At 35.6% G+C, this 498,830-nt stretch overlaps 11 protein-coding genes and 1 long non-coding RNA gene across 15 annotated transcripts; 7 read left to right on the top strand and 5 right to left on the bottom strand.

The window, feature by feature from the left end:
• The first annotated feature begins 6,566 nt into the window (after positions 1 to 6,566).
• LOC123546593 (uncharacterized) lies at positions 6,567 to 14,384 on the top strand. The gene is made up of 3 exons (XM_045333010.2): positions 6,567 to 7,146; positions 10,924 to 11,085; positions 12,764 to 14,384. Exons 1-3 carry the CDS (start codon positions 6,888 to 6,890, stop codon positions 13,012 to 13,014), a joined length of 672 nt encoding a protein of 223 aa, XP_045188945.1. The 5' UTR covers positions 6,567 to 6,887; the 3' UTR covers positions 13,015 to 14,384.
• Positions 14,385 to 57,952: 43,568 nt separating this feature from the next.
• LOC128559418 (uncharacterized) lies at positions 57,953 to 66,447 on the top strand. Its single transcript, XR_008372340.1, has 3 exons — positions 57,953 to 58,066; positions 59,115 to 59,281; positions 64,925 to 66,447. It is a non-coding gene; the product is annotated as an uncharacterized LOC128559418 (long non-coding RNA).
• A 1,767-nt stretch (positions 66,448 to 68,214) lies between these two features.
• LOC123547777 (uncharacterized) lies at positions 68,215 to 79,822 on the bottom strand. Its single transcript, XM_045335032.2, has 3 exons — positions 79,401 to 79,822; positions 76,406 to 76,567; positions 68,215 to 74,091 (listed from the first exon to the last, which is right to left on the bottom strand). The coding sequence occupies exons 1-3, from the start codon at positions 79,651 to 79,653 to the stop codon at positions 73,859 to 73,861; spliced, it is 648 nt and encodes a 215-aa protein (XP_045190967.2). The 5' UTR covers positions 79,654 to 79,822; the 3' UTR covers positions 68,215 to 73,858.
• A 3,370-nt stretch (positions 79,823 to 83,192) lies between these two features.
• LOC128559216 (uncharacterized) lies at positions 83,193 to 84,455 on the top strand. The gene has a single exon (XM_053550428.1). It carries the CDS (start codon positions 83,193 to 83,195, stop codon positions 84,453 to 84,455), a length of 1,263 nt encoding a protein of 420 aa, XP_053406403.1.
• A 5,307-nt stretch (positions 84,456 to 89,762) lies between these two features.
• On the top strand, positions 89,763 to 127,163 carry LOC123546592 (eukaryotic translation initiation factor 3 subunit A-like). The gene is made up of 23 exons (XM_045333009.2): positions 89,763 to 89,948; positions 92,459 to 92,649; positions 93,412 to 93,548; positions 97,005 to 97,168; positions 98,131 to 98,189; positions 98,525 to 98,665; positions 99,263 to 99,471; positions 107,757 to 107,928; positions 108,348 to 108,539; positions 109,256 to 109,372; positions 111,490 to 111,675; positions 112,853 to 113,011; positions 113,351 to 113,560; positions 114,020 to 114,124; positions 114,881 to 114,994; positions 117,148 to 117,270; positions 117,660 to 117,813; positions 119,128 to 119,305; positions 120,271 to 120,450; positions 120,793 to 121,310; positions 123,239 to 123,415; positions 123,696 to 123,749; positions 126,151 to 127,163. Exons 1-23 carry the CDS (start codon positions 89,900 to 89,902, stop codon positions 126,180 to 126,182), a joined length of 3,621 nt encoding a protein of 1,206 aa, XP_045188944.2. The 5' UTR covers positions 89,763 to 89,899; the 3' UTR covers positions 126,183 to 127,163.
• A 5,190-nt stretch (positions 127,164 to 132,353) lies between these two features.
• LOC123546591 (microspherule protein 1-like) lies at positions 132,354 to 379,442 on the bottom strand. 4 transcript variants are annotated; one of them, XM_053550907.1, is made up of 13 exons: positions 379,256 to 379,442; positions 159,904 to 160,370; positions 159,453 to 159,574; positions 158,298 to 158,339; positions 150,868 to 150,948; positions 150,024 to 150,133; positions 147,859 to 147,879; positions 145,232 to 145,340; positions 141,464 to 141,679; positions 140,597 to 140,717; positions 139,563 to 139,645; positions 137,673 to 137,888; positions 132,354 to 132,878 (listed from the first exon to the last, which is right to left on the bottom strand). In XM_053550907.1, the coding sequence occupies exons 1-13, from the start codon at positions 379,267 to 379,269 to the stop codon at positions 132,789 to 132,791; spliced, it is 1,692 nt and encodes a 563-aa protein (XP_053406882.1). In that variant the 5' UTR covers positions 379,270 to 379,442; the 3' UTR covers positions 132,354 to 132,788. The 4 variants fall into 4 exon arrangements, with proteins under 4 accessions (XP_053406882.1, XP_045188939.2, XP_053406883.1 ...); XM_045333004.2 differs by lacking the exon at positions 379,256 to 379,442 and adding an exon at positions 184,318 to 184,457 and having other exon boundaries at positions 140,597 to 140,729; XM_053550908.1 differs by lacking the exon at positions 379,256 to 379,442 and adding an exon at positions 166,254 to 166,275 and having other exon boundaries at positions 140,597 to 140,729.
• On the top strand, positions 194,186 to 214,818 carry LOC123547776 (uncharacterized). The gene is made up of 3 exons (XM_045335031.2): positions 194,186 to 194,591; positions 211,154 to 211,300; positions 213,646 to 214,818. Exons 1-3 carry the CDS (start codon positions 194,369 to 194,371, stop codon positions 213,834 to 213,836), a joined length of 561 nt encoding a protein of 186 aa, XP_045190966.2. The 5' UTR covers positions 194,186 to 194,368; the 3' UTR covers positions 213,837 to 214,818.
• On the bottom strand, positions 220,839 to 231,771 carry LOC123547775 (uncharacterized). The gene is made up of 3 exons (XM_045335030.2): positions 230,793 to 231,771; positions 225,284 to 225,430; positions 220,839 to 221,846 (listed from the first exon to the last, which is right to left on the bottom strand). Exons 1-3 carry the CDS (start codon positions 231,040 to 231,042, stop codon positions 221,656 to 221,658), a joined length of 588 nt encoding a protein of 195 aa, XP_045190965.2. The 5' UTR covers positions 231,043 to 231,771; the 3' UTR covers positions 220,839 to 221,655.
• LOC123546589 (stress-70 protein, mitochondrial-like) lies at positions 260,654 to 302,444 on the top strand. The gene is made up of 16 exons (XM_053550906.1): positions 260,654 to 260,815; positions 277,867 to 277,928; positions 278,358 to 278,627; positions 278,920 to 279,044; positions 279,680 to 279,860; positions 281,001 to 281,163; positions 281,614 to 281,706; positions 283,803 to 284,012; positions 285,352 to 285,441; positions 291,945 to 292,082; positions 292,705 to 292,809; positions 293,196 to 293,313; positions 293,585 to 293,679; positions 297,117 to 297,209; positions 297,457 to 297,597; positions 301,371 to 302,444. The coding sequence occupies exons 1-16, from the start codon at positions 260,726 to 260,728 to the stop codon at positions 301,473 to 301,475; spliced, it is 2,079 nt and encodes a 692-aa protein (XP_053406881.1). The 5' UTR covers positions 260,654 to 260,725; the 3' UTR covers positions 301,476 to 302,444.
• On the bottom strand, positions 333,184 to 414,770 carry LOC123546584 (uncharacterized). Its single transcript, XM_045332997.2, has 12 exons — positions 414,558 to 414,770; positions 391,183 to 391,375; positions 390,604 to 390,681; positions 387,854 to 387,974; positions 378,201 to 378,329; positions 371,169 to 371,239; positions 369,664 to 369,897; positions 355,265 to 355,336; positions 353,963 to 354,036; positions 352,451 to 352,606; positions 344,046 to 344,136; positions 333,184 to 343,509 (listed from the first exon to the last, which is right to left on the bottom strand). The coding sequence occupies exons 3-12, from the start codon at positions 390,672 to 390,674 to the stop codon at positions 342,132 to 342,134; spliced, it is 2,397 nt and encodes a 798-aa protein (XP_045188932.2). The 5' UTR covers positions 390,675 to 390,681; positions 391,183 to 391,375; positions 414,558 to 414,770; the 3' UTR covers positions 333,184 to 342,131.
• On the bottom strand, positions 391,179 to 403,244 carry LOC123545992 (tigger transposable element-derived protein 4-like). The gene is made up of 2 exons (XM_053550427.1): positions 402,737 to 403,244; positions 391,179 to 391,375 (listed from the first exon to the last, which is right to left on the bottom strand). Exons 1-2 carry the CDS (start codon positions 403,242 to 403,244, stop codon positions 391,179 to 391,181), a joined length of 705 nt encoding a protein of 234 aa, XP_053406402.1.
• LOC123546585 (carbonic anhydrase 1-like) lies at positions 413,115 to 431,998 on the top strand. The gene is made up of 8 exons (XM_045332998.2): positions 413,115 to 413,241; positions 419,247 to 419,279; positions 427,492 to 427,665; positions 428,217 to 428,362; positions 428,713 to 428,875; positions 429,227 to 429,390; positions 429,692 to 429,791; positions 430,422 to 431,998. Exons 1-8 carry the CDS (start codon positions 413,178 to 413,180, stop codon positions 430,913 to 430,915), a joined length of 1,338 nt encoding a protein of 445 aa, XP_045188933.2. The 5' UTR covers positions 413,115 to 413,177; the 3' UTR covers positions 430,916 to 431,998.
• The last annotated feature ends 66,832 nt before the right edge of the window (positions 431,999 to 498,830 follow it).

Below are 498,830 nucleotides of genomic sequence, written 5' to 3'. Positions count from 1 at the left end.
ATATATACTGAAGTAATGGGCTAGAAATGAAATATGACTGTACAGACTTATTTGCTTTACCTTCAATACTATTTTAAGACATTGGGGGAATGATGACATATGATACTAAGAGATAATATCAAGCATTTCCACTAAATACATAAATGGAAAAGTGACCACACAGTGACACCCCTTGCGGTTACTATTTTTTGACGAAAATGGATGATTTTTACAATCTTCATAAAAGGTCACTTGTGTAAAATCTTATTAAAATGAGGCCATACCAAATTGATTTGTCCTTCGTCGGAACTACTGCATCAATGATTTCATTCCCAAGAAAAAGAAAAAAAATTCACCCGCCCGTGTGACGTAAAAATCTCCGAAAAAAATTTTTTTTCTGATTACGCGGTCTGAAATGATAACGGCAAAACAGGTTTTATCGCTGTTTTAATGCGTCAAAGTGATATTGATCGGAATTCATGCATTCGTAATACATGTAGCTGATGACTCAAACTCAAAAAGTCAGGAATTATGTTGTTCATCATTTGTTTTAAATCTAGAGTGTCTGTGCTAATGCCACACTTGGCTTTCGATGTGCCGATAGGTGATGAAGTAGGCACATTCTACGATTGTTCAATACAGAATACAGTGAAAAGAACAGAGCCCAACTTGTAAGATGTGCATGGAGATTCAATTAAAAATATTTGGATTAAACCTAGAAATATTGTTCAGATAAAGTTTTCAAACTATTTGTTATCAGTTGTCTAGTTCAATATGTGAGATCTAGAGCCAACGCAACGTGTTTTCTTTAAAAAAAAGTTTGTTCACAGATCCCGACAGATCCATCACATTAAATTTAACTGTCTCAGGCCCAAATCATTTTGAACGTAACTTCTTTAGTACGGCAGTCAGATATTCTATCAAAATGCATATATTCAATTTAAAAATATGTTATGGTGGTGTACTCAATAAGTACTATCAGCATGTGAAGTTTGAAGGTCCTGGGTGCAGTGGTTCGCGAGTGAAGTGCTTTCATGCAAAAAGTTAACGTTGGCCCCTGTGACCTTGACCTTTGACCTGGTGACTCCAAAGTCAGTAGGGGTGGTGTACTCAATAAGTACTATCAGCAGGTGAAGTTTGAAGGTCCTGGGTGCAGTGGTTCACGAGTAAAGTGCCTTCATGCAAAAAGTTAATGTTGGCCCCTGTGACCTTGACCTTTGACCTGATGACCCAGTCAGTATGGGTGGTGTACTCAAAAAGTACTCTCAGCATGTGAAGTTTGAAGATCCTGGGTGCAGTGGTTCGCGAGTAAAGTGCCTTCGTGTAAAAAGTTAACGTTGTGACGAACAAACTAACGAACGAACGGACGGACAGTTGAAAACTAATATGCCTCCCTTCAGGGGCATTAAAATAAGACACTCATCCCTTAGTAATTATAAATACAAAATAAAAACAAACTGATTCACTGAGTTTTGGCAAGAATTTATTTGCAAAACCATCACTCCATCTTATGATGGTGTACAATTGTGCCTAGTTACATCAAAATCCCTCCATGCATGAAGAAGAAATGCTCCGGACAAAGTCATTCTTGTATCTGACCTTTGGCCTCTAAGTGTGACCTTGACCTTAGACCTAGGGACCTGGTTATTGCGTATGACACTCCGTCTCATGGTGGTGAACATTTGTGCCAAGTTATATCAAAATCCCTCCATGCATGAAAAAGAAATGCTCGGACAAAGTTTTCATTCTTGTATCGTTTGACCTGTCACCTTGACCTTAGACCTAGGGACCTGGTTCTTGCGCATGACACTCTGTCTCATGATGGTGAACAATTGTGCCAAGCTACATCAAAATCCCTCCCTGCATGAAGAAGATATGCGCTGGACAAAGTTTTCATTCTTGTATCTTTTTCATTCTTGTATCCTTTGGCCTCTAAGTGTGACCTTGACCTTAGACCTAGGGACCTGTTTCTTGCGCATGACACTCCGTCTCATGATGGTAAACAATTGTGCCAAGCTAAATCAAAATCCTTCCATGCATGAAGATATGCTCCAGACAAAGTCATTCTTGAATTTGACCTTTGACCTCCAAGTGTGACCTTGACCTTAAGACCTAGGGACCTGGTTCTTGCACATATCACTCCATTTAACTGTTCTAGGTCACTGTGACCTTGACCATTGACCTAAGGCCTAAAAAAAAAATTCTTTGTTTCCGGTAACATGCTCAAAAAAATTAGGGTAGATAGGTCGGAATTTTTTTGGGGGGGAATTTTTTTTATTAAGGGAGCTAGACTTTTCGGAAATTATATTTGTGTCAAAAAATCAATACAAATAAGAGGGTTATGAAAACTTTTAGGGCCGGGCCAAAAATTTAGGGTAGGTCGGGATACTGGAAACAAACAATCTTTTTTATACGCCTAATGATCTAAAAATCAATAGGGGTTATCTGCTGACTATGACCAATCTCCCTATCAACTTTCATCTTCTAAAACCAAAGCGTTCTTGAGTTATCATCCGGAGACAGATTGGTCTACATACCGACCGACCAACAGACATCTGCAAAACAATATACCCCTCCTTCTTCGAAGGGGAGCATAATAAGGTGAGGTCATCTGTTGTTGACCCACCAAATGAAATACAAAGGCAGCTAGTATCCATACGCTTCTTCACTTCAGATATTGACCAGACATAGTTTCCAGTTTCAGGTCACTGTGACCTTGACCTTTAACCTACTAATATGCAGCTTTAACATTTATACACATTTGACAACTTCATTTGAGACTGAAAGTTCAATTATTCTTTAAATAATGGGCTAAGTAAATTGCAATAATTTTTATCATTTCTTGGTCAAATTTGATGAAATAAACTGCAGAGTATGAATCTTCTGTGAACTGAATCTAAAAATAACTTTTCTGATTACAAGTATCTATATAAACGGCAATTTGCATGTGCCCAGTCTTTAAAAGTTTAAAAAGTAAAACCGTGGTTGAGAAGCAATGTTAAAGTATTGCATACAATACAACGCACGCACATTTGTTTACCAATTTTGTACTTTCCGCATGGTGCCGAGAAAAACATAAAATGGCGGGTTGCCGTTGCGGTAATTCACGACAACGGCTATATTGCGTTCTAATCATTTTTACCGTCTTCTTAAGTAAAGTAGTTTACGTAAAGAATGTACCTACTTACTTAAAATCCTGATGTAAATATATAAGCTTTTATAAAGAAATATATTAAGATGAAACTCAACTGATTTGCCGACATTGTAAATAATTACAGTAGCCGCCCTTGCAAAATAGTACACCATTTGTTATTTAGGGCACGGGCCACTATTTCCTCGCACCTACCGGTATATCCGATATAAAAAGTACAATTTTCACAAAGCCGCTATATTACAATATTTTAAGGTTAAATTAATAAAATTATGATGTAAGATTGACGCCAGCGACAGTTATTCTTTTGCCTTTGGTTTAAGGACGTATGCTAGAATTTGGTGCGAAATTTTTCCCAATAACAGAATTTCTTCAAACTTTGGATATTGAAGGACAATCATCTAAGAAACAAAAAAATGCAATAAAAATCATAGGTCACCGGTATCGAAAAAGAGTTATCTGCCCTTGAAAACGGCATTTCCCCCAAAAATGCCGTTTTCAAGGGCAGATAACTCTTTTTCGATACCGGTGACCTATGATTTTTATTGCATTTTTTTGTTTCTTAGATGATTGTCCTTCAATATCCAAAGTTTAAAGAAATTCTGTTATTGGTAAAATTTTCGCCCATCTCATATACAGGGAATTCTAGCGTACGCCTTTAACTTTTATAAATGTTTCTTCTTGATAGATGTTTCCATTTAAACCAGATGGTTATTGTAGAGGGACAGACGTTTGAAACAGTATCAGTGGTAAGTGCCGTTCCAGAAGGCTCATTCCCCAGTTCTTCACTTTTCTAAATCTTCATCAGTGATCTCCCAGGGACTCTGACGTCCACTACAGCACCAGACTCAGACTGTTTGCTAGATCTAATGATTGCATACCTGATCAACAAATCAAAACAGTGCCGGGCAAGCCAACTTCTACTAGAAGGCTATCTGAATTCACTGAACATATGGGAACAGTTTTAAGTGGGGTATGGAAGTTCATCCCCCACACCCCTATCCCCCCCCCCCCCCCAAAAAAAATAAATAAATAAAAGAAAAATGCAATGTTACAAAATCACACTTCCCCAAGACCTACTCCTATCATCTAAGTAAGCAGTTAATATAAAAGATATGCTGAAATCTCCAAAAAAAAGCAACAGACAGCAAAGAGACCAAAACTAATGCCTATATAACACTATGGCACGTTCAAACTTGGTAGTTATGCTGTTCTGTGTGAAGCCCTTTTAAAAACACCTCACACAGCATATAGGAATGGTACAATTAGAGCGGCATATTTCATTATCCACAGATTTAGAAATACAAGAAGTGTCTCTTACATGTCGCGCCATCTTGACTGGGAAACACTGCGGTCTAGAAGACAAAAGATTTAGATCACCATTCCTGCAAACTAATCATCGACCTAGTCAACATTTCATCGTCGCAATATCTAATCCTGATTGTTTCCTGGACGAGAGCAGCAAGCTCACGAAGGTTTCAGCAGCACTCTGCATCAATCGACTACTACAGCTTCTTTCCAAGAACCACTTCACTATGGAGTAGCCTACCAGCTTTAATAGATGAGACTCCCTCTTATACCTTCTAACAGGGGATTTTCTCCCTATTTACTATACCTCGCACGAAGAGATCCGAGCTAGGCCGATGGGGACGTGTGCGCTGGTACCGTCATGCAAGTCGCTTGGTAGACTTACAAAGTCTGTTGAGATCAAAATAGTCTGTAATAATATTAATTTCTTCACACTAACACTAAATTATTTTCTCAGAAAAACATTTTCTCTCTAGGCTCATCTCAACAAAGACAGAGGCAGAGTTAGAGACAGAGGCAAGAGATATTGTTAATTTTTTTTAGAAAGTGGTATCAGAGAGGATTGGTTTTATGGCCAGGTGCTTTACATTCAATGACTCTAACGACTGATGCCAGTCTAGTCGTTTGGTTGCACGATATTTCTGACTGGTATTGATCAGGAGCTGGGTCAACTCGCTTTTTTCTACCTCTTTTGTATTATTGCAGCTCTTTATTCTTGACCGAGATTTTCCTATCTTTGTACAAAATTTTATCTGTTCTTGCACACCGTTAAATTATGGTCAATGTCGACAGTTAAACGTCCATCATAGGAAGTGTAGAAGTATTCGGTGACATAAATCCAGTCAGTATCATATTTTTGTATCTTTTCATATTACAGCTTAGAACATTATATTATCCTAGGGTCAATTAAATACTTTTAGATATGTATATATGTTTCTTTTATTTTTTCTACATTAGTTTTCCCATAGACTTCCGTTATAACATAATGGCGTGTACGGCCTTCCGTAAATAGAAACATGTATAACTTATCACATTTGTTTCAAGAACTACCTTACTTCCACCAAAATATCGGACGAAAAGTATATCAATAGATCAATAGTGATACTTTAATTGAGTAAATTTCGTGTGAATGAGATGACCCCTTTTTTACACCGTTGGCATGGCGGGAGAAATTTGTTTGATAAAACTTTTTCAATAGACGATGAACAAGTGTTCAAAGTTTCAAAGTCACATTTCAAATACTTTTGACAAAACATGGACTTGTACGAAATCTGAACCAATTTCCAAGTCCAAAAAGAGCCATAATTCAGCCAAAATACTTGACAGAATTATGTACTATTGCCTTCTGGTAGAGACTGTTATAATAAACAAGTGTTTCAAGTTTCAAGTAAATTTCTTTGGTGGTATACAAAATATTACCATTTCATAAAAACTTAAACCACCGCCGACGCCCTCCATATTCTTCGAATAGTCGAGCTAAAAACCACAAAAAGCAAATATCAAAAGCATGTCTCATCAAGATTCCACGATATCTTGATGCTATTATTTGCTGTTATTCATAGTGCTTTTTTAAACAAAGATATGCATATCTGCTAATTGCTAAAATAAAGTATAAAGTCGACGAAATCTTAACTGAAATGCATCTTATGGATGCCCAATTCATTTCCTGTTTTGCATTTTACCGTTTATACATGTACATATCTGCTATTAGCTGTATCTTTCTCTTTTCTGTTTGCCTGCACAATAAAGCAATTCATTTAAATAACTAACCTCAGTTAGGGTAATCTAACCCGATACTGTTTGTTTACAAGTTCATGTTGAATATATAATACGATACAGGCAGTGTGTCTGCAACGTCGCTATTGGTTTGTATGAACTTAGATTAACCTCGCAATACTATTTTATTATACTACTGTACTACTTTCGGGACATGCAAATTAAACACGATTTTCAACGTGTCACCTTTATCCATTGCTTTATCGTTTAGATTTTGTTGATGTTTTTTGTATCAATTCAAACAATATCCAAGTAATTTATTCTATGATCAGTGGTTGCTTTTTGATCATTGTCCCCGCAACATAAATCAATCACAACATGAGTCAGGTTGCTCTCATCAGTATTATCGGATGAGATGTTTTATATTTATGCAACATCTCAATAGTTAAGTTCAGTTTGTTGTGATTGTATGTATGTGCAGTACGTGGGATTTAATATGATCTATCCGGATGATTAAACGAAGACATATTATTACATGGATGAAGTAACAAAAGCCGATTAAATGTTGTAGAATGTTGTGGAAACGGGTTTTTTGAAACAGACGATATGTTGCACGACCCCGAAGTTACGTTTCTTAAGCTTTATTCAGAGTAAAACACAGGTAGCGTTTGACTAAATAGTAAATGTCTCTTCATAGTTTACTTGTATACATGTTTTTACTGCACTGAACGTCATGTACAACATGGATTTTAATCGCGATCGTGTGAATCGATTGATATCGAGGAATACGAAAATACTGGTTGGAATTTTTATTTTGACCTTAATAGCAGGTGTGTTGCAGGCAGTGGGTTACGCTACACCAGGCTGGTTGGTCTTTTCGGGAACAGACCAAGAAAATGTTACGTTTTCAGCTGGCATAGGTTTTTGGTATCAAAGAATATGCACTGACAGTTGTGATATTGGACATACAGGAAGTGCGTTCTGGAGTGAAGGTAAGTTAAGTAAGCTATCGGCCTCTTTATTGGGAAGTCATGTTCGAACCCAAGTGATTTCGTTTAAAAGCGTAAGCTGTGTGTTTTCATTGAAACAGACGGTGACTTACAGTGGAGCTAAAAAGCGTGGCCGAATCACGTAATGAGCTTTAATAATTGACATCACATAACGTTCAATTAACGGAGGTGATAATTCCCTTTATAATAGTGATGAGGTAGTGGTCAGATTGTGGGCAAATTATGTTACCGTCAAAATTTCGAAGGACCAAAATAATGGTACACTATTGCATGTCAAACGTTGCTAAATTATATAATCTATTTTATTATTAATGTATGTCTGTTAGGCCTAAAATGTTTGTTTCCGGTAATCATGGTAACATGCTCAAAAAGATTAGGGTAGGTAGGCCGGTAGTTATTTTTTTGATTTTTTTTATTAAGTGGGACTTTTCGGAAATTATTTTTGTGTCAAAAATGAATACAAATTAGGTGGTTATGTATATGGCATGTCAAACGTTGCTTAATTATATAACCTATTTTATTATTATTGTATGTCTATTACTGTTATTCCATGTCGTGTCATTCATATTCTAAAGTTTTCTTTTGTTATTGTATATGTCGTTATTCCTATTGTATGTTCGATATTCTTATGGTAAAAGTCATTATTGTTACTCTATATTTCGTTATTATTATTGCATCTCTTATATTGTTATTCAATGTCGTGTCATTCATATTCTAATTATTACCATTGTTATTGTATATGACGTTATTCTTATTGTATGTTAATAATTTTTATTGTATGTTCATAATTCTCATGGTAAAAGTCATTGTTTTGTTATTCTATATTTCGTTATTATTATTGTATCTTTGATATTGATATCTGATGATGGTGGGCTATTCAAATCACTCTGCGTCCGTGGTCCGGCGTCCTTCCGTCCGTCCGTCCGTCCTTCCGTTAGCAATTTCTCGTTATCGCATCTCCTCAGAAACTACCAGGGGGATTTTGACCAAACTTTGTCAGAATGATGTATTGGTACCCTAGTTGTGTCCCCCTGAAAATCAGACTGGTTCAACAAATTTTTATTAAGTTATGGCCTTTTGTTTATTTCTATAATTTACATAGATTTATATAGGGAAAAACTTTGAAAATCTTCTTGCCCAAAACCACAGAGCCTAGGGCTTTGATATTTGGTATGAAGCATCATCTAGTGGTCCTCTACCAAGATTATTGAAATTATTTCCCTGGGGTCTAATATGGCCCCGCCCCGGGGGTCACATGGTTTATATAGACTTATATAGGGAAAAACTTTGAAAAACCTCTTGTCCAAAACCACAGGGCCTAGGGCTTTGATATTTTGTATGTGACATCATCTAGTGGTCTTCTACTAAGATTGTTCAAATTATCCCCCTAGGGTCAAATATGGCCCCACCCCGGGGGTCACATGGTTTACAAAGACTTATATAGGGAAAAACTTTGAAAATCTTCTTGTCCAAACCACAAAGCCTAGGGCTTTGATATTGTAATGTAGCATCGCCTGGTGGTTCTCTACCAGGTTTGTTAAAATTATCCCCCTAGGGTCAAATATGGCCCCGCCCTGGGGTCACATGGTTCATATAGACTTATATAGGGAAAAGCTTTTAAAAACTTCTTGTCAATAACCTACAACATTCAAATTTGGACCACATGTATGGTTTTGAGTGGCAAGATGAACCTTGACATGAGTTGACCTTGATTTTGACCTAGTGACCTACTTTCACATTTCTGAAGCTACAACCTTCAAATTTGGACCACATGTATAGTTTTGTGCACTGAAAGAAACTTTGACCTTGACTTTGACCTAGTGACCTACTTTCACATTTTTGAAGGTACAGGCTTCAAATTTGGACCACATGCATAATTTCGTGTTCCGAAATGAAATTTGACCTTGATTTTGACCTAGTGACCTACTTTCACATTTCTCAAGCTACAGCCTTCAAATTTGGACCACATGCATGGTTTTATGTACCGAAACAAACTTTAACCTTTACATTGACCTAGTGACCTACTTTCACATTTTTGAAGGTACAGGCTTCAAATTTGGACCACATGCATAGTTCTGTATTCCAAAATAAAATTTGACCTTGATTTTGACCTAGTGACCTACTTTCACATTTCTCAAGCTACAGCCTTCAAATTTGGACCACTTGCGTAGTTTTGTGTACCGAAATGAACTTTGACCTTAAGATTGACCTAGTGACCTACTTTCACATTTCTGTAGCTACAGGCTTCAAATTTAGACCACATGCATGGTTTTGTGTACCGAAATGAACTTTGACCTTAAGATTGACCTAGTGACCTACTTTCACAATTCTGTGGCTACAGCCTTCAAATTTAGACCACATGAATAGGATTGTGTACCGAAACAAACTTTGACCTTGACATTGACCTAGTGACCTACTTTCACATTTTTGAAGGTACAGGCTTCAATTTTAGACTACATGCATAGATTTGTTTCTGATGTGAAATTTGACCTTGATTTTGACTGAGTGACCTACTTTCACATTTCTCAAGCTACAGCCTTCAGATTGGACCACTTGCATAGTTTTGTGTACCGAATTACTTTGACCTTAAGATTGATCTAGTGACCTACTTTCACATTTCACAAGCTACAGCTTTCGAATTCGGACCACATGCACAGTGTTGTGTACGGAAATGAAATTTGACCTTGAGCTAGTCAGTAAGTCTTGAAATTTGGAACACTCAAAAATGGCACATTGGTGGGCGCCAAGATCACTCTGTGATCTCTTGTTATATTATGTCGTGTCATTCATATTCTTAGTCTTACCATTGTTATACTATATACTTTCCGCAGCCTTAACGTACTTAAACGTATTAGCGTCTGATGGCCCTTTCACGCTTCCGTAGAAACAACATTTATTACACGAAACTTATTTTGAAAATATTTCTGAAATTTCTAGGTCTGCAGCTCTAAATACGGTTATATCTTACATCTGAGACATATACTGACACTCTCAGACAACATCAAAAATGACATTTTGAGCGATTTGATGAAGTTCCAAAATTATCAATGTACACTTGGTCCGTTATGGACGCCTGTAGGATTTCTGTTTATCCAGAGCTCAAGTATTTTTTCATAGATTAAAAGCTGACATGCTGTACTAAAGCCCAGGTAATTTCAATTCGTAATAAAGTGCTGAAAATTGGCTCCCAAATAGCAAAAAAAAAAAAAAAAATGTCCACGCGCATACATTTAGACGGGGTGACCCCTGACTATCTACGGATCAAAATGCGACTTTCGTTTTCAAGTTTAGCTTTTCTACTTTCATTTTATTTACTTCCGGAAATAGCTGAAGGTCGAGTGACGTCATTTTCTGTGTTGTCAAAAACATACATATGCCTGGCGAGATTGCATAAATATGTGCTGGCCGTCCTAGGGATATGTCGTTATTTTTATTGTATGTTCGATATTCTTTTGGTAAAAGTCATTATTGTTATTCAATATCTGATTCTGTTTACAAAACGAGTCACGTTTCTGTCGAGAAATGAAGGGAACATATTCTCTTACTTTTACGGTTTGTTCAGTACCAAACTCTTGTCACCCTAACTACACAATGTTTAAAAATACTATACTGCTTTTGTTTTCATGTCCCTGGTATTAAAGCAGAAATACGCTGGAAACTCGTGCAAAATCCCTTAAAAATACAAAAATTTGGTGTTTGGTGTTGAGATAGCTGATTTTTAAAACTGATTGAAGAAATATGTTTTGTTTTCATTTTCAGACGAACAGAATGAGTTTGAGACATTTAAGCTAATAGCGACAGTGGCAGCGGTGATAAGCCTCTTCATACCAGTTGTAGTGGCGGTGTACATAAGAAGATTAAGACTTCAGCGGGACATTACGACCATTGCTGGCACTGCTGTGCTCTTGTGCCTTGGTTCCGGTGAGTTGAGTGATATTTTATTAAAATGTGTTGTAATACCTCAGAACATAGGTAAGAACGCATTAATTTCAAATGCATACCTGTACTGACTTACCAAAATCAAAACCTGAGTATCTATAGCCATATTATTTCCAAAAAACAGTCTATTTTCATAGAACAACACGACTAAAAACGCCAAATAATTTTGTATATTTGCTTGAATGACATGACGATACGATTACGAAACTGTGGAAGATTTATCCGCTTAGCGGCGACCTCAGATCTACGGAACGCGGGATCCTGAGTTCGATCCCCGGACGAGTCTGTGTTCTCAGTTACAATTTGATAAAAGAGAATGTGTCTGAAATCTTCAGTCATCCACCTTTGAATGATGTTTGAGAAGTTGTCAGTTATGCACCTGTCAATATTTTGCCCGTCCGGAGGCGGGGGGGGGGGGGGGGGGGGGGGGGGGACGCGGCGGGCTGACCCAGGGGAATTTGACATTTTGACATTTCAAAAAAATTGTTGTCTAAATCCCCACCCTAGAGACAACCTTTTTTGTCTAAATCCCACCCTAGAGCCTGGTTGGTACATCAAATGTTTGTCAAATTCCCGCCTGTCGGGAATGGTCTTCTGTCTAAAGTTCTGTATATGCCCGCCGCTCCCCCGGGCGGGCAAACTATTGACAGGTGCATAGTGTTCAACATTACCAGTTCTAAAAGAACTGTTTTGAGACGGTCCGGAATAGGAAGCAAAATGATATCGGAGGTAGTGAACTGTGCATCTCCAATAATATCCTAAGCACAGGAGTAAGCGAAACATTGAATAGACTCGGTGGTCCCAAAATGACTAGAGAATATAACAACACGGTTAAAGTGCTGGGAGACTGTTTACAGGAACATTGATTGAAATCCATGGTCGCAAAGCATTAATCCAAGAACTTTTTCAGGACATTTGAGTCAAAGCGAATAGAACTGTTGGTCGTTGATCTATAGTTTGATTAAAAGTTCATTATTTCTTTGTTTACTATATTAATGTAATCTTGAACGGTATCAGCGAAGGACCTATGCTGAATATTGTTCACGTTCATGGTGTTGTTCTTTAGAAACGTTTAGTAATAGCATGCCTACAACGTTAATTAACTATTCTAGCATGCCAGACAGGGTTTTCCAGTGCTTTTAAAAAGACAGTGCTTGAAATACTTGTCTTACATCTCGAGGTGTAAAATGGCTCTTGCATTGTAATTTATGAATGAATGTGTAAATTCATACGTTTCTCTAATATTATAGTGCTTACAAGAAAACATTTGTTTTATTCCGGTTTTTTTTTGTTTTGTTTTTTTTTAATGCAAAAAAAAAGCATTAATCACTGAATGGTAGAATATGAGGATGGAACAATCTGACTCTTTAGTATCTGTTTCTGTGGTAACTTGTAAGAGCCTCGTTAACTGCCTAAACAGTTACCCTCGGATCTGGTCCTACATTCCGTAGAAAGTCATCATAAAATTGTGTCGATGCGGCATTGAACCTAACAAACCCAACGTTGTCAAATATTCATATTTTTGCTGTATATTTCGTATTTCTATTTAAGTTTTAGCTTACATGGGCACGTTTAGTGATCTTTATTTGTCTGGTGGGTTGTCCAGTCAGCTACATTACGCTAAATCCAGATTGCTTTTAAGAAACTTTATATATTTCAGGGGTTCTTGCGTTGGTAGTTGTTGGTAAAATAGCAAGCGACGTACACACGGCTTATGACTTATTGATAAAGACGGAAGATTCAGATTTCAAATTAGGCCTACTTTACTCCGAATTGTTGATGGGACTTGGAGGGGCACTTGATTGTTTGGCTTTCATCGGGCTTTGCATCCAGTTATATTTCCGGAAGAAGACATGTGGCGACAGTGGAGGTGAAGAATTTGTTGGAATGACGTCAGATACGAAACAATAATGTTGTCGTTTTGAATAACAGTGATAACAGTAACAGTTTTTACCGCTAGATATTATCCCTTAATACAAATACTTAGAAACTGACAGCGACATAACAGAAGCTGAAAGATATTTGATATCTTAATGGGATACCACACATTTATATACCATTTGCAGGATGTTTCGCTTCTGAGTGTGTTACAAGTTTTATTTTCATTTTGCGGATGTACTTTTGTCTGATTGACCGATAGTAGTATCCAGCTAGTTTCTTGCTTTGCAATGTCGCTATCTGATACGTTACTGGTTTGTTGGTATCAATATCCAACATGTACCTGACTTGAGAGGATGCAGCGGTCCAGGGATAACAGTCCTACTACGAAACCAGAGGTCATGAATTCGAAACACAAACCTTTGGGATAAGAGTTGGAACCGTTTACTGATGCTTTACACTGGGCACGCTAAAGAACCAGGGAAGCTTCTGGAATTGGAGCGTCTTTTGTATCCTGCACTATCCCACAACTAAAGTTACTAACCTTCTTGTGGAGGAATAGCCCATAAGGTATACCGGTAGCAACTATGAATAAACTTATAAACAAAATAACATATGGTCTAATGAGAATAGTCTGCCCACTTTAATAAATGCTGAATATGGTCAGTGGGTAGTAATTTATAACTATGTCTGAAAACATTCCTTATCAAAGAAATATTGAATGCGGCGGGCTGATTACACGAAGGAGCAAACGTTCTTTATGTCCGTAGTGCGTGTTTCTAAAACTTTATTTGTATGAGGTATAAAAGACAAACAGAAGTACAACAAAAAGATCTTTCGGGTATTGGAACCGAAACTTTCACATGTAAGAATACGTGACGCCTAAAAGAAAAATTGATTCGAGAGCGAAAAGAATTATACATGTTTTGTGATATGATTAAGTAGATATTTAAAGAAAACGGTTGAAAATGACCCAATAAAATAATTCAATAGAAATGGTCATACAACCTTTTTAAAACGATCGAAATCCTGCAGTGGTATATGTACGGGTAAATGATTGACATTCACACAAAAACTAAACAATTAGGATAAAACAAACAAAGGAACACAGTGGGGCATGGTCTTTGGATGCTCAGTAGTAAAAGTACCGGTATGGAATTTAAACCGGTAAATGGTGCGCAACAAACCACACTTGTAACCAATGCCACGTTCCAAAGTTTGAAGACGGCTTACCAAAGTTCAAGGACGATGTAAATATATGTTATCACCGCCACGTGCGTATTGGTAAAATGCTCATGTTTTAACTAACAAGCTAACAACAACAAAATTCCCACCTGCATTTTGGCAATATTGTATTTGTATTTTGTAACTGCAGACATAGCGTATAAAAACGTTAACGTGTATTTGTGTTGTTGTTTTTGCCATTAAGTGCATCTGTTAGGGTAATTACAGTTTGAACGACGATTGTTGTTTGATGTTGCAAATTAATAATTGCCATTTGCTTAAAATGCAGTGATTGCAGAATTTATGTAAGACTAACTTTGGTCTAACGATTGTATAACATTGTCAGGAATTTCAGAATATTCGTGACAATGTAACAGTTATATGGCAAAACAGTTCTAGAATTTTCATGTAATTGAGTAGAAGTAAGATTAGCAACTAGTCTCATAATAACTTTATTTTATTATATTCTTGATTTTAAGTCAGTGAGCTGTCAATTCTGTATAATCTGGCTGCATTATCTTACATGCGACAGTAACAAATTTTAACGTTATTATACATGTAAAGGGATGTAGTTTAACGTAAGTGATGTAAGTGATGTAAGGACCGAGACAGGTATAAGTAAAAGTACGTTCTAGATAGTCAGAATAAGCTATTATTTTAGCTATATGTTATACAGCCATTCAGTATTGGGCTTGCTTTCTAATAAGATCCTTAATTTTATCTATAGCATTGCAATAATTGCATTGTTAATAACTGAAATAATCATACAAGCGTAACACAAATATCAAGATTGAAACAAGCACAGGCCAGATCTTTAATCGTGACATATTACAATTTCTATTATTCCTATAGATAATACCAATAATAAAATATAAAAAGAATAGGTACAGTCCATAAAATAATAAACAAACGTGTTTGTAAACATGGACGGATCCAAACGGAAGGGGAAGAAGCATTTTATAGAAATATTCCGATGGCAAAATACAATACAACACGGCTGACCCATTTAAACGAACTGTATAGTTTCACTCTTATGTAATTACTTAAATATGGTTTAATCTAACATAAACACTCATGATATACATTTCGCAGATAGATAGATATTCCAACGTCGTGATGGTGGAGGATCCGACTCAGAAACGGTGGAACAATATGGCCGGGTAAATGTATTTCCGCTGCAACCGGTATGTTTTCTAATGAGTTTTACCTGATATATTTACGGCTACCAGGAAGCAACAAGCGAGACAGGAGCCCACATATGTACCCGTCCAGTACAAACACTTGTTCAGTGCGGTTCTATGCCAGTACACAAACTAAACATTTCAGTGCAGTTTGATATGGGACTGCCGTTTTTGTAGAATTTCGATTAAAACTGGTAGAATTTTGTAGAAAACAACCCCTGATTACGTTTGCATTATAGTGGAAGTATGATGCTATCATGCAACAACCATTTCCTCGTCCCCGGTTAATTGTCTTTGCAGGCATGTAAATTAATCGACCAAAATGCAACGCATAACGGTTTGTCTGATTCATTTAATGTCTATTTTGGGCTGTTAACTAAACTGCACTTTTCCCGCCAGTGGGATTTGACCCTGGTCCGGCCGTTACATCACTCTGACACCAGCCAGCCATCGTAACGTAATGTTTTTATATTGTAATTATTTCGTTTGAAAAAAAAAGAGAGTAATAAATGTACTTAGCCGTGGGGTCCGTTCATGAAACAAACAAAATAACCTTTAGAACAAACAGTACTCTGCCCTCAAGAACTCCTTATCTTCCGAAACTTCAGGTCTGTCGTTTTGTTTGGCATTATAACCTTTCTGAGAGGTGACTACAGCTTTCATTTTTACTTGTCGTATATTTGTCTCCATTTGTATTTTGTTAGACGTTGTTGTTTCTTCGTTTACTTTTTAATGTTGAAACAAAAAGAAACTTTACATTTTTTCTTGTCATTGTGAAATTCTTTGGTATACTTCTGAATAGAATTGATATTGTAAATGTAGAGAAATTATAAAAAGCTAAAAAAAGTCTACTTAGTACATTTGTACTTATTATTCATTGTATTGTACATTAGTCAAGATGGCAACGTATATGATGTATAAACCGAATCGCGTCATACATTCGAACTTTCCTTTGATATTTGGTTTATACTTTGTGGGAAAATGAATGTTGATTTATCCTTTATGCGTTTTTATATAAACATACAAAATGCAGCACATTTTAGAAGCATTTCATACGAAAAGAACATGGTGTTATAGTTCTTGGCAGTAGATAAAGAAATGCATGGATTAAAACATATAGGATATTTTTGGCACCTCCTTTCAACAATGAAAAATATTAGCATAATTATCATTATGAAACGTTGAGTTTCTAATGCAATCTGATGTCACAGTGGGAAAATGACCGTACTCTACTAGTCAAAGAGCAGTTAAGTTTTAAGTCAGAAACGAACGTTAAAGAAATTGGACTTATCACGAACAGACTTAGTCAAACAGAGTCAGCTTGGTTGCATTCTATGCTTCCATATACATTTTACTTTTATACGCTATTATGCAGACTTAATCAGAGGTGGTTTACTGGGGGGTTCGTTTTGAGGAGGCTGCGCTTTTGGTGCGTGGCACTCCCTGTTTGATATTTTTCTTTGTTTTAATAAATCTACCAATTTTAATAGAAATTCTACTAAAACGGCACTACCTCATCAAACTGTATAGGAATGTTTATATAAATGACAAATAACCGCACAGAACAAACTTGTTTTAGTGACTGGCAGAGTACATATGTGGGCTCCTGTCTCACTTGTTTTTCCAGGTAAACGTTAAAAAAGAAGATAAAAATCGTTAAGCAAGCTAACCGATGGCAGCAGAAATACATTCACGGAACCGTAGCTTCTGCGAAAGCTACAGCCAGTGTGTATTGAAAACATTCCATCTGAAAGCAGATGATTTTTGAAAAAATACTTGACCGAAAATAAAACCCTACAAGATATGCCCTTAAACAAACTTGGTTGTAAGCATCACTTTATCATGCTTTAAGATCATTGTTTAATGAAAACAGGAATTTGTTGTGGGATCTATTTTTTAATGATAAAATTAATTTTGACTGGTAAAAAGATTTACGGAAGAAGCTTTTATTCAGTTAATAAATATACTAAAGTTCGCTTCATTAGAAAAACTTTGAATTAGCACACAAATTTGGAAATACTTAGGTAAATTTTTGACGTGCTTAAAAAGCTTAGTTGACATAATGAGGTCCACTTTTATTGGACCTACTTCAGTTTATTACATCTGGCCCTGCTTTGAAAAAAATAACAAACTTGTATACTAAGGTCCTCTTCTTTAAATATGATTCAGTTTATTAGTCCTCTAATGAGTGAAAACCCATTCCGGGGACTATATATAGGATTGCGCTCACCCGTCAGTCTGTCCTTCATTCTCTTATTCCATCCGTCTGCAATTTTGTGTCCGCTCCATAACTCTGTCATTCATCAAAGAATTGTAACATTACACTGCACAATTGTTAACCATAATCAAAAGACGCGTCGTTCGCAAAATTCAGACCCCAGCTCAAAGTCAAGGTCACACTTGGAGGTCAAAGGTCATCAGCACCTTTTTCTGTCTTTCTGCCCAGTCTGTAACTCAAAAATCCAAGGAGGAGTTTTAATATTACTTGGCACAATTGTTCCCCATGATAAAACGACGTGTCATGCACAAATTTCTGACCCTTAGCTTAAAGTCCGAGGTCACTACGGATTACAATATTGGATGGATTTTTATATTTTTTTGCAGAAATGTCCCCCTTAACGAGACGACTTGTCAAGCGCCCAGGACCGTTGCTCAAAGTTCAAGGTCGCACTTGTAAGTCAATTTTCCCTGTCCACACCCATGAAGAGATTTTGATATTATTCAGCACACTGAGTTATGAGATGTCTTGTCATGCTCAATACCCAGGCCCCTGGCGTAGAGGTCAATGTCACACTTGAACGTCAGAAGTCAATATTGATCTTTTCTTGTCCAGCATGTAAAAGAAAAGAAAAATAACATAAGTGCATGTGTCATATGAACCCAATTATAAAAATGATGTAGTTTCTACAGAATAACTTGATTTCTTACATTTTTCTCATATTTCCCCACTAATTTTAAGACGAAATGTTATGATAATTGAAACTGAATACTTTCTTTTTACATTTACATATTATGTTTTGAATAATCAACAACTGTATATTTTTATACAGTATTGTTTATACATCATTTACAGATAAATAGGAACGACCTTTTTACACACTCTTTATCAGATCATCATGTAATACTGCAGTTGAGATAATTAATCACTTTATTGTGGAGAACAAAGTATTGCAGGGCAATTCTTTATTCGCTTATTATATTTGTCTTTCTTTTGCCTTGCTTACAAAAATAAGCAGACATTCTAAGGTCCACTTCACTGGATATCCTTTAACTTATAATGTTTGATATACGTTTGCTCTGCTTTCAAACATTAGTAATTATCTTGGGTGTGCTCAGTTTGACATAATGAGATCCATGTTTGCCCTTCTTGCAAAAAAACGGTAAACATATCCCTGCGGTATGCCTTGCAGGCGCACCATTAACTGTCACACTCCACTGAACTGAGTGTTGTTTATATGCTTGGTTGTATTATGCTTTTAGGTTTTATTGAAAGTACATGAAGCATCTCCTATAACAATCCCATACAATACAAAAGTTTTCACCCATAAACATAACCATATGCTTATGCCTGTACAAAATTAATGTTCAATGATAAACATATTTAATGAAATTAGAAAAATTGGGAGAGAATTGGGGCCCAGGTTACGCTAACATTCCGAAAATGCAAAAAATTAAATAAGTGAGTTAAGTTTACAAAAGTAATATCGGAAGAACGTTATCATTTTTTTATAACTAAAAATTTGTAGATGACGAATTAACAAAAGCATGTAGACATATTTTACATATATTTTTCAACTGAAGAGATAGGGGCCTAGAAATACGTTCTTTGTTGCAAATATATAACTTCGCTAAGTTTAGATAAATTTTTTGATTTGTGGACATCAATTTTTAAAATTTAATGATACTTGGCCAATGACAATAATATTTCTTAAAATATTTGCTTCTTAAGTCACGGTGCATCGAGCATACTAATAATAAGAGGTACTCGTTTTCTATAGTATTCATATTACACGATTTACAGAGTCTCTGTTCTCGCGGAGTATCATTGTATCTTCCAGTTTCTATCAAAAGATTATGTGTTGAAGTTCTAAATCTTGATATAGCAAATCATATTTGTTATCAGTAAGCACTTTCAAATAGTCTTCTAGCTCAAATTCAAATTTAAAGATTCGGTTGACTGTAACCGATTAGAGTTTTAAATTTATCAGAATACCATTTTTGTAAAAAGTGTCAATAATTCTTTTCTTAATTCCTCAAAAGGAATTTCAGGTTCAGACTGTTGATTCCATACATATAATAAACCATGCTCTTGTAAAATATTTTTAATTTGGGAGGCCCAGTTCTGTCTCTTATACTTTAATAAAGATCTGCATCTTTTTTTAGCATCATATAAGTTGTTTTTACAAGGGGCTGAGTCATTTTGTTTTAAAATCTTATCCAGTACTTTTCATGTTTATTTTTCAAAGGACTGATAAGGGATTCTTCAACTTCTCCATAAAGTGCTGCTAAATTGGTTGATTTTTTTACACCTAGTATGCGTCGAAAAAATCTGGTGTGGATAGCCTCAACTGGGGCTTCATGTATACCCCATATTTCTGATCAAAAATTGAGAATTGAAGAAACGAGTATGTCAAACAACTTACATTTTTGATTTATTGGTATTCCTACATTATTGAAAATGCAGAATAGTTATAGAGCGAAAAAGATGCGTGTTGAGCGATACATTTCTGAGTGCGATACCAGTTACCATTTTTGAAGAATGTCATAACCTAGATATTCGGAAGAGGTCACTGTTTCAACACATTACCGTAGATCATGAAATTGTGAGAAGTGTGCCTTCCTTTTCAAAAATCATTGCTTTTGTCTTTGATGTGTTATTTTCAAACCCCAAAAATTTAAACAGTAATTTTCAACATCAGTTACATAGACTGTAATGTTTCGGGCGATTTAGCAAAAATTACCTGTCGTCGGCATATAAGGAATGAACAGTTTTAACTCGTTTATGGAAATTTTTTTGTCTAAATCTGTGTTTATTTTTGTCTTAATATCATTAACGAAGAGCATGAAGAGTAAAGGGGAACTGGGATCCCCCTGCTTCAAGCGATATCCAACTGAAGAATTTCGGACGTATTTGATTTGTATCTTTCGCAAGACTTCACTGTCGTGTACATAGACTTAATGGGCTTTAACCATTTTACAGCTTACATTTTCTAAAAGAAGTTTTTGCCACAGAAATGTTTATTTATTTTATCAAAGCATTTTTCATAATCTATGAAACACGCAGTACAGTCTGCCCCAAAATTTAAGACCTTAGCAATTACAGAGTGCAAAAAAAATTTTCAGTCAATGATTGTTTTTCCCTTTTGAAATCCGAATTGATTTTTCGTTATCTTTTCGTACTTTTCAGTCCATTTCTTTTAATCGGTTCAGTAATATTTGAGAATAAATTTCGCTAGGACATTGATAAAAAGTAATTCCTCGATATTCTTTGCATCATTTACATCGCCTTTCTTAAAAATTGGAGTTATTATCCCTTCACCCCACGAACGGATTTTCTCCTGAATTAAATATTCTATTATACAAAGTAAGTAAAAATGGCGAGATAATATCATACGTTGATTTGATGATTTCAGAGTTCAAGTTATCGATACACGGTGAGGATGCGTACATCGGATATTGCCATTAAGTGATAAAGTATTTTCCGAAAACGTGTTTATTTTTCGTCAACAAGGTAATTAAAACACCTATTTACTATTGTATTATATTTCTATAGAAGAAAAGATCATTGTTTTTTAATAACTAGATACTGTGTATATGCTCTCACAAGCGTATAATGAGTTAATCTTATGAGGAAACGCTAAAATTTGTGATAAAATGGCATCTTTATCATCTGATAAGTGCAGGTCGGTGACACATTTCTCCCGGTATCGTCACTTATTGTCTTGTGATAAAAATTCTGAATAGTATGATTTATTTAGTTACATACAAAGAAAATATGTGCAAAATTTCAGCTTTGTAAATGTTCAAATGACGGAGAAATCGATGATAAATGAGCGGCGATGGTGTACTGTGTATTGCAAATATATGTACTGAGTATTGACTTGCATCACATTTTACTGTACTGTGTATTGTTTACATTATCGCTGAGTTTTATAGACTTAATCATACAAAAGTACTTTTATCATTCCTTTCCAAAGTACAAAAAAAGAAATTTTCTTTAGCCCTGAAGATACGTGATGTTTTACATTGATATTTATAGCGTTTACTTGTTTTTAATTCATGTAAAAGCTCTAAACGTAAACTCTCAGTCACCATAGTGCAACAGCGGGCAATATATTTTTTGTTATGTTTAGCAGTTGTAAATTTTATAAAATTTTCTATTCTTCCTTTGAGCATTGATTAAATTGATTTTACACGAATTACTCAGAAAAATTTAAAGGTATCTTTTATAATTGTGCTTGGGTTGCCACTAAGATTTTCTCTCAATATCTAGCAGAAACCCCGGCCCTACTAATAAATACTATATTGTGAATGTTTTCGTGCAGAATTCCAACTTGTTTATGTGTGTTTATGGCTGGCTCGACGAACGTTTTTAAGGCCATTGTATTTCATTTATGTTGAACCCCACCCAAAATACGAGAATATTATAGTACGCTAACGACCTAAACGACAAAAAAGTAAATTACATGATAGCACCAGACATATGCAGAGAAAAAAAAAGCAGAAAAAATACTGTTGATTCAGAAAATATTAACATACTTGTTTCAAAAAGGAACCTGTTTACAAAAGAGACCAATTTGCAACAGAAGGAAACCTTTAATTTGGACAAATGGTGAGTAGCCTGTTCATTGACGGCAGTGGAAATGTATGCTACCTACCTCGCCATCTAGCAGAACTCAACATTTACACATGCTACCAGTACAAAAATATCATTTAGAGACACATACACGGCGGTGTACATGGAACTTTCAATGGTACACAGAGTGCAAGTCCATAGACAGACAGGGTTTTCAAAGAGTATTGTTATACAGTCTATGAAAGAATGTGACAAAATAGATGGATGAATAAATAGCCTTTAATCAGTTTGGTTGCCGTTTTTTTCGATTTTATGGGCTTCCTTATTTCTTGATGTCGCAAAATGTTTTCATCGACAATTTGGGTTTAAATTTAGGGAGGTATGTGAAGACTGCAAGTTGTTTTGAAGAGCAGGCTTAAAACCTCTTCCACTGATTTTACAATTATACAACTTCTTGCATAACTGAGCCCGCATTTCTGACGCTAAATTAAGATAAGAGGAAAGAGAAAGGCAAGACAGACGAATACTTGTTGACATTAAAAGAAGCAGCTAGTTACTGCTAAATGTGATGAGTGTACATTACTTCCACATAAGTTTGGGGCATTGATACTGGAAATAGGTTCTGTTGTGACAGTTTTTATTTTACCACCAAGTAATATTGAAAAAGTCAGGGTTTTACTTTGATAAAGAACAAAAAGTCATGTACATTGAAATATTTATTAAACAAACTTGAAACGTAAACACAATTGGGTAAAATAGAAAAGATAATAAAAAGATAGTAGAGAACTCTATAAGATTTGTCTTTCGTTCTATCCTTTCCACCAACTGTACTTGTAATGTTAGTATTAAATATAGTTTTGTTATTGTTGGGACAAATATGTTTAAACCAAAGATCATAAACATTTGACATTCTTCAGTTTGAATACATGAAAAAAAAACGAAATGATCTTCAAGTGAGTTCCCGATCGTTTTTTATAGTTCAAAGTCGACCTTGACAATAAATACACAATTTTGGTCAACAGAGAAGTTGATCACATAAAAGTGATAACGAACTGTTTGTATAGAAATGACATATATCTTGCAAGTGAAGTATGCAAAATACTTTCCAAGAAATAACACATGGCTGTTTCCTCCTACTTTTAACACAAATTGCTCAGTGCATATGACACCCATTTCGTTTCGTATGAAGCAAGTGTTGAGCTAATATTACCTTTCAGAACAATACAATGCATTTAAACCAATAAAAATAGCTTTGACTATATTATTTAAGAAAATTTCAAGTGAAACTAGCTCGAATGTTTTACGTTATTGAGAAGAAACAACTTTAAAAATTCAAAGCCCCTACCATATTGACCTTTGAACTATTGACACCATAATCGATAAAGGTCGTCAATTGACCAAGGTTTATGTCTCTTTGTAGTATGAAAGCGAAAAGATAACATATTTCCATGTTTGCTCTTCTTATAAGGTGAGACCTTTTCCACACTTTCGTCATCATATGTGTTCCATTATTATAAAACTTAAATTCACGGCGGAACTTGTGGCTGGGACTTTACTCGGCAGTGGCTAGTCTTTAGACAGTTTCTCGGAGTGACTATTGGCATGCCGCTGAAATTGTAAGTTGTAATATCAGTGTTCAAACTGGTACTTGTTATTTTCGCTGTGAAGTCTAATTTCATCTGCAAACAGATAAAGACATTCCGTCATTTAGGCCAATGGAATTACATGCCTCGTTTATGTAATGACCATAAAGCTGAACATATGGCACATTTTTCCCAAAATCAATACTCAGTACACCCAAACTGCAATACACAGTACAAATATTACTTTTAAAACTCAATACACAGTACACCCTCGACGCTCTTTATCACCGATTCTCCTTAATTTGAACATTTACAAAGCTGAAATTTTGCACATTTTTTCTTTTTATGTGACTAAATAAGTCGTACGATTCAGATTTTCTCCACAATGCAAATAGGTTATGGTATCAGGACAAATGTTTTTACGGCATGCATTTATCAAATGATACACTTGTCATTTTATCAAAAATTTTAGCATTTCTACTTAAGATTGACCCCTTTTACACTTCTGAGAGAATATACATAGTATCTAGTTATGAAAAGTAATGATCTTTTTCTTCTGTAGTAGTATAATACAAAAGTAATTTGGGATTTTACTTACCTTGTTACGAAAAAAAAGCACGTTTTCGGAAAATACCTTTTCACTTGGTAGCAATATCCGGCGTACGCATCCTCACCGTGCATTTTATTATTCTTTTGAGAGAAGACTGCTCCGCGGAGTTCTGCGCCGGTAAAGTTTAAGTCTAACTCTTCATCAGTTCTATGTTGGGAAAAATCTGGGTTTCCCTTTTGGGTTTTTCGCTTGCGATTCTCCGAATACACTCTTTAAAAAGGTCAGTAATTCTCGATCGTTAGCGTATCGGCCTTCGCGTTAGTCTTTTTAAAAGTTCTTTTTATATTTTTCCGAATTTACGGGGTGTTTTTTTTTTTTTTTGCTAAATCTTGATGCGGCGTCCCTCTTTTATTTTAAAATCTTGTTTTGCATCTTTTTAACCTTATTTTATCTCGTTCGGGGGTCGAAAAAAATTTGGCGCGAATCTTTTTTTATCTCTTTAAATGCATTGCGAGCCGTTTTAAATTCACGTTTAGCGTTATAGCAGTTTTTTTCAAACCATTTATTTCTAATCTTATGACCCGATTTAACACCCTTTATCTTGCACGTTTTTCCAAAAATATCAAAAGTGTTATCATACAATAGCCGATAAAATTGTCAACCACCTGATCAATAGATCATTTGACGCATCGTTGGTCCCTTTCAATACCCTCATAATTATTCATAAGATGTGCGCGGAATAATTCGGACTTTTCGTTGTCCCAGACTATTTTTGATGTATCATCTTCGTATTCCTGCCGATGCGGTTTTCTTTCAATCGATTAATTTTTCTGGAGGCTAAATGAAAAGGCGCGTGATCTGAATGTTCATTAAAGTCTAAAACAGAAAAATTTGTTAACGTATCAAAATCAGCTGAATTTAATAATAAGTAGTCCACTGTGCTTTGCCTCTACACGAATAGTATGTAAAACTGCCTTCGTCACGGTCATTAAGTAACCGGCCCCTTGGCTATAACAATCCAGTTGCCTGGGATTACAATTAAACGCCGCCCATTTTGATCTATCACGTGGTCTTTATTTACCCGTTTTGAAAACTAAGGGAAAATCATGATCAATATATTTGTCAAAAACAAAATAATCTAACAGATCTGGCGTTCTGCTGTTAAAATCTCCTGAAATGTACACTTTTTCCCAAACAATCATATTTAATTATGTCTAATTCTAACTGATCGAATAAATCAAATCCAATGAGGTCACTAATTTTTAATCAAATGGTGGTATATATACATGGCATAAATTTAAAAGTCCTCGTTAAAAGGGAATAACTCTGCCGAGAGTTTAACCCAAATTATATCCACTCTGGTGTTTGTCAACAATTTTTATATGATTTTTAAGTTTTTCCTAAAGTAAAAAGAAATGCCCCCACTATGACGTCCTTTTTTGGTATTTCTAGATTTATTCCTGGAATATGCTCACAACAGAAATTATTTATATCAAAGTTAATATTTTCTTTCGCTGAAAGCCCAAATTTCATTGAAAAATAATAGATCATATTCAGTTACGAATTCTAAGAAGTCCTGATCAGAAATCTTACGTTTCAGACCAATTAACGTTCCAAAACAATACATTTAATGATAGCTCTTTACGACTGTCCTAATGTTCCATATTTTGTTGTATTATTATATAATGATTTGGGGTTAAATTATTTGTACCCTGATTGAATGAATTCCATGAGCTCAAAGAAGCGAAGCAGGAAATTTCTAGAAAAACTAGTTTATTGTTTATATATGTAAAAATAAAAAATGTTGTATCATTAGAATATGATGTTTACTTATAATCTATAAAACCCACATCAAATATATCTTAACTAACCGTGTATATAAAATATCGTATAGTCATCTGTTAATAAACTATCCCAAAATACTTGCACTTGATTTATCACGTAAATGGTACACTTCAACACATCAGATACATCTTGTAAAAAAGATGTTCAGGTGAAAGTGTATCTGCCTCTGTCGTGTTTGAGTGGGGATAGGCTTTATCGGCAAAAAAACCCACGACAAACAAGAACATAAACAAGAAAGGTGAATATATATCAACATGTGACATATTTCAGTATATTAAAAAAACACCGGCTGTTGCTGTCAATCGTAAAGGGGTCGACCATATAATATATATTCTGGGGGTGGGGAGGGGGTAGGGAGAAGATTATTTCCACTACTCTCTAAGCCATATTCTTTGCTGATATTTTGCTTTAAGATTTAATATTTTACAATTACATACGGTTAGTGAAATATGTATCTATATCTCGTCTCAGCATGTTTCCAGCATTTATATTGGCCTTTATGGAAAATAAATAATTTCTCATGTTTTTAATAACATAACCATGTTTTTGATTATGAATTGTATATGATGCTATGCTCATGAATTCTTGTCAGGTTTATTGCATAATAAAACTATTTTATTCTATTCTATTTACCATAACTAAATTTCAAAGCCTTCTTAAGAAAAATAGCAAAATGTCCTGAATCTAAAAGAACTTCTTTTTTGTTGGCGTTCGATCTTGAGGTATTGAACACTGCTTAATTAAAAGAGTGCAAGATTATTTTGAAAGTAATGCTGTATGGTGAAATTTCAAAATGCATCATGTTTAAACCCATTTTCAATATATGAAAAGTAACATATGCTGATTCTTAGGCGTAAAGGCACAGACGTGGTAGAGGGGAACACCATCTTTTGAGTGTAAATTATTTCCTTCTTATTGATAAGATGTCGGATAATTTTATCATAATAACTCATCGGGCTTTTGAAATATTAAAAAATAATCTATCGTATCACTTCTTAAAAGAGTGTGGCATCCTCTTAAAATCATACTTTTCCAAGGCAAAATTTGGGTATTGCATAACTTAAAAAGAGTTTAAAAGACGGCCATTAAATTTTTGTGTTGAAATCCTCTTGGAAATTTACGAATTTCAATATTTTCGGGGGCCTGAGGACCCCCGTTTCCCCATCATACAGAAGTGTTACAACATGTCTTAAAATAAAATAACCATTTTTAAATATTGAAAACAGCTCCCACTGTCCCTAACTGGATTGTGACAACTGTGCTTAGTATTAATGTTTTTTCTCACAGCCCCTTAAGGTGGGTCGATACCTTATTCGTCAAATATAACATTCCTTCCGATTTTGATGAAACTTGGTCCAACTATAGCGCTATTGTTCCTTTTTGTTTTTCCGTCGTCTTGGCAACAATACGTTATCAGTGATGACGTCACGAACGTCACAACTAAGGGCGCCAAAAATGCCGAAATACTGCCGTTTTGAGTCCTCTAAAATGCCTAATTATGATTTAAAATCAGCGAAATTTTACATTTTGAAACTTTATTTAATTTATGTTAGGACTAGCGTGTTTATAAGTGGTATCGCACCATTTACAAAAGGACATTTATCATTTGATAAGTAAACCATGTTCCTTCTGATACAAAATTTTGACATAAAATCGGCAAAATATACGCGAAAATGACATCTTTAAAAATCTACAGGCCCCTTAAAGTCTGAATTTCAGCAAAAGTGATCAATCTGCAAATGAAATGTCAAATAAAAAAGGGAACTTTACATTTTCAGTTTTTCACAATATTGTGTTGAAGACAAACTGTCCTTCCGATTTTTGAACGTACAACTCTAACGGTTTGACGTTTGATGCTATGTACTAAAGCGTCATAGCAATTTGATATCTATACATGTTTTTTGTTCTTCGTTCTACGTGGAGATTACATAATAAGCAAATATAACTAAGGGTAAAGGCGTGGGGACAATAATGGTTGTTTTTGGCCCCATTGGAACTTCAAGAAATTGACCGAATAATAGATTCAAGACATTTTTTGCCAAAAAACGAAACATTTAATTAAATCCCTGAAAGATGGTTTCCATAGAAACCCAGTCTACTTTAACATTGAAATTCATTTCCCAAAATTCATTTTTTTTTTGTGCATATCGAAAATTAAAAGATTTTAAATACATATATTATTTAAATGTCTAAGTTCTTTTTAAATGTTTTTTTTTCCCGTACATGGTTCCAAAGGTTAAAACTGTAACGGATTATAACGATTTTAAATACTTTCCAATTTAAAACTGTCGTTCATTGTAATATTACTTTAATCAAAAAGGGTTTTGCATTTAATCTTTTTGGGAAATTTATCAATTGTTTTTTTACTCCATTCTTCCTATAAGGCATAAGACACTAAATAGCCTGGACTATGAAAAAAATGGTAGCGCAAATGGGGATTAAAAAGTTCTCATTTTTTTTTTTTGCTGTAAGAAGGATTTTCTTGAAATCATTGCTTATTTTGGTTTAAAAATTTATTGCATGCCTATATTTGAATTTTGGTAGTTTGATGTTGAAAAAAGACTCCAAACTGTTTTAAAACATGTGAAATTTTTTTTCATACACCCTCCCCTAATTGTGATTGTCTTTCGTGAAAAAAATTACGGTTGCCCGTTTGCCCAGAAATATTTTTTTTGCATCAAACATGCCCCCTACTTTTCTTTGGTTTTTTTTACAGTTTTAATTTTGATCTAAAAGAAAAGTAAGCAAAAGAAATTTAAAATGGGTTAGGTTTGTTTGGCTTGTGAAAACTTGCATTTTATTTGAATATTAGTGGGGGGGTATTTAGTGTGTTATAACCTAAAAGAATTTACGGTAGAATTACAAAATTTTCTGTGTCTGCAAAAAAAAAAAATTTGGTAAACATTGACATAAAACCCGCTTTGATTTTTGAAAGAATTAAGCAAAAAAATAAATAAAAATTCTAAAAGGGTGGAGGAAAAAGGGTTTGTCGGAAATGGCTTGGTTGTCGACAGTAAATAAAACCCTAGCTATGGAAAAAATAACACAAAAACTCCCGGAAAAATGTCAGAAAAATATTTTTTGCACGCTTAGTGTGGCCACTAGAAATTTTTTAAAAATACCCGAAGGCCCTCACGTGTCGATTATCCTTTTTCTCTTTTGTGAACCCGGGAACATTTGAGCAGAATGTGGGGACCAATGTCAGGCCCTAAATTTAGGGGTTTTTTTCAAGGGTGTTTCTATGGTATACAGTAGTTTTATTTTTTTTATAATATTTTTGATTAAATGACTTTTATACACAACTTTAAAAGGCTTATTTACATTTGTGCGGTTAAAAATAACTTGTTATATGTGTGCGTGCCGGTCAGTGGCCCAAGGGCACAAAATTTTACTTATAACCCCCTTTTTTTTATCCTAAATACACTCATGCATAAAACATCATCTTTTAGGTGTGGGGGGTAGAAAAGTCAGGCTTGGGGTCAGTGAGACCCCTTTTTTTTATGTAAATTTTGTATGAATTTTACCTTTCTGGCGTGGCAAAGGGGTGCGTCTTGTCGCGTATTCCCGTAGTTTTACGCAACTTGTCGTGTACCTGTTCTTAAAGGGTTGATAACAGAAGAGCCATGTGCAGTTTTACACCATTTACCCCGTTTAAGGAAACAGTGTCACAGCCCCGATTTAGTCTTAGAATTGGCTGGATAGGCATGGCAGTTCGGGAAATGTAACATTTTTGGGGAAGCATGATTTAGGATTGTTCACTGCTTCACATTTCTGGTAGATGTTAAAAATTTAGTTTTTTCTATGCTTTTGGACCCAAAGGGGAATTTCAATAATTTCCGGGGTAAAGTTCATCTCATCAGTCATTTTAAGCCTGAATTGTCTGATTAGTTTTTTTCTTTTTGTAGTTGCCGAACAAAAACCAAGGTATTTAGAAATGAGGACACAGTAACTTGAAAAATAGTACTATTTCTGAAAATTTATTAGGCATTTTGTTTTTATTACTTTCAAAATTTCTTTTGTATTTTATGTGCACTTGTAGCTTGAAACACACCTAGTTTAATAATAGAGCAAATTGTTTTTGTTAGACTTCTGTTTACCACGGAAAATTTTGTCACTAAAATTTGGGGCCGGTTAATTTTCCTTTTTTTGGAATTTGCTAGGTGCCTCACATCTTTCAAGTGCACAGTTTTAGTTCCTTGACCTTTGTCTACATCAGAATGACTTTAGAATCTCCATCACCTGTGTGGTGTGAAATCTGAAGATCTTTAGAATATCCTTAGATACCATTTCATTCCATTTGAGCAGGACCAGATGTGCAGTATCAACACCTTTTAGTTACATTTTGACATGAATAGTTGGAGAGAACTTGAATCCCATGGCCATGAGATATGACTTTAGCTATAGAATGCAAAAATATGCAGTATTGTTGCATTTGAGAAGAAAAAAAAAACAATTTTCCCATTTTTTACTGAAAAATAAGCTTTTTTTTAACAAAAAAAAAATCACTAAACACTAATTTTGTTCTATATTTTATCACAGTTGCATAATTATAATTCTTTTTCAGTGTGGTTGTCTATTCCGCACTTGCTGGTGGTTTATATTTGATGTAATATCTTACGGGTTTTTTAAAAAAAAACAGCGTTTAATGACTATATGTGATTCAGCCAAATTTAACGGCTTAAACCGCAGTCTTTGGACAAAATGATGGGTGTACAAAAATAGTGATTTTGAGAAAACTACTGGTTTGTTTGGGCTGAAACTTGTTTTATAAGCTGAATATAGATGAAACTTCACATAGAATGCAAACAAGCTGAAAAAAAAAATTCATGTTTCCTTATAGGCATACAGACACTAAATAGCCTGAGCACCTATGAAAAAATGGTAGTCGCATAATGGCGGATTCAAATAGTTCTCAGTTTTTTTTTGCTGTAAGAAGGATTTTCCTTGAAATCATTGCTATATATTGGTTGAAATCATATTGCATGCCTATACTTGACATACTGGTAGCATTTGCATGTTGAAAAAAGACTCCAAACTGATTTAACATGTGAAATTTATTCATACACCCCTACCCTAAATTGTGATTGTCATTTCAGTGTAAAAATTACGGTGTGTCCGTTTGACCAGAAATATTTTTCTTGCATCAAACATGACCCCTACTTTTCTTTGGATATTTTTACAGTATTAATGTTGATCTACAAGAAAATGTAAGCTAAAGAAATTTAAAATGGGTCTAGGTGTGTATTGCAGCATTGTGAAAACTTGTCATTTTATATAGAATATATAGTGGTGGCTATTTAGTGTGTTATAACCTATAATGCATTTTAATCTATTCTTCTTCTGTTATATCTGGATTTGATACAGTGTCACTTGAACCAACGTCATTAAGTTGTCACCTGATTTATTATAAGCTCACTCGTAAAATATGTTCGTTTACAGCTTCCAACCCAGCACTTCAGGAAGTGAGTCACCAGAACAAATGAAACAATCGTCATTACATACCTGTTAGTGTTTAAACGTTAACATCTTTTCTTATTTTTGAAACCATGAATATAATATTAAATACTCGAATAAAAAAAAACACATCATAAGAGCCTGTGACGGACGAACAGACACGATATAAATTCAAGCTCTTTAAACACGCATTTTCATTTGGTTGTAGAGCATTTTGTCAACAATAACATGAATGCTTCAACACAGTAAGGTTTCTGTTGACGCAGAAATATAGCGCCAATACGTAATTTTCTATAAGCATTCGGCCATTACCGAAGGAACAACATGGAAGGCATGTTTTCCCGCCAAAATACAAAGAAGAAACGTTCTGCTTCCCTATTTGTCAAGAAGACCCGATATTTACGCATATTCAAGCCGAATTTTCATTACGTTTCCATCTTGACGTTTACATCTGTAGGTGTGTTCATCCAAACATTAAGAAAATCTTCCGAACAGTGTACGAAAATGTATATAGTAATCTAGCACAGTTTCTACTGAAATATGGTACATGTATCGGAAGAATCATGTTGAGTCATTAAAACATATATGCATCATGCCTTCATACCCTGACGCCGACAAAACTTGTGATTTATTTGAACATGATTTATGGAAATTCAGTCATCCGTTTTAAAATAATGATTTCACGCAGTACATGTTTTAGTAAACTTCTTTTAAAGGCATTGACCTCTAGATCGTACAACAACAAAAAAGAAAAAAATAGATATCAAAAATTATTGCTATATTTCTTAAGGTTTTAAAACTACTCTCTTAATTTGGTAGTTTAAGACAGATTAGAAACAAAAAATCGTGTTCTAATGGTCAAAACATGACAGAACTTCAAGCGAAAATCTGGAGGCCAGTGCTTTTAAAATGGCTAAACGTGAAAGTAACTTGTGATTTTTTGTCTACATACTGTTTAACCTATAATGGAAATAATTTAAGGCTGGTTATATTTAGGAAAAGGTGTGAAATATTTCTCATGTCACATTTTTGTTTTTACTTCAGCGTAATATAGGTTTTTAAAAAGTTTTCTTTTTACGATGCTGGCTTTGTCATTAATACCTCTAACTGCAAAAATGCACTTATTTATGATAGGTCTGTCTGTTATTTACATTAATCTAGGGGCAACATATGACTGGAAACTAACAGAAGATGAGTTCACTTTGTAAATCAGATAAACATGCAGGTATTTTAAAGTAACTGATGTTCGCGATTTTTTTTACAGTTTAACTTTGCAGTGATGCATTAGCGATTTAACTGAAAAAATATAGTTCAAATACATGTTAAGCCACGTATTAGAAGAGAAAACATTTGCGTAACACTGCAGTAAATATAATTGTATGCAACATTAGTGACTTCACATAATAAACAAGAATGACTGCTGGGAATATTATACTGTTGGTTTTCTTAGAGATTTACACATTTTATTGTGAAAAGGAAAGGCTTCTGAATCGGCTTCTTAAACATATCAAAATACCTGAGGCAGATATGTCCTTAATATTGATGATGACGACATAACAATTCCGTCGGCACTGGATAATGAAATCGGTAGCATTGATTTATCAACATACGATTTTGTGTGGAATTGCACGATGAATCTGTACACCTGTTTTAAGTAGTCGTACAGCATGGAAAAAAAATCGACTAGTATTAGGGAAAAGTGATCTACATGCAAGAAAATAATTACACAATTCACGAGCCTGCCTCGATGTCATTTAGCTACATTCTATTTCTTTTTCTCCGGTTCAGTTTTTGGTGCGTATGCGAAACAGCCATTACTAAATTATTCATACGCGCAACGTGCCAGACAGAATACACGTGCAAATGAAGGGCGGGAAAAAATGTATCAATCGGTCTTCACGGACTTTATTGACTTCAACACAAGTGCGAGATGTAGTACATAATCGGTCTATTACGTCAGGGAATGTTGATTGACATACTTTTGCGATGGAGGACGCTGACTGCAAATTCAGCGGGAACGAGACAAAAAAAAACAACGAAATATTAAATGAACAGAAATTAAAGGAAAGATCATATTTCTTAGATCAGTTAAGTAGCGGCTTGTAGTTGAAAAGGAAAGAAAGTGTCCTTGCGTGAAACCCAGATAACTGGTAGTGCGTCAATATTAGAAAGACTGATGCAGAATAATTTCCCAAAGTTGTTGGTTCATGAATACAGTTGAAATGGACCTAAGATATAATGCAAGCGTCCAAAGCGCAACGATGCAAACAATAAGCAACGTCGGTAAAACGTTGCGTTTTACGTCCAAAAATCGGAAGGACAGTTTGTCTACAACACAATATCGTGAAAAACTGAAAACGTAAAGTTCCCTTTTTTATTTGACATTTCATTTGCAAATTGATCACTTGTGCTGAAAATCAGACTTTTAATGGGCTTGTAGTTTTTTAAAGATGTCATTAAAATTATAGTTGTCCGTTGTAATGTGGTGCATATGTGAATTAGATAAAATATCATATTGTGAAGTTTCGCTTATTTTAAATCTTAATTAGATATTTTAGAAGACCTATTATGGCGGATTTATGGCATTTTAGCGCCCTACGTTGTGACGTTCGTGACGTCATCACTGATAACTTATTGTTGCCAAGACGACTGAAAAATAAAAAAGGAACCATAGCGCTATAGGTGGACCAATTTTCATCAAAATCGGAAGGAATGTCATATTTGACGAATAAGGTATCGACCTACCTTAAGTCAATCAAGCGGATCCATGTGAATAAATCTAAGAGAGATTCTTATAAAGATGCTACAGACCGAGTTTGGCGGTGAGCCAGACAAACAGTTCAAGAGAGCAAGCAGTCTGAAAGAATAAGACAAGAATAAGACATTTAAATGTCTTTTTTCTATTTCAGCTCTAGCATCCCTTATAATAAGTCAAGCGGAACCATTTGAATGGAAATTTAGAGTGGACCTTGCAAGGATGCTGCAGACAAGGACTGGTGATGATCCATTTAGCGGTTCACCGAAGAAAGTTGTTGAAAGTTTGTTTTTTTGAAGCCCTTGAAGCCCTTAAATTCAGTCAAGCAGAATCATTTTAACACATGCGAGAGTAGCGATGAAGAGTAACACAGACCAAGATTTGTGAAGTCTATCAAGTGATTCAAGATTGAAAGGCATTTTTAAAACTCTGTTGGTCCCTAGTCAGTCAAGCATAACAGTTTCATCAATATAAGCAGTGACAGGGTACCTTGCATACATATGTTGTTTTTTTCTACCACATTTCCAAAGAAAAAGCATGCTATGCAGCGTCCAAAATGAAGAGGAAAGATTAAGCTATGCAATAGTTCTATTTTAATAAGATTTCATGCATCAAGATACTTTACTGTTATCTCTTATCAGATTCAACTCTTCCACCAGTGCTTCAAATGAGTGCTGTGTGGGAGTCCCATAAAATGCCAAAATGTCTAAAGTACCGGTATCAGACAAAAGAGTTACACAGAAATCAATTATTTTTAGTTCTTCGATTCCATCCTCACTGAATTAAATGTGAAATGATTCGAGAATAGGTTAAAGATTTATTACAAAACTGTAATTATATTTTTATAGACTACCCTACAAGGGAACAGACTGCCAATGTTTGTGCAATTTCCTTTATAAAGAATCACTTCAACATTTTACAAAATTGTGAATTTCTGTATTGAGGAAAAGACGAAAATATATTATATCATCTTTAGACTCATCCTTTACACTGAACTATTTTTATTTTTTTGTGCCAACGAATCAGATTAATTCATTCTTCAATTCCATTTTAAAAAGTCGACAGTTTTAACATTATTAACAAATGATTAAGGGGACGCATACTTTGAAATTAGAAAAAAGTGGGTGGGGTATGATAAAATTTACCTGCAAAAAAGTACAAGGTTTTGGTACATGAAATGGATACTGTTTCAACTGTTATAAGTACACAAATGATTGCTCACTAAAATAAAAATGAGAAAAAAACTGAAACAAGAAAGTTATTGTTGAATTACAGAAGACTTATTGTGTACATTCAAAGTCAACAATTATTACTTTTTTGTGCGAAAATAATCGTGCTTCACCTTGTCCAAACATTTATCAATCTCCTACAGATTCTAATTCAAAGAAAAAAAGTGAAATAAGTTCACTGTCTTGCTTTTCATTTTGCCGCAGATATGTAAGCTAAAACACATTATTTAGTTTGTTTACAAAGTAGTGCATAAGAAAAGATATGGTGGTCAAGGAATGCCACATTCCAAAACTAAAAGAGTATATTCCCCTAAATACATTAAACATTTACCGTTACAGAAGTCGAGTGGCTTAAACAACAGGGGTGGTATAGTACGTCATCAACAGGTGCGCGCAACACTTCCCGATGCGGCTTTTTTGTGTCAAAACATCTCGATTCGGTGAGTAAACTTGCGATTATTTCATTGATAACTAATAGATTCGGAAATGACATATAGTCGAAAGTACCCGCACATGCGTCTAGTTTATAATTTACGTTTGTATTTTTCAAGAAAGCTTTCCGTGTAAGAGAACATTCGTGCTCAATGCACTTCATGGAAACACTTCCCTATTCACCACACCATATTATGTCGCATAACAAGAGTTTACATGCATTTCTGATAAATCCAAGCATTGACGGATGTTCTTTTATGGTAAACAGATGTCAGTGATACCTTGATTAGTCATTGGAATCTAAACTTTCCAAAAAAATCATAAAAAAAATTTCGCCTTCCCGGTTCACCAACTGAATTGATGTCCTTCCCGGCTCACAATTTTCCAGCATGACTAACATCGGGCTGGTGCTCATGTAAATTGATCACGCTTGCCTGGAAGTTCTTTTAATTCGAAAAAACTAATTGTTAACTAGATGGTCCGTAAATTTCATTTAAGCATTTGAAGATAATATTGAAAGAACGAGGCATATCTTGAACATAATGTTGTATACATGTACTAAAACGTGCATATGATGATATAATTATGTTCTATCTTGTCCTTAAAATTGTTATTTTAGGTACATGAAAGATGAAAAGGAAACAAAACTTCTAGTCTGCATAAATTTGGAATTCTCAATATATGTTTAAAAGGATTGCTGAGTGATCGGCATGCAAGACATAATTTGACGTATTATTTTTTCCAAAAGCTGTACGACATAATATTTGAGAAGTGGAGAACATCCTCTAACGGAATTACCCCAGACAAGGATTTCAACGCTCAACTAGTTCTCCGTACCAACTTTTGTCGGTTGCTGTTTGAAGGTTTGGAAAATAAAAACTGATTTAATTTCAATAATGTTAAGTAGATAAACCTTAATAAGGGGTATAGTTAAATAGGCACTTCGACACATGATAATATAAATAGAAAGTTTTTTGGGAAAACCATTAGTTAACTTGTTAATCTAATTATTTTTTCATGATAACTATATATGGCGTGTCACCGAAAATATCGAGTATGATGGCTTTGATTCCGAACTTGAGTTCAAGGCAATACTCAATGAGACAAATAAATTATGCATTGAAAAATATGCTAAGTAAAGCAAAATTATATAGTTAAATTATTATCATGTGCTTTTTTTTTAAAGGAGCAACCTTTAATATATTTTAAAGGTATAAAATTGCACCTATGCATTTAGTTTTTTAATGAAAAGCTACTATTTTTTTTTTGTTTAACGTTTCGGGGCCACGTAAATCATCACAACTGCTCGAGAAAAATGAGAAATTACGTATCGCGCCCAACGAAAGTTCTTATTAAGGAGTTTTAGATGTGCGCAGGAAAGAACAAGAGTGACTGAAAACCGAATTATAATTACCACGTAGTACAATGGACATCGATTGCATCTACACTAGAAAGCGTTTCAGGATTTAATATTTTGCTTACAAATCTGAGTGCACCCAATTACATGTTAAAACTCGAAGTGAGCAGAACACTGGTAGAACAACTTTATTTTGCAGTGTAAACTATTTTGCTTTTCTTAAACTGTTTAGTTTTGAAAATGTTGTTGTATAAAAGATTATTTAAAATGGGAAATTTTACTGATTTTTTATTTAAACCCTTACACAGTGGAAGCCGTTGTGACATAAACAACGCACATACACTTTCAAGACATAGCAACATCTTCCTTTTTATCAGCTAATGTTATATATTTACACAAATCAACAAAAGTAGATTTGTTACTTGATTGTAGCAATTCTAAATTTTATACACACTATAAATACGAGTATAATGATAACGTTCATTAACTTGGACTAATAACTCAACTTTTAAAAAAATAAAATTCACCTTAAAGTTTCATTAAGATCGCATATCTGACAAATTCTTTCCACATTGTATGCTTTAATCTTCTTCGATCAAGAAGTAGTGTACATCTCTATGTCACATATTCTCAACAATTGGAAATATTTAGACACGACAGAAAGAAAATAAGTGGAGAGGCACTGCCTAAACTTTAAAATCAACAAAAAGCAGATCTAATAACTCTTGAAACCATTAAACTGGAAAATGTTGGGGTTTTGCGCAACAACACCAATTATAACTCAAAAATTTCATTAAAAACAACAAAAATTGATAAAGTGGCAATGTAGTATAATCTGTGAACGTTTATTGACCGAAACATAGAGATAACAAAAAATTTTACATTGTTGTGTTTTACCCGTATGAGCATTAGTGTCAACTACATTTCATACAAAGTTTAATACTGCGTTCCTTTCACCAAAATCTGTCAAATGTTATTTAGAAGAAAGGGAGAGGCACTGACAAACTCTGTGACTTCACACAGAACAGACAAAACAAAACATGTTTTCAATAAAAAAAATCACAATTGTTGAAGTCACGCAAAATCACATTAAATTCCGTCTACAAAAGCTGTCCGTGGCTAATATTGTTACAGTAGTGGTCACACGTAACAGTGAGCTGTTTTAAACCAAATTCCTGCACATATAGACTCTTCCACGCGTTAGATACTACAAAATTGTATTCGATAAGACAGATCAGTGAAAACAGACTATCTGCACTATGCCAGTGAGTAAACCTCAAACAACGCCCTACTTTTGTGGTCTTCATTTTCTGACTTTTTCCACAAACATCCACAACAAGCGGGTTAGTTTCTTTCTACAATTCTGATTTTTGGACGTGTCATTTTATTCCCGAGAAATGCATGAATTTCTATATGCAGTTTATGTTCATCTGTCTACGGATATCATACTACTGAACCCCAATGTTTTAGCTGCTTCATAATTTAATTCTGATAACAGAATATCTCAGGTGTTTCTGTTGTGATCTGAAAAAGAAAGAGCAAATCTGTCATAATATACCCTTGAAAGTAAATTAAACACTGTTTTTACGACATAAAGGGTTCATTGCTAAATACTAGGTTTGCTGGAATGGCAACCGAAGTACCATGCGTCAAAATAAATTGAAAGGCTACATATAATTAATTAAGTCAAACACGATGCCACATGGGCGGTGAGCAGGAAAGTGCATCATTTTACCTGGTGAACCGGAAGGCGAAATTTATTACTGATTTCTTAAAACTATAGATTCCAATAAATAATTAAGGTATCACTGACCTCCGTTTGCCATAAAAGAACACCCGTCAATGCATTTAGTCATTAGAAATGCATGAAAACTCTTTTAGGGCGATATAAATATGGTGTGGTGAATGGGGAAGTGTTTCCATGAAGTGCATTGTGCCGAATGTTCTCTTAAACAAAGACTTCTGAAAAATGAAAAACGTCACTGAAAACTAGAGACACATGCGGGTACTTTAGACTATATGTCATTTCCAAGTCTGTCGTTACTAATAAATAATCGCAAGTTACTCCCCGAATCGAGGTGTTTTTGACATAAAAAAGCCGCATCGGGAAGTGTTGCGCGCACCTGTTGATGACGTACTATACCACCCCTGAACAATAAGGGCCTAGAAATGTTGCCATTATTAATTTTCAACTTGGTATTCATGAACTACAATGCACTTAAATATCAAAACACATTCAGCAAACTTTTGAAAATGTATTGTGTTAAAAATCCCTAAAATAAGGTATGAAATTTGGTTGAGAGGTCCAGTCAATGTGTATATGTGCAAAAGAAACATTCTAATCTTGTTCACAAAACTTACTAATAACAGCAGAATGCAATGATCAAAACGGGAACGAATATACAGTTATCCTCACTTTAATGTCATTTATAATTTGTCCTTAAAATTCTCCACCAAAACTTTTCATAACTCTGTTTGCACGAGTTGCACGAGAATGCTGTCATTCATGTAAAAAACGGGTCAGATAAGTTGTAAATGCAATATTATCTAAATGTAATTAATAGATTATGCAGTTCAAGAAAAAACTTTATCTCATAACGTAAATGAACACGTATAATGTTGTAACAACAACTATACTTACACTGATGTAAGTAGCAGTCGGTTTATAAGTGACTTTATTGATTCTTTTTGTGTTTTGTTATTGTTGTCAAAAAGTATAACGGAATTGCCTCACAACTGAAGCGGAAACCAGTTTGATGCGCAAAGTAGTCCACTGTAAGTAATATTTTTTGATAAATGTCCACAGAAATTAATAATTTTCTAATATTAAAGACGAAAAACTGAATAGGATTCATCATTTGATAAGAAATTATTAATCATCGACATGTTTTTTTTTTTAAATCATACACGTGCGACACCTAAGTAGTCTCCCGTTGTTTATTAGAGTTACCTTTCGTCCGGCTCGTAATACTTTTTGCAGTGAATCGCCGAGAAGTCGTGGGAAAATTAAAAAACCATGTAAATAAACTAAAATTAACCACATTTTCAAGATGATTTAAAGTGATCGACATTATGCATTTAACCCGCCTGACCTGTGTAGCATCTTAGATATCTGTTCTAAGGTATTCATTGTTAGAATGCATGTTATGCCCTTGCAATGCTAATCCCAGTTTGATTTTTTTGTTTACATTTTATATCAATGAGAACGTGGCGTTAAACTTTACACGTTTAAGAAAACCGGGTGTGTTAGAAAGAAAATTCCATCCCTTCAACATTATTTGTAACACTGTTATTGTAAAAAACCTGTTTTTTCCTTATACAAAAGCTTAATATTTTGTGTGGAATGAACTTTCACAAAGACCTCTGTTTTCCTATTACATTCATAGTACCACATCCTTATCCACAAAGTACTGAATATTACAGGTGTCCATCAGTATTATATCAGTTTAGGAATATGTTTTTTTATCTTCCCACCATCGATTTCTTGAATATGCACCCCTTCGTCATTTCTGTATGAACTGTGAATGTAGCAATATGCGTCCCCTTAAGCCCCATTACCAAAACAGCTATTCAAATACCTAGTGAAAATAACTCAAATAATTTCAGTTACACCAAAGCATTATAACTCCCGTCTATTAACGCTCCCTCTAAAGCCTTAGATGAACATATTATGAATATTCATACGCTAAGCTGATTGTTCAGAAATACCGTGACCTAATTTGAAATCTGTATCCTCCGTCTTTATCCATAAGTCATAAGCCGTGTGTACGTCGCTTGCTATTTTACCAACAACTACCAAAGCAAGAACTCCTAAAATTCACAAACATTTGATTTTGATTACATAATTCAAAGAATTATGTTGAACACTTCGAGAAGTACTGCAGTAAAAAGTCTCGTGCTCGAAAAAAAGACATTATCGTTACAACGTTTGCTCTGACAAGGTAATTTTCGAGGCGCACGCACGCACGCACACACATACACACATAAATAGCCGGTCCATAATGTGTACTATTTACAAATGATGGCTAAACACGGAATATCGTTTGGCTAAAGTAATAAGCTGAAGAAAAAATAATGAAACACCTATTAAATGACGGACGGAGAACCAATAGGAATATTGACCGGCAAGCCATTCAATGAGTATACATGTTTATTAGTACATAATGCCTTATATAAATCTTCTGTCTATAGTTTGTGCTACTGACCGGTCTATAGTTTGGGCTACTGACCGGTCTATAGTTTGTGCTACTGACCGGTCTATAGTTCAACATTAAATTTTGCTGGGTCAAACTTGAAGAAATATGAAAAATTATTTCTGGTTACTTACTGAATGAATTGTCGATCAATAGTCAACACTATTGCTCTCAGTCAAGAAGGGCAAATAGTGTTGACTATTGACCGGCAGTTGTATTTATGATACAACATTCATAGTTGATAGAAGTAATCATAAAGTTTTATCTCTCTCTCGCCGGGAGCAATTTCACACGTAAAGTACTAACAAAATGATGTAAAGAAAAACGCACCAGCACCAAGGCAAATGATCACTGCTTGTAATATCCTTTTGAAGGCGAATTCTTCTTAGGTACACCAGTAATATAGCGGGAGTGAAAAGGCTACACACTACTGTCATTGTCGCTATTAACTTGAATGTCTTAAATTCCGACTCCTCATCTGAAAATTATAAGAGTATATATCGTTTTCTGAAAAACACACACAGTTAGGAAAACTGTTCAATTTTAGACAATGTTCAAGAATATATAAAAAGTGCCTTTGAAAGCAAAGAACGCAACAAAACAAAAGAATACATGAAATCTTATTCTTATGTAAAACAACGGTATCAATAAACTTAATTTCCCAGGCCCTAGTTATTTGGTATGCATTTTTATTTGTTGGTTGTCTCAGGAGAATTTGTCATATCTACTGGCCAAAGAAGATCTCCAATGAAGAACTCTACAGGAGAACAAACAGCCAGGACGCTGCCATTGAAATTAAACAACGCAGATTGAGATAGCTAGGTCACGTCCTCAGAATGGACCAGTCCCGACCACCCAAAATAGCACTGAAATGGACACCACCTGGAAGAAGGAAACAAGGGCGCCTTAAAATAACACGGAGGCGCACCATCACACAAGAATTGAAGGAGATGGGGCTCTCGTGGGGCGAGGAACAACATGCTGCCAACGACAGAGACAGGAGATGTACTGTTGACGTCTTATGTCCCGTTCGGTACGAAGAGGACTTAGTAAGTAGTACAAATGGCCCCAAGGATAGCTTGTTAAATTTTCTTCCTTATCGGTAATGATATATATCTACATCACATTGTATCCTCAATTTAAGCGTTTTGTTACCGTAGATATGTTTTGTTGATGATCAAATTTAAATATTTTAGTCTGTTTTCTTTTCAGATAGCCCAATTTTATTCAATTCTGTCAAACCTTTTGGCAGAAATAAAAAATGAAGAGTTAGAAAAGTTGCTGAGTTTACATTGCAAGCTGATTACTATTGTCGTACATGTATATACATTCATGAAACATGCAATGCTAGTAAAGTGTTATTCTTGTATGTTGGCATATGTCTTGAAATTGTTTTTGTGACAAATAGATATTTAAAAGGAAACAACAGTTTGTGCAATGATCATCGTTTCAACATGAAGAAAACGAGTTCAGTTACTAAAGCTATTCAAAGAGATTTCAGATCTGGAATTGTAGCATCTTATGGCCTATTTTCTGATGAACCGCAAAACATAACTTGCTAAAATACAAGGAAATGCATTCCTACTGTAGGCGAGAAAGACAAATGATCGATGCCATTTCGCTGACAGCGTGCGGCGTCATGATGTTGGTACACTATTGTGATATGGAAATATTAAAGCTGACTGTCTCATGTCAACTGCGTGATAGAACGGTAACATCCACGATCCGTTGGCTTTTCATTCTTGATAAATCTAGTTTTCTTCAAAATACCTTGCAACAAATATACTGTACCAGGATGAACAGTACTCTAAAATACTTTATGCAAAATTTAGTCCTTTCACAAGAAAAAAAGAGACCCCAAAAAACCTTATTCGAGAAAATGTTTGTTTCCGGTAACATGCTCAAAAAAATTAGGGTAAGTAGGCCGGCTATTTTATTTTATTATTTTATTTATTTATTTATTTATTTATTTTGACTGTTTTTTTATTAAGTGGGACTTTTCGAAAATTATTTTTGTGTCAAAAAAATAATACAAAAAAGGTGGTTATGTATATGACATGTCAAACGTTGCTCAGTTATATAACCTATTTTATTATTATTGTATGTCTATTATTGTTATTCGGACCGCCTCGGTAGTCTAGTGGTAGAGCGTCCGCTTCGAGTGCAGGAGGTCGTGGGTTCGATCCCCGGCCGCGTCATACCAAAAACGTAAAAAAAATGGTACTAGTAGCTTCCTCGATTGGCGCTCAGCATTAAGAGGATAGTGCTAGGACTGGTCAGCCCGGTGTCAGTAAAATGTGACTGGGTGGGGTATTATGCCACGTGTCTTCGGCGTGATATTCCAGTGAGGCAGCACTATAAAGTTGGGCATTGTGCTCACTGCTACAAGTAGACACCGTCGTTTATATGCCTGTAAAATTGTTGAAAAAGACGTTAAACCCGAACACACACACATTATTGTTATTCAATGTCGTGTCATTCATATTCTAAGTTTTGCTTTTGTTATTGTATATGCCGTTATTCCTGTGTATGTTCTTTTGTATCTTGCACTATCCTCCAACTAAAGTTGCTAACCTTCTTGCGGAGGAATAGCTCATAAGGTTTACCGGTAGCAACTATGAATAAACTTATAAACAAAATAACATATGGTCTAATGATAATAGTCTGCCCACTTTAATAAATGCTGAATATGGTCAGTGGGTAGTAATTTATAACTATGTCTGAAAACATTCCTTATCAAAGAAATGTTGAATCAGGCGGGCTGGTGCCACGAAGGAGCAAACGTTCTTTATGTCCGTAGTGCGTGTTTCTAAAACTTTATTTGTATGAGGTATAAAAGACAAACAGAAGGACAACTAAAAAGATCTTTCGGGTATTGGAACCGAAACTTTCACATGTAAAAATACGTAACGCCAAAATGAATTATTGATTCGAGAGCGAAAAGAATTATACATGTTTTGTGACATGATTAAGTAGATATTTAAAGAAAACGGTTGAAAATGACCCAATAAAATAATTCAATGGAAATAGTCCGAGAGCTCACGGACTTTTATTGCAACAATTGAGGCCAAAAGAAGTTTATACATTTTTGGAAAAAATATTTTATATCCTCCATGAAAACCCATTCTTAAGTAACAAAGCCGTGCCTATCTATATTTTTTTTCAAACCCAATTTTGTGATAGGGGAGGTAAAACTCACCCTTTTAAAAATATTAGGGGTAGGGTAAAATTTACGTCTACAAATTTTTTCACTGATTAATTACAGTAATTATCTGATTTTCAGTAAATGTATATATGACCAACAATGACAGCAATAAGAAATTCATCAAAAAGGACTGAAAGGGCAACTGGATATTCAAGGTCAAAATCAGATTTATGTTAAAATCACAAAATTTGGCACATTTGAAATTTTTTTTTTATTCTTAAAAAATAGTTTGTTATCATAAGTCACTCATCTTTATTTATGTAATGCGTAAAATACCAGCCAAAATCAGAAATGCAGATTTTAATTGCAAAAAGTCAAGGTCAACCCTGATAATTGAAGGTCAAAGATCATTTTCATGCAAAAATGTGAACATTATTGCCTTAACTTTTCCTAATCAGTTTAATATGTTTTCACATTATTAGTCAATGAAGTTAATTCGTTTTAATGTTTGTATGTCAGACAAAGTCACCGTGCAGATGTAACCCCCAAAATGCCAAAAGTAAAGCTTATTCAAAGGTCAAAGGTCAAATTTGTGTGAAAGAAGGCATGAAATAGCTTCCTGTTTGAAAATAACAGATATGTTTTCATCATTATAAGTAACTGCTCGGATTTATTTAATGTATATATGTCTCACAATGCCAGTAATAAGATATCGTCTAAAATCAGACAAGTTTAAATGTAATATTAAGGATCAAAGGTCATTTTCAAGTAAAAGAATGAAAAAAAAAGCTCTTTTAAATTTTTTCTTTGTTAACAATATCTTGTCGATATAAATCCATGATATCTGTTCATTTTAATATGTAAATGTTAGGCGATGTCTGGTATGCACATAAATTCAAAACATTCAATTCAACCATAATATGAAAGGTCAAAGGTCAAAAAGTGAGTAAAATGGGTTGCAAAAAATCACCTATTTGTAACAATTTTTATTGTTTAAAAGTATTGTTTGTCATTTCAGTAAACTGATCGTGTTCATTTTACTGTATATATGTCAGACGATGTCATGGGAAAAGAAAGTAAGTCAAGGTCAAACCCCGGTATTAAAGGTCAGGGATCATTTTTCTGTAAAAGATCAAAATGTAGCATACTTACTCATTTCTTTGTTTAAAAATAGCTTCTTGTTATAATTCACTTTTAGCAATTTATTTTAATGTATACATTTCAAGCAAGGACAGCTATGTAGGTTTTCCCTAAAAGGTTCAAAGCCAACCCCTTTTTCAAAGGTAAAGGTCAAATTTGTGTGAAAATTCGCAAAAACAGCATGTTTGTAATGATTTGTGTTTATTGTTTTAGGTATTTTTGTCAACACTAGTAACTGATCATTATTCATTTTAAAGTATATAAAACAGATGAATCATTCTTCCTTGATTATCAAAAATTAGTCAGGTCAAACCTGACATTAAAGGTCAAGGAGATGGTCTTCAGAAACTCGCCATTATGAAAAAGGCTTGAACAAGTTGGGGAGCAGATCCTACGGTAAGTCTACACAGGCACCGTACGACCCACAGCATAGCACCATCCACCTCATGGTAACTGCTTCCAAAATCAGTAAAGATAAACTAGACAAGGTTCAAAATTTAGGCCTGAGATAAACAACTCCAATAAAAGAATGGAAAAGACAGCCAACCTTGAGCCATTAGAGATAAGACGAGAGTACAAAGCCCTTGTGCAGGCAGAGAAGGCAAAGAGACTACCATCCAACACCCACTCCACTCAAACTCGAGAACAGAACGAAGAACAGACTGAACGACAGAGTCTCAACCATATCGTCAAAGGACTGCAGAAAGGAAAAGCAGCAGCACTAGATGCAGAGACAGAGCCGCTTGTGCCCGATGAATGGGTTCCTAGACAATGTGCTCCAAAGATCAAATTGGTGGTGCCAGGAGTAGAAGAAAAGGGAAAACAACACCAGGCTAACCAACAATCTCTTACGCTAGAAATGATCAATGACCGCTATCCAGCACACTCTTGGATCCAAGCATATACAGATGGATCGGTGGAAAAAGCAGTTCAGAATGCTGGGAATGGTGCCTACATCAAATTTCCTGAACAAAATATATATGAGCCGTGCCATGAGAAAACCAACATAGTGGGTATGCGACCAGCAAGGATCCAGACCAGCCTGCGCATCCGCGCAGTCTGGTCAGGATCCATGCTGTTCGCTAACAGTTTCTCCAATTCCAATAGGTATTAAAAGCGAACAGCATGGATCCTGACCAGACTGCGCGGATGCGCAGGCTGGTCTGGATCCATGCTGGTCGCAAACCCACTATGTTGGTTTTCTCATGGCACGGCTCATATAGGCATGGCTTTGACACTAGATGTGGCAGTGAACTGCACCGGTTCTGCAGGTCGCTGGCATCTCCCCACAGCCTGGTCTCATATGGAATGTCTGTGGGACAAACCTACTGGCGTACTTCTTCCAGATAGAAACCGCTTTGCAGGATGTGTAATGGTATTTGTTCCTCTGATACGCACTGGCATTTTGGTGTCTTTGCAACAACCCGCTTCTTCATATGTTTTCTCAGGCCACAGTGTCCAGTGCACTAACGGAGGGTAACTGTTTGGCTTGTGAAGACCGTTATTATTGGGCAGGTAGCCTCCATCACTTATGTTCTTCTAGTCTGACGCAAATCTATTCTTAGCAGAATCTGAATTTCTCGTATGAAGTTGGAGGTTTGGGACTGTATTATTGGTTCTTCCTTTGCAAAGTTCGTCCGCAGCTTCATTTTCGGTTATGCCCACATTTCCAGCAGCTGTCTCGTTAAGATGTCTGATGGACCTGCTGAGAGAGCCTGAAGAGCTCACTTGGAGTCTGTTAGGAAAACAATACTTTGTACCTTTTCTCCTCGCTCATACAGTTGGGGTGTGGCCGAAATGGGGGCTTGCGTCTCGGCTCTAAAGTTGGAGAATCTCTTGCCGACTGGATGACAGAGTGTGAGAGAATTTGATGTAGGCACCACTCCCAGCATTCTGAACTGCTTTTCCATTGATCTATCGGTATATGCTTGGATCCAAGAGTATGCTGGATAGCGGTCATTGATCATTTCTAGTGTAAAAGATTGTTGGTGAGCCTGATGTTCTTTTTCCCTTTTCTTCTACTCCTGGCACCTCCAATCTGATCTTTGGAGCACATTGTCTAGGAACCCATTCACCGGGCACAAGCGGCTCTGCCTCTGTGTCCAGTGCTTCTGCTTTTTCTTTCTGCAGTCCTTTGACGATATGGTTGAGACTCTGTCGTTTCAGTCTGTTCTTTGTTCTGCTCTCGAGTTTTGAATAGAGTGGGTGTGATTGTAGTCTCTTTGCCTTCTCTGCCTGCCTAAGGCTTTGTACTCTCTCTTGTCTCTAATGGCTCAAGGTTGGATGTCTTTTTCATTTCCTTTATTGGAGTTGTTTACATTGCTCAAAGACTTATCCTCAGGCCTGAATTTTGAACGTTGTCCAGTTTATCTTTACTGGTTATGGAAGCAGTTACCCATGAGGTGGATGCTTACTCTGCTATGGGCCATTCGGTGCCTGTGTGGACTTGCCGTAGGATCTTTTCATTTGCTCCCCAACTTGTTCAAGCCATTTTTTCATAATGGCAAGTTTCTTGAAGACGCTCTCCTTTGACCTTTAATGTCAGGTTTTACACTGACTAATTTTTTCGTAATTAAGGAAGATTGTTATCACCTGTTATATATACTTTAAGATGAATAATGATCAGTTACTAGTGTTGACAAAAATACCCTAAAATAATAAAGAAAAATCATTGCAAACTTGCTGTTTTTCTGAATTTTCACACAAATTTGACCTTTGACCTTTGATAAAAAGGACTAGCTTCGACTTATTAGGACAAAACCTACATTGCTGACCTTGCTTGACATGTATACATTAAAATAAATTTCTAACAGTGAATTATAACAAAAGCTATTTTTGAAAAAAGTAATGAGTAAGTTTGCTACATTTGATCTTTTACAAAAAGTGACCCTGACCTTTAATACCAGTTTGACCTTAACTATTTCTCTTCCATGACATCGTCTGACATATATACAGTAAAATGAACAACGATCCGTTACTGAAATGACAAAACAAATACATTTAAACAATAAAAAGTATTACAAATAGGTGATATTATTGCAACATTTTACTCACTTTTTGACCTTTGACCTTTCATATTATGGTTGAACTTGAATGTTTTGAAATTATATGTGCATACAAGACATCGCCTAACATTATACATTAAAATGAACAGATATCATTGACTAGATCGACAGGAATTGTCAAAAAGAGAAAAGTAAAAGAGCTATTTTATCATTCTCTTACTTGAAAATGACCTTTGACCCTTAATATTACATTTGAACTTGTCTGATTTTAGACGATATCTTCTTTATTGACATTGTGAGACATATATACACTAACATAAACCACGAGCAATTACTTATAATGATGAAAACATATCTGTTATATTTCAAACAGGAAGCTATTCGTGCAATTTTTAACACAAATTTGACCTTTGACCTTTGATATTAGCTTTACTCTTGGCAGATTTGGGGTTACATCTGCACTGGTGACGTTGCCTGACATACAAACATTAAAACGAATTAACTTCATTGACTAATAATGTGAAGACATATTAAGTAGATTAAAAAAAGTAAAGATACATAATTTTCACATTTTTGCATGAAAATGAACTTTGACCTACAATTATCAGGGTTGACCTTGACTTTTTGCAATAAAATTTGCATTTCTGATTTTGGCTGATATAATCACATTACATAAATAAAGATGAGTGACTTATGATAACAAACTATTTTTTAAGAATAAAAATAAATTTCAAATGTGTTAATTTTTGTGATTTTAACATAAATCTGACCTTTGACCTTGAATAAACAGTTTGCCCTTCAGTCCTTTTTGATGAATTTCTTATTGCTGTCATTGTTTGACAATTATACATTTACTGACAATAAGATAGTTACTGTAATTAATCAGTGAAAAAACTTGTAGACGTAAACTTTACCCTACCCCCTAATATTTTTACAAGTGAGTTTTACCTCCCCTATCACAAACATAAGTGAACAAAATATAGATAGGCACGGCTTTGACACTTAAGAAATGGGTTTTCATGGAGGATGTGAAATACTGTTTCCAAAAAAGTATAAACTTCTTTTGGCCTCAATTGTTGCAATAAAAGTCCGTGAGCTCTCGGACCAAAATGGTCATACAGCCTTTTTAAAACGATCGAAATCCTGCAGTGGTATGTACGGGTAAATGATTGACATTCACACAAAAACTAAACAATTAGGATAAAACAAACAAAGGAACACAGTGGGGCATGGTCTTTGGATGCTCACGGAAGTAAAAATACCAGTGTGAAGTTTAAACCGGTAAATGGTGCGCAACAAACCCGAATTGAAACCACTGCCACGTTCCAAAGTTAGAAGATGGTGTACAAGTTCAAGGCCGATGTAAATATATGTTATCACCGTCACGCGCGTATTGGTAAAAATGCTCATGTTTTAACTAACAAACTAACAACAGCAAATTCCTTTCGATATAACTTCTATCTGCTCCTCAAATACTACCCACTCCTTAATAATTCTCGATGATAGCTTCCACGGAATGTAAGTTTATTACTGCAAAATTCGATTTCTAAGTATCAGTGTCTTTCTTTGTTTGCCAATGAGGGCATCTCATTATCATTTCCTGTTATTCTCCTGCTGATGCTGCATATTTGTATTTTGTAGGGTATTAAAACGTTAGAGTTTATTTTTGTTTTTGTTTTTGCCATTAAATGCATCTGCTAAGATAATTACAATTTAAACGACGATCATTGTTTGATGTTGCAAATTAATTATATTCATTTCTTCCCTATTCAAGTTTGAAATGCAGTGAGTGAGTGTGTTCGGGTTTAACGTCTTTTTCAACATTTTTTTCAGTCAGATATAAACGACGGTGTCTTTTTGTAGGAGTGAGCACAATGCTTAACTTTATAGTGCTGACTCACGTAGACACGTGACCTAATATCCCATCAAGTCACATTATACTGACACCTGGTTGGCCAGTCCTAGCACTATCCTCTTAATGATTGCAGAATTTACGAAAGACTATCTTTTGTCTAACGATTGTTTAACATTGTCAGTAGTTCATTTCCCAGGTTCAAGCGAAATGCCACCTCTAGTTGCTAGCTCTCATTCTTCACTCTCGCTACCTCAAGAATATAGCTATCTGTGCAAGTGTAGCAATTAAATGGCACAAAAATTCTAGATATTTCATGTAAATGAGTAGAAGTAAGATTGGCTAGTCTAGTCTGATACCCAAGAGGGCGAAATTTTCCGTCGCTCGCGAGATAGGGCTAAAATCTACAAGGCGGATCGATCCAGCTATAGCACGGTAAGAGTTGAAGAAGTTTGTTATCAACTAAGATTTGTTACATTCGTCACCCTATATCATCGACTCTTGAACGTTAATTCATAGTGCATTTGGGTACGAAACGTTAATTCATAGTGCGTTTAGGTACGAATCGGGTACAAATGATTTAAATGTTTTTTTTTTTTTTGTTTTTTTTTTTTTGGTTGGGTTTAACGTCGCACCGACACATTTTAGGTCATACGGCGACTTTCCAGCTTTTGATGGTGGAGGAAGACCCCAGGTGCCCCTCCGTGCATTATTTCATCACGAGCGGGCACCTGGGTAGAATCACCGACCTTCCGTAAGCCAGCTGGATGGCTTCCTCACAATTTAAATGGTGTCCTCCTTTGTTTTGGAATGAATATAAGTTTTAGATACTTATCTTTTTACACCCATATATTCATATTCAATCATTAAACATTTTGATTCACAAAGTATTATAAATTCACAATTAAGAGGAAGAAAATCATAATTTTGAGAAAAACAACGCTAATTTTCACAATTTTTCTGTTACCGGACCCATTCACAATTTTGAGAAACAAAAAGAGCTGTCACAGGAGACAGCGCGCTCGACTATTTCATTGCTTGATAGTGAAACTGGGCACATTTGAGGAAACTGAAGCTGTCACTGGAGTGTTTAATGACTCCAATATGGTGGATGAAGATATTGCACAATAGGTTGAATCTGTGTCAAATATATTAAGTAATAAGAGAGGTAAAGATAAAGTGTATCAAAACACTATATAAGCATAATTCGAAGCAAAAAGGGGGCATAATTAATAAAATATTGGTGCAAGAGTGATGCACATTGTGTCATATGATGTGGGTGATGATGTTAAACAACTACAGTCTGAATCAAATGCATTTCGTAACTGAGATATAGTGAAAATGCACAAAAATCAACCTTAAATTCTAAGTAAAAGAGTGCATAATTTATGAATAATTTATGCCAGAGTTATGCATTTTGTGTCATATGATGTGGGTGATAAGGTGGAACAACTATTTTAAGTTTGAATGAAATCCATTTAGTAATAACTGAGTTAGAGTGAAAGTGTATCAAAACTTTAACCTGAAATTCTAAGTAAAAAGGGGGATAATTCATAAGACATTGGTGCAAGAGGTGTGACCCTTGTGTCATATGATGTGAGTGATGATGTTGAAAAACTGTTTTAAGTTTGAATCAAATCCATTTAGAAATAACTGATATATAGTAAAAGTGCATCGAAACTTTAACCTGAAATTCTAAGTAAAGAGGGGGATAATTCATGAAATATTGGTGTGAGAGTAACAGTATGGCCCTTGTGCCAGGATATGATGTGGGTGATGATGAGGAATAACTATTTTAAATAAAGCAAATCTATCAAGTGATTTAATACAGAGATAATGTGAAAAAAGAGAAAGTGTAAAAAAGCTTTAACCAAGATGGGGACGCGGAAAGACGCCGACGCGAGGGTGAGTAGGATAGCTCTCCATATACCTCGTATAGTCGAGCTAAAAAGTCACTGTGACAAAATGCTGCTTTGGCATTTATCCGCTTTTGACAACTTCATTTGAGACCGAGTGATAATTCAATTAATTCAATTTGGCTTTTAATCATGGGCTAAGTAAACTGCAATAACTTTTATCATTTTTTGGTCAAATTTGATTAAATGAAAGAGTAGTTGCAGATCTACAATTGTAACGAATCATTGAGTAGACAAGAATCTAAAAATAACTTTCTGTTTGTATCTATATCTATCTATCTATATAATAATGTCAACTCCTCATTCGAGTGTTATAGACACGGGGTGCGCGTCGAATTATTAGTTACGGTGACAGAGTTATAAAAGACTGATGGGTCCAACATCAGCTAAGGTGAGAATAGGCTAAAAGAATGTTAGCATGGTAAGTGTGATTAGCAAGAACAGCCATTAAAAGATAAAGATAAAAGCATTGCTCTCTGGTCTAGTACTGGGTGGTTGACACAGTCACCTTGAAAGCATCAAGGTCAGGGATGGTAAATATATGGCTAGACAGGTTAGAGCGGGTGTGGGTATTTCCGAACAGTTAAGCAATAATGTTGAATGTTCGGAAATACCCACTTATATTGCCATTTAAAAACAACTTGTTTATAGAGTGATTCCAGCTGATTTAGTGTGTATAATTCCGAACTATAATAAGTATACAGATATGTCAGTAAGTATTGTAGATATTACCTATTGGACGTGTATTTCCGAACAGAGGGGGTAATTCCGAACAACAGTGGGGCTAATTCCAAACATCCAACTTCTTAAAAACAGAACGTTTGTTTGTTTACAATGATAAACACAGACATTCTTTACGGTATTACTTGCTTTTTAACAAAGAAACTTCATAAAACAAAACATATAACTGGAATTTACAGAGCACCTGTATCTAAACCTAAATTTGCAGAAGCACAGCACAACATCTGTGACAACTTTCTACATGATTAATGTCCGAAAACTGAATATGGTATTAACACCTTATACATGATGCAGTGTGCAGTGTAAAAATGTCTTAGAATCTGTGTTTAAATCAACAGTATTTGCATTCAAACGGAAGTTCGTCTGTATACCAGTAATTCATCTGCCACACATTTAGGGTGAAATCTGCATCCACAATTGGTGCATGTAGGGTTTTTCACATGCATAGCAGTAACGTGGACCTTGTCGGCAGGGTTGTCTTGGCATCTAAAGTCTGCTTGCAACTCTTTTAAGCTCATGCTATTGCTACACCAGTCGCCGCCTCCTCTAACACAGACGGATCATATTTCACATGTTTAAAACGAGCTAATATGAATGAAAGAAAGTTGAACTCATTTACTAAGTAGTAGATTTATTTATTTGTTACTGTATCTTTTTTATATATATATTTATTTATCTACTTATTTATTTATTTATAGTCTAGCTCTAGTTATTTGCTTCAAATATAGTATATTACTTAAGTCTTTATATATACTTATTTGGATAAACCGTTCCTCAATACATTGATTGTTTGGAATTAGCCACACATTAATTAACAAGTGTGTCTAATTCCGAACGGCTTCTTTGATCTTTCAACGTTTTCTTAATGAGAAATGCAGTTAACTCCCTTCCCACGGACCTTGTGATGTAAGAATTCCATCAAAACAATGTCAGCGGTAAAAACCAATACTTTTAGATCCTTACATACTACTTACATCAAAATACGAAAACAGGTAAGAACGACATGCATACAAGCTGTCTTATAAATTCTAGTCTATTATTTTGAAAAGGTGCGCGACAAAACTTTGCATTCATTGCAATATGATATGGAATTCGTTGTTATCCTGTATGTGACGCCGTAGATTAGATTGGTGCCTTTCAAGAATACAAAAATGTCATTGAAAAAATGTGTTCGGAATTACCCCCCTGTTCGGGATTACCCACACCCGCTCTATATATAAACGGCAATTTGCATGTGCATGCGCTCAGTCTTTAAAAGTTTAAACAGTAAAACACAGGCTGAGAAGCAATGATAAAGTATTGCATACAATACAACGCACAATTGTTTTCCAATTTGTTCTTTCCGCATGATGCCCAGTAAAACATAAAATGGCGGGTTGCCGTTGCGGTAATTCACGACAACGGCTATATTGCGTTCCAAACATTTTTACCGTCTTATTAAGCAAAGTAGTTTACGTTAAGAATGTACCTATTAACTTAAAATCCTGATGTAAATATATAAGCGTTTATAAAGAAATATATTAAGATGAAAACTCAGCTGATTTGCCGAATTGTAAATAATCACAGTAGCCGCCCTTGCAAAATAATACGCCATTTGTTATTTAGGGCACGGGACACTACAGTATTTCCTCTACCTATATCCAATATAAAATGTTCAATGTTCACAAAGCTGCAGTATAACAATATTTTTAAGTGACATAACTCTAGTTAAAGTGATAAAATGATTTAATATGTAAAATTGACGCCAGCGACTTTAATCTTTTGCCTTTCTAGATCTATATCGTTTAACTTCTATGTTATTGGGGAATATATGATATTTCAGTGCAAGAATTGTTCGAAATGTTTCTTCTTGATAGATGTTTTCATTTTAACCAGATGGTTGTTGTAGAGGGACAGACATCTGAAACAGTATCAGTGGTAAGCGGCGTTCCAGAAGGGTCGTTCACCAGTTATTTACTTTTCTTAATTCTTCATCAGTGATCTCCCAGGCAACGTCCAAGTAGTGCTACAGCACCAGACTCAGACTGTTTGCTAATGATTGCATACTTTATCAACAAATCAAAACAGTGGCAAGCAGACTTCTGTTAGGAGACTACCTGAATTCACTGACCATATGGGAACAGTTTTAAGTGGGGTATGGAGGTTCAAACCCCGCCCCCCCCCCCCCCCCGACACACACACAAATATAATGTTACAAGATCAAAGATCCCCAAGACCTATATACTTCTATCATCTAAGTAAGAATTTTAAAAGGATATGCTGAAAACTCAAAAAGAAAAACAACAGAGGAGACCAAAACTAATGCCTGTAACAATATGGCACGTTCAAACTTGGTGGTTCTTTTGTTCTGTGTGGAGCCCTTTTCAAAAACACCTAACACAGCATATAGAAATGGTACAACTAGAGCAGCATGTTTCGTTGTCCACAGATTTAGAAATACAATAAGTGTCTCTTACATGTCGCACCATCTTGACTGGGAAACACTGCGGTCTAGAAGACAAAGTATTCAGCTCACCATCCTCCGCAAAATAATCACCGACCTAGTCAACATTTCATCGTCCCAATATCTAGTCTCGATTGTTTCCTGTTCACACCTAAGGACAGTACATGTATTTTATCCTAGGGTCACTTATTTATGGTTATTATGTCTTTTTTTCTATATGTGGTTAGAGACCACCGATTGTTTTCCCATAGACTTCAATTATTTTTATAACATTATAGCGTGTACGGCATTACATAAATAGAAACACGTATAGCTAATCACAATTTTTTCAAGAACTATCATAGTTCTACCAAAATATCGGACGAAAAACATATGAATAATGATACTTTAATGAATTATTTGAGTAATTTTCGTGTGAATGAGATGACCCCCTGTATACATCGATGGCATGGCGGGAGAAATTCGTTTGATAAAACTTTTTTTTCAATACACATAAAATGTAGCAAATTTTGGCAAAATGTATAAATATTTAGTTAACATGGGAATACCAATTACCTTATCGAAAGCTGCATTCGATAATCGGACAGAAATGCTGTATAAAGAAAAGGATTTTTTTTTCTAATTCGTCTCCTGTCCGCATGGTAAGATATTTGACTATGCTACTAGTGAAAAAGCTTTCTTGAGTTAAATGCCAAAGATGTTGCATTCTGAAGTCGGCCAATAGCTACTCAAGTCGGCCAACTGCTACTCATAGCTAATGTTGTAATGTTGACACCCGACTATAAATAAAAATCTGTATCTTGTATACATAAAATTTGTATTTTGTATGTCTCTGGTTTGTTATCATTACTGTATTTTTGTTGGGTTTACTATCACAGGTCATAACGCTAGTTCTACACCTCGAGCAAGGTTTCGAACCCACATCGGTGTTGGTGAAGCCAGCGACCTTAACCACTTGGCCTCGGAGCCCATATCAATACTGTACGTGAAAAAGTGGTATAAAACGTACCGATTCAAACTGATTGTATAACCTTGATTAGAATTTATTCACATGTCGACATTTTCGTTTTTATATTAATTAAATCAGCAACATTGCCGGTTTTATCATGTCATTTATTCGTGGCATGCTTTTATGCTTTTCATTTTTACTTACCGGATCAGTATGCTATGTTGCCCAAACATGAGCAGTTTTAACATGAATTAGTGTTATGCAAAGGAAGCCCGACAGGCTGGGAAAAAAAGCAAAACGCAAATAGTAAAAAAAGAAGAAAAAAGATCGCAAAAAAGCAAATATCAAAAGCATGTGGCATCAGAATTCTATAAAATCTTGGTGATATTATTGGCCTTTTTTTCAACAAAGATATGCATATCTATAGTATAAAGTCGACGAAATCTAAATTTTTAATTGCGAACATAAATGCCCAGTGATTTTTGCTGTTTTTGCAATGTCGCTTTTGGTACATATACTACTGTACTACTTTCGGGACAAGCAAATTAAACACGATTTTCAACGTGTCACCTTTACAGAGCTTTTGGTAACCCATTGCTTTAGATTGTTTTTGTTGGGTTTTTTTTTGTATCAGTTCAAACAATATCCAAGTAATTTATTCTGTGATCAGTGGTTGCTATTTGATCAATTTCCCCGCAACATAAATCAATCACAACCTGAGTCAGCTTGCTCAGATGAGATGCTTAATTAATATACAGTTTGTTGTGATTGTATGTATGTGCAGTTGGATTTAACATGATCTATCCACCGGATGATTAAACTAAGACATATTATTACATGGATGAAGTAACAAAAGCCGATTAAATGTTGCAGAAACAGTCCTTCTTGAAACAGACGATATTTTGCACGTCTCACGACATCGAAGTTACGTTCCTTATTCAGAGTAAAAACAGGTATTAAACTATTTACTTGAATTGTCAAAACATGTTCCCGGCTTTCATTATATTCTGTTTATGCATTTATAACATTAACATGAAAGTCAGGAACATGTTTTGACAGTTCAAATAAGTAGGACAATAGCGTCTGACTAAATAGTAAATGTCTCTTCATAGTTTACATACATGTTTTTACTGCACTGAATGTCATATGCAATATGGATCTTAATCGCGATCGTGTATCGAGAGGAATACAAAAATACTGGTTGGAATTTTTATTTTAACCTTAATAGCAGCTGTGTTGCAGGCGGCGGGTTACGCTACACCAGGCTGGTTGGTCGTTTCAGGAACTTAGAATTGGTAAGTCACACTTGACTGAGCAACAGACCTCGAAAGCTGTTGTCAGTCAAACTCCAAGATCTTATAGAAATAACCTCTGACGTTAAAATTATTCTTTCCTAATTGAGGCGATTCTCTGACTGAACGCGCTCCGCGGATTACATATTACTAAACCCGAGGACGGAAAAGGTGCTTTGTTGAAACATGCCAAACATCTTATTTGTCACAAAGGTTAACATACGTCGCTACCTTCGCATGCATGGTCTATATCTGAAAACAAACCCCATTGCGACCTCTAAATGTGCGCAACAAATTCACGCATCGAATGCTACACTTTATGTGGACATGGACTGACAGGCTCAATGTGTATAGCCAGTGTTTCTTAATTGCCGTATTTATATAACTGAAAGTGGTAACAAATTTACTTTGTTGATGGGTTTAACAACTTACATTAGTGTGAATACTTTGGAAATGGCGACTTGACATTTTTAAGGCAATAGAAAGATATATGGGTTTTACAAAATTAAGCCGGGAAAACCATCATCATATGGCAGTATGCATAGTATGCCGTAAGACTTATGCTAGCAAAAGTATTATCAATTTTTAATTTTGTGGGATTGAAAACATTCCAGTCGTTAACTGAGAATTCATAAGTCATTAGTACTTTTTTGCTCCAAATAATTTTTAATTTAATAACACAATATCACTGGATTAATACTGTCTGTCTGCACCCTGGTGAAATTAAGACGAGTGCCTGATTTGAAGTTTACTATCTTCACAAATATTTTACTTTTACGCTGTTAACTTACTCGTGTTAATGAAGGGATACAATAGAAATAGGGTATTTAATCTTTGTATGGTTCATTTGTTAAGTAATGATATAAAACATACACTGTGAAAAGCTTATAGATATGCAACTAAAATATCCGATTATATCCGATTAATCGAATCGGCTGTCTTGTCCTATTATGCCGATTAATCACCAGTGTTTGGTGTCGAGATAGCTGATTTTTAAAACTTATTGAAAAAAATATGTTTTTGGGTTTTTTTGTGTTGTTTTTTTTTTCAGACAAACAGAAGGAGCTTGACACATTTAAGTTAATAGCGACAGCGGCAGCGGTAATAAGCCTCTTCACACCCGTTGTAGTGGCGGTGTACATAAGAAGATTACGACTTCAGCGGAACATTACGATCGTTGCTGGCACTGCACTGCTGTGCTCTTGTGCCTTGGTCCCGGTGAGTTGAGTGATATTTTATTAAAATGTGTTGTAATACCCGAGAGCATAGGTACGAATGCGTTTATTTCAAATGCTTACATGTACTCACCAAAACCAAAACCTTGAATATCTATAGCCATATTATTTGCAAAAACAGTCTATTTTCATAGAAAAACATTACAAAACGCCAAATAAAATTGATATGTTATTTGTGCATATTTGCTTGAATGACATGACGATACTATTATGAAACTGTGGAAGGTTCACCTGCTTAGCAGCGAGCGCAGATCTACGGAACGAAGGGACCTTTTGTTCGATCCCTGGACAAGGCTATGTTCTCAGTAACGATTTTATCAAAGAGAACGTGCCTAAAATATTAGTCATCCACCTTTGAATGATGTGGAGAAGTTATCAGTTACGAGCGAAGAAAAGACAGTATTGGTACAAAATCCAGGAACACTGGTTAGGTTGAATGTAATATGTGGTCAGTTACGCGCTTGTTGTGCTAATGTTCAACATTACCAATTCTGAAAGAACTGTTTTGAGACGGTACGGAAAAAGAAGTAAATTATATCGGAGGTAATGAACTGTGCATCACCAATAATATCCTAAGCACAAGCGTAAGCGAAACATTGAATAGACTCGGTGATCCCAAAATGACTAGAAAATATAACAACACTGTTAAAGTTTGGGGAGACTGTTTACAGGAACATTAATTGAAATCCATGGTCGCAAAGCATTATTCCAAGAACTTTCTCAATACATTTGAGTCAAAGCGGATAGAACTGTTGATCGTTGATCTATAGTTTGATTAGAGTTCATTATCTCTTTGTTTACTATATTAATGTAATCTTGACCGGTATCAGCGAAGGACTTATGCTGAATATTGTTCACGTTCATGGTGTTGTTCTTTAGAAACGTTTAGTAATAGCATGCCAAGAACGTTAATTAACTATTCTAGCATGCCAAACAGGATTGTTTAAGACGGTGCTGGAAACACTTGTCTTACACCCCGATGTGTAAAATGGCTCTTGCACTGTAATTTATGAATGAATGTGTAAATTCTCTAATAAATAGTGCTTATAAGAAAACATCTGTTTTATTCCCTTTTTTTAGCCCACTATCATCAGATGGGCTATTCAAATCACTCTGCGTCCGTCCTTCCGTCCTTCCGTTAACAATTTCTCGTTATCGCATCTCCTCAGAAACTTCTAGGGGGGTTTTGACCAAACTTTGTCAGAATGATTAGTTGGTACCCTAGTTGTGTCCCCCTGAAAATCAGACTGGTTCAACAATTTGGAAGTGAGTTATGGCCCTTTGTTTATTTTTATAATTTACATAGATTTATATAGGGAAAAACTTTGAAAATCTTCTTGTCCAAATCCACAGACCCGGGGCTTTGATATTTGGTATGTAGAATCACCTAGTGGTTCTCTACCAAGACTGTTAAAATTATTTCACTAGGGTCAAATATGGCCGCGCCCCGGGGGTCGCATGGTTTATATAGATTTATATACGGAAACACTTACAATTTCTCGTTATCGCATCTCCTCAGATATTACTAGGGGGATTTTGACCAAACTTTGTCAGAATGATGTATTGGTACCCTAGTTGTGTCCCCCACCCTGAAAATCAGTCTGGTTCAACAATCTGCAGGGTTGTAGTAATGTTAATGCTAATGCTAATGCATTAATAAAGCATTATTTTTTTCAAATAATGCCAAGTAATGAATAAAGCCACAATTTTAGCATTAAAAATAATGCTAATTTAATGCCAAAGTTAGTAATGCTAATGCTAATGCTAATGCTTAGCTTTACTTAGGCATTATTTTCTGTTTCACTGGAAATCCCAGGTTCAAGTTAACTTGGTGTGAACCAGATCAGATCCAGAGATATACCACAAACCTCAATCTGAAGGACATAAAACACAATCCAAATGTTCAGGTATGCACAATATTCTGCCTAAATACTGATAAAATTTAAATTATATATGGGCTATCTAGTTATGAAACATTTTTAAACATACAATTTTACTTAAAACCCTAGCACTATTTATTTGTAACCAATTAAATTTTCAATAACATTCACAGTGTATCTAATGCAAATTAATGCATTGAACTATACATTTAAAATCTGGGACAGCTCCAAAGCGCAAATTCATAATAACAATTAAAGTGTGACATAATTAGTTTTGCCAACCAAAATATCAAACAGAATCTATTGTTATCTTTTGACACCTTTTTATCAATTAACAGTAAGCCACTGATAGTAATGTTAAAGACCTTAAGGAAACTAGCTTTTACATGTCATGTCAAATAGGCTGTTAGAAAGTCATTAAACAGGTACTTGACTTTCAACATAAGTGTTTTTTTTTATAAAGTAATGGTTATGGTAAAAGAAAAATTACAGTCATGCATGTATTTAACTATAGATTACCTAGGTAAATACTGTAAAGCAGACTAAACGCTCAAATCTTTGAGCAGCTTATGTTCATAAAAACTATAATACATTAACAATATCAAGCGCTGGAGACATAGACAGATACAAAAGTACTGAAGAATTTAAATGCTGTGTTTCTTATGGTGCTGTTGGATCATTTCAAGTATTTCATACAAATTATATATAATCCCGAGTTGGTAGATTTGATTCATTACAAATGATTGTCATGTATTGCTGCTATGAAATAAACAACTAAAACGATTAAATGAAAAACAAACAACAATCAAATAGTGATTCGATTATAACATGCAATGATTCACAAAAAGTAATGCTAATGCTTATGCTAAAGCACCCTATGTAATGCTTATTTAATGCATTATTTTGACAAAATGAGTAATGCTAATGCTAATTTAATGCCGATTTTTTCTAAGTAATGCTAATTTAATGCATTACTTTTGCAAGTAATTATTAACAACCCAGACAATTTGGGAGTGAGTTATGCCCCCTTGTTTATTTTTATAATTTACATAGATTTATATAGGGAAATAGGGAAAAATTTTGAAAATCTTCTGGTCCAAAACCACAGGGCCTATGGCTTTGATATTTGGTATGTAGCATCATCTAGTGGTCCTCTACCAAGACTGCTCAAATTATTTCCCTAGGGTCAAATATGGCCCCGCCCCGGGGGTCACATGGTTTATATAGATTTATATAGGGAAAACTTTGAAAATCTTCTTGTCCAAAATCACAAGGCCTATAGCTTTGATATTTTGTATATGACATCATCTAGTTGTCCTTTACTAAGATTATTCAAATTATTCCCCTAGGGTCAAATATGGCCCCACCTGGGGGTCTCATCGTTTACATAGACTTATATAGGGAAAAACTTTGAAAATCTACTTGTCCAAAACCACAAAGCCTAGCGCTTTGATATTTGTAATGTAGCATCATCTAGTGGTTCTCTACCAAGTTTATTCAAATTATCCTCCCTATAGGGTCAAATATGGCCCACCCCGGGGGTCACATAGTTTATATAGACTTATATAGGGAAAAACTTTAAAAATATTCGTGTCCATAACCTACAACTTTCAAATTTGGACCACATGTATAGTTTTGAGTGGCTAGATGAACCTTGACATGAGTTGACCTTGATCTTGACCTAGTGACCTACTTTCACATTCCTGTAGCTACAGCGTTCAAATCTGGACCACATGCAAAGGTTTGTGTACCGAAATAAACTTTGACCTTGATACTGACCTTGTGACCTACTTTCATATTTTAGGAGGTACATGCTTCAAATTTGGACCACATACATAGTTTTGTGTTCCGAAATGAAATTTGACCTTGATTTTGACCTAGTGACCTACTTCCACATTTCTGAAGCTACAGCCTTCAAATTTGGACCACATGCATAGTTTTGTGTATTGAAACAAACTTTAACCTTGACATTGACCTAGTGACCTTCTTTCACATTTTTAAGGTACAGACTTCAAATTTGGACCACATGCATAGTTTTGTGTTCCAAAATGAAATTTGACCTTGATTTTGACCTAGTGACCTACTTTCACATTTCTGAAGCTACATCCTTCTAATTTGGACCACATGCACAGTTTTGAGTACCGAAATGAACTTTGACCTTGATCTTGACCTAGTGACCTACTTTCACATTTCTGTAGCTACAGCCTTCAAATTTTGACCAAATGCATAGGTTTGTGTACCGAAATGAACTTTGACCTAGACACTGACCTAGTGACCTACTTTCACAATTTTGAAGGTACAAGCTTCAAATTTGGACTACATGCATAGTTTTGTGTACCGAAATGAACTTTGACATTGATCTTGACCATGTGACCGACTTTCACATTTCTGTAGCTACAGCCTTCAAATTTGGACCACATGCATAGGTTTGTGTACTGAAATAAACTTTGACCTTGACATTGACCTAGTGACCTACTTTCACATTTTTAAGGTAAGACTTCAAATTTGGACCACATGCATAGTTTTGTGTACCGAAATGAGCTTTGACTTTGAGATTGACCTAGTGACCTACTTTCACATTACTGACCATAACTGACCAAAGACTCCCATTGTATTTGATGACATTCTTGAATACCAAACAGGTATTACAGTATAAATGCAAGACGTGCAACAGAATCCATTTGACACTATTCAGTTTATTAGGGTAACAAAACGAATTTACTACACACCCTTTATATGTTTCAATTCTTTTTTGTAACAATAAAAATAAATGTTGTGGTGTATTCCAATTTCTACTTTCTTCTTCTAAAAAGATTAAGTACAAAGAGAAAGGAATGTAAACAAAGAACCAACAATAAGAAAATGAAACATAGAAGAAAGCATCATTTAACAGTAAAATGTTGAAGGGACATAAGAAATTCTACTTCTAGGTCCTACATGTAAGTGTGTATGACTTTTTATCATAATTATGTTTTTGAAATGTTGTTTTCAACGGTTTGGCCCTGAAATAATTCGTATGTAATGGAACAGAAGTAGAATTTCTTATGTCACAATCATAGGGGGTGAAATGTAACAGCCAACCATATTTTATCATAGATTCATGTACAGGCGATTTCGCTATATGTTTATATAGCAATTGCTGCGGATCGTGTTAGAATTTAAGTTTACTGTTAAGACATTTTAGTAATCATATTCCTTACATTTGTTTTACCAAATCTTCTAAAATCTTGCAATATAACTCTAAAAGTTTATTAGTCGTTTGCTTAATCGCCTGTTAAAATCGGACAAATTGGTCCCTTCAACATTTTACTGTTAAATGATGCTTTCTTAAATAGATGTTAAAAGGGCTATTCTTTTCCTAAACTTCTGTTAATTACATTACCGGTGAAAAGTTCGTTATGGTCGTAGTCTAATTGATAATCATACCTACATAAAATCTTGGGGAAAAAATGCAAACTAGCACCTAGACTATGATGTTACATTTTATATTTTTCAATTAAAGTTGTGAATAAAGCTAGTCGTCTATATTCTGTGTCCAATTTCATAGATACTGTGACAGTTATCTGAGAAAATCTCTAAAACAGACTGTCATTTGTCACTGTTACATAAAATAAAAGAGAGAAAAAAAAACAGGAAAAAAACAGAAATTTTATCACAAATTCTTTAACTGTCTGGTGGCTAGTCCAGTCAGTTACATTAATCTAAATCCAGATTGCTTTTACAGCAAGAAACTGTATATATTTCAGGAGTTCTTGCATTGGTAGTTGTTAGTAAAATAGCAAGCGGCGTACACAAGGCTTATGACATATGGATGAAGATGGAGGATACAGATTTCAAATTAGGCTTACTTTACTCCGAAATGTTGATGGGACTTGGAGGGGCACTTGATTGTCTGGCTTTCATCGGGCTGTGCATCCAATTATTTTTCCGGAAGAAGACATGTGGCGACAGTAGTGGGAATGGAGAATTTGTTGAAATGGCGTGAGATACGAAACAATGATGTTTTTTTTGTATAACAATGACAGTGTAACATTTTTTTACCGCTAGATAGGCTATTATCCCTTAATTCAAACATTTAGAAATTGACAGCTACGTTACAGAAGCTGAAAGATATTTGATATCTTAAAGGAATACCACACATTTATATACCGTTTGCAGGATGTTTCGCTTCTGGTTGTTAAGCAAATATAAGTTTTTTGCAATTTTTCATATGTAGAATGTACCTTTGTCTGATTTCCCGATAGTAGTATCCGGCAAGTTTCTTGTTTTGCAATGTCACTATCTGACACGTTACTGGTTTGTTAGTATCAATATCCAATATGTACCTGGCTTGAGAGGATGCAGCGGTCCAGAGGTAACACTGTATAATACTACAAAACCAGGGGCTATGAGTTCGAAATATAAACATTGGGATAAGAGTTTCGTTTACTGATGCTTTACACTGGGCATGCTAAAGAACCAGTGAAGCTTCTGAAACTGGAGCATCTTTTGTATTTTGCACTATCCTCCCACTAAAATTATTAACATTCTTCTGGAGGAATAGTCCATATGGTTTACCGGTAGCAACTATGAATAAACTTATAAACAAAATAACATATGGCCTAATGACTTTAGTCTGCCCACTTCAATTTTGAATGGAAAAATAACTAAAAATAACGAATTCTCATGTTTTTCAATAACATATACTGTATCGTAAATAAGTTTCAAAGTCTTCTTAAGAAATATAGCAATAATTTTCTGATATCTTAAAAATCTTCGTGCTTTGTTGACGTTTGATCTTGAGGTTAGTGCCTTTAAATATTGAACACTGCTTAAGATGAGCGCAAGGTTATTTTGAAAGTAATAATACTGTATGGCATCATGTTATACCGGTATTCTCAATGTTTGAACATACGCTGTATTCTTAGGAGTTGTAGAGGTGTTTCAAGGTTTGTTTTTTCTACTTCAGCGCTGGCTTCTCCTAATGTTAGTCAAGAAAACCCAGTTGAACTCGTAACTTTGGGACATGGTGGGGGCAAGAGCGAGGTTGGATGCGCACCATAAACCGGTTTAAGCTCCCCAGTGGGTTCCAGTTCGGTGCCCTACTGTGTTTCTTTATTTGTTCGTTTTGTCCTCGCGTGTTTGCTTTGTATGTGTTGGTAGTGTGCACATCTGCGTGCTTTGAATTCCGTTTTGGGGAGGCTGTGTTTTTGCCATGTGGCATTCCCTGACTTATATTTATCCCTTTTTTTGTTGTTGTTGTTTTTATTTGTTTGGGGTTTTTTTTGGGGGTAAAAATGCACCAAGCGGTTCATGCGAAGAGGTCGTTTATATGTGTTTTTTTTCTATTTTAGCTCTGGCATCTCTTAAAATAAGTCAACTGGAACCATTTGAATAGAAATTGAGAGTGGATATGCAGCAGACCTGGACTGATGATGATCCATAAAGCGGTTCACTAAAGGAAGTTGTTGAAAGTTGTTTTATCTCTTGCAGCCCCTAAATTTAGTCAAGCAGAATCATTTGAACATAATCATGAGAGTGTACCGATGAATTGTACTGTATCACTGACCAAGGTTTGTGAAGTTCCATCAAGTGGTTAATGATTGAAAGACATTTTTGAAAAGCCTATTTTTTACTCCAGTGGCCCTTAAAGTCAGTCAACCATAACAGTTTTAACAAATTATGCGGTAGTTCAAATCCGCAACTTTGATGGTCTGTCCACAGTGATAATAAAGTCACAAGTAGGATGCTACAGACCAATTTTGGTGGCAATTCATTAAGTGGTTCATGAGAAGAATTTTTTTCTATTTTAAGTGCTGTCGGCCCTTAAAATTAGTCAAGCGGAACCATTTGAATAGAACTGAGAATGGACCTTACAAGGATGCTATAGATAAGATGCATTAAGTCGTTCAAGAGAAGTTGTTACATTTTTTTCTACATTAGCTCTTGCGGCCCATAAAATTTGTCAAGTGGAATTATTTGAACAAATGCGGGAGAGGACCTTAGAAGGATGCTACAGACCAGGTTTGGTGACAATCCATCAGAAGAAGTCATTGAAAGGTTTCTTTTCCCTATATTTTAGCTCTGGTCGCTCCTTAAATGCACTGACATCCAGAAAGACAAAAAGGAGAAAAAAATTCAGGTATCAGGAAATTAATATACTTAAGGAAGCTTTGGGTCTTATCTTGGGCAACATTGCCGCAGTGGCACAGGTTCGATCTTCGACTAGGACATCTTTTTTTTTTCTTGATTTGGCATTTTAAAGATAGTTTAGAAACAAAAACTCGTATTTATATAGTGTCCATAATATGACCAAACTTCAATTTTAAAGAAAGATCATTTTTATCTAACACCTGGAGGTCAGTGCCTATAAATCAGTCAAGCACAACACTTTGAACAAACTTGAGAGAAGACCAGACAATGCTACAGACAAAGTTTGAAGACGATCCACCGTTCTGTTTAAAAGACGGATGATTATAAAGGCTATTATATAGAAACCTTTTGCGTAGCAGTCAACCGTTAACGGTAACAATGATGATTGTACGGTATTCATCAGCCAACTTTGTGGTAAAAATGTCAACATGATTTTAATATTATCTTTATTTATGTCATTTGATATATCTTTTATTTTTGTTCATATAAAAATAAAACATAAAACATAAAACTAGTTGCCCAGCTAAACTGGAAATAGGAGATTATGACTCGCTTCTATGGTTAAAGTAATATTTAGGGGGCTTGAACCTACTCCTATTGGACCTTTGTTACTTATTTGCTGGGTGTGTAGTCTGTTACACTGATTCTGTCTAGCAATACAGAGTCAGTAACACGTACAGATTTCTGTATCAATACCATAATCCACCGCGCGAATGCTAATCAAAAAATAGTCAGGCGTTCCCCTAGAATGCTCATAATCCTCAAAGGTAACTTTCGTATCGTCAATTAACAAAGATAACATGTTAATATGTAGTATAAACGCGTGTTAGTGTTTGAAACTATTTTTTGTCCAATGGCATTGCAGTACTTTTCAAATTTTCAGGAAATTTATTTTAGTTCAAAGTTCAAAGTTCAAATTTTATTGCAATTTTCGGCAAATTCTTGCCTTTGGCAATACATACAAAACATAATATATACAACACTTGAAATTTGACATTCATACAAATCACATAAATATCATGCAAAAAAACAACAGTGTAAATGTAATATTACGATTCTAAAATTGTTCCTATAACACCAGATCTTAATGCAAATGCTTTATCTATAAATTTACATAATTTCAATATTTTACCTTTATTTTTCATTGACATTATATGGCAGAACTTATTCAGTGTTGGAAAAGATGCAGGTTTTATAAATGATTTTCTTAGCTCTGAATATAAAGGACAACATAATAAAAAGTGGTATTCCGATTCAACGTTCTTTTGCGTACACATTTTATAAAGTCTTTCATTTCTGCTCGTCCCTGTGTATCTTCCTGTTTCGATTTCTAAAGTATGAGAACACAATCTAAAGCAAGACATCTGTTTACGTAAGTTGTCATTCTTAACAATATTGAGATATTCCTCGAAACAAAATTGTGTTTTAAATTTCTTGTAATAATCAAGTTTTGGCATATTTTCAATACAGTCGTGCCACTCTTGTAAAAATTGGTCTCTTAGTCGTTGTTTAAATAACTTTTCATAATTGATATTGACAACAAAACTATCTAAAATATATGGAAAACCCATATTCCTTATAACTGTATGAATACATTTGGCCCAACATTTATCATTACCATTGATGCATTGGTCTAAATATATATCATAAACTGGTGACTGCAGATTCATAACAATTTTAATCCAAAACTTTAATGCTCTTTCCTTGCACAAAACCGACAACGGAAATCTCCCTACTTCTCCATAAACTGCAAAGTAAATCAGCATTAACTTGCACTCGTTCATTAATCAGGTTAGTCATGTGTATAGAAGTTATTGATTTTATTTGCTCTGATGTCATCCGAAAACAAAAAATAATTTCAAACACTAAATATGTTAGTGTTTATTAATGTGCATTTACAAAACTTAATCAGCCTCGCAGCGTCTAGCTGGGTGTGATAATTAAAGTCGCTCCATTAATCAGTTTATAATTTACTAGACACGAAGCTGAAACAGCATTTTACATTTTAATTTATGCAAAAGTCATGTTGTAACGAATATTTACAGCACGTTAAGTTGGCTTTCTCTGACAAAAGTGTAAATTAATAACCGAAAAACTTCTACAATAAAACAATTCAGACATTCACCGATATGAGTAATCAGCGGAGGCTGTAAACAAGTTTAGTACATCGCATGACAGCTAGATGGCTTCCTTGCATGAAGGAATTACTAGTCAGACCGAAATTTGAAGCAAAAATCCAGTAAGCCATAATTATGATTTTCAACTTTCTTTGCATTTTTATATATACATAATTATATGTGTATATAAAACTCCTTTCTTATATATGATTATGCATTTAGTAAACAAAATAAATTGTCGAATAACCAAACATACTATTATGTCTTTCTACCGTAGAATCAGGCCATTTCCTAATTTCCAGATTTTAGTTATATATGACCCAAATTCCGAATCTGAAAACATCATCAGTTACTGCAAACAGTTCATGTATATATAAAATTAACAAGCTTTTGTGTATAAACAATATAAAGTAATACACGCTTTATATATATAGCTAAATAAAGTATAACTCTAAGTTTCCTTTTTAATAAGGAATAACTTTTGCTAGTTGAGGTGTAGCAGTAGCATGTCCAACACAATAAAATAAAAACAAAAACTATCATTCTCTGTAGATGTCATATTTGTATTATATAAGGTGAAATCTTACCACAAAATACAAGTGACCCGCGCCACGAGAAAACCAACATAGTGGCATCCGCGCAGTCTGGTCAGGATCCATGCTGTTCACTAACTGTTTCTCTAATTACAATAGACTGGGAAGCGAACAGCATGGATTCTGACCAGACTGCGCGGATGCGCAGGCTGGTCTGGATCCATGCTGGTCGCAAAGCCACTATGTTGGTTTTTTCGTGGCATGGCTCAAGTAATAATTATCAAGAAGGTAACAAAATTGTGATATAAACAACATGACAACATATAACATGGCCAGCTGCTCAACCATTTTAAGATCAATTCTCTGTCAGCACCAAAAAAATTAAAGAAGGGGCCGGAAACTCATAGTCTCAGAATTACTTCATATTTGCACCCTTTTTAATATTCAAGCCATATATGAAGAATTAAGGGTGTAAAGATATGAATCAGTTCTGGTTACCATGGAAACGGGAATACTATACTTTTTGCGAAAAATGGCAATTTCTGAGTCAAATTTTACTAAAATGTTACAATTTCCTTTACACATAGTGGTCTATATGTCTGAAATAGAGACTGAAAAATATCATGATGTTTTGAAAATATATAGCAGCTGAATATGGCTGTTCTTGAAACTATGACAAAAGCAATATATGCACCGTAAGTATGACTTCAAGTTTGGAGGTTTGAATCCCGTGCAAGATGTACGTTCATTTAATAACAATCTAGGAAAGTTTATTAGGTTTAAAAAAATGAACGCTTCTGTTATCAATTTACATTAACTTAAGCATATAACAAAATTACAATGCTCAATTATTGGGATTTAAAATACAAACAACTTATCTGTTTAATACATGCTTTACTGTTCTGTCCCATAACATTGTGTACTGAAAATATTCTAAAGGAGTTGCCCCCCTTTAAAAAAGAATGCCAGCTTTTTAAAAATGATGAGTTTTTAAAGGCGCTGAACTGTCCAGAAGTGTGGCTCCTTCATGCAGTCCCTTTCCGGAATTCAATATATATATGAGTAAATTGACAGTGGTTTTATAGAATAATATACATGTTTTATATGCTGTTCAGTTTTCATGTAAAACACTTCTTTCTTTCTATGATTTGGTGTTGTTCAAACTTTTTTTCTCCGAAACATGGACCTAACTCTTAATGTATGTAACCGATTTACATTTTGTCATCATATTATTGTTCGTGAAACACCCTCGAATTAAAAATTCACTGTACTAAAATGCAAACTAGGTTTAACAAATTGGTGGACTCCTTAAATCCTGCCGCTTGGATATATTCTGCTTCCCGTCTTCTTGTAGCGGACACGGCTACATTTGGGGATGCAAAATAACCGAAAACGGGTGAGTTCACATCGGAACTCTAGGGAAGGGTCGGCTGTTGTGTAAAAGATACTTACTCCCACAAGTAAAGTAACTGACCAATCAAAAATTGGGCCCTGAAAATATGTAAAACTTTTTTTCCCTGCACATTGAGCGCTGTGATGAAAAGCAAGGAACCAGTAAACCCTACCTCGCCGTGAAGTTTGCAGAGTTCAGCTCTTCAACAGGGAAGGTACGACTGGTGTACTAACTTATACCGTTCAAGTGGGTTATCGATTATAGAGTCGGTCTCTACTCTACCCTAGAGCTTCCATGTGAACTTACCCAACAATATAGAGGCCCTAGTACAGCTGGAAGTTTTTATAACTATCGGCTATAACTGCATGTCATTTATTATAAATACAGAGCTTCCTCTCTACAACAACACCCTTTGGGAGACGGAAAATTTGGCTGTTGTTCGGAGGGAGTTGTTGTAGAGGGGTAAAAGTAAGAACAATAAGCATATTTTGGAGTCAGTAGCAAGTGTTGTTGCAAGGAGGGAATTGTTGTTCAGAGGGTCTCTGTAGAGAGGATCTTTACACATGAAGTTAATTAAGCTGAATACATTTAGTGAGGATTTTCTACATTTGAAATAAATGTCTTAGTTAACGGTGGCCATTGGATATCTTTAAACTGGACTTGGATTGTTTTTGTTTCTGTTATTGTTACCATTAACGGTCGATCGCCACACATATGATAAATGTTACGTGTCTAACATTTGATGTATTTGTTCTTGTTTATTGGGGGTTTCTTTGCCGATAAAACTGTCCAACAAAATCGACAGTTGTTTTTATTATGCTTTTATCATTAAAAAAATACGCCAAGTAAAACACACACACACACACACACACACACACACACACACATGCACGCACGCAAAAACAAACAAACACAGTGGGGATACCAACGGCTGTTCTCAAATGTTTTCCGGAAACAGTTTTTCCCCCAGTCAAACGACAGGGGTTATCGATACGTTTTATTGTTATAAAGTCATCAATATTTAAGGACACACTAAGGTGTGAGGGTTATTGCTTACAAATGGGTTTCTTCTACATTTCCAAAGAAAAAGCATACTGTGTAGCATACCAAAATGAAGGGGAAAGATTAAGATATGCAACGGTACTATTTTAATAAGATTTTATGCATCAAGATTCTGTTAAGATCAACTCTATTGTTATCTCTAATCAGATTCAACTCTCTCACTAGTACTTCAAATGAGTGTTGTGTGGGAATCCCATAAACTACCGAAGTGTCTAAAGTATCAGAAAAAAAGAGTTACACAGAAATCAACTAGCGGTGCTTTTGAGAAAAGCACATGTCTCCCACAACTGCCTAATCATCTAAATAGTTAGTCCGTCATTGTATACTGTTTGTGGCCTATTGGTATTCACATGTTGGATTAGCCGGTCTACAATGCTGTGTCGGTAGCGGTAACTGGTCTACAATGCTGCGCCAGTCTACAATGCTGTATCGGCGGTAGCGGAGTGGAGTAACCGTTCTACAATGCTGCGCCGGTAATTGTTGGTAATTATGTTCAAGGGCCATAATTCCGAAGTGTCTTGGCCGATTTGTCTAGTTATCGAACTTGGCCCAGGTCTTATGGTCAAACACATTTTGTTCAAGTTTGGTGAAGATCGGATGAGAAATGTTCGACTTAGAGTGCGGACAAGCTTTGTGACAGACACACACACAGACAGGAGTAAATCAATATGTCTCCCACACCACTGTGTGGTGGGAGACAATTATGTTTAGGGCTTCGATTCCATCCTCACTGAATTAAAAGTGATACAATTAAAAAAAAGGGTAAAGATTTATTACAAAACTGTGATACACTTTTACAGCCTACTCTTCAAGGGAACAGACTGCCAATTTTTTGTGCAATTTCCTTTATAAATAAAGAAATTGAATCATTTCTATTTTGAGAAAAAAGATGAAAATGTATTATGTGAACATTATCTTTAGATTCATCCTTTTGACGGAACTTTTTTTATTTCTATGCCAACGAATCAGACTACTTCATTCTTCAATTCCATTATTTATAGGTCGACAGTTTTAACATTGTTAACAAATCGCCGGGCCTCATTACCAAGACAGCCAGTCAAAAACCGTTACATTAAACTGACGAAAATCACTCACATAATTTCAGTTACACCAAAGCAATTCAGCTCCCTTCCATACACCCTCCCTCTAAAGCTTTAGACTGTCATATTATGATTATTTATATGCTAAGCTGATGTTCCAGAAATACCGTGACTAAATTAATAGCATGGCTGTTTTTCAGAAAGGGGTTATTGTAAAAACATGTCAAATGTTAACAATTTATCATGTAATTCCATCAAATTAAGGTTTTAAATTTTAACTTTCAAATCAATTTTTGGCATCTGATGGAGGAAAGTATCATGAATTTATATAAAATGAAAACAAAACAAAAATCAAAAATGCCAATTCACAACTTAGTGTATCCTTAACACTGCAACATCACCATCACATTCCAATGTCATTTTCCCTGACAAAGTAGCTTTTGTACTTCTTCCGGAAATATAACTGGATGCACAGCGCGATGAAAACCAAACAGTTAAGTGCTCCTCCAAGTCCCATCAACATTTCGGAGTAAAGTAGGCCTAATTTGAAATCTGTATCCTCCGTCTTCACCCATAAGTCATAAGCCGTGTGTACGTCGCTTGCTATTTTACCAACAACTACCAACGCAAGGACTCCTAAAATTCACAAACATTTGATTTTGATTACATAATTCAAACAATAATGTATGTCACACTTGCTGAACACTTTGAGAAGTGCTGTAAAAAGTCTCGTGCTTGAAATCAAGACATTATCGTTACAACGTTTGCTCGGACCTACGGAATCCTGTTGGGGCCATTTATAATGCCGCCGTCGCGTTTGCGGGGTCGACGGCGACAATCCCAAACGACAATGTCGCGGTATCCACTTTGAAATGTCGCCTTTCAAAAGCACGATATATCGCGATGTCACTTCGCGTTGTCGAGCGTCGTATCGCATTGTCGCTATGTCACTTCGTATTGTCGCGATGTCACTACGCGTTGTCGTGTGTCGACCCTGCAAACGCGACGGCGACATTTTCAAACGACATGCGATAATCACAAACGACGCTCGACAACGCGAAGTGACATTTTCCAGATGTCGTATCGTATGTCGCGTGTCGCGGGTTTGGATGAGGGAAGACGCGCGACAATTCCAAACGATACACGACACGCGAAGTGACACTCGACAATACGAAGCGACATTTTCATAATGTCGTATCGCATGTCGCCCGTCTACCGGTGAAAGGGTAAGATAAAAAGCTGTATTTCCGTACTTTTCCATACGGAAAATGTCCGTGTTTTTCATTAACTTCAAATAATTGTAGAATGTTCCAAACACAAGATAATAACTTTTACAAATTAAATTCAAACATTATCTACCAAAGTACCATTTATTAAAATCGGACATCAGATTATGAAGATATGTCTTATCAGACAAGGACCACCCCTCTATTTAATATATGAAAAAAAACTGATACATTTTGAGACGGTCGTCCGACGAAACAGTCGGCGGTAAAATTATACAAGTTACATATCCGCTTAGACAATCTTTGAATTTAATTTATAAAAGTTATTTAATTAAAATATCTTGTGTTTGGAACATTCTACAATTATTTGAAGTTAATGAAAACATGGACATTTTACGTACGGAAAAGTACGGAAATACAGCCTTTTATTTTACCCTTCCACCGGTAGACGGGCGACATGCGATACGACATTATGAAAATGTCGCTTCGTATTGTCGAGTGTCACTTCGCGTGTCGTGTATCGTTTGGAATTGTCGCGCGTCTTCCCTCACCCAAACCCGCGACACGCGTCATACGATACGACATCAGGAAAATGTCGCTTCGCGTTGTCGAGCGTCGTTTGTGATTATCGAATATCGTTTGAAAATGTCGCCGTCGCGTTTGCAGGCTCGACACACGACAACGCGAAGTGACATCGCGACAATACGAAGTGACATAGCGACAATGCGATACGACGCTCGACAACGCGAAGTGACATCGCGATATATCGTGCTTTTGAAAGGCGACATTTCAAAGTGGATACCGCGACATTGTCGTTTGGGATTGTCGCCGTCGTTTGCGATTGTCTGGTGTCACTTCGTAATGTCGCTATGTCACTTCGCGTTGTCGTGTGTCGACCCCGCAAACGCGACGGCGACATTATCAATTGCCCCAACAGGATTCCGTACGGACCAGAGTTTTTCGAGGCGTAGAAAAGCAAAATGCGATGACGGAACAACCTTCGCTTAATTAAACCAGGTCACAAACGTTTAAATTACAATACTTACCCGTACTCTGGCGAACTAGTATACCAAGTCATAGAGCAAGGAGCAAATGCATGGTTCATTGTATTTTGAGTTACAGAATGATACTACAACATGCAGGCTAAGTACACGCGCACGCACGCGCACGCACGCACACACACACACACACACAGTTATATTATTACAAGGCTCCTTATATAAATAGCCGGTCCATAATTTGTACTACTTATCAATGATGGTTAAACTTTCGTTTGGCTAAAGTAATAAGTTGAAGAAAAAATAATGAAACACTTATTAAATGAAGGACCGAGAACCAACAGGAAAATTAACCGACAAGCCATTCAATGAGTATACATGTTTATTAGTGCATAATGCCCTATATAAATATTCTGTCTATAGTTTGTGCTACTGACCGGTCTATAGTTCAGCTACTGACCGGTCTATAGTTCAGCATTAAATTTTGCTGGGTGAAACTTGAAAAATATGAAAATTTATTTCTGATTTCTTACTGAATGACTTGTCGATCCATAGTCAACACTATTGCTCTCGGTTAACGCGGGCATGTAGTGTTGACTATTGACCGGCAGTTGTATTTATGATACAACATTCATAGGCGATAGAAGTAATGCCAAATGATCTCAAGCTCGCCGGAAGCAATTTCACACGCTGCAAAGTACTAACAAAATGATGTAAAACACGCACCAGCACCAAGGCAAATGATCACTGCTGTACCAGCAACTGTTGTAATATCCCTTTGAAGTCGAATTCTTCTTAGGTACACCAGTAATATAGCGGGAGTGAAAAGGCTACACACCGCTGCCATTGTCGCTATTAACTTGAATGTTTTAAATTCCGACTCTTCATCTGAAAAATTAAGAGTATATATCGTTTCCCAGTGAGCTATCTGGAAAAAAAACAACATAGTTATGAAAAACTGTTCAATTCTGGACTACATATAAAAAGTGCCTTTGAAAGCAAAGAACACAACAAAACAAAATAATAGATGGAATCTTATTCTTATGTAAAACAACGGTATCAATAAACTTAATTTCCCAGGTGATAAAAATTGCCCTATGGGTGGCATCACACAGTATCCTCTACGTATAGTTTCTATCGTTACCGGTGATATGTTTTGTTGATGATCAAATTTAAAGAGTTTAGTCTCTTTTAGGTGAACATTGTGTCCAATTTTCATTCAAAATTTGGCAGAGATAATAATTAGAGTTAGAAAAGTTGACGAGTATACATTGCATGCTGATTACTACTGTCGTACATGCATATACATTCATGAAACATGTAGACTAGCCGCTAGACTGATAATAAATATATATATTTTTTTACATTTTCTCCCTTTTTTGTCTTATTCCATTTTATAGAGACAAAAGCCAGTCTATTTTAGAGGTTTTCACAGAGGAATGATGTTAAAATTATTCGGACATAGGATATAGACTGGCCCAGTTCACTACCTTCAATCATAAAAATGTAAAAAGATATATCATAGTCTAGGAGCTAGTCTATGAAACATGCAATGCCAGTAAAGTGTTATTCTTGTATGTTGACATTATGTCTTGAAACTGTTTTTGTGACAAAATAGATATTTAAAAAGAAACAAATTTGTACAATGATCATCGTTTCAACATGAAAAAAAACGAGTTCAATTACTAAAGCTATAAATCGCCTCGTTCATTTTCAAAGAGATTCAGGATCTGGAAATGTAGCATCTTATAACCTATTTTCTGATGAACTGTAATACATAACTTGCTAAAATACAAGGAAATACAACGCTACTGTAGGCGAGAAAGACAAATGATCGATGCCATTTCGCTGACAGCGTGCGGCGCCATGATGTTGGTACACTAATGTGGTATGGAAATAATAAAGCTGACTGTCTCATGTCAGCTGCATGATAGAACGGCAACATCCTCGATTCGTTGGTTACGGTGTTCCGTTTGGACAATCGTGACTTTTTATTTAATACTAAACCGCGATGCACGATGGTACGATGACGAAAACGCGATGGCGCGATGGCACGATGATGAAACAGGTGGCGACGCAATGGCACGATGATGAAATCGCGATGGTACGATGGTGAAATGTCGATGTAATATCGCGTTTTCATCATCGTACCAATATTCACCATCGCACCATCGTGCCATCGCGTTTTCATCATCGTACTATCGTGCCATCGCGTTTTCACCATCGTGCCATCGCGTTATCATCATCGTACCATCGTGGTTTCACCATCGTACCATCGCGGTTTCACCATCGTACCATCGCGTTTTTACCATCGTACCATCGCCTTCCGGTTAGAAATGCGTAGTCCCGTGCACTTATATTTTTGCCAACAATAGATGAATGTATCTCAATGTATTTTGTGAGAAGAAATTTACCATTTAGATTCTGCTGTTTTGCAAAATATTTTACAAAATGTTCAATTCATTAAAACTGTAAAATCTTCAAGGCCACGTCCTTTGTATTTTATGTATGCATGAAAGTAAATAAAAATTTGGGTGTAATAGTCACATGGTATTATTCAAACTCAGCTTATTCTTGTTAGGATGTAGAAGGTACATAGTGCAATGTGAAAATGAGATTGTATCAAGCCTGTATTTTACTGACACACATACTGTACCACTGCGCATGACCACCGGAGGGCGATGGTACGATGGTGAAACCACGATGGTACAATGATGAAAACTCGATGGCACGATGGTGAAAACGCGATGGTACGATGATACGATGGTGAAACGCGATGGTGCGATGATGAAAACGTGATATTACATCGACATTTCACCATCGTACCATCGTATCATCGCGATTTCATCACCGTGTCATCGCGCCTCGTTTTCACCATCGTACCATCGTTGTTTCATCATCGTGCCATCGCACCATCGCATTATCTCCATCGTACCATCGTGCATCGCGGTTTAGGATTCAATAAAATGTCACGATTGTCCAAACGGAACACCGTAGTTGGCTTTTTATTCTTGATAAATCTAGTTTTCTTCAAGATACCTTGCAACAAATATACTGTACATAATATAATTCTTAAAGATGAACACTACATTAAAATACTTTATGCATACTTTTAGTCCTTTCACAACAAAAAAGAGACCTCTAAAAACCTATTTGAGAAAGAAGACATGGAACCGCAGCTGTAGCAAAATCGTGAAAATTAGTTTACCCAAGATATACACAGCAAATTGAAAACTACCCTTAAAATGTTACAACTTAGGTAAATGTCGAAGCACTTGTCAAGTTATTCAAACTTCTGTCCTTTTCTAAAGAAACACAGATTAATGTGGCCAACTTTCACGTATTTATCTTATTTATATCATTTTCGTTTTTTTTTTTCACCCATCGGCTTGACAAAATTCAAGAATTGTCCTCTACCTGTTTGTTAATATCCGGGAATGCTATTCTGATCTAATATAGCCTGAGTAGGTTAACCATCGTGAGATTGGGACTAGATCATTACATGCTTCAGTAACGCCTTTAAAGTTTAATTTACACTAATTTTAACCTAGTTAAACTGAAGCTTGAATGTTAACAACAACAAAAAAATCAATAAGGTATTTACGAAGATTTACATAGAATCTAGTTGGCGAACTCAGGAGTGCTCGAACTTAAACCTCGCATTAAGAGGCCGATATCTAAGCTACTTCGCTACCGCCTTGCCTTTTAATTAATTACTAACCTTCGGTCCAGATTGCTGTACTAGCTATGTGTCCAGTTTCACAACTGTCGGTGCATATTCTTTGATACCAAAATCCTATGCCGATTGAAATCGTAACATTTTCTTGGTCCGTTCCAGAAAAGACCAACCAGCCTGGTGTAGCGTATCCCACTGTCTGCAGGACAGCTGCTATCGATGCCACAACAGAAAGCACTATAAGTATGTTAGTGTTCCTCGATATTAATCGATTCACACGATCGCGAGCAAAATCCATTGTGAATATTACTAGTTTGCAAAATAAAACACATTCGTTGATGAATTTAGGGTTATAAATTGTGCAAGTCAATGTCTATCTGTGTTTTATGCTAATTAACGTAAATGACTTTAATAAACAGAGCGTATGAGGCGTATTAATGTTGTATGCAGAACACCATACAGTAAGGTATTAGGTCCATAATAGAGTGCCTCCTTTTTGAAGAGTATTCAATTCCTACTATAAACCTACTTTGACTGCAATTCTCAGGGGGGCATAGGTTCAAGCCCCACTGTGGCCAATTTTTTTCTTTATTTTCCTTTTTTCTTAGTAAGTTTTTACTACTTTCAAGACTTGTTATTGATTTATTGTACAAAAGTGGAAAAAAATTCATTTGATAAGCGATTTCTTGCTGTTCAAAGTAAATTTACCTCTGAAACAGAAGGGGTAGAGTTAGACATCTTTAAAAATACTGAGTTACATGCGGTAAAAGTTCTCTATTTTGCCCTCATTCTTTAGATTACATTTTGTGGAAGAAATGTAGGTAGCTTTTACTTCTGTCCTAAGGTTATTTTTGAATGAAGTTAGCAAAATTCAAAACAGACCCGCAGGATTCGACCTTAATTTTTCAATGTTGGAGTTAGAATTCTGTCTCATTAAATCCGTTTAATTGAGGCACCCTAGAAAAAATGATATTGACAGTTTTATTTTAAGTTTTATAATTGTTTACCAATAGTTTAATGTTTCTTTCATAAAAAATAATGGTATAATGAATTCTCTGCAAATGTTTTAGATAAAGGCCATCATTTTGAAATTTGTCTCTACTTGAGCTTGAGGAAATACAATAAATTATACAAAATTTACAAAAAACGGCACGGTAAAAGTTTTTAAAAATTTGCGACACAGTGCGAAGCACGGACAGCTGTAAGAATATACAAAGCAAATGCCATTTTTTAAACACTACTATTAGGGGCCTAATACCATGTGACAAAACAATACAGAACATGCATTTATATAAGAGATAAGGTCATTTCTAAAGAAACCTCCACATTTTATTTACTTTATTTACCTTTATAGATTTATTTTCCTTAGAAACCCTTTTCTGTCAAACAATAAACAAATGTTATATGTTTTTCTATTTTTCTATGTAAAAATAAACAAGGTCATTTTATGACCATTTAACCACATTTTATGATTGTTGATTTCTCCCATAACTGGCCGTAAATAAGAGATAAGAGACAGATTACAAAATGTCTTCTCGTCGCCCATGTATCTCACTATATAACCTCAGAAGTGACGCGAGTAATTTCTCATGTAATTAACCTTTACAATTGTTCACAAGCAAAACCTTTGTCTTCAATTAACTTTACTTCAAATGTATGGCATTATGATGATAATAATAGACTCAGACAAATCCTCAAACACACCCATATTTTATCCGTCCATTTTAGCAATTTTAAGAATTTGCTTTATTTAATACTATAGTATGGTGAATTGCAGTAAACAGTCTCTCGGTTTGACTGAGTCTGTTAATGAGACGACACCCTCACACACTACAAAACTGAACTCTGTGGTAATGATGCCAAAAGACCAGAAATAAACACAAAAGCAGATCAGTCCAAGTACGGGGTGACTTTTTAAATGCAAAGATAACAATATTTCCGTTTAATTAGAACATTTATAAGTCTACCAATGTGACAATGATCGGGATAGGGTGTCCCAAACACTGAAAAAAGAAGACATTGAATGTCGATCTATATGCCTTGGCCATCATGAAAGTTACTTAAGAATAGAAGGAAACAGTCATACAGCGCCGGAAGCCGTCTATGCAAGACCAAACAGTCGTTTCATTTTAAATCTTTTTTTAAGAAATCACCCACGATTTGCAGGTAAGATCACCAGTTCCTGAAATTATATTTAGAACTCGAGACATAAGTATTTCTATTTGCCATTCAAGCATCCGTGTGGCTATGTGCCCAAAAGTTATGATTAACGAACAGAGTATATCAATTAGGTTAATCTAACGATAACGAAAGAGGTCTTTAAACATAAAATTAATGAAAAAATACAGGGATAGACAGGGAAAGACAAGCTGACTAAAAAAGGCCATGTTGAAGACAAAAATGACAATGGAGCTAAAACTACATACAGCTTTTTAGCAAAAACAAAGATTTTAAATATTCCATATAGATTTATGAATCTAATGTTGTATGTTATTTTATACTTACTTTTGGTATAGCAAAAACATAATTCTATCTATTGTTTAACGGTACACACTGGCATTTGTCCATCCGAGCGCATTTCCAATAACTGGTAACTTATATTTGCTAAATTGAAAAATGATGGAAATCTAAGCAAAATACATAAGCTGTGTACGTATCATTGTAAATGGATTTACTTCAGCGCAAGAATAATGATATTGATATAGACTGTGACTCAATGCAGACTTGGAGCGCCGGTATAAATTACAGACTCCGGTATATACCGGATTAACTAAATTTGAACAAAAATATCATAAATGTATATATTTTGTAACCATGGTGATACTAACCCTAACCTTTAGTCAGTATTTTATGCATATTGTACACTAAATGCATGCGGACATGCAAAAATATGCATATTTTTGCCGTGCGCTAAAATTGATAATCACTTTCGGGCATGCGCAGAAGACCGCTCCAAGTCTGCAATGAGTTACATCGATTGATATAAGATGCATGTGATATGTACGGAATTTATTGAACTCGTTGAGTATAACAGTATGATGCTCGCCAGAGGCTCAAATATCATCATTTCTTTTAACTCGTTGAACTTCGTGGATTTGATATTCTCTTCATACACTTTTAATTTAGACAACCCGCTTAGCTCAATAGGGAGAGTGCAGATCTACGGATTGCACGGTCGTGAGTTCGATCCCCGGGCTCGGTATATGTTCTCCGTGACGATTTGATAAAAGACATTGTGTCTGAAATCATCCGTCCTCCACCTCTGATTCATACTTGTGGGGAAGAGAACAGGTTTGTACTGGTACAGAATCCAGAAACACTGGTTAGGTTGCCTGTCCGCCGTTACATAACTGAAATACTGTTGAAAAACGGCATTAATCCCAAAACAAACAAACAAACTTAAGTTGGAATGAATCTATTCATGTGATGTAGAGAAATATGCAACACTCCTCGCGCCCCAGCTCCTGCTTATGTGGAACTCTGTAATAGAGATATATAGAATGGAATGTAAGTTCCCAATGGACCAGAAAATATAAAAACTCTGGGACATAGTCGGCACTTTTCGGTTATCTATTTAAACATATGTTTGACAGCACCATGACTTCATGACAGTTTCTTTCTGCCTTACATATGGAGGAAAAACTGAAACTCTGTAGTGAAAACTGGTGCTTTATACACAATTATATAAGGAAACAAACTAAGGTTGCCGCTTTCACAAACTACCGAAGGCCTTAACTAAATGCTTACGTTTTAGACTTAAATTTCGTTACAACACAACCAAACACAGTATTGAACGCGAGTAATGTCACCCAACAAACTCCGTATTGAACGCTTGCAATGTCACCATTGAACGCGAGTAATATCACCACAACCAGCTCAGTATTGAACGCGAACAATTTCACCACAATCAGCTCAGTATTGAAAGCGAACAATTTCACCACAACCAGCTCAGTATTGAACGCGAGCAATGTCACCATAACCAGCTCAGTATTGAACACGAGCAATTTCACCACAACCAACTCAGTATTGAACGCGAACAATTTCACCACAACCAGCTCAGTATTGAACGCGAGCAATGTCACAACAACCAACTCAGTATTGAACGCGAACAATTTCACCACAACCAGCTCAGTACTGAACGCTACCAATGTCACCACAACCAACTCAGTATTGAACGCTACCAATGTCACCACAACCATCCCAGTATTGAACGCGGGCAATTTCACCACAACCAACTCAGCATTGACTGCTAGCAATGTCACCACAACCAACTCAGTATTGAACGCGGGCAATGTCACCACAACCAGCTCAGCATTGAATGCTAGAAATGTCACCACAACCAGTTCAGTATTGAACGCTAGAAATGTCACCACAATCAGCTCAGTATTGAACGCTAGCAATGCCACCACAACCAGCTCAGTATTGAACGCTAGAAATGTCACCACAACCAGCTCAGTGTTGAACGCTAGCAATGTCACAACAACCAACTCAGTATTGAACACGAGCAATGTCATCACAACCAGCTCAGTATTAAACGCTAGCAATGCCACCACAACCAACTCAGTATTGAACGCTAGCAATTTCACCACAAACGCGAGAAATTTCACCACAAACACGAGCAAATTCACCACAACCAGCTCAGAATGGAACGCGAGCAATTTCACCACAACCAAGTCAGTATTGAACGCTAGCAATGCCACCACAACCAACTCAGTATTGAATGCTAGCAATGTCACCACAACCAACTCAGTATTGAACGCTAGTAATGTCACCACAACCAACTCAGTATTGACTGCTAGCAATGTCACCACAACCAACTCAGTATTGAACGCTAGCAATGTCACCACAACCAACTCAGTATTGAATGCTAGCAATGTCACCACAACCAGCTCAGTATTGAACGCTAGCAATGTCACCACAACCAACTCAGTATTGAACGCTAGCAATGTCACCACAACCAACTCAGTATTGAACGCGAGCAATTTCACCACAAACGCGAGCAAGTTTACCACAACCAGCTCAGTATTGAACGCGAGCAAGTTTACCACAACCAGCTCAGTATTGAACGCGAGCAATTTCACCACAGCATCTCAGTATTGAACGCGAGCAATTTCTCCACAACCAGCTCAGTATTGAACGCAAGCATTGTCACCACAACCAATTCAGTATTGAACGCGAGCAATTTCACCACAACCAGCTCAGTATTGAACGCTAGCAATGTCACCACAACCAACTCAGTATTGAACGCGAGCAATGTCACCACAACCAGCTCAGTATTGAACGCGAGCAATGTCACCACAACCAACACAGTATTGAATGCGAGCAATGTCACCACAACCAACACAGTATTGAATGCTAGCAATGTCACAACAACCAACTCAGTATTGAACGCGAGCAATGTCACCACAACCAACACAGTATTGAATGCTAGCAATGTCACCACAACCAGCTCAGTATTGAACGCGAACAATTTCACCACAACCAGCTCAGTATTGAACGCAAGCAATGTCACCACAACCAACTCAGTATTGAACGCGAGCAATTTCACCACAACCAGCTCAGTATTAAACGCTAGCAATGTCACCACAACCAACTCAGTATTGAACGCTAGCAATGTCACCACAACCAGCTCAGTATTGAACGCAAGCAATGTCACCACAACCAACACAGTATTGAATGCAAGCAATGTCACTACAACCAACTCAGTACTGAACGCGAGCAATGTCACCACAACCAATTCAGTATTGAACGCGAGCAATGTCACTACAACCAACTCAGTATTGAACGCGGGCAATGTCACCACAACCAATTCAGTATTGAACGCGAGCAATGTCACTACAACCAACTCAGTATTGAACGCGAGCAATGTCACCACAACCAATTCAGTATTGAACGCGAGCAATGTCACTACAACCAACTCAGTATTGAACGCGAGCAATGTCACCACAACCAATTCAGTATTGAACGCGAGCAATGTCATTACAACCAACTCAGTATTGAGCGCGGGCAATTTCACCACAACCAACTCAATATTGACTGCTAGCAATTTCACAACAACCAACTCAGTATTGAACGCGAGCAATTTCACCACAACCAGCTCAGTATTGAACGCGAGCAATTTCACCGCAAACGCGAGCAATTTTAGCACAACCAGCTCAGTATTGAACAATTTCATATTAACCAGCTCAGTATTGAGCAATGTCAGAAGACAAAGAGTGTTCCAAGAAAGACCTATGAAGATATCGCATCTATATATCTTGCAATTTATTCTTTTTCTTTTCCTTTTACTTCTTCTTCATTAGTGATGGCTGACGTTCACTAACTTTCAATACCGATACCTTATGGGCGTGCGACGGGGAATATAAAAATTAAAAAGTAGTCAGGCCCTCTAAGCTACTCGTTTCTTCAAGGAAAACATGACTGCAAAAAGGTTAAAACTTTAAATCCTTCAGTCTGAAAGGTGCAATATCTGCACGTATGTGCTGTTGCGTAGAAAAGAATAGTTCAGGATAAAACAATTGTTTTCAGTACTGAGTGAGCCCACGATAGATACTTCAAAACCTTAATGCAATGTAAATCGTTTAACTGACAAATGACATAAATTTATTCTGTAAACAGTTTAAAAAGGACTTTCTGCGCCTGGTTACATGAATAATATATGGTATTTTCCTGTGTTAGACGGGACTATTTGAAACCGCCATTTACGAAAGTGCCTCTTGAAGGTAATGGACAGAACGAAGCAATAAACTACTGTTAAAGTGATTCACTGAGGCTAAATGTTTGAACACAGTAAATTATAGACGAAAAATAGGAGAAACGTTCGGCCGTTTCCTGTCTATTTTGTCATCCTAAACTCATCATGAGTTCAAAGGTAACAAGAAAGCCTCAGATGCCCATCACACTTGAAGAAAACAGCAAAAAGGCCAGAGAGACGCTAAAAAGCAACTTTTTTATAACTTTAAGCTAAGACTTCCACCATCCTGCTTTACATTATTTACTAGGTAGGTCGTTTTTGCAAGATCATGTATATTTCAACATAAAGCCAAAGGAACGTGTCATTGCATAATTATTTCTCATAACTGTAGACATGTTCTCTGCTTATTTAGATTAAGAAAATAAGAGCTGAACCCCAAAAATAATTCCATGTATTGAGGCATCGCCAACGAGCATTGAGATACGCTGTAACTAAACTTTTCTTAACGAATATTGTCAGTGGTGAACAAAAATCAAAAGAAAATTGGGGATCATGCTTGGTGCAAGAAAATCATTCGCAGCGAAATAAACACACTATAAAACCGGATAAAAATGAGACCCTTTGTATTAATGCTTGTGTATGATCTAAATGTCCATGACAAATTCTGTAATGATATTATTTCATACTGAAAATGCTACGTATAATTATGTTACGCATAAATCTTTCCTGCGATTTCAGAAAAAAAACGTCATGAAATTAAGGGAAATAGCTCTACAGAGCAAAAAGACAGAGGACTATTTGAATCCGCCATTATGCGATTTCCTATGATTGTCAATGTACGTTAAGGGAAAAGCAGTTAATCATAATAATTCTGGATGGCTTTGAAGAGGAAAGATATTGGAGTTATTACTTGTAAACAAAAATGACAGTAAACGAAATAATTTTGAATCTTAATGAAAATATCTGCATTACACAAAGATTCTCCCATTTACACTCTCGACTTAGTATTTAGTTACAAGTTTTACAAGTTTATTCATATAAATTCCAGAAGGTCTTAGACCCAAGAGGACATGTGATACATTTTATGGCGGTATATATAACATGGTTTTACAATGAAATTTGACAAGTATACACTACATACACATATATATATATATATATACATATACATATACACTAATTGTAATAAATTTATATGTAAATAGAACTTTGTCAATGACTTCGACTGACAAAAGCTGCAGACAATGGCTACTGATAATGATTATATGGCGGTATTTTACAAATGAAATTTGACAAATATGAACTACTCTATATCATATCATATTACGCCATTAATTAACATCCAGGACAAAGAAGTATATTATACCATCTCTGATCATGGCACTGACTATTGACAATGACCTGTGGTAATAAAATTTAATACAAATCGCCCATATATCAATGCTAATTATGATACACTTAATATATGTAAATAGATTTTGAAAACTACAACGGCTGACAATAGTCACAGACAATGGCTACTGACAATGATTTTGTCAGTATAATTAGATACCAAATAATATATCAGCTATCGGGTAGATATCACTTCTTGTAATTATATCAATTTTATACAATGCGGCGTGATAAAAGTTACATGCAGTTATGAAAGGGAATGTGAATGAAAAATATTTTTATTAAGTCACATGCAGGATTCGAACCACAACATGCGATTTCAGAAAAAAACACGCAATGAAATTAAGGCACATAGCTCTACAGGGCAAAAAAACAGACTGAGACATCAACCATCTTTGATCACATATTGATAATTTGTCAAAGTCTTGCTGGGATAGCATCAGCTCTGTCTCTGTACAAAGATCGTTTGGAGGCATAGAAAGCAGACACGCAAAATGGTTGTAGATTCGTAGATTCGGTTTGACTGAGTCTGTTTATGAGAACTTTTAAAAATGTGCAAAATGAAATGATTATTCTGTCAAGTCGCAGACATAGCACATGCTTAGATGAGGTCATATGTAAGTGACCGACATCAAACAGTCTATGTTGATGGTAATTAAATTAACATGTGCTGATGAAATACATCGTATATGTACTGGTATTAAGTACACCAGTGGGTGAAATATGCACGTATATCACGTACTGCTTCATAGTTTCACAGAAACGGTCATCAATCAAATCTGAGATGCTTATACACTGAAATTCTTTGAAAAAATCTGTTTAATATCATGTCTTTTTAAACTCACCAAATGATCTTGCATTTTATGATTTATGTATCAAGTCCATTGATTTAGTCTGGGATAATGTTTGTTCTTCTTTATTTCTAAATATTTGTAATTGAATTCATAAGTCTAGCAATTTTAGTTTTCGTAATCGATTGCATCATTTGAAGTTCGGTGTAAAACGATTTTGGACGTTTTGTAAACATTAAAAAGCTATATGATTATTCTACTATATACTACTAATGATAAGGACAATATTATACATAAAACAATACAACTTGTGGTATAAAAATAATATGTTTAAGCAGTTTATAAGCGTTAACAATTAAGACTTTTCTGCAGTAGCTAGCCCAGTACATTGTAAAAAAGTTTAACCATACTTATACATTGTTACATTTGCATGGTACTTCGCACACCCGTACTTCGCACACTTAGTCACGAATATGTAGCGACGGAACAAGTTATGTAACCATTTATTTGCTCTTTCATATTACACATATGAGCCGTGCCATGGGAAAACCAACATAGTGGCTTTGCGACCAGCATGGATCCAGACCAGCCTGCGCATCCGCGCAGTCTGGTCAGGATCCATGCTGTTCGCTAACAGTTTCTCCAATTCCAATAGGCTTTAAAAGCGAACAGCATGGAGCCTGACCAGACTGCGCGGATGCGCAGGCTGGTCTGGATCCATGCTGGTCGCATACCCACTATGTTGGTTTTCCCATGGCACGGCTCATATATATTTACAAAATAGAATATATACGCATCACAGATAGGGTAGGGCAAAGAAGTATAAATACTTATACCTTATTTTTATAGCTCTTTGTGTAGGGCGGGGAGCAAAATAGGTTTGACAACAAACTTTAGTCTTTCAACCAGAGCTATAGATTTTATTATATTATTGTATTTTATACTTCTTTAATTGTTTCAACAAATAGTAAATAACATCTCCAAGATAAAATGTAAACAAGATAATGGCTTGACAAAGAACAAAAACTAGCAAGTAAAGTGTAAGTGAGCAATTTTCATGTTATGATTAATGTAAGCCGGACCATGTCAGAAAATAAATTGGACCGGCCTTGAAGAGGCAATAGGAACCGTTCAATCGGACCATGAAATATGTACCTAAGCGAAAAATTCTGTTTGTTTCGAGTGCTACTGTTTAAAATTTGGCATTTGCTGGTATTTAATACTCCATAAATTATATATGTTCCACTTTAATACTAATTGTCTTGTTGAAGCCAGACAGACTTGCACATTTTTATCTATCTCTTCCACCAACGTAATATCTACGAGTTACGTCCTTGCTTTCACTGACATTTGAAAAAGGAGAAACAGTGATGCGTTACGAAGCAACGTTTTCGTCCCTTTGATATAAGATTCTTTAAACTATTGTGTGTCGTGAAAAAAAATCATTTGAAACAATGTAATAAATATTTAGCTGCTTATAACCTGCCTTATTAATGTTTGTCATGACGTGAAGAATTTCTGCTCACAATATTAATTCATGACGTCATATCCCACGTGCCGACAGGCTACCGCCATATGCACACAAAATCTGTCAGAAATTAACAAGTTTTACTCCCTATTCTACAGCTGTCGATAAATTGTATGACATGTTAGCCCTGTAAATTAAAATGCCAACATACTTTCAAAGACCGGAAAACGCCCTTAAAAGGGCAAACGGTAAATGATTGTCATTCCCTTAAAAAATTCTTTCACGAAGTTACGGCGGCCGTCAGGTCTCGCCGTATTGTTATATTTTCTGGTCCTTTAGGGATCATGGAGTCCGTTCAATGTTCATAGAGTTCCGCTTAAGCAGATGCAGTGGGGCGTGATGGGTGTTGCAGTTTCCACGCCTCGCGTGAAAAGGATTTTTAAATTGGCAGTGGCTAACCGGCTACCTAGACCTTTAGTCTATGTAGCCGGTTCCGACCACAGGTGGCAGTAACGTACCTAGGATACAGTATGGGTCCATGAGCCATATGCCCTTAAATTTACTACAATTATAATGTTTTCTTAGGAAAAAAATGACCAAAAGCCATTTTAAAAAAAAATTTGCTCCCGTGACAATGAGCCATGATAAAGGTGATCAAGAACAGTTTGACATGTACATTGCTTCCAGGTCCGTATTTTTTTTCAAAACAATATTTCCTTATCAATGGTTGGCCGCCTTTTCGGCAAAAGATTAATCTTTCAGAAAAACCTTACTTCAAAACCTTACTTCATGTCAAACTGTTCTTGATCACCTTTATCATTGCTCATTGTCACGGGAGCAAAAATTTTTTTAAAATGGCTTTTAGTCATTTTTTTCCTAAGAAAACATTATAATTGTAGTAAATTTAAGTGCATATGGCTCATGGACCCATACTGTGTCCTAGGTACGTTACTGCCACCTGTGGTTCCGACTACCTAGACTAAAGGTCTAGGTTAGGTAGCTGGCTCTATATAGAGCGGGTGTGGGTATTTCCGAACAGTTAAGCAATAATGTTGAATGTTCGGAAATACCCACTTATATTGCCATTTAAAAACAACTTGTTTATAGAGAGATTCCAGCTGATTTAGCGTGTATAATTCCGGACTATATAAGTATACAGATATTGTCAGTATAGTGTATTGAAGATATTACCTATTGGACGTTTATTTCCGAACAGAGCGGGTAATTCCGAAAAACAGAGGGGCTAATTCCGAACAGTTCCAGCTTCTTAAGAACAGAACGTTTGTTTGTTTACAATGATAAACACAGACATTCTTTACAGTAGTGTACTTGCATTTTTAACAAAGAAACTTTATAAAACGAAACATATAACTGGAATTTACAGAGCATCTGTATCTAAACCTAAATTTGCAGAAGCACAGCACAACATCTGTGACAACTTTCTACATGATTAATGTCTGAAACATTGAATCTGGTATTAACACCCTTATACATGATGCAGTTTGCAGTGTTAAAAATGTCTTAGAATCTGTGTTTAAATTAACAGTATTTGCATTCAAACAGAAGTTTGTCTGTATAGCCCAGTAATTCATCTGCCACACATTTAGGGTGAAATCTGTATCCACAATTGGTGCATGTAGGGTTTTTCACATGCATAGCAGTAACGTGGACCTTGTCTTGCAGGGTTGTCTTGGCACCCAAAATTTGCTTGCAACTCTTGACAAGTTCATGCTATTGCTACATGAGTCGCCGCCTCCTCTACCAGAGTCGGATCATATTGCACATGTTTAAAACGAGCCAATATGAATGAAAGGAAGTTGAACTCATTTTACAAAGTAGTAGATTTATTTATTTGTTACTGTATCTTTTTTTATATATATATTTATTTATCTACTTTTTTATTTATTTATAATTTAACTCTAGTTATTTGCTTCAAATATATTATAAGTCTTTATATATACTTATTTTGGATAAACTGTTCCTCATACATTGATTGTTTGGAATTAGCCACACATTAATTAACAAGTGTGTCTAATTCCGAACGGCTTCTTTGATCTTTCAACGTTTTCCATAATGAGAAATGCAGTTAACTCCCTTCTCACGTGACACTTGTGATGTAAGAATTCCATCAAAACATTGTCAGAGGTAAAAACCAATACTTTTAGATCCTTACATACTACTTGCATCAAAACACGAAAACCGATAAGAACGACATGCATGCAAGCGGTCGTATAAATTCTTGTCTGTTATTTTGTAAAGGTGCGCGACAAAACTTTGCATTCATTGCAATGTGATATGGAATTCGTTGTTATCCTGTATGTTACGCCGTGGATTAGATTGGTGCCTTTCAAGAATACAAAAATGTCATTGGAAAAATGTGTTCGGAATTACCCCCCTGTTCGGGATTACCCACACCCACTCTATACATATCTTATATAAACATGTAAGTCAAGTTAGCTGGCTTTGATAGACAGAATTATCCATATCTGACCAAAGTGGTGACACCACTGTTGCTCCTTCAGTCGTGACAGTATAATTATGTACTTGCATTTTCAAACCAAATGTGATGATTAAAAAAGCAAATAGGATTTTCCTTTCTCCCTCACAGTCAGTCTGTGCAAGAATGTGTTTTAAAAATATATTTTCGAAGCTCAGTAACAAACTGGAACTCACTAATCGGCTAGTCTGTGCCAGTGGGCATGGAAAATAAATTATTCTTTTAAACTTATACTCTAAGTACCTTGTTAATTAATTGCAGAGTTTATTGATGTCGGAAAGAAGCAGAGAGCTTTGGATGCTTTATATGATGTTATTAAGAGCAAAAAGCATCGAACATGGCAGAAGATTCACGAGCCCATTATGGAGAAATACCTGGAGCTATGTGTGGAACTCCGGAAAAGTCACATTGCAAAGGAGGGTCTGTACCAGTACAAGAACATTTGTCAACAGGTCAGTTTTACCTAATGTGGTGGCTGAGACTTGGCCTTTTCAGCTTTTTGTGATTCCATATATTTGATGAATTTGTCTATATTATATGTAACACCGACTTAAATACAATTTGTATCTTGTTTATCGAATACAGAGCAGGGCCTAGTCTGCCATTCGCCAATGTAGACAAATTTATGCTACAAATTCAAAGAACTGGCGACAGATTTCTGAAAGTGGCTACAAGAATTTTATTATTATATGGCCAATTTCAGCAATTCAGCTTCATTTTGGCAATTTCTCTCAAAAAGTGGCTACAACTTTCTGAGGACCAGGGGATGCCCTGCAGAGACTAGATATATCAAAATATACATTCAAATAGTCTGTTATAATAAATAATTTAGTGTGTTCAAATTCCATATTATTGAAAAATTTGTGAATACAGAGATTAGATATATCAGAATATACATTCAGATAGTCTGTAATAATACTGAAATTTAACCTTGCCTTGCAAAAGGCATTTAAAATACATTGCATCAAAATAATGCTCAAAATGGCTGTGTTTGGCTGCCAGGGGTACAAATTAGAGTAAGTTTACGCAGTTAGAAATTCATCTTACTGCTAAATAGAACAAGTGAAATCAGTATTAGACTTTCATGAAATAGGTTGCGTCAATTTTTCGTTTGATATTGACAAGGTGAAAAGAAAATATCACCGACCCTATGACAGAAATTTTGTCATTGTACTGGCCTGCAGTCTATATTTAGTTTATATTTGAATGTCTAGGTGAACATCAAGTCTCTAGAAGATGTGGTGAGGAAGTATATTGGCTTGGCTGAACGGAAAACAGAGGAGGCGAGGCAGGAGTCACATCAAGTTGTTATAGATGTAGATGATCTTGAAATGCCAGACACCCCTGAAAGGTTAGGGTAGCTTTATTACTTTAGAAGCAGTTAAATAAACTTAAGTGATGTATAACATTATATTGTCAGTGCTCTGAGATACATGTAAGCTGTGTATCTACTTATTGTATGAGCACTTTATACTAGAATACAATCTTGGAAAAAAAGGGCAAAGTAATATCTAATATGTTGTATATATTAAGAAATAGAAATCATTTATCCTTAACTTATTGCATATTTTCCAGTTTACCTACATGCAGCATGCCCATTCACGCACTGCAGTACGTGAATCACATACAAAATATCAAATGCACGCATAAAAATCACTTGTTGGGGGTACATGCACGCAGAGATTCGGAACTCTAGTTCAGCTGCAATATCGCTGTTTATTTCATCGCGCACTTGCCAATTGTTTGGTATGGTCTAAAACGCAGATCCGGTCCAAGAACGTTATAATTTCGTTCTCGGCGTAATTGTCAGCTGTATAGAGGGGTTTGGTAAATGTTTTAGTCGGACGTCATACGGGTCGTGTGCAAAAAAAGAATGGATACGAAACGCAAAAAGGCATTTTAGCTTTAATAAACTCAGCAAAAGGTTAACAGTATTTTATTTTTCGATATTTAACTGCAATTTTGATACACATTGCATATCTGTAATAGTTTGGCCATTTATTATTGATGGACGAATTTTACCAGTCTTCAGTTGACTGTATGTTATTTCGGACGAATCGTGTTCCGTTCACGAAATTGGGAATACATGAACCTTGCTGAAAAATTATTTATATTTAGTATAATATAGGGAGGGGTGTTTTGATTCAGAATTTCCTATCTTAACTTTGGAAAAACATTTTACTTTTTCTAAAATTATCTCATCTGTTATACCCCACCCACGAGAGTTCTGTATGAAGAAAACAACAACAAAAAACAAACACAAAAAACATGTAATATACAAATTTCAGTAGTTAAATAGAAAATTTTCAGATCTGCCATGTAGTGTACCCCCAAATTTTGAAGTGTACCCCTATTTTGCAAAAGCAGGGGGTACATGTACCCTCAACTTTAAAAATGAGTGGGCATGCTGTACATGCTGTCAAAACTTTGGGTATACCTCCCAGGCTAGAGCACATATTGTTCATAATAATTGAGGTGATCTATATATGATAGAAAAGTATTTATTTCCATCCTTCAGATCAGTATATCCCCATCATATTCTCTGCATATTAGCCTACTTACAAAATGTAGTAACATATAGCCAAGTTACTCATGTGAGGAAGCCATCCAGCTGGCTTACGGAAGGTCGGTGGTTCTACCCAGGTGCTCGCTCATAATGAAATAATGCACAGAGGGGCACCTGGGATCTTCCTCCACCATTAAAGCTGGAAAGTCGCCATAAGACCTATCATGTGTCGGTGCAATTAAATATCCAAATAAAAAAATAGCCAAGTTACAGATGCTACAGATACAGCAGTGTTGAAGGGTCTTATATTATAATGAACATTAAGTGTTAAAGGGAATTCCGATAGTTTTTTATGCGCATCTTTCTGCGCAGCCGACACATTCTATGGAAAACTGAACTGAAGTCAAAATTTGTTGAAACATGTTACAGACAGTCTTAAATATGACAAATCTTGAATGAAATAACATTTTTGATACGTTTTATCAGTAATCAAATGTTGATACTGGTTTATGTTGTATTGACAAGTATCATGCCTGACAGGTATCTTGCTATTTTTGTGGTTGTGTTTTCACATCGCATTTTAGTACAAAGACTTGTTCATATAATGTAAGATAATTGACTTAGTACTGATAAGACATTATCACCTTTCAGATTATTTAGTATTCAATTATAGAAAGAATTAAGAATTTTTTAAACTTTTTTTAACTTCTAGCAGACATACATGTAATCAGTTTGACCAGTTTCGCGCCATTTTCCGTCCGAACAGGTGTTTACGCTAGCGGTCTTAACATAAAAATTAGCCTGGTGACCCATACATTTTTAGCCATTTTTATGCTCACAATACTATTATCTATACATAAGAAAAACAAGAAAAAATTCTATGAAAGAGTTTTTTCAAAATTTAAAAAAATATTCTTCACTATGGGCATTTTTCACTGAAAAAAGTTCACAAAAGTAAATATGAAACAATATTTTTTTTTCATTTGTACACATTATTGTAAGGATAGAGTATTACAAATATGACTATGATATCAAATAAGTAAATAACAAAATCTGTAAAAAGAAAAAAAACTTATTGTGCTGTCTTGATGTATATTTTGGTTGGTATTTACAAAAAAGCAGAAAATTATGAAAATGTTGAGAAATCGCTAGCAGTTTCAACAACAGTGGGTGCGTTCAAAACAATTTTTCACAAAAACAAGCCTGGTGACCTATTTTTTTTATTTGTTCATTATTTTCAGCACAAATTTATCTATCATATATGTGAATTTAAAAATTTTCTATGAAAGGAAAAAAACTATAGGAATTCTCTTTAAGTGGTTTATTATATTATAGTGGCATATTTCTGCTAACCAAATATATCGATTTATTTGTCTCAAATTTTTCTTAAAAATGTCACTTATTCAGTTTTAATCTGGCAAGCAGAACATTTTTTGTGTTAGCCATTGAAGTATCTTTAACAGGACAAAACTTACTGTTAGTTCCCACTACTGCCATCTGCATGTTAGGTTACCTAGATATGAGCCGTGCCATGAGAAAACCAACATAGTGGGTTTGCGACCAGCATGGATCCAGACCAGCCTGCGCATCCGCGCAGTCTGGTCAGGCTCCATGCTGTTCGCTTTTAAAGCCTATTGGAATTGGAGAAACTCTTAGCGAACAGCATGGATCCTGACCAGACTGCGCGGATGCAGTCTGGTCTGGATCCATGCTGGTCGCAAACCCACTATGTTGGTTTTCCCATGGCACGGCTCATATCTTGATTCACTTACATTAAGAAGAATCTTACCTAAATCAGTATCAGTCAAAATATGATTAAGATATACATTTTGAGCCCATATGAATTGCTTGTCATGTAGACTTACGGGTCAAAAATAGTTATTTTACAAAGAATACATAACATTAGTCTACACACAGATAAAACTAAACCAATGTAAATTACACGACTTGAAAATTTAGTCCACGCATAGTAATTGACAATGCGACAGTCACATGACAGAGACATAATGATAGATAATAAACAGTAATCTTTTTTAGTGAACTGGAAAAAAACTTTCATAATATCCACTTATTTATTTGAATATGAGATGGCAGTAGTGGGCACTAATAGGCAGTTTTGTCATGTTAAGATTATTATCTTGATAACATGAAACTCTTCCACTTGCCAGAAAATAACTTGATATGTGACATTTTTAGAGAAAACTGTATATGTAAATAAGTGAATACATGGTTGGTAGAAATATACTACCATAAAATATAAAGGCAGGAGTTTATTTCATTAAATCAAAATGTTTTCTTCAGTTTACTGTTGAAAGCTGTTAGTGGTGAGGATACACAGGATCGTACAGACCGTGCTATTTTGACACCATGGGTCAAGTTTCTATGGGAGTCCTACAGGCAGTGTCTCGACTTGTTGAGGAACAACTCCAAGGTGGAAAAACTTTACCAGGATATAGCTCAGCAAGGTAATATAGTACAAATAATGTCCAATTGTTTAGAGTACTGTTAAACTCGCCTTACCAGCCACCTGTATAAGCAGTCACTTGTCTTTAGCAGTCAGTCAGCTAACTTCCTGAATTGACATTTTGTTCTAATTATGCCCTTTTTCTAAGAAGCGTGAGCATATTGCTCTGCACTTGTCAGTCGTGTTGGTCAGTCTGTCTGTTAGTAGAGCGAACAGTTTCTGGCCAATAAGTTGTGAATCATTTGACCCACAACCTTCAAACATGGTAGCATGATTTTGCTTATCAAATAGATGACCCCTGTAGTTTTTGGGGTCAGTAGGTCAAAGGTAAAGGTCAAAGTGATCATGGGACTGAAAATGGGACAGACCATCATGCGGGGGTGGGGGGGGGGGTGCATGCCTGTTTTACAACTGCTTATATTTCCACCTACCAGAAGCAGCCACACTGTGTCACTCTCATTGCTGGCTGCCTTATACAGGTGTAGCTGTACTACATTGAAGGATGTCTATGGGTATGACGGTCGTTCTGAAAAGTGAATGTTTGATCAGTGAGAAACATGCATTTTGTCATAAATCTTAACCATTTAACTTGCACTTGTTGTTTTGGTATACTAACTGATTTGTGTGCTGATTAGGTTTTAAGAATATTGTGTCACCTACAGTTTCTAGTTTTATTTGTTCACTTGTCCCGCACTGTTTTTCATCCCGACAGGTTTCATTTCTTTTAACTGGGAGACTTCAGCTAGTTTGAGGAAGCTTCCTAGATTTTCTCATTGATTTGTTTACATCCACCATCTAGACTTTGTTCAGTTTGCTATTTGATAAAGATATTTCTGTTAAAGCTGTTGTCACAGCATTTAAACATGTGATTCAAGCTTTGAAGAAGAAAGTATTTTGTTATTGCTGAAATTATATATACAGTTTTATCTTTCTGCAAAAACATGACTGTTCCTAATTTTACAGCTTTCAAGTTCTGTTTGAAGTATGCAAGGAAAACAGAGTTCAGGAAGTTGTGTGATAATGTAAGTCGGACATCGTAATGATTTGTAAAATTTGTTTTATATTCAGAAAAAAGCAAGTAAAAATATTAGAAGTGAAATGAATTTAAGATAGTATAGATTTCCTTTCATGTGAGTCAACTGATATTAAAGAGAAATGAGAAATGAAATGTTTATGATTTCTGGTAAAATTTAGGACATTTGGTGAGAATTTCACTTTTAATCATTTTGGTCCCACCTCCAGCATAGATGCTATCAGTTATACTAGTAAAAAAAACTTTTGGCTAATTGAACAGTCTAAGTAAGTAAAATAATAATTGTAATGAATAGAAATTTTAAGATATGATACACTATTGCAGCTGAGAACTCATCTTGGTCATGTACACAAGCACCAGCATCAGCAGACAGCCATCAACCTGAACAACCCAGACTCGCAGGCGATGCATCTCGAGACGAGACTGGCTCAGCTTGATAGTGCTATACAAATGGAACTCTGGCAGGTAGGCCCATTGTGATGTCGGGGGAAAGTCTACACAGATAAATCTAGAAGTTGAATAAAGTGAAGTTGAACTCTTCATAAAGGCAATCTGAACTTGGAACCTTCATTTAGTAGATACTAAGTTTAATAGGACAGTGTTTTGAAAGCAATTGGAAGTGTTTTAAAGCAGTATATATGTATTTTGCATTGCTGTAATTTGTTTTTGCGATCATTTCTGTCCTGTTTGCAGAGATCAGTTATAACCTGGTAATGCCATGTAAACTTTGGAAAATAGATGTGACATTTGTAAAAGATAAGAGAATGAATTGTTAAAAGAATGCAAATCTGAGAAACACATTTCACAGTACACAGTACTTGGATGACATATGTGGCTGCATGGTTATAGTTGCTGACATATCAACTTCGGTTTTGAGCATTGCTTGGGTGTTTCAAATTCTATTATGTGAAAAGATATTCAGCTTGCATACAGTTTTACACCAGAAGGGACACCTTTGGTATACTTCCACCATAAATTCTGAAATTTGATATATGACCTAAAGCTGACTTCATGTGACTTTAAATTTTATCTTACCAAAATAAAAAACTCTTTATATTACAGGAAGCTTTTAAAGCAGTAGAAGATATCCATGGATTGATATGTTTGTCTAAGAAGAACCCACGACCATCTTTGATGGCCAACTACTACACCAAGTTGGGTCTCGTGTTCTGGAAATCTGGTAACCCTCTGTTCCATGCTTCCACTCTGACAAGACTGTACCATCTGTCTAGAGACCAGAGGAAAAATCTCTCTCAAGAGGAGCTGCAAAAGTAAGTTGTAAAACTACTTATTTAGAAGCTAACAAGTACTTAGTCCTTGTAAAGAGCTACCATATCCTGTATTTTCTCAAATACATTTAAGAGTGTAGCAAAGTAGTTTTACTGAAAATTTATGTGAAATAAAAAAAATTAAGTACAGACAAAAGGTTTCTTTGTACAGAGTTTGTTTATTTTAAAATGTGTCAGATGGAAAATTATTATCTACAGTCTTTTTAACTTGTCACTCTGAATAAAATTTTGTCACACAGCTAAAATCTAGTATTTTTGTGATGGTAAAAGTTCACTATTTTTAGCTCATCTGATTTTTTGAAAAAAAATGATGAGTTATTGTCATCACTTGAGCTGTTGTCGGCGTCTGCGTCGGCGTTGCCTGGTTAAGTTTTATGTTTAGGTCAGCTTTTCTCCTAAACTATCAAAGCTATTGCTTTGAAACTTGGAATACTTGTTAACCATCATAAGCTGACCCTGTATAGCAAGAAACATAACTCCATCTTGCTTTTTGCAAGATTTATGGCCCCTTTTGTACTTAGAAAATATCAGATTTCTTGGTTAAGTTTTATGTTTAGGTCAACTTTTCTCCTAAACTATCAAAGCTATTGCTTTGAAACTTGGAATACTTGTTCACCATCATAAGCAGACCCTGTACATCAAGAAACATAGCTCCACCCTGCTTTTTGCAAGATTTATTGCCCCTTTTGGACTCAGAAAATCAGTTTTCTTGGTTAAGTTTTATGTTTAGGTCAGCTTTTATCCTAAACTATCAAAGCTTTTGCTTTAAAACTTGCAACACTTGTTCACCATCATAAGTTGACCCTGTACAGCAAGAAACATAACTCCATCCTGCTTTTTTCAAGATTTATGGCCCCTTTTGGACTTAGAAAATATCAGATTTCTTGGTTAAGTTTTATGTTTATGTCAACTTTTTCTCTTAAACTATCAAAGCTATTGCTTTGAAACTTGCAACACTTGTTGACCATCATAAGCTGACCCTGTACAGCAAGCAACATAACTCCATCCTGCTTTTTGCAATAATTATTGCCCCTTTTGGACTTAGAAAATTATTTTCTTGGTTGAGTATTATGTTTAAGTCAACTTTTCTCATAAACTATCAAAGCTATTGCTTTAAAACTTGCAACAGTTTTTCACCATCATAAGTGGACACCGAACATCAAGAAACATAACTCTATCCTGCTTTTTGCAAGAATGATGGCCCTTTTTAGACTTAGAAAATCATGGGTAGGACAATATTTCTATTACACAAAAAAAATCAGATGAGCATCAGCACCCGCAAGGTGGGGCCATCCTTAAAAAATTGTATGTTTGCGGTAACTCGACCGACTCACGAAAATCGCTGCGACTCAAACAATTTTTTAACCTAAAACTCGGAATTTTTTTTTTCGGTGCCATGTTTTTATTCTTTCCTGTTCAGTTATTTCTTTTGGGTAACTATTTGTATTTATATAAGTTTTCCTAGACAGTGTTCGTTGAGGTTCAGCTACATGAATGATCGATATGACCGATAAGAAACAAAATGTGTGAATGTTACGCTTTCTGTATACCGCTAATTAACAAGTGACACAAATACGATAATAGGCTGCTCTTCTATGCATTGTTTATCAATTAACTTTAACACATTGATCAATAAATACCTTTGGCAATGACGGACATTATTGTATCAAATACAAACCGCGAGAAGCCCACGTGTCAGTCGGCGCGTGGCATGATTGACAATTGCCAGAAGCTGATTAATATACCAAGCTCCGCCTACTGCCATACTTCCGCTTATGGCGGCGAACAATATTCGAATTCACCGGGATTTTGATTGACAAGGGGCAGTTTTTTCGAACTCGAGACGCATAAAAGAAAATTTCCTTGGGTCAAGCCGACGCACGGGAAATTTTCTGTGCGGGTCAAATACGAGTTTTTCTCGATAAGTGCGAGTGAAAACCCAGAAGCTCGGGTCTACCGAACGCCCTGCCGATTTCCTGATATACTACAAAATTATGCAAAAGTTGTTTAGAAAATTCCACATGGACAAATCGTGGTACATAGTGTTATCTGTGCAATACTGCAGACGTATTTAACCGAGTTTTAGATTTGTAAAATAATGATTTTTCTCGTACGTAAAACATCTGGGAAAGATAAATTCTTGGATATTATTCTGTCATAATTTCTCAAACAATTTTGCAAACAATATTTTTAGTTTCGATCTTTTGTTGTTGCATAATCTTTTTAATCTGCCCCGACGATAAAACTGCAGTGACACTGCACAAGTCACTTGGAAAGAGCACAATAAACGTCAAAAATATTAGACAAACAAAATTTTCTTACCTGAAAATTTATTTATAAAGTTAAGCATCCTTTCAATGTAATGACTAAAACCAGCGAAAGAAATCCATAATGTTTACATTTCTAGATTTTCCTATTTGCGTGAAATTAAATTTCCATGGGTCTACTTTTTCCTATTTTTCAAATTACAGACTTTAGAAACATAGTTATTATTACTGAAACTTTCTGTGACTTAAATAATGTAACTGAAATTCATGCAAATTTTTGACACCTGTCATCAGAAACTGGGTTTAATCTGTTTGACAACTGTTTCTTTTTATGTGTGCCGACAGTAGCAGATCAAAGAAGACACTAGCAGATCAAAGAAGACGTGTATTATGTGTGATGTCATAGTGATGTCACTGATATTGACATGTATTTAATTCAAGAAGTGACTGAAATGCTTTTATGGGTTTTTGTGTTTTGACTTTGAGTGCATTAGCACTGGAAGCTTGATTAATTTTTGCTGATATGGAATTAACCTAGCTTTTTGTACCCCCGACGACAAAGTTGTAAGGGGGGGGGGGGTATACTGGTTTCAGGTTGTCTGTCTGTCCGTCTGTCCGTAGACGCAATCTTGTGCGCACCATCTCTCCTTATCCCCTTGACAGAATTTAATGAAACTTCACACAAGTGATCAGTACCAACAGTAGTTGTGCATGGGGCATGTTAGGTTCTTTTAGAAAAAAATTTTGCAGAGTTATGGGACTTTGTTTTTTTGTTACTATACTATATACATAGACACAATCTTGTGTGCACCATCTCTCCTCATCCCCTTGACACAATTGACCAGACGCCGGCTGTCAATCAAACCAATAAATCGATAAGCGATCAACCAATCAATGCGCTTGATTCGACGCACACCTCCAGACGGTGTTAATGTAAATATTACCCTCCAACATTGCGATCTCGACACCGATAAAAATAACTGATAATTCCTTTTGAAAATGATTATATATACAAGTAAAACTTATTAGAAATGGTAAAAAGGTGTCAGTGGGGACTTTGCAAGTCCGATAGTCGCTTCCCAGAACGCCTAGATTATTCCTTTTCCAAAACCTAAGTAAAGTTTTGAGAAGTATCTTCGCTGGATTAAGACTTGTGGACGTCCTCACAGACAATTGAAAGTGGATAAAATCGACGGAAACTACCACATATTTGTATATACAATGGTATTAATATATCTAGAATTTAACTTAATTCACATTTCACCCGGGCGCCGTGCGATAAATTAGTCTAAATTTGGCATCGTAGGTGGCTACGAGCTACGGTGTATGTGTTCACATTAAATACGGGCATCGTGCCACATTTTTAGCTCATCTGATTTTTTGAAAAAAAATGATGAGTTATTGTCATCACTTGAGCGGTTGTCGGCGTCGGCGTCTGCGTCGGCGTTGCCTGGTTAAGTTTTATGTTTAGGTCAGCTTTTCTCCTAAACTATCAAAGCTATTGCTTTGAAACTTGGAATACTTGTTCACCATCATAAGCTGACCCTGTATAGCAAGAAACATAACTCCATCTTGCTTTTTGCAAGATTTTTGGCCCCTTTTGTACTTAGAAAATATCAGATTTCTTGGTTAAGTTTTATGTTTAGGTCAACTTTTCTCCTAAACTATCAAAGCTATTGCTTTGAAACTTGGAATACTTGTTCACCATCATAAGCAGACCCTGTACATCAAGAAATATAACTCCATCTTGCTTTTTGCAAGATTTATTGCCCCTTTTGGACTTAGAAAATCAGTTTTCTTGGTTTAGTTTTATGTTTAGGTCAGCTTTTATCCTAAACTATCAAAGCTATTGCTTTAAAACTTGCAACACTTGTTCACCATCATAAGTTGACCCTGTACAGCAAGAAACATAACTCCGTCCTGCTTTTTGCAAGATTTATGGCCCCTTTTGGACTTAGAAAATATCAGATTTCTTGGTTAAGTTTTATGTTTAGGTCAACTTTTTCTCTTAAACTATCAAAGCTATTGCTTTGAAACTTGCAACACTTGTTCACCATCATAAGCTGACCCTGTACAGCAAGCAACATAACTCCATCCTGCTTTTTGCAATAATTATTGCCCCTTTTGGACTTACAAAATCATTTTCTTGGTTGAGTATTATGTTTAAGTCAACTTTTCTCATAAACTATCAAAGCTATTGCTTTAAAACTTGCAACAGTTTTTCACCATCATAAGTGGACACTGTACATCAAGAAACATAATTCTATCCTGCTTTTTGCAAGAATGATGGCCCTTTTTAGACTTAGAAAATCATGGGTAGGACAATATTTCTATTGCACAAAAAAAATCAGATGAGCGTCAGCACCCGCAAGGCGGTGCTCTTGTTTTTTTTGCAATTTCAGTGCAGTTTTCTTGCAATCACCGCAGGCTTCCAACGGAACTCTTACGTGCTGAAGATGACCAATATATATAACCATCTGAAAAATGTTATGCCATATAAAGGCCGCCGCACGGAAATGAGGTGGCCGCGCGATGATTGCTCAATATCCATGCGATTTAATTCGGTACTGCAGCAAGCAGGAACCTTGTGGCAGCTCTGCGAGTGCCGTGCGAAGGTCTCAGGTGTCTACAATCTCCGTACGATTTATTTTAGGCACTTTGTCCACGGAATATTGTGCGTTGGCTGAACGATCAGCGCATGGCCCCCTAACGATGCCTGTGCGGAGATTGTGCAATGCCTATTACGACATTGTCTACGGTATACGGGCTTTCAATTAATTAAGATATGTATAACTTTTCGCTAAACAAAGTCGTAGAGGCTGCGGAGCCCGTACGAAAATCGCACATCCATACTCCCGCCCCCCCCCCCCCCTTCCCCCCCCAACCCCACTGCCTCCGCAGTCACACAGAAAGGAGGCAGTCTACGGGTTCTGCAGACACATCGTAGGCCAAAGATAAACTAGGCATTGTTGGTTTATTTCTCAGACATAGCACTTCTTATTGGGCATTTACATAACGAGAAACTGTGAAGAGAAAGTGCCAAAATGTTCAAGTAACTAAAAGTGCTACATTATTCGTGCCCAAACTTTTCTGTTGCCTCGATCAACATGTACGTGGAAAGACATCGGTGATGTGAATTCTTTTTAGGTTGAGGGGGAAGGGCTATTTATACCTAAAATGTAAATGTATCATTATCCTTCAATGCACTTTTTCCAGTTTTGCACACGGGGCATAAGTACTGATAGAGTACAAGTCGAGAAAATACTAAGAAAATATCAAACTGAATGATAAACAAATATTTTTATAATAATAAAAACACGCATAAACTTGTCAGTGATTTATTAAAGAAGCAACACAAAATTTTCAACAATAAATATCATCAGTAATTGTCGTCGTGTAGCCTTCTTCCGTCTTCTTTTGTTTTCTGAATATACATGCTTTCTCAACTAATTCCGTCCCCGAATGTCGGAAAATCCCAAAACTATCAATGTAAGACTCCTAACAGTACTTTCTCATCTAAATGTTTTAAAGACACATAATAAGACAGAAAATTCTTGCCAATCTCTTCAGAAATATCGTGTAAAGTAGCAGCAGCAGCCATTATCGATCTGAATGTCGGAGGTTTAGTATTTTGTGGTACCACGTGACCTGTAGGCGGAGCCTGGCGTCTGGTCAATTTAATGAAACTTCACACAACTGATCAGTACCAACAGTAGTTGTGCATGGGGCATGTTAGGTTCTTTTAGAAAAAAAATTTGCAGAGTTATGGGACTTTATTTTTGTTACTATACTATATACATAGACACAATCTTGTGCGCACCATTTCTCCGCATCCCCTTGACACAATTTAATGAAACTTCACACAAGTGATCAGTAACAACAGTAGTTGTGCATGGGGCATGTTAGGTTCTTTCAGCGACAAAAATTGCACAGTTATGGACTTTGTTTCTTGTTAACATACTATGTACATACAGTCTGCATATGCAATCTTGTGCGTGCCTAATCTACCAAACCCTTGCACACAATTTAATGAAACTTCACACAAGTGATCAGTACCAACCCTAGTTGTGCATGGTGCATGTTACATTCTTTTAGATAAATATTCTGCATAGTTATGGGACTTTGTTTTTTGTTACTATACTGTATACATACAGTCTATATACATACAGTCCACATAATTATGCAATCTTGTGTGCTTCAAATTGCAATGTACTGTGTCAGTGCATGCGGGGGGTACAGTCATCACCTTTAGTGATAGCTCTAGTTTTAATTGTATTCATATTCAGATTAGGCTTTTCTTGGTTAAGGCAATCATTGCAAGAGTGAAAAAAACTTTAATTTGCAGTTTAATCACATTAGATTCACAAGGATAAGAAATTAGGTTTACATTGCTAAGTTGTTTAGTTCCATTTTAAACTTGCATGTCACGGCGCTATTAAAAATCTTTCCGCGTTTCCCTAAAATCACTCCACTTCTCCATAATCTTAGCTGAGGAAGAAATGACTTCTCCCTAAAATATTAACATAGCTTAAGCCCTGAGTAAACAATGTAAAACAATTAAGTATTGTCGTAAAATTACATGATACATAGGCTTTGAAGGAGTGCGGTGCTAGTAATCAGACTCGGGTCTACAGGGTATTAAAATATCAAAGATTTTGCTATGTACTTCAATGCTGAATCCTAAGGAATGTAATGTTTTTTTATTACCCTAGCCAGTGCAAGGACATTCAAAAGGTCTTGTCAATTATTTTTGTTTAATATATTGATAATCTTAAATTTTTAAGTTCATATGGAGATAATAAGCTCTGTTTCTGACTGGTGTCAGGCTTATAATCTGTTGTTTTTATTGTTATTAAAAAGGTGATATTACTAGTAATATTAGTATTCATACTATGTGATATGTTACAATCAAGTTAGCATTCTACAGAGAAGTGTTAGTACCCAGAAGGTGTATAAACCAGAGGGTTAAAAAGGAAATGCAGGTGTTGTACAATTAGCATTCAAAAAAAAAAAAACGAAAAAAAAAAAAAAATCCCTATCTACCTACCCACACTAAAAATTCTGGGTCGCGTTACTGCAAACAAACAATTTTTAGCTCATCTGATTTTTTGAAAAAAAAATGATGAGTTATTGTCATCACTTGAGCGGTTGTCGGCGTTGGCGTCGGCGTTGCCTGGTTAAGTTTTATGTTTAGGTCAGCTTTTCTCCTAAACTATCAAAGCTATTGCTTTGAAACTTGGAATACTTGCTCACCATCATAAGGTGACCCTGTATAGCAAGAAACATAACTCCATCTTGCTTTTTGCAAGATTTATGGCCCCTTTTGTACTTAGAAAATATCAGATTTCTTGGTTAAGTTTTATGTTTAGGTCAACTTTTCTCCTAAACTATCAAAGCTATTGCTTTGAAACTTGCAACACTTGTTGACCATCATAAGCTGACCCTGTACAGCAAGCAACATAACTCCATCCTGCTTTTTGCGATAATTATTGCCCCTTTTGGACTTAGAAAATCATTTTCTCGGTTGAGTATTATGTTTAAGTCAACTTTTCTCATAAACTATCAAAGCTATTGCTTTAAAACTTGCAATAGTTTTTCACCATCATAAGTGGACACTGTACATCAAGAAACATAACTTTATTCTGCTTTTTGCAAGAATGATGGCCCTTTTTAGACTTAGAAAATCATGGGTAGGACAATATTTCTAATACACAAAAAAAATCAGATGAGCGTCAGCACCCGCAAGGCGGTGCTCTTGTTTAAGGATGGCCTGGTGCTCTTGTTAAAATTAGAATTAGTTTGTAAGTTAAGTAATAACTTTGTGAGGCTAACTTGTGAGTTAGCAGATACAGTCAGATAGGAATTACAAAATCACTCACCAAAATTTCTTATTGACAGTATTATGCTTTTTGACAGATCAAAAGAGGAAGCATTATGTCATATTATATTGAAAGGGATTTTTGCTTGTTTAAGAGTATTGAAATGTTCTCCCACTTACAGGATGGCATCAAGGGTTTTGTGTGCTACACTGGCAATCCCAATTCCAGCTGCAAGGAATGCTATAGATACACTGTTAGAGATGGGGGAAGAGACTGCTGAGAAACAGAGAAGGTTGGCTGCACTGCTCATGTTACAGAGCCCACCAAAACGACAAGGATTGGTCTCTGATCTGGTACATATTCTTGTAATGTTAAATAAAAATCCTATATAGATCTGCAAAGTGATAGGTCTAATGGTAAAATGTTGATTAACCAGCTGTGTTGTCGCTACCAGAGTACTGTTTTGGTGTGGACTTTAGCAAAGAAATCTTGTCATTTTCCTGTACCTTTCTTTAAATGAAGAAGTTGCAAGTTATGTGCAGAAAGAATGTTCTAGTTTGATATAGTCAGCTTTTCAGTTTGAGTGCTTCAGAAAACTGGAAAGTCATTATTAATGCTATGAAGAATCTAGTAATAACTAAACGAATAAAAAATAAAAAAAATGTTTAACTCACAGTTTCTTATCTAACAACACAAAGATATATGAAGCTAGAGAATCTGTCATAAATTTAACTTAATTTGCTTTTAAATGTTATGTCTATTCTTTTCCCAGGCAAAGCATAATGTTCCGCAGTTTGTGTACCCGGAGTTGAAGAGCTTGTTTAACATTCTGGAGGTGGATTTTCACCCTCTCAAACTATACGAGAACGTCAAACCATGTATGGAGTTCATTGCACAGAATGACGATCTTGCTCAATATGTTCCTGCACTCGAAGATATCATTGTTACACGCATACTCAAACAGGTACCTTTTACCTTTTCTGAGGTGATCTTATTTTAACTTTAAAAAATTATACCTAGTTTAAGGAGGTAAACACTCTTAAATTTTTGTAGCAAAGAGGTGATTTGGATGGTCTGGAGCTGAATTTTTATGAAAAGTTACCTTAACCCTTAGCCTGCTGGCGGCAGATGATTCTGCCTTTGCGACCAGTGCAGACCAAGATCAGCCTGCACATCCGTGCAGTCTGATCATGGTCTGCACTGTTCGCTATTCAGTCAGTAAATTTTCAGTGAAAACCCCTTTGAGTAATAAGTGGTACCGTCCAAATTGAAAGATGGACCAGTTCATTAAAGAAATATAGCAGGTTAAGGGTTAATGATGAGATAAGCTCTAAATTAGAGAGAGAGGGAGCTCAACTATGTGTTTTTTGTGGTATTTCATTGATCAGAACTGTAATTTAATAGCTGTTTATGGAGCTGGAGTGGGAAAGGGGTGTTGAAAATAAAACATGCATTTTGTTTTAAAGCATTGATGGCAGAAAATCAATTAAGATAGAAAATATTGACCGACAAAACTTGTTATCTTGTGATATTAACTACAACGTCTGTATCCCATTGATGAAAGTAACAGACTTGTAGAATTTCATGTCAAGATTTCTGTTCTGATTGTGCACCCTTCTTTAGAATTTTGTGTAATCTCAAACGATTATAGTTGTGTAAATTGTAATATTTTCTCACCAGGTATCTCAGGTGTACCAAACTATAGAGATGTCAAGGTTTGCTGCACTTGTACCATTTGCTACAACATTCAGGCTTGAGAGACTTATTGTAAATGCTTCCAGGCAACTAGAACTGCAGGTTTGTGAAAACTTCATTAAATTGAGAAAATATAGTCAGTTTAGGTAACACAATAAGCATACTGGAAACTATGTCATGCTTTTTTGTTGGAATGATAAGCTTGTGAAATACCCAACAAAAAGATCATCAGTACTATCCTTTTCAAAGGTATAATGCTTGTAAAGGTGTTGCTGTGAGAAAGTTTTTGAAAGATGGAATGGTTGGAAAACCAGACTGAATTTTTTACAATTGCCTTTTAAAGACTTGAATATAGAGTTTAAAACTCTGTATATTATGGTTGTGTATCTTGAAATTGGTTCACTTGGTTATGTCAGAATGACTGATGTCCCATCCAACAAATGCTTTGTATTCATGTAGGTCAAAGAAAAAAATAGTTGCCTACATAAAGATAGGATCAAGCTTTGCAAATTATATATATATAATAAATATATATATGAAAAAATGTGTTTATAATGTTCTGTTCTCGCAAATTATATAGATAAAATGTGTATATATGTAAGACATAATAAAAGGGATTAAAATAGTGAGAAATTTATGTCATTTACTATATGTAAAAATATTTGTTATCATTAACTAGGTATTGTTAGCTCGACTATTCGAAGAATAGTCTAGCTATTCTACTCACCCTGGCGTCGGCGTCGGCGTCACACCTTGGTTAAGTTTTTGCATGCAAGTACATACAGCTATCATTTAAAGGCATATAGCTTTGAAACTTATTTATTCTTTTTCTAGGTCAATTACCAACCTCACTGGGTCAAGTTCCATAACTCTAACATGTATTTTGAGCAAATTATGCCCCCTTTTGGACTTAGAAAATTTTGATTAAAGTTTTACATGCAAGTTACTATCTCCAAAACTAATGCAGATATTGAATTGAAACTTCACATGTGTCTTCGGGGTTATAAAACTAGTTGATAGCACCAAGTCCCATAACTCTGACCTTCATTTTGGGCAAATTATGCCCCCTTTTGGACTTAGAAAATTCTGGTTAAAGTTTTGCGTGCAAGTACATACAGCTATTACTAAAAGGCATATAGATTTGAAACTTATTTTTTCTTTTTCTAGATCAATTACCTACCTCACTGGGTCAAGTCCCATAACTCTGACATGTATTTTGGGCAAATTATGCCCCCTTTTGGACTTAGAAAATCCTGGTTAGTTTTACATGCAAGTTACTATCTCCAAAACTAATGCAGATATTGAATTGAAACTTTACATGTGTCTTCGGGGTTATAAAACTAGTTTATAGCACCAAGTCCCATAACTCTGACCTTCATTTTGGCCAAATTATGCCTCCTTTTGAACTTAGGTTAAAGTTTTGCGTGCAAGTACATACAGCTATTACTAAAAGGCATATAGATTTGAAACTTATTTTTTCTTTTTCTAGATCAATTACCTACCTCACTGGGTCAAGTCCCATAACTCTGACATGTATTTTGGGCAAATTATGCCCCCTTTTGGACTTAGAAAATCCTGGTTAAAGTTTTACATGCAAGTTACTATCTCCAAAACTAATGCAGATATTAAATTGAAACTTCACATGTGTCTTCGGGGTTATAAAACTAGTTGATAGAATCAAGTCCCATAACTCTGACATGTATTTTGGGCAAATTATGCCCCCTTTTGGACTTAGAAAATTCTGGTTAAAGTTTTGCGTGCAAGTACATACAGCTATTACCAAAAGGCATATAGCTTTGAATCTTATTTATTCCTTTTCTAGGTCAATTACCAGCCTCACTAGGTCAAGTTCCATAACTCTTAACATGTATTTTGAACAAATTATGCCCCCTTTTGGACTTAGAAAATTCTGGTTAAAGTTTACATGCAAGTTACTATCTCCAAAACTAATGCAGATATTGAATTGAAACCTAACATGTTTCTTCGGGGTTATAAAACTAGTTGATAGCATCAAGTCCCATAACTCTGATATGTATTTTGGTCAAATTATGTCCCCTTTCGAACTTAAAACTCTTTTGATATTTAACATTTTGGGTAATAATTTTCTGCTTCTGTGACAATATTTCGAATAGTCGAGCTTGGCTGTCTTACGGACAGCTCTTGTTTTATTTACTAATAACTATGTGACTTTATGTTAACAGTTTGAAATTATTGTGTAGGTACGTATTGATCATAGAGAACACTCACTGAGTTTTGGTACAGACCTAGGTGTGAGTCAGAAAGAGGAGGTACCAGAAGGTCCCTATATACAACGCATGCCAAGTGAAGTGATCAGGATGCAGTTAACTCACCTAGCTTCAGCCCTACAACAAGCTGTGAAAACTTTGCAACCAAGAGATTCTAATGTAAGTTGTGATGTACATGTGTGTTGTACTGAAATACACTATTTAGTTTACTATTGCACATCTGCTGATTTGACAGCTAATAAAGCTACAGGCCTGCACATTTAAGTCAGATTTTTGGAAATTTTGAAAATATTTTTATTACTTAGCAATTGCAATAAAAAGGAATTACACAAGTGTTTCTATGTATTTTAAGAACTTTTTTGTGCCTCTTAAAATTTTGGGGGGTAGGGGGGCACTAAGATTTGTCCTTGTCCATACGTCTGTCCATCTGAATTTAATGACGTAATGTAAAATGTGCATGGAAAGGGCCTGAAAGTTCGTGTTGCATGTTTCTCAAAAAAGTATTTGACCTAGGATTATGAAACATTATAGGAATATTATTCATTATTCAGCATGTGAAGTTTCGCACCTTGGGTTTCACTGAGCCAGACCAGAGTTATGGCTCTGGACTTAAGTCAAAATATATAATATTATATGCATAAAAGTGCATAAAAGATTGTGTTAGATGTATCTTAAAAGGTATTTGACCTGTTGTAATGAAACCATGTACTGAGACAGAAAGTTATTACCTGGTGTCCTATGGACACACACACACATCTGTTTATCTAGAAAATGCACTCTTTAATAAATGAAATATGTAGAAAACTCCTTAAAGCATTAGTCAAGCTGTTGAATATGAAGGAATTACCTGTATTTTATATGATCCACATGGAAATATCTACTTAGGCCATGCTGGTTTTATTATTCTCCATAACTACTATCAGTTGCTGTCTGTTAAAAAAAAATGAAATTTTAAAATACGCCTAGAGGTGTGCACTTTAAAAATTCTGCTAGTGTAGATTGTATTTAACTTAGTATTGGGTGCAGTTCAAGTACTTTTTGATATAATCGAACTTCTGAATTTTAGTTGATCTAAATGAACAAACATAATAGAAACAACTTCATGAATTGATCATATTGTCTTTATGTTTGAAAGTGTTTGTCGTTGCAAGTCTGCAGTTGATAACAACTTTGTTATTCGACAGAACAGACACTATATGTCTCTAGCTCTGATATGTCGTTTATTTTGAACTTTGACATAAAAACAAAACGGGAGACAGAACTGTGTCCATCCCCCTTAAAAATACAAGTATTTGGTAAATTAATTATTGCATACTGAACTTTTTCTATTATGTAGAACCTGCTGGTCCAACTTCAAGGCCAGAAAGAAGAGATGAAATCTCAGATAATGAATAATTACAAACTGACAATGAAGAAGGAGCACTTGCGTATACTGCAAAGAAGGTTGACCATTGAGCAGAGGAAAGAACAGCTGGAGCATCTTAATGACCAGAGGGTTTGTACAGTCTCACACTACTTGATCGTTATGTAACAGGTCATACCTGTGTAATCATATTAGTCCTATACTCTGTACAAAGGATTTTTCAAAAACTCCACTTTAGGTATATAGATATGTAGGAAGTTCATGAATAACCAGATACATATTTTCAAATGTAAAGCCTGGCATAAGCATTTTAAATTCATGCGATGTTGAATTTAGGACATGAAAAATGTATGTGCTTTAAACATGAGTCGGCTTTGTTCTTACGGATGTATAAATAGAACTATTTTGTTGCACTTTGGAATGCTTTTGGGAAATTTCTGAATAAAACTATGTCATTTGTATTAATTACAGGAGAGAGAAGAGTACGAGCAGCTAGAGGAGACAAGGAGAAAGGCTAAAGAAGCCGAGATGGCAAGACTAGAGAGGGAAGCAAAGGAACGGGAACGTCAGCGTGTCCTGGCAGAGCAACGTGATATTCAGAAGAAACATGCTTTAGAGAGAATCGAACAACTAAAGAAGTCAGAGCTTGGAGCCAGGGTGGTACAGAATATTGATGAAGAGGTTGGTGATAATAATGTACTACTGCAATAATTTTTTTCTGTGAAGAATACTTAGTTCATTAAGTAATGAAAAACTATTTAAGTAGTATTGAAGTAGAAGGGTTTGAAAGTGATTGTATTTTACATTTTGTAATGAGGAAACTGTACCAGTTATGTCATAGATACATTTGTATTTATCTCTTAACAAATTGATATAAAAAAACTTGCCCTTTGCTATGGAATATATGATTAGTTACATTAGCACAAAAACTTGGTTAGTGCTTCTTTATTTCAGTGTAGTTATTAGCTCTTTGCATTGAGATGATTCTATATGTTAAATGTACAGATGTAAGAAATAAGTCCTGCTTTATGAATGGTAGCAGTAAGCACTGTTTTTTGTGTGAATGAAAAATTATGAAATTTTGAAGTTTGTATAATGCTGATAGATGTCTGTACATTACCTATGTATTTTATATTCTAGGACTTGGCTAAGATGGACGTAGATGATATAATGGCGAAGCAAGTGGAACAGCTCGAGAAAGAAAAGAAAGACCTTAATGAAAGACTTCGTAATCAAGAGAAAAAGGTAGTGGGATCATCTAATTAGAAATTACCTGCTGAGTTGTTTTCTGAGGCATAATTGAGTTGCTCAGAGTATGTTTAGTCAGTGAAAAGTAGACTGAGTGTGCTTGTTGTATTGACATGTTTGAAGTAGAAAAGAAAGATGAGGTTTAACACCTTGCGGTTTATCTTTATTTTCTGTAACAAGTTTTTCCTTGATTTCTCTTTACGACGGTGCTATTGATATACATCATTCTTAAGAACTCCGAGAGCGGTTAATGATACTGATAGGCTATTTTCATTTGTTATTTTGGTCCATTTTTAACGCCAATATCTTTAAAAAGAAAAACCAAAAAAACAAACCTATATTTGTGAATAGATAGTTTTTATGAAATTTGAAATATGCCTTAGTTAGAATAAAAGCAATGTTTTATAAAATTTCTTTAAAAAAAAAAACATTGAGATTTTGCCTGATCTAAAAAATTGAAAAATGTGTAGTTGGTCATAAAATTGACAGCAAGATATCTACAAAATGTAAAAAAAAAATGCAACTACTGCTCTCGGAGATCTTTAGAAAGGTATATGATTATTTCTGGATTAAATGGTGTAAAGTAGTAATTCATGAAAAAATCGTATCAGTTGATCTAACAATAATTAGGTATCTGTATGAAATGTTTCAATTTTCTTGTAGCAGATTAGTTGATAAGCAGAATTTGTAGATTTTGGTGTGAAAGTAGGGCTCGGTCAGAAGACTGTTGAATAATGAATTTAATCATTCCAGATTGACCATATGGCTCGTGCTAAGAGATCTAAAGAAATACCTTTCCTTGAGAAACAGTTTGATGAGGAGCATGTTCGCAGCAGAGACTTCTGGGAGCAGCAAGAGATTTCCAGGGTATAATCATTATACATGTCTAGAGTTAAGGTTCCTTGGAGGCTTTGTCAACAGTTGTGTTGAATACTTTACATATGTTTTTTTCTAACAGTAATAGTAAAGTTTGGAAGGAAATGTCTGTATTGTTAACTCAGCAAGAAGAGCATTTTATTTCAAACACTAGAGTATTTATTTCAGTCCTGGCAAGAGGATATTTCTCATAATGATTATAAGAAAACTTTGTATTGGCCTCTCCTTCCCACCTCAAACTTGTTTTGCCCATTTTTTCACTCCTCTACCTGTTGTTCTGGGCATTCCATCTCACTTCAGTTCAAAGTTTAGTCATTATTTAACCCTTACCCTGCTTAATTTCTACAATGACTTTTCCATCTTTCATTTTGGAGTAACATTAACTGTTAAGAGGGGTGCCTACCAAAAACATACTGACTGAATTGTGAACAGTGCAGATCATGATCAGACTTCATGGATGTACAGGCTGATTATGATCTACACTGGTCGGTCACAATGGCAGAATCAGTCGTGTCCAGCATGATAAGGGTTAATGTTTATTATACCCCCACCAAACTTGTTTGAGGGGGGTATATAGGAGGCAGTTTTGTCGCGTCGCGTCCCGAAATCTATTATCTCAGTTATTACCAAATGGATTTGATTCAAACTTAAAATACATGTTCCACCTTATCACCCAAATCATGTGACACAAGGTGCATAACTCTTGACACCAAGTTTTCATGAATTATGTCCCCTTTTACTTAGAATTTAAGGTTAATTTTGTTGTATTTTCACTATATCTCAGTTATTACTAAATGGATTTGATTCAAACTTAAAATAGATGTTCCACCTCATCACCCACATCATGTGACACAAGGTGCATAACTCTGACACCAAGTTTTCATGAATTATGTCCCCTTTTACTTAGAATTTAAGGTTAATTTTGTTGTATTTTCACTATATCTCAGTTATTACTAAATGGATTTGATTCAAACTTAAAATAGTTGTTATACATCATCATCCAGATGATGTGACATAAGGTGCTTAACTCTGATATAGATTTTTTATGAATTATGTCCCCTTTTACTTTAAATTTAAGGTTGATTTTGATGTATTTTCACTATATCTCAATTATTACAAAATGGATTTGATTCAAACTTAAAAATAGATGTTCCACCTCATCACCCACATCATGTGACACAAGGTGCATAACTCTGACACCAATTTTTCATGAATTATGCCCCTTTTTACTTAGAATTTAAGGTTAATTTTGATGTATTTTCACTATATCTCAGTTACTACTGAATGGATTTGATCCAACTTAAAATAGATGTTCCACCTCATCACCCACATCATGTGACACAAGGTGCATAACTCTGACACTAATTTTTCTTGAATTGTGTCCCCTTTTACCTAGAATTTAAGGTTAATTTTGATGTATTTTCACAATATCTCATTCTGAATGGCTTAGAGCCAAAGGGAAGTAACCTTTTTTAAACTTTTGTACTGAGTTTCTTCCCCTAAAATTCCAGGAATTATTCTATTTTTAGAAATCCTATTTTTAGATTTTCAGTATTTTAGGTATTTTTCTAACTTTTTTATTATAAGTCCTATGTAAAAAGTAAAAACATTTTTCTGTGGTAACATGGGTCGGTAAGACACTTTTTGTATTCACTTTTTAGTGTATCTCTAAATTAGAGATTTAATATATTTACTTGTATTACTATACTAGTATTACTTATATGTGGAAGCCCAGGATGAAGTACTCCAAAGTATTTTTAAGATTCCTTATGGTTGCCATTCTTCTGTGACAAGACCGTATGGTGGGGGTATGAGTCACTCCTGTGACTGTTCTAGTTTTAGAACAGAAATGCATTATTAAATGGTGTCCGATGTATTGTAGACCAATTGTATGATAAATTTATCAACATTTGGAGAAACATTGTGCAAGGTGTTGCATAATTGCTTGTTAAGGTTTCTTAGGTGCCTTAATGATTGGGGTAGACATCAGAACACTGACACACAGATAGTGGAAGTGATTTTCTGCACAGTTCTTAACTGAAGTATAGCAGCTACTTTTGTCTGTAGATCATTTTTATAGAGCAAAATACTGAGTTATCTTTACAAATACTGTCTTTGTTGAGCGTGTGTGTTACTATTTATAGATCCAGAAGTTACAAGAGGAACACGAGCTAGAGATTGCGACACGGGATAGGATGACAAGGATGAAGAAAGATGCCCAGGAATTCCTCACACAACTTAAAGATAGAAGGAAGAAACAATATAGAGTATGTTATCATCTCTGATTTCTTATTGCAGACTCATCTTTCTTTTCCTTACTTTTTGCCCCAGAGTTAAAAAATCCAGGGGAAAAAATTGTGTTTTACCACCATCAAATATCCGGAGAAAGTAGATAGGCAGACTTTTGATCACTTTATGGCTTTTCTCAAATATTGTCCATTTATGAAGATAAATAGTGAATATTTCACAGAAATATAACACATGAGAGTTTTGTATAGTTTAGTGATCAGATGAAGAATTATTAGTAATTTAGGCAGAATGGAAAATTAAAAAAAAAAATGGTGTTAAATATATCTTAGTCTTACAGAACATCACTATACATACGAATTACAAGCAGTATTGGACTGTTGCATAATTAAAGAACAATCTGTTGCAGGAAAAACTTGCCACATTTGAAAAGAAACTTATTGAGGAAAGGAAAACTAGGTTGGCATCTAGAAAAGAGGAACGTAAGATAGAAAGAAAGAATAAATGGCTCCAGGAGAAAGAAGAAGCTGAACAGAGGGCCAAAGACGAAGCTCTCAAGAAAGGTAGGAGGAGTCTGTGTATCGTTGCATAATGCACATTTTACAGTGCATTGTTATATTGTCACTTATGTCTGTTCTCAGTATCCAGATTGTATGAAAAAACTTTATTTTTATCAAAAACAATAAAGTTTTTCTATTACCAGGAGGTTAGTCTCTAGAACTGCTAAGATTGGCATGATGTGAAATTAAAAGTTAGCAGCCTTACTGTCACACATTGGGCTTGTAGATCAGTATGTAGATCAGTAAGAAACAACATTATACTTGAGGAGAAAATAAGCCGCACCATGAGAAAACAAACATAGTGCATTTGCGACCAGCACAGATCAAGACCAGTTTGCGCATCCGTGCAGTCTGGTCAGGATCCATACTGTTTGCTAACTGTTTCTCTAATTGCAGTAGGGTTTGAAAGTGAACAGCATGGATCCTGACCAGACTGCGCTGATGTGCAGGCTGGTCGGGATCTATGCTGGTCGCAAATGCACTATGTTGGTTTTCTCATGGTGCGGCTCATTAATGTTGAGCTTTCTTTGATTTATGCTTTATCCTAGTAATAGTAGGTTCTATCATGTTATAATCTTACAAGGAACAGAATTTGACTTCAGGTTTGATGGTTGTCTGTGTGGCAATAAGAAATTTAATTATCTTATCAAAAATAGAAAGAGTATCTTGGTTACTCCATGTATGCTAGTATATCTGTCATTAGACATTTGGCTTTTGTTCAGTAACTAGACAATGCTGGTTTCACAATAGACAGCCTTCATATGAAGATTTTGTGGTCAGCAGATGACCGCTGTTATTCTTTGGATCATTTAGTCAAAGGTCGAGGCTGGGAATGGTTTCTGCCCTATACCTTAAGAGCACTTGGGCCTGCAGTTATCAAATATTGAATGGTTGCCTATGGTCAGTAGATGATCCCAATATTTTTAAGGGTCAGTACATCGAAGGTCAAGGTCACAGTGACCTCTAGGCTGAAAAAGAAGGCTTTGGTTTCAGTCTTCATAGGATGGTCGCATGTAGTCAATAGGTGACCCTTGCTGTTTTTGCTGTCATTTGATCAAAAGTCAAGGCAATAGCTTACAAAATTGCAAACCAACTTGTTTCTGACAGGCCATCATGGGGAGCAAAAAGCTCTTGTTTTCTCACCTCTTGTTTGCAAGATCTTAAATTTTCTAGATTCTTTGTTGCAAAAATGAATTCACCGAAGGAGAAATCATTGACAATGAGGTATATAATGATTTATAACCATACATATTGTATGATGTGTTTTGAAATATTTTCTAATTTGCTTGTATGTAAAACTTCTGTTTTGACTTACAGAACGTGAGGAAAAAGAAAGGTTAGAACAAGAGACAAGGGAACGTGAGGAGCAAGAGTACCAGGAAAAGGTGGCTAGACTGGAGGAGATCGCTGCCAAACAGCGACAGCGTGAGGCAGAGATTGAAGAAAGGGAACGACAGAAGAAGGAAGAGGCTAGAATGGAAATGGAAAAGCAGAGGTAGGTTTTGGTTTTGATTGTTTGAGGTCATGTTACAATAGTATTACAGGTCTAAAATGGAATTTAGTTGAATATGATGTGTTAGTTTGTTTGCTCAATTGTAGTAAACTGAAATAAACAGAGAGCTTTCTTCTACAAAACAAAGGTGCAGGATAATATTTATTTCTACATGTTACCTTCTGTCAGTTCTGAAAGGAGTACTTATGCAGTATACAAACTATGGGAACCTGTAGGATTTTCTCTTTGCATCTTTGTGCAAGTATGTTTTACAATGCTGAACCAAAAAATTTAAATTAAAAATTAAATAACTTATTGTGATAATAGATAGTTTATAAAATATTATCAGGAAAGGAAAAAAACAGCACCTTGGTAAAACATCATCGATATTGATGCGAGCACTTGTCAGCTTAAATGAGCATGTCATTTTAAATGTAAACTTCAGTTAACAACTCCTATCATTCTGAAAAGGACAAAATGAAAATACAGATTGATTTAGAAATGCTGATCATCCAGCCTAAAAGTTTCACTGGCAAAAATACAAGTCCATGAAATCTCATCTTTCATAATGTATAACGGCATTTCTTGATTATCATCAGTATATGAGCTTAAATTGCAGTCCTGGCCTGACACTGCTCTAACTTTGGTATAAATGTTTCCTGAACAATTGTATAAGAAGCCTATGTGGATAGTGATAGCACTTACATACTGGACTCATTGACAGTTAAACTTTGACTATTGTAACCAAACTCATGAACTGTGGATTTAGAGGATTCACAGCGAGTTGATTTTCACAAATATCTAGACTTTCACAACTTCAAGGTATGATTCAAATAATTTCAATTTGAAACCAAACCAAATGAATAATGTTAACTTTCAGCCATTGTCATGTCTGGAAATAAGTGATAAATGCCCAATCAATATTAGTGACATTCATTTTACAGTGATAGTCTACTATGTATTTGTAGATCAGACAGAACTCCTCTGTCAAGAGATAGAGAAGAAAAGTGGGGTAGAGGGCCACCCAGCGACAGTCGTGAAGGAGGACCACCCGCAGAAAAAACACCTTGGAGACCTGCAGGAGGGGGTGGTTGGAGGGAAAGGGAGAGAGAAAAACATGATTCTTGGAAGAAAGAACCAGAGTCAAGGTTTGTTTTCCAGATTTGTGATATTAAAATGTGTAGTTTATAGCCCAAAACAGTTATGCCTGGTGAGTGGGAGTTTGACTCCAGTTTCCACTTAATAAAAGAGAATTTAATATTAAGAAAATTAAAGAATAATGTCAAGAGATCTATAATTATGTTGAATATGCAGGATTCTTTGCAAGGGACTACCAAATTTTAGATGATTTCTGACAAGTTGTATGAACCAAAAAATTACCCAGTTTATCGGAAAGTAACTTTGATATATAAAAGAGAAAAAATCTTTTTGCAAAATATATGAAGAAGTACCCTTTGCTAGAGACAAACAGTTTGTGTTTTGTAATGCAGGGATGAGAGGTCCCTTGGAGATGATCGTGTACATGATGACCGAGAAGAAAGAGGCGGATGGCGCGATCGTGTTCCACCACGTGATGATCGACCACCAATGAGAGACAATAGACCTCCCATGAGGGATGATAGACCTCCTCTAAGAGATGAAAGACCTCCCTTCCGTGATGAAAGACCATCGTTCCGTGATGACAGACCACCAGCTCGTGATTCATGGAGAGATCGGGAAGGCGGCAGAGATCGCAGATTTGACAATAGAGATATTCGCCTTGATAAAGAAGAGATGAGTCGTCTTGATCGTGAACGTGGTGAGAGAGAGAGGTTTGATCGTGGGGGATCATCACATGATGGGGGTGGAGGTGGCTGGAGACGTGGGGGTGACAGAGATGAAGATAGATGGCGGAGAGATGATGGGCCACGAAGAGATGATGGTCCAAGAAGAGATGATGGTCCAAGAAGGGATGGTGGACGTGGAGATAGCTGGCGTGACAGAGAAAGAGATGGAGGTGGTGGTGGTGGTAAGTCTTGTTTATCACACTAAACAGAAAATAATGCCAACTTGTTTTTAGATGGCACAGTATTTTTATGCCACCGAAGGGAGGCATATAGTTTTTGAACGGTCTGTCAGTCTGTCCGCAATTTTCGTGTCCGGTCCATATCTTTGTCATCGATGGATGGATTTTCAAATAACTTGGCATGAATGTGTACCACAGTAAGACGACGTGTCGTACGCAAGACCCAGGTCCGTAGCTCAAAGGTCAAGGTCACACTTAGACATTAAAGGATAGTGCATTGATGGGCGTGTCCGGTCCATATCTTTGTCATCCATGGATGGATTTTCAAATAACTTGGCATGAATGTGTACCACAGTAAGACGACGTGTCATGTGCAAGACCCAGGTCCGTAGCTCAAAGGTCAAGGTCACACTTAGACGTTAAAGGATAGTGCATTGATGGGCATGTCCGGTCCATATCTTTGTCATCCATGGATGGATTTTCAAATAACTTGGCATGAATGTGTACCACAGTAAGACGACATGTTGCGTGCAAGACCCAGGTCCGTAGCTCAAAGGTCAAGGTCACACTTAGACGTTAAAGGATAGTGCATTGATGGGCGTGTCCGGTCCATATCTTTGTCAATATTATTATACCAGATTTATATAGCGCCCTTTTCATGATAAACACGTTCAAAGGCGCTTTACAGCAACTGCAGCCACACAGGGCGCGAAATCATCCTCTACTAGTATAGACACAGAGCGATCTGACCAGAGGGACAGAGTGAGACAAAACCCCCACAGAGAGATTAGAAATCCATTAGAAATGGATTTTCAAATAACTTGGCATGGTTGTGTACCACAGTAAGACGACGTGTCACGCGCAAGACCCAGGTCCGTAGCTCAAAGGTCAAGGTCACACTTAGACGTTAAAGGTTATTTTTCATGATAGTGCATTGATGGGCGTGTCCGGTCCATATCTCTGTCATTCATGCATGGTTTTTAAAATAACTACGCATGAATGTGTGGCACAGTTAGATGACGTGTCGTGCGCAAGACCCAGCTCCGTAGGTCAAAGGTCCTAAACTCTAACATCGGCCATAACAATTCATTCAAAGTGCCATCGGGGGCATGTGTAATCCTATGGAGACAGCTCTTGTTCCTCAAGTTAATTTTAACATTGTCAAGTTTTCAACTTCTTAAGGGTTCTGATTGGGATAAATAATGGTCAAAATGCCAAATAAATCTTTAGTTGTATTTCAAAGATATCAGTTTTTAGCTGTAATAACTAAATATTAAGGAATTATTCTTTTGTGATATATGACAATGGATCATTGATAACAACAATAATTCAACATTTTCATTCACAAAGTCTTCTGTATGTGCAAATATACAAAATTCATGGTTTTGTCATCACCAAGCTTTACTTTTCAAGTTTACATTTATTGTTTGAATTCTCATAGGGCATGTTTAATGTTTAGGTCATTGTTTGCATCCAAATAAAAAAAAAAGACGGCACTTATTTCTTGTTCTGCAAATTAAAGTGGTATTATCAGATCCAAATTCCATATTTAAAAAACATGAACAATTACTTCATAAAGTTTATTAACAAGTCTATGTGTATTAATAGTATTAAACGTTAGGTTTAAAATTTTATACTTGTATAGATAAACACAGTATACATGTGTACTACCATAACAGCTGTTACTGCATGACATTTAATTATGAATGCAGATCTATATGCAAACATAATTTAAATAATTAGTAATGTTAGATACATTTGGTGAGGATATTATACATTTAAAGTAAATATATAAAGATAAAATATCTTGGTGAAAGGTGAAAGATGGCCATTGGGTGTCTTTAAAATGCCATAGTGTCGCATTTTTTTGTGATTGACAATGTATTCCAGTACATACATGTATGTACAAATGTGCTGTACAATTGGTTTAGGTGGAAGCAGCTGGCGTGACCGTGAACGTGACAGAGATGGTGGTGGTGGAGGTGGTTGGAGACGTGGAGGAGATGACCGTGGTCACAGAGATGATAGAGGACCCAGGGATGACCCTGGTCCAAGGGATGATAGACGTGGTCCTCCTCCCAGAGATGATAGGGACACCTGGAGAAGAGGTAATCCACTGACCTATTCTAAAAAATGCAGCTTTTAAGCCGCCTGTGTAATGAGGTATGCATTTACCTTTGGCTGTGATCATCTGCATTTATGTTGAACTCCACACCATTGTAAAGACGTTGTTATTCCAGAGTGTACTTTTTAACTATACTACTTTCCTGTAATGCTTGTATAAAACAAGCAGTTGAACTTTAATTTGTAAGAGTACTTCCAATTTAGAACACAAATTGTCATAATGATTACATGTAAGACACTGAAAAACAATCACATATTTTACAGATGGTCCAACACCTCAGCGAGAGAAACCTAGGGACAGACCGCCTGCATCTCGAGGTAATATATTGTCAGCTGTCAAAATAGATGTATTCAGTTAAGCACTGATTCAAAATTAGAAATTAAGATGAAGGCTCCATACCTGCTGATAATATGCTTGTTGTAAAATGTAAATAGAGCAATTGTAGTGCCACCCAGTTTTCTGTTTCAGATTTTCAGAATTTGTGCACACATCCTTTGGTGGATAGGCAATCTTGAAATCCAGTTTCAATGTTCAGATCTAGAATGCTTGTTTTGATCATGTTCTTGAATGCTTTATCAATTTAGATCAGAGGGTATTTTGTAAAAATAACAGTGATTTTGGGCTACTGTCCTGTGTTATTTTGTTCCTCGTTAAAAGGGGGTTATATGGTTTTGCTTGTTGTTAGTCTGTCAGTATGCCATTTGGTTTCCAGTCAGTATCTAGTGAAAATTTGACCTGCAGTTGTCAGTCTTAAAGTATGATTGCTTGTAGTCAGTAGATGAACCCAAATGTTTTGGGCAACTGTAATCAAGGCCACTGACCGAGAGACTTAAAATGGTTTCTGCTTATTATCTAAAAGAACCCTTTGGCCTAATGCCTGCAAAGTTCATAGGATGACTACCTGAGGTAAGTAGGTGGTCCAGAAGTCAGTAGATGAATTCAACAATTTGAGGGTTGGTAGGTCAAGGTCACAATAAAGTTCTGGGAATAGATTGTCTGTAATCAGGTGAATCCTAAGCCTGGGAATCCAGTCTGACAATTTCTTTTTTTTTTTCTACCTGCAAATTGACAGCCTGGGGAAACCTGTTTTCCGACCACAGCACCACCTATATTTCACCTGAAATATGCGGGTGTTTAATATAAGAACAGTAACTTCTGAAAGCAATAATCCATGGCTAAAAATAGAAACGGAATTCTCACGGAAAAACAGATCGGAATCGTGTACTTCCGAACATTTCTGGGACATATATATGGGACATAATCATAGACAAATACCAGTTTGTACCTCCCATAACTTTTCCAGGAAGTTTTAACAACTTCTAAATATGTCAGTATAAACTTAAATTTGCGTCATAGCTATCAAGATGTTATATTAATGCAGACCTAGTGATCTACGAAAATTGCCGAAATTTCGACAGCATTGCCTCGTTTTCGATTCAAACAAGCGCAGATATGATCACGTGTTAATTAGGCTAATTATAGAAAATCGATAATCAGTAGTTACATGGAAACACTTTCAGATTTCCCCAGGCATTGATTATATCAGAAACTCCATGAATACCAATTAACATTTATTGGCGCAAATTAAGTGATATCTTTAATGCATAAATATTAGGTATGATTTCTTCTGACAAAGCACAAATACAGTCAACTCGCCAATAGAGAATCACTGCCAATAGCGGGTCACTTGAAAATAAAATGTGAATCTCTCTAATACATATTAGAGTATACAATGTTTAAGTATCCAGTAATATAAACTTATCACTTAGCAATTATTACACAAAAGAAGATGGATCTAATCTAATGAGTTTGAGTTCCATGAATAGATAACTCTTGCAACCAGTTTCTTGACTTGGATTTTAGCACTCTTGAATTCTTCGAAGTAGAATATTTTTGAGCATACCTTACAGTTTCTTAGATAAAACCACACAAACTTGGTACCATTTTGAAGAATGAAACACACACTTTCATAGGAATAATATGATTATGAATTTTAGATTGACTTTAATGAAAAAAAGTGCCATTAAGCAGAGGCGGCCATTTAGCCAATAAAGGGTCACCCATATCAGGGATAATCAAAAGATTGTTTATTCTGCTTAAAAATACAAATCAATGGTTGATTTGATGTAATAATGGTTTGAACTGGCAAATTTAGATAAATGAATAAGGTTCTGTGCATCAATACTTTTTTTTGTTTTAGATATATTTGGTGCTAATTATGCTTAGAAATACAACTGTGAAAACTAGCGTTATATTCCTTTTACCTAGTATCTCCCGTTTGAAATGTAAACATACCGATTCTCATTATATTCTGCCTTGAAATGTTTATTTCCAATACCACAGTCATGTTTTGTCAGAAAAAGACTGCTTTAAATGGATAGAAAATATGATAAACTAGGTGACCCTCTGTTGGCAAAAGTGACCCCCTATTGGTGAATCGGACAGGTTTAAATATTTCATCATAACTTCAGACATAAAAGATAGATTCAAATAAATCAAACATTTAAATGAATGTGAGCAACAGTTTTAAGTGTTAGGAAGTTTAGATATCATGAAAGTCTAAACATTCTTCACCACATGCAAAAGTGTTGATAGTGACCCGCTATTGGCGAGTTATCTGTATTATCAATGGCTTCCCAGGCTAGTGAATCCTGTTGTTTTTGTTGTTTATTATAGATATTTTAGTAATGTAACTCTAATGTTTTTTTATTATTACAGAGGATGATGGCTGGACAACAGTAAAACGATAGATGTGAAATCAAACACAACCTTTTTATACCTGATCATGTGAAAAATTAATTGGGACATTGAGCATCTGGGATATTTCATTGTTTTTTACATGGATTTTGTAATTGCCATACTGGACATTATTTTGGTTTACATGACGGGAGGAATTAATCTGATAAGTGTGATAGTTGTGTTTTTGATTTGTGGTTTTATTGAACACTATCATACAATAAAGGCATTTATCTTATAAAACAATCTGACAAATGTTTTTCCCTAGATTTATCATAACTCTGTGCTGCAGGTTCAGAAATAGCTATCTTTAATATTTAAAAGCCCAAACCTATTTTACAAGCAACATTCACTTCAGTATTTAAAGTTAACTTTAATCTGTTTAAAAAAATGAAGGATGATATGTAGTAATAATAAATTTATTAGTGTGTGTTCATCTTCCAATTGGTGTATATGGCTTGGTGAGGCTTTAAGGATAATCCATTCATGCAAAATAGTGAGAACAAAATTTACTGAATAGAAATGCTTGTATAAATTGTGAAACCTGCACCACAGTTGTACACAGCACAATGTGTTCTGCTTCAAAACTAACCCTATAGCTATATCTGGCCATAAAAGCAATGGTCAGTTTATACACCTTCATTAAGATATATGCCCAGGTAGTATTTTGAATGCAATATTTGTTTAATACTTCCAAATTGTGTTTATGAATTATTTCTGTTTGGATAGGGCACTAATGATTGATATAATAACATCCATTATTGAATTTTGATTGCCATCTTTACTTTCTGCATTGTTAAAGTACATTAAAAATGGTATTGATAGACTTCAAATCATACTGATGCAAAGTGATGATAATACAGAATGAAAGAACATTATATATATGCAAAACGAAGACAGTAATTTATAACTGCTTCTATTAATTGGATTATCAAATTGATTTTCTGCAAAAACTGTATACTAAATTCTTCTATTAAATTATTGTTTCCTTGGAATGTGTTGTTTGTTTTATTGTTTCATATGTGGAGAATCAAACCATACAGTATGTCCAAGAGCCCAAAATGTGTGATCAACAGTCAACGCCTGTTACTGACTCCTGCTTTCGAAATATCTTCTTTTGCAGTCTTTTGTTTTACAACCTTGACAAGATTGTTAACAGTAGCAGCAACTTAAATCCTCTATTAATAAACGTTTCATTCTTTACTCAAGAAAACCTGGGTGGTGGCAATTGTATATTACTAGAGTATGAAACAGTTTCTCTAAAATATGTTTTACTCGTCATTTATTCAGTGAAGTACCACTGATGATGGTAAATAAGATAATGATGTTAACAGGGGTATCTTTTATATCGGTACACTAGTCTGCTATTGGTGACTGTAGATCAAAGGTCAAGGTCACTGACCTAGAGACTAAAAAAATTGTTTCTGCTTAATATCTTAAAAGAACCCTTTGGTCTTAGGTGAATTCAACAATTTGGTGGTTGGCAGGTCAAGGTCACAATGAAACGCTGGGAATAGATTGTCTGTTGGTAGAGTAAATGGTTTCTGCCAAATACCAGAACCTTCAAACTGTAGCATGATTTGGCTTGTGAAGATGGCCCTTGCCATGTTTGAGGTCAATAATTCAAAAGTAAGGCCACAGAGGTCTGAACATTGAATAAAAATCGTTTCCTCAACTTGAGAAACCTTCAAACTTGACAGCACAATTCAGCTTGTGTAATAGAACACCCCTAATGTTTTTGGGTCAAAGGTCAAGGCCACCTTGAAAACTAGAAGATGCTTTTGTAAAAAAGAGCATGTCTCCTCCAATGCATAGTCTTACAGGCAAGAGGTCAATAGGGGACAGGAGCGAAAGTCAAGGGATCATCTACTTTGCATGTCGTCATCCCACTAAGTTTCAACATTCTAAGCCTAGTGATTCTCAAGTTCTTTTTCAGGTTCCTGTGACCTTGACCTTTGACCAAGTGACCCAAAATCAATAGAGGTCATCTACTCTGCTTGTCCAATCATCCTATTAAGTTTCAACATTCTGGGTCAAGTGGTCTCAAGTTATTGATTGGAAAGTTTTCTATGTTCAGCTCCCTGTGACCTTGACCTTTTATGGAGTGACCCCAAAAAACAATAGAGGCCGTGCATCTACTCTGTAAGTCCTATGAAGTTTGAAGGTTCTAGGTCAAATGGTTCTTAAGTTATTGACCAGAAATTGATTTCTATTTTCTGTCCACTGTAACCTTGACCTTTAATAGACTGACCCCAAAATCAATAGAGATCATCTACTCTGTATGTCCAATCATCCTATGAAGTTTCAACATTCTGGGTAAAGTGATTCTCAAGTTACTGTCCAGAAATGATTTTACATGACCAGGCCCCTGTGACCTTGACCTTTAATAGAATGATCCAAAAATCAGTAGGGGCCATCTACTCTGCATGTTCAATCATCCTATGAAGTTTCAACATTATGGGTCAAGTGGTTCTCAAGTTAATGACCAGAAACAGTTAAGGCCCCTGTGACCTTGACCTTTAACCCCAAAATTTATAGTGGTCATCTACTCTGCATGACCAATCATCCTATGAAGTTTCAACATTCTGGGTCAAGCAGTTCTCAAGTTCCTGACCAGAAACGGTTTTCTATGTTCAGGACCATGTGACCTTGACCTTTAATAGAGTGACCACAGAGATGATAGGGCCATCTACTTTGCATGACCCATCATCCTATGAAGTTTCAACATTCTGGGTCGTGTTTCTCAAGTTATTGATCGGAAATGGTTTTCAATGTTCAGGCCCCTGTGACCTTGACCTTTGATGGAGTGACCCAAAAAACAATAGGGGTCGTCTACTCCAGCAGCCCTACCAACCTAGGAAGTTTGAAGGTTCTAGGTCAAATGGTTCTCCAGTTATTGATCGGAAATGAAGTGTGAAGTACAAACAGACAGAGCAAAAACAATATGTCTCCCCCTGTGGGGGAGGTTGGGGGGAGACATAACTATTTCTGCACAGTAACAATGTTGCCACTTACCTTGAAGTCTGGGGGTGGGAAATGATTTTATTCAAGGTCAGTGAATTGTCAGGGAAATCTTGATAATGGTCAGTGAAAATTGAAATTGTGGAAAAGTCCGGGGAAAAATGAAAGTCTGGGTCATGTTTAAAATGGTCAGTGGCTATGGCAGCCTTCAAGCAGTATTTATAAGTATTTTCAAACACATTTTGGTATAATTGTGTATAAACATAATTTAAACATGTTCAAATCAGTTCTGTTTTTATGTTAACTTTGGAAATTTGAAGACTGAAAGGCTCTGCAACCCTTTTCTCCAGGGCAGACAGTTATATCTGAAACAAATAAATACAAAAGGGTGGATTGGATGGCTGTGGGGAAGAGGAGGCCAAAAACATGGTGGTACTGGTCAATGAAAAGAATGTTTTAGTCAGGGAATTCCATTTTCTCAACTAAGTGGCAACCATGAGTAACCTGAGAATCATTTGACCTTCAAACTTGATAGTATGATTTGGCTTAATGAGGCAGAAGATCCCTATTGATTTTGATATCAGTAAGTCAAAGGTTAAGGGCACGGTGACCTGAACTTAGATTATTGTTTCCACACAATAAATTGAGAATCACCTGACCCAGTATCTTCAAACTTTATAGCATAATTGGGATTAGGAAGTTGATAAACCCTATTGTTTTTGGGGTAACTAGGTCAGGAATAATGTCTGAAAATTGGACAATCCATCATGGGGGGGGGGGGGGGGGGCGTGCATACATGTAAATTTTCAACAAGAGGGTCATGAAGACCCTGAATCACTCACCTGAGTAATATGAGCCACATGTTTAAAATGGCACACTGATGCTAAGATATTAGAAAGTAGGTCATATTCATGGTCACTGAAAGTCAGTTTTAAGATCGGTGTGCAAAACTGTACATGTCATCCAAATTTCAAGGCTGTATCTTAAAAAACAAGAAAGTAGGTCAGTAGGTCAAGGTCACAGTCAAGTGACCCTTACTCGCTTGTGGTCATCAGGTAATTATAATTAAACAGTCTAGGAAATATGATCTGATAATTTTTTAGGTATTTATTCCTATATAACAAGTGACCCCCAGGGCGGGGCCTCTTTTCACCCCAGGGGCATAATCTGAACAATCGTTAGAAATCCACTAGCCAATTTTTGTAAAAGGTTTTACATTTCAACATTTATATTTCCATGGTTTGTTTAATAAACGCACTTGTTGGTAGGTCTCTATATGGAGGATAGTGTGTAGTATTTCTTTCTTAAATAGTATATGATGGCACCATTAACCGGCGGGGGGGTTGACTCGTCTGGGCATACCAGTTGCTTTAAGCACTGGTATTGGCAATAGGGGTAAAGGGACCTCAACGTGGGGGCGGGGTTTGACTCGTCTGGGCATACCAGTTGCTTTAAGCACTGGTGTTGGCAATAGGGGTAAAGAGACTTTAAGGGAGGGGTGCATTCATGACTGTTCACAATAAGGCTGCTATTATATACAGTGGACGGATAGCTCAGTGGTTTGCACACTGGCCTTCCAATCCTGAGGTCGGGGGTTCGATCCCCGGCAGCTACTCAGGAATTTTCAGAAAATTTTCAGGAACCCAGGCAATTCTTGCGTGTATCAGTGCTATACAATGGGCACGTTAAAGAACCAGGCTGTCTATTCGCAACGAGCTAGGCTAAGTTAGCCAGACAAGCCTGTATCTGATTTCTGATCTCTCTGTCACGGGGGCTTTGTCTCACTCTGTCCCTCTGGTCAGATCGCTCTGTGTCTGTACTAGTAGAGGATGAATTATGCGCCCTGTGTGGCTGCATTTGAACTATGTAAAGCGCCTTTGAACGTGAAATTGATCATGAAAAGGGCGCTATATAAATCTGGTATAATAATAATAATAATAATAATAATTGTCATTATTAATATTGTTATAATAACTATTATTATTATGTACTACGCCACTGAATATATCATTGTATAATGTGTGTGTGTGTTCGGGTTTAATGTCTTTTTCAACATTTTTTTCAGTCAAATAAACGACGGTGTCTACTTGTAGCAGTAAGCACAATGCCCAACTTTATTGTGCTGCCTCACTAGAATATCACGCCGTAGACACGTGGCATGACACCCAGTCACATAATACTGACACCGGGCTGACCAGTCCTAGCACTATCCCCTTAATGCTGAGTGAAGCAAGGAAGCTGCTTGTACCATTTTTTTACGCCTTTGGTATGACGCGGCCGGGGATCGAACCCACGTCCTCCCGCACTCGAAGCGGACGCTCTACCACTAGGCTACCGAGGCGGTTGTATAAAATAGGCGTTTAATCAAAATATTCAGTTTCAGTTTTCCAATGCTACATATCAAATATCAAAGGCCTATGTCTTGAGCTTTCAGACAAGCAGATTTCTTTTCTCCCTATATAAGTTATGTTAAATTTGGGACCCCCAAAGGGCCTCTTTTCACCCCAAGGACATAATTTGAATAATTTTGGTAGAGGACCAAAAGGCAATGCAACATACCAAATATCAAAAGCCTAGGCCTTGCAATTTAAGGAAAGAAGATTTTTAAAGTTTTTTCCTATATAAGTCTATGTAAAACTTGAGACCCCCCGGGGCTTGGCCTTTTTTCACCCCAGGGTTATAATTGAACAATTTTGGTAGAGGACCACAAGGCAATGCTACTTACCAAATATCAAAGGCCTAGGTCTTGTGGTATTAGACAAGAAGATTTTTAAAGTTTTTTCCTATATAGGTCTATGTAAAACTTGTGACCCTCGTGGTGGGGCCTCTTTTCACCCCAGGGGCATAATTTGAACAATCTTCATAGAGGACCATTAGATGATGTCACAAGCTAAGTATCAAGGCTCTACGCCTTGCCGTTTTGGACAAGAAGATTTTTAAAGTTTTTCCTTATGGTTGCCATGGCAACCAGAGTTCTGCATGGAATTCAATTCTTTGAACAATTTTGAAAGGGGGCCACCCAAGGATCATTCCTGTGAAGTTTGGTGTAATTCTGCCCAGTGGTTTTCAAGAAGAAGATTTTTTTTGAATTGTTGACAGACGCACGACCCACGATGGACGACAGACATTGAGTGGTCACAAAAGCTCACCTTGAGCCTTTGGCTCAGGTGAGCTAAAAGCTGTTGACATTACATTTTTGAAATTTTACATTTATAATATCGAAATTTCTTCTTTTCCTATAATTCCATTTTATTCGTGTAATGTGTCTAAAATTCCACACCTTTATGTGCACTTTATAAAATGTCTATAATCAAAATACTACATTGCTTGATTTTGTTCAAGTCATCTATTAATGCTAGGCATTGGCTAATATTTATGAAAATCGTGTACTTCAGTCAGATTGAAATGTTATAATACTACATTAGTAGTACACCATTCTGTAAGCATCTCGTAACACAAAGGTAATACTTTATTAAGACAGGCACAGTTCAGCATATGTTGAGAAGTTGAAATCGTCCTATAGAGAAATTTCGTATTTTGTCTCTGAAAGTCATTTCTGGTTGTCATTTCCCGAATTACATCCATATGCACTGCTACAGGAAGTATCCTCATTCTCTGATGATGTTCAATACTATGAACGTCATGTTCTTGGATTTGTGTCAAGTTGAAAGTGGTATCTTCTGAGTGTCTGTACGTATTGAATTAATCAGGTCCTGGTTGATGAGGAAAATGAATCGTAAACAAGAGATCTGAAAATACACAAGGAAGATTAAATTGGTGTATTTTCTTCATTTATCATTCACACAAAACGTGTATACCCTATAACATAAATCCAGGGTCATTAATAAAACAGTTAGGAAATAGCAGTCCGGTATCTTCAACAGTTCATGTATACCCTTAGCTTTCAGACATGATTTTGCAACCTAGCCAAAAAAGCTGAAAATTACGGCCGGGGGTCTGGGGGCCTTAGGCGGCCCCCAGAAGCTCTTGGGTAAATGGTGAAAAATCCTGCATTCTAGGCTTCTCCTGGCACCTAATTTCAATTTCAAAACTCATGTTTTTTAAGTGGTTCTTTTTGTTATTTCATAAAAATTCATTCATATTTATAAGAAATATAATAATAATTAATTAAAGTGGAATTATATGCATTTCTCAAGTAAAAATCAAGCTTAAATAGATGTACATGTAAAAAGGATGGAGGACATTATAGCTTTTAACCCAACATACCAAGCTCTTCCTGTTACCGGTACAAAATAATAAGTTTCCAAATATGACTTTTCTTATTTTGACTGGGGCAGTCTTTTTTAAAAAACGTCAAACTGCAACCAGGAGTTGCTTCCCTTCTACTTCAGAAATTTCCATTTTCAGGTAAGGGAGATCATTGCGCAGAAGATTGAAAAAATATCTATTATTTTATCCGTCCGATTTCTTTATTTTTAAAGCATCAACTTTAAATACTAATGCGGCATTATCGTTAATTTAACACATATAAATGCACAGCAACCGAAAATTGCTTTTATAGAACACTCACCCAAAACACACTATATGCAGTATTAGATGCGCATAATGCCACTTTAAATAATTATTCCTTTAATACTTTGCAATTTTTGAATTATCTCCCTTTAATGGGTATTTTTCACTACTTAGATGTTTATAAAGCATTAATATTTAGTTCTTTATGTTTGACCTTTGTATTTCAAACTTAATATAAGGTCATTTATCGAAAGTAGAGTTGTGCTTTTTTATTTTATGACCTTTAAAAAGCTTTTTAAATGCTTTAAATTGCATTATATATAGATCTCAATTCACATTCTACTCCATACATGTAAAATACCACCTAAAGGTATGATTAGCACTTTGTTTTGAAGCACTTGGGAGGTGTTGAAAAAAAAAAAATTCCGGTGTATCAATGCTTTACTTTGGGCACGTGAAAGAACCAAACGAACTGCTTTAGTTCATTTGAATCTCAAACTTTCTTCACTGAATTTAACAACGCGAGTGAAATGTTGGGCGCACCGAAATGTTTACTGAAATGAACGCGATTGAAATCTTCGAGTCGACTGAAATGAACGCGACGATGGCGCAAATTATTTGTGAGCCGTTCGACTTTTAAAAAGTTACAACATTTCCGATATTTTCGTTCCGCGAATCGGCTTATTAGATAATTCCGGAATAGAAAGGCTTTTCTTTGGAAAGGAAAAGTCCCGATAACCGACGCTAACGGTAATATCTGAGATGTTCCGATTGCAGCGTTTTAGAACGGCGGTGGAAATTTTCGCTGATAAAAACGACTTGCAATTGGTGTTGCAATTGGGGAATTTTTTAGTGTAGTTGGGGATAAAAGTATATTATTATGCCTGGGGAAAATATCGGCGTAAAAAAGGGCTGCTGAGTTTAGAAGCGGAAGCTGTGCGATTCTAAATGCCGAAATGTGGTGAAAGTACCGAAACGGATTCGAAAAAATCGGATTTTTCAGTGATCATAAAAAATCGGAAACGACCATAAAAAATCGGTCTTTGAGGGAGTGAGAAGCGGATTTCCGCTTTAAAGCGGAAAAAAATCATGTCTGAGCTTTTAAAATTAAATGCAGTTAATTGAAATGCGAGGTGGGGGAATGGTACAACTTGTATGTTGATAAGTACTCAAGGAAGGTTTGAAAAAAAATCTAAAATTTATAAGGCATGAAAAAAAAAAAATTTTTTTTTTGAGGGGGGGAGTGGGGTTGGGAGGGGGAGGGGGTGTGACCAAGGCAAGTTGATGACCAGGTGTGGGTACACAACTTCACATGTTTATAATAAATGTTCAGGGAAAAGAAATGAAAGAAATTTAATAAAATTCTGCCAAACGGTAAGTTTGTTATGTACAAATATGTGGATTTTTAGACAATTAAAGGGCAATAACTGAAGTTACTCTGAACTGTGTGTGCACAACCACATTATAGTGCTCTAAATTCTGTTTAAGTTTCATAGTTCTAGGTCAAATATATCAAAAGTAATGATGCAGAAATTGCCATATTTATAGTACCCTATATAGTTAACACTAGAAACTTCTAAGGGCCATAACTCTGGTGTTACTTGGGCAATCTGACTGAAAATTGATGGGCCCCATAACCTCATATTGGTGAAAAAAAATCTAAAATAAGGAATCTTTTTTTTTTGGGGGGGGGGTGTAAGGGGGTGACCAGGTGTGGGTACACAACTTCACATGTTTACAATAAATGTCCATAAAGAATGAAAGAAATTTAATGACATTCTACCAAATGGTAAGTTTGTTATGTACAAATATGTGGATTTTTATACAATTTAAGGGCAATAACTCTTAATTTACAAAATAAATCTGAACGAAATTGTGTGTACACAACCACATTATGGTGATCTAAAGTCTGTTTAAGATTCATAGTTCTAGGTCAAATATATCAAAAGTTATGATGCAGAAATTGCCATATTTACAGTACCTTATATAGTTACCACTAGAAACTTCTAAGGGCCATAACTCTGGTGTTACTAGGGCAATCTGACTGAAACTTGGTGGACCGCAAAAACTCATAGTGGTGAACATGACATTGTGTATGAAGCAGTGTCCGAGAAATCAATTGCCCGGAGCCCGTGGGCTACCAGAAATTTTCGTCGGGCTACCAAAAAAATACTGGCGGAAGCCCGCCGGGCAATCATAAATTTGAAGCATCAGTAGCCCGGTTATTGTATATTTTAAAAAACTCCCCAACAAAATCATCAACATCCGGTCGTTTACTCGATTGTAACCTGCAATAAACAACTTTCCATGTGTACTGATTAACGGGTCGTAAACCGTCCTATTAGTTTAACCCCGCCCATTTATCGATAATTTCAACGGTGGCTGCAGAAGCAGTCTCCGCCTACGAATATCAAATATGCAAACTATCGTGGACTGGTCTCCGCTCGACTAATCAAAGTTGACCGATTTTACGATAGTTAATTATGACCGATGTACCAGTAAAAATCTCAAAATTCAATCGGATCTTCTCGTACATTACGGACGACTGATTATGATAGGTACCACGCTATAACTGCTTCGACAGTTCGAAGGATGGGAACCAGCGTAAAATGAGTCATTTTAGTAACATGTCTGTCAGCATGTGCGAAAAACGTAAAACATAAAAAGTTAAAAACTGTCAATTTACTACACAAGTCTTTTGTATAATGCCGATTTCTTTGGTCAATACCATTTCATGATTATGTGAACATTTAACTAGAGATTATAGAATGTTTATACAAGTACTCAAGTTGATCTCAATATTGACACAGGTGGCAGTATCATTGATTGGTCACCCCTTCCCCACCCTAAGACCCCTGATACCACCCTGAAAAAAAATTCTGACATTCTCAGGTGTTCCTTAATATTCCCACCCTACAAGACCCCTGATACAATCCTGAAAAAAAAATTCAACTATCAAAACAGTACATGTAGTTTGATAGTTGAAAAAAAAATTGCACGGTTGTATCAGGGGTCTTGTAGGGTGGGGATATTAAGGAACACCTGAGAATGTCAGAATTTTTTTCCGGGTTGTATCAGGGGTCTTAGGGTGGGGAAGGGGTGACCAATCAATGATACTGCCACCTGTGAATATTGACAGTGACTTGCAATTTAAATACATTTTGTGAACATCTAATTCGTCACCTCAACGCAACAAAGTCGTATCTTACTATAAATTTATAATATTATAAGATACGACTTTGTTGCGTTTAGGTGACGAATTTGTGATTACTGGTATAGAAAGTATAAATACTCAAGTTGACCTCAATACTGACAGAAATTTACAATTTTAATATTTTAAGACTTTTAAGTTGTAAACTAAGAGATACTTGTGTGAAAATGTTTCTTTAATAAGATGTTGTATTAACTTCAACTTGTACTTCTATATTATGATTAAAGAGAATGAAATGTTTATCTTTGTGTTTTTAGATTTCTGTTATTAACAAAATATTGTTAAAGACTAATTTTATTCTCACATCTCAGTAAGTCGGGTACGGATAGAGCAAGTTAGTACTTTCATGGTTAATTTTCTGGGCAACTACAAGAAAATGCTGGGCTACCAGAAAAAAATTCTGGTAGCCCAGTGGGCTACCAGTAAAATCATAAATTTGTCGGACACTGATGAAGTAATATATAAATATTCCCAACCATTTCCTAGATATGGCTCCGGACGGACGGACAACACCAAAACTATATCCCTCCTACTTTCGTCGGGGGATAATAAAATAAAATCCCTTAATGTATGACAAAGTTAGTGACTTGACACCAAACTGGGAGGAACAACCAAACCAGCAGACAGACACTGCAAATGCTATATGACACACCCAAGAGGGGTGTGTGTTTGGTGGTGGAGGGCATAATTAGTTGAGCATAAACAAAGACTATTTCCGTGTCTAGTTTTATATCAGCAACTAATAACTTCCCCCAAAATGAGTCTAAGGAAGAATAAAATAACTGACTTTTCATGCAAATGTCTGGCAGAAAATTTACCTCAACTCATCAGACTAAATAGACCAGTAAAATAGGCTAACCTCTACAACAGAATTATTGCACAATCTTTGTTTATTTCCAGTAAGGATTGGTTTCCCATCTATATATATTGGCCGCTTTCCTTCATTTGCTATATAAAAGTCTCCATTACTTCTCAGCTTGATTATACCCTGTCGCCGGGAGATTTTCCATGCAGGTCCTTCTAGAGAAAGGTCTACATCAATCTGGTTGTCTTTTGTTGCACGTCCTAAAGTTATCTTCAAGTGAAAGAACACAGAAACAATTAATGGAAAATGATTAAAAATATAAACATAATATCTTTATTTGATTTATTATTAATCCCCCACAAATGTTTGCTTAACCTTGCCACCATTTAACATTTTATTGTGGAAGTGCTATCCAGCTGACCTGCTAACGAATTTCTTAGTGGTTTTTTTTTTCACAATGTAACATTGTCTACAGTAATTATCTGTAAATGACTACTGTATATTCAAAACCTTATTTAATATTTTGTTTTGTTTAATGACACACTGGCACAATTATAAGTCATATGTTGACATTCCAGCTTTTCATGGTGAACAAGACCCTAATTCCCCTCCGAGTATCATTTCAGCCAATCGGGCACTTGCTCAGAACCACCGACCTTCTATAAGCTAGCTGGCTGGCTTCCTCACGCTAAGTAATTCTACACCCTAAGCAAGGCTTCAAAACCACAACTGTAAGGGGCAGATGATTTAAAGTAAGCAGCCTTAACCACTCGGCAATGAGGGCCCAGTTGGATATTCAGGAAAGATATAATGCTGCCTAGTTATCAGGTATACTGATAACAAGAGTGGCAGACTGTCACAAAATACGCCCGTCATCGAACTTGACCTAATTCAAGGGCCATAATGAGTGCCTGGGGTGATTTTGCTGGTTATCAAACTTAGCCGAGATATTATGCCCACAAACATTGTCAGCAAGTTTGGTAAAGTTCGGATGAAAACTGTGTGACTTTGAGTGCGGACAAGGCTAAATTCACAGATTTCAAGTAATTCAAGGGCCATTATCCAAGAGTTCCTGGGGCGACTTGGCTGGTTATCGAACTTGGCTGAGATGTTATGCCTACAAACATTATCTGCAAGTTTGTAGAAGATCATATGAAAACTGTTCGACTTACGAGAGCGACAAGGCTAAATTTGCAGTTTTTCGAGTAATTCAAGGGCCATAATCCTAGAGTGCCTCAGGCGATTCGGCTGGTTATCAACCTTGGCCGAGATATTATGCCCACAAACATTGTCACTAAGTTTGGTGCAGATCGGGTGAAAATTGTTTGACTTGGAGAGCGGACAAGGCTAAATTTGCTGATTTTGAGTAATTCAAGGGCCATAACCCAAGAGTGCCTGGGGCGATTTTGCTGGTTATCGAACTTGACCGAGATATTATGCGCACAAACATTGTCATCAAGACTGGTAAAGATCAGATGAAAACTGTGCGACTTAGAGAGCAGACATGCTTTTAGACGCTGACCCCCCGCCCGCCCGCCAAGGGTATTGACATCATGCACCCACTCTTTCAGAGACGGGCGTATAAAATTTACTCAAAATATTTTACTGTGTACATGTTTCATTATGAATAAAAACAATGAATCAAAACAAGATGTTTTGCTATAACACAGCATTCATCGATTCAGTTATTATGTCTTACAAATTGTACCTGAAGAGGAAATAGCAAAACTTAATGCCTATATACTAACTTATGATTTTCAGTTGACAAGCACTTCCAGTATGTTATGGGCATAAAATTGATTTAAATAAATTTACTGAATATTGAAATTTGGATAACTGCTTTTATCATTATAGAAAGACAGGATGTAAGATCAATATATTTTGTATCAGCAAAAGAAAATTTAACCACATCATTTTACATGCAGTAAAACAAAGACGCCTTACCTCTCTGGATCTCATGAGATATCGTACCAGTCTACCTCTCAATACAGCTAATGTCTGGTTGTCAAAATCTGGTGGACTGATTCCTACAAATATGATACTATTGGTGAGATTATCTTAAATTTTAGACTGATCACTGAAAGTACCGGGGCTGATCCAGAAGTAATGTCTTGGAGCCATTAAAATGTGTACAATAAAAAGAAACAAAAAATTTTCTACCCAAGTACTTTCATCTCGATTTTCTTAAAATATTACAAAAAACATTCTGCTTATTAAGATGTTGTCAGGTACAGAAAGTATGGTAATGGTGATCACTGTACATAACAGGCTTTACTGACCAAAAATAAATAATATTCTTTGTCACTAGTTAAGCAATAACAAGCCTTAGCACTGCATAGCAATCTTTAACCTGAGAGGATGTCACTACTGTTTTTATAGTTGGCTGCTGAAAGACATAACTTCCCATCATTATCATTTCATATATTTACGTGCGTTATTTTACAGTCAACTGGCAACTGTCTTTGTATGGTTGTTTCTTTTGTTTATTGAAGAAACACTATTTTGCGTGCAGTTAATGATTTATTTGTTTTTGAGTTTAACGCCGTTTTTCAACAGTATTTCAGTTAAGTAATGACGGGCAGTTAACCTAACCAGTGTTCCTGGATTCTGTACCAGAACAAACCTGTTCTCCGCAAATAACTGCCAACTTTCCCACATTAATAAGGGGTGGAGAACGAAGATGTCAGACACATGCCTTTTATCAAATTGTCACGGAGAACATACACCCGCCCGGAGGATTGCAGTTAATGAAGAAATTCTGATTTGAACTTTTTTCCTATAAGTGACAATACCTCAAGAGAAAAACATGCTTCAGGTCAAACTGACATTTTGTTAAACATAACTATGTTCTGTAATTATTTGATCAAACTGTGTTTAATGTATTGAATGATTTTTTTTTTCATCTGAAAGAAGAAATGAGACAATTTATAGATACCAGTTATTTCTTACATGGAACTGCAGAGATAATACACAATTACCTGTGACACTGTCAACTAGCACCTGCCATTTGGGTAACTCTTGTTCTAGATGCCGTATTTCCCGCTTGTTTCGTCTGTCAGCCACAGACAACTCCTGCTCTATGGTGTCATCTTTAGCATCCTGCACAACAGACTGACATGTGACCACCACATTATAATACATTACTATGAACAACACTTTGTAACAACAGAAACACTTGTCATCTGAATCTACTTTATGGAGAACATTCAAAGTTAAATGTATTGATTTTAAATAAGGGCAAAATGTTTGACCTTAACTGAATGTCCAAACAGACATCAATTTCTTTCAGAGTTGTCTTTCCTGGTATCTCTTTTTTCACTGTCAATGTTTATGAAGCAGAGCTGGTAACATGTCAAACAGCAGATGATATCAAGAAATATACAAAAGCTTACAATTTTCAATATAATTTATATAAATATCATTTAAAGATAATGACTAAGTAGGTCTAATTCTTGTTGTTTTCTGCTGCCTGAGGAAAATGTTTTACTTTCCCTTTAATTCTACTTGATAGTAAATCCAACTCTATTTCTTGCTTAATTACAGGGTTTGCTATAAACATGCAAACACTTTAAGAAGCAGATGTGCAACAAGGAACTGATGTAAAATGACTGGTCAGACTCATAGGCAATATGTTATTTTTTGAGCAATTGTCTTATAACTCTTCAAACACTTTGATATCAATAAGTGGCAACATTGTTTCAGCTCCAAATGTCTTGTATAATGAGTTACCAAGAGCAGCTGGCCAATCAAGCTATGTAATTTTGGAAATGCCACTTTTATCAATCTGTGAGAAATCCCTACAATCTTTTGCAGAATTTGTTTAAGTCACTATTAATTATTCTTACTTTTAAATCTTCATCTGTAAGTAGGTCCTCTGCATCAGAGAAGTTGAGCACATGATCGCCCCGTGGCATTGGCTGTACTGATTGGTCAGGTAATAAATGGTACTGTTTCATCAGCAACCAATGATTGTGCAGAGCTTTTGGCGTCCTTGTTGGGTAAAATGTATCTGGATGTTTGTCCAGCAGTTCTTGGAATGTTTCCAGGCTGGGGTTACTTGTCTAATAAGCAAATAACTTGATGATAAATTTAAAAAGAAATAAACTTAGACAGGTGACTGATATAACTTTAAATGTAAGGAACAACATGCACAGAAAGATTAAGCTCTGTAAAGGTGCTTGAGTTTCTTGAAAAAATCATCTTATTTGTAAGTTATCTTTGTCTAGAAGTAAATTTTCATAACCATTAGCACTTGTTAGGGTAAAAAAAAAACTGCTTTACATAACACCTAGCCACTTTTGTTTTCTGGATATTTCACTAAGCTAAGTTTTGGTCAGAAACACTTGTAAGCTCTGTCATGCGTAATGAAACAAATTCTGTTAGTGACATTATGGGAAATGCAAAATCTGGCAATTTTACACTTTACTGTATTGGTTAATTTAGAAGGACTGAAAGTGAAATAGAAATTAACATTTTACACATAAAATCAATTTTATTTGAACATTAGATACTTTGTTGCAATAAGAAAAGATTTTATCAATTGTAGACAAAATGCGAGACAGCATATATTTTGACTCCATTTTGTTACCAGACCAGATGTATTTAGACCCAGCTCAGATTAAGGTACTGGACCCCTAATAGTAATGTTTAAACAAGAGGGTCATGATGACCCTGGATCGCTCACCAGAGTAATATGAGCTACATGTTTCAAATGTCAAACTGATCATTTTTAGAAACTTTTTGGAAGATTTTCCAATGTACAATCAAGTAAACCTTGGGGCGGGGCCAATTTTACCCCAGGGGTCATAATTTGAACAAAGTTTGTAGAAGTCTTCTAGGCAATGTTACATACCAAAATATCTAAGATCTAGGCCTTCTGGTTTATTTTTAGCAAATTTATGAAGATTTACCTATGTACAATCAAGTAACCCCTGGGCCTGTGTCAATTTGACCCTGGAGGGTCAAGATTTGAACAAATTTTGTAGAGGTCCACTTGGCAATGCTACATGTCAAATATCTAAGATCTAGGCCTTCTGGTTTATTTTTAGAAAATTTTTGAAGATTTTCCTATGTAAAATCAAGTGACCCCTGGGGCGGAGTCAATTTGACCCTGGGGGTCATGATTTGAACAAAGTTGGTAAAAGTCCACTAGGCAATGCTACATGTCAAATATCTAAGATCTAGGCCTTCTGGTTTATTTTTAGCAAATTAATGAAGATTTCCCTATGTACAATCAAGTAACCCCTGGGGCGGGGTCAATTTTGACCCCAGGGGTCATGATTTGAACACATTTTGTAGTGGTCCACAAGGCAATGCTACATGTCAAATATCTAAGCTCTAGGCCTTCTGGTTTATTTTTAGAAAATTTTAAAGACTTTTCTATGTACAATCAGGGTCACAAGGTTTTTTCATTATTTGACCTACTGACCTAGTTATTGATGGCATGTGACCCAGTTTCAAACTTGACCTAGATATCATCAAGGTGAACATTCTGACCAATTTTCATGAAGATCCATTCAAAAGTATGGCCTCTAGAGAGGTCACAAGGTTTTTCTATTTTTAGACCTAATGACCTAGTTTTTGACCGCAGCTGTCCCAGTTTCGAAACTGATCTAGATATCATCAAGATGAACATTCAGACCAACTTTCATACAGATCCCACGAAAAATATGGCCTCTAGAAAGGTCACAAGGTTTTTCTATAATTTGACCTACTGACCTAGTTTTAGATGGCAAATGACCCAGTTTTGAACCTGACCTAGATATCATCAAGGTGAACATTCTGACCAATTTTCATGAAGATCTTGTGAAAAATATGGCCTCTAGAGAGGTCACAAGGTTTTTCTATTTTTAGACCTACTGACCTAGTTTTTAACCACAGTTGACCCAGTTTCGAACTTGGCCTAGATATCATCAAGATGAACATTCAGACCAACCTTCATACAGTTCCCATGAAAAATATGGTCTCTAGAGAGGTCACAAGGTTTTTTTTATTATTTGACCTACTGACCTAGTTACTGATGGCACGTGACCCAGTTTCGAACTTGATCTAGATATCATCAAGGTGAACATTCTGACCAACTTTCATGAAGATCCATTGAAAAGTATGACCTCTAGAGAGGTCACAAGGTTTTTCTATTTTTAGACCTAATGACCTAGTTTTTGACCGCAGCTGACCCAGTTTCGAACTTTACCTAGATATCATCAAGGTGAACATTCTGACCAACTTTCATAAAGATCCATTGAAAAGTATGACCTCTAGAGAGGTCACAAGGTTTTTCTATTTTTAGACCTAATGACCTAGTTTTTCACCGCAGCTGACCCAGTTTCGAACTTGACCTAGATATCATCAAGATGAACATTCAGACCAACTTTCATACAGATCCCATGAAAAATATGGCCTCTAGAGAGGTCACAAGGTTTTTCTAATTTTAGACCTTCTGACCTAGTTTTAGATCGCACGTGACCCAGTTTCGAACTTGACTTAGATATCATCAAGGTGAACATTCTGACCAATTTTCATGAAGATCTTGTGAAAAATATGGCCTCTAGAGAGGTCACAAGGTTTTTCTATTTTTAGACCTACTGACCTAGTTTTTAACCGCACGTGACCCAGTTTTGAACTCGACCTAGATATCATCAAGGTGAACATTCTGACCAACTTTCATACAGATCCCTTGAAAAATGTGAACTCTAGAGATGTCACAAGCAAAAGTTTACAGACGGACACACGGACAACGGACGCTGCGCGATCACAAAAGCTCACCTTGTCACTTTGTGACAGGTGAGCTAAAAATGGCATCTGCTTGGTATATTCTTAAAGTTGACCATGTTTCGCACTGTGTTGCAAATTTTAAACAACTTTTACCGTGCTGTTTTTTTTAAATTTTGTATAATTAATGGAATTTCCTCAAGCTCAAGTAGAGACAAATTTCAATGTGATGGCCACTATCTAAAACGTTTGCTGAGAATTCATTACAGCATGAATTTTGATAAAAGAAACATCAAACTATTGTTAAACAATTATAAAACACAAAATAAAACTGTAAATATCATTTTTTTCTAGGGTGCCTCAAGTAAACAGATTTAATGAGACGGAATTCTAACCCCAAAATTGAAAAATTAAGGTTAAATCCTGTGGGTCTGTTTTGAAATTTGCTCTCTTCATTCAAAAATAACCTTGGATCAGAAGTAAAACCTACCTGCATTTCTTCCACAATATGTAATCTAAAGAATGAAGGCAAAATTGTGAACTTTTACCGCATGTAACTCAGTATTTTTAAAGATGTCCAGCTCTACCCCACCTGATTCAGAGGTAAATTCACTTTGAACAGCAGGAAATCCCTTATAAAATGAAAATTTTCCATTCACTTTTGAACAATACATCCATAATAAGTATTGAAAGAGAAAAAAGAAAAAAGGAAAATATGGAAGAAAAAAATTTTGGTCCCAGTGAGGCTTGAACCTAAGCCCCCCTGAAAATTGCAATCAAAGTAGGTTTTTGATAGGAATTGAATACTCTTCAAAAAGGAGGTACTCTATTACGGGTCCAATACCTTAAGTAAAAGGTTTGAAATTTCAATTTCACACAAGAAAAAGTCAGAAGATACTTACTGATGTAATTTTGCCTAATAAAGTCTCCTCAGGTTTGCTGTACAATGCTTTAGCCTGGACAGAGGCCAGGACATCTGGGTGAAACTGTTTCATTGCCTGAACTGATAACCTAGAATAAAACAGACAAAGTTTAAACTTTACACAGGATTTGTTAATTTTTCAAAATCAGTGTTCTGAACAAAAACACATTTAAATCACATGCAATCTTTGTTCATATCCTATTACCAATTATCTATCCAATTACTAAATAATTACTTATCTATGTTCACAAGTGTTTTACTGGTACTACTTTTCTGACCCACCATCTCCAGAAAAAGATTTTTCTGTAATTTCTTTTTATTTGATATAATACATTACCAGTGATATAATGCAACATTATAGGTCACAATAGCCTAAATAGTTTCCCCTATATATTCTATATAAAACTGACCTTTTTCAAAGAGCTACCAAACATAGCTAGACCCATTTCAGAGAACAAATCCTTACCTCATTTTAAAGAGTTATGATAAAACTGATATAAAATGAAGAGAAAAGTAGGGGTCATGTATCTTCTAAGAAAGATTTCTCTGGTCACATTTACTTACTGTAAACTGACATCAAAATCACACTGCTGTGACCTGGAAGTACTACTCATACTAAAATGGAGCTTGACTTCACCAAATACAACCTGCTCTCCCATTTTTCCTACCAAAATGTCAACAATACATCCACAATGAAATTTAAACAAAAACTAGCCTCAATTTAGATCTCTGTTGCCATGCCAAGTGAAAAATTAGTGTTCAAATACCTGGCAGCCATTACGCGACTAGACCAGATGGCTCCCACGCTGGTTCCTTTAGTTTAGTTAGGCCTATAAGAAAAACTGTTTTTCTGTAATAGTCTCAATTTCATTTGTATAGTACCAGTAACACATCTGCATGAAAAATACCAAGTTTCAGCTTGATTAAATCAGTTTTCCAGGTTTTATGGCATTTTCAGTAACGCGTGTCCCTGCGCCAATTTTCCTTCAAAACTGATGTCGCGACATAATTTTTAACCAGTTCTTGTAGCCAGAGCTGGTTTTTGCCCTATTTCATAAATTTTCACCATAATTTGCAAGCAAATTACACATTAACACTTTGAAATATACCAAATGTCCCCTCTGAAAGGTATAGATGGGCATAATTTAGAGAGCAAATTTGCATTTTTAAAAAAAAAATACCCCCAAGACAGTGAAAATGTGATTTTTTGGGTTTTTACCAATTTTTGCAGCAAAATTTCAATGAAATGCTCATTTTTTACCAAAATCTGACCAAACTAGTTCATTTATATCAATATCTGGACAAATCTCATTTTTTGCCCACATTTTCTTATAGGTCACAATAGCCTAAATAGTTTCCCCTATATATTCTATATAAAACTGACCTTTTTCAAAGAGCTACCAAACATAGCTAGACCCATTTCAGAGAACAAATCCTTACCTCATTTTAAAGAGTTATGATAAAACTGATATAAAATGAAGAGAAAAGTAGGGGTCATGTATCTTCTAAGAAAGATTTCTCTGGTCACATTTACTTACTGTAAACTGACATCAAAATCACACTGCTGTGACCTGGAAGTACTACTCATACTAAAATGGAGCTTGACTTCACCAAATACAACCTGCTCTCCCATTTTTCCTACCAAAATGTCAACAATACATCCACAATGAAATTTAAACAAAAACTAGCCTCAATTTAGATCTTTGTTGCCATGCCAAGTGAAAAATTAGTGTTCAAATACCTGGCAGCCATTACGCGACTAGACCAGATGGCTCCCACGCTGGTTCCTTTAGTTTAGTTAGGCCTATAAAGAATTCCACAGGCATTACAAAGAACTCAAAGACAGTTTTGAATTTTCACAATATCCAGATTCAGTTTTATATTATTGTAAAAAAAAAGATTCTGATATGGTATTTCTATTGTTGTTGTTTTTCAGTATTCAGCATTCAAGTTTTAAATTTATTCATTGACAGATTCTTATGAAACTTCCAGTTAGCATAAAAGCAACATTTTCCTTTAAATTTTTTTGCAAATTTTCAACAAAACAATTTCTGAAAATTTTCAGGGCCCACTTTGCCATTAGCCATTGTAGCCAATGGCTAATAAAAAGCCAATTTGACTACAAAGTTTTCAAATTGGCTACAAATCTGATGGTCCATTTTGCAATTTTAAGGACGCTCGCTACAGTTTCGTAATTTTTTTCTCAATAATAGATTTTGATGAAATGTTTAGTATTAAAAGATCATGTTATGATGTATTGAAAAATGAAATAAAAATACTAGGTCACCAGCTTTGTTTTAATTTATTTTGCCCCTAGATATGGTGCTATTTTAAACATTTTTCAAAATTTCTGTAATCCTAAAATATATTTCAGTAAAGTACAATAATTAGCATAAATCTGATTATCTAAGCATTTTTATAACGGAAAACAATATATCTATTTGAAACATGCTCAGAGAAACCAAAAGAACATGATTTTGTAAAGAAAGGAATACTTGTTCAGCAGACCCAAGGGCTATTTTTGCATATTTTTGTCAATTTTAAGTTGGTACTTCTGCTATTTTATCGAGTTTCACATAATAGAATTTAATCAAACTCTGCACATACCTTTGTTTATGTCTACCTAATCTAAAACAAAAAGAAAATTGATAGGTCACCATATTAGATTTCGCTTAAATCAAATTACAACGAGGTGGGGTGTGGTGGGCATTTATACAACACAGGTTGGTAGGAAATACTCATTCAGTGTTTGAGCAAATGACTTAGAAATATATATATAAAATTTTCAAATGGCAGATTTCTTAATAAGCAGATTTTAAGGTGTTTCTGAAGCATTTTGATGGCATAGAACGATGAAAGTTTCCGTCCTTTTTTTTTAACAAAACCTATAGTTTACGAATGTACGGTACGGGATTAGAAACAGCTGTGACTCAATGCAGAGTTTGAGCACTGGTATAAATAACAGACTCCAGTATATGTCGGACTGAATTAATTTGAACTAAAAGTACTTTAAATGTATATATTTTGTAACCATGGTGATACTTACCCTTACCTTTAGTCAGTGTATTATACATTCTGTACATTAAATGCATGCGGGCACACAATAATTTGTGAATTTTTGCCATACGCGACATTAATCACTTCCGGGCATGCGCAGAAGACCACATCAAGTCTGCAGTGAGCTACATCGAAACCAAATTGGCACGGTGTTGGGGTTAATATCGACCCGTCCGGAAAAACTGTAGCGAGTGCCTTTAAACATATTTTTGTGTGATTTTAACAGCTTTTTCTTTATTTGGCTACAGCCAATTATTGGCCAGGGTGGGCCCTGTTTTTACAGACTAAAATTTCACAATGAGAAAAATACATATAACTGGTAAGGTAGTTCTGCATGCTTTGTAAAATCAAAGTGATGGCGTAATGCCATTTATCTCTAAAACAAAGAATAAAGTCCTGAGTATGCCAACTGAGGCATCAGTCAAGACAGGAAATATGTCAACCTTTGTTTTAACTGATAAAACCAGCAACATTTCATTATTTCTAGAGATTAAATAAATGAACAAAAATGATGACACATCAAATAAATCCAAAATATGTCAAACAACCAGCTCGAAATTGCAAATCTCTTCAATCTAGGCAAGTATCTCGAAATGAAGCAAAAAAGACGTACATTTCTATTTGACCAAATGAAGGGTTATAACTTATATGTAAAAATACAACTGTGATAACTTTCATTGAAATCTACAGTGTAGAAACTTTTTTGTATGCAAAGATATCATCAAAATAATGATTTTTCCATAGGCTCCCATTATAAAACCTTGACTGAAGTATCTTGTTTTCAAATAAATCAAGCAAAAAATCAAGCACATGACTCTATCTTTCATACTGGCTGACTTATCTTTACATTATCTGAATGTTTTAAAAAATACAGGTTTAATTAAATTCTACCTTGCATACAAAAATTTGATCTGAACATGAGGAACTACCTGAAAGGTATCTTGTTAATTTTCAAAAATGTCCTATCATCCCTAGAGGCCTTTAGATGCATAAATAATATGTTTACACTGGTATTGCAAAATATACCCAATTTTACAGTTTAAAATTCTGTTTCATATTTTGTGGATTGAACAGTCAATCTTTTAAGAAATGTAGTTAATAATACAGTTACAATTTTCCATAATACTTGCAAGACAGAATTAAAACTTGTGTGCATGCATGTGTGTGTACACACAAATACAAGTATCTGATAAAATATTCCAATAATTTTAATTAAACTGCACCATGCATGTTTTTCTACATGTACAGAATGTGTAACTATGTTTTTACAGGTACAGTTGAATGTGTAAGGTTAGATTTTATGAACAGAAACATTCTGACACTTCAGATGGTTATTGAATGCATACAAGTAAGAAATCAAAACCTCTCTTTTATGTCAGACATAATTAACATTTCCATAAGCTATGGAGGCCCTAATAATCATGGAGGCCCTATAACTTCACAAATGAGCCATGCCATGAGAAAACCAACATAGTGGGTTTGCGACCAGCATGGATCCAGCCCAGCCTGCGCATCCGGGCAGTCTGGTCAGGATCCATACCGTTCGCTTTCAAAGCCTATTGGAATTGGAGAAACTGTTAGCGAACAGCATGGATCCTGACCAGACTGTGCAGATGCGCAGGCTGGTCTGGATCCATGCTGGTTGCAAACCCACTATGTTGGTTTTCCCATGGCGCGGCTCAAATATTTCCAGAGATAGATGAAACATATCTTACTTTGAGATGATTGGGTCATACAGCAAACTGTACCATCTTTCCTGTATCTCTTTCAGTGTGAATTTACAGGAAAACTTTACACCTAGATATACTGCTGTTAAATCATTAGTCTGGAAATACAAGATTCATGTACATTTAACTAAATATCATAAAGTCATAGAAATAAAACAAGTTTGCGTTAACAGATGTTCTGATGGAATTCATGAAAAGATCCTAGAGAAAAATGACTCGACACATTTCTAATAATGTTGTAGCAATAAACACTATATTGTTTTAGGATTGCAGAGAAACTAGATTTTAAAAAGCAATGTCCAGGTACATGTATGCGCATAGATCTTAGCTCTTTGTTTTATTGATAAACAAATTAAATCAATTTAATGTGAATCTGTTATGACAATTTAGGTTACAAGCCCATACAATAAGTTTTTGTGACTATAATATATACATGATTATGCAAACATGTATGTTATGTTTCTTACGATTATGAAGTACACTATTACTTATTCACAATACATAAGTTTCACATATAATGCTTTGTTCATTTCTTGTTAACTGCCGTTTTTCAACAGTATTTAAGTTTTGAAATGCAGGGCAATTAATCAAGTTTTTACCAAAGTTCCTAGATTCTGTACCAGTACTAACCTGTTCTCCACAAGTAACTGCCAATTTCTCGTTATTAAACAGAAAAGGGGAAGCAAAGACTTTCAGACCAAATGTTTTAGAACTATCAAACTGTCAAGAGAACATATGACTTGCCTGGGAATCAAGTTCACAGCCCCAATTATTTACAAACCTACACTTCTCCTCTTAGTGGCTGAGCATTATACACCACAAAGAAGCTTACCTGTTGAACAGCTGTTATCAAAGCAAGATCATCTGTTGGTTTCCAACGACCTAGATCTTTGACAGAGGCTGGAGCTGGAGGCTGAAATAAAACAATTATCTGATATTAATCACACATAACTTTCCAGTAAGTGAGAAAAATCAATAAAGTTAAAAATAAATCATATAAGTCTAAACTCAAAAGAATGTCAAAGATGTCACTCGTCTTAGCAAACTGATAAAAGACAACAGTGAAGAGCAGATATGCAGAAATAATATCTTTAACAAATTCCCTAGAGACATTTTATATATGAATTAAAAGTAAACAAATTTTCTTTTTATTTTATGTCTTTTCAAAGTTTTTAGAAATAATATTATCCATTTTGTAGTTCAATTCCAGTGAAATTATAATATGAGCCGTCCCATGAGAAAACCAACATAGTGGGTTTGCGACCAGCATGGATCCAGACCAGCCTGCGCATCCGCGCAGTCTGGTCAGGATCCATGCTGTTCGCTTTTAAAGCCTACTGCAATTAGAGAAACCGTTAGCGAACAGCATGGATCCTGACCAGACTGCGCGGATGCGCAGGCTTGTCTGGATCCATGCTGGTCACAAACCCACTATGCTGGTTTTCTCATGGCACGGCTCAAGATAGGACAGTTAGAGTACTAAGTATCTGGAGTGCAACCATCTACTAAAACTCGTTTAGTGGGGTGCTTTAGAAATGACGTGACGCCAGAAGGTGGAGATCGCAGTTGTTCAAGTATTTTTATTATTCTCTTGTGATCAACCTTGTCGAACGTATGTTTGTTTACCACTTTCAAGGTTGTCAAAGACCTCTTGCTTGCATAAAGATGATAAGTTGAGTTTCAAACCTATGTTCAGATCGAAAGTCATGCTGGTACTCACAAAGCAGGTCATTATTTTAATAATGTGCCATAATAATAATTTGAAACCAAAATGTTCTCCATGAGTTCGGAAGCAATACAGGTGAGAGATTGGCCTGTATTTGCCGGCCTTGAATTTTGAACATTTCATATATATATGGGAGCGACAGCTGCACTTTTTCGATGTGAGGGAACATCAGGACCACAGATTGTGTTGGGCGAAAGTCTTACTAGTAATTTGTCAACACATTCGGTAGATGTATTGAAATCTCAGACATATTTTGTTATTGCCTAAATAGTAATCGCCACAGGGAACTTGTTTACTAGTATTGGTTATATTTGGAATCTTTTGGAAACTTTACTCAGGGGCCTTGAAAGATTTTGTCAGAGCGAGATTTCTAAGTTTGGAGAAAACGTGCAAGAACGTATCCCTTTGCAAAATGAAAATGCATTTTGCTATTCTTTGTTGGTATCATTAACAGGGAAAAGCACGTCCGCACACAGTTCGTTTTCCGCGGTTACTTCCCTTACACTGTCTGACGGATTTATGAATTATGCAGTTGTCGCTTATCGGCGGTGCGGTGATAGGGTTCAATAAAATGAAATGACCGCGCTTTTTGCGGAGATACGACACTACACAGAAATTAAATCAATCCACATGTTTGACCAGTGTGAAAACTAACATATTTTCCCGTGTTTTATTTTATTAGATTATTAATGATATATAACTGCACTGCTAATTAACGTTTAATTAATTTCAATAGTAATTGTTTAACGGCAGACATCAGCTGTTCAAAACTTTATTATAATTCAGCAATACTTTCTCAGATCCGTACAGTGCTTTATGCAGGATCTAGAAAACAAGGGAAGTGCGTTTTTCATTCATAGAAAACACTTGCAATTTACGGTTATTCAGCTCTTATAATTTTCGCTTACACTGAACAGCCGTTCTGTATTTCATCAAAGGTTGGGCAGCCGTAAACATCTCGAATTCTTACACAAGTAGCATGTGGCACAGCTTGTTTATAAATATATTAAACACCAAGCCTAATTCCATGACGTCAGGAAAATTCTCAAAAGTACGAAAAACATCAACAGAAAATATAGAAATATTCGGATCACTTGAAAACCGGGTAAAACGCAATTGTTTGCTGGCACCTACAACAAGAACGGGTGACCTAAAGTTCTGTAAGCACATTCCAAGTGGATATTAAACTGTCTGAAATATATTTCTCACACGTGCACATAAATTTTTGCAATGGGCTTATATGCTCTAGAAGAGCCGTGCACAGTATTTTTGCAGTCTGAATATAATGAAATCTTCCAAAAAAAAAAAACACGTCCTGATTGAACTAGCCAGATTTATTTAGATCTATCTTGTTGCAGTTAACATAGATTCTGCAAACTAAGATATTTGTAAAATTGTACTTTTTGCTTTATCATTGCACGTTTGTTCTCATACCATAGGCCCTAAATATGTCATACTTTTCTATTATGTGTGTTTGTATTCTGCCAAATATGCGACTAGGCGGTGGACATGTATCTGTTCAAGCCAATAAACTCTTTGGCTTTGACTTTTGACTGTAATAAATGCCTTTCGTAGGGTTGCAGAAGACTATATCTATATATATATGGACGTCATTTAGCATTGGAGACTAAGAAAAAACAATAACTGCAAAAACGACTTAAGGACGTATGCTAGAATTTGGTGCGAAAATTTTCCCAATAACAGAATTTCTTCAAACTTTGGATATTGAAGGACAATCATCTAAGAAACAAAAAAATGCAATAAAAATCATAGGTCACCGGTATCGAAAAAGAGTTATCTGCCCTTGAAAACGGCATTTCCCCCAAAATGACATTTTCAAGGGCAGGTAACTCTTTTTCTAATCCGGTGACCTATGATTTTTATGGCATTTTTTTGTTTCTTAGATGATTGTCCTTCAGTATCCAAAGTTTAAAGAAATTCTGTTATTGGGAAAATTTTTGCCCATCTCATATACAGGAAATTCTAGCATACGCCTTTAAACCCCCAACTGCCATATAAAAGCCACAAGATGGTGCTGGGGCAGATTTTTATATAAATTATGCATGTTTCACATCAGAGAGCCCTTTTTCAAAATTTTAAATAAACCACTGAATCAAAAGTTATGAAAAATTGCATAAATACACATTGAAATATTCTTTATCAATTGGTGTTTTTATTTTTTAAAACAAAAAATGCTGAAGTATAGTTTCAAAAAATTATTTAAACCTAACTGCCAAAAATTTGAATTTGCTGGGAGGAGCTAATGAGGTCATGAACCCTAGAGGAACAGAGAATGTAAACAATTCCCACGTGGTTAATTTTATCAACAAACTTGATCGTCAGAAGGCTTCATATGTATCAATGGAATTAACACCTAGAGTGCATTGCAAAAGTTCTCCAGAAAGTAATTTTGAATTTTTAAACCAAATAGAATATCATAGTCATTTCTACAGTTATATTTTTATATGTAATATCATAAAAAATGTTTTAAAGAAATAGGGAACTACTAATAACAGACATATAGTGATAAATATTATTTCAAATTTATTAGTCCTTATCACAGCAGCACTTGCTAATTTGTGTGTATTGTTCTGCATCCCAGATTTAAATAGTTTATTATTTCTACATTTATGTGCTAGGTTATCTCAATTAATGGACCAGCCAGTAATGACAGAATTTTAGTTAAATGAATGTTTGATTTTGAGTTTCATTGTTAAATTTACATAAACAAGATTAAAAATCAGGAATGCTAGTCTTGACTCAATTTTTCATAGGATTGATACTGATACGGATGCACAATATGGATAATAATAGTTTTTAACCATCAAAACATGCAAACTAATTAAAATTTCTTCTTCAACTGACCATTGTTTACATTTGCCTGTGAATCATTTAAAGTGAGCTATTTTTAGCTAACAGACAGCGTAGAGTAGCATTGTTATTTGATAGGCTCCTCCTACAAAACTTACTGCCAGGGTAGTAAATGTTGGGGCTTTAAATTAAGGGTTCTAGTGAATGTAAAAAATCCGATCTTTTTGACAATTTTACCGAAATGAAATGATATTTCAACAAGGGTGCAGAATGTCACAATATACGCCCGTCACAGCAAATTTGTTTACACTAGCACCTGTATTTGCAAATGGTATTTTAATTTTCTAGTTGTTTACAATGTTGTTTTTTTTTAGAAATTATTGTAATTCTTTTATTTTTCTAAGTCCACAAAAAAAATCCTTACCAGGTAGAGATACCTTAAAATACACCCAAAATTTGAAAGTAACATCAATGTTGTACCACAGAAAAGTGGTCTTGGTTTTTTCCTACGGTCAATTATAAAAAAGTTACAATGTAAGTTATTTATAGTAACAACTAAGGGAAGTTAATCTTTAAAGAGAAAAAAAAAAAAAAAAAAAAAATCGAAAAAAAAAAAATTACAAGTCCACACAAAAATCCTTACCAGGCAGAGATAGCTCAAAATACACCTCAGAATTGGATGTAACATGCATGTTGTACTACGGAAAAGTGGTCTCGATTTTTCCCTACGACTTGTAATGAAAAAGTTACAATATAAGCTATTTATAGTAACAGCAAAGGGAAGTAATTCAAAAGAAGGGACCAGTGCATGACACTCCGTCTCATGATGGTGTACAATTGTGCCAAGTTACATCAAAATCCCTCCATGCATGAAGAAGAAATGCTCCGGACAAAGTCATTCTTGTATCTGACCTTTGACCTTTAAGTGTGACCTTGACCTTAGACCGAGGGACCTGGTTCTTGCGCATGACACTCTGTCTCATGCTTGTGAACATTTGTGCCAAGTTGTATCAAAATCCCTCAATGCATGAAGAAGAAATGCTCCGGACAAAGTTTTCATTCTTGTATCCTTTGACCTCTAAGTGTGACCTTGACCTTATCCCTAGGGACCTGGTTCTTGCGCATGACACTCCGTCTCATGATGGTGAACAATTTTGCCAAGCTACATCAAAGTCCTTTCATGCATGAAGAAGATATGCTCCGGACAAAGTTTTCATTCTTGTATCCTTTGACCTCTAAGTGTGACCTTGACCTTAGACCTAGGAACCTGGTTCTTGCGCATGACACTCCCTCTCATTATGGTGAACAACTGTGCCAAGCTACATCAAAATCATTCCATGCATGAAGAAGATATGCTCCGGACAAAGTCATTCTTGAATTTTTCATTCTTGTATCCTTTGACCTCTAAGTGTGACCTTGACCTTAGACCTAGGGACCTGGTTTTTGCGCATGACACTCCGTCTCATGATGATGAACAATTGTGCCAACTTTCATCAAAATCCCTCCATACATGAACAAGATATGCTCCGGACAAAGTCATTCTTGAATTTGACCTTTGACCTCTAAGGGTGACCTTGACCTTAGACCTAGGGACCTGGTTCTTGCGCATGACACTCCGTCTCATGATGGTGAACAACTGTGCCAAGTTTCATCAAAATCCCTCCATGCATGTAGAAGATATGCTCCGGACAAGGTCTGTGGACGCCGCCCCGCCCGCCCGCCCGCCCGCCCAACCGCCCATCCGCCCGCCAGGGGCGTTCCCATAATACGTCCCGTTTTTCAAACGGGCGTATAAAAACGAGGCTTAGTACGAAAGCAGAAAATCTTGATGACTGTCGGTCTTACATGTTTCTGGTTTTCCCTTGAATTGAAATTTGTTTTATCTCGACGGTCGTTGACACTTACTTGAAATCATTTATTTTTCCGATGATCATCAAAAAGTACTTGGATATAGCGAATATGCAATGCGAAAGCATGCAGACGACACCTAGCGGGAGCGAGGACTTGTAGGGTCACAACGACAATGCAGTCGTAGATATAAACGTATTCAAGCTCCTATTAATTATTTTATTAACTTACATTTTACTTTAAATTTGCATTGTAACGACCAGACATAACCGACAGACGTCAAAATGTAATAAAAGAAATCAGGTCTTAGCTAAAGGACTAAAAATGAAGTGATTTAACATACAAAAAATATAATAAATTGTAACTGAATAAATTTTGGAAGAACTGCGTTGCTGTCCACTGAATTCCTTTTAATCTAAACGTTTAAAATGCCCATTACATTACCAAAGCGAGAAATTGTTAAAATCGTGATATACTGCGACAGTTTTCAATCCGGGGCGCTGTAGGGAGCCAGGTATTACTGTGGGATTTTCTGCCGTTTCCTTTGATAAGGCCATTGATTATCCCACTAAACGGAAATACGGCCCACTGAAATCCACGCTTATTTTCATTCGTGAAAAACTATGTACTTTTGTGTATTTTTACTGTCCAAAAACCCGCGAAGTTCCCGATAACATACACTTCAATGTAGTACGCAATGAAGAAAATTACTGTTGAACAGCCAACTCCGCGGGACCAGTCTGCCGGGTTACGGGGAAGTAGGGATGGGGACATTGGTCTAACACCGACTTCTCAACCCGTAGTAGGTGGGTCAGGTCCACAGCCATTTCTACATGACATCTTAGTCAAACTAATTTGACATGATCCTATAGAGATATTTTTTTTCATTTGGGCAATATCTCTACTCGATCTTTAGATTGCACCGTCACAAAAATAAAACAATCTAAACGTCGAATTATTTCGACTACATGACATCTCTACTCGTTTTTTCTTCAGTATTCGAGCGATTCAGAAAACAGAGAAATAATTATAAACGTGTTAATTCATGCTCTATAACTTATTTGACATTATCGCCAGATTAAGTTAGTCCGTGACAGTGCCTGGAACTTTGTTCTATCACCAGCTTAAGTAGGCCCAACAGTCATGTCATCAGGTGTTCCGAGCCATTCCGCATATCAACAGTATGTACCTTGCAACTACCTCATTGAAGATAAACAATGACAACAACTCATTATTGAATTAACTAATTTTAATTTGTTTTCCACAAAATTTACACATTACATAACAAAAACATTTTATGACATTTTTCATGACTGAATAGAAAAACAAAAAAAAACAAAAAATGGTGAAAAATGTATAAATATTGTGGCATCAAAATTCACTCTGGTGGAATTGTTTGTAGCAACTGCACAGCAAAACCAAGTAACAACAAAGATCAGGGAAACTGTATTAATTCTAAAATAACAAAACTATTCTACAGTTTCCAAAAATTATCAGCATGTTGCAGATCTTCTCAAAATCCAGTAAATGCCAAACTTTTGAAGAAAAACAAATCCGCCAACTGAAGCAATTCAAAATTATATATTTGAGCCGCGCCATGGGAAAACCAACATAGTGGGTATGCGACCAGCATGGATCCAGACCAGCCTGTGCATCCACGCAGTCTGGTCAGGTTCCATGCTGTTCGCTTTTAAAGCCTACTGCAATTAGAGAAACCGTTAGCGAACAGCATGGATCCTGACCAGACTGCGCGGATGCAAACCCACTATGCTGGTTTTCTCATGGCACGGCTCATATTTGATATTTTTCAGATCTGAAATTACCATATATTTAGCAGTTATATTTCAACCAATCACTAAGTAAAATGAAATACATACCCTAGGCTTCTGTTTCTTTGACCTGTTCCTGGATCTTGATGTCTGAAAATGGAAAAACAGTGATAAGTATACAATTTATCAGATAACGTAGTGTTTGAGTTTTACGCCATACGAAGGTGGTCGCCATCCAAAACAGATGTGAAGTATGGTTGACTTTGGACATAGCACTGTCAGGTTGAAAACAGGTGATGCATGGAGTAAAACTGTAAATCTCTAGATTGTTAATTGAGCAGTCCAACTGAATGAGGTTACTGAGTTGTATTCATTTTTACATACAACAGAAATTGCAACTTTTGGTTGTATATTTTTATGATTTGACAGCACTGTCAATATACATACCGATAATGAAAATTGATGCATATATACTGTCTGTATATTTTTATTTGCAGAGTTCTAACAAAACTATCTAGTACAAACAAATCCACTTTGTAAACCTATCAAGAAACTTTCAAATAAAAGAGAATGCATGTTTTAGAACACAGGGGTCAGCCTTAAACTCTTGAAATGCGGAATACTGGGTATCGAATTTGTAATGGGGATTGGGTATCGAAACTGTAATGGGATATTATCAATAATTGCTCAATAAAGATGAAATATAATGAGTTTTATCATAATCATTACATACTTAAACATAACAAAAAATCTTTAAGCTTCATGTCTCTAAACTTACAAAACAACTGGCAACTGCCTCTAAACTTCAGGTTCTTCTGCCTGACCGATTAAGACTTATGAACCCACATCTGATTAGTGGAAATCTGTATTTAGCGAGTATCTTGATCTTCATGCAACTGGTAGCCGAAATATTTGCAGTGCAAATACAAGTACGCATACCGTAAGGAATATTTGGTTTTAAGTGTAGGATTGAATATCTTTCACTAAGTAGAATTAAGACACAATATTTTTAAGGTTGGAGTAGCTACAAGTTAATATGTAAGATCTGGTGAAAACAAGTTTCAGGTAACAGGAGTTTGAGTGCCCCTAAAAAAATCTTTTTATTTCTTGTCTTCAATTACTTGAACCAAACTTTATATATTTTGTAGTTCTATATCAGTGAAAAACATTTGAATCTCTTTATTTTTCACTAACAATATTTTTCACTGTGCATCTCACTATTCAAATAATTCACTGAAAAACATAATCAAATGCTTTATTTACCTTGCAAACTTTTCCAGGTGTTTTCTTTCTTTCTGTTGTAGTAACAATGGTGCCAACATCCTTTTTGCCTATGGCTACATCTTTCGTCTGACGCTCTGCCTCTATAGTGACTGTTCCCGATACTGAAATACACAAAATTCAAATTTCACTAATATTATACATCAAGCATAAATTTCTCTATCCAGCAGGCAGGGTGGTTGGTGCCTGTAAATATCTATTTTCAGTCATGATCGGCCTGCATGCAGGCTTGTCTTGGTCTTCACTGGTTGCAAAGGCAGAATCACTTGCTGCCAGCAGGCTAAAGGTTGAACTGCTTGGCATTCAATCTGCATTGAGTTTTCCTGAATGGAATATATTTCTTTTCCCTTTCTATGCAATAAAACAAAGCTTGTAAAACAATTATTGCCTTTATCTTGAACAGAAATAGGGAGAATGACTGTTATGTTCTTACCAGTACCTTTTCGATCTCGTGTAGGCCTTTCCTGTTTGGGTAGACTTGACTCAACAACTTCATCATCAAATCTTTTACGCTTTATTGACCTTTTCGAACTTCGTCGCTCCATTGAGCTAGACAGATCAGGATTTGGTTGATACCTTGATGACATATGTGTTGCTGATGTTGTTAAAGAAACTTTAGGAGTTTGTTGCATTGCCATGGAAACATTTGGTAATGTTGATTTCTGTGAAGTTGATGGTAAAGCTTGTGTTGCGAGGATACCAATTTTTGTTGTGACTGGCGCACTAATATTAGAAACTGGCAAGGGTGTTGCTGTCATAGTAACTGCAGGTGTCAAGGTCACTCCTGCCTCAGTATGAGACTGTGTAAGGGGATCTGGTACTGTTGCTGAGGGCAGTGTTGCCATAGTTGCTGACAGTGATGAAGATGCATTTTGGATTTGGTCTAACTCCATCTTTGATCTACAAAAAAAAAAATAATAAGAGGATATTTCACAACAAGTGTCTTTTCATGCAAAGCAGCATAAACAAGAGCTGTCACAGGAGACAGTGCGCTCGACTATTTCCATGCTGGATAGTGAAACTGGCCACATCTGTCTGAGGAAACTAGAGCTGTCACTGGAGTGTTTAATGACTCCAATTGTGGATGAAGATATTGCACAACAGCCTGAGTCTATGTCAAAAATATCAACTTAAAGTAATAAGATAGGTAAAGATAAAATGTATCAAAAACACTATATAAGTATATCCTAAGCAAAAACTTAAAGGGGCATAATTCATTAAATATTGGTGCCAGAGTTATGCAGCTTGTGTCAAATAGTGTGGGTGATGATGTTGAACAACTATTTTAAGTTTGAATCAAATCCATTCAGTAATAACAGAGACAGAGTGAAAGTGCATCAAAACTTTAACCTAAAATTCTAAGGAAAAAGGGGGAATAATTAATGAAAAATTGGTGCCAGAGTTATGTACCCTGCATCATATGGTGTGGGTGATGATGTTGAACAACTATTTTAAGTTTGAATCAAATCCATTCAGTAATAACAGAGACAGAGTGAAAGTGCATCAAAACTTTAACCTAAAATTCTAAGTAAAAAGGGGAAATAATTCATAAAACATTGGTCCCAGAGTTATGCACCTTGTGTCATATGATAAAGGTAATGATGTTGAACAATTGTTTAAGTTTGAATCAGATCCATTCAGTAATAACAGAGATAGAGTGAAAGTGCATAACACTTTAACCTGAAATTCTAAGTAAAAAGGGGAATAATTCATGAAAAATTGTGCCAGAGTTATGCATCTTGTGTCATATGCTGTGGGTGATGACGCTGTACAACTATTTTAAGTTTGACTCAAATCCATTCAGTAATAACAGAGGTAGAATGAAAGTGCACCAAAACCTTAACCTGAAATTCTAAGTAAAAAGGGGGAATAATTTATGAAAAAATGGTGCCAGAGTTATGCACCTTGTGTCATATGATGTGGGTGATGATGTTGAACAACAATTTTAGGTTTGAATCAAATCCATTCAGTAATAAAAGAGATAGAGTGAAAGTGCATCAAAACTTTAACCTGAAAATCTAAGTGAAAAGGGGGGATAATTCATGAAATATTGGTGCCAGAGTTATGGCCCTTATGTCAGATGATGTGGATGATGATGAGGAATAAGTATTTCAAGCTTGAATCAAATCCATCAAGTAATTACAGATATAAGTTGAAAAAGAGAAAGTGCACCAAAACTTTAACCAAGGTGGGGAAGCGGAAAGACGCCGACGCCGGGGCGAGTAGGATAGCTCTCCATATACTTCGTATAGTCGAGCTAAAAATTATTTGACAAATATACTTTGCCTAATGAGTATTATCATTCTAAGCAATAAGGGGTTCATCAAAAGCCTGAGACAAACAGCTAGAAGACATGGTAAACGTCTGGTATGCGAAAATAGAGTATTATGTATTACGAACTGTGGTGGCCTAACAGAAAAGGAACCTGGCCCGCAATAGGGAGGGCGAAGGTTCAAGCCCTGTCGAAGGCAGGACTTGTTACTGAAGATAGACTGGTTGGTGAGCCGCCAGCTAGTTAAATAATGGTTACCGATTGCCTACCTGCCTGATGCCTGGCATTAAAAAAATAGGAATCTCGAAGTAATGCTGTTCAATGTATGTAGGTGTCTCATAAGCCAACTTGGCTGGCCTTTTATAGGGGTGACACTATAATAATTTTACAATTAAACAAACACTTTACTTTACTTTTTATATTAACTATTGTATTATAGTTTTCAAAAATTGCATTGACAATTAAATATTTAGCTGAAATTCATTTAGAGATGGTACCTAAGGCTACCTATTCAACGACAACAACAACAAATCAAGTGCAAAACTGAAGCGAATATCGCTTATCTCATGCTAGCAATATCTTAACACAGCACCGTACAGTAAACACGGGAACTTTTGACAGCGAAACTGGCTTCGTCATTTTGATGGATTAGCTAAAGAAAGGTGATTGTCATCTTCTTTTTAAATAGCAGAACCGTTTTATTCATACTAAAGAACGTCTGAATTATATTAACAGAAGTTTCTGTAACGGCAGATTCCGCAAGGTAAATGCCATTCCACACGCCTCAGTCAATATGCGAATTAGGTACATTTGTAAACACAAGGTGCGTGTTATAAAAAGTGAAATAACTTCTTTTGGCACAGTTTTTTTGGTATGGTTTTGGTGTGACCATCAGATAGAATATACATTTTTATATCGCTCTGTTTTTAACTCATACATTTTGAGGCCCTGATTATTCTTGGCAAACGAATTTTGTAAAATGCTGAGGGATTCGATGTCTAGTGTTATTTCTAGAGCGACGCAGCGGGGCGCCCCGCCCTGCCCTTTTTTACTGCCGCCACGCTGCCCTTTAAATGCGCCATCCTGCCTTTGATCTTATGCTAAATCCCGCCAATTTCTCTGTTGACATGCCTCGCCGACACTGTCGTAAAATTCTTAGTCTATTTATATTTTTTCTCACGAATAATGTGTTCTTTCCTATGATCATACCATACCTGTAAATTATCGGCAGTAATGAATAAAAATAATTGTATTTTGAATTATTTCATTCGGAAATGAAAGATAGTGCTAAACTTTTTTGTTTGAATAATTATTCATACTCATAGATCTTGAAGTAAACTATATTTTTGGGAAATACAACCGAATCTATGCTTACTTTGTTTACATAACTAAATAGTCCTAGAAAAGTTATCTGTCACTGGCTTCACTTTTCCAAGTAGGACCAAATTTTTCAGATTAAATATTGCCTTTCAGCATGAAAAATGAAGCATGAAAATTAAACCATTATATAACTGAGGCACACCGGTATTAACTTTTCAAAAGAAAATAATACCAGATGCAAATTTTTAGGTACCATCTCTAATTCATTACAAATGCAAGATTGTAAAATTATTATTAGAGAAAAAATGACACAAGATGTTTCATTAACGTGATTGACTACCTTTAAATAATAGAAATTACCTCAAGTGTAAAACTGACATGCATTAAACACAAATAAGTGTATGTATTTGTTTCAATTTCAAAGAAATCAATCACTTTACCAAAATATAAATGAAAAAGGATCCTTGCCAGAATTATCATCTCCTTACTACCTATCATCCCCCCCCCCCACCACCTTGTTAATATTGATAATATACAGCATCAGTTAATGAATGTTGATGCAGTCTCAAAGGAGAAGCTCCTGTCTGCGTAAGTATTTCAGAGTGATAATGACACAGTAAATGACACGGACAGCCAAGCAACAGTGGAAGGTGGAATTCTAGATGATAAGTTGAGTATTGAAGAAGGGCCTATTTGAGAAGAAGGAAATGATCTGAAGAAGGTCAAAAGAGAACACAAAAGCAAACAAAGGGAAACAATGGATAAAATTGTAGCTGGAAAAGAAATTACTGAGGATTCGAAGTAACTGCTAAAATGAGTGAACATGAGAAGAACCAAAAGAAACCTAGCCCGAGTAAACATGATATTTAGTGAAGTATAAAAAAGATAATGTAAATGTAGCAGTTTCAGTACCAGTGTCCGCAAAGCCTGGTCCTTCACATATTAATTTGATTCCGGATGCCGATACAGATGAATCAGATGCAATGATTGATGAAGAAGAGTTATGCTACCAGTGTAAGAGATACACTCCAGAGGAAGTTTCCAGGAGTATCTCTATCAATTTTGTCAAGTGGGAACTTTTTAATAATGTAATCAGGGAAAAACATGCAACCACTGGGTCCATCAATCCATCAATACAGATTCAAAGAAGAGGTGACTCTTTCCTTTGTCCATGTTGTGACAAGTTAGAATAAAAAGATAAACATACAATAAACTTGTTTAAAACTATGTATATAGATAAAACAGTTAAAACTTTACATATTTAGTATTTAAAAGTTTATAGTGGTCTACAATTTTCAAACACATCGTTTTGGTTGTCCAAAAACATGGTCCAGGTTGTCCCCAATATGGTCCGGGTTGTCTGGTCTGGTTTGTATACCAATGGATAATATACCCTGTTGTCTCCCAATTTCGTGACTGTTAGCTTGGATTTTCGTGCATGCGCAGTACAGCCGACAGACTTGTTACTTTAATTACATCAAATAACAGATGAACTATTAACACTTAATTTAACTGGAGCCACTGGACCCTCAAAACTCTTTAATCTGTAGCATAAAGATATCAAACATCACATACACGATTTGTATATTGTAAGTGATCTGCATCTCTCAGAAGCAGTTTCCTCAAACTGACTTTTGATTGGCTGCTCATTTAGTGTCAAGGTTGTTATCATGAATAGTAATTTATAGCTCAATTCCAATATTAAATGTGATTCATATTTAGTCAAGTTATGTAATTTCTTCTCATATTTTTGCCAGTTACTTACCAGTTTAAATGAGATCATGAAGATAAAAGTATCAATTTAGAGAATAAAAATAACGAGAATTCAAGAAATTAACTCCAACTGTTAACATTTGGTAAAAAGTTTGTTAAATGTCTAACTGTTTAGTTTATACATGTTATAAATATATTTACAGTCACTGAATCATTCATTTAAAGATTTACAGGTCATTAGTATTTAGTCAGAAAGTTTCTTTAAAATAAATTTTATTGCAGTCTGGGGGAGTACCTATACTTACATTTTTTTCTAACCAATACATCATAATGAAGTGATAATAATAAGACGTAAACTGGGCGCTGGAAGTATAAACTAGAATGTGTCTGTAGGACACAGGGTGTGCCCCCCACTGGTACATTTGTCACAAATAAGGGGAAATAATTCAAATGTTTGCAGTCTTAATGGGGTATAGCCAAAAAAAAAATATGAAAAGGATTCATTATTCTATACCACATACTTTTTGAGCTATGAGCATCACAAACAAAAAATCCACTATTTTGGCTATTTCAAGGGCCATAACTCTGTAATAAATGCTAAGATTCTCAAGAAGAATGCCAAATTTGCAAGGTCACATTATGATAAAGACTCAAGCAAGGTTTCATAAATTTACATTACTTTTTGAGTTAGGCACATAATTAGGTGAAAATGTGCATTTTTTTTACTATTTCAGGGGCCATAACTTTAAACATATGGGGAGGAGCCAGCAAATAAGTAAGAAGTATGTAAGTTAATATCATGATAAAGACTCATGTAAGTTTTCACCCATTTATATCATACTTTTTGAGCTAGGTGCATCACAAGGTGAAAATGTGCGTTTTTGACTATTTCAGGGGCAATAACTCTATAAATAGGGGGTGGACCTAGATGAAAAATAGGATGTGCGCAAGTTCATATCATGATTAAGACTCATGCAAGGTTTCATTAATCTATATCAGATACTTTTTGAGCTAGGCGTGTCACAAGGTGAAAATGTGCATTTATGACTATTTCAGGAGCCATTACTCTAAAAATAGGAGGCGGAGCCAGACGAAAAATAGGAGGTGCGCAAGTTCATTAGTTCATATCATGATAAAGACTCATGCAAGGTTTAATCAATTTATATCAAATACTTTTTGAGTTAGGCGCGTCACAAGGTGAAAATGTGCATTTTTTACTATTTCAGGGGCCATAACTCTGCACAAAAACATGTTGGACAGTAGTGCAACAGTGGTAGTGAATAGTGGAACAGTAATAGTGAACATAACTATAAAACTCAAATGTACAGTGTACAACATTTTCAGGAGCACCTCCATGAAACTGGTGGCTAACTCTACTAACAGCAGGTGGATTCATGCAATTCTTATGTTTATAATGGAAAATTTAGGAGATATTTTCAATAAAAACATAAAGGCAATCGATGTTTTAATATTGTTACCTGCATCTTCAACATTTTCTCTCTGTTATATGGTCAGCAATCTATGAGCAAAAAAGTGGTACAGAAATCAGACGTCATGTAGTTTGCCCATGCATAAAATCAGAAAAATATCCTGGCACAACCAGTTTTCGACCGCTTAACAAGTTTTCTGTCCAGTTTTGTGCAAATGCAAGTCCAAATCTTTGGTTTACTGTCTCACACTTTATATCAGCATAAGTGCTATAAAAGCATACCAATTAAGTTTCCAGTTTCTTACTGATCGAATCCCTGGCATGATGATTTTGAAAGCCGTCAGTAGGAAGTCATGCTGAAAAATTACAACCTTAATCCGACCACAGGTGGTATTTTCCTTCCAGCAAAAAGAAACAGCACTTAACTTTTACTGTAGTTTCATTACAAGATGGCAAACATAGAACACTCACAAATCAAGTCTGGTAACAAACACCAAAACCAACATGGCAGATCAAAATACTGTAAGTACACTTGCCTAAATTGGCACCTAGATTACAGGGGGTAGGGTAAAGTAAATGGCAGACAACAGTTAGTGCATTATCTTACAGGGGGTAGGGTAAAGTAAATGGCAGACAAAAGTTAGTGCATTATCTAAAGAGTCCTATGCACAAGGTACAATGTTCCTGAAAATATCTCTTTTCCAGCATTAAATCAGGATTTCACGGTACTGAGAAGATTATGATAAATCTAATTAATAAGGGCCATACACTAATTGGTACCACATGGTCCATACACTAGATTCATAATAGATATCAGTTTGTTTTTGCTGACACATCTCATTTCATATCTATTGCCATGCAGTTTTGATACTTCTGTGGGACCTGTCAGAAAATTATTTACTTTATATAAGTACAAAGAGTTTGAATAATATGTAACAAAGAAAAAATATAATGATTAATATTTTCGCAGCCCGTATATTAATAAACATAATTTTTAAAATGTGAAAAGATGTACAAAGTGTTTATAATTTGGCATAGTAACCAGTTCTAATTTATGTAATAGAAATAACTCTAAACCCTAGAGGGCGTGGACGGTAGCATGCAGCATTTCCAACACAATCAATGAACCGGCTCAATTAAACTGAGCCTGCAACATTTTCATTTTTGTCATTGTTTTTTTTTAAAGATACTATAAGAAAGGTTGGGGTCATTTTAATGTAATGTTAAAATCAAACTAATAGCTTATAATCAGTTAGTAAAATAATTGTTAGGGGACGAAAATCGTGTATGTGGACAGTGGCAGAAAAGTTAGCTAATATTTTAGCTCCAGCATGACAACAATTAGTCTGAGAAAAAGTCCCAAAAAATGAATTCTCTAAATTTCGCTGGAGGATACTTTAAATTTGTAATGCATTTGAATGCCTATCATAAAACTTGAAAAAAAAATGTTTTAAAGTTATATAATTGAGAAAACTCACAACTTACTTGATACCTTTTCCCTCAATTTTGGTAATTCACCACTGCACATAGAAAATTTCCAATTTGACCAGGGGCCTTTTCCCCCAAAAGCCCTAGAAAAGCCTGGCTATGCTGTCGCAAATTATTTCATGGGCGTATAATGGTTCTGCTAAATATAATTCTTAAATAACACTTATTTATACATTTGATGTTTAAATGATTAGGCATTTTCTTAAATATTTCATAAAAAATACTGAATTGTGTCCTGGACATTCTGAGGAAGGTGAAAAGCGAACGTGCTACAGATATATTATTCTTTTACTTTGTGGCTCAAATAACTTGAACAATATGAATTATACATAGAATATTTTTTTGTTTTATTGTAAGATTGAAATTTATAAATAAAGTGTATTCTCTGTTCTGTTCAACCAGATGCAAAATTTTAAAACCATATATTGATAACCAGCGAATGCTATTTTTGATCATACATGTAAAACAAATTTTCTTTAATTTTCATGTTTTAACTAAATTTTACACACGCTTCATCTCTAGTTTCTTACGAGGAAAGGTTATAATGATATTTTTACTATATTCACAGTAAGAAAACACAAATGAACATAAATGTGGCAGTTAATTAAAAGCAGTAGGGTAAACAGTATCACAGCTTTCCACAGCCTACCCACTGTGAGATCATTGATCTGCAAGTGTTTTATTGCCTGTTAATTATTAATCCCTTATTATCAGTTATTATGCACATTAGTTACACTTGCTATTTTTTAGCAAGGCAGTGTACCTTGTGCAAAGGGGTATAAAGTAAACTATATCATGTGCTCAATTACTCCAGACATGGAGGTAATATAGTCTATTAGAGATGGAGTGCGGACGAGATAATTGGTGCTAATTATTTATTATACCACATATTGTTCCTTGCTGAGCTCCTTTCAGAATCCTACGAGAGATATCACCACAGACACCTAATTATCACTATTTCACATGTAATTAAAGTAATCCTTTGAACACACTGTGTGGCACCGCGGTCTTATCGTTAATCAGCAATTGCATCGAAATTTCAACAAAACGGAAGTTGTGGGAGACATATGCGCGCGTGTCATATATTGAAACTAATTAATACAAACAATGCGCACTGCGGGGGATTCATTGGTAGAATGAATGTACTACTATTTAAAGCATGCGTTTCTGTGATATTGTAACTCTTCAGATAGCTGTGACTAAATAAAGTAAGTACTTACAGTTTTCTATGTAGTCATCTTAAACTAAATTCTTTTAAATTTCCTAAAATTTCCTAAAACATTTATACATGTTAAATTAAAGTCAAGGTATCAATTTTTTATTTACTGGGTATTAAAAACGTGAGCAGTTGTGAGCATTTTGAATTTTGACCATGATTTTAGACTGCATATTTTACGTTATTGGTCTTGATTACAAGTTTATATAAGTCGTTCATATAACTATATTAAACTTCATTTATTTGAGTAGTTATTCAGTTACCTGTCCACTTCTTCGTGTATTTATTTATCTATTTATTTATTTGATTATTCAATTCATTTCGCAGATTTGAAGCTAGTGTGAAATCTCCCTGATAAATTGGAACTTTTTTGTTGCTATTTTTGTCGCACGATCTGGAGGTCAGTGCCTGTAAAGTAGTCTGGCTAGATAATCTTTTTTATTTTAGAAAAAAAATCTGTAAAAAAATCTGACTTCATCAGTCTTGGCTCTGATTATCTATGGTATGTTTTGAGAAGACAAGGGACATACTTATACAAAATTTGAATAGCCTCAGGAGTTATCTCTTTTGAACAAAACATACTGTCTGAACACAGACTACCTGTAAAGATGCACATGTTTTTTTTTGTTTTTTTTCTGGGTTTTTTTATGTGCCTTGTATTTCACTCATTCGTCTAATGTACATGCATACAGACAAGACAAGAGATGATATAATGTTCATATACAATCTGTACTGTATATACATAATAAACTCTGCTAAAATGGATTTGTATGTCAGAAATATTACGTTATAACCTCATTAAAATTTTATAATAAAGTGAAATTTCGTTTTCTTACTTTTCTTGTCTTTACATTCTGGACATATCCTGGGACCCCCCGACATAGTTTCAGCTGTCAAATTGGCACACGAATAGTGCCACCATTCGAATTCGCGTTTTACATGTTCGCAATTAATCATTACCCTATCGTTTGGCTGTTCACTTGGACAATATGGCCAGTCATTGTCAAAATCACAACATGTCCCTGTTTCTTGGAATTAATTCATCAGAAAAGAAAATCCGTTTAAAATCTTCATTTTCTTAATCATTATTTGCCATAAGTAACACTTATAATAAAGTCTTTCCAACATGTTTATCAATTATAATTGCATGACCATGGAAGACATGTAAAATGCGTGTATTTCGTCAACGTTAATTGCCAAAGTGTCAGCGTTTACAAAACAACGTCAGAATGTGTATTTGAAGTGTCAGGTAGTTACTAAACGGAAAATATCGGAACATCCCGATCCCAGTATCGGACTATTTCGGCCGTTTATCGGGTCTCACTCGATAAACTCCGTAAGGAGCAACATGGTATTTGATTAACACCTAATTGCTACTGTTTGGAAGGTACTTATCAGAGGATAACAAAGCCGCGGTGCCGCACAGTGTACCTTTGAAGTGCTTTCGTCCGCACTCCATCTCTATATTACCTCCATGCTCCAGAGAACCAGGGTGTCACATCTGCTACATTGATAGCTGTCACAGATGACAATGTATTATATTATTGCTAAGCTTTTGACACCTTCCGAATATTTCAGATTGCTCAGAAAATGAAGAAAACTGTTGCAAGGACAGGCATCAAGATTGCATTGTCAAAATAATTTTATAACAGTATGCTTCACAATTCTGGTAGTAAACATGTGTTAAGCAATATAGTTTTTTTATAATATACATTGTTAAGATATGTCTTTCTATGTTCCTGACGTATTATTAAGGAATAATAATATAATTTTTATGTAAAAAACTACAACACATGTGTGTTCTAACTGAATTTAATATATACAGAACATGTAGACTATAGTATAGCCAGTGTGCGACATTAACTTTTTAACACCGTAGCCAATGGGGCTACGGACTTCCAATTTTTTGTAGCCCGACAGAATTTTTCCTAGCCCCACTAATTTTTCGCTCAAGAATGAACAAGACTTTCATTCTAGTAATATTTAATTTCTTTCAATATACTGCTGTAGGTTGGTGAATATTGATATATTTCAGAAATTTGTATCAGTTTCTCAGAACTGATTTCAAAATCTGAAACAGTGTTCACAAAATTGTGCAGAAAGTCAAAGACACAGCCATGAAAAGAGATCTAAACAGCTTTGTAGACATGGTAGGCAAGAAATAGCTTGGCAGTAGACTGACCAGGGGTCTCACTAGGCCATTATTTTTTGGGAGAAGTCAATTATCCCTCAAACTGATTTAAGGAGAAGTGGGGAGACTTTAGGGAAAAGTTGGAAGACTCCATTAATTTTTATATTTCTACCTCGACGCTGTGAATTGATTCAATGACCACTCATTTTCTTGGTTACATCATTTTACCATACACATTTATACAGAGTCACCACTTCTGTGAACAGTTTCTCATGCAAATAAAACTGAAAGTAAACTGTGTCAAACCTAGAAATACATACCGGTATTCAAATCAATTCATCCATCAAAGTTAGTTTTACAAAGTTAATACTTTACATGTCGTTCTTTTACCATGGATACCAAATAATTGTGTCTATAATTCCAATTAATCGCATATGTAATTGACAATTCTTTAGAAAACGACTCGCACGTGTTGACAATTAAATGCTAAGTGTCAAAGACGTAACCGCGGCGCTGATTGGCCTATTACAACTGCCTCTTGTGAAACCGATAATTTGATTTGCTTTCACACTTCTCGCGAAAATCTCACAAGTACCTGAAGTAGGCGGAGCTTAAATTATGCTATCAGCTAGTGTGTATGTGTATTCAACGCACATAATGACATGGTGCAAACTGTCAAAAGATTAGCGGGTGCACATCCAAAAAAAAATTCGGGCGACTTGAATTCGCTTTGAGATTGGATTTGAGCGAAGTTTGAAGCTCCAAAGCAATTATTTTGCTCCCACGTTTGCATTGATCTTTTTGGTAAATTTATTCCTCAGAATTTTTCATAGCCCGACGGGCTACGGTCTGCCTATTTTCTGTCGCCCGAGCCGAATTTTCGTAGCCATTGGCGATCGGGCTACCGTTAATGTCGCACACTGTATAGCATGGAATTCTAAGAACTGATTCAACAAGTATAGTGTTATTTCTAGTGCTCAAAAAGGGCAGGGTGCTGCAAAAAAGGGGCAGGGTGCTGTCCGAAAAGGGCAGGGTGCCCTTTTAGATGTGAGTTACCATAGCAGTAGTTGCATTTCTAGATGTCTATAGTTAATATGTATTCCATTTATCTTTATTGCACACTTAAAAGACAAGTCACAGAATAAAGTGCTAAATCTTCCCAAAACTAGTAACAAGGGGCAGGACGTGAAGTGGTTGCACACTTGGTTCAAGCGAGCGAAATGGTCGCAAACTTACAAAATGGCGGATATTTACTGACATCTTCGCGTGTTCGCTTGTTTTTTTATCAGGTAAGATTGTTTCTATGGTATTCTGAACTCTACGGGTATGTGCATGCACTAGTTCCATGTCTACGTCACACTCGGTTTTGTGTTTCAGCGTCGTAGACATCGAATTCTCGAAGTTATTGAAGTTATAAAATGGTCATGTCAATGTTTTGATATTTGAAATGCGTCGTTTCTTGCCTATTTTTTCATTCTAATGATCAAACTAGCCTGTTTTGGGACCCTTAAACGTGACAAAACAACTCATTGTGAAGAACTCTATAAAAGTTTGGTTCTGCATGTTTTCAGGGGTAGTGCTATACCCAAATAAATCTTGTTCAAGCTCTTTTTTGTCGCACACTTGCACTTCAAGCAATTTCGGACGCAAACTTTTTCTGGAAAAATAGTGTCCAACTCTCGGAAAATGTTTATTGTGCAACTCGCTGAAGAGGCAAATCATGTAATTTTCTCGAAGTGGCAGCAGACAGACTGGAATGTAATAATTCTATTTCCAGTCACGTATAAATACGTTTGAGCACTAAATAGAGGTTTATTTTTTAGCTTTCTATGATTTTGGACCAAACATTCGCACTTGAGGTGATGATTCAAATCTGGGGCTGGTCAAATTCCGTATTACTGTACTGATAAAGACATGAAGTCACAATGGACTTGTTAAATCCGTGACATTTTAAATGAAGCTGTGATCATTTTACCTTCTGCGCGTTCAAACATTTTCTAGACTCTTGTAAAACACTGGAAAAAAATGTAAATCTTGCACATAAGGTGACATTTTTTTGCCGAGAAGCGGACATAGGGAGGTATCAGTAAAACGTAAATTTCATAATGGAACTGCGCAGAATGTTTTACTGAAGGTCAGTGTCTTGCTGGACACGATTGGTTCTGCCTTTGCGACCAGTGTTGATCATAATAAGCCTGCACAAAACTAGTTTTTTTAAGTAACAGGAGAAAATATGCCATTTCTTAAACGAGAGATTTGTGGACTTTTCACCTTTTATATAGGTAGGTTGAATTACAGTGCATGACATGGTACGATATATGTCGGCGCGCGCGCGCTCTGCGGTGCAGGAGCGTAGCCCAGAAAATCGGGTGCCTATGGTTATTACCTATAAACGCAGCAGTTATTTTAGGTAGGATGGTAGCTGAGTGAGTGCAAGTGTAGTTATTAGGTATTTCATGAATTATTCTTAGTCTATAATGAAGCTTCTGTTCATGTTGTAAGTCTTTCAAGCAGATTTGTTGACAAACCATCCATCAAGGGATGACATTGATAAATCATAACTACCCATTAAATATAAATCCTTAGAGGTGCCGGTTTAAAGAACAGCATAATGGACGGTCTTTCTATATAAGATGCTTTCTATTGCTGTTCATTAAAGACACTGACCTCTTTTTTTCTTGCTTAACCCTTAGCTTGCTGGACACGATTGGTTCTGCCTTTGCGACCAGTGTTGATCATAATAAGCCTGCACATATGTGCAGTCTTATCAAGATCTGCACCGTTCGCTATTCAGTCCGTATCTTTTGGTAAGCACACCTACAGTTAATGGTATTGTCCAAATTAACTGATGGACACGTTCATTATAGAAATTTAGCAGGGTAAGCGTTAATATGATCTTTCTTTAGAATGGAATATTTTTGTATTATGAACATGAATTTTTGTTTCTAAACTGTGTTTTAAAATGCTCCATAACAAGTAAAAACATGCCTATGTCGGTAATTGAACTCAGGCTGCCTTGGAAATAAAACTGCCTCGCATTCTTAACCAATACACCACGGTGAAACTGAAATTCGTACCTTGTGGTCATTAAATATAAAGGTTTATAATCAAATATATATATCTTTTTCTACGTCTCATTCTTGCATACATGCACTTTATACAATTACAATACAATAAAAACATAAAATTAAAGCAGTTTACCCCCAGTACCCCGTTACAAACACTTTTTTAAAGCAAAAACTACTGATGTGTTTCAATAACATATAATCTGTAAATAATCAAGGTTTTAAAGCCCTTTTATGTCTTACGATCTGTATATCAGCGCCTTCAAATGAATTATAAAATAAGATATAAGAATAAGACTGGATTTATTTAAGAGTCAGCAGGAAGACAAAAAGAAGATAAATATCTTAAAGAGGAAAAGGAAGGGGACCCTTCTGTTAGTTTTTTTTTAAATTAAGACTTTCAATCGTGCTAAACTAGGTGCGATTTTCCCCTTTCTGAAGTTTTTTTTTCTGGTTTTACTTTATGGTTTCATAGCAGCAAATGGAAGATTAGTGAAATATGGAATAGGTGTTTTGCTATGATGTGCATTAGCATTGTATATACCCAAGACCGAGTTTTTGATGCAATTTTTAGTCCCAATTCTAAGTTTCCATTCCCATTAATCCTGTATTTATAATTGACATTAAGATTTTTTTTAGATATATTTTACATAGAAAATATCATTATCGCACTATTATATGGTAAACTTGTGTTTTAATTTCAACAGATCTGAAATCGTTATACAGTATTGTATTTCATAGACCAATTTATTTTTCAGGAAACAATGCAAGATTCAGATGGGGATGAAAGTTTTCTAGAATGTGGCATTTGTGAAAAAAGGTTCCGCTCACAGTTTGGGCTAAAGCGACATTTGTTGTCACATGAGACGACAAACTACCACTGTATCGTCTGTGAAAAGGACTTTCACAATAGGTATTCTCTTAATGAACATATGCAGATACATAGAGAATGTAAACACCTTTGCACCATTTGTGGCAAAGGCTTCGCTAAACCATGCTTATTAAAGAAACATGAATTAACATTGCATAGTGAAGAGTCGCCGTATACTTGTTCAACATGCGGAAAGAAATTGATGTCACAAAGGAGTTTTGAAGCTCATACTTCTATACATGGGAATACTAACAACTCATTCAAGTGTTCAAAATGTGCGCGTACATTCGCGTACAAATCCAGCTTGGCGAGGCACGAAAAAAAGTGTGAATGCAACAAGAATCTTCATGCGAAGAATGACTGGTCTTGTGAGAAATGTAAAAAATCTTTCAAGGCTTCCAGGCTATTGAAACAGCATATGAAAGTACATGGAGAGCCCAAGCATATTTGCCATGTTTGTGGAAAGTCATTCCATTGGAAGAAATGCCTTCAAATTCATCTGAAAGCGTGTCTAGTAGAAGAAAGCAAAGACTGAAGTATAATTGATAAACTTTGGAGTAAAGAGGCGTGAATGTTTACACTCCTTTTGCTTTTTTTCAAATGTAGATTTTATTTATTTATTTATTTATTGCCAGGAAGGCATTAAGTGACAAAAGGTCTACCGTAAACATCTGTATTTTTTAAAGTTTAAACTTATACTTTCAGTTCCATGTTTATTGATTGAAGTATCTTTGGTATTTTGTCAATGTTTCCTTAGCAACGAATATTTGAATGTTTTGAATTAGTATACTTTCAAATAATTGCAATGTTTGCGTAATTAATCGCGAATGCTGTCCTGGTAATTTGGAAATCATAGTGCATTTAAATGCGGGGGGGGGGGGGGGGGGGGGGGGGGGGCGCGGGCGAATAATAAAACAACACACACTTAAGTTTCTTTACTTTTAATTAAGACCATATAGATCATATGAGCCACACCATGAGAAAACCAACACAGTGCGTTTGAGAGCAGCATGGATCCAGACCAGCCTACACATCCGCACAGTCTGTCGAGGATCCATGCTGTTCGGTAACGGTTTCTCTAGTTGTAATAGGCTTTGAAAGCGGACAGCATTGATCCATCTGCGCAGGCTGGTTTTGATCCATGCTTGTCGTAAACGTATTATGTTGGTTTTCTCGTGGCACGGCTCATATTTATTATAATCAGTTTTTGTACAAAAGTCAGTTTGCACATGTTAAAGTAAACAAAAATTTAACAATGACTATATAACTGTTACAATGAGGAAGCACAATATCATATTATATGTAATGTCAAGGGTAATGCAGACATTATGTAACATATTAATTGATATGTCAATGTCAAATACAACTTACATGTAATTTCAAATATCAATATGAAAAGGTCACATACGACACAAATGTATAGAAACAAATGTAGCCATCAATTTTCAATTGTTAAATATAACACATAAAAGAAATATTCCTACATAGATTTAATTGATATTAACAATGTGTTTATGTTGGCATTGTCAAAAAGTCTGCCATTTTTTTTTATTTCTTTTTAATGTCACTAAGCAACCGGCAACTATATTTTTAATTTTTACAAGTTTTGAATTTTGTTATTAAGTTGAAGGATGAATACGTAATCTAGATTCAGAGAGTGGTTTTACACTTTTAGGCTTAAAACGTTCAAAAATGTAATGAAACATAAACCTATACTTTCTTACTTTAGTGTAAGTAAGAAGCAAGCTTTGAATCACCTGAACAGTAAGTTTAGTAAAAAAAAAATGAACCCCTTTCAGCATTATTAAGGATACTCAAAATTATACATTAGTATATATGTATAATGTTACTTTAGGTGTTGTTTACTATTTTTTCGGCTCGAATATTCACAGACTAATCTGCTTACCCAGGCGCCGGTGTAATGAAATATTTCGACCCCCATAGAATAACGACCCCCCGGTCATTATTCTATAGAAAATGTGACTCCTTTCCTGTAAAATATTGACTCCCCTTATAAAAAACTGACTCCCTTTGAAAACTCTATAGAATAACGACCCCCGGTCATTATTCTATAGAAAAACTGACCCCTCCAAGTAAAATACTGACTCCCTAAAGATGACTCCCTTCGAATCTCATAGAATAACGACCCCGGTTATTATTCTATAGAAAAAGTGACTCCTTCCATGTAAAATACTCACTGCCGAAATTACTACATTCGGACTCTCATACAATATCGATTCCCGACATTATTCTATTTAAAAAAAGTTACTCTTTCCGTGTAAAACACCGGCTACTAAAAAGACTTTCGACGATAATATCTATTAAAAAGTGATCCCCACCAAACCTAACGGACAATTTTACTAGATCTACAACTCTAATACCCTCCATTGCCAATAGTTAACATTTTGATTGCACTGCTACTACTGGTGCCGCTACTTCTATTGCTATTACTACATGTACTTCTTCGTCTTCTACTACTACTACTACTACTTCTACTACTACTACTACAACTGCTACTACTGATACTACTATACCTGCTTCAACTAATACGTCTTGTACATCTACCTCTTCTTCTCCTGCTGCTGTTGTTGCTGTCATTTATTCCTCTGCTGCTGCTGCTGCTACTGCAACTGCCACTACCACTGTCACTACTACTACTACTGCTACTACTACTACTACTACTACTACTACTACTACTACTACTACTTTCTATTGTTGCCGCTACCGTACTTTACTGCCACTGCTAAGTATTGCAACTTCTATTAATACTAAGTTCTATGCTAGCAGTTTCTTGTGCAGTTTTCTTCTGAAGAATTACTTCATACCGAAGTTTGCAGGGATTATTGACACTGGTGTGTTTTGTGAACGTAATTGTGAATTGTTATTTTCCTGAAAAAAAATGTATACACCAAGATACAGCGTCTAGAAATAGAATCCCTTTTCCCGTTGCGGAATGCTCTGATTTCTGTGTCAAGTGATGGTATCTGGGGCTAATGGTCAAACGGAAGGACGGACGGACAAGGGCAAATCTATATGCCCCCCTCCCCCGAGTGGGGGCATAAAATGCAGCAATTAGGCCTTAGATACATGAGTTATCACTAAATTTGACCAAATGACCGGGGGTCGTTCTTTTATGGGAGTCAATATTCTTCGTGAGGTTCAGTTTACTTCACGTGGGGGAGTCATAGTACTATGATCTGGAGGTCATAATACTATGACCGGGGGGTCACTTTTTCTATAGAATAATGACCGGGGGGTCATTATTCTATGGGGGTCGAAATACTTCATTACACCGGCACCAGCGTTTTGCGTACATGCGGCAAGATTCCAGTAACAATTATTGTATTTGATTTAAAGTAAATAATTGATCCTAGTCATCAAAATTACTGAAATAACTAAGTAAGATAACTCTTATTGAATCCCTTTTTTATACTGTTCTCTTTAGACTTTTGCGTAAAGCCACTGTAGCCCATATCTCACTTAATGGTACAGCAAAAGGTATTAGATTGAAACTTAACACAGCGCTCCTTTTCAGGTTAGAGAATTAAGTAAATGTTGTGTCTCCTAGTTATCATTACAGCTGAAATTACAATTTCTTTGGCAATACGTACTATTACACTTGAAAAGTAAGTGTTGACTGACTATTTTGTACGAACAGCCGAGCTGGTTGCTTTACTCATTGAATAACTCTGTTTTGTTTTGTTTTGTTATCCCCTTATTAAGTCTCCTTTATTAAGTCTACTCACGTGATCAAGATACATCATGTGTTCAGAAAAAAAAACAAACAGTTACTGTTTCTTATGTTTTGTTTGTTGTTTTTTCTTGTGGCAATTATTGTATGCTTATCTCTGAAACATTTGGAATACATTAACTTCTTTGGTTAAAAAAACAGTTTTCTTTTCATAAAAACATAAGTAGAGCATCTAATTTTGATAGAAAAAAACACATATTTATATATCACCAGTGACGTAATAACATAAATGCATACATTATGCTACATTGCCATGATACATGTACAAAAACATATCTCAGTTTGAAGATATAATCTTGATGTAAAACGTTTTGAGTTCATTAGAAGAGACTAAAGTACAATTATTGTTGTTGTTTATTCACCTGCACAATCTTGTGACCCATAATTGAGTCAATGTTGCACGATCACAATACGGACAGGAAACAAGATGCATGCAAAATACTTCTTTACGGACATGCAACATAGTTCATATTTTGTTTCCGAAACATGCATCGTCAACTTTAATTATAAGACATATGTACGTACGTATAGCAAAATAATGAATACATGAATACCAACACTTAAACACATGAACGTTTTAAAACTAAAAATTTTCAGGAGAGCAGAACTGAGATAAAATGTTTAACTGTTGTCACCAGTTTCAGTGTAACATCTGCAGTTCCCATCACTTTATCACGTGCTTAACTTCGTCGTTTCTGATTGGATAATTGAATAGTTATCAAACAGAAGGAAGAAGTACCGCAAGACAAAACTCAAGTGTTTACGTCAAGCGGAGCGAAGTACCCGTATGCTATCGCGTGTTTCGTTTGGAAATCTTAATTGGTATCCAAAAAGATATAATCTTGAACACATTGAAGTAACTTCGATTAAGGCAAAATTGAACACAGTAGAACTGGCATTTAAACCTGTGGTAGCAACCAACAGAAGATATCATCTGGTTGTTCATTTCAATGGAACATTGATTTGATCACAGCCGAACATTTAAGAAATAATTTATAGCAAAACAGTGCTTTATTACTATTTATATACGATGGGCGGTTATACCGTGGGCGTGTTAATTTCACGAGGGCACAGCCACTCGAGTGTATAAAAAAAGTGATAAAGCACCGTTTTCCTATAAATTATTTCGATTCTTATATATTCTATATTGTATATTTATATCAAATTCATGTATGATGGCACTGTTCCTTTGCGCAAGCATGGCGCCAACAGTAGGTTTTTGTTCATACACGCCAAGACCGGAAACGGTAATACGTCTTGCGGCAGCGTTCAGTTCGGGCAAAAATTACTGCGAATTATTCAGCAAAGCGAATAGCTAACTAAATATGTGAAACATTGTGTGATGGGACATTTCTTAAAATAATGTTAAGTAAAATATTTCATAAAATTTGAAAGCGCTATTTCTTGATGCGTATATTGCGCTAAATATCACTATGACGTGACGTCAACATACGTCAACATAATATCGTTGTGATGATTAAAACATTGTTAGTCATATTAGAATTGCTAGTAATTGTTTATAGACGTTAGTAACTGTATACAGTTTACTTTGTGAGTTCGCTCAACATCTTCTCCGAAATACCAAGTCTAAGTGATGGTAAAACTCTAGACTCATTCACTTTATAATGAGACCTAACTGGCTGAACTCCTCTGGGGACATCATTTAATTTTCGTAACGTTCCAGATTTAGGTAGACTTCCTTTCCTTTTGTCAAACTCATGATCTCTGCAATAAAAAAGTAACACTGGTAATTGTGCAATATATTGCGATGTAACGCAAAATTTATATAATATAAGGAACTGAACAAATAACAATATACACTGTTGCGTTTGACGCTTTTTTTTTGTTTCGTTTAGTAACAAAGTGAGCCACGCCACGAGAAAACCGACACTATGGCTTTGCGACCAGCATGGATAAGACCAGCCTGCGCGTCTGCGCAGTGTGGGAAGGACCCATGCTGATCGCTTACGGTTTTTCTAACTGCAATAGTCTTTAAAAGCGAACAGCATGGATCCTGACCAGACTGCGCCGATGCTTTGGCTGATCTGGATCCATGCTGGTCGCAAAGCCACTATGCTGGTTTTCTCAAGGCACGGCTCAAATATATTTCGCAAGTAAACGGCATTTTAATGTTTCGTCCTGCAGCAATTCTTAACATACGTCTTCTATATTTTTGAACTTTAGGTTGCCAACATTGTTGTGCTACAGAATAGGCTAAAACCCGCCCGTTTTGCTTATTAGGGAGATCGCAGATCTACTAGTCGCGGAGTATGAGTTAGGTCCCTGGGGCGGGCGTCTTTTCTCTGTGACGATTTGATAAAAGACATTGTGTCTACAATCATTCGTCCTTCACCGCTGATACATATGGAAAAGTTGTCAGTTATTTGCGGAGAACAAGTTTGCACTGGTACTGAATCCAGGAATACTGGTTAGGTTAAGCATTAAGTTAAATCTGTGCGTTTGATAAACCGGAAGCAATGGCGTAATATCATTTATCCGGAAATCGTAGAATAAAGCATGGATTCGGCGTACGGATATGAAAGTAGTTTTATGAATAAATGGAAATCTGTGAGTATTAAATATAATATTCAAACATCTGACACGTTTCATACTTCCGAAAACGAGCTCTTAATCTAGATCTAGAAATGTGCGGTTTGCTTTAATTATTAAAAAAATTATTTCAACACATTATAGGCCATAATAAAAATTATGTTTATTTACGACTGTGAGAAGTTTCATTAATATATACTTCGTACAACACCTTCTATTCCCAGAATGGTTATAAAAGGGGTTTCCATAGACTTCCAGTATGAAAAATATGTTTGATGTCTAAATATTCAGATCAGTCTAGCAAAAAAAAGTGAATCACACGACCCTACGTTTTTATTTGCTTTTTTTTTTTTCGGAGTATATCCTGAAGTTTCAACACTAACACTTACCTAACGGTTACTTCTGATATACGTCTTAGCGTGGTTTGTTCACCTACTGAAGAATCAGGTTCTGGATGGAGAAAAAGTCATGTGCCCCTTGGATTTGGATCTGAACTTTAAGAATTTTGGAGTTGAAATAGTACACCTCTTTTTTAAACTTTGCACATCCTGTACCTCTTCATTGTGTCTTTTATTGCACTTGCTTGGTTTTTGCTTTGTAACTTTAAGGATCTTTTTATATCTTGGCACGATGTATGCAGGACTTCAACCTAAAATATCAAAAAGGACATTAAAAGTATTTTTCAAATTATTATGTAATAATATCGTTTCATTGATTTACAACGAAATTGATAAAATTAGAGCATTCAGTTGTTTGTCGCGCAGTACTCCCTACCAGGTTTCACTGAAACATGGCATGTTTTTTTATCAAAACATTTATATTAAAATATTAAAGGGCCGTATGGCGATGTAAAATTTTAAAACCTGAACAGGAAAAAAAAATGTACCACGAGTTGCGCAATAAACATTTTCTGTGAATTGGACACTATTTTCCAGAAAAAGTTTGCGTCCGAAATTGCTTGAAGTGCAAGTGTGCGACAAAAAAGAGCTTGAACAAGATTTATTTGGGTATAGCACTACCCCTGAAAACATGCAGAACCAAACTTTTATAGAGTTCTTCACAATGAGTTGTTTTGTCACGTTTAAGGGTCCAAAAACAGGCTAGTTTGATCATTAGAATGAAAAAGTAGGCAAGAAACGACGCATTTCAAATATCAAAACATCGACATGACCATTTTATAACTTCAATAACTTCGAGAATTCGATGTCTACGACGCTGAAACACAAAACCGAGTGTGACGTAGACATGGAACTAGTGCATGCACATACCCGTAGAGTTCAGAATACCATAGAAACACACTTACCTGATAAAAAAGCAAGCGAACACGCGAAGCTGTCAGTAAATATCCGCCATTTTGTAAGTTTGCGACCATTTCGCTCGCTTGAACCAAGTGTGCAACCACTTCACGTCCTGCCCCTTGAGTAATAAAGTTTACAAAGGCTTTTTACTTACTTTATAGTTTAGGTTAAACCATTCAAACCTTTGTCTTAAAAATGTCACCAAGAATGTCAACTTATTCATATGAATGTGTGGAGGGCCTTAATATAAGCTTAATCTTGAAACCAAGATCATTGTGTAAACAACATAGTTAAAGGCATGTTTCAGGTCACATTGTAAACTGATAATTATCAAAAGTCCTTATGTATTTATCAGGTCTTTCATCAATATTTCATTAACAGAAAAGTGCTATTACAGTAAGGTTAAAGTTTACTAAATCGCATATCCAAAATATACTATCCGGATACTGGTACACTTTCGGAATGTTGTCAGAAAGTAGTTTTTACTCAGTTTAAATGACCCACTTTGGTAAACCAGAGATAGTTCCACATATGTTGATGTTTCTCATCATAAAAAATACACCGACTGTCAGCTTTTTTGAAGGAAATATGGAAAAATTGCATACGACATCGGGAGTAATAAGACTCGTGAATGGGCATTCTAAAGTTTCTTTTACTTTCGATAATCATTAAAATGTGTGCATTTTCTAGTTGAAATTACAGTAGAATCAAACTGCATTGATATATACTTGTTATACTAAACGACGGTCTAATCTAAATTTTGCCCAAAGAAATCTAGGGCACTTTTCACGTGCTCGGTAATCAGCTGGCCATTTACGTACGCTTTTTTGACATTTCACAGGATCCATACCCTTTATCAATTTGTTTTAACACTTCATTGATTCTCATTACCTGTGTGCACTCGCCGTGACGTAATTTGCTGATCAAAAAATCGTCGAGGCATGTCAACAGGGAATTTGGTGGGATTTAGCATAAGATCAAAGGCAACAGGGCACATTTTACGGGCAGCGTGGCGGCAGTAAAAAAGGGCAGGGCGGGGCGCCCCGCTGCGTCGCTCTAGAAATAACACTAAAGTATCAAGCAATACAGATTCCCTCTAGTGGGAGGAGGTTATCAGTAATTGGCATTGATTAATAGCACCACATTACAGCAGTAATGCTTCACATTTAGTGCAAAAGATATATAAATACTGATATTGGTTTAAGTAAGAATAGGTGGTAGACAAGGAAACATGCAGGTTTTTTAGTAATAAGAAAAAACTCATGAAAACATGGTACTTGCTACATAAATGGAATTTATATAAACTTCCAAGTACCAAAACGGAAGGAAAATAGGTTCCTAACATGTTCTGTCTCTGCTGTAATCAGTGAAACAATCACAACTGATAAATTTGGCTTGTAAAGATTTTTTATCATACAAAGTCCTAGGCGGTCGAAAATAGGTTGTGGGGGATAATGACATCAAGAATAGAAAAAAGGATATATCTCTGATCCTGAAAAATTTTCCCATCAAAAATTCATGGCAAGAGCTTTTCAAAGTGCACACATTTTTTTAGTTAACATCAAAAATATTTATTTTTAGTTTACACAGATCTTTATACAATAAGCGGTGACGAATATCCAAAACTTTAGTATCCGAAATGAAACACTTTGCAAAATGCTTGCCTATTTTATTTCTGCAACCTCATATACTACACCATAGTTTAAATGTAAACATGTCATGTTAGCTTCAATAATACATTACCTTCACTTTTGAAAGAGTAAATACTGGGAGTATTTTTAATATTTCATCAAAGTCGTTTTTTCATGACTCCATTTTTTTCTACATTATTTCCGAATGAGCAAATAAGCCTCGATCATCAAGGTCTCACGCCACCATCTGTATTCTGTATTCCTGAGTCTTCTCGGCCTCTGTAGGCCAACCGTGTTTAATCGCGTCAGTGTTTGTATGGAACGTTCTTACACTTCTCCTTTCTGTAGACTGGAAGCTTTACACTTCTGGTCTACACTTGAGTATGGGTCAATTATCTGGGATTCATACTATGTTAAGGATATCAACTCCCTGGAGAAAATTCAACGCCACGCAGCAAGGTTCATTTTAAAAGACTACCATTCCAGAGAAGATGGGTGTGTTACTGACTTTGTTACAAAGACTCAACCTGGACAGCTTGCAGGAAAGAAGACAGCAGGCAAGACTAATTTTTATCTATAAAATCATCAGGGGTATGGTGCCGGCAATCAACAAGACCAGTTATTTAACACCAGTACTTAACAAAAGACGTATACGTCCTAAAATTATAAGTGACAGCATCAGTTCAAACATCGTCGAAAAATTCTGCTTTAATCACTCAAACTGTTTCAAAGTAAATAACGCCAACTCAGATCAATAGACAATAGACATTCTTTTTTTATTAAGGCAGTACAGGACTGGAATAAATTGAAAGACAATACCGCGTGCGCAGAAACAGTAGAGAGCTTTAAAACAGCTCTCACACATCGTTACTGAACGACCCCACTCTCCCCGACGCCTTATACCAGAAGTGGTCCTGCGTCGTATACACTACAGATACAGATACTTTATATTAGTTTTCTTGGCCGGCGCCGTTTTGTGCTTTTTGTTATAATTATTTTCTAATTTCTTAATTACAGTCAAATATCTATATCTCTCACTATGCAAGTTGAACAAAAGTCTTCTACACTGGAATTCTACTTTTTCTAATACATGTAGCCTTGAGTGACTGATTTTTAAATCCTGACAGAGATGAGTACATTCAATGATTATGTTAGTTTGTTCTGGTTGCGACAACTGGTTCCATCATGTAACACCAACAGATTCAAGCTCGTGTATCAAGTCGAGAAGGACAGGATCTCGCACTGGGGAGAGCACCGGACATGGAATATAAAATGTCTTTAGGCTATATACCAAGAAAAGAAATTGTTCTTTGTTTCATATAAAATTCAGCTACTTCAGAAAAATTTTGTTATAGTTTAGAATTCTAGATTTTCACTCCGTCGTAGACCAATTTTCCACAAGATATCCATACATTTGCTTCAAGAAAATGAAAAGAAAAGAGGGTGTTGAATAGTATGCAGTGAAATGCAAGTCAAACTGAAGTTAGGTACCCACATATATATTACCGCATTTCAGAAAGCGGTCCGCAGAATAAACACCATACTTTCGTTTTCAAGTAAACAACTCGAAAACATGCGAATATTAGCATGAAAAGTGTCCTATTTTATGTAAAATTCATTCCACGAGTGAAATAATGCCCATTTGACCCCCGATTTACGCGCAAATGCGCAAAAAAAAATGGAGAAAATAGGATCTATTTATTAGGGACTTCTTTCGACTACACCATGGAAGCACATTTTTGACCGAATTATTGCAATATAACGTATAAGGGGAATTATTTTATTTAATTTTCGGCAATTTTTACATTTATTTCTCCGAAAACCTTCATTAAAGACAACCTGCACAGTTCCATTTACAAGTCATAAGTTAAAGTCGAAAAATTCGCGTTTTTCTAAGGCCACCATTGTGTAACCTTTTATATTGGAGTGTATTCCATTCTAAAGTTTTCAGCATTTGTGTAACACTACTGGTGTAACTGTAGTCGTACATGACGTACATGACTTTCATTTCTTTTACAACCCGGGGGTGGGTGGGGGAGGCACAATTTAATCAAAATTTCTTCTACAACGCCACATTACTTCAATCAACGATGGCATATGTAAAGGCGGAGCGAAACAATTTTGCCGATAAAATACGTCACGCATTGTACATTCAAAGCTGTCATTGGTTTATCGCATATTTTATCAAAGATCGAGATGCACGTGGCAGTGTTGTGTAATGGATGTCGAATCGCTAATCCCTCGGTTGGTGACACGCTGTGTATTTTGAATTATGAACGGAAACAGCCGCGGGTAATATTGATTTTAAGGCTAGATAGAAAGAACTTTGGCAAAGAAATACACATTATAAAAAATATACATGTACGGCAAAATATTTTTTCGCCACTTTTTATTTTTTCGCCATTGGCGACTTTGGCGAATTGCAGCGGAAACTCTGCCACCCTATGTCCGTGTTTTAGCCGAAAATGTCACCTCATGTGCAAGTTTTCGCATTTTTCGAGTGTTTTACATTAGTTCAGCAAATGTTTTGATGCACAGAAGGTCAAATAAGCACTATTTCATCTAAAATGCCACGGATTTAACAAATCCATCGCGATTTCATGTCTAAATCAAACAAATACGGGATTTGATCTGCACCAGATTAAGCGAAATTATCACCCCATGTGCGAAAATTTTGTCAAAAATAAAAAATTAAAAATAAGTCTCTTTTTTTTGTGCCCAAATGTCGTTATACGTGATTAGAAATGCGCTCTGTCTACTGGCACTTTGATAAAAATACCTGATTTGCCACTTTTAGGCAATCAAAAAATACCAAAATTATGGGGATGACTATGAGGGGCTGACTATTTGATATTCGTGTGTGTGTGTGTGTGTGTGTGTGTGTGTGTGTGTGGGAGCGGGGTTTGGGGCTCGATTTTTTAAAAATTGCTTGAAAAAGAAATTTTGGCTTTATTATATTGAGAAAAACTTCTGACTCCTAAATTACTCAAACAAATTCAGGCTCTAAGTCAGACTTTTGTAATCAAATACCTGAACATTTATTATCATGTCGTGAGCCGTGACACTGTCTTCAATTTCTAACTAGCTTAGAATCTTATGTCAGCTCAAGGATCGAATTCCACTTCATAACTTGTCGAATTTTGATCCCAAGCTACCCCTGAAGATCGAAATTCAAATTTTCAAACTATATATAGTTTACTTTTAAAAAAGCATTTAATATCGAGCAAACTCAATGATCGAAATTGATAATATTCCAACCTTGTATTGAATTAACAGCCTGTTCAGAGATTGATACTGAATGTTTTAAGGTAGTTCTGCACGTTTGAATCGAATTTTTTTCTACAGTGTAGAATTTCATTAAACTCTGGTTTTTCAAGACTTCAGAATATACTTACGCAATTTTTCATAATGGAAGTCTATGGGAAAATCTTAACTTTCATACAATTTTCGCAAATAGAATTTTTTCTAAAAAGTAGATTTTATTGAAACTTCTCAAAGTTGTAAGTAAGCATCTGGCCAATACTGTGGTGTAATAAAATGTATAGGTCCATGTGCTTATTTTTGAGATATTTGACCATGAATAAAATGAACCGCACATTTTGCGCTAATTTCAATATATTATTTCGAATTATCTAACGTGTCAGATATATTGATATCATATATTAATTTTTGAAAGATAGTAACAGTGCCATTGTAATATATTTATCCACAGGTTGCCATTAATTCATAAAATGATTTTCATTTCCGTACGCGGAATCCATGATTTATTTTGTGTTTTCCGGATAAATGACGTTACGCCATTACTTCCGGTTTTTCAAACGTGCAGAACTACCTTAAAGTCGAATATCGAGCTAGCATTGAGTGTTCAGGCCAGCTCGAAAATCGTACTTCAATTTTTGAAAAGCCGAATTGCAATGTAATACTGTCACTGAAATCTGCTCAAGAACATAATTCAAAGTTTAAAAATCGTGCCAGATCGGATATATCGGAATTCAAGGTTTTAAGAAGCTAAATAGATTACTCCTGGTAGATTCTTTTATATTTCAAGCCTGCTGGAGTCTTCAAAACAATCGAATTAAAAGCTGGGATGGAATGTGAAACTAACTTCTGAAACGGCTGAATTTCGATCTTGCATTGAATTTAATAACGAGCCCGCTCGGCGTTTCGAAAATCTAGCACTGCATGTCGAACCTGTTTGAAATTCAAATTCAAATTTTCAATTTGAATATCGATCAGGTATTAAAGTAAGAGCCAGCCTGAAGATCGCAATTTAAGGTTTCAAAATGCCGATTAATAGTAATGTTCGGGCAGTTGCAGCTTGTCTGGGAGGCTGGGAGGCCCCGTCTCTTTTGGGTGAGTCCTCAGAAAACCCCATGACGTCACACGGGGAACAATAGAAGATAAGTCAAGGTTGGCTTCACCATCTTAGAGAAACAATCGAGTCCGTCTTCCTATTTTTGTCGGTAAGACAATGGAATTACATACAGACCAGTCTCCCTATTATTAATCCGTTGTTCAGTAAGACAATGGTTAGATATACAAGTCGTAGGCCACATCCAACATTCCAATCGATAGTAATTGATAAAATTTAAATCTTACAACAATACCCATATCCATTTCAAAGTATTGTAGCCTTTCATTCAATGGTTTCGAATTATCTTTCACATATATTATTACAGCATGGTAAAAAACCTGCTGTCAGTTAAACTGTGTGATATCTAGAGAACAAAAAAAAAAGATAAATTAACTAACGAAATAAGTAAACGAACTTTGTAGTTTTTATGTTACTTTATTGTTTATTTACAACATTTAAAATTCAATTTTAATTTGTCTTAGTTCATCTGTAACTGTATTCAGCTGATGCACGAGCTCCATCATTTTTCTTCTATATAAGTAGCCTGGGAATCAAGTCTTACAATTTCTAACTTTTTTTCTACCTGCAAATTGACAGCCTGGGAAAACCTGTTTTTCGACCGCAGCGCCACCTATATTACACCCGAAATATGTGGGTGTCTGATAAAGAACGATAACTTCTGAAAGCAATAATCAATGGCTAAAAATAGAAACGGAATTCTCACGGAAAAGACAGATCGGAATCGTATACTTCCGAAGGTTTCCGAACATTTCCGGCCCATAGACAAGTATCAGTTTTTTCCTCTCATAGCTTTTCCAGCAAGTTGTAATAACTTTATAATATGTCAGTAAACTTAAGTTTGCGTCATAGCCATCAAGATGTTATATAAATGCAGACCTGGTGATCTACGAAAATTGCCGAATTATCGGCAGAATTGCCTCGTTTTCGTTTCAATCAAGCGCAAATATGATCACATATTAATTAGGCTAATTATAGAAAATCGATAATCAGTAGTGACATGGAAACTCCTTCAGATTTCCCCAGGCGTTGATAATATCAGAAACTCGATGAATGCCAATTAACACCAATTAGCGCAAATTAAGTCGGATCTTTAATGCATAGATATTATGTATTATTTCTTCTGACAAACCACAAATATTATCAACGGCTTCCCAGGCTACTATATAAGTAATGTATCTGAGTACCTCAGCCTAGAAAACAAAGAAAACAAAGTAGATAACGCGGGAAATATATACATATCTTTTATGAACATAATAAACGCCAAAGATATAGTCTGTGCTTTCTTTGTGGGCTGGTTGAGTTGGTTTTGAAAATATATACTTTTATACTCCTTCGTTATTGGAGGGAACCTAGACATGTGATTAGCGATATCGATTAGAGGAGTCGAATCGAGGGTAAAATAACTCATGAGTTAATCAAAGACCTTCTTTAAGGCAGGTGCAGGTTCAAGTCTAGTAATCGTCATGATAATTCGAAACCATTAAATGAAAAACTACAATACTTTGAGATGGATATTGGTATTGCTGTAAGATTTGGATTTTATTAATCACTATCGATTGGAATGTTGGGTGCGGCCTATGACGTGTATGTAATCCCATTGTCTTACTGAGTAATAGATTAATAATAGGGAGACTGGTCTGTATGTAATATCATATTGTCTTACTGAATAATAGATTAATAATATAGGGAGACTGATCTGTTTATAATATCATTGTCTTACCGACAACAGATTAATACATAGGAAGACGGACTCGATTGTTTCTCTACGAGGGTGTGGCCAACCTTGACCTGCCTTCCATTGTTCACACCAGGAGTAATCTATTTAGCATCTTAAAACCTTGAATTTCGATATATCCGATCTGACACGACTTTTTAACTTTGAATTATTTGTCATACAACATCCATAGATGTATTCATGTAGTTGGTCATTGTCAACTTTTATTTAGTGTCATACCAGAGGAATTTTATTCATAAATGATATTGAATATAGTACACATGATTTTATATTTTAATTCTTAATTAAGTTAATATGAATTTATATGTTATATGGTATGTTTTTAAATGTGAGTATGTATATTGTCTCTTATAGTTCTATTTAGAACGGTCATTTACAATTGTTTTAGTCTGTATGTAATTTTGTATGTTTGTACATGAATGAGACATAAATAAATAAATATATATGTTCTTGAGCAGATCCCAGTGTCAGTATTACATTGAAATTCAGCTTTTCAAAAATTGAAGTACAATTTTCGAGCTGGCCCGAACACTTAATGCTTTAAAACATTCAGTATCAATCTCTGAACAGGCTGTTAATTCAATACAAGGTTGGAATATTATGAAAAAAATTAAAAGTTAAAAGTAAACTATGTTGAAAATTTGAATTTCGATCTTCAGGGCTAGCTTGGGATCAAAATTCAACAAGTTATGAAGTGGAATTTCGATCCTCGAGCTGACATAAGATTCTAAGCTAGTTAGAAGTTGAAGACAGTGTCACGGCTCAAGACATGATGATAAATGTTCAGTTATTTGATTACAAAAGTCTGACTTGGAGCCAGAATTTTTTAAAACTAATTTAGGAGTCAGATTTTTTTTCTCAATATAGTAAAGCCAGAATATTTTTACATAAAACTGACATATTTTCCAATGGCCGCAGTACACATCAGGACCCGTTTTAAATATCTGTAACTTACATTTACCTGAAGAATATTGTCAGTGCTGAATAAAAATCAAAAGAAAAGTGGGGGTCATGTTTGATGCAAGAAAAATATTTTTGGTCAAAAACACAAACTGCAAAATCAGTAAAACATGAGACCCCAAATTGTAGTGGTGGTGTATGATCTAAGTTTCCACGAAACATTCTGACATGTTGTTATTTCATTACGAAAATGCTACCTACATGTCAAGTATAGATCTTCCATGTGATTTTAGCAACAACAAAAAAGCAAAGAAAAGAAGGAAAGTAGCTCTACAGAGCAAAAAAAATTAGGACTATTTGTATCTGCCATTATTTTTTTCGCGCCATTTTCCTATTTAGTGTCTGTATGCCATAAGCAGCTTTGGCCATTATCTGACTGGACATATTTATATATTTACAGGCGGGATGTACTAGAATGAATGTTTAATATTTAAGTGAAAAGCGGAACAAGTCAAAAATGTATATAATACTTTATTTATTGTCAAATAAAAATAATATTTAAGAAATGTTATCTAGCATTTTAAGGCAAACATTACATATTACACATCTATATGGCGTACCGTTATGGTCGAAAATGCAGTTTTAGCTTTAAGACAATTCGATTTAGTATGTGTCAGGATACGAGTTATATATGACCCAGGGAAGTGCATACGCCTTTAGTATCTTACACAATGAAATGGGTCCAATCGCTAAGGTGACTATGTCTTAGACTAGCTGACAAACGATGTAGAATGTCCTTTGTTTAAACGTAAAGCTAGTGAGACCAAATATCTCGTATATAAAATTTTCCTCTGGCTACCTTGCCTAAATGATTCGTGTACCAGTGATTTGTAAATGATTTCAATTATGAGCTTGATAATTTCAGGACGGTACAGGCAAAAATCATTCAACGTTTCAACTATCAATCTTCAACTCAAAATCAGCAGCTTAAACTCCTATAGGCTGGAGGTACTATACTTGACTGGTCTTTGTGTCGAAGTTCCATTCAGACAAAGTCTTTGAACAACAACGTACGAGTCTAAACCTTTAGCCTGCTGGCGGCAAATGATTCTGCCTTTGCGACCAGTACAGTCCGTGCAGGCTGATCACGGTCTGCACTGTTCGCTATTCAGTCAGTAAATTTTCAATGAACACCCCTTTGAATAATAAGTGGTATTGCCGAAACTGAATGATGGACCAGTCCATTTTAGAAATTTAGCAGGGTAAAGGTTCAAGCTAATTGGAATATGTCTGACCCAGGGTCATACTAATTGTAAAAATGTCCGACATGCTATATTTCTTAAGAATATATTGAAACTTAATTACTGACAGACTATGTTACGGAAACACATGAGAATTAATTGTTTTGATTTCTTTTTACAATGAAAATCGAAAAGCGTTTACTCGGAGTAAACTACATGAACTATCTCGATTAAAAATATCTAACACGCGTTAAACACTAAAACCTCCATAGCTCGGTAACGACAGCCGAAAAACTTCGGGTTTGATTCCCGACGCGGTCAATTTATTTTATTGATTTGGCATTTTTAAAATAGTTTAGAAACAAAAAACTCGTATTCTAATGTTCATGATATAACAACACCTCAGTATGAAAGAAATATAACTTTTAGCCAAAATCTGGAGTGCCTTTGTTTATCGGTTTGATCAAAGAAGTATAAAATATTTATAGCTCTTTGGTTTGATAGATATAAACGTTACTTTACGCTAAAATCTATAGAATTTGCTATTTTTAAACTGCAAGTGTGTCATAGTTTCTCTTTCGATTTCTTATGTTATACACCATTAGAAAGCTTGCGACCTAAGCTTTTCAAAGATGTATAATTTGATATATTTTCTTTTACCATGTGCATTTAAATGATTGTTAAACCTGACCAGGAACTTTTACATAGAAATTATAATGATTATGTAGAGAGATAAGCGGTCGGTATCAGTAAAAGTAGTGCGGTGTCTCCAGGCAACTTTTACGAGTTATCTGCTTACAGTTACAACATGGAAATTTATTGGCCATGACGCCCAGCATGAATTGCAGGGGAGCAATGAATTCGGTCAGTTTTCGGAATCAGGTTAGTGTTATCAATGGTCAGCTATAATTATGTAACTCTTGACTTGGCCGCTGGCATGATGTACCAAATTGAAATTATCTAGGGGTAATTTAATAGCCATAGGTGCCAATCAGTTCCTCCAGAGCATTTCGGATGATGCTAGACTGATAATATAAGAATCATCTCTCTGAGAAAATCTGTAATTAGACTGGCATTTGCCACATTAACATAATTAAAACAATCACTTTTTTTTAAATTTTGTGTCAAATTCTATATTATCAGTCTGGTGGCTAGTCTAACCCCGTGCCAGCACCAAGTACATAAATGTCTACAGTATCGAAATTTGTTTTTATCTCGCACTTTCGTTAAGATAAGATTTTTTAATTAATTGTAAGGTGTGTTTTCACCTTGATCATTATTGTTGTAATGTTATTCTTAGTATTTCTATAAAATTAACCAAGTGCAATCACTGTACAACTAAGTAATTAAAAACACAACAAGTATTCAGCACAAGATGTAAATTTATTCTGCAAATTTTAACATGTGGCACTAGACTCTTCCACGCGTTTAACTACATATTAATCTGAGACAGATCAGTGTAACAGACTACATGTGGCACTAAACATTTCTAGAAGTTGAGCTAGACTTACAAAGTCTGTTGAGATCAAGTCATCTGTAATAAAGTTTAATCTTTCTTCATACTGATGCTAATATTTTCAAGAAAACCATTCTCTCTCTAGGCTCATCTCAACAGTCAGAGGTTAGAGATACTGTAAATTTTTTCAGAAAGCGCTTTCAAAGAGGATTGATTTTATGGGCAAGAGCTTTACATTTAATGATTCTAACGACTGATGCCAGTCTAGAAGTTGAGCATGCGCAGACATGAGTTGTATAAAAGGGTCAGTAAAGGTTCATCATGCATGATAATACTACAATTTCTAAGCAACCTTCACGCTGCCTTATAAACCCGGATGTTTTCTACAGGGTGCGCACGTGTTAGTTAATCGTATCTGTATAATTTTTGCGCGAAAAAGGTCGTTTAAAACCCACAATGTTTGAGAAAATAGGACTTTGTGTCTCTGGATTAGTTTTAATCTTAAATATAGTGGGTGTGGCCATCCCGTACTGGTTCTATTCCGGAAGTATACATGGTGTACCAGGGACAAGTATGAACTTTGGGCTGTGGAAAAGCTGTGCGGTCATGCCAGAGACCCTACACGGCCCTTTGATTTCGATATGCAAGCCAATTGCTGATATAAAAGGGTTTCCACTACGTAAGTACAAATGTTTTTTCGTGTTGTTTTTTTAATTGTTAGAAGTGCGCGAGGTCACGCTAACGCGTGCTTGTCTCTCATTATTAAACTGGAGTCTCCGTTTCCAAGTGGTTTAGGTCACTGACTTCGAATCGCTTGCCCTCACCACTATGGACTCGAGCCTTGGCTTGTGGTATAGAATTCTTATATATGAAAAAGTCATCAGCTGGATTACGGAATTCGGTAGTTCTACCCAGCTGCCCGCTGGTGGCTTGAGTAATGCCCAGGCCAGAAGGGCATCATTAAAGGCTGGAAAGTTGCGATATTGTCTATATGCATATGATCGTGTAAGTGTGAGATTAATTAATCCCAACACAAATCAAAAACGGTTATAGTCCTTCAGGGAATTACAAAATAAGAGAACTGTATTATTTCATGCACTTGTCTCTTTAAAAGGTGCACATTTATAATTCAAGATTTCATTTGTGATAAATATAATTAATTTTTTCTCTTTCTCCTTTACGAACTTAAGAAAATATCGAAACATTTTAGAGCGCCTGACGCAAATATTCATAGTGTGCCACTCTGAAATGCGCGCTGATGAAATCGGCGGTAATGTCGGCGTTACACTTTTACAATACCTGGACACACTCGATTAACTTTGACGTTTATATTTCAACATTTTGATATACTTAGGAAAACAAATGTATGAGTTAAGGATTATGAATACCACAAGAAGTCTTTACAGTAAATCAAAATATCGTACTACAGTTTCCCACCAAGACTAATACTCTGAAACAAAGTCGCGGTTAGTTTTACACAGTTATAGGACAAGGGGTAGCTGGAGAATCAATTTTGATTTTGGAACTTTCAGGCTTAATGTCCTCTCAGCTTGATGCCCCATTAAGAATCACATAATGTGCATTAATGGCACTGACCATCTGATACGCTTTGAATCTGTTCTAACTGTGGTTAAACATGTTTTAACTTTTAGTTAATGTTGAATTTTGACTCTCAAAACAAGAATGAATGTTATAGGACAAGGGGTAGCTGGAGAATCAATTTTGATTTTGGAACTTTCAGGCTTAATGTCCTCTCAGCTTGATGCCCCATTAAGAATCACATAATGTGCATTAATGGCACTGACCATCTGATAAGCTTTGAATCTGTTCTAACTGTGGTTAAACATGTTTTAACTTTTAGTTAATGTTGAATTTTGACTCTCAAAACAAGAATGAATGTTCTATGTTGTTGTATTTTGAGATGTGTTTATTAAAATTGTTTAACACGATGAAATTATGGAATAAACAATGTCATCATTTTATATAATTGTAACTCACAATAAAACATGAAGTTACACTGTTTTTACACAATAATGGTGTTTTCAACAATTTGAAGGAGTTGTTGAATATGACATAACAAAATTTACTAGTGAAAGTTTGCCACATTCCCTGAAACAGAAAAACTACAGACATCAGCGGCAACAAAATGGAAATGTAGGTAATTTATTACATATATTATACAATAAAATGTATATATTAACATTTTTAGTATTATCTTAGGGGATGACCATTTATATGGGGTTCGGCATGCTTCCCTAAAAAAATTTAACATTATAGATGCAAAATGAGGGTCAAGGGACATGCGCCCCCCCACCCCCCATTCCGGAAAAAAAAGTTATATTCAGGATGCAAAATAGTATGTTTTGGCGCATTTTTTAAATCTTTCCAGTGTTTACGTCGTCAGTGATGCAGACTAAAACACTGGAAAGGGAATGCACAGACATTGTTTAACAGTGATATATATATTTTTTAATAACCAGTAATATTGTGTAATCTTAGCAAGGAAGAAAAATAATTGCATTCACCCAGAAAAAAAAGCAACACCAAATTACCTATGTTCGGGCGATATTTTATTTATTTCCTGTTACTTTGAGAATAATTGATTTCATTTACATTGGGGAAATATTATTTTTCTCAAAACTCAACCCCTCTCCCCCCCACTCCCCACACGCAGGCACGCTGACAGGCACGTACGCATGCATGCACGCACGCACGCACTAAATGGTCGTCCCCTTACGTTAAGTACTTGAAACATTCTCTGCCTGTGTTCAAAAGTTGAACACAAGTCAGAATGACTCTGACTTTTTTTCAGAATGCCTTTAAATTGAGTTCAGATTGCTTATGCCCTTAAGTCAGAATGAATGTGACCTTTATTCAGAATGCCTTTGAATCCTGTTCAGACTGCCTATGCCCTTAAGTCAAAATGACCGATCACAAGTCGGAATGACTGTGACCTTTATTCAGAATGCCTTTGAATCCTGTTCAGACAGCCTATGCCCTTAAGTCAAAATGACCGATCACAAGTCAGAATGACTGTGACCTTTATTTAGAATGCCTTTGAATCCTGTTCAGACTGCCTATGCCCTTAAGTCAAAATGATCGATCACAAGTCGGAATAACTGAGCCCTTTTTTCAGGATGTCTTTAAATTGAGTTCAGATTGCCTATGCCATTAAGTCAACATGACCAATCACAAGACAGAATGACTGTGATATTTATTCAGAATGCTATTGAACTGAGTTCTGATTGCCCGTGCAGAATGCCTTTAAACTGAGTTCAGATTGCCTATGCCATTAAGTTAAAATGATTGATCACAGGTCAGAATCATTGTTACCTTTTTTCAAAATGGCCTTTAAATTGAGTTCAGATTGCCTATGCCATTAAGGCAGAATGACTGTGTCCTTTTTTCAGAATGCCTTTGAGTCATATTCAGAGGCCTATGCCTTAAGTTAAAATGATCGATCACAAGTCATAATGACTGTGACCTTTTTAGACGCCAGTCTCTGAAATATCGGGTCAATATGTGAAGGTGGGTGGCGGGCGGTCGGCATCCAAAAGCATGTCCGCTTTCTAAGTCAAACAGTTTTCATCCGATCTTCACCAAACTTGGTGACAATGTTTGTGGGCATAATATCTCGATAAAGTTTGATAACCAGCAAAATCGCACCAGACAGTCTCGATTTATGGCCCTTGTATTACTCAAAGTTTGCAATTTTAGTCTTGTCCACCCTCTAAGTCAAATACTTTTCATCTGATCTTCCCCCAACTTGGTGACAATGTTTATGGGCATAATATCTCGGCCAAGTCCAATAACCAGCAAAATCAAACCAGGCACTCTTGGATTATGACCCTGAATTATTTGAAAAATTGCAAACTTCGCCTTGTCCGCTCTCTAAGTCCAGTACTTTTCATCAGATCTTTACAAACTTGCAGATAATATTTGTCGACATACATCTCAGCCATGTTTGATAACCAGCCAAATTGCCTCAGGCACTCTTGGATTATGGCCCTTGAATTCCACGAGATCTGCGAATTTAGCCTTGTCTGCCCTTTAAGTCGAACAGTTTTCATCCGACCTTCACACCAAACTTACTGACAATGTTAGTGGGCAAAATATCTCTGCGAAGCTCGTAATCAGCCAAAGCGCCCAGGCATTCTTTGATTATGGTCCTTGAATTGGTCCGAATTCGATGACAGGCGTATTTTGTGATTGAATGATCGATCTCAAGTCAGAATGACTGTGACCTTTATTCAGACCATGAAAACTAATCAAGCAAAATATTGAATATGTAAAGAAGAAAGTTCATTTAGTGGCCTTGTTTGTGATTTAAGATTTGTCTTTACAATTATAGGTAGCAAATGGAGGTTGCAGCAAAACTCAGATGTTAAAAAGACTTAATTTCTTCAAAGTAGTGATACTATATGGACAGAGTGTGAAAATCTTGCAATCATTCCTTCAAAAGCAGAGACAAGAAAATGAATCACCTATAATAAACAGTAAACCTGCTTCGAGAATTACGTAATTTCAAGCTGGACTGTCTGACTTAAATGGCAAGAAAATTGTTTGTGCTGCATCTGTTGTTAAATACTGTGTTAAACATTCTGACAAGTATGCAATAGTAATAGCGTGCTGTGTGAAATAACAGAAACCATTTTTGGCAGTCAAAATAATAAAAATTCCCACTACAATATATTGGATTTGTATAATAAAATAGCTGACTCTGATCTATGGTGTGAAGAGCAGCTTGAACACATAGATATAAGAGAAAGCCCTTCATTGTTTCAAACTACAGAAACAACTTTACCAACACGGAGTGGAAAAAAGTGTGCTTCTTTGAGTTTCATTTTGCAAAACTTACCAAAGGTTTTGAATTATGAAGAAGAATTATGCGAGAAGCTTAGCTACTGGCAAAAAATTCAAGTTTAAAAAGGGAAATAGCTGATGACAGTTTGAAAAAGTGCGAAAAACCCTTTGCAGACAAACCAACTTATTAGGAAGTTGGCTGCCGAAGAGATTCATGGACAAAACTGCATTCAAATGGAGTGACGCATCATATATTAAACTAGACAAATCATTAAATGATTGCTTGGTTGATTATTCCCAAGGATGTGGGCAGTGTGTATGTGTAAGTTGCAACACTTCTTGTGCTCATTCAGGGGACATACATGTGATAGTGAAACTAAAGAATAATTTGAACAATAGTTATGCAGAAATAGCGGAATTACTTTCGTTTGAATTACTCGGAACACACAACATAAGTGCAACATTTTACATCTTTGTAAAAGATGGAACACTTGATAGCTATCGTTGCCATTTTTGTGATCAAGGAAACACACATCGATTTCAGCTGCAATGTGACATAAATTCTAAATCACAAGATGTTGTCCTGAGCACTATGAGAACAAGTCAGTTAGACTATAATGACCCAAAGGTTTTGGAGCATCAAGCATCAAACCTTAGGCTGTGTGAACTCTGCTTTGACAAAATTTCACTCCAATTGAATGACACCCTCGACTGGCGCTCATTAGACGTCATGGCAGAATGGATATATCACGTTCCAGTTGAAGTTCAGTTGTTTTTTTCAATTTGGGTTTATAAACAAGAAGAGCTTAAAGAAAAGTGATGACCCTAGATCACTCCTGAAGAACAAGGTTACAAGACTTTATGCCCTCTTTGACACAGGACTTTCACTTATAAACAGAAATTATCAAGGGATAATTCAGCAGCTTAATTCAGAAGAGCTTCTTGTAAATTATCATTCACTTACAACAGTGTTTGACATCACAGCCAGTTCTGGATGTACCAAAGCCTAAAGACAGCCGACAGGTGGTTGAGAATGGCTTCAGATCCAAATGTTTCACACTATGAGACTTACATCAAGAGGTATCCATTGGATTATCAGTCTCTTTATGAAACTGAAGTACGTACCCACCATGTGAACCTGAAAGACTGCTTTCTGTATTCTTTATGGACAATCTTGTGCGACTGTCAACCCATGAAGATCCTGATCCTGGACGTAGCAGAACATCACAAGTGTGTACACTCCCAATTACATTTAAAGGTCTGCCACGAAACAACAAAATCACCGAAACATGGCACACAGAGGAACTGCACAGATATGTCCACTGATTGCAAATGCATGGATCCTGTCAAACTGGAATAAGGAAGATTCCAAAATTCTTTTTCAGTGTACCCAAACAGAATCGTCCTGCTGGAACACTTTTTAGCTTGCAACTTACTTGGGGTATTGTAAAACAAGCAGTGAAAGATGAAATATTTTTCCAATTTCTGAACAGAAATACTGAACAAGACAGTACTAACATCCAGTGAAATCCTGATGATCAAAATCCCTCTCTGATATGTCAGAGTGAAGAAGACCATGAACAGGTAAGATGAACAAGATTTGAGCATTTCCAATATCAACATTACCACAGAAGACACCAGGTTTGAAGTCAACAGCCAGGATGTTGGTCTGATAGACATGGATGATTTGGAAATGGAATTTAATAAGTCCCTTACCATAGACATGTCTTTAGACGAGCAGCAGTTCATTAATGATTTACAGGATCAAATGAATGAATCTACTGTGCATGATATGCAAGTCACATTTGAAGAGAAAGATTCTGTAAGAGAACAATCAGATACCATTTGCAGAAATGATTCCGTGGATACCGAGAAGGCTGCCACAGATCACTTACTGCCTGTGTTCCAAGTCCCTCCTTTGCTATGTAGGCATCCAATTCCAGCAACAGGCAGAGATGACAGTATCTCAAACATTCGCCATGTCTTAGATGATACATTGCAAAAATTGGACAGAAGCAACAATCAGAAAGACAGATTATATTTGCACCAGACCATAAGATTTCACAAAATGTGATAAAGTTAATGAATGAAAACTCAAAATATCAACAGTTTCTGCCAGAATTTCCAGCTCTCCACCTTCGGAAATCGAAAATTGTAAATCTCTTTGCAGCATACCAAAAGGCAGGGTTACAGCATTTGTTAAAGTTTATGAAAGACTCTGAACAGGAAAATGATTGGCATAAACTTATAACATTACAGAACATTGAAACTGCTACAAGAAATATCATTCGACTCTCTGCAGGTCTTCATCTAGCCCAATTTGTTCAGTTTTGTTCATCCCTTGACCTCAGTGGCACAAAAAGAAATTGAACAAGATCTTCTGAAAATGAAACAGTAGATGTGTCAGAAAAATGGGACACAAGTTCAACAAATTCTGTCAAAAAGGTTATAAAAAAAATGCCACATTTGCTCTGCACCAGGATATAACAAGGCACTGTGACGAAATTGTAGCTATAACAGTTGCTGAAAGAATAGGTGGACCCAGTGGATATAACCTACTTTTAGCATCTGTGAAAAAGTCATTGCCATTCGCATTCCTAAATGGTTCTTCGTCATATGCAGCTTTTTGCGTAGATTTGCTGTATGAACACTACAGGGCAGGTGTATTTCACCAAAATATGAAGATGACCTTGTTTTCCTCCACACCTCACAAAGAAGGGCTAATTAACGTTGCTCTGGATACTCAGCGAGAAATGGATCACAAGGATGCCATGAAAGCATTTAGACCTAGATCTACTTAGAAACTGTGGTACCAAGGATGGCTATTGTAGACCATTTTTAGAAGTTCAGAATGTCAGGAAAATGTCCTGAAACAAAGCACTGCGGATGACAATGAGTCTGGCTGTCAAAAGGGCAAATGCTTGTAATAGTAAAACATATGAAGACAAGATCTGCAATTTTTGTCTCTGGAAAGGATGGAAACACATTGTACCTGTAGTGAAACTGCTTTTAAGACTGAATGCTTTTACTTTAGTTGAAACATTAGTGCCACAAAACATATATGACACCCATGAATGTATGCTGCCTTGTGAAATTCTTGATTCAAATTCCTACAAAGTTGGACAATTCCTGATTATCAAGTATGCTGCTACCAAGAAGCTTTTCGGACTTGAAGAGAAAGACATTCCTGACAAAGAATGTGTAGACGGTCCATCAGTGCTAGTAAAAAAGGCAAGGGGGAAAAAGTACTACATTACGCCGAATAACCAACAGTCAAACTAGTCAGAACCCTATGAATGAAAATGATATTGCAGAGAAGAAGAGACAGTCAAAAGTAAAAAAGAGAGTCTAAAGTCATCGATTGTTTGAGTTCATCTATGATACCTGTCAGTCACTTATCAATCCTGACGGCTCAAAATCAACTGTCCAAAAATCCACAGGAATTAAAAAAGCCATTGTAAGGGCTGTTCAGTATTTGAAAACGCCAGAACAATCAACACTGAATGAACACGCTTTCCTAATCAATGGTTTAGAAAATCTTTCACAAGAAATTAAACTCGCATCACACATGCCAACATTGAATTTGCAGGGATTAAGTTCAGATCCCAAGGGAACTTCAGGAGATGAATATATTTTACACATTGAAAACGGCATATTGAGAAAAACTCTGTCTATGTTTCCAAATGTATCTAGCATGGCAATTTGTGAAAAAATATTCTTACACACCTGATGACTTCAAAAGTGCAACTCGGAAAAAGAGAAACAAAAATGAAATATCATCAATAGCTCATTTAAAAAGCGGAGACGAAATTTTAAGCAGCAGAAAATTGTCAAAATCTGCTGTAATCAATACACAGAGGGAAAAAAAATGATAAGCAATTATTTGGCCAGAAATCTGTCCAAGCTGGACTTAAAGAAGCAGGTAGAGATTACCGTTGACAGTGAACTGATTGTCGTTAAATGTGAGTGTGGCCGACCCTTGTGACCACCAAAGTTATACATTGCCAGTGAGAGCCTTCTTCAATGAAAATGGATTTGTCCTTCAAGAAATTATCAATGATGTGCATCAAAGAAAGGGAGAGGCTGAAATGGCACAGGTAGATTGGTTAGCCGACATTGAGCCCAAACTAAAGGACAAACATTGCTGCTCTAAGCATTCTTACTTCTGGTGACATTGATAGTGTTTTGATACATATTTTTGCTCTCTCTTTACATTGGCCAAGAAATACAGATGGCTCCTTTAAGAAGCCAGTTTACATTTTGCTTCAGAAGGTCAATACAGAAATGTACAGAATCACAGATTTGATAGAATATTTTGAATCTGTCCTGGGTTTCAAGTATGCAGCACTTAACATTGGGAACTATATGTCTTCTAGGAGGCAATGACTTTATTCCAAAACTTCATGGAATGTCTCATGATAAGTGGATGTCAGTCTTTCTTGAAGATGTGAATTCTATAAAAGCTATCATCAACATAGAAAAACGAATGAGGCCGGAGTCCCTATGGTGGTAACCATCAATGAGGATGTTTATATCTCTGTTGTTAAAAGACTGTACTCTCCCAAAGGTTAAAACTGATGAGCTTACACTTTATGAGCTAAGACAACTGACCATACGAATGCCTGGAAAAAAGGATTCCGACATCCAACGTCATGGATGCCACCATATCTGCCCTACTCTGTGTGGTTCAACTCTTAAATTGCCAACTTGAGTACATGTTATGTTCATGGACCATGCTGCTGTTCTTCCAGACTTTCTAGAGAAGGGATGCCTTGTTAAGGATACTGCTGGACAAATACTCTACAATTTTGGAACAGATTGCCATGTTGAAGACATCAATGACCTCATTACAATCGATGAATCGAGTTTGGGCGAAAAAGTCAGTAAAAGACGGAAAAAGTCCCAAAAGAACTATTGACACCCATACACCGCAAAAAGAGGTTTATCAGAAGCGCAGACCAGTTATGTCTACACCTGTGTAAGTATATCATTTATTAGTACAAATTGTTTTTCAGTAATTGCTGACAATATTACACTTTAAAAAATATTCAAATAATAAAAATCTTGCACATCCATAAAAACAAGAAATGAAATAAATTAACACTATTTTATGTTAAATTAATATTAGTAAAATGTAGAAAACTGTTATGTAGATTTCCTGGTTTTATGTATCACAAACAAATGTTAATTATTATACATAAAACCAGGAATCTACATAACAGTTTGTCTTTTAATTGTCTTCAACTTTACATTGTAACAAATATTTAATGTAGATTTTTTATTACATTTTCAGAAAAATGAAGAAAGTAGCCTGTGCTAAATCACTGCATCTTCCAGGGTCTCAAGCAAATATGGAAAGGTAAAAACACTTTAATTTGATAACTTGTAAAAACATTTCAATTTCATAATTTAAGTCCTTTCAAAACTGAAGAAATATCACCAAAAATTACACTTATTCAGTATAGCTATCTATGTGCATGGCTCAGATTTTATTCTGCTAATATAAAAAAAGATTTTTTAAGAATACATGTATACAGTTTTGAAATGCTTTAATGCCTTTATTTTCCTATTAATCTTTTATTTTTTCAGCTAAGACGTAAGAAAAGGCATACAGAGGATGTGTCAACGGAACAATGACAAAGTGAGCTATTTTATACATTAGTAAAATCATGCAACAGTGGAAGCTAAGCATCAAAACTTTGGACTTAAAAGACTCGGTGCTGTTGAAATTTTACATGTATATTTTGTTATACTTTGTACATAATGTTAAATGTTAAAATTCTTAAGAAATTCTAAGAAATAATGAACATTTTAATAAACTTTGTACATATGTTAAATATTGAAATTTTTTAAGAAATAATGAACACTTTAATAAACTTCTTGTACATAATGTTAAATGTTATTTTTTTTTTTTAAAAATTGAGCATTTTAATAAACTTCTTGTACATAATGTTAAATGTTAAAAATTTTTAAGAAACAATGAGCATTTTGATAGAAAATACATAGGTTTTCAATGACTAATAGTTTAAGCTTTATAATCACATCATTGTTTTGTATTTCAACAAATGATGTTTCTGTTCCCTGTACAAACTAATAACAAGTCATTTGCATGTTATGTATCAAACTACATACATGTTTTTTTTCCTAAGTCTTCTTTTTCCTAAGTTCAGAACTCAGACAGGACAAATATTATAATTAATTGATTTAGTGGAAGGTTTAACAAGAGGATTTAATCTGAGTTGCACTTGAATCTATATGTCATGTTTTAAGCTACTAGTACTTTTCTGTATGTCTATTAAATTTGAATGTACATTTTAATGTAATTTTAATTCACATGTTTTCTATTTCATGTGTAGCATAATAACCTTGTTTTTATGCCTGCATAGATGCTTGAACAGAGTTTTTCAAATTCATGAAATATATATATTAAACTGTATCATATCACAATGCTTGTTGTTTTACACATTCCTTCTTATCATTTCACACATTGTCCAGTGAAATTACCAGAGCTGACCAATGCCCTAATTTATAGCCCCGCTGCTGAACGTTAATGGCCCTTTTATTGACTTGGGGGTTAATATTAATTACATGCATCATCTTGGCAATCTAGGAGAAATTCCCTCTCTACCCTTGTCCTATAACTGTACAGTCGGTTAAAGTTTCGAACAACTGGGTCCTGGTCAAGTGTCGAGTAAGAAAGAAACCTAAATATCGGGCGCTGTGGTCATAGTTGCATATCAGTGAATAAAATGTGATTGTTTTCTTTGTAACTTATCAAATAATGTTCATCCCCAGCTTTTATTATAGGTCACATACCAATAAAAAAATTTGTTCTTTGCTCTATATAAAGTTTACAACAAATACAGTCTTTTTAAACACATTTATAAATTTTCACGCCATGGCAGCCATACCTCCTCTGAAACCTCTGTCTCTCTACAATAGAAAAATATAAAAAAAAGTGGGTGTCGAATAGTATGCAGTGAAAAGCCGGCTGACTAAATCTATCCTGGTTGTGTTTACACAGTATTCCTCCGCAAAATTCCCAGAAAACCTACTTTCACTTTTGCACTTCCTGTTCAAGTAAATACTCAAAACAACACTAAAGTAAACATTTCTGTTAAAGGAAATATGTTCAAATCAACAATAAATTCAAAAATTATGTATATATTGCAATGAAATTTGCTTCTATCCCCCCAAAAAGATTTACTATTTTTATATAGGCACTTCTTTCGATACACCACGGATGCTTACAACCGAATTACTGCTATATAACCTATATTTGACTGGCTTATCGTAGTAGGTTGTCCCCCTTGAAAATTATCCGATAATCAATATTGGTTTCCCTGCTGATATTACTTTGAGCAATAGATTATATAGGAAATTTATTTTCAATGATTAATTTCAAATATGTGTTTTGGTTTGTGAATATTTTACCAGATATGACAGTATACATCAATTACTTCTCTTTAATTTGATGTGAAAATATATATTCTAACTTAACATTACGCTTTACATTTAATGACTCTAACGACTGATGCCAGTCTAACTTAACATCTTCTTGCTTCCAATTGACTTTAAAAAGTATCACCATCACTTATATTGAACATATAGTGAAAATCATTAAAATTTTCAATTTCTTTTACTTTAGAGGCAAATAAATTATATTTTCCAAAGCATCACAATTTATTATCACATATGTAAGCATTTGTGACTTTATAAACAATACAGTAGTATAATTATAAGCGTAATTAAAGGCTTCTTGCTTCCATTTAACTTCAAACTGTATCAAGAAATAAAAAACTTGCGGATTTCTTAAATTCTGATGTTACTTAAACGGTGATAATTTACGGAACTCATATACCGGCAAATGACCAACGATTCAATATAGTCTTGAAATAATAACGTTCATTTTTGTCTCAAAGTCAAAAAATAGAAAAAAAAAAAGAACATAACAGAATAGAACAGAGCTTTGATTTTTCAACAAACTGTTGAGAACAATACGAATCAATATAAATTACAGTTTTTCTGACTGAAAGCTAAAATCTTTGGAGTATTGAAACAATCGACGACAGGAGAAAAACTACGTCATAGAATAGTTTTCTTATGAAATAGTGTAATTTGCAGGTTAGGCGCTCCTTGAAAGCTGGTGAGTGGGGAAAAGAATGTGTACAAAAGACACAGCATGGTTTCTACGCTTTGCAGAGAAAGGGTGAAATTAACAGGCGCGCAATATCATTTCTATTTTAGAAATGAAATCCAAGCTTGAAAACAAAACAACAAAAAATATTTATAATAGCATGCTTTCCCTGAGTTTGCACGGTAGGATTATCTCTTTAGTACGACCTACATTTTTTTGTCACGGTTTGTTCGTGGAAAGCATGCAAAATAGCCACCTTTACATCTAAAAACTTTAGTTTACACGGATAAATCTTATTTCATGATTGAGTTGTATAGTATGTACAAACACATATCTGAGTGGCATATTTGATTTATGTACATCATTGATTATACAAGACTAAGTAACTTAGACACTATAGATAAGTTTACAGGGTGAATCAGAGCTAATTAAAAAATGAGTCCGGATCTCAATGATACACATACACCAATGCTGATAAGAAAAATCAGAAACTAGATTCATAATTAATAGATTCTTTCTTCCCTTGTTTTCTATGGAAAACCTAGAATCAAGACCAGTTAATAAAACATGTGTGTACGTGTTTTACTAACATGTGCGTTTTCTAAGATTGTTAAATTGCTCGGTTTTATTTTTTTTTTTCGCTATTGCCTGTCATATACAGTATTGTTTAGTTTATTTCTTTATTTTATCATAATCATGTTTTAAAGAGTAAACTTCTAGGCATGAAAGATATACACATGTACCGTTACTTGGACAAGAACATTCAAACAAAATCGGAATACATGTATCTTCACACAAGTTTCGTTTTCCTCGAGGAAAAACTATTATACATGTGTTTGTGGAAAAGTTCGTTTATGAAATAACTCTCGGATTTCAATGTTTAGCGACATTTAAAGTTTCAAAAAAGAAAGAAAAGAATTTATTTAATGTTTTCATTTTCTGTTACATGACAACACAAATTTCGCAATATCATAAGCTAACATAATGTTTTTTTTACAGAAATGTTTTATATCTTTACAACAATAAAATTTCTATATGAATCTATGAACAACGTGATTTATAAAAACTGGCTACATGTTTGTAGCTTTCTACGGAGTAACATGCTACCTTTATTTCCATGTATAACCCAAAGCAAAATTTTAGATCAATGCAAAATCCATGACAAATAATTATTGACTTGGGTCATGAATGACACGACTATAGCTAATGTAAGGGAGACAATCCAATATGAAGGGAAATGATTTAACACAGTCAATAATTAAGGGAGAGAATTCTTGAAAAGTCTCGTTAAAAGCTGACCATGTATATCGATCAGCTCACATGTTTCAAGATACAAGATCAGCCGTAAACATGATCCTGATCCTATTGTCGTATGTGTAGATCATTGCAAAGATTTCTCATTTCTTAATTATTAATTAATTGCACACCGGATAACTTTTTGAAGCGCCTTGTAAATAAACAAGACTTGAATGCCCAAAATGCAAAGGGTAACAACTAGCGCGCGACTAAATGCTAAGATACTGTTCTTGATATGAATAAACAGGTTTATTTATGAATAAGCAGGTTTATTATGCACAATATTCAACATAAAATCAAATATTTAAAAAATAAATCAGATAGATATTTACATTAGATGACAAAATCTATAAACAAATATTTTTTTTAAATACGCACACATACGTGCATGTAATATTATGATAAACATTTAAATGCGTTGTAAAATGTGATAGCTGATATGTGATATGTATTTAAGAAATGCGATGTTGTTGTTGTTTTTTTTTCGGTGTTCATGCGAAATGAACGACAGAATAGGATCGGCAAATCTATGAATCGCGCTAGCGATTCATGTTTAATTTGCCGATCCTATTCTGTCGTTCTTTCGCATTAACACCGAAAAAAAAGTTTCATTTCTTATATTTACATTATATTTCTTTTCCATTTGTAAACAAGATAATATTATAAATGCACATATTTTGTGACATTTAACATTAAAATCAGCTTCCCGTCCATTATGTTTAAAAACACGGAATAACTGCGACGTCATGTAAGGAACGTTCTCCTCGACTATACGCGGACGTCGTCAAAACAGCGTTCGGTTATCAGTTATCACTAAGCAGCGATGGCGTAAACTTCGCGCCTTTCATTTTGCTGTTCATACGAAATGAACGTCATAATTTTCAATGGAAAAGAATAGGGCGAATGTAAATATTATCAATTTTCTTCGAAATGGATTTTCACCATTTCGCTTTAGAGAAAAAACAACAACACAGAGCTATCAAAAACAGAAGACGCTAAGAAAAAAAAATGAAGAAGTCCCTATCTCCTACTATCCTCACAGAGAAAAAAAAGATTCTTTAACAGTTTCATTCAAAAATAAGGTGTATGCCACAGTTCAAATTTTAAAATATATCTTCTCAAGATTTTGTTTTTTTGTCCCAAATTTTAACAAAACTATTAAAACGGGAATGTCTTTGATCAGTACTTTTAATTATGTGTTCAAATGTTTGAACTCAGTTACCTTCCTCGACCCTACTCGAACACAAAGTAATATAAAACTTCTAGGAAGAACGTTTCTGTTTTTATTGTGGTATTACCACTTAAACAGTTACATTAAATTAAATTACAGTGTTTACGAGACAAAAGAAAAATCTCATTTCATGAAAAGAGAAATTGCGCATTTAAAAGAGTATTGGGGGATTTTATTTGCTTTGCAGGGATGTGTCAATGAAATAAAGAGTCTTTGTTGTAAACGACATTTTGTGACAATAGAGAACAATAATATATGAGCCGTGCCATGAGAAAACCAACATAGTGGCTTTGCGACCAGCATGGATCCAGACCAGACTGCGCATAGTCTGGTCAGGATCCATGCTGTTCGCTAACAGTTTCTCTAATTGCAATAGGCTTTGAAAGCGAACAACATGGATCCTGACCAGGCTGCGCGGATGCGCAGGCTGGTCTGGATCCATGCTGGTTGCAAAGCCACTATGTTGGTTTTCTCATGGCACGACTTATATATATATATTAAATCTATCATTTTGCACAATTTGTCCATAGAAATACCAGTATATCATGACGTATGCACAAAAAAAATCCAACTGTTGTCAAAACTGTTTAACACAAAAGCATTATACATACATTATATATCCACCAATCTTTATAAATGTAAATAAATATTTTCTCCATCTGATATACATTTCAGGCTTTGTAAATGTCCAACTAAATACATGCAAAGGGGTGTTCGTAAAGTTCAAAATCTTTTCTCATCAGTATCTTTGGAATGACACGCAATCCACTGTAACTTAGATTTAAGGCACTAGTAACTAAAAGACTGTCCAATAAACAAATATAACGTTTAGTTGATATTGTAATATTTATGATATAAAATTCGGCTAAATTTCTTCTGTTTATATAAAATTTCATTTGCGTGACTAACGCTTTTGCTACTTAGTTGACCATATATAATAGTGTTTTGACAAATAGTGCCTAAAATATACGGTATCACTTTGTGTCTTCTTTCTATTGCAATTAATAACCAATAAAATCATTTCATAAATTTCGAAAAGAAAATAACATAAATCTGGAGCCATAACAGTCTTAATAAATTAATTATTCAGAGCAGACGGTGCTACATGTACCATTTTTTGTCAGACAAAATGCATTCATAGCTACCTTAAATTTCCATAAATATATAGAAAAGTATTTTAGTTACCTATAAGGATCTTACATGCCTGCCTGTGTAAGACGGGGTTTTCCCTACCCGAGGGACAGTGTGGAATGGAAAACCGAACGTTAGCGGTTTTTTCTCCAAGCTGTCCCGAGAGTTGAGAAAAACAGCTGTCTTACACAAACAGACATGTTAGATCATTTTTCTTGCCTATCACGTTCAAAATAGATCGTGGAGACAAATAGATTTGGGTATCTCCTGACATTATTTATATAGTTTATGACGTCATAATAGAGCCAGTACTATATAACGTCACCTAAGTGCGCACTACTTTTAACAAGGTTTTTCCCTAGCATGCCTAGGGAAAGACAGGAATCCCTGGCGCGTGCTCGGACAAATGTATACTTTCCCTGCCAGGTAGGCAAGAAAAATAGATAAGTGTTACTAGAGGTTTTTCGAAATACACACACCTTGGAGCAAAAAGGTACTATATCCTTTTTAATTATCAGCACTTGGTACCTTTTTGTTCCAAGGGGGCGCTATAGCCTGTCAGTTTGAAGTTTTGTTCCTTCGAACATCAATGTCTGTATAAGAAAACAAACATGTACAAAATTAAGTATTCATTATTTTTCAGCATCTGAATTCAAAGCGACTCGAGCTCTTGAGATTTTGGCCATTCTTGCAACAGTAGCGGGCGCAGTTGTCGTCTGCTTGAAAATGTTTGTTAGGAAGAACGACAACCGTCTGCTGTATGCTGCTTCGCCGATTCCCTTTATTGCAGGTAGGTCGCTACACAAATATAACAATAGCTTCAAATTTTTCGCGTTGTCGTGTTGGCATCCCAGCCAATACGCGGCGGCACGACCAAAAGGGCGACGGAGTGGCAGTTGTTTCTATCGTGTTGTTGCCGAAGTTCTGGCGAGTGAGCACTCGGCAACAAGAGGATATGACAAAGTAGAATTTTGGTTTAAACAATATTTTATTAATCACAATTCATTTACAACATGAATATATATCAATAAAGCATACAGGATTGAGTAGGAAGCTGAAAGCTTATTTGAAACTCTCTCCTTGAATATTAACGTTTAGCATGTTAAATCACGGTAACTTATAGTGATTGATAATATAAATTGCTTGCAGTTTATTCATCTACATTTGTTTTGTTCTTATTATAGGTTTTTAGGTAATAACCATGTTATTAGAACCAAGTAGAATTTTGTCGTGCTTTTTTCTGTAAACATGGTAAAGCACGCTCCAAAAAAAAAAACGGGACGTATTATTTTTAGTTAGTTTGCCTCTTGGTTGTATTGTAATTGGAAGGAAGTGTGATTTTTAAATAAGTACCACAGCAATTGTCGGACACCGTTTTGACAAAGGCATATACATGTATGATGAATAACAAACTATAAGCCACTCGTGAATATGTATTATAACGTTATTAATTAAGCGGTTTTGTATTGGCTTCGTTGTTTGGTCAATGGCGGTTGTTTTTAGCCGAGGTCGCTTGAACTTAAAGATAAGCCTCAGTAGATTAACTTATTGTTTATTTATCTTCTGTATCATGAAAAAGAACGTGATACTAAGGTCAAATTGCAGTCGTCTACAACCAAGGAAACGCCATGCCTGGTTCAGGTTTAAAGGTTAAAGCGCAACCGGACTGAGAAAATAAATATCCTTTTTATAATACCGCAACCGTGTGTCTCGTCAGACACTTGGTGTTAGGAACCCCCACCCACCCCACTGTCCTCCGCCCCTGCCAAAGGTTAGTGAATATTTTGTAGCATTTTAACACGTACTGCACATAGGTGACGATCATAAATTGCATTTTTTTACAATTTCAGCGTGTTTTAAAAAAACAGTTTTCACCCTCAATACTCTTAAAGTAAGTTAAAACACGCTGAAATTGTAAAACATGCAACAAAGTTTATGATAGTCACCTACGTGCAGTACGTGTTGAAATGCTAAAAAATATTCGCTAACCTTTGGCACGGGCGGGGGAAAGTGGGGTGGGTGGGGGTCCTGACCCCAAGTGCGCGTGTGTCTCGTTACAACTTCAGTTTTGTGATAATCACCAGATAGATCATTGGCCCAGTAAATGATCACCAATTTATAATCAATTATTGTAAACGTTACTATAAATAGTAACAAAAAAGCCATTTAAAACGGTCATTACGGCCCCTATTTACAAAGCCATAATGGCGCAGTGTGCCTCACGCGCCATAATCGTAACGGCCTCGTGTAACCGGAACGTCAGTTTTGACGTTGACGTCATGTAGCAACGTCATTATGGCGTGTGAAAGGGTGCTGAACCTTTTTCAGATCGATTGTCAAATATTGATGCCACTGTTGATGAAAAAAATCAATACAAATGATGCTTAAGCCCCATAAGTTTGTAGAAAAAATATGTAAAATGAAAATACGAAGATGAATATGAAGCGAAAGTATATAATAAACAGGTCAATAAACGGCTGGTTGTGCCTTCTAGCCATAATGGCACACCTAATTTCATAATGGCCCTCGGGCGAAAGCCCTCGGGCAATTATGACCCTAGGTGTGCCATCATGGCAATAAGGCACAACCAAGCCTTGTATTAACCTCTTAGTAATACAATTAAGGTGTATTGTGTTTAAAAGGAAATGTCCAATATGACATTTGTTATTTACCTGACATTGGCCAAGTTCTCTGAATCAATCAAAAGTTTTACCGCTTAAGGCTAAAAGCAGATATGTAAAGAATGTATTTGTTTATAATTACTGAGATCATTGAGAAATACAACCTCATTAATTTTATGTTTGATAAATCAGTAAGTGTGGATTGTATGTGATCTTGTAGTATTGAAATGATTACAAAACTGAAGTGATACTGACCAAACTGAACGACAATTTCCGAAATTTATCAGGGTAAAAGTTAAAATGAAGCAGAAAAATTGTGAGAAAACCTTTGAGATTTTTTTACTAAGATGCTTTGATGCTTTATAACTGAGCGATACTATCCCTTGGTAAAGAATTGATTTCAATCGGTATGGAATGTATCCAGTTACCATGCCACTGTTTACAATTTACCTATTCCAGTACTGTTTGCATTCGTAGTATGAACATCAGTAACGGAAAAATAATCTATTTGCAGGTTTGCTTATGATAATCGGCGCAGTCGTCTTCGTGGCTGATAATAAAGCGAAAAAAGCAATCGATTCTGGATTCAACACAGATATAAAACCCCATGCTGCGTTTGGCCTCTGTATTGTATCAGGGATCCTAAGTTTTGTTGCTGCAGTGCTATACTTTCTCGCCGCCAGGACGATTCCAGGTCTTCGGTAAAGATGGGAGTTACTTATCTGGAGGTCTACTGTAAAATTCTCAGTAAGAACAAGGAAAGAAATTGATGTATTTTATCAGTAGGATACGAATGTAAGAAGCGACAGACTCATCCTCACTTTTTAGGGCATGTTGTTTAAAATTATTTGCCATTCTTGCATAAAAACTACTTTTTTCACTGGATTCGCCCATGTATTAACGGGAGAAAAATCGTGTGCAAACAAGGCAGTTCACGTGCTGTCAATACCCGATTTTTATTTTTGAAATGCTTTTCCAGGGACGTATATGTAATTCTGCGCAGATTGACATCTGGAATCTGCGTCATTTTTCTTTCATAAAAACCTCTTCTTGAAGCATTAAAGATGCAATCTAAACCATAGAATGTTTTACTGTATCAGTAACTAACGCCAAATGTGCTGCCCCTACATTGTTCGTACTCGTTTCTTCCCTTGTTTACTCCCCTTTTAGAACTCTGCGTCAATTCAGATTTTGTAGACAACCGTCAATGTTAAAGAATCGCGTGTTTACCTGTGCGGTTCTTTGTTTTTAGGTATCATATTTATGATTTTGGTAAGTATCTGTCAGTATGTTTTTATCTAATTTCTCGAAGAATTTATATAAACAGCTTCGAAACTTGACACTACGTTCGTACTCATCCGTACTCCAACTGCGTGTCCGTACTCAATATAACTCGAATGTAAAGTTATTATTCTTGAAATTGTGATCGAGTCCACCAAATTGTGAAATGATATGAACAATTATTGGTAATTTTATGTTTGTAATAACGAGAGATAAAAAATCGCTTAAAAACATTCAGGATGTGCTTTTGAAAGTGTTGTTTATTTCCGGGCCCTGGATACGGATATTTAAAACATGTTTACCGTTTCCAAGGACAACTGGAATGGTAAATAAAAAATGTACCGGAATCGTCAAGTCATCACATATGAAAATAATACATAAATCGTCGTGAGATATATTTTTATGCCGGTCTCGGTCACAAACAATCCCGCGGGCTTCTGCAGACGTTAATACACAAAAAACGTGTATTATCCCTACAATAAAACTGTACATTGAATATTATATCTGCATATATGAAAACTGTATCCAAACACTAATAATATCAGATTTTTCGCCACTTTACTTTCAAAGATGAGAATAAAAGCTACATTCTACTATATTTGATACGTGCTATTTCTTTTGTTTGTACTTAATCCACCGAAAGCCAATGTTTCCAATAGGCCTACTATGCAGCAGTCACTCTATCCCTAATGAATGTTTTGGTCTAACCCTAGACATGTCAGGCAGAAATATTGATAAATCACGTAGTGGACCATCCAGCCATTCAGTATGTTTGAATAGATAAACTTAATAGTTTTTGCTTCCCCTTGATTTCATCTCACTTCGCCACTCCTAGTGTGCTGTCTTCTTATGCCACCCTGCTACGTTTGAATGGCCAGTGATTCTCCCTTACCGTTATGGACTGCGCAACGCCTATTACAAGATGATTTAGAAGCTACATACACGAACATCTAAACAAAAGAAAATCAAATATCTGATTTGTATATAAATAATGTATATAAATCATCATCTTCATAATAATAATAATAATAATAATAATAATAATAATCAGCATCATCATCAGAATACCATCAAATTAATGAAAGAGAATTTTCTGTACATAAAGCTGCCAAGTCCATTCTAGTATACTTTGTATTATCCACATCAGCAACGACAGCAACAATACCATAATGAACAGCATGACATATCATCATCGTTTTCAAAATATTCAACTGTTAATAGCAACAGCCATAGAAAATGTCATACTTTCATTTTTGAAAATAATCTATCAAAGTTTCAATCATTTTTTATTTTAGCATTCATTTGTAATAAAATGTTTATTCAAAAGTCAGTAGCGAAACAAATAAAATGGTATTGATAAAACTGTTAGAAATTGTTGAAAAGTTCCAAGTACCATGCGCATATGTTATTGTAATGACATTTTGGTTGGCGGCCAGAAGCGCGAGATTAATTGTAGGTGATTTTCTTTATCCATTACTTCTAAAGATTGTAAAGCCTTTTGAAAAGGGAAATACAGCTTCGGCTCTATTCTTTAGCATGGCACCTGGAACTTTTCAATAATTTCTAACAGTTTTATCAACACCATTTTATTTGTTCCGCTACTGACTTAAATTAAACTTTGATAGATTATTTTCAAAAATGAAAGTATGACATTTTCTATGGCTGTTGCTATTAACAGTTGAATATTTTGAAAACGATGATGATATGTCATGCTGTTCATTATGGTATTGTTGCTGTCGTTGCTGATGTGGATAATACAAAGTATACTAGAATGGACTTGGCAGCTTTATGTACAGAAAATTCTCTTCATCATTTTGATGGTATTCTGATGATGATGATGATGATGATGATGATGACGACGACGACGATGATGATGATGATGATGACTTGTTTACATTATTTATTAATTATTTTTTAAACGCTAAAGTAAAAGTGATGATAATGATAATTATGACGATAATTAAACTAGGCATTTTATGTTGACCTTCCAAAACGAGCAATTCATGCGCGAATCCAGCCAATTTTCTCATTGGGGTGGGGGGGGGGGGGGGGGGTCCGACCGAAACCTTACTATGACAGACAATGCTAGCCGTTTATAAGTACAGGGTTGTGGGGGGGTAGGGGTCCGGGGGCATGCCCCTCTGAAAATTTTGAAATTCAGCACTTCATTTCCTGCATTCTGAGGCATTTTAGGAGCATTTAAGAATAACTTTTCCACTGCAATTTTATATACAATATACCCCTTATTTTCACATTTTTATGTGCTCACCTAGGATCTTCCAGGGGGACCCCCTGACTCACCCCATCCCGCCTTGTATCCGCGCATGTAATTATTTAAATTAATACATTAATTTAGTTTAGTATACAACAGTACAATATGTTGATTTGTTTTATATTTATTTTAGCAGATATTGAAACGAAAGTTCTTTCGAGCAATGGGTAAAGACAAACATATCGTGGACATTTAAATTTACGCTTGTGTTTGGTTAAGTATTAAGAATATGTTCTTTGGATCTGAAGTGGGCAGGTAAAAGCTAAATGTTGGTCCATTTTTCTGTACCATATACGATATGACCACTGTTATTAAACTGTCTTGTGGCTGTAGACTAGCTCCTAGACTATGATATATCTTTTTACAATTTTATGTGTGAAAATGTCTAGAATAGACTGGCTTTTGTCTCTATGAAATTGAATTTGTCAAAAAGGGAAAAATATAGAAATATAGTTATTATCAGTCTAGTGACTAGTCTGTTGTAAAAGCGGATTTTAAGGTGAGATTGGTTGAATTGAACGTCATATGTTGTACTAAATTTGGTTTCGAACTGCGACTCTGGCTGTGATTTCTGTGCTAGATGCTTCCTTTGTTTACATGTAATAAGAATAACGTAGGAAAGTAACTCCGAAATGTATTATCAATGGTTTAGTTGTGCGTGTATTGCTTTAATATTTTAGTATTTTATCTGCATAAATATCTTACTGAGGGCTATTAGTTTTGTGCTTTTATCGTAAGAACGAAGTCCTCAATAACAGTACAGTACATTTGTATTTCTATTCGTAAGGTGTTTGATTGTGCGACGTTTAACCCAACAAAATAGATAAACAAATCAGATATTTGATTTTCTTTTGTTTAGATGTTCGTGTATGCAGCTTCTACATCCTCTTGTAATAGGGGTATACTAGGAGTCGCGAAATGGGATGGTCTCGGTTGAGTTTTTTCATCTTAGACTGGTTAAATCAAGAGGAAGCTTTCCTATAAGGGTAAGCAAAAGCTATTAAGTAAAATTACGGGTTGATCTATGAAAGTAGGTGGGCCTGTGGTCTAGTGGTAACACGCTCGATTGCCAATCCAAAGGTCCGGGGTTCGAATCCCGGTCCAGGAACTGGAAATTCTGAGATGCTCTTGAGTGTTTCCCACCTGACTAGGGCTGCACTGGTTCTTCCCAGGAAAAACGGTATCGCTTGTATCGGTTCTATACACCGGGCACGTGAAAGAACCAGACTGTCTATTCGCAAAGAGCTAGGCTAAGTTAGCCGGACATGCCTGTATCTCTCTCTGTTCTCTCTGTCTGTTTTGGGGGCTTTATCTCACTCTGTCCCTCTGGTCAGATCGCTCTGTGTCTGTACTAGTAGAGTATGAATTTCGCGCCCTGTGTGGCTGCCTTTGCTATATGAAAAGCGCCTTTGAACGTGTTTATCATGAAAAGGGCGCTATATAAATCTGGTAAAATAATAATAACAATAATAATAATAATATATTTAAACATAGTGAATGGCTGGATTGTCCACTACGTGATTTATCAAGATATCTGCCTGACATGTCTAGGGTTGGACCAAAACATTCATTAGGGATAGAGTGACTGCTGCATAGTTGGCCTATTGGAAACATTGGCTTTCGGTGGATTAAGTACAAATAAAAGAAATAGCACGTATCAAATATAGTAGAATGTAGCTTTTATTCTCATTTTTGAAAGTAAATTGGCGAACAATCTGATATTATTAGTGTTTGGATACTGTTTTCATTTAAGCGGATATGATATTCAACGTACAGTTTTATTGGCAAATTTTATTTGATAAAATATTTGGTGGCCCTCAACACACTTTGTGCATATTGTGTACATAAGCATAGTATAATTTAAGGTCATCAGAAACAAGTAGGCTTCTTTTAAAAAGATAATTAAGTCTATCTTGTTACCAAAAATAACATATTTACTACAAAATACAGTTCCATCTCAAACAATCTTCAGTGAATTCAACACAATGTTCTTTAAATTTCTATGTCACAGATTAGATGGAGGGTTAGATAGGGTCGATATTTACTCCTTTTTTAAAACCATAACAGTTAAATGGTTAAAAACTGAAAAACAACAGAAAATGCAAATTAGTAATACCATCGTTTTTCTTAAACCAGTATGGTAAAAATCTTCTTATATTCAATACTAACATAGATTCAGTTACAAGCCTTCCAAACGTAAACTTGAAAATCCCATTATTTTATAAAAAAATTAATTGAAACTTGGATATAAATAAAACAAAACGATGTGGATAAAACAGAGAAAGTACACAGATTTTATGACATTCGCAAGCAACTTATCTGGGGAAACAGATTAATTAAACATAAAGGAAAGTGCCTGATTTTCAAAGCGTGAATAGACTCTGATTTGATTTTTGCAAATGACATTACATTTGTATTTCAAACAATGGCGAAATATATCCCAATTTTATCTGCCCAAAATTAGCCAGTAAGCAAAAATAGATCGCAGAAATTAATATCATTAAACAATCATTGGCCAATGCATGGAAACATAATATGTTATAACATATTAATACTAAAACATATTACGATATTCGTATCAAAGGCAAACTTCTCGAAGAAACCGTAGTACGAACAAGGATATATATGATATCTTTGTTTCTTCAAAATTTACAAAACCATATATACATAAATACTGGGTCCTGTGAAATTAACTGGAATTCATTTTACTATATTTTGAACAAATGTAATGTTGACAACGAAATAAAACAATTCAAATATAAAGCCGTACACAGAACATTGTAAGTAATCCTTGTTGCAAATTTTGCAACGAATTCGAAGACTGTGACCATTTCTTCCTCAGTTGCAAATACTTAGATTCATTCGTGTCTAAAATTGACACAACTTTTAGAAAATGTGGAATAAATAAATCCTTTAAAAATTTAAAAAGCATAATGATTGGTTATAAAATAGAACTTAAGGAGTATAATGACATTAATCTACTATTAAACACAATTTCATACTGTATATATAGATAATCACATTTTTTTGAGTGAAAGAAGAATGAAACATCTGAACATGTGGAATATCTTATATACCGATATTTTAATACTTACCGAGTTTCTTGAAAACAAAAATGTATGTACATACGTTCTAAAAGACTTTCTAAAATACGTGTACTGTTAGACACTTCTGACATGAAACGTAGAAGAATATGAATACAGCTTTTGTTTTCTTTTCTTTGAAAAGTATGAACTGTTACAAAAATGCATGTCTACATGTAAAAATGTCAATAAACGGGCTGTCGTTTAAGCAGTTCCAAAAAAAGGATTCTTTTAAAAACGAAACCTAGGAGAGGTCCAGTATTGCTCCTTTTAAAGTTTTATCAGGGACATAGATAACAATTGTTATCTGTGTCTCTGGTTATATGATAGGTTGTGCTATATACGAAAAACGTTTTCCCTGATGCAGATCACTGTGACCAATTAGGGGTCATCATTCTGTCTTCGTATCAAGTTTAGAGATCCTAGGCCCAAGCTTTCTTTGTTTATAGTCTGGAAACAGTTTTCCTGGTCCAGGTCACTGTTACCACGACCTAATGATCTCAAAATCAAGAAGTCATCTTCAGGATATGATCAGCCTTCGCCAATCCGGGGACTGTAGACCCAATGCATTTCCTAGTTACTGAATTTCATTTAAAAATGTACAAAAGCTACCACTGCAATAATTGTACACTGAAGTCTTTGGATCTAATTCCGAACTTGGCCCCCTGGTGAAAGCTGCCAGATTGGCATCTTACCATTTTTGCGAGAATCTCACATGACAAGCTTGTTTGTCAACTGTCCTGTTCGTTTGGGCCCAAGAGAATAGCTTCCGAGAAGCTTTAGAAAAGCTTGGAAGAAAATTCCAATCGAACGGACATCTGCCGGAATGAAAATATATATCATTCTTTTTTTTCAGATATTTTTATTGTTAATGTGTTATTTGAAAAAGAAATTCTAAACATTTTATTTGTTCTAGTTTATTACTCAGTTTGTAAGTTTTATATGTCGAATTGCTGCCTTGTTTTGATCACGTGATTAACATCTCTGCTACCTCTTCCGACTATCGGGTGGAAGACACAGAAGATCTGCTAAAAATCGAACATCTCGGAAGAGCTCTTCTTATTCCGGCAGATCTTCCGTGGCCCAAACGAACGGGGCAAACGAACCGCCAGTTAAACAATAAATTTATTCAATTGAACGAAATATATTTTAAAGTGATTAAATGCATATACATATCTTTGAATACTGCGAACAAAGAATAGTGAATAATGCGAACAAAGAATAGTGAATATATAAACTGAACCGTTTCCAACATTTGTAACAATAGTATTACATAGATTTCTTTATTATTTTCGTCTTAGAAGATTTCAAAACTTTAACTTGTGCGCAAGCGCATTGGGCCATTTCAGACTGGCTCACCGTAATTTGCGATAGAAAGTGAAGTCTAACGCCGTAAAATTAGTAGATTAGTCTAAATCCTCCTAGTTTGAAAGCCAACACTATGGAGAGGTCTTGATAGACCTCTCCAATAAAATCATCATGTTGTAAATTCGTTGTCTAGTGCATGTGTGCTTTTCATGATACATGTAGCTTTAGCATGGTCTGTTTTGCTTCTATGCATTTTAGCTACTTCATTTCATGATACTTATATTTCATACAATATGCCATGATATTTTATTAATTTTCTGTAATGATATTATAATAATAAAGTCACAGCCTTATCCCATTCAATTAGTATTTGTTAATTATTGTCAATAGTCAGAACCTTACTGACATATATGGTTTAAATCTAGGTCGCTTTTCATCAAGGTTTAAACAACATGCCTTAAAGAGTGAGTATGAGTTGTCGCTTCTTACATTCGTATCCTACTGATAAAATAAATCAATATCATTCCTTGTTCTAACTGAGAATTTTACAGTTAGACCTCCAGATAAGTAATTCCCATCTTTACCGAAGACCTGGAATCGTCCTAGCGGCGAGAAAATATAGCACTGCAGCAACAAAACTTAGGATCCCTGATACAATACAGAGGCCAAACGCAGCATGGGGTTTTATATCTGTGTTGAATCCAGAATCGATTGCTTTTTTCGCTTTATTATCAGCCACGAAGACGATTGCGCCGATTATCATAAGCAAACCTGCAACAATAATAGAAGTATTAAGGTTTTTGCTTTAAATCAAAATTATCTTGTTTATATATAGAGAGAGAGAGAGAGAAAAAAAGGTGTACAACTTATATCAAACATGGTCACGATTCATTACAGCATATGCATGATGCAATAATTGCATCTGGTCACTTACTAATTAAATTATTTTATAAATTAATCATCTTTGCAAGTAAAATGCATACACGAAACAATAGATCGAATGACAAAAAAAATGCTTATGAACGTTTTTACAAGTAATTGATAACAAGTGTCTACCAATGAGCTTTTGAAATTTTGTGTCATTGGCGTCATTCAATGATTCATGCAATATATTATCGCCAAAACTAAAGTATATATTGCAAAAGAATTCATCTCGTTTATGTTTCATCTTATCACAGTCAATTGCTATATGCACTAGCTTGTTATTACATAAATTTCCACAAGAATCGCAGATAAATATTTCTTCGTGGCTTGTGTCAGACCATAATTTACTTGTTTGAAATGCTTTTAAAAATGACTCAGAATCCAGTGTACAGTACCATAAAATGGCTCTTTCAGTGTTCGTATGTAAGAGGCGAAATCTAACAAAGTCATCGTCGGTATTCATTCTTTCTTTCCATTTCTATACTTCCGAATTATGGATAACATATTTACATATTAATTTCCACCTTTCTTTAGAATTTTTAGCCCACCATCATCAGATGGTGGGCAAATCACTCTGCGTCCGTGGTCCGTCCGTCCGTCCGTTAACAATTTCTCGTTATCGCATCTCCTCAGATACTACTGGGGGATCTTGACCAAACTTTGTCAGAATGATGTATTGGTACCTTAGTTGTGTCTTCCTAAAAATCAGACTGGTTCAACAATTTTTGAGTGAATTATGGCCCTTTGTTTATTTTGATTTCTAAAATAATTTTATATCCAATGGCCCTCCAAGTAGTTAAATGGTTTTTATGGCCTTACCTGTAGAAAGGTCATAAAGTCTGCAGGCACTAATGAGATAATGATTCAAGTTGTTTGGACCACATGCATAGTTTTGTGTACTGAAATGAACTTTGACCTTGAGATTGACCTAGTGACCTACTTTCACATTTCTCAAGCTACAGGCTTCAAATTTGGACCACATGCATAGTTTTGTGTTCTGAATTGAAATTTGACCTTGATTTTACCTAGTACCTACTTTCACATTTCTCAAGCTACAGCCTTCAAACTTGAAGCGCATGCATAGTTTTATATACCGAAATGAACTTTGACCTTGAAATTGATCTAGTGACCTACTTTCACATTTCTCAAGCTACAGCTTTCAAATTTGGACCACATGCATGGACCACATGCACAGTTTTGTGTACCGAAATGAACTTTGACCCTAATTTTGACCCAGAGACATATTTGTGCTTTGCTCATAGCACATTCATATATTGACCAATCTCTTTGATATTTAGTTTGTAAGTACCTTGTATGGAGTCAAAATTACCAACTGGTATTAGAGCTCACTGAATCCAAGGACTGTGATGACCTGGATTCTGACATAGTTACCTACTTTTGGGATTTTGAGCTAGTTTTTTTGAAATTTTGAATATTCAAAAATGACTCAATGGTGGGCGCCAAGATCACTCTGTGATCTCTTGTTTTAATTGTACATAATTTATTATATATTCGAATAATTCGTACTTGACAAAAATATCGATTATGACTGGAACAAAAACTTTGTGTTGCTCACAGTTTCTACATATATACAAAGAAAGGCGAGCGTTAAAATACGGAGAAAAGTGACGATTTGACTGTTAACCTTATCTCTGTCAGTCATTTTGCTATTCAGGTAAATACCGACATATTTGTCATTCTGAACAACCTCATTTTTTTCTGAACCCTACAAGGTCATTGTAGTTCTAATTCTTGAATGATCTCCAAAAGTATCCACATAACTTTTTGATGGGTTAATTATGTATCTATGCATACATGTATATGTATATGTAAAGTCAAGTTTACAGGGTTTATTGCTGATAGGGCAATATCGTCTGCTAATGTAGCGTTTCCTATTATGGTATCTAGAATAAATGTGCCGAGACCACTTTTCTCTAGTTCTTCGAGAAGGCCGTCAATATACAAGTTATATTTCCAGGTGAAAATTACTCCTCCCTGTCGAATTTCTTGTTGAACTTGAAAGAAATCTGACTGTAAACCGTTTGCTACGACAAAGATGGACATATTTGTATGGGCATCAAAGAGTAGGGTCCAAATTTTTCCCTGTACACTAAGCTTAGACAACTTGTAAAAGACTCCAGTTAACCAGACAGTGTCAAAAGCCTTTTTAGTGTCAAGAAAAACTACATACACTTTTGAGTTTAGTTCAGTATTATGGTATATATAGACTCCTGGAGCTTACAGGAAGCTGTAATTGCGCCAGAATGTATTTGGTACGCGTTCTGTTGACAGTTTAGAAAGGAGATATTGCTGTCTGATGTCCAAGAAGACAACCGATCATGAACTATACTTTCGAATAATTTATATATAACTTGGAGAAAGGTTATCTAGTTTATTCTAATTTATTTCAAGTCGATTGTGAAACAAGTTCTACAACTTATATTTCTATTTCTCACTCTCGACACCTCATTCCTGATAAAATCCATCGCCACGAGGGTATGAGAGAAGAAGCTAGTTTCCCTTTTAATGCTGTGCGCCAAGCAAGGGAGCTTTTGGTACCATTTTCACGTCTTTGGTATGACGCGGTCGGTATGACACGACCACGCGCATTCGAAGCGGACGCTCTACCACTAGGCAATCGAGGGTTATCTGACGGTCATTGTTCGCTTCTGTTCGGGGATTACCGTTGTCTTTATATTTTTTATGGTTCACATCATTGGTGAAATGCAGTAAACATGTAAAGGTTTTAATATGTATTGTAATAGTGAATCAAATACATAGTTGTTAATATCAAGCGACTTCGGCTAAAATCAACCGTCCTTGACCAACAACTAAGCAAATATAAAACCACAGACCCTTGGGGTTCGGACCCCAACATACCCCATTCTCCTCCGCCCCAGGTTAAGTTTAGCCAATGTTTTTTAGCATTTTACCATGTATTGAGCATAGGTGACGATCATAAAACGCATTTTGTAACATTTCAGCGTGTAGCACATGAACAAATTCCTTTGGATGTGATTTGGAATCAAATAAAGATGCTACATGATTGTCAGAAATACACTTAACTTTGGTAGCGGGATAAACCCGCAACCAAAAACAGCGCGACAAAATTCTACTTTGCCATGTCCTCTTGTTGTCGAGTGTTCACTCTCCGGAACCTGAACGCGATAACTTTCGGCGACAACACGATAGAATTTTTTTGTCGTGTCACGCGTATTGGCTGGGATGCCAACACGACAACGCGAACAATTTGAAGCTTTTGTTATATTTGTGTAGCGACCTACCTGCAATAAATTGAATCGGCGAAGCAGCATACAGCAGACGGTTGTCGTTCTTCCTAACAAACATCTTCAAGCAGACGACAACTGCGGTCGCTGCTGTTGCAAGGATGGCCAATATCTCAAGAGCGCGAGTCGCTTTGAATTCAGATGCTGAAAAATATTGAATACTTAATTTTGTACATGTTTGTTTCCTTATACAGACATTGATGTTCGAAGGAACAATACTTCGAACTGATAGACTAAAATAATTAATTCATTAAGACTGTTATGGCTCCAGATTTATATTATTTTTTTCGAAATTTATGAAATGCTTTTAATGGTTATTAATTGCAATAGAAAGAAGACACAAAGTGATACCGTATATTTTAGGCACTATTTGTCAAAACACTATTGTATATGGTCAACTAAGTAGCAAAAGCGTTAGTCACGCAAATGAAATTTTACATAAACAGAATAAATTTAGCCGAATTTTATATCATAAACATTACAATATCAACTAAATGTAATATTTGTTTATAACTTTTGTCATCTAATGTCAATATCTATCTGATTTATTTTTAAATATTGGGTTATATGTTGCATTTTGTGTATAATAAACCTGTTTATTATTCATGAACCCCTGTTCCGGTTAAAGGAGTACGCTAGAATTCCCTCAGTATATGAGATGGGCGAAATTTTTTCCAATAATAGAATTTCTTCAAACTTGTGGATATTGAAGGACAATCATCAAAAAAAAAAAAAAAAAAAAAATACAATAAAAACCATAGGTCACCGGTATTGAAAGAGTTATCTGCCCTTGAAAACGGCATTTTTGTTTTTAGCTCACATGTCACAAAGTGACAGTGTGAGCTTTTGTGATCGCGCAGCGTCCGTCGTCCGTCCGTCCGTGCGTAAACTTTTGCTTGTGACCACTCTAGAGGTCACATTTTTCATGGGATCTTTATGAAAGTTGGTCAGAATGTTCATCTTGATGATATCTAGGTCAAGTTCGAAACTGGGTCAACTGCGGTCAAAAACTAGGTCAGTAGGTCTAAAAATAGAAAAACCTTGTGACCTCTCTAGAGGCCATATTTTTCAAAAGATCTTCATGAAAATTGGTCAAAATGTTCACCTTGATGATATCTAGGTCAAGTTTGAAACTGGGTCACGTGCCTTCAAAAAGTAGGTCAGTAGTTCAAATAATAGAAAAACCTTGTGACCTCTCTAAAGGCCATATTTTTCATTGGATCTGTATGAAAGTTGGTCTGAATGTTTATTTTGATGATGTCTAGGTCAAGTTCGAAATTGGGTCAGCTGCGGTTAAAAACTAGGTCATTAGGTCTAAAAATAGAAAAACCTTGTGACCTCTCTAGGGGCCATACTTTTGAATGGATCTTCATGAAAATTAGTCTGAATGTTCACCTTGATGATATCTAGGTCAAGTTCGAAACTGGGTCACGTGCCATCAGAAACTAGGTCAGTAGGTCAAATAATGAAAAAACCTTGTGACCTCTCTAGAGGCCATATTTTTCATGGGATCTGTATGAAGGTTAGTCTGAATGTTCATCTTGATGATATCTAGGTCAAGTTCGAAACTGGGTCACATGCCATCAGAAACTAGGTCAGTAGGTCAAATAATAAAAAAACCTTGTGACCTCTCTAGAGGCCATATTTTTCATGGGATCTGTATGAAGGTTAGTCTGAATGTTCATCTTGATGATATATAGGTCAAGTTCGAAACTGGGTCAACTGTGGTTAAAAACTAGGTCAGTAGGTCTAAAAATAGAAAAACCTTGTGACCTCTCTAGATGCCATATTTTTCACAAGATCTTCATGAAAATTGGTCTGAATGTTCATCTTGATGATATCTAGGTCAAGTTCGAAACTGGGTCACGTGCCATCAGAAACTAGGTCAGTAGGTCAAATATAGAAAAACCTTGTGACCTCTCTAGAGGCCATATTTTTCATGGGATCTGTATGAAAGTTGGTCTGAATGTTCATCTTGATGATATCTAGGTCAAGTTCGAACTTGGTTAGCTGCGGTCAAAAACTAGGTCATTAGGTCTAAAAATAAAAAACCTTGTGACCTCTCTGGAGGCTATACTTTTGAATGGATCTTCATGAAAATTGGTCAGAATGTTCGTCTTGATGATATCTAGGTCAAGTTTGAAACTGGGTCACGTGCCATCAATAACTAGGTCAGTAGGTCAAATAATGAAAAAACCTTGTGACCTCTCTAGAGGCCATATTTTTCATGGGATCTGTATGAAAGTTGGTCAGAATGTTCATCTTGATTATATCTAGGTCAGGTTCAAAACTGGGTCACATGAGGTCAAAAACTGGGTCACTATGTCAAATAATAGAAAAAAATGACGTCATACTCAGTTCAAAACTGGGTCATGTTGGGACAGGTGAGCGATTCAGGACCATCATGGTCCTCTTGTTTCATACAGACACTGATGCTGGAAGGAACAATACATTATTGGGAAAAAATTCGCCCCGAATTCTAACGTGCGCCTTTAAAGTTCAAGAGATCACGACGACAACAGTATCTTAGCATTTAGCTGATCTTGTAACTTGAAACATGTGAGCTGATCGATATTTATACATATTTGATATGAGTGGAGCAATTAGTTACAAAAGAAACATTCACAATTTATTTACTGATATGACACTATGACCAAAGCGCCCGATATTTAGTCCATGCATTTGACAAATTCAAGTTTCCTGAAAAGAAACTTTCTGACTCGACACTTGACCATGGCCCAGTTGTTCGAAACTTTAACCGACTGTCAAAAACTAACCGCTAACCGCTGGTTAAATTTTGTTTCAAAGTCTTGATGGGAAACTATAGAAACTATGCGAAATTTTGATTTACTGTAAAGACATTTTGGTGTTCATAATCCTAAACTTATTTACATTTGTTTTTTCTAAGTATATCAAAATGTTGAAATATAACGTAAAAAGTAGTAATCGATCGTAAGCTTAATCGCCTGTTAAAGGTTCGAACAACTGGGTCCAGGTATTGTAAGGCTGTAACACCTACATTAAGATTTTGTGATGTTCAACTTTGGACAATAGATATACAGACGTTTAAATGCACATTTGTTTTGAATTATTGATTGATAAACATTAAAAGCTACTTAAACAAGAGCTGTCCGTAAGACAGTGCGCTCCACTATTCGGGGATTTGACAGTAATATATGTCTGAATAAGAGAACTCTACTTTAAAAGGAAGATACATCAAGGGGCATAATTCCATCAAATACACAAATCTGAGTCATTAGGATTGTTACAACATATGCAGATGATGATGATAAAGATATATTTTGAGTTTCAAGTTATTATCTTATATAGTACCAAAGTTATGTCCAAAAAACGTTTGTAAAAAATGTAAGTATAAAAGGGGCATAATCCGGTCAAAAACACAAATCAGAGTTATGGGGATTGTTACCACACATGCAGATGATGATGATAAAGATGCGTTTTAAGTTTCAAGTCTTTATCTTATATTGCATTAAAGTAATATCCAGAAAACGAAGATTGCAAAAAAAGTTTATGTACAAAAGGGGCATAATTCTGTCAAAAACACAATTATAGTTATGGGGTATGTAGCCACACATGCAGATGATTATTAACAAATACTTTTAATTTCAAGTCCTTATCTTTGAAAGTATCAAAGATATGTCTATAAACGTAGCTTTCGAAAAAAATTAACATGAAAATAATTCCAAGTATATCTCCTTGGTGACCTTGACCTTTGGTATAATGGGCCCAGCCCCTGCACATACTTTGTTTGTATGCTGGACAGTTTTTATTTGAACTTACAGTATGATATAAGCAAAAGTAACAAAGATATGACAGAAAAACAAAGGTTGCCGAAAAATTTTAATCTTAAAAATAACCTAAGTATAACAACTTGGTGACCTTGACCTTGGGTATAATGAGCTCAGCCCCTGCACATACATTGTTTGTATGCTGGACAGTGTTTATGTGAAGTTACAGTAAGATATAAGCAATAGTAACAAAGATATGACAGAAAAACAAAGGTTGCCGAAAACATTAACCTTAAAGATAACCTAAGTATAACAACTTGGTGACCTTGACCTTGGGTATAATGGGCTCGGCCCCTACAATACATTGATTGTATACTGGACAATGATTATGTGAAGTTACAGTAAGATATAAGCAATAGTAAAAAAGATATGACAGAAAAACAAAGGTTGCCGAAAAACTTTAACCTTAAAAATAGCCTAAGTATAACAGCTTGGTGACCTTGACCTGGGGTATAATGGGCTCAGCCCCTACACATACATTGTTTGTATACTGGACAATGTTTATGTGAAGTTACAGTAAGACATAAGCAATAGTAACAAAGATATGACAGAAAAACAAAGGTTGCCGAAAAACTTTAACTAAGAAGGGTCACGCCGACGCCGAAGCCGACGCCGGGGCGAGTAGTATAGCCCCCCTATTCTCCGAATAGTGGACCTAAAAATGCCGCCACTTTCATCAGGACGCAATTCAGAGTGACACACCATGAAACCATCTGAAGCTATAACCGCCAATGTATGTGTCAGGCGCTCTGAAATGTTCGTCTAAGTTCGTAAAGGAGAAAGGGAAAATTTTAGTTATATTTTTCATAAATGAAATCTTGAATTAAAACATGCACGTTTTAAAGAGACATGTGCATGAAATAATAACTTGACGAGGACTTTTCTAATTTTGTAGTTCACACATCCTTTATTACACAACCCTGGAGGGCTATAACCGTTTTTGATTTGTGCTGGGTTTAATTTCACACTTAGACGATCATAAACTGCACAATTTTCCAGCCTTTAATGGTGCTTCTGGGCATTAATTATTATTATTATTATTATTATTATTATACCAGATTTATATAGCGCCCTTTTCATGATCAATTTCACGTTCAAAGGCGCTTTACATAGTTCAAATGGAGCCATACAGGGCGCATAATTCATCCTCTACCAGTACAGACACAGAGTGATCTGACTAGACGGACAGAGTGAGACAAAGCCCCCACGACAGGGAGATCAGAAATCAGATACAGGCTTGTCCGGCTAACTTAGCCAAGCTCGTTGCGAATAGACAGCCTGGTTCTTCAACGTGCCCAGTGTACAGCACTGATACACACAAGGATTGCCTGGGTTCCTGACCAGTACACCTCTAGTTGGGTGGGAAACACTGAAAAGCGTTTCTGAATATTCCCGAGTAGCTGCCGGGGATCGAACCCCCGACCTCAGGATTGGAAGGCCAGTGTGCAAATCACTGAGCTATCCGTCCATCCAATTAAGCCACCAGCGGGTACCTGGGTAGAGTTACTGAATTCCGTAATCCAGCTGGATGACATTTTTCATACGAGCCAAGACTTGAGTCCATGGCAAGCGATTCGAAGACAGTTGCCTAAACCACTTGGAAACGCAGACTCCAGTTTGAATAATGAAAGACAAGCACGCGTTAGCGTGACCTCGAGCATTTTTTAAAATAAAAAAACAACAACATTTGTACTTACGCAGTAGAAACCCTTCTATATCATCAACTGAATTGCACATCGAAATCACAGGGCCATGGACGCTCTGAGGCATTATCGATGATATGGAAAGTTGGATATTGGCCACACAGCTTTTCCACAGTCCAAAGTAGATACTTGTCCCTGGTACACCCTGTATACTCCCGGAATAGAACCAGTACGGGATAGCCACACCCACTATATTCAAGATTAAAGCTAATCCAGTGACACAAAGACCTATTTTCTCATACATTTTAATTATTTCTATGAAGGTTTTAAACGATCTTTTTTCGCAAAACTATAGATAAGATTAACTAATATTGTCCTTAAAACACGTAAAACTTAATAAATACTGCACCTTGTAGAAAACATCCGCGTTTATAAGACAGCACGAAGGTTTCCAAGAAATGGTGGTGTATAATCAAGGTGAAAACACACCTTACAGTTAATTAAAACAAGCAAATTCGACGAATTGTTATCTCCCGCTGAAAGGGTTTGTGGTGAGGAATGGCAAAAAATATATCCGGCAAAAAGTTAAGGATACATACTTTATGTGCGTTAGAAGGTTTCGTTGGCTTCTAGTCTGAATGGTAGTTCGACAGTGTGTAAGATGGGTGTCAGCATCGTACATCGACAGTTCTGTGTAAAATGACATGTTCATGAGCTTCATGAAATGTTCGTGAACTGGTCATTTCTAGACAGAAACACCTTCGTACTTGGTCGATATCCTACGCGAAAACCCTATTTACTCCATATAGCAGTTGAACGAATATAGAGATAGCAGCAGTAAGGTACCTGTTCCGGCTATCTAGACCGTCGTCCTACAGACCTGTACTGTCCCCGTGTTCACAGCACATCTTTAGTCTCAGCTGAATTTGATAACTAAAAGTAAAGTTAATATCTATTTTCAAATGGCTATTCCTGTATAAAACAGCTGTTATTGTCACTTTTCGGGGGTGTTTTAACAGGCGAGGAAACGTGTGTTAACAGAGATTCTCGCGCTCGCGTGCTGTTATAACACCTTTTTCATATATGCGCGTTCCGTGGCAAATCATAGACGTATTACGGCCCAAAAACGGATAATTCAAATAGAAATGACGCCAACGTGAAAAAAAAACTCGGATATTCCCGCGCATTTCATGGAAACTTAATGATATTGAGGGAGAATGTATTCATTTATTGGATTTTTTTCGCGCTTTATGCTAGAATGTCGTCAGCGCATGTTCATTTCGTGTTATAACATCTTCAGAAAAAAGCATGCGTTATCCCTACATTCAGTATCGATGGTCAGTCTCAGTTGGAATTTAACCTTGAAGTTTTAAAAAATTGATATCAAAATTTCAAACTCAAACTTAGCTAAGACCGAAAAATGTTTTGTGAACACGGGGCCAGATAATCGAGAAAGTCATGTTGTTTCTCTAAGAACTTATAAGTCGGTATCACTGATACATGTTCAGTATCACTGATCTTTTAACCACTGGTTGCCAGTGAAATACAGGGTGCAGTACAAGGTTCTGACCCACACCTTTAAGGCTGAACACAATAAATCCCCTGCCTATATAAGGGATATGATCAAAGTGTATGAAACGGCCAGAAACCTAAGATCACAAGTCACGCTGTCACTGACAATGCCAAAAACTAAAACAATGATGTATGGCAACCGCATGTTTTCGTCCACTGCTCCAAAGCTTTGGAACTCCCTTCCCGTCAAGATCAGGGAAGCTCACTCTAGCTGCTAGCTTCAAAAGCCTGCTTCATGATTTTTTGTTAGTGTGGAATGCATTTTTGTTTGTGTTGAATGCGTATTTGTTTGTATTGTTTGCAATTAATTCTGTAAAACTCTTTTGAACATGTACATGTGCATGAAAAGAGTACTATATAAATATGGTATAATAATATAATAATAATAATAATAAATAATAATAAATAGTTTAAAATCCTATATCAGCAGACGGTTAGACATTTCACACCCTTTTAACTATGCTTAATGGGCTTACTTTGCTAATGCGTGGCTCTGAGGCTGTGTTTTAGGTGCTCTGTGCTTCCGAGAAATCTACCCTTACCTATTGTTACGTTTTACTTGCAGCGCACATGATCGGCGTACGCCGGAGCGTTCGTTTATACTAAAACCGGCTAGAATTCTTTTCTTGCCGCTCACATGACCAACGTATCCCGGGTTGGGTGATCAGAATTGGCCCTTTGATAGATGATGCAATAGTAGCGGTTTGTTAATCGGGCAATTCTAATTAGAGAATCGCGCTTCCGTAAAAGATTAACGTATTTTACAGGGATGATACAAAGCAAGGAATTATGTAAAGTGTCTTTGAACGTGTTTATCACATAAATTTGGTATAATTCAGTTTCAGTTTATACATTTGCCTTTGTCCATTTACAAATATAATCCGTTCTCCGTCGTAAAATAGTGTCACGGTATTGTGAGTCATAGATTGTGTAAAATCAAATAAAAATTTATGAAGGATGAACATTCGGTTTGTTGTTTACACAAGACAACAACAATGGATATAACGCAGTTAATTCAGAAATAATTTATGCAGCTCATCCCTTACTGACATTTTTATTACATTAAACATCCATATGAGAAAACAAATTGTTTTACGTGTTGTCATTAACGTTCGGAAATTTCAAAAATTGCAACATCATTTTCTTATGCAAATCATACTAGATATACTCTTAAAGTCTTCACGGAACTTCATGGTGATTTCATTGACTATAAATGTGTTAAGCAGGGGACTCCGTAGCTGCCAAATGGCTGAGATTGCTGCTTTCAAACCACTTGCCCCTCACCGATGTCGGCTCGAAACCTCGCTTTGGGTGTATAATTCTTCAAGTAAGGAAGCCATCCAGCTGGTGTATGGAATGCTGTTGGTTATACGTGAAGCAATCAAAAAGCTGAAAAAGTAAAAAGGCTTTTTTCAAGTTAAAGATGAATTGTCACGATGTGTGTAAATATACTGTGAAACATTTCCCGCAGTGGCTGGCCATGAATTTTAATATGAACTCAACAGAAATAGCTCTGTATAAGTATTTAAATTTATACAATTTCATCATTTTCGTAGTATTCATAGACAAGTCCCCATCTGTGTTTTTGAACATGAATGGAATTGTATCTGCGTGTACTTGGCTCTGTGGACAGTATCAGTATTGTTTTCTTGAATCATGACTACTGGCAATACGTGACTGTTTCTGTGAGCCTTTTGTAGCTGTCAGTGGAAACCCGTATGGTCAACTGCCAAAAGAGTACTAGTAATTTTTATTTTGCGAGGAGTATAGATTATGGCGGTATAGGTAACTTTTTTCCATGAAACTATTCAGTACCTATTTACCTACTTGAGAAGCGGTTAGGCTCGTCTTTGCAACAAAAGCATCGTTATCCATAAACACTTCCTGCGTATAGCAATAAGATTTGTTTCTTAATGTACATGTATACGTTTAAAAACTTAAAAACAATAAAGACTTTTTACAACCAGTACTAATACGCAGTCTTCAGTCATTCATCAAGTACTAAACCGTTAACTAATAAAATAACACCAATAAATATTTGTATCATTTGTAATATATTTGTCTGCAAAGAGTCCTATTAATGATATGTTTCTGCCAACTTTAGAGATGAAATGTTTTAGTACGGAGTAAACATCCTTTAATATTGAAGTACTGAGTAAAATCTATATGTTAGTATATATGGAGGGATCTCCGCCAGGACATGCATGCTGCTAAATGACATTGCTATGTTATTTACTTACATATGGGTTCTGCAACATTGCAACTGCATTTTAGTTTCTTACATTTGCCTTACAAGAAATTCATCTTTAATGCTTCTTAATGCTAAGAAAACAGTCCTTTCATGAGTATCGGTTATTCTTGCATGTAATTGACAAGTGCGTTCAACCTTTTTGTTTGCTTACTGCAATATTGAAATGTATACCCATGCTATTACTAACTGTATTCTATGTTTTCTTACGCGTATTTGACTTTGTTGCTACTGAATGTAACGAGCTATTAACAACGTTGTGACTTGTGAATATTCCGAAATTTTCATAACTTGATTGTTACTGCTTTTTGGATTTAACATTAGTGATGTTTGCAACCACTTGGTTCTTGTTTATATTACAGTTTCCCGGCAAAAATAATATACTAAAACACATGGCTTTAATAAATATTCAAACTTGCAGTACAACAAAAATTTGAGCACGGTAGTGCATTACAACATTACAGGGAACCAACAAAAAGCAAAACATTTAGCGCAAATAAGTATACACGGGAGACCACTCTCGACAGCAAATTCACGTGTTCGGTAGTTTCCGTGGGCTGTGACTAAATACAGAGTTGGTGCACCTGTGATATATTACAGACTCCGGTAGATACCGGATTAACTAAATTTGAAAGAAAACACCTTAAATGTATCTATTTTGTAACCATGGTGATACTAACCCTAACCTCTAGTCAGTATATTATGCATTTGATACACTAAATGCGTGCGGACATGCAAAAAAATGAGTAATTTTGCCGTGCGCTCCAATGGATAATAATTCCGCGCCTGCGCAGAACGGCTGCACCAACTCTGCAATGAGAAACATTCGTTTCCGTGGGTTAAACGGTGAGAGAGTCTAAACTTACCCGTGTACTTGTGTTGGTTTCGGTGTTATCGGCAATGAAAATATTTCTATTCCTGACAAGTTCTTAACAGTATTGGCACAATCAAATTGTATGCTTTTTGAACAGAGAGCCAGCTGAAATCCTTTACCTAAATACTGTCTTCAACAGAAATTGGATTGTTTGTGTGTGTGCAGATCGTATTCCACTTTTCTTTGTTGTAGCGATGACCGCTTCTGTGCTCAAGGGCGTAGGAGCTGGGGCGGCAGGACGGCACCGCCGCCCCAATAATTCCAGGAGCGGTGAAATGCCGAACTCGTGTTTTTTTGAAAATGAGAATAATACAGCGGTATTCCCTTGTCAATTTATCATGAAATGCATCGGCGACTGATATGTACACAGAATCTTGTATCGCTGACACTTTGCTAGATCACCATGGTGACAGTGTATTGTACCAAAGTTGCTGTATTTTCACACCCCGCAGACTCGGGTTATAGGCGATACATTAATTAATGAAAGTCAATCGTATTTAATATTGCATACTGCCGAACAGATTATAGACACTTGCAATTAATGTTGTGTCTCAAATTCTGCCGACTGAGTAAAACACAAACACAAATCGGCATCTTTAGATGTCTTTTCATAAAATTTATAAAATTAAATATTTTGGACACTTAAACAATTTGTTTGAAATATCAAAGAAACCAGTCATAATGAATCTACGCATCAAATGTAGAAAAATCCTCATTGATTTTACAGATCTAGTTACATTAACAAGTATTACAGCTTCAATATAAAAATGGAAAACCCCAATTAGCCACACCATTTTGCGTTTCCAAAGCGATCATTCGGTAAAAAGAACCCTGAACTCCATTTATTCAACCCTCAATTGTTTCAGCATATTTCCATGGATTCACTATGATATGAGTCTTCTGCTCGATCCCCTACTTAGACAGTATTGGTTCTACCCTGGCAATACATTGTCCGTATCTAACATAGTACCGCCATTTCAGTGTTTGAACACAGTAAACTGAAAATAGGGGTGAAAACTCGAAAAGAAACGAGTATGTTCAACAGCTACTGAGCAGTCCAAGAAGTCGCCAGATTGCACTATTTATTCTAGTTATATGCAACATTTTCACAGGGCCAACCGTGACCCCGTTCATTGGAGGGAGATGGGAGGGGTATTCCCCTCCCAAACCCACCCACCCACCTCCGCCGCCCCAATGCTCAAATCGTCCCAACGCCCCTGGTGCTGTATCGTTGTCATCTTTGGTTACTGGTACTCTTATTGTGCTTATTCTCTGTTGCTTTATACAAAAATGTCTTCTAGTATTTTGACTTAATTTTAATTTGAGGGAAGTTGTTCAATTTACATTAATCAAATCTCCCTGAATCTGTTATGTATTTACTGAAAGCTTTGACCAGTACGGTTTTTTTTAGGCAAATTCGTTGGGTACTTTTTTTACTAAAACACCGTTCATGGTTCACTGATTTTACGGAAACTGCCGGAAATTCTGGTTCCCAGCTTTCTACGAATTTCATATTACAAATGTTAAAGTCGCATTTGATTAACTTCGTGCTGCTTAGTGCTTACTTAGCTCTGTTTTCGCCTTGCATAAATTTCAATCATTGCAATATTTAGAATCCGTAAATTTAAAGTAGGGACCTACATAGAAAAGGTCTACAACAGGGACCTATATATCAAAAACAAAAAACAACGGGCAACAACTAAATGTTAACATGCATGTGTTAGTTTTATATAATGGAGGAACGATTTAATCAATTTCAGAAAGTAAAACGTACAAAACACTTAGAACGTGTTCACATAAACATTTTAATATGCCACAGAATGGAAGCATATGCCATTTACACGCACGAATATGCGTTTTACATACATGCAGTGACGAAAGATGCAAGGTATGTGCCACTAACGGATGGAAGGTAACACAAAGACGCATGGATGTTGCATTTAGTTTAAAACGAATAACACAAGGCAACATGCATTTGTCATTTAGCAGCATGCATGTCCTGGCGGAGATCCCCTAAAATGCAGTTGCAATGTAGCAGAACGCATATGTAAGTAAATAACATAGCAATTTCATTTAGCAGCATGCATGTTCTGGCGGAGATTCCCTTCCATAAGTATATATGCTATATACTAATATTTGGTTTGTTTATTTGTTTTCTTCTTATCTGAATCTCTATTTAAAAATGGATCTTAATAAGTGCGAGTTAAATTAGAAATATTGACTATTGGTCTATAAAAGAACGTGGCTATAAAACTATGAATTAAATATAAACAAATAACTTTTACTTTAGCAGAATGTAAGCCGCTGTTATAAATTGATATCAATGTTCTTATGTTAGTCTGTGGTTATTCTTTACTATCCGCGGAATCGGCTATTTCCGTTGTTTTGGACGGACCGAGCCGGGCCGGTATTTATTAATAGCCTTATTAGTGAATGGAAATATTAAAAGTTCCTAGTAGATAGTGAGAAGGTGAAAAAACAATAGATAGCATGTTAATATCTTTATCTGTAGTGTTACCGATGTAACCAATGCTGGCATATAACTTCGGTAGAAATCCCTTGATGACCTAATAGTTCAATTCCGCATCAGCCTGCTTGAAACATTTCAGCAATATGACTAGGCAAACCATTCCAGGGTACTGTGACATTTGTAAAAAAGAACTAACACTAGTTTAGTGATATAGTGATGTTGGTAATACCTATACAAATATTTGTACATACAAATGAATTGTGTGATAATCCGAACATAAAACGGATTTTTATAACATAATAAAATGTAAGAAAAGTAAAAGAGCCCAACGGGTTTCATTTCCTATTGAACTGCTTCAAGATTATAACTCAAACTAGATCCACAGGTCGGGTAGGTATTGCTCAGTCTAAGAAGTCCATACCTATGAAGTTATTTTGTGAAGAGTGGTCATTATCTGGAAATATCGACACAGTACTTAGTAGGTAGAAAACTAACGTCAGTTGTCTGTTTCAGTTGCATACACACATGTACAAATAAGATTATTAATGACAATGCCGTCATTGTGCCGTTCTTAAAGGTGGTTGACAAATTTTGGTCAATTAATATATTTGTTCAAAAAATTTAGCATCTAATCATTTATTTGTCTTCTCAAAGTTCCTAATAACATTTTTAAACTTTTTAAACTTTCAGTTTGTTAATTAGATTTTACATCCAAATTAAGATATGAATACTTCCCATATTTTGATGGCGGAGGAAAAATCCAGATGCACCTCCAGACATTGTTTCTGGCATGGGCGGGACCCTGGGTAGACTGGCTCCCGTCCCTATGTTTGTTCTTATTTACATATATCAGTTTTTTTCATTAAAAGGGAAGTAACTCCAGAGGGTTGTTTCTACATTGACATTTTTTATTGCCCCTGGCTCCAAACATGTATGGTTCAGCCAAAATTGTGCTATTTTAGAGGCTTAAAATTTTCTAATAAAATGTTTCCTATATTTATATAAAAAATAACCATGCAGCCAGGGAGCCAGGCTAGACCCTGGGTAGAACAACTGACTTTCATCGTGTGAAAGAATTCTACGCGTTAAGCTATTTCGAACCCACAGTGATATGTGGTCTGCAATCTTTGAACATACAAAGCAAACACACGAGGACAAAACGAACAGACAAAGGAATACAGTAGGGCACCGCCTTGAAATGGTCAGTGGTAAAAACACCACTGGGCAGCTTAATTAAAATAAAAAGTAATCCCCGCCAGGTGAATCTCTAACACACGCAACGGAAACAAAAGGCATGGCATGTAAAACACAAAATGCTTCTGTATAAATAGATCTAGCAGACCTTAAGAACCAAAAAAAAAAATCGTATGTACTCAATGTCTGAATGCAGAAGACAGAGCATCAAGAGAAACACCCTTAATGGGCCCGACGAAACAGGCCAGATAGGCTACAGTTCAGTCCCGGTGAGATTTAAAAACTGCTAACCACAGAGTCCCCTCCCGTCAGACACAATGAAAGTGGGAAGCGTACGTAGTGTCCAACTGTAAACAGGTTGAACATTAAACATGCGGTGTGTCTCAAAACGCTCTATTTCTACATCAAAACTGGTCAAACTAATAAAGAAATAATAAGCTGAATTTGAACGATTTCCCCTTGTGTACTACATCGAAACGTTAGTGTTAAATAAGAAAGGGAGGTAATAAAATTTATTTATATGCCTGCCAATTGCTGAATGATTGTTGCAATATTTATGCCTGCAATATTTGTACAAATTATTTAATAGTAAATTTAACTTTACAAAAATATTAAAGAAAACTTTAAGAATAAAAAATTTACGAATAACCATAAAATGTGTGGTATATATATCCTGGATTTTTCCGTTTACAGTTATCTACTAAAATTGTTCAAAATAATTATGTGCTGCTACTGTAACTTAGTCAGTACAGATGTTTGAAATGTTATGCCGATCGCATAGCGTGACATGTAATAACGTTTACGATATAAGGTCTTACTAGTTATCAAAACTGTAAGAGCATTTAGACGTACGAAAACATTTTTACCGAAGAGTGGCAATGACGGTTTAGATTTGAATAGATATACTACAGTACATTAAAATAAGGTGAAAATTGTCATCCGTCTCCATACCGTCGAATTCGGTTGCGACTGACGAAGTACGTATATAGAGCTTTTGCTACAAATTTCTAGGTTCGTAAGTCGTCCATTTCGTGTGTCCATCATAAGTACACTAGAACGGAATCCACGTCCGACCTAGTCATGTACACGTGAAGACGTCAACATCGGCATGACACGAATGACAGCATAAACAGTCTGCGTCACCATTTCGGACAAGAACTCGTGGTATAGATTTATAACAATAAATTCTAGTAGTATTTTTATTTCGAAAAGGGAATTGAATACCATGTTTCAATTTACAGTTCTAAATGTGATTGCAAATGAATTTGGCTATGTTTTGTTTTGAATACACGTCCCTTTGCTCGGGGGGGATGGATGTCGGTTTTGCCATAATTATGACTCGTTATAAAGTTGCAGAGTAACAAATTTTAATGATATTTGTTCGCTATAGCGTCGCTGACAATTGCTCGATACCCATGGTAAAATGTGATAACTTTACATAACACGTAGGCCTACCTGTTGTATCAGGTCAGACCTGTGTAAAATACCTTATGAGATTGGTTTGATGTAATAGAACCACCACGATCACTTTATATGACCTGCTTAAAATATGTTCATATGCGATACTAGTTTTAACGGGTATCAACCGTGATTCTGCTGTAAAGGTTATCATGGCGATACTAGTTTTAACGGGTATCAACCGTGATTCTGCTGTAAAGGTTATCATGGCGATACTAGTTTTAACGGGTATCAACGGTGATTCTGCTGTAAAGGTTATCATGGCGATACTAGATTTAACGGGTACCAACGGTGATTCTGCTGTAAAGGGTTATCACGGCGATACTAGTTTTAACGGGTACCAACGGTGATTCTGCTGTAAAGGTTATCATGGCGATACTAGTTTTATGGCCAATAAAATTCAAAATGGCTGCCATAAAATATTTTTTCAATGAGAATATTGCATCAGTTGAGCGAGCATATTGTGTGAATATTGTGAGACTGAGCATGATGGTATAAATGTTGGTAAACTATGCTCATAAAAATCTACACTTACACTGGGTAAATAAGTCAATGAATATAATCAATGAAATCCAAGATGGCCGCAAAAAATCAGAAGGAATGGATTTACTTCGGATATGGACACCTGACCTCATATATCTACAACAGGTCATAGTAATTGCCATTGGATTAATTATCCATATACAGCCCTGATTGCTTATGTTGGTATATGTTGTTCTTCTGTCATTGACTGACCCTAGATTTAACCTGTCATTTTAGTTTAAACATGTTTCATTGCAGCAATTAATGAAACATTTACAAAGTACTATAGTAATAATTGAGGAGACGGACACACAATACTTTTTAGTGCCCCTCTCTTGGTATGTCGCATTAAGACTGCCAATAGAGACGAATCTGCTGTCACGTGTATGTTAACAGCTCCATTATATCAGTATTGACACGATAGTTCTTTTGCACATGTTCTGTCATACGAAAGAACAACAAACTACCCATATAATGGCAATATTACAATACCCTGGGAAATCGAATATGCCACACTGTAAGCCCCGATGTTGCTTTCAAAAGAAGTGCTGGTTTCTTCCATTTTCACAACAAAATAATGGGGTCTGATCTTACAAATAGATTTCCCGTACGATGTCACATCTGTTGAGAATTCTTGGAAGAACCTTTACATGTATGGTTGAAGTATCTATGATGAATACTCAATGAACGCTTTCGAGGGACGAAGAAAATATATTAGGCGAGGCTCTACCGAGCCTTATATTTTTTTCGTAGACGAGCCTAATAAATCTTTTTTTTTTTTTTTCAGACAGTAATCTAATATTTTATTTATCCTACCTGCTCAGAAAAATAAGGAAAAAGTCGTTGGAAAGAACAACAGCGTGCAGACTGGACGTCATATAATATGGCGTTTGCAAGTGTAATTCAGTTTGTGGAAAATTGAAAAAAAAAATGCAATATAACATTTTTGTTTCCGGATTAAAACTTTTGATTTACCACTTATTTTCTTAGTTAGAACATTTCCAATACAATGATAACAGTTTCAATGAAAAATCCGGAAAAAAAATGTTTTCAAAATTTCCGACTGAAGTGCTGTAAAAGTGAAAAATAGCAATACCTTTTTTGTTTCAGGATAAAAACCTTTGATTTGACCGCTCATTTTCTAAGTTCAGACATTTTCAATACAATGGTGATGATTTAAGTGCAAAATTTTGATAAAATATGTGATTTCAAAAGTTCTTGCAAAAGTGAGTTTATTAGGCAGGCCGATTTTATGCTATATCTTGTATGAGGGTAGGATGTTTTATAAGCATTTTTAGCCTTTCGCAACTTACGAGACTACCCTTGTCTTGAAGGTCGGTCTTTAGGCAATCAAAAACACAAAAAAAATATTGGGTTGACCATAATGCAATGGAACCATGGTCACGTGACTGAGAGACTTTCAAGCAGCTTCGACATAATTTTTGAAGCATATTACGTAGTTTAAAATCACCCGCAGACATTCCTCTTTACAGTGAAGCATCAATAAAGCTTATATCGGGCATAAAAACGGTAAAATGGCACTATACTACCTTCTTACCATTTTTACCGTTCTGTACCGTTCAATCTAAATTCTGTTAGATTCGGTTCATTGATATTTGATATTGTGTTAAGCAACGTTATGATATGCTATAAAGTTTAGCTGAATACATGCAGAAATATGTCATATATAATATAGCGCTTTGTTCTTGTTTTAATTAATTTCAACAGGCAATACAAAACCAAGACGCCGGCCAGCTTTTTCAATTAATTAAATTGTACATGCATGTCTTCTAATCATATACATGTGTACATGGAAATTGTCATAATATCTCGGCTTTCTATATTTACAAGATTTTGCGCCTCTTATAATACAGGCCGGGAGCCGAATACAACATCCCCGATTAAGCTACTAATTATACAAAATAACCTCAATTATTTTAAGACAAAAGACCTTTCGTTTGTTTTAAGTTTAACTCCGTTTTTTCAACAGTATTTCAGTTATGTAACGGCGGACAGTGAAACTAACCAGTGCTACTTGCCCCGTGTTCACAAAACATTTTTCTGTCTCAGCTGAGTTTGAGTTTGAAATTTTAATATCAATTTTACTAAAACTTCAAGATTTAATTCAAACAGAAACTAAGCATCAATACTGAAAAGTAATTTGAAAATAGTTATTAACTTAAAATTTAGTTTAAAACAATTAACAAAATAATGGACAGAAAGAAATACTTAGTTACGCCTAAAAGTATATACTAGTCGAACAAAAATTAACGATTTTCACAAACAAACCGGAATTGTTTTCAATAGTAGGAATAGTTATGTAAAATTAGAGAAACACGTTGTCTTAATTAATACATGTAAATAAATGAAAACGTCTTTGAACACAAATTCCCAGTTTCACACGTAAGTTTAATTAGTATTGAAATTCATGACTCAGTTTCAGTAGGGTTGAAAAACTCTCAACTTCCGTCTATATGTTCTATGATGTTTTCTCTTTATAAATACTATGTTATTATGTTTTTGAGTCATTTTGTCAGTTATCACATTACATTGGTTGATTTAACAAACGCGCTTCACTTTTTTAATTTACAGGATTTATCAGTATTTTATTCCGTAAATTGTATTACTTTTTTGTTTAAATATGTGCCCATTTTACACTGATGCACACTAAAACAAACAATGAGTCATGCAAGGTCAACGGTCACGGTCACACTAAGAGGCCAAATATTTTATGTCATTTTCTTATCCATTCTTTAAATGTTCATATGCATGAATGGTTATTCAAACACATTGGCGAAGCATTCACCATCGTAAGACAATATGTGACGTGCGATGTAAAGATTCTTATAATGTATGTGTATGTACGGGTTTAACGTCTTTTTTAACAATTTTTTAGGTGTCTACTTGTAGCAGTGAGCACAATGCCCAACTTTATAGTGCTGCCTCACTGGAATATCACGCCGTAGACACGTGACATGATACCCCACCCAGTCACATTATACTGACACCGGGCTGACCAGTCCTAGCACTACCGTCTTAATGCTAAGCACAAAGCAAGGAAGCTACTATAGACTATTGTACCATTTTTTACGTCTTTGGTATGACGCGACCGAGGATCGAACCCACGACCTCCCGCACTCGAAGAGGACGCTCTACCACTAGGTTAAGATCCTTTGCTCAATGGTCAAGGTCAAACTTTGAGGTCAAAGGTCTTGAGTCCAGTCTTTAACTTTTAAATCTACTGGCACATATTCAAATAACTAAATCACTTATGGTACATACACAAAATTTAGTGCCATTACTCATAGGAAACACACCTCTTTGTCGTAAAATTGATATGAACAAGGAAGCATCTATTATCATATTTACTGAAATGAAATGAAAGTGATAATTCAAGTCACCATGCAATCAAAAAGACATATCCATAACATATGCAGCTTTTAATGTCTTTGTTTTAATGGCACGGTGAGCTTTAAGTATAGGGGCTCGTCAGTCGTCCGACCTCGTCGTCCTGTGGCCGGCGTCCTAGGTCAAAATTTTTGCTTGAACACCTTCCCCTCCTAATCTGTTGGTTTAAATTACACCAAACTTTTTCAGTGATATTCTTGCATGAACCTCTCCTACATTTCTTTAAGCTGTTTATGGGCCTCTAGAACTATAACTAGAAAAATGTCCTTTAAGAAACCACTTCTCGGGAGCCACTTAATGTTTGTTCTAATGTTGAGCATGACCCTTTCTAGTGTCCACCAGACTTAAAGCATTTAAACGATTTCTCTCCTATTCACCAAACTTGGCATGTGCCCGCCTAGGTTTGGTCAGTAGCAGCCTAGTATGATATTCTATCAAGTCTGTGCAAATTCTCCTGTTAAATATTGCAGTTCCTTCTTCAGTACAATGTATAAATTATATGTAAATCGCTTGTGAATAAAATTTAAAAGAGACGCATTCGAACCAGCTTAAGTTAGGTATAAAAATTAGCAAAATATCATTACAAATATAGTTATCGACAGTTTGAGTGAATATTATATTTCAGAGTGAAGGGACTTACAGCTGATGAAAAAAGAGACTAATACCGGGATAGAGGAAAAGACGGCTGCTGAATGGATTATTTCTGCAATTGTTCTTCTTTCATGAAATTACTAAGTTTCCCTAATTTGTAGACCTTACCCGGTTTATTAAAAATGTCATCGTTTCTGTTTCTTAAAATAATTTCTTTAATTAGATGAATATCTATCTTTGTATTGACAGGTCATCGATATATTTTCTGAAGTAAGAAATGAACATTTATCAAGATACAGGACAAGAATTTCCGAAACTGCTATGTATGTTCAAATTTATTGAATTCGATAAAATTTTGTTATCACTCCATTCAATATGACTCAGAATTGATCAGTATTTCAACATAATTTCAAGTTTTATATAACATAATTTCAAGTTTTATATTCGCTCTTGGTAGATATTGGTATATTTTAATCAAAAGGCAAATTTTAAATATGTGTCTAGTTTCTAAATTCATCAACTTCCTGTCTGTCTTTGTTGCGAAAGAGAAGTAAAATTTACTTTTCAAACATGTATTTCTTATGAATTTCAATAGATTATATAGCTATTAAGGGTATTTTACTGTGTTCCATTAGAGCTAGCGCCGCGAAGTGTGAAGGTTCACAGTACGATGACGAAGCGTGACAGTACGATGGCGAAGCGTGACAGTACAATGGCGAAGCGCAACAGTATGACGGCTATAAGACGATATGCCATCGTTCTATTGCCCTTCGCCATAGTACTGCGGTGCTTCACCGTCGTACTGTCACGCTTCACCACTGTTGTTTCCCCATCGTACTGTCGCGCTTCGCTACGGTACTGTGGTGATTCACCATCGTACTGTCGCGCTTTACCATCGTTGTATCACCACCGTACTGCCGCGCTTCACCACCGTTGTTTCCCCATCTTACTGTCGCGCTTCATCATCGTTGTGTCACCATCGTACTGTCGCGCTTCGCAATCGTTCTGTCGCGCTTCACCATCGTACTGTCGCGCTTCGCCATTGTACTCTCGCGCTTCACCAGCTTTTCTCTGTTTATGAATGAGCCGACTTTATTTAAGCTTTATATTGTGTTGTGCTGTCTTTTTTTGTCCGATGCAAATACTTAGGGTTATTGCTCAAAAATAACCAGGTTTATTTTAGCGACGGATATTCGTTTTGATTAGATATTAATCGTACAGAAGTTAAATAAATAAATAGATAAGTACATAAATAAATGAAATATATTTTACTATAAGAATAGCGCTCCAGCTTTAGCGAATACGGCGGAAACTGCCGATGATTACCGAATTTGTCGTCATTATCAATAATGACGTCATAAGCACCCTCTTTTCATGAGAAAGCCAATGCCTGACTAGCAAAGCTCCCACCCACCACACCCTTATTATTACATTTGTATATATAACGCTATTTTGTTGTTTGGGAATATCGAAAACCTCATTTACATATTGTTAAAAAAAAAATGTTGGCTATTTTTGAGTATTTACTAGAGTACTGCGGGAGGTTTTATCTGCATTTCAGTGTCGAGATAAATTCAAGCGGCTAAATCTATTTCACGGCTCCCAGGGCAGAGAAAAATCAAGCTCCAGAGAATAAGCATTACACAAGTCAAGGGCTTAAAATTAATGAGGGACAAGAGTATCAACAAACGTATTGGAACGTTCTATCTGTTCATCATGTATAAGTGATCTGCAAGGATTGAACAAAGTTCTCTATTCTAGAACCTATCTACTCAGTCGCTAAGTGAAGCCCAGCGGAAATTCTAGCTTTAGAGTTGCATGTATTTTCCAGCTATTCGAAATTCATTAAAACTGATAATCTTAGTAAATCTTTTACCATTAAACGTGTTAATTTTAAGCATCCCCTGTTACTGCGTACAACAAAATTTAAAAATACGATCTTACAGGGCCTTGAGGTTCGCTCGTGCATATTTTGGTGTCTCTCGAGTAATCCTTGTTGTGCTAATGTTTTGGTGGGGGGCCTGCAGCCGGTTGGTGCATACTAGTGTAGCAAGTTGTGCATGTGTAGCACGTTAGTGCGTGGTGTAACACGTTAGTGTGTGGTGTAGCACATTAGTGCGTGGCGTAGCACGTTACAAGTGCATGGTGTAGCATGTTAGTGCATGGTGTAGCACGTTAGCGCATGGTGTAGCGCGTCCTTACATGGTGTAACTCGTCCGTACATGGTGTAGCACGGTAGTGCATGGTGTAACAAATCTTGCGTGTTGTGTAACACTTTAATAACTTACCATATTAGTCCACTGGGTCAAGCAAATCAGGGGATGGCTTAAAATAGCTTTTATTATTCGTTTGTCACATAACACCTTAAGCTTGAGTTTCCGCTACGCGCCAGTCAGATGTGCGGCTTAGTTGTGTTACTATCGCGACTTCAGCGATATCTCCACAACGACAGCAGGACAAATTATAGGAAGCTTTACGCAATACAGGGAGAGAGTTTAATTTGAAAACAGTGTTCTAAGGACTTGATCTATCTGTCGCCAATATGGTACCGCGGAGGATCTGATCTATCTGTCACCTATTTGGTACCGCAGAAGATCTATCTATTTAAATAGCATATTGAAACTGACTGTTTAAATAAGTGAAAATTGATAGTGCTAGTTGTAATAAATTTATCACTATGTGGGCATTTGCCCGATATGAATAATGATAATAATGATAATAATAATAATAATAATAATAATAACATGATGTCTTTATTGAAGTAAAGTTGTTGTGTTTTTAATTATTGTTGGGAGACCTAGTCTTACGTTTGAGTATGAGATTCCCCCAAATGTACATGACTGGCCAACATAAACACCTATTACGCAAGGCAGACCAAGCTGTTCGGGAATCGAACCGAGTGTGTTGGATTATGTTAACCGGAATCTTAAAATAAACATATTATTGGAATGCCTTTCGGCACGACTACTTTTGAAATGAATATCATCAGACAGGATGCTCAGCTGGCAGCTGTTATTCAAACGAATAGCACCAGGGTGTTATTCAAATTATTATCACCCGGCAGAGTGTTACTTAAATGACTATCATCTGGCAGGATGATATGAAAAGATTTAAACGCAGTTTGACAGGAACGAACAGAAGATGTAAGCGTAACAGTGAGATTTCACAGGACTTGACAAGACAGCAAGTTTATCGTACCTGGCCGATAAGACCGTCAGAAACGTCTTCGCCAAATTAGGGCCCAAAGATACATTTTGGCATCCACACCCTGACAAAAGGGATGTACACCTGAAACCAAGCATGTGTCACCTAACCAAGGTGTTACGGTGCATCCAGAACCCTCTTCGGCTTACGGGCCGCCACCCACGGCATACGGGTAGATCTCTTTTGAGGGAAGTCGTAGCACTCTGTATGAAGTTCTATAATTCTCGGATGAGGAGCAAACATATAAGAGTGATCAGAAGTAAGGCTGATGAAAGATAATTTATAAAGTAACTGGAAAATGGTCACTACCTACCATGTACAGCTGCGTCAACTTACTATTATACCCCTGTCATATTTAGATACGTTGTACACCACTGATATTTTCTAAGAGCAAATATATGTATATTTGGAACCAGTTAACTGTAGTATAAATTATGTATATACTACACATAGGCCTATACACACTGACCATAGCTTTCGCAGAAGCGGTGGTGCCAACACCGCGGCGTTGGAGGATTCCTCGCAGAAGCGATGGATAAATATGGCCGGGTGAATGTATTTCAGTTGTCTTAGGTACGTTTTCTAATGAGTTTATCTTATTTGTTAATATTTGACTGAAAACAACAAGTGAGACAGGAGCCCACATTATGCACTCTTCTAGTCAAAAACTATTATTCAAGGCAATTCCTTGCCATTGATGTAAATACTTCTGTACAGTTGATGAGGGACTTCTGATTTTGTAGGATTTTGATCAAAATTGTAGATTTTTTTTTTGTATAAAGTACGTTTGCATTATAAAGCGTAAGTATAACGCTATCAAACAACAACCATTTCCTCGTATTCGATGAAATCTCAATGCGTGTGTATAAAAAATCAAAGCGCCGACAGCACAGAAAGGTTAAAACCCGCAGTTGATGTGTAATAAACCACTTCGCTGTAACAGTTCAAGTCACCTCCATTAAGTAGTATAACAATCAGACCATTTGCATCCACGTTACATAATATACTAGAAATTCTGCTCTGAATAAAACCAGCAAGTGTCTTGAAACACACTGACGAGCTGGTTTAATTAAAATTTGCTATAATGATACTAATGAGAAACACGGTGTCTGTTTCATTAAAAACACAAATATTCATAAAGAGATTATAGATCATAGAAATATTAGATTCATGTTTTTTTTATTTAAATTAACATTTTGAAAGATATAAAACGTTACTTTACGCTAAAAATCTACAGAAAATGCTACTTTTAAATGCCAGTGTCTCACTGTTTCTCTTTCGATTTTCTAAAGTTACACACCATTAGAAAGCTTGCGGTCTGAGATTTTCAAAGATGTATAATTTGATATATTTTCTTTTATCATGTGTGTTGAAATAATTGTTAAACCTGACCAGGAACTTTTACATAGAAATGATGTAGAGAGATAAGCGGTCGGTATACTCGTAAATAATCAATAAAAGTAGTGCGGAAATAGAACGGCGGATTAATCTGCTTCAGTGAAAACTGTCATCATTAGGCCTCACCAAATTAAAAAGTTGTTCATCGGATTTGCCGCTCGTATATTTTCAGAAACACAAAAATTTTTTTTTTTCGTTTTTGGCTTGCGCTCGCCCCATTAAAAAAAATCTATCCAAAATTTTTTGGTGCGCTACTTTTTACGGACGTAAAAGTGTATAAATGCTTATAATTCAAGTCCCAGATTGTTCTCAAATGGATTTTAATCAAAATAATAAATACATACTACGCCACATCGGCTATAATAAATCATAACACTTATATTTAGTTGCATTAAAGTTATTTCCCCTTTATGCAGTTACGCCATTTTCTTCAAATGTTTACCAAATTACATTCTCCAAAAATCGATTTATTTCATTGAAAACTGGATGAAGAAAAACATACTAATTTGTTTGATAACATCAATCTACATTATTTTGGTAAGGGTAAACACTTATTGATGCATGTCACTTATGTTTTCTGTTTTTTCATGTCCAAATGATCAGCATTTGCATACGAAAGTTGGTGGGGTAAGGAATTTACATTACGAGTTGTTTTCAGAACAGTTTTGATTTTCCAATTTTCCAGTCATTTAGTAGATTACTGGTACTGATGATAAACCCGAACAGAAAATGAGTTTTTTTACCTGTAACTTTTTTATTGCTGCAATTTGTAATCAATGGTTGGTATCAAAATAAAGCTTAATATTTGCTGAAAACTTTACATAATTCAAATTTATATTTAGTTAGCAAACTCACACGAAGTGAGGCCCTGAAAGGGGTTAGTAAAATGGGGACTGTAAGCAGGTTGACTGATGATAAATTCGAACACTTTGTCATTTACAAAATTTTCTTTGTAGTATTATATTGAAACTTTCCCCAAAAAGCTGCAACAGTCATTCCTGATCAAGTAATGAAAAGTGACCCAATGTCAGGCCTTCATGTAGCAACAGTGAGCATGCGCAAAAATCACCCTCTTCCCCAGTAATTTTGGATAAATATTTTGTATACTGGTACTGATGATAAACCCGGACAGATGATAAAGTCGAACACCTTGGAAATATTCGATTGCAATCGATTATTTATAAAATTGAACACACCGTCTAATAGTTTCCACTTACAACACCAACTGGTGTAAACAAAAACAAAATTGGTAAATATTCTGTATAAATAAATGACTTACATAAATTTGTGTAAAAAAATTTTATCCAAAATTACTGGGGAAGAGCGTGTTTTTTTGCGCATGCTCACTGTCGAAACATGAAGGCCTGACATTTGTTAACTTTTCATTACTTGATCAGGAATGACTGTTGCAGCTTTTTGGGGAAAGTTTCAATACAATAATACCAAGAAAATTTTGTAAATGAGAAAGGGTTCGAATTTATCATCAGTCAACGTTCATAAAGTCCCCTTTTTACATACCCCTTTCAGGCCCTCACTTCGTGTAGTTTGCTTACTAAATATAAATTTGAATTATGTAAAGTTTTCAGCAAAGGTTAAGCTTTATTTTGATACCGACCATTGATTTCAATTTGTAGAAATAAAAAAGTTACAGGTAAAAAACCTCATTTTCTGTTCGGGTTTATCATCAGTACCAGTACAGATAAATTTAAGTCATTTATTTATACAGAATATTTACCAATTTTGTTTTTATTTACACCAGTTGGTGTTGTAAATGGAAACTATTAGATGGTGTATTCAATTTTATAAATAACCGATTGCAATAAAAATTTTCCAAGGTGGTCGACTTTATCATCTGTCCGGGTTTATCATCAGTACCAGTAATGTTAATGCACGTTAATCTCCATTTCAGACTTTAATTGAGACTTTGTTTCAACAAATTTAATACGTTATGAAAGTTTAAAGTTAGAAAAAGAGCTGTACATAGGACATCATGCTCGACTGTTCTGAATCAGAGCTTTGCCAGTAAAAGGGGCATAATAGTCAGAAGCTATTAAAGTACAAAGCTATTGGTCATTATATAAAACTTAATTAAAAATATTCTATGTTAAAAAGGGGCACAACTCTGTCTAGATTCAGAATTAAGAGTATTGTTTCTCCTGGTGTAGACTTTGACAGTAAATAACTGTTCTAAGTTTCAAATCAGAAGCTTTAATAGATGTAGTAACACTCACATAGATATTTGATGTATCAAAAACTTTGTAAAGTTAGCTAAGAATGCTACATTTTCATAGCAGTAAATATTCAAATCACATAAGGTTTTTATTAGTCAGTCGAAAGACAAATGAAGACAAATATATTTCTTCGCTCTTCGCTCGCTCCTGATTTTCTCAAAAACCAAAAAAAAATATTTAAATTATTTTTTCGCTCGCCGCCTCAAATTTTTCAGAAAAAAATCCGATGAACAACTTATCAATTTGGTGTGGCCTTATTGAATTCTTGCAGTCTCCAGAATACGGTTATGATAGGTTTCAACCGCTCCGCGGATTCAACCTAAAAATTGACCAAAAATGATTCCATCGCAGTGGGTGTAGGATACAATTACAACACAGTAAGGTGTATCCGATTCTTTTAATGTCCGTTCTGGGCTTTAAACCTAACTGAATTGTATTTTTCTGGGGATCCGATTTGGTTACGACGATTGCATCAAACTGACCAGTAACTCAAGGTTTTGAACTAGTAACTAGTATATGTTATTACATGACTCCCTATATGAATCATCGATCCATAGTTGTGCTATGTGGCCAGTCTGTCTCCAACACATGCTTACGGGGCCAATAAGACCTAAAAAATTCTTTGTTTCCGGTAACATGCTAAAACAAGAGGACCATGATGTTCCTGAATCGCTCACCTGTTCCCACATGACCCAGTTTTGAGTATGACGTCGTTTTTTCTATTATTTGACATAGTGACCTAGTTTTTGAGCTCATGTGACCCAGTTTTGAACTTAACCTAGATATTATCAAGATAAAATTTCTGACCAATTTTCATGAAGATCCATTGAAAAATATGGCCTCTAGAGAGGTCACAAGGTTTTTCTATTATTTGAGCTATTGACCTAGTTTTCGAAGGTACGTAACCCTGTTTTGAACTTTACCTAGATATCATCAAGGTGAACAATCTCACTAATTTTCATGAAGATTTCATGAAAAATATGGCCTCTAGAGAGGTCAAAAGGTTTTTCTATTTTTATACCTACTGGCCTAGTTTTTGACCGCACGTGACCCAATTTCGAAACAGATCTAGATATCATCAAGGTGAACATTTAGACCAATTTCCATGAAGATCCCTTGAAAAATATGGCCTCCAGAGAGGTCAAAAGATTTTTCTAATTTTAGACCTACTGACCTAGTTTTTTGACCGCAGTTGACCCAGTTTCAAACTTACCCTAGATATCATCAAGATGAACATTCAGACCAACTTTTCATACAGTTCCCATGAAAAGTATGGCCTCCAGAGAGGTCACAATGTTTTTTTATTATTTGAACTACTGACCTAGTTTTTGAAGGCACGTGACCCAGTTTCAAACTTGACCTAGATATCATCAAGATGAACATTCTGACCAAAATTCATGAAGATCCATTCAAAGGTATGGTCTCTAGAGAGGTCACAAGGTTTTTCTATTTTAAGATCTACTGACCTAGTTTTTGATCGCAGTTGACCCAGTTTCAAACTTGACCTATATATCATCAAGATGAACATTCAGACCAACTTTCATACAGATCCCATGAAAAATATGGCCTCTAGAAAGGTCACAACGTTTTTTCATTATTTGACCTCCTGACCTACTTTTGACGGCACGTGACCCACTTTCGAACTTGACCTAGATATCATCAAGATGAACATTCTGACCAATTTTATGGAGATCCATTCACAAGTATGGCCTCTAGAGAGGTCACAAGGTTTTTCTATTTTTAGATCTACTGACCTAGTTTTTGACCGCACATGACCCTTTTTCAAACTTGACCTAGATATCATCAAGATGAACATTCAGACTAACTTTCATACAGATCCCGTGAAAAAAATGGCCTTTAGAGAGGTCACAAGGTTTTTCTATTATTTGACCTACTGACCTAGTTTTTGAAGGCACGTGACCCACTTTCGAACTTGACCTAGATATCATCAAGTTAAACATTCAGACCAACTTTCATACAGATCCCATGAAAAATATGTCCTCTAGAGAGGTCACAAGGTTTTTCTATTATTTGACCTACTGACCTAGTTTTTGACGGCACTTGACCCACTTTCAAACTAAATCTAGATATCATCAAGATGAACATTCTGGCCAATTTTCATGAAGATCTCATGAAATATATGGCCTCTAGATAGGTCACAAGGTTTTTCTATTTTTAGACCTACTGACCTTGTTTTTGATCGTGACCCAGTTTCAAACTTGACCTAGATATCATCAAGATAAACATTCTGACCAATTTTCATAAAGATCCCATGAAAAGTGTGTCCTCTAGAGTGGTCCCAAGCAAAAGTTTACGGACGCACGGACGCACGCACGGATGGACGACGGACGCTGCACGATCACAAAAGCTCACCTTGTCACTTTGTGACAGGTGAGCTAAAAAATCAGGGTAGGTAGGTCGGATTTTTTTTTATTAAGGCCACACCAAATTGATTACTTGGTCAACGGATTTTTCCCGCTCCATTTTTTTCCAAAATCAAAAACAAATTATTTGTTTTGAAAATCAGCTTCCGCTCGCTTCAGTTTTTGCAGACCGATTTCAAAATTTCAAAGCGGGCGTTTTTCACTGTTTAGGGGCCTTATTTTCACTATGAAGCGACAGTAATTCATAAAATTTAATACTTTTAATCATAATTGTCCATTAAAACACCAGAAGAACATGTTTGATGCTCTGTGTTGCCCCAGTTTGCAAAACTGACAGCCGAAATGACAGTTAGATTGTGTAAATAAATCCTTGAAAGATCATCAGAAAGAGTTTCCGCAGAACATTTTTTCTCAAGATGAACATCAATATCTCATTATTTAAAACGGTGTCATTTAACAGTTTGGACTTCATATACAGTGTTACATCATAAATAATGTATTGTTGAAATAACTTTTAAATTTTAAGGACTGGAACATTGCCTCTATCAGCTATGTAAAATGAACACAATTTTCTTGCGGAGAAGGGGTACGCACATGGAACTTTATAAGGACAAAGGAATTCTAAAGAGCTTACAAACTCACAATCCAAGAAAACATGCATTAAAGGCTTACTTTTTTATTTTTCAAGTAGAGTTGAAAAACAAGAATATTATATAACTGTTTATAGATCCTTTTTCAGATTTGTTTAATGGGTACCATCAGATCTATTTATCAAAAAGAAACTGAACATGATAATGCATTTATTGTTAAGACTTGCATCATCAAAAGTAAGCCTTTCCTTATCTGCCAAAGTTAAATGTGAAATCAAAGAACAACAGAAAGTGCAAAATTTGTCATTGAATTTACAAGTGAATTTGGCCATCAGTTGATGTCAGATGGATTTCTTGGTATCTTGTGAAATTGCATTGAAAGTTGACAGACACTATGATATACTCAGCGTCGCTGAAAAGTTACCACCCTAATGGCCCTTACATTTTAAAAATCGCACTGGACTGTGTTAAAAGCATAACACGACTACATTTTTGACGCAGCTGAGACGTCACTGGTGTAAAGATTTGTCAAATTCGATTAACTCCATTTGAGGCACGGGCTGCAGGTGCAAAATGACTTTTTCCAGCAATGTCGACATGTACGAATTTTCTATCGCAAATCATTCATCGCACTTGAAAGTTAGTCGACAGACTAAAAGGAATACGTTAAAAAACCCAGAATATCCTTGCTAAGAATACCACGTTTAAGGCACAGTCAACGCCATCAGGCCAATGGCATGGTTGACGCCGAACTTTCATGTCGCGAAATTGCACGTCGTATATGCTGTTCTCACCTGACAGTCATGAAATGGGTTAGGAGACATGATCAGACAGGGTCGATGAGTAATAGACCGCGCACAGGCCATGAAAAAGTGACGTCGATACTGTATAAAATAGTAAAGGGGTATATATTAGGTAGTAACTTTTCAGTGACGCTGAGTATATATAGGTCATGAGTATACCTAATGTACTGGTGAGGTGATTGCAGAATTTTCCATATATATAATGATTTCTGTTATACACTACATGAGAGTAACAGCTTTCTTATTCTTATGTAGTGACATAGAATCTAAGGCAAAACCCTTTATGTGGCCAGGGTACTGGCTTGCGTAGGATAAAACTAAGCAAACACATTAGTTCTGTACACTAGAAATACGGTCAAATTGCCAGATTTTCTTGTATCCGCCTGTTGTCTCCCCAATTTGTTTAAATGTATGTATTTTGGGAACAGTTTGTAATTAAACCTTCAACATTTAAAGATCTTTGGTTCTTTTATGTCTTTTCAAGCCATTTTGATGTTTTTGCAGTGCTTGTTGACTTTTGTGACAAGGTCTTTTATTTTTTTCTTCAAATCGCTCCTCGCCCGCTCCAAAAGTAGGTGAAATCCAAAAACAAATATTTTTATATTTATTTCGCTCGCTCGCTCGCTCCTAAATTTTTTGGAGAAATTCCGATGACCAAGAAATTAATTTGGTGTGGCCTAAAGGAGACTTTTCGGAAATTATTTTTGTGTCAGAAAATGACTACAAATTTTAGGGGGTTATGCATTTAGAGCATCAGTAAGTTGATTTCTAACATCTCTGGCCATGTTTAAAGCTTAAAAAGTGCAGTTTTGCAGTTTTTTGTTAAACAGTTGAAAAAAATATTCCCCAAGGCCATAAAAACATTTAGGGTCGGGCCAAAAATTTAGGGTAGGTCGGGATACCGGAAACAAACAATTTTTTACGCGTTAGTCAAAACTTTAAAGAGTAACAGATAAGTTTTCAGACGGTGAGTTGGGTATTACCCATTATTTTAGTTTTAATTTGGTGTTTGGTATTCTAAAACACGTTACCCCATAAGGTTTTTATGTTTTCATCACGACAAAGAAATAAGCAGAATAAAGGACATTCGACCACTACGTGTATTCAGTTAAACTATTCACATTGGTTTTACACCATAGATACTTGCTTGTACATTCGCTTAAGTGCTTTTTATTTATACGAATGACGGAATGCTAAAATTTCTTGTCAACATTCTTGTTTACTGCAGATGATGCATCAAACATGTCTATATTCAATTTTTTGTCACATCCCGTTCACAAACCGAGGCCGACTTTATACTATGAAAATGATAATAACAGCTTTTTTTTAATCTTCTTTCCGCCACGGAGCATAGGGAGTCTCATTTTTAGTGCATTATTTATATATGTCAATAAATTTTGATAAATTCGGACTGCATCGCGGCCCAGCACTATGAGCGGCTTATGTGAACTGTGGTACGCATGCACTGGAATGACAGTTTGATATTTTGGTTCTATACGCACGTATGAGTTTTTATACGCACTAAAAGAAAATTTTACTCAAGGTATTTTACAAATTTAATTGGGTATTTACGCAGATACGCAGCTTATCTGTTGCTCTGAATTCTCACTGTGACAATTAATATTTGATGTCATTTAATAAAACACTTACTGAAAGGCTTGCCAGTCAACAGTCAAAACTTTTGTCACTAGTTTTCCTGTTCCTGTTTCCTTTCCTGATTTTTATGAATCTTTATACAATTTATTACATATTTACTGAAAGTTACATTGTTATTGTATTTTTGCGATTGTACAAAATAGAGTAATATCCCATACTTGCATTAAAAATATTTCGAAAGAAAAAAGAAAAGAAATAGATGTATACATACCATCTCAAAAATAAATCAAAGCCCAATTATTTAAGGTCTCTGATGTTTGACTGGCGCTGTTTTTGAGGGGTGACTGGGGTTCTAGCCTTTTACTTGTATCATGGTTTTACGATTGTCTTTTGCTACACGTTGGTAATCTATTTTTTTTATTAGTTTTCAATATTCAAATTAGAAATCTTGAGATTTTTCTTGTCATCTGAAATCCTGTGGCATACTGATGCTGAAAAGAAAAGCATATTGTAAAAATAAATGTGACTCCACTCAGTTATAAAAAAAGCCGAAACTGATATATTAACACAGCAGCTAAATACCGCATTATTATAATACGCTATGGATATATACCTACGTAATATTCCTTGTATTTTTTGTAAATTAGTCAATATGGCCAGGCATATGCCGGGTCAGACATTAAGTATTCGATATTATTCATTGAACATGGTTAAAAACATGTATCTATCTTGTGTCAAAGTGATGTAATGGTCGTACCCAGTTAAATTCCGGGGAAAAGACAGTTTAGGCAAGTAAAAAGTCCAAAACGGCCACCAACGGAATCGGACCCGATGTCATGCGTTGCAAATATATCCACCGCCCCTGCGTTGCAATCATTTTTGATCAATTATTTCATATGCCTGCGATGAAAATTCATCAATTAAGAGGGAATGATTGTTGTTTGGTAGCGTCATACTTACGCTATATTCAAACATAGTTAGAGGTCGTTTTGTACAAACATTCTACAATTTTAATCGAAATTCTACAAAATCAACAGTCACACATCAAATTGTACAGAAGTGTTTACAATAATGGCAATACAAGGAATTGCACTGAACAAGCTAGTGTTTGTGACTAGAAAAGTACATATATGTGGGCTCCTTTCTCACTTGTTGCTTCGGCAAATAGGTAAACGTCAACATAAAACGTACCGACTACATCTACCCGGCCCTCCACCGCCGCGGCGTCGGAACCGCCGCATCTTCGGAAGCTATGACCAGTGTGCTATGTACAGTTGTATATAACATGTAACTGCTTCCTCATGGACACTATGCGGTACATATATGTATAAAATATGAAAATGTATAAGATTTATCTTATACATTTTCATCTATTTTATATATATGTACCGCATAGTGTTGGTATATACCTAGTCCTGTCGAAGACGATTGTCTTCTACTTCTACATCTGCTTCTACTGGGTTACTCCCAATAATCATTTACTGATTATAGCTTGGAGGTCGGGGACAATCTGTTAAAATAACCTATGTTACATGATGAAAACATAAAATGTAAGACTACATACAATGTTAAAAATAAAAACGACATGATGGATTAGTGCATGAAAGTATTTAGACTGACAGTGAAGCTTGCTAGGCTTCCACTGGCCTTGATGTTGTAAGGCAAGTTGTTCCAGTAACGAATAGTCATAGGAAAGAAAGAGTTCATATGGTATTGTTTTCGTGAAAAAGGAATAAGGTAGTTGTGATTTCTTGCCTGAGTAAGATGGTTATGGTCTACAAATACGAGGTTATTACTGATTTTATACAACATGATTAACGAAGCTTGTTTTCTTCTTTGTTCTAGTGTTTGCCATTTGAGAGTTTCTAGCATAGAAGTGACAATGCTAAATTGAGAGTAATCATTCGCCAAATTGTACTACATGTACAATACTCTAATTGAGGTCTAACGTAATTTTTGTATGCTGTTTCTTTAAGATTAATATCATTGCTCAGAACACTTCTTTTTATAAATTAAGGGTGTTTCTTGCTTTAGATGATGTATTTTCTATATGTTATTTTCTAGTTAAAGTCTTCACTGATGGTAACCCCAAGATATTTAGCATTTTTTGTTTCTTTTAGTTCTGTGTTACGAAGTTTATAAGGAAATTTGATGGTGTTTTTCTTTTTTGATATTCAAATAATTTCACATTTGTCAGGGTTGAATTCCATAGACCATTGGTTTTCCCAGTCTTCTAATATGTTAAGATCTTTTTGTAGTTTTTTTTAGTCAGATGAAGAATCAATAGTTAGGTAAACAATAGTGTCATCTGCGAAAAGTCTGACTCTACTCTTAACTGAGTTGGGCATGTCGTTTATATAGCATAGAAAAAGAGAAGGGCCCAACACAGAACCTTGGGAGACTCCTGACATTACTGGCACTGAATCTGAATTACTACTCTCTACTGCTACTGTCTGAGTTATGTTTCTAAGAAATGGTCTTATCCATAATATTGCTTTTTATTTATTCCGAGATTTATAAGTTTGTATAAAAGATGTCCATGGTCAACTTTATCGAATGCCTTTGAAAAATCCGTTACAATTAAATCAGTTTGTTTTCCAGCTTCTAAATTGTCAAAAATTTCTTGAGTGAATGAAAGAAGTTGAGTCTCACAGCTGTGATTTGAACGAAATCCATGTTGGAATGGAGAAAGTAGGTTATTCAGTGAAGTCAAGATGAGTCATGATATTTGAAACCAGGATGTGCTCCATTAATTTTGAGGCAATGCATGTTAAAGAGATGGTCGATAATTACTAGCTTTAGATTTAGGACCTTTTTTGTATGCTGGTACAACAACTGCTGTTCTCCAGTCATCAGGAACAATGCCAGTATGTAAAGAAGCCTGAAAAACTTTAGTTAGGAATGGAGCTAACATAACTCTTTAAGCAATCTTGGAGATAATTGATGCTTTTTTGGGATTAAGTTCTTTAATAAGTTTGAGAACACCATCTAAGGATATGTTTATATCACACATACTATTACTTTCCCGGCTGTTTCCGTTTTCAAATAATTTCAATTCACGGATTTGTTTTAGATTCATTTATGTCAGTAACATGTACAGCGGTGACATAATTAAATGGGACTAGCTAGGCTATGTCTGGTTTTGATATATAGAGACACCTCAGCTAACTATATTTCTGCATATGTGTATATAGTCTGATTTTTGCGATATTTGTTTAAGTCTGATAATAGCAATACATAGCTAATATTGTTTGTATTTATGTGCCTAAAAAGACGACAACGGTAAAAAATTTATTCGCGCAAAACTTATCTTGAGACTGGCTCTCAGTTATATTTTAAAAATTTACTATTTCTCGATAACTATTCGTTAACCAATCTAGTTCTGACGTAAGGTGCTCTCGACATTTCCACACGTGCGAAGGCCGAGTACAGAAAAACAGCAAAATGTTCTCAGCATCACGATTATCGACAAAAACATTGAAAAAAACATTCGGCACTCAGCAAGCAAGAATGATCACTCAGTTGTGCAGAAAGGTAATGTTATTGTCATTTTGAAATTACGTAAATCACAGTAGACTCGTGAACCTGTTAGAGAAAATTTGACCGTGAACTTCAACATGTTTAAGATGTAACTCTTTGTTTGCACCCGCTGTTCATGCAATTTCCACGAGAGTAGTCGGTTAGAATGGATCATGAATTAATTTTCGTAATGCCACATGATCATAGTATTGAATTTATGTAACCTCTGCAAATGTGTTGGAAAATTGTGGTTACATAAGGTACCCCACCCACCCACCTGTGGCCAGTGGGATAACTTGCATTAATTTGGAATTTCACAACATAACTCGGAGAGAAAGGACCATCAGCGTAATTTTTATTATAACGCTCACATGTTTCAAGTGCAACATGTCAAAGAGATTGAATTTTCATTGATTTGCCTGTGCGCACCAAGCAGTATCAAAATTCAATTATATATTTTTTGCTGTACTTTGAAAATAAATAAAGGCAAATAAATTATTTCTTGAGAATATAGAATGTGAAATAAAGCTGGAATAATGTGGCTTCCTTATCTTTGTATCGATCTTTGAATGAAATTATGAAGTGAAATCACTAAAATTCAGTTCAGCACGTGCTAATTAAAGGTAAGTAAATAGCTGGCATTTCTTACTATTTCACAAATCACTTGCAATTTATATTCTGTGGAGTACAATAACACTATTTATTTAATTAATCGTTTATTCAGATTTTATTATTAAAATTTAATAGGTCATTTCAAGGTCAGACCTGTGTTTCTTTGGGATTGGTGATTTTCTGATGCAATTTGGATTGGCTGAATCTCTATTTAAGTAGAGGCTAATTAAGTGAATTTAAAGATGTTTTCTGAAATTTGTAAAATGCTTCCTTGATAAATATGATAGATCTTGAAGTAAACTAAAAGGTATGATTTTAATTATACCAAGTGCTGTGTTCTAGTAGATCTTAATTACAATATAATATGAAACAAAACAAACAAGAAATATCTTTAAAAATGATGGTCGGCGAATTGTAATAAGGAAAGAAGTTTATGAATTTTTCACCTAACATTCATCTTTCATCTAACATTTTTCAAATTGAAAAACTAAACACCGCACTCTAACAATTTAAATGGTTCTCTTTTAATTTTTCGCAAAGGTTTCGTAGTGTTGCAATTTTGTTTCGTTTATCCTTAGACGAATAATTACAGCAGTAGTTTGATGAAGATTCATGAAGCGGTTCATGAGAAGAGGTCATTACACGTCAGGGTTTTCCCTCGGATTTTTTATTTGGGAGTCCATGGACTCTCATGGCTGCTAATTTAAGGGTCCCTAATAATTTTTGGGGGTCTACAACTTATTGATCTTGAAAATGAACATTATTACTATAAAAATTTACCCTAAAACCGAATGAACTTAATTGTATCTTTTTAATTTAGATAGCAGTTGATTCAATATTTCGGAATGGTATCTTTCAAAATGGCATGAGCTTCTCAATTCAGACTGATTACAAAAGGTGTGATAGTCTTTTTGTTATGATCAAATAGCCAGTAATTACCGGCAATTAACGTGTCACCTCGTGTCAATTATGTTGTTCACAGTTTTATCTCGGTTAAAGATAATACTCGATCCTTAATTAGTATCATAATTTCTGTGATTTGTTAATATTTTTTCATCAAAATACTTTAAATTTATATGAAATTAATGTTGTTTAAATAAAAAAATAAACCATTCGATCTTTTACGGAACGTAACGGCAATCTTAGATTTTAGCTGTGACAATTAGCGCGGAGAGTAGTTTCCCTTTACCAAAATGGCGAACATCGATAACAAAACTTGTTAGAAGTTGGAAAATCGTCTATATCTGTGTATTATGAGCACCCACGATTCAGTGATGGTCCCGGTGGTAAAAAACTGCGCATTTTACATGGGTATCTGCGCAAAGGAGGCTTCAGTGCAAAGGAGTTTCGTGACCGATTTTGCGGGTCCAGTGGGACGCAGAGGCACTAAAAAACGCGAGTTCAAAGCAGTAAAAGCGCGTCAGGGACGCAGAAAACCTGCGTCCGGGAAAACCCTGCACGTGTTTATATTTTTAGCTAACTTGGTCCCTATCCCCATTTGCAACAAAATAGCAGGAGACCTTACGATATTGTTACACATCGAGTTTGATAAAAATCCATTACATTTTAGTGGTTAATGCGAAGAAAGGCATATCTACTTTTAGCTATAGTGGTCCCTAATAGGGCCCAAGTTCCTATATAAATAAAATTGGAAGAGGAACTTATAATGATGCTCCAGACCAAGTATGACAAAGATCCACCAAGCTGTTCATGAGACGTCGTATAAAGGCATTTCTAGTTTTAGCTCTAGCAGCCCCTAAAAGGGGTCAAATGTCCCAGCTGAACAAAGTTGGCTGCGGGCCTAATAAAGATGCTACAAATCAAGTTTGATTAGAATACATGAGAAACAAAGAGCTGTCTCCATAGGATGACACATGCCCCCGATGGCACTTTGAATGAATAGTTATGGCCAATGTTAGAGTTTAGGACCTTTGACCTACGGACCTGGGTCTTGCGCGCGACACGTCGTCTTACTGTGCCACATATTCATGCGTAGTGATTTTAAAATCCATGCATGAATGACAAAGATATGGACTGGACATGCCCATCATTGCACTATCATGAAATATGACCTTTAACGTTTAAGTGTGACCTTGACTTTTGAGCTACGGACCTGGGTCTTGCGCACGACACGTCCTCTTACTGTGATACACATTCATGCCAAGTTATTTGAAAATCCATCCATGGATGACAAAGATATGGACCGGACACAAATGCACTATCATGAAAAATGACATTTAACGTCTAAGTGTGACCTTGACCTTTGAGCTACGAACCTGGGTCTTGCACGCGACACGTCGTCTAACTGTGGTACACATTCATGCCAAGTTATTTGAAAATCCATCCATGGATGACAAAGATATGGACCGGACACGAAAATTGCGGACAGACTGACAGACCGACAGACTGATAGACGGTTCAAAAACTGTATGCCTCCCTTCGGGGGCATAAAAATCAATTATAGGATTTTTTATTTATTAAATTTTTATTTCTTTCTAAAATAGGCCAACTGATCCCGCTTTAACAAATAGCATATTCGCTATTCATGAATCTTTGGACAATGACGTCACACCTATAAAAGTGAAGGTCAAGCAAAACATACAATTGTAGTTATTTCTGTTTCATAAGCAAAGTTTGACCGTAGTCATAGATAAACTGTATGCAGCGTACCTTCATGTCAGTGTAATGAGATTCAGTCATTATATAGCATATATATAATAAAACAGATTTCAACTGAGTTCAATATTTGCACACCATACTAAAGAAAAATATTCATATATAACAAATCAGTTAAATAATTTATAACAAATATATCAAAGCAAACAAGTACTCATTTTAATATGCAATCTGAATAAGTCACAAAAGCAAGAAACATTTTCATATACAGACGACAATTGTAACAAGGAAAATCTTTTAAAAAGCACTTCTCTACATAAAAGACTCTTATCACACCCTTATTCATGTGATACGCAGACCGTATTCAGCTCTTTCTTTAATTTGATATATGTTGGTATTTGAACAGGTTTTTATCATATTTGTTAAACTTACTTGTCATTTTGAATTATATCAATATTCTTGCTAAATATACTGAGCCAAAGTTAGCTTTGAAACTGTGAACAGCGTCGTTTAGGATAAACACTTTGTCTACATTTCACTCAGCGTAGCACAATCAACAGAGTGAAAGAAATTGACACTCTCGTCCAATCAGGCAGAGTGTTGCATAAATCTTCCATTTTGATAAATTACCTATAATGCGTTATCAAGTAGTTTGATTTGCAAACTGAAGTCACGTGGCATAGGTAACGAAAACGAATTTAGACGGCGTCGCCAAAAAATTAATCACCTTTGTATGCGAGGCGCCAGAAACACACTTGCATATTTCCCTTATATATGTCAGTGTGTACATACCACGTGGTTTGTGACGTCATTTTCGGATAATACGGCAAGAAAATTTATAAACAAATCCGTCGATTCAGAACTTAAAAACACCGTATGTTTTTCATTTTTTAGCTCATCTGATTTTTTGAAAAAAAATGATGAGTTATTGTCATCACTTGAGCGGTTGTCGGCGTCGGCGTCGGCGTCGGTGTCGGCGTCTGCGTCGGCGTTGCCTGGTTAAGTTTTATGTTTAGGTCAGCTTTTCTCCTAAACTATCAAAGCTATTGCTTTGAAACTTGGAAGACTTGTTCACCATCATAAGCTGACCCTGCATAGCAAGAAACACAACTCCATCTTACTTTTTGCAAGATTTATGGCCCCTTTTGTACTTAGAAAATATCAGATTTCTTGGTTAAGTTTTATGTTTAGGTCAACTTTTCTCCTAAACTATCAAAGCTATTGCTTTGAAACTTGGAATACTTGTTCACCATCATAAGCAGACCCTGTACAGAAAGAAACATAACTCCATCTTGCTTTTTGCAAGAATTATTACCCCTTTTGGACTTAGAAAATCAGTTTTCTTGGTTAAGTTTTATGTTTAGGTCAGCTTTTATCCTAAACTATCAAAGCTATTGCTTTAAAACTTGCAACACTTGTCCACCATCATAAGCTGACCCTGTACAGCAAGAAACATAACTCCATCTTGCTTTTTGCAAGATTTATGGCCCCTTTTGGACTTAGAAAATATCAGATTTCTTGGTTAAGTTTTATGTTTAGGTCAACTTTTTCTCTTAAACTATCAAAGCTATTGCTTTGAAACTTGCAACACTTGTTCACCATCATAAGCTGACCCTGTACAGCAAGCAACATAACTCCATCCTGCTTTTTGCAATAATTATTGCCCCTTTTGGACTTAGAAAATCATTTTCTTGGTTGAGTATTATGTTTAAGGCAACTTTTCTCATAAACTATCAAAGCTATTGCTTTAAAACTTGCAACAGTTTTTCACAATCATAAGAGGACACTGTACATCAAGAAACATAACTCTATCCTGCTTTTTGCAAGAATGATGGCCCTTTTTAGACTTAGAAAATCATGGGTAGGACAATATTTCTATTATACAAAAAAAATCAGATGAGCGTCAGCACCCGCAAGGCGGTGCTCTTGTTCACCGATTTTAATAATTCTTTTACGAGGCTCAAGCCAAGATAGTGACCTATAAACATAACACAAATGTTTCCTGAAATTCTAAGCAGTTTTTGCAAAGGTCGGTTCCAACCCTGAAATATGGCAAATACTTGGAAGGTAATACGGCAAGAAAAACCCATGTTTTACAAAATAATGCAGGACTGCTTTCCTTTACATTGTTGTGCCCTTCATCGCTGTTTATTTCGGTTCCAAGAAGGCCGGCGAATCACTTGACTGAAAATAAAATGGTAGGTTTCTCTATGAAAACATCTGTCTTCGGAAATTGCTAATACGGCAAGAATGATATGACAGCAAGCAGATTCATGAATACTCTTATTGTCCCTAACAGCAGTTGAGACTTAATTACTTTTGTCAGCAGGTTAGTAAATAGGGCATACCTACATAGTGCATGGTATGCTAAACTAGACGGAACCGTTAATAAACAGTAAAGCCCTATTTCATTTTTGAAGTTTTGACAAAACATTTTTCTGTTATGCCTGAGATTTATTAAAAAGAATAATTCAGTGGTCTGTTTTCAAAATTATCGTTACATTTTCATGCACTTTCAGTCCATAGGAAGAATGGGGGCTTTGCTGTACAAGCAGTTGTACTATGAGAGATAAAGGACTGTAATAATAGTCTCAAGATTAATTTTTAAAGTCTGTCTGTTTAACACAACTTGAAGATACATTTTAAGAATATTTTTGGCAAGTAAGGTGATTGCATAGGCATAGTTTTACAGTCTATTTACGAACATGATTCTGAAACGATATTTTGAACGATTGTAATTTTGTTCATAAAAGGTATTTATCGTTTCTCAAAAATAATTTGATACTGTGACCACTTACGTTTATGGGTCTGAAGAATGCATGTAATACTGTACAATTTTGATATTAGATTATGCAAAATCTTAAGAAAATTCAAATCTATGTTACGTTTACCGAACAGGAAAAACCTTCTTTTCTTTTCATACTTTTACTTCTATGCCCCCTTTTAGGGCATAAAGTTTTAGCACTTTCTGGATTCATCATTATATGATTGGATATATAATTCTTAAGTTTTATGTTAAGCCCAAGTTATCTTCAGTAATGATTCTGCGGTCCTTACCATAACTAGGGTCATAACTTAGTAATCAACTGTTTCATGACATGACTTGTATTTAGAAGATGTTACACCGACCCTTGATTCCGTCTGTGATAACTATGTTTTATTTTCCAACCGATTGGTATGCCGTAGCGCAGATCAATACCGCACTGATGTGTGCTCTTTGGCTAATCATTAACGTTTTATTCAAAGGTCATGCAATAATTTTTTTCTCTCACGTTCGGTGTGGTCTTAATGTGATACAAAGAATCATTGGTTTACGCGTTGAAAGTGTCCAAATATTTAAGAAAATATTTTAACACATTACGTTTTGTATGTTGTTTTTATTTCTTAAAGGTACATCTGCATTTTACACTCTATTATGACATACTAGAAGAGCACATGCATATTTTTATTATTTATAATTATTTGGTTTTCACTGATTAAACTGTTATTAATGGACGATACGACAAATGCAAAGCCGAGATGGAAATCCTTTGCACTTACAATAATTTTATATCATAATTATGTGCTAGTTTGCCCATCGTCAGTACAATTTTTAGCCCACCATCATGAGATGGTGGGCTATTAAAATCACTCTGCGTCCGTGGTCCGTCCGTCCGTCCGTCCGTTAACAATTTCTCGTTATCGCATCTCCTCAGAAACTACTAAGGGGATTTTGACCAAACTTTGTCAGAATGATGTATTGGTACCCTAGTTGTGTCCCCCTGAAAATCAGAGTGGTTCAACAATTTATGAGTGAGTTATGGCCCTTTGTTTATTTCTATATTTTACATAGATTTATATAGGGAAAAACTTAGAAAACCTTCTTATCCAAAACCACAGAGCCTAGGGCTTTGATATTTGGTTTGAAGCATCATCTAGTGGTCCTCTACCAAGATGATTCAAATTATTTCTCTGGGGTCAAATATGGCCCCGCCCTGGGGGTCACATAGTTTATAATGACTTATATAGGGAAAAACTTTAAATAACCCCTTGTCCAAAACCACAGGGCCTAGAGCGTTGATATTTTGTATGTGACATCATCTAGTGGTCTTCAACTAAGATTGTTCATATTATACCCCTAGGGTCAAATATGGCCCCGCCCTGGGGGTCATGGTTTACATAGACTTACATAAGGAAAAACTTTGAAAATCTTCTTGTCCAAACCACAAAGCCTAAGGCTTTGATACTTGTAATGTAGCATCATCTAGTGGTTCTCTACCAAGTTTGTTCAAATTATCGCCCTAGGGTCAAAAATGGCCCCGCCCCAGGGGTCACATGGTTCATATAGACTTATATAGGGAAAAGCTTTTAAAATGTTCTTGTCAATAACTACAACATTCAAATTTGGACCACATGTATATTTTTGAGTGGCAAGATGAACCTTGACATGAGTTGACCTTGATTTTGACCTAGTGACCTACTTTCACATTTCTGTAGCTACAGCCTTCAAATTTGGACAACATGTATATTTTTGAGTGGCAAGATGAATTTTGACATGAGTTGACCTTGATTTTGACCTAGTGACCTACTTTCACATTTATGTAGCTACAGCCTTCAGATTTTGACCACATGCATAGTTTTGTGCACTGGAAAAATCTTTGACCTTGATTTTGACCTAGTGATCTACTTTCGCATTTTTGAAGGTACAGGTGTCAAATTTGGACCATATGCATAGTTCCATGTTTCAGAGTGAAATTTGACATTGATTTTGACCTAGTGACCTACTTCCATATTTCTCAAGCTACAGCCTTCAAATTTGGACCACATGCATAGTTTTGTATACCGAAAAAAACTTTGACCTTCACATTGACCTAGTGACCTACTTTCACATTTTTAAGGTACAGGCTTCAAATTTGGACCACATGCATAGTTTTGTATTCCGAAATAAAATTTGACCATGATTTTGACCTAGTGACCTACTTTTACATTTCTCAAGCTACAGCCTTCAAATTTGGACCACATGCATAGTTTTGTGTACCGAAATGAACTTTGACCTTTACATTGACCTAGTGACCTACTTTCACATTTTTAAGGTACAGGCTTCAAATTTGGACCACATGCATAGTTTTGTATTCCGAAATAAAATTTGACCTTGATTTTGACCTAGTGACCTGCTTTTACATTTCTCAAGCTATAGCCTTCAAATTTGGACCACATGCATAGTTTTGTGTACCGAAATGAACTTAGACCTTTACATTGACCTAGTGACCTACTTTCACATTTTTGAAGGTACAGGCTTCAAATTTGGACCACATGCATAGTTTTGTATTCCGAAATAGAATTTGACCTTGATTTAAACCTAGTGACCTACTTTTACATTTCTCAAGCTACAGCCTTCAAATTTGGATCACTTGCATAGTTTTATGTACCGAAATGAACTTTGACCTTAAGATTGACCTAGTGACCTACTTTCACATTTCTGTAGCTACAGGCTTCAAATTTGGACCACATGCATAGGATTGTGTACCGAAACAAACTTTGACCTTGACATTGACCTAGTGACCTACTTTCACATTTCTCAAGCTACAGCTTTTGAATTTGGACCACATGCACAGTGTTGTGTACAGAAATGAAATTTGACCTTGAGGTAGTCAATAAGTCTTGAAATTTGGAACACTCAAAAATGGCACATTGGTGGGCGCCAAGATCACTCTGTGATCTCTTGTTGTTTGAATAAAAGATAATTTTGAAATACAAATTTATCACAAAAGGATACAGCACAGTATTCATTTATGAACGTTGATTACTAAGTTTCTATGTGTATAATATGGAAACTACAAAGCTGGCTTGGTGACCTTTTGTTGTTTTAGCATTTGTTGTGTTACCATTGCTTTCTTGGGTCTGATAAAATGAATTGTTCAATTTTACTTAAATTTTACTGTTATGTTTTACATTTCAAAACGTTTAATAAATTTCTAAAATTTGTAAGTAATTGCTTATACTTTCATAATTTAATGTGTAATGCGTTAATTTTATTATAATAAGTAACTTTATTGAAAATTTCAATTTCTGTGTGTATCCATAATGTAACAAACTTTACATTTGAACTCTCTTGTTGGTCTCTGTGTTTAGTCTTTGTTCGCGTCATTACGCTAAAAAAGTAAAAAAAATACGTCGTCCGAGTACTAGTATTTATCTCTGCTAACATCAAGTTGTTCTTTTGTTTGTTTTTAGTATCATAGTTAAGTAGATCTATCACTATAATCTCGAAATCTCAAAGACTTATTTCGAAATACAGTTTCGATACATTATCAATTACTATTATTGATAGGCATTATTCAGAGGCCCAGCTTTCACTAATGATTGATATGTAAACACATAATGTGAATATGTAGGATATATTTTCAATTTTAAACACTTTTTGTAGACTTTTAAGCAGTTTGACTCTTTTAAGATGAATGTAAGCATTCGCGGATGCAACAGTATAGACACATAGGGACTCATTTTTAAGATACCTCTTCAGACTATAAATAAAGAAGAAATTAGGAAACTTCTTTTGAAAGCTCTAATTAGATAACATGTAATGAAACAGAAAAAAATAATAGATCTACTAAACGATCTTTAAGGAGCTTTGAAAAAAAAACGTTCTTTCATATCACATCATACCGAAATTTATCTGCTAAAGAAATATGCAAACAGGTTTTATACATGATGAAACGAGTCTCAAACTCAATAATTCACAAAACTGTTAGTAAAGTATCCATGAATCTGCTTGCCGTCATATCATTCTTGCCGTATTAGCATTTTCCGAAGACATATGTTTTCACAGAGAAACCTACCATTTTATGTCAAGTAAAGTGGTCCGCAGGCCTTTCTGGGAACCGAAATAAACAGCGGTGAAGGGCACAACAATGTAAAGGAAAGCAATCCTGCATTATTTTGTAAAACACGGATTTTTCTTGCCGTATTACCCTCCAAGAATTTGCCGAATTTCGGGGTTGGAACCGACCTTTGCAAAAACTGCTTATAATTTCAGAAAAACTTTGTGTTATGTTTATAGCCCACTATCTTGGCTTGAGCCTCGTAAAAGAATTATTAAAATTGGCAAAAAATGAAAAACTTACGGTGTTTTTAATTTCTGAATCGACGGATTTGTTTATAAATTTTCTTGCCGTATTACCCGAAAATGACATCACAAACCACGTGGTATGTACACACTGTATGTTCAGGTTTGTATTTGTATCACTGTTTTCCCAGTTTAGATTCTTTTAAACCAGTTACATACTGTAACAGAAATTTCATATAGTGAGTTGTGTTTTTATGATTTCAATCTGGATATTCAGTTACTTGCTTTTTATTGTGGCTGATAATACACTGGTAACATGTTTCTTTGGAACATTAGCAAATATTAATGCCTAGCAGTCAGAGTTAAGGATGAGAATGAAATCTGGACAAATCTTCCACAGGGAGGAGAATCATTCCATTGACTTGGACTAAGTTGGAGTTTAAGATCAGCATAAATTCTAGAATAATTTCTCTTGCTTACATAGTAGGGAAAGACAATGATATATCTGAGAAGGAGGTCACCTATCTCTTCACTCGGGAAATGATAAGCTACAAGTGCACATATTGACATCATCAGCATTCCCATTCACTCAAAAATCCACGTAATTCACGCATAAAAAGTCACTTGTGCGCAAGTTTTAAAATTCCACGGGTACAATGCACGCGTAAATAATCTGACAGAAGATACATTGTTCGTTCATAAAGAGCCGAAATTCAAGTAACCAGACATTATTTTTGATCCGCACACGCAAGTTACCGCATTACACACTGTTGACAATTTACTATGTGTCAAGACGTGCTGAATTTTTACATGCCGATAGCATAATTTAAGCTCCGCCTACTCCAGGTACTTGTGAGATTTTCGCGAGAACTGTGACAGCGAATCAAATTGTTCGTAAGACTAGACGCGATAGTATTCAGCCAATCAACGACGCTTTTACATCTTTGACACTTTCCGATAATTGTCAACATGTGCAATGTTTTTGGACGTTTTTTTCAACACACAGTTATTTGGTCTCCATTGTAAAAGAAAGACTTGTAAGCTGCTTGTTTATTAATATTTACAAAATGACCGGCAGACTGACTTTCATCGGGCAATTTTCTACAAATTACTTTTCATTTTTATTCGGGTCCGATACTGTTCCTGCTAAATAAGTATTACCCACCGAGTTTTTAGCTCACCTGTCACAAAGTGACAAGGTGAGCTTTTGTGATCGTGCAGCGTCCGTCGTCCGTCCGTGCGTGCGTCCGTGCGTAAACTTTTGCTTGTGACCACTCTAGAGGTCACATTTTTCATGGGGTCTTTATGAAAATTGGTCAGAATGTTCACCTTGATAATATCTAGGTCAAGTTCGAAACTGGGTCACGTGCGGTCAAAAACTAGGTCAGTAGGTCTAAAAATAGAAAAACCTTGTGACCTCTCTAGAGGCCATATATTTCACAAGATCTTCATGAAAATTGGTCAGAATGTTCACCTTGATGATATCTAGGTCAAGTTCGAAACTGGGTTACGTGCCACCAAAAACTAGGTCAGTAGGTCAAATAATAGAAAAACCTTGTGACCACTCTAGAGGTCACATTTTTCATGGGGTCTTTATGAAAATTGGTCAGAATGTTCATCTTGATGATATCTAGGTCAAGTTCGAAACTGGGTCACGTGCGGTCAAAAACTAGGTCAGTAGGTCTAAAAATAGAAAAACCTTGTGACCTCTCTAGAGGCCATATATTTCACAAGATCTTCATGAAAATTGGTCAGAATGTTCACCTTGATGATATCTAGGTCAAGTTTGAAACTGGGTCACGTGCTGTCAAAAACTAGGTCAGTAGGTCAAATAATAGAAAAACCTTGTGACCACTTTAGAGGTCACATTTTTCATGTGGTCTTTATGAAAATTGGTCAGAATGTTTATCTTGATGATATCTAGGTCAGGTACGAAACTGGGTCACGTGCGGTCAAAAACTAGGTCAGTAGGTCTAAAAATAGAAAAACCTTGTGACCTCTCTAGAGGCCATATATTTCACAAGATCTTCATGAAAATTGGTCAGAATGTTCACCTTGATGATATCTAGGTCAAGTTCGAAACTGGGTTACGTGCCACCAAAAACTAGGTCAGTAGGTCAAATAATAGAAAAACCTTGTGACCACTCTAGAGGTCACATTTTTCATGGGGTCTTTATGAAAATTGGTCAGTATGTTCATCTTGATGATATCTAGGTCAAGTTCGAAACTGGGTCACGTGCGGTCAAAAACTAGGTCAGTAGGTCTAAAAATAGAAAAACCTTGTGACCTCTCTAGAGGCCATATATTTCACAAGATCTTCATGAAAATTGGTCAGAATGTTCACCTTGATGATATCTAGGTCAAGTTTGAAACTGGGTTACGTGCCACCAAAAACTAGGTCAGTAGGTCAAATAATAGAAAAACCTTGTGACCACTTTAGAGGTCACATTTTTCATGTGGTCTTTATGAAAATTGGTCAGAATGTTTATCTTGATGATATCTAGGTCAGGTTCAAAACTGGGTCACATGCGGTCAAAAACTAGGTCAGTAGGTCTAAAAATAGAAAAACCTTGTGACCTCTCTAGAGGCCATATATTTCACAAGATCTTCATGAAAATTGGTCAGAATGTTCACCTTGATGATATCTAGGTCAAGTTCGAAACTGAGTCACTTGCCATCAAAAACTAGGTCAGTAGGTCAAATAATAGAAAAACCTTGTGACCTCTCTAAAGGCCATATTTTTCATGGGATCTGTATGAAAGTTGGTCTGAATGTTCATCTTGATGATATCTAGGTCAACTTCGAAACTGGGTCACGTGCGGTCAAAAACTAGGTCAGTAGGTCTAAAAATAGAAAAACCTTGTGACCTCTTTAGAGGCCATACTTTTGAATGGATCTTCATAAAATTTGGTCAGAATGTTCATCATGATGATATCTAGGTCAAGTTCGAAACTGGGTCACGTGCCCTCAAAAAGTAGGTCAGTAGGTCAAATAATGAAAAAACCTTGTGACCTCTCTAGAGGCCATATTTTTCATGGGATGTGTATGAAAGTTGGTCTGACTGTTCATCTTGATGATATATAGGTCAGGTTTGAAACTGGGTCAACTGCGGTCAAAAACTAGGTCAGTAGGTCTGAAATTAGAAAAATCTTTTGACCTCTCTAGAGGCTGTATTTTTCACAAGATCTTCATGAAAATTGGTCTGAATGTTTACCTTGATGGTATCTAGGTCAATTTCAAAACTGGGTTACATGCGGTCAAAAACTAAGCCAGTAGGTATAAAAATAGAAAAACCTTGTGACCTCTCTGGATGCCATATTTTTCATGAGATCTTCATGAAAATTAGTGAGAATGTTCACCTTGATGATATCTAGGTCAAGTTCAAAACTGGGTCACGTACCTTTGAAAACTAGGTCAAATTATAGGAAAACCTTGTGACCTCTCTAGAGGCCATATTTTTCAATGGATCTTCATGAAAATTGGTCAGAATTTTTATCTTGATGATATCTAGATCAGATTCAAAACTGGGTCACATGAGCTCAAAAACTAGGTCACTATGTCAAATAATAGAAAAAACGACGTCATACTCAAAACTGGGTCATGTGGGAACAGGTGAGCGATTCAGGACCATCATGGTCCTCTTGTTATAATTTTTGGCTCATCTGAATTTTTGAAAAAAAATGATGAGTTATTGTCATCACTTGAGCGGTTGTCGGCGTCGGCGTTGCCTGGTTAAGTTTTATGTTTAGGTCAGCTTTTCTCCTAAACTATCAAAGCTATTGCTTTGAAACTTGGAATACTTGTTCACCATCATAAGCTGACCCTGTATAGCAAGAAACATAACTCCATCTTGCTTTTTGCAAGATTTATGGCCCTTTTTGTACTTAGAAAATATCAGATTTCTTGGTTAAGTTTTATGTTTAGGTCAACTTTTCTCCTAAACTATCAAAGCTATTGCTTTGAAACTTGGAATACTTGTTCACCATCATAAGCAGACCCTGTACATCAAGAAACATAACTCCATCTTGCTTTTTGCAAGAATTATTGCCCCTTTTGGACTTAGAAAATCAGTTTTCTTGGTTAAGTTTTATGTTGAGGTCAGCTTTTATCCTAAACTATCAAAGCTATTGCTTTAAAACTTGCAACACTTGTTCACCATCATAAGCTGACCCTGTACAGCAAGAAACATAACTCCATTCTGCTTTTTGCAAGATTTATGGCCCCTTTTGGACTTAGAAAATATCAGATTTCTTGTTTAAGTTTTATGTTTAGGTCAACTTTTTCTCTTAAACTATCAAAGCTATTGCTTTAAAACTTGCAACTCTTGTTCACCATCATAAGCTGACCCTGTACAGCAAGCAACATAACTCCATCCTGCTTTTTGCAATAATTATTGCCCCTTTCGGACTTAGAAAAATCATTTTCTTGGTTGAATATTATGTTTAAGTCAACTTTTCTCATAAACTATCAAAGCTATTGCTTTAAAACTTGCAACAGTTTTTCACCATCATAAGTGGACACTGTACATCAAGAAACATAACTCTATCCTGCTTTTTGCAAGAATGATGGCCCTTTTTAGACTTAGAAAATCATGGGTAGGACAATATTTCTATTATACAAACAAAATCAGATGAGCGTCAGCACCCGCATGGCGGTGCTCTTGTTTGTTGCTATACGTTGCAGCAAGATATAGCAGCAAAAAAAAATGTTATAAAAACTCGGCGGGTGATACCTACCAGCGTCTGCTTGAATTTTTGAAAACAGCTTTTTTTTTCAGAATTATGGAATAAAGAAAAACTCATTGCATGTAAAAATGATGTATCTAAGAAAATGAATGGTCACATCAATAGTTTTTATCCATAAACAAGAAAATTATAGCCATCTTTTCAAATTGCTTCACAAGCTTGCTGGGTGTGTGGTGGTGGGGGTGGGGAGGGGGTATATTGAGAGTTAGAAATTATAAATTTCTATTTTTCAACTAGAAGTCTCTCCACTTTTCTATAAGGAGAAGTGACTTCTACGCTGTATCCCTGTGGTGCATGTGTAAAACAAACCAAGTCATTATAACACAGGCTGAATAAAAGCACTTCCCATATACTTCTTTATAATTTTTTTTCAGTTGGAACATTTTCTTCAATTTGTATGGTTTGTACCCAGGGTTTTCTCGGACGCAGGTTTTCTGCATCCGTGACGCGCTTTTACTGCTTTGAACTCGCATTTTTTAGTGCCTCTGCGTCCACTGGACCCGCAAAATCGGTCACGAAACTCCTTTGCACTGAAGCCTCCTTTGAGCAGATACCCATGTAAAATGCGCAGTTTTTTACCACCGGGACCATCCCGAATCGTGGGTGCTCATTATACACAGGTATAGACGATTTTCCCACTTCAAAACAAGTTTTGTTACCGATGTTCGCCATTTTGGTAAAGGGAAACTACTCTCCGCGCTAACTGTCGCCGCTAAAATCTAAGATTGCCGTTACGTTCCGTAAAAGATCGAATGGTGAACAACATAATTGACACGAGGTGACACGTTAATTGCCCTTAATTACTGGCTATTTGATCATAACAAAAGGACTATCACACCTTTTGTTATCGGTTTGAATTGAGAAGGCTTCAAGCTCATGTCATTTTGAAAGATACCATTCTGAAATATTGAATCAGCTCCTATCTAAATTAAAAAGATACAAGTTCATTTGGTTTTAGGGTAAATTTTTATAGTAGGAAGTGGCTATTCCTACGGTCCTGTAAGAATAGCCTCACAGGAGTCTGTAATTTATACTGGCGCTCCATGTCTGCATTGAGTCACAGTCTTCAGTATCACATCGAGAGAACAGGAAGTGATTTCGAATATAGGAAAAGGCTTATTTATGTCTATGTGTAATATTGTTGTCATCGAATGATATATATGTGTAGATTTACGCAACATGAAAATGTACGGTCCTAAAAAAGACCTTTTTTAGCCCTTAAAAGTACTGTTTAAAAAAGGGAGCTAAACAATGCAGAACATCAGCGATGCTTTCTGCGAATTCTGGTTATTCTGATCTTCTCAGATGAGTCTTGTCTCTTGGATCAATATTGCTGGTACTATATAATTTGAGTACAGATATTAATGATAATTTTCGACTGTCTTTAGAGCCATAGGGATAGCCACCTGCGGGCTATTTCACTATTCTTACGGGACCGTAGGAATAGCCACTTCCTTTATAATAATAAAGTCAATTTTCAAGATCAGTAATTTGTGGACCCCCAAAAATTATTAGGGACCCTTAAATTAGCAGCCATGGGAGTCCATGGACTCCCAAATAAAAAACCCGAGGGAAAACCCTGTGTACCCAACTTTTTTATCATGTACCCACATTTTCTGAAGTATGTGGGTACATGTACCCACTTTTCAAAAAGTCAGTGGGAATGCTGATCATATCATGAGGTCATAGTGTGTCAGTAATATCTTTGAAAGGGTTCCAGTAATGTTAATGGTAGCCACTAGGCATAACAAAATGACCTTGCATGTCTGCCTGAGTTGTTTTCCCTGCCCTTGTGGATAATAAGCTTCACTAGCACTGTTTTATATTCTATGCTGTCCCTCGGGGGTTTCTGAAAATCCTGTCTAAAGAGGCAGTCATAAACATCCTGATAAACAGTGGCGCGTTGCATGTGTCTGACAGAGTTTGCTCATCTCTGGATCAATGAAAGGCTACATGTACCAGTAGAAAAGATTGGTTTTCTATCTTTGGTGTTTTGTTGTTAAGGTTTATGTAAAAATGTTAATTTGGTATTTTTCTTCATTGATCAGATTCTAGCAGGAGAGGTAAAATCAAGAAATGGCATCTATCTCCTACCAGCTAAAAGATTCAAGTAAGTTCATTTATTAAAAGTGATTTAGCCTACTAGAATAACAGTCTTCCATTAAGATTGAAATAATTAAGCAGTTATGTTTCAAAATGTACATGAAACATTGAGATTACAAAGCATTTATGATTAACATGTTTTTCTTTGATTGTTTAATCAAATGCCATATTACAACAAAATACAAAGGTGGGGAAGGGGTACTAAATGACCAACACTAGGTTAGGTTAAGACTGTTTTAAGTATAGATGTACTGGTTTTGGTCCATATTAGTTAGAAGCATTTACTATGTTTAGATAGTTATACATAAACATACTTATTACGTTATGGTGTTAAAATTGAGCATTACAAGCATTTTCTACTTCATCAAAAGATAAGTTTTGAAAGATCTAAAACCAGTCTTTATTCATTCTTATATATAAATCTGTGAATTTTCAGGTCAGACAAAGTTAAAGGTCATGTTATTGGCATTGATTTGGGTACAACAAACTCCTGTGTGGCTATCATGGAAGGCAAGACAGGGAAGGTACTAGAGAACTCTGAGGGTGCCAGAACAACACCATCTGTTGTAGCCTTCACCAAAGATGGTGAAAGATTGGTTGGAATGCCAGCTAAAAGACAAGCAGTTACAAATGCAGAGAATACATTTCATGCAACAAAACGTCTGATTGGTAGACGGTTTGAGGACAAAGAAGTAAAAAAAGACATGTGAGAAAAAGATTTTTTTTGTCCAGACTTTGCTCACACTTGTTGGTATATATACTATATAATCTGATATTAAAGAAAGATATTTTTGAAATTCTAACAAACTTTCTTGTCAGTATTGATTTTCTAAATGAATGGTTAACAGAGATGGCAACAAAAAAATAAAGAACAAAGATATTCTTTCTAATACTGATATTTGTGGAATTTGAGCTGTAACAAGTTGCTAAAGTTAAAAGGTTCAATTCTGGTCCTAGTTCAGTTATTGGAACTGTTCTTTATTTTATTTTATTGACAGGGAAACGGTACCTTACAAAATAATACGAGCCAACAATGGAGATGCATGGGTAGAAGCACACGGGAAGGCATATTCTCCTAGCCAGGTTGGAGCTTTTGTATTGATGAAAATGAAGGAAACTGCAGGTAATGTTATCACTTGTCACATCATTCTTATTATTCACAAAGTCAGACCCAGGGACCTCCATGGTCGAACAGTTAATGTCTTTGACTTAGAATCATTTGCCTATCGCTGATGTGGGTTTAAAACCTTGCTTAGGTAGTAGAATTTTCCAGCTCGTTGGTTCCATCCAAGTGCCCATCTTGTCTGAAATGATGCTTAGACAGGCACTTGGGTTCTTCCTCCATCAAAAGATGGAAAAGTAACCAAACAACCTTGATTGTATTGGTGTGGCTCTTAACCAAACACAAACAAACCAGTCTGGACTTGTCCTATCATACCTTTCTGTCAAGGAACCCCATAGAAAACTGGTGTGTGGAAGTTTTTTCAACAATTACTAAAGAAAATACTATGTATATCAAGCAAGAAAGTATTAAAACTTGCTCATCTAACTGTTAAAAGGCCCTTATACACACGTTTCATTTTCATAGAGAGCCCTGTTTGTCGTACAGGGTATTGGAAAACTATAAGGCGTAACTGAATTTAAATTTAGAAGATAAAAAAAAATACAACACATTTATTACATGCCATATTGTGCTTTCCTATTGCCTTTTGATTAAATCATCATGCATTTAAAATAATTAATGTATTTTGTATGTAGAGAACTACCTTGGTCAGTCAGTAAAAAATGCAGTGGTGACGGTGCCTGCATACTTCAATGATTCACAGAGACAAGCTACCAAAGACGCAGGCCAGATTGCTGGACTGAATGTATTGAGAGTAATCAATGAACCAACAGCAGCGGCTCTCGCTTATGGCATGGACAAAATTGGAGATAAAGTGTAAGTTTTAATGCAAGATTTTCTGCCTCTTGCATTCTCTGCATGGCAGTTTTGCGGCCTTTCATTCTTCATTATTTCAGCCCACTCCCAATTTAAAGTTAAAATTTGAAAATTTTGTTAAAGGTGGTCAGTCACATTTAAACAACATTTAATGACATTTTTTACTTTTTGTATATTGTGGTAGAGAGTTATTTAAGGAACAAAAAGACCGATTACATAGAGTTAGATTCCTATTTGAAATGTATATTTTATTATTTTTATAAAATTTTGTAATTACTCCCCTTTAATATGAAAGTATATAAAAAGCTGGGTATTTCTTTTTATTTCGATACAATGTCTAGTTTTACCTTTGCATTTGATAGACATATCAACTATTGAACAATCTGAACTAAAATGCAAGTTTAAAAGCTGTGTGTAGCTTCTGAATTCATTTATTTCCAATCTGTCTTGGTTGCGCAACCAAGGTAGGCTAAGGGAGGTAATAATAATTTTTCAAACTTGCGTTTCTAATGAATTCCATCTAAGTACATAATTTTGAATGCAAATATTTTACAAATATATTACAATATGTCTAATATTTATACATTTCCTTAGGCAAAGTGTGTTTATCAAATTTATACTTATGATAAAATGACTCTTATCTTGGTTGGGCAACCAGGATAGGAAAATGAAATTTTAAAAATACCTCCAGTGAAAATCTAATTTGTATTAAGTGTTAAGTGAACATAAATGAGTGTAAATGATCAGATGCTAAAGTTTCGAACAAATCCGTTACATGGCCAAAATCTGATTATCCACCTTTAAGTTTAGCCAGTTGTTAGGTTTGGGTATTTTCATTGCTTGAATAGTGTATAAATAATTGATAAATAAACTAGAATTTCATTGCTTCCTACAATAAGGTGTTGTGGCTCTTCAAAAGTTTGTGGCAGTTTATGAAACTTTCAAAGCACACAGACACTTATATTATGAATATAATCGCTTTAATACCATACCAAGGTGCAAGTACTGGTCATAACACCAGGAAGCAGCCATCATACTTAAAATTCTCGATGATTTAATTTAAAACTAGAGAGTATAACTAGAAAAGAATATATCATATCATATATCAGTATAATTACGGAGTTGTGTTGTTATTTACAGTATAGCAGTGTATGACTTGGGAGGTGGAACATTTGATATATCTGTGTTAGAGATTCAGAAGGGAGTATTTGAGGTGAAGTCAACAAACGGAGATACATTCTTGGGTGGAGAAGATTTCGACAATAAATTAGTCAGCTTTTTAGCGGATGAATTCAAACGAGATGTGAGTATACAAGTTCAGCTCAGAGTTTTTAAATACCTTTGTTTAAATTTTAATGCTGTAGTTCTGTAAGCTTTACAGTGAACATTTGTAAAATTAGAATTTGGTGAGAGCAGGAAGAAAATAAAGAATCATGTCTGATAAAAAAGTTATGCTGAATGAAATTTAGACTGTTTATATTTTATCATGCAGTGAACTCTGTGCTTTATTTTTTTTAGTAAAAATGTTAGTAAAGTAAAAAAAAATCCTGTCAAACTGGGATCACATGAAATCTCTAGACATGTAGATGATTTGAAGAGGTCACAGAATTGCATTTTCGCTCAGTCCAATAATGTTTCTGTATTAAGGTGGCTATATTTCAGTTTATGACAAAATCTTTATAAGAAGTAATAAAATAAATGAAGCAGATTGTTTCCATTTGTTTTGAAAACTGTTTAATTTTTGCGTTAACAGCAAGGCATTGATGTAAAAAAAGACAACATGGCAATGCAGAGATTGAGGGAAGCGGCAGAAAAAGCAAAGATTGAACTCTCCTCCTCCTTACAGGTAACACAGTTCATGCCATACCTTTATAGCAAAGCCAGGGTTTTCTCTGGGTCAGTTTCATTTTGCACCAACGAATTCGCCAATCAGAAAAAGTTTGCACCAGTGGCTCCATAGTTGGAGCCAGTAATCTGTGAGAGGCGACATAGCACTTTTGTTAAATAGAATAATAACTACAGGCATTCAGTAACAAACGTGTAAATTTGCTACAAACAACATTTACCAACGCGTGCATAATTATCTAATCAGCTCAGGTAACAGTGGTGTGGGAAACATATTGATTTACTGTAGTCTGTGTGTCTGTCTGTCTGTCACAAAGCTTGTCCCCACTCTAAGTCGAACATTTCTCATCCGATCTTCACCAGACTTAAACAAAATGTGTTTGGCCATAAGACCTCAGCCAAGTTTGATAACTAGCCAAATCAGTCCAGGCATATTGGAGTTATGGCCCTTTAATTACCATTGCCTTTTTACTCTTGTCCGCACTCTAAGTGAAACATTTCTCATCCAATCTTCACCAATCTTGAACAAAATGTGTTTGACCATGAGACCTCGGCTAAGTTCGATAACTAGCCAAATCGGTCCAGGCATTTTCTCAAAAGCATCTCTAGTTCAACTCTACAGTTAATCCAATTATACAATCACTTTGACCCCCAGACTGTCAACAGCTACTCAAAACACACATCTCAAGTGTCATACAGGTGAAATAAACAACACATCATATATAATCGATCATACGCAACCTTTACCTTGCATCGATTTCCAGTGCACAGTGTAAGAAATATAGGTCCATGAGAAAGATCAGATTGCTGATTTTTATGCCCCAGGCATCTACTGATGTGGGAGGCATATAGTGATTGTCCTGTCCGTTCGTTCGTCCGTCCGTACGAGGTTAACCAAATGGGACCGTTTTGTCTAGCATCAGTACCCCTAACTAGAATGACATGATACTAATGCAGATGTAACCTGTGACCATTTCTCATCTTCAGACATCACCTGTCCTCAGTTTGACCTTGACCTTGAACTTGACCTCGTTTTGGACTAAGGTTGCTTTGTATCGACAAGGATGCCACCGGGGGCATCAAGCATCTCTTGAACGCAGCTCCTAATTTTTTATGCCCCCTTCGAAGAAGGAGGGGTATATTGTTTTGCAGATGTCGGTAGGTCTGTCGTTTGGTATGTAGACCTGTCTTCCGGATGATAACTCAAGAATGCTTGGGCCTAGGATCATGTAAGTTGATAGGGAGGTTAGTCATGACCAGTAGATGACCCCTATTGATTTTGAGATCGGTAGGTAAAAGGTCAAGGTCACAGTGACCCAGAATATTTAAACCCTTTCTTGATAACTTGAGAGTGCTTTGGCCTAGGATTGTGAAAGTTGATAGGGAAGTTGATCATGATCCGCAGATGACCCCTATTGATTTTGAGGTCAGTAGATCAAAGGTCAAGGTCACAGTGACCTGGAACAGTTAAAAGGTTTCCAGATGATACCTTGAGAACATTTGGGCCTAGGATCATGATTTGATAGGGAGGTTGGTCATGACCAGCAGATGACCCCTATTGATTTTGAGGTCAGGGTCACAGTGACCCAGAACAGTTTAACCATTGCCGGGTGATAACTTGAGAATGCTTGGGCCCAGGATCGTGAAAGTTGTTAGGGAGGTTAATCATGACCAGCAGATGACCCCTTTTGATTTTGAGGTCAAAGATCAAGGTCACATTGACCTAGAACAATAGAACTTCTGTGAGTGAACACATAATTTCTGTTCCTTGTGCAATTACTGAATGCATCAAGGGGGGCATTTCGTGTTTACAAGCTCTTGTCATTGTATTTTTTGTTGCATTTTGCCCCATTGGCAGCCGACAGTGGGAACCCTAAAAGCATAGGGTAAGGTGATTGTTGTACTGTAGGTGTTGGAAAGACATTTTCTTTATTATGAAATAGACAGGATATCTAAAGTAAAAAGTAGATTTGTAATTGTTGTGTACCAAGTTTCGTTTCCATGCACTTTCGAAACAGCTTTTTGTGTGTGACTTAGTAACTGCTTTGTTATAATCAATAGATGGAACAATGAGCTATTTGAAATTATTATTTCCAGACCGATATTAACTTGCCATACCTCACAATGGATGCCAGTGGACCCAAACACATGAATCTTAAACTTACAAGAGCCAAGTTTGAATCGCTTGTAGCTGATCTAGTCAAACGTACAGTTGGACCATGTGAAAAGGCAATGCAAGATGCTGAAGTGAAAAAATCAGATATAGGGGAGGTTATCCTTGTAGGAGGAATGACTAGAATGCCTAAGGTGAGTTATATCCCTTCATATTTGCAAAGAAAGAGGAAGTGGGGACTAGAGTTTCCTCTGTATGTAGTGTATTTGTACCAAAGTCAGTCAAATTCCTGTTTGTCACAATGATATTCAGCGCCATAACTTTGGGAGAAAAAAGTAGAAAATCTTTCAGAGATAATTATCTAGTTGTCTCTGGACAAGAAAACTACAACAGTGGAAATGTTGATGATAGTTCAGTTCATATTGCTTCTGTGCTAAGATACCCTGAAAGTCTTGTAACAACCCATTACTTAAATGAAGCCAAAAGTAAAGTTTTTAACTTTCTTGCGTCTTAAAAAGGCTGAAGCTTACAAAGGAAAATACAAATTTTCACAATGAGCACAGGCCTGCACTGGTACAGGATCCAGGAACTCTGGTTAGGGTAACTACCCGCTGTATAAAAGCTGAAATACTGTTGAAAAACAGCCTTAAACCAAAGACAAACAGTGCAAACTGCACAAGCTGTACAAAACTAGTGAAAAAAAATGTTGAAAATTCAAAATTGTAAAAAAAAAGATGAAAGAACAGATGTCAAAACACTTTATTTTCTTGAAAAACTATAAAACTTGATGCATAATAGCGGGGCCTCTGTGGCAGAGAGGTTAAGGTTTCTGATTTCAAATCACTTGCCCCTTATAGATGCGGGTTCGAGTCTCACTTGAGTCGTTGAATTCTTCATGTGAGGAAGCCATCCAGCTGGCTTACGGAAGGTCAGTGGTTCTACCCAGGTGTCTGCTCTTGATGAAATAATGCACGGGGGTCACCTGGGGTCTTTCTCCACCCTCAAAGCTGGAAAGTCGCCGTATGACCTATAATTGTGTCAATGTGATGTTTAACCCAACAAAATAAAATTAATTAATTGAACATTATAGCAGCAATCCAAAGAAAGTCAAATTCCTGTTTGTTATGTTAGCACTCAGGGCCAATGCTTTGGTAAAGCAACTGTAGGAAATCTTTCAGAATAGAGTTTCTCTATCCAGGACAAGCAACCTGCTACATAGAACATAGAACTAGTTGAATAGTTTGACATTCATGACTTGTGAACAAGATGAAAGAACAAAAGTTATATCAATTAGCAAAACTTCCTAATAGTTACCTAAAAAGGAATTGATTTGGTGGTTTTGCGTTTATTTCTGTCCAGATATTGTTATATTATTTGTTATTTTTATGGTAAGAAATGGTAGTCACTGATACAGAATGATACACAGTTTAAGTGTTGGGTGTCACGTTTTGTACTAAATCTATATAAAAAAGCGTGATATAGATTTTACTTAATGGTAGCTGTATAAAGTTGACATTGTGATTTATGTTGCAGGTACAAGAAACAGTACAGGAAATGTTTGGAAGAGCTCCTGGTAAATCTGTCAATCCTGATGAAGCCGTTGCTATGGGAGCAGCTATTCAGGTATGCTGAATGAAAAGTCGCGTTATTTGTTTGGTCTGGCTATTTCTGACATGAGCATGTTGTGTAAGAACGTTTTGTTATCACTGATTAGTATCTTTAATACATTAGGTTGTAAACAGGGTTCCAACACTTCCTGGAAAACTGGAAAAGTCCTTGAATTTTTCATTTCATTTTCAAGGCCTTGAAACTACTTGAATTTTAAAGAAAGAGCAAAAAATCTGGAAAAAGTCCAGAATTTTGTTCTTTCTGTATGCTTACAATATTACCAGTGTACATAAAAAGCAGACATATTTAAATAGAGAAATACCGGCATTGCTATCCCTGTTCTTGAAAAATTCGCATCTTTAAGATTGTAAGGAACGACAACTCTTCACATCAGTCGAGGTTTTAGTGGTGTTACACCTACTTAGTCTCTACAGAGTTGTCTTTCTTTGTAAAGCGTCAAGTGAAAGAAAAATGTGGTTTGTTTGTGCAAATTTTAAAATGATTCTGTACAGATGTACAGAAGCACAGCAGAACTTATTTATGTGACATGATTGTGTAGAAAGTACTTTGGTGTGTAGGCTTTGAGATTTCATAAATTGTATTTTTAACCAGGTTTTCAACGAAAAAACCTGAGTTATTAGATTGGGGTATGTTTGGCGGGCGGATGGCGGCGTCAAACTGGTGTTTCCGGTCAATAACTTTTGTTTCGGTAAAGATATTTGAATAAAACTTGGTATGTATGTAGCTTATATCAAAACAAAGGGTGGGATTGATTTTGGGGTTTCTTGGGTCAAGGTCATGGTCACTGTAACTTAAAATAGAAAAAGGGTTACCGGTCAATAACTTAACTTAGGAATGAGCTATCATGATGAAACTTGGTGTATAGAAAACTTATATAAAGTTGTAGCTTGGGATTGATTTTGGGGTTTCTGGGATCAAGGTCAAGGTCATTGTTACTAAAAATAGGGTTTGGGTTAGCATATCTTCTACATGCATGGAGGGATTTTGATGAAAGTTGACACAATTGTTCACCATCATGAGACGGAGTGTCATGCGCAAGAACCAGGTCCCTAGGTCTAAGGTCAAGGTCACACTTAGAGGTCAAAGGATACAAGAATGAAAACTTTGTCCGGAGCATATCTTCTTCATGCATAGAGGGATTTTGATGTAACTTGGCACAATTATACACCATCATGAGACGAAGTGTCTTGCGCAGTTCCCTTCTTTAGAATTACTTCCCTTTGTTGTTACTATAAATAGCTTATATTGTAACTTTTTCATTACTAGACGTAGGGAAAAATCGAGACCACTTTTCTGTAGTACAACATGCATGTTATATCCAATTTTGAGGTGTATTTTGACCAATCTCTACCTGGTAAGGATTTCTGTGTGGACTTAGAATTTTTTTTTTTTTTTTTTTTTTAAGATTAACTTCCCTTAGTTGTTACTATAAATAACTTATATTGTAACTTTTTAGCCCACCATCATGATGATGGTGGGCTATTAAAATCACTCTGCGTCCGTGGTCCGTCCGTCATTCCGTCCGTCCGTCCGTCCGTTAACAATTTCTCGTTATCGCATCTCCTCAGAAACTACTGGGGGGATTTTGACCAAACTTTGTCAGAATGATGTATTGGTACCCTAGTTGTGTCCCCCTGAAAATCAGACTGGTTCAACAATTTATGAGTGAGTTATGGCCCTTTGTTTATTTCTATAATTTATATAGATTTATATAGGGAAAAACTTTGAAAACCTTCTTGTCCAAAACCACAGAGCCTAGGGCTTTGATATTTGGTATGAAGCATCATCTAGTGGTCCTCTACCAAGATGATTCAAATTATTTCTCTGAGGTCAAATATGGCCCCGCCCTGGGGGTCACATGGTTTATATAGACTTATATAGGGAAAAACTTTGAATAACCTCTTGTCCAAAACCACAGGCCTAGGGCTTTGATATTTTGTATGTGACATCATCTAGTGGTCTTCAACTAAGATTGTTCAAATTATACCCCTAGGGTCAAATATGGCCCCGCCCTGGGGGTCATATGGTTTACATAGACTTATATAGGAAAAAACTTTGAAAATCTTCTTGTCCAAACCACAAAGCCTAGGGCTTTGATACTTGTAATGTAGCATCATCTAGTGGTTCTCTACCAAGTTTGTTCAAATTATCCTCCTAGGGTTAGATATGGCCCCGCCCCGGGGGTCACATGGTTCATATAGACTTATATAGGGAAAAGCTTTTAAAATGTTCTTGTCAGTAACTACAACATTCAAACTTGGACCACATGTATATTTTTGAGTGGCAAGATGAACCTTGACATGAGTTGACCTTGATTTTGACCTAGTGACCTACTTTCACATTTCTGTAGCTACAGCCTTCAAATTTGGACCACATGCATAATTTTGTGCACTGGAAAAAACTTTGACCTTTATTTTGACCTAGTGACCTACTTTCACATTTTTGAAGGTACAGGCATCAAATTTGGACCATATGCATAGTTTCATGTTTCAAAATGAAATTTGACATTGATTTTGACCTAGTGACCTACTTTCACATTTCTCAAGCTACAGCCTTCAAATTTGGACTTCATGCATAGTTTTGTGTACCGAAAAAAACTTTGACCTTGACATTGACCTAGTGACCTACTTTCACATTTTTGAAGGTACAGGCTTCAAATTTGGACCACATGCATAGTTTTGTATTCCGAAATAAAATTTGACCTTGATTTTGACCTAGTGACCTACTTTTACATTTCTCAAGCTACAGCCTTCAGATTTGGACCACATGCATAGTTTTGTGTACCGAAACAAACTTTGACCTTTACATTGACCTAGTGACCTATTTCACATTTTTGAAGGTACAGGCTTCATATTTGGACCACATGCATAGTTTTGTATTCCGAAGTAAAATTTGACCTGGATTTTGACCTAGTGACCTACTTTTACATTTCTCAAGCTACAGCCTACAAATTTGGACCACTTGCATAGATTTGTGTTGTGTACGGAAATGAAATTTGACCTTGAGCTAGTCAGTAAGTCTTGAAATTTGGAACACTCAAAAATGGCACATTGGTGGGCGCCAAGATCACTCTGTGATCTCTTGTTTATAATTGACCGTAGGGAAAAACCAAGACCACTTTTCTGTTGTACAACATAGTTGTTACTTTCTAATTTTAGGTGTATTTTAAGGTATCTCTACCTGGTAAGGAGTTTTTTTGTGGACAACAAAAGAATTACAATGATTACTAAACAACCACAAAATTAAAATTACATCTGCAAATGCAGGTGCTAGAGTAAAGAAATTTGCTGTGACGGGCGTATAATGTGACATTCTGGCACTCTTGTTTATTCTTATGAAAAGTGTTGAAAACCTGGTTTCGTGGCATTGCCGCATTTCTTGTTTAAACTTATTTTGAGCAAATAACTTTTGGTTATGGTTAAACATTTCCTTGTAAACAAGTTTTTTAGTTGCAGTTTATTACTTTAATGGTCTGGGAATAACTTAGTTGAGTTAATAAAATGGTAATATGAGTCCTGTTTTTCAGTTTAATTAAATTTACATGTATTATTCCCCCACCGATGAAGTTCAAAGGGGGTATATTGGAATCTGTCCATTTATGTCTGTCCATGATTCTTGTGGACCTACACAGACTGGTAGTATATAACATGAGGATGTTCATATTACAAGATAATCTAGCAAAGGGGAGATAACTCGGACCTAGATATTTTCCGTTATGTCTCTTAAACAGTACTACTTTAACCAAGTGACACTGAGCGAGGCAGAAGTATTCATCCCCTTTAGGGATAGCTCTAGCTTATTTTCTTAAAGTTCTAGCACCTATTAAAGATCTTAGAGTAGTGAAAGAATTTCACTTCTGACGGGACTTGAACCTACAATGTCTGGATCAGGTTTGGGCACTCTACCTTTGAACCACGAGGCGCTCTATTAGTCCTTGAATTTTGTGAAAATGTCCTGGAAAAGTCCTTGAAAAGTCCTTGAATTATTTCCTCTGAAAAGAGTGGGAACCCTGTGTAAATATGTTTACACAAAAGTTCTATTTATCTGAAGCTGAAATGAGATACAGAAGCATTTAAGAAATGTTAGGAATAGTGCACCAGCTTTTCAGATAGGTAAGTTTAAGCAGCTAAGATTTAAATGTATTAGCATGCAAATCTAGTAAGTTCTTATAAACTCTCTGGATGTTTGTAGAAATTCAATTCTTTGTTTCCCTTCTGCTTACCTCAATAGGGGGAGCACAGATCAATGAATCATGTACTTCTGAGTTCAGCCCCACGTTGGGTATATGTTCTCTGTCTGAAGTCACTTTGTTTTCCACATCTGATTCATGTAGAGAAGTTGGCAGTTACTTCTGGAGAACAGGTCGGTACTGGTACAGAATCCAGGAACACTGGTTAGGTTAACTGTCTGCCATATTATAACTGAATCTGTTGAAAATGACCCAAAATTCAAAACAAACAGTTTATTGTTACCCCAAATGTTGTGTCATAGTTGTGTGTTTGTGTCCTTGCCTTGCTTGACTCTTGAAGTGACTGTTATTAGCCCACCATCATCAGATGGTGGGCTATTCAAATCACTCTGCGTCCGTGGTCCGTCGTCCTTCCGTCCGTCATTCCGTCTGTCCTTCCGTTAACAATTTCTTGTTATCGCATCTCCTCAGAAACTACCAGGGGGATTTTGACCAAACTTTGTCAGAATGATGTATTGGTACCCTAGTTGTGTCCCCCTGAAAATCAGACTGGTTCAACAATTTTTGAATGTGTTATGGTCCTTTGTTTATTTCTATAATTTACATAGATTTATATAGGGAAAAACTTTGAAAATCTTCTTGTCCAAAACCACAGAGCCTAGAGCTTTGATATTTGGTATGAAGCATCATTTAGTGGTCCTCTACCAAGATCATTCAAATTATTTCCCTGGGGTCTAATATGGCCCCGCCCCGGGGGTCACATGGTTTATATAGACTTATATAGGGAAAAACTTTGAAAAACCTCTTGTTCAAAACCACAGGGTCTAGGGCTTTGATATTTTGTATGTGACATCATCTAGTGGTTCTCTACCAAGTTTGTTCAAATTATCCCCCTAGGGTCAAATATGGTCCCGCCCTGGGGGTCACATGGTTCATATAGACTTGTATAGGGAAAAGCTTTTAAAATCTTCTTGTCAATAACCTACAACATCCAGATTTGGACCACATGTATGGTTTTGAGTGGCAAGATGAACCTTGATATGAATTGACCTTGATTTTGACCTAGTGACCTACTTTTACATTTCTGTAGCTACAGCCTTCAAATTTGGACCACATGCATAGTTTTGTGCACTGGAAAAAACTTTGACCTTGACATTGACCTAGTGACCTACTTTCACATTTTTGAAGGTACAGGCTTCAAATTTGGACCACATGCATAGTTTCGTGTTCTGAAATGAAATTTGACCTTGATTTTGACCTAGTGACCTACTTTCACATTTCTCAAGCTACAGCCTTCAAATTTAGACCACATGCATAGTTTTGTATACCGAAACAAACCTTGACCTTTACATTGATCTAGTGACCTACTTTCACATTTTTGAAGGTACAGGCTTCAAATTTGGACCACATGCATAGTTTCGTGTTCTGAAATGAAATTTGACCTTGATTTTGACCTAGTGACCTACTTTCACATTTCTCAAGCTACAGCCTTCAGATTTGGACCACATGCATAGTTTTGTGTACCGAAACAAACCTTGACCTTTACATTGATCTAGTGACCTACTTTCACATTTTTGAAGGTACAGGCTTCAAATTTGGACCACATGCATAGTTTTGTGTTCCAAAATAAAATTTGACCTTGATTTTGACCTAGTGACCTACTTTCATATTTCTCGAGCTACAGCCTTCAAATTTGGACAACTGGCATAGTTTTGTGTACCGAAATGAACTTTGACCTTAAGATTGACCTAGTGACCTACTTTCACATTTCTGTAGCTACAGGCTTCAAATTTAGACCACATGCATAGGATTGTGTACCGAAACAAACTTTGACCTAGTGACCTGCTTTCACATTTTTGAAGGTACAGGCTTTAAATTTGGACCACATGCATAGATTTGTGTTCTGAAGTGTAATTTGGCCTTGATTTTGGCCTAGTGACCAACTTTCACATTTCTCAAGCTGCAGCCTTCGAATTTGGACCACTTGTATAGTTTTGTGTACCGAAATAAACTTTGACCTTAAGATTGACCTAGTGACCTACTTTCAAATTTCTCAAACTACAGCCTTGAAACTTGATGCACATGCATAGTTTTATGTACAAAGAACTTTGTCCTTGAAATTGATCTAGTGACCTACATTCACATTTCTCAAGCTACAGCATTGAATTTGGACCACATGCACAGTGTTGTGTACGGAAATGAAATTTGACCTTGAGCTAGTCATTAAGTCTTGAAATTTGGAACACTCAAAAATGGCACATTGGTGGGCGCCAAGATCACTCTGTGATCTCTTGTATTATGATTGTAGGCTGGAGTTCTAGCAGGAGATGTTACAGATGTTTTATTGTTAGATGTAACTCCACTGTCCCTCGGCATTGAGACTCTCGGAGGTGTCATGTCCAAACTTATCCAGAGGAACACAACTATTCCAACCAAAAAAAGCCAGGTATGCCTTTTTCGACTTTGAAGTTTGAGGTGAAGTTTTTGTTTATAAGATTGTTTCTCAGCAACCACTTGTGGGATTGCATTTAAACTTCAAAAGTGATGCCCATTTTCAGCTTAATATTTATTTGACATAATTTAATGAGAAGACTTTTGAATAGTAAGGCATCATTAGAGAGGTCTTGTTCTTTAACTACTGTTTTATTTAAATTTCTATCATTTGAAAAGTTAAAACATTTAGGTTTGTATGTCATATCCCCACAAACAAAAACACATAATTTTATGTCCACAAAATTAAATTATTTCACATTAATATCTTGTACAATATGTTGTAAATGAAGTCTCTGTTTGACAGTTGGAAAAAATATAAATATGCTGAGTCTATTGAAGCCAATACAGAAATTTAGACTTTGACTAAATTCTTTACATTTTGGTCACTTGAAAGCTAGTATTAAATACTGTCTCTATATAAAAGATGTATGGAAATAGTTCCTAATATCACACATGTGTGTCAAGTTGACAACACATAAAGGACTAAAGAACATTTGCGTATGATCATTTATTTAGTGGTTTGTGAACAGAGTGACATAATTTGCCTTCTGTCATTCCTTAATGTGTTGTTTCAGGTGTTCTCTACAGCAGCAGATGGTCAGACATCAGTGGATATCAAAGTATATCAGGGTGAAAGAGAAATGGCCGCAGATAACAAACTCCTTGGACAATTCAATCTGGTAAGTACTTAAATAGTCTGTTTCTTTAAACTTAAATAATTTTGTAAAGTGTGAGTATCATTTCATCACACAACTGATTTCTGACTGATTGCTTGCAATAAAGTCTTGTAACGAAACCTAATAGGGATGCAATAACTATGAACATCACTTCTCCAACGCAGTGTCATTACATACGTTGTCATTGTGAAATATGTTGGAGAATTTAGAAACAGTTTAATAGAATAAATAATTCTCCTTCCATATTAACCTAAGACTGTGGACCAGAACAACATTCCCCTTCCTTCTGTAGAAAAGGGAAAAAATGCAGCTGAAAACGAAAAAGACAGTAGAAATTTAAAAAGACTGTATGATTGTACCATGATGTCAGAGTTGTTTTTGTTTTGCAGCTTGGTATTCCACCAGCACCACGTGGTGTACCACAGATTGAGGTCGCTTTTGATATTGATGCTAACGGTATTGTTAATGTATCGGCTAGAGATAAAGGAACCGGAAAGGAACAACAGAGTGAGTTGTCATCTTGTATCATATTCAATGATTTCTCCTTGTCTTTAAACCAAAAATGAGTATACTGACAGTTAGCTGTAAAAAGCTTGGTGTGATGTAGGAGTAGAAATTACTGTTTATTCTGTCAGTAAGAATTTCTAGCCAACTTTTAGTATTGATGACCAATTGAAATAGACAGGTATGTTGCTAAACTGGGTTGGGGGAATGTTAAAGGATAAAATATGTATCAAGACATAATGTTAAATATGCAACGTTCCTCCTATATTTTCAGTCGTAATTCAGTCATCTGGTGGATTATCTAAGGATGACATTGAGAACATGGTTAGAAATGCAGAGGCGCATGCAGCAGAAGATGCCAAAAGAAGGGTAAAATATATACATTTTCTGATAATTACTGTCTGACCAAGTGCTGTCAGTTACAGCCACAGGAGTCTATTTAGATATTCTGGCGGCTGTCTGACCAAGTGCCCTCTTACATAATGCTTTCAAAACTGCAGTATGCTGTGATGTATTTATTTTTCGTCATCAGTATATGTTCCATTGAAGATGGGACAGTGTTGATTAAAAATCTGAGCATGCTCTATAATTAGCTTATCACATATTTGATGTCACAGGAGGGAAATAAAGCCATTACATAAAAATGATAATACACTAGTTTAATAAAGGTCTGACGTCAACGTCATTTTAAGTATTTTTGATGTTTCAGCAGGAAAAGCCAACATGTGATAAAAAGAATATTACATTTGTGACTTTCAGCTTTGAATTTATCAGTCATTGAATAGAATTGATCAGTTGCTCAGCAGAGCCTCACATTTTATTATTTTAGTCATGTTGTTAGATAAATTCAATATGAAAAGACACTCTTGTAATATCCCCTATATATGACATGGTATTCTCGATGTGTTGAGCTTCCAGTTCCTAGAAATGGATATTACACAGATGAGATCCTTGGGGAAACATAACCAGTTAAGAATCAGGATTTGCAAGTGACTTGTACAGAAGTCTTGGATTAAATCTCTTTATTTTATGTCCTGGTAGATGGTCTTAGTTGAAACTCGAAGAAAATAACTGTTGAGTTAATTTGATTGTTACCTGTTTACCAATAAATTCAGTTTTGAAACTTAAAATATTAAGTGTATGGGAAAAAGAGTTGCATTGGAATACTTATATATTGAATACTAGTGTGAATTTTGACCTGCTAAGATTGTGATGTAACAGTTGTAAACTTTGACCTGCAAGTTAACTTAGAGTTGACTTCATTAAAGGATAGAATTGATAATTTATTAAGAGTAACTTCAGTGTGCTGTGATGTATGTATTTTTCGTCATCAGTATATGTTCCATTGGGACAGTGTTGATTAAAAATCTGAGCATACTGACTGATAAATGAAATCAGTATTTCCATATAAAATTTTCATGGGTCAGAATTTTATGCAGGGAAAAGTACAGTTTTGATCATAAAATTGTCATTTTCGAAGAGATGTAGAAACATTCATAAATAACTTATTATAGGCTAATATCCATCCCCGAGTTCTTTAAAATGTTGTATTCACTTATCCCTTAGTCTTGCTTAGTTAAACTGCAATTCAGGAAAATTTCTGTGACAGAGTTGGTGAATCAAAAAGTAATTTTAGTTTCCATTTGGTATAACTGCAGCCAATTAACAAATTGTACATGTGTTATTATGTCTCCCCCAGGAGACATATTGTTTTTGCCCTGTCCGTCCGTCCGTACGTCACACTTCATTTCCGAGCAATAACTGGAGAACCGTTTGACCTAGAACCTTCAAACTTCATAGGGTTGTAGGGCTGCTGGAGTAGAGGACCCCTATTGTTTTTGGGGTCACTCCATCAAAGGTCAAAGTCACAGGGGCCTGAACATTGAAAACCATTTCCGATCAATAACTAGAGAACCACTTGACCCAGAATGTTGAAACTTCATAGGATGATTGGTCATGAAGAGTAGATGACCCCTATTGATTTTGGGGTCACTCCGTCAAAGGTCAAGGTCACATGGGCCTGAACATTGAAAACCATTTCCGATCAATAACTAGAGAACCACTTGACCCAGAATGTTGAAACTTCATAGGATGATTGGTCATGAAGAGTAGATGTCCCCTATTGATTTTGGGGTCACTCCGTCAAAGGTCAAGGTCACAGGGGCCTGAACATTGAAAACCATTTCCCATCAATAACTAGAGAACCACTTGACCCAGAATGTTGAAACTTGATAGGATGATTGGTCATAAAGAGTAGATGACCCTTATTGATTATGGGATCACTCCGTCAAAGGTCAAGGTCACAGGGGCCTGAACATTGAAAGCCATTTCTGATCAATAACTAGAGAACCACTTGACCCAGAATGTTGAAACTTCATAGGATGATTGTACATGCAAAGTAGATGACCCCTATCGATTTTGGGGTCACTCCATTAAAGGTCAAGGTCACAGGGGCCTGAACATTGAAAACCATTTCCGGTCAGTAACTTGAGAACCACTTGACCCAGAATGTTGAAACTTAATAGGATGATTGGTCATAAAGAGTAGATGACCCCTAACAATTTTGGGGTCACTCTGTGAAAGGTCAAGGTCACATGGGCCCGCACATTGAAAACCATTTCCGGTCAGTAACTTGAGAACCATTTGACCCAGAATGATGAAACTTCGTAGGATGATTGGTCATGCGGAGTAGATGAACCCTAACGATTTTAGGGTCACTCTGTGAAAGGTCAAGGCCACATTGGCCTGAACATGGAAAACCATTTCCAATCAATAACTTGAGAACCTATCGACCCAGAATGTTGAAACTTCATAGGATGATTGTTCATGCAGAGTAAATGACCCTTATTGTTTTTGGGGTCACTCCGTTAAAGGTCAAGGTCACAGGGGCCTGAACATTTATAACCAGTTCCGATCAATCACTTGAGAACCACTTGACCCGGAATGTTGAAACTTCATAGGATGATTGAACATGCAGAGTAGATGACCCCTATTGATTTTGGGGTAAGTCTATTAAAGGTCAAAGTCACAGTGGCCTGTTCATGTAAAATCATTTTTTGGAAATAACTTGAGAACCACTTGACCTACAATGTTGAAACTTAACAGGATGATTGGACATGCAGAGTACATGACCCCTATTTATTTTGAGGTCACTTGATCAAAGGTCAGGGTCACAGGAGCCTGAACAGTGACTTGAGAACCACTAGGCCACGAGTGTTGAAATTTAGCGGGATGACTGGACATGCCAAGTAGATGATCCCTATTGCAGCCAACATTCAGTGTCTCTTTGACTTTCGCTCCTGACACCTATTGACTTCTTGCCTATAGGACTTTGCATTGGGGGAGACATGCGCTTTTTTACAAAAGCATTTTCTAGTTAGCATTTAGTTTATAGCAAAATATTGTTTCTAACATGAAGAAACATTCCATGGGACAAACATTTTTGTGACATTGTATATCCATGCTCCTTACCCTCAGACAACTTGAATATTTGTTGTTTGACCATTTACGCATGGTATATGAACGTGCACCAAAGCTTTGAAGGGGAATTGTGTATTTCTTATGAATTGCTTTGGGCATTACACATTCAGACAGGTAAGGCTACTGCTAGAAATGTATTTCATTCAGAAAGGTATTCTCACTTGGTTTGTATTAAACAGAAAAATGGTAGAACTTTTCATTCAAATGCTTCTGAAAGGATATTGTACCAGTGAAAAGAATTCTGATTTGAATGATAAAGGCCTTTTGCAGTCAACAATAGCTTGACTAGTTTTCAGCTTATCGTATTTCCACTCTATTTATTACAGGAGATTGTTGAAGCTGTGAACCAGGCTGAGAGCAACATTCACCAGACTGAGACCAAGATGGAAGAGTTCAAAGATCAACTGCCTAAAGATGAGGTTTGTGTAACTTCCAAATGCATATTTTTATCAAATATATTTAACTTAAGGATTTGGCATTGTACGGTTCCTGTAATCATTGTCTATTTAGAAATTTGAACAATTAAATTTACGGTATATTACAAAAAAAGCAGACAGATTACCCAATTATTGTTAGTAAAGTTGAGGCAAAACTTCATTGAACATAGATAGATAATTATGCACTCAGAATTTCATGAAGCTAAAGTTGTTATGACTGTGTTTGAAGGTAGAGAAATTGAAGACCCAGATAGCTGAGGTAAGACAGGTTCTGGCTAACAAGGACAGTGAAGATCCAGAAAACATTAAGAAGAAGTGTGATGAGCTACAGAAGTCTTCCCTTGCTCTCTTTGAAATGGCGTACAAGAAGGTAAATCGGGTTGAAATATAGCCAGATTTTCTACTTTTGTACTTTGGCAAAAATAATTTTGTTCTACTTGCTAAATGAAAATAAAACAACTGACATTTTCAGTTTGCTTGCAGAGTTCAGGGAACCAAACAGTTCCTGTAAAAGACAAGCAACACATATTTACACAATCATAAATCGAGGGCTTCATTTAATAACAGGTTTCCATCAACCCTCAAAATAGTTTCTAATTATAGATTACCAAAACAAAACTTGGTAAATGTCATCAGTTTTGCTATGGATACTTGTCAACCATTTAATAGGCATGCCCTTATGTATTAGTGTAAGTTTTTAGCTCGACTATTCAAAGAATAGTCTAGCTATTCTACTCACCCTGGCGTCGGCGTCGGCGTCACACCTTGGTTAAGTTTTTGCATGCAAGTACATACAGCCATCAGTTAAAGGCATATAGCTTTGAAACTTATTTTTTCTTTTTCTAGGTCAATTACCAACTTCTCTGGGTCAAGTCCCATAACTCTGACATGTATTTTGAGCAAATTATGCCCCCTTTTGGACTTAGAAAATTTTGGTTAAAGTTTTACATGCAAGTTACTATCTCCAAAACTAATGCAGATATTGATTTGAAACTTCACATGTGTCTTCGGGGGTTATAAAACTAGTTGATAGCAGCAAGTCCCATAACTCTGACTTTCATTTTGGCCAAATTATGCCCCCTTTTGGACTTAGAAAATTCTGGTTTAAGTTTTGCATGCAAGTACATACAGCTATTTCTAAAATGCATATAGATTTGAAACTTATTTTTCTTTTTCTAGATCAATTACCAACCTCACTGGGTCAAGTCCCATAACTCTGACATGTATTTTGGGCAAATCATGCCCCCTTTTGGACTTAGAAAATTTTGGTTAAAGTTTTACATGCAAGTTACTATCTCCAAAACTAATGCAGATATTGATTTGAAACTTCACATGTGTCTTCGGGGTTATAAAACTAGTTGATAGCAGCAAGTTCTATAACTCTGACCTTCATTTTGGCCAAATTATGCCCCCTTTTGGACTTAGAAAATTTTGGTTAAAGTTTTACATGCAAGTTACTATCTCCAAAGCTAATGCAGATATTGATTTGAAACTTCACATGTGTCTTCGGGGGTTATAAAACTAGTTGATAGCAGCAAGTCCCATAACTCTGACTTTCATTTTGGCCAAATTATGCCCCCTTTTGGACTTAGCAAATTCTGGTTTAAGTTTTGCATGCAAGTACATACAGCTATTTCTAAAATGCATATAGATTTGAAACTTATTTTTTCTTTTTCTAGATCAATTACCAACCTCACTGGGTCAAGTCCCATAACTCTGACATGTATTTTGGGCAAATTATGCCCCCTTTTGGACTTAGAAAATTTTGGTTAAAGTTTTACATGCAAGTTACTATCTCCAAAACTAATGCAGATATTGATTTGAAACTTCACATGTGTCTTCGGGGTTATAAAACTAGTTGATAGCAGCAAGTTCTATAACTCTGACCTTCATTTTGGCCAAATTATGCCCCCTTTTGGACTTAGCAAATTCTGGTTAAAGTTTTGCGTGCAAGTACATACAGCTATTTTTAAAAGGCATATAGCTTTGAAACTTATTTTTTCTTTTTCTAGATCAATTACCAACCTCACTGGGTCAAGTCCCATAACTCTGGCATGTATTTTGGGCAAATTATGCCCCCTTTTGGACTTAAAAAATTTTTGTTAAAATTTTACATGCAAGTTACTATCTCGAAAACTAATGCAGATATTGATTTGAAACTTCACATGTGTCTTCGGGATTATAAAACTAGTTGATAGCAGCAAGTCCCATAACTCTGACCTTCATTTTGGCCAAATTATGCCCCCTTTTGGACTTAGCAAATTCTGGTTAAAGTTTTGCGTGCAAGTACATACAGCTATTACTAAAAGGTATATAGATTTGAAACTTATTTTTTCTTTTTCTAGATCAATTACCAACCTCACTGGGTCAAGTCCCATAACTCTGGCATGTATTTTGGGCAAATTATGCCCCCTTTTGGACTTAGAAAATTTTGGTTAAAGTTTTACATGCGAGTGTCTATCTCCAAAACTAATGCAGATATTGAATTGAAACTTGACATGTGCCTTCGGGGTTATAAAACTAGTTGATAGCAGCAAGTCCCATAACTGATACGCATTTTGGTCAAATTATGCCCTCTTTTGAACTTAAAACTCTTGATATTTAACCTTTTTGGGTAATATTTTCCTGTTTCTGGGACAATATTTCGAATAGTCGAGCTTGGCTGTCTTACGGACAGCTCTTGTTGTAAATGACAGCAAGCATTCCAAAATTACCAAAAAAAACAAAAACACCTCATTGCCTGTGATTTGTCGGAAAAGGAATAGTGATAAGAGACCACAAATTAAGTTGGGATCATTCTGCACAAAATATTTACTTTTGAAACTATCCAATGTCATAAAATCTTTGGTCCAATTTAAAAAAATTTCATCTGCAAGCCATTTATGTGAGCTTAAATTCAAATCCAGTAAATTCTCTCTTGCCAAGGAGAAAGAACCACTTGGTCGGATAAAATGTTTGAAGATTTGATGTAGGTCCAGTATTGGCTGTACCTTAATTTTGTGCATAATTTCTAAGGCGTTACCAATTAAGTTTCAGACCTATGTGCAGCAATTGCTTTATTACCAGCCAGTGTCCTGAGTAGTTCAAATTGACATTTTTTTAAGCAACAGTTTTTAGCTCCACTATTCGGAGAATAGGGGGGCTATTCTACTCACCCCGGCGTTGGCGTGACCTTTCTTGGTTAAAGTTTTTCGGGAACCTTTGTTTTTCTGTCATATCTTTGTTACTATTGCTTATATCTTACTGTACCGTCACATAAATATTGTCCAGTATACAAAAAAAGTATGTGTAGGGGCTGAGCCCAGTATACCCAAGGTCAAGGTCACCAAGGTGTTATACTTAGGTTATTTTTTAAGGTTAAAGTTTTTCGGCAACCTTTGTTTTTCTGTCATATCTATGTTACTATTTCTTATATCTTACTGTAACTTTACATAAACATTTGCCAGCATACAAACAAAGTATGTTCAGGAGCTGGGCTCGTTATACCCAAGGTCAAGGTCACCAAGATGTTTTACTGGGAATTATTTTCATGTTAAATTTGTTCCAAAGCTTCGTTTATAGACATCTCTTCGGTACTTTAAAAGATAATGACTTTAAATTAAACATATTTCTTTATAATCATCATCTGCATGTGTGGTTACAAACCCCATAACTTTAATTGTATTTTTGACAAAATTATGCCCCTTTTGTACTTAAAAAGTTTTTTTGCAATCTTCGATTTTTGGATATAACTTTAATGCAAGATAAGATAAAGAGTTGAAACTTAAAATGTAACTTTATCATCATCATCTGCATGTGTGGTAACAATCCCCATAACTCTTGATTTGTATGTTTGACCAAATTATGCCCTTTTCATACTTAAATTTTTTAACAAACTTAGTTTTCTGGACATAACTTTGTTACTATATAAGATAATGACTTGAAACTCAAAGTATATCTTTACCATCATCATCTGCATGTGTGGTAACAATCCCAATAACCCTAATTTGTGTTCTTGACAGAATTATGCCCCTTGGTGTAAAGTAGAAGTCTCTTATTGAGACATATATTCATTTTACTGTCAAATCCTCAAATAGTGGAGCGCACTGTCTTACGGACGGCTCTTGTTAAGTTAAAAATGAAATGTGAAATTTTTATTCACAGATGGCACAGGAACGAGAGGGATCCAGCGGAAGTAGCGACTCTAGCAGTTCAAGTGACTCTGGTGACCAACAACAGGACCAGGAAAAGAAGGAAGAGAAAAATTGAACGCACAATGACTAGACTTAGATATTTAAAAGTGTGACTGTGTTTCCTTCATGGAAAAAAGTAGCACCAGACCAGCATCTATAATATTGTGTAATTTTGAAAATGGACTGGTACACGATGCGTAGTTTAGCAATGAGATGACTGCTACCATTATATTTGTAATGTATTTCAAACCAATTTATGAACAGTTGTTGTCATTAAAGCATTGTTTGCTTGTTTGATTGTAAGTTAGAACTTCTATGATTATGTAAGTTGCTTATATAAGATATTTTGGACTTACTACTATGACTATGCTATACACACTATCAGTAACATCCAAGAAATACTGCTTATTTAATTGTTAACACTGTGTACTTTTCATTTGTATTCATTTTTCATCTGTAGATAGATAGTCATTAAATCATGCTGTACTTCAAAATGGGCATTATTCATATTCAGTAAGTTTGAGGGGTCAGTTTAGTAATTTTATGGAAGAATTTGAAAGTTTGCATAGGAGACAGATTCAGCATTAAATTGCTGTGCTACTATTTCAACATTAAAATGAGGAGAGTTCACAAAATGTGTTTGACTGCCAGACATGCCTGGTAATTTCCACAAAAATTGTAAATTTAACACAAAATTAAGAAGGAAATGTTTTTAGGTGTGGTAAAGACTTGACTGTATTTAACAAATTCTGATCCATTATCATTCTTTAAATTTAAATAACTAAATATGATTGTAGAGGATTTACAGGATGTAAGTAATGCCCATATCTGTTTTTTGGTTTGAGTAATAACGTTATTTGTGTGTTTTTTGTCACTAAACTTACTAATACAGATTAGTAATATATTTCTTGAACTGTGAACAAAAAAATAGTAAAACCCATTCGGTGTAATTTGAATAATATCTTAATCATTGTTTAGGTAACTTGACTTAGATCAGTTGTGAGCAGTGTGTTGTCAAATGATAAATAAATCTTTACTCAAGTAATGATTGTTAGTAATATTGCAATAAAGGAATCATCTTGAGGCCGGTGGCAAGTAATTTGTGGTGCAAACAACTTACACACATGATCACCATGAAGTGTAGATCTGCTTGACATTTTTATACACCTGAAGGAAGGTATTATGTTCTACCCCTGGTGTCCATCTGTCTGTCCGCTCTGTAGCTCTGAACCCCTTGAAGGGTTTCAATAACACTTGACACAAATGTTCATCTTATCAAGACAACTTGCAGAGCGTGTATTTTGTATGGCTCACTTCAAGGTCAGGGTCACACTTGGGGGTCAAAGGTCATATCAGTTTGTTCGGTGTCCGCTCTGTAACACTTGAACTGCTTGAAGGATTGTAAAGAAACTTAGCACAAATGTTCACCACATCAAGATGACGTGCAGAGCACATGTTTCAGATGGCTGGCTTCAAAACTGCTTGAAGGATTTCAAAGAAACTTGGCACAAATGTTCACCATGTGGAGATGACGTGCAGAGCGGATGGCTCGCTTCAAGGTCAAGGTCACACTTTAGGGTCAAAAGTCGTATGACTTTGTTTTGTGTGTATATTGTAGTGCTCTTGTTTCTATTTGGCAGAGTCCTTTTTAGTTCACATGCAATATAGTTTTGAATTGCTTCCCTTTTATGTTACTATAAATAAATTATTTTGTAATTTTTTATTATTAGACAAGGGAAAACCTGGACACTTCCGTGGTACAACATGGATGGTACCTGCAATTTTAAGGTGTATTTTGACATATTTGTATCACGTAATTTTTTTTTTTTGTGGACATAGAATTTTTTTTTTTTTTAATTTCTTCCCTTTGTTTTTCCTGACAGTCAAGTTACTAAAATTTTGCTCCCATCCTCTGATATAACTCTGGTGTATATTGCAGAGCTCTTATTTATGGTCTCGCCCTCCCTTGTCGAAGACCTAGTTTCTAATCCACTGAAATGAAACTGTTTACATCGCCAATATTAAGTGCTGCCTTTTTAGCTCACCTGTCACAAAGTGACAAGGTGAGCTTTTGTGATCGCGCGGTGTCCATCGTCCGTCCGTGCGTCCGTAAACTTTTGCTTGTGACCACTCTAGAGGTCACATTTTTCATGGGATCTTTATGAAAGTTGGTCAGAATGTTCATCTTGATGATATCTAGGTCAAGTTCGAAACTGGGTCACGTGCCATCAAAAACTAGGTCAGTAGGTCTAAAAATAGAAAAAACCTTCTGACCTCTCTAGAGGCCATATATTTAACAAGATCTTCATGAAAATTGGTCAGAATGTTCACCTTGATGATATCTAGGTCAAGTTCAAAACTGGGTCACGTGCCTTCAAAAACTAGGTCAGTAGGTCTAAAAATAGAAAAACCTTGTGACTTCTCTAGAGGCCATATATTTCACAAGATCTTCATGAAAATTGGTTAGAACGTTCACCTTGATGATATCTAGGTCAAGTTTGAAACTGGGTCACGTGCCATCAAAAACTAGGTCAGTAGGTCAAATAATAGAAAAACCTTGTGACCTCTCTAAAGGCCATATTTTTCATGGGATCTGTATGAAAATTGGTCTGAATGTTCATCTTGATGATTTCTAGGTCAATTTCGAATCAGGGTCATGTGCGGTCAAAAACTAGGTCAGTAGGTCTAAAAATAGAAAAACCTTGTGACCTTAGAGGCCATACTTGTGAATGGATCTCCATAAAAATTAGTGAGAATGTTCACCTTGATGATATCTAGGTCAGATTTGAAACTGGGTCACGTGCCTTAAAAAACTAGGTCAGTAGGTCAAATTATAAAAAAACCTTGTGACCTCTCTAGAGGCCATACTTTTCATGGGATCTGTATGAAAGTTGGTATGAATGTTCATCTTGATGATATCTAGGTCAAGTTTGAAACTGGGTCAGCTGCGGACAAAAACTAGGTCAGTAGGTCTAAAATTATTAAAATCTTTTGACTTCTCTAGAGGCCATATTTTTCAATGGATACTCAGGAAAATTGATCTGAATGTTCACCTTGATGATATCTAGGTCAGTTTTGAAACTGGGTCACGTGCGGTCAAAAACTAGGCCAGTAGGTATAAAAATAGAAAAACCTTGTGACCTCTCTAGAGGCCATATTTTTCATGAGATCTTCATGAAAATTAGTGAGAATGTTCACCTTGATGATATCTAGATAAAGCTCAAAACAGGGTCACGTACCTTCGAAAACTAGGTCAAAAGGTCAAATAATAGAAAAACCTTGTGACCTCTCTAGAGACCATATTTTTCAATGAATCTTCATGAAAATTGGTCAGAATTTTTATCTTGATAATATCTAGGTCAAGTTCAAAACTGGGTCACATGAGCTCAAAAACTAGGTCACTATGTCAAATAATAGAAAAAACGACGTCATACTCAAAACTGGGTCATGTGGGAAGAGGTGAGCGATTCAGGACCATCATGGTCCTCTTGTTTTAATCATGAGTGGGTTGAGCCTCTCTTGGGGCATTGAATTCTTGAGAGGAAGCCATCCAGCTAGGTCTACCTCCACCTTTAAAGCTAGAAAGTTGCCATATGACTTATAATTGTGTGGGTGCAACTTTAACGCAGCAAAACAAATCTACATGAAGTAGACCTGCACATACTTTCAAGATTTCATGTCAGATTATTAGCTCGACTATTTGAAAATTTTGAAGTAGTACAGCTTTTTTGTCACCCTTGCATCAATGTCCCATAAGTTCTGTGAGTAAAACGGGTTTCTGTAAAACTACTAGGCCAAATGCCTTCAAACTTAACACATGTATTGGCATTGTGAGATGACCTGGCAGGACAAGTTACACAACTCCAGCTTCTATTTTGTTAAAGCAGCATGCCTCCAGATTTGGCTAAAAATCTTTCTTTCAAATTGAAGTTTTGGTCACATTATGAACGTTAGAATATGTATTTTTGTTCCTAAAATATTTTAAAAATTCCAAATCAAGAAAAAAAGACGACTGCGTCAAGAATCGAACCCCAGACCTCTGCGGCAATAAAGACATTTCCCAGTCGTCATAACCAAAAGCACTATAGCTTAAGTAGTGAATAATTACTTCAAAATATAGATATTTAATTGTTTATAATCGAAACAGTTTACCTTGAGTGATAGTGTGACAAATGCTTTTCGATTTTCATCATAAAATGTAGTAAAAACGGCAAATTCTCGTGTGTTTCCGTAACATAAAGTTTGTCAGTAATTAAGTTTTAAAGCCTTAATAATAGCATTTATTTCAAGATAGCTAAAAAAAAATTTTTTTGTTGTCGAACGATATGGAGGCATACCGCTTTAAATTTATCCCCCTTTTTGGCCTAACCCCTCAAACCTGAAAATTCTTACAATTGAAAAAAGTATTTTAGCTAGAATCGCCAAACCTCACAATTATTATTTGGTTATATATGGTATTGTCCCTCTTGACCCAGCAAAAGTCTAGTTTTTCCCTTCATTTGTTGAAACAATAGTATTTTTTGACTGTAACTAAGTAATCTGTTAATGGACCTTCATGAAATTTTTCACAAAATTTGGTCACTACAGGGCAGTGGTGCAAATGCAACTTTCGTCCAGATTACTTCAGTAACTGCAGAGTTATTGCAATTTAATTAATTGTTTACAATCCACAAAGTCCAAGGTAGCAGAGAAATTTATTGATGGATTTTTATGAAATTTAAATGAAAAATCAGTCACTAGTGTGTGGTGGTGCATGCACGTTTCTTAAGGATTTCTGGAGTAACTGCAGAGTTATTGCCCTTAATCTATACACACACAGGTGGTCTTAATCAGTAGATGACCCCTATTCGTTTTAAGGTCAGTTAACGAATACTTGTACAATATGCACAGGCTGAGGTTGGGGGAGATGTACATTTTTTCCGAAAAAGCCCTTCTACTTTCTATTTTCCATTACCTCAAGCTGATTCTATACTTAAAAAAATAAATTACACTTTACTCAAATCAGTCAGTGAACCAATAAACATGGCTAAATCCTGTACATAGCTTGTATATATCTGGAAATTAATTATCTTTCAAAATACTGGCCTCAATAACAAAACCTATTCAGGTGGGGTATAAATTCGCTGAATTTGCTGGTTGTCCTCTGCTGTTTTCAAAGGAAAACAGGGGACATAAATATGGGGCTACATCCACCCATTTGTCCATTCATCACACTTTGTATCTGTTCCATAACTTTCATCCATGAAGGGATTTTGAAATTTTTTGGCAAAAATGTTCCCAATAATAAGGCGACATGTCATGCGCAAGACCCTAGCTCCAAGGTCAAGGTCAACAGGATCTGGTTCACAACACTGCCATTCATCAAGGACTTTGGAAATTACATTCAGACGATGTGTCAAGCACAAGACCAAGGTCAAACTTGGAGGTCAAAGATAATAGGTCATTTCTTGTGTCTAGACAATAAATTTAGTTTGCATGAATGGATATTCAAGTTACTTGGCACACGGCATAACAAATTGAAATTTGCATTTAAGACTCAGACCCCTTGCTCAAGGTCAAGGTCACACTTTGAGATGAAACGTTTTTGTACCCCCCCCCCCCCCCCCCACCTACAATTTTTGAGGGGGCCACATAGAGTTGCCCCTGTCCGTCCGTCTAAATTTATTTTGTGCATATCTCAAAAAGTATTTGACCCAGAGTTATCAGACTCCTTTGGGTTGTTATTCAGCATGGGGAAGTTGTGCTCCATATGTTATAATTTGGATCTCACACAGTTGGACCAGAGTGGGGGCACCTGTGTCCTATGGACACACATTTAGTTTTGTCTGTTTTCTAACTTTAATGCATGAATGTATATTTGAATAACTTTGCATAAATATTTACTTTTATAAGAAATATGTCATGTGCAAAGGTCAAGGTCACAGGTACCTAAGGTAACTTTCTTGTTTTTGTTATCCTTCCCTGAAGGCGGAGGGATATCATTTTGGCGTTGTTTGTCCAACTGTCCATGCATCTATCTGTCTGTCCTAAATGTTAAATTTTGTAGTCCTGTTTGGCGCCATATAACCTATACTATGTTGGTGCGCCGTAAAACCCAAATAAAATAAAATAAAATAAATAAATGTTAAAAGCTTATAATCAAAATATTAAGGCTTGAATGACCAAACCTCACATAATTGCCAAGTGTCCAAAGCATACTTCAGTTATCTTTCAGAAACCGTTTTCAGTCTCAAGGTCACTGTGACCTTGACATTTGACCCCCAAAACACTAGTACTTATATATAGTACATAAATAGCCTATTTTCTGTCTGTCTAGAGTTGGAAGGATTTAATAAAATATGGTAGAAATGTTAACTGCTATAGGGCAGTGAGGCCCTGCAAGTTACAGGGAGACACGATTTATGGCCCTTTTTACTTGTGTATATATAATACACAAATAGTCCATTTTCTGTCCATCCAGAGTCATAATAGTGTTTTTATTAGCTCACCTGAGCCAAAGGCTCATGTTGAGCTTTTGTGACCGCTCAATGTCCGTCGTGCGCATCTGTCAGTCAATATTTTCTAAAAAATCTTTTTCTTGAAATCACTGGGCAGAATTACATCAAACTTCACAGGAATGATCCTTCGGTGGCCCCCTTTCAAAATTGTTCAAAGAATTAAATTCCATGCAGAACTCTGGTTGCCATGGCAACCGAAAGGAAAAACTTTAAAAATCTTCTTATCCAAAATCGCAAGGTGTAGAACCTTGATGTTTGGCGTGTAACATCATCTAATGGTCCTCTAATAAGATTGTTCAAATTGTGCCCCTGGGGTGAAAAGAGGCCCTGCCCTGGGGGTCACAAGTTTTACATAGACTTCTACAGGAAAAAACTTTAAAAATCTTCTTGTCTAAAACCACAAGACCTAGGCCTTTGATATTTGGTATGTAGCATTGCCTTGTAGTCCTCTACCAAAATTGTTCAAATTATAACACTGGGGTGAAAAAAGGCCCTGCCCGGGGGGGGGGGGGGGGTCTCAAGTTTTACATAGACTTATATAGGAAAAAACTTTAAAAATCTTCTTTTCTGAAATTGCAAGGCCTAGGCTTTCGATATTTTGTATGTTGCATTGCCTTGTAGTCCTCTACCAAAATTGTTCAGGTTATAACACTGGGGTGAAAAAAGGCCCTGCCCCGTGGGGGTGGGGTCTCAAGTTTTACATAGACTTATATAGGAAAAAACTACCTTAAAAATCTTCTTGCCTTAAACTGCAAGGCATAGGCTTTTGATATTTGGTATGTTGCCTTGCCTAGTGGTTCCTCTACCAAAATTGTTCAAATTATGCCCCTGGGGTGAAAAGAGTCCCAGCCCTAGGGGTCCCAAATTTAACATAGACATATCTATAGGGAAAAAAACTTGTCTGAAAGTTCAAAGCCTAGGCCGTTGATATTTGGTATGTAGCATTGCCTAGTGGATCTCTAACAAGATTGTTCAAATTATGCCCCTGGGGTGAAAAGAGGCCCCGCCCAGGGGGTCACTTGTTGTATGAGTTATATAGGAATAAATTCTTCAGAAATGATCAGATCATATTTCCTAGACTGCGTAATTATAATTACCTGATGATCCCAAGTGATTAGGGGTCACTTGACTGACCTTGACCTACTACCCTACTTTCTTGTTTTTTAAGATACAGCCTTGAAATTTGGATGACATGTACAGTTTTGAACACCAATATTAAAACTGCCTCTCAGTGACCATGAATGTGACCTACTGACCTACTTTCTAATATTTTAGCATTAGTTTGCCATTTTAAACATGTGGCTCATATTACTCAGGTGAGCGATTCAGGGTCATCATGACACTCTTGTTCCATTTTTGGCCATCCAAAGTCATATTTCATACATTGTTTGAAGGATTTCAATAAAACATCATGATAACATGAATTGTATTAAGGAAATGTTGCCCTGCAATATTCAGCAAAATTATTTCAGGAACACGTTAGTTTTGGCCCTTAGTACTTGTAAAATATGTACTGTTTAGGACATTTCTTTGCAAATTAAATGTCTATAAGGTCCACCTCTGCTATGGGATATTGTGATTAAGCTTAGTACTTAAATAGCTTTCTTTGAAACTCGTGTACAGGATGCATTCTGGTCACTGGGGTCAAGGTTACTGTCACAACAAATAGAAAATTGTTTCTGATCCATAAAATCACTAACGAATAAGGTATTGGGTCCAAACTCGAAATTTAGGAAGCTGGCATGGAGGCCATGGTTTAAGATACATTTAGGGTTGCTTGGGTAAAGGTCAAGATCATCATTACTGAAAATGGAAAAGTGCTTTTCTCACAATAACTTCAGTTAGGAATGAAGTAAGCAGACCAAACCTGGTAAATAGGTAGCTTTCATAGAGACCATTTTTTGTTTCATTTTAGGTAGCTTAAATTTGATTAATGTTATGAATTCAGTTGCACTTAAGTTCTTCAAGGGTGAAACCTTTGTCCCATTCGGTGGGGGATACATATTCACTGAATGTGCTTGTTGATCTAGCAATTCTTGGGTTTGTTTTTGTATCATGTGATAATAATATATTTCCAAATCGGTCACTTCGAAATGATGTCTCCAAGAATTACATCACAACCACAGAATTAAAATTCCATTTGCATATACAGGTGCTGGTTTAAAGTTATTTTGCTATGATGGGCATATATTGGGGCATTCTGGCGCTCTTGTTGACTTCTATATTCATCCAGTTGACAAGGCTTATCAATAGTCGAGCATTGCTGTCTCCCAACAGCTCTTGTTATTTCTTTTTTTTTTTACCAATTTGAAAATAAAATCACACTAAATCTTTGAAGTACAGATATTAACATTAGAAAGAATTCACCAATAATAGATTTCCAGATATTTTCAAACTACATACCTCTTCATGATATATAGTTACAACTTATAAACTTTTAATATGTTGTCCCTCTTACTTTGAAAAAAGATGTTCTATTGGCATGCAATATGTTTCATGAAAAATGTCCCTAGGTTGAGGGTGTTTGTAACGCTGTTACAATTTCCTGTTGACCTGTTTACCTAGAAATGTTAGTTAAAGCTTCGCATGTAAGCAGGTTACTAAAAAACGTTTTTGCCAAATGCTTTCAAACTTAACACAACTTAACAGAAATCTTTGACATTATGAGATAACCTCATGTTTTGCTCAGCTGAACTTTGTTCATGGTGAGCTATTAGTGTAGGTGGATGGTTTACTTAAACAATTCTCTGAAACTAGTGGTCAGAATTACACCAAACTTTGTCAGTAGCATCATGGCATGAGCCTCTATCAAGTTCAAATGATTAAGCTTGTCCCCTTTGGTAGTATTTGGCATCATGCTAGAACAGCACTTGTCCTGGATGCGCCTCAACAACCCCCTCCCCCGGGAAGAAAAACCGAAAATATTTCTTATTTGCTTAATCAAAATTTTGGAATATTTGATAAGCATAAGGTCAATATGATGTGAGTTCCAACCCCCTCACCACACCTAAACTTCACACATGAAAGTGGTATTGCACAGGTATAAATTACTCCAGCAGTAGCTCTTGCTTCTGTAGATACGCCCAATGTCACTATCCAGAATCGAAATAGTCGACGTCTGTTATTTACATAAACACAGAATGTTCACTGTCGTATGCTCCAGCATCAAAAGTAATAAGGTTAAATATTACATTCTCATATACTTTACTTTCAGTTGTTTCAGAGGCTGGAACTATGCAGACCTGCTCTCTTTCAAACCCCCACCCCGATATAATATTAAGAGGCAGCCATTACCTACAATATATACAAATAGTTAAAAAATTAATAAGTTTATAAATACATGTATCAGTTAACAGTAAATCTTTGAAGTGAAAAATGTTGTATCATATGAAATTTCATGCGATGAGGGCAAAGGGAAGAAACCCAAATATCAGTATGTGATGTGCTCAGAAGGAAGCACCATGCCATGGTCTGTGGCATCATTACAAGGACCTCTCCCAATTTTGTCCAAATGGGGGCACTTGGCCCCTTGTAGGGGCCACTAGAGCTTAAATTAGAAATACCTTTAAAACGACTTTATCTCAACAACCGCTAAATGGATCTTCATTGAACTTTGTTTGTAGCATCATTACAAGGACCGCTCCAAATTTTGTTCAAATGGGGGCACTTGGCCCCTTGTAGGGGCTACTAGAGCTTAAATTAGAAATACCTTTAAACGGCTTTATCTCATGAACCGCTAGATGGATCTTCATTGAACTTTGTTTGTAGCATCATTATAAGGTCCTCTCCCAAATTTGTTCACATGGGGGCACTATGTCCTTTTTTGGGGGCCCACTAGAACTAAAAATAGAAAAACCTTTAATAGACTTCTTCTCATGAACCACTTGATAGACATTCATCAAACTTGGTCAGTAGCATTATTATAAGGTCCTCTCCCAATTTATATAAATAGGGGCACTTGGCCTCTTTTAGGGGCCACTAGACCTTAAATTAGAAATACCTTTAAACGACTTCTTCTCAGGAACTGCTTCATGGATCTTCATCAAACATTGTGTTGTGACATCATATAAAGTCCTCTCTCAAATTTTCACAAATGGGGGCAGTCGGCCCCTTGTAGGGTCTGCTATTAAAAGTAAAAAAAAAAAATAAAAATAGCTTTCAACGATTTCTCATGAACCTCTCGATGAATCTTCATCAAACTTGGTCTGTAGCATCATTATAAGGTATTTTGTTCAATGTAGTGGGGTGGGGGGGGGGGGGGGGCAGGGCGTAGGCAGGAGCTTGGTCCATTTTAGGGGCCGCTAGAGCTAAAAATAGATATAACTTTAAAGTACTTCTTCTCATGAACCGCTACATGGATCTTCATCAAACTTTGTCTGTAACATCATTATAATGTCTTATGCTAAATTTGTTCAAATGCGGGCACTTGGGCCCTTTTAAGAGCCACTAGAGACTAGAGTTAAAGTAGAAATACCTTTGAATGATTTCTTCTGATGGTTATGTGTTTTTGGTGCGTGACAGCAAAGTATAGAAAAAAACTTTTAATAACTCCTGTTTTAATGAACAGCTTAAAGTATTTTCACCAAACCTAGTTAGAAGCAAAGTCATATGGTTATGGGTTTCTTCAGGTGAGGGGCTTAGGCCCATTTCGTCCTCTTGAATTTTTGTTGTTTTTTAGGATGGGGGTCAAAGGTGAATGTCACAGTGACCTTGAGACTGAAAATCGTTTCTAATCGATTACTGAAGAACGCTTTGGCCTATAGGCGTCAAACTTCTTTGATTAGTGTTTTTGGGTTCAGTAGAAAAAAGGTCATGGTCACAATGCCATTGAGACTGAAAACAGTTTCCGATCGATAACTGAAGTAAGTTTTGCGTCAAAGGCGTCAAACTTCATAGGATGATTTTCTGTGGTCAGTTTATGACCCCTGTCGTTTTTGGGGACAGTAGGTTAAAGGTCAAGGTCACAGTGACTTTGAGAATGAAACTGTTTCAGATCGCGAACTGACGAACGCTTTGACCTACATGCGCCAAGCTTCATAGGATGATTGCCTGTGGTCAGTAGATGGCTCATACAGTTTTTATGACCAATAGGTCAAAGTCACAATGACCTTGATTGTTTGTTTGTTAGCTCGACTATTCGAAGAATAGTCTAGCTATTCTACTCACCCTGGCGTCGGCGTCGGCGTCGGCGTCGGCGTCGGCGTCGGCGTCTCACCTTGGTTAAGTTTTTGCATGCAAGTACATACAGCTATCATTTAAAGGCATATAGCTTTGAAACTTATTTATTCTTTTTCTAGGTCAATTACCAACCTCACTGGGTCAAGTTCCATAACTCTAACATGTATTTTGAGCAAATTATGCCCCCTTTTGGACTTAGAAAATTCTGGTTAAAGTTTTACATGCAAGTTACTATCTCCAAAACTAATGCAGATATTGAATTGAAACTTCACATGTGTCTTTGGGGTTATAAAACTAGTTGATAGCACCAAGTCCCATAACTCTGACCTTCATTTTGGCCAAATTATGCCCCCTTTTGTACTTAGAAAATTTTGGTTAAAGTTTTGCGTGCAAGTACATACAGCTATTACTAAAAGGCATATAGATTTGAAATTTATTTTTTCTTTTTCTAGATCAATTACCTACCTCACTGGGTCAAGTCCCATAACTCTGACATGTATTTTGGCCAAATTATGCCCCCTTTTGGACTTAGAAAATTCTGGTTAAAGTTTTGCGTGCAAGTACATACAGCTATTACTAAAAGGCATATTGATTTGAAACTTATTTTTCTTTTTCTAGATCAATTACCTACCTCACTGGGCCAAGTCCCATAACTCTGACATGTATTTTGAGCAAATTATGCCCCCTTTTGGACTTAGAAAATCCTGGTTAAAGTTTTACATGCAAGTTACTATCTCCAAAACTAATGCAGATATTAAATTGAAACTTCACATGTGTCTTCGGGGTTATAAAACTAGTTGATAGAATCAAGTCCCATAACTCTGACATGTATTTTGGGCAAATTATGCCCCCTTTTGGACTTAGAAAATCCTGGTTAAGTTTTGCGTACAAGTACATACAGCTATTACCAAAAGGCATATAGCTTTGAAACTTATTTATTCTTTTTCTAGGTCAGTTACCAACCTCACTGGGTCAAGTTCCATAACTCTTAACATGTATTTTGAGCAAATTATGCCCCCTTTTGGACTTAGAAAATTCTGGTTAAAGTTTTACATGCAAGTTACTATCTCCAAAACTAATGCAGATATGGAATTGAAACTTCACATGTTTCTTCGGGGTTATTAAACTAGTTGATAGCATCAAGTCCCATAACTGATATGCATTTTGGTCAAATTATGTCCCGTTTCGAACTTAAAACTCTTTTGATATTTAACATTTTGGGTAATAATTTCCTGCTTCTGTGACAATATTTCGAATAGTCGAGCTTGGCTGTCTTACGGACAGCTCTTGTTTTGGGTTTAATGTCGTTTTTCAACAGTATTTCAGTTATGTAATGGCGGGCAGTTACCCTAACCAGTGTTCCTGGATTCTGTACCAGTACAAACCTGTTTTCCGCAAGTAACTGCCAACTTCCCCACATGCAACAGAGGTGGAGGACGAATGATTTCAGACACGATGTCTTCTACCAAATCGTCACGGAGAACATACGCCTCGTCCAGGGCTCGAACTCACGACCCCGCGATCCGTAGATCTGCGCTCTCCCTATTGAGCTAAGCGGGCGGGCTACACAATGACCTTGAGACTGAAAACAGTTTCCACTCGATAACTGAAGAATGATTTGGCACACAGGCATCAGAGTTCGTAGGATGATTGCCTGTGTTCGGTAGAAGACCTTAAGGCTTTGAGGTCAATAGGTCAAAGATCAAGGTCACAGTGACCTTGAGATTGAAAACAGTTTGCACGCGATAACTGAATAACGCGCTGGTATACGGGCGTCAAACTTCATAGGGTGATTGCCTGTGGTCGGTAGAAGACCCTTAGGTTTTGGGGTCAATAGGTCAAAGGTCAAGGTCACAATGACCTTGAGATTGAAAACAATTTGCAGTCGATAACTGAATAACGAGTTTGCATACAGGCGTCAGACTTCATAGGATGATAACCTGTAGTCTGTAGAAGATCCTAATGTTTTGGTGGTCAGTAAGTCAAGATCAAGGTCACAGTGACCTAGAGACTGAAAGCGGTTTCCACTGGAATAACTAAAGAACGCTTTGGCCTACATTCGTCAAACTTCATAGGATGATTGCCTTTGGTCAGTAGAACATCTCTATTGTTTTGGGGGTCAGTAGGTCAAAATAGGTCAAAGTTTGAGGTCATAGTGACTGAGACTGAAAACGATAACTAAAAAACGCTGCGGCACACGAACCCCTATCTTTTGTAGATGACTCCTATCGATTTTTAGGTCGGCTGTTATAAGGTCATGGGCAAGGTCATGGTGTCCTTGACTTGGAAATCTTTTCTATCTATAACTGAAGAAAGCTAGTGTTTGTGTCAAAGTCTGTCTGTCTGTCGACGATGGGTTCCCTATTGATAACCAAAGAATGCTTTGTCCTACAGGAATCAAACCTTTTAGGATGGTTGCCTGTGGTCAGTAGATAACCCCTATTGTTTTTTGCGGTCAGGCCATAGTGATCTCGGGAGGCCATCATGAGGGGCATGCGTGTTTTACAAACAGACCTTTTTGACCATTGCTTTCAGTCGTAACCCTGTTACCCCGGTATTTACTTTTTACAGCGGGCTAAGGGACAGTAATTATGAAAATGTCGTACACAAAGAGCAGAATAACTGACTGGACACGTAGTAACGTGTAGGCCGGAAAACTAAAAAATGGTGTGGTATGAAAACTGAAAGTATTGTTCTAAAATAATTTTATTAATCAAACACAAGCTATTCATTAATATTCTGTTTCATTTGCAAAACCTTTTTAAAATGCTAAAGTGATTAACATGTCGGTAAGCCGTAACGCAATAAATCATAATAAGATCATTTTGTTTGGTTTAAAAATCATGCTTTTTTAATTAAGCTAACAAACATATTGCTCGAAATTAAGTAAGACGATGTACAATACCAGTTCTAATTGATCAAAATTTATTTATTTACAACTCTTCCAAACCATGTACACAGCAATCTGAACGACATGGTAAAATAGGTCTACATAGCAATTTATAATAACCAATTTAACAGAAAAATACAATACGAACGAAATCACAATTTGAAGACTGTAAAATATAATTGTTAATGTTAATCTGTAAGATTCTTTCACTAGTGGTAGGTGCAGATGGGAATATCTGGCTCGAGGTTAACTGTTCTGGCGGTAACGAGGCTCTGTCGAGTCACCCCGTAAACAATTACCCGAGAATCGGATATTTCCATCCGCACCTACCATCAGTGATTGAATCTTTACCACATTTTTGCGACTTCCAGTTTAAAAATATATATATTTTCTAATATTGTTAAAACTGATGCTTTGCAAATCCGTAAGAAAATTTGCAAATTACTGATCATTTATTGAAAGATCAAATTAGTTTTACACTAGATATGCTTTTAGTAAAAGCACTGCTTCATTGAACAGAAAGGTGAATTGATATGCAATATGTAGCAATATGTGAAACATTAGTGTATTTTATAAAAAGTATAAAGGGAAACGACCAAATCTGTATAAAAATCGTATGCGCAACTAACAACATCAACAAAAAGTAAACGAGGATTTTGTAAAACCTCAAATGATAACCATTCAAAAAGTTTTATATAGATACTATTGTATTAAGTATGCCGTCAATACATTCTTGTTAACAAGTAAATGCAGCACGTAATACAAAACTAGTCTTATCTGAAAACTGATAAAGGATTTATACAATGACAAAAAAACAACAACATTCAATTGTGCTGTTTTGAACAAAACAGACATCCAAACTATATACATTTATCTAAACTAAGTAGGCCTACACGTTCATGTAAGGGCAATAACAAATGAAATGTACACTTCTATCATTTTTAATGCAATGGTAAACATATTCTGTCGCTATTCTTTTAGAAAATGTTTATGAGCATTTCTTTTATGTAAAGATAGCAGGCGTCTGCCTATAAGTTTTTGAAACTTGGGTTCACTATCACCTGACAAAATTTCTGAAACTACCTGTACACAAAAGACATTATACAAAGTTCTGTACAATTTCTCTCTGTAAATGTTCATTCTGTTACTTATAGTTTATACTTATGCCTCAAAATTTTAAATGATGCAATATTAAAAATGTTATTTTCTATGCGTTCTGTACATTTTCACTCTGTAAATTTTCATACTATTACTTATATTTTATAAGTATGCCTCCATTAAATGAAGCAATATTAAAAATGTTATTCTGTATGCGTTCTGTACATTTTCACTCTGTAAATTTTCATACTATTACTTATATTTTATAAGTATGCCTCCATTAAATGATGCAATATTAAAGATGTTATTTTCTATGCGTTCTGTACATTTTCACTCTGTAAATTTTCATACTATTACTTATATTTTATAAGTATGCCTCCATTAAATGAAGCAATATTAAAAATGTTATTTTGTATGCGTTTAGAAATGTTTGACGAAATGCTACAAAATGAATGATAAAATCGCTTTATGGCTTCTATCTAAAACGAGTGAATTTCTGATAAATATGCATGCTACAATGTACAGTTTGCTTGATCATATATATATTAATAGAAACTTCCAACACATACCCACACCCATACCTCACCCCTCCCCAGAGAGTTTTGGCAATATTTTCAAAAGTACTTATATAACGTTTATGAAAAATTCTGAAAACTGTACAGTTTCATCAAAATTGAATGGTGCAAAGATATCATTGCATTCATTTTAAAACGTTTATATGTTTGGTTTTTATTTATAAGCAAATAGTATTTGTAAGGACACAGAGGTGTGTATTTTGAATTTATACTGAATTATGGTCAACTATCAAATTTGAGGTGTTGCACATTTCTTTACCTTTCATGAACTGACCTAATCGAACCGAGTCTGTATTATTTTGCTATGCACCAATGGTGTTTCCAAGATAGCACAGCATAAAGGAATGTTTTATTTCTGACATGATAGTCCTGCCTTATGAATATCCTAGATATTTATGTGTATTTTTGTGATCTTTTAAAATTGGGACATAAAATGCATGAAATGATATCAAAGCATTAAATGACTTTGTTGGAATTGTTTTATATTATTCATAACATATATTTCTACAAGTGTAAGAAATTCATAAATGTACTCTATGTATTAGGAAATATATTGAGGGGGTTTAGAAGTTTCGATTAGTATATATTTTATTATAACCTAGATCTACCTTGCAAAAATCGTTTAGGGTAAAACAAAACCAACATTATATAACAGACTGTAAAACGAACAACTTCCTAAAGGTTACATTAATCGAATGTGTAAACAACATAAAAATAAAATAATTATATCATGGATAAATGTCACTATTAATTGGCAACTAGTTTTGCAAGAAAACGCATTTTAATACATATATAATGTCAGGCTTAACACAAAAACAAGAGCTTGCCAAAATATCTAATTTAACATTATAGCTCTTGCCAAAGCTTTCAAGCTTTATCCGCTATGTTTAATCATTAGTGTGTCCATTCCTTTTACTATACCAAAATAAGCACTAACTGGAATTAATAATCCATTTCGACCAATCGGTTATCATTCTGAATAATGAAATATTAGGTGATATTAATGCTCAACTGATACTCCTATTAGTCACACTAATAACCACGTAACGTACGTATGCCTTTCAATGAACGTGTAACAAATGCCATATTAAAAATGACAAGGACCGATGTCGAAGGAAAAGCCATATTCAAAGAACGCAGCTGCTCAAACAGCACTTCTCGTGGAAACAGCGGCTGAGCAGATGTACACATTTTAACACAAATGATTGCAGTTATAACAACATAGAACAGTAGCAAAATACCACTGGAGAATTTAAACTATTTTACTGACTTACTCGAGCACGCCATTTCTATATTATGAATCGTATACAAACGGTACAATAAAATGTACAAAATACAGAATAGTGAGGGGTCATGGATACTGCCAGTAAAATATTAACTTCTTTTCAAATTGCTCACTAGACGTGAAACAATCCGCAAGACATCAGACTGAATCATGTCTTTGAATCATATTATTCCTGGATTTTTTCCAGTACTGTTTCTTCGTAGGCATGGGTCGTTTTATGACGCAACAGGAATTCGTCTTGGGTTTATACCATCTACCATCTATTTGAATAATGAGCAGACAACCTCAATCTTGTATAAGCATTTATCAACCTTTTTATATTAACAGCGACAAAGTAAAGGTTTATATCTAAACAGAAAAATAATTTGTATGTTCTTGCCCTTGTCGAATTCTCTAGTAGGGAATTCCAGTGGTGAACTATATTATCGTGCAAACCTTGCAAAATATATTTTACACCTATGCGATTATAACAAGTATTTTGTGTGATTTGCTCACGAATTCTTGTTAGAAATACCCTTACAGGTTTTGTTTTTATATACCTTACTATAAATAGCAAACATTTTACAGGCCGGAGTCTTTCAACCAATGGCAATAACCCAAAGCGAGCATAATTACCAGTAATTGGAACGCCATGGGTGTGTGACGTCTTGTTTGACGTTATTTTACCCTGCGTCTCCGAAATAAAGAGTTCATTAACGTGGAAATTTTATATGATTTAACGATTTAAACGATCGGGTACTCGTAATTATGTTTAGGTATATAATGAAACCTCATGAGACCTTACGTTGTTACTAGCACTCATAAGACTATTTGACACTTAGGCCGAGTTCCACACCCTCGTGTCAACTATAGGTTTAATTGTCCATATACCCATTAAATGACAAATAAGCACTTGTTACCACTACCGAATGACAGTTAACCACTGCCGAATGACATCGATGTACATCAGAATGAAAGTGTGTCTTGTCAATATGTAAAGCAACAACATCAGAATGAAAACTTACCACTAATGAATGACAAATAACATGTATAAGACTTCTGTTCCATTCTTTTTCTTTCTGGTGTTGCTTTCACTGGAGTATGACATAGGTATTAATGTCTGTACTTTATTTTGAGAATGAATATGTTTAGTTTAAACATATTTATTTCGAAATCAACACCAATCAGAATTTTACATGTATACATATATTACACAAATACGATAGGAATTGGAACGAAAGTAAACTTATATAATTTCTCTCACTATATAACTACTATACATTTACATTTTTGGTGGATAGTTATTTCATTCAATTAAGCAGTCAATGCTTTTTATAATACTTTTTAACTGAATAAATGATAAAGTAGAAAAAAGATAACATAAAGGATATTTGATGATGGATTTAGAATGATACAAAGAAGTAAGATAAAATTATCATTGTGTCATTGAAATGTAACAAGGAATGAGACAAATTTGATATAAAGTCTTTAACAATTCAAACTGTTAAACAAAATCTTGAGAGAATTTAGGATTCGAGACTTATCGAAGAGAGTTCAACGGGAAACAATGTGCCTTTTGAGAAGTCAAAACAGTGAAGCTTAGTACTAGTCCTGTTGCGGAAGAATATACCAAACGAAAACGTTCGCTACGATCAATAAAACCAAATACTGCATTAAGCATCATTGTATTAGTTTGAAAGTCTTTCGAGACGTCTCCATTTAGTACAGTATGAAGATCGACAGAAGAAATCAAAAAAGTTCTGTTCTTTCTTGGGTGTAACGCGGACAAACAAAGAAGAAATGATGACTGTCTTCAACGAGACCACAACTACAAAGGGGAGAAATAACAATGTTCTTCTGAAATAGATACTGATATTTTTTTGTATATCAGCCTGCATAATGCTATTTGTTTCACCTGGATTATCAACTATCAAATGTAAACTAATGTCATCAGCAAAAAGATTAATATTGGAACCTATATCTTTAACAATATCGATAATATAATCGAGAAATAAAAGAGGTCCAAGTATTGATCCTTGTGGAACTCCAGAGACTGTTGTTACACAATCCGACATTGTACCAGGGAGAACAACACGCTGTTTACGATCTGTTTAGTAATCAGAAAACCATTGAAGTAAATTTCTACGAATACCGGAATCGTAAAGTTTAACTAAAAGACCGTGATGCCAAACTTTATCGAATGCTTTGCTGATATCAAAGAATACAGCCTCACCAATCTTTTGACGATACTGACTTGGATTTAAGATTATTCGACAATGACAGAAAGAAGCTATTTTTAATTTCTTTAACAAGTTGTACAGCTTCTTTTCTTAGGTTTCTTTAAGCATTAAGCGCGTTTTCGTTGTCTTTTTTCTATTTTTATTCGATTATTCATCCAAGGAGGGTCATTTGGGCGTATTTTGACATTTTTATTAGGAATACATTGCTTGGATATGTCAAGAATAGCTTTCATAATGTTATCTACATAGATGTCAATATTTTCATCTTAAGGTCCTCCCACTTTACCAGATGCATCAGACTTCGTAGCAGATCAAAGTTACCTTTCTTATACAGCCACACAGTTCGGTCAAACGTCTTTATTTTAGGTTTAGTGTGACTAAAACAGCACAAATTGGACAATGATACTTGACCTCCTGCTAGAGAAATGGATCACCCGCACCAGCCTATATGTTCCATATTGTAGGTAAAAAATGAGATCGAAGGTTGAAGAAGAGCTTTCTGTGAAATGAGTAAAGTCTTCACTAAGTTGGGTGGGTCCAAACTGTTGACACAGTGAGTGTACTTTTCGGAAGGAAGAAGAAGAGTTTATATTTACATTGAAATCTCCAGTAGCTATAACATCTGAAATGCCTGTAGCAGTGATAACCCTCGGAGGACGATAGAATACACCTAACAAAAACTTTTTTAATGCCAGTCAAACTCAATTCAAGCCAGATACCTATACATTCTAAACGGTTAAGTTCTATGTCAGTCCTTCGAACAAAAGAAATAGATTCCTTAACATATATAATAACACCTTCGTGATTATCATTAACACGGTCTTTTCTAATAGGCTGATGACAGGCAGGAAACAAAAGATCAGCCGTAGGCAATGAGTCGCTTAACCATGTTTCAGTGAAGGCAAGAGTATCGATGTTGCACAATTCGGTACACATGATATCCAGTTTATGAAAGATGCTTTGAACGTTATAGTGTACAATAGTTAAGTAGTTTGAGAGTTTTAAGAAATCTAATTTCGAATCCGCTGATGCTGAGCTCATAGGTGAAAAGTTGGGATCTGGTCCAGGATTAGGACGAATGTCCCCAAACATACTTATAAGGATATGTAACTTTAAGGTAACAGTTACTAGAATAACAAAGGATATGAGATTTTGAGTTTATTCCAAGTTGTGTATGTTCTCGTTGTTAGGAGAAAATCTGACTTTAGGAGGTCGTATACTTTGTGATATATTTGGAGACATCAGCAAATATTTATATACCGAATACGTATATAGGGCATTAAGGTAAATGGACATTAGTACTATGAAACGAAGCGAAACAAAATGTCTTTTATTGCAACTGCAGGCCAACATGACGACGTTAAATGTGTGTTTTCTCATTTTAACTAACTGTCACGATGAAAAGCAGAAACAAAGAAAACGCCGTCATGTATAGAAACCTTCGGAATTTACCACTAGAGAGATATGACTTGCCAACAGCAAATGTAACCCTATATGAACTTCTGAATTTTAGTCTGGAATAACTATAGAAATTACAAACATATGTGCAGAAAAAGAAAAGAAGAAAAGGGATAGACATTATGATGTTGATGTTGTAGAAGGTCTGTGTGATGTGTCATTAAAGTTTTTGTGGAAAAATGTGTATTGAAAATTCTACCAGCTATTTCAGAAGTATAAATATTCAAATGACGATGTCAATAATACACTATCAGTAGTGAGCAAACATCGGTAAAACATCACTGGAAATAGACAGATTATACACAAATACATATACACATTTACGCAGTATGTATATTGTTCTGGATACCAAGCATTGCTATTCACAAAAAGACTGATAATTCCAATGTACGCTAGCACGTACGCGTAGGTAAACTTTAATTACATAGCATCACTTGCTAAAGAAAGACAAATATTAGTATTTATTCTATACCTATTTTATCTATCCAATCGCGAACATTCATTTGCAACACGTGACCGTACAATATATTACGGTATTTGGATGCACGTGCGTACAAAAATCCTGTTTTTTTCTGTATTTGGACGCACGTGCATACAAAAATCCTGTATTTTCTGTATTTGGACGCACGCGCGTACAAAAAATCCTGTATTTTCTGTATTTGGACGGTTCAACAGTCCCATGTTAAACATACGATAAAGCCCGAAACGCGTGAAAATGTTCCGAATGTAGATCGGATGAAGTAGGCGCTCTGTGTACAGAGTTTGATTATGCGTCTTGAAATCTGGATTTAATTTGAGTTTTTGTTTTGTTTACAACACACAAAAGCGATTCAAGGGATAACACTTGATTTAGATATTAAACGTTCGTTAATAATCAAAAACTTAAAAATACAGTAAAAAGGATCATCAGATGTTGGAATATTTGAAAAGTCGCTAAAAGAAGCCGTTCCGGACGAAACCTAGAAATTGGTATCAGCCCTGACTATCTGAATAGCTACCTCAGCATTTTTTGTTTAACGGTTAAGAAACAAAATGGAGAAGATTATGAATGGCAGCGGACGGGCGGTCAGCGTCCAAAACATGTCTGCTCTATAATTCAGTTTTCGTCGGCTCTTCACCAGACTTGCTGAGAATGTTTGTGGGCATTACATCTCGGCCAGTTTCGATAACCAGCCAAATTGTACCAGGCACTCTTTGATTATAGTCCTTGAATTACTCGGAAAACGGGGAATTTAGCCTTGTCCGCTCTTTTAAGTCGAACAGTTTTCATCCGATCTTCACCAAACTTGCTGACAATGTTTGTGGGCATAATATCTCAGCCAAGTATTATTACCACCCAAATCGCGAAATGGCTGTTGTAGGGAGGTTGCACCATATACTTTTAATGATGATACGCAGAAAAAAAAAACAACATTCAATGAATTACGTATATTACGTATGAAGTGAAATAAATATATAATAAAAAGGTTATTTAAGGTCTAACATTGTTCTGTATAATATATATTTGCACTCATACCAAGCTAGGAAAAACTAGAAAATGCAGGAATACAATATTCAGTGAAACATTTTTAATTTAAAGTATTATTATAGTAAGATAAAATAGATATAGAATAAAAAGGTTATTTAACATTGTACTGTACAATACGAGATATATTTGGACTCTTACCCAGCTGAGAAAACCATATTGAACTCGCCTAGCGGCTCGTCCAATATGGTTTTCTCAGCTGGGTACTCGTCCAAATATATCACCGTATTGTACAGAACAATGTTAAATAACCTAATAATATATTATCAGTTATATACTTCGGTTACCCAATCATCACTTGCTTCTAACAGAAAAAACATAGACCCACAAACATTAGTATATACACTATGAGATATACATTTTGTTACCCTATTATGACTTGCTACTAACAAAAATTATGGTCACCCTATTATGACTTGCTGAAACTGAAACTGAATAATTTGATTAAACACCTAATAATAATAATAATAATAACTTTATTTAAATAAACAGTCACGACCGAAAATATAAGTGTTGAAATATAAAAAACTTACACTGAAAATTTAAAACCTATCACACGCTGTTATCGCATATAAAACAATTATCAAATGATTTAGTCGTAAACATCATGTATACAAAACACATGTCTTTTCACATTATCAGTAATAACACAATTTAAAACTCTGCTATATACCCTATCATGTAGTCGTAAATATCATGTATACAAAACACTTATGCATTTTCACATTATCAGTAATAATACAATTTAAAATACTGCCATATATGCTATCAAGTAGTTGTAATGAATCAGTTCTTTACTTTTTATAATTATGTAAAGTGTGCTAGCGCATATGCTTATGTACTACTTCCAATATTATCTTATTGGTTGTAAAATAGAAAATTTATCTTTCACAGGCTTTAATGCCAACGTTTTCAATTTAACTTCTTCTCGGCGATATATGACCTTTCTGTATCGATTCGCCGTAAAACCCAACCCGCTCACCCACGGGCTAAATTTATGAACAGAGTTTAGTACACTAGATTGTGGATGATATACATGCAATCAATTATCTCAAAAATTCGTAACTTCATTTAATTTTACAGTTATAAGAAACAACAGCTCACTATAGGTAAGTCATGTTACACAGTCACGGAGGCGAAACTTTATCGAAGGTATATCTTTTCTAGTTTAGACAAAAAACGATTCATCACGAAATAATTGGGTGAAACTATACTGCGCGTCAAAAAAATATGTGTCAATCGGTATTGGCCCTCTCTATTTCAAGTTCAGTGCTAGGAGAACCCCATGCTTCAGAACTTCCAGTTTCAACAAAATATTTCAGTTCACTTTCCCTATGGATTCGACGGACATTCTTCGATTTATCTTTGACCAGAATGATCCCATCGTGGGACCAATCAGCTAGGCCTATTTTAACAGCTTGTCTGGCATGGAAGAGTAATTTCGATCTTTCACTTGTTAGGTCTTCTTTAATAAAGATATCTTTCATATTATTGGTTTTGCACTTAACACGCGATTTAAAAACAATTTTTCTGGCGTGAGTATTAGTAAATTTTACCAATATTTCCTGTTTCTTCTGCAGATACTTTGTCACAACACGATGTGTACGATCTATTTCATTGTAAGTTAATTAAGTGAAGACCTAACTTCCTGGCAATATTCATGACTTTTAGATCAGTGTCTTCATTTTCACTTTCGTCTACGCCAGAAATTCGAAGGTTAATCTTCAGCCTGATTCAATTTGTTTTCCAGGTATTCAACTCTGACACTCAGCTTTTTATTTTTTATTTCAAGGCAATCTATTTGATCTTGAAACCCGGTTAAAACTCATAGAATTCATCGAACTTTTATCTAGAGTTTCATATGTGAAATCTCTCATTTCTTGTTTCACAGAGATTCTTAGTGTTTCAGGTATATAAGAGTGGTCATTCTTTAGACAAAACTGACTGCGAATTTTCAGAATTACTCGCCATATTGGAACCACTTTCATCAATTATTGCCAAAACTCTCAACATGTCTGTGCTTTTTAGACTCCAATTGATTAATAGGTGATGAAACTGGACACTGTTTACTTGATGACGACGAAGATGTAGATACTTTAGCGGTGTTATCTGACATTATGGCTCCATCTTGACATAATCTCGCATTGTTATGATGGCACGCTATATTTGTTGAGAAGTATAGTTAATTTTTTATAGTCTACTCTTACTCACTTCATCCTTGATACCAATTATTTCGTTTCTGTTCTCCTCAATACGTAAACCAAGATCTTCGTGGTCGTTTTTAACTGTATTCTTTAATTTTTCAATGTCTGCTTTTGTTTCTATAGCATCTGTGTTCGTTTTTTGTAGTTCACTGTTTGCTGTGCTAATTTTTGAAGTTGTATATTGTTGCTCCCTTTCAACTTGTAGACATTGTAACTAAAAAATTAAAACCGGAATTTTTAACATTTTGACTCCAAATATATATTGCTAAGTGCATCAGATAACATATATACAATATTAAAATGCTGTGTGTTATTTTTTAAAAGAGATATTTACTCCAATTTAGTCCCCATAGCATTTTTGGAAATAGGATAGGCAACTCCTGAATGACTATCTCATCAAATTTGCTGATATAAAAATAAACTTAGGTATTTTCCCGGAATACCCTCATTAAAGTCTGTTTCTTCATATCATTCAAACATGGAATGTAAACAAATACAGGAACAACTTAACAGTACAAGGACATCAAACAACCTATTTTATTTTCCTTCAGGACAGGTACACATGTTAGGTCATACTTGTAGTTAATAAACCAAAATGTAAAACAATTAATTAGCTCATCAAAGAAATAAAGACTAATAACTTCACAATATTTTATTACCTCCCTTCATTACATTTATCATCTACATTCTATATATTGTTTTATGGAATTACCTCCCTTTATCTCAAATAAGCTTTCTTATATTGCAATTCAATCAGTCAGTATTTTTACCTTAATTTTCAGACAAATAAATTCATATTTTTTTAATCCATGGTAAGATTAAAAGCATAAATCATATTAAAGAATACCATAAAAGTATTTATCACACATGAATGCAAGGTATACACAACAAATAATTTTGAGCCTTGTTGCCAATGACAATGTTGAAAAATATCAAAGCTCAGATGGCATAACAGTGAGATAAAATCTTTTTAAGTTAAGTTAATAATTCCCATATTAACTTATGACTACAAAAATTTAAAGTATGTTGTAATTCCCATTTCAGTCCAACATATCTAAAGAAGTAAATACTACAAAGACTGTATATCAAATTTTTGAAAATAAAATTTCACCAACATATTTTGTTCTTATTTCTTTTATCTTGATTATGTAGTGTACTTATCTGGAATGATTAGATATTTTGAAATGTATATTTCTTTATTCTCCTGGATGGAAAAAAATAAAATATATAAACAAAACAACCATTTATACCAACCAACTTGTAAAATACTTAAGTTTCTTTGATGTTAGTAATTATATGTTGAGACATGAAAACAACATAAAATATAACTAAAAAATTGTGGAACGTCATATGTAGATTAGATTAGACTGTATTATACACATATTTATATGAAAATATGTGACAACTCTGGTTAGAATTAATAGAATATTAGTTAACTTATGGTAAAATGTTGAACTGCTTTAACATTAATCTACAAGTGATGAATGAGTTCATCTTACCATAACTTTGACATTTAATGTATTATTAAGAAAACTATAACATACAAGAAATGACACTCAGACAGTATAATTTGCTGAATGACTGGGTCAGTCTCCACCACAAATACTATGAAACTTAAAAAGTCCAATTAAATGTGTTTCTATAAATTAGATTGATCACATTTTAACACTTCTATGAATGCAATTGTTAAATGCTTGCTTCTTACATGCATGCAATAATGGAAATAAAAAGTGATTTAACAATATATGTATACAGTCTTGTCATGAACACATTCTGTACAGATGATAATACATAGAAAAGTCAACATATTTATTATATGGGTCCATCTCAGTTTACAGCTGGTGCATGGCTGTCTTGCACTTGAATATACATCTTGCAGCACAGTTGGCGTAAATTCCATTTCACATGACAACACACTTGTAGCACTTCTGGAAATACAAATGTAAAACTTTATTACATAAAGGGAATAAAATATGATAGTTTTTAAAACAATTATAACATCATTTTAGACATTTGCAGATATTCTAATCTTAGAAATATATTATCAAGCAGCAAGTCAGGTAACTCTACAAATTGACATTTTGTCTAATTTCAACTTGTCTAAGGAATTAGCTGTTTTAAGCAGCAAGATTGTGTTGCTACTTGGCTTGCTGCTTTATTTAAATTTTACATATACTTAGATCCACTAAATGACAAGTTATTTAATAGGACTGTCTGAAAAGATTGCATATTTTATAACATTCAATGTACATATTCAATAAAATGGTGAAAAAAAAATTAACAGATAAATCTTTTTATATTTTTATATTGTATTCCTCAATAAAGTATATATATATAATTTGTTCAAGTTTCTCGAGAAGTTAGAGTTCCGCTTACTAACTGCAATGTATTTCAGCAATTCAGTGTTAATGACATAACATGTTTCGCGCACAATCGATTTTATATCGGGATATAACCGTAGTTAAATCGATCTGTTAACCTTGAGTGGTGTTCCTGGGAATTAAGCTAAAAATATATGATTCTACTTTCACTTTAAAATCAGTCAGATTGTACATAAGATATGGAAGGCCGATGTGACATGCTAATTGCCAGTTGCTAAATGCCAAATAGTTAGTGCAAAATGCTATTTTTTTCAAATGCTTAATGTCAAAAATTGACTGTCCATTGGTAATCGTCAATTGCAAAATGCGGAATACTATATGCCTAATACTTCGTGCTTATATAGATAAAGAGCTAGATAAATCAGTGGGCGAAGTCATTGGCCTTCGTTACATAATGTTGTGTCTGTCAAAAACATTTTTCCACACATTTAAACATTTAGTTTTTTTTTAAATGGACCATTTACTGTGCAGCAGGCAAATATCTACTTTTATATACATTAACGCACACCTAACACGTATTAATTGCGTTAGCACTTGCCCAAAGGATAAAATCTGTAAAGGGACGGCTTTATGTCTGTCAGAAAGGTACACAAACACAGCAGACATTCCAATAATAAGAACCTCTAGCTATGATAGCAGCTCTTTTTGTTTCACGGCGGCCAAGCTTTGGAACTCTTTCCCGCAACATTTCTGGGAAGAAACCAGTTTCAATCAGTAAAAAAGTTTGATCAATGCCTAGAGCGGAGAGAGCTGCACATGCACTGCCAGTTCTAGCTACTGATTCGTTGCTTTATGCTATTGTACTTGTTTTTATGTGCTTGGCTGCCTTATGCTCTGATGCTTGTTTTTTCTATGGGCTTAGTTCATACTTATGCTTGTTGTTTTTATGGTTGTGTTGCTTTTCAAGTGTGTATGATTTCCTGGAAGGTAGCTGCTTCTAAGAACTCTATCTTTAACCTATGTCATTTTATGTTGCTTTAACTTGTCAGTATTTTATTCCAGTTTATTTATTCATGTCTTAATGCCGTGTTTGTCTTAGAATGTGCTTTCATGTTGCAACCTATGTTTTACATGTAGATAAAAAGCTAACAATCCCATACATTGTTACTTTGCTGAAATCTCTCCGACAATAAATTTTGATTTCATTTTTTTAGGATTTGAACCCGGTAATTGGAATTCGCGTTTAACACCGGTGCAATAACAAAATAATGTATACTCACTCAACAGCTTTTCATACTCAATACATTGTTTTGTTGTCAACAACATGTGAGTGAACTATAGATACAACGTTAAACAAAGCTCTTTATACAACACATACGCCCCATGGTGGTCTTTTAAAAGTAAGTGGGTGTGTTATCTTCAGTCTTAAGTATTCTGTGAACTAGACCTTTAATCTAATGGCCCCTAAAGCAATGGGAGTCATCTGCTGACCATAGAAATCATCCTATTAAGTTTAGCATAATCATTTTCCAGTTGTGGATCTAACAACGATGTCTCTAGGTCTCTCTGCCACTGAACTTTGACACCAGTCCGTCGAACGATATAGGGGTCATCTAATCGTCATAGTACACCCAGAATTCTTCAGCAATTGTCTTAAGGTCAATGTGTCCTTGACCTTTGATTTATTCACCTCTAAAACACAAAAGTGTCTCTGCTTGTCTCATCTTACTATGTTTGACAGTATTCTCCCGCTATTGATCAGAAACCACTTTTAGTCACTTTGACTTTAACCTTATAACTGCTCGACTCCAAAAGCACAAGGGGTCAATACCATTGACAATAATGCTCTGGAATTTCATAGCTGTAGATCCTACTGGCACCGGACCAGATAGAAAATGTCATTGTACACGTTGTACCCTAGCCCTTGGCTTACTACGAGAAGCTTGGTACCCGACGGGAAAATATACCAGACAAATTTCTATCACACATTTCTCACATTAAACGCACACGTCGAGTAATGGGTACTATGCATATCGAGCAATTGGTAATTTATCATCAATGTTTCTCATCGTAGAGATACTGCGCGTATTTTATGTTTCCGTTAACGTTTATAGAAAATTGGATAACCTTCCGTTCTGTCTTTCTAGTCTAGACGACACAGCCGTGTGCACATGTAGGCAAAACATAAACACAAAAAACATAGGGTGTAGTATTCACAGTAATACAATAAAACTCGAAGTCATAGGGTGAGGTGACGCAAATATATTTTGTTTACAGTCAAACCTGTGTTAAAGACCACCTCTGAACAGAGACCACATTGCTCTAAAGACCGCCTGTTTTGTTTCCCATTTTAACATTTACAATGTATTTTAACCTGTGAATAAAGACCACCTCCCAATAAAGACCATAGTTTGGCTCTCCCAAGGGTGATCTTTATAGACAGGTTTGTATTTAATCCAAAAAATCACATTGCACAAACGATGCTTGACAGTACATATCCACATTAGCCAACCATATGTTGTTGTCTTGACCAGAAGGACAGCAGGGAAGGTTATCCAAGTATTTCCATCAACGTTAAAGAAAATACAAAATACGCGAAGTGCTTCTGCGATAAGAATCATTGAGAAAATGTGACTGGTGCATGATGGAAGAAGAATTAGCAGTTGTTCAATATGCATAGTACCCATTTGTCGAATCGTGCTCTATAGTGAGAAACGCGCGATTGAAATAGGCTAGCATATTTTCCCGTTTAGTACACTCATATCATGTGAAACATGTACAATTGCATTTTCTCTCTACTCTGTTGCCAGTGGTAGGTCTGTTAGCATTTTCCAGCGATTGATCAGCCTTTGACTTAATGACCACAAAAACAGTAACGGTCACCTAGTGATCACAGACAGTCATCCTAAGGAACAGAACACAGTAGATCTAAGCGTTCTCCAGGCATTGATCAAAATTATTTTCTGTATTAAGATCACTGTGACCTACTGACACCTAGCACAAAAGGGGATACCTACTGACCTAAGACAATCATACCAAGAAGTTAGACTACTGTAGGACGGAGTGGTCTCTATAGTTAATGATTTGAAACCAGCGCCTACCGACCGTGTCAGCTAGGTGGAAAGACTGCATTACCAACAGACTGACCGACCTAAACATAAGGGCAACATTATATAAACCCTCTTCTTACAAAAGTGCATTCATGAATATCATTTTAATTTACCAAAATGTAAAAGCAGGCCTTCCAGCATGTCCTTGCAAAAAAGTAGGAGAAAAGTAGGAGGTCTCTATACAAAAAAGTAGGAAAGGACAGGAGGTTTGCGGACCAAAAAGTAAGAAAAGTAGGAGGTTATTAACATAAAATTTGCAATGATTGCCTTAATAACTGTTAATACTACACCTACTCCAGACACGGACCCAGAAATTTTTGACTGGAGACACCGGACTAGATCGAAGATGTCATCGCCAAGGCACATAGCGAGCACCGAGAGTGGGTAGGTTTTGGAAAAGTACCTTTGCCCATGTTGCGGGGGGGTTGGGGGGTCTCCCCTGGAAATCTTTTGAGATACAGGTATGAAATTGTTGCCACTAGTGCATTTACTGGTGGTTGTATCCCCTTCATTTTAGGGGGGCTGTCCCCATGGAAAATTTTGAAATACAGGCAAGTAATGGTGGCCTCTGGGGCATTTTTAGGTCCAAATTTTAAGATAATGGAGGGGCTACTCCTGTCTTGATGTGTGTGGGTGTGTGTGTGTGTGTGGGGGGGGGGGTCAGGGGGCTCTGCCCCTAGAAAATTTTGAAATACAGGTATGAAATGGTGGCCTCTGGGTCTGTATTTTGAGAAAAAATATTCCTTTGCCAAAATAATAGGGTGCATCTTTGATTAAGTATAGGTCACTTCTCAGACAACTTGGAGGGGGCGGGCATGAGCCGCCTTGGGCCCTTCCCTGTAACCAGGCATGTACACTGGCAACTGAATGATGACCCCAGATGTCTTGACTGGCAGTTTCTGTGCTTGAATCTGTGTTCCCATATAGTTTGGTAGGATTATAGGTACCTTGATATTAGGCAATGAATTGCAGGAGGCACCAAATGGCTCCAGAAACTACCAGCAACACATCAAGAGGCCATCATCTGCAAATAGAACTACTGGAAAGGCTGTTGTTTTTCTTTTTCCTTTTATGTTCAGCAAGGAAGTAGAAGTAGGAGGTTTTCATCAAAAAGTAGGAAAAAGTAGGAATGCCGGAAGGCCTGTAACTGTTAAAGCTCCAAGATTTTCCGATTGTCATGATTTTCAAGTTTCATTAAAATCAAATGATCATTTAACATTGTCACCAATTTTCACTAAGTATGCCAATATTTGACTGAGATTGGGAAAACTGTTGTTAATAAACAAAACAGATTATGGCTTTCACAATGCACAAATTGTGATTTAAATAGTTCTGTCCATGTGTAAGGTTATACTGTCAGTCTTATTTCCCTTGAGTCCTGTCAATGAGCACTATAAATTAAAGAAATGAGGTAACACGGTATATATATTTTATTTCTTTAATAAATGAAGGCAGCTAAATGGGTGGGTTTATAGTAAGGTGGTTCATACAAAGTAATTGTACACAATGTCAAAATATAATAAACAAGAAAAGTCACAACTATGTAAAAATAATTACAATTACAATATACAGTATGTTGGAAGAAAACATGGAATAAATACGGGTTTAAGTAGTTATGCATCTACTAGTATATATACTGGACTGCTTAATAGGATGCAGGTCAAATGCTTTGGTTTTCTGTGTTATAATGTATTTGTTTTTACAAAATCTAGTTATTTAGATATAAAAAACTTCTCCAATATCCATTTAGTGGATGATCATTTCTCCTTAAACATGTCAAAAGGATTAAATCCTACTTTCAACAAGTAAATCTTTTATTCACTTGCATGCTGATAACTCAGTATTACTCCCTTCAGAATGAAAATCATGGTTTTTAAGGTAAAAGTATAACACTATCAAAACTAAAACAATGACATAAAAATTCACCTCTGCCTAAAGAAAATATTAGTAACAAAATCTCATTTAAAACTCAACAATGAACAATCTCAAATATCTAAAATGCAAAATTATAAGAGAAACAAGAGGACCATGATGGTCCTGAATCGCTCACCTCTTCCCACATGACCCAGTTTTGAGTATGACATCGTTTTTTCTATTATTTGACATAGTGACCTAGTTTTTGAGCTCATGTGACCCAGTTTTGAACTTGACCTAAATATTATCAAAATAAAAATTCTGACCAATTTTCATGAAGATCCATTGAAAAATATGGTCTCTAGAGAGGTCACAAGGTTTTCTATTATTTGACCTATTGACCTAGTTTTCGAAGGTACGTGACCCTGTTTTGAACTTTGCCTAGATATCATCAAGGTGAACATTCTCACTAATTTTCATGAAGATCTCATGAAAAATATGGCCTCTAGAGAGGTCACAAGGTTTTTCTATTTTTATACCTACTGGCCTAGTTTTTTATTGCATGTAACCCAGTTTCGAAAATGACCTAGATATCATCGAGGTGAATATTCAGATCAATTTTCATGAAGATCCATGGAAAAATATGGCCTCTAGAAAGGTCAAAGATTTTAATAATTTTAGACCTACTGACCTAGTTTTTGACCGCAGTTGACCCAGTTTCAAACTTGAACTAGATATCATCATGATGAACATTCAGACCAACTTTCATACAGATCCCATGAAAAGTATGGCCTCTAGAAAGGTCACAAGGTATTTTTTATTATTTGACCTACTGACCTAGTTTTTTAAGGCACGTGACCCAGTTTCAAACTTGATCTAGATATCTCAAGGTGAACATTCTGACCAATTTTTATGGAGATCCATTCACAAGTATGGCCTCTAGAGAGGTCACAAGGTTTTTCTATTTTTAGACCTACTGACCTAGTTTTTGACCGCACATGACCCTGTTTCAAACTTGACCTAGATATCATCAAGATGAACATTCAGACCAATTTTCATACAGATCCATGAAAAATATGGCCTTTAGAGAGGTCACAATGTTTTTCTATTATTTGACCTACTGACCTAGTTTTTTTATGGCACATGACCCAGTTTCGAACTTCACCTAGATATCATCAAGATGAACATTCAGACCAACTTTCATACAGATCCCATGAAAAATATGGCCTCTAGAAAGGTCACAAGGTTTTTCTATTATTTGACCTACTGACCTAGTTTTTGATGGCACGTGACCCACTTTCGAACTTGACCTAGATATCATCAAGGTGAACATTTTGACCAATTTTCATGAAGATCTCATGAAATATATGGCCTCTAGAGAGGTCACAATTTTTTTCTATTTTTAGACCTACTGACCTAGTTTTTGACCGCACGTGACCCAGTTTCGAACCTAACCTAGATATCATCAAGATGAACATTCAGACCAACTTTCATACAGATCCCATGAAAAATATGGCCTTTAGAGAGGTCACAAGGTTTTTCTATTATTTGACCTACTGACCTAGTTTTTGATGGCACGTGACCCAGTTTCGAACTTGACCTAGATATCATCAAGGTGAACGTTCTGACCAATTTTCATGAAGATCTTGTGAAATATATGGCCTCTAGAGAGGTCACAAGGTTTTTCTATTTTTAGACCTACTGACCTAGTTTTTGAAGGCACGTGACCCACTTTCAAACTTGACCTAGATATCATCAAGGTGAACATTCTGATTAATTTCCATGAAGATCTTGTGAAATATATGGCCTCTAGAGAGGTCACAAGGTTTTTCTATTTTTAGACCTACTGACCTAGTTTTTGATGGCACGTGACCCAGTTTCGAACCTGACCTAGATATCATCAAGGTGAACATTCTGACCAATTTTCATGAAGATCTTGTGAAATATGTGGCCTCTAGAGAGGTCACAAGGTTTTTCTATTTTTAGACCTACTGACCTAGTTTTTGACGGCACGTGACCCAGTTTCGAACTTGACCTAGATATCATCAAGATGAACATTCTGACCAACTTTCATAAAGATCCCATGAAAAATGTGACCTCTAGAGTGGTCACAAGCAAAAGTTTACGGACGGACGGACGCACGGACGGACGGACGACGGACACCGCACGATCACAAAAGCTCACCTTGTCACTTTGTGACAGGTGAGCTAAAAATAGGTCCAAATGGGCCGAAGTTGCTCAATTGAAGGGGACCTTGACCACCTAAACTTGCCTCTGACCAAGCTTAGTGAAAATCCTTTAAGAAGTTCATTAAAATAAAAGTATTTTTTTATAGATTTTGCTGTGACAGCTAGCCCAAAAAAAATGTCATCATTAGAACAAACTTCAAAAAAAGAACCTATTTTTTCTCTCTATTTTTAGCTGTTTTGTTCCCTAAATGGAACTAAGTATAACCATCTGAACAAGTCTAAAGAGGATGTTACAATGACCATATAGACTAAGTTTGATGAAGATCCAGCATATGTTTCATGAGCTGTCATGTAAAAGTTTTTTTCGATTTTTAACTCTAGCAGCCCCTAAATGTACCAAATGGAATAAAATTTCGGAGAGGACCTTACAGTGATGCTACAACCAAATTTGATGAAGAGCCATCAAGTGGTTCACATGAGGAAGTAATTTAAAGGTATTTCTATTTTTAGCGGTTCCGGAAAGGGGCCAAGTGCCTCATTGAACAAATTTGGTAGAGGACCATATAATGCTGCTCTAGACCAAGTTTGATGAAGATCCATCAAGCAGTTCATGAGATAAAGTCATTTAAGGGCATTTCTGTTTTAAGTTCTAACGGACCCTAAAAGGGGCCAAGCACCTCCCTTTGAACTAAACTGGAGGACCTTACAATGATGACCAAGTTTGATGAAGATCCATCAAGCAGTTCATGTAAAAAAGTTGTTTAAAGGTTTTTTCTATTTTTAGCCCTAACAGTCCCTAAAAGGGGCTAAGTGCCCCCAAATGAACAAAGTTGGTTGAAGACATTATAATAATGTTACAAATTAAGCTTGATGAAGATCTATCTAGTTGTTCGTTAAAAGAAGTCATTTAAAGGTATTTCTATTTTTAGCAAGGCCTAGTGTTTCCATTTGAACCACTTTTGGAGAGGACCTCACAATGATAATTATAGACAAAGTTTGAAGACCAATCCATCAGTTCAGGAAAATAAGTTGTTTAAAGGTATTTCTATTTTTAGTTCTTGTAGCCTCTAAAAGGGGCCAATTGCCCCCATTTTGCAAATTGATGAGAGGACCTTATAACAAAGCATCTGATGAAGATCTATCAAGCAGTTCATGAAAAAGAAGTTGATTAAAGGTATTTTTTATTTTTGGCCCTAGGGCTGACTACCTCCAATTGAATAAATTTGGGACAGGACCTAATAATAATGTTACAGACCAAGTTTGATGAAGATTCATCATGTGGTTCATAAAAAGAAATTGTTGAACTGTGTTTCTATTCTTAGTTCTAGCAGCCCCTAAAAGGGGTTATTTTAGCCCCAACTTGAAAACATTTTGTTAAAAGATGCTACAGACCAAGTTTGATGAAGATCCATTAAGTGGTTCATGAAATGAATTTGTTTAAGTGCTTTTCTATTTTTAGCTCTGGCAACCTTAAAAGGGGCAAAGGTAAATTATTTGAACAAATTTGACTGAGGTCCATGCCAGGATGCTACTGACCAAATTTGATGCAAGTCTGATCAGTAGTAGATGTTTAAGTATAAATGTTGACAAAGGATGATGGACACCGGACCATCCACCTATACTAATTGCTCACCCCTAATAAAGTTCAGGTGAGCTAAAAATGTACATGCATGACTAAAATGTCATTAATTACACAAATAACAAAGAGTAAAAATTCTGAAAATTGGACTCTGTCTGGACAAAGTCAAAAGTCATTGTATTATGTCTGTCCATTTTGATTTATTTCATCTGCTGGTATTTTTGGTCAATGTTTTTAGTTCTTGTTCTTAAAATCTACACGATAACTCTCTGTTATACACTAAAACTGAAAAATCAAACAAATCAATCATCACAAAAAAAAGCCTCCTCTTTAAACATCACTTAAAATGAGACTTTAAGGTGAAAAGAATGTAAATCGAATAGACCAGCTCCTATAAATCATGATATGAGCATCATTTACAATTAAGAACATTTATCTCTTTCATATGTGAAAAATATGTTATTTGTGAAAAAGCACCTGTACATCAACAGATCCAAACATGACCACTTAGATTAGTTTTTTATGTAATAGCTAATAAAAGGGACCTCAAGGCCCTGTATTGCTCACCTGATCTAGCTCTTACCCAAGATAACCTAGTATTTGACCTACATTTTAAAGACAAACATTTTGAATATGTTTTATGTAAATCAGGTAGATCATTCACAAAGTTTCTAATGAATTGACCTAGTGACATGTTTTTTTGACCTCACGTACCCCACCCTTGCTACTTGACCTAAATTTCAAACAAGCAAACATTCTGACAAAGATTTATGATGAACAAGTTAAAAAGTGGCCTCTGAAGTGTTAACAGTTTTTAAATGATTAGACCTTATGACCTAGTTTTTTCTCAACTGACCCAGCTACAATTTTATCCTAAATTTTAAACATACAAACCTTCCAACCAAGTCTCATAAAGATCAGGTAATGTGGCCTTTTGACTGTTAACAATGCCTTTCTATGTTTGACCCACTGACCTAGTTTTTGACCTAGATAATCCAGTTTTGAAACTGACCTAGATTTCCCACAGACAAACATCCTGTCAAAGTTTTATCAAGATCGAGTAGAAAATGTGGCCTCTCGATTGTTACCAAGGTTTTCCTTTGATTCAACCTAGTGAACTAGTTTAAAACCTCAGGTAACCCAGTTTTGAACCAGATTTAAATTTCAAAGAGACAAACAGAGATGAAGTAATAAATGCGGCTTCTAATATGTGAACAATGTCTTTCTATGATTTGAACTAGATTTATAGAGACAAACATTTTGACAAATTTATGATGATAAAGTAGAAAATCTGACCTCTAGAGTGTTAACAAGGTTTTTCTATGATTTGACCTAGTGACCTAGTCTTTTTTACCTGAGATAAGTTCTGAATTTGACCTAGACTTTATAGAGATAAACTTTCTGATAAAGTTTGAGGAAGACCAAACAGAAAATGTGGTATCTAGAGTGTTAACAAGTTTTTTTTTATGATTTAGCTTCAGGTGGCTTAGTTTTTTACCTTAGGTAGCCCAGTTTTGAACTTGTCCTATATTTCTCAGAGACAAACATAAAAAGGAACTCTAGAGTGTTAACAAGGTTTTCCTATTAGTTGAGCTAGTGACCTAGTTTTTCACCATATATGACCAAACAAGGAACTCTTCCAAGACTTATTTGAAGGTAACAATCTGACAAAGTTTCCTTAAGATTGGACTAAAATTGTGACTCAGTCAATTGTTGATGACGCACACCTTCACATGATGATGGACACAAGGTGATCACAATAGCTCACCTTGAGCACTTTGTGCTCAGGTCAGCTAACAAAATTTAAACATCTTTCATGCCTGCTTAGGTAGCATTTGTGATGGTTAATTGGTAAACAAAAATGTTACCTGTTTGAAATAATGTTTTTAAAACACAAAAGTTGAAACTCAAGCGTCTAGTATTCAGAGGATATTTGTTATATATTTGTCATAGTCCTTTGTGGTCATGAAAAATATCCAGTCTTCAGAATTCAAAGTTTCCCATATTCAGATATTTTTTTTACTGAATGTATAACATAAAAACTTGGGACTTTGAAAATCGTCTACTTTTCAGAGGATTCTGGTTTTCAGAGTTTTAACTGTACCTAATTTTGCTTTCACAAAATTATCCATTTTTCTGCTGAAAATCTTCTCATTTTTCTGATGCTGATTTCAGTATGTCAAATGTTGAAATACATATGTGATCATGTTTTACTCTAAGCATTAAATTTGTACTGAATAATTAAAAATACAAGAACTGCAAGTGATTCCAATACAGTCATTGTAAGTCACAAAATGGTGTATTCTAACTTGTAAAATTATGTTTTAAAGAATCAAAGTATTTCTGAAAAAGAAACACTGCAGGATGTTCAGCTGATAAGTGAAATTAAGGCGTAACAGTCTCCAGAGTTTATGGATATCTACATTGTGTAATAATAGAAGTGGTTGCTCTGAAAACAAAAATGATACTTAGTCTAGTAAAGTTTACAATCATATTTTAAAATGTCATAAGAATAAGGTGAGCTTCAAAGAAAACGGAATGAAAAATGCATGACAGACTTCTAACCCTGTAAATAAAAACAAAAACAAATTTGTACTATATTCAGATCACTTTTCAAACAAATGTATATTTACAAATTCAGATTTTTGCCATTTGTTCCTAACAAAGTATTCAACAATTTTGTTACTAACCAAGTATTCACCTGACAATGTTGTTCCTAACAAAGTATTCACCTGACAATTTTGTTCCTAACAAAGTCTTCACCTGACAATGTTGTTCCTAACAAAGTATTCACCTGACAATTTTGTTCCTAACCAAGTATTCACCAGACAATGTTGTTCCTAACAAAGTATTCACCTGAAAATTTTGTTCCTAACAAAGTATTCACCTGACAATTTTGTTCCTAACGAAGTATTCACCTAATGATTTTGTTTCTAAGAATTTTTTTCTAATAAAGTATTTTGTTAACAATGCATTTCACTTCTAACAAAGTATTAACCTCATGAAGATTGAATAAACAGCTGAAATGTACATTATAGAAATTTGTCTTCTTTTATAGATCTTTCTGAACATTTAAATCTGTTAATGTTCTCTGAGAAAAACCCAATTTATTTCTGTTGTGTGAAATTCATTGTACAACCATCCAAGAATACAATTGGAGAATAGGTGTAATAAAATTTTTGGCAACAATAATATAAAACAGGTAGAAAACTTTTCTTGACTATGAAACAATGTAATTATACAGGATCTTATATGTCTTTTCAAATTACTATAATATTGTTGGACTGTCATACACATTTCCATAGACATAATTTTCGCGCAGGCCAAAATAAGTTTGGCATCGATATCTGGACATTTAAATGGTAAACTGTTTAGTCTTATCCACTTTTAGAAAGTGTCTTAACCCTTAGCCTGCTGGTGGCAAGTGATTTTGCCTTTGTGACCAGTGCAAACCAAGATCAGCCTGCACATCCATGCTATTCAGTCAATCAATTTTCAGTGAACACCCCTCCAAAAATAAATGGTGTTACCCAAATTGAATGATGGACCAGTCCATTTTAGAAATTTGGCAGGGTAAGGGTTAAACAAGAAGACCCTGCTAAGATACATTTCCATTAATTTCTAACACGTTATTGGTTGAAGCTGTTAGATATTGAGGTAGAGGTCTCCTCTTGACAATAAGTCAACAACAACAATTACTATACAACAGTTCAAAAAACAACACACCTATAAATGTGTAGTTTCACTACTTAGTCTTGTAAATCATTTAATATAAAGTGAATATAACGAAAGACATTTGTGTAAAGTTTGCAATGCTTCTATGAACACACAGAAATGGTTCAAGTAAACCTGAAATTCAAAGTAAAAATGTATTTACAACAAATAACATATTTCTATACATAGGTTAACTTATTTCTACAAATACTGGTTAAATATATTTCTATGTATGTAAGCCATATAATGAGCAAGAAAAAATTGTGCAATGAATAAACAACCTAATATAATCTATATGACATTGTGAAATGTAAAATAAAAACTGATACAAATGGTATCATTATGGAACAATGTGAAAAACAATGGCATAGTGTATAAGGAATGTGTATGTTCAAGGAGTGATGAGACTATCAATATGTCTTGGCATAGTTTATCATCTGATATACCACGGGTCAGAGTTTAGATACACAGGTAATAACCAAGAAAGATGCAGCTTTGGTGATTAAATAAGCATATGGAAGATGCATTATGGTATATCAGGCCATAGACCATGCAAGTTCCTTGATGATTTTCATTCTAACATGCTCACAGAAATATTATCACAATTATGCTAAACTACATTTATCCGACTAATAATGAACCCAAACGTCATGCACAAAATTTGACACCATTAACTCTCTCTCATACTGTAAAATCATTTCATTTCATGGACATAAGTTTGTTTGTATTTGGTTTTGGCCAAAAGGGCCATTTTGTGGGGATAAATATTTGCAGGTTTCAAGGTTGAAGACACAAGGAATAGAAATTTTACGTGTTCATTGGGATTAGTACCAACATGAAATCTACAAAAATAGACATCCATGAATATTAATGATTTTACAGTAGGTTCATATATCAATGTCTGTATACTGCAAAAAGTACAATGCTCAATCTCCTTATCAGTTTAAAAGAAAAACAAATCAAACAAGTCAATATTTGACGGGTTAAGGCATACCTTTATGTGGGTTGTTCCCTAACTTTCTACTTACTTTTACCTTTATATGAATATAATAGTGGATTGACAAGTTTGGTCACACAACTGTTTTTCAATATGCTGTTTCAGACTTTCATAGATTCGGTGAGACTTTCTCGGCATTTTCGTACTTTGTAGTAAATTTGGCAATTTCTTCTGAAGTTTAGGATTTGCTTCAAAATCATACTCTAGAACAGCCTTTGGACTTTCAGCATCATCTGCCACATTGGTGAAGGCTACAGTGATGTCTTTTCCAGCAATTGCTGAATCACTCATACTGTTCCTCATGCTTGGGTGGGACAAGGCTTGCTTAGCTTTACTGTATTTAGAGAGGATTTTGTCTGCCTCAGAGTTGTCGATCACTCTTTTCTGTCCCAGACTGAGATCTAAGCTTGTTGGTGTATTTTCTTCATCTGCTTTTACATCAGTTCTTTTAATCCATACATCTTCTAGTGCTTCATTTACTTTGTGAGGACAACTATCAGTTTCTCTACAAAAACATTTAAATGAAGCAGCTGATCTTCTGACACCTACTTCACTTGTTCCAACTTCCGCAGTAGGCTTTGTTTCATTTTCACCGGCTTTCTGCAGTTCACCTATATCAAACACAATCTCCCCTTCTTCTTGTTCATCTTTTTTGACTTCAGTTACTGATGATTCAAGTTCTAACTGGACTTCTTCTACATTATCATCTGGCTCGTCTACAGAATATTGAGGTGATTCTAGAATTTGTTTGGCACTTGTTGCTAGGATACCACAACTGTCTAGAACTACTTCTTTCTCAAGATCAGTTTCTGTTACTTCAAAGGATTCATCCAGAGATGAGTCATCCTTACTGAAAGTTCTTTTTCTGTCACTTTGGGTTCTTTGTGGAGCTTTCATTGTATTGTCAACATTAATGAACACATCTGGTTCATCAACTGTGTCTGATGTTCTTTTATCTTTCTTGTAGAAGATGCTAGTACCAGGCACCTTAGAAAACAGACGGCTTGCATCTTCTCTGCCAGTTTTCAACTTGCCGACCAAATTAAGTGATTTTATGTTTAATTTTGGAACTGATAATTCTACGCTTCCTGCAGTAGGTTTGTTTAATTTTGGCATCCAAGACTTGACCATTGCTGCTTTAGCATTCACATATGGTCCAATTTGATGGCTTCTTTTTGAACCAGAGACTTGATCTTGACTTTCTTGTGGACTAGACTGGTTCTGGGTTTGTGAAGAATTTTTAGCATACAGAAGGGGTGACAGTCTGTGTCTCATTCTTGGAGAGGAGGTATTGGAATCAGGCTGGGAGGGAATGTCTGTACTAGAAATGTCACGTGGAAGTTTGATCTGGGAGAGAGAGTTCTCCTGTAGCTGCTGGTGAATGTCCATCACTTCTGGGTGAGAATGTGTCTTCCTCCTAAATAAAAACACAAATTTTATTATATGCTTACTAACACACCTGCTTAATTTTATGCCTGCCTGCTTAGTTCAACAGGGAGAGTACAAATCTATGGATTGTGGGGTCATGAGTTTGTTGCCCAGTTTGCAGTGTCACGAGTTCAAATTCCGGGGGAGATATGATGATTTACTAGAATAGAAATATTATATCTGAAATCATTCATCCTCTACATCTGATTCATGTGAAGAAGCTGGCAGTTACTTGCAGGGAACAAATTAGTATCGGTACAGACTCTAGGAACACTGATAAGGCAGTAGAAACTTAAAAACTCACTTTTTTTGGACTTTTCATGTTTTAAGCATTACTTTGGATATTATCATCAACAAATTCATTTCAATGTCTGATATCAAAAATATCAGAACATGCTAAATTTTACTTATCTAGCAGAACCACAAAATCTTTACTTAAAAGCTATTGACCTCTGACATTAAAGCAAGTCTTTAACATTATGACACCAAAGCTTTCAAAGACATTTGATAAATAATATGACTAACTTCTCTAGTTTAGTTTTCTCTTCTATAGTAAGCTCCAGTTTGAGAAGATTCTGGGCAGCTGCAAATGCCTCACACACCACTCGTAGTTGTTCTGTAATATACCAAAAATATTTTAAACTACAAATGCCTCACACACCACTCGTAGTTGCTCTGTAATATACCAAAAACATTTTAAACTACAAATGCCTCACACACCACTCGTAGTTGTTCTGTAATATACCAAAAAACATTTTAAACTACAAATGCCTCACACACCACTCGTAGTTGTTCTGTAATATACCAAAAAACATTTTAAACTACAAATGCCTCACACACCACTCGTAGTTGTTCTGTAATATACCAAAAAACATTTTAAACTACAAATGCCTCACACACCACTCGTAGTTGTTCTGTAATGTACCAAAAAACATTTTAAACTACAAATGCCTCACACACCACTCGTAGTTTATCTGTAATGTACCAAAAAACATTTTAAACTAAAAATGCCTCACACACCACTCGCAGTTGCTCTGTAATGTACCAAAAATATTTTAAACTACAAGTGCCTCACACACCACTCATAATTGCTCTGTAATGTACCAAAAATATTTTAAACTACAAATGCCTCACACACCACTCGTAGTTGCTCTGTAATGTACCAAAAATATTTTAAACTACAAATGCCTCACACAATATTCTTTGCAATACATGTAACAATGTTTAATACTACCGGTACTCACACTCAACTTAGGTGGCTCTGTAGTATACTATAAAATATTTCAGACTAGAATGCCCTGAAAGAAAACTAAAATTTAAATGATTTTTACTAAAACTTCTTTTCGAAAAAGAATATATAATCCAAGTAATTTTTTTTTAAAAATCTATAGCCACAGCAAGTAAAAAGTAATGACAAAATAAAGCGTGCTTATTTTCCCTTTGGAACACATCTACTTTAGAATTCTTAGTTTATATTTATCACCTGTTTACACATTACAATTTTTCTTGAAAAACAAAAATATATGTAAACCTGATTCTTTGCATAATGCAGGGAGATAATCAGAGATAATACTGGTACCATTATTACACTGATTTGTCCCCACTTGACTATGACAGAAATTTTTCTTTAAAAAAAAAAAAAAAAAAAAAAAAACATTTCAAGTTAAACAAAGTTATGCCTGTATTGAATTTGAGATGTATATTTTTACAAAAATATGTTAATTGTAAAGCCTTAAATACCCATCCAACAAAATATTATCTGCCATTTGTTCCAGTTAAAACAATTTCAAGTTCCCCACCAAGTTTTTCTCCATTTACAGACACCATAAATCATAACTCCATATAGGTATGCTTTACTTTTTAAGTAATTGCACCACATCCTTTTACAACCCCTAAATTTTTATAGGCAAAAGTCGCATGTTGTCTCTTTTGCCAGATGGGGTTTCACATCTACCATCCATGTGTAACAATATAGTCCAATGGCTAGCACACCTCTTACTCCCCTTACACAAATCTTACCAGCCACTCAGCATGTAATTAACTTATCATTTCTACAACTTTCTTGTGCTCTGGCAAGAAATCATTGATCTACCTAATTAGAACAAAGGTGTTGTTGGGCCTTTTCCCCAAAAGCTATTTTAGTGAAAAGAAATTACACCTTATAGGAGAGATCCTGTTTGTATACAAATCCATTGTATTTTCTATTTTTAGAATTGATAAGACAAAGGTCGGGTGGGCAGATGCTGAACGTCCATGTTTTTTGTAAAAAGTGATGTTTTTCTAACGGCCTAAACTTTCTTAAAACACGAATTATATCAATAATTTTTTAGCAATGGAAAGCTTATAAAACAAGCAATTTATTAATTACTTTTGATCATTATTTCTAAATAAATGGATTAATTATGGACGCTTAGGTAACTTACAGTGTTTTTCTAAAAGTTTTGAGCATCGATCACTATACTTAACTATTAAAATTATATGTCATTTAAAATGGTTATACATTTAAAAAAGATATTTGAATATGAAAATTGTAAGTATTTCAAAACTTTTTAAATTTTGAAAATCCATATAGGAGCGAAAAAGTTAATAAAAAATTAAAAATTCCGATCCCATACACAAAACGATGTAAAAACTTTGTTTTGCCCACCACCAGATAATCAGATGTTAAATACGTGACATCACTGCAATCTTTCCTATTTGGACAGAAAATATGACATTTCTTTAAAGCTTTATTTTAAGACAAATTAAGTATTATAACTTAGTGGTCTTCCTTGGTCAAAATCCTACACTCCTTCCCCCGTCCCTGCACTCCTGTCACCTTCCCTTCCCCGTGCATTATGTCAGTAAAAAGCTGTACATAGCTCATGTTATTCTGTTGTACATTCGTAAACCGACTATAAACTAGAGCTGCTTTTGAGAAAAGCGCATGTCTCCCACAAGTGCCTAATCATCTATATAGTAAGTCAGTCTTTATATACTGTTTACTCACTACAAATATACCTTTGAAGAGTAAAAAGGCTGATTTGGGGTAATTGAAGTACCATAATTCTGATGTGCTCCAGGCGATTTGGCTAGTTAATGAACTTGGTTGAGGAGTTATGGTCAAAAACATTTTGTTCAAGTCTGGTGAAGATCGGATGAAAACTGTTCAACTTAAAGCGCGGACAAGAGTAAAAAGGCTGATTTTCGGTAATTCAAGGGCCATAATTCCGAAGTGTCTGGGCCGTTTTGGCTAGTTATTGAACTTGGCCGAGGACTTATGGACAAACACATTTTGTTCAAGTATGGTGAAGATCGGATGAAAACTGTTCAACTTAGAGCGCGGACAAGAGTAAAAAGGCCGATTTTCGGTAACAACAGTGTGCAAAAATCAACAACGAGTAAACTGCAAAATGTCCAAATCACAGCTGCACGTCTTATTACCAAAACAACTCGTTTTGAACATATAACACCAATCCTTAAAGATCTTCATTGGCTTCAAATACAAGATAGAATCAAATACAAAATTCTCATTCAAACATTGAAGGCCTTGCATGGGCAGTCGCCGGTGTATATGAGAGACTTACTAGAGGTGTACGTGCCAACTAGAAATCTGAGGTCAGCAAGTGCAGCAACAACCCTTGTGCCACAAAAAACGTCGACTGGTTACCTACGGGGATAGAAGTTTCAGAGTTGCCGCCGCAAAACTATGGAACTCTCTCCCTGACAATCTCAGAAAAGATTCATCACTTAATTCATTCAAAAGAGCTCTCAAAACACACCTTACGAAATTTTCTACAACACATAGATACCAACTGTGACTGTTCTACCCAAAATAAATATGCCATAGTTATTTTTGTGATACAAAACTACGGCAAGTCATTCGTTGCTGACGAAGATCTCTTAACTGTACAATTCATCACGTAATTAATTAAATTGACAATTCATCTTTTATTTCATCATGTCACATTTTAAGTGTTATGACGTTCTATGTGTGTGTTTTTTGCAAGACTTGAGTTTCACTTGAAGTGTGTGGTATTTCTATCTAATACAGTATATGATGGCATCATTAACCGGGGGGTTGAACCTCTATATGCAACCTGTCTGGGCATACCAGGTGCTTAAAGCACTGGTATTGGCAATAGGGATTATAAAATCATCCTCGAGGGGAGGGGTGCGGTCATGGCTGTTTGTTATAATAAGGCTGTAAATATTATCATTGTTCATTGATGATATTGTTGTAATAACTATTATTTTTATTATTATGTACAACGCCATTGAATAAATCATTTATATAAAAGGCGTTTAATTAAATTGTTCAGTTTCAGTTTTGTGATTGCATATGTCATGTTTTGTTATTTTCCTACATATCTGCGATATGTCACATGTTAAATTGTAAAGCGCCTTTTAACGTATAATCCATATGAAAAGTGCGCTCAACAAATCTGGTATAATAATAATTCAAGGGCCATAATTTCGAAGTGCCTGGGCTGATTTGGCTAGTGATCGAACTTGGCCGAGGACTTATGGACAAACACATTTTGGTTAAGTTTGGTGAAGATGGGATGAGAAATGTTTGACTTAGAGCACGGACAAGAGTAAAAAGGCTGATTTTCGGTAATTCAAGGGCCATAATTCCGAAGTGCCTGGGCCTATTTGGCTAGTTATCGAACTTGGCTGAGGACTTATAGACAAACACTTTTTGTTCAAGTTTGGTGAAGATGGGATGAGAAATGTTCGACTTAGTGCGGCAAGCTTTGTGACACACAGACAGACAGGAGTAAATCAATATGTCTCCCACACCACTGTGTGGTGGGAGACATAATAAACATTGTGTTTTGACGTGTTCTATTGTATTCATCTTTCCCTACCCCTCCCCAACTGGTCTGCCATTCTATTTTTGTCCTTGATGGCCCTATATCGCTCACCTGAGTACCATTGCTTTAACCAAAAACAAAAGAAAACAAGAGGGCAATGATGGCCCTATATCGCTCACCTGTTATCATTGCACTTGAGGACAAGAAGGTCCTCAGAAAAAATATCTAAGTCCAAAGGACAGTAACAACAAAGGGAAGAAATTTAACCAAAAAGAAAAAAAAATTCTTACCAGGTACAGATATGTCAAAATACACCTAAAAATTGGAGGTACCATCCATGTTGTACCACAGAAAAGTGGTCTCGTTTTTCCCAAGAAATATTGTTGTTGAAGTTATTCTGGAAGTTTGTATCAAATAAAACCATAAATGAAGTCTCTATATGGCTGCAAAAGCCAAAATCGCCAATTTTGGACCTTTAAGGGGACATAACTCTGGAACCCATGAAGAAATCTGGCAAGTTCAAGAAAGGAACCAAGATCTTGTGGTGATACAAGTTGTGTGCAAGTTTGGTTAAAATCGAATCATAAATGAAGCTGCTATTGTGCAGACAAGGTCAAAATAGCTAACTTTGGCCCTTTCAGGGGCCATAACTTTGGAACCCATTATGGGATCTGGCTGGTTCAACTAAGGAATCAAGATCTTATGGTGATACAAGTTTTGTGCAAGTTTGATTAAATTCAAATCAAAAATGAAGCTGCTATTGTGCAGACAAGGTCAAAATAGCTAATTCTGGCCCTTTCAGGGGCCATAACTCTGGAACCCATAATGGGATCTGGCCAGTTCAAGAAAGGAACCCAGATCTTATGGTGATACAAGTTGTGTGCAAGTTTGGTTAAAATAAAATCATAAATGAAACCACTTTCGTGCAGACAAGAAACTGTTGACGGACGGACAGGCGGACGCACGGATGGACGACGGACAAAGGGTGATCACAAAAGCTCACCTTGTCACTATGTGACAGGTGAGCTAAGAAAAGGTACAGATATGTCAAAATACATCTAAAAATTGGAGGTACCATCCATGTTGTACCACAGAAAAGTGGTCTCGGTTTTACCCTACGGCCAATAATAAAAAAGTTACTAAATAAGCTATTTATAGTAACATAAAAGGGAAGTAATTAAAAAAAATTATTGTAAGCGAACAAAAGAAGGATCTGCCAAATAAAAACAAGAGCATTGCAATGCAATGCAAATGCAAAGCAATATTCACACAAAACAAAGTCATATGACCTTTGACCCCTAAGTGTGACCTTGACATTGAAGTGAGCCATCCGAATCATGCGCTCTGCACATCATTTCAATGAGGTGAACATTTGTGTCAGGTTTCTCTGAAATCCATCAAGGGGTTGAAGAGTTATAGAGCAGAAGGGAAATTGCTAACCAACACACAGACAGACGGACACCGAGGCGATAACATAATACGTCCCTTCGGGAGTATAAAAAGGAATCGAGATCTTATGGTGATACAAGCTGTGTGCAAGTTAAGTTAAAATCAAATCATAAATGAAGCTGCTATTGTGCAGACAAGGTCAAGATAGCCAATTTTGGCCCTTTCAGGGACCATAAGTCTGGAACCCATTATGGGATCTGGCCGGTTGAAGAAAGGAACCAAGATCTTATGGTGACACAAGTTTTGTGCAAGTTTGATTAAATTCAAATCATAAATGAAGCTGCTATTGTGCAGATAAGGTCAAAATAGCTAATTCCGGCCCTAACAGGGGCCATAACTCTGGAACCCATTATGGGATCTGTCCGGTTCAAGAAAGGAACCAAGATCTTTTGGTGACATAAGTTTTGTGCAAGTTCAGTTAAAATCAAGTCATAAATGAAGCTGCTATTGTGCAGACAAGGTCAAAATAGCTAATTTTGACCCCTTCAGGGGCCATAACTCTGGAACCCATAATGGAATCTGGCCAGTTGCATAAAGGAACCAAGATCTTATGGTGATACAAGTTGTGTGCAAGTTTAATTAAAATCAAATCATAAATAAAGCTGCTATTGTGCAGACAAGGTTAAAATAGCTAATTTTGGGCCTTTCAGGGGCCATCACTCTGGAACCCATAATGGGATCTGGCCAGTTCAAGAAAGGAACCGAGATCTTATGGTGATACAAGTTGTGTGCAAGTTTGGTTAAAATAAAATCATAAATGAAACCACTATCGTGCAGACAAGAAATTGTTGACGGACGGAGGCACAGACGCACGGACGGACAAAGGGTGATCACAAAAGCTTACCTTGTCACTATTTGACAGGTGAGCTAACAAATGAAAAGAGATGGACTATGTAACAAGAGAGCCAAGATAGCCCTAGGTCGCTCACCTGAGAAACACACCATAACAGTTTGTTTGTTTGTTTGTTTTGGGTTTAACGCCGTTTTTCAACAGTATTTCAGTTATGTAACGGCAGGCAGTTAACCTAACCAGTGTTCCTGGATTCTGTACCAGTACAAACCTGTTCTCCGCAAGTAAACAACACAACAGTGTAAACATTGTAAACATGTTTGACCTAGTGATTTCATGTAAAAAACAAGTATTCTGGCCGATTTTCATTAAGATTGGACCAAAAATGTGGTCTCTTGAGTTTAAACAAGTATTTTCTTAGATATGACCTAGTGACCTAGTTTTTGACCCCAGATGACCCATATTCAAACATGACCTAGACTTTATCAAGGAAATCATTCTGACCAAATTTCATGAAGATCAATTGAAAAATACAGTCTCTATCGCATACACAAAGTTTTTCTTTGATTTGACATAGTGACCTACTTTTTGACCCCAGATGACCCATTTTCAAGCTTGGCCTAGAATTTGATCAAGGCAATCATTCCGACCAAATTTCATGAAGATCAATTGAAAGATACAGCCTCTATCGCATACACATGGTTTTTCTTTGATTTGACCTATACTAGTTTTTGATTCCAGATGACCCATTTTCGACCTTGGCCTATATTTTACCAAGGTTATCATTCTGACATAATTTCATGAAGATCAGTTGAAAAATACAGCCTCTATAGCATACACAAGGTCTTTCTCTGATTTGACCTAGTGACCTAGTTTTTGAACCCAGATGACCCATATTCAAACTAGACCTAGATTTCATCAAGGCAATCATTCTGACCAAAATTCATGAAGATCAATTGAAAAATTCAGCCTCTATCGCATACACAAGCTAAATGTTGACAGACAAGACGACAGACAGACGACGGACACCGGACATCGAGCAATCACAAAATATGCTCAGGTGAGCTAAAAATAGATCAAATAACCTTTTCTTAGAAAAAGTACAAATAAACAGTCTACCATAAACCCATTACATTCAAATATTACATTGTCATGTATTCAGGTCTTTGTCCAAACACAACCTCTGATTTTACTCTGGATATTGTAAAAAGCATGAATTATAAACATAACTAAATTACTTTACCTTTCATTACTTTTCGTGAAAAAGAATGTCTATTTTAATTACAATAATTATGTCATTACTGGTACATTAAGGGACATCTCAGTAACCTAATGGAAGTTATGTTTATTATCATTTAATGTCTTTACTAAAAATGTTCCAGTAAGCTGTATGGAGAGTGACAGACTCTTTTGACAATGTTTTTTGCTACCTTAAAATAAAGATAGTGATGTGTGTAAAACTGTCCATTTTTTTATGGAGAAAGTGGTGTAGGGCAAATGTTTGTTTAGATATGTTTTGTTTGTAATGTGGAATAACTTGCTTGTCTGACACAACTTGGGTGCAGCAATACTGATTGCATTACAGATGAAATTTGCAACTCTTTACATAAAATGTCAAAGTATAGTTTCATAATATGAGCTGCGCCATGAGAAAACCAACATAATGCATTTGCTACCAGCATGGATCCAGACCAGCCTGCGCATCCACACATTCTGGTCAGGCTCCATGCTGTTTGCTGTTTCTCTAAATGCAATAGGCATTGACAGCAAACAGCATGGATCCTAACCAGACTGCGCAAGGCTGGTTTGGATACATGCTGGTCGAAAATGCACTATGTTGGTTTTCTCATGATGCAGCTCATATACAGTTTTTTTAAAATGTTTCACCACCATACCTTTTGCTTCATCCTGTGTCTTCACAGGTATAACAAGGTTGTTGAACAATCTCGTGCCAGGGGCCTTAAACGTATGGAAGAATCCCTCGTCTGCATAATGTCGGTAGTACAGACGCATCACTATAGACTTTGTCCTGATCAGAGAGTGTTCTGCCCCTAATTTTTTATAATACATAGTGAGAATATAGGAAGAAAAAACATCTGAATAATTTAATATAAAATCTTAGAAATATAGTCAAGATAATACAGGTATGGTAAAGTACATTAACTCCCTGGGGCCGAAATGTGACTATAGGCGTTATATTTTCTAACCCTGTAGCATCGATATGTGACAATACGCGCGCTATCAGGACTCCCCAGGACAGCGATTGACGAGTATAGTTGCGGCACCGAGATCATGATGATTGTGATAAGTACTTGTTAATTTTTGATCATCTTGACAAAAGCAAAATTACTTTGCATACTGGCTATTATTTCTTTGATGTAATAATTACTAGTTGTGCTAATAATTAGTCCCTTGTTAAAATAAATGTCTGTAACTATGCGGTAATGTAAATGATATTATAAAGACGATCTCCACTGTGTTTCATTCATACTGTATTTCAAAAGAGTAAAATAATGTCGTCGGCCAGAGATCTTTCTTAAAATGAAGAAAATATTTATTTATTATTATGCTGATTCTGAAATATCAGTTCCGTCGGATGATGATTCCGACGATGCGATCCCATTATCAGACAAATGAATGGTTGGAAAATGTTAAGTCTTAGAAAGTTGAAATATTGGTACACTTACATCACATATGATACAAATGGATAAAAAATAACACAACAAGCATGTTTCATAAAATAAAATATAAAAAAATTAAAATAAAAAAAATGTAAATAAACGCATGTTTGTAAATTTAATAATTATTCAAAGATGGACATAAATATTACAACTTAACTGTCTCAGCGTGTGACACACAACATTTGTGTACATGTTTAGAAATAGATTATACATTAAAATAAACCATTGATATTCACACAAAAACGGGTGTAAATTTCGAGTAATGCTGATGTAAATATTCATTGTTAATGATGCATTTCTATTTATTGGAATTTAATGTTCAAATATCTATTAAACGCAGGTGTGTTAAAATTGTGAATATTTCGTAGTGAAAAGTTTTTTCTATTTTTAAATAAGCTACGGACGAAATTGGATATAAAAAATACTTGTTAAAACTTCGAATATTTTGTAAGTATATTTTAATTTACACCCAAGTTAATAATGTTTTCCTGCATGATTTCAACTGACTGTATGCGAGTGTGATTATGATAAAGTTAGATAATGTTCTTCGACGTCAGGTGGTAATTCTTATCCCGCCGCAGCAGGTATGTTATGATATCGGCCTCAGGGAGTTAACATCAATTATAGATAAGTAAATGTGAAACTGCAGGAAGTGCTGAACAGAACTAACACAAACAAGACTTTAGTCCACATACTGTATACCCAGCCAAATAAAAATTATTTTACCAATTTCGAGTTTCTCTATGTCCTCCAAGAAGATCCTTTGATATTCATTCACCTGTTCTTCCTCATCATCATACCTGTAAAATATTGGCAACATATTAAAGTGGAAGTTTCAACAGGAATTCTTTATAGTATTTTTCATGTCAATAACAGGATTTGTATATTTTCAGAAAAAGTGCTGTATATCTAGAAAGCCAAACAGTAAAATGTAACTTGCCTGCAGACAGAGAGTTGGAAAATTGCAGAGTTTTCAACAAAATTGTTCTACAAAACAAGTACCTACGTACTGTATATTACTGACACACATCATTTACAGTTACTGGCATTTTGCTGAAATTGTCATGAAAAGTAGCTCCCCTTTCTGGAGGCCACATTTTTAACAAAACAATGATCTGCAGGAAAGAGTGTAACTTAAGGAACACTGTTAATTTGCTTTGAATTCATTTTTAAAAAGATTCTGCAGTTTGAGAAGAGATGATTTTCAAAGTTTTTCCACACAGCTATACAGTGAAAATTTGCCCAATCCCCTGGCACACATGTTTTTTATATGAAACAGAATGATTTGTTTGTGTGTTTGTTGTGATATTTAACCGCCAGTTTTTCAAAGTTTTTCAAGTCTATAACGTGGGCAGTAACCTAACATGTTCCTGATTCTGTACCAGTAAAACCTGAAGGTCTTCTGTGAAATTACTGGGCAACTTTCACAAAAATAAATTTAGACTAAAATCAATTTCTAAGAAGAAGTTCTTTATCCAATGTCACCAGAACATTGGCCAGGAATAACTCAACACTGAAGGCGATTCCGTAATTAGAGTCTACCTACTGAGCTAAGCGGGCGGGTCCTGAAACAGAATGATCTGAACAATCTCAGTAGTGTGTCATTTAAGAAACATTTGCATGGAATCATTGTAAATCAAACCAGCAGTTTCTGACAAGAAGTTTTTTTAAAGATTCTACTATACATATAGGGAAAAGTAACCTCTTGGCAGCCACATTTTTAAAATGAGTACATCCTAGGTAAAACCCTAAGCAAGGATCATTTCTGTGAAATTACTATGAAATTGAGCAAGCAGTTTCTGACAAGAAGATTTTAAAAGTTCCAACTAAAAACATCAAGTGGTTTCTAAGAAGAAGGTTTCTTTCCCACTGCCATGGCAACCAGATATTTGCATGGAATAACATCCAACAAACATGAAGGCCAAGATTCATTAATTAGTAGACAGATGATAATTACAATAGCGAGAGGTTGGAAACACAATCTTTTAAAGTCTGTAGATGTTGAAACTTTTATTAAGAATAACTTACCAGGCTACATATACTGCTCTCTGACTGAGCAATAATATAATATCAATCTCTTGTCTGTCTGAGTCACCAGTACTGAAAAATATAGGAACAAGTTCATAAATGGAACATAAAAAAACAAGGAATTGGTAAAACCGAATGATGCTCCCCAATGCATGTGCATGTCCCAAAATGGGGAATAATGTATTAGAAACAAACAAAAACAAGAGTGCCAGAATGTCACAATATACGCCCGTCACAGCAAATTTCTTTACTCTAGCACCTGTATTTGCAAATGGAATTTTAATTTTTGTAAGTCATTTGTTTTTCTAAGTCCAAAAAAAACTCCTTACCAGGTAGAGATACCTTAAAATACACCTAAAATATGAAAGTAACATCTATGTTGTACCACAGAAAAGTGGTCTTGTTTTTTCCCTACGGTCAGTTATAAAAAAGTAACAATATAAGTTATTTATAGTAACAACTAAGGGAAGATAATCTTAATAAAAAAAAAAAATCCAAAAAAAAATTGTAAGTCCGCACAAAAATCTTTACCAGGTAGAGATTGATCAAAATACACCTCATAATTGGATGTAGCATGCATGCTGTACTACAGAAAAGTGGTCTCGATTTTTCCCTCAGACTAGTAATGAAAAAGTTACAATATAAGCTATTTATAGTAACAACAAAGGGAAGTAATTCTAAAGAAGGGAATTGCGCATGACACTCATCTCATGATGGTGTATAATTGTGCCAAGTTACATCAAAATCCCTCCATGCATGAAGAAGAAATGCTTCGGACAAAGTCATTATTGTATCTGACCTTTGGCCTCTAAGTGTGACCTTGACCTTTAACCTAGGGACCTGGTTCTTGCGCACGACACTCTGCCTTGTGGTGGTGAACATTTGTGCAAAGTTATATCAAAATACATCTATGCATGAAGAAGAAATGCTCCGGACAAGGTTTTCATTCTTGTATCCTTTGACCTCTAAGTGTGACCTTGACCTTAGACCTAGGGACCTGGTTCTTGCGCATGACACTCCGCCTCGTGGTGATGAACATTTGTGCCAAGTTATATCAAAATCCCTCCATGCATGAAGAAGATATGCTCCGGACAAAGTTTTCTTTCTTGTATCCTTTGACCTCTAAGTGTGACCTTGACCTTAGAGCTAGGGACCTGGTTCTTGCGCATGACACTCCGTCTCATGATGATGAACAATTGTGCCAACTTTCATCAAAATCCCTCCATGCATGAAGAAGATATGCTCCGGACAAAGTCATTCTTGAATTTGACCTTTGACCTCTAAGTGTGACCTTGACCTTAGACCTAGGGACCTGGTTTTTGCGCATGACACTCCGTTTCATGATGGTGAACAACTGTGCCAAGTTTCATCAAAATCCCTTAATGCATGTAGAAGATATGCTCCAGACAAAGCCTGTGGACGCCGCCTGCCCACCCGCCAGCCCGCCAGGGGCGTTCCCATAATACGTCCCGTTTTTCAAACGGGCGTATAAAAATGGAGAAAATAAAAAGAAGAAAATTGAATAAAGGGAGATAATTCAAAAACTAGGTAAGGTAGAGTTATGGTTCTTTGACACTGCACTTCCCGTCAATGGCCTCTATCATTTTGTGAAATTTCAATGAAATGCCATTAATACTTTTCCAGTAATGCTCCAGACAAGCCTCATTTTGTATAATAAAGTGAAATTAAAAAAAAACTAGGTAATGTAGAGTTATGGTTCTTTGACACTGCACTTCCCATCAACGGCCTCTATCATTTTATGAAGTTTCAAAGAAAATGCCATTAATATATTTCAAGTACTGCTCCGGACAAGCCTTATTTTGAGGTAGAGTTATGATTCTTTGACAATGCACTTTGTCTCAATAGCCTTGATCTGTTATAAACTATGTGAAGTTTCAATCAAATGCCATTAATACCTTTCAAGTTATACTCCGAACAAAAGTGTGATGGACGGACGGACAAAGCGGCAACTATATGCTCGCCCTTCAGGGAACATAAAAATCAAGGTTAGCATTCTGTCACCTTCAACATTAGTGGCTACGAAACAAACAATTACAAACTTTCCTTCTCAATGTGTTGTAATCAGGATTGTAATGTTTGACATCTACATTTTATTGTACCAGTAAATTACCTCACATTAACATAAAAAACTAATGTTCAAAACAGATTTTACTCAATTTTGACATAAAACATTTTTGTACACACCTGAAACTTGAGGAGAAAGATTTATACAACAATAAAAATGTTTGTCATTCACATGAAATGTTTATTTCAGGAAAGACCAACAACGCTTCACATTTTGTGAAGTGTTTTTCAAGGAGAACACACAGAGACAGGAAAATATTTGCTTGCAAACATTTTCATTTTAAAAGATTTGACCTTATAAGGTACCCACTCAATTTATTTGTTTTTTGGTATAAAATCATGTACATGTGGTTTTTTTGCAAAATGTCCCTGTGAAGTATTTATCAGCAATTTCCATACATTCTGTTTTCTGTTAATTGTCTCTTAATTTTAAATGTACATGTTATATCTAACACCTGACTGTGTAAATGAAAACTTAAAATTCTGACCCTTCTGTGATATAAAACATATCAGAAACCCTCATCCGAATCCAGAGTGAGATCTGTCTATAAAACTCATGACAATAAAATAAGATCTCGTTCATCAATGGGTACCTTTTCCTTGCTCTATGGGTTTGAAATACTGACAATGAGATATTATATTATATTATATTACACCAGCTTTATATAGAAGCCTTTTCATGACAAACACATTCAAAGACAATTAACATGCAACACAAGGCCGTCGCAGATGGTGCCGGACCGGCCGGACCACTTTTTTGGTCGAGCATAATATTGGCCATAATCGGATGTACCAGTTTTTTTGCACCAAATTTCACTTTTGCTTTGATTGAATGCCGATATATTACCTTGTCAATGTAATTATCCACAACGAGCACTACCTGTCATGATAATGCCCGCGGGTGTGAAAACTTCGGCACACTTCATGTCAAACGTATCGACCCTGCTTGATTGGATTAATCATAATTAAAGAATTATCTGATGGATCTTTAATTCGGTATGATTTGAAGGACGATTTCTTTAATAATCTATAACAAGGCAGTCTGAAAGACAGCTAAATCCCCCGCCACTGCTATGGATAGTGAAAGGGTAAACCTTTGATTTTAGCTGTGACCTTGACCTTGAACTGACATGGCTGACTCATGAATTCTGCACAACGTCTTGATGAGGTGATCATTTGACCCAAGTTTTATAAAATTCCTTCAAGGGGTTTAAGAGATATAGAGCGGACACAAAATGGCAGGCTCAAACCTTTGACCTTGAGTTGTGACCTTGACCTTGAACCGACAAGGCTGACTAATGAATTCTGCACATCGTCTTGATGAGGTGATCATTTGACCCAAGTTTCATGAAATTCCTTCAAGGGGTTTAAGAGATATAGAGCGGACACAAAATTGAAGGCTCAAACCTTTGACCTAGAGTTGTGACCTTGACCTTGAGCCGGCATGGCTGACTCATGGGTTCTGCAAATCGTCTTGATGAGGTGATCATTTGACCCAAGTTTGATCAAATTCCTTCAAGGGATTTAGGAGATATAGAGCGGACACAAAATGGCAGGCTCAAACCTTTGACCTTGAGTTGTGACCTTGACCTTGAACCGACAAGGCTGACTCATGAGTTCTGCACATCGTCTTGATGAGGTGATCATTTGACCCAAGTTTCATGAAATTCCTTTAAGGGGTTTAAGAGATATAGAGCGGACACAAAATGGAAGGCTCAAACCTTTGACCTAGAGTTGTGACCTTGACCTTGAGCCGGCATGGCTGACTCATGGGTTCTGCACATCGTCTTGATGAGGTGATCATTTGACTCAAGTTTTATAAAGTTCCTTCAAGGGATTTAGGAGATATAGAGCGGACACAAAATGGCAGGCTCAAACCTTTGACCTTGAGTTGTGACCTTGACCTTGAACCGACAAGGCTGACTCATGAGTTCTGCACATCGTCTTGATGAGGTGATCATTTGACCCAAGTTTCATGAAAATCCTTCAAGGGGTTTAAGAGATATGGACCGGACACGATTTTGTTACGGACGGAAGGACGCACGGACGGAAAGACGGACGGAAGGACGGACGCAGACCATTCCTATAATCCCTCCGCCACGGCGGGGGATTAATAATTGGAAACTTCATTTCTATCTACTTCAAATTCTGAAACGGTATGCTAAACATATTGCTTCAAAATGGACATACCTCCAGTTCCAAATGTAATGCTGAATTCAGCAGCTCTAAGCTACGTTATTATATATCTCATACTTTCAACTAGTTATAAATGATGATGTCAGGTTTATGTGTGCAGTGAATACTGTGTCTATAATTGTATTTTTATAACAAAACAAAAACAAAAACAAACAAACAAACAAACAAAGAAGAGAAGGGAAATAAAATAAACAAAAAAGAATTAATGGAAAAAAAAAACTATGGCGGGGATATCTGTATCAGTTTTAATCCTTGCATTAAGTTTGATGCCACCACCTTATGAGACTCACAGAGGGGTCATAATTGTTTTTTCTATGTCTTGGCTGACACTCAGGAACTGAAATACATCTCATCAACATTTATAGCAATCTGCTAAAATTGGGCAAAACCTTGAAAAATATTATGAAATTGACCAAAAATCTTAACCGAAAATGCTTTCAAGATGCAAGAAAAATGCACTTAGTGGCATCCGAAATTTTTTAATTTTCTTGGGGAAGACCCCCCAAACCCCCTTTAAGAGAGGGGAAAATCCCCCTCTTGTGCTCTCCTCCATCTCCTGCCTTCTGCACTTGCGTCTCATGGCAAGACCTCTTTTTCGAAGCAGGTGACAGCCCTGCAACAGCAGCCACTCGTGGAAAAACAAACTTCATCCTCTACCAGTACAGACACAGAGCCACCTAATCAAAGGGAAGAACCAGTTTGACCTCTTAGTGATACATAATTTCTCAAGAAATAACCAGTGTTGTTTATCACTTTTCTACTGTGAATGAGGAGCAATAACAGTCTATTTTTTGAGTAACGTTTCTGCAGTCAGTGTATCAGTATAACTTTTAAGAATACTGTATGAGTACTTCTATTCATGGAGTATGTGTACTGTACAAACATTCATAGGCGGCAGGCATGCAAAAAAGGCTGGGTATGGTTTACATTGAAAAATGACCTTTTGTGCAAACTGCTAAAAATTTAATGACTAACAGCATCACTCTAATTTGTAAAACCTAAACAATTGTTATGAAATCATGAAAATTGAATTACGTGGGTGTGCACAATATTCCTTTATTGAATGAGTTCAAAATATTCAGTACTGAAACTGCTCAAGTTCAATACACTATTTCATTAAACCAGAAATATCACACTTTGAAGTTCACAAGGAAGAGGGCAAGAATAATTCTGCTGATTAACGATAGTTCAATGTAATGAATTATAAATAAAAAAAAAATCTTCAATCTAATTAAGTTGTGTGCATAATTCATTGACAACATATTCATATCCATGAAATATCGCAGTGCAATATCAAGTTCATGGAGTTGACAAGGTGCGTATGTATGTGATATTAGTATTTCTTACGTAAATATTCATATTAAAGAGAGGTTATACTTTCACAAGTACGTGTTCGTGTAGGATTTTATCTTTTATTTCAATATTGTGTCTGATTTGTCAAATTTAGAACATTACACTTTACACACAATTTAGCCTACAAGTTCATTTAATATTTGTGTAACAAAGTTCAACTTAAGCCAGTGATAAGGGCATGACGGTGTTACACATTTCATTCCCTTTCATGAACAGACTCAATAAAACTGAGTCTGCTATTATTTTCTTGGTTGCCTTCTATGCTTTCAAAGAATCATTTTGTAAATTTTATTCAAAACCCTGATAAAAATGCTGGAAATTCTACAGTAAAGATTCACTTTTAAGAAAGAGAATGAAACACTAGCAATAAATTTATGAGAGTTGTTGCATATAAATGATAAAATGCTTGTCACGAGCTTCACACTTTTTTTGCATTAATCAACTTGTTTAATGAATTTGATATGTAAGATTCTCTACGTATTTCATCTACCTTCATAAAATGCAAGTTTTATCACTTTCATTATGACTGCTTCCTTTCAGACAATTCACTCGACTAAATATTCATCAAAAATATTTGCATCTGTATTATGTTTAAAGAATTATAAAGAATTTAAAATTTCTGCCATTTCATTGAAATCAATAGAAAGTTGACGGCTTACAACATCTTAAATTGATGAATTCGTAAAAGTCTATTATTTCAAGGAGTGTGGTTTACAATACTTTGAAAATGTCTGTCTTTTATAAGTTGGAAATGCATGAAAGTCTATTGTGAACATCGCTTTTGCCAGCAAACTACAGTTACCAATGCATAATTACATTTTCTAATTAATGATGATCTGAAGGCACTAAAAAAGCACAGTAAATTATCAGTTTAGACATATTTCAATTGTGACTAAGTAACATTAAACTAAAATGTTGATGGTTGGGCCAGTGGTCTAGTGGTAACACGCTTGACTGTCAATCAAGAGGTCCGGGGTTCGAATCTGGAAATTTCTGAGATGCTCTTGAATATCTCCCACCAAACTAAGACACCTGTACTGGTTCTTCCTAGGAAAAACGGCTTCACATGTATCGGTGCTATACACCTGTCACGTTAAAGAACCAGACTGTCTATTTGCAAAGAGCTAGGCTAAGTTAGCCAGACAAGCCTGTATCTAAAAGGATCTGTTCTGGGGGTTTTATTCTCACTCTGTCCCTCAGGTCAGATCGCTCTGTGTCTGTACTAGTAGAGGATGAATTTCACGCCCTGTATGGCTGCGTTTGCTATATGTAAAGCACCTTTGAACGTGTTTATCATGAAAAGGGCGCTATATAAATCTGGTATAATAATAAACTTTAATTAAATTTTACTCTTCCAAAGTAAATCTACCTGCAGAACCAAGACATTTTATGAACCTGTAGCGTATAGGCCTATTGTATAAAAACACTTGTGTTTCATTATTCAGAAAATGAATTGTTTATATAGATTTAATATCTTCATACTAGAGTGCTGTAGCTAACAGAATGCAAGACTATTTCTTATACAAGGCAGTCTGAAAGACAGCTATATCCCCCGCCACTGCTATGGATAGTGAAAGGGTAAACCTTTGATTTTAGCTGTGACCTTGGCCTTGAACTGACATGGCTGACTCATGAATTCTGCACAACGTCTTGATGAGGTGATCATTTGACCCAAGTTTGATGAAAATCCTTCAAGGGGTTTAGGAGATACAGAGTGGACACAAAATGGAAGGCTCAAACCTTCGACCCTTAGTTGTGACCTTGACCTTGAGCTGGCATGGTTGACTCATAATTTCTGCACATCGTTCTGATGAGGTAATCATTTTACCCAAGTTTTATAAAATTCCTTCAAGGGGTTTAGGAGATATAGAGCGGACACAAAATGGAGGGCTCAAACCTTTGACCCTAAGCTGTGACATTGACCTTGAGCCGGCATGACTGACTCATGGGTTCTGCATATCGTCTAGATGAGGTGATCATTTGACCCAAGTTTGATAAAATTCCTTCAAGGGGTTTAGGAGATATAGAGCGGACAGAAAATGGAAGGCTCAAACCTTTGACCTTGAGTTGTGACCTTGAGCTTGAGCCGACAAGGCTGACCCATGGGTTCTGCACATCGTCTTGATGAGGTGATCATTTGACCCAAGTTTCATGAAAATCCTTCAAGGAGTTTAGAAGATATAGAGCGGACACAAAATGGAAGGCTCAAAACCTTTGACCCTAAGTTGTGACCTTGACCTTGAGCCGGCATGGCTGACTCATGGGTTCTGCACATCGTCTTGATGAGGTGATCATTTGACCCAAGTTTTATAAAATTCCTTCAAGGGGTTTATGAGATATAGAGCGGACACAAAATGGCAGACTCAAACCTTTGACCCTGAGTTGTGACCTTGACCTTGAACCGACAAGGCTGACTCATGGGTTCTGCACATCGTCTTGATGAGGTGATCATTTGACCCAAGTTTCATGAAAATCCTTCAAGGGGTTTAGGAGATATGGACCGGACACGATTTTGTTACGGACGGAAGGACGGACAGACGGAAGGACGGAAAGACGGACGGACGCAGACCATTCCTATAATCCCTCCGCCACGGCGGGGGATTAAAAATGTACAGAAAATCATTTTAGTAGGATATTTAGCTTCCTTAAAAAATGTTCAAGCAACACTAACCAGACAATCCTTGCAATATAGGTTAGAGATCATCATTTGTTTTCCCATAGACTTCCATAATAAAACTTTGGCATGTACTGCCTTCCATAAATTGAGACATGTATATCAACCTATCTTAGCTCCACCAAAACTATAAACAACAAAAATATGAGTAGTGATACATTATTGAATGATATGACCTATACATCATTGGCAAAGCAGGAGAACATTGTTTCTTGAAACTTTTTTCAATATACTTGAAATGTAGTAAATATTGCCAAAACTAATTACAAGATACTCTAAACCCAAAAAGATTCAATTTAAAAAACAAGAAGAGGGCCAAGATGGCCCTAGGTCCCTCACCTGAGAAACACACCATAACAGTGTAAACATGTTTGACCTAGTGATTTCATGGAAACAAATATTCTGACCAATTTTCATTTAGATTGGACCAAAAATGTGGTATCTTAAGTGTAAACAAGTATTTTCATCAATTTGACCTATTGTCCTAGTTTTTAAGCCAAGATGAACTACATTCAAACTTGACCTAGATTTGATCAAGGCAATCATTCTGACCAAATTTCATGAACCTCAATTGAAAATACAGTCTCTATCACATACAAAAAGTTTTTCTTTGACTTGTCTTAGCGGCCTAGTTTTGATAACCCATTTTCAAACTTGGCCCAGATTTCATCAAAGTTATCATTCTGACCAAAATTCATGAAGATCAGTTGAAAAATACAGCCTCTATCGCATACACAAGCTAAATATTGACAGACAGAGGACAGACAGACAGACAACAGACATCGAGTGGTCACAATAACTCACCAGTCCTGAGCATTGCTCAGGTGAGCTAAAAATATCACTTATTGTGTTCATATATACATTACTGAACTATCAGAATGGGTTTAGCACTTATTCCCAGAAAGTTTCCTGCACTTTTATGAATTGGTAGCCTCTGACCTACATACTCACCATCTGCAAGTAGTAAACTTTACATGACCATGTAACTAATAAAATGTTTTTTCATTGCAGATACTGTTTATTTTTGGACTTTATAGCAAAAATCACAGCTTATCTAATGTTATACAGTATTTCACATATAAATGACATCAACAGTGAGGTCACAACTAGATCTGGTATTCCCACAATACGTTCTTTTTCATAGGCGTATTAAAATTTAAACAGCTACAACTAAATCTATGAAAGTATTTGTCTGTGAATTACAAATGCAGTACATTGTACAGTGTTAAAAGAAGTAAGGACATAATGACAACTGTAGCCTACACAATGTTAATATTTGAGCCGTGCCATGTGAAAATCAACATAGTGGGTTTGCGACCAGCATGGATCCAGACCAGCCTGCGCATCTGCGCAGTCTGGTCAGGATCCATGCTGTTCGCTTTCAAAGCCTACAGCAATTAGAGAAACTGTTAGCGAACAGCATGGATCCTGACCAGACTGCGCGGATGCGCAGGCTGGTCTGGATCCATGCTGGTCGCAAACCCACTATGTTGATTTTCTCATGGCACGGCTCATTTATAGCCATGATTTTTTATCACAATACAAGTACACTTGAAAGCATCTCTGTAAATGATTAACAATGCTGGATGTTACAGGGATTGACGTTCTCCCAGTTACTTCAGGTTATTTCCATATCTTGTGTCTGTGAGCAGGTGCAAATTTATGTATCCATCTCCCCTGGGCAAGAATATATCAACCTTTTTAAGATTTAAGCATGAAATGTTTGCAACACAAATACAAGTATGCATACAGTAAATATGAGGTGGGGATGGATGACTTCATACACTTCTATCAAATCATGACAGAAACTCTCTGCTTCACCTGATGATCAAGAACACACATGATTGGCAGTCTTGTGCACTCAGTACTGAGCAAACCCGGCAGACAGGAAGTAATACCAGTCACATTAATATATACAGCCATATTTGTCATATAAATTTCACTAACATTCAGACACAAGGCAAATGCTTTGTCAATGTGACAGTTATGGTTTTTAAAGTAGACTCTCGGTGCAGGAAAAGAATCTTGAATGAGATATTTGTCTCACAATGATTTATAGGCTGTATGCATGTATTTTATTGATAAAGACAATTGATTAAAAATTAGTTAACTTACATTGACTGTCAAAGTAAATACATTTGGACATAATACAGCTGTACTTTTTATGCCCCCCTTCAAAGGAGGGGTATATTTTGCAGCTGTTGGTCGGTCGGGATGTAGACCAATCCATTTCCAGATGATAACTCAAGAATGCTTGAGCCTAGGATCATGAAAGTTAATAGGAAGGTTGGTCATGACCAGCAGATGACCCCTACTGATTTTGAAGTCAGTATGTCAAAGGTCAATGTCACAGTGACCCTGAACAGTTAAACGGTTTCCAGATGATAACTCAAGAAAGCTTGGGCCTAGGGTCATGAAAGTTGATAGGGAGGTTGGTCATGACCAGCAGATGACCCCTATTGATTTTGAGGTCAGTATGTCAAAGGTCAAGGTCACAGTGACCCGGAATAGTTAAACAGTTTCTGGATGATAACTCAAGATTGCTTGGGCCTAGGATCATGAAAGTTGATAGGGAGGTTGGTCATGACCAGCAGATGACCCTTATTGATTTTGAGATTAGTAGGTCAAAGGTGAAGGTCACAGTGACCAGGAACAGTAGAATGGTTTACGGGCGATAACTCAAAAACGCTTTGGCCTAGGATCAGGAAAATTGATAGAGAGTTTGGTCATGACCAGCAGAAGACCCCTATTGATTTTGAGGTCACTAGGTTGAAGTTCAACGTCACATTGGCCAGGAACAGTTAAAACAGTTTCTGGACGTTAACTTGAGAACCCTTAGGACAAGGGTCATGAAAGATCAAAGAGAGGTTTATCATGACCAACAGATGACCCCTATTGATTTTGAGGTCAGTAGGTCAAAGGTCAAGTTTACAATGACCCAGAACATTTAAACCGTTTCCAGACAATAACTTGAGAACGCTTGGGTCTAGGATCATGAAACTTGATAGGGAGGTTGGTCATGACCCCTGCAGATTTTGAGGTCAGTTGGCCAAAGTTGAAGGTCACACTGACCCGTTACAGTTAAACCCTTTCTGGACGATACTTGGAGAACGCTTGGGCCTAGGATCACGAAACTTAATAGGGAGGTTGATCATGACCAGCAAATGACCCCTGTTGATTGTTAGGTCAATAGGTTAAAGGTCAAGGTCAGATTGAACCAGAACAGTAGAACTTTTATTTACAGTAAGCGTAAGCGTATAATTTATGTTCCTTGTGCAATTACTGAATGCATCAAGGGGGGCATTTCATGTTCGACGAGCTCTTGTTAGTTATTCAGTTGAATCGTATTGTTCTATAAAATCAATAAGGGCATTAACAGATACAGTAAATTAACTAGAGCTATCACAAAAGGCAAGTAATAATTCAAGATGCCACTCTGATACAGGAAAAGTAAAGTACACTCTAAACCCATTATAACGCTACTCGATATACCGTGGTATTCGTTATAACGCGCTATGCTCTTGGCTCCCAAAGTTTCGGGGGTAAAAAAAAAAAAACCCGAGTCCGCAGATGTTATCTAATTTGATCATAACCAGCATTAAAACTACAAGTGTACTTTAACACCTTTGCCATGACAACTGTGACACAAATCAATAATTGTCTGCTAGCTTACTTGTTTGCGTATCGCCTTTGTTAAAGTTTGAATACATGTAGACATGTGACAAATTAGGCAATCAGTACCGTATCAAAATTAGATTGTTTGCATAACAATCGTGTAAAATTGGTCAGTCAACTATCAAACCGTTTGAGTTAAATTTGCACCAATTAAGCAAATGACACGAACATTTGAGTGAACAAGAGCACCGCCTTGCGGGTGCTGACGCTCATCTGATTTTTTTTGTATAATAGAAATATTGTCCTACCCATGATTTTCTAAGTCTAAAAAGGGCCATCACTCTTGCAAAAAGCAGGATAGAGTTATGTTTCTTGATGTACAGTGTCCACTTATGATGGTGAAAAACTGTTGCAAGTTTTAAAGCAATAGCTTTGATAGTTTATGAGAAAAGTTGTTTTAAACATAATATTCAACCAAGAAAATGATTTTTCTAAGTCCAAAAGGGGCAATAATTATTGCAAAAAGCAGGATGGAGTTATGTTGCTTGCTGTACAGGGTCAGCTTATGATGGTGAACAAGAGTTGCAAGTTTTAAAGCAATAGCTTTGATAGTTTAAGAGAAAAAGTAGACCTAAACATAAAACTTAACCAAGAAATCTGATATTTTCTAAGTCCAAAAGGGCCATAAATCTTGCAAAAAGCAGGATGGAGTTATGTTTCTTGCTGTACAGGGTCAGCTTATGATGGTGAACAAGTGTTGCAAGTTTTAAAGGAATAGCTTTGATAGTTTAGGATAAAAGCTGACCTAAACATAAAACTTAACCAAGAAAACTGATTTTCTAAGTCCAAAAGGGGCAATAATTCTTGCAAAAAGCAAGATGGAGTTATGTTTCTTGATGTACAGGGTCTGCTTATGATGGTGAACAAGTATTCCAAGTTTCAAAGCAAAAGCTTTGATAGTTTAGGAGAAAAGTTGACCTAAACATAAAACTTAACCAAGAAATCTGATATTTTCTAAGTACAAAAGGGGCCATAAATCTTGCAAAAAGCAAGATGGAGTTATGTTTCTTGCTATACAGGGTCAGCTTATGATGGTGAACAAGTATTCCAAGTTTCAAAGCAATAGCTTTGATAGTTTAGGAGAAAAGCTGACCTAAACATAAAACTTAACCAGGCAACGCCGACGCCGACGCCGACAACCGCTCAAGTGATGACAATAACTCATCATTTTTTTTCAAAAAATCAGATGAGCTAATAAAAATCAAACAACAGACCCAGTTTTGTAATAATATGCAGCCATTTTTCGTAATCATCACATTCAGTACATCGGAATTAACGAAACACTGATGATTTAACAATTGTCTTTCTTATTTTATCCATTTTCTACATGTATTCAAAATTATTTTTTAAGACTGTCCGCGTTTTTTCTCTTTTAGTTAAGAAACCCCCATTGCAAGTGCATTGCACATGTAATTTTCAAGAACGCGCGCTTTTCACACAGCGTTATATTTTTACTTCCAGGATACACAATTCTACATTTCTTTTAGAATCACGACGAAATGGGAAGTTGACATAGCGTTATAATTCTTTTAAATAATTTTCCAGTAGCATTTAAGGTGAATAGATGTCCCGTTTAAATGCTTAGAATTTCTTATGTATGTATGACCTCCAGGCAAGACCTTGACCTTGACCTTGATCTTAGTGGCCTGGGTTGTGGGCTTTGTATGTCATCTTGATGATGTAAATGCTAGTTTTATGAAAATCTTCCAAACAATTTAGAAGATATGCGTGGACACAAAGTTATGCTATTTGACCTTTGACTTCCAGTTTGACCTTGATCTTGGACCTACTGACCTGGGTAGAGTGTTCTATTCATTATCTTGATGAGTTTAACAACGGATGTTTGTTTAATGAAAATCTTCTCAATGGTTACGACGGTATGGATTATACACAATGGACAAATGGAAGGACAGACATACTTGTCTCCAATATAGAATAGTCGGGTATCAGTGTAAAATCACTGAACATGCCGATAATATGTATGATAGCTTTGGCACTGATCACTCCTGTAAGGTTTGATGGTGTAAGAGAAGTTCCCAAACTATCATAAAACTTGACAAATAAAGGGTCAACTGGCCTGAAAATCAATGAACCGGAACATACCCATAATATGCATAACGAGGCTTGGCACTATTCTCTCCTGTAAAGTTTGGTGAAGTATGTACAATGATATAAGAGAAGTGGCCAAAACATCATAAAATCTGATGAATCAAGGGACTTAACTCAACTGAAAATCACCAAACCAGAAAATGCTGATAATATGCACAACTAAATCTGTCCAGTGGTGTTGGAGGAGTTGCGCCATTTAGTCAGTATCTTTTTGGTAAGCACCCCTTTAGACAGTTAATGGTACATTTGTACTGTCCAAATTGAAATATTCATTACAGAAATTTAGCAGGGTAAGGAATATACTAACACTGGATCTGCATTAATCAGTCCCCATCCACCGAGACATTCCTCAGGTTCCACTATCAACATCTTCTTACAATCCTCAATCAACTGTTTAACATTTTCCTCCTTCTCTAACATCTCTCGTACATCATCTTCTGGTACCCGGAGTCGACCAGACAGAATGTCCTCGGATACCGGCTGTCCATGGGTCACATCTATAGCTGCCTGTCTGTATGTGTCCTTGAAACGCAAGTAGTACCTGTAATACATGATATGTTGAAGTTATGCAGTCACAATAAAATGATTTTCCAACGAAGAAAGAAATTCTTACAGAATGGAAGATCTGAATCTATTCTCACAACCCACAATTAATGTTAACAAGAGGGTCATGATGATCCTGGATCACTCACCTGAGTAATATGAGCTACATGTTTCAAATGTCAAACTGATGATAAATATTAAGAAAGTCAGTAGGTCACATTCATGGTCAATGAAATTCAGTTTTACGATTTGTGTACAAAACTGTGAATGACATCAAAATTTCAAGGCTGTATCTTAAAAAACAAGAAAGTAGGTCAGTAGGTCAAGGTCACAGTCAAGTGACATCATATTACTTGGGGTCATCAGGTAATTATAATTAAACAGTCTTGGAAATAGGATCAGATGATTTTTTTAGTATTTTTACTATATAACTCACATAATAACTAAGTGACCCCAGGGTGGGGCCTCTTCTAACCACAGGGGCATAATTTGAACAATTTTAGTAGAGGACAACTAGACAATGCATCATACCAAATATCAAAAGCCTAGGTTGCATGGTTTCAGACAAGAAGATTTTTAAAGTTTTTTTCTATATAAGTCTATATAAAACTTGGGACTCCCAGGGCAGGGCCTCTTTTCACCCAAGGGGTACAATTTTGAACAGTTTTGGTTGAGGACCATAAGACAATGCTACAAACCAAATAACAAAGGTCTAAGTGTTGTGGTTTCAAACGATTTTTAAACTTTTTTTCCTATATAATTCTATGTAAAACTTGGGACCCCCGGGGCGGGGCCATATTTGACCCTAGGGGGATAATTTGTATAACCTTGGTAGAGGACTACTAGATGATGCTACATACCAAATATCAAAGCCCTAGGCCATGTGGTTTTGTACACGAAGATTTTCAAAGTTTTCCCTTTATAAGTCTATATAATTCTATCATCCATCATCAATCTTGTAGCATCAATATAATGTGAAACTAAAGTTAGCACAAGAAATGGTTCATAATAAAACTGAAATTTAAAACCTTGATCTTATGTTCCTACACTACATCAGTAGTACTAGAATAAAACTTCTCTACAAGTAATGGGCAATTTCTGCACATCAATCAGAGTTGAAGCATAATTGTCTGTTGATGTAGTGACATCATCCTGGAATGAACTTGCAACTACATCGGTGGTATTGCCTTCTCCTTGCAGGCTTGGTGAAAGCAGGATATACAATCTGATCTTGGAAGTTCTAACATCAGTGAAATATTAAATATAAACCTGTTAGCTGAGTTAACTCCATCTTTCATCATGCCTGTGATCTTCCTCTCTCCAGTCCTTGTAAAATCTCCCTGAAAACAGAAATATCATACAGCATTTAGAAATATACCCCTCTCTCTTCCTTGTAAAATCTCCCTGACAATACGAACAAATTTACCAGACTGGTCCTTGTAAAATCTCCCTGAAAATAGTAACTTCAGACTTTGGACGGGAAAATACCAACAACAGAATAGAAAAGTATTAAATAATGTAAACAATGGCAGCAATTTAAAAACATGGAGTAAAACGTTATTTGGCAAATACACTTCTGTTAAAGTACATTAGTAGTATGTTTTTCCAACATGACCTACTATGTGTAATAAATGTACTTTTTTTAAGATTTATGTCAATACTATGACAGGTCTCTTTGTAATAAGATATTCTTCTCAAACCATGAGGTCAAATAGGTCACAGAGGTGGGATTAGGATACTTTGGACTATTATCATTTGAAATACTTACCTGTTTTGTATGTCAGTTTATACGGGATATTGCCCATACATTGGAAAACAAACTTATGCTTTCAGTGACTCACTTCCCGATTTTAGTTGTGTTAATTACCGTTTGTTTAAAACACTACATCTCAGCAATTTAAAGAACTACCACATGAATAAAAGTAGACATTGGAGGGAGACAAGATAGGGAGACTATTCAAAACCAGGCTCTTCGTCTTTGGCATCGCTTTTAAAAGGCAAATATACGGAAGCTTGCATGGTCAGCTGTTTACAAGAGCTGTATATTATGTAAGTCTAAGTAACCTGATGAATGGTCAGGTGTAATGAGATGTACCTTTGCTGAAACAGTTAGTGCTGCTGTATTAAAAGTAGTTATAATGCATAGATTTTTATTTGTAGTCTGTTGTCATAGAAATGCTAACTAAATCTCCATCAAACAAGAGTACTCTCCCACGACGCTTGGTTATATAATTATATGAGTCACTCTGTCCCATAATATTTGTTTATAGAGGAGTCAGTTTGGCTTGTCTGTCCTTCTTGTTTACTGATTCCAATCACGGCATACTTTATGAATCAGTACATCTGAATCACTGCATGTGGTAGGTAGGTTTATTTTGTTTTTAAAAACTCAATTTTCCATGTGAGGGAGCCTCCGACATCTGGGAGGGCTTAATACCCCCAAAACCCACTACTAGGAGAGGCAACCAGCCCTTCGAACCCCGATCACAATCATGACTTTTGTATAGCTTTGACAGCTCATGCGCAGAGTGGGTGGGGGATAATTTGAACAATCTTGGTAGAGGACCACTAGATGATGCTACATACCAAATATCAAAGCCCTAGGACCTGTAGTTTTGGTCAAGAAGATTTTCAATGTTTTTCCTTTTGGTTGCCATGGCAACTAGAATTCTGTATGGAATTCAATTACTTGAAAAATATTTAAAGAAAACCATCCAAGGAACATCCCTGTGAAGTTTCATCGAAATTGGCCTGGTGGTTTAGGAGGAGATGTTGTTTAAAGGAAAGTGTGGCCGGATGCCGGAGGGTGAGCGATCACAATAGCTCACCCTGAGCACTTTGTGCTCAGATGAGCTAAAAACAAGAAAGTAGGTCAGTAGGTCAAGGTCACAGTCAGGTGACCCCTAATTACGTAATTATAATTAAACAGTCTAGGAAATATGATCTGATAATTTTTGAAGTATTTTTTCCTATGTAACTCATATAACAAGTGACCCCTGGGGCAGGGCCTATTTTCACCCCAGGGACATAATTTGAACAATCTTGTTAGAGATCCACTAGGCAATGCTACATACCAAATATCAAAAGCCTAGGCCTTGAACTTTCAGACAAGAAGATTTTTTTTAAAAATTCCTATATAAGTCTATGTAAAACTTGGGACCCCTAGGGCAGGGCCTCTTTTCACCCCAGGGGCATAATTTGAACAATCTTGGTAGAGGACCACAAGGCAACGCAACATACCAAATATCAAAGGCCTAAATCTTGTGATATCAGACAAGAAGATTTTTAAAGTTTTTTCCTATATAAGTCTATGTAAAACTTGGGACACCCTGGGTGGGGCCTCTTTTCAACTCAGGGGCATAACTTGAATAATCTTGGTAGAGGACCACTAGGCAACACAACATACCAAATATCAAAAGCCTAGGCCGTGCAGTTTCAGACAAGAAGATTTTTAAAAAAATTTCCTATGTAAGACTATGTAAAACTTGGGACCCCCGGGGCAGGGCCTCTTTTCATCCCAGGGTAATAATTTGAAAAGTCTTGGTAGAGGACCACAAGGCAATGCTACATACCAAATATCAAAGGCCTAGGTCTTGTGGTCTCAGACAAGAAGATTTTTAAAGTTTTTTTCCTATATGTCTATGTAAAATTTGGGACCCCCGGGGCCGGGCCTCTTTTCACCTCAGGGGCATAATTTGAACAATCTTCATAGAGAACCATTAGATGATGTTACATGCCAAATATAGAGGCTCTATGCCTTGCGGTTTTGGACAAGAAAATTTTTCCTTTTGGTTGCCATGGCAACCAGAATTCTGTATGGAATTCAATTCTTTGAACAATTTTTAAAGAAGACCATCCAAGGAACATCCCTGTGAAGTTTCATCAAAATTGGCCTGTTGGTTTAGCAGGAGATGTTGTTTAAAGGGAAGTGTGGATGGATGACTGACGGAGGGATGTACAACGGACGGCCAGACGCCAGACGGTGAGCGATCACAATACCTCACCCTGAGCACTTTGTGCTCAGGTGAGCTAAAAACACATAAAATTATTTGGTGTATATAGTGGAGCAGGATATTGCAAAAATACTTCAGTTGATGATACAAGCATCAAATTTACAGGACAGTAACTACCTGGCATGCGCTTTAACATAAGATCAAGGGCCACTTGAAATAATGTCGTTTTCAAGATGGCCGCCGCAAAAACAAAATGGCCGCCTTTTTGTATTTACTTTTCAATACTTTATTTGAGGCAAGCATGTAATACATTAAAACGATAGCATTTTTATGCCCCCAGCATCTACTGATGCAGGAGGCATATAGTGATTGTCCTGTCCGTCCGTCCGTTTGCTCGTTCGTTCGTCCGTCCGTCCATACGAGGTTAACCAAATGAGACCGTTTCGTCTTGCACCAATACCCCTTACTAGAATGACTTGATACTATTGAAGATGTAACCTGTGACCATTCCTCATCTTCAGATATCACCTGACCTCAGTTTTACCTTGACCTTGACCTCATTTTGGACTAAGGTTGCTTTATATGGGCCATCTCTTGGTTAACCAAATGGGACCGTTTCGTCTAGCATCAATACCCCTTACAAGAATGAATTGATACTAATACAGATGTAAACTGTGACCATTCCTCATCTTCAAACATCACCTGACCTCAGTTTCACCTTGACCTCGTTTTGGACTTAGGTGCAAATTCTATTGACAAGGATGCCACTGGGGGCATCAAGCGTTTATTTAACGCAGCTCCTTGGTTTTATTTATACACTTTCTTTTCAGTTTAGAACAGAATACCAATCTGTAGTAGTCATATTCTTCTAATTTGTAATCAATTTTGTCTGACTAAGCTCATGGATTTAGACATCTCAACACTTAAGTTTTTATAACTTGCAGTTTTGTTTTCGAACAATGGTAAAATCTGAAGCACACCAACCAATATAAGTTTTATATACATTAAACTCAGATTACATTCAGTGCAATAAATTAACATCGTTAGAAAATGCGTCTTATAAACCACGAGGGGATAAAGAAATAGGACAGCGTGATCACTTGCACAGTTAATAGCAACATTTTCTTATAATGCAAACCTTAAAAAACTATCTGTTGATTTACTATACCCATGAAACTATACACATCGGAAATCGTGTTCTAACCGAAACAAAAAAAAAAATATGCATATGCTGCATTTAGCCATTTTCTTAACAGTTGCAACATCAAATTGCTGTGCATCCAGACCTAAGCGGTGGCACTTGCAATTTCCAGTACAGGAAAGTCCTTTTGCGAACACACTTTTGAACGCCCTGGAAGCATTCAGCTATAACCGACAACTCCATCCGATAAGGGATCCACACATTGTTCTGCTTCAGCCATCCCCAGTTTGACGGAGGTGGCAGTTGCTGCATGGTAACAGCTGCATTACCCCAGACATGGCCTGCCTGAAAAATTGCTCGCTTGATGAGTTGTTTCAGAGCACCTTTTGTTGGTGGAATCGCATTATATGCTTTTTGTTTCCGGGCAAACAAATCAAGTCGAGCTTCATCCACCTTGCATGTCGTGCTTGATCAAGCATACAATATAACTAAAAAACAATTCTAATGTATCCATTTCCTACTCAGTTATTATGTAATTTGCAACACTGAGACTATGAAATACTATGAACTGTAGCTGTTTCACAAACATTCCATTCCTGCCATGCAGATTTCTTGCCCTTGCCGACAAATGCAGAAACAGTGTCGCAAGAAACAATGGCAATGCCTTTGAGTGAGGAACAAGTAAGCAATCCACAAAACATCAATACACTGCCATAGCAAGAACTAACTAATAATTGTAATTGTTCGGTTTCATGTCAATGAGGCATGCTTGCATGAACAAATATACGATTATCGGCTTCTTCGTGATTACATGGAGCAAGCGCATTTCTGTTTATATATAAATTGCAAACAATATCGGCACCTTTTGTTGCTATGACAGTTATCATTATACCCCGAGATATCTAGAGGCTATTCTGGATTCCAGTCCGTCCGTCTGTATATGGAATTTGTCTGCGCTATTTCTCAGCAATTATTTGTCAGTTTTCGATCAAACCTTGTAATTATTATTAGTATAAAGCCATGTTGCGCATGTGCGAAGCGGGTTCCATTTGGGTGATTTTTCACTTAGTTATGGCCCTTTATTTTTCTTTCTTTATTTGTATATGGAAAACTTTTGTCCGCGCTATTTCTCGGTCATCATACACGAGACTTTTATCAAACCTTGCAATTATCATTGGTACCAAGTCAAGTTGTACATGTGCAAAGCATGTTCCATTTGAATTATTTTTCACATAGTTATAGCCCTTTATTATTTTTTTCTATAAATGTATATGGAAAAAATATATCCGCGCTACTTATCAGTCATTGTATGCCAGACTTTTATCACACCTTGTTATTACTATTATCATTGGTACCAAGTGTAGTTATGTATGTGCAAACACGTTCCATTTGAATGACTAAGTTGTGGCCCTTTATTTGTTTCAAATAAGAACAGAGTTACATTGGATTTTTTAACATACTTTTTATGTTAAGTATAACTAGTTGATGACTCTTGTTGATATAATAGAATACAAAAGTGGAAACCCACAGGTCTCCAAACACAACATAAAAGAAAATATTGCAGGCTTGATTTGATTTGTGGTTATGGAGCCTGCATATCACAGAAACTGCCAAAAGACAAGATTAAAAAGCAGATTACATGATCCTTGTCCATGACCTTGACCTACTGACTTCATTTCTTCTTTTTTTTTAAGATATTGCCATAAAATTCGAACCACTTGTACAGTTTTGAACAAACATTTCAAAACTGACTTTCAGTGACCTTGATCTTGACCTACTTTCTTCTTTTTAAGGTACAGCAGTGAAGTTTGGAGATCTTATACAGTTTTGCACACCATTTTTGTGCGTCTTTGTACATTTTCTCCCTGTACAATATACAAAGCAATGTATCATATTTTTAATAACCCTGTTCCTCTGACAATAAGCAGATGTCTGGGGATATTCATCACCATTAGTGATACGTCTTGTTTTATCAGCACGAAAACTAAATAGTTTAGTTTTATTTTCAACGCATCTAAGAAAGCTATTCCATAGTTTAGGAGGTCTTCTATTAAACTCTTTTCGACATTATCAAGTTTGAAATAGAACATAAACAGAAGCACAGATCCTTAAACTTACAATGATATATTCAAATTTGGTATCTGTTAATACAAAGTATGTACTATTATAATTTGAAGGCCAAGGGACTATCCTTTTACCGCCTTCAATATATATTTTAACATTTTGCAGTATGGGATACGACTTGTTTTGATTTTTTTTATACATACACGTATTGAAATTGTCACTGAACCCCATGCTGAGTTACATGACATTATGAACTATATCAGTGTGTCCTTGTAGTGTTTGTAGTTCATTCTATAGAATCATTACACATATCATTTAATTAAAGATTTTGTTTCAGCTGATAAGCAATGGTTCAGTATTGCCATGATTTTGAGACTGTTTCTCAGTGAAACAAAGCAAAACATGAAGAATAGAACAGAGAAGAGATTGAAAAGAAGAGACGTCCATATAAACCATATAGGCTTATTTCAGGCCAATATCATAATAATCTGCTTTCAGGTTTATCTGGGACCAGGATCTAATCAATAGTCGATGGTTATAGCACTGAAATTAGAAAACTCAAACTTGGCCGTGATAAGAACGTTATCTAAAAGTCTGGCGGTCATTTTAAAGATGGCGACCTTCTTAAATGGGTCGATATTTGGAAAAGGCAACATTAGAAATAAAACTTATGGGAATAAATTGATAGGGAAAAACATGTTATATCCTAACAAATATGATATTTTAGAAACTTACAGATCCTGATTATATGAAAAATGCCTCAATTCTGGCAGCCATTTTGAAATTCGGAGGCCATCTTGAAAATGGATGATTTTTAGGTGGCCCTCGATCATTTTTGAATCTGGGCCATATGATGAACATTTAGTGTAAATTTCATACTTGTATCATTAAGTGAAGTATTTCCTTAGATTTTCTCACTAAGCTGCTCCACTATATAGAGACACATTTTGTCATAGTGAGGGGTCTGTTGGACCCCCTCTGAGAAAACTGGCTGGATCCGCACATGCAGCTTGCCTTAACTGTTGAAGAAAGAGTTACCTTTCTGACACCTGGTTACTTACTAGACCAAAAACTGTCACCTTTATGACCATGCATTAAGTTTAAGTCTGGTGTTAACTTAATGCATAGGTCAAATCAACATACCTTTAGGGCGGCTGTGCCAGCATACTGCTTGCTAATGGCATCTCCAGTATTTGCCCACAATTGCTGGAAAATCTTTCGGCAGTTTTCTGGAAGATTCTCGTCTGGTGCAAGTAGTCCTAGTTTCCGGCACTGAAAGAGGTAAAAATCAATTTAGAGAAATTTCACATGGATCTACAGTCTGGTTGGTGGTAAGACTGGTTCAGTATATAAAACATTGCAGATTGTTTGAACCACTGATACTCAGCTGGTTCCTGCTGATAGTTCTAAGTGAAAATAGTCTTAATAACCAGCTAGAGCCTGCTGAAATTCAATACACAACATTTCTACAGACTAAGTGCAATGAAGATCCATCAAGTGGTTCATGAGAAGTTGCTTAATGCTTTTTTATTTTTACCTTAAAATTGGTGAAGGGCAAGTGATTTGAAGTCTGCGATCTTTACACCACAGAAGCCCCGACTAAGTTATATATGAATACCCACGATTGTGTAAGACAATTATAGAACTGACAAGAAAATTTACCGTAAAGTCTGGCTTCTAAGTGTGACCTTGACCATTGAAAAATTTCAAATAATCTTGCTAAATATCATTTTGTTTTGGAAAGAAAACAAAAAAAAAGAGGGCCATGATGGCCCTATATCGCTCACCTGTTATCACTGCACTTGAGGACAAGAAGGTCCACAGAAAAAATATCTAAGTCCAAAGGACTGGAACAACAAAGGGAAAAAATTAAACCAAAAAGAAAAAAAAAATTCTTACAAGGTATAGATATGTCAAAATACACCTAAAAATTGGAGGTACCATCCATGTTGTACCAAACGGGAAGTAATTAAAAAAAAATGATTGTAAGTTAACAAAAGAAGGATCTACCTAATAAATCTGTTGACATAAATGAAATTTCAGATCAGTATCTTTATTAGTTACGGAGATATACCCATTTTAATTTGAAATAAAGGGAGGTAATTTGACATAAAATCAGTCCATAGTTATCTACCCTCATTGGCTCAGTCCAACTAATGACAATAATGAAATTTCAAATAAGTCCTATAAGTACTTACTGATATAAATCCATTTTGATTACAATCAGGGGAGGTAATCAGATATAAAATAACTCTGGAACTTACGAATGGATCTGATTTGTCATGGAATCCAAGATTTATTGTTGTTGAAGATATTTTGGAAGTTTGTATCAAATAAAACCATAAATGAAGTCTCTATATGGCTGCAAAAGCCAAAACAGCCAATTTTGGACCTTTAAGGGGCCATAACTCTGGAACCCATGAAGGAATCTGGCCAGTTCAAGAAAGGAACCAAGATCTTGTGGTGATACAAGTTTTGTGCAAGTTTGGTTAAAATCAAATCATAAATGAAGGTCAAAATAGCTAATTTTGGCCCTTTCAGGGGCCATCACTCTGGAATCCATTAAGGGATCTGGCTGGTTCAAGAAAGGAACTGAGATCTTATGGTGACACAAGTTTTGTGCAAGTTTGATTAAATTCAAATCATAAATGAAGCTGCTATTGTGCAGACAAGGTCAAAATAGCTAATTCTGGCCCTTTCAGGGGCCATCACTCTGGAACCCATTATGGAATCTGGCCAGTTCGAGAAAGGAACCAAGATCATATGGTGATACAAGTTGTGTGCAAGTTTGGTTAAAATAAAATCATAAATGAAGCTGCTATTGTGCAGACAAGGTCAAAATAGCTAATTCTGGCCCTTTCAGGGGCCATCACTCTGGAACCCATCATGGAATCTGGCCAGTTCAAAAAAGGAACCAAGATCATATGGTGATACAAGTTGTGTGCAAGTTTGGTTAAAATAAAATCATAAATGAAGCTGCTATTGTGCAGACAAGGTCAAAATAGCTAATTCTGGCCCTTTCAGGGGCCATCACTCTGGAACCCATAACTGAATCTGGCCAGTTCAAAAAAGGAACCAAGATCACATGGTGATACAAGTTGTGTGCAAGTTTGGTTAAAATAAAATCATAAATGAAGCTGCTATTGTGCAGACAAGGTCAAAATAGCTAATTCTGGCCCTTTCAGGGGCCATAACTCTGGAACCCATAATGGAATCTGACTAGTTCAAGAAAAGATCTGAGATCTTATGGTGATACAAGTTGTGTGCCAGTTTGGTAAAAATCAAATTATAAATAAAGCTGCTTTTGTGCAGACAAGGTCAAAATGGCTAATTTTGGCCCTTTCAGGGGCCATAACTCTGGAACCTGTAACGGGACCTGGCCAGTTCAAGAAAGGAACCGAGATCTTATGGTGATACAAGTTGTGTGCAAGTTTGGTTCAAATAAAATCATAAATGAAACCACTATCATGCAGACAAGAAATTGTTGACGCACGGACACACGAGACGGAAGGACGGACTGACGACGGACGAAGGGTGATCACAAAAGCTCACCTTGTCACTATGTGACAGGTGAGCTAAAAAAAAGGGTGAAGAATCTGATGAACAACTTTTTTTATTTAATTAGGTCTTTTATTTATGTAATATATTATTGTGAAGAGCTCCTTTAGTCTATATAATGTTTGATAAAAGTTAGTAAATCATGAAATCATCTCCATCACAGTACATAAAAGGAAATCCTTTTGGCTTTATATAAGATCTTTCAATTCAAATTTTATGATATTTCTAAAAATAGACCCATAAAACAAACACTTTAAATCTGAAAATAGAATATTATAGGACCTTTTTTTCTCTTTTTTAAGTTTGGATTAAGAATAAAATTTAAAAATAATCATGGGGTCTGGATGAAATCTGGTACAGACTTACACCCAGATATTAACATTATGGGATCTGAACATTTTACGGTAATGTATCTGAAAAACTTTAATACGACTAACAAATTCATGGAATTTGAAAGTATTCTGGTAGTGTCTGGTTCCTAAATATGAATGATGAAATTATGGAATTTGAATGTATTCTGGTTGTGTCTGATACCTGAATACAGCTGATCAATTATATGATCTGATCTTGTTGATTTCTTGGTGACAATTTTTTGTTTACCAACTTACAATCACAAACTCCCACATGATAATTTAAACGACAGCATGTTTATATTATTGTTTGATTGTTATGGTTCTCATGCATCGGTTGTCAATGATAGAAGTTAATGCATACTGTAATGTTATACAAAATATTTTTTGTCTTGGAACTTTTTAATGACAAGAGGGCCACGATGGCCCTATATCGCTCACCTGAGTTAAGTTGCTTGCCTGGACAAATTTCTTTGCGAAAGCTTCAAAAACAAGAAAGTAGGTCAGTAGGTCAAATTCATGGTCACTGAAAGTCAGTTTTAAGATTAGTGTGCAAAACTGTACATGTCATCCAAATTTCAAGGCTGTATCTTAAAAAACAAGAAAGTAGGTCAGTAGGTCAAGGTCACAGTCGGGTGACCCTTACCACTTGGGGACATCAGGTAAATATAATTAAACAGTCTAGGAAATATAATCTGATAATTTTTTAAGTATTTTTTCCTATATAACTCATATATCAAGTGACCACTGGAGCAGGGTCTCTTTTCACCCCAGAGGCATAATTCAAACAAACTTGTTAGAGATCAACTATGATACATACAAAATATCAAAGGCGTAGGCCTTGAACTTTCAGACAAGAAGATTTTTAAAGTTTTTTTCTGTATAAAACTTGGGACCCCCAGGGCAGGGCCTCTTTCACCCCAGGGGCATAATTTGAACAATTTTGGTAGTAGCCCACTAGGCAATGCAACATACCAAATATCAAAAGCATAGTCCTTACAGTTTCAGGCAAGAAGATTTTTACAGATTTTTTTCCTATATCTTTTCACCCAAGGGGAATAATTTGAACAATCTTGGTAGAGGGCCACAAGGCAATGCTACATACCAAATATCAAAAGCCTAGGTCTTGAGGTTTCAGACAAGTTTTTTTCCTATGTAAGTCTATATAAACCATGTGAACCCTGGGCAGGGCCATATTTCATCCTAGGGGAATGATTTGAACAATCTTGGTAGAGGCCCACTATATGATGCTACATACCAAATATCAAAGCCCTTGGCCCTTTTGTTTTTAACAAGAAGATTTTCAAAGTTTTTACGTATATAAGTCTACAGAAACAATGTGACCCCTCAGGGCAGGGCCATATTATATCCTTGGGGCATAATTTGAACATTCTTTGTAGAGGCCCACTAGATGATGCAACATACTAAATATCAAAGCCCTAGGCCTTATGGTTTTGGACAAGAAGATTTTCAAAGTTTTTCCCTACTTAAGTCTATATAAACCATGTGACCCCCGGGGCGGGGCCATATTTGACCCTACGGGGATAATTTGAACAATCTTGGCAGAGACCCACTAGATGATGCTTCATACCAAATATCAAAGCCCTAGGCCTTGTGATTTTAGACAAGAAGATTTTTAAAGATTTTCCTTTCGGTTGCCATGGCAACCAGAGTTCTGTATGGAATTCAATTCTTTGAACAATTTTCAAAGAAGACCATCCAAGGATCATCCCTGTGAAGTTTCATCAAAACTGGCTTGGTGGTTTAGAAGATGTTGTTTAGAAGGAGATGTTGTTTAAAGGAAAGTGTGGACGGACGCCGGATGGTGAGCGATCACAATAGCTCACTCTGAGCTAAAAAAAAAAAACCCATAATTATCCAACAAGCTATCGTTTTATAGCTATAAAGTGCAAAATATCTTAACATAACAGGGAGAAGTTCATTGATTTCTTGTTGTACAAGTGTTTTTTTTAGCTCACCTGTCATATAGTCACAAGGTGAGCTTTTGTAATTGCCTGTTGTCCGTCTGTCAGAAATGGACGGATCCAAAACTGTCAGTCATTAATGTTTACAAAAAACAGACTGTCCAATCAGGACTGTCAAATAAGAATGACCTAGTTTAAACAATAGACCATGTGCATTTTGTTTGTGATACCACTCGTGAGCACTTGATCTTGGTATGAATAGAATAACAACAGAGGGAGGAGTTGTGAACATGATAGAGACCACATTTTGCAATCGATTTTAATCAAATTTGCATACAAGTTGTATTGGCATAATATCTCAGTTCTTTTTGAAAACTGGCCAGATCCCATCATGGGTTTCAGAGTAATGGCCCCTTAAAGGGCCAAATTTGCCATTCTGCAGCCAATAGACTTCATTTATGGTTTGATTTGATACAGACAAAATATCATTAACAACATTAGATCTTGGAATTGAATTCATCAGATCCAATCATAGGTTCCGGAGTTACAGCCCCTGATTGACCCCTGAAAGAGCCAAAATTTGTTATTTTTACCTTGTGAACACAAAAGAAGTGACATTTTACATTTTATTTTAACCACACTAACAAACAACTTAAGTCACAATAAGATCTCGGTTCCTTTCGAGGTTTCATTTTTGCTTTGATTTGATACAAACTTGCATAGAATGTTTGTCTGATGATCTCTAGGCCAAGTTCTGCAAGAGTAATGCACCATGTGTCAGCTCGAAACTAGGTCATGTGGGGTTTAAAACTAGGTCACCAGGTCAAATTAAAGGAAAAGCTTGTTTACACTCTTGAGGCCATATTTATGACCCTATTTTCATGAAACTTGGTCAGAATGTTTATCATGATGATTCCTATCGAGAGATAAAGGTAAATCTGTGTCAAACGTATTAAGTGATAACAGAGATTGAGATAAAGTGTAAAGAATAAAAGGGACATAATTCATCGAAAATTTCTGCAAGAGTAATGCACCATGTGTCATATCATGTGAATAATAATGTGGAATAACTATTTTTAATTTTAATCAAATCTATCTAGCAATAACTGAGATAGAGCAAAAGTGCATCACAAGTGGGTATAACTCATAACATACTGGTGCCAGCATTTATGGGCCTTGTGTCATATGGTGTGGGTGATGATTTTGAACAACCATTTTAAGTTTGAATCATATCCATTTTGTAACAACCTTAGATATGGTAAAAAAGCATCAAAATTAAATTCTATTTCTAAATCTATTTAATGATAACTGAGATAGAGAGAAAGAGCACCAAACTTTAGCCTGAAATTCTCCACTAGAGCATGTGTAAGTTATGGCCCTTGTGCCATATGATGTGGGTGATGATAAGGAATAATTATTTCAAGTTTGAAATAAATGCTAAAAATGACGCTGCCCGCCCAACGACATTCACAAATCTAATAAACAGGTTTTTTTTAATGACAAAAGTGTAAAAGATCATCTTCTCATGTTGCAGATAATTATCTTTGATATACAAAAAACTGCCAGGATGTGAAAAGAAGAGGTATATAAAGTTTCATAGGTGAATAAAAATGTTACTTTAAAAGATGACATTACTCACCTGAGCGACATTAAAATAACCTGTTATACTGTATACAGGTTTTAGATGAAACATACACCTTCTAACATGATTCATAACCAAATTGCTTTTATGATTTTATAATTATAACCTTACCAGATACATCAATTTATGAACATATAAGGGGCTTGCCCTTTCCCATTATTTGTCAACGGTTTTAAAATTTAGATAGTGCATTGCATAATATATGATATTATCAATTTGTCATTCTTAGATTAGTCACATGTAAAAACAGTAATAGTTAAAATCCTACACTTTAATACCACCTTGCTCCAGACCGAATTATAAATTTTGCTATTTTATTGATGTTACTATATGTTTCAAACATTTAAAAATTACAATGTACATCCTGGAGGCTTGCACGTTTAATATATCTAATTACAAAAAATGATCTAATTTACACAAATGATTAGATACAAAGAAATCAGATATAAAAGTTATATTGAATATAAACAGTTTTTGTAAACCTGAGATAATTTTTGACTAATGTGTATACAGGTATATATAACATTTTTCATTAAATATGCTCAAATAGCTATATATATATTATATCAAAAATCTGGTGATTATTTTCGAATATTTTTTTTTTTTTTGAAGTTTTACTTGAATTGTAAACTTTACTGTCTTTTCTATCTTAGGAATAAAGGGATTTAGAGATTTTCTTCCTAATTCCTATATATATGAGTAGGGTATTGTTCTTTTGTGGATATATTTGAAAGGATGTAACAATTCCTCTAAACTGAACAATTTCATGAAAAATTTAGGTGATAATCTTTTAAAGAAGCATTCTAGCATAAAACTACTGTTACTGTCACTTTTCGGGGGTGTTTTAACAAGTGAGGAAACATGTGTTAACAGAGAGATTCTCGCACTTATGTGCTGTTATAACACCTTTTTATATATGTGCGTTCCGTGGCAAAGCTTAAACATATTACGGCCCCAAAACGGATAATTCAAAACGAAATGACGTCAACGTGAAAAAACAATGTAGACACTCCTGTGCATTTCAAAGAAATTGAATGATGTTGAGGGACAATATATTCATTTACTTGATTTTTACGTGTTTTATGCTAGAATAGCCTTAGCGCATGTTCTTTTCGTGTTATAACATCTGCAGAATCCCTTGGGAACCGATAGTAACCTCGCCCTAACAGGCTCGGGCACCAACCAGTCCCTCGTGATTCTGCAGATGTTATAACACGAAAAAACATGCATTATCCCTACATTTTCACACTAATTTTCATCTAATTATGAGCATCTGTTCCCTGTAATTATCAACTAGTTCCACATGAATCAGACAGACTATGAATGATTTTAGATATTTTATGTTCTGTCAAATCATCAGAGACAGAATTCATCTTGACTTCCTGTGCGAAACCAGACAGGCTTCTTTGTTGATACAAACACCATATCATATATCTCTCATCTTGTTAACCTCATCTTCAAATTTATCACAGGTTCTTTGTGAAAAAAAAGGTGTTTCTACTGTATCGTATTTATTCTGACACTGAAGGTATCTTTCAGGAAATGAAAATGACACCATAAAACATACAGCACAAAAGTCTTCCTGATTTTAAACGGAAATGAGGAAGACAGAAGACGAATGTTATCAAAGAAAAAACTGCTTTGTTAGCTAAACTGTACACTCTATGAATATATTAATATACTTATGATATTCATATCTTGATTTTTATTGCTCAATCCTAAACTTGTTTAAGAGCCAACGGAAATATGAATATTTGCAAACCATTAGTTTATATTGCCCTGAGGGCAATAATTTGGAAAATTATTGTAGAGAGTCAAACCCTAATATCACATGACAAATATCAAAGCAATTATATCTTCAGAAAAGATGATTTTTAAATTCTGAAAGCTGAAAACCTATTTTTAACCAAAGTGTTCAATGAACTGGAACCATTTAAAAACTTTTGAAGGAGAGCTACCCAGAGATCATTTGTGTAAAGTTTCATCAAAATCAATTCAGTGGTTTTGGTGGAGATGTTGTTTAAAGAAATTGTTGATGAAAAGTGATCATGCCCTCTGGCGGCCATGTTTTTTTAGACGAATCAGAATAATTCTATGGGCAACCAAACAGAACCTTAAAAATAACCCAAGTATAACAGCTTGGTGACCTTGACCTTGGGTATAATGGGCTCAGCCCCTAAACATACATTGTTTGTATACTGGACAATGTTTATGTGAAGTTACAGTAAGATATAAGCAATAGTAACAAAGATATGACAGAAAAACAAAGGTTGCCGAAAAACTTTAACCAAGAAGGGTCACGCCAATGCCAGGGCGAGTAGCAGAGCCCCCCTATTCTCCGAATAGTGTAGCTAAAAAATAAGTTTCAAAGCTATAGCCTTTAAATGATAGCTATACGTACTTGCATGCAAAACTTTAACCAAGGTGAGACGCCGATGCCAGATCGAGTAGAATGACTCAGAATATTCTTCGGATAGTCGATGCTAATGATTGAGAAAAGACCATACAAAAGTGCTGTAGGCTAAATTTTGTAATGTTCCACCAAGCATTTCATTAAAAGAAGTTGTTTATATGTTGTTTTTTTTACTTTTAACTATGGCTGCCCCTAAAAGGAGGCAAGTGGAACAATTTCAACAAATTAGCAACAACAAAAAGATGGCAAACAGAAACATTAAAACATAAATGATAGAGGTCTACGCAAGGATGCTTATAATCAAGTTTGGTGAAGATTCATCATAAGGTTCGTGAGAAGAAGCTTTTTAAAGTAAAAAAAAGTAACACTGGATGACAGGCCCAGCACTATCACAATAGGCATAACAAAACTAGCCACTTTGCTGAATTCTTTTGGATCAGGGTAAAAAAGAAAGGAAGACACTCCAGTCAAATGAAGAGGTTTCTCCAAAATACTAAGCAATGAACACTGACAAAGTGAAAAAATCTGCAAGGCACTTTTCATAGGAAGTGTCAAAACACCATTCAAAGTAACATCAAGGTAAGTGGTATGAATGGAAGTTCGAGAGGGTAAACTGGAACAGGGACATAATTCATGAAAAATTACTATAAGAGATATGGACATTTTCATATATAATGACTACATGTCAATGAGAAAACAGATGTTTTCACCTGAAAGCAAATCAGTCAAGTAATTTCAAAGACAGTAAAAACTGGAAAATGGATCAAAATTTGGACGTGGATGCTAACACAAAGGTAAGTAGGTAAGCCCTTGCTACACTTTCAACAGTCAAACTGAAAAGTAGAAAACCTTCACTAATTCAAGTTAACTGTCATAGACAATTACTGAGCTCTAGCTGAAAAAGTTACCTGCGTTTCCATGACAATTCTTGCAATGGCTGTCTGAACAACATTTGTACGATCTAGGCAATCCACGCAATTGACTCGGAAAACTCCCCTCTGTTCACAGATCATACCTTTCCTGTCAACCCTTGGTAAAATAAACATTTTATTAATAAATTTCTATTATACATGTATCTGTTATACTGAACAATATGGCATCTTTTTGTTTCCTTACAATTAAATTCAATCTAATCCCCATCAATGCCTGCCTACAAGGGTATTTCCTTCAAATTAGGAACACTGCTTAGTGCATTATACATCTTCAGAGCAGGGACCTCTATACAACAAACACATTTCAATCTCCCAAGCACAGGTTGCACTCTATATCCAAATTATGGTTAAGGAATGTCTGAAAGTAAATTTTGATTGCAATAAATACATGCTACATGCAGATTATCAACATCTGCAGTTCAAAATTGGAAGTTAAGCTTTTGCCTTCATCAAAGTCACCTACTGTTCAATATCACATCATAACTAATGGCTCAAGACTCAAGAAAGTAATTTTTGATTGCAAGAAATACATACCACGATAATCAACATCTGCAGTTCAAATTCAGAAGTCTAGCTTATCCCTTGATCAAAATCACCTACTTTTGAATATCACATTATAACTAATGGCTCAAGAGTAAACTGGAAGTTGTTTTTGTAGAAAAGTGCATGTCTCCCAAAATGCATAGTTGTAATAAGCAAGAAGTCATTAGAGAACAGAAGCGAAATTCAAAGAGACACTGATGGTTGGCTGCAATAGGGATCATCTACTTGGCATGTTGAATTATACCACTAAGTTTCAACTTTCTTGGCCTAGTGGCTCTCAAATTATGAATTGGAAACAGTTTTCCATGTTCAGACCCCTGTGACCTTTACCTTTGATCGAGTGACCCCAAAATCAATAGGGGTCATCTACTCTGCATGCCCAATCATCCTATGAAGTTTCAACATTCTGGATGAAGTGGTTCTCAAGTTGTTGATCAGAAATGGTTTTCCATGTTCAGGTCCCTTTGACCTTGACCTTACCTCAGTGACCCCCCAAAAAAGATAAGAGTCATCTACTCTGTAAGTCCTATCATCCTATAGTATGAAGGTTCTGGGTCAAATGGTTCTCCAGTTACTGACTGGAAACCATTTCAATGTTCTGGTCCCTGTGACCTTGACCTTTGATCAAGTGACCCCAAAATCAATAGGAGTCATCTACTCTAAATATCCAATCATCCTATGAAATTTCAACATTCTGGGTCGTGGTTCTCAAGTTACTGATCAGAAACAAGTTTCCATGTTCAGGCCCCTGTGTCCTTGACCTTTGGTCTAGTAACCCAAAAAATTATAGGGGTCATCTACTCTGTAAGTCCTACCATCCTATGAAGTTTGAAGTTTCTAGGTTAAATGGTTCTCCAGTTATTGCTCGAAAATGAAGTGTGATGGACGGATGGCCCTGTGACCTTGACCGTTGATGGAGTGACCCCAAAAACAGCAGGGGTCAGCTACTCTGTAACCCTATCACCCTATGAAGTTTGAAGGTTCTAGGTAAAATGGCTCTCAAGATACTGACTGGAAATTGATTTCCATGTTCTGGCTGCTGAGACCTTGACCTTCAATAGAGTGACCCCAAAATCAATAAGGGTCATCTACTATGCATGTCCAATCATCCTATGAAATTTAAACATTCTGGGTCATGTGATTCTCAAGTTATTGATTGAAAATGGTTTTCCAAGTTCAGGCCCCCGTGACCTTGACTTTTGATGGATAAACCCCACAAAACAATAGGGATCATCTGCTCCATAAGCCCTGCCATCATATTAAGTTTAATAATATCTGTCATGTGTTTACGAATCAGATAGAAATATCCGTCCCAAGGGCACCTGCGCATTGGGCGGTAATGAGGCTTGCCGAATTACCGCCCATGCCCAGGTGCCCAAGGGACAGATATTTCCATCCGATTCGTAAACACATGACTGATTTTTTTTCTTGCATATCGTATACATGTTAGCATTTTATTCTGGCAGACCTTTTTCTTGCATACCGTATTTTACAAAAGGTAGAAGTAGTTTCTTTATAGCACTCTTTCTTATAATGGAGAATAAACACAAAAGCACGGGAAATTAACGTCCATAAGCAGAAGTGACGTCATTATGTTTTGCGTTACGCACAATAACAAAGTTCCACTTCAGTTTTGTCATTTGTAAGGTAACGTTATGTTTTTATGGTAAACTAACGTTTTTTGAATCGAGAAATATACTATAAGCAATGGAGAGAAACTATCAAGGTACCTGCTTTTTTCGTATTTTACATAAACAATATATTATCAGTGCATGAACCACTTGTTGCCATTAATAGCACGAGAGTCATCTGGCATGGGGGGTGCCAGATGGGTTTTGCTGGCATGGGTAGAATCACCGGAAACGCCAGTCTGGTGTGCAAGAATAAAGGTTCTAGCTCAAATGGTTCTCCAGTTATTGATCAGAAAGTGTGACCATGGACTGGGCAAAAACAATAATGATTCCCTTAACCTTTAGCCTGCTAATTTTCTAAAATGGACTGGTTCATCATTCAATTTGGGCAGCACCACTTATCATTCAAAGGGGTGTTCACTGAAAATTTACTGACTAAATAGCGAACAGTGCAGACCAAGGTCAGCCTGCACAGACGTGCAGGCTGATCCTGGTCTGCACTAGTCGCAAAGGCAGAATCACTTGCCGACGGCAGGCTGAAGGCTAACTTACCAGCAATATCGCATGTGTTTAATGATATCTTTAATCCCCGTTGTCAACACAGACACATTCTCAAACTTCATTCCACGGCTGAAACAAATTAAAATTAAAACCAATTATAAAGTTCAATAGTCAATTCATTGGTTATCTTTCTTCAATTACAACAAATCAATGATGTAATCACTTAAGCTTTGTACCATGCCTCATACCAAGTTTTAAATCAATCTAGTGAGCTGCACAGCAGAAATCAAAACATCTTACTGTACTAAGATAGGGTCAATAATGCATTAATTTACTTGTTGAAATTGGAAAGCAATTTTTTAGGGGAATCAAAATGCATTAAGTCCCCTTTCTAAATGAGAAGAAACATCAACAATCCTTCAGCTGCTGCCACAAAACTGCAAAGACTAACACTTTCAATAATTAAATTGTAAAACCCATGTAAAACTGTTGATTTTTAAAATTCATTATCTTTGGATTTTACCATAAAGGAGCATAAAAAATCCTGATAATGTTCCAAAACTGTTTTAATACTTTTTAGTAACAGTAACATTAATTTTATGGAACTACTTTAAAACATAAAATTTTTACCAATATTCGTGGAAATCGAATGTAACATAGGTGACATCCTGAGAGTTATATTTGAGCACGTTGTCGATGTAAGCATCCCCGATAACTTTCTCCTTCCCTGATAACTCTACCAATGTTATCACGTTGATTAACTTATACAATGATACCTGTTCATCAAAATGTTTCCTAAAAGCCTCATGTGTCTCCACTTCACCTGAAATAGACAATTTTCTTTTTTGCTGGTTTAACTGACATTATTATATAAATTATAGGTCACATTGCAACTTTCCAGCTTTAATGGTGGTAGAAGATGGCAGGTGCCTGTCCAAGCATTATTTCAGCCATTAGCAGGCACATGGTTAGCATTACAACCTCCTTAAAGCCAGCTGGTTTGCTTCTTCACATGAAAGAATTCTAGAAGTCAAGATGGTTTCAAACAAGAACAAAACAATGAAGTTAAAATGGCTTTTCCACAAATACTGCTTTGTCTGTGTATGTGGCAAGTCAAGCATAATTGGACATCTGTTCATGAAAACTTCATCATCATAATATGGATGTTATACAACTCAAATTAATACACAAACAAAAAAAGTTAAATATCATCTACAATATCATACAATTAACATTACCAACTTGCAATTAAATGAGACAAACAAAAGGAAAAAGTGAAAGTTTGCACCACACCTGTGTTACCTTTACGTAATGAACCTGACAACTGATCTAACAACAGTCATGAAACTGCAAGTAATACACTATCCCAGCACAAACAAAGTATTACCTTCATAGATTTACATACAAAACAATTATGGCATGGCAAGCACCTAAATTTAATGTTCCTTACTGAATTAAGGGATACTGTCAAGTTACAGAGAACAGTTCTGTCATGTATTTTCAAAATATATTAAAACATGGCAAAGCAGCAGCAGTAATGAAAAACCTATGAAAACTTTGACCTCTAAGTATGACATTGACCTTTTGAGTTTGTGACCAGGGTCTCATGCAAATTAGCACATCTTCTTAATGGCAAAGCAAAGTGTATGTATATATATGACACAGATATGATGGGAACAAGAAGAGGACAGACGGAATGACCAGTGGTACAATACTGCTATGTACAACAGAGCCAACCAATGTCAATCATACCTTTGTGAGGTCTTACAACTAAACAGCACATTTAAACAAAGACCAGTTGGACATGCTATTTGCTGGCTATTCATCACTTGTCTAGATACATAGATTTACAGATGGTCAAGGAGATACAATTTAAATTTGGACATTATTAATACAATTTCTGTAATCTTTTTGGGGGAAATCTCAAGCAGGATCAGTAAAGCAGACATACATTTTGTAATCCTTAAATCACAGACCCACACAAAATCCATAATTGTTTAAAACTTCTACTTAAATCAAAGACCACCATGCAATCTGTAAAAGTTTATTTGGTCCTGTCCAATAAATAGCTCTTCTTTTAAGAAATAATAGAAGAATTATTGGTTTAAACCTGGTCCAAAAGGATCCCCAAAGGTGACAAACGTGTCACACTGTGATGTCTGGGTTAAATATCTTATATCTTATCTAAGAGTGATATCTATGTAATGCTGAATGATGTTGCTGTTTAAAAAAAATTGGTATCATTTTACTTAGACAATGTTCTTTTTTTTAACAACTTAGTTGGATATTAGTAAAAGAATTTAAAATTTGAAATCTGAATAGCAGTTTTATAGTGCTTTAATTAATCCTTAGCCTGCTGCAGGCGAATTTAACAGCCTTTGCAAACAGCTTGGAACCAGATCAGACGCCGATTAAATCGGCGTCTGATCAGGTTCCAAGCTGTTTGCTACTCTGACAATATTTCTTCCAATTTTGGAGCAAACTGAATGAACTTTACAATTTTAGCAGACGACATTTCCAGCAGATGACAATTTATCTAGCATGCTAAAGGTTAAAGGTCATGGAAAAGAAATGTAAGGAGAAGGGAATGCCATTAAATCATATGATATCAACCTTCATCTTCAAATTAAAGCATGACTTTGTGGACTTTTTATTGAGGACATTTTATCGAACTCTAGGTCAAACTGTGTCAAAACTGAGTATCATTATGTTACAAAGCAATGCAGCTGATGCTAAATTACCCAAGATTTAATATAATCAAACTTCCAGTTATCAGAGAGTCAAAATCAACATACAGTCTAACCTGTACTAACGGTCACCTCCGATCAGCGGTCACCTCCGTTCAGCGGCCATTTTATGACGCCCCCGACGGATTTTCCTCTATTTTATCACTTTATTCAGCGGCCACCTGCCGTCCGCGGCCAGCGGCCACCGAAATTGCCTCCCGACCGCCGTATTTGACCCCTTTCAGCGGCCATTTTATTTCCAAAACCAATTATTTTTAGGCAATAATCGCCGAAGATAAGCACGTGGTTGTTAAGTTTCGCGTGACTTCACCACAAGAACGACAAAATGACATGAGCTTCTCAATTAAAACTGATGACCAAAGGTGTAATCCCCTTTTGTTATGATCAAATGGCCAGTAATTATCGGTAATTAGCGTGTCACCTCGTGTCAATTTTGTTGTTCACAGTTTGACCTCGGTTAAAGATAGTACTCGATAACTAATTAGTAGCATAATATTTGTGATTTTTTTATACTTCTGTCATCAAAATACTATTAAATTTATACGAAATTATTTGTTTTTGAAAAAAATATAAACCACTATATCTTTTACGGAACGTAACGGCAATCTTAGATTTAGCGTAGACAATAAGCGCCGAGAGTAGCTTCCCTTACCAAAATGGCGAAAAATGTAAACAAACTTGTTTTGTAGAACTTTGGAAAATTGTCTGTATCAATTTTTGTAGTAAAAAACACGCCGGAGTTTTAGATTGCTAAGAAGACCATTCGTATTGCGAAGGCAGTGCACGTCATTGTATCCTGGCAAAATAATAATGGAAAACCCAAAAAGAAATGGGCCTAAAGGCTATAGACTGGTCAGAAGTCTGAAAAATACATATTCTGGCTGCACCTTCGATCAGCGGTCACCTGGCTTAAGCGGCCAAATTGTCTGCTTCCCTTTGCTGGCTGCTTAAGACAGGTTAGACTGTACTGCATACTAAATTTTGTGTAAAAACAAGTCAAAATCTAAAGTTTATATAGGAACTTTAGGAACAAAACTGGGTTTGTGCAGTAGTTCTGAAACAATTACAGAGCAAGATCTTGCCTCTAGGGGTAAAAAAATAATGGTTGATTTGTTTATTTATCTCTAGTTGGGCTATATCCAATGTATATTTGCCCATCATGTAAAATGAATGCAAGTCTTAATTTGCATGGATTTCTTCACTGGCGCCAGATCAGAAAGAAAATGCCTCTGTACATGTTATACCCTACCCCTAGGTATTCTATAAGAACCATGGGGCCAGAGTTTTTTTATCTTTCATTTTACGGGAGATTTTTGAAAAATGAGCAGGGGGAGGAGGGAATAAAAATAAAAATAAAAAGCTTGAAAGCGAGCATCTCGGAAAAAAATAAAAATAAAATAGAATTTTTTAAGAATTTTTTTATTTTGATGAACTTTCGTTTCAAGTTTTGTTTACTTGTGTTTGTGTCCAGTATTTAATATTGTGATGTATTGTTATGTTTTAAGACTATTAAAGCCATTTATACAGGATGAATTGAATAAAATTTTCATGCATGCTTGTGAATAAACTGCTTCAGGCACTGTAACTCACACTGGCATGTCTTTAAAATTCAGAAAGCTTGTTTTACTTAATTTAAGTGGAAGACAAAAATTATTTTATCTGTTACAACAGCCACAGTAAATTTCAGTGACAGCAAGTAGAGACTAAACACCTCTGGTATAAAGTGGCTTAGTAGTGTAGTAGTTTTGGTGGTTTGGTTTGCTTGCATCTTCTGCTGTGTAACCTCTGCTTTTTATACATAATATGTATCTTTCACCAGTATCATCTTTAACGAGCTAACTTTACAGTTTATGCCAGCTCATAATATACTGGATTTTATCAGCAAAATAAAGTATTTAATAACTTTGAATAACAGTCACAGTGCAGAGGGCAAGATTTTTTTTTTCAGTGATGTAAAACGAAAGATAATCTAGCAAAAAGTAATCTGAAAATTTACCTCATTTAACTCTGTAATTTGCACCTTTTTATAATACACTTAGTTCAAGTACTGAAGTTGCTTCTGTAATTTGCACCTTTTTATACTACATTAAGTTCAAGTACTGAAGTTGCATCACTTTTTGTCAAAATATTGTCTCCAATAAAAAGTATTCTTTATTATTCTTTATACACTTATGAATTCTATTGAAGTTACAAAAGAAATGGACCATCTGTCTGGGATTTTGCCAACACTACCAGCTGCTTTATGCCAGACAGTCCCAAGCCTGTGTAAAGTGTGAGGGGTCACCATTGAAATAAAAATGTAAAAAAAATCTGCTGTTACAAACATTTATTTGTTCTGCAAACAACTAATGTTTTGAATAAAATTTGATGTCAAAGCACCTTTGATATTGTATTGCCTGTCTATGGCAAACTTGTAAGTTGAATCTATTGAAAACAAAATGTGAGTAAGACAATCTTTAGACAATTTAATACTTTTAATACTGTCACTTTTATGAAAGGAGTATTATGTACAATAGTATTATTTCCCGAAAAATATATATTTTGAAAAGTGTCTAAAAATATTTGGACACAATCATCGTCCATCCACCCGTGTAGAAAGAGAGAAAAAAAAACGTTAAAGATTATCGGTAATTATTCAGTGATAAACTAAGTAATGTTGACTTTGTTTTCATGATCAATTTACACCCCCTCTAAGAGCTAAAAGAAGTGTGTCAGTATCATGACATCTGAAGCGGAGATCAAAGCGGTATTTTTGCTCGAGATTGTCATGGCATTACGTCATGTTTTCGCGCCATGTGACATATCACTGTCAATAAAAAATTTCTTCTTTAATTTGTTATCAAAAGCGAATGTGCTATATCCCGTATAAAAGGTAAATGTCTCAAACAATAGTTACTATAGTGGATATCCTACCTCTGTGACCTATTTGCCCTCAAGGAATTTACATTATTGTCTGACAAGAAAAACTTTTAAATTGTTGGTCAAAAAAAATACATGTACAAAGATTCATTTAAAACTTATTAAAAACCGCAGTGACATCACATTGCTTTATTTTAAAATCGCATTTCTACTTACGTTCACGAGGTCACGTAACCTATTCTGCCGCACTAACAGAAATTTGTTTGCCAAAAATCGTCTTACTCCACGTATTGTAAACGCAGCCGCTTTTTCATTATTTAAGATTTTTTTATTCTGTTTTTTGTACTTTCTGGTCAAAAGTCTGAATTTTAAGCCCATAGTATTAATCATTTATTTACTTTTAGAAAGAAATAAGTAACTAAGATCGCGCTGTTTGAATTTTTACAAATGATTATATGAAAATTCGACCGTTTTTATAGAATTCTGCCTACATTTCTGTCAATATCTTATTAAAATCATTATAGAATTCAAAAAGTATTATTTCTCAAGGGGTGTTGAAAACTTGAAGCGAAAATATTAAAAAATGAATGCACTACGCACAGTTTTTGTGTACGTGTCGATGTAAATTAGATGTTACGATAGGTCACACATGCTTGTGGAATGGAAAATTACCGGCATGACGTTTTGATATCTTTACGATTCGCGGGTAAATTCCAGTCAATCCAGGTAGCGACTGAACCATCTCAAAAGTTTGTTGACGTTTTGTAGATGTAATTTCTGAATTTTGGTAAAGTAAGGACGTAAAAAAACCACTCGCCCGATCGGTCGAGTACACAGCGAGGTCCACTCGTCCTACTCAGACTTAACTCGCCAATGCGAGCAGGCGAGTGGAATTTTACACCCTGTTAATGCCGATAAATGTACGGCAAAACACGATATTTTGCACGCGTTAAACTCCCTTCCTGTGAAATTACGTCCAGGTGAAAATACACTAATTTTATTTTCTTTGGGGCTGTAAACAACCGACCGGCGGAAAAATAAAATAAAACTCGGGAAAATGAATTTTAATTTTATTCCACTTTTGCAATATTTAGGACCGGCGCTCCCGTAAAACGAAAAATAAAAAAACTCTGGCCTGGTCGTGAACGGGAAAATATACTAACCCATTTCAATCGCGTATTTCATACCTAAAACACACAGTTCAGTAAATGTGTACTATTGATATTAAACAAGCGATAATTTATCTTCCATCGTGCACCAGTCACATTGTCTCAATATTCCATATTGCAGAGATGCTCCATATATTTTATGCTTTAGTCAACGTTACAGAAAAAACTTGTGTGAACTCCCCTAATGAACATCCGGTCTAGAGGTCACGGCAGTGTGCACATGTTAAGCGAAATGTAAACAAACAAAAACAGAATGCAATATATTCACAGTTTTACGATAAGACTCGAAATGATGAATGAAATTCATCTTGTATATGATTTTGAATTTGAAATCATACATTGGTATACATCTATTCTGTTTATTTAATTCATTTTGCACATTTATACTGCATTTAAACATTTTAGCGTACACGTGTAGTAAAATGACGACTGACATACATTTTTACATCAGCCAATCAGAATGGTTTTGTAATCTAGAACGGAACTTCACCAGGGAAGTTCAAGCAAGTTTTTTTGTTTAACGTTGAAAAACAGTAAACTACACATTGTTTTTCTAAGATAAAAAGTATTGAAGAAATGTGACCGGTACACAATGGAAGATAAATTACCACTTGTTTAATATAAATAGTACACATTTACTGAACTGCGTGTTTTAGGTATGAAATACGCGATTGAAATGGGTTAGTATATTTTCCCATTCACGACCATGGTTCTTACAGAATACCAAGGGGTAGGGTATTATATATACAGAGGCATTTTCTTTCTGATCTGGCGCCAGTGGATTTCTTTCTATCAATGAATACAGATGATCCGCTATAATGAAAATGTCTTTGTGACAAAATAGTAGAAAACAGAATAAATGCCCTCCCTAATTTTTTTATTCAAGTATTTTTGAACACAGTTTGGGAGCCTATTAAACTGCACACAAAAAGGTCAAGCTGCATAAAAAATGGTTATTGTCAGACATATATGCACATTGCACAATGGCCTGTCAGTCTCTACTCCCATTATTTCCGTCTCACCACAATATAATTAATATTTATAGTTCTTCAAAATGCAACACATTATGTATTTTGTATGAAACTGTCAAGCACACTGTATCAACATGATTTATGAAGTACTGTTCACAAGTAAAGTGTACCAACATGGGAGTAGACGATTGTAATGAAGATGCTACATGTAACCTTTATATCAAAATGAAATTTATGTTATATAAAAGCCGCACATTCGAATGCAATTTGAAATTCTAATTAAGTACCAAGACCTCATGCAGATCCTTATAGATGATTATATGTAAAACATTGTTTTACTATTACATGCACAAATACACCACCACAAGGCGAAATCAATTTTGGTTCAATACTAAAAGTGATACTGTAATATCATGTCAACTGAACTGGACAAGATTTGTATATCACTTATACTTAGTGTATTGTATATAATTGAGTCATCGGGCCTAAATGCTAACTTGAGTATATCACTTATACTCAGTGTTTTGTATATGCCTAAATGCTAACATGAGTATATCACTTATACTCAGCGTTTTGTATATGCCTAAATGCTAACTTGAGTATATCACTTATACTTAGTGTTTTATATATCATCGAGTCATCCGGCCTAAATGCCAACTTGAGTATATCACTTATGCTTAGTGTTTTGCAACCAACTGAGTCATCAATAAATTGAAAGAAAGTGAATTTACATCTATGTCAGAAATTCATAAAATGCAACTTAAATTGGACCCATCTCTCCAGAAGTGCTGACGGCTCAATACCAAAAATAACATCATACAATAAGTTTTTTCTCTTTTTAGTGCAATCAGCAGGAAAGCGATGATCGTTGAACTAAATTTATTATACAAAGATCTATTATTATAAGGGTTGTCTCAATAAATCATGGACTCTTGAAATAAATACTTTTATCGACACCAAATTCTGTGTAGAGTATAGAATAACTCCTCTACACACTCTTAAAGAAGTTGTAACATGTTGATAGGAATCAGAATATTTCGCAAGTTGAATCGCAGTTTTTCTATGGGAAATTCTGAAATTGCGCTCCAAAGTGACCAAAAAGCTGCCACAATATGACAACAATTTGTCACAGATACAAGACGTGGTAAACTCCGATAGTGGGCAAATGCAAGAAGTATATCAAATGAAATTGTAGAACTGTAAGTACTGTGAGTGACTGCTTTAGATGTACTAGTGATTTATAAATGTGACATGTTCTTTTGCTGCTGGTTCCTCAGCCATCCAAAGATGTGCAAGCAGGGGACTATTTTGGCAAAAGATGTACATCACGTTGTAATGTGGTTGATAGTAATCACCAAGTCCAATCGTTACCTTGAAAAACTGGATCAGTACACATGATAGCAGTTTTGGTAAGAAAATTGTCTTTTTCAGTTATTTGGAAATTATGGTCAGAGATGGCAAACAGCATAAGATGTGCTCTGAACATTATGGAATACTTGTTACTCTTTGTTTCCAATCAAATCTAAGCATTTTTCTCCATTACTTCAGAAGACCGTGCCAGAATAGCAGGTAAACAATGCCATGACTAAGAAAAAGCATTATTGCCAGTACGTTCTCTGAAAAACATCCGTTGTATTACCAAAGCTGGTATGGTAGTTTTGATGGTTTGAACCTTGCATCCGTCCAATAATTTTTTTTATTTTGTATCTAATTTACATACATTGTGTAGGTTCGGTTTTCTCTGGTTTCTAATTCATTCAAGAATGCTTCGAAAACATTAGATCATAGTAAAGAAGAAGTGTTTTAAACATAATTACGTGTTAACATGGACAATATAAGTTACTGAACAAGTTAGTACTACATTAACCAACTCGCATTGTTTTCATTGAATTGTATTGAAAAAAAAAAGAAACTAAATACAGTTAAAAAATAATTTTTTAACTGATCTGAGAATTGAACTCCCGGCGAAAAAGTATAACGAGAATACCTTAAACGTAGTGTACTGACTTCAATTTATGCTTCTATTTTGTTTGTTTACATTTCAAAGTGCGATACCTATAGTATTATCGAGTTGTTTGTAGAACACAATACTACATTCTTATTCAATGAAAATATAATATACAGGTTTAACTTTATGCACTCTGGTTTATTTTTAGACAAGTAGAGGTTCATTGACCTCTAGTTTACAATTGAATTTAATGAACAATAGGAAAATCTGGTTATATATAAACAGCAACAATTAGTGCACTTCCCTGTCAATGCTGTATTAAAATCAGTTATGAAATAATATGAAAATAAGTTGGTTACTTTTTTGAAAATCCTTCGCTTGTCATTGGATAAAAAAGATGTTAGAACTATAATGTTATGTTATCATAATGAATGTTATCATGAAGTAGTACAAATTTAATGAGTATTCATTGTTCCGCCTACTATGGATTTCCCACATTCAGGGAGGCAGAGCAACTACCAAAACAGGGACTGCATACAAGAAATAATGTGTGTATATAATGAACGAATCAAGTATATAAATATCAAATTGTTTTTTTCTTCTTTTTAATGCAAGCTGTACTTTCATAGTTCAAGTTTTACCTTTCTGCACCTATTATTTCCACGATTTTAATACAGCATTGACCTTGTTGCGGTTTATATTTGGGTGTTCATTAAATTCAAATGTAAACGGAGGTCAATTACCTCTACTGGTCTAAAAAAAAAACCAGAGTGGCTTAATTACTATTATAAATGTTGGCAGTAATAGTTAGATTATTGTGTGAAATTTCGGGTGGAGTAATGTTTTTCTGTTACTGTTCCAATAATAAAACCAGTTTTTAACTGACCCAAAACATTAACTTTACAGGAACAAGTAAAAATGAATTATTGCTAAGGAATGTTAATCTAGTCAACCCAGCTGGAAACAAGTTAATCAATGGTTACATGACCTAAGTTTAGTAATTACAACAATTGGCACAATTGCCAAACCATGTCCAGAATCAATGTTTCAGTCAGTGGACAATGGTGTGCAGGTCTGACCAAAGTTAGATCAAGATGGAATAACCAAATAATAGCTGACCATGGTCACATCATGGTTTAATAATAGTTTGATAAGGAAACCATGGTTTGACCATGGTTAATCGGATTCACTTTTTAAGAACTATTAACCTTTAGCTTGCTGGCGGCAAATGATTCTGCCTTTGCAACCAGTGCAGACCAAGATCAGCCTTCACATCTGTGCAGGCTGATCGTGGTCTGTACTGGTCGCTCTTACAAAACTGGTTTCTGGCATGACAATGGCAACACACTGGCTGGAAGCTAGAAACAGACTGGCTATTGGATGGCAACAAACTGGTATGATACTGTCACTACAACTTCCGTTTCTGGCAATAAATTGGCACTAGTGTCAGTGTATTGTCAGTTTCTGGTTACAGAATGGCAACACACTGGGTATAATTAACAAGATTTGTTTCAAATAGCATCTGACCTCACAATGGTATGGATTTTCTGTCTGTCTGACAGTACGTTGCAGAGCACATACTGACAATGCACTGGTTATACACTGGCAATATATCCATCTTAGCAATATTCACAACAAAAAAATATTACGAGACATCTTATAAAAATGGCTGAAAATTGATTTAAATGTTCCCTTCAAAATGATTTTCCGTTTTAAATAGTTTTCCAGCATTGATGTGCACATTGTAAAGGTTCTTTTTCATTATTTTACAGTTATTTGTTTTCACTGTAACACAGAATCTGTTCTTAACAACTATTTGTGCTAAACAGATACAGAAAATTTAAAAGTCATGTATTTTCACTGAAAAATTAAACAAGCTATAATTTACCATAATCTTGGTCAAATTTCCTTTGATTTCAATATTACAGTCAATCCTGCATTAAGAGACCACCCAAGGGTCAGGCAAAAAGTGGTCTCTTAAGACAACGGTCTCTTAGGACAAAGTACGGAAATTGGGCATAATATATTGGACTTAAGTTTTCACGTGGTGTATGTAAGAGATACATTGGGTAATGATGCAGATAAAATACATGTTATTCATATCAATTTTATAATTTAAAATTCTCTTTATTTTATGCAAGTGTTTCAAAATAAAGATTAACGTATGCATGAAATATTTACATACATCAGTAAAACTTTAAAGTGTAATAAAGTGTGTGTTTTACTTCGATAAAATCAGCTGAATATCACCATTTTCTATCTAAAATGATTTCATTACATTACACACAACAGTTTTCTTGTTGTAATGAAGTTGAATTTCAAACTTGCAATTGCCTGTAAGTTATGTCAGTTCCAAGTTTTTATTTCCTTTCAAAAAACTCATGAATTCTGGTCTGCTTACATTGAGTCTCTGCACGGCAACTTACAAACATGTCTTGCAAATCAATAATGTTATCAAGCCACTTATCCTGTCCTTTACTGAGAGCAAACCAGTCTCATCCATATTGAACATATCCTTTGGATCAGATCCATCACACACTGTTGGGAGTTTTGATTTCCAGTCAGTTACCGTGTCTTTATTGACATCTCCCCTCTCCCAAGACATTGTCCCCAACACAATGTTATTACCTTTCAAGAACAAAGCAAGCCATCCCGTCAATGCCTTAAAGTTAATGTCCCCAGGATCACTCATGAACTTAAGAGCTTGCGTGCACAAGATAGGCCCAGACACGGGCATTCTCCTGGCAGTCATGTCCTCAAACCACTCATATACCAAATTGTTTACATCCTCGTGAACAGTTACTCTCCTCACACGATTACGATCACCTGAAACATTGTTTTCAATATCCTCAAACACTTCTGCTTTCCGTTTCAGAATGTTTTGGATCTGGGTTTTTCCTACGCCCATTTCTTCAGCAATTCTATGAGCACTTTTGTTCTTACTTAATTCCAACACACGAGCTCTATCATCCAACTTTAACACTTTCCGTTTAGACATATTCAAGATCAATCAATTACACAAAGGATAGCTTACAATATTGAGTACAAAAACATGTACAGCACGATATGGGATTTTCCTTATTTATCAAGGTCAAGTTATTATTGGAAAAAAATGGACGGATCTTAAAAACGACGACAAATGTGATTGGTCATATCGGTCTCTCCCTAATAATTATGCAGTGATTGCAGGATCCCATCAGATGTTACTTACAGTTCTAACCTTTTGCAATCAAGAATTAAGTGTCAACACGCTCTCATAATTAATCGGCGGCAGTGTTTTAATATGAACATAGTTAAATTTTAGCAGCCGCTTAACAAAAAAAGATCAGTCAATTTTGCCAAAAATCAGTGGTCGCTGGTCGCGTTAGACAAAAGTCGTTTAGCACAAATATTTTAATAGTAAAATTCAAAGTGGTCGTTAAAGACAAAACAGTCGTTGAGGACACGTGGTCGCATCCACAATATTGACTGTACATAGTATAACTATTATTTATAAATGAAATATCGCAAATCTTAATTTGTAATAAAATTGACACAAAGGCAAATGAAGGTTTTAAGTTTAACATTAATATTCATAACAAATTAAAGATAAATATAAAAGAACCAATGTACTGGCACTAAACTGGAAACAAACTTACCATACACTGACAATGCTATGACAATACAATGGTAATATAGACAATTTTCCTAGGGGAAATAAGTAAGATTAACACAATGAGTGAGTGATACTTTTTTGTCAGTGTATTGCCATATATTGCCAGTTTAGTACCAGCAATTTTATTTTTCAGTCCAATTTTGTTGCCAGTTTGTTGTCAGATTGTTACCAGACCTAACAATAGTCTGGTTTTAATCTGACAATAATCTGGAAAATTCAAAGGTGCCTGTACATGTGTGAAGTCAGTTTGTTGGCAGTGTGAAATCAGTTTGATATCAGTTGTTATACATTTTCATTAATGAATAAATTTTTAAACTTTTTGTTAAATCATATTCTCTTCTGATGATGTCTCGGATCATTATGCACTTTAACATTCAGTTTGTTGTCAGATTATTTTCACTCTGTGTTAGGATTTTCACCATTCCGTTGTCAGAGCATGCATTAAGTGGGTAATGCACTGGTTCCAGTTATCAATAACTGGTAATAGCAGACCAATAATATGCCAATAGACTGACATTATACTGGTAACAAACTGACGATACACTGACAGTGGTATTACAATGGCAATAATGAACATTTTCGTAATGGTTTTCAGTCTGTAAATTTTCAATGAACACCCCTTCGAATATCAAATGGTACTGCCCAAATTGAATGATGGACCAGTCCATTTAAGTAATTTAGCAGGGTAACGAAGGGTTAAAGTAAAATAGTTTTTTCTCTTTTAATTTAGTCAACAGGAAATAGTAGATGTGTCGCAATCATTTTGCAATGAACTCTCACTATAACTAATGGCCCTGATATCATACCAATACACCATGCAATCTGGCCCAGTAACCGAACTTTCACAACCTGTGCCAGGATTTTCAAATTTTAAGCATGTTGTCTCTAAATATAATTAAAACTAACTTAAACATTGAAATAGTTTGGCATTTTATCAGCATAAACATACATGATAACTGTCAAATAAGTTAAATGCCTTTAAATAAATTATTTACATGATACACTGTGATATTATGACCATTAAATAAGTCCAACATTGACCAAAACCCATGAATGGGCAGATCTTGTAAGGCTACAACAAACTAAATAATTGTTCATCAGATATTTTCTCTGGAAAAATCGAGGCTGCAAGTGAATTTTTTTCTGATTTTTTTTTTTTTTTGAGTGTGAAGATTGAAATGGACACAAACTTAAAATAGAAATTACCTTTTTATGTTAGAAACAATTTAAGAGGGAATGAGAAAACATGGGTACAGTTGATTTGGGTATATTTTGACCTACCTGTGCACAAAGTGCAAGTGGGGAAAAACATAAATAAGACTGGCCTAGTCAGTTTAATCTACTAATGTGTGTTCATGAAGTATGTAATATAAAACAATACATAACCATAATGATGAAACAGATAATTATGTGACTTGAATAATTACTGTAAAATATTAAATGGCTATGAAAAAATTAATATAAATCTCACATTTTTTTCTTAATGTGAACTGTCATATATTTTACACTTTTAAATGATTACATTTGTTGAAACAAATTTGAAAATCTGAAAGATCAAACTAGCCTGAAGACAACTTGACATTGAAACTGCTTACTCCACCCACTTCCATATGCAAATGCTGAACACTGAACAACAACTAAATGTGGGTCTATGGAATGATAGTTAGGTAAATATTACACAATGCCTGCTGACTGTTACAATTTACTCACTGACACTCCCATTGTGCTTACTGGTATAGTAATCATGCATGCTGGCACCTTTAACACGCTTGTTGACAATGGTACCACGCTTGTTGACAATGATACCATGCTTGCTGACAATGATACCATGCGTGCTGGAAGTTACAACTTCTTTGCTGCTTAGACCCTGATGTCTATATCATAATTTCATTTGGCAAAATGACAGTGCCGTGTACCGTATTGGAATATTTCAACATGCCGGGACTGTATATGAGCAACATTGCACAGTTACAATGCTCACAGAAGAAAATACACGATTATGACGATATGACCACATGATATGAAAAATGCAATCAGCCACTAAGCAAGTTGAAAGTAAGCATAATGTAAAGTGCAACATTGCGCGTCATATTTTTATACCAGGGGGTGCAAGTTCGTAGTTTTCACGAAAGGTAACGGGAATATCCGGCCTATAACGGATTTTAATTAGCTCTTGGCTAAGAGTCAAAACAGTCATCACTGACTCAAGTTCATATTCTACATGTTCAAAATGACAGTTTGACACATTATTAGCAATCTGCAAAATTCTGTCCTTAACAGCCAGTTTAATTTGTGAAATCTCAGGCATTTCAAACTGTAAGTCTTCCATTTATATAACACGTCACTTGTAAATAAACGCAACATTAAAAATAAACATGCAGATTCGATGAATTGGTATCCCCCGCCGAAAGGGCTTGAGGTGAGGAATAGCAAAAAAAATATTTCTGGCAAAAAGTTAAGGATGTTACTAAGAAGCAAATAATTTCGTCAAAATCATTTTAACAGAAAATGAATGCTTTTTTTTTGGTGTGTGTGTGTGGGGGGGGGGGACCGGGTGAGCAGCGTTCGACACTAACGGTGTCCCGGGATCCCGAGGACACCAAAAATCCGCAAGGGATCCTAAAGTTCACAATTTCAGTGTTCTGTCGGGACTCTTGATTTTCAGATAAAATATGATTCTAAAAAAATGAAATTCCCCAGTCTTGTTCGCTCAAACATCGGTCTTTTGCTAAGCCAGGGCGTTCAGTTGACCCGAGGTCCCGGGTTTTGACCCGCGAAAATCGAGAAAAACTCGTATTTTACCCGCATAAATTACGGCACGTGCGTCGGCTTGACTCGCGGAAATTTACTTAGATGCGTTCCAAGTTCGATAGTTCTGCCCCCTGTCAATCAAAATCCCAGTGAATTTCAATATTTCCGGTACAAGCGGAAATATGGCAGTAGGCGGAGCGTCGTATGTTAATTAGCTACCGACAGATGTCAGTCACGCCACGCGCCAAATGACACTTGCTTATCTCGAGGTTTGTATTTAGTACAATATGCCTTGTCATGATCAATGTTTACAAATTAATTGATAAACAATGCAACCTTAGATTATCGTGTTTGTACCATCATTTTGTGTGCTCGATACGATTACATGAGCCGGTCGGCCGTTACGGTCTATAACAAATTTATTATCGTTGCCGAGGCTTTGTTTGGGCAAAACAAATTAAATAAGCAGAAATTATACGTGGTATAATGAGAAAATAAAGTTAAAACAGTTCTCTTTTCAAGAACTTTAACTGTTACTTTTGTTTTTCGTATTTGTCACTCGTTTTCTAGACCGACATTTTCGAACATTTTTATCATTTCTTACAAGATTTTTCTAGTACAAACTAAAATAAAAAGCCAATAAAACGTCTGCATTTACGAAAAATATGATCACTGTTGCCAAAGCAGCTCTTATTTAGAAAAATTTGCTAATAAAAAAAGCATGCAAACACTAAACCCCACCACTTTTAGGCAATGTGCAAAATAAAACAACTAAAATATGAAATGTTTAAGAAAATCTGTTATGACCAAAGTACTAGTTTTAGATAAAGTCTGTGGGAGTTGCATTAATAAGGCCTAAAAAATCTTTGTATCTGGTAACATGCTCAAAAAATTAGGGTAGGTAGGTCGGAACATTTTTATTTTTTTTTTATTTAAGGGAGACTTCGGAATTATCAAAAAAATGATTACAAATAAGGGGGTTATAAGGGGGAATGAACTAGGCGGCATACATTTAGACAAACTACAACAAATGGCAGAGGAGTGCGATGGTGGTGAAGATGAGGGGGAAGAGGACCTGGACAGAAATGACATTATTCTTTTACAGCAAAAGTCATACAAGCTATTGTTGTCATTGATGTAAAATGGAAATAAAGTGGAAATAAATTACATGTAGTACTGTAAACAGTTGTGTTTGTTAGATTTTAGTTTTTTCATGTTCTTACCACATTTTGTTATCAGGGACTCCTAATTTTCAGCAGGGATTCCTAAATTTCCCAGCAGGTATTCCTTTGGGATACCTGGCAAAAAAGTTAGTGTCGAACGCTGGTGAGGGTGCAAAATTTCACCTGTTGATTATAAATATTGATGGAAAATTAAAAAAAAAAAAAAAAAAAAAAAAATAAAAAACTGGGTGGGGGATGGGGATGTATGATTGGGGTGGTGGGCAAGACCGAGTGGAGAGTGAGGTGGGGGAATGATACAACCCTGCATGCTAATAAATATTCATGGAAGGTTTGAAAAAAAATTAAAAAGGAATGATTTTTTTTTTTTTGGGGGGGGGGGGGGGGGGGGGGGAGGGGGGAGGGGGGGAGGGTTGGTGACCAAGGCAAGGTGGTGACCAGGTGTGGGTACAAAACTTCACATGTTTATACTAAATGTTCATGGAAAAGAATGAAAGAAGTTTAATGAAATTCTACCAATGGGTTGGTTTGTTATGTACAAATCTGTAGATTCTTAAACAATTAAAGAGCAATAACTCTAAGGAAAAATGACCAATTAAAAAAAAAAAATGAACGGCATCATCGAAGTATGTTGGCTCATATTTATTTCAAGTTTCATGAAATTCTACCAGCTTGTTACTGAGAAATGGCTGCAGATGTAGATTTTTCATTAAATCAAGGGCAATAACTCTAAGGAAAATTGACCAATCCGATAAAAAATTTGATGGGCATCATCGCAGTATGCTGGTGTATGTTTATGTCAAGTTTTATGAAATTCTACCCAATAGTTACTGAGAAATGGCTGCGGACTGATATTTTTGGGCATTTTTCATTAAATCAAGGGCAATAACTCTAAGGGAAATTGACCAATCTAAAAAAAACGTGAAGGGCATCATCGCAGTATGTTGGTTCATGTTTATTTCAAGTTTCATGAAATTCTACCTGCTAGTTACTGAGAAATGGCTGTGGACGGACGGACAACGCCATTTCAATACCCCCCTCCCGATTTCATCCGCTGGGGATAATAAAGTTAAGACAAATGGCGATTTGCAAAAAGGGGAAGTAACTATTGTAAGATCTCTATACATATTCGGATATCCTCGATAATCTTTCCGGCAAATAATTATTCAAAGTACGGAAAAACACGACCACTTGAACATAGCGCCCCCTGTTATCAAAATGTGACATACACTTTTGAAATGACATTATGCTTACTCCTATTTTGCCTAGTGCCTGATTACATTTTCCTTACTGGTTGATCACTTCGTGAATTTTGTTCTTTGGTGCATTACAGATTAACCAGTATAACCATAACATGTTGAAATATTCCAATACGGTACACGGCACTGTCATTTTGCCAAATGAAACTATGATATAGACATCAGGGTCTAAGCAGCAAAGAAGTTGTAACTTCAAGTTCGCGTGGTATCATTGTCAGCAAGCATGGTATGATTGTCAACAAGCGTGTTAAGGGTGCCAGCATGCATGATTACTATACCAGTAAGCACAATGGGAGTGTCAGTGAGTAAATTGTAACAGTCAGCAGGCATTGTGTAATATTTACCTAAATATCATTCCATATGGGTCCATAGAGGAAATATTTTTAAAGTATATGCAGCACAAACTTTTATGTGTATTTTTCACTAAGTCAAGGGCCATAATCTGGTCTTCCTCTGATGTTTTATTACTTTTGGTCAAATACTTTTTGTGATACATTGAATGCAAACTTTTATGGCTTTTTTAATGCAAACTTTTGACTATGTCAAGGGCCATAACTATGGTCTTGCAGAGTGAAATCCAAAACATTGCTCTCAGGTGCACAAATTCACATGCTGAATAATATTCCTACATGCATACAGGTATACATAAAACACAGTAACTTGATTTTATCTTTCAGTAACAGTGATTGCACATTTATGATAAAATCATTTAGCATTTTTTAAAGTACAAAATTAATGTAAGATCAAATCCCCATCCTGTGCAAACATGAGGACACATCAACTTCCTTTTAACTGATAATACTCACAATAATAATATCAGTATTTCTTTCATTTAAACTGGCCAATATGACAATGGTGTGGCAAAATAGCTAAGCTGGTTAAAATGCAGATTCCACTAGCAAATTATCAAATTGTTTTGAGGTTCGAATCCTCATGAAGATTTTCTACAGCTCATTTTTTTTTTTCAATTATTTAATTCCTTATTACATGTTTATGTACAGGTACATGCATTTAACTAGTATCATCTTTGATATTATATCAAACTTTTCTCATCTGCCATAATTATCAGCTCTTCCTGTGATAGAGAAAATGGTTATGCAAGAAAATTAACAGTCACCACTAGGGCCACTGGCACCAGAACAGAAAGAAAATGCCTCTGTACATGTTATATCCTACCCCTAGGTATTCTATAAGAACCATGGTCATGAATGGGAAAATATACTAACCCATTTCAATTTCACATTTCATACCTAAAACACGCAGTTCGGTAAATGTGTACTATTGATATTGAAAGGGATGTTCATTGAAAATTTACTGACTGAACAGCGAACAGTGCAGACCGATCTTGGTCTGCACTGGTCGCAAAGGCAGAATCACTTGCCGCCAGCAGGCTAAAAGTAAAAGAGCCTGACACAGGAAGCTAGACTGGGCATCTATACCATTAGCTAGTACATCTTAGTTACCTGAAATCAAACAACAACAACAACTAGTTAAACTAGAAGATGCTTTTGTAGAAAAGCATGTGTCTCTACCAAAAGCATAGTCATTATAGGCAAGAAGTCAATAGGGGGCAGGAGCCAAAGTAAAAGTGACCCTGATGGTTGGTTTGGGGAGCTGGGGAGGGGAAAAGACATACTACTAAATAAGTCTAATCATCCTAGGATTAGTGTCAAGGTTCTGGGTCAGGAGGTTCTCAAGTTATTGATCGGAAACAGTTTTCATGCCTCAGAGCCCTGTGAACTTGACCTTTCACCTACAACTCCTTAAATCAATAGGGGTCATCTAATCTGCATGTCCAAACATCCTGAGACTGAAGTTTCAAGGTGCTAGGTTAAGTGGTTCTCAAGTTTTTGATCGGAAATGGTTCTGCATGGTCTTGCCCCTGTGACCTAGATCTTTCATCTACTGACCACAAGATCAATAGGGGTCAGCTACTCTGCATGTCCAATCATCCCATTTAGTATCGAAATTCTGGGTCAAGTGGTTCTCAAGTTATTGATCAGAAAAGGTTTTCCATGTTCTGGCCCTTTGACCAACTGACCCCAAGATCAATAGAAGTCATTTACTCTGCATGTCCAATCATCTCATTAAGTTTCAATGTTCTGGGTCAAGTGGTTCATAAGTTATTGATCAGGAAACTATTTTCCCTATTCTGGTCCCTGTGACCTTGACCTTTGACCTACTAATCAATAAGGGTCATTTAATTGGCATGTCCAATCATCCTATGAAGTTTCAAGGATCTTGGTCAAGTTACAGTTCTCAAGTTATTGATCCGAAATGGTTTTCCATCATCAGAACCCTGTCACCTTGACCTTTGATAGAGTTAACCCAAAAACAATAGGGGCCATCTATTCAATAAGCCCTGTGGAGTTTAAAGGTTCACAAGTTACTGATCAGAAACGAAGTGTGATGGGCGGGTGGACAGACAGACAGACTGGGAATAAACAAGTGGGAGGAGACATAAATATCTTAGAGTGAGACAACTGCAGACTCATACTTTCTACATGGGCGTAGCCATAAATAATCTTCAAGTGTTTGTTTCCTGCTTAACTTGTCAAGAAATAACATTTAAATATACACTCAGTTCCAAAAGAAAGTGTGCACTTGGTTTTCTGTTATTTTTTCTCAGTTATTTTCAAGAAAACTTATAATGTTTGGTACCAAAATTTAAATCAGTTCGTAAACAAATTGGTGTGCATTTTAGATTTTGAGTTATACCTGAGAGTTAGTGTATGAAAAAATGAAACAAAAACGTCGGGGAATTTTTTGAAGTATTTAAACTTAAAAAGTGCACACTTTCTTTTGGAACTGAGTAAAGAGTTTCAGTTTTTGCAACTATCTTAAATGGGCATACTATCCAGAAATTCAAAATATGTTAAACATCATACTTCTATTTTATAATTTGTATCTGAATCTAACCTGACCAACAATTTTAGCTGGCTAAGATTTGTTCCTGATTAACAATATTACCTAGCTGGCTTACAAATTTACCTGATTAACATTTATACCTGACTAACAATTTTACCTGATTAACATTTTATACCTTAACTAACAATTACCTGGTTAAATAATTTTACCTGACTTACATTAGCACCTGGCCAGCATTTATACCTGATTAACAATTTTTTCTGTGGCTAACAACATTTTTTATTTTGTACTTGACTAACACTCGTACCTGACCTACAGTTTTACCTGATTAACAATTTCACCCGCTTTTGTACACTTTTCACAGATTGTGCAAGAAATATTGCCTTGCAACTTATTGCATAAAGCTGTCCTGTCTATATACAATTTATTGTAATTTTTGTAAAATAAAACTTAGCTGACGTAAATCTAACGCTGATTGCAATGTACATTATCTTTCAGTTAAACAGTTGATATATAGATGAAAACATACATTGCATATACTTAATTAATCATAAAGACAATTAGTGGTGTGACATAAAATTGTTGCTGAGATATATTAATTTTGTACATGAGTCTGACTATGAATAATATGAGTGTGTCACACTTCCCAGTACTAATAGCGACTAAAATCAATTTTAAGAAAATACAATCACTTTGTATATTGTTACAGCCATAAAAACTACTGCACAAACAAACTTTGGCCAGATTTTTTTTCAACAGTGCAGCAGCAAGTAAAACACTTTTTTTTCTTCTGAAATCTGAATTTCTGAATTTGATTAAGCAGCATGTTTTATTTTGTTTTCAATTTTTTGTTTTAATCAACAACAAATTTCAAGATCATAATGCAAGCTGCGGTGACTGTCTGGACCCTGTGGCCCCTTCACATATTATTTCATTTACGTTGTTAGAATTAATATCCTTTCAAAATGACCATATTCTTCAATATTCTTCTGTCATTAGTTTAAGAAACTTTTCATCCACCGTTATATTAGAGACACGAACTGCTATAAACACCAAACATGATATTGAATTCTTAATGAAATAAATATCAAACAACTTTACATGATCTAGCTTTGTAAAACGACCAATAGATTCACATATTAAACGACAATCTCTGGTCACATGACTTGTCCAAATTTTACAACATATTTTCTGTCGACTACAATCTCTTGTGCGTAATGATGGGGACCATGAGATTTATATTCGGGATTTACTTAATTGGGACCATTTTAGTGGCCGCAGGTACGTGGGAAAATATATTAAAACTTTCATTACTAAAGTGAATAAAAAAATCAAAATAAGGAAGGATAACTTAAAAAAAAAAAATAAAAAAAAAAAAAACCCAACTAAATATAACTAAAATCATATCCTGTTACTTTGACAGTTTTTTAAGGTGTCAGAAAAAAAATGTTTTATTATGATATGATAGTAAATAGTTTTTATTCTGCTTCAATAGGTAGAATAAAAGAAAATGATTGTAAAGAAAGATTAAAAAATTAACACAGCTAAAACAGGTTAGTACAAGGTTAACTATCAAGAGTTGGGATTTTGGGATTTAATTTAAAAACAAATTTTTAATTTATAATGTTCACAATCTGAACTTAAACATCTTGTAAGTCTGCACTGAACAAATAAAATCAATTTGATAATTTTTGTTATATATGCAAATCTTACACTCCCGATAAGGAGTCAACAGCAATTTAAGATTAACCAGAATGATAAATGATTTGTTTATTCAGTTTAAAGATAAAACATTTCAGTTTTTTTCCAACTTGATATGAAAAGAAAATTAATTTAAAGTTTTAAATGTTTCTCATAAGTAAGAATGAAGAACACAGGTTAATCTAAAAAGAGATCTAAAAGAATTACAGGGAAGTTTGCCCAATATAAAACAAACAAAATACTGAACGTTTTTATTTAATATTGCACGCTGTGTTAACTTCACACTGTGTGATACGTGTGGTTTTTCACGAAAAAATAAACAGTGTTTATTTGACTGAAAAAAGGCTAAATTGTGGACAGAATATTTAAGAAAGTTTTTGAAATATAGAAGCAAAAGATATGACATTACAGATAGCACTATGACGATCAGCTGTCAAAACTTGATATCGGGAATGGGCTTGTACATAGTACCTATCACCCACCCTGTTGAAAATTTAATGAGCTTTTCATGAAATCTTTATCAATTATTTCATGAATGAAGTCATGAACTTTTCATGAACTGAAAATGAGACTCTTTTCTGTTCATAAACACATTTTAGGGTTTTGTTCACGAACTGTTCATGAACAAAATCCATAATGTGTTCATGAACAAATTCCATCATGTGTACATGAACTGGGAAGTCCTATTTCAATGTTCATGAACTGTTCATGAATTAAGTTTGCTAACACACTTTATGAAAAGATCATGAGCAATTCATGAACACCCTTAACAAAATGACATGAGTAAAACTGTGGGGCCATAATAAGATGTAAACAATTGCTGCATAAAATACAAAACATTAAGTTAAATAATGTATAATTTACTTTAATCTCAAGACTGAAATTCAGATACTAACCTTTCTTCAGGGTTGTGAAAACTTATGACATTTTAAAAGGATTCTATACCTTGTAAAATGAACGATAACGGCAACACTATAATTACTTATCTAATATTCAGTGCACTCTTGTTCCTTTTAAACCATTCCTTGCTGTAGTATAATAAATACTTCCTTCTTATTTGCTACACAAACATTTCAAATCACATGTGCAAAAAATTTCCCAGCATGCAACAAAATAATGGAAACTCATCATGTGACATTATGAATTTAATTTTCATGAAAGTTCATGAACTTATTCATTATTGTAAAGGTTGAATAAACCTAAGTATTATGTATAATGAATGAATATTTCAATGTTCATGAAAGTTCCTGCACTGTTCATGAATTAAGTTCATGAACCACCTCAAATTTGATCATGAACTTTTCAAGAACACACTTTATGAACAGATCATGAACACTTTCTGAATGCTCATTCACTGTTCATGAACTTTTCATGAAAGTACACGGACTCATGAACATTATCACGACTAGGGCAGCTTCAATAGGGGCAGGTGACATTAAACACTTTCAGGTACCCATTTAACATATTGCATGCATAAGACACGAAGCAATGAAAAACACAATCTTTTGAAAGTTTATCATTTTCCTGTTATTTAAAATGTCAAACAGTTTTAGTTTAAGATATAGGTATTTAAGAAAATGGTAGGTAACTTTGGAATGTAGCTTACTTAAAAGAAGTTCACCGGGTCTTATGCAAAATACCCATACACGCTCAGTAGCAATGACACAGGATTAAAAGTTCAGCTTCTCATGCCAAATTTGTTTGTCCTTTTTAAGTTCACTGACTTTGGCTAATATAGCAATCAAATATCGATTACCGACAGAAAACAGCATTATGTTTGATCTTGTACATAATATTATGTCTTACTTTCATGAGTAGCAAGTGGCATACTGATATACGGTGTAATAAGATTATTGCATATGTATTGTAACGAAACTTCTGTCGACTTAGTAACATTGTGGAAGTTGACCATTATACTTGTGGAGACCTGGCCTGTAATGATGCTCTGCAGATAATATGAACTTGTCACAACAACTAACTGTATGTTAACAAATGAGAATGCCCATAAAGGCAACATCCAAGATATAAGAAGATACAAAGTTTAGCTAGCTTACAGTTTGCCCAATGGAATTGCTTCATTTCGTTCAAATCTGGCCATTCTATTTCACATACAGTTGTCACATCAACTGTATGTATTACATTTAATTCTTAAATGTTACGATTTAAGGTTTAGCAGTATATCACAAAATAACAGATTTTTTTAACGAATGAACAGCGTCTTGACACACAACTTATCTGTCCAATACATGTTTTACTGTTCTGTCCCACATAGTTGGATACTTAAATTATTCTTAATGAGTTGTCCCCGTTTAAATAAGAATGCCATTTGTAAAGAAATAAATGTAAACAATTGTCAAAAACGATGTTTTACCTAGTTATGTAAAGTTTAAACACTCGCACGATGTTGCAAATGCATCAAAACGAAGACGTGTAACAGCTTTTTAAAAATGGTGAGATTTTAAAGGCGCTGAACTGTCCAGAAGTGTGGCCCCTTCATGCAGTCCCTTTCCGGAATTCAATACATATATCAGTACATTGACAATGGTTTTGTAGAATAATATAAATGTTTTATACGCTGTTAAATTTTCAAGTAAAACAATGCTTTCTTTCTATGATTTGATGACGTTCGAACTTTTTTCTGCGAAACATGGACCTATACCTTAATAGACTCCGCCCAATAACACTGTACCTCCTGGGTATGGGCTAACCTTGAGTAAGTAGGTTATAAGTTTAATACAGCAGTTTTAAGATATTAATTTCAAGCGAGCGTTACTATCTAATATTTTTTGTACCTAATAAATATCTATTATTAAATTTTACATATTAATACAGATATAATAATGTAATTAAAAGTAATGGGTTAAAGATATACTGAGTAGATAGTCATGGAAATGGATTTCAAAAATTCATAGCTTTTCATATTTCTGTAGCTATGCTAATGATTTCCTGCGAGACTGTCTCCTATAACTGATCTCTTATCACTGTAATTTCCGCTTGCTAAAGTTTTCTGCAAACGAGACTAAATGAGACTTAATTTTCGTTGTCATACATATTTACCACAGAGAACAATTGTATTCAGTATAGACAATCTTTATTGCTCTCTTTTGCATAAAATGCATATAAAATGAAACAATTTCATAAATTTTACAATAAAGCAAAATTTTTTTTAAAAGATCATGCAATAACTGAAACACCATTGCCATAATTGTCGGGCAATTTATAAAAGCTGAAAAGCAAGTATTGAAAATGTAACTGAGTTTTGGCCAAATCAAATAAAAGATGGCTAATATTAATTTTCTGCACGACAAACTGAAACTGACGCATGTGATGATGATGAATGGTGCTGACAAAAGGTCATTTGAACAAGGCACAATATTTGAAAGGGATAAGAGTGAATTAAGTGAACTAACCACTGGCCCATAAATAGCTCATTTTGAATCAAAAATAAATAGTGTTTGACAAGAAGAGCTTTCAGGTGTCATCTTACACTGGCGATAATATATTAACAAGTGTACTAAAAACTGTCTAAGGTTCAAGTAGAAATACTACCTTGGTTTGCAATTAGTAACTAACAATTGCTCAGGTGTTTTCAGCGGCATTTAGGCCTGTATGTTACCGCTACATTACAGCTGTGAGGAAGTTTTCTGAATGTAAGAGAGTGTTTGACATAAATATTAAGATGTTCATCAACCACAACTTAATTAATACTTACATGTACGTAACAAACAAAAATGACTATTTATACTCATATCAATTTATTCTGAGGAAGTCTAAAAGTCTATTAGTTTATGAAACTAGTTTCATCACACATAAACACCAGTCCTGTTACTGAACAATACATATTTCCTCATGTTAATTTTGCTATAAGTGTGTAAAGAATAAACTAGCTGTAAGCTCTGTATAGAACCTGCAACTTGGTGCAGTACCCAAAATTAATAATCTCAAATCCTGCAATGATATATTCAGTATTCAAAAGTGAATTTGTTTGAACTAATACTATTAAGAAAATAGGGGGCTCAAACTCTGATATAAATCATCTCAGTGGAACATGCAAAGAACTGTTCATACCAGTCATGTAGTGTAGGGAATAAGATACTTAACAGCAACTTTGGTTTGCCACCATGCTATATGGAAAGGTGATTTAATACTGCCGCGATGTTAGATTTTGGATATTGTATGTGTAAAAAATTGTATGTATATATGTAGCTGAAATTGGCTAACATATCCCCTACTCTGATTGCTGTGAAGTTTTATCAAAAATAGGAAGAAATGCCTGACAAAAGTATGAAAAACCACTATGGTTAAGGAAATCATAATTACTTGTTGGATTAAAGACAGCTAGATCATCAAAAAAAGTGGGTTTTTTTTATAAAAAAAGTAAAAAACATGGTTCAAAACGTTCAGTTTACTGTTTCTAGTAACACAGAGTTATCCTTGTATGGATAACAAATTTCCTCTAAAAAGGGAGATAATAATAGACAATTTATTGAAGTGGTTAAGAATGACAAAATTCCTTAAGATAAGATAAGGCAAGATAACATGTCTTATTATCTATTTTGAGTCAGCAAGACTCCAACAAATTAACATTTTAAGCTCTTATAAGCTTTAAAAAGAGACTTTTATAAAACTCCTTTAATATTTTTCTTATACATCGGACAGCCCAGAGTTGGTAACACAAATACTATTTAGAATTTGATCACTTTGGCCTCATTACGTTTCCTTATACTGTCATTATATATTGATTTACTGCTATGAAATTAAGCAGTTACAATCATATTAATGTTGACAATTTATGAATCTGTTATGTTACTGGTGTCGTTTACTATATCATTAATTCAAACGAAACAAACATCTGAACAATTAATGTGACAAAATTGAGATCCGTCCACTTAGTGTGACAGTTAAATACATAGATCATTTTGTGAAATGTTATAAAATGTTTCAAGAATAAGTCTGTCTTGTCACCTTCAGTGAAAAAAAAAAAAAAACCCAATGATTTCAAGATTAATTTTCTGTAGCAAATAATTTTTACAACATAAATACAACCAATATAAACTGTAATCTAAGGGAGACCACTGAAACAAAATTTGAAAATGTTATTGTCATTAGTAGCCTCCCCTGCATATATGTGCAGCAGCTGACTATATCAATTACTAAACAAGGCAATATCACCAGTAGTACTAAAAACAAGCTCTTGAACAGCAGTAAAAAATATTATATCACTCCACAAAATTATACACAGCAGACATTTATATTTTACATCAGTGTTATCAATTTAAATTTCTGTCTCTATAATCATAAACAGTAGCATTCTATAGAATAAGTAATCACAAAGTGTATTGTGTCAACAACTATATACTTTTACTTCATATGACTTTTATTTATGATAAGCTGAATTTTTAACTAGATACTAAAGATGGTGTTTTTCTATGTCTTTACTTTGAATTTTAACAGAAAAGAAAAACTCCATAATTCCATAATACCTACCAAAGTTCACTAAGCAGGGTGTTGTGGCAATTTAGACAGCCTACATGTGCTGAAGTTGTTTTCTTAATACCATTTTTATTTTTTTTTATCTATTTCAGAGGCGTCAAACTGGGGTTATGTGAATGAGAAAGGTAAGTTTAATATATATAAATCATTACATTCCAAAAACTGGTTTGTCTTCTTTTTATCCCCCGCCAAAGGCGTAGGGATATAGTTTTGGCATCATCCTTTCGTCTGTCTTTCTGTCCATCCGAGGTCATATCTAGGAAGTGGTTTGGAATATTAAAATAAAACTTCATATACATGTTCAACACTATAGGGAAATGCAGCCCGTCTAGTTTCAGTCAGATTTCCCAAGTAACACCAAAGTTATGGCCCTTAGTAGTTTCTAGTGTTAGCTATATAGGGTACTATGAATATGGCAATTTCTGCTTCATTACATGTGACATGATATTTGACCTAGAACTATGAAACTTAAACAGAATTTAGATCACCATAATTTGGTAGTGCACACTCAATTTCATCAGGATCTCTTCAGTAACTTCAGAGTTACTGCCCTTCAATTCTTTAAAAATCCACATACTTGTACATAACAAACTAACCAACTGGTAGAATTTCATTAAACTTCTTTTATTTTTTCCATGAACATTTATTATCAACATGTGAAGTTGTGTACCCATACCTGGTCACCCCCACCACCCTAGGTCTAGGTTCAAGGTTATATTCAGAGGTCAAAGGTCAATACTTTATGTGGACTAAGAATTTTTTTTTAGATTAACTTCCCTTTGTAACAACAGGAGTAAATTGTGAATTCTGGCACTCTTGTTTTTAAATCTTTTAAACCTTCCATGAATATTTATCAGCATGCAAAGTTGTACCCTCAGCCCACTTTGCTCTTCAACCCAATCACCCCCACCACCCGGATCATGCACCCGCCAACAAATTTTTTTTCTCCATTTTTTATTTTCCATCAATATTTATTATCAACATGTGAAGTTTTGTACCCTGACCTGGTCACCCTCCCCAACGCTCACCCCCTCACCCCCACAAAAAAATTGTTTTCATTCTTTCATTCATTTTTTCAAACCTTCCATGAATATTCATCAACATGTGAAGTTGTAAACCCCCACCTTCCAGATTTCTTACTTGATTCATGTGCTCTCTCAAAGAAGTATAAAATACACAGAATGGCAACTGGCTGTAATCTCGCGTCCGAGCGTGACTCGGTGTTATCTTAGTGAAGCGAGCATGGAGTTGCAATTTGTACCTTTAAAACTACATGTTAAATACATGTTAGCTTCTTAAACAACATTAATTTTGTTTAATATGAAATAGTCTTAAGCATAAAATACACATTTCTTACTTTCAAAAAAGCGTGGTCATACGGTAATAATTAATAATTGACAGTGTCCTATCTTTCGCATACAAAATGGCGCGTGGAGAACTTCCGGTAACGAGATCTCGTTTGCAGCCGCGGAATGTTGGTGAGATTTGCTCTATCTGCCTTTCAAGTTGCTGATCTATTTATTTTTATAACTCTTTGGCTCTCTTAAGGACTTCTGTTCTTTAAGTTCAAATGTAATGAAATTATTTGCTTCTTAGTAACGTCCTTAACTTTTTGCCGGATATTTCTTTGCCATTCCTCAACACAAACCCATTCGGCGGGGGATACCAATTCATCGAGTTTGCTTGTTTCAAGTACGATAGCCATATTTGGCATGGAAAACCACACTAAAGGTGGCCCAAAAAGGAAACATTTTGCAGCAGTAAATCATAATGTATATTAGTTAGAACAGGAGTGTAGTCAAGAACTTCTTTGTGCAAGTTATCAAGAACTCTTGTGTGTAGGTTAATTACTAAAGGGAGATAATAAAAAATAAGCAATGTAGAGTTATGTTACTTGTACACTGCACTTCCTCTAAATGTTCTCCACCATTATGTAAAATTTTAATAAAATCCTTGTAATAGATTAGGAGTCATTGTATTTACGTGCTTTATGCAATAGACTTTTAAGTTGTATATAGTTGTATTTGAACTTGATGAAATAAGTAAAAAACACAGAGGGGATTATGATACCCCCTGCAAAAGTATGAAGGGGATTTTGTAACACCCTGTCATTTTTCAGTGTAGGGGATTTTGATCAAGGGGATTTTGATTGTCTCCCGCTCTGAACAAGTGTTAACAGTAAACTGAATAAAGGGAGATAATCAAAACAGTAAGCAAGATTATAGTTCTTATACCCTGCATTTCCATCAAGAAACAAGAAAATAATATATTTTATGTTCATAATGAAAAACTTGTGTGGCAGCCACATTTTAAACAAATGCATTATGAGCGTTTAAAGTTAATGTGTATACTGCACATCACGGATCACTGATAACGTTTGAATAAATTAATACCCTTCTGACAGCAATTAAAGTTACGTCCTTGAAAGTAAATTCAATCCAAAGATATAATTAAATAATTAAGCGAGTTTTAGTTCCTGTATAATGTACTTTCTCTCAATATCTTCTGCGAATGTGTAAAGCTTTTACAAAATCACTTGTTCTGTTTTAGACACAAGACTTATTAGTAAATCAAATGAAGGGAGAGAATTAAAAAATTATGCAAGGTCATAGTTTTTTTATATTGGTTAAGAAAATGTAAAACAATCATTATTTTACAGATTCTCTTTAAAAACTATCATATAATTTTAAAAAAGTCTAAAAAAGTGTCCCTGTGAAATATATCTCAAGCTTTTTAACCAATTTCCAGCAAATAATGCAATTTGTAACACTTTTTACAGTAGCCTTAGGTGTTTTTAACTGACAAATTGTCTGATCAGCCATTATCTAAGTGTCAACTGTTTAATTGAAACAAAAGAGATCTGTCAGTATCGACAGGTTGAAAATTATAGCATACATGTATATATCACTGTCAGATATCGATCAAGGAAATATGTCATTTTTTGCAAATTTTAGATCGAAATAACAGTTTATTGTGTTTTAAGTTAGTGAACTGTTAGGAATGGACAAGACTTGTAAAGAAAGGTTTGGCCGATTTCGGCCCTGGGATTACGCTATTCTTATTGCAATTCTAGTCACATTATTAATATTTCTTATACTGGATGTTATATTCTGGTCCCATGCTGTAGTGAAAGGTACATTTGATTTTGATTTAAACTACTCATTATTTAAGATAATGTGTCAGTTGTGCTGACTGATATGACACCCTGTAAAATATGTTCTAGAACTAGTATCAAGTTCTTGAACATTCAAGAACTTCTGAAGAACTTATAGAACTGTTCTTGAACCAGCAAAACAGTTCTTAGACTGTGGTTCTAGAACAATGATGGTTCTTGAACATTGGTTCAAAAACTGCAAAAGTTCAAGAACTTATAGAACTTTACCAGAGTTCTTGAACAGTTACTGCTGGTCTAGAACCAAAATTGTTCTTGAACACAGGTTCATTAAAAGTACTAAAATTCAAAACATTTTTCTAGTTCAGTACCAGTTCTTGAACCCAATTGTGAGTTTCTGAACTGTTCATTCATTATACAAAAAACTTAGGTTTTAATGATTACCTTTTACAATAATGAATAAGTTCTTGAACTCTTCTTGAACATTAAATTCATAATGTCACATGATCAGGTTCCATTATTTTGTTGCATGCTGGGAAATTTTTTGCACATGTGATTCAGCAATTTTTGAGACGTTTGTGCAGCAAATAAGCAGGAAATATTTATCAACTACAGTAAGTAATGGTTTAAGAGGAACACGAGTATAATGAATATCAGATAAGTAATTATGGTGTTGTCATTAATTGTTCATTTTAAAAAATATAAAATCCTTTTAAAATGTCACAAGTTTTCACGACCCTGAAGGATCTGAATTTAAATCTTGAGATTAAAGTAAATTATACATTGTTTAACTTAATGTTTTGTATTTTATGCAGCTATTGTTTACTTCTTATTATGCCCCATATCCCACTCTAGTTCACTGTTTTACTCATGTCATTTGTTGAGGGTGTAAAATGTCATTTCACAGTGACTGAGACTAAAAACTGACCACAGTCTCTGTCCACTAACTGAACATCACTTTGACCTATAGTTGACAGATTTCATAGGATGGTCAGTCTGCTAAATAACAGTAATGTAGTTTCAAAAAAATGTTGTTTGTAGCCCCTGCCAAGATCAGTTCATGAAATTTTCGACAGGGTTCTTAAATTAGTTCTTGAATTTGTTCTTGAATTTATTCTTGAATAGTCAAAGGAAGGGACTCAATTATATCAAACTTCTGTAATCATATCTAGAAGTTCTTGAACTGTTCAAGATCATTGCAGAATTAATACTTGAACTAGTTCTCGGATAGTTCAAGAAATTAAATTGTCATTCTAGAACTAGGAGTTCAAGAATTTGTTCTAGGTTTAGTTCTAGAAAAAGTTCTAGAACTGCCATTTAATGTTCATGAACTATTCTAGAACTAGATTCAAGAACTGTTCAAGAACTATTTCTTGAATTCCTCGCAGGGGAGACTTGAAAATTCTTACAAAGATGTTTTTTTTTTTTAAATTCACTATTCAAATGTTATACATGTTTACCTGAAAGCAATTTACAGCATTTTAAATGCTGTAAATGAAATTCATATTATCTTAAATATAGAAAATGTGATTTTAAAGGTAAGAAGTTAAACTGATACATCTAAGCCATATCACAATTAAAGTATTTGAAAATAAGAAAAACTAATGTATCATTACAGGAAAGAAATACTTCCGTCAGTCTTTAGTGAGTTTTTCAATTTCAAACATATTTCTACCTTTCCTTATTTCATAATCTAAAATCAATGTCAAGGGCATATTTAAAATATTAACTTGGTTGTGCAACCAGAACAGAATTGAAATAAATAAATTTCGAAGCTATACACTTTGTTTTAAAATTTATAATACCTTTTGGTTCAGACTGTTGATATATATATCTACAGTAGATTTACCAAATACAGATATAAAACTAGAAATCATATTGAAATCAAAAGAAATAGTCCACTTTTTTGTATACTTCTTTATTAAAGAGGCCTGTGGGGTTACTAATTACAAAAATTTCATAAACAATAATAAAAGATACATATCTAATAGGGATCCATCTCTATGAACGGGTCTTTTTATTCCTTTAATTAATAATCTCTAACTGAAAATACCAACAAGAGCTGTCCATAAGTACTATTCAGCGATTTGACAGTAAAATGTATTTATGTCTCAATATATATAATTATATATATAGTACCAAAGTTATGTCCAGAAAATGAAGCTTGACAAAATATTTAAGTATGAAAGGGGCATAATTTGGTCAAAAATACAAATCAGAGTTATGGGGATTGAGTTACCACACAAGCAGATGATGATGATAAAGATACATTTTAAGTTTCAAGTCATTATCTTATATTGTACTAAAGTAATATCCAGAAAGAGAAGATTTTCAAAAAAATTTAAGTATGAAATGGGCATAATTCTGTCAAAAATACAATTAGAGTTATGGGGATTGTAACCACACATGCAGATGATGATCATACTTTTAATTTCAACTAGAATGTCACAGGAGTGATTTATGCTGGTCTTGTCACAGAAGAATGGCAATCATAAGAAATTTTTAAAATACTTAAAATAATATAAAGCCCCAAAAAAAACTCAATACTGAAAAAAAAAAAATTTTTACTCGTCTTTGGAATACTTCATACTGGGCTTCCGCGGCACATATAAGTAATATTACTATAATTATGTGCCCAGGATGAGAGATGAGGTAAATATAAAAATCTCTAATATAAGAGATACACTACATATGAATACAGAAAAGTGTCTTACCGACACATGTTACCACAGAAAAATGTATTTACTTTTTACATAGGACTAATAATAAAAAAGTTAGAAAAATACCTAAAATATTGAAAATCTAAAAATAGAATTTCTTAAAATATACTAATTCTTGGAATTTAAGGGGAAATAACTCAGTAAAAAAGTTAAAAAAAGGTTACCTCCCTTTGGCTCTAAGCCAATCAGAATGATATATAGTGAAAATGCATCAAAATTTACCTAAAATTCTAAGTAAAAGGGGGCATATTTATGAAAAATTGGTGTCAGAGTTATGCATCTTGTGTCACATGATGCAGGTGATAAGGTGGAACATCCGTTTTAAGTCTGAATCAAATCCATTTAGTAATAACTGAGATAATAGATTTTGCGATGCGACGCAACAAAACTGACTCCCATATAGCCCCCCCAAACATGTTTGGGACATGACATCCTTTCATCATTTTTTTTTCAGATTCTGAACATTGATCAGTACAAGATACTGCTACTTGAGGTCCAATGCATTTGCATTTAATAAAAGGCAGTAACTTTAAAGGGTCATAATATATAATGCGAGTGCCATATTTTTTGTAACGACCATAAACCATATTAATTTCTTGTTAAATCCTGTCTATACATTATTTTGTTTTCCAATACATTTGTCAAAAGTCTGAATCATACTGATTACTATAGCAGAAAGTATACCTGAATTCTGCATTTCTGATTACTTCCCTTGAATGTTCTGACTGTATAATTTCATGAGCAATATTTAAAGTGTTGTTTTTCTAACAATGTATTTATATCTACTGTCTATTTGTACATCTGGTTTTTCTGTTTGATCATAAAACTAAAAGCCTTATGGAATTTCAATCCTTACCCATGGACACAATTAATTCTGCCTTTGCGACCAGTGTAGATCATGATCAGCCTGCACATCCGTGTCTGATCATGATCTGCACTGTTCGCCATTCAGTCAGTTCATTTTTGGTAAGCACCCCTTTTAACAGCTAATGGTACTGTCCAAACTGAAAGATGGACAAGTTCATTATAGAAATTTAGCTTGGTAAGGGTTAAATATTCTACTTTTCCTGTTGTAATGTTCAAACCATGATTGATAATGGTTTTGTAACTCATTTGTCTTATAGGCACATGTAAAATCATTGATTCCCCCATCAATCAGCTCCTAAATAAAATGATTTATTAAATGTGGTAATGATTTTACATGACTCATTTATGTATACAAGTATATGAAGATAAGGATAATTTCTTTTTGCTTTATAAATAGATAAACTTCATTTCAAATATGCTATTAAAAAGCATTCAAAAATTTTCAAGACAATATCAATGGCTATATTTGATGTGTTACCCAATCACTTGCCCCTCCCTGTATTAGAGGTGGGCTGCCTGGAATTAGTTTTTTTTTGGTTATGGAAAATAACTTCCCTGTGGCAGGGATCGGACTTGCCGTTTATATGCACTTTCCCTTTTGAATGACTAAATAAATCTTCTCCCAGTACATACACTGCATTGGAAAACTTTTATTTTTTACAGTAAAATATTAATGGCCACCTTCACTGTCTTATCACTGTTATCAATTATTTCTGTGTGAACGGAAATACCTTATTTATATTCATATCCTTACACATAATTAACAAAAGTGACACAGGATGTGTCATTTCTATCTATGTTAACCATCATGTTAACACCTTTTTAATGCAATTAATGTCGTCTAGGTGGATATGTGAAATTTGAGGGAGACAATCAAAATCCCCTACACTGAAAAATGACAGGGTGTTACAAAATCCCCTTCATACTTTTGCAGGGGGTATCGTAATCCCCTCTGTGATTTTTACTTATTTCATCAAGTTCAAATACAACTATATACAACTTAAAAGTCTATTGCATAAAGCACGTAAATACAATGCCATTAGCAAACATGATATAATTTAGAGCAATGATATCTATATATCTATAATGTTAATCACAGAGGGGATTATGATACCCCCTGCAAATGTGTGAAGGGGATTTTGTAAGACCCAGTCATTTTTCAGAGGAGGGGATTTTGATCAAGGGGATTTTGATATACACTTGAAATTTGAACATTATACCAAATTACAGAAAGAAAGAGTTCTACATGAGAACTTAAGGGGTAGCTAATTCTACAAAATGATTGTCAGTATATTGATATATGCCTTGAATTTAAAAAACAAGGGACTGCATCAAGGGGCCGCATTTTAATATGGTCATTTCAATGCCTTTAAAAACTCAACACTTTAAAAGAACTGTTACTACATCTGACCTATAATTGTGTCAGTGCGAGGTTAAACACTCAGCCTGGACTGCAAGAAGTGCTTGCCGTCTTAAAACAAAACACAAACAATATTTATGACAGTTTCAGATATAACTATGTATAGAACTGCTATATCTATTTTTTTTTTAAATCCATAAGGAGCAACTCTATAACAAACAAAATTTCTGAACCAGCATATAGATGATATGTTAAGAATGTTAATTTTACATTTGCAGGACCAGACCACTGGGCGGATTTGTTCCCTGATGCTTGTTCAGGTAGACACCAGTCCCCCATTGACATCAAGTCTAAACAGACAGTGTATGACCCTACCTTAAAGGATATTGTTGTCTTCTACGACCCTCCATTGCCAGGATCAAAGTTTTACGTGCACAATAACGGACATTCAAGTAAGTGTTTATTCATTTATTAATGCAATACCAAAAATAATTTTTAGTACAAAGTCACTACTGTCCACAAAATTTAACCAATATTTTTATGACTGGCAAAACTTCTTCATCATTCTTTATCAATATCATTTGTACATATTGGTATCTACTTTCATTCAGCTCAACTTTAGTTTATTATCATCAGTGTTCATCTAAAATGTCTACAAACCAAGAACTTTGGAACAAAAATCTAGAGGGTTTTGCACTGACTTTTGTATAAGAAACGGTCATATCTTCTCAACTATGATTATATCAGAAAGAAAATGTAGAAATGTTCTTTTCTCGAACATTTTCTATTTTGTCAGAAAAAGGCCCCTAAAAATGCATGCTCAAAAAAATCTTTTGACTTTTTTGTAATACTCTCTTTTTTGACGTTTCCCTCATTGAATTAGAAATATGACCCCTAACATGTATCTTAGAGGTGAATATAGATAGTCATGGGTCATTTAATTTTAATTGAACAAATCTTGCATAAATTGTCATGAATAGAGCATAACAATTTATATTTTCAGTTCAAGTTAACACAGAAGGACAATTTTATGTGAGCAATGGTGGCCTTCCGAACATTTATACTACAGCCCAGTTCCACTTTCACTGGGGCCACAAGAACCACCAGGGGTCAGAGCACACCATTGATGGGACAGCTGCACCAATTGAGGTATTCTATATACGAATTTTCTTAAAAAACAAGACACAGCATTGATAAGAATGACAACTCAATCCATTTATGTCATTAGCAGTATAATTTGCATTTTCTCCCTTGAACATCACTTCTACAGAACAATAATATGAGCCGTACCATGAGAAAACCAACATAGTGCGTTTGCGACCAGCATGAATCCAGACCAGCCTGCGCAGTCAGGATCCATGCTGTTCACTTTCAAAGCCTATTGCAATTAGAGAAACCATTAGCGCAGATGCACAGGCTGGTCTGGATCCATGCTGGACGCAAATGAACTATGTTGGTTTTCTCAAGGCGCGGCTCATACATTATTTGATTCATTACAGATGCACATAGTGAACTGGAACTCGGATAAATACAAATCTATTTCGGAGGCAGCTGTGGAACCAGCTGGTCTTGCAGTACTGGGAATCCTGTTTGAAGTAACAAAAGAAGACAATCCTGCATTGACACCGCTAGTAAATGTTCTCAAACATGTCCGCGATCCAGGTAAATGACACATCTAGTCTCAAACAGGTCTTATATCAAGCTCTACATTTAAAGAAGTAGCAAAAACATTAATTTTCTTACAACCCCTTACAATGCTGAAGAAGTCTTGATAAGACCGAAACCTGTACATCTATAATTAAAATAGTCTTAACCTATTCTGGTGTTCGTCGTTTAGTACCCCTTCCCCACCTTTGTATTTTGTTGTAACCCCTTACAATGTTTGTCTTTATTTGACAAGAGTTACTTTTAAAAGAAATTCAAACAAACTGAAGATTTCACATATCAATCTTAAACATCAAAGTATATATAGTTATAAAGAAACCAAAATTTAAAGCAGCTTTTTGATTCCAGACAAGAAAATCAAATCTGAAATCCCTGCTGTATCAATGAGAACTTTCCTCCCGAAAGCCCCAAACATGTATTATCGATACAATGGCTCCCTGACAACCCCAGGCTGCTTTGAGAGTGTTATATGGACAGTTTTCTACATGAAGCAGACAATCTCCAGGAGACAGGTATTGCATTAATTTGTTCATTTCCAAAATTTATAGATCCAAACATCTTGATATATAACCTATATACCTAAAAAATTGTATTCTGTAAAAAGAATATAAAATTTAAATAACACACTACATTTTGCAAAGTCTGCCTTTCTATAACAGCTGTGACACCTATGATTTAAATTGTATCATATTTGATTTAAAATTCAATGTAAAATTATGTTCAATGCAAAATGTTTCATCAATTACACATATTTTGAATGACATAAAAGTGTATTTATTAAAACATTGTATATATATATATATATTCTGCTAGCTGCACATTTTCCGCCAAGTACTCAAACCCACTCATCACCGCAAGAAGAGGTCGGCAAAACATGAGAACAGGGCCGTAAGGACCTTTTTCGAAGAATTAGGTATACCTTAATTGACTTTACACACTATATTTGGTTAATTTCATTAACTTACTGTCATATCAAAATGGGATATGGCAGAATACCTGTAACATATTTCTAAATATCATATTAATTAGCATAAACTTAAAAACTGTCTGATAAATTAACTAACTGCGCTTTTAAACAAATGCAAAAGTATATGACTTGGAAAGGCAATTTTAGGTTTTAAAACTGTTAATTTGTATTTATTTCATGTTTTTTAGTGATATATTGGAATGTATCAGTGAAATAAAACTGATACTTTTAGAAAACATTATAAGATGTTAGGACTTTGTGATTATGATGCAATGCATGTGACAATTTGGTAAATGGGCATGATTTGGTTAAAACCATTGAAAATCATAAAAAATGAAAATATGTTTGTTTTACATGTAAGATTGATATATATTTCATTTGTAAACAACATAATTTACATTTTTACTTGTGACTGCGCCACATGTGAAAATATTGTATAATTTTTATGTTGTTCACTCAGTGTAATATATTTCGATCTTACACTAAAACAAACAAATATCCTCTATGTCTTCTATGTCGTAGTTTGGTTTAAAATATACTAATGAGTAAATACCAAATTTTGATTATCCATTTCAGGTATTGAAGGTAACCCTATTGAGAAGGCCAGGTTTAAAAGACAACTAAAGGAGAAAGTAGTTGCTGGCGAGCATGACGGCCATCAACCGGAGGAAGTACCTGTTGCAGAGGAACCAGTCACAAGCGCGCCGAAAGAAAATAACACACACATGCACCATGATAAACATGGACATGATGGCACTGGTCATCATAGCAAACCTGAACCAACTAATACAGGTGGTCACAAACCGCACACAACTAGCCACGCTGAGAAAGTCAGGAAAATGTTGGTGAACAATTACCGACCAGTTCAACCACTGAACGGACGAGTTGTGTACAGAAGTTTCCCATTCTTCGGAGAACCAATACCTTCTGATACAGAAGTTATTTATCTTGACATGGATGGTTCGCAAGAAAAGAACACTTACAACGGTTACCACTCTTCAGCTTCAGCACTTACAGTGATGTCCCTCGTTACCATGGTTTGCTCAATTTTAGTTTCAAAACTACTATAGGAAGTTACATGAAAATTACATGCAAGATACTGTGATTCATTAATTTCGGAAACACTGGCCTATGTAAAAAGAATCTTCCAGAAAGTGCCATTACAAATGATTGTGCTACAATGTACAACATCACCAATAAAATATAAGCGAAAAGTGTAGCCAAAGCAGTACAACGCTACAAAAAAAAGTTAGAAATGAAAGTCAATTATTGAACACTCCACAGATTCTTTAGAATTTGTTACATAATCTCAAAATCTGTTTGTTGAATGTTTTCTGTTCCTAATTAATACTCTATTTAATACTCTAAAATTATCTAAACAGAATATGTATTATTAAGAGCTTTTTTATGATAGTCACTCGGACTACACAACAAACAACCCCCTTGGACTAAACAACGAAACAAACTACCCGGACAAAACAACAAAATAAGTCATTTGGACTATTCAACACAAGAGGGACAAAGACAATATTTGTTATTTGCTTGCTGTTTGTATCATGATGATTTTTTTTGCCAACATTGTGTTTATAGGATGTTGGCCCATTTCACACAGAGTCTTCAGGGAATAAATTCTTCAGGAAATGACTTTCTGTAAGAAATCAGCGATTTCTGAAGTACCATATTTCAATGTTGTAACAGTAACTTGAAATTTCCATACCCTACATTTTTGTTGCCTTTATGCTGAAAAAAAAAGCTTCTAATTAAAACAGATACTGGCTAGTAAAAACGAACAGATGTTGTAAAATACCATGTCTAAATCAAGGTAAGATACCATGTCTAAATCAAGGTAAGATACCATATCTAAATCAAGATAAAACATCATGTCTAAATCAAGGTAAGATATGTCTTAATCAAGGTGAAATATCATGTCCTAATCAAGCGCTGCTTAATTTTTGTTAAGCGATGCTTGATTTTTGTTTAAGCAAGGCCTTAAATTGTACTTTCAATATTTGCATTTATGTGTATAAATGTATTTTGTGTTTGTAACTAACTGCATTCTATGTGATAACCTAGATCTAATTAGTGATATACATAACTGTTATCTGACAACAATGTATGCAAATATATTTTGTTAATAAATATGCTGGAAAGGAGTGAAAGTTTTAAAAATCTTTCATTGTGCAGATTGACCCTTAAAAGGACTAGAAAGAGCCAGAAATCCTTTTATATTCATCTTGTATTAAGCTAGAATCACACTGCCTTGGATGGGCTTGTAGATGAGTTCCAGATTCCCATCTCCAGATTGCTCCGGATATGTAAGAAAACAAGAGCTGTCACTATTGGTGACAAATGCCCCCGAAGCATGCCTAAGAATGATACAGCTGTATGCGTAAAAAATCACTTCATGACTTTGACCTCGACCTAAGAGACAGACATTCTCAATATGGTTAACATTTATTTAAAATTATTTTCAAATCCCTTGATAAACGGCACAGTTATGAACCAGACTAGAAAAAACCTTTGACTTCTCAGTGTGACCTTGACCTTGGAGCTAGGGGTCTGGGTCTTGTGCATGACACCTCATCTCGTGATAGGGAACATTTATGTCAAGTAATTTCAGAATCCCTTCATCGTACAAGCAACAGACCCTGTTAACCTTTAACCTCTAAGTGTGACCTTGACCTTAAGGCTATGGGTCTTGATCTTGTGCACGACACATCATCTCATTATGAGGAACATTTATGCTAAGTAATTTCAAAATCCCTTGAGGAATGGCAGAGTTATGGACTGGACATGAAACAGACCCTGTTAACCTTTGACTTCTAAGTGTGACCTTGACCTTGGAGGTTGGGGTCTGGATCTTGCGCAACTATATACCAATAAAAGAAATTGTTCTTTGTTTCATATAAAATTCAGCTACTTCAGACCAATTTTGTTACAGTTTCTAGATTTTCACTACGCCGTAGACCTATTTTCCACAAGATATCCATACATCTGCTTCAAGAAAACGAAAAGAAAAAGGGGTGTTGAATAGTTTGCAGTGAAATGCAAGTCAACTGAAGTCAGGTACCCTCATACTGTCGCATTTCAGAAAGCGGTCCGCAGAATAAACACCCTACTTTCGTTTTCAAGTAAACAACTCGAAAACATGCGAGTATTAGCATGAAACGTGTCCAATTTTATGTAAAATTCATTCCACAAGACTTAGTGAAATAATGCCCATTTGGCCCCTGATTTATGCTCAAATGCGCGGAAAATGGAAAAATTAGGATCTATTTATTAGGGACTTCTTTCGACTACACCACGGAAGCACATTTTGGACCGAATTACTGCATTATAACCTATAATATGTCGTCTCATTATGGTAAACATTTATGCAAAGTTATTTGAAAATCCCTTCATGGATGGCAGAGTTATGGACCAGACACGAAACAGACCATGATAACCTTTGACCTCTAAGTGTGACCTTGACCTTGGAGCTACAAGTCTGGGTCTTGCGCATGACACGCCATCTCATTATGGTGAACATTTATGCAAAGTAATTTCAACCCGGACAAGAATTAACCAGACGTACTGATACACGGACGGACAGTGCGATTTTAATATGCCCACCTTCGGGGCATAAAAATGGGTTTTGCAAATAATATAATCATAACAGAACCTGAATTAACCTTATTAGAACCGGAATAGCTTGGTATTTTTTTACCAGTGATTGTCTTCTGGACTGTTACAATCTTTTAAGATCTGTTATGCTCTTTTCAGAACTGTTTGGATTTATTACGGATTCCTTACAGATATATTATCTGTGACAAAATTTTGAGCATGTTCAAAACTTCACACCCTTGTCTCCAGATGCCCCCGATTTCTAAACGGATACACCTGATTAGGAGTTCTACAGATGCTGTCCGAAACTCATCCACAAGCTCATCCGGGGCAGTGTGATTCTAGCTTTCTGAACAGTCTTGATAGAAATATATCCTCAATCACAGTTTTAATTCATGCCACAATCCAATGCAGCTGATACAAGTTGAAAAAGAAGTGGACATAATAAAGTCATCTTGGAAATTATTGGACTTGACATATATAACTAGTAAATATTGGCTGAGATCAGTCCAAGGCAATACATTTCTTTCCACACTACCCAACCCACCATACTTATACTTCATACTAGACATTAGTGATGGGCCAATTAGCGGGTATAATCTATGGAATGATATTTAGGTAAATATTACACAATGCCTGCTGACTGTTAAAATTTACTCACTGACACTCCCATTGTGCTTACTGGTATAGTAATCATGCATGCTGGCACTTTTAACACGCTTGTTGACAATGATACCAAGCTTGCTGACAATGATACCATGCTTGCTGACAATGATACCATGCGTGCTGGAAGTTACAACTTCTTTGCTGCTTAGACCCTGATGTCTATATCATAATTTCATTTGGCAAAATGACAGTGCTGTGTAATATTTCAACATGCCGGGACTGTATATAAGCAACATTGCACAGTTACAATGCTCACAGAAGAAAATACACGATGTGACCACACAATATGAAAGATGCAATCAGCCACTAAGCAAGTTGAAAGTAAGCATAATGCAAAGTGCAACATTGCACGTCACATTTTGATACCAGGGGGCGCAAGTTCGTAGTTTTCACGAAAGGTAACAGGAATATCTGGCCTATAACGGATTTTAATTAGCTCTTGGCTAAGTGTCAAAACAGTCATCACTGACTCAAGTTCATATTCTACATGTTCAAAATGACAGTTTAACACATTATTAGCAATCTGCAAAATTCTGTCCTTAACAGCCAGTTTAATTTGTGAAATCTCAGGAATTTCAAACTGTAAGTCTTCCATTTATATAACACGTCACTTGTAAATAAACGCAACATTAAAAATAGATAAAGTTAAGACAAATGGCGATTTGCAAAAAGGGGAAGTAACTATTGTTAGATCTCTATACATATTCGGATATCCTCGATAATCTTTCCGGCAAATAATTATTCAAAGTACAGACAAGGCAGTCTGAAAGACAGCTAAATCCCCCGCCACTGGTATGGATAGTGAAAGGGTAAACCTTTGATCTTGAGCTGTGACCTTGACCTTGAACTGACATGGCTGACCCATGAATTCTGCACATCGTCTAGATGAGGTGATCATTTGACCCAAGTTTCATGAAAATCCTAAAAGGGGTTTAGGAGATACAGAGCTCAAACCTTTGACCTTGAGTTGTGACCTTGACCTTGAGTTGACATAGCTGACTCATGAGTTCTTGATGAGGTGATCATTTGACCCAAGTTTAATGTAAATCCTTCAAGGGGTTTAGGAGATAAAGAATGGACACAAAATGGAAGGCTCAAACCTTTGACTCTAAGTTGTGACCTTGACATTGAGCTGGCATGGCTGACTCATCAATTCTGCACATTATCTTGATGGGGTGATCATTTGACCCAAGTTTGATGAAAATCCTTCAAGGGGTTTAGGAGATACAAAGCGGACAAAAAATGGAAGGCTCAAACCTTTGACCTTAAGTTGTGACCTTAACCTTAAGCTGACATGGCTGACTCATGAGTTTTGCACATCATCTTGATGAGGTGATCATTTAATCCAAGTTTCATAATTATCCTTCAAGAGGTTTAAGAGATACAGAGCGGACATGAAATGGCAGGCTCAAACCTTTGACCTTGAGTTGTGACCTTGACCTTGAGCCGACATGGCAGACTCATGGGTTCTGCACATCGTCTTGATGAGGTGATCATTTGATTCAAGTTTCATGATTATCCTTCAAGGGGTTTAAGAGATACAGAGCGGACACGAAATGGAAGGCTCAAACCTTTGACCTTGAGTTGTGACCTTTACCTTGAACCGACATGGCTGTGTGGTGGGAGACATAATTACTAGAGCTATCACTGAAGGTGATGAATGTACCCCCACTCCACCCCACGCACTGACACAGTACATTGCAATTTGACACACACAAGATTGCATAATTATGTTGACTGTATATATAATAGTATAGTAACAAAAAATTAGAAGTGCCATAACTCTGCAGAATTTTTTCTGAAAGAACCTTACATGCACCCTGCACAAGTAAGGTTGGTATTGATCACTTTTGTGAAGTTTCATTAGATTGTGTGCAGTGGTTCGGGAGATAAGGCATTGCATAATGCAGACTCTATGTATGTAGCAATAATAATAAACAAGAGGGTCATGATGACCCTGGATCGCTCACCAGATTAATATGAGCTACATGCTTCAAATGTCAAACTGATGATTTTTAGAAATTTTTTGGAAGATTTTCCTATGTACAATCAAGTAACCCCTGGGGCGGGGGCAATTTGACCCCGGGGGTCATGATTTGAACAAAGTTTGTAAAAGTCTACTAGGAAATGTTACATATCCAATATCTAAGATCTAGGCCTTCTGGTTTATTTTTAGCAAATTTATGAAGATTTCCCTATGTACAATCAAATAACCCCTGGGGCTTGGTCAATTTGACCCTGGGGGTCAAGATTTGAACAAATTTTGTAGAGCTCCACTAGCCTATGCTACATGTGAAATATCTAAGCTCTAGGCCTTCTGGTTTATTTTTAGAAAATTTTTGAAAGATTTTCCTATGTAAAATCAAGTGACCCCTGGGGCGGGGTCAATTTTGACCCCAGGGGTCATGATTTGAATAAATTTTGTAGAGGTCCACTAGGCAATGCTACATTTGAGATATCTAAGCTCTAAACCTTCTGGTTTATTTTTAGAATTTTTTTGAAGATTTTACTATGTAAAATGAAGTGACCCCTAGGGCGGGGTCAAGACTTGAACAAATTTAGTAGAGGTCCACTAGGCAATGCTACATGTCAAATATCTAAGCTCTAGGGCTTCTGGTTTTTGAGGAGAAGATTTTTCAAGATTTTCCTATGTAAAATCAAGTGACCCCTGGGGCGGGGTCAATTTTGACCCCAGGGTCATGATTTGAATAAACTTGGTAGAGGTCCACTAGGCAATGCTTCACACCAAATATCTAAGCTCTAGGGCTTCTGGTTTTTGAGAAGAAGATTTTTAAAGTTTTTCCTTTCTGTTGCCATGGCAACCAGAGTTCTGCATGGAATTCAATTCTTTGAACAATTTTTGTAGAGCTTCACCCAAGGAACATTCCTGTGAAGTTTGGATGAAATTGGCCTAGCGGTTTATGAGGAGATGTCATTTAAAGTAAAAGTTTACGGATGCCGGACGGTGAGTGATCAGAATAGCTCACCCTGAGCCTTTGGCTCTGGTGAGCTAAAGACAAAATCCCATAACTCTGCAGAATATCTATCTAAAAGAAAGTACCATGCACCATGAACAACTAGGATTGCTACTGATCACTTGTGTGAAGTTTCATTAAATTGTGTGCAAGGATTCAGGAGATTAGGCATGCACAAGATGCAGACTGTATGTATATAGTACATTAACAACAAGAGCATTATACGCTCGAAGGGTTACATCCAGAGGATAGGAGCAAAATTTAAAGAAATTGGAGTGTGAAGCCTAAAGGACAGGACCAACAAAAAATCCTTACCAGGTAAAGGTATGTCAAAATACACCTAAAAATTGGAGGTACCATCCATGTTGTACCACAGAAAAGTGGTCAGTGTTTTTCCCTACGGCCAATAATAAAAAAAGTTTCAAAATAAGCTATTTATAGTAACATAAAATGGAAGTAATTCAAAAAATTTTCATTGTAAGTGAACAAAAGAGGGATCTGCCAAATAAAAACAATGATGGCCCCTGCTTATAACTCGACAAGATCATATAATATTCAAGGGATTATAAGTCTAAGGGTCATCTCGTCCAATTTTAGCCTGTTATCATTCTTGACTCATCTCAGAAGTTTTCTGCATAAATGCTCATTGTCTCTTGAAAAACAAGCAAGAAAAAAATTGACAATGATTTTTCAGCAAAAAATTTAGAATCTTGATTTCTGTTATGTAATGGCTAGCAGTTAAACTAACCAATGTAACAATGTTCTTCGATTCTGTACCAGTACAAACCTCTTTTCTTTTCTAAACTTGATTTTCATATCATATTTCCAACTTTTAGCACGAGTATAAATTTGGTTAACACACTACTAGCCTATGGAATAAAAGAAGTATAAGTAATAGTTATAGTATGTGTGAGAGTGTGTTACCAGGATATATCAGAGCTAGGGGTACATCGAGGGTATTTTTCTCTGCACATATCGTCGAGGCCGTTAGGCCGAGACAGATATGTGAAGAGAAATATACCGAGATGTACCCCTAGCTCTGATATATCCTCGTAACACACGAGCATCACATATTATAACTGTTTTATCGCATAGTTCTATCATTTCAATTTATTTTTTATTTTCGTTTATAGATCTATCATTTAAATTAATTTTTATAATTATTTTTACACTTATGATTCCCTTTCTGCACCTCACTGACTGAAACCCAGAAACGTTCTGTTTTAGAAAATGTGTTCCCCAGGTAAAAGTATCCAACAGATTTCTACATTTGTATTTACTCTTTGCATTTCATTGGCCAAACGCTTATCTCGGAGTCTAATTTGCTTCAGCGCCCAAGTAGTAATTTTCATTTCAGTGCGCTATCTCATGCTGTATAGCTACGTAAACGCGAATAAGCTATCAGAAATAAAACAACGTAAAAAAAACAACAAAAACGAGTATAAAAAATCAAAATATGTCGGATTCCGATTTAAAATTAGATGATGGCCAGGACATATTTTTATCTCGGGTTCTTGACGAGATTGAAAGTATGGAAGAAGACGATATAGTGTTGTCGCAAGCTCTGGATTTATTTGAAAACAAGGAATCGTTTGACTAGTCAGATTCTCAGTTTAAAAATCTTGTAGAAGATTGTACCAGTGCAGACTTTTTCGGTAGTTTTACGTTGAAACTACCGACTGGAGAAAATTGTGAACTGTTAGGTGTGGATACACATTGTGAAAATCGCTTTGGAAAAACTACCAAAACTGAAGATTTTGACGCACTGATCAAGGACCAGAAATCGGGTAACACCGAGAGGAGTACGAAGTGGGCCACCTCTGTATTTGAAGCTTGGAGATCCGTTCGGAAACTGGACGGAGAGGAAATGCCACCACTCGAGGAATGCGATATCAACACACACCTTTCACGGTAAGTCAAAAAGCACAAGTACCTTTATTTCAATTAAAATGCAATCAAGATGTAGCATTGTGAATTATACAGGTTTGTTGAAGTGACGAGATCAGTTGCAAACGCTTTGAGATTTGGCTGCGACTGCATTCTATATAAATTGGAGCCTATTCACTGTAGACTGGATATTTCGAACTAGCCCAACAGTTTCTAGTTTTTGCTGAATGAACTCCAAATGTTGTTGAAAAATATTTTTGTGGTCACTAAAAATGGCATTCTTAGGATATATATTTCTAAATACAGTTTTATCTAATTCATCCTTAATAGAGCTTTGCTTGGCAAGATAGTTTTAAACTAGACATTCCTGAATAAAGGTATCCGATGGTGATTAAAATAGCTTTTAAGAATCACTTTTCATGTTTAATGGCGTAAAAATGTAGCATTCCAATTATAAAAATAGGCAAAATTACGATTTCGAAAACTGGTACTTTTCAGAAAGTTTTCAACATTTTTGCATGGAAATGTACGTTGTTAGTCAAAATAAATCGACGGCCATGTCGATTTAGATTTGTAACTGGTAAAATCTTAGTGTGTGTGTGTGTGTTCGGATTTAACGTCTTTTTCAACAAGTTTTCAGTCATATAATTTATAAACAATGGTGTCTACTTGTAGCAGTGAGCACAATGCCACATTGATATATTGTGCAATTCTTTTTAGATTTTTGAATTCATGGAGAGTACAACATTAACTAGTATGTTTTTATACTTGCAGTTTTGTGGTAGAAGCAAGAAAGCAGGATGGTTCCCCCAACCCACCTGGATCGCTATATAATATTGCCTGTGGACTCTTGAGAAATCTCCGATCTTCTGGCATCTATGATAAAAAATTCTTGGATGAGACGAATGCACGATACGCGAGGTTCCGCGAGGTACTAGATGCTCAGATGAAAAAGCTGACAAAGGATGGGTTAGGTATTGGTCAGAGGGAGGCAAAACCAGTCAATGAAGAAGATGAAAAGATTTTGTGGTCTAAAGGTGTATTTGGGAACAGTTCATCTGTTGCTCTTCAGCATACCATGTATTTCTATAATTTATATAATAATATAATATTCTATAATAATTTTTCGGATCAAGGGCTTTGGATGAACACCGAACATTAAACTGTAACCAATTTGCAATCGGGAGTGACGAAAATGGTCGTTACATAGAATTTAAAGGTACAAACAGTAAAACGTACAATGGAGGATTAAAACACAGGCGTATTGAACCAAAAATTATAAGACATTATGATGAAAATAGTGGAATTGTTGACTTTTATGAGCAGTATCTGAATGCATTGGGGCTTTCGGGTCCATTTTATCGGCGGCCTTTAAACAAATCCGAGGGACACTTGCGTTACGGGGAACAATTTGTTGGAATTAATAAGTAAACTTTATGAAAGACATTGGGTACGCAAACTATTGTACTTATATAAATAAAGAAAGAACAATAGTTTCGCGCTCGCTCGATTTTCGTCTGCAGGTTTAGAAGGTAGATACACAAACCATAGTGGTAAGAAAACGTGTGCCACAACACTCTACCAAGGAGGAATTCCCAACGAAGAGATTATGAAACAAACTGGCCACAGATCCACTACCGGGGTTAGGAAATACCAAAAACCGTCTCCCGCAATGTTGAAAGAAATTTCAAACACACTAAATCCACCGCAGACGACAATCAAGGCATAGTGTGAAACGGTCAATGAGAAAAATGCTGAAAGTGTTCTAAAGGATAACGACGAGTCAGAGGATAATAAACGCAGTGATCCAAGTTTTAAGGGTTTATTTTCTGGAAATCACTCATTCTCTGGATGCACTTTTCAGTTTTAATATCGTACGAGAACTGTTGTAACAGTGTGTTGGAATTGTTGTTCATAATGATTATATAATTGACCTACCTGTAGCACATACATTATAGTGCCATAGCAGATACATTTTAGCAAAATAGCACACAGCGGATACTTTTTTAGCGCTTTTCATTTTTAAGAAACATTTAAGAAAACTTTGAATTTCATATTTCATGACAATCATGTATTTCTGATGTTCATTTAGAGATAATGATAAATATCGAATCTTCGAAATATTCTAGTTTATTTATTCTTTTACTTTATAGATGCAGGTATTTGTGATCACTCTATCTCGGTGAACAATAAATTTGAAATAAAATCATGTTTTCATTGGCATGAAAAAATAATACTCCCTCCCTAGGACCTTGCCATTGTAAGAAAAAAAGTGTTGCTATATATATATTCTTTCTCTGTGAACTGTAAATTGGAGCTAAAATCATCTTTTCTTTGAAAGGAAAAAATTATACTCCCTAGATAGGACCTCAATAGAGAAAAAGTGTTCCGATATATATCAGAACAGTTTTACTGTGCTGATATATATCGGAACACTTTTTTTCTTATGAAACTCATAGAGAAAAAGTGTTCCGATATATATCGGAACAGTTTTGTAAGATATCAGCACAGTTTTGTAGTAATAATGTGTGTTACTATGTATAACATGCTGCAAAGATCAAAGGAAAATTGCCGCACTATGCGATAAGAACTTTTGTATTATATATGTCAAAGATTTATATTGACAACTGCATATTTAACCAAAGTTCATTAGAGATACAAGTTTGTAAAATTATTATTTATACCTCCAAAATCATCTGTGAAGTTAATATGGGACTCCTGAAGTCGAAAAAAGCAAGATATTGCGGCTGATTTTGGAATTAAGCAAAACACACTTAGCAAGATATTAAAAAAATACGGGTTTGGAATAAACTCGCATGCCACAAAGAAACAAACAAAAATCACTGATTTTTTTACAGGGAGTATATAATGCTGAGTGAAATGAAAGGTTTGTGTACAGATTGTACTGACATTATTGAACACTGATTATGTTTCACATATCCTCATGCAAATGAATGTACATTTTGCTATTACGATGAAATTAAATGCAATTGTACATTCATGTGACATTCCCTTTGTAATGCATTTATATTATTTCATAATTATGAATACATCTTGATAACCTTTGATGAAAATGACATATATATTTGACTAGTAAGTAGTATGTACATAAATCGTATATGGAACATATTTCATGAGTTGCACATCTCTTTAATCAAGCATACCTTACCTACTTTCGGTTTCGGCCGACGCCAAACTCAACTTTTGTGTGTAACAATATCCGGATGTAACGATATTAATTTTATGGTCCCCTAAATATCATTACTTTAGTCAATACAGTGACAGCGACAAGAAAGCACAGTTCTGAGTATATTTTTGTTGCCTTTAGATAATCAAACCACCCGTTTACACTCGCACTTCCGTTTTTTAAAATTTTCTTGTTTTAATGTGGTGGGTAGGATGTGAATGCCTTGCATTCCTGGTGCTTTTTTTTTATACAGAGGGGTGTCCTTTTTATATAGACTTGTATTGGCTTGATTACTGATAGAATTTCAGGTTCCTGTGTTTAAAGATTTAAATAACAATGGTTTAATATTTAAAGTAAAGGGAACAAGATACTGTGCCAAACAGATGCAGTGTTAACAATTCCAAAAGCATTGATTCTAACTACTTGAAATTTGCATGCACCAAAAGCACAGCACGTCCCTTGTGTTTCTTAAAGCAGACACCTTAGACACGCACAGGCAATTTCAACAAAATCAAATATGTTTGCACTCACACACAGAGAATGATTATTGCATTTTGCACACTAGTTGCAATTCTCTAAGGAACTTGCAAAGGCGCTTAAATACCTCAAATTTTAACGAAGCAAGACAACTGACAGTTAAATCAACTGCTAAGTTTTTGTCCAAGTAAAATTAGATATGTGTTTTTCAGGACACATGAGGCTCATAAGGGAAAATACAGATAATCTGTTTTTGCAAGTGTGAAAAGATTTTATATGAACAAGTAAATACTGTGCTTGACTCGCTTTTCATTGTATCATTGCTATTTAACTAGAAGATGCTTTTGTAGAAAAGGGCATGTCTCCCCAATGCATAGTCGTATAAGCAAGAAGTCAATAGGAGTAAAAGTCAAAGAGACACTGATGGTTGGCTGCAATAGGGATCATCTACTTGGCATGTCCAATCATCCCACTTAGTTTCAACATTCTGGGCCTAGTGGTTCTCAAGTTATGAACTGATTTCCATGTTCAGGCCCCTGTGACCGTGACCTTTGATCGCGTGATCCCAAAGTCAGTAGAGGCTATCTACTCTCCATGTCCAATCAGCTTATTAAGTTTCAACATTCTGGGTCAAGTGGTTCTCAAGTTATTGATTGGAAAGCGTTTTCTATGTTCAGCCCCCTGTGACCTTAACCTTTGATGGAGTGACCAGAAAAACAATAGGGTCTGTAAGTCCTAGGTCAAATGGTTCTCAAGTTATTGACCAGAAATAGATTTCAATGTTCTGTCCACTTTGACCTTGACCTTTTATAAAGTGACCCCAAAATCAATAGGGGTCATCTACTCTGCATGTCCAATCATCCTATGAAGTTTGAAGGTTCTTGGTCGAACAGTTCTCAAGTTATTGACCGGAAATTGTTTTTCATGTTCTGGGCCCTTTGACCTTGACGTTGACCTTTAATAGAGTGTCCTCAAAAGGAGAGAGGGACATAATTATAGTTGATTTGCTGTTAATAATAGGATTTTGGTTTTTGGTTGATTGGGTTATTTACTTGATACCCAGAACCCAGTATCACATATTATGGTATATACACTAGTTTAAGGGAACTAACTTTTTGTTAGAACGTGTACTCGTTTTAATTACTACAAACAAATTTAGACCAATCAGAAACAAGTTCATAGCACCAATCAAAGTGCACTTCTGCTAGGATTTCAGTTAGGTTGACGGAAGACAATGAATTCATTCTGTATCCAGCGATTCATGTAATCTTAGGAAAAAAACATTGTTATTTAGTTTGATACTCAAAATTAGGCTTATTTAGTTTGATACTCAAAATAAGGCTATTTCTACTCTGCCCCTGACTTCTACGTCAGTCTCCGTGATAATACATATTTTGCATTTTCTGTATTTAAACATTGTATAAAAGACATATTGATATGTTGAATGTGGTTTCTAAAGTTGTACTTGTGCATGCTTTTTTTTTGTCCATAAAAAATATCAACTTCCAAGGCAACCTGAAAAATAGCAACTTAAATGTCTAATTTCTAAACTTATTACATGTATGCATTTTTTCCACTGTAAATCATCACTACCATCAAACAAAAATATTCTGTCTTTGAGTTTTCAGTGTTCTTTCCTCCTGGAAGTTTGGGTTTTATAATTAAACACATTTCTGGGAAAGTAATTTGACGCATGTGCAAAAATATTGATATTTAAGTAGTCTTCTGGTTCTTGTTGCAGAAATGATTTGTCATTTTGCTTTTGATGCCAGGAAACATGGAAACAATCACAAAATAATGAAGATTTCATTAATTTTCTCTGTTGTCAGAATGATGAACAAAAAATGTCCCTACAAATAATTAAATAAAACAAATTTAATATGTGTTTTGACATTTTAAACTTTTTCCTTTGCGACCAGTGCAGACCAAGATGTGCAGGTTGATCATGGTTTGCACTGCCAGGTATTCAGTCAGTAAATTTTCAGTGAACATCCCTTTGAATAATAAATGGTGCTGCCCATATTGAATTAAGACCCAGTCCATTTTAGAAATTTAGCAAGGTAAAAGACACATTGTCGCATGAAGTATCAAAATACATTAAAGTTATACAAGACCCAAATTTAATATTTGAAACAAGAGCTGTCTCCATAGGATGACACATGCCCCCGATGGCACTTTGAATGAATAGTTATGGCCGATGTTAGAGTTTAGGACCTTTGACCTACGGAGCTGGGTCTTGCGTGCGACACGTCGACTTACTGTGTCACACATTCATGCGTAGTTATTTTAAAATCCATGCATGAATGACAAAGATATGGACCGGACAGGCCCATCAATGCACTATCATGAAAAATGACCTTTAACGTCTAAGTGTGACCTTGACCTTGGAGCTACGGACCTGGGTCTTGCGCACGACACGTCGTCTTACTGTGGTACACATTCATGCCAAGTTATTTGAAAATCCATCCATCGATGACAAAGATATGGACCGGACACGCCCATCAATGCACTATCCTTTAATGTCTAAGTGTGACCTTGACCTTTGAGCTACGGACCTGGGTCTTGCGCGCGACACATCGTCTTACTGTGGTACACATTCATGCCAAGTTATTTGAAAATCCATCCATCGATGACAAAGATATGGACCGGACACGCCCATCAATGCACTATCCTTTAATGTCTAAGTGTGACCTTGACCTTTGAGCTACGGACCTGGGTCTTGCGCGCGACACGTCGTCTTACTGTGGTACACATCCAGGCCAAGTTATTTGAAAATCCATCCATCGATGACAAAGATATGGACCGGACAAGAAAATTGCGGACAGACTAACAGACTGACAGACCGACAGACGGTTCAAAAACTATATGCCTCCCTTCGGGGGTTGATGTATTTAAGACATAAAATTTACAAGTTTACGTGTATTACAAGTACTTTGCATTAGGCTAGAAATGCCCAGACAAAGTATACATGTGTACTTCCACTAAAAAACTGGAAGTTTTTTTAACTATCGACTGTTACTGCATGACATTTAATTATGAATGTAGCTCTATATACAAAATTTATACATTTAATTAAGTACAGTTAAATTTATCTGATGAAGATTTTCTATATTTGAAGTAAATATCTAAATTATATAAAATATTTTAGAGAAATATAGCCAATGCAGGATATCTCGAACAGGTGTGTATAGAAAACAGTTCCTTAATCCAAATTTATGCAGGCTGCTGATGCGGTTGTTGTCCCTTTTGACAGATTTCAAACAATTTCTTTGCGCATAATGGAAACATTTTTTTTCTGAAACAAATATTTCATTTCCTTTCTCTGCAAATCCCAGTATGGCATGTCCACAAAATGAGAACAAATTATTCGATTCCCTGACAATTAGAAACCCATTGTTCTGATGCAATTGTAAAAATGATAATTTTCAAGAATACAAGATGCATGTTTGAAATAATTACGATGTTCATGTCTCTGAAAACTACAGATGTCTCTAAGGAAATGGATGAGTTCAATTTTCTTTATAATCATGAATCTCCATTTTGAAAGTTTGGAGACTATTTTCTATAGGACTGCTCAGCATTGTAATATTACCCCTTCTATTTAAAAACTTATTCTGGCATGGTTGGAGTTATAATTAACTTAACTATAGTTTTGATATGGTTTTATTCTGATCAGCAAATGCCTCGATTTCTTCAACATTTTGATTTTCTACAATACTCTGTCCAAATGCAGGAAATATTGTGACTATAAATGTTAATTCACAAAAGATTATGACCAAACTGAACAAGAGCACTGCAATGCTGAGCCATACACGCCCTAAGGTATGACCTTTGACCCCTAAGTGTGACCGAAGGGTTATATCAGAGGATGGGAACTTGACTGTTGAAGCCCGAAGGACAGGAACAACAAAGGGAAGAAATTTCAAAAACAAATTTCTAAGTCCACAGACATAAAATATCTAAGTCCACAAAAAAAATCCTTACCAGCTACAGATATGTCAAATACACCTAAACATTGGAGGTACCACAGAAAAGTGGTCTTGGTTTTTCCCTACGGCCAATAATAAAAAAGTTACAAAACAAGCTATTTTTAGTAAAACAAGGCAGACTGAAAGACAGCTAAATCCCCCGCCACTATGGACTGTCAAAAGGGTAAACCTTTTACCTTTAGCTGTGACCTTGACCTTGAACTGACATGGCTGACTCATGAATTCTGCACAACATCTTGATGAGGTGATCATTTGACCCAAGTTTCATGAAAATCCTTCAAGGGGTTTAGGAGATACACTCTGAGCTCAAACCTTTGACCTTCAGTTGTGACCCTGACGACCTTCAGTTGACATGGCTGACTCATGAGTTCTTGATGGGGTGATCATTTGACCCAAGTTTGATGAAAATTCTTCAAGGGGTTTAGGAGATACAGAGCGGACACGAAATGGAAGGCTCAAATCTTTGACCCTAAGTTGTGACCTTGATATTGAGCTGGCATGGCTGACTCATAATATCTGCACATCGTTTTGATGAGGTGATCATTTGACCCAAGTTTTATAAAATTCCTTCAAGGGATTTAGGAGATATAGAGCGGACACAAAATTGAAGGCTCAAACCTTTCACCCTAAGTTGTGACCTTGACCTTGAGCCAGCATGGCTGACTCAATGGTTCTGCACATTGTCTTGATGAGGTGATCATTTGACCCAAGTTTTATAAAATTCCTTTAATGGGTTTAGGAGATATAGAGCGGACACAAAATGGAAGGCTCAAACCTTTGACCTTGAGTTGTGACCTTGACCTTGAGCAGACAAGGCTGACTCATGGGTTCTGCACAACGTATTGATGAGGTGATCATTTGACCCAAGGTTCATGAAAATCCTTCAAGGGGTTTAGGAGATATGGAGCGGAAACGAAAGTGTTACAGACAGACGGACGGACGGAGACCATTGCTATAACCCCCACCACTTGTGGCGGGGGATTAATAAAAAGGAAGTAATTAAAAAAAAACAATTATTGTAAGTGAACAAAAAAGGGATCTGCAAAATAACAAGAGGGTCATGATGACCCTGGATCGCTCACCTGAGTTATATCAGCTACATGTTTCAAATGTCAAACTGATGATTTTTAGAAATTTTTTGGAAGATATTCCGATGTACAATCAAGTAACCCCTGGGGTGGGGCCAATTTTACCCCGGGTGTCATGATTTGAACAAAGTTTGTAGAAGTCTACTAGGCAATGTTACAGATCAAATAACTAAGATCTAGGCCTTCTGGTTTATTTTTAGCAAATTCATGAAGATTTCCCTATGTACAATCAAATAACCCCTGGGGCTGGGTCAATTTGACCCTGGGGGGTCAAGATTTGAACAAATTTTGTAGAGGTCCACTGGGCAATGCTACATGTCAAATACCTAAGCTCTAGGCCTTCTGGTTTATTTTTAGAAAATTTTGAAGATTTTTCTATGTACAATCAAGTAACCCCCATGGGGCGGGGTCAAGTTGACCCCGGGGGTCATGATTTGAAGAAATTTTGTAGAAGTCTACTAGGCAATGCTACATGTCAAATATCTAAGATCTAGGCCTTCTGGTTTATTTTTAGAAAATTTTTGAAGATTTTCCTATGTAAAATCAAGTGACCCCTGGGGCAGGGTCAATTTTGACCCTGGGGGACATAATTTGAAATTTTTTGTAGAGGTCCACTAGGCAATGCTACATGTCAAATATCTAAGCTCTTGGCCTTCTGGTTTATTTTTAGAAAATTTTGAAGATTTTTCTATGTAAAATCAAGTGACCCCTGGGGCCGGGTCAATTTTGAACCCGGGGTCATGATTTGAACAACTTTAGTAGAGGTCCCCTAGGCAATGCTACATGTCAAATATCTAAGCTCTACGGCTTCTGGTTTTTGAGAAGAAGATTTTTTCAGATTTTCCTATGTAAAATCAAGTGACCCCTGGGGCAGGGTCAATTTTGACCCTGGGGTCATGATTTGAACAAATTTGGTAGAGATCCACTAGGCAATGCTTCACACCAAATATCTAAGCTCTAGGGCTTCTGGTTTTTAAGAAGAAGATTTTTAAAGTTTTTCCTTTCGGTTGCCATGGCAACCTGAGTTCTGCATGGAATTCAATTCTTTGAATAAATCTTGTAGAGCTTCACCCAAGTAACATTCCTGTGAAGTTTGGATGAAATTGGCCTAGCGGTTTATGAGGAGATGTCGTTTAAAGTAAAAGTTTACGGACCCTGGACGGGGAGTGATCAGAACAGCTCACCCTGAGCCTTTTAATTGGCTCTGGTGAGCTAAAAACAAGAGCACCACAATGCAGAGCAATATACACACAAAACAAAGTCATATGACCTTTGACCCCTAAGTGTGACCCTGACCTTGAAGGGAGCCATCAGAAACATGCGCTCTGCATGTCGTCTTGATGTGGTTAACATTTGTGCCAAGTTTCTTTGAAATCCTTCGAGCAGTTCAAGAGTTATAGAGCGGACACGAAACAAAGTCATATTACCTTTGACACCCAAGTGTGACCTTGACCTTGAAGCGAGCCACTCAGAACATGTGCTCTGCACATCGTCTTGGTGTGATAAAAATTTGTGTCAAGTTTCTTTAAAATCCTTCAAGGGGTTCAAGAGTAACAGAGTGGACACGAAATTGCTAATGGACAGACGGAGGAAGTGCCACCGAAATGAAGGAGGGGGCCATTTCTTTTTTGGTTTCTTTTGTTTTGTTGTATAGGGGGCCCTGACCCTATAATCTATTGTTAACGGATTGAAGCTATTGTTCTCTTTTGGTTGTTCTCTTTACAGTTAGATGGCCCTCTCTTTCTTTTAAGTTGCTCGTACAGACGGATGGACACCGGGGGTATAACATAATACGTCCCTTTGGGAGTATAAAAATGGATGTCTTGTCCCATTAACTAAAACATTGTTTACCTGTGGAATTTCAACATGCTAGGAGGAAATATAGTGTGGGAAGCTTTAGAGCATATATCACAGTGTATAGACTCTCTGTACGCTCAACCGGAAGTCGCCAAAAACTAGGTGTTCAGAAATCAAAACACAAATTTTTGCTGTCGCGGATGGCTTGGATTTTCATTGTTTATTTCGTTAATATCGCATAAAGTAAGTGTAGTTTTAATCTTCATATTGTTTAAGAGCTACTGTTTACGTAGATACCAAACACTCCTATCAAAACTCTTAATATACTTCATTTCAAGTCAAATCACGTGTGGGTATTTGTTCGATTTTGTAATGAAACTATCAATTCTTTGAAATACATGTATCTTGAGCTTTTGCAAAGATTTGAAACCTTTGCTACTTCGTAGGTAAATATTTTACGCATCGATAAATACTAGCATGGCTTTATGGTAACGAATGCGTTTTTAGGAAAATGTGTTTTTCTGAGACATATATGCCGATTACACTGTCCCACTAGTCGATACATTACTGGCCCACTAATCGCAATTTCTAAAATCCGGACTGAACGCTTAGTCGAAAAACTGTACGCCTATTCAAAACTTCTTTTCATTCATATATTTCAATAATTTGACTTTGTTTTATGGATAACCAACAGTTAAAAAGTAATAGTTACAATTTCTTTCGTTTTCATAACAGTCACGAACCAGTTTATGTTATTACTGCAGTTTCGAATCCACTTTTCGTAAAGATTAGTGTTTATTAGTAAGTAATTATCAAATTAATTTAGTCTAGCGCGGCACAGACGTGCGACTAATTCAATTTGGTAAATGCGTACTAATAAACTCTTACCTGCATAGTGTTTGAAATTATTTTTTGTAATAATGACTAGATTCTTTTCACATAAATCACTAACGCATCATTCATATAATCATTACGTGGCACAACTCAGTGTTTGATCCATTCCGGCATCTCGGTGACTTGTTCGGACTTTACCTCGGGAACTTTATCATAATTCACAGAAGAAACAGCTGCATGCCGTCGGCGCCGTTATTGGTAATTTCTGTTTATTTTAATATCCGGCTCCAAATCACCGCTGATATCAGTCAAAATCAAGCAGATTGAAGCTAATATCTAGTTATTTTTCTTTTGCATTAATAAATATTGCAGTACTCGCTACAAATCAAACTGAAAATGACCTGGCTCCTAATGTTAACATCAGTTGTTCTAGACGTATTAAACTAACCACCGTCTTGGAAGATAGATGAGCGGACTCGTTTTGGACACTTTGATTGTACAAAGTTTTCATGTAGACAGCGCGTTTGTCTGTTGGCGGAGCTTAAACTAAAAAAATAATTTCAAGTACAACACCTTGAGTGACCTTCACCTTGGGTATAATAGGCAGTCCCTGCATAAAAAGCATAAAAAGGCTTTGTTTGCACAATGTTTATGTGAAGTTACAGTAAGGTATAAGCAATAGTAAAAAAAAAAAAAAAAAAAGATGTGACAGAAAAAAAGGTTGCCGAAAAACTTAACTTTAACCGAAACCGGGGTGAGTAGAATAGCACCGCTATCCCCCGAATAGTCGAGCTGAAAATACAAAGAAAACAAGAGCTGTCTCCGTAGGATGACACATGCCCCCGATGGCACTTTGAATGAATAGTTATGGCCGATGTTAGAGTTTAGGACCTTTGACCTACGGAGCTGGGTCTTGCGTGCGACACATCGTCTTACTGTGTCACACATTCATGCATAGTTATTTTAAAATCCATGCATGAATGACAAAGATATGGTCCGGACATGCCCATCAATGCACTTTCATGAAAAATGATCTTTAACGTCTAAGTGTGACCTTGACCTTTGAGCTACGGACCTGGGTCTTGCGTGTGACACGTCGTCTTATTGTGGTACACATTCATGCCAAGTTATTTGAAAATCCATCCATCGATGACAAAGATATGGACCGGACACGCCCATCAATGCACTATCCTTTAACGTCTAAGTGTGACCTTGACCTTTGAGCTACGGACCTGGGTCTTGCGCACTGCACGTCATCTTACTGTGGTACACATTCATGCCAAGTTATTTGAAAATCCATCCATCGATGACAAAGATATGGACCGGACACGCCCATCAATGCACTATCCTTTAACGTCTAAGTGTGACCTTGACCTTTGAGCTACGGACCTGGGTCTTGCGCACTGCACGTCGTTTTACTGTAGTACACATTCATGCATAGTTATTTGAAAATCCATCCATCGATGACAAAGATATGGACCGGACACGCCCATCAATGCACTATCCTTTAACGTCCAAGTGTGACCTTGACCTTTGAGCTACGGACCTGGGTCTTGCGCACTGCACGTCGTCTTACTGTGGTACACATTCATGCCAAGTTATTTGAAAATCCATCCATCGATGACAAAGATATGGACCGGACACGAAAATTGCGGACAGACCGACAGACTGACAGACCGACAGACAGACAGACGGTTCAAAAACTATATGCCTCCCTTCGGGGGCATAAAAAACAAAAAGTGTCCTGTCAAGCTGAGCGGAATAAATAATATTTTTCTCGTATGTTAATGGAAACACGTACACAGATTCTATTTCTTGTCCAAGACAAGGACATCGTTGGTGAAACAGACCAATAAATACTGTTTCACTCTCGCAAGTAAAATACAATACAAAACTTATATTTATAAATTCAGTAAGTACAGTGTATAGAGCCTACAAGCCCAAACACGTAGTCATTTCTTTATCGAATAGGCGTACAGTGTTTTGGCGAATAGTGGAACAGTTTTATATAAAGTTTTGCGACTAGGCGGTCAGTGCATAATTCAGATGCATGTTGAATTAAACAATATTTAAACTATTCATGATTGTAAATTCATATTTGTAGGTATAAACTCATTTGCATGGATTTATAATTTAACATTCAGAAGCGGTTCTGACACGTATTTCACTCGCAGTTCCTAAATAATGGGCATTTTTAGCCTGAATGCATCGTCTTTTGCTTTGACCTGCTGGGTTTTGAGTGAAAATACGTTTTAATTTCATGTGTTAATGTCTATTTAACGGCAGTTTGTTGCAGAGACTTTTATCATACATTGAAAAAAATATACAACAAGAATATTTATTTCAAATAGCCAAAGAAAAACATAAAAATACTCACTACCGACAGCTTCCAAAAATTTGAAAAACGAAAGTGAACGCCTAGTTATTGGCGACTTCCGTTTGGGCGTACAGAGAGTCTATACACTGTGATATATGATGACACTGTATAAAACATGGTTCATGATCAGACAAGGTTTGGACACATTCATTTCTACATATCATACTTGATTAGATTTAGTGAATTTAGTGTTTATATAAAAAATATTTACGATCAACTCAAACCAAAATGGCGAGCTAAATTAAGTTTGCATTAAGGTCACAGCAAGATTGCAATTGTGATCTTAACAAGTTTGTGGCAAACTTGTTTTAGCATGCAGCAAGATTGCGATTGGAACCATTGCAACCATGATTTAAGCTTGCGCAAACTAATTCGCATGCTTTCTTCAACCTATTTATGATCTTGCAAGCTTGTAAGGTTGCGCATGCTTGTGATTGGAACCCTAGCGATCTTAATTGCGACCTTGCAAGTTTGCACAATCATAATAAGATTGCAAGCTTGCGCAATCTTGCAAACTTCCACAATCATAACAAGATTGCAAGCTCATGCAATCTTGCAAGCTTATATATGCACACTTATTTGGGCGTAGACAAAAACATTGCGAGTCTCACTCTTCCTTGTTATGATTGCGCAAGCTAGCAAACTGCACTATCTTCCTCAACCTTATTTAGGTTTGTGAGACAGTTAAAATAATGTTAGTCTAAAAATGTAATTATATACTTCCTTGAAGACAAACTGCACAGTTTATAAAACTTTCGCACTTTCATTAAACAGTATTTGTAGTGATCAGTAGATAAAGACTTAAAAATCAGGGACAATATTTTTTAAAACAACGTCTTTTGACATAAAAAATTTAATATTTGGTTTAATATATTACCTCCCTTTTATACGTATCAGTGAACTAAAAGACTTTTAAATAGAGTTTTAAAAAGGTTACAGGATCGCAAGCTAGTCGCAATCTTAAATAGTATTAAGATCGCAGGATGCCCGCTGCAAGCTTGCGAAGCAAGACTTATCTGCAAACTTAATTTCTATCGCAAGCTTAGTCGCAATCTTAAATAGTATTAAGATCGCAGGATGTCCGCTGTAAGCTTGCAAAGAAAGACTTCTCCGCAAACTTAATTTCTATGCGAGCATCCGCACGCATTATATTACATGGCTGTAATTTTTTTAAGATTGCAGTAAGCTTGTGCAAGCTTATGGCAAACTTCTCACAAGCTTGCCGCATGCTTGTATTTTGGTTTGGGAAGTTATCACGATGACTGGTTTGTTCCATATAATAGAATTAAGAGAGGATGGCTCACTTTAACTCAGTAAAATCTAAAATGAAAAAAAATTCTAAAGTAAATTTTCCATACAAGATGAAAAACAGATGCGGTGTTCTTAAAATCATGAAATTATAAAAAGATTAAATTAATGACTGTCAATCTCAAATTTCACAGAACTGGAGGTTTTTTTCATTAGTAAACAAATATTTCACCACCTCTGCAATTTAATTCCTGGCAAGATAAAAAGTATTTAATCAATCATGTGATTAGAGACTCATCAGTTGTATAAAGACAATTTCTAAAGAAAAAAAAAATTAAAAAAGAAAGACGAAACAGTTGTCATGGTGACCTACAGACCTAAGAAAATCCTTTAGAAATTTATTTAAAGTGTAAGCTCTCTTCAGCAAATACCATTGGGAAGAGTGAAATGTGTATGTTGTAAAGAGGTGTTTACAGTGGACACAGTTATTTATTGAAAGTATATGGTGTAAACATTTCCCAGAAATACCCAATTTAAAGGCATTGCCTAATGCCTTTAAATTGGGTATTTCTGGGAAATGTTTATGCATTATCAGATAAATGTATGAACATGTAAAAAGTAAAGTGCCTTTGTTGTGGTCGATATCTACTGAAGACTTAGAACTGTATTTAACAGAAAATCCAAACAGCGGTATACATATAGGTGAAATGACGATTATTTTGCTACTATATGCTGATGATATCGGCCGAAACCGTGACTAGCAGACTTACAGGCACATCTAAAAAAAAGTTAAACTGTATTGTGACCAATGGTGACTGAAAGTAAATGAGGATAAAATAATCTTAAAGTGACATCCTTACTAACTTAAATGCAACAAAAATATGAATTCTATAAATGTATTTTCTGAGCTTGGGAAATTGACATGTTGTTCATCTTCTGTTATGTTAAAGATTTGCAAGTCATCTAATGTCATTACAGTAATCTGATTCTCTTTTCCCTGGATGTTCTCAAGGGACAAAATTATTTCATCAACATTTTAAAGGAAGTTGATAAACTAAGAAAAAGTTGTTTGAAAATATTACCAAATATAATGTCAAGTATAATAAATCAAGTAAACCTGTCTCACTGTAAAAATGCCATTAACACAGACTGGAAAAGAATGTAAACAATTATTTTATTACATCTGAGACACAGCAAGTCAGTATCTTGGAAGTTTTATTAAGTTATGCTTTGGACATGAAATACGAAGGACATTTAGCCAACTGTATACCAGGGCAGGGTCATAGGTGGTCCAAACCAAATGTATCTGTGCTCTGCATATCAACACTGCACTGACAGCTACCTTGTAAGCCAAGTTTGAAGTCAATCCCTTTAATGGTTATAATGTTATGCTCCTCTGAGATCAATTTCTGACCTTGACCTTTGACCTCCCCTCTAGTGTCAAGTTTAATGTCAGTGCCTTGACTGGTTGTAAAATTCTGCTATGGACAAGAAATATGAGGGACAAATTTGACCTTTCAGCTCCATTTGTGACCTTGACATGTGACATACCAAACTAGTTCTTGCGCTCTGCACATCACCCCATAACCACTTGTCTATATGCAAAGTTCAAAGGCAATACCTTGAATGGTTACTTAGTTACATCCCAGCCATGCATTATGACAGATGTATTTATTGGACAGATGGATTCCACACATGCCATAATATAACATTTTTCAAAATGAGCTTTAAAAATTTAGGTCCAAATTTTGAAGAACACAAAATCACAGAAAGAAAGTTGCTTTAAATGAAAATGTAAAAGCATATAAAACATGTAGATTACACTCCAAAAAGAAACAACTGGCAATTGTTGCATTGAATTCTGGAAAAGAACAGCACAAAGATGATGTATTTGCAATAATGCCCCTGCAGTGCTGAAATTCCACATGACTAGGTTCAACATAGCTTTCAACAATGGTTTATTTCCATTTATTTGCAAATGACATTCATTGTTAAAGGGGGACAACTTTTTGAGATTACATTAAGTTACCAGTCATAAGGGACAGTATGGTAAAAGATGTACTTGTGTTGGCCAAGATGTTACTTCTTTTCCGAATGTTTTTTTTGATTTCATGATATACTGCTAAACCATAAAACATAACAGCAGGAAATAACACTGTGAAATCCATATTCTGGAAACCGCCATTTCTTGTCAAACAAATACTTGAGAAACTCAGGAAATCCTTTTATATCATTCTCATATAATGAATCCCACTGTGAAAGAAAAACAAATATTATGAAATTTTGTCAATGTGACTGACAGATCTCTGAATGAATGTACAAACTTTGTTCTTCTTTCCATATAAAAAATATTTACAGAGGCTGTGGTTTCTCCACTGTAAAAACGGAAATTAGATCATAAATTCTTGTCCTAAAGATTGGTATAACAAAACAAGAGGGCCATGATGGCCCTATATCGCTCACCTGTTATCATTGCACTTAAGGACAAGTCTTCAAGGTCAAAAGATCATAATGAAGATCAATCAAAAGAATTATGAGAAAATATAGTTGAAATTTTCTTAAAGTAACTTTAAATAAAATTATTCTCAAATCAGGCCAGAAGTTTCATACAAGAAGATTTAATTTTAAAATTTTCTATATGGCCATATAGGGATAATGAGTGTCTCCTGCAGGCAGCCATGTTTTTCGAAGAATCAAAATTATCTCAAGGAATTGGTAGAAGGTCATCCAGTTTTTAGGAACATTTGTGTAAAATTATTTTGAAAACAGACGAGTAGCTTTTGAGGTGATCTTAAGTTTTCTATATAGCCATATAGGGAAAACAAGCCCCACCCCCCTATCAGGCATAAGAACCGAACCTGAAGGGATCTGGCCTTGTTCAAAAAGAACCAATATCTTTGGTGATACAAGTTGTGTGAAGCTGTAAAATGCAAATCATAAAGAAGCTGATTGTGACAGACAAGGTTCAAAATAGCTAACTTTGCCCTTTAGGGCACTCACTGAACCCATATATGGAATCTGCCATTACAGAAAAGAACTGAGATTTATGTTATACAGTTGTGTGCAAGTTTGGTTAAAATAACATCATAAATGAAGCTGCTATTGTGCAGACAAGGTCAAAATAGCTAATTCTGGCCCTTTCAGGGGCCATAACTCTGGAACCCGTATTGGAATCTGGCCGGTTCAAGAAAGGAACCAAGATCTTATGGTGATACAAGCTGTGTGCAAGTTTGGTCAAAATCAAATCATAAATAAAGCTGCTATTGTGCAGACAAGGTCAAAATAGCTAATTTTGGCCCTTTCAGGGCCATAACTCTGGAATCCCCATAATGGGATCTGGCCAGTTCAAGAAAGGAACCGAGATCTTATGGTGATACAAGTTGTGTGCAAGTTTGGTTAAAATAAAATCACAAATGAAACCACTATTGTGCAGACAAGAAATTGTTGACGCACGCACGGATGCACTGACGCACAGACGATGGACGACAGACAAAGGGTGATCACAAAAGCTCACCATTTCACTAAGTGATAGGCGAGCTAACAAGCAGCATCATAGTGCTCACTTACATTACTAGAAAATATCAAAATAGATTTTTTACTTTCACTTCATATCAATCAAAACTGAAGTTATTGGTAACCCTATAAATCAAACACGTTTTAATTAACTGTTGTTTTTATCTGAGAAATATTACAAAATGTGTTTAGTTCAGAGCTTGTTTACCTCACTGTTCCAAACAATTTCATCCACATGTTGGTAAACTTTTTAGCTTAGTTTTAACTCTATGAATAAGTTGTTGTTCGCTTGACTATTGGAAATGTTTAAGAAATAATAATCTCATTTAGTGATTTGTCACTGAATAAATCATAAATTGTTTGGAGTTGAGATGCGAAGGAATTATATCAAGGGCACAGCCCGAGTGATATAATAATACGCATCTGAACTTTATTCAAGAACAAGTCACTAAATGAGATATATTATTTCGATTCTAACACATTACCAAGGATTTTGAAGTACATCCTTGACGACATTCATTAAATATTTGCCTGTTTTCAATTGGTTTCTTTTCCAGCCTGCTGCTATGCCGTTTGACGATATGACGTAATAATTATGATGTCAGAAAAATGAATTGTTGTATAATAATTCACTGTTTTCAGCCTTCTTTGTTTAATAGGAAAATGTATCCGATCGTGTTAGAATCATTAATTATATACTGCCTTAAAACAAACTGAAAAACAAGAGCTGTCACTAATGGTGACAAATGCCCCCGCAGCGCCTTGACTTTTGACCTGGTGACCCCAAAGTCAGTAGGAGTCGTGTACTGAGTAAGGTCTATCAACATGTGAAGTGTAAAGTGCCTTCATGCAAAAAGTTAACCTTGTGACGAACGAACGAATGGACGGACAGTTGAAAACTAATATGCCTCCCTATGGGGGCATAACAAAATGAAGTTATGCATATATTAACAAAACGCGATAACTGTGGCCTTTATTTACTAATACCGAATCAACCCATAACAATGAAATAGGGAAACAGGTGGACACATTACATGACAAATATCTTATATCCTAAAACCGATGTATGTGGCAGCGTGGTATAGTGGTTAACACATATGATTTGCAAGCTTACGGTGCTGGTTCGAATACAGTACGAGCTACATTTTTTAAAAAATTTTCTGACATGCTTTTACCTAGAGAAGAATACACTCTAAGGTGTAACTATTTTATCAGGATTTTCATGTGCACTTATACTGATTACTTATTGATATTTTTCAGAGGATTTAACATTAAAATATATATTAAATCTATTACCATTGCAAACTGAATAAAGAAAACTCTTGCAAGAATGAAAGAAAAAATAAATACTTAAGACGACATAAAAAAAGACCTGCTAAAATAGAATAAGCAAAATCATTTTAAAAAAGAAGGCCTCGAACCTATACCACACAAACATAAAAAGAATAGAGGTCCAACACACTATCCACTTGACTACAAATCTGGATGGATTGATGCATCATATTTAGAGGCTGAACACCACTAAATCCAGCTGTTCTTTATTTCATATAAAATCCACTCACTTCATAACGGTGTTTCGACATTTTCTAGCATATCAGATTTTCAGAGACTTACATTCCCATAAAGAGCTAGATCGCTACTTTAGAAAAACAAAAAGAAAAGGGGGTGTTAACTTTTATATAAGAAAACTACAGTTCGTTAAATACAACCCGCTGAATTTACTACTTTTTGCTTCTTTCAATTTCTCTTTTCGTGACATTAAATTCTTACGCCGCCATTTTTATCTAGCATGCGATAGGAACATGCCGATTTCATTACAATGCAAAGTGATACATACTGAAGCGCGGTAGGGTAAAAGTAAGCACGTTGCTGCCGAGAAAATGCACAAGGAAAGGAAAAAAGATTAGTACTATTTATATTTGGACTACTTGTGACTAGACCTGCGGAGGCTTACATTCTATTTGGTAGTGGTCAGCCTAGAGTTAAGAATACTACAACATACAAATTAAAACCATTTATCCGAAAATACACCTGCTTTACCTGTTTTTGGATTTAACCAAGTACCGTTAAAATAAAATTATCGCGATCCATTAATAAGTAGACAATATTTGGTACTCAAATAGATGTTATTTTACAGTAAATATTCCATTGTCACAACAACTAGGGATTTATAGCTGGTCATATTGCACAGGAAATATATTTTTACCAGAAAATGTTAATACTATTTAATTCTTCAGATATCAGAGGTTTCATTAATTGTTAAAACAGAAGGAGGAAGTTGTGAAGTAGAGAGGTTGTGGGTTTTTAGGGGAAGTCTGGAGTCCTAACTCATCAGGAATGATGGGACAATTGCCTCTTAGTGGTCAGAATCCTGACTCAGCAGGTGTGTTGAGCCAACTGTCCCAGTAGTCAGAGTCCTGACTCAGCAGGTGTGACGGGGCAACAGTCCCCATAGTCAGAGTCCTCACTCAGCAGGTGTGATGGGGAAATTGCCTCCATGGTCAGAGTCCTCACTCAGCAGGTGTGACGGGGCAACTGTCCCAGTAGTCAGAGTCCTCACTCAGTAGGTGTGATGGGAGAAATGCCCCATTGGACAGAGTACTAACTCAGCAGATGTGACAGGGCAATTGCCTCCATGGTCAGAGTCCTCACTCAGCAGGTGTAACAGGGCAACTACCCCCATGGTCAAAATCCTCACTCAGCAGGTGTGACGGGGCAATTACCCCCATGCCCAGAGTCCTCACTCAGCAGGTGTGACGGGGCAACTGTTCCCATAGTCAGAGTCCTCATTCAGCAGGTGTGATGTGACAATTACCTCCATGGTCAGAGTCCTCACTCAGCAGGTGTGACAGGGCAATTACTGCCATGATTAGTCCTCATTTTGCAGGTGTGATAAGGCAATTGCCCAAATGGTCAGAGTCCTCACTCAACAGTAAGATGGAGCTATTGCCCCAATACAGGGTTCCCACAATTTTCTGCTGGTAAAATTCCAGACTTTTTCCGGACTTTTTCCAGGTTTTCTAGCAAAATTCTAGGTTTTTCAGTCGAGAACCAGACATTTTTCAAACCTTTTCCAGGCTATTCAAGGCTTAACACTGCAGGTTCTACAGTATTTGTATACTATTGATTTCATTCCTATCTTTGGGATAATATATATACATGATGCATGCTTGTAAAATTGCATTCTGGTAGTAAAAGACATACTGAAACACTGGTTTGTATTTCTGGATTCCAAGGTTTAACGCTCCTTTTCAAAAATATTCTGTCATAAACCAATGGGTTGCTTACCTAACCATCGTTCCTGGGTGTAAGCCAGTACTAGACATCAACCTCCTTCAGGAAGGATCAAACTTTGTACTGTATAATTCTAGACACAAACAGTTTATCTGTACTATATATTTTAGGATTAGGAGACGGTAATTTTGACACACTGCTTCAACTTATTGGCTATGATTAACTTTTATTGACCAACACATTATATCAGAACACAATGACCTGACGCCAATTTCTTGCCTAAAATGCCGCGCAATAGTGCAGACATCGTGACTATACATGATCAAGTAAACGCTTGCAAAACGGTCCGTTTTATTAACACGTTATGATAACTAGTTTCGTACTCAAACCGGTTCGTACTTTTCCCGAGTTTTTCCCGATTTTTAACAGATATCGTAAAAATCCCAGCATTTTCACGACTGGGAAAAGATTTTTCGAAATTCCCGACTTTTTCCCGTTTTCCCGGTAGCATGGGAACCCTGCCAATAGTCAGAGTCCTTACTCAACAGGACTGGTGTGACGAGGCAATTGCCCAAATGGTCAGAGTCTTTACTTAACAGGTGTAACTGGGCAACTGCCCACATAGTTAGTCCTCACTCTGCAGGTGTTACAGGGCAATTGCCCCCATGGTCAGAGTCCTCACATAGCAGGTGTGACAGAGCAATTTCCCCCATGGTAAGAGTCCTAACTCAGCAGGTGTGACGGGACAATTACCCCTATGGTCAGAGTCCTCACTCAGCAGGTGTAACGGGGCAATTACCTTTATGGTCAGAGTCTTCGCTCAGCAGGAGTGATGGGACAACTACCCCCAAGGTCCTTACTAAGCAGGTGTGATGGGCAACTGCCCCAATTGTCAGAGTCCTCACTCAGCAGATGTGACAGGCAATTACCCCCATGGTCACTCCGAGGGTGCAAGTAACCCCCATGGACAGAGTACTCACTCAGCGGGTGTGACGGGGCAATTACCTCTATGGTCAGAGTCCTTGCTCAGCAGGAGTGATGGAGCAATTGTTCCCATAGTAAGAGAAATGCCCCTATGGAAAGAGTCCTCACTCAGCGTTTGTGACGGGGCAATTACCTCTATGGTCAGAGTCCTTGCTCAGCAGGAGTGATGGAGCAATTGTTCCCATAGTAAGAGTCCTCACTCAGCAGGTGTGACGGGAGAAATGCCCCATTGGACAGAGTCCTCACTCAGCAGGTGTAACAGGAGAATTGCCCCCAGGTGCACAGTCCTCATTCACCAGGTTTGACAGGAGAATTGACCACATGGACAGAGTCCTCACTCAGATGGTGTGACAGAAGAATTGCCCCCAAGGACGGAGTCCTCACTCAGCATATGTGATGGGGCAATTGCCTCAATGGACAGAGTCCTCACTCACCAGGTGTGACAGGAGAATTGCCCCCTTGGACAGAGTCCTCACTGAGCAGGTGTGACAGGAGAATTGCTCCCATGGAGGACAGAGTCCTCACTCACGAGGTGTGACAGGGAAATTGCCCCTATGGTTAAGAGTCCTGACTCAGCAAGTGTGATGGGGCAACTGTCCCTATGGTCAGTCCTCACTCAGCATGTGTGACAGGGCAAATGCCCCCATGATCAAGCCAGATTCTTCACACAGCAGGTGTGATGGGGCAACTGCCCCTATGGTCAGTCCTCATTCAATAGGTGTGATGGGGCAATTGCCCCATGATCATGCCAGAATCATCTCTTAGCAGGTGTGATGGGGCAACTGCCCCTATGGTCAGTCCTCACTCAGCAGGTGTGATGGGGCAATTGCCCCCATGATCATGCCAGAATCATCTCTCAACAGGTGTGATGGAGCAACTGCCCCTATGGTCCGTCCTCACTCAGCAGGTGTGATGGGGCAATTGCTCATAAGGTCAGGAGGTCTGAAATTGTTATTTAGCATCTTGCTAGGTGTAAGAATAAGGCTCTCCTATGAGTGTTTTTACATTCCATCACTATCATTTTGATATGAATAAATTGAAATTTTCTCAAACAATGCACACTTACAAAGAGGCAATTTTAACATCACATTTCTTTAGAGTTTGATTCCTTGTGACTTTAGAAATCACACTAAAATATGAGCCTGGTCAGAGGTCCTATACAATAAAACCTTAAAGTGGAAAACAAGAAGACAGTTTTACTAATATAAACTGTTTCATTCTCCCTCATGTTTGTTTTCTCAATTTTCACTTTTATTTGCAAAATGGGCTTCAGACAACTACAACCTATAGCAGTGGAAAATCCCAATTTGGTGGCACCATACTACTTTGTCTGGGTGGGTGGGGGTGGAGGGGTTAAAATATTCTGTTTCAAAATTGGGAGCTCCAGTTTTAAATGCTGGCTGTCAATGCAGAAACATGCATTTTTAACAAAATATTATGAAGAAATTAACAACTAACACATCTGTTGATGTAATATAGCTACCTTAATTTAAAAAGGGTGTTAGTCAAATATACTGCAGAAATATACACTAACAGTGAAATATGTACTGTGTAATAAGACCAAAACAAACTTTTAAGAAGAGCAAATAATTTGAAAGCGTCACAAAGCTGAAAATTTTCCCCAATTCAACATCACTGCTGACTTTCAGTTACAAGTGTAATATTCTGTTGACGAGTCTGTCACAAGAACATTGTTCTCATAAACATTCCACAGAAACAGAATATAACAGGAAAAAACAGAAATTAGTTCTTTACAATATGAAATTAAAAGAATATATATCATTCCAAGTTTTACTTAGATGTTAGCACCAATCTTACAATCAAACATTTGGCATCAATCTGAAATGCTTTCACAGGAATCTAGCAGACTTTTTCTGTTGGAGAAACAAATTCTACACCTTAGTCACAATGATCACAAAATAAAAGAAAAAGTTATTCAATTCCACAGTCACACAAAGGCAGGCCCATTATAAGCAGGCGTTTATGAATGACAATTAATTTTTGAAGAAAAAAAGCAAAATGCATGTTTGAAGTTATTACGATTTTCATGTCACTATTACCTGCAAATTTCCCCAGGGAAATGCAGTATTTTATTTCTCTTTGCGTGGATTTGAATTCTGGAAACGTGCATGTTTTTTGTTTTTGTTTTTGTCATACAGATACAAATTATATTATGGATTTTCATGCTTTTGATGTTTCTGGCATGAGCGGACACCTTGGTAGAACCACAGACCTTCTGTATTTCATCATCATCATAGTAAGCATTTTGCAAAGTGAAAATGAAATCAAGCATTTCAATTTAGCCAACTGAACAATGTCGCGATGATCATGATTTAATTTGATACTCACAATAAAATTCTAATATCTAAATTTTTATATCTGAATATGAGATACACAAACATTTAAGTTAGGCACCATGCAGCACATTCTGTAAGTTATTTCTCTTGAATTCTCTCAGTCACTCTGTGAAAAAATTTTCTTCAGCATTTCATAACATTTCTCGCTGTTATTCTATGTGTCTTGCTGCAGTTGGTTAAAGTGTATTTACCTGCATTCTGTAGCAGTTTCAAAATGATTTTTGCAGTGGTGTTGTATAAAAGCATCATTAACAGCTTTATTGTATTATTATCATTTCCACACTGTTCTGACATATGCACATTCAGAAGATCTTTTTATCAATTTAATGTTACAGTACTTATATAAATCTGGGTATATTACCAAGTAACAAGATCTGTCACTTAGGCAAGCAATACTCCCTGATACAGCTTCGATATAAGGCAAGTAAAATGTTGCGATATTGACCTTTGACCTTCAAATGCAACCTTGACCAAGGTCCTAGTGACCGTAGTTGTGTGCTCCTCATGTCGACTTTATGCGAGTTTTATGAAAGTCATACCAGTTGTTTAGAAGATATAGAGTGAATACAAACTTAATCTACTTAATCTTTGACCACTATGTGTGACCTTGACCTTGGATATAATTAATTTGAATTGTGCACTCTGCATGTCACCTAGATGAGTTTAACAACTGATTCTTATTTCATGAAATTAAATCTAATGATTTAGAAGACAATGAGTTGATACAAATTTAACCAATTTTATCTTTGACCTTTAAGTGTGACCTTGACCTTGAACTATGTGACCTGGGTCATGTGCTCTGACCTCATCTTGAAGTGTTAAACAATTGATGCCAGCTTAAACAAAACCTTTCAAGTGCTTTTGACTATACTAGAAAGGACATAAAGTTTAGCTGTGTTAAACAATTGATGCCAGTTTAAACAAATCCTTTCAAGCGGTTTTGACTATACTAGAGGGGACAGAGTTTAGCTCTTTGATCTTTTTACCTTCAAATGTGGCCTTAACCTTGGATGTAGTAACCAAGGTTGTTCACTCTGCAGGTCAAATTTATGAGGTAAATAATTGATACTAGTTTTATGAATATCTTCCTGTGATTTAAAAGACATGGAGTTAACATAAATTCGAGCTATTTGAATACAGACCTCCAAGTGTGACCTTGACTTTGGACCTAATGGCCAGGGTTTTGTGCTCTACATGTCATCTTAATGAAGTAAATGACTGATACTAGTTTTATGAATATCTTACTAGCAGTTTAGAAGGCACAGAATAAACACAAAGGTAAGCTATCTGACTTTGACCTCCAAGTATGACCTTGACCTTGGATGTAATGACCTGGTTTGTGTGTACTGCACTATGACTTGATGTGGTTTACAAATGACGCTAGTTTTAAGAAAATCTCAGCATTTAAGAAGACGTGGAGTAGACCTATTACCTCCTTGTGTCCTTGACCTTGGATCTAGTGACCTGGGTTTGCACTCATCACATTGTCTTGATGAGGTAAACAATTGAGGTTCATTTTATGAAAGTCTTCCCTGTGGTATAGACAATATGGAGTGGATGCGATATTTGACCTTTGACCTCCAAGTGTGACCTTAACCAACAGATAGGGGTTATTTCAATGTAGTCTCCTGAGGATTATAGATATGGATAATCCATTAGAAATAAGAATATTCAATGATTTTAACCACAAACAGATCAAGCAGTTCATTCTATCAAGCTGAAATATCTATGCAAGTGTCAGGTCATGGAAGAGAGACCAATCACCTGACAGAATTACAGTCCTTTAAGTGGTAAATTAGTGCTTGCTACCTCAAACCTAGACACACGAAGAGATTACTGGTAACGACTGTGACACTGTGAGGATAAAACAGATTTATGCTGGAGTAAATATATATATAATATGTCAATTTTGCTTGAAAAAGTAACACTTTCATTGAAAGAACACTTTAAACTTTTCAACTCTATCATCATTTTCTGTTATTCACTTGATTACACTATCAATGCTGTGTACTGTGTATCTTTGTTGAGTGTTTCTTTCAGACAAAATGACAACTTGTGTATAATTTACCACACAAAGAACTCAAACTTATTTCCTCCAATCCACCAACAAAGTTGAGCTTATACATGGTTCAACAAGACTTGTAAGTCTCCTGTAATTTAGTAGCCTATAGTATATTTAAGAACTATGATTTGACCAAGTGGCCTTGTTTCTGATCCAATATGATTCAAATTCAAAGCAAACATTTAGGCCAAGTTTCAAGTAAATCAGACACAGAAAGCTGTTGCTTCTCTTGGATTTGACCCAATGACCCAGTTTCTGACACCAGATGGCCCACTTTCAAACTTGACACAGATTTCATCATGATATAAAATGTGATCAAGATTCATGCAGATTAAGCTGTGTCTCTAGTTTTAACGGAAGTGACTGGGCCTTTTACCTCAGATGACTCAGTATCAAACTTGTTCTAAATCTTATTGAAAGAAATAATTTGACCAAGTTTCATTAAGACTTAGCTAAAAAAGACTTAGCCAAAGCACAAAAGTTTGATTTGTAAGTCACTGCTAATATATAATAGCCATTATGAATGTCAGGCACATGACACTACCATGTAAAACAGCCACATGCCTAGAAAACAGTTTGTCCAGATACCATACATGTATTTGAAATTCCTAATGATTACAACCTTTTAAAATAATTATCGTTTAATTGACAGCTTTCAATAATCTCTTCCATAAAGGCTACATGTAGCTTTACCGCCAACGTGCTAAAAACAAAGAGATTTACAACTTTGTTCCTAATTTAAGTATCACAAGAGCACCGCCTTGCGGGTGCTGACGCTCATCTGATTTTTTTTGTATAATAGAAATATTGTCCTACCCATGATTTTCTAAGTCTAAAAAGGGCCATCATTCTTGCAAAAAGCAGGATAGAGTTATGTTTCTTGATGTACAGTGTCCACTTATGATGGTGAAAAACTGTTGCAAGTTTTAAAGCAATAGCTTTGATAGTTTATGAGAAAAGTTGACTTAAACATAATATTCAACCAAGAAAATGATTTTTCTAAGTCCAAAAGGGGCAATAATTATTGCAAAAAGCAGGATGGAGTTATGTTGCTTGCTGTACAGGGTCAGCTTATGATGGTGAACAAGTGTTACAAGTTTCAAAGCAATAGCTTTGATAGTTTAAGAGAAAAAGTTTACCTAAACATAAAACTTAACCAAGAAATCTGATAATTTCTAAGTCCAAAAGGGGCCATAAATCTTGCAAAAAGCAGGATGGAGTTATGTTTCTTGCTGTACAGGGTCAGCCTATGATGGTGACCAAGTGTTGCAAGTTTTAAAGCAATAGCTTTGATAGTTTAGGATTAAAGCTGACCTAAACATAAAACTTAACCAAGAAAACTGATTTTCTAAGTCCAAAAGGGGCAATAATTCTTGCAAAAAGCAAGATGGAGTTATGTTTCTTGATGTACAGGGTCTGCTTATGATGGTGAACAAGTATTCCAAGTTTCAAAGCAATAGCTTTGATAGTTTAGGAGAAAAATTGACCTAAACATAAAACTTAACCAAGAAATCTGATATTTTCTAAGTACAAAAGGGGCCATAAATCTCGCAAAAAGCAAGATGGAGTTATGTTTCTTGCTATACAGGGTCAGCTTATGATGGTGAACAAGTATTCCAAGTTTCAAAGCAATAGCTTTGATAGTTTAGGAGAAAAGCTGACCTAAACATAAAACTTAACCAGGCAACGCCAACGCAGACGCCGACGCCGACGCCGACGCCGACAACCGCTCAAGTGATGACAATAACTCATCATTTTTTTTCAAAAAATCAGATGAGCTAATAAAACAGTTACTGATTGCATAATCCTGTCAGTTCTTAATCAGGGTCATCAAAGTAACTGACTGTAACTTAATCAGTGTCATCAAAAGATTGTCGCGTGATCAAAGCGGGCTTAATCAACACGTGTGCTGCTCGAGGGCATGAAACTGATTAGGAATAAACAATGTGACACCGCAGACTGTTTATTGTGTAAAATTCAACAGTTTATAGACAAAAAACAAGTTTTATGGGGGATTATTTTTATTTGTTCTTGTATTTTTATTTTTCCGGGACATTTCAACCCTGTCCGGGACACCGGGACGAGTATGTAATTTCCGGGACAATCCCGGACAATCTGGGACATATCACATGTATGGTTTTTGTCATACAAATACAAATTATATGATGGCTTTTCATGCTTTTGATGTTTCTGGCATGGGCGGACACCTTGGTAGAACCACAGACCTTCTGTATTTCATCATCATCATAGTAAGCATTTTGCAAAGTGAAAATGAAATCAAGCATTTCAATTTAGCCAACTGAACAATGTCACAATGATAATGAACATTCCTTAAATTTGATACTCACAAAAAAATCTCATATCTAAATTTTTATATCTGAATATGAGATACACAAACATTTAAGTCAGGCACCAGGCAGCACATTCTGTAAGTTATTTCTCTTGAATTCTCTCACTGTCACTCTGTGAAAAAATTTTCTTCAGCATTTCATAACATCATTTCTCGCTGTTATTCTAGTATGTGTTTTGCTGCAGTTAGTTAAAGTGTTTTTACCTGCATTCTGTAGCAGTTGCAATGGTGTTATATGAAAGCATCATTTACAGCGTTATATTATTATCATTTCTGTGTGCTACTTTCCACACTGTTCCGACATATGCACATTCAGAATTAAAATGATTACCCCTGCAAGAAGACCTTTATATCAATTTAATGTTACAGTACTTAAATAAATCTGGGTATATTACCAAGTAACAAGACCAGGAGTGAGTGTCACTTAGGCAAGCAATACTCCCTGATGCAGCTTCGATATAAGGCAGGTAAAATGTTGTGATATTGAGTAGGATGGGAACGAATATTCGACAATCGGTCGAATATTCAAATATGAAAATCAAATTTGAATATTCGTTAAAATAAGTATCATTGATATTGGGCAATAAATAAATGCTAATTCTACAGAAGAAAACCGTAGGTTCTGTCGTATTTTTATCGCGCATCAAAAGCTCTCCAATTAACAAGAAAATAGCAATGCATGATCAATTGTTAAAGGAGGTTTAAGTCTGCCTTACTTGCTTTTTACATGCCGACTGAAAACTTTCAAAATGGCGGTGGTAGTACAACAGTGCCACACGTGCTTAAATAGGTCGACCTGCTATTTTTAGATTAAAATGCAACAGTCTAAATTATAATCGATTTTTTTTTTTTTTTTGTATCATTTGGAAGCTAAAACACAGAATTAGGTAAATACGTTTATCATTATACTGACAGAATCGTGAAATGAAACGCTAGAGTCGGCAGGTTAACATTTTTTAGGTCTTATTACATACGATTATTCACCCTTTAAACAAAGGAATACATTGTGTTTATGCCAATCACTTTATAAGAATTTAAAGCTTTCTTTAAAACAAACCGAATATTCGAATATATTCGAATAAGGCTAACCGAATATTCGAATATTGATTTCAGTATTCATTCCCATCCCTAGTATTGACCTTTGACCTTCAAATGCAACCTTGACCAAGGTCCTGGTGACTGTAGTTGTGTGCTCCTAATGTCGACTTTATGCGAGTTTTATGAAAGTCATACCAGTTGTTTAGAAGATATAGAGTGAATACAAACTTAATCTACTTAATCTTTGACCTCTATGTGTGACCTTGACCTTGGATATAATAACTTGAATTGTGCACTCTACATGTCACCGAGATGAGGTTAACAACTGATTCTTATTTTATGAAATTAAATCTAATGGTTTAGAAGACAATGAGTTGACACAAATTTAACCAATTTTATCTTTGACCTTTAAGTGTGACCTTGACCTTGAACTATGTGACCTGAGTCATGTGCTCTGACCTCATCTTGAAGTGTTAAACAATTGATGCCAGTTTAAACAAAACCTTTCAAGTGCTTTTGACTATACCAGAGAACATAAAGTTTAGCTGTGTTAAACAATTGATGCCAGTCAAGCAGTTTTCACTATACTAGAGAGGACATAGAGTTTAGCTCTTTGATCTTTTTACCTTCAAATGTGGCCTTAACCTTGGATGTAGTAACCAAGGTTGTTCACTCTGCAAGTCTTATTTGTGAGGTAAATAACTGATACTAGTTTTATGAATATCTTCCCGGCGATTTAAAAGACATGGAGTTAACATAAATTCAAGCTATTTGAATACAAACCTCCAAGTGTGACCTTGACTTTGGACCTAATGGCCAGGGTTTTGTGCTCTACATGTCATCTTAATGAAGTAAATGACTGATACTAGTTTTATGAATATCTTACTAGCAGTTTAGAAGGCACAGAATAGACACAAAGGTAAGCTATTTGACTTTGACCTCCAAGTTTGACCTTGACCTTGGATGTAGTGACCTGGTTTGTGTGTACTGCACTATGACTTGATGTGGTTTACAAATGACGCTAGTTTTATGAAAATCTCAGCATTTAAGAAGATGTGGAGTAGACCTATTACCTCCTTGTGTCCTTGACCTTGGATCTAGTGACCTGGGTTTGCACTCAACAGATAGGGGTTATTTCAATTTAGCCTCCTGAGGATTATAGATATGGATAATCCATTAGAAATAAGAATATTCAATGATTTTAACCACAAACAGATAAAGCAGTTCATTCTATCAAGCTGAAATACCTATGCAAGTGTCAGGTCATGGAAGAGAGACCAATCACCTGACAGAATTACAGTCCTTTAAGTGGTAAATTAGTGTTTGCTACCTCAAACCTAGACTCAAGAAGAGATTACTGGTAAGAACTTTGACACTGTGAGGATAAAACAGATTTTATGCTGGAGTAAATATATATATAACATGTGAATTTTGCTTGAAAAAGTAACACTTTCACTGAAAGAACACTTTAAACTTTTCAACTCCATCATCATTTTCTGTTATTTACATGATTATGCTATCAATGCTGTGTACTTTATCTTTGTTGAGTGTTTCTTTCAGACAAAATGACAACTTGTGTATAATTTACCACACAAATTTCCTCCAATCCACCAACAGTCTCCTGTAATTTAGTAGCCTATAGTATATTTAAGTACTATGATTTGACCAAGTGGCCTTGTTTCTGATCCAATATGATTCAAATTCAAAGCAAACATTTAGGCCAAGTTTCAAGTAAATCAGACACAGAAAGCTGTCTCTGGAGTATTATCAAAGCTTCTCTTGGATTTGACCCAATGACCCAGTTTCTGACACCAGATGGCCCACTTTCAATCTTGACACAGATTTCATCATGATATAGAATGTGATCAAGATTCATGCAGATTAAGCTGTGTCTCTAGTTTTAACGGAAGTGACCTGGCCTTTTACCTCAAATGACTCAGTATCAAACTTGTTCTAAATCTTATTGAAAGAAATAATTTGACAAAGTTTCATTAAGACTTAGCCAAAGCACAAAAGTTTGACCTGTAAGTCATTGTTAATATAACAGCCATTATGAATGTCAGGCACATGACACTACCATGTAAAACAGCCACATACCTATGGCAATAGCTAGATGAGCTGAAAACAGAGTCTGACAAAGACTATTTTACAGTTTGTCCAGATACCATACATGTATTTGCAAGTATAAAATGAGCCACGCCATGGGAAAAACCAACATAGTGGCTATGCGACCAGCATGGATCCAGACCAGCCTGCGCATCTGCGCAGTCTGGTCAGGATCCATGCTGTTCGCTAACGGTTTCTCTAATTGCAATAGGCTTTGAAAGCGAACAGCATGGATCCAGACCAGACTGCGTGGATGCGCAGGCTGGCCTGGATCCATGCTGGTCGCAAAGCCACTATGTTGGTTTTCTCATGGCATGGCTCAAATATTTATGAGCCTGTGTACTTTTGAAATTCCTACTGCTGTTTCTCTACAATCTGTGCTTTCTTCTGCTATGCAACAAAAAAGATGTTTCATATATTCATTCTCTATAGGTTAAAATTAATATTCATCCATTCCACACCAGGAAAGACACTGTCAATACACATAAAGTACATTGTAATTCCAGCAACAATTTCCCTACAGTTTCTAATTAATTTGATTTAAACTCGCAATAATAGACATGATTAAATTTTCTACAAGCATAAATTCATATTATACTTTAAAACCACAGTATGTCTTAGACTGTATAGACACAGGAAGGCACTATACTTAATTCAATATTTGAAAAGAGACAAGTTTATAACACTTCAAATTTCTATGGAACTCATAGAGGTATTTAAGATACTCTTGAATATGAAACAAGACAACAAGACAAAGCTACATCACTTGATAATTTCTTTGTCCAAATGAAATTAAATTTTGAGAGTAGTTGATAATGCATTGAAGAAGAAGGCATTATGCATGCCTGACATGCATTCGGACATAAAATATAATTATCTAGTTAACATTTTTTACAGGAATTGTAAATGCTACATTTCTAAAATTTTGATTTGAGGACCTAGCTGTTTCATTAATTTTTTTTTAAAGAAGCCATTCTCTTCATAACTAAATCTTATTCTTGAAATGTTACAAGTAAACAACTCAATGTGTAAAAAATGATTATCAAATTAATGTTGACTGGAAACCTGATGCATGATCAAGTCAAAAGTACATTTGTATTTTCAAGGGACTACACAGCAAATGTAAAATTGTAGATTGTCTGGTTGTCATGGTAACCTAGAGCTGATGCTTCATGGTGAAAGGTCTGAGTAAAGGTCAGTTTTTATTCAGTATTTATTTTAAGGAAATGTGAATACAACTTTATCAATGTTGCAGAGAGCATTGCAATTTAGTTACCATAATATTTCCATATCAAATCCTTATTCAAATTTTATATTTACATTTTACTAAGGTGATCAACAATTCTGATTTCTTCTGAGCCCTAAGGTACTTATATTTCTGCATTGCCATCATACATTTGCTCTTTAATCAATGGACATGCATCATTATTTCGTGCTCTATATTCATAATGGGACATGCAAAGCTTAAAGCTAAGTAACTGCTGCTATCTACACTAGCAAAGTGTAAACTGTGATAGTAAAAACATCATATTCTGCCACTGTAACTTTGAATCTTGCCATAGCACACACTTATGCTTAGGGTTATATTGAAAACACACAAGAGCCATAACACCCTATTTGATAGAGATGCAACCTAATCCAACAAAAACACCTCAAGGCTGAACACCACTAAATCCAGCTCTTCTTAATTTCATATAAAATCCACTTACTTCATAACCGGTTTTCGACATTTTCTAGCATATCAGATTTTCAGAGACCTATATTCCCATAAAGAACTAGATCGCTACTTTAGAACAAGAGCACCGCCTTGCGGGTGCTAACGCTCATCTGATTTTTTTGTATAATAGAAATATTGTCCTACCCATGATTTTCTAAGTCTAAAAAGGGCCATCACTCTTGCAAAAAGCAGGATAGAGTTATGTTTCTTGATGTACAGTGTCCACTTATGATGGTGAAAAACTGTTGCAAGTTTTAAAGCAATAGCTTTGATAGTTTATGAGAAAAGTTGACTTAAACATGGTCATTACTACAAGAGTTGCAAGTTTTAAAACAATAGCTTTGATAGTTAAAGAGAAAAAGTTGACCTAAACATAAAACTTAACCAAGAAATCTGATATTTTCTAAGTCCAAAAGGGGCCATAAATCTTGCAAAAAGCAGGATGGAGTTATGTTTCTTGCTGTACAGGGTCAGCTTATGATGGTGAACAAGTGCTGCAAGTTTTAAAGGAATAGCTTTGATAGTTTAGGATAAAAGCTGACCTAAACATAAAACTTAACCAAGAAAACTGATTTTCTAAGTCCAAAGGGGCAATAATTCTTGCAAAAAGCAAGATGGAGTTATGTTTCTTGATGTACAGGGTCTGCTTATGATGGTGAACAAGTATTCCAAGTTTCAAAGCAAAAGCTTTGATAGTTTAGGAGAAAAGTTGACCTAAACATAAAACTTAACCAAGAAATCTGATATTTTCTAAGTACAAAAGGGGCCATAAATCTTGCAAAAAGCAAGATGGAGTTATGTTTCTTGCTATACAGGGTCAGCTTATGATGGTGAACAAGTATTCCAAGTTTCAAAGCAATAGCTTTGATAGTTTAGGAGAAAAGCTGACCTAAACATAAAACTTAACCAGGCAACGCCAACGCAGACGCCGACGCCGACAACCGCTCAAGTGATGACAATAACTCATCATTTTTTTTCAAAAAATCAGATGAGCTAAAAACAAAAAGAAAAGGGGGTGTTAACTTTTATATAAGAAAACTACAGTTCGGTAAATACAACCCGCTGAATTTACTACTTTTCGCTTCTTTCAGTTTCTCTTTTCGAGACATTAAATTCTTATGCCGCCATTTTTACCCAGCATGCGATAGGAACATGCCGATTTCAATAGAATGCAAAGTAATACATACTGAAACACGGTAGGGTAAAAGTAAGCACGTTGCTGTCGAGAAAATGCACTAGGGAAGGAAAAAAGATTAGCACTATTTATATTTGGACTACTTGTGACTAGACCTGCGGAGGCTTATATTCTATTTGGTAGCGATCTGCTTCAACAGCTGAAAGTAGTTCTATTTTTCTAAAAGTACATTTAGGTATTATATGTACAAAATAATCCTTTGTATAATGCAATTATTGCTAACAGGCATTATTGCTATTTTAGATTAAACAGATAGGAGATGTCATTAAATTATGCAGGAACTTGCTTTCAAGTTGCAATCCCCTTGGCATTTACAGTACCGAACATTAACACCTACAGAAACTTGAAAGTGTTCAAATAGAACTTTTATATAGTGTTTAAGTGATTCTGTATTGAAGTCACTGGTAATTCAAAAACATACTATATTGTGTACTTTAACAGATGAACATAAGGGATAATTCACCCTGGAAAGACACAAATCTATTCTTTTTATAAAATAAGACACAATGTGGCAGTATCTGACTCTTGAAGCTACAGCTGATGAAGCTGGATCATCTAAGTACAATGTTATGTCTTTTATCTAAGAGATATTAAAATCTCTAAAACTTGATGTCTATTTCTTTGAACATTAATGAATCATGAAACCTTTTGAAATTATTAGGAACTACTCATGAACAGTTCTTGGATAAATCAAGAATTGTTAATGAATTTATTCATGAATAGTTCATTAATTAAGTTGAAAAAAAAAAAAATCATGACTTCATTCAAAATCTTGTTCATAGCTCTCCTTATACTTCGTATAGTCGAGCTAAAAATGTAAGTTGTTCCTATGGCAAAGGCTACTTTTTTTTTAAGCTGAACTGATTTCTACATAATACAATGAATGGGTAGCTGCAGAATTCTGATCTGATGAGGCTGCATTCTTAGAACATCGCTTTTCATATTATTAGATTTTTGTCAATGATTTTCAATGCTGAAAAAAGCCTACTCTCCTATACATTAAACCCAGTGAAAGACTGCATGCTTTCCATTATGCAATTTAGTACTTTAAAATGTGATGAAACATGCTGCTTGTGTGCAACGTTTTTGGAAGTTATTAATGGATTAGCTCTGTATGAGATAATGTGGCACTGATTAATGTCTGACTACTAGTACCAAATATTTTAACAAGATTACTAAATAGTATAGCAAAAAGACAAAATGACATTTTTGGAGAAACATGGAACAAAATTTCCATGAAAGGACATAGTAAATATGAGCTGCACCATGAGAAAACCGACATAGTGCATTTGCAACCAGCATGGATCCAGACCAGCCGGCGCATCCATGCAGTCTTGTCAGGATCCATGCTGTTCGCTAACGGTTTCTCAAATTTCAATAGCGTTTGAAAGTGAACAGCATGGATCTTGACCAGACTTCGTGGATGTGCAGGCTGGTCTGGATCCAGGCTGGTCGCAAACGCACTATGTTGGTTTTCTCATGGCGTGGCTCATATGTCAGATCAATGTCAAACTTCTTTATATATTTTTGTAAAACACTACTATCACTAAATGTCAGGTTCACAGGACGAAATAATTAAACTAGGCGTAAAATTTTCGCCTGCGCATTATCTGCATATATATAACATATTTACTTCTATCTTCTTCTTCTTCTTCTTCTTCTTCCCGTTAAGGTACTTCACATTTAATAAATGTATTTTCGTACCGGCGCAAATGTGGTGTGAGGACATCTATTTACGGTGATATATTAAAAGAGTCTCTAATAACAGTGCATTAAAAATTTTAAAAACTAAGAACGCCGCTCTTCTAACGTCGGATTGTGATGGTCTGGATCTGGGCCCTAAAGCTGTCCAATGATGGAGCATGGACCGCTTGTGATGGCAATGAGTTCCAGATCCTAATACGTCCGGGAAGAATGACTTCTGATACACCAGGGTCCTAGCAAAGGGGACCAAGAATGTGTTCTGGTTGCCCCTGGACGAGATGATTGGTATCAGTGTAGTACTTCTATCATATATATGACATACGAAATTTGTTATGGACAAATTATATATTTTTATCAATTAACCATTACATTAACAGCATTGACAGTGCAGTCGGCATAATGTTTCTGCATGTGAAACCAGACTTCCGAAAGTTGTTACCTTTTTTTCAATAAAGGAAACAATAACGTGATAACATGTTTGGAAACAATTTTCAAATTTCACAGTTTGACATAGTGAAGAGCTTTTTTAAGGATAACATGGTAAGGCCTCAATTTCACCAACAGCGTACATACAACTTCATAATGTAAGCTTTAAAAATGTCAAACAATAGAAATAAGGTGCACATTGACAAGTTATATATAGTGACAGAAGTTCTCAAAAATTTCCTTTAGATTACCTCCCCTGAAAATTTTGGTTTTTCATGAGTTATCTCCCCTGAAAGCTAGAAAAAATGATTTTCTCCTTTTCTCTACGGGGAATTTTAGATTTCTTTTTGATATTTGTATCAGAATCACATAATTCAGCTTTCTACCGCAAAATTTTCTCGAAACTCAAGTTCAGATTCTCATAATCAAAGAAATTATATATTTCCCATAGGCATCAATGTTAACTTCAATACTGATTATCTCCCCAAAAAATGACAAAATTTGAAAACTCTCGCGTTGAAAAGTTTTAATTCTGAATGTCTTTAAAGTGACCAAATTTCATTTAAATATTACCATCCAGTTACAAGATATAAAATATGGCTATACACCATGTTATCCTTAAAACTCAAATGTTGCCAAATAAGTTTTCGAACAATTTGCCAATGTATTATTTTTAATCACCAAGGATGGATCGATGAAAACTTGCATTGACCTGAATGTGATTTGTAAAAGGTCCTACTTGGGGGGAAAAACCACTCCCTATGCAAATTTTGTGACTGATGTATTTTAGTTCACAAGACATTATTACATATATATTACAATACTTTCTTTAAAATCAGATTCAGATGTTCTTTAACTTTCTCTACAGATTTTACAGAAAATATTACTCTTTGTAGCCACTATTTTGAATAATTTGGTAAATAAAGAAAATGTCTGAGACAAACACAAGGTTAGATTTCATGCATGAAACTGGCAAAATAAAAGTGCGAAATTGGCAATCGAAAATCTGTCTTAAAAGTCTATATCAAGGCATTTTCATCAATCAGAGGTTGAACATAGTCTCGAAGACAAACTGTTATATAGCACAGAGCACACCTCATGTGTAAGCATGTTCATGCAGTTTCATTTTTCAAGCCAAATCTTTTATTTGAATGACAGGTTTTCTTCTTCCAATATATGGTCAGGAGTCATTGTCTGACTGTATATTACTAAGTATTTTCAAATGCTTTTAATAATCTGCACTCTATAGAATGTTCTTTTCAAAAGGTCAAATGACTGGACACAATGTTATGATGTTCAGTTCAATGTAAATAATTCAGATAGTTTTGGGTGCTTACTGATTTCTAAAAATATAAATAATAAAGATCTGAAAAATGCTTGTACATAAAGACAAGAGGAAAATGCATTATTCTTGCTTTTATTATATAAATTAAAATTTTCAGATGGTTCTTACTCACACATCGTCTTCAATAATTCCAAAGTTTTCATCATCAAAAAGCAAAAATATTTCATAAACAAACAACATCTTTACCTGTCAAATACATATTCCGACATACTGTCCCATATGACTGGATACTTAAAATGGTCTCAAAAAGTTGTCCCCCTTTAAAAAATGATACCATTTTGTAAAGAAATAAAAATAAACAATTGCTGAAAACAACATTCCATGTAGTTATGTGAAGTTTAAGCACTTGGACATTATTGCAAATGCATCAAAACAAAGATATGTAACAGTTCTTTGAACTGTCCGAATGTGTGGCCCCTTTATGCAGTCTTTTACCCGAATTCAATTAATTATCTCAGTAAATTGACAAATTGTTTTGTAGTGTAATATACATGTTTTATATGTTGTTTAATTTTCATGTAATTTACCGTTTCTTTGATTTGTTGTTGTCTGATTTTTTTCTCAAAACATGGGGCTAAGCGTTACCTATTTGACTTAAAACCTGGTCTAACATTTTTAATTTAATGTTAACAGCTAAATCCAGTTTACATCATTCTGGTCTAATGAGAAATACCTTCTACTTAACAAATATTACAAAGAAATTACTAAAAATAGCTTTTAAGAAATTTTCTTCAAAACAAAATGAAAGAATGTGATATAAATAATTAGTATAATTATCTTCAGGAAATCAGAAACAAGTTCTAACTGAACTATGGTTGAATTTGCATGCACCAAAAAAGAAAATTCAATATACATATAAAGTTAAGCAGTTTTTATGCATGAAACAAAAGTTAGTTGGATAGGTGCAGCTTTGATTCATTTCAATGTCAAAATTCTGACAGGTTTCAATTTGTGCTCAGAAAACATACATCTTCTATCACAAAGCTTAAAAGCAGCCACACTTTTATAAAACAAAATAATGAACTCAGAAAGAGACTAGGTTAATCACAATCTGCAGGACAACTACAAGTCTCAAATGAACTCAGAAAGAGACTAGGTTAATCACAATCTGCAGGACAACTACATGTCTCAAATGAACTCAGAAAGAGACTAGGTTAATCACAATCGGCAGGACAACTACAAGTCTCAAATGAACTCAGAAAGAGACTAGGTTAATCACAATCTGCAGGACAACTGCAAGTCTCAAATGAACTCAGAAAGAGACTAGGTTAATCACAATCTGCAGGACAACTGCAAGTCTCAAATGAACTCAGAAAGAGACTAGGTTAATCACAATCTGCAGGACAACTGCAAGTCTCAAATGAACTCAGAAAGAGACTAGGTTAATCACAATCTGCAGGACAACTACAAGTCTCAAATGAACTCAGAAAGAGACTAGGTTAATCACAATCTGCAGGACAACTGCAAGTCTCAAATGAACTCAGAAAGAGACTAGGTTAATCACAATCTGCAGGACAACTGCAAGTCTCAAATGAACTCAGAAAGAGACTAGGTTAATCACAATCTGCAGGACAACTACAAGTCTCAAATGAACTCAGAAAGAGACTAGGTTAATCACAATCTGCATGACAACTACAAGTCTCAAATGAACTCAGAAAGAGACTAGGTTAATCACAATCTGCAGGACAACTACAAGTCTCAAATGGATTGTTAATGGCATTTAAATACCTCCAATTTCTAGGAAAAATGACATCTGAAAGTTTAATATTTTTTTGATAATTATTTGTCCAAGTAAAATACGAGTTAACCTCTTTAGGGTAACTGTGTCCATAACATTTTGTGGAAAAATTTTCTCTTTGCATGCAATAATATTCTTTAATTTTATATAAACCTTGATAAGAATTTTGATATATGAAAGTAGGATGACAAAGTATTTATAATAATCTGATTTGTTCCTAAGTTCATAGGAAAGCTTCAATTTCAAACAGTATAAATACTATCTGAATTTATATAAAAGTTCTATATTCTTGTTATAGTGCTGACCAAATAATATTTACGAATTTTGCATATAATAACCTGAAGTAATGACTTGATAACATTGGACAAAACTAAACTGAGACAGTTATCGGTATGGGCACTCTTTCACTAAAAGCTTCCTTATAATCAACCAAACTGACAAAGTGACAGTGTTTCATATTTTCTCAAAATAACTGAAATTCAATACAAACAGAAAAACAAAACAAGCAGAAACAAAAGTGAATTCTTAAAAGCGTATAATATGGCACTAAAAATCTATTTGAGCTATTCTGAAAACTAGCACCAATCCCAAACCAAAATACAAGCATGTGACAAGCTTGTGAGAAGCTTACAGCAATCTTTTAATGCTTACAGATGCTCGCATAGAAATTAAGTTTGCGAATAGGTCTTGCTTTGCAAGCTTGCAGCGAACATCCTGAGATCTTAATACTATTTAAGATTGAAACTATAGCTTGCGATCCTGTAAACTTTTTGAAATTAAGACAGGGAAAACATTCAATAATTGGACATATTTTAAGAATGATCATTAATACATTCATTGATACATATAAAATGGAGGTAATACATTTAACTAATTATTAAATTATTTTTATGTCAAAATACATTGTTTTAAAAAATACTGTTCCTGACTTTTAAGTCTTAAGTTCGAAAGTTATATATACAGTGGGGTAACAGTGCAGTTTGTCAAATTAAAGGAAGCACATTATACAATTTTTAGACTCTCAGGTATTTAAACTGCTCACAAACCTAAATAATGCCACCTTGAATAAGCTGATAAAGATAGTCTTTGATAAGCAAGTTTGCAAGCTTGCGCGATCATAACAAGTTTGCGAGAGACTCGCAAGTGTCTCTTTGTGCAATCTTGTTATGATTGTGCAAACTTCCAAGGCCACAATTAAGATCTGACACTATGGTTCCAATCACAAGTTTTAGTGTTGCAACTGCAATTTTGCTGTGGCCTTAATTCAAGCTTAATAAAGCTTGCCATTTTGGTTTGGAATTATTTCAGCAGTCTTGAATACTTTTTCAGGAAATTGTTAGCTTTTTGTTTGATAAAGAAAAGCATAATCTCTTCTTATCATAGTCTCTAACAATAAAAACAGATAGTTCCTTCTCAACAGAATGTCTGAATTTGTAAAGAAAGAGAAATGAGGTGTCAGGATTTTTAGTAAGAAAAGACAACAGAAATGCATAATTTATCAAGACAACTTGTATTTATGAATGGATTCAGACTTCCTTTTTACATCAATTGACCGACAATAATGGCAACCAGTCCTTTAGTCTGTCACATAATTTTGTAGAATATATACCAGCACCTACATGAAATGTAGAGCCGACGTGGGTGGACAGAATGAAATATGTCAGTTTAGACGACAATGTTATAGAAATGACACTAGTCATTAATACTTAGAACAGGCATTTTGGTAGCACAGACACATCCATTTTCACTTACAGAGTGTATTTATCCCATTTCCTCTATCTTAAGGTATATTTACTATTCAGTGTTTCAATACAGTGCCCACCTATTTCAAGAAAGGAGGGCTATATTGAATATATTTGAACTCCTTATAATACAAATGTACTAAATCTGTTAAATGGAGATGACGACTCTGTGACACCTACAAAGAGATTTTAAAATGACCCAAGAACCTTCAACTACGAGCTTCATCTAGATAATATCACCTGAAAACATAAATTTTTCGTCAATGATCTACGACTTTTAAAAGCCTACCATACATGTATGTGCATGGCACAAATTTTATTTTATAACAAAGATATTGTTTTCCTTCATCTGTCACTTCCTGGTTTTCTCCAAGGACTGAACATTATTTAACAAGTCAAATTTTCCAAATGATACAATAAATTAAGAAAATGTCTGGAAACGAGATTGTTTTTGCACAGAGATTACCGTATTTTGGTGTGTATAGGTTGCGGTAATGTATAGTCCGCATCTAATTTTTGCTCTGGAAATGGTCGGAAAATTTAAGTTCTAGCGTATTAGCCGCAGTTAAATTTCGGATTTTTTCCCCAGCAATATTTAATATTTACCGGCAAAAAAGTTAAGGCGGCGGCCATATTGATGCCGCGGACTGAATTATTATCAGAACCTGATTAGTGGAAATCGGACAGTGTTATTTTCGATCCCAACCGTTTCGTACCAACAGTAGTATCGGTAACAGACTACATCAAAGAAAAGCGGCTTTTTGACACTAATTGGCAGCAGACGATTTGCGTTTACATTCTGTAATTATGCAAGTTTAAGTGTGAATTGTTTGCACAGCAATTATAACACCTTTCCGTGTCATGTAATTAACCGCGTTCTTTTGATTCTGAGTAAAAAGATTAACAAAATATCTCTTTTTGGATTTTTTTCTTTTATTTAAAAATCAAAAGTAAAAAATTATCTTTCAAGTTTTTTAATACGCTAAGAATTAGTATAAACAATGTTTGGAATGGAGGAGGGATCTGTCCGGATTTTATCCAACCCGGAGTACATGGCGTCCAGTAAAATGAAAGTAGAAACAAACATAATTCAAACCGCAAAAACATCTTTGAATTAAAGTCATTCATAATTTTAATAGTCTGTATGGGTTATTTACGATATATTTTATTGAAAGTAACCGCTATTGGTTGAAAAGCCGCCGATATTGATATTTTTTTATCCATTTTGTTCGTTCGTAACAGATGCACGTAATTTTGCGAAAAAAACTCTGCTGGAAATGTTCTGTCCTATAAGTCGCAGGAACTTTTTCAGGCAGCAAAATGGGTAGAAAAAGTGCGACCTATACACACCAAAATACGGTATGAAGCCTGACAAATTTACTGTCTAAAAAGGAAAGCACAATACTAGAGGTCAGTGTACTTCATCTGGAAATGAACTACAGCAACAACATCAAGGTCCATCAATGGAAATGTACTTTGACTGAAACTGAAGGTCAGTATTGAGACTACATACTTAATTGTTATACTCACAGTAATTTGCCCAATTATTTCCCTTTAAGTAAATTTCCATGTTAGAATTTTGTACTTTGTGGACCATTGTCTTTTAGAATATGTATCCCAAATTCAACATTTCTGCACATATGGGGGAAGCTTCCTAGACAGGTGACAAATTCTAACAATATGTTTTACAAAAATTATATGAAGTGTGCATGCTATGTAACACTTTCATTACTGGGACAGTAACCTAGAACAAGAGGGCCAACATAGCCCTATGTCGCTCACCAGAGTAACATACCATAACAGTGTAAACATGTTTCTCCTAGTGATCCAGTTTTTGAAACCACATGACCCAGTTTCAAACTCGTCTGAATTTTCAAGGAGATAAACATTCTGACCAAGTTTCATGAAGATTGGAGCAAAAATGTGGCCTCTAGAGTATAAACAAATTTTTTCTTCTATTTGGCCTATTGACCTAGTTTTTTACCCAACCCGACCCAATTTTTAACACGTCCGAAATTTCATGGAGACAAATATTCTGACCAAATTTCACTGAGACTGGACCAAAAATGTGGCCTGAATGTAAACAAGCATTTGATTTGACCTTGTGATCTAGTTTTTGACCAAACATGACCCAGATTAGAACCCATCTATGATATCATGTAAACAAACATTCTTACAAAGTTTCATGAAGACTGGAGCAAAAAAGTGGCCTCTAGAGTACAAACAAGATTTTCTTTTGATTTCACCAAGTGACTTAGTTATTGAACCTACATGACCTAGATTCAAAATCATAAAATATGTCATGATACCAAATATTCTGACCAAGTTTTATGAAGATTGAATAAAAAATGTAGCCCATAGAGTGTAAACAAGCTTTTTCTTTAATTTGACCTGGGGACCTAATTTTTGACCTCATGTAACTTTTCCAAGATTTCATGCAGATATACATTCTGACCAAGTTTCATGCATATCCGGTGAAAAATACAGCCCCTATTGCATACCCAAGGTTTATCTTTGATTTGACCTGGTGACCTAGTTTTTGACCCCAAATGACCCATAATCGAACCTGACCTAGATTTCATCAAGAAGATCACTCTGATCAAATTTCACAAATATCCATTGAAAAATGCAGCCTCTATTGCACACACATAGTTTTTCTTTGATATGACCTGGTGACATAGTGTTTGACCCCAGATGACCCATATTCCAATTTCATCTAGATTTCATCAATAAAAACATTCTGACCAATTCTCAAACTTAAAATGTGGTCTCTAGAGTGTTAACCAGATTTTCCTTTGATCTGGCCTAGTGACCTAGTTTCTGACCCCACATGACCCAAATTCAAACTTAGCTTAAATATCATCAAGAAAAACATCCTGACCAAGTTTTATGAAGATAGGGTCATAAAAGTGGCCTCTAGAGTGTTAATGAGTTTTTCCTTTAATTTGACCGTATGACCTAGTTTTTGACCCCATATGACTGAGTTTTGAACTTGACCTAGAGGTCATCTAGACAAACATTCTGACCAATCCTCATGAGTTTCAAACTTAAAATGTAGTCTCTACAGTGTTAACAAGATTTTCCTTTGATCTGGCCTAGTAACCTAGTTTTTTACCCAACATGACCAAGATTCGAACTTGGCCTTGGAATCATCAAGATAAACATTCTGACCAGGTTTCATGAAGATAGGATAATAAATGTGGCCTCTAGTGTTAACAAGCTTTTCCTTTGATTTGACTGGGTGACCTAGTTTTTGACCCCAGTTGACCCAGATTCAAACTTGGCCTAAAGATCATCGAGATAAACATTCTAACAAAGTTTCAAGAAGATATGTTCATAAATGTGGCCTCTAGAATGTAAACAAGATGAAGATCTTCCTTTGATCTGGCCTACTGACCTAGTTTTTGAACTCACATGACCAAGTTTTGAACTTGACTTAGAGATCATCAAGAAAAAACATTCTGACCCATGTTTCATGAAGATTGGGTCATAATTCATGAAGATTGGGTCATAACTGTGGCTTCTAGAGTGTTAACAAGGCAAATGTTGACACACGACTGACGCCAGACAATGACGGTCACAATAGCTCACCTTGATCGAGCACTTTGTGCTCTGGTGAGCTAAAAATAGGTGGTAAAACTTCTATACAGGTAACTCTGTTATATGCCCTTTATAACATTTACTTTAAGTGTCAACAGTCTATTTCCTACAGATTATCAATACAGTTTTTCAAAAATTGTTTTTCTTTATTGCTAAAGTGAGTGGTGTTTTATTGTTTCTCTACATAGCCTCGGTGATTTTTAGAAAACATTCCACAAAATGGTGCAACCACTAATTTAACGACTGCCAAACCACTCCCTGTAAAAATTTGTATTTTTTCAAATATGGGAACACAGCAATTAAGTTTTTGTGTAATTCAATCATCATTTGTGTCTGATCACTTTTATCAAATTACCCGAAGACACTAATGGTGCCTGTCATGTTATTCCAAAATGTATAGTCTAAAGTAATGCTTGCAAAATAATTCAGTATTTCTCACTTGTACAAGTTCTTTGAGGCCAGAGTTTTTTTATTTTTTGTTACTCGGATTTTGGGCAGAAAAATGTTGACAGGAGGAGGGAAAAAAATAAAAATTAAAAGGCAGTAAAATTACTAAAACAAGACGATAAGTGATCACTTCAAATGTGTTGCCTGAAAGGATTTTAACACTACTTTAATACGCATTTAACATGTAATACAAAGAAAATTACCATTATGTGTTTAACTTTTTTATTATCTTGAACATAAAATTGATGATTTCAAAAACTTTAACAAAATCACTCTTTGGGCATGGGTACTATTTGCCCTTGGTCATAACATCTCCGCGTATTCTCCGGCGAGTATTGAATTGATGATTGAATAGCAATTTTCAATGGTCTGATCGGCTGGTTTCATTTTTAGCATGTGCATACTTTTTTCTGACCAAGATCTTTATTTAATACATTTTAATATTTATTTGTTGTGTTAAAGTCACACTGACACAATTTTATAGGTCATATGGTGACTTTCCAGACTTAAATGGTGCTGGAAGACCCCAGGTACTCCTCTGGGCATCATCTCAGGCAAGAATTGGCATCTGGGTAGAATGGCCTACCTTCTGTCAGCCAGCTGGATATCTTTTTCACATGATGATCTGAGTGGGGCTCGATCCCACAGTGGTCAGGGGCAAGTGATTTTCAAAGGCGGGCCACTCTTCATTTTATATTCGATGGCCAGAAAATGACTGAAAGCATAAGTAGCTAGATAGGTCCCTGAAAAGAATTTGTATGCAATGGAATATATAGATAAATACCTCCAATCAGGCAACTTGTAATATATATATATATATGTCTTCATAAGCATATCACAGGGTTTTATCCCCTTCATAATAGGGTCCTTCCCTCAGAAAATATCTTTTAAATTATGCAGTTTTCCCCAAAAACTGACTTTACATAAGGTTTTTTATTCCCCTTTGCCCAAACACCAAGCTGATTTTGCTCACAATCACAGGCCTGGGCCCCTTTCCCTCCCGGTTAACCCCCCACCCCCACCCCTAAAATCTGAAACGGATGACTCCTTTGGCAGCACTTTGTTGCTCCTATACGTCATCCTCATGTAAATATATAACTGCCAAAGGCATGTCAAATTCACATTCAATGTTGCCGTTGTTATTTACGTCGGGTAAATCTATGTTTTTCTAACATTTTGAGACACCGTTATTGACCGTTACTTTTACAGAACTTGTTTTTCGTTGTTTTATTGTCTATATACTAGATCACAAACCAAATATTCCGCTTTTCCATCGCGCATAAATCGTTCAAAGACAATCTTAAATCTCACTCAAGTTTTTGTTTACGTATGGGAGACGCTTCCATTTGAGCGGAAATTGCGCCTATATGACACTGACGGATAATGCGCTGACGAATATCGACGTTGTCGTCGTCGTCAGAATGCAGCAAAACATCGATCGTCGCCCGAAAATAATTTTGAAATTTTTGAAATTTCAATTTTTATTTTTTTCGAAAATGACGGAAAATAGGGTCGGCGGGTCTGAGTAACGAAAAATCAAAGAACTCTGGCCTGACTGGACTGAAGTAATATCAATTGTTAGCTTTCTGTTTTATGGCTGTTGATGGATCAATTAATAACCTTATATCAAATTTTGTCTGCTTGCAGCAAGTCCAAAGGCATTTCAAAGTTACTATACTGTGTAACTACACAAGGCAGTTTCAGTCATCTATAAAATTAAAAAAACTGCAAGTCTTTAAGTCAGCCTCAAAAGTATCATGTAATTGTGAAATCTTTCATAAAAATAATTAACTGAATGTTAGTGACATAGTACAAACCAAATCCATTGTATGAACTATCTTGTAAAACAACATTTTAACAGTTTCATTAAAACATCACAAAACATAAACCATACCGTGTATAAGACACTTGACCAGCAAGGTTCTAGAAGAAAAAAAAAGGACAGTAACTGTTGTGAGAAATGATTCACAGTTAAAGTACAATGCTTGCACATGCCTTTGTAGAAACTACTGTTACATTTTGTTACATATAAAAGCAAATTTTTCTAATGTGTCCATCTAAATTTATTGGAAGGATGGCAAAAACTTTTGCAATATTGTACACCAGCATTCCAGTGCATTCAGCTGTTTAATCTCTAGTAGTGTATTTAACTGGTTTGACTCCTATTCTAATGTATTCAGCTGCTTTAAAGCCCTGCTCCACTGCTATTCAAATTCTATTGTGTGTATGCAACCCATGATTACAATAGGTAACAGCTAATGGCCACGTGCCACACTTTAGCACGCAAAACCACAGGTATTTTATATAGAATTTTATATAAAATAAACTCTATTTTGACAGGCGTCACTGTTCATAGTCAGGATTTTCATGCTTTTTCAGTGACAATTTAAGGTTAAAAGGTACGACTGAAGCAGGTCTTTAATTTAGTAAGAACAAAAGTTTATTGGATAGGTGCAGCTTTGATTCATTCCAGTGTCAAAATTCTGACTGGATACAGATGAAGGCTTTCAATTTGTGCTCAGAAAACATACAATCTTCTATAGCAAAGCACAAAGCAGTGACAATTTTATAAAACAAAATAAAGAACTCAGAAAGAGAGTAGGTTTATCACAATCTGCACGACAACTGCAAATCTCAAATGAATTGTTGATGGCATTTAAATACCTCTAATTTCAAGGAAACTGTAATAATGACATCTGAAAGTTTAATATTTTCCTGAAAATTATTTGTCCAAGTAAAATATGAGATAATCTATTCTTGGTAACTTGGTCCACACAGTTTTACAGAAAACTTTTCTGAATGATTTACTGACTCTGCATGCATTTATAGTTCTTGTATCATAGCTCAGTGTTTTTTCTTAAAGTAAAAAGTATATAATTATCTGGAGTTAGTTCTTCGCTTTATCTATTGTTTTTTCTTAACAAATTTGGTGCAGGTAAATCGTATACACTGAGTGCAGGATGCGGTACCTAAAAGTGTGCAGGTATTAAATACCCGCACACTAGTTACCGCACTGTTGGATAGGAATGTATGCCAGCGTGTCTGAAACAGCAGACAGCGAAGTTTATTTCATTGATTTTCTGCTCTCGCACTATTGGTTTATTAGTCCCCTACTGGTTGAAAACCAGTTTCGAGGACTATAGGAATGCACTTTTCCGTCATTCCGTCCGTCCGTCCGTCTGTCATCCATGAAGGGATTTTAATATTACTTGGCACAAATGTTCTCCATGATAAGACGACGTGTCATGCGCAAAACCTGGACCCCTAGCTCAAAGGTCAAGGTCACAATTGGAGGTCAAAGGTCAACAGGGCTTTTTCCTGTCCAGTCCATAACTCTCCCATCCATGAAGGGATTTTAATATTACTTGGCACAAATGTTCCCCATGATGAGACGATGTGTCATGCGCAAAACCCGGACCCCTAGCTCAAAGGTCAAGGTCACAGTTGGAGGTCAAAGGTCAACAGGGCTTTTTTCCTGTCCGGTCCATAATTCTCCCATCCATGAAGGGATTTTAATATTACTTGGCACAAATGTTCCTCATGATGAGATGACGTGTCATGCGCAAAACCTAGACACCTAGCTTAAAGGTCAAGGTCACAATTTGAGGTCAAAGGTCAACAGGGCTTTTTTCCTGTCCGGTCCATAACTCTGCCGTCCATGAAGGGATTTTAATATTACTTGGCACAAATGTACCTCATAATACGACGATGTGTCATGCACAACTTTCAGACCCCTAGCTCAAAGGTCAAGGTCACACTTAGCAGTCAAATGTTAACATAGCATGAACATGGTCTGTTTTGTGTCCGGTCCATAACTCTGACATTCATTAAGGGATTTTAATATTACTTGGCACAAATGTTCCCCATGATGAGATGACGTGTCATGCGTAAATCCCGGACCCTTAGCTCAAAGGTAAAGGTCACAATTGGAGGTCAAAGGTCAATATTTTTTTTTTCCTGTCCAATCCAGAACTCTGTCATCCATCAAGGGATTACAATATCACTTGGCATAATTGTTCCCCATGATGAGATGAGATGTCTTGCGCAACACCCAGTATCCTAGCTTAAAGGTCAAGGTCACACTTTGAGATCAAAGGTCAGTAGGATTTTTTTCCTGTCCAGTCTTAAACTTTGTCATGCAAAACAGGATTTAGATATCAGTTGGCACAAATATTCCCCTGGATGAGAGAACATGTCATGCGCAAAACCCAAGCCCAGGGTCTAATGTCAAGGTCACACTTAGAGACCAAAGGTCAGACACAAGAATGACTTTGTCTGGAGCATTTCTTCTTCATGCATGGAGGGATTTTGATGTAACTTGGCACAAATGTTCACCAACATAAGACGGATTGTCATGCGCAAAAACCAGGTCCCTAGGTCTCAGGTCAAGGCCATATTTAGAGGTCAAAGGTCAAATTCAAGAATGACTTTGTACGGAGCATTTCTTCTTCATGCATTGAGGGATTTTGATGTAACTTGGATCAAATGTTCACCACCATGAGGCACCCTTGTTTTTAGAATTACGTCCCTTTGTTGTTACTATAAATAGATTTTATTGTAACTTATTTATTATTGGCCGTAGAGAAAAATCGAGACCACTTTTCTGTGGTACAACATGCATGTTACATCCATTTTTTAGGTGTATTTTGACCTATCTCTACCTGGTAAAGAGTGTCTTGTGGACTTATATTATATAGATTTTTTTTTTTTAAGATCAATTTCCCTTTGTTGGTACTATAAATAACTTATATGATAACTTTTTTATAATCGGCAAAAACATTTCAATATGAAAACAACTGTGGGTTTTTATATATGCACATTTTAATCCAGGTGTGTTGTTATAACATATTGTATATAATAGTACAATATTGTTTATACATCATTGACAGATATCAGTTCATGATGTTATACTGCAGTAGAGAAAATTAGGTGCCTCCCAGAAGGGGACTTTGTATTGCATGGCAATACTTCATTCACTTGTTTTACCTGGGCTTTACACATTTGTAAAGCAAGGATTTTAAGTACTCACTGAACTGCTGTATATGGCAATGTGGAATGCCTACTGAACTACCATATATGGATAGCTATGATACAAAACAGAAAAAACATTAAAACTCTCGGGTAAACGATTTATACTCGGGGGCTATGCCCCCTCGTACAAACTGTTTACCCTCGATTTTCAATGCTCTTTTATTACTTTACCTTGATGAGTAGTATTTTGATATATGAAAGTTGGACAACAAATTTTATATAATAAACAAGCACTGGCTATCAGTCCTTTCAGGGCTTTGATTTGTTAATGATCTAGGACATTTCAAAGCCTACGATATATGTATGTGCATAGTGCAAATTATTTCATAATGATTATATTGTTAACTTTCATGTTCATCAAGAACTGAACATTATTTGACATTTCAACTTTTCCAAATAATTTGATAAGTTAAGAAAATGTCTGGAAAGGGGATTGTTTTTGCAAAGCGACAGCAATTATGTAGTCTGACAAATTTACTGTCTAAAAAGGAAAAGCACCATACTAGCTAGAAGTCAGTATACTTCATCAAGAAATGAACTACAGCAACAACATCAAGGTCCATCAACGGTAATGTACTTTGAATGAAATTGAAGTTGAGAATACATACTTGTAATACCCACAATATATGTTGTAATTTGCCCAATTATTTCCCCTTAAGTAAATTTCCATGTTGGAATTTTGTACTTTGTAGGCCAATGTCTTTCAGAATATGTATCCCAAATTCAACATTTTTTTTGTACATATGGGGGAAGCTTCCTAGTGAGGTGAAAAATGCTATGGAACACTTTCATCACTGGGTCTGTAACTCTGTTTTGCCATTAACAACATATACTTTTAGTGCCAACAGTCTTATACATATAGGGAAAAGTGACCACGCCCTCTGGTTAGGGCTGTCATCGATAGAAACGATATCGATGTATCAACGATATTTTTTGGTCGATCGATTATCGATTCCCATTTTCAAAAATCGATATTTTACAGAGAGAAAAAAAAACTGTCTTGATAAACACTCAGACCGTCTAAAACAACTTTTTCTGCCTGCAAAAATATGCCATAAGTAACGGAAGTTGTCAAAAAAGGTAATGTCTAAACTTGTACCGTAGCAGTCTTTTCCCACTAGCCGGCACTACCTATATGGGTAGAAGTAAAAAGGGCTCAACTTCAGAATCTATTTGCAAAAAGTTACGTTGTCCTGTCTTGAAAGGTCGCTTCGTTGTTTGTGCATGTAAAAACATAGTGTATATACTGTTTCTACGTCAATCTCGGCTTTTTACTTGTTCGCGTATAGCTGACCACTCAGTAAAAGGTACAGAATTTAGCTAGTGTCGGTAACAATAACAATCAAAGATGGCCGAAGAGGAAGCCGTCGCCGGCTTAAATAGTGGAAACAGAGTCAAAAGACGGAAAGAAAAGCTTTGTTTGGGTTCGTAGAAACACAGGGTGTTGCTTAAACATGCCTTTCAGTACAACAAACAAACAGTCAAACACTACAAATTTGAGGCCCATCGAAAACTTGGGCAGAAGTTAAAAAAGAAAAACAAACAAAAAAAAAAAAACACGCGGTGCCAGTACCGAAAGTAAGTGCAAGGTAAAAATTAGACAGGGTTCGAAACAGGCTAAAAATAAATAAAAGCATTGTAAAGAAATAAATTAATTAATTTAATAAATAAATAGATATCTGTGGAAGAGAAATACAGAATTTTAGCTGTTTGAAACCTGACTCCAGTGCCTGGTATTATAGTTTACTAGGTTGTAAAGTAGGATAAATAAAAAAGAGGAGTGAAGGCACAATGAAGATCTATAAAAGATTTCATTAATTTTCATTTATTTTATTTATTTCATAGAAACAAATACAACACAATCAAACAGTAATATAAAAAGTTGGCAATAAAACTAAACATAACATTAACAAGAAGGTATATAGCATGCCCATGAACAAATAGGTTGTTAATCTAACTTAATAATCGATATATTGATGTATCATCGATATTTGTCTTCCGATATATCGGTATCGTCGATATGCCAAAGACCCAATCAATGACAGCCCTACCTCTGGTGGCCATGTTTTTTGATGAATCAAAATAATTTGAACAATCTTGGTAGAGGGTCACACAAGGCCCATTTGCGAAAAATTATTCTAAAATCAGGCCAGCAGTTTCCACTATATACATATAGAGAAAAGTGACCACGCCCTCTGGCGGCCATGTTTTTTGATGAATCAAAATAATTTGAACAATCTTGGTAGAGGGTCACACAAGGCCCATTTGCGAAAAATTATTCTAAAATCAGGCCAGCAGTTTCCACTTTATACATATAGAGAAAAGTGACCATGCCCTCTGGCGGCCATGTTTTTTGCCAAATTAATATAATTTGAACAATCTTGGTAGAGGCTGACATAAGGACCATTTGCGAGAAATTATTTCAAAATCAGACCATCGGTTTAGGAGGAGATGTCATTTGAAGAGTTTTCTACTTTTAGCTCTGGCAGCCCCTATTTGCAACCAAGCGGAACCATTTGAACAACTTTGGAAGAGGACCAGCTAAAGAACATTCAAGCCAAGTTTCATCAAAACCGATTCAATGGTTATGGAGATGTCTTTTAAACACAATTGTTGACGACGAACGGACAGGCGGAAGCACACACGACGGACACAGTGTGATCACAATAGCTCACCATGAGCATTGCTCAGGTGAGCTAAAACAATCATTAATTTAGTTTAAAATTTAATGGCATAGTACAAACCAAATCCAATGTATGAACTATGTTGTAAAACAGCATTCATTAACATTTTCACTAAAAGATTCACAAAATTTTCACTGCATTGCTGCTTTATTCTATGAACTTTGTTTGTATCATTGTGTCATTTGAAGAAATCAACTGGTGAAAACATAAACCATACAGTGTCTGACCTGTAATTCCTTGGAAGAAGAAACAAGAGCTGTCTCCATAGGATGACACATGCCCCCGATGGCACTTTGAATGAATAGTTATGGCCAATGTTAGAGTTTAGGACCTTTGACCTACGGACCTGGGTCTTGCGCGTGACACGTCGTCTTACTGTGGTACACATCCATGCCCAATATTTTTAAAATCCAAGCATGAATGACAAAGATATGGACCGGACACGCCCATCAATGCACTATGTTGAAATATGACCTTTAACGTCTAAGTGTGACCTTGACCTTTGAGCTACGGACCTGGGTCTTGCGCACGACATGTCGTCTTACTGTGGTACACATTTATGCCAAGTTATTTGAAAATCCATCCATGGATGACAAAGATATGGACCGGACACGAATACACTATCATGAAAAATGACCTTTAACGTCTAAGTGTGACCTTGACCTTTGAGCTACGGACCTGGGTAATGCACGCGACACGTCGTCTTACTGTGGTACACATTCATGCCAAGTTATTTGAAAATCCATCCAGGGATGACAAAGATATGGACCGGACACGCCCAACTATCATGAAAAATGACCTTTAACGTCTAAGTGTGACCTTGACCTTTAAGCTACGGACCTGGGTCTTTCGCGCAACACGTCGTCTTACTGTGGTACACATTCATGCCAAGTTATTTGAAAATCCATCCATCGATGACAAAGATATGGACCGGACACGAAAATTGCGGACAGACTGACAGACCGACAGACCGACAGACTGACAGACGGTTCAAAAACTATATGCCTCCCTTCGGGGGCATAAAAATGACAGTCAAGAGAAATAATTCACTACTAGTACATTGTTTGAACATGTGTTTTTAGAGACTACTGTTTTGCACCATTCTGTTATACATGTATATAAAAGCAAACTGTTCAAATGTGTGTCCATCTAATTTATTGTAAGGATGGCAATGACTTTTGCAATTTTATACATAAGCAAATAATTCCTTTTTCAGTGTATTCAGCTTGCTTTCTTTCTCTTCCGGTGTATTCAGCTGGCTTTCTTCCTTTTTCAGTGTATTCAGCTTGCTTTCTTTCTCTTCTGGTGTATTCAGCTGGCTTTCTTCCTTTTTCAGTGTATTCTCAGCCGCTTAATTTCTCTTCAAGTGTATTCAGCTGGGGCTTTCTTCCTTTTCTGGTGTATTCTCAGCTGCTTTGATTGACCCCTTCCAGTGTATTCAGCTGCAGCTTTCTTCCTCTTTTAGTATATTCTAAGCTGCTTTAATTTCTCTTCAAGTGTACTCTCAGACTGCTGTTTTTCTTCAACTTCCTGTGTATTTAACTGATTTCTTCCTCTGTCAGTGTATTCAACTTATTTTATTCCTCCTTAAAAGTACTCAGCTACTTTAATTTTTCTTCCAGTGCATTCAGCTGCTTCAATTCCTCTTCCATTGTATTCAACTGGTTTTATTCCTATTCAAAGTATTCAGCTGCTTTAATTCTTCTATTCTTCTTCCTATGAATTCAGCTGGTTAAATTTCTTTTCCAGTGTATTCAGCTGGCTTTCTACAAATGAGACTTACAAAGTGCACTTTGTTTTCCTTATATATTTAGTTATTTCTTGTGAAGTGAAAGTTTTGTCGTTTTTCAGATTTAAATAAGAACTATGTTATGTTCTTTGAAGTACTAAGTAAATCTAGAGCAATGTCATTCTCTACATTGCCATGAAATCTTTTAGTATTCAAAACTATCTTAATGTTGTAATTGTACCTGTCTTTATTTTTGTGTATAACAGAATAAAATGGCATGAGATAATCTGTTCCAATCTGCTGCACCCTCAAGCTTAACATATTTTGTAATTATGAGCGTAAGATATGCATTTGATGTTAGTATTACAATTGATGAAATAATTTCTACCATACATATCAGCCTGCAAGTAGTAATAAAGAAGTAGTTTCTTTTGCCTTCAATCAGGTTACTATATGCTAATGTGATACACTATTTTCTGTGAATAGTATTTATTGAATTTACCAATATTACACAGAATGTTTATTCTTTTGAACATGAATGCAGTGTAATTTCAGGTTATCAAAATAAAACCTACAAACCTAGAATAAATACAAACATGTGAATGCAATAAAGAGGACTGCAATGATTCAGAGGGAGACAACCTGTTACAAACTTTACTCAAGGGATTCTCCTGTTACAATCTTTACCCAAGGGAGACAACCTGTTACAATCTTTACTCAAGGAATACAACCTATTATAGAGTGTAAATTGTTGAGAGAACACTGTCTGCCAACCATAATCCTATATCCACGCTGTTTCAATGCAATGAAAAAAGTAATATCTACCTATGTTACCTGCAATACAGGGTAACACAGTCATGCATGCATCCTCAGATTGTTTTCTTTCATTTCTCATATTTCTACATACCTGTCCCATACTTTGACTCATACAGGTAGCAGATTCTTTTTCTGTTCTCCTTAGTATTTTAATGAAATATGTGTGAAATTTCTATGAGTTTTAACTTTTCTTTTAACTTTTCTTAAATAACTGTCTCTCTGTTGACAAATTTCACTTCAGCAAATGCCAAAAATGTCCTCATGGCATTTCTTGATTAGATCTTTACTGCATATTTTTCTTTTCAAATCACTCATCACTATCAAATTAAATGCCTTCTCAAATCATTGACACTTTTTCCATGCCAAGAGGTTAAAAAAGTACAAACATTGCAAGACCTAGCAAGGTAAACATGCAATGAAGTCTCTGCAAAATTGTTTCCACTTTTTCAAAATATTTTACCCAGGATTATTCTTTTTTCAACTGAAATAACTCTTTTTCGTAAACTGGTACTTTATTTTGTTTTTGAGAAAACTTTGACATATAAATAAATCAATAATAAGTAGTGGCTACTTGAAGTTTGATTTTTTTAATTTCAGGTGTCTGCCATACATACAATATGTTATACCAACTATTGTGACAAATGAGGGGCACTGGCTTATAAAATGCACCAACATTTAACAAGTGATCTGGGTTCTTTTTTGCAAAACATGTGTCATATTTTCACATAAACAATGTTAGAAATTTGCATCAATGCATTATTTTCTCCATCATTCTATATTTTGTAAAATAAAATGGCAGAAAGTCAGCAATTTTATTGTGAAAAATAGCAGACTTCCTTTATAAAATGTTAAAATAGAATCAACTTCATACTATAATAGTATACTTTTGTAAAATACAATGCATTTAAGAAAATTAGAACAGGCTTAATTATGTCTACAAAACGGCTGAAATTTTCATAAAAAATTGCAAATTTTATCCAACAAAGACCAGACTTGCTTCTTAAAATGTCCAAAATAAAATGAAATATTTTAAAATCTACTTTTTGTGTGTGATAAAATGCATGTAAACTACTTAGAAACAGCCAAATTCGTAACCTCTACAAAATAGTCACAGATTTTATTCAACAAATTGCTGACTTGTTTTATAAAATGTTAAAAAAGAATAAAGTAGTTTAAAATCTACTTTTCTGTAGCAGGGTAAATAAATGGAGGATTTATGGTGAGGACACAAAGGAGAACCTGCTAACTTTTGACCTCAAAGTGTGACATTGACCTTTGAGCCTTGAGTCTGGGACTTTCCCATAACACATCAACTCCTGATAGGAAACGTTTCGGCCAAGTAATCTAAACTCCATTAATGGATGGAGTCAATTATAAGCAGACACCAAACAGATCCTGCTTAAGTCTTTGACCTCCAAGTGCAACTTTGATGTTTGACCCAAGGGTCTCCTAGTTATTCATAGTTGTTCATTTTACATCACAATATTAGAAACATCTATGCCAAAAGCATTTATCAATGGCAGCTGTTGGTACATTCTTAAATTGTGACTTTGACATTGAAGCAAAGGACCTAAGTGTTTCCAGTTGCATGCATGATATGGTCAACACTGAACATGATCCCTCATGAATGATAGATTTACAGTCTCTAGCAGAAAACTGAATCTAAGGAACATTTTATATTCAACATGTGTCTTAAAATGGAACTGAAACAGGACTTCTAAACCTTTTGACAGTAGAAGTACCAGAGACATGGCCTACCCCCACCACCACATCTGGTTTGTATTTAAAGAAAGGTTCAAGTAGTGGGGAAATAATCTGACATGTTTTATTGAGTTCAATCAAGAAAATTGGTTCCACATTTCCTACAAATGTCAAATTGTCTTTCCATTACATTATCCTACACATATATTCAAATTGACAGAATTTACATTGACATTCACTGTGTCACTTCAAACCGATATTTAACATTACCATACAGAGGATTTTCCAGCACAACAAACAGGCAAGCACAATGTAGCATCTATAATTAATATCTTGAAATCACATTAAAACTATTTCTGGACAAATTTGTTTCCAAAAAAGAGAAGTAGAATATATGCTAAATTCACCTTCAAAGTTAAAATCCTATCGATGTTCCCTACTGACCTATTATATGCCAAAGGAAGAGGCTCTTATTTATCCTATTTTAGTTGAAATGTTTTAAAGACAAAAAGTACTTTTAATTCAAGCCGAGAACAAAGTTTAACTTCCTAATATTTGAAACTGTACTGCAGAGAACGATGACACCCGCAAAACATGATCATGTAATACGTGTTTTTACTTTCATTTCTTTGTATTGCCAATGATAACTATATAAATGTCTGTTTTTATGAATAATAAACTATTTTAGTTTCATGCATATAGAACTTGACCCCACTGACCCTATATACAATCCCATTTTCTGTAAGCTACCAACAGGCCAAGTTTAATTTCAATACTCAATGCAAACTAAAGTTATCGTTTGGTCACCATTTTTACTAGTTTTAGCAACAGTTACCTTGACCTTCACCCTAGTGAACTCATATGAAACCCCACACTCTGTCTCTATGAACAAGTTTTATTGGAACCATGGTCATTCCTAACTCAAGTTATTGAGCGAAAACCAATTTGTGAAGACAGTATTTTGTCAAAGCCTGTAGGAGAGACAGTGTGAATGTAAACAGCATCATTTCTTGGAAAATTTATGTTTGTCTTATGCATGTATGATTGTAGAAATAATTGACATAAAACACAGGGGACAGTTGACGGCATGTAATTTTGTCAGCTTGACATCTGCTAATAGTCACCTTGCTTTATCACATTGACTTTCATATTGTGAGAATACTGGAGAACTGGGAATTATGGTCATCTGCACATCAAGTTTGTCCATCATCTGTGAAAGTTTGAAGGAAATCAAGCTAATTAATTGTGTGAGAGGAGTTGTACACACAAGATGTTTGGATGTATGGCTGTATGGACGTACATACATACAAACAGCAGCAACATTATATGCCCCCTGCC

This window comes from Mercenaria mercenaria, chromosome 9 (assembly GCF_021730395.1).
Source record: "Mercenaria mercenaria strain notata chromosome 9, MADL_Memer_1, whole genome shotgun sequence".
NCBI classification, from domain to species: Eukaryota; Metazoa; Mollusca; class Bivalvia; order Venerida; family Veneridae; genus Mercenaria; species Mercenaria mercenaria.
This window is presented reverse-complemented; position numbering and strand designations above follow the sequence as displayed.

Excerpts from the sequence above, each read along its gene's own strand:
- LOC123546593 (XM_045333010.2), top strand. The coding sequence starts at position 6,888 with ATGTACAACATGGATTTTAATCGCGATCGTGTGAATCGATTGATATCG. Across the intron at positions 7,147-10,923 it reads AAGTGCGTTCTGGAGTGAAG|ACGAACAGAATGAGTTTGAG; the intron begins GTAAGTTAAGTA and ends TTTCATTTTCAG. Across the intron at positions 11,086-12,763 it reads GCTCTTGTGCCTTGGTTCCG|GGGTTCTTGCGTTGGTAGTT; the intron begins GTGAGTTGAGTG and ends TATATATTTCAG.
- LOC123547777 (XM_045335032.2), bottom strand. The coding sequence starts at position 79,653 with ATGGATTTTGCTCGCGATCGTGTGAATCGATTAATATCGAGGAACACT. Across the intron at positions 76,568-79,400 it reads TACAGCAATCTGGACCGAAG|ATGAAGAGTCGGAATTTAAA; the intron begins GTTAGTAATTAA and ends TTAATTTTTCAG. Across the intron at positions 74,092-76,405 it reads GATCATTTGCCTTGGTGCTG|GAGTCCTTGCGTTGGTAGTT; the intron begins GTGCGTGTTTTA and ends TGTGAATTTTAG.
- LOC128559216 (XM_053550428.1), top strand. The coding sequence starts at position 83,193 with ATGTCACCATTGAACGCGAGTAATATCACCACAACCAGCTCAGTATTG.
- LOC123546592 (XM_045333009.2), top strand. The coding sequence starts at position 89,900 with ATGCCAACATACTTTCAAAGACCGGAAAACGCCCTTAAAAGGGCAAAC. Across the intron at positions 119,306-120,270 it reads ATGGAAATGGAAAAGCAGAG|ATCAGACAGAACTCCTCTGT; the intron begins GTAGGTTTTGGT and ends ATGTATTTGTAG. Across the intron at positions 123,750-126,150 it reads CAGACCGCCTGCATCTCGAG|AGGATGATGGCTGGACAACA; the intron begins GTAATATATTGT and ends TTATTATTACAG.
- LOC123547776 (XM_045335031.2), top strand. The coding sequence starts at position 194,369 with ATGTTTGAGAAAATAGGACTTTGTGTCTCTGGATTAGTTTTAATCTTA. Across the intron at positions 194,592-211,153 it reads TATAAAAGGGTTTCCACTAC|CATCTGAATTCAAAGCGACT; the intron begins GTAAGTACAAAT and ends ATTATTTTTCAG. Across the intron at positions 211,301-213,645 it reads GCCGATTCCCTTTATTGCAG|GTTTGCTTATGATAATCGGC; the intron begins GTAGGTCGCTAC and ends ATCTATTTGCAG.
- LOC123547775 (XM_045335030.2), bottom strand. The coding sequence starts at position 231,042 with ATGTATGAGAAAATAGGTCTTTGTGTCACTGGATTAGCTTTAATCTTG. Across the intron at positions 225,431-230,792 it reads TATAGAAGGGTTTCTACTGC|CATCTGAATTCAAAGCGACT; the intron begins GTAAGTACAAAT and ends AATATTTTTCAG. Across the intron at positions 221,847-225,283 it reads GCCGATTCAATTTATTGCAG|GTTTGCTTATGATAATCGGC; the intron begins GTAGGTCGCTAC and ends TTATTGTTGCAG.
- LOC123546589 (XM_053550906.1), top strand. The coding sequence starts at position 260,726 with ATGTTCTCAGCATCACGATTATCGACAAAAACATTGAAAAAAACATTC. Across the intron at positions 278,628-278,919 it reads AAAGAAGTAAAAAAAGACAT|GGAAACGGTACCTTACAAAA; the intron begins GTGAGAAAAAGA and ends TTTTATTGACAG. Across the intron at positions 293,314-293,584 it reads AACCGGAAAGGAACAACAGA|TCGTAATTCAGTCATCTGGT; the intron begins GTGAGTTGTCAT and ends CTATATTTTCAG.
- LOC123546591 (XM_053550907.1), bottom strand. Across the intron at positions 147,880-150,023 it reads TATGACCCAATCATCTCAAA|ATTAGGTAGACATAAACAAA; the intron begins GTAAGATATGTT and ends TTTTTGTTTTAG. Across the intron at positions 137,889-139,562 it reads ATCTCATGAGATCCAGAGAG|ATAACTTTAGGACGTGCAAC; the intron begins GTAAGGCGTCTT and ends TTTCACTTGAAG.
- LOC123546584 (XM_045332997.2), bottom strand. The coding sequence starts at position 390,674 with ATGAAGTTTGAGAATGTGTCTGTGTTGACAACGGGGATTAAAGATATC. Across the intron at positions 387,975-390,603 it reads AAACACATGCGATATTGCTG|GGTTGACAGGAAAGGTATGA; the intron begins GTAAGTTAGCCT and ends TATTTTACCAAG. Across the intron at positions 344,137-352,450 it reads GACACAGGATGAAGCAAAAG|AACAACTACGAGTGGTGTGT; the intron begins GTATGGTGGTGA and ends GGTATATTACAG.
- LOC123545992 (XM_053550427.1), bottom strand. The coding sequence starts at position 403,244 with ATGTCTAAACGGAAAGTGTTAAAGTTGGATGATAGAGCTCGTGTGTTG. Across the intron at positions 391,376-402,736 it reads GTTCAATATGGATGAGACTG|GTGAAGTGGAGACACATGAG; the intron begins GTTTGCTCTCAG and ends TGTCTATTTCAG.
- LOC123546585 (XM_045332998.2), top strand. The coding sequence starts at position 413,178 with ATGATGGGGACCATGAGATTTATATTCGGGATTTACTTAATTGGGACC. Across the intron at positions 428,363-428,712 it reads GGACAGCTGCACCAATTGAG|ATGCACATAGTGAACTGGAA; the intron begins GTATTCTATATA and ends GATTCATTACAG. Across the intron at positions 429,391-429,691 it reads AGACAATCTCCAGGAGACAG|CTGCACATTTTCCGCCAAGT; the intron begins GTATTGCATTAA and ends ATATTCTGCTAG.